General features: G+C 39.6%; 1 protein-coding gene, 1 long non-coding RNA gene and 1 pseudogene across 6 annotated transcripts; 1 reads left to right on the forward strand and 2 right to left on the reverse strand.

The window, feature by feature from the left end:
• The first annotated feature begins 31,096 nt into the window (after positions 1 to 31,096).
• Positions 31,097 to 434,158, forward strand: ACD1-LIKE (ACD1-like protein). 5 transcript variants are annotated; one of them, XM_089402318.1, is made up of 8 exons: positions 31,097 to 31,762; positions 154,074 to 154,261; positions 154,550 to 154,649; positions 154,867 to 155,004; positions 155,133 to 155,351; positions 230,659 to 230,846; positions 282,743 to 282,814; positions 286,160 to 286,227. In XM_089402318.1, exons 1-7 carry the CDS (start codon positions 31,214 to 31,216, stop codon positions 282,780 to 282,782), a joined length of 1,422 nt encoding a protein of 473 aa, XP_089258444.1. In that variant the 5' UTR covers positions 31,097 to 31,213; the 3' UTR covers positions 282,783 to 282,814; positions 286,160 to 286,227. The 5 variants fall into 5 exon arrangements, with proteins under 5 accessions (XP_089258444.1, XP_089258443.1, XP_089258442.1 ...); XM_089402317.1 differs by having other exon boundaries at positions 282,734 to 282,814; positions 286,160 to 286,213; XM_089402316.1 differs by lacking the exons at positions 282,743 to 282,814; positions 286,160 to 286,227 and adding an exon at positions 434,080 to 434,158.
• A 7,945-nt stretch (positions 434,159 to 442,103) lies between these two features.
• LOC149199142 (uncharacterized) lies at positions 442,104 to 442,785 on the reverse strand. Its single transcript, XR_016253237.1, has 2 exons — positions 442,565 to 442,785; positions 442,104 to 442,312 (listed from the first exon to the last, which is right to left on the reverse strand). It is a non-coding gene; the product is annotated as an uncharacterized LOC149199142 (long non-coding RNA).
• An 86,233-nt stretch (positions 442,786 to 529,018) lies between these two features.
• Positions 529,019 to 529,742, reverse strand: LOC149199143 (protein SAWADEE HOMEODOMAIN HOMOLOG 2 pseudogene; annotated as a pseudogene).
• Positions 529,743 to 576,716: the final 46,974 nt, after the last annotated feature.

A 576,716-nucleotide genomic window follows, 5' to 3' on the forward strand; every position in this document is an offset into this window, starting at 1 on the left:
ATCATTTCCAGCTTTAGCACTAGGAAGAGGTGAAGAAGGAACTGCATTTAGTTCCTTAAGAAGCAATTTCTGCTGATGTTTTAATTTGCTAAGTTCAAACATAGTGATGTTTGCCTTAGTCTTCTTCATATCATCAACAATATTGTAATCCATTGAATCCAATATTACCAATGTTTTAGATGTTGAAGGTATATTTGAGGATAATGGTTGGTTTTGAGGTACTATTGCGGTCGGCTTCTTTGTGGGTACCTTTTCCTTTGTAGTAATAGTAGTACCTGCACTCCTTTTCTTTGAACTTGCCTGCACAGGTTCAGGGGCACCTTTACTCCTAGTAGTCACAGGAAAAGCTTCTTGTTCATTTTCTGTATCAGAGTTAGGTAATATGAAGTCCCACATTCCATGGCATTCAACAACTTCCTCTTCTTCGATTTCATCGGATGGTGAGATTGGTTCATCTTCTTCCTCCTCTTCAAGATCTGAATCTGCATTAGATATAACATTTGGTGGTTTTGATTCAGGTTTCTTGAAATTTCTAAATGGCCTTTTTGTTGAGGTTTCAACTACTTGTTTTTTTATCTCAACCATTTCATTTGACATAGTCTTGAGGACCTTTTGTAGACCCTCCATATCATATGGATCTTTAGGGGTTTTCTTCTTTGAATCATCTTTAAAAGAAACTTTTTTGGATTTTCTATCTTCAAGAGCAGCTTTCTTTTCTAGAGCATTAATACGTTTCTCCACAGCAAGTGCTTCTTTCATGTTTTCAGCTAAAGTTGGTTTTCCAGCTCTATCTACAAAAATGGCTATATTTGAAGGAAGGGTTGTTATATACCATTCGCTCCTGATTTTCTCACTTGGTTTGGAGGTCGTTGGAATCTTGTTCAAGAGTTTATTAAATCGCGCATTGAACTCCTTAATAGGTTCCTTAGATTCTATCCTATGATTGGAAAGATAATTAATTAATGTCGCTAAAGATCTATCATCGCCATACTTAGTCAGAAATTGCTCCTGGAAAATGTTCCAACTGGTAATGGATCCAGAGGGTAGGAAAAAATACCAAGATCCTGCTGATCCTTGAAAAGTATAAGGGAAAAGCCTAACGACAACATCTTCCTCTGCTACTCCTTTCAGATTAACTGATAACATAAAGTTATTAATATGTTCTTTGGCTTGTGTTCCAGATTCTAGATTAAACTTGGGTAGCCATTTTTCAGGAGAATCAGGCAATGCATGTAATGGTGCAGGCATTCTGACCGCACCAGGATTATTCCATGGATCTGCCATTGAAACACCAGTAATGGATGATATTGCTGATGAGATTCCAGATATTTGGGAAGGATTTGATATTAAGGATTGAGCAGGTTGGGATGTTGAAGTTCCTGATCCCTGATGAACAACAATCGGTAATGAGGGAGTGGATGGCTGACTTCACATTGGGGAAGATGAGATGGAGGATGTGGATGAGAATGATTCATTGTCAGATCCTTCAGTGTTCTTCTTTGCCCTTTTCCTTTTATGTAAGGGCAACTCATTAGGTTCAATACCAAGTTTTCCACTCTGAAGTCTTATGAGAGGGTGAGGTAGATTGAGTTGTGAAGTTTCACTGCCTTGAGATACTTCAGATTTCTGTGGTGATATCGAAAAGCCCTGAAGTTTATGGATGAGAGACTGAACTTCGGGAGACTCAGGACTTAATCGCTCTGAAGTATGATGAGTTTGAGCAATGGTGGTTGATTTCTCTTCTTCTCATTTGAATACTGGTGTTTCAGCATGCAAACGGGAGGTCCGAGGTGAGGTGGATGGAGATTTACTCTCAGAATGGGTTATAGGTTTTGGTTGACTCGCCATTCACAGTTCATGCCCTCCTTCTAGCACCAAAAATGTTGATGCCCCGAAAATCGTGCATCAACATTGGTGGATAACCAACTGGTCCGGACCTTAATACAGCTCCTTTTCCGTTTGGGATGGTGGCTCCGACTAGATATAATGGGACCAGTTTCCCAGTAATGAATAAAAAGGGATGGATGGGTGACTGGTTTTCTAATAAGTGATAATGAACGGATGACTTAATCTAAAAGAAAAAATACAAATGACTATTCTATCCCAGGAAGCTTCTATTCTTAAGTGCAACGTTTGATGATCTATGTTCATCAATAGGCATATAGATGACTCTATTCAAAAAACATAGACATTCATTCATATAATAATTGCTTTGTTCAAATAGTTGAACAAAGTAATTAATAAAACATTATTACACTTATCTTTTTATATTATTGATACATGTACGATTAGAAGAAAAGCATGTTGTAAACATCCAATAGTGGAAAGTATAAAGAATGTTGTTAAAACAGATGCATATATTCAATAATAGCAAGAATGATCAAATAACAATTCACATAAAAAGAATGAATTCAGACATAGATAGTAGTACCATATGAGCTGCAAATCATTCCCAACATCAATCGCAATTCGGGTTCCTTCTTCTGACTCAGAAATACTTTTAAATAAAGGGAGTAGTGCACATCCACATAAAAGCTTCGTTATCAAAATTGGAATAATTGGCCCAGTATTTATAAAAATATATCCCTGAAGTACAATAGTGCAACTTCAGGTTTCAATCATTTACAAAAACTTACGACCCTTTCTAAATACATGAAAGGGTCTATAAATACTTAATTAAACTAACTAACTACAAAATTAAAGTGCTACTAAATTGGTACAACTTGATCTTGAATATCTCCCCCAAATCAATCGGGTAGTCGGCAGCATGAGTCATCGCTCTGGCTGTTTGCCTTTCGACCTGAGTTGGCATATTGCTAGCATCGGTTCCACTTCTGGAGGGTGGCTAAGACGAGAATGGAGTTGAGCAGAATAGGTGGCATCATGTATGTCGGGAATGATACATCCGATTGCATCTGTTAGGCACTTGAGGGTGGCTCTCTGGCTGTATGGTTTTACTAGGAACAACCAATAGGTGTCCCAAGTCAAACTTTTAATACCTGTGATCAATCTCCCATTTTTTCCAGCTCTTGGTAACATGATTGCTCCAATGTTTTGGCCGATAATAATTTACCTCGTATACATTGAGAGATCATATTAGATAAATAGAGAGTATTGTTAATTAATTCAATCAAATTACTTGTGGATAATTTGCATCTGGAAACTGCTCTCTCTGCCTTCATCAATTGGGACTGCCACTCCATAAATAGAATTTCTTTATGGGATTTTAGGATTTTCGGCAAATTTGCTGCCTCTCCCTCATTAGTGTCCTACCAAGTAAGAAAATTTGTTAAGGTCTCATCGGCCTGCTCAAAGTCTTGTCTAGAATTGACTGATTTATCGATAATTGATGCTGTTATGTCACACAGGGGTTCAACTTGAGAAATTTTATGGCACAATAATCTTATTTGTGTTACCAGTGCCTTATTAATCTGTAGTGCTTCTGCTCTGAAATCGGCAGGCTGCGGAAGAGTCTTTAACTTTTCTATTTGACCTGATAATTGAGCAATTTGCTCATTTTTTGTTTTTACCACCTGTTCATTCATTGTCTTCAATTTTGCTAATGCCTCTGATAGTTCTTTCTGCTTTTGAATCGCACTTGAATCTATCCTTTGCTTCTCTTCATGCAACTGCTTGTTTAGTTGATTATTTAACTGTTGCTGCGTGGACAATTGCTGTTTTAATTGTTCTGCTTTCTGCTGTGCCTCCAATAGCTGTGCTTGTAACGAAGCGATTGCCTGGTATTTTTCTTTTAACAAATTACTCACTTCTGATGCCTTGTCCATGGTGGCCGCCGAATAGGCTCCAGCATATTGGGACAATTTTGTTAGGTCGTCGGAAGGATCGAACTCTTCCTTCCAAACTATGTTGGTTGTCACTGTTTGTTCGGGGAACAGGGAAGGTTGATCAATCCTTCACCTTTTCTGCTGTCGTTTTACTACGACCCTGTGCTTTGGGCTGTAAAAGACATCCAATGGAGGTATATCCTCCACTTGCAACATGATTTGATCCGAAGGATCTTTGGGAATTATTTCTAAGTCTATAGTAGGGGGTATACCGCTGGTTTCTTCACTTGGAACCTCTTTTGATGTTGTATCCTGTGTATCAGTTGCTTTAGATGTATCGACTTCTTTTGAGCTTTCTAGATTGCTTATGATTGAATCAAATTGCTGCCATTCTTGGAGCAATTTTGGGTCAATCTGGGTATCGACATTCATATCCTTGCTGCTCTTCTCCTGCTGCCTTTTCTGTTTCTCTTCACATATTCTCTCTTGTTCTTTCCTCTGTGCTTCCTCTTGCTCTTTCCTATGGAGTTCCTCCTGTTCTTTTCTCTGGAATTCTTCAAAAATAGGAGGTTCGTTGGTAAGTCGTTGTTAAGGCTTGCTTGACTGTGTCATCGGGGCAGTGGCTAACAAATCTAGAGGCAAAGTTTGCAACCTCTGTTCTCTAAGTTTGTTAAATTCGACTAACCCGTCGGCTTGATATCTCATTTTAGCTAGCGCTTGAACCTGAAATAATGACTCAGCCGAGGAGAATAAGTCATCAAACTCATCATTTTTATGTTCAAATTTAGCGAGTTTTGCCTGTTCTAGTCATTATAGACGACTTTTTTTGGATCAAATCGTATGCTAGGAAGAGTGGCAAGATTCAGTGTATTTATCTTTTCTGCTTCTTTCTCTGCATGCTTGTAGTCATGCAGAGTGTAAAAGCCACACCTTAGAGGAAAAGGAGGCCAGACTTGCTTCTTTTTATTCCTCAGAGTCTATGTAACTCCTTCGGATGTAAGCTAATATGCTATCTCTCGAGCCAATAGTTTGTCGGGTATATACAAGGGGAGGACATGAGGCCTAGCATGACTGCCGAAAACTCTTACATATGTAAATTTTTCTTCTCCGAACCAGGTTCCTAAGGCTGTCAAGTCAATCTCTGCTTGTGAGGAAATCTTAGGAGCATGTTTGTCAAAAATTGCATAGTAAATGGGTAACATAAATCCATTGCAAACTTGATATAGGTGGTGTTTATAATGGGCTTTCCACAACTTCTGGTGATAGATATGAATGGGCATGGGGTCCTGTGGTGTCCATCTCCACCCCAGCACAGGAAATTCGGAGTTAAAATAGAGAGTATCTAAGATGTAGGCACTAAAGTAAAATGGAGGAATCAACCTATCAGTCACATGGGATTTGTTTTTGAACTCAAGAATATCTTATGCTAACTTATCAGATAATGTATTCCCCCAATCCATTATTTCGCTATTGCATGCTGCTTCCATTAAAGGTACCATTTCTATGGAGAATTTTGTGGAATCATGCAACCCCCAAATCCTACACATCATCATTCCAGCATAACAATAAGGAGAGCACAAGGAATCGACAGAGTACTTACCTGAGGACTCATTCTTCTGTTTCGCTGGGTTTTGTCTCCATTCTCGTATAGGTGCTGATTTAGTTTCATTTTCATCCCTAAACTTCTCCAGAAATGCTTTGTTATACTTCTTCTCTGGTTCGGGAAAATGGTACATTTGTCTCAAATCATTGGGATGAAATGAATCGAATACTCACCCGTCAATAGTGCAAAATGTTCTGTTTGTAATTGGAATTTCCTCAGCTGCCCATCTTACCACATCTGTGTATGGAAGAATTTGCTCTCGAGCCGCTATCCGGCGTAGGTAAGAATCGGCCAAATCCTTTAGGGTAACGTCGGACTTCTGAGTCGAGCCTGCTGTAGCTTGTATTGTTGTTACCTGAGGTTCTTCGGCCTCAACCAGATTATAGATGCTCTGCCAAGTAGTATTACCGAGACCAAGACATGTGGTGTCTGAGATTAGGCCTTTCTTGCTTGGTCCTGGATCACTGGTGGGCTGGGTAGTTGCTGCAGGAGCCGCTGCAATAACAGATATTTTAGATTTCTTTCCCATTTGGATTCAATTCGCTGCTTTGGAGGAGCTCTGCGCAGGAGATAAAATAAATGTAATGCGGAGAATAGGTGGCGTGAACCAAGTATGAAAGAGTTATATCAATTAATGAATAATGGAGGTTTAACACAAGACTGTTGCGTATACAATCTCTGAAGAGATTTTGGCATAACTCCTTCGTTAATTGGCCGTTTAAACCTGTCAATCATTTAAATGCTCATCATATCATTTATTCGCCGAATAACTGATTTAAGCGTGGGTCTGATGTTTTGGCGATTGGGCGCAAGTGAATCACTATCGGGAAGAGAAAGGCTTTTAATAATGATTTAACACAAAATCCTTTTTGAAAGTCGCGCTTAGCTTTATCGCAATCGGGGATCGGCGGAATGTTTAAGTAGTTATATTGGCGTCATTGCGAAATCCCCGATCGCCAATAGCGATATCTCGACTTTGTATCAAGAGCTTTTTAGAAGAGGGCTTTTAATTGCATACATGTTACATTCCCGATTACCGATTGCGATATCGCATCAGAGCAAAGAGAGGGGCCTTTGTTATGATTGCTGACCTTCCGATATCCGATAGTTATTCCTGCTTATCGCATCGGGGAAAACCAATGGGTCTTTTGCTATGCATCCTTTGTTATTTGCGATATGCGATCTTGTGATCGCTTTATCGCAATAAGAAAGAATTATTCATTTTTTATTATGAGACCGATTATATATTGTCTCAAAAGGTTTATAATGTTTTGTTTCTTTTCAGACCTTTTGAAGAATGATAAGTTGATACCAATTTAATCTAAATGGGACCCATTTCATATGATAGTTTTAAAGGTAAAATTTTATGAAATGGGGGGTTGTTGTATAGCATAACATGCGGTTATCATTATATGATCCATTACATATTCTTCAGTCTTCTCTGTACACTTATGTGTACATGTTGGATCCACTCTAGACTTGATCAGCCTACATGCTTTATTATCTATGAGCATGGATATGCCCGCCTCAGACATGAGTCTTCTTTCTAACTCCTTCCACAGGTATTTAGTGGGCTGGAATCTGGCGATCTCCTCTCCGGATCTCAAATGATCTCTCTTTTTACTTAATAAATTTTAGCCATAATGTACCCCTTCTAACCTCATATATTAGGGGGAATCTATTATAACATCATTCAACACTCATGTAGTTCTGATGCTCTGGTATGGCCTTGGGTAGCCCTTTCCCATACAAACTTGATCATTTATTAAAAAATAATATTTTGAATTCCATACGCGACTTTGCCCTTTAAAAAGTGCGTACACATGTGGGTACCATAATACAGAACCTGCGTATATTATTTAAAATATGAAAAAATAAAATAATATCCTATTTTTTGAGCGGGGTTTACGGGTTTCACCGAAATCCCACCTACAGGAGCCTGTGGCCTAACTGAATCAACTGATTTCTGGTGGTATTTATACACCTCATGGGAAGGCCTAATAACATCAAGGATATAGGATATCGACATTATAGTCTTTTCGGTCCCCAGATCAAGTCTGATTTTCCCTGTGCCTCCTGCACTCCCAGTCATAGGAAACCCTTGTTTCCTTGCATATATTCTCATCCTTCACTATATGACATCCTTTTGCACATGCTTCAGAGGTGATCTTTGAGGCTTGGGCTGGACCGATCTGGAGGAAGGTTTCGTTGGTGTCATGGTTGGATTAGGTTGTATCTTTCTAGTACTCTTTGATGATATCAATAAAGAAGCTCTGTCTAGTTCCCGATATGTTATGATCTCATGTTTTTATGATTCATGTATAATATGTCATGATTTATATGTTTATGCCTGATGATCTAACATGTTTATTATGCACACACTTTGAACTACTTTCTATGTATATGATTATTTGGACTGTGTTGTAGGTTTGCTCGCTTTGGAGGAAGCAGAGGGTTTGGACCCTATGAGATCAACATCAAACGTAGGACCTACAAATACTCCTCTCAAACCAAATTTTGGTAGTTTGTATAGTTTTCTTGCTTGAACGTATGCTTCTTGTTGATTGTCTACCTTCGATTTGTTGAGGTTGTCAACCCTTACCTTAGGGAAGTTTTTCCCGCCAACAGAACTAGCGACTCCGCTGGGGAATACAGTCACATATTTCCTAGAAGGGTTGTTTTTCCCTTGATCTGGGATTTTCTTTCTTGTTTCTTGATTTTTCCAATATTGTTGACTCATTTGCAATCTACGCAATCAGTCTGATCTTTTGGAACATGTCTGTCTTTTTTATTTTTCCCTGTTTTTCTATAGTCTTAGGGGATTGTTGCATTTTATCCTTGAAACTCCATTATCAAGTGTCAAAGAAGTATAAATATATAAAGGGTTAGTGAAATACTTGACCTTTAGGTCTCCTTGAAGAGAGAGTTTCCTATATGAAGGTCATTCATGACTCCAAACCTCCCAATGACTAGGTATTGATCCTAAATCCTTGGTGGTCATCAAAAACTCAAAATTGTCTCTCTTTTAAACCTTTGTTTCTTTGTCCTTTAAGAATAAGGAGGCTCTCCTAGGGCTTGGTGCAAAATATTTTGGAGGAGGAAATTTTGAATTTCGGTTGGATAGAAATAGAAGTGCTTAAGTTTTGGTGGAATTCCCATGGTGGATTCTTCATAAATTTTGATACCCTATTTGTCACATCACAAGAGAGAACCCTAGAGGACAATCCTTCAACTTGGGAACTCTTTTATGGAAACTTTATTTAGTACCTAGTAAATTAAATCATACATTTCCTTTTCTTTCTCCTACCTTGACCTTGGATGCATATATTTCATGTGTCAACTCTTAACCCTAGGTCTCATGTAGTTTATTTTACAAGGGGTTTTTCATGGAAAGTCTCAATAACTCCTCCCAAGCTTGTACCTTTGTTGAACCTTTCCATTGAATGAGATACCTTACCTCACTTCAAACCTATCATAGAGACATATATCACAAGTGAGCAATATTGGAACTCCTTCCGTCGGTGAAAATCTGAAAAGAGTAGGGGACTTAGGTTGTGGTGACAATGGGCCCAAGTGTTGTTGTGCCCTCTAGCTTTTGCCTCTTTACAAGGCCTGCTAGTTTATGCAACAACACGTCCCTAAAAGAATTCGTTACCTATTCTTTCATCATATCCAATGGTCTACATTTATTCACATCATGCCTTAATTCACTGCAGAAATCATAGAAAGGGGTATGGTGTGTCTTTTGATACTTCCATAAAGTTAGGTAGCAGGGAGAAATATGACCTCATTGCCTATATATTTCACACCATTTCCATTGGTTTTGCATTGGAAGTGACTTTGGTGCGCCAATAATAATATAATTCCCAACCATTGGACATTCTTTCCTCTAGCATCATTTAGCATGGCACATGGCACACCATACATTCTCACACTATGTCTTTACCTTTATGATCACTTACAAGTGCAATGTAAGTGTTGCAAGTTGCAATTGGAATTGTGGCATCTTTGTCAAACTTTCCCCTTTCATGGTGTGGCCTCCCATGGCGTTGGAATCTCTAGTGCTTCCACCTAGGTCAATTTTTTCTAGGCAAGACAGATCTAGATATGAGGGAGGAGCCTTGCAATAAACTGCTCCATATGTTGGACATCTGGAATTTGGAATGTGAGTCTATCCAACATAATTTTAAAATGTTGATCATAATCCCATACTAATTCTCCTCCCTTTGCATAATTTCTTTCATCTCTACAATATAGTGAGATTCAAACATTGGTTTTTGAAGATCTTGTAGCAAATCTCTCTTTTATCTTTGTAGGAGATATAGCCTTTCCTACTATGGAAATTGCCTTATACTCCATGTTTCGGAGCTTGGTCGTTGAAGGTAGTCTCTAACTGCTTCATCCATAATCTATTTTATCGACCACATTACCTCACATGTGAACTGATGTTGTTCAACATCATCCTTACTATTCCCATGGAATACTAGGAGCCTAAGTGTTGAATCTTGTGTCACCATATTATAACATCTTAATACTCTAACTTTATGTTGTCTGCTAGATCTTGGTGACCTCCCTTGTGAATCCTTGCTAATCTCATGCTTTCTTAAACTATCTCCTTCTACTATGCTCCTAAGTTATGTTTTCCTTGAAATTTCTCCTATTAGATTTCTAAATTCTAAGTGCCTCGAACCTTCCCCAACTGAACTACCAAATTCAAATTGCTTGGAGTTATCTCCTTCTATTGAAATGAATGAGGGGAGATGTGGGTGGGAGGTGGGGTTTTAAGAGGAGGTTACTTCATCCTATCTAATTTATTTACTTGATAAATCCAAAAGAGCCTTCAAAATCCAACAACACAAGCCTTTTTATTATTGCCAAGATCCCTTCATCCTCCACAACTTCTTCCTCTTAATTACCTCTTACCTCACCATCATTACTTCCCTCTTCCTAATACTCAGATTTTGTTAGATCTCTTAAATTCCATTGAGATTCAACCTCTACACCTACATGTCTACTTCTACTACCTCTCATGTCCTCTCTTAACCTCCTTTACTCCGTACCATGTCTTTTCAATGCCCTTTCTTCTTTGTTTGCACTCTCTAGTAGTGCATTTCTTTTTCTACTGCTTCCTTATTATGCTACATCTCTCCTTTCACTCATAGCTTTATGTATTACATGATATTCATCCACCGGCCTTGCCATATATATTCTTCCTTTATTTTTCTTGTCTTTCTTTCCTTGCTTAACCAAATACTGAACTTTGTTCTTCTTGTGAATCACACTTCCCTTCTTTGTATCTTATCTTCTGGATCCATCCATTTTAACTTTATTTCTTGTCATATCTAATATTTTCTCTCTTCTTTTCACCCCCTCCTCTAGATAGGGTTTCACACTACCATTTGATAAGGCTCCATCCACATCAAGGTTTCTTCCACGAATAACATCTTGATCCAAAGTAGAATTTGTGCTAATAATCTTCCTTGTGACATGACTTTAAACTTTCTCTTGACACTGCTAAAAGTTTCACTACACTCAACAATGAATCCAATTAGATATCCTTCTTCGATCAAACAAGAATTTGATGGCTCTAGTCTACTTATTATCTAAAGCCTTAAACTTTACAACCACTTCTTAGCTCCACATCATTAGTTCTTGGGATTGTAACGTGGTTAAGTATTGCTTGTCTATTGATCCATTCCTAAAGTAGACAAGGGAATTCAACAACAAATTTTTAAAGTAGACAAGGGAATTCAACAACAATTTTTTTGTGAAAATCAATATGAATATGCTTATGCTTCCATCTTTCAACATTGTTTTGTAAGTTTTTGGTCTCGTTTTGAGTGACTTCCTCCTCTTTCTTAGAAAACCAGTCATATATCTCCTTTCTCGAAGGTTTCCATGTCATAGAACATCTTAATCATTCAGATCCTAGAAATGGAACCAATTATTGGCATGATATGGGAGTCAAACTCAAGGTTCAAACACCTTGGCTAACAAATGCCCCATAAACACTGACATTTTCAATCTCTAAGGACTAGAGAAGGTCTCACTCAAGGCACTTACAACAATTGTAGGAGCAATTACATTATGATGATATACCTAATAGAAATCTATCTAGCATGGAAACATCACATTCATATCTTAGTACTCACATAAAGAACCATTAAAGATACACTAGCAAGATAAAAAATACATTCAAAAAGACACAAAAGACTCAAAGAGGCCTAATATGAATAGAAATTTCATTAATCCCTTCCAATGATAAGGTTTTTACATGACAAACAATCACTTTATGCATCCCGCCAAAACTAAGTCTCTAAGAGATACAAAACCTTGAAGCTCCCAAAGGTTCAAACCACTAGGACTATTTAGACTAAGAATGCTTTCTCTTTCTTTTTACATCTTAATAGTGGTTTCCACGTAGGACCACACTAATTGACTAATGCCTACCAAAATTAAGGCTCCAAGGGATACAAAACCTTGGAGCTCCCTAAGGTTCAAACCATCAAGAACATCTAGACTAAGAATGCTTTCTCTTTCCTCTCACATATATTTATTGTGGGTTCTAAGTAGGACCAAACTAATCGCCCATTGGTAGGTTGCAAAATGGTTATAAACAATCACAATTATAATAGCCCTTCATAAATTCCTCATATTTGTTGGTTCCGTGTCTCTAGATTGGCTTGCACATTACCTATGTGCATAGTCTTTTACACAACGTTTCTTTGCTTGGCACAACACCCTTTTGCGTGCAATCCACTTCTATGCTCAACACTTGTGTAATTCTATAAAACTCAGCCCTGCCCTAGTGCCAGTAAGTTAAGCAAATCAAGGAGGATATGCATAACAATAACAAGTGGCATCACATGCAGAGATTGTATGATAGCTTCATATGCAACTTCCTACTACTAGATAAAGTCAAGCTAGATATGATGTCGACCATGGAGATCGAGGTATTGATTGTGATGGTGTTGGATAATTCTTAACTATTTATGAAGTTGACCATGGAGATTGGGGTGTTGCTATGATGGTGCTCAAGGAGCCTTAGTAACAAATAAGAAGTCAAGGCAATCAACATAATCGTATCTAAATAAATTTATTATCATTAATGTAATCATTTCATCCAATACCAAATGACAACTAGAATTTATTATATTAATATAAATGTTATATCTAAAATTGCAAGAGGATTTAAAAATAATTTTGTAATTTATACATTTTAATATTCCACGTAAAAAGTAATTAATTAAATCATTAACTTTAGTAATAAAAAATAATAATATTAAATTTTAATCATTCGTGTTGGTTGTACTTATTATCAAAATATTAAATTTTCAATTTTCAAATTTCATTCCCATTATAAAGATATGTATAAAGACTCTAGAGTGGTTATTGATTGATTCTTGGGGAACATGCATTACATAGTGTTGTCTTTAATTCTTGGCAACAAAAAATTTAAGAACTTCAAGAATTTTTTGAGGAGTTAGAGGTATCATGTATCCACAGGGAATACAATATTGACGTAGACAAAAGAAAGGAAACATTACCCCAATTTGTTGACATTTAGTGATAACAAAAAAAAGTTGATGTTCTTAGGGTGAATGCCAACATTTTTCCAAATTGATGTTTTTGTCTGGTTTTATGTCTGAATGTATTTGTTCTATATTGGAAGAAATGTCCAAGAAAATGTAATTGAATAGTAATATGTACACTTTGATTTCATTGAAATTACAAGTATGATTTTTTCCGTGTAAAAAAAAGAAGAAAAAAAGAAAAGAAAATATGTTATAAAAGGAGTCATCTATGGAGGCGGAGCCGGAATCCTAGCAAAAAAATTCGAAAAATCTTGTAGAGATAGTGTTTGAATCATGTTTCTTTATGGTGGAAATGGATTCAACGCCATCAAAAACTTATAGGGCACCTAAAATTATGAAGTTTGACAACTTTTACTTGGATTTACAAAAATTTCTACCGATTGTTTTCAAAATATGACCGGAATTTCCATAACTTTTAGGGCAAAAAAGCGTAATTGTTATGTAGAAATTTTGAATAATAAACACATATTCAACATAGATTATCCTGATCATGTACTATTGCGGAATACATACACAATACATAAGCTCCTATACGTTGATCATCAATTTAGCAGCATCAATAACAATAAAACATCAATAGCATGCACACATTAACACAGTATGTAACCCGGGGAAAGCTTACAGCTGAAAACCCCACACTATCTGTATATTAATGATTGAGAAAATGTAACATTACATAGTCAATACTCCTCACAAATATCCAGCACTATCTCCACCTGTTACACACAAACCAACTCAGACCTGAACAAGTCACAGGTTCAAATCTGCTCCACTACTTTGCCTGCCTCTATTGCATAAACCTGCTGAGAATCACTCACACTGGAAATCATGTGAGCACAGGCTATTCTACTAGGCAAATCAACGCAATACTCATTGGCATACTCAATACATTGCTTGTGCAAATCCTCATGCACAACTATAGTCACAGTTGATAGCAATCTCATCCTCTAACACCTGTCCCTGTTGAACTGTACATGCACTGACATGCAACTGAGTTAACTGATGTATTATTTAGTTGCTTTATGAGTTAATAATTAGTTTAACAACTCATCATTAGTCTATTTGCAGTTAGACTAATTACAACTAGTTTAACCAAGTCAAACTGAATACAACTCCATCAACTCCACAATCAACTCCACCAAACTCAACTGCTTGAGTTCTAACTGAAGTCATGCATGCAACAACTCAATTGACCCACAAAGAAAGAGTATTTCCTTCTGATTGCTGCATGTGCCACATCTGTAGCTCAAACTGAAGTGCTCCAAGAGAATAAGATAAAGTTTATAGTCTAAATATTATTATGAGACAATAATATTTGACTTTTCTATTTTTGACTAGCAGTCTAAAAATAGACTCTGATCTAAAAATAGACTTTGCACCATAATTTTCCTGCGGGCCCACTTAGTGAAGGCAACTCCTTTCCACTAAGCTCCATCATCTTGTTGCAATCTCAACACTCCCTCTCGACAAGATATGGATTATCAACAACCCCTATCCTGTCTTGGTGGTATTTGAATTTGCTCCTGGTGAGCGCCTTCGTCAAGATATCAGCATCTTGATCCTCCGTTGGAATGTATGAAAGTAACATGATTCTCCGCTGCACACAATCTCTGATATGATGGTACCTGATGTTAATATGCTAGATCTATCATGAAATATAGGATTAGCCGAGAGTTTAATGCAACTCTGGTTATCACAGTAAATCACAGTAGGATCCAAGTGAGAACCGAACAAACCGACCAGGATCTTCCTCATCCATATAGCCTCACATGCAGCCAAACTTGCTGCCATATACTCGGCCTCTGCTGAATTGAGTGCCACATATCTTTGTTTCCTGCTGTACCAAGAAACTGCTGTCGACCCGATATTAAAGACCCCTCCTGATGTGCTCTTTCTGTCCGTTGGGCTCCCTACCCAATCTGCATCCGTGAAGCCACATAGCTTCACTTCATCCTCCTGTCTATACCACAATCCATATCCCGATGTGCCTCTCAAATAACGCAATACATGCTTGCTCGCCTTCCAGAAGAGCTTGGTAGGCTTAACCATAGCTTGTGAAAGCTGGTTAACTGCATAGCGTATATCGGGTTGTTATTGACCAGATACATAAGCGGCCCCACCAATTGTCGATAAACAATGGCAGCCACTTCTTCTGCCGAAGTGGCATCCTCCTTCCTCCAACCCCTAGGAAGAGGAGTATCAACAGGCTTGCAGCCATGCATGTTGAACTTCTCCAGTATCTCCCGAGCATACTTACCCTAAGAAACAAACAGTCCACCATTACGCTGCCAAATTTCCAATCCCAAGAAATAATGAAGGAGGCCCAAGTCCTTCATCTCAAACTCCTTAGCAAGATCATCCTTGCATGAAAGTATCAACAACTCATCACCCGTTAGAATCAAATCATCTACATATAGTACAATGATAAGCAACTTACCCTCCACCACAATCTGGTGTAGGTTAGGATCCGCCTCGCTCTTGGAGAATCCAAGTCCGGTGAAATAGTTGTCTATCCATGTGTACCAAGCACGTGGTGCTTGTTTCAAACCATACAATGCTCTCTTGAGCCTGCACACATGCGGCTCGCTGCTGAAGATCTCAAAACCTTCAGGTTGCTCAATGTATACCTCCTCCTCAATGATTCCGACATCCATCTGATGAGTGTGCCATCCCATCTGTGCTGAGAGAGCAAGAATCGTCCGTATGGAAGAATACCTTGTGACAGGTGCAAAGGTCTCCTCCTAATCGATCCCCTCTATCTGTGAAAAGCCTCGGGCAACAAATCTTGCCTTGTACTTCTCCACACTCCCATCAGCTTCCTGCTTAACTTTGTAGATCCATCTCGAACTCACCACTGATTTCCCTTCCGGTCTAGGAACAATCTCCCATGCACTGTTTTTGACAATAGAATCATACTCTTCCACCATGGCGTCTACCCATGCGGGATCCTCCACAACTTCCTCGAAAGAGGATGGCTTAGTCACAACACACTTGCTCATAAGAGCCATGTATCCAGTGTACCGATCAGGTGACTGTCTCTGCCTGCATTGGGTTGTAGGTGGTCTTACAACTTTCTCTGCATCTTGAGTCAGTCGCTCAGCTTCTGTCAAGCGCTTTCGCCCTCTAATGGTTGGTGCTGCATGAGTGGTCTCTTCCACTCCATGAACCTCGTCCTGTGGCTGATCCACGTCCTGAAGCTCATCTTTAGGAACTAATAGCTCCTCATTTGCATGTAAGTGTGGCTCCCTCTCAAGCGAACACTTCATGGCTTTCTCCTCCTAAAATTTTATATCCCGTCCCACAACAGTCTTACCACTATCTGGCAAATACACACAATAGTTGTGGGACGTATCAGTGTACCCCACAAATATCCCAACCTCTGTGGTCGGCTCCAACTTCTTCTTGTCATCCTTCGTCACATGCATCTAAACGTTAGCACCAAAAATCCTCAAATGAGAAAGATCAGGCTTCTTACCAGAATAAGCCTCCTCAGGTGTACTCATGCCAAGTATCCTGTGAGGACAACGGTTCTGCACATAAACTGTTGTACTGCATGCTTCCGCCTGTTAGTGTCGGTCTTGAGCCCTCCATCAGTGATCAATAGCTCTTTGCATATGCATAGGTAGGTGTCTCATTAGTGTCAGTTTTGCATCCCGCTAGGCATGCCATAAAACTGAATGGAGGGCTGGTCTTTGTTCCCTTCCTGGCTTTGCTGGATCAGGTCATACCACAATGAAATTGAGTCATGTTTGTTTTTATTTTTGTCTTGAGGTCCCAGGTCTTAGGTCTAGGGTTTTGAGTCAAAATCACTGCAAGGTCATGAGTTCAAGTTCAGTGAGTGCCCAGCAAGCCAGAAGGAGGTATGTACATATGTTTCATTGTTATTTTCATCAGCTACAGGTCATTTAATGCCTTGGATTTAAAAACCCTGTTTTTAAGTTCAAGGTCATGAGAAATTTGTAAAAATAAAGAAATTTTCAAAAGTTTTCAAAAGTGCCGGCAACAACCCTGGTTCATTCGCCACAGTCCATCAGATGGTCAACCTGCAAAAAGAACGGAGTCAAATGCCTCAAAAAGCTAATTTCAGGACAAAATCAACTCAAAAACAGTGTTAAAAAGAATGCAAAAGTGAAAACACTATAAAGTGGGTTTTTCAAGTTAATTTTTTCAAATGTGAGCATATAAAGGCCAATTCCCTCTCAAAAGAGACTCATTGTGCATTTGAAGGCAAGAAAACACAAGGAGAGAGGCAAGAGGGCGAATTTGATAAGTTTTAGCAGTTTTCAGGCTTTTTGAGGGTGCGCGACCACTCCACCAGGGTGCGCGACCACCTGGGAGGTGCGCGACCACTCCAGCGCCAATTCTCTGTGTTAAATTGGTCGGGCGCGACCACTCGAGGGGGACGCGACCACTCGAGGCTGGTGCGCGACCACTCGACCAGCTTGCTCCAGAACCCTCCAGAAACGCATCAAAACTTCAAATTTCTTCGTGTTGGCTCGTGATTGGAGTGTGGTAGGCCTCCCTTACAATGTTTATGATGGTGCCATAGATGGATAACTTATTTATGGTCATTCTTTATCATGCAAAATTATGAAAAGATAGGTTAAGTGATTTTTTGTTTTGCAATCATTATGCTAGGGTTATTGTTTGTTCTTCAAGGTTTTTATTCCTTCATTTCCCTCCATGGTTTCCCATCATTATGCACAAATGTCAGAGTGTTAATTTATTCAATCTCATTTGCAAGTAATGCTAAACCCCAGTTCACTTTCCTAAAATCCCTAATCCCTCCTTAAAACCCTATTCAAATCCTAATTTCTCCCATACAAACCTACTAAAACCCTAGTACTATGTCACACAACAAATATATATGTAAAAAACACAGCAAAAAATGAAAAGAAACATTTTGAAAAGAAAAAATATGATGGCAAGAGGCATGCACATGAATATCATAAAAAACAGAGTAATGTAATTATGCATAGCCTAGTAAAAGACATGAGCAAAAAAGGATATGTTGCTGTATAAATATCAGAGGTTAGATAGCTGTGGGAGTGTCCATGACAAAGTTTATCAATGTACTAGTGGTCAAAATGAACAGTTTGCTGTGCTAGGGTTTGCACAAGGGCATGATACATCTCCCTAATCCCAAAACTCTGTTTTTCTACCCTTCCCTTCACCAAAACCCTAATTCAATTGCTCTATCTCTTCCTAAAAGTCCCTATGCAATTGAAATCCCTTTCCCTTTGTCAAAGCATGTAAATGAAACCTTATTTCACCTATGACAAAAAGCATTCATGAAGCTGCTAGCATTGTTAAAAGAACTGCTGTTATAAAGTATAGTTGGCAGAGATTGTTAATGTGTTCCCCAGTCCCAAAACCCTAATTTCCTTTCTCCCTCCATCTCCCTAATACCCTTGATACAAAATATCCCTTTTCCCTTTCAAACTGTCATAAAACCCTTCCCCTCCCCTATGATCAAATAAGTAAAGATCCCTGTTTCCCATTAAGCATCAATGGCCATTTTAAATGTTGAAAAAAACAAAGTATGCTCATGAAAGGCATTCAAAGACAAAATAAAAAAGGAGCAGCCTGTTAATTGCTTGTGGTTGATGCTACCTCATACCCTGATGATCATGCCCTCATTCTCTCCATGATGAAAATTTATATTGTCCTTTCCCTTGGTGATCATAACACCTATTTTCCCTAATAAAGTATTTATTTGCAAATGATGAGAGATAGAATGACATATTTGACATTATGTGATTATTTCCTTCAAAGTTCCCTGTTGTTTATATATATTTTCCCTTTCCTTATGTAAATTCCCTCCCCTAACATTTCCCTCATAATTTTTCCCCTTGAAAACAGCATACTTCTCAGCATTTTTGCAGGCAGGGCAGCAGTCATCTTGGCTTATTTGTTCCACCTTGCTCAATAACATCATGTCAACCACTGAGACTAATGAGCAAGGTGATGACCGATCTTCATCCACGGAGGTTGAGACACAGCGGAGGCCTCGTAAGGGTGGCAAGGGTGGTCACCACAAGAGAGAAGAGCCCACATCCTTGGCAGGGTTGCAGGCTTGCCCATTGGCAGTGACTGGCTTTCAGTACATGTCATGCTATCAGTTTTGCGAGAGGCTTGCACAGATTCAGCATCATAGGGAGCTGGCCCGGTTATTTGTTCTACACCTTCATGACGGGCAGGTCACCCTTGCAGGGGTGAATTTTGTGTTTTCTCCAGAGGCTATTTCACAGGCTACCGGGATACCCAATGTGGGTGAGGTGTGGCCAAAGCGCAAGTGGCTGGATTTTGTTTACTTTGAGCCATATGTCAGGCCAACATACATACACAACTTGTCAGGGAACTTTCCTTTCAGATTCCTCCGAGAGGAGTATGCTCCGATCATGCGGATTATCATGCATTACTTCACATGTGAGGGAAGGTTTTCACGAGTCTTTGCTTGTCACATTCGCCCGTTGATGCACTTTACCCGAGTGAGGATGATGAACATCCCGGTTTACTTCTTCCAGGATATTCAGAGGATGGTGTTCGTGTTTCAGAGGCAGTCCCCAGCTCAGCAGCTCAGGAGCTTGTGTCATCATGGTCTCATCCAGCTGGTTGTTTCCCATCAGCTGAGCCAGCAAGGCATTTCTTGGGCAGATTTTATCTCCCGTGAGTTCTTCACACAGCCACAGCCACAGCCACAGCCACAGGTCATTCATGAGGCGGGAGGTCCATCACACCAGCCCGAGATTATTGTTCCGAGACATGTGGCTTCTTCACCTCGGGTCACCTATCAGAGAGGTCCTAGGACCTTATTTGCAGCAGCTCGACGAGTATTTTCTCCACAGCAGGTGGAAGGGGTCTCGTCATCTTCTTCAGATCAGCGAGTGTTATCTCCACACCAGGTGGAAGGGGCCTCGCATTCTTCATCAGCAGAGGTAGTACGGGAGGGCAAGCAGCCCATGATTGAGGATGAGAGAGCTGGTGATACACATGATGATTTCATTGGTCGTGATGCCCGCTCTCCTTCTTCAGATTTTTATGAGATTATCAGACAGAGAGAGGAGGAGAACCTCGTGTTGAAGCAAAAGCTCCAAATGGCTCAATGGACCATCACTTATCTAGAACAGCGCACCAAACAATTAGAAGAAGAAAAAGAACTTGATGAGCTATGGAGGATCCGCAGTGATCGAACTTTGAACCGTAGGAGGCCCGGTGACCCATTGCCTGCTGACCGGGAGTCCATGCTTATCCGTGTGAATGCACACTTGGAGAGATTGTTGGAGAAGGCAAATCATGACAAAGAGCTGCTACGCAACATGAAAACACACTATTGGGCAAGATTGCATGTTTGCAAGGCTAAAATGAAAATTCTCCGAAGGAAGCTGTCAGAGGCCCAAAAGAAGAAGAAAAGGACAAACCCACTCCGTATCTTGGCTGAGGCATCCCTCACTCACCATGGTACTCATTAGCCTTCATCCAGCAGCAAAATAATTTTTTTTTTGAGAGTTTTGGAGCATTTTGGAAATTTTTTGGAAATTTACAGGTTTTTGCCTGTGGAGTGGTCTCACCCCCCGCGCGACCACTCGGGAGGACTGCTCAGAATCACAAAAAGTTGGCATTTTTGGAAAGGGCATGCAAAAACTAGAATTACCTATACTTGGGGTCAACTTGATTTTGAGATTTGGGCCTCCAAAAGCTCAAAATACATCAAAATTTTGACTTTCTGCCCACTTTTTGAGTTGCAGAAAGTGACCTTGGGAGAATTGACTTTTGAGGGGTCAAATCAACTCCAAATCCAGAAATTCCACTTGGGATGGAAAGTAGACACACAGAGCTTTCCAATGAGCCATCTTGCACTTGATTTGGACAACTGGAACCCACTCAAAAAGTGCTGCAAAGGGGCGCGACCACTCGAGCAGGGCCGCGACCACTCGAGCTAAAATTGCCAGTTTTGACTTTTCAGGCCTGCAAACTCTGTTTTTTACCTTGGTTGATCATTTGTACTTGTAAATGATGGATGTATGGATAATTTTCATGGCACATTGATGGATTTAATCTCTCTTAACCCTTCTAGAAGCTTCCTTGATGTAAATAGTGAATATTTAATGCATGGATGAGTTAGCTAAGTTTTAGAGGCAAGTTGTTTTGACTGCCTATTATCTAGTGCTAAGTTTAGAATTAGTTCAAACTGCTCCTAGGAAGCTGAGCTCGACCCCTAGAGGTGGGGAAAGGAGTTAGATGATCTATATTATGCCTTCTCTTGTTCATTTTCATGGTTGGACTCTTGTGGGAGAAGCATTATTGTATATTGTACATCTATTACTGCAATTTAAGGAAAAGGAAGGCCAGGGTTTTGCAGACATCATTGTGGATTCTTGTGGATTGTTGTGTTGATGGTGTGTTCTCTACATGTTATTGTAAGTGTGTTTATGTGTTCCATCTCTTTCTTTGCTGCTAATTGAACAGATGAAGTGATAAAGTTTGAATTCATGCATGCCATGCTCAGCTTTTAATTTTGTTCAATATCTATGTTTTCCACTGTCTAAAGAGGATTCAAAGTTGTTGTTTGCCCTCTTTAGCTCCTCCTCTATCATTCCTGATCATCCATCTCAGATTAAGGCATCAGCACTCACTCCTACCTTGCCCCAAAGATCCCCCTGCAAAAACTGAGCCTAATCCCCGCACCCTGAATTGCACTCCCTCCAATTGCCACCAAAAACCCCAAAAATCTTTAAATCAACCTCCCTTATCAATTTACTAGCCTAAAATCTTTATTCCTAATTGGTCAGCTTATCCTATTGAAAGATCTACCGAAATCTGACCCGAGAGAGCCTTCTCATACCTCGTAGGGCTAGCTACAAGGTGAAATGGTTTGATGTAGCCTTGAGAGTTTGTCTATCTCAGCCTAGGTGAATTCCAAGCGCTAACACCGCCCACAAGTGAAGGGGTAGGCCCTGATCATGCAACATCGCCCGTGCAGCACCCACGATCGTTCTATTCTTTCGCTCAGCAACCCCGTTCTGCCATGGGTTATGGGGAGCTATGAGCTCTCTTCGAATCCCTTCTGCTTTATAGAACTCCTTGAATTCGTCCGAGATGTATTCACCACCATTATCGCTCCTAAGAGCCTTCACCTTCTTCGCCGACTCCTTTTCGACCAGTGGTTTAAACTCACAGAACTTTAAGTATGTCTCGCTCTTCTTCTGCATGAAGAAGATCCAACACTTTCTAGAGAAATCATCAACAAAAATCACATAATACCTGTGCTTTGCTATCGAAGCTACTGAGAAAGGTCCACACACGTCTGTGTGAATTCTCTCAAGGATTGTCGTGGTGCGACTATCCTTCTCGTGAAAGATGGCTTTCACAAACTTTCCCAGAGTACACCCCTTGCACTGATCTGACTGCGCAAGAGTGCCTTTAGGAAGCCCTGTAGTGATCTACTGCAGTATCTTCAAGGCTCCATGGTGAAGATGACCCAATTTCCTGTGCCACAACTCTCCATCATCCCGACTCACCAATCCTTCTGCCTTGCATGCCATTGCTGCGCATCCATCTACATGCAACTGATAAAGGTTCCTCACTCGAACCCCTATCTTCCGGGTTTCTCCAGTTGTCTTGCTACGCAGGAAAGCCTTTCCCTCACTGAAAACAACATCATACCCCTTGTCTTCTAACATCGCCACAAAGATAAGATTCTTCTTTAATCCTGGAACATGCATCACTTCCTTCAATACAAAGGGTTTACCAGACTCCCTCTCAAAGGAAATGGTACCAATACCGGTCGCACTGTATCTACCATCATCGCCCATATCGATGTGCAATCCAAGATCTTTGTCCTCCAGATCAGAAAACAAATCTCGATCTCTCGTCATGTGAAAAGACACACCACTGTCCAAGAACCACACCGATCCCGTCACACTTGAAACAAGCATGCGATCAATGAAAAATCAAGCTCAAACTGCGAGGCTAGAGCCTCTCCTGCTGCAGATCCAGCAGCTTGCTTGTTCTTCTTCTTCTGCGGACAATTAGTGGCATAGTGTCCGTGCTGGTGACAGTGAAAACACTTCACCTTGGACATGTCCTGCTTCTTGCCTTTCGCACCAGACTGAGAAGCTCTCTTGATCTTCCCCTTCTTTTCTTTGGCAACCAAATTGCAATTTTCTTCATCAAGTCCCTTTGATGAAGATCCGTCCTTGGTACTCCGCCTGATCTCCTCCTGCACAAGATCTGACCACAATCTTTCCCATCCCGGCAATTTCTCCTGACCATTGACAGAGACCTGATAGGAATGCCAACTCTTCAGAAGACCAAGGAGAGCCAATCTCACCAAGTCCTCATCATCGACAGTAACCCCTACACTTCCCAACTCATATCGACACTGAGTGAACTTCGTGAGATACTTGGGCATACTGTCACCCTTCTCGCATTTGATGTTTCTGAGTTTATCTTTGAGTGCCAGCTTCCTCTGATCGCTCTTACTTTGGAATAGATCTGTTAAAGCCTTCCACATCAAGTATGGAGAAGTCTTTCCATGCAGGCTGGACGCAATGTGATCCTTCACGCCCTCCAACATAATCCTTCGACACTTTGCTGTCTTCTTTTGCCAAGCATCAGCTTGAGTAGCACCAGTGGGCTTTGGGATATCAGTCTTTATGAACTCCTTCAGCCCGTTATCATCCAATACTGCCTCCATCCTATCCTTCCATGCAATATAGTTTGAGCTGCCCTCAAGAGCATACTCCAATCGCAATCCGTTGAAAGACATTGCACCGCTGACACCAAGAAAACACTGCTGCAAATTCGAATTCCACCAGCTCCAAACTCAACCGCCTCAGATCTAAGATTCGTGAGAACAAAGTATTTCTCGTATAGAGATTGACTGTATGGGCTTTTACCGGATATCTCACCTTCCAAAGGAAGGATGAATCCAGAGGCTACCTGGCCCGATTACAGACTTTGCCTGAAGAAATAAGATGTAAACACTTCCTAAATAGTAGATCTGATGATCAACAGCTCTGATACCATGTAGAAATTTTGAATAATAAACACATATTCAACAGAGATTATCCTGATCATGTACTATTGCAGAATACATACACAATACATAAGCTCCTCTACGTTGATCATCAATTTAGCAGCATCAATAACAATAAAACATCAATAGCATGCACACATTAACAAAGTATGTAACCCGGGGAAAGCTTACAGCTGAAAACCCCACACTATCTGTATATTAATGATTGAGAACATGTAACATTACATAGTCAATACTCACAAGTATCCAGCACTATCTCCCCCTGTTACACACAAACCAGCTCAGACCTGAACAAGTCACAAGTTCAAATCTGCTCCACTGCTTTTCCTGCCTCTATTGCATAAACCTGCTGAGAATCACTCACACTGGAAATCACGTGAGCACAGGCTATTCTACTGGGCAAATCAATGCAATACTCATTGGCATACTCAATACATCGCTTGTGCAAATCCTCATGCACAACTATAGTCACAACTGATAGCAATCTCATCCTCTAACACCTGTCCCTGTTGAACTGTACATGCACTGACATGCAACTGAGTTAACTAATGTATTCTTTAGTTGCTTTATGAGTTAATAATTAGTTTAACAACTCATCATTAGTCTATTTGCAGTTAGACTAATTACAACTAGTTTAACCAAGTCAAACTGAACACAACACCATCGACTCCACCAAACTCAACTGCTTGAGTTCTAACTGAAGTCATGCATGCAACAACTCAACTGACCCACAAAGAAAGCGTATTTCCTTCTGACTACTGCATGTGCCACATCTGTAGCTCAGACTGAAGTGCTCCAAGAGAATAAAATAAAGTTTATAGTTTAAATATTATTATGAGACAATAATATTTGACTTTTTATTTTATTTTTGACTAGCAGTCTAAAAATAGACTCTGATCACTCCTGCTGTGACCCAAAAATAGACTTTGCGTCATAATTTGCTTGCGGGCCCACTTAGTGAAGGCGACTCCTTTCCACTAAGCTCCATCATCTTGTTGCAATCTCAACATGTTAGACTATAATTGTTATCAAATTACTATATTTCTAGTAAAAATATAATAACATGGAAATGAAAATTCATTTTTTAATCCTTTAAAAAAAAATCATTGAACTTTAACAATTTAAAAACTAACATAGAGGGATCAAATCTACGGCCGTTGGTAGATCTTTAGTTAAGATGGATCTAGGCTAGTTTAATTTCCTCCTTTAAATAGGCTATATTCCACGTCAACACCATGGATCAATACTATGGGTTTTCATAAAACTGGAGCTCAAAAACCACTAGTTACTTGACCAAGTCAAGTTTATGTTATTATATTAGTTTAAAATAATTTTTATTTTGACCAAATAAAAATGTTTAACATAAAGTTATTTTAATTTTAATAAAAATATTTACAAAACATTATATTACACTACATTAGGTTACAACATAACATCTCTACCATATTGAACTAGATAAAACCTCTAAATAAAATTCAAAATACAATATATTTCGAATAAAAAGCTATAATCCCCGTGGCGCATGGACTAACAAATTCAAATGTTAACAAATCCACGCAATGTCAAATATTAATTGCTAAAAAACAGATTTTTATTTTATTTTTTAATAAATTCAAATTGTGGTACACTGACCATAAAAAAAACATTGATGTCTGATACGATTACTATCCTGCCACAATTGATGTCATTACTATGCTGTCACGTATAACTGTGTTGACCATCAATAAACTTGCATTCACTAAAAAAAATTGAATTATAATCTATAAGGTTTGCATTCACTAAAAAAGGTTGAATTATAATCTATAAGGTTTGCATTCACTAAAAAAAGTTGAATTATAATCTATAAGGTTTACATTGTAAAACCTCGAGCATAATGTGATTGGTTTAGTTTATTTTATTCTTATTTGATAATGATGACTTCGTATAACCTGGAGTGTAATAGCTAGTATAACTTGGAGCGTAATAGCTAGTGTAACCTGCTTTGTGTGGTGTTAGTTTGGTTTGCGTACATCCTGCAACATGTCATGTCAATTTGGTTTAATTTTTAAGGTGGTTTTGTTTAATTTTGATTTGTCATAATGTTTAGAAGCTTATGGTAACTTATAAGTCAAATAAATGCCTGCAACATATCATGCCAATTTGGTCTAATTTTTAAGGTGGCCTTGTTTAATTTTGATTTGTCATAATGCAACGATATTGCATTTTAGAAGCCTATGGTAACTTATAAGTCAAATAAATGAACTTGTGTACATCCTCCAACATGTCATGTCAATTTGGCCTAATTCGTAAGGTGGTCTTGTTTAATTTTGACTTGTCATAATGAGACTATGTTGTATTTTATAAGCCTATGGTAACTTATAAGTCAAATAAATGAACACAGGAATGAATTGCAAATATTTAATTTTTATAAATTTGTTCATTAGACCAATTACAAAATATAATAATTAAATCAATTGATATAGTCACATAGTGATAATGGCTTTAATTCAATGTGTGGAATAGTATGCTAAAATAATAAAACGACTAAATATTTTCAACGTTATTATTATTATTCTTTGCCACTTTAGGAACATTGGAATCTAAAAGTTAATTTGATTAATTATATATATATATATATATATATATATATATATATATATATATATTCTAAGTAAAACTTATCTATTTATAAACACATAATGTACATAGAGGCACTGGCCTTAGCGGTAAAGGTTAGTTTTAAGACCAAACTAAGCATCCAACCTTGAATTCGAGACTGCCCCATAGGGGGAAACCAGTCCGAGTACAAAAATTAGAATAGTTTAAGGTACCCTCACAGGGGCTATAGTTCCATAACTCAAAAATTTTGACCAAAAAATTGTAAATTTCAACGCTTAGCTCAGACATTTCCACTGTAGATTGACAATTGGGAGCCCAATTCAAAATTTTTGTTGCCCAAGCTTGGGACAAATCCAGACAAAGACTTGGCATAAAACAAAAGTTAAAAAAGACTGGAAACAAAGCCAAACAGGGATGGATTCACGACTTTCCACGTAACCTGGTCAGCAGCTGTAAAGTGTCTTTTGTTGGCTCTTCCTCAATGATCAGACACCATCCATAGTCCTCAGAACCCGCGTGATCGACTGCAGTGCTACCTGTGCCCACCAGCATTGCAGACGTGTTGCCTTGTCGACTTCCCGAGGCTTCTGTGTTGCTATCAACAACTGATTGACTGGCAGCAATCTCTTTGCCATGCAGGGCTGCTTTACCATTGTCCTGTTGCTGACTACCAGGGATGCTAATACCGCGGTTGCATGGAGCCGCTTTGTTCTGCTCTTCCATGTGCTCCGGCGAAGGTGCCTGTGGCTCAATTTCTTCTATGAACGCAATGGTCACTGTGGCAGTAATGACAGGCCAGGTTAAAGTGCTGCAGAACAGGAATTGAGAGACCTGGGGGGCTGAATGTAGAAGAGGGGGGAAATCCTCTGAGTGAGCAGCAGCTTCCCTTCTTCCTGTGCCAAGGTGCCTGGCGCATCCCCTTCCACTTCGGGTGTTGGGGTAACGGCCATAGAGAGAGCTGAGAGGATTGGGATTATTTGCAGAGGAGTCAGGGGAGGCTGTGACAGAGCTAGACGTAGCTTGAGGGCGAGAGATCTCTCCGCGAGTGCCTCCACGTCTACTTCGCATACGATGTCTGATGCGGGCCATGGCAGAGTTGAGCGAAAGGTTGGTAGCAGAGGGGTGGGTGGAGTTGCGATGCCGGGAGCGAACTAGGGAGGTCTGAGTCTGGTTTAAGCTGCAGAGATTGGAATGAGAGTAGTGGAAGCCATTATCCAGATCAAGGCAGCTGAGCAACCAACATCGGCTTCCTGTCATAGTGCGAGAGCAGGGAGTTGCAGCTTGCGGAGGGCAAGCACAATGGAGCAAGGGGGGGAGAAATGCATGATGCTCTGCAGGTTCCATATCAAAGAAGGTGGTGGAGGTGCCTCGACCTTCGATCACAATTAATATCTTTTGCAGGGTGGTATGAATGCGCCGAAGATTGGCATGGGGGACAACGCAGGTGGCCATGTGCTCATCCTGTCCTTCAGCCGCCCGTCTTATCATGTTAACTTCCATATTAATCACCCGCATCCGAGTTTAAATATTTAATTATTGGGAGGAGTATATTTGTCCATTGTATTTGTGCTTTGTTTACCATTTATATTGTTATTTCATCATTATGTGGTTGTGCTTTATTTATCACATATATTGTTATTATTTGGTGTTTCCTCATGTATTTGGAGTGCCACTTTTATAGTCATCCAACTATTTCCGCTCTGCCATGGTTGTAGTGAAGATTTCCTCGAATGGATGTAGAGTAGAGTAAGGAAATGCAATCTAAGCATTTAATAGTTTCAAACATTTTATCATAGGTCCTTAAATTGTGGTTGCTACGGTGTTAATGAGAATTCGTTTTTATACTAAACATATTTGGCATTCTACCTTGGCCATTGTGAAGCTCATCACTGCATGAAAGATTAAAAGTACATTTTTATATTTTCCTCATCCTTCAAATCTAATCGACATATGGAATCAATCTGGTCATTGTGAAAAATGTAATTTTAAATTCTAATATATAAATTTATTTAGCATGGAATTTTTTTACAACATTTTAATATGCAATTTTGATAATAATTTATAATTTATAATTATGATTACTTTGACTTTGACTAAGGTCATTTATCTATACCTTCTTTCCTTTAACATTAAGATGAAAATTCCCCGGATGCGGGTGATAAGGTGGACAGGACGCGCGTTTAATGAAGGACACATGCAGGCCATGCGCTGTCTCAAGGGTCACGCATGCGAGACGACATGTCTCTGGCCGCCAAGGAATAAAAGGATTGGTATTCTTCAGAAGCAATTCAATGCTCTGTCCGGCTCCTTGGTTCGAATGGAGAGAGCAGTAATGGCGGACGGGATTCGAGGTGGCGGTAGGGATGTTAAAAGAGGTGGTGGGTTGGCTCTCTATGCGCCGGTTCACGCTCAGTTCATGGTGCTCTGTGTGCAGGTTCTTGCTCGGTCTATGGTTCTTCAGGCTATAGCTCTTGCTGTCAGAGCCATTTCCCTGACTGTTGGGGGTAGTCCTAAGCCTGGACGGTTACTCAATTCCGAGCTGCTCTATACTCCTGGTGATCCTGCAAATATGGTTAGGCCTCGACAGCGAATGCTCAGCCGTCGAGGTTCCGCCCGTGGCGGGTCTTCGCGTCCTCCAGTTGATGCTTCTCAACCCCATTGTTGCCACTGCCATTGCCACCGAATCTCTGAGGCCAACCCCCTTCAGACTAGCCAATTTCTGGACTCAAGCGCTCCTGATTCTGACCCGGCTTCCACGCCTGCCTTCGGTTCCGCCATTTTCAACTTTAGCAGTTCTCTGAATAAACCCCGAATCAGTGCCCATGTGTCGGTTCTCTTCCTCGAAGACTCTCCGGATGGTGGCGACTTTCAAGACAGTAGGGGGAAGCATCCTGTTGGCAGCTCAGAGGATGTCATGGAGAAGCCTGCGGATGCTCCAGAGAATGTCTCTAATCTTCCTCTGGCTCAGGAGGCGACGACCAGCAAAGGGGACAATGTCAACATGGACACTGTTCCCACTGCAGAGGAAGTGGAGAAGTATGGATGGTGTAGGGTGGTCGAGGAGGAGCCGGACGAATAGCCGCTCATCTGTTCGGAGTCCCGACCTCCCTCGCTGCTCAGGTTTTGTTTTGTCTTACTGTTCATGTTATGTTGGCTCATAGTCTGTTTATGTTATGTTGGCTCAGGGATGGGTCTGTCTTCCCCGAGAGGGATTATGCTGAAGTTCTGCTGGTGCCCCTGCGGGGGATGCAATGTTTTGGTCCGGCGCCCCTGCGAGGGCTGTTTAGTTTTGGTTTGGCGCCCCTGCGAGGGCTGTTCATTTTTGGTATGGCGCCCCTGCGAGGGTTGTTTATCTCTGATCTGGCGCCCCTGCGAGGGCTGTTCTTTTTGGTCACAGCTGTTCCAAAGTGCCACAACTGGCCTCTGGTTCTGTTGGTCTTAAAATGATGTAACTGTTTTTCTTGCTCCTGTATATAATAGATTAGTTTTAACGAGAAAAAAAAACATTAAGATGAAAATTTCCCATCATTTAACTTTTCTTGATCATATACAACCTTATATACATAAATATGTCACTTATATATTTATCCACATATATGCTTTGCTTCTTCTTACTATACTCTTGTCAAAGTATCCACTTCATTTTAAGCATTAAAAAGTACGTTCTTAGGATAGGAAACTTAAAAATATTATACATCTTGTTTTGTAACTAAATTATAATCTTAAAATTAAAATATTTTTATATTTTTATTTGATTTTGTATATTAAATATATATATATATATATATATATATATATATATTAAATTTAATTTAATTTTGAATGAATAAAATATCTTTTTAATTTTTAATGCATAAAACTATATTTTCACACTATTCTTCACAAAAACACTATAAATAAAAATATTTATTATACTAATTAAATAGTTTTTTTTTCGAAAACACTATAAATAAAAATATTTATTATACTAATTAAATAGTTTTTTTCAAAAGCAAATATAATCTTAACTTAAATTAAAAACATTATTCTAACAATTATACTATGTATTATTAAAGTAAAAACACATTTGCAATATAAGGAATCCAAAACTTACTTAATTGATGTGTTTAAGTGACATAAATTTTATGAATTAAGAATGTTTATTTTTTTTGTTAGTTTAACTTACATGACTTTGAATTTCATAATTTACATAACACTTCTTAACAAAATAATCACCCATCAAACTACCTTAATAGACAAAATAAAAATATATTTTTTATTAAAAAAATATTTTTTTTAAAACCAATTTTAAACCAAAAAAAACAAAAAAATAATAACTACTTTGTAGCTATTATTAAAATGTGAAAACAACCTTTCACAATTCAATAATTAAATTAATGTAAACCATATGACCTTGTTAGACTCACAACAATGACGTCATGCATAATTAATTCTGCGTGCCAGAGGCCACCAACCATTATCTTTATCGAGCGGCTTACACTTCATGCTTTAGTCATTTGGAAATCCCAGCATAAATTGATCAGGGAAATTTTCATCAATCTAGTTCTGTATACCATAGTTGGCAGATTTGATTTTAGTGCAGTTGTCAAGCATGGTTGTACTTTATGCTTCCAGTTTGCTCTCCAGTAAACCTCAGCGTTCTACAGCGTCATCAACCCACATGATAAGAAGACTCTGCATATCTCCAAAACCAACAATTAATACAGGAAAATGGAGTTACAGGAGAATGAAGAAATTGAGTGTATCTGCAATCGCTCAGCCTTTAACGGGCTCCCCAGATTCGTCACCTTCCAGCGATATTTCCAAGGGAGCTCTGAGAATAAGCAGCGATGACGAACAGCAAGGAGATGGGGGTAAATTCAATTGGTTTTCGCATTGGTATCCTGCAGCCCCAGAATATGATTTGGACAAGAGGGTGCCTCATGCATTCACTGTTATGGGCCTTGACATCGTTGTTTGGTGGGACAAACGCAGCCAGGCTTGGCAAGTTTTTGATGACAGTTGTCCTCATAGAAGGGCTCCTCTGTCTGAAGGAAGGATAGTTGAAGACGGGGATTTGCAATGCAGTTATCATGGCTGGTGCTTTGGCCCCAAGGGAGACTGCACATACATTCCACAAGCACCATCTGATGGACCTCCGGTATTGTACTCATTGCTTAGATTCCACTATAAAGTTAATACATTCCTCTCCTTGCATTGAACAATCTAGAATTGAGAAAATTTCTTATACTGTGAACAGGGTTTTCAATGTGCCAAGAGTTGTGGTTTGTAGAAAATGACCTAATAGTCAATTAAGACTAAATATAAATTATCCTGTCTCTGATCTATATCTGAATTTGCAAATTCTTGTCTAGCAAGTGTTGATGAATAATGAAATATTACTGATAATGATACCAGAGATCCTTATCGATGTAGCAGAAGAACATACATAGAGAATGAGACAGACGAGAAGCTAAGATTGTCTTGCCCATTAACCTCTAAGAAGGCCAATACAAACCACAAATCAGTGATCCACGCAAGGGGACTTGAATTGTCTATATATGCACAAGTTGGGCTGGCGTAGAATATTAAAATCGGAACACAATTTTAATTATTCTGATTGGGGATGTCTACGAGTTGCCCTTTGATACCGAGGAAAGCAAAAAGCTAACAATATTTATCCTTTAGTGGTCAGCACAAGTTTCCTCTTTAAGATGCTTTGCCTCAACATATGTGCAAGCGGGGATAGTTTTGGAGGAAAGTACTAGACCCCCGTTTGATTCCTCATGTCGAAGTTGCTTCCATTTGATCAGTGATTCGGTAATAGATCTGGAGTAGAGCAACTTAGTGTGTGTTGTTATAACCAGACATGACTTTTGTAACAAAATATCAGAGCTTGAGAAGAGTGTCAGGTACTGTGTTGCCTTTATTTGCGCTGGATGCATGGAGAGGCCTTTTCTGCTGTTCTTCATCCTGACTGCTCAGTGCTAGCTCCAATTGGATTCTTTGTGAGCTAGTTGACATTTCATCCTGCTGTTTTGCTAAATTGACTCCTTTCTGGCAGCTGAGCTCTGGAATCATTGATTGCAAAGCATCCAACTGACTTCTCTGCTGGAGCAGCATACTCATTAAAAATTCAAGTTTGAGATTGGCACTACACTCCTGCTTGCTCAAGTTGTCAAGGAGAGACCAGAATTGGGAATTCAAAGCAGTGACCGCCTTTTCGTGCCTTTGTAGAGTGAGGCACATTTCTCTTAATTCTTGATAGTCCATTGGCACTGTGAGGGAGCTTTCAATTTCAGGGATGCAAACCAGTGAGGGAGAGAATTCCAACCTGAGAGCTAATTTTGATTGTTCGAGGCTGAATTTGGCAGTGCTTGATTCTTTGCCCAAGCAAGACCCACCATCAAGTTTTAAAACGGGAAATCTAAGCTCAATTGAATACAGAGAGCTGGAAAGAATAGAAACTTTGAGATGGAACTGACTACGAGCCTTGCCAAAGACACGACCATGGTCTGCACTGTATGGGATGAACTGGAGCTAGAGTGCCAGAGCTCACCAAAAGCAAATGTTGCATCCCTTCCCTGAAACTGAAAAGGAGCAATGAATTCCACATTAAGAGACGACACCATAATCCTACCTTAAAACCAGATTCCTAAGGCCAAGCAGTTATTAGACATAATGTGGGTTAATTTAAGCGTGTAACAGGAATATGCAAGTCTTATCCCTCCTGTCCTGGCTTCATGGGAATGGTTTGTCATGCTCAGCACCATGTCTTAATGCTGATGTTGTGACGTGTGATGAGGAATTTGTAATATGGGATAGTTTGATCATAAGCTCAATCGTTAACATATAATATACCCCTTTTTCCTTGATGTGCTATTGGCTTTTGAGTCCGCCATGGCGTTCTGCTCGTGAAGGATATGATACAAATTCACCTTTTCAAATTCAACTATAGTTTTGCTTGATTCTTTCCAAAATGGAAGACAAACGAGGGTCTGCAGGATTAGAGTTGAATAGCATATGCTAAATAATTAGGCCAGAGTCTCCTAACACAGTGAGATTTTGGATTTGAGAACTCTTGGCCAGAGTGAGTCCTTGCAAGAGAGCATAGGCTTCAGCTCTGTTGTTTGACATGATGCCAAGACTCCATTCATAAGTGCATACCCTTTTCTCCCTGGGGCAGTAGATAACCCCTCCTGCATTTGCCATGCTTTTAACATCAGGTTAAGGGACCTTCTACTCAAATCTGAACCTTCGTTTTATATGCTTCAGAAGTAATTCGAATAGTTGGGGCTTGAGATATAGGCTATGGTGTATGGATTCTATGATCTCTGCTCAGGGCCCAAACATTTTGTTCTTCCTTCATTTTTGAGCCATTTTGGGTGCACTTGCAAATTGTTAATCAACAACCTGTGAGCTTCCTGTGAATTGCACTTTTGCAAGTTTCGGGCACAAGGAAAAAGGTCAAAGAAATGGCTGAAACAAGGCAGTAATGGGGCCTATCTCAACTCACTGGTCAAGGTTGACAAAATTTATATATAACAGATGCTCCCTAATGTGTGGGGGAAGAAGAGGAGATGATCGCTAAAACACATTATAAAGGTTAGATGAATTTGACAGGGAGCCCAATAAACCAAGTATTATAAAGTTACTTGCAAGCTGCAAGCAAAACCAAAATATGAGATGGCTCTCCTCTCCGAAGCAGGCATACTCATGCTTAGGTGGGAAACAAGCATGGATGCCAAATCAGGTACATTGCAGAGCCATGAAGTATGCATAATGCAAAATCATGGCCACAAAAGAATATAGAGTGGATCCATGTCAAATCAAGATCATAGCCACGAGTAGATACCTAGTGGATTTGTCTTAGTGTAAATTAGGAGAACAATTGGAATTGTGAGAAGATCATCCAAAGTACCGATGCAGTATAAGATAGTGGTATTGTTAAATAAACTCAAGTAGTAGCACCAAAGAGGGATGCCACCACATTGCAAGGTCTACAATCCAAATCCATCACAATGTATGAATCATACCATGTGAATAAATGTATTGGAGTGGAACACGGGAGAAACTATCTGTTGGAAATTGACAACTAATTATGTAAATTTGGGTAAAATGTATTAGTTATTAACAAGTTAGTTTTATACCGAAACATCATTTATGTAACTGAGGAGGCTCATATAAAACTGATGAATGCCCGAACTATTGTAAGGAGAATCATTTATTGATTGAATAGAGATTCCAATCCCTTGCCCTGTGGATGTTTCCTTGACACTCTGCCAGGGTTTTACCATGTAAATCCTAAGTTATTACTTGCGTGTTTGTATTCAGTTTTCTTGTCAGTTATATTCCTTTCTTGGTTAGTTTATAACTGTAAATGCCTTCTTTCTTGATCAGTAACTCATCTAACAACAAATGGTATCAGAGCAAAGTTGAATTGAGTTGAGTTGAGGAGACGCTGTGAAAGAGAGACACTGGTGAAAGAGGAGAGACGCATCAGAGTTGCGTGAAAACTGGCCTCGAAGGCACTGCGTGGTATCAAAGGAGGGCTGCGTGCTGGTCAAAGGAATACTTTTGCGTGCTGCCAGAGTCGTTGGTTGCTTTTGTGTGCTCAAGTGTTGGACTAGAAAAGAAGCTGTTCTCTGCCCTCTGCGTGTTGCTGGCCCAGAGACCCATCGAACTGCGTGCTGGCCAAGGAATACCTCTGCGTGCTGCGTGCTCCCAAAGCCGCTGGTTGCTTCTGCATGCTCAAGTGTTGGACCAGAGCCTGTATATTTGCCCTCTGCGTGAAGACCAACTGTGTATTCAGTTTTCTGCGTGAAGACCAATCACCGTGTGCGTAGCAAAAGCGTGGGGGCTCGTTGCTTGTCCAGAATTGGAGCAAGGGCTACGTGGTTCCATTGCAGGAAGAGGGCTGCTGGTTACTGTAAAAAAAACAAGCTGCTATGAAATCCGGGTAATTTTTTTTAGCAGAAACAAAGATATTCATTGAATTGAAGAAAAGGGAAACTGAAGTAGGGTTTGTATAAGGGTTTCATTAAATTTGAAGATCAGAGATTTATTTTTTAAATCTGAAATTACACAAAAGGGAATTTTTCTAGAAAAATGTTGTAGAAAGTAAGATTCTGAATTTTTTATTGGGGAATTTGACAAATTTTCCGGAAAATTGACTAAGAAAAATAAAAAAAAAACTTGGAAAATACTTTGTTGGAAGAAGACAGTCCAAGATTTTTTTTTTTTGGAAACCCTAGTTGAAAGACGAAACCCTAGGAGGAAAGAAATGGCCAAAATGTCGAATGCAAAATTCGAGATGGAGAAATTCATTGGCAAGAGCAACTTTTCTCTTTGGAAACTGAAAGTTAGGGATTTGCTGGTGCAACAAGGGTTGCACAAGGAATTAGATAGGGCAAATAAGAAACTTGCAACCATCACTGATTCAGACTGGGAGGACTTGGATGCTTGAGCTCTTAGTACCATCAGGTTATGCCTGGCGGATGAAGTTCTCTTCAACATTGTTGAAGAGAGTACAACTTCAGGTTTATGGGAAAAACTGGAAAAACTATATATGACAAAGTCGTTAACCAATAGAATTTATTTGAAAAGACAACTGTATAGTCTTCGAATGAAGGAGGGTTCAAAAGTTGCAGAACATTTGAATGTTTTTAATACACTTATATGCCAATTAACAGATATGGAAGTTAAAATTCAGGAAGAAGACAAAGTTATAACCTTGCTGTGTTCTCTGCCCGAATCATGGGATCACTTCGTAACTTCAATCAGCTTGAGCACCGCTGATTCTTTGAAATTTGAATCAGTTGTGGGAGCTCTCTTGTCTGAAGAAGTACGAAGGAAATCCAGTAATGAAACAGCTGCATCAGAAGCCATGATAGCTAGAGGACAGTCAAAGGAAAGAGGAGAAAAAAACAAGGGGGTCTTCCAGATCTAAATCAAAGGGAAAGAAGTGTAAGGCAAAATGTTGGCACTGCAATAAAATTGGACACCTGAAGAAAGACTGTTGGAAACGAAAAGAATCTGATAACCCGAAGAAGGAAGCAAATCAGGTTGATTCAGGTATGATAGACGAAGTTTTATTTGCTGAAGAGTTATGTATGATAGATGAAACTTCACCTGTATGTAATGTCTCTCAGGGTTTTGAAAACTAGCTGTTAGACTCTGGTGCTTCTCATCACATGTGTCCACACAGAAATTGGTTTACTTCATATGAAAATGTAAATGGTAGTTCTGTGTTTATGGGTAATAATGTATCATGTCAGACTGTTGGGATGGGAAATATCAGGATTAAAATGTATGATAACACAGTTAGAACATTAACTAGTGTTAGACATGTACCTGATTTGAAGAAAAATTGATTTCTTTGGGAGTGTTGGATTCGGATGGTTATAAGTTTACAGGTTAGAATGGCGTGCTGAAAGTCTTTAAAGGTGCCCTAGTTGTTATGAAAGAAGAAAAGGTCGGAAATCTTTACAGACTCAAAGGAAGTACTCAGATCAGTGAAGCAGTGATTGTGTCAAAAAAAGAAGAAGCAGGTACTCGCCTATGGCATCAGCGATTGGGTCACATGAGCGAGAAAGGTCTTCAGATACTGATGAAACGTAAATCTCTTCCCAATCTGAAATCTTTGAAGTTGGATTTCTGTAAACATTGTGTGTATGGAAAACAATGTAAACAGAGATTTAAAACTGGAAATCATAATAGTAAAGATATTTTAGACTATATTCATTCTGATCTGTGGGGACCATCTCCTGTTGTATCATATGGAGGTGCTTTATATTTTTTAACGTTTATTGATGATTTCTCCCATAAAGTTTGGGTCTTTATGCTAAAAAAGCAAGCTGATGTATTTAATGTCTTTAAACAATTTAAAGCAATGGTAGAGAAAAGAACAGGCAAATAAATTAAATGTTTAAGAACTGACAATGGTGGTGAATTCACTTCAATAGAATTTGAACAATATTGTAAGGATGAAGGAATTGTTAGACACAAAACTGCTGTTTATACTCCTCAGTAAAATGGTGTTGCTGAACGTATGAATCAGACTCTTATGGAAAGAGCCAGAAGCATGATCAACAATGCTAACTTGCAAAAGGAGTTGTGGGCAGAAGCAGTATCCACTGCTTGTTATTTAGTTAACAGATCACCTTCAGTAGCAATTAATTGTAAAATTCTTGAAGAAGTTTGGACAGGTCAGTCTTGTGATTATTCACATTTAAGGATATTTGGCTGTGATGCTTATTCTCTTATTCCTAAAAATTAGCGTTCAAAATTAGATCCAAAATCGAAATGTTATGTCTTTGTTGGGTATGACTATGTCATGAATGGATACAGGTTGTGGGATCCTACATTGCGGAAGATAGTCATTAGTAGAGATGTAACATTTGATGAATCTTCTTTTTTAAAATTAGATGTTGAAAGAATTGAACAGGAACAGGTATCTCCAAATCAACAAATTTAGTTGGAGACTAGACCTTTCGATGATAGTCAAAAGGAAGAAAAGACTTTTGGAGAAAAAGTTGTTGAAGATGCAAAGGAAGCTGTTGAAGTTTCTGAACCAGTTCAGCAGCCAATCACTTTAAGAAGGTCTACAAGGGAAAGAAAAACTCCCAAAAGGTATGAAGATTCTGCTTCATCTTTTGCTTTGATTACTAAAGATGGGGAACCTTCTTGTTATCAGGAAGCAGTAGATGATACAAATAGCGAAAAATGGAAAACGACTATGGAAGAAGAAATGGATTCCTTAGCCAAGAACAATACCTGGGATCTTGCAGAATTTCCTGAAGGGAGAAGTGTTGTTGGATGCAAGTAGGTCTTCAAACTGAAACGGAAAGTTGATGGAAGTATCGAAAGGTATAAGGCGAGACTGGTAGCAAAAGGGTATTCTCAGGTTGAATGTATTAACTTCCATGAGATTTTTTCACCAGTTGTAAAACTTGTTTCTATTCGTACTGTGTTGGCACTAACTGCATTACTTAACCTTGAATTAGAACAGTTTGATGTTAAAACATCTTTTCTACATGGTGATTTGAATGAAGAGTTATATATGGAACAACCAGAAGGTTTTGTACAAGGTCGCAGCAGAAGATTAGTTTGTAAGCTCAGGAAATCATTGTATGGTATGAGGCAGTCTCCCAGACAATGGTACAAGAAGTTTGATTCCTTCATGATGAGCCAGAACTTTATTAGAAGTGAGTATGATCATTGTGTATACTTCAAAAGTTTCAATGGCATATTCATTATCTTAGCTTTGTATGTTGACGATATGCTTATTGCAAGCAAAAGCATGGAAGAGATCAATAGGTTAAAGGCTCAGCTCTCTAGGACGTTTGATATGAAGGATCTTGGAGCAACAAAACATATCTTGGGCATGGAGATACACAGAGACAGGAAAAATGGTAAGCTTTGGTTATCACAGCAGAAGTATGTGGAGAAAGTACTTGAAAAGTTCTGTATGAACAATGTGAAACTTGTTAATGTTCCATTAGCTTCCCATTTTAAGCTTTCTTCGGGTTTGAGTCCTAAAACTGATGAAGAAAAGCAGTATATGTCTCATGTACCATATGCAAATGCTGCAGGCAACTTAATGTATGCGATGGTATCTACAAGACCTGACATTTCACATGCAGTTGGAGTTGTCAACAGGTTCATGTCAAAATCCAGGTGAAGAACATTGGCGAGCAATGAAATGGGTGCTTCGATATCTAAGAGGCACAAGTGACCATTGCATCATCTTTAATGGTAGTGAAGGATCAATTTGCGGATATGTAGATGCTGATTATGCAGGTGATTTGGACAAAAGAAGATCTACTACAGGTTATGTCTTTACTCTTGCAGGTGGAGCAATTAGTTGGATGTCAAAGCTTCAAGAAACAGTTGCATTGTCCACTACCGAAGCAGAATATATAGTTGCTTCAGATGCCAGTAAAGAAGCAATTTGGTTAAAGGGTCTACTTGATGAGATTGGAAGGACGCAGGAGAAAGTGAATGTACTTTGTGACAGTCAAAGTGCTATTCACTTGGCTACAAATCCTGCTTATCACAACAGAACCAAGCACATTGATGTAAGGTATCATTTTCTGAGACATGATCAATGGCGGAAAAGCAGCTCTTCAAAAGTTCCATACGCGAGAGAATTGTGCAGACATATTCACAAAGCCAGTTATAGTAGAGAGGCTGCGATGGTGTTTATCTTCTCTTGGCTTGCAGAAAAGATGATGAATGGGCATGGGCAAGGGATTAGGAAATTGTTGTCAAGGTGGAGTTTGTTGGCAATTGACAACTAATTATGTAAATTTGGGTAAAATGTATTAGTTATTAACAAGTTAATTTTATACCGAAACATCTGTTATGTAATTGAGGAGGCTCATGTAAAATTGATGAATGCCCGAACTATTGTAAGGAGAATCATTTATTGATTGAATAGAGATTCCAATCCCTTGCCCCGTGGATGGTTCCTTGACACTCTGTCAGGGTTTTAACATGTAAATCCTGAGTTATTATTTGTGTGTTTGTATTCAATTTTCCTGTCAGTTATATTCCTTTCTTGGTTAGTTTATAACTGTAAATGCCTTCTTTCTTGATCAGTAACTCATCTAACAACACTATCTAGTCATTGGTCATTGATGTATATTGTTGCTAGACATGAGGAAACTGACTGATAATGATAATGGGCACCAAAGTACATAGTACACTTTAGCAAGTGTTAAAAGATGAGCTGATGTCTAATACTTCCAGAGTTCACTAACCAGGTATCATTGATGAATAACCATTGTTGGCTGAGAGTTTTGATCCTTTTGTTTCGGGTGGAATAGCTTCTCATCATATTGCAGGAGGTATATTGGGTATATTAGCAAATCTATTCCATCTCAATGTTCATCCTCCCCAATATATATACATTAGATTATGTGTGGGGAATTGAAACGATCCTATCTAGCAGTATTGTTGCTGTGTCATTTTTCAACTTTCATTGTTGTAGGGACCATGTGGTATGGCTCCACAACTACTTCGGTAGAATTATTTGGTCCCACTCATTACCAGTGGGATTAGGGATACTTCCAACAAGAAATAAATTGACAGGTTTGTGCTGGTCTAACCGAAAATTTGAACCTATTAGAAGCTTGGTCAAAAATTCCCGAGAAACTTGTTTTTTTATTACATTGGTAATAATCCAGCTAAAGGGGTTATCCAGAGCAGGTGCGATGGAAGGTACTTGCACCAGTGTGTCACTAGGTGCGTAAGGTCTAAATTTGAAAAGCCGTAGTCTAACAAGCCGAAGGAATTGCTTGACAAGTTATGGAAATTCCGGTCATGTTTAGAGAAAATCCGGCAAGGATTTTTCTAAATCCAAGTTATAGTTGTTAAACTTCAAAATTTTAGGTGTCCTGGATGTTTTTGATGGTGCTGAATCCATTTCCACCATCAAAAACACGATTCAAACACTGTCTCTACAAGATCTTTTGAAATTTTTTTGCCCCAATTCCGGCCACTTTTGGTTGTTCGGGCAATTCCTCCGCCTCGGTAGACTACTCCATTCAAAAATAGCTGAATCTCAAAATACATTGAACAAAATAGTTTGAGGTTCAACGAACTTGAAGCCCAATCTTAGTTGAATTCAATCTTGAATATTGAAGCTCATTTTGGAGGGTTGAAAAATAATTAGAAAAGAATGAACCAACAGTCGGCAGACTTCTTCCTCCCTTCACGTATGGCATCGTTCTAACCACTTGACAGCGCACTCCAAAGTCCAATCCTCTAAGCGAGCAGCAAGTGGTTTGACTGGGGTTCATTCACAAATCACAGGTGACCACTGAGAACACAGGTTTAATGTTCAACCACGGCCAGCTATTTTCACTGTATATTGTATTTTATGAAGTATGTTTTCTAATTTTCAAATCAACATAGATTTTATAATTTGAAGTATTATTAATATATCAGTACGTGTATATACTTTATTAATATCTGTATTCAATAATTTTAGATTTTGTCTTTTGTTATTGTTATATTTATATTGTATTTTTATTTCATAAATATTTAATTATACATATTTTTAAATTTTAATTTTATGTCGATTCACATTTCTAATTTTATTTTTATTTCATATCTATCATAAGCATATATAATATATGTATTGTATTTCATAATATGTATGTTTTAATATTCAAGTTTTATAGTTCATCAGTTTAATTCAAATCTTATTACTATTTTTGCCGTCAAATTTGACTCAAACTTAAACCAGGTGACTTAGTCAGTAATGATTGAAATCCCTAAGGTATCATGAAGGTCTATGCAAATATTTTAATTTTGATACTTTCAACAATTTCTAAGATTTTCACGTCCAACTGCCAATATTTTTTTTGATAATTTTTGAATATTTTCCCCAATATTTTTTCTTACAGCATTTTCCCTGATATTTTTGATAAATTTATTTCCGTACCCTCATTCTTGGAACGGTATTGCAATATTGCTCTAAATCTCATTGATCTGAAATCGACAGGATTGAATATTTGCGCAACTTAACCAATATTAGCTAAGGTTGCTTATGTGTGATTGAAAGAGGGAAATTGATTATTAATACGCCATAAACATAAACTTGAGAGCAGCAAATAATATGACAGCAGAAAAAGAAGAAGCAAACACAACAAATTGTTGACGGAGTTCGTCCCTCTTGGACTACATCTCCGGGTCCGCTTCCAAGTGGGCATCCGTTTTATTAGGAAATGATCCAAAGAGTTTCTTTACATGAAAAATCACCAACTGAACTGTGCACGCAAGGACTACTGGTCACTGTAAAATGAAAGGTCTCAGTCTCAGCTTTCCAACGCCTGTCTCCATTCTCGATTTGGCTCAAGGACAACCAAGATACACTCAAATGAATATCTAAAGGCATATACAAATCTCTATGCAAAGTCTCTCTAATCACCTCTAACTGCACTGGTGTACTAGTTAAGGTTTTATAAGGCCTCGGCAGGTTCCAAGATCGAGCCTCCTGGGCTACACATAGGTGGTTTCATTAGGTGAACAAACTTTTGTTTCGGTGCAATAAGGTGTTAGCACTAAGCGCATTAGGTAAGTTTTCGGATTACATTTGTTTCATGGTGCAATATAGACTTTACACATTGCGCATTTGTTATGACTATATAACTGAATTAATATGGCGCATTCCAACAAAAAACCATATATTTTTAATACTTTCTAACCTTGGCGCATTAACCATTACCCCATGGCATCTATTGTTGACATTTGTTGTCATGTGCTCCCGACTGTTTAGGCCCTCGTTAACAGGATGCGGTGGTTGGTGGTCAAAACTTTAGCATTCCCATGGCGCACTACAGTTGGACTGACTGTTATGAACTCCCGGCGATTAATACCCACGCAGCCCCTGGCACCTAAGCCCCGCATTGTTTCCCGTGACGTGTGCTAACCGCTCCACTGTGGTATGTATCTCTTCTGCTCCGTTGGATAACCCATGACATATGCGTTGTACCCTTGCCGCACTGTTGCACTGCGACCTCCTTGCCACGTTCCACACTATGTCATGTTATATGGTTTGAAACATTATAAAGGCATGGTATATAGTTTTGGTTTTAAACCACAAGTTTAATACATTAACAATATCACCATCAACTGGAGATGTGCACTGAAAATGAGAGTTTGACTTGATGCCACATGTTGATTTGCAAAAACGCCACATGGCCAACAAGGCCAGTTCGGCACCTAATCTTTGATGGACGGTTTCTCCCTCATCTGGAGACCAAATGACAAACCGAGAGCATTGCTGGATTCAAAATGACGAGCTCTCCTTCCGTGGACAACTGAAATCTTTGGATTTGTAGAAACTAGAGAATCCTCCTAGATCATTCCTCTCCACTGGAAGCTTTTGGACCACCAAAAGTTTAACTTTAAGCAGACATGAGGTGAGGGTACAACTCCCTCAGCCTTTCGATCTCCATCCACATTACTTTGCCTGGATTCATTCCTTTGGGTCTCACTCGACTATACTTGACATCTCCATTCATGGAAGTGCAAACCTTCCTTTCACCTTCACTTTTCATCCTTACCTTGCTGATGCAAAGCCATACTTGATCACCAACCTGAAAGTGATGACCCTTCCGATGCTTGTCATGCCACATTTTGAACCTGTGAACTGTTTCATTTATCTGCGTCCAATAGCAAAACCTTTGTAGTTGTGCCTTATCTTGTTTGTACCAACATGCCCTGAAACATAAGAAGAAAGTGTTCCCCTGATCACATGCGTTCTTTCTCCCTGCGGTATGCACAACTTGCCAAGATGGTTAAATAACCTGTTATGAACATGATAATTTACTTCTTCCACCTGTGCATTATGAGTTAGCGATTCACAAATATCTTTGGAAACAGTATCTGCAGTATATTGTTCAATATAACTTGCATGCACTAAAGAACTATTTTGCAGAATAACTAGAACATTCAAAGAAAATCTTGGCAACATATCAGCTACTTTGTTTGATGTACCTTTCTGATACTTGATTACTAAGTGGACCTGCTGCAAAAAACCCATCCATCTATAATGTTGAGACTGCTGCAACTTAGTTTGAATTTGAAGGTATTGAAATGGTTGATGATATGTTTGAATCACTGTTTCTTTGCCCATTAAATAATGTTTCCATTGTTTAACACTTTCCATTAATGCACATAATTCCTTATCATCAGTTGGATAGTTTGAAACTGCTTTAGAAAATGCTTCGAAATGAAAACAAATAGGCTTCCCTTTCTGAAATAAAACTGCACTCATTGCATACCTACTAGCATTAGTTTCTATTTCAAATGGCTGTTGAAGGTTTGGTGAAGCTATTACAATTTTCTGCTTTAAAGTATGAAATGTTTTTTGTTGTTTTCCTCCCCACTGGAAAGAAACTTTAGAATTTGTTAAAGCATGAAGTGGTGTTGCATTAAAAGAGAAATGAAAAACAAACTTCCTTCAATACTGATCTGCACCAACGAAACTTCTAACTTCCCAACTTGAACTGAAAGTAAGAATATCATCCAGATAGACTATGACAAACTTATCAAGAAAAGAATGAAACACATCATTCATCATTCTCATTAAAGCTGCTGGAGCATCGCATAATCAAATGGCATAATCAACCATTCATCAAGCCCCTGTCTAGTCTCACATGCAGTTTTCCAAACATCATTCTCTGCAATACACATCTGATGATAACCATTTCTTAAATCCAGTTTAATGACTGATATATGATTCATGCCAATATTCAGAAGAGGTGCAACAGACAATAATTGATTCTCATGTTGTATTTCTCATTTTGGAAGGAGACTTTCTGGTTCTTTAGACAATTCCTTATAAGAATCAACTATTTCAACCAATTTGTCCTTAATTGAGAATCACACCCTTGAAAAGCATCGTACTTATCTTTAGGTTGTTTTTTAACAATCATGAGAAAATAACTTTTACTTGAATATATTAACCTTTTCAAATGACTGGCATTGATTAAATCCAAGTTTGTCTTGCTTCTCTATGCCCTGACAATGTATTCAATTCCTTCTTTAAAAAGATGATACTTGTTCTCCCTTCTATGAAAAATAACAAGTCTACATAAAGATATAAACTACCCAATACAACTCCACATATATCTAGAGGAATCACATCTAGCTCAACTTCATCAACAAAATTAGCTGTAATTGCAAACCTTAAACAACACTGTTTTGTGACATGCATCTAAGTGTTTTCTTTCAACCATCCTAAAGGGTATGGTTTTGGATGATTTTTAGTTTCCAAATGCAATTTCCTTACTAGTTCCTCAGATATTAAGTTCGCTTGTGACCCATTGTCAAATAATGTGTCTATCTTAGTGTGCTTGGAAATAATCCTTATGTGAAAGAGTTCAACCCTCTTCTTTTCATCAGTCACATTATTAATCTTTGAAGATGATGCAGAGTAAGTAGAACTAGAACTAGCTTCGGAAAGTATATTTGTTAGACTCATTGCGGTAATCTTATGTTCATCACCGGAGTTAGATCCCAAATCTTGTTGGATTGTAGCATTTGCTTTCATTTCACCCTTCTCCTTAAGGAACTTCTTTGGCTTAAGTTCTGGATGAAGCTTCCAACACTTGGACTCATCATGTCTGACCCTCTGACAATGAGTACATGTAGGTCTTTCCCCTTCTTTCTTTGTTGTCGCCGATTTCTTTCCTTTCAACTTACCCTTTCCTTTGCCTTCTTTGGAGTCTTGGTGTTCTAATTGCTTGAATGGTTTCCATTGAAATGGTCTGCCACTTGATTCAATATGAATGGCTTGCACACATACTTCATCAAAGTCAGTTGGATTAAACATAAGAAATGTATGTTGCAAATAAGAATGCAAACTTCCAATATACTTTAACAAAGTTTCCCGTGTGTTCAATGGAATATCAAGTGCTAAAGACTTTTTCCTGAATTCCTAAGTAAACTCTTGCACACACTATCCTTTACCTTGCCTCAAACGCTGCCAATCTATTACAACATGTTGCATATATCCTAAAGGATATAACTTCTTTCTAAGAGCTTTAATAAACTTAGACCATGAAGAGATAATTTTACCTTTGTGCTTTAAATTTGACTGTGTTTTACTTTCCCACCAAATCAAAGCTGTTCCCCCCATTCTAAGTGTAGCTAACTGAATTTTCACAGAATCATCAACAATATTCTGAATTCTACAATAAACTTCAAGTTGTTTAATCCAGTTATCTAACTTTTCAGGATTCATTTCACCATCATATATGGGTAGTTCAAATTTAACATCAAGCTTCAAAAAAGGAGATTTCTTATGTTTCTTCTTTGATTCAAAATCTGAACTTGAATCATTAGAAGAAGAAGAAGATGAAGATGGAGGAGAAGGAGGTTCATTACCATCAGTTTTCTTCTTGTCCTTTTTCATGCCTTTAGAAGACGAAGATGGAGAAGGAGGAGATTCGTCACCATCAACTTTCTCCTTCTTACTTTTTGAAGACAACGCTGCATCTCTGGTATTCTTGTCTTCATAAAGTTCTGCAATCATCCGTTGCATATTAAGGAACATCTGTTGAAACTGCTCATTAAACTTGGGCTCAAGAACTTCTCCTTCGTTTTCACCTGCCATCTTTCGAATGAATTTCCTCTTTCCAATGTCTGGATTGGCCTCTTCAAGTTTCCCTTCTCCACGTCGCGACCTGGATCTAGTCAACATTCACATTGGCAAATATCTTGCTTAAACATGATCAACCTCCTCTGATACCAAAATATGATCTGAAATCGACAGGATTGAATATTTGCGCAACTTAACCAACATTAACTAAGGTTGCTTATGTGTGATTGAAAGAGGGAAATTGATTATTAATATGCCATAAACATAAACTTGAGAGCAACAAATAATATGACAGCAGAAAAAGAAGAAGCAAACACAACAAATTGTTGACGGAGTTCGTCCCTCCTGGACTATGTCTCTGGGTCCGCTTCCAAGTGGGCGTCCATTTTATTAGGAAATGATCCAAAGAGTTTCTTTATATGAAAAATCACCAACTGAACTGTGCACGCAGGCACTGTTGGTTACTGTAAAATGAAAGCCCTTAGTCTCAACTTTCCAACACCTGTCTCTGTTCCCGATTTGGCTCAAGGACAACCAAGATACACTCAAATGAATATCTGAAGGCATATACAAATATCTGTGCAAAGTCTCTCTAATCACCTCTAACTGCACTGGTGTACTAGTTAAGGTTTTATAAGGCCTCGGGCAGGTTCCAAGATCAAACCTCCTGGGCTATACATAGAAGGTGGTTCCATTAGGTGAACAAATTTTGTTTCAGTGCAATAAGGTGTTAGCACTAAGCGCATTAGGTAAGTTTTCAGATTACATTTGTTTTATGGTGCATTATAGACTTTACACATTGCGCATTTGTTATAAGTTACAACTATACAACCGAATTAATATGGCACATCCCAACAAAAAACCATATATCTTTAATACTTTCTAACCTTGGCGCATTAACCTTTACCACATGGCATTTATTGTTGATATCTGTTGTGATGTGCTCCCGGTTGTTTAGGCTTGCGGTAACAGGATCCGGTGGTTGACGGTCAAAACGTTAGCATTCCCGTGGCGCATTACAGTTGATTGACTATTATGAACTCCCGACGGTCAATACCCACGCAGTCCCGCGACACCTAACCCCCGCACTGTTGCCTGTGACGTGTGCTAACCGCTCCACCATGGCATGTATCTCTTCCGCTCCATTTGGATAACCTGTGACATATGTGTTGTACCCTTGCCGCACTGTTGGACTGCCACCTCCTTGCCACGTTCCGCACTGTCATGTTAAATGGTTTGAAACATTATAAAGGCATGGTATATAGTTATAGTTTTAAACCATAGGTTTAATACAATAACAATCTCACCATCAACTAGAGATGTGCACTGAAATGAGAGTTTGAATTGATGCTACATGTCGATCTGCAGAAACGCCACATGGCCAGCGAGACCCCTTTGACAACTAATCTTTGATGGATGGTTTCTCCCTCATCCAGAGACCAAATGAAAAACCGAGATTACTATCGGATTCAAAACGACAGGCTTTATTGCTTGGCGTTCTTTCTGAGGACAACTGAAATCTTTGGATTTGTAGAAACTGGAGAATCCTCTTGGATCACTCATTCCCAAAAAAAATGAATTGAAGTTGATAAGAAGAGATCCGTGCAAAGGAGGGCATTAAGGAATCCCACATAAACTGCCATGAGATAGGAGCAAGGACATGGTTCGATTTGATTTCTTTGACAATAACTAGGAGAATATACCACCAAGTATGACTTTCATACAAGAAGGTCCCTCTAATCAACAATCAATGATGAAAATCACTATCAAAGGAGTGGTGTTCCACTAATGTGTCAAATGGAATCCAAGGCAAAACATGAATTCCATTTTCTTTTTAATCATCAAACATAGGGGGAACCACTCAATTAGTAACCAATAATGAATGTTAACTGTTGAGATCAAGGCAACCTACTGATGATGAAATTAACTCCCAAGGTTCAACCAATATCTAGGTCTTCCTTCCAAGGGAATGCGTTGTATTGGATAGGAGAAGACCCACTAATGAGAAGACAATAATCAATCCTTCCATGCTAGCATGAGAGAAGAATTATTGTGTATGAATTGGAGACAAACTTGATTGAGAATGATCAACATGGATAGTTAGGACATATAAGGGATGGACAACACATGGTTATCAACCCAAAAATTCCCTTGAACAATAGCAAGACACACCAATGAATTGGGGAACAATTGACACCAAAGAGACCAATAATGCAGGCCATCAATGTAGGAGGCGTGCGGGTATGTCTCATAACAATTGGAAGAATAACCATTCTAGAGAAGTTTGAAGGTGAACACAAGACCATGAGATAAATCCTAAGGCAATACTAAAAACCCATCTGTAAAGATATGAATCGAAATAAGTGCTATGTGCTATTGCCACACTTTTATAAGTGAATAATAAATATTTTTTACTCTTTCCTCGCTCTCTTTTTATAAATATTTGATTTTTTTGTCTTTTTCTTATCAAAAAGCTTGGAAAGAATAAAAGAATGCTATGAATACAATGAAGGAGATATGTGCCTCAAGGTGAGCAAATATGTTCCAAACTTATGGAATAGACCTATGCAAAAGAAAGAAAAAGGAAAATTGCATGTTGTGGACACTCATAAGTGTGTCTCCTCTAAGGCAGACCAAGCTTGAAGTGTATGAGCAGTTGATGCAATGGGAAGTGATACTTGAGAATGCAATAATAGTAAGCATAAAAGAAGAAAATTGAAGCAAATCAATATGTAAAAAAGTAGAAATATTGGCAAGTGATGCAAATGCAAAACAAACTAGAAAATAGGAGCCCACTAGGAAATTGGCCATAAATAGATTGAGAGAGAATCATATGGATTTTGCTCAAATTTGTGGCAAGGCTAAGATCTCAGGTTTGTGAGAAAACTCGACATGGGTGTTGCTACTACTCATAGAGCATGGGGATTGTTCCACTTTGAAGACCATCCACATGCAGGCTGCTTTTGGAGGATTTTTGGCTTTTGAGCTAAGGTGTTTGGTGCCTTCACATGATTTTTCTTAGCATAATGCACTCATGATTAACCCCTAGCACATTCATGGTAGGAATATCCTTTAACTAAGGGTTTTTCTAAGTAATATGAGCTAATATGCTGCACCTTGATGTTGTGCATTGGTGGCTTGGTCTACTTACATGGTTTTCTTAGGTTTCATAGCATATTATTACTTCATCATGTTGATAAATAGCTCTTGGAGGTGATGCTTTGTTTATTTCACATGGCGTTCATATTGGTCTTTATACAACTTGATATTTGTACAAATTGAGTGTGCTCTTGAAAAATGTGTATTTTGCTCACTTTGATCAAGGCAAGTTTGAAGTTATCACCTTAGAAGGGGCATTTACCCTTCAAGTTACCCTTGGAATATGCATTTACCACTCATGTCAAAATAAGGGGCGTTGATTTTTCGAGTGCAAAATATATGGGCACTTATTTCTGAAACTTGATAATTACTTCCAATGATGTAGATGATTATTTAGTTCTTCAATGTATTACTAAGTAATTACACATTCAAAAATTCAACTATAAGAACAATGAAGCAGTAGAGATCACAATGCACAAGAGAGAGACAAGATTTTTACCCTGGGAGAACCCCCTTGGGGGCAAAACCCAACAACCTTATTCATAGAAAAATATTTTGCTCAACAAGAGATACATCAAAGTCATAGACAAATTGACCAGCATAGTAGCAAAATGACCATTCACCAAGTGCCAAGCCAACCCTCCAAGATCCAAGACAAAATACCCTTCAAATCTATCCACAAAAAGGTTTGCAATAAGACCAGTCACAGGTCTTCAAGTGGGCCAAAATTCGTCCTTTGTCTCAGCATCAAAATTCAAATGATGCCACAGAATTAGTGCCTTAGAACTTCGTATCTACCACAAACGCTTGTGCCACATGTGAAAATTTGGAAGACCCAAATTTCTACTGCAACAATTGATTAAGTTTCTCCTATTTGTTAAATAACTGAACAAATTATTTACCATGTTCTACAATAAATATCAAAACCAATACTGCAACCTTCACTAATTAAATTATATGCGGAAACAAGAATTGAGCAAGAAAGAAATACACAACAAAAGTGACACCGTTGTTTTTGGACAAATGTCCTCGGAAAAAACCAACGCGGGAAAACCGGTGCTGTCACTAAGGGTTTGTATTATTATGCAGTAGTTTCTGAATATAATCTTTGGATGCCTTACTGGCTATCCAATACAGAGAATCTGACTGGCAGAGAATTATTTAGAAATACCTCACACTATCATTGGAAATTTGACCATGATCCAGCAACTGAATGGCTAGCCCCAAGCTGCCTCTGCGCAGTCACTATGCTGCTCTGTGTCACATCTTATAGGGACTGTCACTCCTTCTGGCTGATCGATTTACTGGATGGATGCTCTATCCTTTGGCCCTCTGGTCTCACACCCTGGATTTGATTTGCTCCTTAGCAAAATCATGAATCTCCTCCAGGGCTCTGTGTTGCCTTAGCATGGCTTTACGCTGCTGAGCATGGCTCTATGCTGCCCCTTTTGGATCTCTCTCTGGCTCCTCTGCAATGTATCCCCGAATCAAGAAACTCTCCAACCAGAAAGCCATCTTTGCCCCTCACTACAAGAAATCTCCTTGATGACCTCTTCGACAATTGTTGCGTTGCTCTCTTGAGAAAATTGATCTTTGATCTCTCACTCGATGTGTTTTCCAAATACCCATCAAGCCTCTTCTTATAATCCTCTCATTGATCAATCAACGGCCTAGATTAGATTCTAATCAATGGCTCAGATTTTGGCTAATATACCTAATTAGCTTTGGCTAATTGGAATATTCGATTTTGCTTATTTTTTCCTTCTATAGTTATTTATGAATAAAAAGGTGGGGAAAAGGGGACATGACTCACCTTTAGAATAAAAGTCACTTCCTAGTAGCACAACGTTGTGACTTAAAGGGGAGCCAAGGGGGCCAAAGGGGGACGAAGAGATGGAACCCACACAGACACTTGGAGGGACTGCGCAAAAGGAATGAAAAACGTGGCAAGAGAGGAATTACGCTGGAGAAGGTGGGCCTTGGGATTGAGAGAGGCAAAGGCTATAAAGGAAAGAAGAGCTTCCTCATTTTGGCATTCAGTTATGAGCATTTGAGATAGTCACTTCGACTTAGAGCACACTGGCTGTTTAGCTAGTCTGCAGCACTATTTAGTGCATTGAGTGTCTCCATTCGAAGATCTCACCCTTGGCCCGGGAGACTTCGAGTGCTTGCTCGGGCGAGGTATATCCATTAGCATTTTAGTAGTAGTTTCATCAGCCTTTTGGCAGGAGGATTGAGCACCTTGGAGGACTGCGCAACACTGAGAGGGATGACGCAGTTCTTCTGGCAGGAGTTTTGGATTGAGGGTTTGTAATAGGATCTGTGCTGGGAGATTGAGCAGGGGATCAACCCTTGCATATTGGAGAGTTTTGGTAGAGGTTTCGGGCAGATTTCTGGAGGGTTTCATTCAGTGGCAGCGTAGAGCATTGAGGGACTGCGCAGAACCCCAAGGGGGTGATTTTCGGGGGTCGGCTATTCCAGGAAAGCTTTCTGGGTTTTTCTGGGTTTCTTGAGTAGAGTCCGATTCCAGAGTTTCAGCATTTTCCGAGGAGGGGAATAGCCCCAAATCCTCATTTGATTTCCAGCAGCAATAACAACATGACAGTTCTCCAGCAACTTCCACGCAGTTCTGAGAGAGGCCATTCCTTTGCTATTCTGAGTGTATTTCTTCACTTGCCTTGTGCAAGTCGAGGTGCCATCTTTCTGATCACCTCCTGTACTCATTCTATTGCTTAGTATAATAAAATGGCTTAGCATTTCTCTCTGCATTTCTTGAGTATCTGCTTATATTGCACGTTTATATTATTATATATTGCACCACTGTCATTTTTATCATTTTGAGTTTCCCAGTTATTATATCATTTGTACGTATTTGGTTGGAGTGTACTGGGGTTTTGGAGGATATCTCTGAAACAGGATATTACAGTGGTATCAGAGCATAGATCTGGCTCAGCCTGTGGAGCTAGCAATCTATGACACCGGGGAAAAACCCTACATCTGTTACAGAGGTAGGAGATACAGAGATACTGGGTGTAGGTTGGAGAACACCTACGGGGAGGGAGACTGTGTTCCGGTGGTGGACGCAGAACAGGAGGAGCCTGTGGTGGACACAGAACAGAAGGAGCCTAGGGTGGACGCAGAGCAGATGGCAGACGAGGACGGGAAGAGATTTGCGGATATGCTCCTCAAATCAGTGCAGGATCTGTCGAGGCAGATTGAGGTGATGGGGCAGAGATTCACAGCAATAGAGGCTAGACAGCGTGAGAGCCCACAGGTTTTTCAGGTTGGTGAGGGATCGGGTGCATCCCACCATTTGCCAGAGTAGCGTGATACTACTCAGCAGGTTGCCTCACATGCCCCTACATGCTCCACCATGCCCACTTTCTTAGGAGCAGACACGGGGGCCGGAGCCCAGCAGGAGGCAGAGCCCGGTCATATGGGCGATTATTTTGCAGAGTACCAGGCCTATGGGCAGGAGTTCAGGGAGGCTCTCTCATTCAGAGACTTTGTTAAGCTCCAACGGGATAGTAGACCCCGCGATCATCACAGAGGATACCGGCATTATCATGATGGTGACACCCACCGTGCAGCTAGTAGATTCCACTTGCCTACGTTTGATGGTTCATCAAACAGTTTGGCAAAGTCTTGGGTGGAGAAGCTGGACATTTATTTCCAGCTTAACCAGATGTCGGAGACAGAGGCCATCAAGGTGGCAACATTGCATTTGGATGGTGAGGCTCAGGATTGGTGGTTTCATGGGATGGTTACACTCGAACACTCCACAATGACGACATATGCCGAGTTCACCAGGAGATTGATGGAGCGATTTGATCGGAGGGATCCAGAGCAGCATTTTGTTGAGCTGACGAGGCTCAAATAGACAGGGAGCCCAGAGACCTACATTGCAGATTTCTTGAGGGTCTCAGTGATGGTGCCAGATCTATCCACGGTGCGGAGGATCTATATGTATTTTGAGGGGTTAGCAGAGCCACTTCGGGGTTTAGTTCGATCCACTAGACCAGCCACACTCCAGGATGCTATTAGCAGGACCCGGGACTTGCAGGATGTCTTACCCAAGACCCGGACACCTTACCCCCAGAGATAGAGTTTCTAGTCTAAGGGGAAGGATGTGAGGATTCCACCTCCAAAGGGGAATCCAGGACGAGTACAGATTGACGATGATGCCAGGAGGGAGCTGAAGAAGAAGCAGTTGTGCTTCACCTATCAGGAACTGTGGGCACTAGGACATAGATGTGTTGCTGGCAAAGCACATTTTATTGAGGTCTTCCCCGAGAGCAGTGGGGAAGAAGATGATGAGGATGATGTGGAGGCAGGAGATAGTCATGCCGTGCAGGGACCTTTGCCACCTCCATCGCCAGCAACAGGTGGTGCATCTTTTGCACCTACCGGGGGGGGCCCTTGGAGCATTGCGAGGAGTTCCCAAGTATCTGACGCTACGCGTACGGGGGGCAGTATGTGGCCAGCTAGTATTAGTCTTGGTTGACAGTGGGGCAACCCACAACTTCATTGATGCACAGATCGTTTAGCGGAGAGGTATACAGACAGAGGGCTTCGATGGGTTTTCAGTCTTAGTTCGAGGAGATCAGACCATGATGTGTGCTCGTTATGTTCTAGAGCTATTAGTGACGATGTGCACCTACACATTGACTAACCACTTTTTCGTGGTTGATATTCCAGACACCAACATGATATTAGGTGTGTAGTGGCTCATCACTCTAGGGAAGGTCACGACGGATTGGAAGACCCTAGAGATGGAGTGGGATGATGAGAAGACGGGGAGGCATGAGAAGATACGGGGACAACACACATACCCGCCGCAGACTGTTTCGGCTCATTGGATGGAGGCAGTCTTCTGGAAGGGAGATGTAGAGTGGGTAGTGGAGTTGCGTGCATCAGAGGCAGGGACTACAGGGCAGATGGTGCATCCAGAGATACAATCCATCCTTGACCGGTATGCCATAGTGTTTGGGGAGATTCCGTCGGGACAGCCACCGGACCGGGGATTTGAGCACACCATTGCACTGGAGTAGGGTATACAGGCAGTGATTACTACCCCCTATAGGCATCCCAAGGCCTATCGGGATGAGATTGAGCGGGCCATTCAGGAGTTGTTGGCTCTTGGACACATTTGGCCGAGCACGAGTCCATTTGCTTCTTTCGTGGTGTTGGTGAAGAAGAAGGACGACACATTGAGGATGTGCATTGACTACAAGGCCCTGAACAAGAAGACACTGAAGAACAGGTACCCCATACCCAGGATCGACGAGTTGATGGATGAGTTGATAGGAGCACAGTTCTTCTCAAAGATTGATTTGAGATCTGGGTACCATCAGATTCGCATGAGGGAGCAGGATATTCCCAAGATCGCCTTTAGGTGTCACTATGGGCACTTTGAGTTCTTGGTGATGCCCTTTGGGCTAACAAATGCCCCCGCCACATTTCAGTCCTGCATGAACCACATCTGCCGCAGTCACTTGAGGAAGTTTGTGTTGGTATTCTTTGATGACATTCTCATTTACAGCAGGACTTGGGAGGAGCATCTCCAGCACATTGAGATAGTGTTGCGCATTTTGCAGGAGCAGCAGTTCTATGCCAAACTCTCCAAGTGTGAGTTTGGGTTAATGGAGATGTTGTATTTGGGGCACATCATAGGGGTGGACGGAGTGAGAGTCCACGAGGAGAAGATCAGGGCCATTAGAGAGTGACCGGAGCCGAGGAACGTGACAGAACTCTAGGGATTCATTGGCATTTGTACTTACTACCGGAAGTTCGTCAAGATTTTCTCACAGGTTGCTGCACCCCTAACAGATTTGACAAGGAAGGGGGCTTTCAGTTGGACGGATACAGCGTAGCGAGCCTTTGACAGGCTCAAGGAGATTATGAGCAGCTGCCCAGTGCTTGCATTGCCAGATTTCACACAGCCATTTGTTTTGGAGTGTGACGCGTCGGGAGAAGGGAGCATTGATGTAGGGAGGTCACCCTATAGCCTATGAGAGCCGGAAGCTCCTTCCGCACGAGAGGTTGTATTCTATATACGACAAGGAGATGCTGGCCATCATGCATGCATTGGCCAAGTTCCGACAATATTTAGTAGGTAACAGGTTCAGGGTGAGGACTGATCACAACAACCTCAGATTCTTTTTGGAGCAGAAGCAGCTACAGGAGAGGCAGCAGAAGTGGATTAGCAAGATCCAAGCATATGACTTTGACATTGAGTATGTCAAGGGTAAGAACAACGTGGTCGCAGATGCTCTTTCACGTAGACCAGCCACGTTGTCTCTTATGAGCTTGGACACAGATTGGAGGGCTCGACTCTTAGTTGAGTACTCCAAGGACAGGTTTGCATGTGAGGTTTTGGATGGGCAGGTGGCAGATGACAGGTACAGGGTGGTCGATGAGATCATCTACTACAGGGATCGGATCTTTTTGATTGAGGGGTCTCAGCTCAAGAAGAAGATACTCCAGGCATCACATGATTCACCATTGGCTGGCCATTAGGGGTTTACCAAAACCTACAAGGCCATCAAAGAGAGGTTCTCATGGAAGGGCCTCAAGGAGGACGTACTCCAACATATCCGGGAGTGCGACGTTTGTCAGAGGAACAAGGGGGAGATGAGCCATCCCGTAGGTTTATTGCAGCCTCTTCCCATTCCGGAGGGGAAATAGGAAAGTATTTCGATGGACTTCATCACAGGGTTGCCCATGGTACAAGGCAAGGATTGTATCTTTGTCGTCGTTGACCGACTGACGAAGTACGCACATTTCTTTGCCATATCCGCACACTACACAACAGCATAGGTGGCCGAGTTATTCTTCAGAGAGGGCAAGGATTGTATCTTTGTCGTCGTTGACCAACTGACGAAGTATGCACATTTCTTTGCCATATCCGCACACTACACAACAACACAGGTGGCCGAGCTATTTTCAGAGAGGTCTTAAGGCTACATGGTCTTCCTAAGACCATCGTCAGTGACAGGGACAGCGGGTTTTGGCAGGAGCTTTTTCGGCTAGTGGGGACGGAGTTGACACCGAGTACCAGTTATCACCCACAGGCAGACGGACAGACAGAGATAGTTAACAAGTGGCTGGAGGGCTACTTGCATAACTATGTCAATGGGCAGCAGAGGGCATGGCTGAAGTGGCTGCATCTAGGGGAGTACTGCTACAACACTACACATCACATGTCCATTGGTATGTCACCATTCTATGCTTTGTATGGGTATCATCCTTTATCTTTTGTTGACATGATGTTTGGTGATAGCTAGGCTCCGAGAGCCAAGAATTGGATCCAAGAGAGTCAGGATATCCTCTGAGCTCTCAAGGATAACATGGCTACAACGCAGAACCAACAAAAGCTGTATGTTGACAGGGTTGGGTGGAGAGATAGTTTGAGGTAGGGGACATGGACTATCTATGATTACAGCCATACCGACAGTCGTCACTGAAGCAAAAGGGGGCTGAGAAGCTCAAGCCCCACTTTTATGGGCCATACAGGGTGATACGCAGGATTGGACAGGTTGCATATGAGTTGGAATTGCCCCAAGGCAGCAAGATTCACAACGTTTTTCATGTATCACGCCTGAAGAAGGAATTGGGGCAATAGGTGACAGTAACAGATGAGCTACCACCCATGGATGATGAGGGGCATTTGGTGTTGCAGCCAGAGGTTATTATTGATACCAGGGAGAGGCAGCTGCGGAGCAGGACGGTCCGGGAATTCTTGGTGAGGTGGAAGAATTTGCTGGATGAGGATGCCACTTGGGAGAATGAGAAAATATTGCAACATCCATTACTTCAGTTGCTTGAGGACAAGCAACATTTTGCCGGGGGAGACTGTAATATTCCTAATTAGCCATGGCTAATTGGAATATTCAATTTTGCTTATTTTTGCCTTCTATAGTTATTTATGAATAAAAAGGTGGCGAAAAGGGGACATGACACACCTTTAGAATAAAAGTCACTTCCTAGTTGCACAACGTTGTGACTTAAAGGGGAGCCAAGGGGGCCAAAGGGGGACGTAGAGATGGAGCCCACACAGACACTTGGAGGGACTGCACAGAAGGAAAGAAACACGTGGCAAGAGAGGAATTATGCTAGAGAAGGTGGGCCTTGGGATTGAGAGAGGCAAAGGCTATAAAGGAAAGAAGAGCTTCCTCATTTTGGCATTCAGTTATGAGCATTTGAGATAGTCACTTCGACTTAGAGCACGCTGGCTGTTTAGCTAGTCTGCAGCACTGTTTAGTGCATTGAGTGTCTCCGTTTGGAGATCTCACCCTTAGCCCCGGGGGACTTCGAGTGCCTGCTCGAGCAAGGTATTTCCATTAGCATTTCAGCAGTAGTTTCATCAGCATTTTGGCAGGAGGATTGAGCACCTTGGAGGACTGCGCAGCACTGAGAGGGATGACGCAGTTCTTTCTGGCAGGAGTTTTGGATTGAGGGTTTGTAGTAGGATTTGTGCTGGGAGATTGAGCAGGGGATCAACCCTTGCATATTGGAGAGTTTTGGTAGAGGTTTCGGGCAGATTTCTAGAGGGTTTCATTCAGTGGTAGCGCAGAGCATTGAGGAACTGCGCAGAACCCCAAGGGGGTGATTTTCGGGGGTCGGCTATTCCAGGGAAGCTTTCTGGGTTTTTCTGGGTTTCTTGAGTAGAGTCTGATTCCAGAGTTTCAACATTTTTTGAGGAGGGGAACAACCTCAAATCCTCATTTGATTTCCAGCAGCAGCACAACACGACAATTCTCCAGCAGCTTCCACGCAGTTTTGAGAGAGGCTATTCCTTTGCTATTATGAGTGTATTTCTTCACTTACCTTGTGCAAGTCGAGGTGCCATCTTTTTGATCACCTCCTGTACTCATTCTATTGCTCAGTATAATAAAATGGCTTAGCATTTCTCTCTGCATTTCTTGAGTATCTACTTATATTGCACATTTATATTATTATATATTGCACCACTGTCATTTTTATCATTTGGAGTTTCCCGGTTATTATATCATTTGTACGTATTTGGTTGGAGTGTACTGGGGTTTTGGAGGATATCTCTGAAACGGGATATTACATTTCAACCCCAGTCTAATTAATACCCTTTAATTATTTTAATTTCCTAAGTTTAGGCTTAAGCATCCATTAAAAATAATTAATTATTTTAATAAAATTGTCCTTGGGTGGAATTTCCCAAAACGATTTCTGGGTATTGTGGAATACATGTGTCCAAGCCTTCCTGCAAATTTTGAGGCTTAGAGCACATCCGATGCTACTAGAAATCAACACTCCTTAGCGAGGAATGTGCTATAGTAATGCAACCTGTTGAAGCATCACTCAGACTTTGTAACATCTCCCTCTGCTCTACTAATTTCTGACATCTCTGCCTACCAACTACTGTGCAAATGCTACATCCGTACTGTTGTTGACCCTGCCACTACCAACATTGCATCTATATTGCAACCCTCATAATCTCTGCATCTATGCTATTGTTGGCACTGCCATTGCCAACACTGCCCCTGCACTGCAACCTTCTCCAACCGCTGTTGCCATTGCATCAACAACGAAAAAGAATCCAAAATTACTGAAAAGGTGTTCAACATGATGCATCTATTGTTGGAGTTTTTGACTATTGCTAGTCTCTGCGCTGACCCTCTGTAGCCTATGGCTGCTGCTGACTCTACATTGTGCCAACACTAACTTTGCGCTGTTCAGACTCTGGTGCCATTGAAACTGTCACTCCGACACTCCTCTACATCAACTGATCCTGGTCTATCCTGCTGCTTCTGATATGGACTCCCGTAGTAAGGTATTGATCAAAGAGGTGGACTCCTCAAGGATCCTACTTATTTGTAGTTCTTTCAAACTACAGTTCTAGAGCACCTCACCTCTCCCCTGGAGGTATCTAGGCAACCATGGAAAACTCCTCCTTGATCTTTGCAGATGCAGCCTTCGGATCATGCTTCTCGTCCTTGTCCTTCTTCTTGAGAGGACACAATGTAGCATAGTGACCAAGTTCACCACACCAGAAGCACTTGATCTTCGAAAAATCTTTCTTCTTCTTACGCTGCTCCTGCTTCCCCGTAGATGCAGGGGATGCATTCTCTTCCTCCTCCTTTGTCTTCTTCCCACTGCTACTGCTGCTATCAAGTTTGCACTTGTCTAAGTATCTCCTCATCTCTTCCTGCTGAAGAGCGGCCCACATTCCTTCCCAATCTGACAATCTCTCTCTCAGTAGGTTGAGCTGTTGACCCCACAATTGCCAACGAGTCTCGGATTTCCTGAAGCTTCATTGAACGGATCAATGTGTTCCCTCTTTTGCATCTGCATGGATCTCATCTTCTGCTCCAAGTACATCTTCCGCTACTCAGAAGATCCTTCGTATAGTATGGCCAATGCTTCCCACATTTGTCGGGCAGTATCCTTGCCGACAATGTGACACACTACGTGATCTCTCACTCCGTTGAGGATCAATTGTTTGGCCTTTTCCATTTCAGCCCTGTACTTCTTGAGCGGATCTGGATCTAGGGGTACAACTACCACACTATTGGCATAGGTTTCGAGATCGTGCTCATCCAAAAGGCCTGAGATCCTTGCCTTCCAGATCACAGTTGGATGATCCCTCAAACCGATCCTGATCTCGCAACCCATTAGCTTCCATCTCTGCCAACGAAATGTCGAATTGTCTCCTCTTTCCTCTGCGTTGTTGCTGGACTGGCCTACGCACTCCCTGCTGGAGTTAGTAGATCTGTTGCTCCCTGCTGCTGCTCAACAAATGAGAATTCAGACTCCTTGGCTGGAAGTCCTCTGAGGAAGAATTCCCTCAACATTGTCTCTCTTCTTCCTTTTGACGTTTTTTAGCCCAAGCAACTGTTGCAGAAAATTGTTTCTCACCAGAAATCTGCTCTGCGTTGATGCTTCTACACTGCTCCCTCTGACACTGGCAAACTTCGATCTGGAAGTCTTACCTCTCTGTCGGCTCACTCAGAGAGAGACCTTCCTCGAAAATTTTGCCCTACTGGCTTGGACTGCGCAATTCCACTGGGGATTCAATTTGCTGCCTAATCAGCGCTTTGACTTCCCTCTTTCTCTTAAGCGTTAGGCTCTTCCGGCTTTGCTCTCTTGCTTCACCTGCAACTCTGATACCATGTGAAAATTTGGTAGACCCAATTTCTACTGCAACAACTTATTAAGTTTCTCCTAATTGTTAAATAATCGAACAAATTATTTACTGTGTTCTATGGTAAATATCGAAACCAATACACTGCAGCCTTCACTAATTAAATTATATGCGGAAACAAGAACTGAGCAAGAAAAAAATACACAACACAAGTGACACCGTTGTTTTTGGTACAAATGTCCCCAGAAAAAACCAATGCGGGAAAACTGGTGTTGCAGCTGAGTGTTTGTATTATTATGCAATAGTTTCTGAATACAACCTTTGGATGTCTTACTGGCTATTCGATACAGAGAATCTGACTGGCAGAGAATTAGTGAGAAATACCTTACACTATCACTGGAAATTCAACCATGATCCAACAACTGAATGGCTAACCCCACGCTGACTCTGCGCAGTCATTGTGTTGCTCTGTGTCACACCTTTTGGGGATTGCGTCACTCCTTCTGGCTGATAGATTTGTTGGCTGGATTCTCTATCCTATGGCCTTCTGATCTCACACCCCGGATCTGATGTGCTCCTCAGCAAAATAATGAATCTCTTCAAAGGCTCTGCGCTACCTTAGCATGACTTTGCGCTGCCTAGCGTGGCTCTACGCTGCCCCTTCTGGATCTCTCTTTGGTTCCTCTGCAATGTATCCTCGGATCAAGAAACTCTCCAACTGAAAAACTATTTCTGCCCCTTACTACAAGATATCTCCTTGATGACCTCTCCGGCAACTGCTGCGCTGCTCTCTTGAGTGATCTCTCACTTGATGTGTTTTCCAAATGCCCATCGATTCTCTTCTTATAATTCTCTCGTTGATCAATCAACGAACCATATTAGATTCTAATCAATGGCTCAAATAATTTTGACTTGATTCTCATCTTCTTCTAGAAGTTTCAACTCCAGTTTAATTAATACCCTTTAATTATTTTAATTTCCTAAGTTTAGACTTAGGTATCCATTAAAAGTAATTGATTATTTTAATAGAACTGTCACCGGACAGAATTTCCTAAAACGATTTTTGGGTATTGTGGTGTCCAAGACTCTCTACAAATTTTGAGGCTTAGAGCACATCTGATGCTACCAAAAATCAACAAGACAGTTCGAATTAGCCAAATAAAAATATGCCTCAGACTTATAAGCAAAACTCGGCTTCCTTATTCCACAAGAGCAAGGTATAGAAGATGAGATATATGCTTTTGTTTTTGGCCTCCAAGTGTCCTTGGCTTCTTCGCATAGAACATAGATGATAATATGATTCAATGTGTTCCTTGAAGGGATATGAATAGGCTACTTATAGCCTTCCAATCATGTGAATGGGTGTCTCTCATGGGCAGGCTGACATGTCTCTTGGAGGGCCGACTTGGTCATCTTGGGGACACAAAATTTACTCTTTAAAAATTAAATTTTCTTCTTTTGTAAAGGCTATGAAGAACATGCCTTTCATATTTTTCTTTTGACAAAACAATAAATAAATTTTCTCTTATCACAAGCATGAAGAACATGCTAAATATAATTTTTCTTTTTGTCACGAAATATGTTTTACAAGTACAAATTGTACATTATGAAGACCAACCATAGCTACAAAATTCAACAATCCCTCTTAGGTAGGGAGGTATTCGTAATGACTATCCAGATGTTCTCCGTTGAAATATTTTCTTTTCACAACTCACAACATCAACATCATAATCATCCAGGTCAACACTCTTGACCTATAACAATCATAACATCTACTCAGTACCATTATCCAGGTTAGCACACCTAACCTATGGTACATCATCAATATCCACTAGGTACCATCATCCAGGATAACACACCTAGCCTATGCTACAACATCAATATCAACTAGTCACCATGATTTGGCCAACGCCTCAACCTCATGGTATACAAACTAGTATAGGTTTGCCATCACCACGGTCAAACCTTAGGGAACATCTACATTCCAACTTCACAGGGTTGGCCAAACCCTAAAGGCCATCCACATCCTCACTCCACAGGGTTTTCCATCACCACAATCAAGCCCTAAAGGACATCTATGCCCCAATTCCATAGGCCTCACTCCAGGTCATTGATGTTATATCGACTCACTCAACGAGTAATCGAGCTTGACGCTAAAAGGCATCCACTCTCAAAGAGTGACCTAGAAAAACACTGAAAGACACCTACTCTTTTGAGTGACTAGTCCAAAGCACTGAAAGGCACCCACTCTTTCGAGTGATCGGGCCAAAACACTGAAAGGCATCCATTCTTTTGAGTGACCAGGCCAAATCACTGAAGGGAACCCATTCTTTCGAGTGATCGGGCCAAAACACTGAAAGGAACCCACTCTTTTTAGTGACCAGGCCTTGAGGACCATTCTTCCTAATTTGGGTCAACACACTTGACCTAGGAAGGATGACCATCCTTTGCTATAACGCCATCACTCCCTCTCACTAAGAGAGGTATCAACAAGTCCCAACTTGTCCCTGAAGTACAAAAACTTCAACTAGGATAGAGGCTTCAACAAAATATCAACTATCTGCTCATCATTAGGAATATACTAGAGCTTCACTGCTCCCTTTTGCGTTATGTCACGAATGTAGTGGTACTTGATCTTGATGTGCTATGACCTGTACAGGGTTATCAAAAAGCTTCACATAGCTTTGATTGTCACAATATATCATGACTGACTTCGTTTTTTTTTCTTGGAGGGGTCTAGCCCTCTCATTTTCTATATAAGGAAGCTCTAAGCTCCTCATTTGTAACATGAAATTCAGGCTCTTGGCTACTGAAGATCTAATTTGTATTGGAAATATTTTGATTAATAAAGAAGTCTTTGGGGGTCAATTCATGGTGGTGTTCCTCTTCTATTAACTATGGTAAACTCATTCTGAATTTGTTGGAATCATGATTGTCATTATGACAAAATGCATTGGCATTAGTCTCCGCCACAATTGCCAGAGTTAGGATCCACGAGACGCGGTTAGTCCATGTCGCAAAACACACGGGGAGCGCTAAACCCAATATCCAACATCTCCCCCCAGCACGAGTTGGGGGAGTTTCGAACTCGAGACCTGTTGCTCTGATACCACTTGTTGGAATCATGATTGCTGTTAGACCAAAACCCGCAAACATTAGTCTCCGCCACAATTGCCAGTGTTAGGATCCATAAGAGGCGGTTAGTCCATGTCGCAAGACACACAGGGAGCGTTGAACCCAATGTCCAACATCTCCCCCTAGTGCGAGCTGGGTGAGTTTCAAACTTGAGACCTGTTGCTCTGATACCACTTGTTGGAATCACGATTGTCGTTAGACCAAAACCCGCAAGCATTAGTCTCCACCACAATTTCCAGAGTTAGGATCCAAGAGAGGTGGTTAGCCCATGTTGTGAAGCACACAGGGAGCGTTGAACCCATTGTCCAACATAATTTTGTTCTTAATGCTCTACTAGTTTTAAATTAAATCTTTGTTATTTCACTTGCCATTGGTGGATCTTCTATTTGCATAAGTATCTTGCATTAGTTTTTGAGTTAGGAGAAACACTTTAGAAGTAGGGACTCTAGTGGGTTTTTGGTTGAACCCCAATGCCTCTATTTCATTGTGTTGTCTGACTCCTTGTGATCTAACAGATTTCATCTTCAGTGTGTAGAGATCATTGTAATATTTAGATCTTGGGCATTAGGGGACATCTTTGGTTGGACCAACTAACTCCGAAGACAGAAATTGAAGAGCCTACTTTGTTTGGCATCAAAGACTTATCTTACGATTTTGCAGGGGTTTTCATGGCCATTGCTTATAATGAAAAATTATTTATCTACTCTATTCTCTCTTTTTTGTGCTTTTATTAAATAGATCTGGCTAAATTAGAGCTTATCTCTACTAATCAAGGAGTGGATTTGTACTCATACTCCTTAGATCTAGTAGATTTGTAGATTTTTGTAAATAAATTTTGTATATAAACTTTGCATATATAATTTTGTTCATCTTGTATATGTTCTTTGGGTTTTTTCTTCACTATTTTCTTGCAGATCTAAGAGAAGAGGACAAGGTTTTGTGTAGATCTCTTTGGGAACATTTTTTGCAGTTGATTTGCTTCAAGATCAAAGGGAAATCAAAGAACTTTGAAGCCAAACCCTCTCTTTACCTGAATGACTAGGGTTTCGGTGCAACAATTGTTTTTTTGAAAGGTCATTTATTATTTTAAAGCCCTCTCTTTTCAGGGCGCAAGCATTTGAAGGCCTTTCCTTGTTTCTAATCCAAGATCTTTAACGGGTTTTCATTCATAATTTCTTTTTGCAAAATTTCTTAAGTTATTTTCTCAAAATCTCTTTGAAGGATCTCACCTTGGGCTTTCATTGTTTTGCAGATCCATAAGTCATTCTTGGGTGAGGCCGCAAGTAAAATATGCATCAAATCACCCAGCCGCAAGCCTAGAAGGGCTTGATCCGTCCTTGGTGATTGTTCAAATTAACCCTTGTGTATTTTTGCAGAGAAGATTGATTTTTTCTTGAAGGGGTTTTTCCATCAACATTTTGGCAAGAATCAAATAGTAGGAAATTTGGTTTTGAGATCATATTTTTTGAGAAAGTTGCAGGCTTTTGGAAGTCTGTTTCTCCTAGCCGATGGTTCAAGGAAGTTGTCCATTACTCAAATCTGAAACTTCATTGGCTTGGAGGACCACCGAAAATTTTCAAGGGAATGAAGGCTTAATAAATTTGCAATTTAATCATAATTTTATTAATAAAATTTAATTAAAAATTTAGGTCTATTTCCTTGAAAGGCCGTGAGCATTTTAGATTCCTCTTCATCTTGGCCGTGAGCTTTGGACATCATTCTTCATTATTGTGAGGGTTGTATACTCTTGAGGGTTTGAAACATTTTATTTGGAGGAGTTAAGTTTGTAGATGATCTATTGATATTTTCCTTGTGAATTTCTTACTATTTCATTGTGATTTGAGGTAGGGATCCTATTGATGTTGTAAGGATCAATCATTTGTAACCCTCCTCAAGGTTTCAAGAGCCCTTCTCACTATCTAAAGGGTCTCTTCTCTCATTGTAATACTATTAATAAAAAGAATCTTGTTTTCAAAGGGAGCTTGGGATTTTCCAATGGTATCCCTCCTTATTTAAAAGAGAGGATCTCTTGTGCTCTTAGCTTAGTTTTCCTTTCATTAGTCTTTAGATCTGATTACTAACTGATTGTCTTGCTCTCATTTGATTAGCTAGAGTTTCATTTCTTTCATATTTTATATCTAATCTCTTGAGTTACATTTCTTATTTTTTATATTTACATTTTAGTAGTTCTCTGTCTTAAGCTCATTTGTATCGTAGATTAAAAGTAGTCTTTCTATCTTTTTGTTAGCAATCTCATCTGCCGTCATTTACTTTTGCTTTCATCATATAACTCTCACTTGACTCATTTGTCATAACATAATATATGTAATGTTCCAAAAAGGAAATAAAAATGTTAAACAAGCAAAATACACAAATGACACAGAAAAAATTAGACAACAATTAAACGCCCATAAAATTGCACCAGAGTTGCGCCAAACTAAGCCATTTTATTATCAAAGGAGAGTACGATGCATGAAATGTGTGCACCTGGCTTGCCAAAGCAAGCTAGACAATCCCAGGTGAGAAAATTGCTGCTCGAATGCAAAGGAAAGACTTTTCCTCAATGTTCTGCGCTAGCCCTAGAAATTCTGCAACTATTGGCTGGAAGAAACCCCTGTTTGAGCCTCCAAAAGTGCTCAAAAAGTTCCGCCAAATCAATCTTGAGCTCTCCACCAAAAAACTAGAAAAACCTAGAAAGGGTTTGGCCTATCTCCAAGCCAAAGTCGAACCCACAAAATGGTGCAAATTCCCCAGCTAACTAGCAATTCGTTATGTTATAAGAATTAGGATTTTAGGCTCGAATATCGCCAGAAAAATTCTGTAAAATTAGTCAGAGACTCCTCTCAATAAACCCACAATAACCCATAAATGGTTTGGCCATATTTTGACCTTCCAAAATCGACCTCCAAAAATTCCTACGCCCTCCAGAACTGCTGAAACACACTCATTGTCAATACTCCAGCAAAATCCTCCCCAAACACTCTGGAAAGGTAACAATCGTCACCACCAATACTTCCCTTATTTCTCCCAGCAAGGAACAACTCCAATGGTTGAGTATCCACCACCCACGTGTGCCCAATCTCTACCCTCTGCGCTGGCCCCAGGAACTACGAAATCCTCACTGAAGAAAGCTATCACCTTCAACCCAAAAACTCACCCAAGTGAGCAACAAATCACTAAAGCTTCTCTCTTGGAATTTCTCCCGACAATAGCACCTATGAAGAATGCAAAGGACCTCAACTCGATTTCCCCATTGCATCCTCCAAAAATACGCACCATCGAAATAACTCTGAATGCAAATGCTGGAAATCACACTGAAAATCACCTCCGAAAGATTATGGAAGAACCTCTCTAGGGTGGCACTCGAAGTCCCCCGAAGAAAGGGTGAGTTCTCCGCTTGGAAAACTCGTGCTAAACAACAAGTGACTTGGCTAAGTAGCTCGAGCAACTAAGAAGAAATTCGATATGCCAAAGATGTCAAATGAAGAGTGTTGCCTCCTTTTTATAGATTTCGTGGAGCCTTTTTCCCTCCTTCGTGGGTCCCTCACTAAGCCTTCGATTTTCCCTCTCATGCATTTCGAACCATTGGCTTAGGGAGTGTGTATTTCCTTGTGTGGGTGGCCCCACATGCTACTAACAAAATCCCAAAGTAACTTACTTCTAACTCCTAGGTCTTCTAATAAAAATGAAATGGGCCCCGTCACCTCCAAAATTGGCGCCAAAATGTAGAAATTAATCTTGTTCCAAAATAATTTAGGAAGGGACATTACAATCCTCCCCTCCCAAATGTTGCTTGTCCCCAAGCAACTTCAGTGCTGGATGCTCAAGTATGTGCTCGCCCTCCCAAGTAGCATCCTCATCTGGCAAGCTCCTCCAATGCACCAAAAATTGCTTGTCCTCAAGTAGTGCCTGAACAAGCGCCCTCTCTGACTGTGGATCCCCACTGTCTCTGCAAACTTCACCAGGGTCCGAAATATTCCATTGGATTGTCCCTGATCGCTATACTATTCTATAGTGAAGGAGTCCCTCGATACTAGGATCCCAAGCCAACCTGATCAACGTGAAGCACCCCTTTCTCCACTCACTATCCTGCCAGATAGGGGCATTAGAACCCCTCTGTCTATTGCCAATAAGTAGAGCATCCTGACGATGTAAAACTCTGTCCAAATCCTCATGAAGCTGCCCTACCGAATAGTCCACCCCATGCACTCTGATTGTGGGCCCCTGAAGATACAACTCAATCCCCATGCGAATGAAGCCTCTCCTGCATGAGCTCCTCTTGAAATCCTCTTGCTGGCCATCCTTCCATGCTGATGAAGTCTCCCACGCCATCAACGAATCACGGAAACCCGGTGGAAAATCTGGATGACCCTCTCCTATAGAGACCAGCTCACCCCTATGGGTAGCTGAATCGCTAAGTACTGTGATGCTAGGGCCCCATGCCCAGCGTAGCAAGAAACTATCTTGTTGACCTCGCGACACCTTGGTCATCACTAATTGTCTAGCACACTCGTACCATAACCTCCTCTCGCATAACTCTCGGCCACAATCTATGTGATGATCGAGGTTAGGCCCAACCTGCCAAAGCACCTCAATAGTGCTAGCGCCTATCGCCCCATGGCTGGTCCTAATCCTGAGCAAAAATCTGCCTCGCCCTATGGTGAGGGATTTGGTGACTCCCCATGTGTCTGCCTGTGAATGAATCAGTTTGCCTGTTATTTTGACCAGGCTCACTGAGGAGTGGAGTATGTGAAAATTTCTAAATAGAAATCCAACTGCAGTGACTGATATTATTTCTTCTACTTATTATTTCAGAAATAAGCTATTCACTGTGTTTCTACAGTAAATATTGAAATAAGTTCTACTGCAACCTTCACAATTAAAGTACCGTGGAAAGTAAATGCAAGGAAAAATACTAGCACAAGTATAATCACAATGACAGTTATTTTTGGATAATTGTCCCCAGAAAAAGCGAATGTGGGAAAACAAGTGCAGTAGATGAGGGTTTCCTTATTGATATTCAACAAAAATCTCATGTACAAGATACAACTAGCAGAATAAAAGAATTTGTGAGAAATTTTACAGAGAATATTCTCACACTTCTCAGCGAGATTCAGACTCTAGAGAGGACCTGCTGTCCCCTCTACGTCTCGCTGCATCAGCTTCTGCGTAGGGATTGTGCAGTCCCAACATCACTGCCTTTCTGCACCGTCCCTTCTCTACTCTGCGTCTTCTGCTTCTGCACTCCCGACTGATCCTGATGCCCTCTCTCCTTCTCACCTGCAACTCTCCCTCTGATTCGATTTCCTCTTGCCGAACTTCGACCAATGAGAAAATCGATCTTACTCGGGTAACTAAGTATCTACCAGGTGTGCCTTCCAAATGCCATCGAAGTCCTTATAATCTTCTAGTTGAGTAATCAACGACCCATATTATATTCTAATTGATGGCTCATATCATATTGACTTGATCCGCGTCGTCTTCTAGAAGTTTCACCCTCAGTTTAATTAATACCGTTTAATTATTTTAATTTCCTAAGTTTAGTTAATAAGGCTGTCTTCAGGTGGAATTTCCCAAAATGATTTCTGGGTATTGTGGAATACATGTGTCCTAGCCTCCCTGCAAATTTTGAGGCTAAGCACATCCGATGCTACCAGAAAGCAACACTCCCTCTTAGCGAGGAATGTGCTCTAGTAATGCAACCTGCTGAAGCATTACCCTGAATCTGTAGCATCTCCCTTTGCACTACTGATGTTTGACATCACTGCCCACCAAACACTACGCAAATGCTGCATTGTACTGCTGCTGCCCCTGCCATTGCCAACACTGCATCTATACTGCAACTCCCTCTCATTTCCTGCCACTGCAACTGAGAAACCACCTGTTTCTGCTACTGAAACAGATTCTCTACCATACCTACTTGCTCCCTGAACTGGATGAACTTAGCTCTTCCTAGATCTTTTATGAATACGTCTGCTACCTAATTTCCTGTGGAGACATACTACAACTGTACTGTCCCACGCTGAACACAGTCTCTGATAAAGTGACATTTGATATTAATGTGTTTCGACTGATCATAAAATACTGGATTCTTAGAGAGTTTAATACAACTCTGATTTCCTAAATAAACTCACAAGCAATTTTCTAAACCATATAACTTCGCACGTAGCTGTGTTGGCTGCTATATATTGCTGAACTCAGAGCTACCAACTTCTGCTTCTCGCTGCACCAAGAGATCATTCCTGATTCAACACTGAAGCAATACCCGGAGGTACTTTTCCGGTCTACTGAACTACTTGCCCAATCTGCATCTGTGAACCCATTCAATCTAATGTCATCTCCTCGGGTGTATTTCAACCCATATTAGACTGTTCCACGCACATATCTAAGAATGTGCCCAGTTGTTGCCCAATGCACCCTTTTCGGTTCCACCATGAACTGACTAAGCGTGTTTACAGTGAAACAAATGTCTGGCCTAATGTTGATCAGATACATGAGTGACCCATTGATCTATCTGTACAAGGTGGGGTCCACCTCCTTGTCCCCTGATGCATATATTTTCTTCCAATTAGTGATCATGGGTGTAGCCATGGGTCAACAATCTTCAGAATTTCTGTAGCATATCTTCCTTGCCCAAGGAAGATCTCCCCATTCTTCTGCCAGATTTCCAGCCCTAGAAAATAATGCATCAACCCATATCCTTCATGTCGAATTTTGCTTCAAGATTCTTCTTGCAGTCCTTTATGAGCCTAGATGACCCTATTAGAAACAGGTCATCCACATATAATACCAGAATAAGTGGCTCATTCTCCACCATTAGATAGTAGGGATTGGGATCAACATCACTCTTGACGAATCCCCACTGCTGCAAGTAACTATCAATCCGATCATACCATGCTCTTGGTGCTTACTTGAGCCCATACAGGGCTTTCTTTAACCCGCATACATGAGTTTTCTTTTCACGAGTTTCGAAGCCTTCGGGATGTTCTATATACACCTCTTCTTCTATCACCCCGTTCAAGAATGCTGTCTTGACATCCATCTGGTGAATCTCCCATCCCATTTGAGCTGCTAGGGATATAACGGATCTGATAGAGGTATATCTGGTTATTGGGGCGAAGGTCTCCTCATAGTCTATTCCTTTTTTTTGTGCATACCCCTTTGCCACGAACCTAGCCTTGTACTTCTCTATACTACCATCTACAACATACTTGATATTGTGGATCCACCTTGATCCTACAAGTGATCTATCCTTTGGTCTAGGTACCACTTCCCAGACATCATTCGTCATGATAGAACTATACTCTTCTACCATGGCATCCACCCAAACTTGGTTTTGTATGACTTATTGAAAGCTAGAGGGTTCTTCAACTTGTGCTACCAAGGCTTGGTACTTGTTTGGCTGTCTACACTGCCTTTTCTCGATTCTAGGAGCTCCGAAAAACTTATCTGTGTCCCTCAGCGTCTGTCGTACTTCCTTGCTGGTTCTACCACTAGTGGTGGGAGGCTCAATCAAATCCCCCTCCAGTTTCTGTTGTTCCATCTGCTGAGAATTACTCGGATTTCCTTCTTATCAGGAAATACTAGTGTTGGCCATTGTGCTCGATCCAGGTGTTTGTCCTCCTGCTTGTCCTCCTTTCTGCCCCTGCTGCTGCTGGACTAATGGAACATCTATTGATTGATCTTCTGCTGGCATTTCTCGGGATTTCCTGAAAGCTCTATCCTCCATGAACTTTGCATCATGTCTTACTACAATCTTCCTGTTGCTAGGAATGTAGATTCTGTATGCCTTCGAGTTCTCACTATATCCCACGAGGTACCCCTTTTCTGCAGTCTGATCCAGTTTACTACGCTTCTCGTCTGGAATGTGACAATATGCCACACTTCTGAATATCCTGAGATGACTCACCTCTGACTTCTTCCCTGTGAAGACACCTTCGAACGTTTTCTTCCCCAATGCTCTATGAGGAGTTCTATTCTGGATATACACCGCTGTGTTGCAAGCCTTTGCCCATAAAAATCTAGGCAAGTCTTGGTCATACAACATAGCCTTTGCCGCCCCAACAATAGTTCTATTCTTTTGCTCCACTACTCCATTCAACTCCGGATTATATGGAGCTGTCCATTCTCTTTTGATGCCCTCCTTTGCGCAGAAATCTGTGAAGTTTTTGTTGTTAATTTTTGGTATGTTCTATGCTTAAGAGCAATTTACTTCAATTTCTTAATTAGCCCAATATCAATATCCAGTTTAGCAATCACATCAGCATGATAGTAAAATGCAGATAGAACATAAACATAAACAGTAGAAGACAAGCCAAGACAAGAGGACACAAGATGTGGCACCAACCAGGGACAAACTCCAATGCGGGGAAACCCTTGATCAATTCTTCTTATATTCTTCAATAGTTCAACAGAGAGAGTACAAAATTTACAAATCTGATAATTTATGACAGCAGCAGCAAAGCCCTAACCAGAAAAGTCAACGTTGGTCAAACAGGGCATAATTCTTCCTTCAAGCAACTCGGTCAAACCCAGTCAACTTCGGCCTCCAACAGCAGACCCAAATAGTCCAAAACAGCCCCGAAAAATCCAGTCAAATGCCGGTCAACGAAACTCAAACTACAGCCAGCAACTAGGGCAGTCAACGCTGGTCAAACCAGAGGTCAGATCACCTTGGTTTCTATGCCAAAATCTGCGGCCTGCCAAGGAGATGCAGCCACAACTGCAATGCAGTCAAGGAGAGGTCAAACGCAACCCAAAACAACACTCCTGCACTTCAGTCAAACCTGGTCAACGCTGTCCAAACAAAAATAATCTTTCTTCCTTTGCACGTGTGAGAGATGTTGCCTATATTAGCATACCCAATCAAGTGAGGAGAGAGAGAGATGCGAGGATGAGATGTTGGAATAATGACTTGAGGTCTCCTCCTTTTATATGCAACATTGAGGATGAGCTGGGGGTGAAAATGCCTATTTTGCTTGCTAGCGGACCTTGACAATTTGTCAATAATACAAATAAATTCATATCTCCATTTTTACATGTCGGAATCGAATGATATTTAGATCAATCCTACACCTCTCGGAGAGAGGAATCCAAGAAAAATATCAGCTGCCATAAATAAGGTGACCCATACGGAGTTTGGCCATAGTTGCCAATTTTAACACTCCCTCTCAACTAGGGAGAACTCCATCTGCTAATCCATTTGCCAGTCGGTACCATCTCTACCATCAATGCACTGCTCTGCACTGCTCTACTCTACTGAACTATGAAGAAGAATAAGTGCTTGAGAATGTACCATACCATTCTCTACTGACCCAAAGTTAGTCCCAGATAAAAGAGTGTCTCATACCACTCTTACTGACCCGAAGTCAATTCCAATAAAGAGTGTATCATACCACTCTTTCTGACCCGAAGTCAGTTTCAATTGATCCGAAATCAATATCATCCTAGCATAGGGAGTATAGTAGTACATGATACATCCATCGGTAGTACTATGGTCCCTATTCTCATTTCCCTACTCATTGGCCAGATGAGAGGTACTTCCTATGAGTCCTAGACTGCATGGGTAGGATGTCTCAGCAGGAGAAGGATGAACCACTCATCTTGCCTACATGTCGCCACTGGGTATCATAGGGGAGGGCTGAACCACTCACCCTGTACATAGCAAACCACTAGGGGAAGGCTGAACCACTCACCCTATGGTTGCTCATTCCCCCCCCCGGAGCTCCCAGAGCTCAATTTCTATATCATACAGGACCCTCATAAGAGGGTCTCTCCACAACTAGTCGTTCTCGAAAAGTCAAGAATTTGACATTTCCCAGAGGCTTTGTCAGAATGCAGGCGATCTGCTCATCAGTTCCAATGTGATGGAGCCTTATTGCTCCTCATTGTACCATATCCTGGAAAAAGTGGTACCTGATATTGATGTGCTTAGAGCAATCATGAAATATAGGATTCTCTGATAATTGGATCCCACTCTGGTTGTCGCAGAGGATCACATTGGTATCCAGCACATGTCCAAACAGCGCACTGAAGAGCTTCCTCAACCAGACAACTTCATAGGAGGCCATACTCGCAGCTATGTATTCGACCTCAGCGGTGCTTAAAGCAACCGATTTTTGCTTCCTGCTCATCCAAGATATCGAAGCAGAACCCAAAGAGAAACAACACCCAGAAGTGCTCTTGCGATCCATCACATCGCCAACCTAATCAGCATCAGAATAACCATGCAGCCTCACATCTCCGGCAGTGTATCTCAGTCCATGAGTGATTGTGCCCCGAAGATATCTTAGAAGATTCTTGGCACCAATCCAATGTGTGTGATGAGGCTCAACCATATATTGGCTCAACGTATTAACTGCAAAACATATATCCAGACGGGAGTTCACCAAGAACATCAGCGCTCCTATGAGTTGATGATACTCAGAGGCATTTCCCAATACGAGTCTGGCAACACTACCACATAACTTCTTGAAGTTAAGTTCCATCGGGGTAGTCACAGGCTTGCAGTCCACCATCCCAAATCTTTCCAATATCTTCACAACATATTTTCCTTGAGATAGGAAAATTTCTCCTGGCTTTTGCCAGAACTCCAACCCTAGGAAGTAGTGCATCAGTCCAAGGTCCTTCATCTCAAATAAGGAAGCTAATTCCCTCTTACATTTGTGAATGAGAGGGTCTGCACCTATCAAAAAGAGGTCGTCCACATAAAGTACCAATATGAGAGGTTTATCATCTTCAACCTTAAAGTAAAGGTTCAGATTGGCTTCACTCTTAGTGAATCTCAGCTTCATCAGATAGCTATCAATCCTCTCATACCAAGTCCGGGGTGCTTGCTTCAAGCCATAGAGAGCCTTCTTCAACCTGCATACATGAGATTCCCGGTCATGAACCTCAAACCCCTTGGGTTGTTCCACATAGACTTCCTCTTTGATTGAACCATGCAAGAAAGCGGCCTTGACATCCATCTAATGTAGGTTCCATCCTTGCGGGGCAACAAGAGCTATGATAGAGCGGATGGTGGAGTATCGGGCAACATGTGCCAATTTCTCATCGTAATCTACACCTTCCTTTTGAGAGAAGCCTCGGGCAACAAAGTGAGCCTTGAACTTTTCAGCACTTCCATCAACTCCATGATTGATTTTGTAGAGCCACGTAGAGGTGACAACCGATTTGTCCTGGGGTCTAGGGACCACATCCCAGACATCATTCTTCATAATAGACTCGTACTCTTCATTCATAGCATCCTTCCAAACTTGTTGCTTCACGGCTTCTTCAAATAATAAAGGTTCATTTTGAATGATAGTGCTCATGGAGGACAAGTATCCTTGATACCTGCTCGACTTCTTGCTCTCACGGAAAGTCCCACTCGGTGCAATATGTCTCTTGGGATCTTCGAGTCTCCCTAAGCCATGAGGGCCTCCTCTTGGAGGAGGAGGGCTTTTGGGGAGGAGGATCAATAGGATCCATAGGTTCATCAACATTCGGCATTGTTTCGTCCTCTTTTTCACCCTGACTTCTGTTGTCTGCTTCTTTGTCCTTCTTTGGGATAGGAAGGTTGTTGATCTTCGTCAAAGGTGACATCATGGCTTATCTCAACTTCCCTTTGACTAGCCACATAAATTCTATAACCCTTAGAATTTTCGCTATAGCCCACAAAGATTCCTTTCTTTCTAGATGCACCTAATTTGCTTCTTTTCTCTTTCGGCACATGAAAGTATACAGGACTTCCAAAAAATCTAAAATGAGAGACATTGGGTTTCTTACCAGTGAACATTTCTTCGGGAGTCTTGGAGTCCAATGCTTGATGAGGGCATCGGTTTTGAATATACACGACTATATTCGAAGCTTCAGCTCATAGAAACTTCGGAAGCCTTTGATCATGAAGCATGGCACAAACACCTTCCATAATAGTACGATTCTTCCTTTCAGCCACACCATTCTGCCAAGGAGTGTATGGAGTTGTGGTCTCTCTCTTAATGCCAACTTCTCTGCAATATTCATGGAATTCATTTGATTCGTACTCAGTCCCATTGTTGGTTCTTAATATCTTGATTCTATTCTTGGATTGGTTTTCGATCATGGCTTTGAAGTGACGGAACCAGGTGAACACTTCATCCTTCCTTTTCAAGAAGTAGATCCAAGTCTTGCGAGAATAGTCATCCATAAAAGTGAGATAATATAAGTATCCTCCCAAAGAGTTTACGGGCATCATACTAGATATGTTGGAGTGGATCAACTGCAATATATCAGTGATCTTGCTATTACTGGAGGGGAATGGTCCCCTTGTAAGTTTTCCCTTGGCACATCTCGGACATATACCTTCATGCTCTACTTTGAACTCGGGCATACTTGTCACCATCCGTCTCACATCGTGAAGAGCTTTATAATGAAGATGGGCAAACCTCTGGTGCCATAGTTTGGATTGTAGAGATGTGTCGCAAGACATGGCTCCTAATGGAATTCCCCAACTTGATACAAAGTGTCAACCCGGAACCCAAGAGTAAAAGCATCTTTAAAATTTCCTTTCCAAACACGTACCTTTCCATCGATGAATGCCACCTTGTATCCTTCGTCTTCCATTGCCGAAATGGACACCAGGTTCTTCTTGAGATCAGGTACATATAGAAGTTCTTGTAAATGAATCGTGTTACCTTGATTCAATTGAAGGGTAACATTCCCTACTCCCTTCACAAGATAGGTGGCATTGTTTCCAAGAATAATCTCCAAGTTTGTCTCATTCTCTATCAGATTAGATAGAGCTTCCTCTTACCTGGTGAAGTGCCTTGAGGCACCACTATCAATTAGCCAATTCCCCAAAGTGTTTGGAGGAGAGGGTGGATATAAGATAGTATTCCTTTTGCTTATTGTTAACAACATTTGATTCTTCATACGTGGAGTTCCTTGCTTTCTTGGAGGGTTGATCATTTCCATGATGTCCGGCATTCCTTTTTCCTTTGCCATTGAACTTGCCATTCCTTTGATTGTGGTTGTCGAAGTTGCCCCTGGAGTGATTGTGATCATCATCATGTGATGTGTCCTTTCTATTTGGACACTCCCTCGCATAGTGACCAAACTTATTGCAAACAAAGCACCTGCCCTTCCTTCCACCCTTAGATCCGGGATTTCCATTGAAACGACCTTTAGACCCTGCATTATTTCTCCTTCTGGCATGAGCGGAGAAAGCAGTGGGTTGCCTCTATTAGAAGACATTTCTTGCTCCACCATTCTTGTCTCTTCTTGAATGCATCTCGACATCAATTCTTCAAATCCCGAAATTCAATCATTATTGAGAATAGTGGTTCTAAATATATACCACTCGGGTGGGAGTCCTCCAAGGGTAGTGATAGTAAGTTCCCGGTTAGGAACAACCTCTCCAATCGAAAGTAGATCATTCTTGATCTCAGTGATCCTTAAGAAGTAGGATTGAATATCCTCGTCCTTGCCCTTCTTAATATCCTTCAATTTATTTTTGAGAAATAAAATTTGATTTGCATCACTAACCTTGAACATGCTGACCAACTTGTCGTAGATTTCCTTGGAGGTGTTTAGATCAGAGATGTAGGCCACCAGACGCTTGTCAATGGAATCTTCGATAATCTTCTTTGCATTGACTTAGCCTTGTTGTACTTGTTTTTGTAGCAGATGATGCATTTGAAGGAGGCTCAGGGATTTTACCCCTCACATAGTCCAACACTTCTTGTTCTTCCAATGTCAGATCAAGAGACATTTTCCATCCATGATAGTCAGACTTTTCACGAAGCTTGTCTTCAGCTGGGAAGTGGGATGAGGAACCCATTGAGCCTTTGACCTTGTCCAACTGTCTTTGGTGATTACTCTTTCACTCTTGCTTGGGCTTTGTCTTCACCTCAGCTCTGATACCATGTTAATTTTTGGTATGTTCTATGCTTAAGAGCAATTTACTTCAATTTCTTAATTAGCCCAATATCCAGTTTAGCAATCACATCAACATGATAGTAAAATGTAGATAGAACATAAACATAAACAGTAGAAGACAAGCCAAGACAAGAGGACACAAGATGTGGCACTAGCCAGGGACAAAGCCCAATGTGAGGAAACCATTGATCAATCTTCTTATATTCTTCAATAGTTGAGCAGAAAGAGATAGTACAAAATTTACAAATCTGATAATTTATGACAGCAGTAGCAAAGCCCTAACCAGAAAAGTCAATGCTAGTCAAACATGGCAGAATTTTTCCTTCAAGCAACTTGGTCAAACCTAGTCAACTTCGACCTCCAACAACAGGCCTAAACAATCCAAAACAACGCCGAAAAATCCAGTCAAATGCTGGTTAATGAAACTCAGATTGCAACTAGCAACTAGGGCAGTCAACGCTGGTCAAGCTAAAGGTCAAATCACCTCGGTTTTTGTGACGAAATCTACGGCCTATCAAGGAGAAGCAGCCACACCTACAACGCAGTCAAGGAGAGGTCAACGCAGCCCAAAACAACACTTCTGCACTTCGATCAAACTTGGTCAACACTGCCCAAACAAAAATCTTCCTTCTTCCTTTGCACGTGTGAGAGATGTTCCCAGATTAGCATACCCAATCAAGTGAGGAGAGAGAGATGTGAGGATGAGATGATGGAATAATGACTTGAGGTCTCCTCCTTTTATATCCAACGTTGAGGATGAGCTGGGGGTGAAAATGCCAGTTTTGCTTGCTGGCCGACCTTGACAATTTGTCAATAATTCAAATAAATTAATATCTCCATTTTTACATGTTGGAATCGGATGATCTTTAGATCAATCCTACACCTCTCGGAGAGAGGAATCCAAAAAGAATATCAGCTGTCATAAATAAGGTTACCCATATGGAGTTTGGCCCTAGTCTACAATTTTAACATTTGTCTGTATACTCTCCACCATTATCTTAACACAATACCTCTATCTTTTTCCCTGAAATGTTTTCAATGAGAGCCTTAAACTCTCTGAACTGATCAAAGACCTCATCCTTGGTCTTTAAGAAATAGATCCAGGTTTTTCTAGAGGATCATCAATAAAGGTGAGGAAGTATTCGCCACCACTAAGAGCTCTTTTTTACATTGGACCACAAATATTTGAGTGTATCAATCCCAACACACCTTCTACTCTATTGTGACTTCTTAAAAAAGCTGCTTTAGCATACTTCCCTAATACGCATCCTCTGCATATATCATCATGCTCAGTATTAAGGATTGGAACTCCTGTAACAGTCTCTCTGAGCATCCTCAATGCTCCATGGTGTAAGTGTCCCATTCGCCTGTGACACAGTTCATTCAGTTCCTTTTCACCATTATGATACCTGCCTATCAGTGCCATGGAGGTGTGAGCTGCAACTTATACAGTCTGTTGCTTAGAGCTCCAATTTGTCTCTTCTTCTTCCGGCTTGGAAGTTTGACGTATACTTTCCTTCCAATGAAGTATACGTCGTATCCCTTTTCCTGTAATTGGGACATTGAAATTAGATTCATTCCTAACCTAGCACATGCAGAACATTAGTGGTTCGGATGCTGGTTCCTGCTTCTGCCTGAAATGCTGTGGTGCCTCTCCCCACTGGAGTACACTTCGTTTTGTTTCCCATAGTAATCTAGAAGTCCATTTGTTTCTCTTGATAGCTTGAGAAATATTTTCATACTCTAGTATTATGGGCTGAAGCCCCGCTATCAATGTACCAAACATCTACTAAAAGGATGCGAATTCTTCTTCCAATCTGGAAGATAATTCAGAGACATCTTGATTTTCAATCCTTCTTTGTGCTATTTTCTTATCGATCTCCAACGCTTTTCTGCCCCAGCAACTCTTGCAGAAAAGCTCGTCTTCACCTGAATATTTCTCTGTGTTGTTCCCTCTGTCACTGAAAAACTTCGATCTGGAAGTCTTTCTTTCTATCGACTCACTCAGAGAGAGACCTTCCTCGAGATTTTTTCCCCCTCCTAGCCTGGACTGCGCAATCCCTCTAGGGATTCGATTTTCTGCTTATGCAGTAATTTCGAACTCCCTCCTTCTCTTCAATGCTGGCTCTTTCGATTTGCACTCCTGCTTAACTCAGCATTGATACCATGTGAAAATTTCTAAATAGAAATCCAACTGCAGTGACTGATATTATTTATTCTCCCTATTATTTCAGAAATAAGGTATTCGTAGTGTTTCTATAGTAAATATCGAAATAAATTCTACTGCAACATTCACAATTAAAATACTGTGGAAAGTAAATGCAAGGTTATGGGGGGCAGTCCCTATGAAATGTGAAGATGTAGAGACCCATCTATAACCGACAAATCCGGGAGACAATTGAATGGCCTAGCAACTTGGTTAATTTAACAAGTTTAAGGACTAGATTAATTTATCTCGAGAGACCAATGCCTTAATGGAGTCAAATACTTGCTTTTTATTAATAATTTACCAAGTAACCAGATGAACAGTGGCTGCCTTAGATGCTTCACTATCCTAAATGAGATGCAACAACTAAATTCTGAGATGAAATGCAAGATCTTGGTTTATTTTAGACTATGTTGCAGGAAACGTGGCATAGAGGTCTGTTTCCGTACGGAAACGGGTACGAAACGTGGAAACGCGTTTGGTACGGCCGTGAAACGCGTTTCCGGTCGTACTACCATGTTTCCTGAAATGGAAACGTGGCCAGTACGGCCGGAAACGCGTTTCAGGGCCGTATGACCCACGTTTCCTCATTAACTTGTGTTTTTTAATTTTTTTTTTTAATTTGTTTTTTAATTTACTTTTAGGGTATGTTAGTGACTTCTAGATGTGTGTCTAAAGTTATAGAAGTGAATTTTTGCCCTAGTGTTGATATGCAGCTCATCAGGAAGTTTGAGGCATATGCAGTTCATGGTAATGTTAAATTCTTAAAGTAAAAGTGATATTCTCCTTTATTTTTCATTTTATCCTTTTACTTAAATTTTTAACATTACCATGAAATGACTCAGGATGTTTGAGAGTGGTTTCACCCTTATTGGATTTCATATGGAGAAAGTAGAATTTTAGATCTCACTCAAAATCCAGCAGACTTATTTGTTTTTTAGGATTTCAGGATTGGGGGTATTGCAAGGTTTCCATTGGATTTTATCATGTACTAAGGTATGGAACTTGTATTTAATCAAGAGAATCAAGCCCTCTATGCAGGGGAAATTCCAAATAATCAAGATCATGTAGGGTACTAGGGTATGAAACGTGTATTTAATCAAGAGCACTAAGGTCGTTCGACTATGTAGAGGAGACTCCCAATACAACAGTGGTCCTTCTAAAGAATGGGATGTGGATGCAAAAAATCCTGATTTGGATCTCTCTCTTGCAGCCTTATAGTCTTTATTGTACTTGCAGCCTCATATATTAATATAAATAAAGGCTAATTTTGAGATTTGGATATATAATAAACGTTGTTTTTGGATATTCCGATATTTTTATTTTCATTATGTGATCATTCATGAGTAAATGTGATGTAAATTAAATCTTAATGTTTAAGTGTAATAAATTATAATGTATCATTTATGCTTTATGATTGCACATATATATATATATTTAAATATTTTCAATATATACATATATATATTCGCGTTTCCCCGTTTCCAAAATTTGTGGAGGTCGCGTTTCGTATCGCTTCCTGTCTCGGAAACTCGTACCCGTTTCCCCGTTTCGTGCAACTTAGATTTTAGATTATATGCCTAATTAAATGAAATACTATCCCTTAGTTGTTTTAAGGCTAGTCTCTAGAGTAAGTTGTGAGAGAGAAACCAAGGGGAAGCAAGCTATGGGTCGATTAACGATCGCACCCCTTGAGTTCTAACCACCCGATGCCTCCAGCGTTGCAGAGACTGTGGCTTTGACGATTGCAAGGTCACCGTGTTAACAACTAAAGAGGGTCTAGACTTCACAAGCTAGATGAGAGGTGGTCTTAAGAGTCTTTCAACCAAGCTTGGAGGTAAGTTAATTAAATGCAAATCTAGTCCTAAGATGCAAATGAAGGATGAGAGATTACTTTTAGTGAGATTGCTAGATGCCTTAAGCACTTAGAGACAAGTTGCAATGATATAACAAAGTACTCAAATCAATATACAATGACAAACTTCACTAAAAGAAGAGATGCTCAATGGAACAAGATAGAAGGCATCCAAATGTTATCAAGATCAAGACAACTGCTCATGAAACAACCATAAACAAAATGCTTCTTTCAACAATGCCAATTAGATGATGATAATCTTTCAACACAATTGCTTGAAAACCAATATTACTCTTATCATAATATGATGATCAATTAGGTGCTTTAAAGATTGAATCACAATATTGCAAGGTTATGAACTTAGATGTGATGCTCACTTTCTAAATACAATGTTAGTACGATAGTAAAATCACAAGTAATGTTTATATTATAGCAATGAAAAGCAATATTCAATAACCAATTCCTTTAGCGATAATAATAATGACAAGTAAGGATTCCTTTAGAGATCAATGTCATAAAAATGCTTACAGTCCTTTAAGCAACACAATCTATCGATGCTTTTCAATGACATGACAACCAATGACATGTAAGAATGCTTTGCACTTAGGAAAACTCATAAATATTGCTCTTTAGATTTATGTTTATGACATTATAGGAGCAAGAGTAGACTTATGACAGCAGTAAGCTAATCTTATGTGACTGATGTCATATCAGTCCAAATATATCAGCTACCCTTGTGAGCACTTATTATCTTATTTAGAGCACATATACCTTGCCAATTAGATGAGATTGCAAACAGTGAGTTACGTATGCATGTAATGGATGCGAGAATGCAATAATGAAATGGGGCAGCAAATGAACCAATGGTCACAGCAGTAAGAGAAACAACCCAAATCAATAAGAAAACACAAAAACATGCAAGGAATGAATGCCCAATAAGATAGGATGACTGTCAACTACTTTTATACCACTGTTATGTCTATGATCAGACCTTACAGTGCTTATATCAGACCTTAATTTTAGTATGACAGTCCTCCCAAAAATTACAAGAGATGCCAATCAATGCAAGCCCAACAATGTAAATGAATTACCAATGAAATGAGATGACAGAATATGATTGCTAGCTTGCTTTTATGCTGCTGTTATATGATTTTGTCACTGTTGTAGGTGATTTTAGATGGCTGTAGCATACATATCAGATTTGAAATTTACCCAACAGTCTTCCAAAATTCACTTATATGCAATCAATGAAGCACTAGACCAATATTTATTAGTCTTAAGTGAAAGGTTAGTTATTTTACTCTTGATTTATATTTGTTTAGGCCCTGAATATACTGTTACAATAATGTGGTTCAGAACTCAAGTAAAAACAGTGATGAGCCAACGAGGGTTAGAGATCAAACCAAGAGGCCTAATGGCCTTGTTGATGGTTAGTTTGGTTTTCAATGAAATTGGCCACCTACAAACACAATGTTAACCCCAAAATCGCTGCAAAACAAATTGTTAGAGATAAAATGCCAATCCCTTGAAGAAACCGTTGTTCGCAATGAGATCTAACCCTTGTAGGGCTTACGACCTTCTTAATACTTGCAAAATAGGTCCCAAACACTAGCCTTTTGAGTTGGGTAAGAGCTAGGGCCTTCAAAAAATGGGTTTCTTCCCCGATTTGAAAATAAGCAACCTACAAAAATGGGCTCAAAAACCTTAGATGTCTCACAAGAAAATGGAAAAATAAACTCCTAAAATGGCTATATACAATGAAAAATAATTACAAAGGTTAGTAAAAAAAATTATTTACAAATTTATTTACAATATTCACAAATAAAATTTAAGTTCTAATTAACAAATTAATTCTTTTTAGAAAAGATAAAATAAATTTTTTTTTGAGAATTTTGAAGTAAAATTTATGGATGGATAATTTCTCAAGGGAGCCAAACAAAAACGCTCCTGCAAAATAATTTACCAAAATGAAAGCTTAGAGCCCAAACTGTGAAAACTCCAAAACTGGGACCTATTGCAACAACTGGAATTTATTTTTCTAATTATTAAATATTTTAACAATTTATCTGCTACGACAAATATCAGATAAATCACACTGCAACCTTCACAAATAAAATTTTGTGGAAAATAAATAGCGCTGGAATCTGAAAAAATCTAGCATACATACACAATAAAATGACACCATTATTTTTGGACAAAAGTCCCCAGAAAAACCCAATGTGGGAAAAACGATGCAGTGGTTGCGGGTTTTATTATTATACAACAGTGAGAAAATTTGAGTATAATAATCTGGATGCCGAAATTTGGAAATCCTACAAAGAAAAATACTAGAGGGAAATTAACCTCACTCTGGGCAATTTGGCACTGAATTGCGTCTGAAAAGCAACCTGATGCTACCTGTTGCAACTATTGCCCGAATTGATTGCTAATCTAACCGTCCTTCCTGCTGCTGGTTGGGAAAACGTCTCTCCGACACTTTGGGACTCCTTTCCAACCTCCGAAAATGAAGATGTTTGCCCTCTTAAGAAAACTGAACTACCTTCTTGAGGCTCTGTGTTGCCTCTACGCAGCCTCCAGGAGAAATCTCGTCCTCTCTGCAAATGTACTTGTTGGATCTAGAAAGCTTCCTCCAATCTCACTGTCCCCACCCCTCACTATCTTTGCTTCCTCATTGAAGCTCGCACTCTTCGGTAACTAACTACTGCTTCTTTGGAAAATCGAATTCTCCAAGTGATTTTGGTGTCTCTTCTCCAAGTGCCCATCGACTTCTTCTTATAATTCACTGTTGGAGCACCAATGGCCAAGATTAAATCTTAATCAATGGCTAGGATCATTTTGGAGTTGATCCGTGTGAGTTTCTCGATGTTTCGCACCTTGAATTAATTAATTCTGATAAATTAACCATATTCCCTAAGTTTAGACTTTTAGGAAATATTTAAAAACTAGTAAATAATCTAATTAAGGCATCTCTAGGTGGAATTTCCAGAAACGATTTTTGGATTTTGAAGATCTCATGTATTTTAACCTTTCCAACAAATTTCGTGGCTAAAATACATGCGATGCTACAGAAACTAACGCAAACAAGGTCAGATCTTCCCCACAATTTGTGAAGTTGGAGTCCAAGGGCTAGCATACCTGTAAATCTCTATAGAAAATTCTCAAGATACACTGTTAATTCATATAGTGAATCAGATCACCTAAGATAACTCGTACCGATAGAATGTTCTTATCATTGACAATTGAAATAATAGTTAAAATTCATTTAGCACAATATAGGATAAACACATAGCTAATACATACCATGGATCAATATATAGAAGAACACTATGAATTGAACCCCAAAGTCTTTCTATTATGATAAAAAATGTTCCTAGGAGAGTTGTAGCTTGTTAGTTTTTGTAGCATCGGAGGTGTTCTAGTCTCAAAATTTTGTGGCGAGGCTAGAATACAAGAATTCTCCATGACCCATAAATCGTTTCTAGAAATTCCACCTAAAAGTCTGAATTAGATTATTAGCCAATTTTTAAATATTTCCTAAGTCTAAACTTAGGGAAAGTGGTTAATTGATTAGTATTAATTGAGAAATGTCAGAATCATCTATAAACTTACACAGATCGATCCAGATATGATCTCAGCCATCGATTATGTTTAATCTTGGACGTTGGTGTCCCAATTGGAGATTATAAGAGGAGGTCGATGGGTAGATGGAGAAGACTAGAGCAGACACTCGTTGAACTAGGCAAATCGATTTTCCGGTAGTAGAGTGATGCAACAGGGGAATTCGAGCTAGAGATCGACTAGCAAGTGGCAGAGGAGTGAGGTAGTATTCTGGTGGAGGTTTCCAGTGCCGGAAGACTCAGATTGAGGGAGTGCAAGTTTGACCAGAGGGACTGCACAGAAAACAACAGTAGAGCAGTTCGATCTAGCTGGAGGAGCAGTCGATTAAGTTGCTGGTGGCTGGGATTTTGATCAAGAGGACCGATGAATCAGTTCTAGAGCCAAAGAGGAGTAGAGTTGTAGATTTCAGGAGATTCTGGAGGTAGCAGCAACAGCAAGGCCTGTGCAGTGACTGCTCTGAGACTAATGCAGAAGGAAGTGCGAATTGCTGAGGGCCTAGTTTCGGGAGTTGAAATCAGCTGTGGGGTGAGGAAAAATCCTCACAATAATTTTGCCAATGATTCTCTTAGATTAGATTGCCAATTTGGCATCCAAATTATTACACTCAAATTTGCTGCTGAAGAATTAATATAAAACCTTCATTTGCTGCATTGGTTTTCCCACATTAGGTTTTTCCCGGGGACAATTGTTCAAAAATAACGGTGTTGAAATTTGTGTGTGTGTGTTAGGCGGATAAATCCTTCTTGTTGACAAAAGCGATCTCCCTAGATCCTAAAGGAAACTAGAAACAAACAAACAATTGAATAACTCTTTCCCTAAGCTTATTTCGTTCAAATTGTAAATATAAGAGTAGGAGAATAAGCCTCTTACCTATTTTTGAAATTCTTGATGAAGATCCCTGCTCTGTCTCGATGAAGCTTCCTAATGCTCAAAAAGACCTGCAATCACAGACATAAGAGAGATCAAAGGCATATGCAATCATAAAAATTCAAACAAGCTTAATCTAATGATCAAGGAGATTAGAAATTGAGATTATCTTAATGAATATCAAAAGAAGCATAAATCATTCATCATTTCAATAAGACAATACAATGGAAAAAATGATTCATTTGTATTAATTCAAGGATAAAGAAGAGCCTTACAACCTCTACCTTGATGTCATGAGGTTCCTCCCAAATGCCTCTAAACCTCTCCTTAGCTGATAAGCCTTCCAATCTAAATCCAACAGCATAAGTGTATCTTTTCTAAACCTCCTAATCCCTCTAACTTTTAGTCAATTTATAGACCAAGAGGAAGAAGTTTCAGATCCAAAAGAGAAGGATGGGATCCTCTAATTGGGGGATCAGGGTTCTTTGATGAGAGGGAATTAGCGCCATGAACTGAGAGGTATGGATCGAATAGATATGACCTAGAAGCTTTCAGTTGGGATATATTTGACCAACAATGCTTCTGAAATTCACTTTTTATTTTTACTTTTCTTTGAGTTGACTGCACAGTCTATAGTAGAACACAGAGCACAATTTTGCGCAAATTTCAGGGATAGAAACTGCACAAGCGCGGAAACGGACTAGGAAAAATGCGTAGGTCATACTTAACAAGTTATAAAAGCCATTTTACTCAAAATTCACATCTTCTTCAAGAATTTTTTATTGTTTGACTTCTAAGGGAGTGCAATGGAACATGTTTATGGATGGCGAGAGATCCATATTACCGGTCAAGTGTCATGGTGAGAAAATGACATGTAACAGATTGCCCCCTAAAGTGCGAAGTCTGAAAAAAATTATTTTTAATGATTGAAGTGCTTTATCATGCCAAAGATTGGATTAGAGACAATGGTTGGAAACCTGCAAGAATCATTCGAGGATTACAATGCAATATATATAACCACCACTGAGGTAGGCATTGCCATACTCAGAGTAATACTAACCCAGTGAATAAGTACTGAAAAACTCGAGAATCATATCAATAGTAGACAAAGTATGGACGCAGCCATCAACTACGAATTTGTCTACATAATCATGAATAGAAAACTCCTCATTCTGGATTGATGAAACTAGATCTAGGGTTTTGATCTCCATCTTTCGACTCCTAATACGAATCTAGCCATGCGAGTGAATGTCTCGAAGTCAAACATGGTAGAAACCACTTGATTACTGGTCAATGATGTGGATCGTTAACAAGTGCGAGAGAAACCACCAATAATGACAATGGCTCTCAAGTTACTTCTAGTACAATCTATGAAGTGTGAATAGATGATCTGAAGACGAACATTCATAGAATCGTTCGATCGGAGGCCAATGATGAGAACCTGTTGTCGAAGGCGAGAAACCTGCCATTAAGATATGCAGGCTTCAAGGTCTTGAAGGTTTCTAGATCAACTTCCTAGATAATGAGCTGAAGTTGATAGGAAGCGACCTGTCGCATGAGGGCCTATGACATGAAACACATTGTCAAGTTTTGAATAGTAGTTTGCAAGGATTGACTCAAAGATGGCCAACGCGATTGAAGGCTAAGATTTGATTGAACTGAGGTTGAACTTCTTTTGAACACATAGCGACACGACAATTGACTTGGCAACATTTGACTCAACGATAATACTCAAAAATAGCTGAAGACTTTCAATGAGGTTTGATTAATTGTAAGACAAATGGATTTCCCAACCTGAACACAGGTGTGACGGAGTGTCATGTTCAAGAGCCACATAATGCCTTTATAATGAATGTAAAATGAATATCTTTTTCTAATTTCTCCCCACCATTGCTGGCAAATACCTCTTTATTTTTTACAAGCTTGAGGAGGATAACATATGCTTGTTTTGTAAGCTCATCCTTCGGATGAGTTCTCTGAAGCATTTTTAACGAATCCTAAGAAGGAGTGGTTCGGTCTTGTTATGCTTAACGAGTCCTATATTGTTTGATTTTTACGAGTCCAGGAAAGGGGTAGCTCGATGTTGTTTTTCATGTTTAAAGAGTTTGAAATAGACACAAAAAGAAAACTCATTCAGTTCTTTTACCATAAAATTTTAACGAGCCCAGAGAAAGTAAATCTCGGTGTTTTTTCAGTTTTAGGGAGTCAAGAAAAACATAAGTAAACTCCACAATGTTCTTTTTCGTAAATCTAATCCCTCAAGCCCGAAAGAAGATAAAATAATGCAGAAGAGAACTATATTGACCATAATTTAGTCATAATATACCTTTTTCATAAATAGTCCAGTCCAATCCATAAAAAGGGGTAAACTTATACTGAGTGGATGATTGTTCATTTACTTTTACGAGTTTGAACAATCTAGTCCTTGACAATCTTTTCATGTTTCGAGAGTCTGAAAAGGGTTTAAAAGAGGACTCTAGGGTTTTGCTTTTCGTGATTTAGGAGCATGAAAAATGATAAAAGACTGCTCACAATCAAAACGATCCATTTTTATGTTGTAATCTGTTTTGCACATTAAACTCAATAAATTATCATAACTGCTCGATATTAGGGTAAAAAACACTAAAAATTTGACTTTTAAAAGGTCCTAGGCATAAAAAATAATATTTTAATCACCCAAAAACTTATAAAAGTTCAAAAAGTAACTTTATTTTTACCATTTGCTTTTTAACCAATTTGAGAGCAGAAAGAGGGTTTTTTACCACCAAACTTCCAAGGCTGATTCCGAGCAAACCGGTGGACGAAATCACGAACCGTTTCCTCCAGGTAAGAGATCTCTTCAATATCTACATTTTCATCCATTTAAATTTCAATTTTAGGCTTTCATTTAATTTTTTGGGGGGTTTTTATGTTAAAAATCCACCTCGGGCTTGCATGGTTTCTCTTCATCAAGTTCGTGTAGGCCAGTAATTTTTGGTGTATTGAGAAACGCGGTTGTTATGAATATAATTCATAACAAATAATAAAATAAAATAAATATAAAGATTAAATAATTAAATATTAATTAGGTTAAATAGTCTTTAAGTTAAGTAAAAAGGCATGTCTAAAAGACATGCCCATTCACAAGAGGACACCTGCTTAGGTATATAAATCGGGTCCTCATTGTAACAGTCATCACTTATACATTTTATATATATTAATAAATTATTATTTTTTTTTTTTTTTTTTTTTTTCACATGTGGTTCACGGATACCCATGGTCAATGGGCAGCCGCTACGTCCACGAAATAACTGGGCGCTCGACCCCGAAGGGGAGCACACCCCTCGGCCTATACTGACCTGACCCCAAGAGCTTTCGGGTTTTGACCCTGTGACCTCCCGATTGGCGAGGCACTGTTTTGACCGATTGAGCTAACTCTTGGGGCTATATTAATAAATTATTATTTTAAAGACCTCGTGTATTCTAACATATTAAGTCTTCAAGCTATCAGTTTTCTTGCTTAAGCCATAGTTTTTATGTTTCAATGGTATGGAAGCCATGGCACACAATATAATGATGCGAGTCTTTGAACGTTGTTCGCTGCACAACGTGACATTACATTCATGTCCCGAATGCATTGAGCAATTTAATGAAATTCAAGAAGCATTTCAGCGTTTAGAAAAATCATGTGCAAAAGTTAAAGTATGTCTAAAGGAAATCAATAATAAGGAAGATGATAGCGAAAGTGAGGAAACAGAAGAAGGTGAAGCAGGAGAAGAAGATGTTGACCAGAATGGTGATAATCAAAACGAAGATGTAATAAATGATATATTTGATGAAGATAAAGATGATAATCATTTGCAGAGTTGTTTTCTCCTTCCAAATGTTGATCGGCCTTCTATTGAGAATAATGATCTTGTCGAGTCTGCAAAATTGCCCTATCTTTCCAATGAGGAGGATGATAAAGTGGAGAAGTTTGGGACTAAATCTGGAGGTTTAGAAGCAAAAACTATGTCTCAAATTAGCGATACTTTCACATTTGAGATTGGAACAAAGAATGTCCCCACTAGAGAGAGTATTTATGGCTCAGTCGATTTCACCCAGTGTGGTGAGATAGATAAAATTGTTGGATGCTAGAAACCCTTTTAGACTAGCCAGGCAAGCAAAGTGATTCAAAACAAGGCTTCTGCAACATGCCAAACTGGGAAAGATGAAGGTGAGGCATGTCAAATACATGCAATAAATAAAATTAAGTCTGCAGTGCTTGATACAATTTCAATATTCTAGGAGGACGATTTTATCCTTGAGGCATGTCAAAAGCATGCAATCAATAAAATTAAGTCTACAGTGCTTGATACAATTTCAATATTCTAGGAGGACGATTTTGTCCTCGCTGATGCGAAAGCCAAACCCAAATCTTCTTTGCAGTTGCTACTGATTACCGAGTATCGGGAAACAATAGTGTGGAGTGAGGTTTCTTTTGAAAATCAACCAAAAATGGCTTTGAGCAGTGTTCTCATTTTATTTATTGTCAGAGGTTCACAAGTGCATCTAATGAACCCTGGAACAACCGTGGTTCTACCGAATGCGAGGGTTACAATAATAAGGGGTTCAATACGACTTTTCTGTGAACTCTTATTTCCGGAAGATCTTGCTAGTCTTGCTCATAGGATGGCAATGGCGGTTACAAACGCTACGCGGTCTTCATCGGTAAGCATGAATTTGACGCATTTTGCTGCAAATACAAGCTCAAAGTTAGCTCTGCTTCATACTCGACATATCTCGCTGCATTCTTTGCACAAAAATGCCCTAAAGTTGCATTTTTCTACCCCACGAAAAAACATAATATCAACACTCTGTACCGAATCCCCCAAGAGTAGTAGCATCTCAATCTTATGATGCACCCACAGAGCCAAACAAGAAATTTTTTCATGGAAAATGCTTTGTGGTAGACGACAACATAAACACCAAGCCAAATGCCAAAACCATTCAAATGGTCAACACCTGTGCCCCCGCGTCCAACGTCGTTGTGTTTCTCTGCCCGCCATATCGTTCAAAACCCGCACTCCTACTGTGCCTCCTCGCATACAGTTTGCTAAGTAATCAGACGGACCACTGTTCTGCCAGCGAAGCCGCAAAATGTGGGCATTGTTCCCACTGCGACAGAGAATCGGCATTCCCATTAAACACTTTCAAACAGGGATACCTGTAATTGCTACCTTAGTGAACTTATTCCACTCCTCTGACAACTCGCGCAAGAGAAGAATGATGTTCACCCTCTCATCCGAGATAAATACCATGATCTCGACTGTGTTGTGCGTCCTCCTACCTATCCATGCAATTCTCACTGTCGCGTTTCCCCTCACCTGTTACACCACACATCGTCACCGCCACGGTCTCATCGCGTCCATCGTGCATCCAACGACCCGACATCACTAACACATTGTCCTGTTTTTTTTGTCGATGCGACATGTCACCCCCCGACTCTCTCATTGCGGCCTTCGTCTCTTTCCCTTTCCTGACAACCCCTCGACGGCCTGCATTGTTGCGTCGACCTTGGCTTCTCCAAAACAAGGACAGGGACATATGCCCACGCATGTTACCTAGTTGGCTGCATCCCTGTTCCATGCCCTCGTGCCATTCCTACTCCTGTCGCTGTCGTCACCGTTCCCCTCGCTGTATTTGTTGCGTGAATTATTGAGCTCGTCAGCGTCAATGCTTGCACCGTTTTGTACAGTCGTGTCCCCTGTTGAAAAACTATATAACTTTTAATTATATATACATTAAACTATATAAATTTTCACTATATAATTATATTTTATAACTATATAATTGTAAATATATATAGTTTACACAAAAAAAAAATTTAGAGTCTCAAAACTAAAAAAAAAATTAGAGTAAAAAAAAGAAGAAAAGAGAAAAAAAAAAGAAAAAAAAGAAGACAACCTTGGACTCAAAATAGAGTTATTAGCGAATTATAGACACTGAGCCACCAGTGACAGAGACCTTCCGCCTTCCATATGCCGAGACGACAACTGCAAAGACAATTGCTAGCAATATAGCTTTGAGGACAAAGCTTCTCAAGGAAGGGGCTATGTTATGAATATAATTCATAACAAATAATAAAATAAAATAAATATAAAGATTAAATAATTAAATATTAATTAGGTTAAATAGTCTTTAAGTTAAGTGAAAAGGCATGTCTAAAAGATATGCCCATTCACAAAAGGACACCTGCTTAGGTATATAAATGCGGGTCCTCATTGTAACAGTCATCACTTATACATTTTATATATATTAATAAATTATTATTTTAAATACCTCGTGTATTTTAACATATTAAGTTTTCAAGCTATCAATTTTCTTACTTCAGACATAGTTTTTATGTTTCAGCGGTATGCACTTTCTTTACCAAAAAGCAGCCGCGCAAGTGTCGAGGGTTTTCAAAATGCAGAAATTTCGCCCCAAAAAATGCAAAACTTGTTTCAAATGTTAAGCTAACTCCTTTTAAATGTCATTTTCAAGATTTTTGACCATTCAAAATGGAATGGAGGGAGAGAGAACATGAGAACCAAGATTCAACAACTTTGGATGATCCAGTCACTTTGCAGGCTTTGAGAAATTGTGGCCTCTACAAATATTGGATTATTCTAGGGATGAAAGCTCAGGTAGAGCTCATGACATGGTTGGTGAGAACTTGGGATGTCCAGGATCAATGTTTCGTGATCGGGGATCATCGTCTCACCATTGATGTTGATGATATATACTTTTTGACTGGGCTCTCCCGTAGAGGGGTTGATATTTCTTTATATGGGAAAAGACCGGGTGGAGATACCACTGTTTGATACCTACAACGATACTATGGGAATGCACAGCTCAAGGACGACAGGATTGATATTCAAACTATTGGGAACCTGGCCTTGAGGACCATAGCTTTCACTGTTAGCAAATTGTGTGGCAGCGCAACTCTTCACTTGGCCACAAAGGCCCAGATGCAGATCGTCGTGGAATGTTGGGAGTCCACGGTCTTTAACTGGTGTGAGGCAGTGGTTGTCAATATGAAAGGACAACTGACTAGAGCTAAGAATGGTAGACTGAAGAATTTTGGTTATGGTGCCATTCTGATTTCTTTCGCTCTAGAGAGGATTCCACTCCTCAGGCCACAACAAATTTTGGTGGATGAGGGAGGGCCTCAAGATCCACGGATGCTGAGGTGGGTTTCGCTTATGGCTCGTCATGGAGGTAATGGTCTAGTGGTGAGATATGCTCCTGAGTTTTTTGTATGGTTGGGTCAACAAATCATCTCGATCGAGGATTTCCCATATGCAGGGATGGACTATAGGGGTGACCCAGATATCCTACTTCCAACAGGGACACAGTGGGGTGACCTAGGTAAAAATTTCTCATTTTGATGTTTTCTTTTTAAGATTTTAATTTTTATGTGTTTTTTGTCTTTCAAGGCTAATTATTCGAAATGCATATGCAGATGTGGGCCCAGTTCGACCAGCAAGGCTACGACGTTTTGACAGGCGGGGTGACCAGCCTATAGCAGCGACAACATTGAACCCAGAGATAGCAGAGGCGCTGACCGTGTTGGAACACAACCTAGAGAGGTTGACTATAGATATCCCAAAGACTGGGATTGATGATTTGCCTCTCCAGTACCAGAGGCACGTGGTTGGGGTTCCAGGACCACTCAGGTGATTGTTATGCCGAGTTGCTCGTGCTATAGTTTGCTATCATGATCATCATCATGCTTAGTTGCTTAGTCTTCTAGGGCTACATTTTGATTTTTGTATCGACATATTCAGATAATAAAGGCCATAGGGCCTTATGTCCTTGGATGACATATTTTTTGTATAACACACTCTCTACAGACTTTATCTAATGGAGACTACTACTTTTGATTTCAGTTTATCTTGTTCAATATATGGATGGATATTGTTTTTACTTACAAATGTTGCAAATGTCTATTTAACACGTGATTGGCTAATGCATTGGTTAATGTGTTTAAATTTCTTGGAATGTGTTGATATTCAATGTAATCAAACTGCCTTTCCAAAAGATGGACCCGTAAAAACATTCTTAACATTGATGAACTTCTTACTGTGTAGACACTGTTTAAATGTAATACTATGAGTTGCGAATCTAACCTAACAATCAAACATCGAATGCAAAATGAGATGGCGTTAGATAATAGTTCAACGACTGCATTATATTCTGCTATGTTAGTTTTTTTACCAAGGCATATCTCATGAATAGAAACTAACTCATCACTGGGTGAATAAATGACCCAGGCTGTGGAAGACAAATTCCGAGTACTACGACTAGCGCCATCAACAAAGCCAATGTAAGTTTGAGGGGACGTCGACATCTGCAAATCAAGTGTAAAACAAGATACAAAGGAGTAGTAGTGAATGGTAAAAAATTTCTAAAACTACTCCACACACCTATAAAATTATAATACAAGTAATGTACAAATCTCCACGAAATATTTTATGCATAATATCTCTTCAGGTAAAGGCCATTTCTAGGCTTTCCCAAAGAAACACCATCATAATCGACCAGCTCATAGGCTCCTTTAGCTAATACACGTTTTACAATGTAAGGGCCATGCCACATAGGCTCGAATTTACCTGCACCTAATTTGTCATGTGCTTGATCATAGACCAAGACTAGGTCACCTTCTGCATAAGAACGAGGATTTACGTTTTGATCAAATTGAGCTTTGACTCGTTTTTTATGAGCCTCGCTAGCTAGTGCGGCCTCATGATGAGTTTCATCTAGACGTGCTAAGTGCAAAAAATGCTCTTCCTCTGCAGAGGTAGCTGGTAATAACTCGATGGCTAGTTTCAAAGATGGAATTTCACATTCAATCAGTAAAACTGCCTCCAAACCATAGACAAGTTGGAAGGGAGTGAAACCTGTAGATGTTTTCGCAGTAGTACAGTATGCCCACAAGGTTGAAAAAAACATGGTATGCCAGTTTCCTTTATGAATGCCAACTATCCGTTTAATCATGTTTGTTAAAACTTTGTTAACAACTTCGACTTGACCATTTGCTTGTGGATAATAAGGGGTAGAGCTATCATGGCATAGGCCAAGCTGTGAAAATAGTTCAGTCATCATAAAATTGCGAAAATGGCTACCATGGTCCGTAACAATGGCTTGTGGGACACCGAACCGAGCAATCACATGATTGAAAATGAAAATTGTTGCAGTTTCGTCATCGTCCTTGTATGTAGGCATCGCCTCGGCCCATTTCGTAAAATAATCAACTACAAGGATAATATACCCATGCCCCCGGCCGAGTGAGGGTTATAGGTGATGAAATCTATGCCCCATTTTGAAAAAGGACCGACAACTATAATAGGGTGAAGAGGAGCTGGAGGCGCTTGCATCTTGCGATCATAAACTTGGCAATTATGGCATTTTTTTACTGCAATAATGCAATATTTAAACATGGAAGGCCAAAAATAGCCAATGCGCAATATCTTTTGGGCAGTGGCATACCTAGACATATGACCACAACACTCTCTAGAATGGCAATCATTTAGTGTTTTTTCAGCCTCTTGAAGAGTTAAACATTGTCGAAGATAGAGTCAACACTGCGACGATAAAGAGTATCACCAACAATGTGATATTGCTGGGATTGGTAGCGGATGCAACAACTAGTTCGAGATAACTCAGGCCTAAAAGTTTGGGTTTGAATATATGTGATGATATCTCCATACGAAGGATTGGACGTACTGATCAAAAAGAGAGATTCATCTGCCAAAGAATCTTCTATAACTGTTTCTGTGTTAGTATAGGGAAAGTCACATAATAATTCAATGAAAACTAATGATTTCTTTGATTTAGATCTTTCAAATTCCAAATCAAACTCTTGTAAAATGACTATCCATTTGGAGTATTTTCCCCCTAGCAATTGTTTGGTAAGAATATACATCATAGGGTTGCAATCCGAAATGACTGTCGTTTTTTGCAAAAGTATATAGTGACGAAAACGCTGAACAACTTTCAATGCTAATTTCTCCACGTGTGTACTTGATCTCAGTTTTAGTGAGATTTCGACTTAGGTAATAGATCACATGTTCATTGTTAGATTCATCATCTTGTACTAATACCATGCCAATGGTGGCATCTGACGCAACTAGATATAGAAAGTAATCTCGATGATAATCAGGCGGATGCAATAATGGTGCATGGGTCAACGCATATTTCAATGCATCAAAAGCTTTTTCAGCAAGCTCATCCCAAATAAAAGGAATGCCCTTTTTCAAAAGTTAGGCAAAACCTTTGGTCAGCTTGGCATAGTTAGGTATGAATCTACGTAGAAGGTTTGCTTTTCCCTGCAAAGAATTGATGAAGACTAGGAGTAGGCAAGTTTAGAATTACCTCTACCTTAAGAGGATCAACACGAATGTCTTCTTTTGAAACAACAAATCCTAGAAGTTGATCGCATTGTACGCAAAAAACGCATTTGTGTGGATTCAAACGAATATTGTAGTGCCTACATCTAATGAAAATTGCTTTCAAATGCGATGGATGATCCTGTCGTTTCCGTGAGTGAGCTGGTAGGTCATCTAGGTAGGGCTGGACAATGTGTTTGATATCATGAAATGCGTAAGACATTGCTCTTTGAAAAGTTGTGCTAACATTATTCAAGCCAAATAGGAGTTTACGATAAGCAAAAGTTCCCCATGGGTAGATGAATGCAGTCTTATGCTGATCGGTAGGGAGTATGTTTATTTGATTGTAACCAGAAAATCCATCCATGAAAGAGAAAATCTCGTTTCTAGCACAATCATCAACAATTTGATCGATATACGGGGTTGGGTAATTGTCTTTTGGACAAGCTTTGTTAATGTCCCTGTAATCGACACATACTCTAATAGTTCCTTGTTTTTTATTGACTGGTACAATATCGGAGACCCAATTAGTTAATGGAACAGGGTAAATGAAACCTGCTCTTAATAGTTTTTCAACTTCAGCGTTTATAGCAACAACTTTTCGCGGATGGATTGGACGCAATCTTTGTCTAACAAGTTTGGCATGCGAATAAGTCTTAATTTCATGCACTACAATACTAGGATCGATTCCTGGCATTTCTTCGTAAGACCAGGCAAAAATGTCGCAAAATTCCTGAAATAGGGCTTTATATGTTGAAATTTCTTCAAAAGAACAAGAAGCACCTACATGAATATTTTCAGTAATCCCTGGTTTCATTGAGATGTTAATTGGCACAATTGTTGATATGTTTCCTAATTTATTCTTAGATTCATAATAATGGATAGATATTTGACATTCAGGATCATTGACAATCTCAGGTGAAAACATAGATGAAAAATTATTCTCGACTTTGTCAAGGCAGGGTAAGAAAGATGAGCGACGATGGTAATCGTCCCATGGCATTTCATCCAAAGTCATTACCTCCATAATGCCTTCATCAGTTATAAACTCTTTATCAAAAGGATCAGGTATTGATATTGGTTCTAAACGTGACAAATGAGAATAATCATCGATGATCGTATTCAATCGATCATTTTCAGATGATGATGAGTTGGAAAAGGACCGAACTGCCTCATAAGCCAATTCAAAAGGATTAAGGGGCCTCTGGCTACCATACAACCTACTTTTGACTCTGAAGGCACTTTCCAAGGATTTGAAGATTCAAAAGTGCTTGATGTAATCATATTTACCTGGGCAACATTATGAGGAAGATTTGGTGGAGGGAACGCGAAAGTTCCCATAAGAGATGAGTCTTTAAGAAGACCAACACCAACATCCTCATATGCAGTAATCGATTTTCCAACAAAGGGAACACTACTAGTAGAGTTAGGGTCCGAAGTGTAATAGGATAGCTGGTCTACTTTTGTAATTTTTCCTTTATGAGGAAACATAATCATTCGAAAAAACGATGAGACCACGACAAACATGTCATAAGTCCAACTTCGGCCCAATAACAGGTTATAATCAAGTTGAGTGTCAACGACCTCGACTTCAACTGCAACCGTTTCACCTTTTAATTCTATAGGCAGGTCGTTCAAAATTCCATAAGGTCGAAAACCTCTTCCATCAAAGGCTTTCAAAGTCATGGGAGACTGATTGATAGCTGGAGAACCTAAAGCTCTCCAACAAGCGATAGACATAATGCATGTAGATGCTCCTTTGTCAATTACCGTTCGAAAAACTCGTTTGGTCTTGACAAAAACTAGTATCTGGAAGGCCAGTTGATGTGGGAGTCTAGGTACATGATTTTCGAGATTAAAAACGATTAGATTAGAGTCCTGTGAATCAACTGCTCCTATGGATGATAATAATAATTTCCTTTGTGCTGGACAAGTCTGCAGCACTTTGAGAGCTGACATTGCTGAAGGTGACATAGCTAAATCTTCAACAATATTGTAATTCTGAGCAACTCTAGCATGAGGATTAAAAGCTGACTTTCGAAGAACACCCTTAGGAGGTGGTCAAATTACCATATCAGGATTAGGTTTTTCAATTTGTAAAGGTTCAGAAAGAGGAGGAGCTGATGTGGAAGAATGACCAGGTGAACCAGAATCATTTCTATCTACACTAGGACTTTATAATAATAATTTCCTTTGTGCTGGACAAGTCTGCAGCACTTCGAGAGTCGACATTGCTAAAGATGACATAGCCGAATCTTCAACAATATTGTAATTCTGAGCAACTCTAGCATGAGGATTAAACGCTGACTTTCGTAGAACACCCTTAGGAGGCAGTCAAATTACCATATCAGGATTAGGTTTTTCAATTTGTAAAGGTTTAGAAAGAGGAGGAGCTGATGTGGAAGAATGACCAGGTGAACCAAAATCATTTCCATCTACACTAGGACTTTTAGATCCATAGTCTTTGGACCTCATAGCTACCATAACTTGTGAAGACATCATCATGATGTCTGCTGATGTGGAAGAAGAAGATGGGTTATGGGAAACCATCTTACTGTCTTGAGAAGGAAATGGATCCTTCAAAACAACGAGAGTAGGTGAACCCTTAACGAATTTAGAAACTTCAGCGCGATGAGGGCATTCCTTGGTGTAATGATCATCATCACAGATTAAACAAGGATAGCGAGGTTTCTTCTTTTCGTCAGACGATTCATTATTGTTTGATTTCTCCTTGGGAGCAGTGTCTTGTTTGGTTTTTCCCTTTCCTTTCTTTTTACCTCCGGATTGCTTGTTTTTGCCAGTAGATGAATCTATGACATTTATTTCAGAAGTAATTTCAGGAGAAGGATTTTCTTCGGGTGAATCTGGTAAGGCCAAAATTTGAGTCTTCTTAGAATTTTTCTTTTTAGTCTTAGATTTTTGGCTAACAGAACCAATCACACCATCAATGAGGTGTGATCTTGTAGGAGCTTGGTTGGTTTGACCTGTACGAGGCAAATCTGGTTTTTTTTCATACAAAGTGCCAGATTGAGTGTAAACAAGATCTAAGTACTAGGCATGAGCAATTACTTGCTCTTTAGTTGCAATGCCACCTTTGGCAACATCTTCAGTAATTACCATCAAAAGTGATTTTATAAACCATTCGGCCAAACTCTGATCTGGGATATAAACTTTAACTAAACAGCGTCTTCGTCTCCTTTCATGAATATGATCTGAAATATGGGTCGACTTTGACTGTTTTAGAGAAGTTAAAAGTTCAATTCCATTATCATATCGAATGGGTAACTGGAAATGCGTCAAAAGGCAGTAGCAAGGGTGTTGAAAGTACTGAAAGAAGCTCACGGTAATTCCACATACCACTTGGCTGCTGAACCGGTTATGGTCCGTTGGAAACACCATAATCTAATGGAATCATCAATTAATGAGTTCAACGCACACCAAAGATGATAAATCATGATGTGATTTGATGGGTCCTCTCCTGATTTAACTTGAAATTTTGGAATGTCACTGGGCAACTTTGTAGGGATTGTCGGCCAAAACGTTAGATAGAAAATGGGATCATTTGTTAACCGAGATAGATCCGGTAAATCCAAAGTCGCAATAAATGGTAACTGACAGTTAGGGTCTTGTTGTGGGTATTGATAACCTTGAGGGACGAGTCCTGTTCCTGGAGGAGGATACCCAGGATATCTTGGAATAGCCTGAGCAGTTGGAATTTGCATACCTCCCAGATATCCAGGATGAGCCATATTGAATTGCGGTTGAATTGGTACTTGAAAAGTATGACCGGGGTATGGTTGATTCTAGAAAGGACCCTGACCCATTTGACCTTGGATAAACTGTCCTTGAAAGGGTTGAATCTGCAAAGATTGACCTTGGAAGAATTGATTTTGAAAAGGTTTGCCTTGAAAAAATTGACTTTGTGGTTGACCTTGAAAAGCTTGCCCTTGACACGGTGTTTGCATATATGGTATACTAGGCTGTACTAGAGGCATTTGGGGTATAGACTAAATCGGAATAGTTTGATAAGAAGATGCCCAAGGAATAGCCTGAGGAGTTTGTTGCACCGTTACTTGAGAAGTAATTGGAACAATTACTTGTGATACTCTTGGGATGGGAGTTAATGGTGAACTCAGAACTGGATTTTGAACAGACATTTGCACAACAGACTAAACTAGAGTTTGTGGAGTACTTGGGACAGGTTGCCGGAACGGTTGTTGAATAGGTGTTGATGGATTACTTTGGACAAGCTATTGGACTTGTATAGGAATACCTTGAACATGCATCAGTTGAATAGGTTGTCCAAAAGGTTGAACGACTTGATAAATTGGCACTTGAGGAGCAACTACCATTGATTGTTGATTATATGAAGGATTCTAGATTGTGTTCATCCTGGGATATGGAGTACCAACAACGGGTTGAGATACGACAGGTTGACCTAAACCAGCTTGAGGTATCTGACCATAACCTAGATAATTTCTGGTAGGAGGTTGCCCTCCAATCATAGGCTAAGATCCAACTAGAGGTTTTCCTCCAGGAGCAAGATATGATGGTTTCCCCCTAGGTGGGTAAAAACAGCTTGTTGGGTTAACTTGAAGATTACCTACATCGCCGGAAATCATATTTATATATTGATCAAATGTTAAGCCTTGGACAGTAGAATCAGTTAAACCAGTTGACATGTTTGAAGGTTTATTTGAAGGAGAAGTTCTTGAATAAGTCCTGTAAGAGACTGATATCTAGGAGGTACTGATGGGTCACCATATAAAAGTGATTTTGGAGAAGTAAAAAACATAGAAGTATCTGGTTACGTACTTCCAAAAGTCATTCTAGACAAATCAAAGCCCAGTATGGTAGAATAAGGAGTAGTGTATCGTGGAATGCCTTGACCTAAAAAGTTAAAAGGGCATAAAATACCAAGGGTCAGGTCAGAAAGTAGAAATAGAAGTTTCAGAGTATCTGTTTGATCACTGGTAGAAACTGGTGTGTGGCGATTCTTCCTCTTTGTTAGAGGTAAGTTCTTCGATATTGATAAGCCTAGGAGGTAGACTATCGGTAATAAGAAGTTATACTTGCGATGAATGTGGAAGACTAAGAGCTAAAGCCACTGAAGATGACTCAGGTTCAAAAATATTAGACTCAGGTTCTTCGATATCTGGTTTGGTTAATTGTGAATCTGAACTCTCCTCAGTATCTAACTCTGTTTGAATAAGTGGATCAGTTACTTCTGAGTGTGATTCTAGTGTTTGAGGTTGATCAAATTTAGATTTTGTTACTTTAGGTCCTAGAATAGTAGATGTTTCTTGTCGATTTACTTTAGTTCCTGTTACATCAAAAGTTTTAGGTTCATCTGTAGTCCTGAATCCTTTTGACTTTGATTTTTCAGTTTTAATCTTTTCTAGTTGACTTGGCGTATATTTAGGGGGTTGGCCTAGCATTCTACGTGATTGTCTCGGTAATTCAGCCACGATGAATTTTTAAAATTAATAATTCATACAATATCAAAATCACACCTAAAGCCTCTAAAAAGTAAAAAAAACAAACAAGGTAACACACGCTAATAAATCTAGGGATTTAAACCATACAAACAAACTTGTCACAGAGATCAATAATTACTAGTTGGTGATCAAATCCAACATCGCAGAGATCAAAGTGAAAAGTTATATAGATATGAGCGATTGGAACCAGTTACACTGACAACCTGCTTAATGAAACAATCTAGGGCATGTAACTTCGCTTATGCCATCTCGAGCAAAGATTACCCTCCAAAAAGTCCAAGAGAGTTTAGCCAACGTCTGTTCCAGGTACAACAGAACCTTCCCTCTGCTGTCATCTTAGGTAAAAGCCCTAGGATTATGGTCATTAGGTTCACCAACTACAACAATTCTACCTGGGGGGACAATCTTAAATCAGACGTACACGCAAGGGCAGAGTAACAAAGCTCAAACACCTTGAAATCTCCTCAACATGATCAATTGGAGGTTTACTTTCAAGTGACCCCAAGTACCTTTTAGGCACCGTTGTAATACGTGCAAATCACTCTATCATAGCCAATGACGTGGGTACAATCACTTCACTAGATCCGACATGATCTCGTGCTTAACTCATGTATAAGAAGCGCTTCCCAGAACAAAACTGAAATAATTGGATTTCTCTCCCTATCACAAGATTCTATTGTTTGTCCATAGCTTTGGAAAGTTTACACACTTCCCTATTCCAAAGCCCTACACTTAACCTAATGTAGGTGGAAAGTGTTAATTTTAGCAACTGCGGTAAAATTCCACCTTGGACAGTTCAAATGACAGAGATAATGATTGCATTAGATTCCTATTTTCAAGAGGACCAAAATCGACCTAAAGATCACCCAATTTGGTTAAGCGGAAGTTGAGTTATGAATTATTTTATTCATACATGTATTATGGAATGTGTAGACCCTAACCACATGAGTAAGTGCTTGGGTCAGTCTTAACCCCAAGTGATCCCTCGGGATAGCCTATAAATAGAAGAGACCTCAAGATCATTTGGACACATCTTCTCTTATATTTTGTCTTGGTTCACACAGGTTCGACAGAAGGGTTTGCTCAAGGGTTCGAAATTATAGGGGAAAGGTTCGCTCTGGGTTAGGGTCTTCTGGATCTGGGTCGTTGGCACAAAATAGGGCATTCTAGTCACTGGCCGCTGGCACATAAGCCTATGAGAGCGACTATAGACTTTTGGACGTTGGTGTTGATTTGGGGTAGCATGAGATGTGCTCTAGACACGAAATTTGGTGGAGAGGTTAGGGCACATGAGATCTCCAATACCCAGAAAGGGTTTGGGCAGATTCTAAACAGTTTGAGAGAGATTAAAATAATTAATATTTTTAATGGAGTCCCTAGGTCTAAACTTAGGGAAATTAAAATACTAATGTGAATTAATATAAAACTGTGTTAGAATGGTTCAAAAGACATGGATCAAGCTTTGCCGTCGATTAGGGACTTAATCTCGGCCGTTGATATGTTAACAAGAAAATTATAAGAGGAGGCTTGAGGGTCACTTGGAGAAAACACCAGAGTGATCAGTCATTCTATTCTCTAGAGCGGGGTTTGCTAAGAGAGATAGAATCAGTGATTAGTTGCAACGAGGGCCAGTGAGTAGCAGTCAGAGAGGCAGAGACAATGGCTATAAACCAGCACAGAAGCAGAGAGAGGCAGACGCAAAGCTAGAGGGAGCCACGCAGAGGTAGCAGAGACTGCGTAGAGCCAGAAGGGCCTGCATCATCCACGCAAAGGTTGCAGGAATGACGCAGAGAGCCAGAGAGGCTGCGCAGAGCCTCAGTAGGTTAACACAGAAGGGTTTTAGGCTGACGCATAGGGTGCTAAGGCTGACATAGAGGCCAGAAGGGCCAGCACAATGCTTCAGAGTTGCTGGAGAGGGTTTCGTGGGACAGGCTTGCCGAATACCTGTTTCTGAAGAGAGGTATCGCTGCCAGATTTTTTATCTCTCTTGGGTTGAGGCAGGCAAGAGGCAGCGCAGAGGCTGAGGGAGGCAAAGACAGGCTCACACAGAGCCACGCGGAGGCCAAGTGGGCTTATGCAGTTGGCTGAGGAGGTTGATTTGCTGGTGCTGGGATTGCACAGAGCCTAGGAGCTCTAACCTTCAGGGTGTTGGGGTTTATGAGGCTGTGGGTAAGTTGCAGAGTGGAGCTGGTGGGGTACTGTAGTTAGAAAAGTACCTAATGGGGCAAGGCCAAGGTAGAGGGAGTTGCTGCCAAGGCAAATTTCTAGCCAAGGAATCCGGATCAGTGTTGCTGTTGCATAGACGATCAAAGAGGGGCAACTTAACATTGGCAGAAGGATTTCCAGGTGGGAAATCAGGACTCAGAGGGAGTCCAGAAGAGAACTTCCAGACGAGAAGTAGAGAGACTTAGCAGGAGTGGAACCGAGAACTTCTAGACAGGAAATGGAGAGACTCAGCAGGTGTTGAACCGAGAACTTCCAGGCAGGAAGTAGAGAGACTCGACAGGAGTTGAACAAAGAACTTCAAGACGAAAAGTAGACTCAGCAGGAGTCGAACAAAGAACTTCTAGGCGGGAAGTAGAGAAACTCGGAGGAGTCAACAAGAAGAGGCGAGAGATGGCCATGAATGGGTTGAGGGATCAGGACAGGTTGGATGAGGCATCCAACTTTGTCATCTGGAAGCCCAGGATCCTTTCTGTTCTTTGTGCCATGAGTGCACACTCACCACTTGAGCAGAAGTGGGGAGACATCGAGCTGTAGTCAAACGGACTACAGGCGATGAGGGGCAGGATCCTTGAGGGGCCTAGCCTCTTGGATTATACCTTGCTACAGGTGCCTCAAAGAGTAGCAGGACTAGCGGATGTGGGTAAAGATGGATGTAGATGAAGTGGCAGAGAGAGCTACATTGCAAAATTCTCAGGATAGCGTGAGGCTATTAGGCTATAACAGGGCGAGAGGCACAACAATGTTGCACCAGTGCAGGATTGCACAAAGAGGTGTGCAACAGTGCGAGATGCAGGGAGTTGTTGCAGCAGCACAGAAGGAAGAGGGAGCACTTGTCAGCGGCAGAGGGAGCTTCAACATCATGAGTGTTTCTAGCCTGATGGAGATGTCAGAGTTGGGAGATCAGTGACTTACTTCTCAGTAACTAAGTTGCAGTGCAGCAGTTAGCAGTGGTAGTGCTATGGGTAGCACGATGCAACATGATGAGAGGAGATGTAGTGCAGACACAGCAGTGGCAGTGGTAGGGCCATGGGCAACAACACAGATGCAGATGGAATTGCAGTACGGATGCAGCAGTGGCAGTGGCATGGCCATAGGCAGCAATACAAGATGTAGCAGTGCAGAGGATGATGGGTAGCAAACTTAGCATTAGCACAGGGATCGATGCCAGATGATCAAAGTGATGCTCAATGAGGAGTATTACTAGAGCACATTCCTCGCTAAGAGGGAGTGTTGATTTGGGGTAGCATCGGATGTGCTCTAGCCACGAAATTTGGTGGAGAGGTTAGGGCACATGAGATCTCCAATACCCAGAAAGGGTTTGGGCAGATTCTAAATAGTTTAAGAGATAATAAAATAATTAATATTTTTAATGGAGTCCCTAAGTCTAAACTTAGGGAAATTAAAATATTAATGTGAATTAATATAAAACTGTGTTAGAATGGTCCAAAAGACATGGATCAAGCCAGATCTAATCTTAGTCGTCGATTAGGGACTTAATCTCGGCTGTTGATATGTCAACAAGAAAAGTATAAGAGGTGGCTTGAGGGTCACTTGGAGAAAACACCAGAGTGATCAGTCATTCTATTCTCTAGAGCGGGGTTTGCTAAGAGAGATAGAATCAGTGATCAGTTGCAGGCTGTAGCGAGGGGCAGTGAGTAGCAGGCAGAGAGGTAGAGACAGTGCTGAGAAACCAGCACAAAAGCAGAGAGAGGCAGACACAGCCAGAGGGAGCCACATAGAGGCAACAAAGTCTGCGTAGAGTCAGAAGGGCCCGCGTCATCCACGCAGAGGCTGCAGGAGTGACGCAAAGAGCCAGAGAGGTTGCACGCAGAGCCTCACTAGATTGACGCAGAGGGTTCTAAGGCTAACATAGAGGCCAGAAGGGCCAACACAGTGATTCAGAGTTGCTGGAGAGGGTTTCATGGGACAAGCTTGCTGAATACTTATTTCCGAAGAGAGGTATTGCTGTCAAATTTTTTATCTTTGTCGGGTTAGCCAGTTTGGCACCCAGTGTACTCAGAAAAGAGCTTAATCATAAAACCCTCAAATAGCTGAACCGGTTTTCTCGCATTGGGTTTTTCTAGGGACATTGGTCTAAAAATAACGATGTCATTTGTGTGCTTGTTTCTGTTTCCTTCAGTTGATGATCTATAATATGTTGAGCATGCACTTGTATTTATTTTTAGTATTTACATGGTAAATAACTTGTTAAGTAACATAACAAGTAGGTAGGAATAAATCAGTAAAATGCATGGAGGGTTTCTAACTGTTAGACTTAGAAAGTTCAACAACTGGCACAAAGGCTTATGGGAGCGACTCTAGGTTCGGAGTCAGATTAGAGGTTTCGGTCCCCGATCACTCGCACAGAGTAGTCCTGGGAGCGACCGGGACATCAGGGTTGATCGCACAACAGCAGTGAGGGAGCGACTCTGGGTTTTAGCAATGCTATGCCACAGTCTCATGCATGAAGGTTTCCTGAGAGAGACTTTGCAGTCACAGTCTCTTGCATATAGTATTCGAGAGAGTGACCCAAGAGTTTCAGTTGCACACAGACAGTTTGGATGAGAGTGACCTAAGTTCAGATCAAGGGTTTGACATCTTGGCTTCAGTTGACTTTAGTGATCTGGCAGATCTGAGTTTCTCTCTACTATTATATAGATTTGTAGATCTGACTTGTTAGTATCCACTGCAAACATATATATTTGGCTCATTGACAGTGACAACAATTCTCAGAGATGTTCAGCACAGTGACAATAGTTCTCAGTAGTGTTCGGCATAGTGACAACAATATACATCAGTTTGTGACAGCACATTACAACCATCAGTATGAGGTTTTTGATTCCTAGCATGATTAGATTTGTTTCATAGATATCATTATTGTTTTGCTGCATAGATAAAGTTATGGATCATTCTACTCTCTTTTGCTGCATCATTTGATGACGATTTAAGAAGAAGAAGATTTGCAAGGGTTTTCTCCATAGTGGGTTTTGCCCTTGTCTAGGACCAATTCCGGTGTCTCTATGTGTGTGCATGCTTTTTTCTACTGTTCCTTTTATATTCCGCTGCGTCGATGATGATGGTGATATTGTTTATTTCTATTTAATCGCATAAGCTGATGTATAATGTGTGAAAATTCCTTAAACCCGAAAATTCCTACTGCAGCACTGATGATATTTTTTCTACTTGTTAGATTTACATGAACAAGTTATTTGCAGTTTCCTATGACAAACATTGAAATACATACACTGCAGCCTACACCAATTAAATTATATGTCAAAACAAGAATAGAACAATAGAGAGATACAAGACAAATGACAGTGATTTTTGGACAAATGTCTTCGGAAAAACCCAATGTGGGAAAACCAGTGTAGCAGATTTGAGGATTTTATTATTAAGCAGTAGTAAATCTAAGTACAATTCCTTGGTTGCTCAACTAACAATCCGATACAAAGAGAAACTGGACAAAACGAACGGTGAAATGCTCTCACCCTGTCAATGGTAGAATCTGAGTCTGATCACGCTAAATTGGAGCCTTTGCGTAGCCTCTGTTCAGAACTGCGTAAGCCCCATGCAGTTCTTGCGTCACCCCTGCTGGGTTTCGCGCTGCTCCTTCTCCGGACCCTCTGCTGGCTGGAAAATCTGAATATCTGCCTCCCGGTCTCACATCCCGACTCTCGGCTTTTAAAACTCGATTTCCTCAGCAAGAATTCGATCTCCCTCTAAGGCTTGCGCTGCCATTGCGTCAGCTCCGTGTGGGCCAACGTCTGCCTCACTCTAGACGTCGTTCTGCCCTCTCTCTAGACGTCGTTCTGCCGTCTCTTCCTCGTACTCTCCAGCTCAAGAAAACTTCCTTCTTTTGGATACTATCTTTGCCCCTCACTGCAAAATATCACTATTGAAATTCTCCTGGCAGCTGCTCTGCTTCAGAAAATCGGACTTCTGAATTCACTCTGTGTTTTTCCAAATGATCCTCAAGCCTCCTTAAATAATCTCCTCGTTGACATTCAACGGCCCAGATTAGAATTCAATCAATGGCTAAGATCATTTCTGCTTGATCCTCGTCTTTTTCTAGAAGTTACATCCAAAGTTAAATTAATACCCATTAATTATTTTATTTTCCTAAGTTTAGACTTAGGGTCTTGTTGACCACTACGTGTCAACGCCCCATAGCATTACACCCCCTTTTATCGCAAAAGGGATAGCCCCTGATCGATGTGTTCATGCCGTCCAGCTATCATCATCAGCCTAATCATCATGTTATAATGTAAACCCATTTTGCATGTATATGATGTAAATAATCTCAGCAGATCTGTGTCATGTATGTAATTGCCTAGTTAAACCTATTTTTCTGGTTACGATCTACATTCCGGGAGGTTTTTTGTCTTACCGATCCATTTTCGGATGGTCGACAGAGTTTTCCTTCAGTCTTACCCCAAAGCCGGAATGGATTTTGTCACTGGGGTCTCAGGCGAGTCCTAGTGTTCTAGATCGAGTTTATGTAAAAGTGATGTTGGGAATAATCCTAACTATTTGGTTAAGTTATTTTGGTACAAATTGCTTGGTCTGCTAGATTATATTTGTGTCGCAGAAATGAGTAATCTGTGAGGGTCTATTACAAATGGGTTTTCCCTCTTGTGATGTAAAAAAATATGAAAATCATGATGTAAAGTGTCTTGAGGGTTGGAAAAATAATTTATTCCCTCATAGGTTAATTAATTAAATTTTCTGACCAAAAATTAATTAAAATCCTAAGCCAGAAATTTAATTAATTCTAGGTCCTAGGTAAATTTAAATTCTCCAAAGGCAAAATTCATCGGTCCTTAAAAATTAAATTTTAAGAGGCTCAAGGACTAAGGCAAATTAATTATTTTGATAAATTTTAAACCTTTGATCCCTAGGGTTAAGTCAAAGTCAAAATTTTTGGGAAATTAACTCAAAAATTTAATTTTTGAGTTAATTAAAATGCATTTAATTGAAAATTTCGAATTTCCCAAATATTTAAATATTTCGACGGATGAGATTAAAAGAAATTTTAATTTTCATCAATGGTCGAGATTGCTTTGATGAGGATCACTCGAACTAGTCGTTGGAGGATTTATCTTTAAATAGGAATTCATTTGTTAGTCAATTCATCCGACCTTTGAGTCGTGTGCTTAGCAAGAGGCTCTTGTGTAATATTTTTCTGGCTAATAAAGAAAGACTTTTGGGTTAAGTTTTGCTGGTGCTACTCTTCATGGGAATATTGTACGATGTGTTGTTTTCATGCATAATTTTTTCTAAAGCCATTGATGATAGCTTCTAAAAAGTAATTTGAGTACATGTATCTTGTTTTGTCGCTGGGGTTTGAATAATAACCTGAATTCTGAATGTAATAGTAGATATCTCTATTTGTCTGAGTTTTATTATTATTTTCTCACTCTATTTTTAATGGCTGGATCGGGTTTTGCAAGGAAATCTTGATGTTAGATCCTCGGGTGTTAGGGGAAGTTTTCAGTTGAACCAACCGACTCCCGATCCGTGTTTTCTAAGGAGCCCTGTAAAATTAATCCCGGGCTTATCATAAGATTTTTTATGTTGGTGATGCACGAAGGGTTTCTAGTTAGCACCTCTTTAAAATTTAAAAATTTAATTTCTGTGTTGGAAATTGATAGGTCTGGCTGTTGAGAGCCTTAGATTATCAGATTTCGGAGCAGAGTTGGACTCATACTCCTAAGCTCTGATATATCTACCATTCTTGTACATAGATTTGTAAATTATTTTTGGTTTTCTAACTTGCGTTTTTCTGGGTTTTAGTTTTATCATTGTATATATCGTTTGGGTGTTTTTTTGTTGTCGTGCAGCTACAGATCTGAGGAAGAAATTTGAGTAGAGTCCAAATCTAAGCCCTGGAGGGTAAGATCTGGATCTCTGGGGTTTATCAAAATAATTTTCCGGGGACATTTTTCAAAAAAATTTGCAGTCCAAGGGTTTAAAGAGTTTTAAATCTAGAAATTTTTATAAGGGTTCCAAAATTCTTAGATCTGGAAATTTTCATGAGGGTTTCAAAGTTAAATCTGAAGCAAGTGGATTCAACATTTTAATTAAGATTTCCAGAAAATTTTCAAAGAGTTTCTGGGCTACCATTTTTGTTGATTGGTTTCTTTGATTTGCTGCCTGGTTTTTTGGGTTCACTGTGCAATTTTGATTTTTTTTTTTAAGACCCCTCTCACAGCCCATGCTTATCTCCATTATTGCTGCTTGGACCTGCATTTACCCTTGTCCCTCTTAGCATATTGCATCCTTCTTTTTCCTGCTAAACCCTCACTGCCTTTTTCCTCTTGCCGCTCCCTCACCTCAACTTCTCCTTCTCTCTTTCCAGCGCTGCTCGAATCCTTTCATGTACTGTCTAGCTCCATTCATTCGACCTGCATCTCCTACGCTGCAATCCACAGCTCCACACCTGCCATCTACGCGCTACATCTTCTCCCTCGTACCTTTGTTAGCTCTCTCCTTCGACCTGCATCTCCTACGTTGCCATTGTGTTCTGCTGTGATCTACTCATCTCTGCATTTCCTCGCTCCTACTCCATTCACCCACGACTCCCTTCCGCTCTCAGCTTTTCCGCAACTGCCCGTCGCTACATCTCCATACGCCGTCTACAAACACAAGCAAACAAGCTCCTCCCTTCCTTGTTGTCATCTCGCTATCTCACTAACTTCCTCCACAGACCTGCAAAAGCTCTCGCAGTCATCTTCCTCCTTCATCGAAGACTGCTCACTACATCTTTTGACCTCCTCTCCTTGCCGCCGCCGTCGAACCTACAAAAAATTCTCTCATTCGATTTCTTTTTTTTGGTTTTCTTTATGTTTTAACTAAAGCGTTAAGGTTAGTTTCAATTTCATTATTCGACTTATTCTTTTTTGTATCATGTATGTGTTAGTTTAGGGTTTGTATAGTTTTTTTTAATTTTCACTTGAAATTCGATTTCTTTGGTTATGGTTTTTCAAATTGTTATTTATTTATTTGAATTTACTTTTGTTTTACATTTTTTCAATTTTTTTTTTATATGATTTAGATTTAGATTTTTTTTTTACATTTAAAAAACATAAAAACTCTATAATTTAAAATTAAAAAGTCCAAAAATTGAAAATGATATAAATTAAAGGTGTATTTGCGTTTTCACATTAAATATTTTTAATGTGGCCTATGGCCCATTAAAAATTTATTTTATTGACCCTTTGATTTGTTTTACTTCCTCATTTTTCACATTAAAACAATTGCCTAAGGAATAATTAAAGTACTAATCTAAAGTTCCTTGGTGATTAAGTGCAAAATCTTAATTTTTCGTGATTTTGCTATTGTCAAGGTGTAATAAATGTTTAAAATTCATAGTGACTGTTGGCAAAAGATAATTTTGCTAGACTATCCTGTATGCTAAAGCTTTGAGCATTTTACACTTAATTGTTCATGATTGTCGCTTTGCCACATTATAAATTGCTTTGATTGACTTGTTATTATTTAATCTTTGGTTAATTCAAATTAAGGGCACTGGTTCGTAGTAATTTTTATCTTGTGGTTGTGTCTTATCTTAATCTATCTATGCCAATTGACCAAGACTTGCTTTAAATTTATTAAGTTATTCATCCTTAAAATCTCTTAGAGTCTGTGTTCCTCAAGCTATCCTCATCCATTCACCTTAGGGACTACCCCCCTTGACTTGTGTAGGAGAGAGTCTAAACGGAATGAGTAAGGATTAGAGTGACAAACTTTACTCTGAGCATTGTCGCGGTGCCTAGACACTTTGTGCGATAACAGGTCCTGTTAAAAAAATTAATTATTTTAATAAAACCGTCTCTGGGTGAAATCTCCCAAAATAGTTTTTGGGTTCTTTGAAATACATGTGCCCAAACCTCCCTGCAAAATTTGAGACTTAGAGCACATCCGATGCTACTAGAAATCAACAGTCCCTCATAGCGAGGAATGTGCTCTATAAATGCAACCTGCTGAAACATCACTCTGTTCTGTAACATCTCTCTGTGCTGCTGACGTTTGACATGATTTCCACCAACCACTGTGCAAATGCTGCATCTATACTGTTGTTGAACCTACCACTGTCAACACTACATCCGTATTGCATCTCCTTTTGAATTTCTGCATCCTTGCTGCTGCTGGCACTACCACCACCAACTGCCTCTGCACTGCAAACTGCTGCTGCTACTACATCAGCAACAGAAAAACATACCAAATTACTGAACTGTGTTCAGTATGATACCATGTGAATTCTTGAGCCCGACTGCTACTAGTGTCTGCACTGACCCTCTAAATCTTTTGCACTGCTGCTGACCTCTGCTCTGTGCCATCTGCACTGCTGCTGACCTCTGCTCTGTGCCATATGCACTATTGCTAACTTTGCTCTGCGTTGTTTAGTTTCTGGCGCTCCTAGCCACTGTAACTGTCTCTCCGACACTCCTCGGTACCATCTGACAATAGTCCATCCTGCTACCACAAAACTGGGCTCTCATAGCAAGGCATTGATTCGAGAGGTGGGCTCCTCAAGGATTTTACCCACTTGTATCTCTTTCGAATTACAGCTCTAAATCAGCCCACCTTCCTCCTGGAGGTATTTTGGCTATCATGGCGAACTCTTCCTCCTAGGTCTTCACGGGTGCAACCTTCAGATCATGCTTCTCATCTTTGTCCTTCTTCCTGAGAGGACACTGTGTTACGTAGTGACCCATTTCACCACACCTGAAGCACTTTATCTTCGAGACGTCCTTCTTATTTCTCCGCTGCTCCTGCTGCCCCTTTGATGCAAGGGTTGCATTCTCCTCCTCCTCCTTCGACCCACTGCTGCTGCTTCCGTCAAGCTTACACTTGACCAACTGTCTCCTCAGCTCCTCTTGCTTGAGAGCTGCCCACATCTCATCCCAATTCGGTAAAGTCGCCTTGCCCAGGGTACTTTGGACAAAGACTTGCTACTCATCTGAGATAGAATTGAGGGTCAGTCTAATGAACTCAGAATCTTGAGGTGTAGACCCCACAACTGATAACTCATCTCAAGTCTCCTAAAGCTTCGTGAGGAACAGATCTACGCGCCCCCCCTTCTGCATCTGAGTAGATCTCAGCTTCTGCTCTAAGTACATCTTCCGTTGCTCAGAAGATCCCTGATACAACGTAGACAATGCATCCCACATCTCCTTACCAGTCCCTCTGCTAGCGATGTGACATATTACATGATCCTTCACTCCGTTGAGGATCATTCTCTTTTCCTTCGCCATTTCTGTTTTGTACTTCTTCAGTGGATTTGCATCTGTAGGCACAACCACCACACTGTCGACATATGTCTTGAGAGCATGCTCATCTAGAAGGAATGACATTCTCGCCTTCCAGATGACGTAGTTGGATACCCTGTCCAAACTGTCCTGATCTCTCAAACCACTGGTTGCCATTTCTACCATGAAAAATTGTCAAACTGCGCCTCTCTGCTCTTACTGCTCCTGCTCAGCCAATAAGAAAACAAACTTCTTGGCGGGAAGTCTTCTGAGGAGAAAATTCCCTCACAGTGCTTCTCTTCTCTTCTTACATCTTTCTGCCTAGCAAAACGACCTGCAGAAAAACTGTGTCCCACCAACTCTTCCTCACGCTGAGGAGCACTGCTCCCTTTGCCACGACAAGGTTTTGATCTGGTAGCCCTTCCTCTCCGTCGACTCACTCAGAGAGAGACTGCCTCGAAATTCAACCCTCCGTCTTGGACTGTGAAAACCCTTTGGGGTTTCTAACTGCTGCTTCCTGCAGCTATTTCGATCTCCCTCTTTTGCTCAATGCTAGGTTCTCTAGCATTGTTCTTCTTGCTTCACCTGCACTAGCTTTGATACCATGTGAAAATTCCTTAAACCCGGGAATTCCTACTGCAACACTCATGATATTTATTCTACTTGTTAGATTTACATGAACAAGTTATTTGCAGTTTCCTACGACAAACATCGAAATACATACGCTGCAACCTACACCAATTAAATTATATGCCGAAACAAGAAAAAAACAATAGAGAAAGATACAACACAAATGATGGTTATTTTTGGACAAATGTCCCTGAAAAAACCCAATTGGGAAAATTGGTGCAACAGATCTAAGGGTTTTATTATTATGCAGTAGTAAATCTAAGTACAATTCCTTGGATGCTCAACTAGCAATCCGATACAGAGAGAAATTGCACAAAATGAATGGTGAAATGCTCCTACCTTGTCACTGGGAAAATCTGAGTTTGATCACGCTGAACTGGAGCCTCTGCGTAGAACTGCGTAAGCCCCGTGCAGTTCCTGTGTCACCCCTACTGGGTATCACGCTGCTCCTTCTCTGGACCCTTTGCTGGCTGGAAAATCCGAATCTTTGCTTCTCGGTCTCACACCCTGGCCCCCGGCTTCTGAAACTCGATTTTCTCAGCAGGAATTCGATCTCCCTCTAAGGTCTGCGCTGCCACTGCGTCAACTTTGCGTGGGCCAATGTTTGCCTCTCTCTGGATGTTGTTCTGCCCTCTCTGCCTCGTACTCTCCAGCCCAGGAAAACTTCCTTCTTCCAGATACTATCTCTACCACTCACTGCAAAAGCTCACTATCGAAATTCTCCCTGCAGCTGCTCTGCTTCAGAAAATCGAACTTTTGAACTCACTCTGTGTTTTTCCAAATGACTCTCAAGCCTCTTAAAATAATCTCCTTGTTTACATTCAACGACCAGATTAGAAGCTAATCAATGGCTAAGATCATTTTTGCTTGATCCTCGTCTTCTTCTAGAAGTTACACCCACAATTAGATTAATACCCATTAATTATTTTATTTTCCTGAGTTTAGACTTAGGGTGAGATTAAAAATAATTAATTATTTTAATAAAACTGTCTCTGGGTGGAATTTCCCAAAATATTTTCTAGGTTCTTTGCAATACATGTGCCGAAGCCTCCCTGCAAAATTTGAGACTTAGAGCACGTCTACCAAAAATCAACATAATGGTGTAGATCTGAATAATTTAATGATGATATGGGGTGAAGTGAATGTATTTATGATGAAATGCAATTATCATAGCAAAGAACAATATCACCCTAAGAAAAATTAACATGGTATCAGAGTTGGGCTGAAGAAAAGCCATGGAGATCACCCCGATGATGACACCATTGATGGAAGCAAGAAGAGGATGGTGGAGACCTAAAATAATTCTAGGGTTTGAAGAAAACCTTAGGTAACTTGATTATTAGGGTTTGATGGATTCTATGAGGTTAGGGTTGAAGAGAAAACTTTGGTTTATGGAAACTATATGAGATATGGAACCTAGTATGGTCAATGAGAAGATGCTCAAGCACTTGTGGGAGATTTGATGAAGTCCTAGATGGGATAATCCTTAGTAGACCTGGTTGGATACTTGAAGACAACATTGGTATATGGACCATGGACATTGATGGCTCTTGAAGATTGGTTCAAGAGGGAGAGGATCACCTCTCATTGAAGATAAGTATTTCTTGACTTATGATGCTTCTTACTTGTTAGACTTATAGATCTGATGATTATGTTTATTGCTTGTACTTCTTGCATATGTATTTGAGTATATGGATGTTTCTAACCTCCTTGATGAGATGTGATGAGTAGATCCTTCTTGAGGATCATTTTGAGATGTAGATTTGGAAAGAGATAAAGAGGTACTTGATGAAAAGGTGACAAAGTGCTTCAAGTGGCATATGTCTAAGGAGTAGGTGCTTAGATATTTGAATACCACAAGGTATGCATGGTATGTTGTGTTTTATCTATTGGCTTGGTAAGCCCTAAGGTATGATGAGAATGCCTCTTTCTTTAGTAGCTCATACCTGCATATGAAAGTGATTTGGATATATGTCTCCTATGATGAAATTTTGCACTTGGTGTTGAACATTTTTGACCTTCTTGAATTCTAAGAGTCTATCTAATGTTGATACATTGATACACTTGATGTTTGGCTAACATCTATGATCTATCTGTTGGATATCTTGATCCTATAAAGAAGGCTAGCACCTTGGCTCTAGAAAATGATACTCTTGATACTTGTTATGATGCATTTCATATAGAAGGATAGTTCATTGACTCCTATACATGAGTCCGCTAGTAATGCTTGCGATAAGCATGTGGAAGCATATGGAAAGAGTGAGTGACACTTTTGTTGTTTTGATAAAGCTTTATTGAATGACCTGATATGATCTCATTGGTCATGAAGTGCATGTGAGAGGTATAAGTGTAAGGTTGATATTCCAGATCTTTTACTGCCTGTGGTCTTGTCTTGATAGCATATGGTTAAACTGGATACAGTAATTTGATGGAGTGACTTGACAAAAAATGTTATTGTGTTCATAATCTTTGAGGTATGATGTTGCATCTATCTGCTGCTTTGAGTCTAAGCCTTTGATGAAAGATTGATGTCATGATGCTGATAGCCATATGTTTATGATCTAACAAGATCTGTTGTTGCATGACTCTAGAAGAGACAGGTTGCTTCTATGAATGAAGATGAATGATGCATATCCCCAGTCAGAAGGAGAATCTCTCCTCAAGATTCTTACCCTTATTACTATATGTATTCTATGTTGCTGAAGTATGATTTATGTGCATCTGACAGTATTGATCTGCAACAGAGTCTTAGATCTAAAGCCCATATAGAAATTAGCGTTTCTGCTCTAGACGCAGTGACAGATCTAAGAGATCTCGTCCCTGGTTGCACGCATGCTAAGACCTAGACAACATCCAGGGAGATAAAGTCGCTCCTATGCTAACCTGAAAAGAGCGACCAAGGGTTTGACTGTTGTTGACCATCATCTAAAGCTTTCTGAAGCTGTCTGAACTCTGAATCATGATGTCCCTGACATAGTCTGCCTCTATTGACTGATTTTTGAAGTTGAGCTAAATTGTTGATCATATAATGAAGTATTGTGCATGAAATCAGATGGTCACCTGGAAGATATCAGGACCACATATGTATTGCAGATAACAACAAGATCTGTTAGTAGGAAAAGGTTGAATGTTTTCCATAACATGAACATGCAGAGTGAACTCGTGTTTGTTGATTTTGGGGTAGCATCAGATGTGCTCTAGCTCCAAACTTTTGTGGGTAGCATCAGATGTGCTCTAGCTCCAAAATCTAGATCCGGGTTGTGACAACAAAGGAGGATTGGAGAGGAGTGATTCAACACTTGGCTAGGGACTCAGAGGGAGTCTAGAGGAGCTTGTTCTTTAGAGGATTTCTAGCGCCAAAGAAATCCAGATCCAAGTCTTGCTGGATTAACAACAGGAGAGGGAGAAGAGAACCAATCCTATATTTGTTGAGCAAAGATGGCAGTGAATAGACTGAAGGATCAGGACATATTAGATGGAGCATCCAATTTTGTCATCTGGAAGGCTAGGATCCTGGCAGTCCTAGACAAGAATCGCATCAAGGACTATGCCTTGAAGGTAGTTGTTGTTTCGGTCGACGCTGATCCGCTGAAGAAGTACAAGGAGGCCCAGGCAAGGCTAAATGCATGATTCTAGACAGGGTCAAAGATCATGTGGTCCCACACATTGCTGAGAAGGAAACAACAAGGGAGATGTGGGAGACACTGACCACCTTGTACCAGGGGACTTCCGTTCAATGGAAGATGCTATTGGAGAATCAGCTGAGACAGTACCAGATGCAAAAGGGAGAAGAGATCGATCCCTTCCTTCTCAAGTTGCAAGGGATTCGAGACCAGCTGACTTTCGTGGGGTCTACACCAGATCTTGAGTTCATGGTCAGGACTGCCCTGAATGCAGTCACCGAAGACTGGGAGACATTTGTCCAGAGTATCTTGGGCAGAGCTTCTCTCCCCAGTTGGGAGGAAATGTGGGCAACTCTTCGATAGGAAGAGATCAGGAGGCTGACCAAGGCAGGAAGTAGCGACAGAGGAGCTCGGGTCAAGAAGGAGGAGGAGGAGGATGCAACTCTTGCATCATCGGGACAACATGGGCAATAGAAAAGGAAGAAGGGCAAGGAAGAGGCTTATGACTCAAAGGTTGCTCCAACGAAAGATGACAAGGAGGATGATGACGAGGATTGTGCCATGAGTGCTCATGCACCTCTGGAGAAGAGGTGGGGCGACAGAGCTGTAGTCGGGAGCACTACACTAGGGGCAGGATCCTTGAGGTGGCCAAACTCTTGGATCACATACGGCTAAGGGAGCCCTTAATGACAGTAGTAGATGGATGGGAGTTAGTTGGTGCAAGGGATGATGGAGCAACAGTGGCAGAGCTAGAGTGCCAAAGTCTGAAGCAGCAGAGTGGAGGTTGCAACAGTGCGGGAGGCACAAAGCAGATTGCAGCAGTGCAGTAGCAACAGAGGTAGCTTCAGCATCATGAGGTATCCACACTGACTAGTATGTTTACTTTTGGGTGGCTTTTCAATTGCTTACTTCTTAGCAACTGAGTTGTAGTGCAACAGTTAGCAGTGGCAATGTTATGGGCAACATGATGCAACATTTTGAGAGGGAATTGTAATACAGATGTAGTAGTGGTAGTGGCAGTGTCATGGGCCGCAGTACAGGTTGCAGCAGTGTAGTGGATGAAAGGCAATAGGCCAAGCGTCAGCAACACAATGGACCGATGCCATGGATCAGTGTGATGCTTCTAGTTAGAAGTATTGCTAGAGAACATTCCTTGCTAAGAGGGAGTGTTGATTTGCCGTGGATCAACGTGATGCTTCTAGTTAGAAGTATTGTTAGAGCACATTCCTCGCTAAGAGGGAGTGTTAATTTTGGGGTAGCATCGGATATGCTCTAGCTCTGAAATTTTGTGGAGGGGCTAGAATACATAAGATCTCCAAGACCCAGAAATCGTTTGGAGAAATTCCACCATGATTGTGAGTTATTAAAATAATTAATATTTTTAATGGGTTCTGTTGACCTCTACTGGTCAACTACCCGTGTAGTGCACCTCGTTTTTCTTGACAGAAAGAAGCAGCACCTGATCAGCATGTCCGTGCCATCCTGCCATCATCAGCAACCTGATCTTTTTGATTGTAAACCCAATCTGCATGTATTAATTGTAAATAATCTTAGCAGACATGAGTCATGTATGTAATTTGCCTAGGTGGACCTAACTGTCTGATGATAATCTACGTCCCGGAAGGTTTTTCGTCTCACCGATCCACGGATCGGCAGAGTTTTCCTTCAAACCTGACCCCAAAGCCGGGATGGATTTTGTCATCGGAAGTTTAGGAGAATCCTAGTGTGTTGATCTGCTAGATTATAGTTGTGTCGCAGAACTGGGTGTTTTGTGAGGGTCTGTATTAAATGGGTTTGTCCCTTAAGATGTAATTTTGTAAAAGTCATGATGTAATGTATCCTGAGGGTCGAGAAATGTTTTAAATCCCCTCATGAGTCCTAAGTCCTAGGTCCTAGGTGATGTTTTCGAAAGGCTTAGTTCAGTGATCCATTTTAAAATGAATTAAAAAATTAAAAAATGAATAAAAATAATAAAATAATAAAAAATAATAAAAAAATAAAAAATGAAGCAAAAACCCTAACTAATAAAATAATAATATTTTAAGTTAATAAATCGACGGATGAGATCAAGAGATGTCTTGATCCTCATCAACGGTCAAGATCATTTCTACATGGATCACTCGAACTAGCCGTTAGGATCATTTCCTTTATATAGGGTCTTAGGGGGTCATTTCAAATCATCTGATCTGTGAGTCTGTACTGAGAAAGCTCTCTTGTAATCTGATTTTTTGATTAATAAAAAGACTTTGGGGTTCAAAACTGGCTGGTGTTACTCTCTGGAATTGCTGTGAGATTTTCATTTTTCTGCATATTTCAGTTTTCAGCAGTTAATAATAGCTGGTTTTCAGAGTATTGTGAGTACAGGTATCTTGCTCACGTACTAGGGTTTGAATGTTGTAGGGTTTCTGGAATAATGGCAGGTATCTCCATTATTCTTTGAAATCTAGCAGCATCTCTTGCCCTCTTTACTGATGTTTGCTTGAGGTGTGCAGGAGATCTTTAGGTAAAGGGTACAAGTGGGCGTTTGGGGAAGTTCTAGGCTGAACCAGCCGACTCCCACTGGCTTTTCTGTGCAGAGCCCAGCTGATTGTTCCCTGAGTTAATCATTCAAAGTTTCTTTTCCTGTTTTACATTGAGAGATTCTCCTTCTGTTCACAGTGAAGTTCAAAATTTCTGATATATTGAAAATATTTCTGCTCTTATTGTTAAATTTGGCTGTGTAGGGGCCAAAATCTGTACATTAATTAGCTGTTCTAGGGTTTCAAGTTTATTTTTTGGCATTTTTCATTAGGGTTTCTTCTGAAGATGCGATTAGGGTAATTTTTGAAGGGCTTTACTTTAAAACTTTGCATATATCTGCCGGGTTTTGTTTTCTATTTTGCAGGTTACAGGCCTGAGATAAATTCTTGTGGAAAATTAGTTCTTCTTGTTGCAGTCTCTCTATTCTGGTTGTTCAAGGGTTCTAAATATTTTTGCCTTCAGATCTGTAATTCATGAGCAAAGCTTTGATCTGCAATAAATTGAAGATATAAGCTTAGCTGCTGTGTCCAGCGAAATAGAGGTGGGCATCATTGCGTGGGAGCATCCAGGTTAACCAAGAAATATCTGAAAATTGTAAGTTAGCCGCCACATTCACTATCAGGTAATCCCTTTGCAAAGTCTGCGTATCATTTATTCCTCTCAGCGTGAATGAAACCTGAGGATCTGGTTACTGTTTCCAAATTTTGATAGCAGCGTGTATTGTTTTCAACGTGAGTATCCGTCGAAGGTTATTGGGTATTGTTTTGACAGCAGTACTTTAGTAGATCTGATGTTTTAAATCGATTTTTCCTTTTTTGTTTTGTGGGCTCGTGGTCCTGAAATGTGTGCAGAGGTTTATCATTTGCGGATCCATCTGCAATCGACCCGAAAACACCGCCGTCACCCCATGCACCCATTCTAGCCACTTGCGCCCACAGGTCTGTCTGCTCGGCCCTCTGTGGTTGTTGATGCCTGCACACATTACACAACAAATCAGATGCCAAAGCACTGCCGCTAATACATCCGCAACAAATATTGAATCCGTTTCCCCTTGCTTTGATTTTCTTTGGGCCCCCACGCACCTGCACACAGCAAAGTCCACCATTATAAACCTGCAAACCTTTCTCCGTCAAGCACCAGGTAAGATCCGAAAGCAGCTTCAACGCTGGCTCATCCGCCATCCGGTCTTCATCGCAGGTAAACGCAGTGATATATTCTCCGTTTGCGTTTTATGGTCATATAATTCGTATTAGTTCTGCGTGGTCCTGTCTCATGATTCCGTCGACTGTGTAATCCGCCCTTGATTTAGTTCTTTTTTATGCAGATCGTATCAGATTTAAGTTAACGTTTTGATGCATAAAGTAGGTTAGTTTTTTTTATTTCAAGTTTCTTTAGCTTTAGATTTAAATCTTGTATAGTTTCGTTTTATTTTATTTCTAGATTTTAATTCTTTTAAAATAGTCTCATTTCTTTTAAATGTAAATTCACAAAAAAAAAAAAAAAAAAAAAAAAATATTAAAAATCGAAAAATATTTATGTTTGGTTTGATTTTATAAATATTAGATTTTGATTAGATTTTTTGATTTTTTGTTTCGGTTTGGTTTTAAAAAAAAAAAAAAAAGATTTTATTTAGTTTTTTTTTAGACTTAGGTTTATATTTTTTTGTATAGTTAATATTTCAGATTTTATTTAGAATAGATTTTAATTTTATGTTTTAGATTGTAGTTAGATTTTAATTTATTTTCTATAGTTTAAGTTAGATTTTATTTAGATTTTAAAATAGTTCTAATTTAAATAAAAAAAAAAAAAAAAAAAAAAAAAAAAAAAAAAAAATTAAAAAATGAAAAATTTGGGGAAAATTATTTTTTGCCAGTCTCAGTTGTTTATCATGTTATATCTTTCACGCTGAGATCTGAATTTTCAAGTCGAGATGCGAAGTTGATATCTGGTTAATGGTTTATGATTCGTGGTGGTTTAAAGCATTCATCTTTTTAAATTTTCAGTTGCTGGATATCGTTTTCATCATTCTAAGAGCATTGTGATTTAGCTGATGATAGATGATCGCTGTTCATGGTCCATGTTTTTATATCATTTAACAAGTAATCGTCTTAACCACAATCTCTTAAGGCACTGGTCTGCTCAATTAATTAAATCTTTTTAGTGCTTATCTTAATCGTGTCTCGTGTCTCCCAACCAACTGGTCGACAGTTGGTCTCATCATCTCACAGGGACTACCCCCCTTAGCCACGGGAGACAGGCTGAAACGGAGGGATCGGGGATCAGAGTGACAGCCCCCGGTCTGAGCGTTGTCGTGCCAATCCGCGCGACAACAGGTTCCTAAGTCTAAACTTAGGAAAATAAAAATATTAATGGGTATTAATAAGGATATGGGTGAGAAACTTCTAAGTGACGAGGATCAAGTTTGTTTTAATCTTAGCCGTTCATTAGGGACTTAATCTGGATCGTTGATTCATCAACAAGAAAAGTATAAGAGAAGGCTCGAGGATCAGTCAATTCTATTTTTCTAGGGCATGGTTTGCTGAGAAACTCGATCAGGTGATCTGAGTTGCAGTAGAGGGGCAAGGATAGTTGGGGTTGGAGGATCTTCTCCAGGACCCCGAATACTCACCAGAGAGGCAAAGATACACCAGAGGAGGTAGCGCAGACCAAGGGAGGCTGGCGCTGGGCCAGGAGGGCCCACGCGTTGCTTGATGCAGTGCCAGCGTAGGGGAAGAGTTGCCCTCCTGCAGAAGTCCGAATTCAGTCGGGGAGCAGCAAGATCAGTCGAGAAGGTTGACGTCAGAGCTTCAGGAGGCAGAGGAGGCATCGCAAAGCTGACACAGTGTCCATGCAGACCCACGCAGCTACTGCGAAGGCGAAACACAGTTGTAGTCGGGGATAGTCAGTGCAGTTGCCAGATCGAAGGGATTTTGTTGGGTGAAGTGAGGTAATCTCACTTAGGTTTCTGCCAATATATTTTATCTTTGTCACTGGATAGTCGAGAGGGCATCCAAAGTTGTATTCAAAACTACTACTTAATAATAGAAAACCCTCAGAGTTGTTGCACCGGTTTTCCCGCATTGGGTTTTCGGTGGATGTTTGTCTAAATATAACAGTGTCCCTTGTGTGTTTGTCTCGTATCTATTTCAGTTTATGATCTATATGTCAGTAGTTTGCAGTAGTGTTTTTCATTAGTGTTTAAATACTTAAATAACTTGTTGAATGTAAAAACAAGTAGGAGATGATAAACCAGTGATTGCTGTAGGATTTCTGATGTGTCTAGATTAAGAAATTTTCACAGTGTTTGCAGGTGACCGAGACATATATATAGATATGTCACTATGTTTGCGCTACAAGAGGTTGGCATGATTTAGCATTATTGGTATATATGAAAAGTGTTTTGTCATGATGCTTGACAATAACTTTGAATTGATGATTGAGATGTGCTTTGACTATAGATCTGTCTGCGATTGCAATTTAGGCTTGACCTGATGTCTAGTGATTTGATTTGACGATTGTTGATTTGCCCTGATATCGATACTATGTGGGTATGATGACTTATTTGGAGATTGGCCTCCTTATTCTTAGCAAAATGGTTGAATTAATGATAGGTGGGATTCAACATGAAAGTGGAACTTGCATGACTAGTCCTTGGCGTATGCATTTGCACCTAGCGACAGAAATGAATTACATAATGCTTATGAGAATGACTTGATAAAGTTCGGATTGATATTGCATCACTGATTACAACATGTTGGCATGATGAAGTCATGATTTGATATGAGCTTAATATGAGCTCCACCTGCCCCCTAGTTGAAAGTATTAATACTATCATAATGATGATTTTGATAATGGTCGTGATTTGGCTTATAAACTCTAATGAGTTGACCTTGTTGATTGATGGTATAACATTGAGTTATGTAAGGATGATTATGGTGGCTTAGCAAGGCATTATGCTTAGAGCATTGTAATCCAGATATGTCTAGATTTCACAGTTATCTGATGAAGTTAGGATGATGAGTTCCAAGGTATGGCTTTGATATTGATTATGGTTTTGGTTTTATATCTTGATGATCTACTTGTGACAGGTGATGAGCATCTGAGGATATAATCAGTGGGAGATGGCTTATGAAGCCCGAAATAATGTATCATGGCATGACGAATCAATTTCTGGAATTTGGGAAAGAAATTCGATATTGCGAAGCTATTGGAAAATGTTTTGAATAATGAAAACGAAAATCTTTGGATACTCTGATTTGAAGTTCAAGATGTTGTTGAACTTGACATGGCATCCAACGGTTGAAGCATTGATGTTTTGTTTTGAACATCCATGTATATGTATGATGTGCATAGAACCTTAATGAATTCATGAGTGAGTTGCTTCAGTCACATAGAGTTGCCACCGAGCATGCTTTGAAATATTTGCATGAGGTATTCTATTTTGAGAATGAGATATTTCTCCTATGATATGATCTGCATAGATGTATTAATGATATTTGAGATTATTGTTGATAAGAACATTTGGATGCTGCTTTAGTATGCGATCTACCATGATATCTTGGATGAGAGGTCCATAGCATGACCAAGGTTGATCATGATGTTGCTAGCATGGCTAGCTATGAGGCAGGATACAAAAGTTCCTTAGAGAGTTGTTTCAACATGATCTGGATATGACATGGATACATTGTGATGATCTGATTGGCAGTAAGTCTCATATTTATCGTTGGGACCAAGAAACTCATATATTGAGACAATGCAGCTATTCGAAACAAGCTTAGGCTTGTGGTTGGCACCTCCTTGAGAGGGAGGATGATTATGGTATCCTTTTGTGATTCATATGATTATATATGATTTAACATGATATTTGACTTGATGTTTTGTATGATCAAGAAAGAGCTGCTATTGAGACAAACTGATGATGAGAGCAGCGCTGATCGAGGACATTGAGCAAACTCTTCCTACCCTGCTTGAGCTCAAAGGGTGAGGAATTGAGATAGAGGGCTCCTGGGGTTGAGGGAACTCTGGACAATAGGGTGTTACCCTATCTGTTACCTAGGGTAGAAGAATGTTGCTCCCCTATCTTTATAGGGGTTGGAGAATGCTGCTCCCCTATCTTTATAGGGTCAGAGAATGCTGCCCCCCTCTTGGTCTTTGTAGATTGGCATCATACCCTCAAGCGGGCCAGCTTGATTTGAATACCGCTCCTCGTTTTGGCCAACGAGTTGAGAGTGTACTTGGGGTGTACAACCCAAGTCAATTATGATGCAAGTGTTCTACCACATGACTATTCTGGGTCATCGATGGGAAGATCAGTAGGCAATAGGATGGGTTGAGATAACTTGATATAATTCTGGGTGTTGTCGCACAGATTGTCACGACAACGCTTAGACTGGGGGCTGTCACTTTGATCCTCAATCTCTCCGTTTAAGCCTGTCTCCTACGGCTAAGGGGGGTAGACCCTATGGGATAATGGATGACCAACTGGGGACCAGTTGGGTTGGGAGACACGAAAGGAAACAAGCACTTAATTGATTTTATTAAATTAATAGACCAGTGCCTTATGAAATAAATGATTAAACGATTATTTATCGTATGTTGCAGAAATATGAACTCATTAACAATCGTTTACCATCAAATAACTCAAACAAAGATTAACTTTTATCAAATGCGAGAAAGTGCTTAATGGCTTAATGATACTCCAGCAATTTAAAATTTCGAAAGATAAAGTTCGATACACAACCACGAAAGAATCCTAACCAGAGATCACATTCATGTAGTTAATTTTCAGATGAACATTAAAGCATGTTAAACATTAATTCCAGCATCAAAATTTTAGCCTCAGCAGAAAAGATAAAACATAGCAAATTCCTGAGCCAAGACTGAAATTGGCAAAAAATTTCCCAAAATATTTTTATATTTTTCAGATAAAACAAAATTTAAAACTAAATGAAACCTTTAAATCAAAAATCTAAATAATATCAAAATCTACACTAAAGGAAAAGAAACTCTTTATGTCCTTTTTATAATTTTATAATTTTTATGAATTTTTTATTGTTATATTTTTTTTAAAACAAAACTTAAAGTTAAAATCTAAACTAAAACTAAAGTAAACAAAATTTGAAATTATAAAAGCTAAATCTAAATTTAAAACTAAAGCTTAAATCTAAAAATTAAACAAAATATAAAACTAAAACCCTAAGTAAAGTCTAAAAAGGGACTTTTTATGTTTGATATTTTTTATGATTTATCACTTTCATTATTTTTTTATTTTTAAATAAATCTAGAAATGATGTAAACTTAAAACTAAATCAAATATAACCTAGAGCTTAAAACTAAACAAAGCTTAAATAAAATTCTAAATTTAAAGTCAAAATCGAACAAAACTAAAATCTAAGTAAATAAAAAAAATACAAAAATGAAAATCGAATTTTGCTTTTTGATTTTTTAATATATGTTAAAACATACAACATAAAGATTTGAATTAAAATCTAAATGAAACTATCTAACCCTAGAACGCACTAACCATACAAAATTAAAAATAAAAATCGTGATGTTTTACTGTTCACGTGAATGCAGGTTACGGCAGGGTGCTTCGACGGGTTTGCGATGAAGATTGCAAGGGAGCGCAGCGCAGATGAAGTCGTCGAGCAGTTGCAGGTGCGGATTGAAGCCCTGGTCAGCATTGAGGGAGCAACCATAAAAAAAAAAAAACAAAATTTGAAGTGTTTCTTGCTGCGTGTGCTTACAGGTTTGAGGGAGTCCGACGGCGGTAGCGTGAAGGCGGGGGATGGTTTGAAACCGCGTTTGATATTTCACCTTCAGGTTTGCGGGTTCTGAGTTTTTGTTTGCAGATGTGAGGAATCATGGAGGTTTGATGGTGATATTCGCGTGAGTGGCTATGAAAAACCAGCGTGCAGGTGAACAAAGAATTCGATGCGTGGTGTTTCGATGGTAGAGGTGACTGCATGCAGGTGGAAAGTGAAGACGGTAGTGATGGATGGAGAGTACACAGGTAAGAAGAGAGCGTGTGAAAACAGAGGCTTGCTGGCAGATTCGGCACGTTGAAGAACAACAACTGATGATGGCGTACAGTGAGGAGGGCGAGGGGTATAGTAAACACCGCAAGGACACTCGAAACTTTCCAGAAACCTCAACACAGCATCAGACAAGAGAAGAAAGCAAATCAGTGCCCCAGAAACCCTTGAAGCAGTTTTAATAAAAATTTTAAATTTGCCCTGCTTCAGATTTAACTGACGAAAACCCCAAAAATTTTCCAGATCTGAAATAAACACCCCTGCAAAAGCTATTTTCTGGGGCCAGATCTGGCTTCACACACAAAAAAATTCTTCTTAGACCTGCAACCTGCAATGGGAAAACAAGCACCCGGAGAATATATGCAAATATTAAAACTAAAACCCTGCAAACTGGTCAAAAATTACAAAATTATAGCTCTACAACAGCCAGATTTGTCAGTTATCATCAATAATATTTTCAGAACTTCAGATTTGCTATGAAATGCTTTAGAAAAATTCTCATGCAACTTAGAAAAACAAACTTAAATGATAAACCCAGAATCAAAACTGACTGGGCTCTACTAAGAGTGCTTTGTGGGAGTTGGCTGGTTCAGCCGAGAACTTCCCCAAACGCCCACTGATCTTCTCGATAAGGGTTTCCTGCACAGCTCACTTCAACCATCAATAAAGAGGGCAAAAACAATACTAGATTCCAGATACAATGGAGATACCTGCCACTATTTCAGAAATTCTAATACCATTCAAACCCTAGCAAGTGAACAAGATACCTGTGTTCAACAATACTCTACATCAAGCTGTTACTAATGGCTGAAAATAAAAATATGCAGAAAATAAAACAGCTCACAGCACTTCAAGAGAGTAACACCAGCAAGATTTCAACCCCAAAGTCTTTCTTTATTAACACTAGAAAAAGTTTACAAGAGAGCTTTCTTCAGCACAAGACTCACAGATCGAATGATCTCAAATGACCCCTAGCACCCTATTAAAAGGAAAAATTCCCAATGGCTAGTTCGCGTGATTCATGTCAAAATGATCTCGACCGTCAATGAGGATCAAGATATCTCTTAATCTCATCCGTCGAATTTTTTAATGCATTAAATAATTGAAATTCTGCATTTATTTACTCAAAAATATTATTATTTTATTACTTTTAAGTTTTTATTTTATTTTATTTTTATTTATTTATTTTATTTTATTTTTTCAATTTTTTAACTTTTAAATTTTTTTAATTTATTTTTAAATGGATCTTCGAACTTAGCCTTTGGAAAAATCACCTAGGACCTAGGACTTAGGACTTATGAGGGGATTAAAACATTTTCTAACCCTCAAGACACTTTACATCATGATTTTTACAATTTTACATCTCAAGGGGGAAAACCCATTTGACATAGACTCTCATAAACCACCCAGTTCTGCGACACAACTATAATCTAGCAGATTAACACACTAGGATTCCTCTAAGATTCTAATGACAAAATTCATTCCGGCTTTGGGGTTAGGCTAAAGGAAAAACATGGATCGGTGAGACAAAAAACCTTCCGGAATGTAGACTATCATTAGAAAATTAGGTCCACCTAGGCAATTTTCGTACATGACTCATATCTGCTAAGATTATTTACAATTCATACATGCAGACTGGGTTTACAACATAATATGATCAAGTTGACGATGATTGTCGAATGGCACGGACATGTCAATCAAGCGCTATCCCTTTTGCGAAGAAAAGGGGGTGTACTTGCTATGGGGAGTTGACATGTAGTGGTCAACACCGGGTTGAGGGTAAGCTCCCCGATGAAATTCTAGGGTCGAGGGTGTACTCTCGTGTGTGATGAGTTATCCTATTGCTCAGTATGGGTGGAAGCTATTGCTCCCCGATGTGGTTCTAGGTTGAGATGTGCTCCTTGATGATATTCTCTCCGATGACGATTGATGATGATAATTCGGGTAGCAGCCCGTTAGCAGAGATTCCAGATAACAACTTGATGGATAGAGGGTGGTAGTTTGAACTCCCCTCTGGTAGCAAATTCTTCTTCTTCTAGATTTGAGAATGTTCAACATACAAGCAGGAACAATCAAGTGATAAGCAGGAATAACCAAAGGATAGATCGAGATGTACAATGATGATTTGTGATATAGATACACTTGAGATGGACATGGCACGATGACTACATGACAAAAGATGATCTGTGATAACACTTGAAGGTTCTAGAATGGTATATTGATCGATGGACAAATATTGGCAGCTGGAATTCTCCATCTCGCCGGCCTCCCTTTCCTACTAATCATAACTCGATATAGGCCATAAGCCATGATGTAAATAATAAGGGCAATGGTGGAAGTGATATGCCGAAGGTCGCCATCCATCGAAAGTTTATGAGCTTGGTTGTTGACATCTCTATATTTTGGTTGCAAGAGAAGATCTCATGGACTAGATTACATCCTTTTCTTACCTCTTCTCACATAATCATCCATATGTGGGCATCATATTTTCCCACCTCCCACCCACAACATCCTCCATGTGTTTGGGTTTGCATTCGCTTTGGGACTTGCTGCATGAGTAATCATATAAGCAGACATATTTATATTGACTTGATGATATGTTGGTTGCATTGGCTTTATGATTACACTTAATAATAACTTCATCATATGCATGTTAGGGTAGGATGCATTGCATGCTCATTTCCGCATTAGAATTAATGTTGTGCTATTTTCTCATGGTAGATAGATGCATATTTGCATATTTTATTTTCTATTGATTTTATGTCCTAACATATAACATGTGCGATCATGAGACGCTGCGAAAGCATGCTGGCCCGTGTTTTTCATCTATCATGTGTAGGTGTCAGGTCTACGGTAACCAAGAGATTGTTGGAGTTCTCGTGACCTACCGTTCTAGTAGCTTCGCCCACTTCTTCAAGAGACCATGTCCCAGTTGGAGCCAAATGTTACCCATCATTTTGTGGGAGATATCCCTAGGAGTAATTTTTCTCCAAGATGGTCCTCAGTCGACAGCCCCTTGCAGCCACCAATTAGCTTATTGTGCCATTTCTCCGCAACTTGAGCCAACCATGTGGTCCCTCACCCATCTGCCATGATCGTATGTTTGAAGGTGGGCCTCCCGAATCTAAAGGTATGCCTTGTCATTTGGCAATTGAGTATTGGAGTTTGCTTATCATGGACACTTATGGGCATGAATTAATGGGGGGTTTGGCGGAAAGAATGGGCTAGGTCTATGCTCTTGTCCCCCAGACCTTTTTGGATATTAACCTTGGATTCTAGTCCCGTGAGATTTAGGGATGATATTTGATGGGAAACCCTGATTTTGGTTGTGTTGTCCCGCTCCCTTATCCGCATATATTACCCCTTTTCTGCTCATTACTTCCCCATTCATCATTTCTCCCACATGGGTCCACATTCCCCCACTTCTACATAGGGCTAACTCTCCCCTTCCCCTTGCCCACACCTTGGGTCAGGCCTGGAATGATGCCTCAGAGGTTGATGCAGCTAAAAAGAAAAGTAAACGAATATTTGGCCATATTTAACAGGAAAATGTATCACAAAATGCAAAAGATGGCTGGGACAAACACATTTAGCACGTGGGGAAAAGCCAATACATGCGTTGTACCCCATCATTATGGCCATCACCCTGGTTCCTACAGGTTCTATGAGCCTCCTTCATCATATAGGAACCCATGATTGTTCCAACCCCTAGTGGGTAGTGAACTGCCCTACCTTAAAAGGGGGTATTCATTGTGATATCTTATGCATCATGCTCTTACCCCTTCAGCGCCAAGCAGTTAATAAAAAAAATCATAAAAAGACAAAAACCATATAAAGAAGGGTGGAAAAATCAAGGTTGGGGCACGTCATTACCGTGATTGCTCCCTCCTATACATTATAAAACCAAGTGTGGGCTACCCTTTTATTAACTACGCTTGTACCTTAGCATGTGGCCCAAGGCTGCCCCTTCTCATCCCCCACTTCATTCACCTATCTGTCACATGCCACCACCTTTTGAAGGATGTACCTTGAACATATTATCTCCTTTAAAAGTAGGAACCACCTAATAGGATACTTGGTTAACCCCATTTGGAGTTTAGAAGACATTGGTATCTCGAAGCCGATTATGAAAGGGCAGGCCATTATGAAATACCCACCTGTGGTCCATGGTTGGTAAGCTCATTACTCGATTTCTTTAATGACTACTTGTACTGGAAGGCCAGGGGACATTGGATCTTATGTAGGATTGCAAATGGTCTCCATCTTGGGTTTGGTATCCCTCTACGAGGTCCTAATCCTCCAGAGGGATACATTGGCATATGTAAGGTGTGCGTTGAGAGCCATGGGGGGCCTCCACAGCAGTAGACAACACTCCATGGATCCCCGAGGATGTTCAAAGATGCTCGACATTCACCTATTGGACAAGGAGGATTCTCTTGATTCACCTTTGCCCAACCGCCCCCACAATTGTACCATACACTTGGCAGTTGACCTAGGACCCCTAGGATGATGTGGCATCACCTACACCATCATCAAATCCCTTGCAGATGATCTACATGCATCTTCGACTCATTTGGAGACCCATGAGGTTATTATTGTGCCCCCACACACACTAGGAGCACCATAGGTTTATTGTTTGGAGAACAAGGGGTCAATCCCTTATCCATCACTTTTGAGGGTCCTATTCTTCATTATGGCACCCATGGAACTCATCAAGCCTCTTAGAGGGCCCTATGGCATGCATAGATTATTATTTGACCTTTTGAGAGGCTTATTCTTTCATTTGTGAGCTAGTTTGGTGGGTTTGTCACCAAAAGTTAGATCATTAGAACATTATTTTATTTTTGGGGCTTATGTAGGCCAAGGAGGCTAATTTGAACTCCTCATTAGTGTATAAATACAATTGAGATGAGTTCATTTGCTCATCATCACTTTGGATTGGATCTTTTCTTTCTCTTGAGAATTTCGTACTTTTTCTGAGAGGATGAATTGGAGCTTTATAGATGAATTTTGATGTGTGGATTTGGTCTATCTTATATTGGAGCTTTTTTCTTGTCAAATTGTGGATGGTTGGATATATTCTATTACATGTAAGTACATGCTTTTAATGTTATTCTTGTTTACTTTGTCATATACATTGGATTGAGAATTTCGCTATTTTTAGGGCTGATTGTTGCATGCATTTACTACTTAAATTGTGGAAATTTGTCTCTATTATAACATCTCTCAATGTATAGGCCATGTAATGTGAATGAAATCTCCTAGGGCTAATTCTATCAATGAATTGATCTTGATAAGCCATCACCTTTTGTAGATCGAAGTATAAAAGTTGCATGATTGCTTCTCTTTGACCTAGAAGGCTAACAAAGTAGTCTTGGGGCCTCCTTGATCAAGAACCAAAGGTCCTCACTCATATTCATCATAGTCTCCCTAGACTAAGGCACTGATTTAGCAAAAGGTGATCACCTTAAACCAACTTCTTTCACCATTTTCCTAGGTTTAGCCAAGTCACCTAGGGCATCATTTTCCGGATGAACTAGCCCTCAAAAAAGTTTGATCTCCTAGCCCCTCCTGCGCTGGTGTTTCCTCAACACCACCTCCAAATTTGAGTCCATTTCGACAGTGGAGCTGTGAGAAAAGCCAAGCCCTAGCTCTGAGATCAAACTTTGCCCTATCATCCCCGAAGGCTAGTACCTTATTGGATCAATTCAAACCTTTAAGTGGATATTCTTTCTTTAATCCATTTCCATACCTTGTCTAGGTTAGGGATAATCATTGGTTGCCATACTCTTCTCTCCTACCATAGACTGGGTCCACTTGGTCTTGTGTGGTCCCGTTCCTTTGAAAAGACATTTATTCAAGAACCATCCAGGATACCAATTACAATAAGGATTTTAGGGGTTGGGAAATTCCTTCATAACTCATATTCCATAAACTTAACCCTTAAATCCACCCTTCCTTTCCGTAGAAGACATTGTACCTTGCTTAGAAAGCAAACAAGTTCTATTTTTCTAATTCTTCCAGGAAAGGGATTATTTGGGTCACTCCACATCATTTCATTGACTTATCCTTCATCTGTGACTACATAATATATCAGGTCTTTGTAATGTCCCTTCCGAAATTAATTTGGAACATAATTAATTATTACATTTTGGGGCCAATTTTAGAGGTGATGGGGCCCATTCAATTTTATTAGGAAGCTATTCTTAGTAGAAGTCATTTTGATGTGGTTAAGATATACGTAGGCGCCACCCACAATAGGAGAATACTCATTCCCTAGTTCGAATTGCATGGAGGGGAAGTCAATGTTTAAGTGAGGGACCCACGATGGAGATGTTGTTGCATAGATTGTCTAGGCACCGCGACAACGCTCGGACCGGGGGCTGTCACCCTGATCCCCGATCTCTTCGTTTAAGCTGTCTCCCTAAAGCAGGCTAAGGGGGGTAGACCCTATGGGATAAAGGAGGACTAACTAGGAATCAGCCGGTTCGGGAGACACAACGAGACAATTGACTACTTGATTAAGGCTCAGTTAAAATTTTAAATGATTTAATACCAGTACCTTGAGGAGTTAATGATCCAAAGTAATCAATTAGCTGCTGCTTCTTTTCAAAATAAGTGACGATTGCTTGAAAAAATAGCAATGATTAATTTCACCAGATGCAAGATGCACAATATTTTAGCAAATAAATTTCAAAAGATTTAAATATTTGAAGCAATCACGAAATTTAAAATGCTCACTAATTTCATAAAATGATTCACCACTTTCATATAGCTAATCTTTAGATAAAATTTAAGCGCATTTGACTATATAAAAATGACAAACATTATTCCACATTTAAAATCTTTTAGCCTCAGCGAAAATGATACACCCAAAATTGTAAATGTGACAAATCCTTAAGTGAATATGCCAAGACTAAATGTGACAAAAATGTTTCGACACAATTAATTTTTATTTTATTTTTTAATCAAAATAAACAAAAATTTAAATCTAAATGAAAACAAATTTGAACAAAAACTCTAAATTTTTTTTATGCCTTTTTTATTTATTTTTATTATATATATATATATTTATGATTTTTTTATCAAAATAAACAAAAGTATCTAAATCTAAACTAAATGAAAATGAAATTTAAAACAAACACTAAATATATACAAATGAAATGAAATTTAAAACTAAAAGAAAATTTATTAAAATCTAAATGAGATCGGAATATTAACAAAAAATAATTAAATTCTAAACTATATAAAATCAAATCTAATTCTAATTAAAAATTTAAATGAAAAGAAAAACAAGAGCTAACCCTAAGTCATACGATTACATCAAAATCGAAATCTTATGTTGTTTCTCTGCAGGTTTGATAGCTCGACGGCGGAAGGAGGGACAGGGCTGCGTGGGATTCAACTTGGAAGTTTGCGGATCAAGGGAGAACGAGGCAGCGTTGAATGATTTGTGAGGTATGGAGTAAAGAAAAGTGTGAGAAGGGTGGACTGTAGGTCGAGGGAAGGTGCAGGGAATGGGGAATGGATCGAGCGGCAGAGGGAGGAGCGAGTGCTTAATTTGCAGGCGGGGATGGCAGTGTAAGGTAACTACGTGGAGGAGTTGGCAACCTGAATGGAAGGTTCAAAGGCCACGTGGAGAGAAAAAATGCATGGTTAATGTGCATGGAGGATGATAAACGCAAGTCGAAATTTGAAGCTTGCTGTGTGGAGAGAATAGCTGAGGCAGTAATGGGGAACTAAGTGCTAGAGGGACGCGGAACAGATATAGCAAAAGTGTGGAGGTGAGATGGATTGAGGGAAAGCATGGATAGGAACCGAAGGAGATTGAAGGTTGCGACTGCGGGGAGAGAGGGTTTGGTAGCGTAAGGAAACAAGGATGGACAGCGTGTGGACTGGCAGAATGGTGAAGGGAGGAAAACCAAGGAGCTCTGGCCAGGTAGCACGCAGGTGAATCAAAGGGCAAAACTGAGGGTTTTGCTGGTGATGAAGGAGCCGCAAGTTTGGGCAGCGTTGAAGGTTGCGTATGGAGAAGGACGCAGGCGGATTTGCGTGGATTTGTATGGCAGCGTAAAGGATGAAGGGGTTGCGTAGGGTGTGCAGATGGAGGGACGATGAGGAGCTACGCAGGCTGGCAGAGGTTTGATGACAGCGAACAGTGATGAGGGTGGGGTATAGCAGATGCCACAAAAAACTCAAAATTTTTTAGAAACCTTAGCAGCAGACAAATGACAAAATTCTCCAGAAAACCTAATAAAAATTTTAGATCTTTTTGCTTCAGATTTGCCTGATGAAAACCCCAGGCAGCAGCCGACCGATGGATCAGAAAACCCTCCAAATTCTCTAGTAATTTTAAATCACCTTGCTTCAGATTTGTTTAATGAAAACACCAAAAAATTTTCAAGATCTGTACCTGCAATTATAAAAGCAAAATGCCTAAAAACAAAACATGCAAGGATGAAACTAAAAACTAAAAACCATCTAAATAATTACAGTATTCACAGGTTAAAAGCTCTAAGCAGCTAGATCTCTCATTATGCCACACACACACACATATATATATATTTTTAAAATTTTAAATTTAAGAGGAGGTGCTTCAGAAAACCCTTCAAGCATCCACAACAGAAATTCTAATGATAAGCCTGGGATCAAAAACAACTAGGCTCTTCAGAAAATGCTTTTCGGGAGTTAGCTGGTTCAGCCGAGAACTTCCTAAACGCTCGATGATCTCAAGCCAAGGATTTCCTGCACAACTTAATTCAACCATTAACATAGAGGGAGAAAACTACAGAGAAATTCAGATCTAATGGAGATACCTGCCATTATATTCAGAAATTAAGCCATCATTCAAACCCTAGTAATCAAACAATATACCTGTGTCTAAATCACTCTTCAATAAGCTAACATTAATCGCTGAAAATATATCTATGCAAGAAAATAAAACATCTTATAGCATTTCCCGCAGAGTAACACCAGCAGAGATTAACCACAAAGTCTTTCTTTATTTGCACATGAAAAACGATTACAAGAGAGCTTTCACTCAGCACACGACTCCAAGGTCGAAATGATTTCAAATGACCCCTGACACCCTATTTAAAGAAAAATTTCCCAACGGCTAGTTCGAGTGATCCTTGTCAAAGCAATCTCGACCATTGATGAGGATCAAAAAATCTTTTAATCTCATCTGTCGAAATTAAAATAATGAGGAAATTCGAATTTATCATTTAAATGCAATTTAATTAATTCAAAAATTTAATTTTTGAATTAATTTCTTCAAAATTTTGACTTTGACTTAACCTTAGGGACCAAGGGCATAAAATTTAGCAAAATAATCATTTAACCTTAGTCCCTGGACCTCTTAAAATTAAATTTTTTAAAGGACCCTCGATCTTAGCATTTGGAAAATTTAAAATTACCTAGGACCTAGGACTTAGGACTTGAGTTTATGAAGATAAAATATTTTTATAACTCTCAAGACCCTTTACATCATGATTTTTACATTTTTTTATCTCTAAGGGGGAAAACCCATTTGATACAGACGCTCACAGACTTCCAGTCTTGCGACACAAATATAATCCAACAGATCAAACAATTTGTAATAAAATAACCTAACCAAATAGTTAGGATTATTCCCAAATCATTTTTACATAGACTCGATCTAGCACACTAGGACTCTCCTAAGATTCTAATGACAAATCCATTCCGACTTTGGGGTAAGGCTGAAGGAAAACTCTGCCGATCATAGATCAGTGAGACAAAAAACCTTCCGGAATGTAGATCATCACTAGAAAATTAGGTTTACCTAGGCAATTACATGCTTGACATAGATTTGCTAAGATTATTTACAATTTACACATGTAGACTGGGTTTACAATATAACATGATCAGGCTAATGATGATAGTCGAATGACACGGACATGTCGATCGAGCGCTATCCCTTTTGCTAGAAAAGGGGGTGTATTGCTATGGATTGTTGACACATAGTGGTCAATAGGAGGGAAATGGAGGGAAAAGTGCTTCACGAAATCTATATAAGCAAGACAACTCTCCTCATTTCATCATCTTTGGCATATCAAATTTCTCTTTGGTTGCTCGAGCTGCTTAGCCGAGTCTCTTGCTGTTTAGCATGAGTTTTTCAAGTGAAGATCTCACCCTTTCTTCGATGGACTTCGAGTGCCACCCTAGAGAGGTTCATCTTCAGTGTTTCGGAGGAGGTTTTCGTTGTGATTTCCAGCAGCTGCATCCATCATATCCAGGTGGTGCGTATTTATGGAGGACACAGTGAAGGGAGCCCGAGTTTTGATTGTGGTATCTTTCAAAGTGTTAGAGTATACACAACAGATAGCTAAATAAATAAATCACACACAACAGAAAATAGAGACAATGATTTAACGTGGTTCACCCAACCAATCTGGGCTACATCCACCAAATAGAGGTATCGGCTTATCAATTATTCAACAAGAGATTACAACAGCAAATTTCCTCTTCCTCACACCTCACATTATCCATTTGCCTCTACAAGCTTTCAATTTTATAGATGTAGAGAAGAAACTGAATAATAAATTCTATCACAACAAAATAGGATAGAATATCTCCTCATCAGGATTTGATGCAATCAGTTTAGGAACAAATCCTATTGTTGGCATTATCCATGAGATTTTAGCCAAATTAATATATACAAAATCTCAACAATCTCCACCTTGACAACAATTAGCCTGATACCTCGTTCCTATTTATTCTTTTCATTTTCTTTGCAAGCCAAGAGAAGCCAGACACCATCATAGCTTCTCTAATAAAACTGGTTTCGTGAACATGTCTGCACAGTTTTCCTTTGTATGCACTTTTTCAAGAGAGACTCCCCGTTCAGTGATAACCTATCTTACAAAATGGTACTTTATAGCATAGTTTTAAAACTCCGACTTCGACTCCGACTCGGCCAAGGGTCAACTCCGACTCGGTATCGACTCGTCTGACTCGATTTCAATGACTCGGTGGTTGTAAAAAATAGATTAAATATTTATTTTTTATAAAAACACATAATTTTAAAGATTTTCATTCATGTTTCCAAACACACAACATTAGAATATAGATAGAAGACAACATATGATCAAAGTAGGCTCATGAATATATCCATTATATAAAAATGGCACCCAGTGCATTGTCCAATACATACACGATGATGATATAGAGATCAAAACAGAAACACATAACTAAGGAGGCTATAAATGGCCTCTGCAACAAAAGTCTGTGACCAATACTACTGGCTAGTGGCTACTGCTAGAGTTGCCGACATCATTTGGCTCAGTGTTACTTGGGAGCAGGAGTGAAAGTGGGGAGCGAGAGCGAAAACGGGAGCGGGAGCGACATTTTCAGAAGCTCCTGGTTTGGGAGCGAATCCCAGAGGAGTTCGACAACCAATGTCACTAACATCAAGGTACATAGAGGGATTCGTGCTCTTGATTAAATACGAGTTCCATACCCTAGTACATGACAAAATTCAATGGAAACATTGCAATTCCCCAATCCTGAAATCCTGAAAAACTGATAAGTCTGCTGGATTTTGAATGAAATCTAAAATTCTACTTTCTCCATATGAAATCCAATGAGGCCGAAACCACTCTCAAACATCCTGAGTCATTTCATGGTAATGTTAAAAATTTAAGTAAAAGGATGAAAATGAAGATTAAGGAGAATGTCACTTTTACTTTAAGAATTTAACATTACCATGAAATTTGAATAGCATATCAATAGTACAAAGCATTTGAGTGTGTTAAATAGGGTTTGGGAGGGGGCAATGGACCCCAAATAACATTTAACTAATTCATAAAACACATCAGAGTCCAAACCAATCAGCAAACACTTTAAAAAATCATTAAAAAATTGTTAAATTGCTGTTTTACTGGGGTTACAGGCCGCTGTTTGTGACTCGGCCGAGTCAGTATGGAAACGGCCGAGTTGGCCAAGTCAGCCATGACTCGGCCAAACGAGCCGTTTCTTCTACCGAGTCACTCCTGAGGGCAACGAAACAGATCAACTCGGCCGTTTCGGTTTCGAAACGGAAAACGAAACGGCCGAATTTTAAAACTATGCTTTATAGGTAGATGCTTTGATTTACTATGATAAGCTGGATTTTTAGCTAAGTGAATTGCACTTTGACTATCACAAAATAACTTAATGTTGTCTTGTAACCTACCAAACTCACCAAACAAACCTTTCAACCAAACCGCTTCTTTGCAAGCATGTGAAGCAGCTATGTATTCTGCTTCTGTAGTGGATAAAGCAACAATGTTTTGTAGCTTTGACATCCAGCTAATAGCTCCACCTGCAAGAGTAAAGACATACCCTGACACTGACCTTCTCTTATCCAAATCACCTGCGAAATTGGAATCAACATATGTATAAACAAATTCACTACTTTTGTTCTGTTATAAGTGATACAATAATCACTTGTGCCTCTCAGATATCGAAGCACCCATTTCACTGTTGACCAGTGTTCTTTCCTTGGATTTGCCATATACCTGCTGACAACCCCAACTGCATGTGAAATATCTGGTCGTGTACTAATCATCGCATACATCAAACAACCTACCACATTGGCATATGGAATTCGAGACATATATTCCTTTTCTTCATTTGTGTTAGGACATAAACTTGAAGAAAGCTTAAAATGAGAAGCTAAAAGGACTGAAACTGGCTTAACATTGTTCATACCAGTGACCAAACCTTAAGAGTATTTTCTCAATGTACTTCTTTTGTGATAACCACAACATACCATTGCTCATGTCTCTGAAAATCTCCATGCCCAAAATTTGTCTTGCTACTCCTAGATCTTTCATATCAAACGTCCTAGCCATCTAAGCCTCTAACCTATTGATCTCACTTATGCTTTTGCTTGCTAAAAGCATATCGTCAACATATAATACTAAGATAATGAACATGTCATTACTTAATTTCTTAAAGTAAACACAATGATCATATTCACTTCTTATATAATTTTGACTCATCATGAAAGAATCAAATTTCTTGTACCATTGTCTTGGCGACTGCTTCAGACCATACAATGATTTCTTGAGCCTGCAGACAAATTTCTTGTTGCGATTTTGAACAAACCCTTCAGGTTGTTCCATATAAATCTCTTCATCTAAATCTCCATGTAAGAATGCAGTCTTAACATCTAGTTGTTGTAATTCTAAATCAAGTAAAGCAACTAATGCTAAGACAATCCGAATTGAAACAATTTTAACAACTGGTGAAAATATCTCATGAAAGTCAATCCCTGCTTTCTGAGAAAAACCTTTCGCAACCAGCCTTGCTTTGTACCTGTCTTCTTTATCATCAACACCCCTTTTCAATTTGTAAACCCATTTACATCCTACAGTTTTTCTGTCATTGGGAAGTTCTACGAGGTCCCATGTGGCATTCTTGTCTAATGCCTTCATTTCTTCCTTCATAGCTTCTTTCCACTTATCACTGTTAGAACCTTCTACAACTTCCTGATAGCATAAAGGTTCATCATCATTAGCGGTTAAAGCAACTGAAGTAACATAATCATCATACCTTTTAGGACGATATCTGATTCTCGTGGACCTTCTTAAAGATGTTTCTGGTTCTTCTACAATTTGCTGATTATTATCTGTAGGAACTTCTTCATGATCTTCATCTGAAACTCGTTCTTCTTTACTATCATCAGTGTTTGAACTGGTTTCAAACTGAATATGTTGAAACTTAGGTACATTTTCTTGTTTCAATTTAATATCTACATCTAGATTATCGAGTGAAGATTCATTGAATTTAACATCTCTGTTAATGATGATCTTGTGAGTAGTAGGATCCCACAACCTGTATCCCTTAATCCCAACACCATATCCAACAAAGATATATCTTTTTGATTTAGGATCTAATTTAGAACGCTGATGTTTCGGAATTAGAGCATATGCATCACAACCAAAAACTTTCAGTTTAGAATAATCACAAGGATGACCTTTCCATACCTCTTGAGGAATTTTGCATCCTATTGCAGTTGATGGTGATCGATTTATCAAATAACAAGCTGTAGATATTGCTTCTGTCCATAATTCCTTTTGCAAATTGGCGTTACTTAGCATACTTCTTGCTCTTTCTAAAAGAGTCTTGTTCATGCGTTCAGCAACTCCGTTTTGCTGAGGAGTATAAGCAGTAGTTCTATGTCTTTCGATCCCAACTTCCTTGCAATAATTATCAAATTCCTTTGAAGTAAACTCACCACCATTGTCAGTTCTTAAACATTTAATGGTTCTTCCAGTGATATTTTCTACTAATGCTCTAAACTGCTTGAAAACTGTGAATACATCAGACTTTCTTTTCAACATGTAGACCCATACTTTCCTAGAGAAATCATCTATAAAAGATACAAAATATGATGATCCTCCATATGAGGTTGTAGGAGATGGACCCCAAACATCAGAATGGATATAATCAAGGATTCCCTTACTAGTATGTTTTCCAGTTTTAAATTTCTGCTTGCTTTGTTTCCCATATATACAATGTTTGCAGAAATCTAACTTAAAAGACTTTAAACTAGGAAGTAACTTACGATCAGATAAAATTTTTAATCCTCTTTCACTCATATGGCCCAACCGTTGATGCCATAGTCGAATAGAATCACTGTCATTTTCAGATACAATTGAAGCATGATCTGACTCTGTTCTTCCTTCTAACTGAAAAAGATTTCCAACCTTCTTTGCTTTCATTACTAGTAGGATTCCTTTATAAATTTTCATTACTCCACCTTGAATAAAAGTTTTATATCCATTTGTGTCTAGCATTCCTAGAGAAATAAGATTTTTTCTGAGTTCAGGCACATGTCTTACATCAGTTAAGATTTTAATTGTCCCATCAAACATTTTAATCGGGATGCTTCCAATTCCCACAACATTACATGAGACATCATTTCCCATGTAAACTAATCCATCATTGATTGATTTATAAGTTTTAAACCACTCTTTATGAATGCACATGTGATTGGATGCACTAGAATCTAACAACCAATGTTGATCATGATTTAACAAATTAATTGATAAAACTTCATCACTTATACCTGAACTGGATGCCGAACCTGTATCTGTCGTGTTTGCTTCTTTATTTTCTGTTGAAGAGTCTCCTTTGGATGTTTGCTGTCTCTTCCAACAGTCCTTCTTCAAATGTCCTGATTTGCCGCAAAACCAACATTTTAGCTTACTCTTCTTCCCTTTCGATTTTGACCGAGAGTTGTTCTGCTTACTGAACTGTCTTTCTTTAGATCGACCTCTAACCATCATTGCTTTTGATGTAGAGGTTTCTTGATTTGACCTTTTTCTGGTTTCTTCAGACAGCATAGCTCCAACAACATCATCAAATTCAAGGGTTTCTGATGAACTAAGACTTATAGAAGTAACAAAATGATCCCATGACTCAGGCAGAGAACATAATAAAGTTATAGCTTTATCTTCTGAATCAAATTTTACTTCTATGCTATCTAACTGCACCAAGAGAGTATTAAAGGTATTCAAATGATCGGTTATTGTTGTACCTTCCTTCATGCGCAAGCTGTACAACTGTCTTTTAAGAAGAATCCTATTTGTTAAGGATTTAGTCATGTACAATTTTTCTAGCTTTGTCCATAGACCAGTAGCAGTTGTCTCTGACACGATGTTAAATAAAACATCATCCTCCAAATACAATCATACGCCGCTTAGTGCTTTGTCATCGATGCCACTCCATTCTTCATTTGTCATGGCCAAAGGTTGCTTGGATTTTCCCAAAAGTGCCTTCGCCACGCCTTGTTGCACGAGTAAATCGTGCATCTTGACTTTCCAGATTTTGAAGTTATTCCTCCCATTAAACTTCTCGATCTCAAATTGAGCACTTTGAGTTTTTGACATATTTAATTTAACTTCTCACACAGAACAGAAAGCTTCACACAGCATATAGTGTCAACAATAAAATGCTACAAAAAATTCACGACATTAGGGTCTACTTCTCCTTACATAGTTGAAATTCAGTATGCCATATGCGTTTCACAAAATTCCACTCTGTCACCAAAGGAATTATGGACAGAAGAATTAAGAATCAAATTTCTGTTGACGATATTAAGAATCAAACTGTTCACCAGGATCAGTGGCATTACTCATCCCTCGAATGAAATTTGAATGTTAAGCTGACGTGCTTAGTGCTATTACCTCAATTCGGCTCTTCCTCTTTTGATTCCACAGCAGATCGATGACAGATCTGGCCACGCAGATCGATGACAGATCTGGCCACGCAGATCGATGATAGATCTGGCCACGCAGATCGATAACAGATCTGGTCTCTTCCACCAGCTCACGGCGCAGTGGATCAAAACACACGGCCACGCAGATCGATTGGAAAACACGTCGACGCTAGTGCATCTGCATATGCACCTGTCTCTGCTACCGCATATGCTGAGACTGTCTCGGTCTCACGGCTGCTACTTTTCTTTTCCGCTGTAAGTATCTGATCTCTGACGCAGCTAGCAGCAATGCTAACAACACACAGGTTCACTCTTCAGCAACAGGCAGTGGATCGATCAAGCTCTGATACCAATTGTTAGAGTATACACAACAGACAGCTAAATAAATAAATCACACACAAAAAAATAGAGACAGCGATTTAACGTGGTTCACCCAACCAATCTGGGCTACATCCACCAAACAGAGGTATCGGCTTATCAATTATTCAACAAGAGATTACAATAGCAGATTTCCTCTTCCTCACACCTCACATTATCCATTTGCCTCTACAGGCTTACAATTTTATAGATGTAGAGAAGAAACTGAATAATAAATTCTATCACAACAAAATAGGATAGAATATCTCCTCATCAAGATTTGATGCAATTAGTTTAGAAACAAATCCTATTGTTGGCATTATCCATGAGATTTTAGCCAAATTAATATATACAAAATCTCAACACAGAGGAGGTTTGGCCGAGAGAAATTCCAGAAGGAGGCATAGGTGTTGGGTTGCCATTTTGGTGAGTCTTGGAGCTGGAGGAGAGAGCTCCTATCTAGTGTGACTTTCGCACTTCCTGGGCCAGCGTAGAGGCAGAATATTGTGCACACGTGGGAGGTGGAGTTTCAGTTATTGAGGCTTGTCTTTGCCAGGAAAGTCAGGGGAAACACTTGTGGAGGAGATTGCTACTTTCTGGAGCCTTGGAGGAGGATTTTGTTGATATCTTTGTAGGCCGTGTGCTTAGCAATATAGGAGGGCGTAGGGCCTCTTGAAGGTCGATTTTGGGAGGTTGGAACTAGACCAAACCCTTTCCGGGTTTTGGTCAAGGCGCTTGGGGTTAATTTTGTAGCATTTTCTGAGCACTGAAGGTGGGGTTTCTACAGTTCCTTTCTTGCTAGCAGTGCGGTTTCTAGGCAGCACAAAGCATTAAAGGAGCAGTCATTTCCAGCATTTGTGATCATTGCCTTATCACTTGGGTTTTGTCACGCTTGCCATTGAGGCAAGCCCAGGTGCATTCCTCCATACTATTGTACTTGCTCCATTGATTAATAAAATGGCTCAGTGGATTCTTACTTCTGGAGTTTTAATGAGCATTTGTTGATTGTTTAAAATTTCTGTGTTGTAAATCATTTTTGCTTTACATATCACTGTTTATTCAAGTTTGGAACATTACAGTCTTCTCCCATCGGTGAAAGTCTGTAAATAGAAAGGAGCCTTAGCAGAGGTGACAGTGGACTATGTCTCCATTTTTTGCCCTTGACCTAGCATTTGCCCTTTAGGTCCCCTACTAGTTTGAGTGGTAACAAGATGCACACACAATAAAATGACATCGTTATTTTTGGACAATCGTCCTTGGAAAAACCTCGAAGGGAAAACTAGTGCAATAGATAAGGGTTTTATTATTATGCAACGAAATAGAGAATTGCACTGCTAACCTCCCTGATTTAGCTCCGACAATTTATCTCAATTGGAAATACACTGGGAAAATACTATTCCCTCACAACAACTTGATTTGCCCCTCTTTGGCCACTTGCACTTCTCCCTGGCACTTGCACCACAGGACAAAAATGCGCACTGCAACTTATAGGAATTTCGTTTTGCCCTAGAAATACCTCCAGACAAGTTGTCCTACCTCTCTCTACCTCTAAAAACAATTCGTGTTACCTCCCAGGAATAGTTCTGGGCATTAGCAACTGAAACGATACTCCTTCCGGCAACCAGAACTGGCAATCTAAGCAACTCACATTGCAGAATACGACCTTCTCTGCTGGATAATTCGACCTTCCTGTCTTGACTCCAGAACATTGGAAGACTTCCTGAGAATTTCTCCGAAAATTCTCACCGTTGCTACCCTTGCTATTGTCCCTGGCTAGAACTACGCCTTGCTGAATACTGCGAACAAGGTAATTCGAATTGCCTTGCTCACTTGATAGTTGATGGACTTTTGTTTCCTTGGATGCAGGATTATGGAATTCTCACATTACTTCTTGAAAACAACGTGTCCCCATGTGGACCCAGATGTTTCATTGGAATTATCAAAGTTATAGGGAAGCGAAAGTACCAATTGTTTTTCAACAAGGATTGGATGACATATCAGCAGTGCATGTGTCATGGTCATCCTATCTGCAAGTTATATAATGTAAATGATTTTAGTAAAACTTTGAGTCTATGTAACAACTTAGGTAAGCCTATAATTTTGATGTCGAATTCCATCCTAGGAGTCTTTTTAACCTCGCTGATTACCTGTGTTTCTAGACACGACTAGTCAGAAGAGTTTTTTCCCTCTAGCTTAAACCCCAAAGCTAGGGTGAAATTTATTGTCGAATTATTAGGCGAGTTTTAGTATTTTTAGTCCAGTTTGATGTAAAAGTGGTTTGGGAATAATTTAAGCTAGTTGGCTTAATTATTTTATTACAAATCACTTGGTTTACTAGATCATATTGTGTCGCAGATGGGTTATGTGTCTTGAGGGTCTAAGACAAATGTGTATTCCCTCTTTGAGTCTTGTAAATGTAAAATCTTATGTATTAGAGGGTCGGAAAAATATTAAATCCCCTCATGTGTAAATTAATTAATTTTTCTGGCAAAATAAAATTAAATCTTAAGTCAGAAAATTAATTAATTAGAGTCAAATTTAAATTGTCTAAGGAAAATAAATTCTCCAAATGGAAAAATTCATGGGTCTTAAAAGAGTCAATTTTTAAAGGTCCTCCACCAAGGGAATATTGTATATTTCAAGAAAATTTGGACCCTTGGACCTTGGTGCTTAAGTCAAAGGCAAATTTTTGAGGAAAATTGCTCAAAATAATTAATTTTGAGCTAATTAAAATGAAATTAAATGATTAATTAGAAAATTCCTCAAAATAAAAAATCAAGGGCCAAGATTAAAAGATCTTGAAATGTTTATCAACGTCCAAGATTATTTTGACAAGGATCAAAGAAACTAGCCATTATTTCTCCATTTGGAGGACTTATTTATAAATTAGAGAGTCAATTCAGTCTCTAGTCATCTTGATCTCTAGTTAGAATTGCTGCTGAAGTATTTTGTAAACTATTGTCCCGTTGGGAACTATTTTTTCTACTATAATTAAAAATTTTGGGGTGCAACCCGACGTGTTCTTGTTCGCTGATCTATTGTATGTATTAACTATGGGCTTCCTATTTGGTGCTTTATATTATTATTTTGAGATAATACGTAGTGTTTGCAAGTACTCAATCTTTGGTCTCCAAGTTGATAGACTGTGGGCAAGGGTTACTTTGCTTGGATCCTTAGTTTTTGTATGATGGATTAAATCTTCGCTAGGGCTATAGTGAACATAAATTTTTTTGAAGCCTTTTTGTCATTCTTTCAAAGAAAAATATCATAAAAATTTATTTTCTCAAAATCTATTTTAAAACCCATGTATATTTTTGTAAAATAATTTTGTAATATTAATTGTAAATTATTTTCTAACTTGGGTTGGGATTTTTTAGATGTATTTTGTATATATTTGGGGTTTGGGTTTTGTAATTTTATTTTTGCAAGTTAGATCAAGGAATCAAGTGAAGGAAGAGCTAGATCTAGGCCCTTGAGGGTAAGATCTAGCCTCTTGACAATTTTGTAGAGACTTTCATTGAGGATTTGATGACAAAATTTAGATCCGGAAGAAGAATTTTTTTTGAGACAAGGGTTTCCAGTCTTTAGTGTTCCCAAGACTAGATATGCCCCCTTTGGACCCAACATCCTCCCTCCTTGGTCTGCGTCAGCCTCTAGCTGTGTCATCTTTTCCAAGCCCTCTAGGGTACGCTGTAGCCCCTAGAGGTCGCGACCTCCCTTTCCTAGACCTACGTTAGGGATTTAGGGCCTTAAAAGGCCTAGCTGTGGGCCCTAGGCCACACAACTACCCTTCTCCTTCCCAAACAACTGCCCTTTAGGCAGGCCGTCCTCCTTTTGGCCCTAGTTTGCCTTCCAAAACCCCAACATCAAGCCTTCTTAGGATTTCCTCCTCTAGCATTGCACTTTTCCGGCCTCCTCTTGCATTTTCTGCCCCCAATCTATCATCTCAGCCACCTTATCCCCAAATGTTAGCCTTCCTTGGCCATTTTCTCCCCTAACTTGACCTAAAACCCTAATCTGAATTTTCAAGGCTAAGTACTTGGTGGTTTTGTAGGTTTAAGGTCCCAAAATTTATATTTTTCAAGCAGCAACTTGATCCCAAAGTTTCAACAAATTTCAACCACGGGATCTTCAAGGCCTTGGGCCTAGGGTTTGACCTCTAAACCCTTGTTTTGCTTTAGTTTTATTACAACAATCAAATCATCAATAATTCAGTCCTAAGATGACATAATAAATGGTCAAAATTGATCAAAGTTTATAAATCTTGATTTTCATGAGTTTTGGCCCCTTGGGCATCTCAAATTTGGCCTAGATCTAAATTTTTTTCTTGTTGGACTTTTCTGTGTATATTGCTGAATCAAGTCTGCAAAATTTATAATTAAAGAGGGCCAAAAATTTCAAATTTTCAGTTTCCAGCAAAATTTTGCTATTTTTGGATATATCGGGTATTGTCTTAGGTTTGATTAGCTTGCTGATCTGTCATTGTTTCACTGCTGTAATAAACATATCAGACCTGAATTTTTCTGAGTCATGCCTTTTAAAAGCCTTAAAATTTGATTTTTTCAAGTTTGGTGATTTTTTACTATTTTTGGGCATTTTGGGTATTGGTGTTGATATCATTTGCTTGCTGATCTGTTGGTTAATATACTGCTGTAATATACATTTTAGATCTGAAAAATCACTGTAGAATACATTCTAAAAGGACTATTATATCTGATTTTTCAGTCAACGAAGTTTACTTGGCAATTGGGCACATTTTGCAACATTGAGTAAGAATAGGCATTATTGAAGTGACGTTTATTTACTGCTGACATAAATTGTTTACTGCTGTCATATTAGTCACTTACTGCCCATAAAAGGGATCATTGGAACATAAAGTGCTTAAGGGTCTTCATATCTTGTTATTTGTTCATAGCATTTACATGGTTTAAGTGACTAACATTGTTCATTTCTTGAGAATTTAAATTTCACATCTCTTTGGCATTGAGGAATAAGATAACGTATAATCTTGTTTAACTGTGATTGGCATTTTAAGTGGATAAGTTGGTTTAATTGGTTAAACATCTTGTGGAATATTGTTGAAGTTTACACTAGTATCTTGTTTAAGATTGTATCTTAATATTGTTAAGTACTCTTGCTTTAAGATAAATTCACAATAAGTACTTAAGTAACTTACACAATCTTAACTCAAGATAAATTTCACTCATCATCTTGCATTAAGCATACTAAGTCTAGATTACATTAATAATTTACCTTGTAGCATAAGCTAGGTTGATAGAAATCTAAGACAACCCTTCTCACCTAGCTTGAGAGGCCTCGACAACTCTTCGGTGGTTAACACGATAACCTTGCAGTCGTCAGAGCCACAGTCTCTATAGCGTCGGAGGCATCGGGTGATAGGAGCACAATATAAGGTATTGTTAATCAGGCCCTAGCCTGCTTCTTGTTGGCCTCCTTCCCACAACCTACCTTGGAGCCCATCTTCAAAATAGTTAAGGGAAGGTCACATTTAGATTAGGCATATAATTAAAAATAACCAAGATCATTGCATCATACATATGTCATAAGACTTGCATATCATTTATACTAGTCAATCTTCTCAAGTAGCAGGTATGCATTCGGTCATTTGGTTCCAATTTACTATAAGCAAGAATTTGTGACTCCTTTAAAGCACTAGTCTCATACTTTAAAATCTAATCAAATTAATAGCCTTGCTTAAATTCAACCAAGTGGCTAGGCCACTCATCCATGTCTCCCAAACAAGTTGGTTTCCAGCTTGTTTTCCTTCGTCTCATTCCACAAGGACTACCCCCCATAGCCTGTTGTTGGGAGACAGCTAGAACGAAGTGGGCGGGGATCAGAATGACAACCCTCATCTTGATCGTTGTCGCGGTGCATATACAATCCATGCGACAACAGTGACAAAATTAGAAAGAAAGAATAACATTAAAATGTACTTACATGTATAAGAATATATCCAACCATCCAAAAAAACTTGCCATCAAGAAGCTCCAAGACATATGAAAATTATCCAAACATCAAAATTCATTCAATGCTCCAAAATTTCGTCCTCCAAGAAGGATAACGAAAATATATAAAGAGATACAAGTTCCAAATCCAAGTGATGATGCTAAAACGAATCCTCATTACTTCTATTTATACACTTCTAATGAGTTCGATTTAGCTATTTGGGCCTACATTAGCGCCTAAAATAAAATAATATGCAAAACAACTAATTTTTGGTGACAAACCCACCAAAATAGCTCATAAACAAAAGATTAAACCTCTCAGGAGGTCGAATGATCAATAATACATGTCATTGGGCCTTTTAAGAACCCTGATGAAGTCCATAAGTGCCACAATTAGGAATAGGACTCCCAAAAGTAGTGGACAAGGGGTTGGCCTCTTGTTCTCCAAATGATAAACTTGTGGTGCTCCCAATGGGTGTGAGGGCACACAAGTAACCTCATGGGTCTCCAAGTAGGTCGAAGATGCCTGTAGACTATTTGTAAGTGCTCGGGTGACGGTGTAAGTGATGTCATATCAACATACAAATCCTAGGTCATTTGCTTAGTGCATGGTACAACTGTGGGGTCAGCTGGGCATGGTGAACCAGGTGCATCTTCCTTGTCCAATAGGTGAATCTCAAGCAATCTTTGAACATCTCTGGGGATCCATAGAGTGTTGTCTACTGTTGTGGAGGCCCATGGCTCTCAACACACACCCTACATGTGCCAATGTAGCCCTCCGAAGGGTTAGGACCAACGTTGCATGAAGCGAGGACGCGGAACCGTCATTTCCCAAAAATCTAGGAAGCGAAGTGTCTTAGAAACATTTACTATATATATATATTTTATATTTTTTTGCATTTATATTAAAAAAAAATCCAAAATACCAAATTAGTTGTATAAGACAAGAAAACATGCATATTTTTACATAAATCAAGATAGATATGGCATCCATTGTAAATCAATGATTAATTATTCCAGCATCCACCATCTACAATCTAGATTCCTCTTCTCTTGCCTAGCCTTTGCCTCTACGTCAATTCTATAGGGAATTTAGTCAACATTGCTTAATTTTGATCAAACAGCTAATCCAAGCCTTATACTATGGGAGAGAAAGCTTAACATGCTTGATCAATGATTTTAACTTGAGGGAAGGGTACATAATTGTTAAAGCCATGACAAAGGAGTTCAACAATGAATAACACCAACACTGGGGTACATAGAGGGCTTGGTGCTCTTGATTAAAGGCCAATCACATGCCCTCATACATGATATAATCCAATGAAATGCCACTATCCCATTGATCCTAAAAACTATTAAGTCTGTTGAATTTTCAATGGGATATGAAATTCTATTTTCTTCATATGAAGTCGGATGAGGTTGGAACCATTCTCAAACAAACTGAGTCATTTCATGGTAATGTTAGAAATTTAAATAAAAGGATGGAAATGAAAGATAAAGGAGAATGTTCTTTCATTTCCATCCTTTTAGTTTAAGAATTTAACATTACCATTAGGGAGCATCAAGGGGCACCTTGGGAGTATTTGGAAAGTGTAGTTCCTCACATAACAGTTCAAAATTTCCAAAAAAGCCCTGCGGAACCGTCCACCTTCTCTCGGACCCGCTCGCAATCCTCGGTGGATACACGCCTGAACTTCCACAGATCCACACCCAATCCTTTCTGAATCCACGGTTCCGAATCGGGTCCCCATGGATCCAATTTTCTAGGAATCGCCAAAAAAAGGCGGAACCGCAAATCCGATTTTCCGATCCGTGCTTCCGTTAAAGGATCGATGGCGGATCCGTACGAGACGCGGATCTGCCTTTGGATCCTTGGGGGGGGACGGTTCCTGCAACACTAGTTAGAACCCTGTACAGGGAGACCAAACCCAAAATAAATATCATCTGCAATCCTGCATAAGATCCAATGCGTCCCTTAGCCTTCTAGTACAACAAGTCATCACAGAAATCGAGTTAAAAATCTTACAAACCATGGAAAACAGGTGAGCACTTCATAATGGCACGCCCTTCCATAGTGGGCTTTGGCATGTGCTAATGTCTCCAAGCTCCAAATGGGGTTAACCAAGTATCCTATTAGGTGGTTTCTACTTTCAAAGGGGATAGTATGTCCAAGGTACATCCTTCAAAGTGTGGTGGCATGTGATAAAGTGATGAATGGAGTAGGGAATGAAAGGGGCAGCCGTGGGCCACATGCTGGGGTACTAGGGTAGCTAATAAAAGGTAATCCCACACTTGGGTATATAATGTATAGGAGGGAGCAATTGTGGTGCATGAGGTGCTTCGACCTTGATTTTTCCACCCTTCTTTATATGCTTTTTGTTTTTTATGATTTTTTTCTTTGTTTAACTGCTCGAGGCTCAAGGGATAAGAGCATGATGTGTAAGGTATAGCAATGGATATCTCTTTTAAGGTAGGGAAGTTCATTTCCCACTAGGGGTTGGGACAATCATGGGTTCTTGAATGATAAAGGAGGTTCATCTAGGGCCTATAGGAATTAGAGTGATGGCCATGAGAATGGGGTAGAGCTCATGCATTGGCTTTTGCCCACGTGCTAAATGTGTTTGTCCCGACTATCTTTTGTATTTTGTGGTACATTTTCCTGTTGAATGTGGCCAATTATGATTTTACTTTTCTTTTCAGCTGCATCAACCTCCGGGGCATCATTCCAAGCCCAACCCAAGGTGTGGGCAAGGGGAGGGGGAAGGCTAACCCTATGTGGACCTAGTGGAGGGATGTGGACTTAGGTGGGAGAAATGATGAATGGGGTTATAATGAGTGGAAGGGGAGTAATATATGTGGATGAGGGAGCGCGACCACGTATCGAAAATTAGGGTTTCCCATGTAGTACCATCCCTAAAGCCCAAAGGTTAGTAAAAGAGATTCCACGGGACCAGGGTCCAAGGTTAACATCCAAAAGAGGTCTAGAGACAAGAACACGGACCTAGCCCACTCTTTCCTCTGAATCCCCCCATTAATCCATGCCCAGAAGTATCCATGATAAACAAATTACAATACTCTATTACCAAATGACAAGGGATACCTTTAGGTTCGGGAGGCCCATCTTCAAACATACGATCATCAGAGATAGGTGAGGGACCACATGGCTGGCTCAGGTGGTGGAGAAATGGCACAATGAGTTGGTCGCTGCAAGAAGCTGTTGGCTGCCAGCTGAGGACCATCTTGGAGCAATTTTTTCTCCTAGGGATATCACCCACAAAATGGTGGGTAACAAGCAGCCATTATGGGTTGTTCCCTGCAAACAATCACTATCTTTCTAATTTAATCCACTAAAATTTTTCTGATCATGACCATGTTTGTCATACATCACTGTTGTAATAGTTACACCGACAACAGATACTCCTGAGTTTTTATAATCTGACATCTTTGATTTAACACGACAAATTAATAAAATGACTGCATGAGAGTAAATGCTTCAGCAAAATTTATCTATGGAATGATTGCATGAGAGTAAATACTTCAGCAGAGTTTAATCCGGATTCTACTTTCCTTCTGAAGTAGACTAAAAATCAATATTTTTGACAATAACTAACCATACCATATGCAATTCCAACCCACTAATTTTCTAGATTTTTTTATATTTTTAGCATTACTGATGCCAATTTTCCTGGTCTTCTAAAGTTGATAATCAACTAGTTTTTTCCCATGTCTGCTTCTGTTTAAAATCTCATCTTGTACAAGTACAAAATTCTCAAGTTTATAACCTCATAGAATCCTTCTATTTAAAAAATGAAACATTGGTTCCTTTATATGCAGGTTCATACTTCAAAGAGGGCATGTGCGAGTACCTATCCCAGTTTACAACAGCAAGGCATCATATGGTTTTGGCCAAACAACGATCCCCAGTTCAAAGATATTGCCCTGGAGAAAAAGCCTCCTTTAATTCCAGTGCTAAGTGATCCCTCATTTCCATGTACTTTATCAATGAGAGATCTTCCTTATGGGTAATTCAATCTGCTGTCCAATAACAATTATTTATCAAGTGTAGTTCCAGTTCGGAAAAACAAATGGATTATAATAGTTAATATTTGCTGCATCTCGAAGGTTAATTTAAATAGAATATTTATAGAAAGTTTCTAAAAAATAATGATGTTAACAAGAGTGTCGTAGTGAGTTTTCTCTCAAATTGGAATGCTTCTGCATGATGTTTACGGCCCCCTACATTTTATATCTAGGTTTTGCATCTGTTATTAGGTGCATAGCAAATGAAAATCTTGATGAGAATTTCACAGGTATGAAATACTTACTGAAAACCTTATGGACCCTTCACATGTTCCATATGCACATTATGGGCTCGGGGCTCAGGTTCGCATGAAGAATAGCTCTTTGAAGGTAACTTCCTATAACCTTGTTTAGAACAGTTTAGCATTCTATATCAAATAAAAGAATTGTGTTACAAATAGAGATGATGAACAACATAGGACCTAAATCTTTTACCTATTATTTGTCAATAATACTGTGAAAGTGATATTGCGTTAGGCTTCCAATGGAATAGACATGCCAGTTTAACTAACTATAATATATGTTTTCTTTTTACACGAGCTATCAGAACGCTGGCAAGCCATTAGATCTACGTTTAGAATGGCTGGATGAATCAGGCTTTCAAGGCAAACAAGTGACAGGCTTTTCAAAATTTATACCTCCTTGTGTCTATTTCTCTCACCAGACCTTTGAAACATCAAAAAAGGTAGGAGGTTTTCATGGTTTTTAGAAAGCGTAGGTAAATAAGTTAACGTGGCTGATATGGCCCTTAATTTTATGTTCATTTTGTTCTCCTTTTATGTTCCATTTCTAAATGTGCTGTAACTTGTCCAGGGAAAACCTCAGGCATCCATATCAGGTACTGAACGAGATAAAATGAAAGCTATTTGCTTAATCTTTATGTGTGTACCAGTATCTCCAGGCAGAAGCAGGCTCATATGGGCTTTCCCAAGGAACTTTGCTTTATGGGCATACCAACTGGTTCCACGATGGCTAACGCATATTCAACAAAATCTGTTCCTCGATTCGGATTTATACTTTCTTCATCTTGAGGTACCTTGGCAGTTGACTCTAAATAGAAAAGCACCTTGTGCATTCACATTACCACCAATCTTTTTCAAAAAAAAAATTCTATTTCAAAAATTATCATATGACTTGATGGATATTGTGCTAAAATTTAAATCCTTTGAAAAACCTTAGTTTTCCAAATTATTCCGAGCAAAGAAAATTTATAATGCAAAGACAGAGGATATTGTTAGGATTTACTAAATTGTCCTTTTTAAAGAGGTGGAAGACTTTCAGTGGGTAGTTGCTGTAATCTGTGACAATGATCAAAATCCACATATATCAAACAGGATCACAATGTATGCTGAAATATTACCTGCTAGGATCTTCTAAACTAGCATCTTAGAGCTATTAACGTTGTTGCTCAAATGACACATTTCTTAACACCTTCAGTAGAGCAACTAAAGCTGATATAAAAAGTGGGATCCAAGAGATTGAGATCATTGATCAACATAGGGGTCCTTAACGAGGAGCTTATGGTGTATTTACTCTTGCCACACGAGGAAAAAACAGACAATGAGCTGTGCTCATTATCAAAAACATACGCCTGACTTTCCAAAGGACATATAAAGCTGAATCTGTAAACACTGCCACATATTGAAGTAGTATTAACGATAGAACAACCATCTCCAAACACTGCAGCATGCAAATGCTAACCGTCCTGAAAGGGAGTTTAATACTAATCTCAACATAACTACAATGGCGTGTGGTGAATGGACACACCCAGAAAATATGCTTCGTAGTCTCTGTGTGATGACAAACCAGACATAGCCCATCTGAAAGCCCACCCTTGGCCAATTGAGCTTCGGAGGAGATCCCCTGATAAATCAACAACTTAGGTTCAGAGGGGATCCCCTAATAAATCACCAATCAAGCAAAAGCCCTAAACTTACAAGAAAGTTGAATAATCTACATGTTCTGAAGCTGACTCACCTATCTATCCTTTGAATCCATCGACACTCATCTCACATTGAGAACCTGGGATGAGGAATGTTGTTGAGCACCATATACAAATGCTAAGAATGTAGGTGACAAAAGCATTATCCCAATCTCTCCAAAAAGGAATCCTCATCTCAATGTTCATCTTGATTCTTAAACAACTTCGACACCAAAATAAGTGTTGAAAAATGTAACTTGTGTCGGTCTTCATAGTGTAATAAAATGTAATTTCTATCTTTGATATATTTATTATATTCATCATTATTGTTTTTGGTCAAAAGCATGTTCTTCGTGATTATTGAGTAAAAAAAATGAGTGTTGAAAGAGTCAAAATAGAAATTATTTTGAGTCAAAGAAGTTGTACTTGAGTCAAGTCCCATTTGGACTTTTGTAAAGAAAAGAAAAATAATTTTTTCTTGAGTCAAAGTCCACCAAAACTGTCAAGTCGGCCCTCCTTGGGAACAAGTCAGCATAGGCTTCAAGAGCCACCTATTTGACCTCCTAGACAGATATATATAGAGGACAACTCGACCACTTTGGATGACACTCACTCATGATTTGTTGATTTTGGGTAGCATTGGATGTGCTCTAGCTTCGAAATTTTGTGGAGGGGCTAGAACACATGAGATCTCTAAAACTCGGAAATCGTTTGGAGAAATTCCACCCGAATGAGGAGTTATTAAAATAATTAATATTTTTAATGGGTTCTTAAGTCTAAACTTAGGAAAATAAAAATATTAATGTGTATTAATAAGAATATGGGTGAGAAGGTTCTAAGTGACGAGGATCAAGTCTATTTTAATCTTAGCTGTCGATTGGAGACTTAATCTCGTCCGTTGATTCATCAGCATGAAAAGTATAAGAGAAGGCTTGAGGGTTAGTTGGAGATACACCAAGAGATCAAAGAGTTCGATTTTTCTGGGGTGTGGTTTGCTAAGAAAGTCGATCTAAGTGATCTGAGTTGCAGTGAGAGGGGTAGTTCGGCAGAGGGACTTTAGTCCAAGGTCAAGGATACATAGTAGAGAGGCAGAGCAACAACGGGAGAGACAATGCAGCTCCAGAGAGAGTGACGCAGAAGCTAGAGGGGTTGATGTGGTCCCTTAGAGGCAACGCTGGGGTTTTTCTGTGGGGCAGAGAGAGCAGCAGTTCAACATATCGACTTCTGAGCAAGGGAGGCTCACTAGGAGGGTTACACAACTCCTAGAGGAGGTGATGTAATTCCAGTGCAGAGCTAGGAGCAGCCATCGCTGCCCATCAATGGGAACAACAATTGTCATCTGTGGGGTTTGATCATCCAATTGTTGGATTACCAAAATATCTGTCTCCGAGTAGAGTTACTTCTTCCAGGGTTATTCTCTGTTGGATGAGATGGATTTGGCACCCTAGTTGTATTAAGAAATCTGCTTAATAATACAAACCCTCTATATGTTGCATCGATTTTGCTGCATTGGGTTTTTCCGAGGACGATTGTCCAAAAATAATGGTGTCCCTTGTGTGATTGTCTCAATTTATTTCAGTTCATGATCTATATGTATATGTAGGCATCAATAGTGTTTTCATTGTTGTTTAAGTAATTAAATAACTTGTTGAATGTAAAGAACAAGTAGGAAATGATAAACCAGTTGTTGTAGTAGGATTTCTGATGTGTAGATTCATAAATTCTCACATGGAATTAGAGCATTGCAGATCATAGGAGACTGAAGACACCAGTTGAGAAATCCAGAGAATTTGCTGCAGAGAAGTAGCTATCTCAAGTGACAACGTTGTTTCAGAGGCAGAGGAGCAACTACAGGAGTGACACAGAGCCAGAGGAGTGATGCAGAGGCTTAGACATTGCCTGCGTCAACATTTCGAGCCTACAAAGGGTGACACGGAGCGAGAGAGGAGCCTACGCAGTCACTGTGTCAGCTCTTTGGGCTAGCGCAAAGCCTGAGAGGTTCAAAATAGTCAATTACTGGGGCTAGAGGAGCAGAGTAGATTCGATTTGAGGAGCTAGTGGGACGTTTCTGTTGGTGTAGAACAGTGTTTGTGGAGACAAAGCCGAGGTAGAGGGAGTCACTGCCTTGACAGATTTCTAGCCAAAGAAATCTAGATCTGGGTTGCAACAACAAAGGAGGATTGGAGAGGAAGTGATTTGACAGTTGGCAGGAGGATTTCCGTGAAGGAAATCAGGACTTAGAGGGAGTCTAGAGGAGCTTGTTCCTTAGAGGATTTCTTGTGCCAAAGAAATCCAGATCCGAGTCTTGCTAGATTGACAGCAAGAGAGGGAGAAAAGAACCAGTCCTACTTTTTGAGCAGAGATGCCAATGAATGAGTTGAGGGATTAGGACAGATTAGATGGAGCATCCAATTTTGTCATTTGGAAGGCTAGGATCCTGGCAATCCTAGACAAACATCGCATCAACGACTATGCCTTGAAGGTAGTTGCTGAGCCAGTTGACATTGATTCGTTGAAGAAGTACGAGGACGCCTAGGCCAAGGCCAAGTGCATGATTCTAGACGGGGTCAAAGATCATGTAGTACCACACATTGCTGAGAAGAAAACAACAAGGGAGATGTGGGAGGCGTTCACCACCTTGTATTAGGGATCTTCTGTCCAACGGAAGATGCTATTAGAAAATCAGCTGAGACAGTACCAGATGCAAAAAGGAGAGGGGATCGATCCCTTCCTTCTCAGGTTGCACAAGATTTGCGACCAGTTGACTTCTGTGGGGTCTACACCAGATCCTAAGTTCATGGTCGGGACTGCCCTAAATGCATTCATCGAGGACTAGGAGACTTTTGTCCAAAGTATCTTGGGCAGAGCAACTCTCCTTAGTTGGGAGGATATGTGGGCAACTCTTCGACAAGAAGAGCTCAGGAGGATGACCAAGATAGGGAGTAGTGACATGGGAGCCTGGGTAAAGAAGGAGGAGGAGGAGGATGCAGTTCTCGCATCAATAGGACAACAAGGTCAGCAAAAGAGAAAGAAGGACATCACCAAGGTCAGATGCTTCAACTGTGGGGAACTGGGACATTATGCCACTCAGTGCCCTCGGAAGAAGGGCAAGGGGGCAACTTCTTAATTGAAGGCTGGTCCAACGAAAACGAATAAGGAAGGCGAGGATGACGATTGTGCCATGAGTGCTCATGCACCTCTGGAGAAGAGGTGGGGCAACATCGAGTTGTAGTCGAGAGGACTACATGAGGGGCAAGATCCTTGAGGTGCCCAAACTCTTGGATCACATATGGCTACAGGAGCCCTTAACGACAGTAGAAAATGACGAGTGTCGGTTGGAGCAAGGTGTGATGGAGCGACAATGGCAGAGCTAGAGTGCCAAAGTCTGAGGCAGCACAGTGGATGTTGTAGTAGTGCGAGAGGCACAAAGCAATTTGCAGCAACACAATGGTAGCAGAGGGTCAACACATATTAGCAGCAGAGATAGCTCCAAGATCACAAGGCATCTATACTGACTAGGATGTTAGTTTTTGGGCGAGGTTTCAGTTACTTACTTCTCAGTAACTGAGTTGTAGTGCAACAGTTAGCAGTGGCAGTGCTATAGGCAGCATGATGCAACATTTTGAGGGGGAGCTGTAGTTCAGATGTAGCAGTGGCAGTGGTAGAGTCATGGGCAACAGTACAGGAAGCAACAGTGCTGTTGATCCAGGTGGATATTTGTGGCCACCTGCCAAGTCCACTTGGACCCCCACCATTGTTTCTTTCAACTTTTCAGTTTCCTTAATTGTAGCACAGTTTACTATTTTTAGCAGTTTTTCGGGTCTTGAACTTCTAGAGCCGTTTTGAGTCCCTAAACGACATTTTTTGGGAAAACTGCGAGCCACATGGATCCATGGACTGATGTTGCTCTTCCCAAAGTTGTAGTTCTCGGATAGATCTTTCTAATGAGATATTGTGCATGTCAAACGGAGATCATATGCCAAAGTTACGGCCCTGGGAAGTTGATGTACCAATTTACCCAAACGGGGCCCACAGTATGGTGTTTCATCTTCTAGGGTTATGTTTTTGGATGTTTAGGGTTTTTCATTGTTTCTCAACAATAAATAGGCCTTCGAGCCTCATTATAACACAGTTCAGAGGCATGTAGCTACCACATTTCTTCTTAGAGATGAGCTACCATTGCCCTAGCTAGTTTATTTCCATTTCTGTTTGTAAACATATTTCAATATTTTACATTAATGAAATGAAGTATTATTTCCGATGCATCTCTGTGTTTATGGTTATCTCTATAATTTGTTGCGTTCCTATTTAAATCTGGATCAGTGGTATCAGAGCGGTTTGCTTCTTCTCAGTTTTTCTTTGCATGTCCCCAACGAGGTCGGGATATAAGGAGTTAGGGCTTGAACTGGTCGAACCGTTGCAAGACCAGCCTCGCAAATCCCGACGGCCTCCCATGGCGGATGAAAAGAAAGACGAGGGGGCAGGAGATCCTATCAAAATCTTGCTCGAAGAAGCCCTCGAGTGACAAAGGAACGCGTTGATGGACAACTTTTCCTAGATCCTTCAGTGGCTACCCAGGGGTGACGCATTGGCTTCCAATAGCTACTATGGAAACGCCACACCGTTTAAAGTACAAGTTAAAATCTGAAATCCCCATATTCGAAGGTCGGATAGATGCAGATGCCGTCGATAAATGGTTAAATATGCTAGAGGGTTATATTTCTGTTCATGATTTTTCCAGTCGGGAAAAGATTATTTTCGCTCTTCTAAAAGCAGCCCCCCACGTCAAGGATTGGTGGGAAACTGTTGGTGTACATGCACTTAGACTCGCTGTGTTGGTGTACATGCACCTAGATTAGCTCCAGTTCACTTATTGCTTGCATGTGGCACATGTACACATTAACATAAGATAAAGCACACTTAGCTTTAGTTAGCTTTAGTTATTGCATGTACAACTAAGCTTAACTTAGTTGCTTTTATGTATTTATTCCAGAAACTAATATTGAAGAATCATTCTATTCTTTTCTCAATTCTTGCTCGCTTCCTTCCTTCTCTTGCAAGTTTGTTTATTGTTTTGCAGATCTAGATCTGTGTATCTCAAAAATCTTACATGGTACACAGGGATTTGTAATCAGTGCACAAGCAATTTTATTTGCAGGTTCAGAAGATTGAAGCAACAACAAAGAATGGAGTCTAAATTGGAATTTCCATAATCGGCAATTCTCACTCCATATAATTATTTCGAATGGAATCCAAAGATTCAACTTCATCTCAGAAGTAGAGGCTTATTTCGAATAACCATGGAAACAGAAGTTGAACCAACATCGGCAATGGAGAAAACAAGATATTTCAATCGCATGGACGAGGCCTTCAGCATCCCATGTTTATCTATTTCTCCGGAATTGCTATTTCATGTTGAATCATGTTCAACTCCAAATGAAGTATGGAAAATTTTGGAAGGATTGTTTGGAACACAGGATGAAATGCAAGGTCACATTCTCGAAAATGAGTTAAACTCATTAGATCCGAGAAACTTTGAGAACATTCAAGATTTTTTCACAAGGTATAAAGCCTTGTTGGTTCAGCTGAAAGGATGCGGGATCGACAAATCCAAGCAAGAAAATCAGTTGATTATTTCCATTTTATTAAAACTTGGTCTAGAGTATGCAGTATTCCTCTCTACATTCCACGCAGTCAGATCTGCAACTGGTGCAGATTGGAAGATGCCCTCACTGGATTCTTTTATTCAGTCTTTGATGCATGAGCAAGATAAGCTCATCAAAATGGGCACACTTAAAAACTCCAAAGCGCATGCACTTACTGTGCATGCAAAAGGAAAGGCAAATTCCAAAGACCATCAGAAAGGAAAAGGGAAGAAGGATCCTGATCCCAAACCCCCTGATGGATCATCTGGCTCAAAGGAAAGGAAAGGAACGAAAGGGCAATCAATGTGCAATTATTGCCACCGTGGTTTTCATCCTGAATCTGCATGCATGAAGAAGACTATAGATCTTATGGCGCAGACACTCCAGCAACACAATCTTGGAGACCACATTCCTGAGAATGCTAAGAAGTCTGGAGAAAAAGCACCAGATCCAAGAGGTAACGGGCATGCTTTGATTGCTCTTCATTCTGCACCACAAGAAGGGATCATCGATCTTCAGTACTGTCCTAGTTCCGAGCAGATTGCTGACATCTTCACCAAGACTTTCACTGAGCAGAAGTTTCGATTCCTGCGAGATCGTCTCGGGGTGAAGGACACGACTGCTTAGCAGTTGTCTTTTCTCTACTTTTGCATTATATTTTGAGGGGGGGTTTTCTTCCCACTGGGTTTTCCCTCTTTCCTCCTTTTTATGCATTGTATATGGGTACCTAAAATGGCCGTGTTGCCGAGACTCATTCATTTTGCATCACACTCACCTAAGTTATGCTTAAGGGGGGGTGTTGGTGTACATGCACTTAGACTAGCTGTGTTGGTGTACATGCACCTGGATTAGCTCCAGTTCACTTATTGCTTGCATGTGGCACATGTACACATTAACATAAGATAAAGCACACTTAGCTTTAGTTAGCTTTAGTTATTGCATGTACAACTAAGCTTAACTTAGTTGCTTTTATGTATTTATTCCAGAAACTAATATTGAAGAATCATTCTATTCTTTTCTCAATTCTTGCTCGCTTCCTTCCTTCTCTTGCAAGCTTGTTTATTGTTTTGCAGATCTAGATCTGTGTATCTCAAAAATCTTACAGAAACCTACTGCGAACAGAAGGATGAAAGTATAGGCTCACTTTTTTCAGCTGCACCCACTTGGAATTCATTACGGGATGCCATTGAGGAGTAGCACTACCCTGTCGGAAGCTATGAGGATCAATACATAAAGTGGACCATGCTGTGGCAGGGAAGGGACCAAGACGTGCCAGAGTTTACCAATATTTTCCATACCCTTAGCACAGAGTTGGGTATCAAGGATTCAGAGCAGCGTTTGATACTCGAATACTGCGGCTGCCTGCACAAGTACATCCAAGAAGAAATAGAATTCCTGAACATCTCCTCGCTCGGCACGGCATACCGATATGCCGTCAAGGTCGAGCAAAAGTTTAAACAAAAGAAGTGAGACTTTGGATATGCAAAACTGGAGCAAGGGAAAGGTGCCCCCAAACTGCAGAACAAAGGACAAAGCCAAGGCGGGGTGGCCCAAGACAACCTGCCAAAGCTGCAAGCAAAGAACAACGTCGCGAAGTCGAAAGAGGACACGGGAAAGTGGTGTGAGTTCCATAAGAACTCCACTCACAACACAAGTGAGTGTCGGGCCAAGCAGTTCCTGGTGGCCTAGCTAAAGGTTCCAGAATTAGATGCATGTTCCGACTCTGAGTCAGAACCCGACAAGGGGAATGACAAAGGGAAGCAGATTATCGATGCAGAGCCCAACGCCACCATTGCCACCCAAAGATCTAGAAGGAGGAACCCGAAGATCTAGAGGAGGAGGAGCGTCTCTTCCACTTCTAGATGTGGGTAAAGGGCTCCCCGCTATAGTTCATTGTCGATAGCGGGAGCCGAAAGAACCTCTTTTCGGCAGAGGTCGTGAAGTGGCTCGGCTTACCGACCACAACACATCCACAACCGTACACCATTGGGTGGCTTCACCAAGGACGAGATTTTCATGTGAGCCAACAGTGTCGCCTTCCATACAATAGCAATCCCTTCATGGATGAGGTATTGTGTGACATTGCTCCCCTTGAAGTTTGTGATGTATTATTAGGACAACCATACTTGTGGAAGCGACATGCTGTGTATGAATCAAGGCCCTGTGCTGTTATTGTTACTTTGGGAAATAAGCTGTACAGGATACCGGAGGTAGCACCGCCTACCGCCATCTCTTTGGTTACTACAAAACAATGCAGTAAGCTCATTTCCAAAACCATGAAATTTGTTTTCCTGACGAAAAGCAGTTAAGGAAAGAAGAAGACGGTGGCCACGACCTCTAGACAAGGCCCCTCCGCACGACAACTACAGATGGACAAGGTTGTGAAGGAGTACGAGGACATCTTCACCTCCCCCACTGGGGTTCCTTTGGACTATCAGGTCAAGCACTCCATCGATCTGATCCTAGGTGTGCCGCTGCCCAATGGACCAATCTATCGGCGCTCCGTTCTGGAGAACGATGAAATCAAGAGGTAGATTTAGATGCTATTGCAGAAAGGTCACATTCATTTGAGTTCATCGCCCTGTGGGAGCCTGATTGTGTTGGTACAGAAGAAGGATGGGACTTGGAGACTATGTATTGACTATCGGGCGTTGAACAAGATCACTGTTCGTAATAGGTACCTGATCCCACGGATTGATGACCTCCTGGACCAACTGAAGGGGGCAAAATATTTCAGCAAGATCGATTTGAAGTCAGGATATCACCAGGTACCAATCGAACACTCCGATGTGTGGAAGACTGCCTTCAAAGCCAAGGAGGGCCTTTTCAAATGGTTGGTTATGCCTTTTGGATTGATGAATGCTCCTGCAACCTTCATGAGGCTAATGGATGACATCTTGCAGCCATTCACCAACTCATTTGTAGTGGTATACTTGGATGACATCCTGATCTTCAACCAGAGTTGGGAAGAGCACCTCCAACACATTCGACAGGTTCTCCAAACACTGCAGCAACACAAGTTATGTGCCAATTTGGAGAAATGCACTTTTGGCATGACCCAGGTTCAGTATCTAGGATACATTATTGATGAACAGGGGGTGCAGGTGGATCCTGCCAAGATCCAAGTCATTAGGGATTCACCATCTTCAACCAATCTAACAGAGCTCCGCAGCTTTCTAGGTCTTTCCAACTTCTACCGTAGGTTCGTGTTGGGGTTTTTTCATATCACTTGGCCCTTGAGTCAAGTCACCAAGGGAGGAGCGAAAGCAAAATTCTTTTGGTCCGAATCTCAACAGAAGACATTCACAGAATTGAAAGATCGCCTCTGCTCGGCACCAGTGCTCGCATTACTAGACTTGCAACAACCATTTGAGTGTAGAAATTTCTGTTTTCCCACCCCGGTTTTCAGTTTCTCCTTATTTCTCCCATGTAGTTAAATGCCCATTCCCATAACCATACATTTAACAAACTGAAAAAATAAATATTGCTGAAAACACAAATTCTGGAAATTTTTCAGAATGCTGGAAATTACAGAATTAAAAATCAGCAATCAAAAACAGCCATTAAAACACTGATATTTTTGGTCAACTTGACCCTGGAAAAACCCCCTACAACTCTTGGGGAAAACCAGTTTGAGAGCTCTTCTTTATTTCTGAAAATTGCCTTTTTACAGTGAGAATTATTCAGCAAAAAATCAGCAAGCAAATTTACAACTTATCTCCTTTTCCGTGCCTCACAGCAATCTGGAAATTACAGCAAACAGGACAGCAATAAATGTTGTACAGCCTCCGTTTTGTGTGCAGAAAAATCAGCAAACTGCTCCTCGATTTTTGTGCAAAAATCTGCCTTTCACTATGTGCTGAATCAGTTGTACAAATCTGCTCAACTGCTGCCTTGGAATGTGTGCCAAGCTGCTGTCTCCTTCTCCTCCCTGCTCAGAAATCTCTCTTGCTCTCTTGCTCTCCTTCTCCCAATCTGCTCATGAAAGAATGAATGACCTTTTCCTCCTTTTCCTCCTTTAATATAACTCCAAGTGACTTTTGGGTGATCTCTAAATCCAATGGCTGAAATAGATTTAGATCAATGGCTGAGATTAAATGCTCATTTAAATCTCACTTTTTATTTTTTAATTCACCCCTTGAATAAAGACCCACTTAGTCAGTTATTTCCAAAGTCACTTTTCGTTTCTAATTTTTCATTGACTTTATAAAAGTTACTTTAAAATTAGACTTAATAACTTTATCACTTAAAGTCACTTTTAAATTAGATTTAACTTTATAAAATTATAAAGTCACTTTAGGAGAAAAATTAAATTCTTTTGGACACTTTTCCCTAGGCCAAAGATCAAAGCCTAAGGGAACCACCTGTCCTCCTGTACCAAATTTCAACACTCCCTCTTACCGAGGAAGGTGTTCCTCACCACACCCATCTTGTCTCTGAAGTAGACATGCTTGCCCCGTGGTAAGGCTTTGGTAAGGATATCTGCAACCTGCTCATCAGTGGAAATATACTCAAGCTTCACAACTCCCTTTTGAACATAGTCTCTGATGAAATGATATCTGATCCCGATATGCTTTGACCTGTCATGAAATACTGGATTCTCCGTGAGTTTAATGCAACTCTGATTATCACAGTAAATCACTGAAGGTCTCAACGGCTGACCAAATAAGCCAAACAACATCTTGCGAAGCCAGATAGCCTCACAACTAGCTAGACTGGCTGCCATATACTCTGCTTCCGCTGAACTCAGTGCTACTGACTGCTGCTTCCGGCTGAACCATGACACTACTGCTGAACCCAACCCAAAACAGCACCCTGAAGTGCTCTTCCTATCAGAAGCACAACCTGCCCAATCAGAATCAGTGTATCCTGCCAATCTCACTCTATCTCCCTGCCTGTAGTCCAGACCATAATCCACTGTCCCCTGCAAGTACCGCAAAATGTGTTTTGCAGCCACCCAGTGAACCTTCCTAGGTTCACACATAAACTGACTCATCGTGTTGACTGCAAAACAGATATCTGGTCTAGTGTTGACCAAATACATCAAGGAACCAATCAACTGTCTGTACAATGTGGGATCCACCAACTCGGAATTCGAAGCATGAAGCTTCTTCCAGTTGGTGATCATCGGTGTCGACATGGGTCTACAATCCTCCATGTGGAATCTGCTAAGGATGTCCACAATATACTTCCCCTGCCCTAGGAAGAAATGCCCCTCCTTCTACCACACCTCCAAGCCCAAAAAGTAATGCATCAAGCCGATGTCCTTCATCTCAAACTCCGCCGCAAGATCTCTCTTGCAGTGCTCTATGAGTCTCTCTGCACCTGTAATGATCAAGTCATCCACATACAGCACCAGAATGAGAGGCTCCTCACCAATCACAATAAAGTAAAGGTTCGGATCTGCCTCACTCTTTGTGAAACCCATCCCCTGCAAGTATGCATCTATCCTGGAGTACCAAGCTCTGGGAGCTTGCTTCAGGCCATAAAGGGCCTTCTTCAGTCTGCACACATGGGACTCCTTCCCATGCACCTCAAAGCCCTGTGGCTGCTCAATGTACACCTCCTCCTGTATGAAGCCATTGAGAAATGCGGTCTTCACATCCATCTGGTGGATCTTCCAACCCATCTCTGCTGCTATCGATATAATGGAGCGGATCGAAGTATATCGAGCCACGGGAGCGAAGGTCTCCTCATAATCAACTCCCTCTACCTGGGAGAACCCTCTAGCCACAAACCTCGCTTTGAATTTCTCAATGCTGCCATCTGCAGCATGCTTTACCTTGTAAAGCCATCTGGAAGTAACCACGGATTTGCCCTCAGGCCTCGGCACCACCTCCCAAACATCATTCTTCATGATAGAAGAATACTCCTCCTGCATGGCCTCTCTCCAGACCTGCTGGCTAGCTGCCTCCTCATAGCTAGAAGGCTCAGAGTCAAGGATGCTGGTAACTATCGCCATATAGCTACAAAACCTCTCAGGTGGTCTACTCTCTCTGACCGGCCTCTTCGGCTCAGCAACAGATGTGGCATCTCTCAAGGTGTCCTGAAGCCACTTGGGCTTCCTCTTCCCTGAGCATGCTTCTCCCATAGGAGAATGAAACTCCTCCTCATCACCATCAGTAGCCTGAACTCCTGACTGTCTGTCTGCTGTCCTCCTGCCTGCACCTGAACCTGTAGAAGCTGAGGTACCGTGTGAATTGTCCATCAGTGGACTCCCTAGTGAACTGCTCTGCATGCTGCCCGGAGCACCACCCCTCTGGCTCGATGAGCCACTGCTCACTGACGGACTTGACATCCTCATAGATGTACCTCCTGATCCTTCTGTTCCCTGCCCACTGGATCCCTGCGACTGACTCAACTGCTGCTGAGGGTCTGGCTGATCCAGATACTCTAACTCCCGTGACCTCCTAAAGGCCCTGTCCTCCTCGAACTTCACATCCCGTCTGACAACAACTCTCCTCTGTGCAGGAATGTAAATCCGAAAGGCCTTTGAGGTCTCACTGTAGCCCACAAAGATACCCTTCTCTGTGGTGGGCTCTAGTTTGGTCCTCTTCTCCTTGGGTATATAGGAGTATGTAATGCATCCAAAGATATGAAGATGACCAAGATCAGGCTTCTTCCCAGAGAAAGCCTCCTCCGGAGTCATGTGCCCCAAGGCACGACGCAGACTCCTGTTCTGCAAGTAAACAGTTGTGTTGCAGGCCTTTGCCCACAAGAACAATGGCAACCCCTGATCATGTAACATGGCTTTGGCAGCCCCTATGATGGATCTGTTCGTCCTCTCTGCAACCCTGTTCTGCTGGGGGTTGTAAGGAACAGTGAACTCCCTCCTAATGCCTGCCTCCGCACAATAGTCAGCAAACTCTCCAAGGGTGTACTCTCCTCCATTGTCCGACCTCAAGGACTTGATCTTTCGACCTGTCTGAGTCTCCACAAGAGCTTTGAACTCCTGAAACCGCTTGAAGACCTCACTCTTGGTCTTCAAAAAATAAATCCAGGTCCTCCTGGAGTGATCATCAATGAATAAAACATAGTACTCATATCCACTCAAGAAAACATGAGACATCCGACCGCTCACATCGGAATGAATCAAATCAAGTATCCCCGTCGCTCTGCTGTCACTGCTGGGAAAAGGGGATTTGGCAAACTTGCCCATCGCACAACCTCTGCAAGTATCAAAGTGATCAGTACTGAAATCTGGCACACCTGTAGTGATCTCCCGCAATGTCCTCAAGGCTCCATGATACATATGTCCCATCCTGCGGTGCCAAATCTCACACAGCTCAGAACTGCTAGCTCTGCTGTCGGTACTACTGCTCAATGCCAAAAGGGGCTGAAATGCAAACTTGTACACCTTTGCATGGCGTACACCTATCACTCTAGCTGAATCAGCTGGAGTGCCCCTGGGATACATCAACACCTGTCCTCCCCTGAACAGTACGTCATATCCTCTGTCCTCCAAAGCTGAGACGGATATGAGGTTATTCCTCATCCCTGGCACATAAAGAACCTCTGACACCTTCAAGGGAGGTTTGGACTCCCTCTGAAATGTCACTGTCCCCACCCCGACTGCTCTAACAACTCTGTCATCACCGAGTACTACCTCGATATCAGTGCCACTCTCTGAAAGCTCTGAGAAGTACTCACGGACTCCTGTCATATGACGTGAAGCCCCACTGTCCACATACCAGATACCTGAAGATGCTCCGCTAATCGAGGGAAAAGCATGCTCCCTCTGAACCTGTGTGGCAGGTGATCCTGCACTAGAGGACTCACACGTAGTGAACGCAAACTCTCGGTCAAAACGACCAGCAAAGTCCTCAATCTCTGCTGAAGCTGCCACGTCCTGGTTCTTCCCCTTCTTCTTCTTCTTCTCTGGACACGTAACTGCATAGTGTCCCATCTTCTGACAATTCCAACACTTCTCCTTGGAATAGTCCTTTTGTGTGTTCCCCTGTTTACCTTTACCTTTGCCTTTGCCCCCACCACTGCTTGTGGAAGCCTGCTTCTTCCCTTTGCCTTTCTTGCCTCCTGCCACTAGTGCTACGTTCTCATCCTGCTCAACTGGCTTGGCTGCCCCAAGCTGTCCTTTCCTGATCTCTGTCTGAATGCAATCATCCCAAAATCTCTCCCATGTGGGAAGGGTCTCACGTGCACAAACCCTATCAGCAAAGTTCAACCATGAACAGGGGAGGCCATTCACTGCAATACGCACCAACTCAGTGGATGGAATGGCCTCTCCAATCGCTGCCAACTCATCTCTCACATTGGTAATCTTTGTGAGATATCCAGCTGCACTATCATTACCCATCTTAATGTTCTTCAGCTTCTCCTTCAGGACCATCTTCCGGTTCTCATTGGTACTCTGGTAGAGATTGGACAATGCTGTCCACATCTCATGGGCATTGCTCTTTCCTCTCACATGAGGAATGCAATGGTCTTTGATTCCGTCTAGAATCAGCCTCTTACCCTTATTGTTCTTCTTTTTATACTTAGCCAACTGAGTAACATCAGTGGGCACAACAACAGGGTTCTGTGCGGTATGCACCATGATATCCCAGACTTCTGCCTCCTCAAAGATACTCTGCATTCTCTCCTTCCAAACGCTGTAATTTATATGCCCATCCAGCCTATCCTCCACCCTCAATCCCAATGACATCCTGCTGTCCTAAAACTGAAAAATAGCACTGCTGTAGTAAAAATAAAACTGCTGTTTATGAAAAAATCAGCTTGCTGGAATTTTCTGAGTGAAAAATCAGCAACTGTAATTTTTCCTTTTGCTGTCCCAAACTGCCCTTCAGCACTCAAGCTCTGATACCATGTAGAAATTTCTGTTTTCCCACCCCGGTTTTCAGTTTCTCCTTATTTCTCCCATGTAGTTAAATGTCCATTCCCATAACCATACATTTAACAGACTGAAAAAATAAATATTGCTGAAACACAAATTCTGGAAATTTTTCAGAATGCTGGAAATTGCAGAATTAAAAATCAGCAATAAAAAACAGCCATTAAAACACATTAAAACACTGATATTTTTGGTCAACTTGACCCTGGAAAAACCCCCTACAACGCTTGGGGAAAACCAGTTTGAGAGCTCTTCTTTATTTCTGAAAATTGCCTTTTTACAGTGAGAATTATTCAGCAAAAAATCAACAAGCAAATTTACAACTTATCTCCTTTCCCGTGCCTCACAGCAATCTGGAAATTACAGCAAATAGGACAACAATAAATGCTGTACGGCCTCCGTTTTGTGTGCAGAAAAATCAACAAACTGCTCCTCGATTTTTGTGCAAAAATCTGCCTTTCACTATGTGCTGAATCAACTGTACAAATCTGCTCAACTGCTGCCTTGGAATGTGTGCCAAGCTGCTGTCTCCTTCTCCTCCCTGCTCAGAAATCTCTCTTGCTCTCTTGCTCTCCTTCTCCCAATCTGCTCATGAAAGAATGAATGACCTTTTCCTCCTTTAATATAACTCCAAGTGACTTTTGGGTGATCTCTAAATCCAATGGCTGAAATAGATTTAGATCAATGGCTGAGATTAAATGCTTATTTAAATCTCACTTTCTATTTTTTAATTCACCCCACTTTAATAAAGACCCACTTAGTCATTTATTTCCAAAGTCACTTTTCCTTTCTAATTTTTCATTGACTTTATAAAAGTTACTTTAAAATTAGACTTAATAACTTTATCACTTAAAGTCACTTTTAAATTAGATTTAACTTTATAAAATTATAAAGTCACTTTAGGAGAAAAATTAAATTCTTTTGGACACTTTTCCCTAGGCCAAAGATCAAAGCCTAAGGGAACCACCTGTCCTCCGGTACCAAATTTCAACATTGAGGTCGAGACCGATGCCTCTGACTATGCTATTGGGGCAGTCCTTACTCAACACAGACATCCAGTGGCATATCACAGTAAGACACTTTCAGACACTGTCCGAAAGTATCCCACTTATGACAAAGAGATGTATTCCATTGTGCAGGCCTGCTGACAATGGAAGCATTACATTTTGGGGAAGGAAATGGTCATTTACACAGACCACCGACCCCTGCAGTTCATATAGACCCAAGGGAAATTGCAGAATGATTGCCATCAGAAGTGGTCCACATACCTACAACAGTTCCATTTGAATATCAAGTATAAGAAGGGCAACACAAATAATGTTGCAGATTGCCTCAGTTGACCACTGATCATGGCGTTAACCACTGTGCTCAACTCTTATGGAAACGAGACTTCTGATTGGCCACTTCTCTACAAAAGCAACCCAGAATTCAGCCACACATACAGACACTCTTGGAGGGTTAGCATGTTCCAGATTTTCACCTCTAGGATGCCTTGTTATGCCACCTGGGCCACCTTTATGTTCCTTCAAGCGAGCGTTCCAAGATGATTTGGGAAGCACACTACAGTCGGGCTGCTGGGCATTTCGGGGTCGAGAAAATGGTGGCAGTGCTACAGGAGTATTTCTATTGGCCAAATCTTCGACAGGATGTCAGGAAGTACATCTGATCATGCACTGCCTGCGCCATTGCCAAACCAACCATCAAGAAGCAAGGCCTCTATACCCCGCTGCCTACCCCTACATGTCAGGCCTTCCTTCCACTAAGCATGGAAACGACTTTGTTTTTGTGGTTGTCGACAGGTTCTCGAAGATGGCCATTATGGCGGCCTGCAAGAAGAATATCATAGCAAAAGCCACTGTTAAACTCTTCTTTGAATGAGTGTGGGTACACTTTGAGATCCCACAGTCTATCATCTCAAATCGGGACAACAGGTTCCTCAGTACATTTTGGTCCAGTCTCTGGTTGATGCTAGACACCAAACTCAATAAGTCCACAGCCTTCCATCCTCAAACTGATGGCCAGATAGAGGTTGTCAACAGAATGATCGTACACATTATGCGCATGTACAACTCAAAGCATCCATGCACATTCAACACAGCTACAACTGGGCTCTCCACAACTCGACTGGCCACAACCCTTTTAAGGTGGGCTTGGGATTCCAGCCACTATGTCCCATCGATGTGGCCATGCCATTTGCAGCTACTCACGCAGATTCGGCTAATGTCCAGTCCGAAGCAGATAAGGCAAATAGCTTCATTGAGCACATACAACATATTCGCCAGCAGGTCCATGACATTCTAGAGAAATCAAATGCCAAGTCCAAGCAGCGACCTGATCAACATCGGGTGCCACATAAGTTTCAGGTGGGTGACAAAGTCTAGTTGCATTTGCAAAAGGAACGCCTTACTAGAGCCTATCGGAAACTCAGACCACTCCGATATGGTCCTTACACCATTACCAAGGCTGTGGGAGACGATGCATTTGAGCTCAGCATTCCCCCATTCCTTGGCCTGCACCCAGTGTTCAATGTGGACCACCTTCGGCCATACTTTCCACCATTACTAGACACATCTGCAATTGCAGAACAACTCACACCCACAGAGTTAAATCCAGATTGCAATGGAACAAGCTGCAACTGATCGGAGCATGGACACATAGATCAAGCACACTCGCCAACAGAATATCTAACTGTATCGAGTTGTCAAAGCAGGTCAACTCCTTCACCAGGGACCAAGTTCAACAGAAGTTTCCTCAACTCATGGAGGAACTCAACGCAATGGGGACCATTACTTCCTAAGGGGGGAGGAATGATCTAGGTGGATATTGGTGGCCACTCGCCAAGTCCACTTGGATCGCCACCATTGTTTCTTTCAGCTTTTCAGTTTCTTTAATTGTCGCACAGTTTACTATTTTTAGCAGTTTTTCGGGTTCTGAACTTTCAGAGCCGTTTTGAGGCCCTAAATGACATTTTTTGGGAAAACTGGGAGCAACATGGATCCATGGACTGATGTTGTTCTTCCCAAAGTTGTAGTTCTTGGATAGATCTTTCTAACGAGATATTGTGCACGTCAAACGAAGATCGTATGCCATACGACCCCGGGAAGTTGATGTACCAATTTACCCAAACAGGGCCCACAGTTTGGCGTTTCATCTTCTAGGGTTAGGTTTTTGGATGTTTAGGGTTTTCCATTGTTTCTGAACAATAAATAGGCTTTCGAGCCTCATTGTGACACAGTTTAGAGGCATGTAGTCACCACATCTCTTCTTAGAGATAAGCTACCATTGCCCTAGCTGGTTTATTTCCATTTCTGTTTGTAAACATATTTCAGTATTTTATATTAATGAAATGAAATATTATTTCCGCTGCATCTCTGTGTTTATGGTTATCTCTGTAATTTGTTGCGTTCTTGTTTAAATTCGGATCAACAATGGATGAAGGGCAGCAGGCCGAGCATCAACAACACAGAGGACCGATGCAGTGGATCAGTGTAATACTTCTATGGGGAAGTATTGCTAGAGCACATTCCTCGCTAAGAGGGAGTGTTGATTTTGGGTAGCATCGGATGTGCTTTAGCTTCGAAATTTTGTGGAGGGGCTAGAACACATGAGATCTCCAGAACCCAGAAATTGTTTGGAGAAATTCCACCTAGATGAGGAGTTATTAAAATAATTAATATTTTTAATGGGTTCCTAAATCTAAACTTAGGAAAATAAAAATATTAATGTGTATTAATAAGAATATGGTTGAGAAGGTTCTAAATGACGAGCATCAAGTCTATTTTAATCTTAGTCGTGCATTAGAGATTTAATCTCAGTCGTGTATTCATCAACAAGAAAAGTATAAGAGAAGGCTTGAGGGTCAGTTGGAGATACACCAATAGATCAAAGAGTTAGATTTTTCTGTGGCGTGGTTTGCTGAGAAAGTCGAGCTAAGTGCTCTGAGTTCCAATGAGGGGCAATTTGGCAGAGGGACTTTAGTCCAAGGCCGAGGATACATAGCAGAGAGGCAGAGCAGCAGCAGGAGAGACAACATAACTCTAGAGAGAGTGACGTAGAAGCTAGAGGGGCTGACGTAGTCCCTTAGAGGCAGCACTGGGGATTTTTTATGGGGCAGAGAGAGCAACAGTTCAACATATCGATTTCTTAGCAAGGGAGGCTCATTGGGAGGGTGACGCGACTCCTAGAGGAGGTGACGCAGTTCCAGCGCAGATCTTGGAGCAACGATCGCTGCCCAACACTGGGAACAACAATTGTCATCTGTGGGGTTTGATCATCTAGTCGTTGGATTGCCAAAATATATGTCTCTAGATAGAGGTACTTCTGCCAGGTTTATTCTCTGTTGGGTGAGCCGGATTTGGCACCTTAGTTGTATTCAGAAATCTGCTTAATAATACAAACCCTCTATATGTTGTACCGGTTCTCCCGGATTGGGTTTTTCCGGGGACGATTGTCAAAAAAGTAACGGTGTCCCTTGTGTGATTGTCTCAGTTTATTTCAGTTCATGATCTGTATGTATGTGTAGGCTGTAATAGTGTTTTCATCGCTATTTAAGTAATTAAATAACTTATTGAATGTAAAGAACAAGTAGGAGATGATAAACCAGTGGTTGCAGTAGGATTTCTGATGTGTAGATTCAGAAATTCTCACATGATCATCATACATATCTTCTGTACCTAATTAGTGGAGAAAATGACAAAGAAGGAGACTATTTGCATGACAAAAAAGAAAGAGAAAAACCAAAATTTTCTATGATTATTGCAAGCCAAAAATTTCAGGGGTTGAAATTTGAGGAAGTGGAATAGTTTGACCAGATTTGATGTAGTTTGACCAAAGTTGACTTTGAATGTGGAGCTGAAGGAGGGTTGGACTTGGGGTTTTGGTGGCTGTTTTGGGTTTTGGTGCTGGTCTTGGATATCTCATTTTGATCTGATTCTATAAGAGAAAGGTTTTTGGGTTTCCCCCCTTGTGGGTTGTTTGCCCTAGCTTGGAGCCTAATGGTGTTTGTTCTCCTACGCATTATGTTTTTGCTATTTTGTAATTGTTTGATGACAACTAAACAAGAAAATAACACATATTAATCACAAGTAATTACCATGATAAGAAATTTTATCATCTAATTAGAATTTCAACATGGTATGTTAGTTTTTCTAGCATCAAATGTGTTTTAACCACGAAATTTGGTGGAGAGGTTAGGATACATGAGATCTCCAAGATCCAGAAATCGTTTATGGAATTTCCACCTAGAAGTGACTTAATTAGATTATTCACCAATTTTTTTTAATGTTTCCTAAGTCTAAACTTAGGAAAATTAGTTAATTAATCAGTATTAACTAAGTCAAGGTGAGAATCATCTATAAACTCACATGGATTGATTCCAAGATGATCTTAGCCATCGATTAAGTTTTAATCTTGGTCGTTGGAACTCCAACAGTGGATTATGGGTCTTGGAGAGGTTGTTGTATCAAGGGTCTTGGTCATAGTCTTGGTATTCGTCAATTGATGTCTCTATAAGAAGAAGAATTCATTTGGGTTTTCCTCTCAAGTTGGAGAGGCTTTGGCTTTGGTTGATCGCCTACATTCTATGTCTCTTGTCTCTTTATTGTTTATGCTTTGGTAGCTGTTTGATGAAGAAGAACACTATAATAATCTAAGTAATAAGAAGATCCTAATCTAAAGAAGTTAAAAGCATTCACAAACAATTATCATTACAAGAGAAATCTCCTAATGCTAATGCCCTAGATTTATCAACATGAAATGCACACTTCATTATAGATTGCAACTTTTATTTTTAAACGATGAAGAAGAATTAGTCAAGAAGGGAAAGGGATATAATCCCAATTCATTTTCAGAATTGTGGAAGGAATTGGTAGGAATTATTCAAAGATACATTACATGTGATGGGAGATATGATGTGGTCTAAGGATGCCACCTTAAGTTGATGGCATACTTGAGGCAAAAGGTATTCCTAAATATCCCCTTCTTCTTGAAATTTGTCTTACATGAGAATGCATGCAAAATGAAAAAAGCTAAAGACCCTACCTCAGTAGTGAGTCACCATGGGCTAATTAAATTATTAGTGATGAGGAGTTTAAACCAAGCCCAACAGACTTGGGAAAATTTTATAGGAGAACACATGCATGAACAAGAAGCCCTACTAGAAAATGCTCAGGAAAATGCTGAATTTACTGAAAATCCCGGGGCAACCCTACTTAACAGTGGAAATTTGAAACCACAGTGGGTAGTGAACATCTAGAAGTTGGAATTGAGGATAAAAACAATAAATAAAACATCGAAATATCTCAAAATGATGCCCCTTTGTTTGAAAATGCTCCACATGGATCATTGGAATCTGAAGCGTTAACTTTTCAAAAACCTACTAAGGCGGAAAAACAAATTGCATCTTTTCTAGCTTCTTTGCCCAAAAGGATGTTAAATTTTCTTAGTTCTATATTGTTCTTTTTTTAGATAATTGCATTTATTCATTTTCATATTAAATTCACCACATAGCATCATATCATTATTTAGATTTACAACATTATTCAACAACTTATGCAATTATATAGAAAGAACAATATCATAATCAATGCAACGGAAAATAAAGGAACAATAAAAGAAAAGCATTACACATAGAGACGCCAGGATTGGTCAGAGACCAAGGCAAAACCACTTCGGGGAAAACCCTTCCAAATTTTTCTTCTTATTAGATTGCCATTGAATGATTCAACAAAAGAGAGTACAATGATCCATATCTTCAACGATAATCCTATCCAACAAAATCAACTAGACAACCTCCATGAGATGAACCTAATAACGTTAAAAATCAAAACCCTGATTCAAAAGCTTGCAATCAACTGTCACTATCTGTGGTCAACTGTTAAACTCTGAGGTCAACTGACAAAATTTGCAGTCAATTGTAAACTCAAACCTTAGGGCCCAACTGTTGATTTCTAGTAGCATCGAATGTGCTCTAAGTCTCAAATTTTGCAGGGAGGCTTGGACTCATGTATTCCAAAGAACCTAGAAAGTGTTTTAGGAAATTCCACCCAGAAACAATTGTATTAAAATAATTAATTATTTTTAATGGGACCCTAAGTCTAAACTTAGGAAAATAAAATAATTAGTGGGTATTAATCTAATTGTGGGTGTAACTTCTAAAAGAGACGAAGATCAAACATAAATGATCTTAGCCATTGATTAGCTTCGAATCTGGGCCTTTGAATTTCAACGAGGATATTATTTAAGGAGGCTTGAGGGTCATTTGGAAAAAAAACACAGAGTGAGTTCAAAAGTTCAATTTTCTGAAGCAGAGCAGCTGCCAGGAGAATATCGATCAGAGAGGGGCAGAGGAAGTTTGGCTGGAGGATCTTCTCTGGAGCCAATAATACACAGAGGAGGCATCGCAGAGGGAAAAGAGGGTGACACAGAGCTAGGAAGGGCTCACGTAGAGCAGTGTAGCAGCTTCTAGCACAGAGGTCCGAATTTGCTGAAGGAGTTGTAGTTTTTGAGTTGGGTGGGTTGGAAAAGGCTCCTGAAGGTAGATCGATTTTCAATTGAGTTGATGCAGTGACGTAGAGGCTGACGCAGAACCCACGCAAGGGTAGCGCAGAAGTAGCCAGGGAACTAGCAGTTCAGCTGAAGAATTAACCAGGCTTGTAGTATAGAGTGAGGTAATCTCACCAGTTTCTTCTGCCTAGTGATTTTCTCTGTAACTGGATTGCCGAAAGGGCATCTAGTAGTTGTATTCAGAATACTTCAACTTAATAATAAAAACCGTCAGATCTACTGCACCGGTTTTCCTGCATTGGGCTTTTCCGGGGACATTTGTCCAAAAATAACTTTGTCACTTGTGTGTATCTTTCTCTATTGTTTTGTTCTTGTTTTGGGCATATTATTTAATTGGTGTAGGCTGCAGTGTGTTAGCTTCGATATTTGTTGTAGGAAGTAGTAAATAATTTGTTTAAGTAATTAACAAATAGAAGAAGTTTAATCAGTTGTTGCGGTAGGGATTCTGATTTATGGATTTTTCGCACCAACCGCACGCCGAGAGTGATGTGCGTGTGGCTGAAAACCTCCAATTGCATGCATGAGCCTGCGTGCTCGCGGTTGCGACTGGAAACTGCCTGTGTCATGCATGCGGCGGGAAACCAAAAACCTAAACACACGTGCGAGCTTCCATCCTTGCAATCTCGGATGTGTATGAACCAAACTCTGCGATGCAGCCTCAGACCTATGCGAGCCAAACCCCTGATCTAAAGATCACTCGTGAGTGATCTCAGTTAATTAATTAATGAATGACGGTGTGTGTGTCTATGTTATCTTAGGCACAGATTGATCAGATTGCAAAATATACAGACACTAGAAAATGGAAAACAGTAAAAGAAACACAACAAGCAAATACAAGAACACAACAAATTAATAAGGAGTTCACCCAATCCTCCTGGGCTACGTCTCCGGTCCAACTTTCAGTGGTGGCCTTCTTTTATTGTGTCTTTAAGCAAAGTTTTTACAATGAGGAGCTCAATTTGAGTCTCCTGAAACAGATGATGCTTAGTAGGGTGGTTCTTGGATTCCCCAAGCCACTAGAGTGCACAGACTCTTCCTTACCAAGTCTCAACCTCAACTGGTCTTAATGGAATGAGTCCAATTTGGTACTCAGTTCTGACAGATATCCTCACAGGGATCGCTTGAACCTCTCAAGCTTGGTTCTGTCTGCTCGATGCTGCCTTAACTCTGCAGGTCAGCTCGGCTCTCTGTTCTCTTCTTCTCGCTTCACTGTCTCCTTCTTTCTTTTCTCACTGTCTTCTCCTTTCTTACGGTGCTCTCCCATCTCTGTTCATTTGTTCGTGTCTTAAAGCCAATCTGGCTCATGACTGTTCGCTTCCTCTTCCGCCTCTTCGAATCGCCTGCTGCTGTTCACTTGGAGTTCCTTGCCTCTGCGTCATCGCCACTGTGTAACGCTTCACAGGGAAGTGGCCACTTGTCCTCTCATGAACTACGCCAGCTCTTCCTCAAACGGTTCGGTATTTCGGTTACTTTGTGTAATGATTCATCTGCTAACTCAGTGATCAAATCGAACTTCGAACTTTTATATGCTGCAGCTTAATTCTCCCTCCAGATCCGGTCATTCATCGGGTGCAATCTCCGCCGTTAGATTTGGAGCCCCCAGATCCTACGGTGTTCACTCTTATCGCGTGGTTGACTTGATTGGACATTAGCCTGTGATGAGAGGCGGTTTTCTCTCTCATCCGCCAGACACGTGTCGTTCGTTGTATGGAATCACTGGGTCTCCTGACAATTCCACTTATCGCCCAAAACGCCTCCGATATTCCGCCAGTTTTGGAGTGCGGGACCCGCCTTTCGCTTTAATGCTTTTCCCACTGTTTTTCGGCTTCCCTTATGACCAAGCGCTCCGGGCCATTCCATTTCGAGGGGTTTTGCCCAACGATGCACGATTAGAGCTAATTGTGCATCAGAAACAGCCTCTGTTTTCTGATCCGGACTTCCTAACTGCTAGTTTGCGCCATTGGGCGATCTCCATGGGCCTCGGTCAGCGCGCTTTGATCGAGGTCCTCGTCGTTCCTTGCTGGCTACAAACTGCCACTGTCCAGAGGTCTTCCTGATAGCTCATTATTCACAAGTTTTTGAAGTCTGTCATGATTTGATACAGTGATAGAATAGTTTGATAATTTTCATGGATCCAATTCAGATCACGACCTTCCCATTGAAAAAGCTTCTGGACCACCAAAAGTTGGTTTTCAAGCATCAACTAAGTGAGGGTACAATTGTCTCACTTGTCCAATCTCTATCCATTTTGCATTGCTCGGATTTGAACCCTTGAGCCCAACTCTGAGGTACTCAACATCTCCCCTACGCGTCGTTCTCACCTTCCTGTCTAGAACTGTGTCTTCCTGCAATTCATTAAGATATTCAGGTAATAGGGCTTCAATAGAAGGCAATTGACTCTGCTCTTCGGGATCCTCAATTAGTGAGGGTTCAAACAATCTCAAGCAATCTGCATTCACGATTGAGTAGATGTGCATGTAAGCTGGTACATCAAGGCGAAAAGCATTCTCACCAATCTTCTCAAGTATCTTGAAAGGTCCATACCTGATAGGCTTTAGCTTTTTACCTTCACCTTGCATTCTGTCCTTATCGATATACAGCCAGACTTGGTCACCAACTTGGAAACTATGCTCCATCTGATGCTTGTCATGCCTTGCCTTGTATTTGGCTTGGCTCTTTTCCAGCTGTTCCTGTATTTCCTGGTGGATCTCTTGGATTTGTTCAATGAACCTAGTTGCTTTGTCCACATCACTGTGTCCCTAACTGTGGTTTCTTTACCAAAGACAAAATCTAAAAGAGACCTTGGTGTGAAACCAAATAGGTCTCAAAAGGGGATCTCTGTGTAGAAGAATGTTTTACTCTATTGTAAGCGTGCTGCACATAATATAAATGTTCATCCCAAAGCTTAGGATGCTTGCTGCAATATCCCCTGAGCAACTGGATCACTGTCCTGTTGACTACTTCGGTCTGGCCATCGGTTTGTGGATGAAAAGCTGTGCTTTTCTTTAGTTTGGTGTCCATCAGTTCCCACAGACTTGACCAAAACTTCCCCACAAATCGGGTGTCTTGATCAGATACAATGGAAATGGGTAATCCAAAATGAACCCATACATGTTGAAAGAACAATTTTGCAGTTTGTTCAGCTGTAATCTGCTTATTACAAGGTATCAAAATACACATTTTGCTAAACCTATCCACAACAACATACAAATAATCATGACCTTTCCTAGATTTAGGCAGTCCTCCAACAAAATCCATGGAAACACTTTCCCAAGGGTGAGAAGGAACTGGTAATGGAGTGTACAAGCCTAGTTTTCTATTGCTGGGCTTGCTTTTAGCACACATAGTACGCCCTCTTACATATCTCGAAACTATCTCGTTCATTTTTGGCCAATCACAAAATCTTTGTAGCTGTGCAATTGTTTTACTTACCCCAAAGTGACCTGATATTAGAGAAGTGTGTGCTTCTTGAATTATCTTTACTCTTTCAGTTTGTGGAATGCATAGCTTCCCACAATGATATAGGAGTCGGTCCTTTACATGATAATCCAATTCTTTTATTCGTTTGCCTTGACTTAAAGTTGCATATACATCTTTGAAGTCTATATCTTGCGCATATTGTTCAATGTAGCTGTCATGTAACATAGAATTATGCTTAAGTATAGTAGATGCATTTATAATGGGTCTAGATAACATATCTGCGACTTTATTGTATATGCCCTTTTTATATCTGATGACTAAATGAAACTGTTGTAGAAATCCCATCCATATATAGTGTCTTGATTGCTGCAACTTAGCTTGGGAGTGTAGATATTGAAGTGGTTGATGATCAGTATGTATCACTGTCTCTTTGCCCATTAAGTAATGTTTCCACTTCTTCACACTCTGTACTAATGCATACAGTGCTTTGTCATATGTAGGATAGTTAGCTACTGCAGAAGTAAATGTCTCAGAATGATAACATATGGGTTTACCGTGCTGTATCAACACTGCTCCCATGGCATAGTCACTAGCATCTGTCTGGATCTCAAATGGTCTTTGAAGATCAGGGAGTGCTAGTACAGGTGTTGTACTAATCTTTTCTTTCAATGTGTCAAAGGCTTTCTGTTGTTTGCCTCCCCATTGAAACACCTTGTTCAATCTTGTTAAAGCATGTAAGGGAGCTGCAATTAAGGAAAAGTTAGAAATTAACTTTCTCCAATATTGTGCTGCTCCTAAGAAGCTCCTAACTTCTGTAGCAGATTTGGGTTTAGGCCAGTTCACAATGACTGCCACTTTAGAGGGATCTATCTTCAATTCACCACCCCCTACTATATGACCCAAATAATTCAAAGATGTTTTTCCAAATTCACATTTTGAGAGTTTAACATAAAGTTTTTCTCTTTTCAAAACATCTAGTGTCTGCTTAACATGTTTTAAATATTCTTCCCATGTTTTTCTAAATATCAGAATGTCATCCAGATACACAATAACAAAATCATCAAGAAAAGGTCTGAGTACATCATTCATTAATCTCATGAAAGTAGCAGGAGCATTAGTTAAGCCAAAAGGCATAACCAACCACTCATACAATCCCTGCTTTGTCTTGAAAGCAGTCTTCCATGCATCTTGTTCTGCAACTCTGACTTGATGATATCCACTATGCAAGTCTAACTTGGAAAAATGGACAGCTTCTTTCAATTGATCTAACAGATCATCTATGCGAGGAAGGGGATAACGATTTTTGATTGTTATCTTATTCAATGCTCAGTAATCAATGCACATTCTCCACGAGCCATCTTTCTTTCTCACCAAAACAATTGGTGACCCACATGGTGATGTGCCAGGTCTGATGAACCCCTTCTTGAGCAACTCCTGCACCTGCTTCTTGATTTATGCGTTCTCTAAAGTGGACAACCTGTACATTCCAATGTTAGGCAATGGAGCATCTTGCTGCAAAATAATATCATGCACTATTTCCTTTTTGGGTGGCAGACCTTTAGGTTCTTGAAACAAGATATCATACTCTGAAACAACTTTTTCTAAATCAGCTTGTTGTTTAGCATCACAACCCTCAAATACATTGATTTATCAGGTTTCTTTTCCTTTACAACCATCAGTAAGAATTGTTTGCATGAATTTATCATTTGTTTCATCTGCCCTGAGTTTATGAGAGTATAATTATTCTTGAGCTTATGAGCTCTTACAAAGTATTCGATTCCATATTTAACAAGTAGATACTTGTTCTCAGCTCTATAGAAAATAACTTTTCTGTCATACAAGTAAGGACTTCCTAAAACAATTCCACATATATCCAAAGGAATTATGTCTAACTCAACCTCATCTACAAATGCTGACCCAAAAGAAAACTTGAGTTTGCATTGTCTAGTCACTTGTAGTTGTGCTTTATCATTTAACCATCCTAATGCGTATGGTTTCTTGTGAGTTGTAGTCAGTAATCCCAACTTCTTTACAATTGCTTCAGAAATTAAATTTACTTGTGAGCCACTATCAAACAAAGTATCAATCTTTTGATGTTTGGAAATAACTTGAATATGGAAAAGCTCATGTCTTTTCTCTCATTTTCTTCATCAATAGTAGATTGTGCAGAATTACTAGTAGATGCTTCAGAATTTTTACCTTTTATACCTGTGGCTGCAATAGTTGTTTCATCTTCTGAGTCTGACCCCAAATCTTTCTGAATAGCTGTAGCAGTCTTCTTCTTCTTGCCCTCGAACTTCTTAGGTCTCAACTCCAGATGCAAAATCCAATAGTGCTCATCATCATACCCATCCTTTTTACAGTGAGTGCATGAAGCCTTGCTTTTCTGTGCAGTGTTAGCCGTCCTTGCTTTCCATTTCTGTTTTCTTTTCTCCTTATTCTTGCTTGCAGTGGGTTGGGATGATCCCCCAACTTTTGGACTTCCATTCTTTCCTCTAGCTTCTAGATGAGTAGCTTGTACAGATACCTCATCTACACTAGTGGAATTAAACATGAGGATAGTGTGCCTCATGTAGCTGTGTAGACCACCAATGTACTTCAACAGAGTCTCAAGTGAGTCTAATGAGATTCCTAGAATCAATGCTCTCTTCCTAAATTCTTGGGTGTATCCTTGTACACTTTGCCCTTTTAACTGTCGAAGAGTTTTCTAGCTCATCATGGCTTGCTGCATATAAGCTAGTGGATAGAACTGCTTTTTGATTGCAGAAACAAATTCACTCCAGACAGAGATAGTCTTACCATGTCTTTTCATGTCAGCTTGGGTCCTGCCTTCCCACCAAACCAAGGCAGTGCCTCCAAGGCATAGGCTTGCCAGCTGAATCTTGCTCTTGTCTGAATCAATATTCTGCACTCTGCAATAAACATCAATTTGTCTAATCCAATTGTCCAGCTTTTCTGCATTCAACTCTCCATCATATATAGGTAAATCAAATTTAACATCTAGTTTAATCAAAGATGCCTTCTTTTTATGTTCAGGGCTATTAGGAGGTGTGAGAAAGCTTTCTTCTTTCCCTTTGCCTTTTGAGTGGTCATGGAAGTGAGACTCTTCTTCTCCTTTATCTTGTTTGGAGCCTGATGAGTCTTCATCTTTATGTTTTCTAAAGTCCTTATACATTTCCTCTACCATGGACCTTATGGCTAGGAAACTATCTATGAATTGAGGGTCTGGCCCCACAGAACCTTCCTCTGACATTGCCTTTCGAGGATAGACTCTCCCAATTTCAGGATTAGTTTCGACCAACTCTCCTTCTCCTAATTTGAGCTTTGATCTAGTTAGCATTCAACAGCTAAACCCAGCACAAGCTTGTCTAACCTTAACAGCCTAAAGCTCTGATACCACTTGATTTGAAAATCACTCGTGAGTGATCTCAGTTAATTAATTAATGAATGAAGGTATTACAGACTCATGTGCTAGTGTGTGTCTATGTTATCTTAGGCAACGGATCAATCAGATTGCAAAATACACAGACACTGGAAAATGGAAAACAGTAAGAGAAACACAGCAAGCAAATACAAGAACACAACAAATTAATAAGGAGTTCACCCAATCCTCCTGGGCTACGTCTCCAGTCCAGCTTTCAGTGGTGGCCTTCTTTTATTGTGTCTTTAAGCAGAGTTTTTACAATGAGGAGCTCAATTTGAGTCTCCTGAAACAGATGATGCTTAGTAGGGTGGTTTTTGGATTCCCCAAGCCACTAGAGTGCACAGACTCTTCCTTACCAAGTCTCGACCTCAACTGGTCTTAATGGAATGAGTCCAATTTGGTACTCAGTTCCGACAGATATCCTCACAGGGATCGCTTGAACCTCTCAAGCCTGGTTCTGTTTGCTCGATGCTGCCTTAACTTTGCAGGTAAGCTCGGTTCTCTATTCTCTGCTTCTTGCTTCACTGTCTCCTTCTTTCTTTTCTCACTGTCTTCTCCTTTCTTACAGTGCTCTCCCGTCTCTGTTCGTTTGTTCGTGTCTTAAAGCCAATCTGGCTCATCATTGTTCGCTTCCTCTTCCGCCTCTTCAGATCGCTTGCTGCTGTTTGCTTAGAGTTCCCTGCTTCTGCGTCATTGCCACTGTGTAACGCCTCACAGGGAAGTGGCCACTTGTCCTCTCACGAACTGTGCTAGCTCTTCCTCAAATGGTTTGGTATTTTGGTTCCTTTGTGTAATGATTCATCCGCCAACTCAGCGGTCAAATCGGACTTCAAACTTTTATATGCCACAATGTAATTCTCCCTCCAGATCTAGTCATTCATCAGGTGCAATCTCTGCTGTTAGATCTGGAGCCCCAGATCCTACGGTGTTTGCTCTTATCGCACGGGCTCGGACGTTAGCCTGCGATGGGAGGTGGTTTTCTCTCCCGCCGAACACGCGTCGTTCGTTGTATGGAATCGTTGGGTCCCCTGACAATTCTGCGTACCGTCCAAAACGCCTCTGATATTCCGCTGGTTTTGGAGCGCGGGGCCCGCCTTTCACTTTAGCGCTTTTCCCACGGTTTTTTGGCTTCCCTTGTGACTGAGCGCTCAGGGCCATTCCATTTCGAGGGGTTTTGCCTAGAGATGCGCGATCAGAAACGGCCTCCATTTTCTGATCCGGACTTCCTAACTGCTAGTTTGCGCCACTGCGTGGTCTCCATGGGCCTCGGTCAGCGCGCTTTGACCAATGTCCTCGTCGTTCCTTGCTGGCTACAAACGGCCACTGTCCAGAGGTCTTCCTGATAGCTCATTGTTCACAAGTTTTTGAAGTCTGTCATGATTTGTTACAGTCATAGAATTGTTTGATAATTTTCATGGATCCAATTCGGACCAACCCCAAAGAAAGAAGAATTATCATAATGATGATGCCCAAATGAGCTTGAGGTCACTTGTATTTATAGGCTTCCAAGGGTGTCCAATTGGCCGAGTTGTCCTTTTCTGCATATATGGACTTTAATTCAAAAATACACTTTCCCTTATCCAAAATGAGCGCTTCAATAGTCAAAATCGGTCCTCTCGAAAAGAGGAATCTCATCCCATGGTTGGAATTTGTCACTAAGATGAAAAATTAACAAAGGAGGAGAAGGTCAACTAGGTTAATTAAGTTGTAGGAAGGCCAAAGTTCATCTTTTCTTGTCTCTTGTAGAAATGAAACATATTTAACTCTGGAAACTTCTAATGAAAGGGAAGTACAAAACCTTGAGGAAACTAGGAAATCTATAGAAGAGAATTTGGACCAAGGAATTTATAATGCCGAGGATCCACCGGTGTTCGGAAGAATGAATTTAGAACAAGAAGAATCTAATATGGAAGTGGCGTAAAGACTAGAAAAAGTGGAAAATTTTCTGGAATCCATGGATGTGGGTGATGGGACAACTAATGTGAACGAAGAGCACTTTGATGATTTGATCCAAGAATTCCCAATTGATCCTCTTATAACAAAAGCTCAAACCCTTTCCACTGATTCTCTAGTCACCACAGATTTAGTGCCATTGTCTGACTCTACAGCCACTATGGCCCGAGAATTTTTTGTTGAATCTGTAGCTACAATCTTAGAACCTTCCTCCCCAGATGATATAAGTCAACAGTTTCTTGTTGATATTCTAGTGGTTATAACACAAGAGCCTAACATTATTCTTCCAACAACTGTGACATAGGAGTCATAACACGACCTTTCAATCATTGCTTTCTCATAACTCTTTGTTGATTCGGTAGCCATTGAGGCTTTTAATTTATTTGTTGATCCTTTGGTGATTGATTCTTCAGCTGATCAAATTCAGGAGATTATTGTTGAATGCCTTGAAATCAAAGATTCTACTTTTCCTATTGATATTCCAATAGTTTTGTCTAAAGATAATGAACAAGCAATTAACATTGTAGTTATGAAAAGTAGAAAGAGGAACAAACTTTTTGCAAGAATTATTGCTTTAAAAAAGGAAAATGCCATATTGAAATGAAAGATGCAGAAATTAAAGAATCAAATAGTAATTGGTGAGTAAAGGACGTAGTTAGATTATCTCAGGTTAATAAGAAAATGAAAGTTTTTGAATCTCAAACTACCGAAACTCATACTGAAGAACTAGTTTTAGTTGAAACAGGGGTGCAAACAGATGTTGTGCCCCCATATACTCCACTAATTGTAGAGGTCAAGATGAAGGTATTGAAAGAGATTATATCCAAATACAAGCGAGAGACAGTCACTATCGAGGAGCACCAAAAACTGCTTAAGCGATTTCAGGCATTGACATATACAAAGATAGAAACAACAGGGGATTTGGCTGATGCTAGAAAGAAGATCCATAATCTAACCGATAAAAGGAGAAGGATGAAATTTATTCAATAATTCCAGACGTCATGACTTGTAGAGCCCCATCTTGCAATTATACTCTGTTTGTAACAGAGCAGTACGTAATGGTTAAGATTAAGGTTGTATATCATGGTCTCCCCTATGAGTTTACTGACATTCTGGATTTTAGAACTGTTTTTCACAAACAGGACAAACACACGTAGTTTCTTTTGTGTGAACTTTATATGCATAAATTTCTACTCTCAGAACAAAGAAATAAAAATATTGTTCCTTTTGATGGGGATGTGTTGTTTCAAGTGTTCATATCATTTGCCCTAAATTAGATAGAGTGGCAAAAGTCTTGTAATATCTATGAACAAAATGAGTGAAATTGTGGCTTGTGGATAAGGGGACAACCAGAAAATGTTTTTACTACGTATCGTAAGCATTACAGTTTAAGGAAGCCCAATGTTGTTACTAAACTTAAGGGCATTCATGTGTTAGTGTTGACTTTAGGGCTCGAGTATTTCGAGGATATATGAAAAGAAGCAGTGACTGCAACCAAGATGAAATGGATGAGATCATCAAGCGAGCTTAAGAATAGGGAGCCATTCGGGTTGCATAATTTCCAACAAGCCCTCTCTAGGGTCCATGCCTATGTCACAATTGTGATGGAAGTGGGAATCAATTGGATGGGGTGCAGGTATCAATGCCCCATGATTTGGTGTCCACAATCATATTATCAACTTGACTATGTATGAGCCCTTCTAGGAAATCAGAGACGGGTGGATTCAGGTACAGAGGAGAGGAAACTTACGAAGCTTACTCTCTGTCTGCCTTGCATGTTAATTACTTATTTGCTCAATAAAGGATTTTTGCATGAGGACATGCCAACAGGTTAGCTGGGGGGTAATGTTGAGCCTTATAATTGTTATATATTTCCATTTGAATTCTAAGCTTTGATATCAGTTTCTTGTCTTTTTTCTTCATAATTATGATTCATTATTTAGTATAGATCAAACTTTGGAAGGATTAATTTGTTCTCATAATCTCACCTTAAATAAAGGCTATTTTATTTATAAAACGAGTCACTACTTCATTGGTTGAAGACTTTATCATAAACAAGGGTTATGAGGGCATGTTAAAGATGGATGGTGTTAGTTTTTGTAGCATTAGAGGTGTTCTAGTCTCGAAACTTTGTGGAGAGGCTAAAACACAAGAGTTCTTCACAACCCATAAATCATTTCTAGAAATTCCACCGAGAGATGGCCGAATTATATTAATTGACCATAATTAAAAATTTCCTAGTTCTAACTTAGGAAAAGTGGTTAATTAATAGGAATTAATTGAGAATGGTGAGAATTATCTAGAAAATCGCACGGATCGATAAGGAATGATCTCAGCCCTTGACTAAGTTTTAATTTTAGCCATTGGAGTCCCAACTAGAGTTTATAAGAAGAGCTCGATGGGTAGATGGAGGAACACACTTGAGATCTATTTCCTTGGGCATGTCGACTTTCCAAAGAGCAACAACATTCCGCCTGAAGAGTTCGAGCCATAGAGGGGATGCAGAGACAGAGAGGGGCAGAGACAATGAGTCTGAAGGAAGTTTTCCAGTTCTAGAGGGTTAGAAAGAGGAGGCCGAACATATTCTCTAGGAGGTTGCACAGAGGTAGTGCAGAGCCTCAAGTGAGTTGTTCGTTTTAGTTGAAGAAGAGGATGTCTTCAGTTCTAGAGGCCGGGAAGTTTTTCTAGAGGGCCAGAGAAGCATTTTACCAGTCAGCAACAGGCATGACGACTTGATTTGCAGCAGTTTTGGGTTGAGGGTGTGAGGGTTTGGGCAAGGGTGATGCAGGGCCTACACAAAGCAGGAGAACACATTTCTTTTCAGAGGAAGTCAGGTGTCAGGATTGCTAGGAGAGAGGGTAAAATCCCTTAGTATATTTTCTCCAGTTTTTCTTATGGGTAGATTCGCCAGTTTGGCGACATTTATAGTACTCATAATTTTCTCACTGACACTTAATACAATAAACCCTCAGTTGTTGTATATATTTTCCCACATTGTGGGGACTGTTGTCCAAAAATAACAGTGTTATATTTTTATGTGTGCCAGTATTTCTCAGTTTCTAGCATTTATTTTCTGTAGTATTTTATTTGTGAAGATTGCAATTTGATTAATTCGTTGTTGTCGTAACAATAAACTACATAATTAATTTTACAGTTAGAAGAATTAATTCCAATTGCTGCAATATAGTTGAAATTTTCACATGGTATTAGAGGGAGCTTGAACAGACGAGAAACTTAGAAGCGACAAGAAGAAATTGTCCAGATTCAGAAGGAGTCTGGCAGTTCGATTTTCAGATTTGTGCAGAGGCTGGATTGACAATTCAAATTGTTGGGCAGAGGGTTTAATTCTTCCAGTGTAGGTGGCAGGAAAAATTCACAAAGCCTAGTAGCAGTGCTAGCAGGGAGTGGTGAAGTCGGGAAACGATTTTGGTGAAGCATATCCGTATTTTCACTGAGCAGATTCCTTGCTTAGGCACAAAAGGGTATTGCAGCAGTTTTGCTAGAGCAGAATCAACACTAGGTGGAAGAGGAAGTGCACACACAAAGGGGGATTTCTCTTAGAGGGTTTCTAGTTTAGAAATCCAAATTTCCAGTTGTAGTTGACAGTAGCTACAAGCAGATTTTCTCACTCGAGAAGGGAGTTTGTATAGTAGAGTTCGCAGCCAAGCAAGAGAAAGAGGGAGATTTCCAGTACAGTTTCGAGTTTTAGTAGAGATGGCCACAACTGGGCTTAGAGATCATGATAGGTTGGAGGGAGCCTCCGACTACGTCATCTGGAAGGCTAGGATGTTATTCCTACTAGATGAATTTTACCTAAATACCTATCCAGAGAACTTTGTGGTAGAACCTACCGATGCAGATCAACTAAAGGAGTTCAAGAAGGAAATGGCCAAGACAAAGTGGATGATCTTGGATGGAGTCCGAGACAATATAGTCTCACATATATCTCACAAGAACACTGCCAGTATGATGTGGGATGCTCTCACACAACTATACTAGAATCCTTCTGAGCAGCAGAAGATGTTCTTGAAAGAGAAGTTGAGGAACATCAGGATGTATAAGGGTGAAGGCATTGATCCCTTTCTCACCAGAAATTAGGAAATCTGGGATCAAATTGTAGTAGTTGGGGAGGCGCCTCAAGATACAAAGTTGGGGCATTTGGCATTGAACAATGTCTCTGAGGACTGGGGATCTTCGTCTAGGGTATCTTGGGACGAGATACTCTACATAGGTGGGATAAGATGTGGTCAGACCTACAATAGGAGGAGATTGGGCAAACACTTGTGAAGAACTCTGTCAGTGGAAGCAGTTGCAAGGGTTCAAAAGGTAAGAACGAGGAAGAAAATGTGGCCCTTGCATCAAAGGGTCCTAGTCAGGGATAGGGTTCACAGGGTGAGAAGAAGAAAAAGGACCTATCTAAGGTCAAGTGCTTTAAGTGTGGCGAGTTTGGCCACTACTGTACTCAGTGTCCTCAAAGGAAGAAGGACAAGAAGAAGAATGATCCGAGTTGACTCAACTCCTGGATTTAACCAAGATCTTTTTCTTTTGTGATGTGATTAGAATTGCAATTAAAATAGCATAAAGGAACATGAATGCATGCTGTAAAGAAGAAGAAACATGACAATCATCAACAACATAAAATACAAGACGTTGACAGCGGAGTTCGTCCAGGAGGGACTACGTCTTTGGGCCCCGGTGTCAAGATGGTGTACGCCGCTGCATTAAGTGCTGTCAGTAGTGATGATGTACATAAGAGGTGATGTCGCTATCATACGAGGAAAATGCCCTCACGCAGGAGTGGCTTCAAGAGATGTTCTGCTACAGGAACCCTCAGTCAAAAAGGACTCCAATCAGTATGACATAACTCATGCATGATGATAATGAGCATCCCGCCAACATAGCATAAAAGGGATCTCGATGCAAACATACATGGCGACACATGAGTATCCCATCAACATCACGACAAAGGGATCTCAAACAAGACATGACGAATCATGACAACAAGTACATCCCACAAATGATTCCGCATCACATCAAGTAGGAATCATGAACAAGTAAGAAAACAAGATCCCACATCAAACAACAAACAGGGATCTATGCAACACAATGCATCTCATAGCAAAAAGAAGTACATGAACGCACTGCATATACCTCACATCCTGGGACCATTTGAAGAAAAGGATGTCAAATTGTTGAAGCTGGTCGGACCATCAATCTCGCGGCGTCGGATCTCATGGAAATGACTGCTCGCATATTGAATGCTGACACCTGCACTCCACTTTGAAAAGTGGCTGAAAAAATGAAATGAGAAAATGGAAAATCTGAATGCACCATCAGATTTGTGGCGTCGAATAGTGCAAAATCAACTGTCAAATTTTTGAATTCTGAGAAAATGAAAATCAGTGGCTCAAGGAATCTTTTAGATTCCCCTAGATTCCTCAAAGATTCCTTCCTCCAAGTCATCTGAAAATTTGCTGCTTAGATCAGGAAACTGACTGCGCCATTGGGTTTGTGTCGCCGAGAGGTGTAAGATCGACATAAAGTTTGTCCAATTTGGACACTGCAAAATTTCACCCTCTTGAGAATTTTGCCCAATCATGGTTCCCCCTGCCTCTTCTCTGGGCTCAAGGTTCCACTTGCAATAAATTAATTAAAAAAATCCGCGCCTCGATTTCTGTGCGCACTCTTGGCTCCCCCATGTTGCTGGGCGCATTGACAGAAGATAGGTTTTTATATAAATGATTGGCGGAGTTGTCAACAAAAGGGTCATTGGCCTGATGGTTAAGAGCGGAGTAATTAAGGTGGCAGGTCAGGGGATCAAATCCCGCCTGTGCCATTTATAACATAAAACTGTTTTTTTGAATTACCAAAATGGTGTGTGGCATTAATGTTTGGGTTGTGCATTTAAGTTTTTAGGTGGAGGTTGGTTGGTATATGCCACCACATGGGGCTGCCTGGTGGGGGCCGGCCCACGTGGGCCGGGCGGGTTCAATCCCCGTCGGCCTCACCTTAATTGTTTTCGTATTTAGTGGCAGTTTGGGGGTGTGGGATGGGTCCACCGGAGGTGGCCCGCCCACCTCATGTATAATTTTGTTTATATGTGTATAGTGGTTCCCTGATCGGAGGGTTCGGCGGTGTCATGGCTGCCGACCCAAATAAAATTTGTTTATTATTATTTTTAAACATATGCAGTTTCGGATTCCGGTGGAGGTGGCAAGGGTCATGGCCCGCCACTTGTATAATAATTTTTTTTTTTTTTAATAATAATAGGGCCATTTTTAAAAAATGCGGAATTTGGACCGAAGGAGACGATTTAACGAGGCGACAATTTCGTTCGGACTCTGGCTGGAGTTGGCCGGATTCCATCAACCAGAAAACTTCCAAATTGTGTCTCCATTAACCCTGCCCAGTCAGCAAAAGTCAACCGAAACTTCGACTGGCTCGTTCTCCCTCATACGGGCTCAGATTGACGAACTGTTCACACCATTGCGATCAAGATGACAAGATCTATGCTTTGGTCTTGGTTTGAAAGCATTCTGATCACTTTGATTTTTGAGCTTCCATAAGCCCTCTTTGTCCTGTGTGCGTCTTTGGAGCCACCTGGATCAAAGAAGTAGGACCAGGCCGCAGGCGGCAGGATCTGTAGAGATAGTTGTCCACCAGGTTGGAGCAAGATTTCACCATGTTTGCAGCTATACCTCCAGGATTGAGTTGGGGCGGTATGGAGCTATAGTCCCAGAGTTGTGCAGAGGTTTGAGCAAGGTCTAGCACCAGACCATACCCTTGCTATGAGGTGCCCACAAGATTCAATAGCAGGATGGATCAGTGTCAGTTGGTGTAGACAGTCAGAGCGATAGTTTTAGTCAGATGCTAAGGAGCACAAAGCAGTGTTGACAAGCAACATAGGAGACTTAGCAGTAGAGTCAACAACTACGCAGAGTCTTTAGTAGACGGTGCAAAGGCTAGCAAAAATCAGATGTCCAGGAGACAGATGCAACATAGAGACATGGTTGATTCAATATTTTGGATGGCTTCTCAATTGCTATGGTTGTTCTAGCAGTAGCAACAATTGAGAGGTAGTTGTAGTGCAGATGCAGAGTTGGCAGGAGTACAACAGTGTCAACACTAGCACAGGTGCAACAACCTAGTTTAGCTACAGTCAGTATCAGATGAACAAAGTTAGCGCAGTGGTTGGTGGGTGGTGGTGGCAGTCATAGTAGCCAAAGGTCAACAATGTGTATAGAGGATGATGCAGAGATAGGGTGTTATAGCAATACAACACTAGAACACCTTCCTCGCCAAGAGGGAGTGTTAATTTTTGTAGCATCAGAGGTGTTTTAGTCTTAAAACTTTGTGGAGAGGATAAAACATGAGAGTTCTCCAAAACCCATAAATTGTTTCTGGAAATTCCACATAAAGATGGTTCAATCAAATTAATTGACCATAATTAAAAATTTCCCAACTTAAGAAAAGTGGTTAGTTAATAGGAATTAATTGAGAAAGGTGAGAATCATCTAGAAACTCACATGGATCGACAATGAAATTATCTCAGCCCTTGATTAAGTTTTAATCTTGGTCGTTGGAGTCCCTACTGGAGATTAGAAGGAGAGGTCCATGGGTAGATGGAGGAACACACTTGAGATCGATTTCCTTGGACAGGTCGACTTTTGAGAGAGTAGCAGCATTCTATCGAAAGAGTTCGAGCCAGAGAAGGGACACACAGACAGAGAGGGGCAAAGACGGTGAGTCAGGAGGAAGTTTTCCAGTTCCAGAGAGTCAGAAAGAGGAGGGGGAAAATATTCTCCAGGAGGTTGCATAGAGGTAGCACAGAGCCTCAACGAAGCAATTCAATTCAGTTGAAGGGGAGAACGTCTTCAGTTCTAGAGGTCGGGAAGATTTTCCAAAGGGTCGGAGAAGCATTTTCCTAGTTAGCAGCTGGGAAGACGACTTGATTTGCAAGAGTTTTGGGTTGAATGTGTGAGATTTTATGGAAGGGTGATGCAGGGCCTGCACAGAGGAGGACGAGTTGCTTTTTAGAGGTAGTCAAGTGTCAGGCTTGCTCAAAGAGAGGGTAAAATCCCTCAGTATATTTTTTCTAGTATTTATCTTGGGTAGATTCACCAGTTTGGCGACATTTATTGTACTCAAAATTTTCTCACTGTTGCTTAATAAAATAAACCCTCAGTTGCTGCACTGGTTTTCCCACATTAGGTTTTTCCATGGACTTTTGTCCAAAAATAGTAGTGTTATATTTTTGTGCGTGTGCCAGTATTTCTCAGTTTCGAACGCTTATTTTCTGCAGTATTTTATTTGTGAAGATTGCAATGTGATTAATTCATTGTTGCCATAGCAATAAAATACATAATTAATTTTACATTTGGAGGAATTAATTCCAATTACTGCAATATAGTTGAATTTTTTATAGAAGAATTAATTCCAGTTGCTACAATATAGTGGATTTTTTCACAGATGGAAGTTGACGGTATTCAAGACTATACGTAACAAATTCAAGTGAGGTCGCCTCTAATCTAAGGAGTTGGTTGTAGAAAACATTCTCGGTTTCTTCACTCGAAGATATCGAACATATCTCAATTAGGAAAGGACAATTTGAGAATCTTCTATTCTCAGATTGTTCCTTATTCCAGGGTTTTTTTGTTGTATTCACTCTTTTTTTGCATTATAAAATAGAGGAGGTTGCCCCTGCATGGGTAATGAAAAAGATGTAATTTTTGGAGACAGAACAATATTTGAACTTTGGTTGTGATTTCTTTTTAAACAAGTTAATACAAAGGTTTCTTGATTAAGTTCCAGTTTTTATCGGTTACTCTGTTGATTTGAGTTTTACTTTAAGACAATCAGATTCCTGGTGGTTTGGGCCCGCTTCTCGGACGAACTGTTGTTGTTCAATCTATATCATTAATTTAGTGTAAGTGTTTATTACTTCTTCTTTTCTTGTCAATTGATAGTATTGTTTCTTAAATCTCATTTGGATCTAAAGTAGTAGTAGCATTTAACTGTGCTTGTTGTTTCTTACGATAATGTTGTTTCTTTAATGTTTCGTGTGTTGTTTCCTTAGTTACTGCTTGCTATTTCTTTAGTTTCAATTGTTTTTTCTTAAAGTACAGGTGTTCCTTGATAAGTGTTGATTTACTTTATGAATGGTTAAAGTAATCCTAGCTTAAGATTGAATAATCTTTGTGTTGTTTCTTAATTACTATCTTAATTCGTTGCGTGTTCATAATTCACTCGTGTAAGGATTGATTTGATTCGATAAGTAATGCATTTTTAATTTGAGTGTCGATTTTTGCTATTGGGTTGAAAGAGATATCATTTTAGGACTAGTGTTAGCTCCTAGCAGTCTCTTGTATGGATCTTGCCGATTACATTGAAATAAAAAGATGAATCCTTGAGTCGATATTAATGTTTGATACTTCGTTGTCACTTTAAGCAATTAAAGAACCCAAACAGTACCATTGCTCGTATCTCATGGAGGGGGGTCAAATGTTCCACAAAACATAGGTCCGTATGCTATGGTTGTTCTAGCAGTAGCAACAATTAAGAGGGAATTGCGTGCAGATGCAAAGTTGGAAAGAGTACAACAGTGTCAGCAGTAACACAGATGCAACAACCAGGTTCAGCTACAGTCAGTGGCAGATGAACAGAGTTAGTGTAGTGGTTGGTGGGTAGTGGTAGGCAGTCATAGTGGCCAACATCAACAACATGTATAGAGGATGATGCAGAGACAGGGTGTTGTAGTAATACAACACTAGAACACCTTACTCGCTAAGAGGGAGTGTTAGTTTTTGTAGCACCAGAGGTGTTTTAGTCTTAAAACTTTGTGGTGAGGCTAAAACACAAGAGTTCTCCAAAACCCAAAAATTGTTTTTGGAAATCCCACATAGAGATGGTACAATTAAATTAATTAACCATAATTTCCTTAGGAAAAGTGGTTAATTAATAGGAACTAATTGAGAAAGGTGAGAATTATCTAGAAACTCACATTGATCGACAATGAAATGATCTCAGCCCTTTATTAAGTTTTAACCTTGGTCGTTGGAGTCCCAACTGGAGATTATAAGAAGAGGTCGATTGGTAGATGGAGGAGCACACTTGAGATCAATTTCCTTGGGCAAGTCGACTTTCCAGAGAGCAACAACATTTTGTCGGAAGAGTTCAAGCAAAGAGGGGACACAAAGACAGATAGGGTCAAAGATAGTGAGTCCGAAGGAAGTTTTCCAGTTCTGGAGGGTCAGGAAAAAGGAGGTCGAAAATATTCTCCAGGAGGGTGCGTAGAGGTAGCACAAAGCCTCAAGTAAGTAGTTCAATTCAACTGAAGGGGAGGATGTCTTCAGTTCTAGAGGCTAGGAGGATTTTCCAGAGGGCTGGAGAAGCATTTTCCTAGTCAGCAGTAAGAAAGACAACTTGATTTGCAAGAGCTTTGGGCTGAGCATGTGAGGGTTTGTGCAAGGTTGACACAGGGTCTGCACAGAGCAGGAGGATGACTTGATTTTCAAAGGTAGTCAGGTGCCGGGATTGCTCGGAGAAAGGGAAAAATCCCTCAGTATATTTATGTCAATATTTCTCTTGGGTAGATTCACTAGTTTGGCGATATTTATTGTACTCAAATTTTTTTCACTATTGCTTAATAAATAAACCCTCACCTGCTGCATCGGTTTTCCCACGTTGCGTTTTTCTGGGGACTTTTGTCCAAAAATAATAGTGTTATATTTTTGTGTGTGCTAGTATTTCTTAGTTTCCAACGATTATTTTCTACAGTATTTTATTTGTGAAGATTGCAATGTGATTAATTCGTTGTTGCCATAGTAATAAACTACATAATTAATTTTACAGTTAGAGGAATTAATTCCTATTGCTACAATATAGTTGAATCTTTCATAGAAGAATTAATTCTAGTTGCTACAATATAGTGGAATTTTTCATAGATGGAAGTTGACGGTATTCAAGACTATACATAGAAAATTCAAGCGAGGTCACCTCTAATATGAGTCGGTTGTAGACAATATTCTCAGTTTCTTCGCCTAAAGATATTGAACGTATATCAATTAGGAAAGAATGATTTGAGAATCTTCAATTCCCATATTGTTCCTTATTCCAGGGATTTTTTTGTAATCGCTTTTTTAATTATTATTATAAATTAGAGGAGGTTGCCCCTGCGTGGGTAATGAAAACGTTGTAATTTTTAGAGACAGAACAATATTTGAACTTTGGTTGTGATTTCTTTTTAAACAAGTTAATACAAAAGTTTATTGATTAGGTTCTAGTTTTTATCAGTTACTTTGTTGATTAGAGTTTTACTTTAAGGCAGTCAAACTCATGGTGCTTTGAGCCCGCTTCTCGGGCAAAGTTTTGTCTTTCAATATGTATCATTAATTTAGTGAAAATGTTTATTACTTCTTCTTTTCTTGTCGATTGATAGTATTGATTCTTAAAACTCATTTGGATCTAAAGTAGCAGTAGCATTTAACTTGTTGATTTCTGGTAGCATCGGATGTGCTGTAAGCCTCAAATTTTGCAGGGAGGTTAGGACACATGTATTCCAGAATACCTAGAAATTGTTTTGGGAAATTCCACCTGGAGACAATTTTATTAAAATAAATAATTATTTTTAATGGGTGCCTAAGTCTAAACTTAGGAAATTAAAATAATTAAAGGGTTTTAATTAAACTAGGGGTGAGAAACTTCTAAAAGAAGACGAGGATCAAGTCAATATGATCTGAGCCATTAATTATAATCTAATCTGGGCCGTTGGTTACTCAACTGGGGGATTATAAGAAGAGGCTTGATGGGCAATTGGAAAAGACATCAAGGGAGATCAAGAGATCGAATTTGTCAGAGAGGGCAGTGCAGTGGTTGCTAGAGAAGAGATCGAAGTGATTTCTTGCAGTGAAGGGTAGGGATAGTTTTCTGGTTGGAATTTCTTGATCCAGGGATACATCACAGAGAAGGCAGAGAGAGATCCAGAAGAGGCAGTGCAAAGCCATGCTGGGCTGCATAGGGCCACGCTGAGGCAATGTAGAGCGTGAGAGGAGATCTGAATTTTCTGGAGAAGTCGAGTTTCAGAGCCAGAAGCTGGGGTGTGAGATCGGGAGGGCAAAACGTCGAAGTTCCGGAGGCAAATCGATCAACTGAAGGAGAGACGCAGTTCCTAGAAGTTGTGAAGCAGAACAACGACATTGATTGCGCAAAAACTGTGCAGAGGCAGCAAGGGGCTAGTCATTTTGTGGCTGGATCAATATTGGATCTCCAGTGATAGTGTGAGGTATATGTCACTCATCTCTCTGTCAGTCAGATTCTCTAGTGAGGGATCATGTTGTATGTCACATTCCTGGCATAGGTACGACCAAAGAAATGTAGGATGCCTTGGCCATGTTATATCAGGGATCTTTCGAGCAACTAAAGATGTACTTGGAGCAGAAGATGAGATCCATGACGATGCAGAAGGGGGGACACATTAATCTGTTCCTAACGAAGCTTCAAGAAATCCGAGACAAGTTGGCAGCTGTGGGATCAACAACTCAACCTACCGAGATGGTGAGGCTAGACCTGAATTCAGTTTCAAAAGAATGGTAAGTATTTGTCCAGAGCATCCTGGGTAGAGAGAGATTGTCGGATTAGGAAGGGATGTAGGCCGCTCTTCAACAGGAAGAGATGAGGCGAGACTTGGTCAAGTGCAAACTTGATGGCGGAAGCAACAGTGGGATGAAGCCCAAGGAGGAGGAAGGGAATGCAACCCTTGCATTAAAGAGGCAACAGGAGCAACGGAGGTGGAATAAGGACCTCTCGAAGATCAAGTGTTTCTGGTGTGGTGAATTTGGTCACTATGCTACACAGTGTCCTCTCAGGAAGAAGGACAAAGACGGGAAGCATGATCCGAAGGCTGCATCTGCAAAGATCCAGGAGGAGTTTGCCATGGTAGCCTAGATACCTCCTGGGGAGGGGTGGGGTGATCTAGTACTGCAGTTCAAAAGAACTGCAGAGGGGCAGGATCCTTGAGGAGTCCACCTCTTGGATTAATACCTTGCTACAGGAGCCCATATAAGAAGTAGCAGGATGGACCCGTGTCAATTGGTGTAGAGCAGTGTTAGAGTGAGAGATGCAGTGGCTAGGAGCGCTAGAGACTAAGCAACGCAGAGCAGAGTTGGTAGCTATGCAGTTGGCATAGTGCATAGTCAGCAACAACGCAAGGCTTTAGAGGGTCAACGCAGAGACTAGCAACAATAAAAAATCCAACAACATATGCATCATGTTGAACACCTGTTCTGTAATTTTGGATTATTTTTTGTTGCTGATGCAGTAGCAGGAGTAGTTGGAGAAGCTTGTAGTGTAGATGCGGTGTTGGCAGTGGCAGGGCAGTGGCAGGGCCAACAACAACGCAGATGCGAAATTTGCGAGGGTTGCAGTATAGATGCAATGTTGCCAGTGGTAGGATCAACAACAATACATATGCAACATTTGTGCAGTAGTTGATGGGCAATGATGTCAGACATCAACAACGCAAAAGGAGATGTTATAGAGACAGGGTGATGCTTTAGCAGGTTGCGTTACTAAAGCACATTCCTCGCTAAGAGAGGGTGTTGATTTATGGTAGCATCGGATGAGCTCTAAGCCTCAAAATTTGCAGGGATGCTGAACATGTATTCGAGAATACCCAGAAATTGTTTTGGGAAACCCCACTCGGAGACAATTTATTAAAACAATTAATTATCTTTAATCGGTGCCTAAGTCTAAACTTAGGAAATTAAAATAATTAAAGGGTATTAATTAAATTGGGGGTGAAACTTCTAGAAGAAGACGAGGATCAAGTCAATATGATTTTCGTTGTTGATTAGAATCTAATCTAGTCATTGGTTACTCAACTAGAGGATTATAAGAAGAGGCTTGATGGGCAGTTGGAAAAGACATCGAGAGAGATCAAAAGATCAAATTTCTCAGAGAGGGCAGTGCAACAGTTGCTAGAGAATAGATGAAAGTGATTTCTTGTAGTGAGAGGCAGGGATAGTTTTCCCGTTGGAGTTTCCTGATCCAAGGATACATTGCAGAGAAGGCATAGAGAGATCCAGAAGAGGCAGTACAAAGCCACTCTAGGCAGTGCAGGGCCACGCTGAGGCAACACAGAGCATGAGAGGAGATTTGAATTTGCTGGAGAAGTCGAGTTTCGGAGCAAGAAGCTGGGATGTGAGACCGGGAACGTAGAAAGTCGAAGTTCTAGAGGAAAATCGATCAACGGAAGGACAAACGCAGTTCCCAGAAGCTGTCATGTAGAGCAGCACAGTGATTGCGCAGAGGCAGCGAAGGGCTAGTCATTCTGTCCTGGATTAGTACTGGATCACCAGTGATAGAGTGAGGTATATCTCACTCATCTTTCTGTCAGTCAGATTCTTTGTATTGGATAGCCAGCAAGGCATCCAAAGATTGTATTCAGAAAACTACTGCTTAATAATACAAACCCTCAGCTGCTGCACCAGTTTTCCTGCATTGGGTTTTTCTGGGGGCATTTGTCCAAAAATAACGGTGTCACTTGTGTTGTGTATTTCTTTCATGCTCTGTTCTTGTTTCTGCATATAATTTTAAATAATGAAGGTTGCTGTTGTATTTACTTCGATATTTACGGTAGAACACAGTAAATAACTTGCATGGATTAACAAGTAGAAGAAGTAATATCAATTTGTTGAAATAGTGATTTGCGGTTTCTCGTGTTTTCACATAACTGTGCTTGTTGTTTCTTACGAGAATGTTGTTTCTTTAATATTTCGCGTGTTGTTTCCTTAGTTACTGCTTGCTATTTCTTTAGTTTCGATTGTCATTTCTTTAGTTCCGATTGTTTTTTCTTAAAGTACAGGTGTTGATTTACTTTAAATTAATCCTAGCTTAAGATTGAATACTCTTTGTGTTGTTTCTTAATTAAGATCTTAATTCGTTGTGTGATCGTAATTCACTCGAGTAAGGATCGAGTTGTTTCAATAAGTAATGCATTTTTAATTTGAGTGTCAATTTTGCTATTGGGTTGAAAGATAGATCATTTTAGGACTAGTGTTAGCTCCTAGCAGTCTCTTGCATAGACCTTGTTGATTACGTTGAAATAAAAAGATAGATCCTTGGGTTGATATTAATGTTTGATACTTGGTTGTCACTTTAAACAATTAAAGAACCCAACAATACCATTGCTCATATCCCATGGAGTGAGGGGTCAAATGTTCCTCAAAACATATATCTGTGTGCAATGGAAGCCAACGACCTCATGAAGAAAGGGTATAGTGCTTGTGAAATCCAACAAAATATCCATAAAGTATGATGTATTCCTTGACATGTGTGCTTAGGGAGGAAACACTCCACTTAGGATGACGAGTCATCCTTTAACAATCCACAATATACATTCAAAATGTCTCAAAAAGGCTAAACGCTCATAGGTAGCTCCCTTCGATTATCCAAATGCATAAAAAATATGTAGAAGAATGAGGGTGATCCAAATGAGGGTGTGTCTCATGATTTTTATATGTGATGAACATGAAAAATAACATTTGTTACACCTTATATTGTATGAGGTTCCACTTTATGATTTTCATCACATTAATAGAGATTTATTGTTACTTTCTTGGAGGTATTTCTCTTGGGGTAGTCTCATTTCTCCTTGGTTGGATGATTGTTCTTACTACTTGGTGGTCTTCTCACTTGTTCTTCCCTTTTCAATCACTCTGGTTGCACTTATGGATGGTTGTGGAGCATAAATCTCATTATTGTATGGTTTGGTTATGGAGCTTCTGTTATTGGAGGTAGATGTTTCATGATGTTTCCTAGTGACTTGTTGTGATGATGTATGATGTTGGTGTCATGGGAAGTGGGTGTTCTACATGGTCCTTATGTGTTGAATGTGTGATGGGAAACATAGTTGATGATTAGATGGGTTAGCACTTTGTTATGCCCCTTTCTCCTATGATGTTGTTATGATTGAATGATTCATGTTTCCTTTGTCGGATTTTCCTAGGTGATACAACTTAATGATGTAACATTTGCTAACTATCACCTATGGGGAAATGTGTTTAGTGATGTTAGTACCCTCATGGATGTGTGTTTCCCAAGATTGAGTTAGGGAGTGGTGGGTACTATATGTCGATTTGTGGTAGCATCGGATGTGATCTAGCCATGAAAATTGGTGGAGAGGCTAAGGCACATAAGATCTCCAAGACCCAGAAATCGTTTGGAGAAGTTCCACCCGGATGGAGAGATATTAAAATAATTAATATTTTTAATGAGGTTCCTAAGTCTAAACTTAGGAAAATTAAAATATTAATGTGTATTAATATAAAATGGGTGAGAAAGTTCTAAATGATGAGGATCAAGCCAAATTTAATCTTAGCTGTTGATTAGAGACTTAATCTTGATCGTTGAATCGTCAATAGGGAAAGTATAAGAGGAGGCTTGAGGGTCAATTGGAGATACACCAACTTGATCAAGAATTCAATTTTCTGGGGCAGAGTTTGTGGAGAAATCGAGTTAGTGATCTGTTGCAGCGAGGGGAAGTTTGGGAGAAGGCCGAGAATACACATCAGAGAGGCAGAGAAAGTGTCAGAGAGACAACGCAGAGCCTTGGAAGGCTAACGCAGAGGCAGTGAGGACTGACGCTGAGGAGGCCAATGCAGAAGACATAGAGGGCCAAGAGGCTAACACAAAAGGCAAAGAGGCTGACACAGAGGCATTAGAGGTTGTGCAGAGGCTAGCGGAGCTGGAATTGGGCTGTAGAGGCAGCGCTGAGGAATTTTCGTGGGGCAGACTCGGAGCTAAGACACAGACACAAAGTCGTAGAGGGTAACACAGTTCCTAGAGGGTGACACAGTTCTGGAAGGAAACTTGGAGCAACTTTCGTTGTCCAACTAAGGAACTATAGAATTTGTTGTTGGAACAATCATCCTGTTGCTGATCAGCCAGAATATCTGTCTCCGAGGAGAGGTACTTCTATCAAGGAAATTCTCTGAAGGGTGAGCCATTTCTGGCACCCTAGTTGGGTTTTCCGGGGGCGAATGTCCAAAAATAACAGTGTCCCTTGAGTGATTGTCTCAGTTATTTCAGTTGTTGATCTGTATATGTGTGAAGGCTGCATTTGTGTTTATTTCGGTATTTATATTAATAAATAACTTGTTAATGGAATGAACAAGTAGGAGATAATAAACCATATAATGCAGTAGGGATTTCTAATGTGTCAGACTTAGAAATTTCAACATGGTATCAGAGGATTGTAGATCACAGGAGGACTCAAGGCACCAACAGAAATATGAAATTTGCAGTAGTAGCAACTGTCCTAATAGACAATGTTGTTCTAGCGTAGAAGCAACTAGAGAAGAAGTGACGCAAAGCCTGCGTCAGCATTTCGAGTCAGGAGGAGGGCCAATGTAGAGGCAGAGAGGGGCAGATCAGACCTACGAAGTGCCCAGTCATCTTTCTCAACCAGGAAGGATTGACGTTGTGGCTAGGAGGTGCCGATTCAGCCGTTGCCGAGATTGCTCCGAGCCTGAAAGTTTCAGTTTCTTCGGTTGTCGGAGCTTGGGGAGCTGTAGGCAGATTGTGATTTGAGGAGCTGGTGGGACGTTATTTCTGTTGAAGCAGAACAATATCTAAGGAGGGGGGACCAAGGTAGAGGGAGTCACTACCTCGACGGATTTCTTGCCAAGGAATCTAGATCCGAGTTGCAGTTGCAAGGAGGATTAGAGAGCGGTTCGATAGTTGGCCAGAAGATTTCCAGAAGGGAAATTAGGACTTAGAGGGAGATTTCCAGGAGGGGAGTCGAAACTCAGAGGGAGTCCAGAAGAGGAGCTGAAATGGCAGTGAATGGACTAAGGGATCAAGACAGGTTGGATGGGGCTTCCAACTTTGTCATCTGGAAGGCTAGGATCCTGGCAGTCCTGGATCGATATCGCATCAAGGACTTTGCCTTGAAAACCGTGGCTATCCCAGTTGACCCAGGTGAGAACGAGAATAATGAGGATGTAATGGCAAGGGCGAAGTGCATGATCCTAGATGGGGTCAAAGATCATGTCATACCACATATTGCTGAGAAAAACACAACAAAGGAGATGTGGGACACTCCAACCACCTTATACCAGGGCTCTTCCATGCAGCGAAAGATGCTATTGGAGAATCAACTGCAGTGATATCAGATGTAGAAGGAAGAGCAAATAGATCCATTCCTTCTCAAGTCGCAGAAGATTCACGACCAACTTACTTCCGTGGGGTCTACACTGGATCCAGAATTTATGGTCAGGACAACCCTGAATGTAGTCTCCGAGGAATGGGAGACATTTGTCCAAAGTATTTTGGGTAGGGCTACTCTTCCCGGTTGGGAGGAGATGTGCGCAACTCTTTGCCAGGAAGAGATAGGAGGATGACCAAGGCGGGGAGTAGTGACAAAGGAGGTAGAATCAAGAAAGAGGAGGAGGATGCAGCTCTAGCATTGGCGGGACAACAAGGGAAGAGGAAGAAGAAGGAAATCTCCAAGGTTAAGTGCTTCCTTTGTGGGGAGCTGGGACATTATGCATCCCAGTGTCCCAGGAAGAAAAACAAGGGAGAGGCTTCCTATTCAAAGGCAGCTCCAACTAAGGCAGAGAAAGAGGTCGAGACAGATGACCATTGTGCCATGAGTGCTCATGCACCTCTAGAAAAGAGGTGGGGTGACATCGAGTTGTAGTCAGGAGGACTACATACTAGGGGCAGGATCCTTGAGGTGCCCAAACTCTTAGATCACATGCGGCTATGGGAGCCCTTAACGACAGTAGCATGATGACAGATGTCGGATGGAGCAAAGTGTGATGGAGCAACAAGGCAAGGCTAGAGTGCAGAAGTCTATAGTAGCGCATCGGCGGTTGCTGTTGGAAATTCTAAGTATCCGTTAGAAATTCTTCCTGTACTACCTTATTTATTTCTCCCTAATTGTTTAGTTACTTAACAAGTTATTTACCATGTAAATACTGAAAATAAATACAAGTACAATATCAACACATACATATCATCAACTGAAAGAAGCAAGCACATAAGTGACACTGTTGTTTTTGGACTAGTGTCCCCGGAAAAACCTAATGTGGGAAAATCAGTGCAGCTATTTAGAGGGTTTTATTATTATGCAGTTTCAGAATACAACCTGGGTGCTAGAAATGGCTCACAAAATAGTGAATGCCCTCCGCAGTAGTACCTCTCAATCAGAGACAGATATTCCAGCTAAATCACCGGATGAACGATCCCACAATAACAATGCAACTTCTGCTGTTCTGCCTCACTCTGATAGGGACTGTGTCACTCCAGCTCCAATCTGTCCCACGAAAATCTCCCAGCGCTGCCTCTAGGGCCTGCGTCAACCTCTCTGGCCCAGCGTTAGCCTATCTGGCCCAACGTCAGCCTCTCGGGGCTCTGCGTCAGCCTCTAGAGCCTCTGCGTCTCACACACTGGCCCTCTCTGGCTCTGCGCAGCTCTTGGTTGCCTCTGCGTGGCCTTTGGCTGCCTTTGCATAGCCTCTAGTTGGCTCTGCGTCAACTTATCTCGGCTTCTGTGTTGATCCTCCTGCTACTAACTCTGCTTCTCTACTATGTATTCACTGCCTCTCAGCTGCAACTCAAATCACTTCACTCAATTTCCTCAACAAACCCTACCCCAGAAAATCGAGTTCTTGATCTCTCTCGGTGTGTTCTCCAACTGACTCTCAAGCCTCCTCTTATACTTTTCTTTTTGGTCCATCAATGACCGAGATTAAATCTCTAATCAATGACTAAGATTAGATTTGGTTTGATCCATGACTTTTGGACAATTCTAACTCAATTTTTTCACTTTTGGTTCACGGATACCCGGGTCAATGGGTAGCCGCTACATCCAGGGTTGTTCAACACTGAGTGGACGCACCCGAAGGCATCAACACCCCTCGGCCTATTTACTGACCTAACCCTAAGAGCTTTCGGGATTCGACCCTGTGACCTCCCATTGACGAGGCACTTGATTTGACCGATTGAGCTAACTCTTGGGGCTATTTCTAACTCAATTTTATATTAATTCACATTAATATTTTATTTTTCCTAAGTTTAGACTTAGGAACTCCATTAAAAATATTAATTATTTTAATATCTCCCAAACTGGTTAGATTTTGCCCAAACCATTTCTGGGTCTTGGATATCTCATGCGTTATAGCCTTTCCACCAATTTTTCTGGCTAGAGCACATCCGATGCTACCCCAAATCAACAGTTGCAGCAGTGTGAGAGCCATAGAGTTGTTTGCAGCAACGCAGTAGCAATAGAGGGAGCACAGGTTAGCAACATGGGCAGTTTCAGCCAGCATCACGAGGCTTCCAGACTGACTGGGATGCAGTGTTTGGAGAAGTCAGTTACCTACTTCTCGGTAACTGAGTTACAGTGCCGCAGTTAGTAGTGACAGTGCCCCTACAGTGCTAGGGGCAGCATGGGCAAAATATTGAGAGGGAGCTGCAGTACAGATGTAGCAGTGGCAGTGGCAGTGTCATGGGTTACAGTACAGGCAATAACAGTGCAGAGGATGTGAGGCAGCAGGCCAAGCATCAACACATTTATCGGTGCAAAGGATTAGTGTGATGTTTCAGTGGTGGAGCATTACTAGAGCACATTCCTCGCTAAGGGGGAGTGTTGATTTGTGGTAGTATCGGATCTGCTCTAGCCATGAAAATTGGTGGAGAGGCTAAGACACATAAGATCTCCAAGACCCAAAAATCGTTTGGGGAAATTCCACTCGGATGGAGAGATATCAAAATAAATAATATTTTTAATGGGGTTCCTAAGTCTAAACTTAGGAAAATTAAAATATTAATGTGTATTAATATAAAATGGATGAGAAAGTTCTAAATCATGAGGATCAAGCCAAATCTAATCTTAGTCGTGGATTAGGGACTTAATTTCGGTCGTTGAATCGTCAAGAGGAAAAGTATAAGAGGAGGCTTGAGGGTCAGTTGGAGTTACACCAAGTTGATCAAGAATTTGATTTTCGGGGGCAGGGTTAGCTGAGAAATCGAGTTAGATATCTATTGCAGTGAGGGGCAATTCGGCAGAAGGCCGAGAATACATATCAGAGAGGCATGGAAAGTGTTAGAGAGACAACGCAGAGCCTTGGAAGGTTGATGCAGAGGCTGAGGAGGCCAGCGCAGAAGATGTAGAGGGCCAAGAGGTTGACACAAAAGGCCAAGAGGCTGATGTAGAGGCAGTAGAGGTTGTGTAGAGGCTAGCAAAGTTGACGCTGAGCTGTAGAGGCAGCGCTGAGAAATTTTTGTGGGGAAGTTTGGGAGCTGAGAGGCAGACACAGAGCCGTTGAGGGTGATGCAGTTTCAGAAGGAAGCTTGGAGCATCTTTCGCCTTCTAGCTAAGGAACTGACGAAGTTGCTGTGGGATCAAACATTCAGTTGTTGATCAGCTGAAATATCTGTCTTTTAGGAGAGGTACTTTTGCCATGGACATTTTCTGAAGGGTGAGTGATTTCTGGCACCCTAGTTGTATTCAGAAACTGCATAAATAATAAAACCCTCATATCTGCTGCACCGGTTTTCTTGCATTGGGTTTTTTTGGGGACGATTGTCCAAAATAATGGTGTCCCTTATGTGATTGTCTCAATTATTTCAGTTGTTGATCTGTATATGTGTGAAGGCTGCATTTGTGTTTATTTCGGTATTTATATTAATAAATAACTTGTTAATGGAATGAACAAGTTGGAGATAATAAACCAAATAATGCAGGAGGGATTTCTAATGTGTCAGACTTAGAAATTTCAGTATATGATTTGGTGATGATCTAACCTTCTTCGTAAGGTTGGGGGATGACATTTGATGTAGTAATCCCTTGGTGGTGGTGAACCTTAGGTGAGGATTTATGTTTTGTTATTGTCATGGTGTGGTTTAGCTGGGGAGAATATTTGCTATTTACATGGTACAACACCTTAGAATGCACCCCTAATTGGCACTCTTGTTATGGTGATTTAATTAATTTGTTGTTATTGGAGGGGGACTATGGTTATATTTGAGCATTAACTTTTGTGCACACATGTTGAGGTTGATTTAATTGTTCAATGGTTAAATTAATCTACTTTATCCAAATTAAAGTTAATAACTTGAGCTCCCTATTTCATTGGCTTCCTTTTCACACTTGAAGAGGTTTGTTAGGGATGGTTGTTGAGGTCTTTTATTGGGATGGATGTGACATACTTGGAGGGCCACATGTGTGGCTCATTGCATGAATTTACTCAATTATCTTACTATATTTAGGCATATCATTGGAGGGAGAAGTTGTGGGGACACTTCTTGCTATTCTTAGAGGTGTATATTGATTTATTCAACGGAGTTTCTACATCGTCAAAACCCTAATTCACTCCTATTTCCTTGGATTTTTTTCCTTTTGTTAGAGGTTTCACACTTACTATTTTGGGGTTTGACTACTTCATCTTGCACATTCATCCATGGAGTTGGTTTCCTTGGGATTTACATATGTGGATTGGTTGCATGCATCTCCTAGACTACTTTTTATTTTTGGAGGTTGGCAATAGAGCATTCTTCTAGGATGAATATTTATTGTTATATCTCTCATGCACCTTGGAGGGTGTAATTTATGAGCTCTTATAGATGGAACCTTGAGCACTTCCTTTAGATTGAAGAATTTTTTATTATATTTTGCATGCATCCATATCTCTCATGTGCCTTGAAGTGTGTAATTTATGAGCTCTTATAGGTGGAACCTTGAGCACTTCCTTTAGATTGAAGAATTTTTTTATTATATTTTGCATGCATCCATTCTTGGAGGATGAATTCTATTTGGATTCATTTAGCATTTGACTTGGTACGAAGCCTATTTCTAGATGGCACATCCTATCTTAAGGATGCTAGTGTCCACATGTTCTGATATTGTCAACCATGGATTTAAATACTTAAATATTTTATAATTTGTTAAGATGTCATGGAGTTAGTTAGAAAGATGAGAGATTTAACTCAATCTATTTAAAGAGTAATTTTCAATTGGCACTTGGAGATATAGAAGTTAGAGAATTGATGAAATATCAAGCTTATGTATTGAAGCTTGATGGAGTTCCCTTGTAATACCAAGATTGATGACTAATGAAGACATGAGGTCTAGCTTTCTACTCTGATGTAAGGTTTAATGCTTTCATTGCTGTGAATTTATATAATATAATTTATTGTTTCAATTTAATATAAGCGCCTAAATACTATTAATTTAGGAGTAAATCAATGTGAATAGGTTTCTCCCTCTTGATTTACTTTTTTTATTTATGTTTATTTCCATTCTCCTAATAAATTAATTGAAGATTTGTATTAAGAATTCATAAATAATATAATGTTTTTATATTTTGTTGAAGAGTGGCATCTTCTATGTCCCTCCAAGTACTAGGAGGTGAAAAAATAACCCTTTCATCTACTTAACACCTTCATTGAAGTTGTTGCGATATGACAAATTTAGTCCCTTCATTTAATAACATCGCATGACTCCATTAGCCCATGACTAACAGGCATTGGTTTCCTTCCTTGTTTATGTCCTCCTTTTTTTATCGTCCTCTCAATTTCATTTCCATCCCATTTCATATACTATGACAACCACATGTTTTCAGATTTTAGATTTCTGGGATTGGTAGCTTGTTGCATTAAATTTTTTGAATAAATCCCATCCATATTGACTTGAAGGTCTTCAAGTCAATATGGATGGGATGTATCTGGAAAATTTATTACAACAAACCATATGTTTTCCTAAGGCTTGACCTTCCTATATCACATAATACCTTGAATCCATAGTCTTTGCAATCTTATCTAGGGATATTGTGAAAATTTGGAGACCTAAATTTCTACTGCAACAACTAATTAAGTTTCTTCTATTTGTTAAATTATTGAACAAAATTATTTACTGTTTCCTACAGTAAACACTGAAACTAATACACTGCAACCTTCACCGTTTAAATAAAATGCGAAAACAAAAACCTAAACAAGAAAGAAATACACAACACATCTACACAGTGATTTTTGGACAAATGTCTTCAAAAAACCCAATATGGGAAAACTGGTGTAGTAGCTGAGGGTTTGATTATTATGCAGTAGTAATTTTGAATACAATCTCTGGATGCCCTACTGGCTATCCAATACATAGAATATTACTGACAGAGAGATAAGTGAGATTTACTAACAGAGAGATAAGTGAGATTACCTCACACTATCACTGGAGATCCTGGCAGATCTAGCCATTGAATGGACCGCCCTTGGCTGTGCCTGCGCTACCTTTGTGCAGTCACTGCGTTAGCCACAACCTCTAGGGATAGCATCACCCCTTTTGCTAATCGACTTGCTGCCTAGGAATTTGATTTTAACCTCTTGGTCTCACACCCCAAAATCTGGCTTCTGATATTGATTCCTCTAGCAAATTTTTAGACCTCCTCAAGGCTCTGCGTTGCCTCTACATCAGCTTACGCTGGCCAACTTAGCCACTGTGTTGCCTCTCCTAGATCTTTCTCTGCCTTCTCTGCTGAGTATTCCCAGATCAGGGGAAATTTCCAACCAGAACTATCTTTGCCCCTCACTACAAAAGATCACTTCGAATTTATTTCTGGCAGTTGCTCTGCTTCAGAAATTCGATCTTCTGACCTCCCTTCGATGTGTCCTCCAAGTGCGCATCGATGTCCTTCTTATAATCCTCCAGATGAGAACCAACGACCTAGATTAGTTTCATATGAATGGCTTAAATCATTTGGACTCTATCTCCGTCTTCTTCTAGAAGTTTCACCCATAGTTTAGATTAATACCCATTAATTATTTTAATTTCCTAAGTTTAGACTTAGGGACCCATTAAAAATAATTAATTATTTTAATAAAACTATATTCGAGTGAAATTTCCCAAAACGATTTCTCCAATAACCTAGGGACCCATTAAAAATAATTAATTATTTTAATAAAATTGTCTCCAGGTGAAATTTCCCAAACAATTTCTGGGTATTGGAGAATGCATGTGTCTAAGCCTCCCCGCAAATTTTGAGACATAGAGCACATTCAATGCTACCAGAAATCAACGCTCCCTCTTAGTGAGGAATGTGCTCTAGCAATGCACCCTGCTGAAGCATCACTAGGTTTTGTAACATCTCCTTCTGCGCTGCTGATGTCTGATATCCTATCCACCAACTACTGCGCAAATGCTGCATCTGTACTGCTGTTGACACTGCCACTGCCAACACTGCATCTATACTGCAACTCCCTCTCGAATTCTGCATTCGTGCTGTTGTTGGCCCTGCCACTGCCAACACTCCATCCTTCTCCAACTACTGCTGCTACTGCATCAACAATAGAAAAGCATCCCAAATTACTGAATTGGTGTTCAATATGATGCATCTCGTTGCTGGAGTTATGATTGCTGCTAGTCTCTACGCTGACCCTCTGAAGCCTCTGCACTACTGTTGAATCTCCTCTGTGCTAACTACATTGCTGTCAACTCTAGCTCTGCGTTGCTTAGTCTCTGGCGCTCCTAGCCACTACAACTTTCACTTTGACACTCCTTTGCATCAACTGACTCGGTCCATCCTGCTACCACTGATCTGGGCTCCGTAGCAAGGTATTGATCCGAGAGGTGGACTCCTCAAGGATCCTGCCCAACTACAGTGCATTCGAACCACAGTTCTCAATCAGCCCACCTCCCTTTTGGAGGAATCTCGGTTATCATGGCAAACTCCTCCTCCTCGATCTTTGTGGGTACAACTTTTGGATCATGCTTCTCATCTTTGTCCTTCTTCCTGAGAGGACACTGTGTTTCGTAGTGATCGAGTTCACCGCACTTGAAGTATTTAATCCTCGAGACGTCCTTCTTCCGCCTCCGCTGCTCCTACTGCCCCTTGGATGCGAGGGCTACATTCTCTTCCTCCTCCTTGGGCTTCGAACCACTACTGTTGCCTTTGTCAACTTTACATTTGACCAAGTCTCTCCTCAGCTCCTCTTGCTTAAGAACTTCCCACATTCCTTCCCAGTCTGGTAAGTTCTCCCTGCCCAGGATGCTCTGGACAAATACCTGCCACTCTTCTGAAACCGAATTTAGGGCTAGTCTTACCATCTCGGAAGACTGAGGTGTAGACCCCACAGCTGCTAGCTCATCTCGGGTCTCCTGAAGTTTTGCAAGGAACGGATCAATGTGCTCCCCCTTCTGCATCTGCGTGGACCTCATCTTCTGCTCTAAGTACATCTTCCGCTGCTCGGAAGATCCCTGATACAACATCAACAATGCATCCCACATCTCCTTAGTAGTTCTTTTGCGAGCGATGTGATAGACTACATGATCTTTCACTCTATCAAGGATCATTCTCTTTGTCTTCACCATTTCTCCCTTGTACTTTTTGAGTGGATCTGAATCTATGGGCTCAACTACCATGCTGTCAACATAGATCTTGAGAAAATTCTCATCCAGAAGGCACGACATCCTTGCATTCCAACACATAGTTGGATGCCCCATCCAACCTATCCTGATCTCTCAATCCACTGGCTGCCATCTCTGCCAATCGAAAAAGTCGAATGACCTCCTCTCTCCTAATGCTGCTCAACAAATGAGAATTCAAATTTCTTGGCTAGAAATTCTCTGAGGAAGAAATTCCCTCAAGTGTCTCTCTTCTCAATTCTGACGTCTTTTTGCCCATCAACTTCTTGCAGAAAATTACGTCACACCAGAAACCCCTCTTCGTTGAAGCTTTTGCAACGCTTCTCCCTCTGTCGCTAATAGATCTCGATATGGAAATCCTACCTGTCTGTCGACTCACCCAGAGAGAGATTTACCACAAAAATCTAGTCCTCTTGGCCTAAACCGCACAATCCCTCTGGGGATTCAAATTGCTGCGTCTGTAAGAATTTCGAACTCCCTTCCTCCTTCGGTGTTGGGTGCTTCCGACATTGCTTTCTTGTTTAACTTGCACCTCTGATACCATGTGAAAATTTGGGGACCCAAATTTCTACTGCAACAACTGATTAAGTTTCTTCTATTTGTTAAATTACTGAACAAATTTATTTATTGTTTTCTACAGTAAACACTGAAACTAATACATTGCAGCCTTCACCATTTAAATAAAATGCGGAAACAAGAACCTAAACAAGAAAGAAATACACAACACATCTACACAGTTATTTTTGGACAAATGTCCCCTGAAAAACCCAATGTAGGAAAACCAGTGCAGCAACTGAGGGTTTTATTATTATGCAGTAGTAATTCTGAATACAATCTCTAGATGCCTTGTTGGCTATTCAATACAGAGAATATCACTGACAGAGAGATAGGTGAGATTACCTCACACTATCAATGGAGATCCTGGTTGATCCAACCACTGAATGGACTGCCCCTGGCTGCCTCTGCGCAGTCACTGCATTAGCCCAACATCATAGCCTCTAGGAACAACGTCACCCCTTATGTTGATCGATTTGTTGCCCAGGAATTTCGATTTTCATCTCCCGGTCTCACACCCTGGAATCTGGCTTCTGATATTGATTCCTCGAGCAAATTTTCGGACCTCCTCAAGGCTTTGCGCTGCCTCTGCATTAGCCTACGGAAACCATCTTAGCCTTTACGTTGCCTCTCCTGGATGTCTCTCTGCCTTCTCTCTTGAGTATTCTCGAATCAGGAGAAATCTCTCATTGCAACTATCCCTGCCCCTCATTGCAAAATATCACTTCGAATTTCTCTGCGACAGTTGCTCTGCTTCAGAAATTCGATTTTCTAACTTCCCTTCGATGTGTCCTCCAAGTGGCCATTGATGTCCTTCTTATAATCCTCCAGTTGAGAACCAACGACCCATAATAGATTCTAATCAATGGCTCAGATCATTTGGACTCGACCTTCGTCTTCTTCTAGAAGTTTCACCCATAGTTTAGATTAATACCCATTAATGATTTTAATTTCCTAAGTTTAAACCTAGGGGAATATACCAAAACAATTTATGGGTATTGGAGAATGCATGTGTCTAAGCCTCCCTGCAAATTTTGAGACTTAGAGCACACGAGATGCTACCAAAAATCAACACTCCCTCTTAGCGAGGAATGTGCTCTAGCAATGCATCCTACTGAAGCATCACTCTGTTCTGTAACATCTCCTTCTGCGCTACTGATGTCTAACATCCTATCCACCAACTACTGCGCAAATGTTGCATCTCTATTGCCGCTGACATTTCCACTGCCAACACTGCATCTGTACTAGAACTCCCTCTCAAATTTTGCATACGTGCTGCTGCTGGCCCTGCCACTGCAAACACTGCATCTGCACTACATCCTTCTCCAACTGTTGCTACTATTGCATAAGAAATAGAAAAACATCCCAAATCACTGAACTGGCATTAATATGATGCATCTCGTTGTTGGAGTTCTGACTGCTGCTAGTCTCTATGCTGACCCTCTGAAGCCTCTTTGCTGTTGCTGGCTCTACTTTGTGCCAATTGCACTGCTGTCAACTCTAGCTTTGCGCTGCTGTTGACTCTGCTCTGTGCCAACTACATTGTTGTCAACTCTAGCTCTGCATTGCTCAGTCTCTGACGCTGCTAGGCACTACAACTGTAACTCTGACACTCGTATGCATCAACTGACCTGGTCGATCCTGCTACTATTGATCTGGGCTCCCGTAGCAAGGTATTGATCCAAGAGGTGGACTCCTCAAGGACCCTGCCCAACTATAGTTCTTTCGAACTACAGTTCTAAATCAGCCCACCTTCCTCCTGGAGGAATCTCTGTTGTCATGTCAAACTCCTCCCCCTCGATCTTCGCGAGTGCAACTTTTGGATCATTCTTCTCATCTTTGTCCTTCTTCCTAAAAGGAGACTGTGTTGCCACCACACTTGAAGCATTTAATCTTCGAGATGTCCTTCTTCCGCCTCCGCTGCTCTTGTTTCCCCTTGGATGCGAGGGTTGCATTCTCTTCCTCCTCCTTGGGCTTCAACCCACTGCTGCTGCTGCCTCCGTCAACTTTACACTTGACCAAGTCTCTCCTCAGCTCCTCTTGCTTAAGAGTTGCCCACATTCCTTCCTAGTCTGGCAAGTTCTCCCTGCCCAAGATGCTCTGGACAAATACCTACCACTCTTCTGAAACCGAATTTAGGGCCAGTCTTACCATCTCGGAACACGACCTCATCTTCTACTCTAAGATCCCTAATACAACGTCGACAATGCATCCCACATCTCCTTGGCAGTCCCTCTACGAGCGATGTGATAGACTACATGATCCTTCACTCCGTTGAGGATCATTCTATTTGTCTTCTCCATTTCTCCCTTGTACTTTTTGAGTGGATTTGAATTCGCGGGCTCAGTTACCACGTTGTCGACGTAGATCTTGAGAAAATTCTCATCCAGAAGGCACGACATCCTTGCCTTCCAGATCACATAGTTGGATGCCCCATCCAACCTATCCTGATCTCTAAATCCACTGGCTGCCATCTCTGCCAATCAAAAAAATTGAATGGCCTCCTATCTCCTGCTGCTGCTCAGTGAATGAGAATTCGAATTCCCTGGCTAGGAATTCTCTGAGGAGGAAATTCCCTCAAGTGTCTCTCTTCTTCCTTCTGGCGTCTTTTTGCCTGCAACTACCTGCATAAAATTGCGTCACATCAAAAACCCCTCTTCGCTGAAGCTTTTGTTGCGCTGCTCCCTCTGTCGTTGACAGATCTCTATCTGGAAATCCTACCTCTCTGTTGACTCACCCAGAGAGAGATTTACCACGAAAATCTAGCCCTCCTAGCCTGTAATGTGCAATCCCTCTGGGGATTTGAATTGTTGCCTCTGTAGGAATTTCGAACTCCCTTCCTCCTTCAGCGTTGGGCTCTTCTGGTACTGCTCTCTTGTTTCACCTGCACCTCTAATACCATGTGAAAATTTGGAGACCCAAATTTCTATTGCAGCAACTAATTAAGTTTCTTCTATTTGTTAAATTATTGAACAAAATTATTTACTGTTTCCTATTGTAAACACTGAAACTAATACACCGCAGACTTCACCATTTAAATAAAATGTGGAAACAAGAACCTAAACTAGAAAGAAATACACAACACATCTACACAGTTATTTTTGAACAAATGTTCTTAGAAAAACCCAATGTGGGAAAATCGGTGCAACAACTGAGGGTTTTATTATTATGTACTAGTAATTCTGAATACAATTTCTGGATGTCCTCTTGGCCATCCAATATAGAGAATATCACTTGCAGAGAGATAAGTGAGATTACCTCACACTATCACTGGAGATCCTAGCTGATCTAGCCAGTGAATGCACTGCCTCTGCGCAGTCAATGCGTTAGCCCTATGTCATAGCCTCTAGGGACAGTGCCACCCCCCTTCTGCTGATCGATTTGTTGCCCTGGAATTTCAATTTTCACCTCCTCGTCTCACACCTTGGAATCTAGCTTCTGATATCGATTCCTCCCGCGAATTTTCTAACCTCCTCAAGGCTCTGCGGTGCCTTTGCGTCAGCTTACGCTTGCCAGCTTAGCCACTGCGACACCTCTCTCGGATCTCTCTCTGCCTTCTCTGCTGAGTATTCCTGGATCAAGAGAAATATCCAACTGGAACGATTCCTTCCCCTCATTGCAAAAGATCACTTTGAATTTCTCTCTGGCAGTGGCTCTGCTTCAGAAATTCGATCTTCGACCTCCCTTTTGATGTGTCCTCCAAGTACCCATTGACATCCTTCTTATAATTCTCCAATTTAGAACCAACGACCCATAATAGATTCTAATCAATGGCTCAGATCATTTGGACCCGATCTTTGTCTTCTTCTAGAAGTTTCACCCACAGTTTAGATTAATACCCATTAATTATTTTAATTTCTTGAGTTTAGACTTAGAGACCTATTAAAAATAATTAATTATTTTAATAAAACTGTCTCCAAGTGGAATTTCCCAAAACGATTTCTGGGTATTGGAGAATGCATGTGTCTAAGCCTCCCAGCAAATTTTGAGACTTAGAGCACATCCAATTCTACTAGAAATCAACAGATATCACACTTGCATTAGAGAATAGCTAACTATAAGAGAGAGGTGAAGCTATTGGGGTGATAGTAGGTAGCCTTCTTGAGTTGCATAAGACTAGTTTCTTGATGTCTAGGACTTTACATCATTTAGGGGTTCTAGATTTTGTTCTAACAACTCCCAAAGTGCAAGGGAACTCATCAATTGGGTCAAAATATGACATACGGACATTGACCTGTGTTTATAGCTAAATGGGGGAGTGTGCTCTAAGTATATAACCTTACAATAACATAACATAAATTTTACAAAGAGGTAAAATGAAAAAACCTAGGGAAACTCTAACCCACAAGTCTTAATAGACCCATCCCAAAACCTCGACACTCCCACCTTAGCCATAAATGATCGAAATGAGATGTTTAGATCCATCCATAAGGGAAGACTAGCCTTGAAATGGAACCTAAAAGGATGTCCCATTACCAACTACAAGGGTCTAGAGGTCCATCTAAAAAAAAGGAAAAACTTCCCCCTAAAATCATGAAGACACAATTGATCATGGATCACCAAGCTTTGACATATGATCAAACAGGGACATGTAATTGGATAAGTATGTTGTTGGGACAATGACGCAAATGGATTTTGAGAGGTTACACCTCCCAGTTTTGCATTTCAAATGTTATAGAGTCCTTTAATTGAGTGTAGCACTAGGTAACTAGGAAGATTGTCCAATGTCACCACGATAGGGATTCCTTTCACTTTAGGCTAGTTGTTTTATGGCACAAGTGAGGAAACCTTGGGAAATATTGTTTTATGATTTTCTTTTAGATAATATGGGTATAACAACCCACAATTTACAATATAAAACTAATTATATCAATTATACGATTTATGATCAACACTCAAATTGTTTAACTAAGTAGCATAGAATCTTTGAAAACACAAGCAAAGATGACTTACTGGTAATGATGATATTTCTTACTTGTGATTTCGGAGTTGAACGCTATTTGAATTTCGCCAACCGCAACAAAGTTTTGGGGACGACTCTTCACCCAACCATAGGCTTAGCTGCACATAATCTTTCTACAGTTGGCCACCCCCGAGCCCTCAATCAACGTACTACTGCCAATGTTTCCTTTGTCTCTCAACACTCTTCTCCAAAAGAATGAATGAATGAATAATCTCATCTTCCTCATCGTCCATTAAATAGACCAACAGTTCCAAAATGGAAAGATATTTACATACACACATTCCATGTGTCAACATGCCAACTTTTATTTCTTTATTTTAAGTTTTACATAATACAATATTTCTCTTAATAACTCTTTTTTATTTTATTCTTTTTTTTTTAGTTTTTGTTAACTTTACTTATTTTTACTATTTTTATAGTTATTTTTATATATGTTTATTTAAAACTCTATTTTATTATTTACTATTTTATTTATTTACGGTTAGTATATTCTATTCATTATTTATTATTATTATCATTGTTATTGCGAGGACATACTTTCCCTCTTTAAGGAACTTTGTCCTAAAGCTAAGTTGAATCATTTAACATTTTATTTTATTTAGTTATTATAACTAGCAAGCATTGAAAGTTTCCACATCACGAGGGAAATCTCAAGGAATCTCTGTCATTTTTCCCAACTTTCGGAACTAGACATAAAGCCTCATCGGTCTGTACCATAACCTAACACTAGCCCCAAGGCTTGCGCTAAGGCTCAAACTTCATCTGTCCCAAGGCAATCACCCGAATCAATACTCCAGGCATCTCGAAATGCTAGACCACTCCCTCCACACTCACTAAGGTGCGCAACCCTAGATATCGAAGTCCTTACACCCCCACTAGACTTCGACATCCCAATCCAATATCAAGCACTTGGTCTTCTCAAGATGGTCCCATAGCCCTTTAAGAACTATCCATCAAGAGCTATACAAGACAAATGAATCACTGGTATATGTAGTGTTGATTGAGTATGTGTTGAGCCCATATGGTGTTACATATTCTCCCTCACAAGTGTGGGCTCCTACGAGATCATCAAATAAACTGACCCTCTCGGCCCATTTGTGTATTTCTATCAATCACCACATCTCAACATGCAACCAATGCATTAGTTATAATAATAATCATCATAGCAAATAATCCATATGCCAACTCTTGCATGTCATCATGAGAACATAGAACATTTGAATAGTAAAACTACTGTTCATGCATGTCATTGCATGCAATAACTACATGCTTCACATTCTGAAATAAGTTACAAAATCAACTTATTTTTATTGAGGATATATCATGCCATCACATAATAAATGAACCACATGTCAATATACCTCATATCATTATGTCATAAATATGAGAATCATACATATCAAATATAGAGCAATAATGCACTACAACATTCTTATCTAACAACAACTATGAAATAACATGGAACGTTTTATCATCCCTTGGTCCTTCCATACCCTAATCACTATCATTTCACTTAGATAGACAAAATCCTATAACTAAATTTACCTACTTATTACAACTTATTTGATTTATTCACAAAATTATCCAAAAATAAAAAATAGAAATTGTTAAATAGAAATATCTACCACTAAAATATTAAAACCATCTCCATTTTAAAAACATGATCCCTTTAACAAATTTGTAATTGTTTTAAAATTTTTCATTTTACCCAAAATTTCTCTTACCTAATGATGCAGGAGCATCCGGACACCTCAATGAAAGAAAATTAGAGAAAGAGGACAGGTGGACAACCACATGGACAACCAGGCCAACCTTGAACAAGATTCGGTTAATGAACTAATTTTAGTTAAAAATTCAGTTAAAACTGAATGCATCTAAGTGTATGTGTAATAAGAATGGAAGGATTCATGAGTTAATAAAGAAAAAGAGAGGAGAAAAACTCTGTGGGTGTGAGAGAAGGAGAAGGTAAAATGTAGTTGCTGGAGAAATTTTAATTAAGGCTGAGATGCCTTAAAACTGTAATCTGAGTTTGTACATAATAAAAAGTGTTTTATGTGAACTTATGTCTTTGTATGTTTTTGTTGTTTTCCGGTTTTCTTTTCTGCTGAAAATGGAAGTATGAATGCCACAGAGTAGGCATGTTAGTATGCGGCATTACAATTGAATTCTTTTCTGGAAATTGTCAATTCGCGGGTCTATATTATACTCTGCTGATTGTGATATTGCACAGAAATTTCATAGTATTGCCCGTTGCAATTTTTTTTGGAGTGCCTCTTTGGAGCTTGTTTATATCTAGAAATTGGGATGGCTTCCGATTTATGTCGATGGGAGGTTGATCCCTTCCTTGCAGCCGCGGAAGATGTGCAGGACTCAGCTGACAAAATGGAGTCTGCTTATAGAACGTGGCTGCACGATCAAAGTCTTCGCGAATCTAATCCTACTGACGCGGAATTGGTCAGTTTGATTGAGATACGAAAGAGAGAGCTCATCACTGCTCTTGGTACTGCAAAATGGCAGCTAGAGGACTTTGAAAGGGCCATCAGAGTAACTGCTTCAACTAACAAGGCATATTAAAAAGAAGATGCCCCTACAAGGAATATGCAATTTATTGGAGGGATTCGGAATCAAATTGCCAGCATCGAGATGGAATTGCAAGATTCGATCAAAAAGGATGGCAATCGAAGTTTGCAGTGGGTGGATTTGGTTGATAGAGAGAGAGATGATCTAGCTATGTTTCTTTCAGGAGGTGGATGCATTTCATGGTTTCTACTGTGATATGTCACTTGAAAGTTTTCCAAGTTGGCTGTGACTAAAGAGAAGCGTTTCCGAGAGGTTTCGTGGGCCCATAACCCACAGGTCCCAAGATCGGACTTGTGAAAATATTGAAAACGAATAGACCCCAGAATTCATTTTCATCAAGTGTATCAGAGCGGGAAAAGATTTCCTGCGGAGAGGAGTTTTTTTTTTTTTGCATGTGAAGAAAGGGGAAAAGATTTCCTGCGGAGAAAAGTTTTTGCATGCGAAGAAAAGAGGTACGAGGAAGAAGAGGTACAGTTTGTTGAAGATTTGTAAGCTTGTAGTTTTTTTTAATTTATTTTGTGAAGGTGAGAAAATTGCAGCAAACCTAGAGCAGGAGTGCTCAATGGGTTCGAGAGGAGAGAACCGCAGAGATGCCAAGAGGACTAAGCTCAACAGAGAAGCTTGGTAGGGCATCTGGTAGCAGGGAGGACTTGCTATGGTAGAGGTTTGGTTGCAACTCACAGACGAACTGAAACAGTGGGTAGAATTGTGAATTGCGAAGGAAACACATATGACGAGGAGGTCATAATTTTGTACCTCGGGAGCATATGACCAGGAGGTCATAATTTTTGTACCTCGGGAGTCTGATGCAGGAGCATCCGGACACCTCAATGAAAGAAAATTAGAGAAAGAGGACAGGTGGACAACCACATGGACAGCCAGGCCAACCTTGAACAAGATTCGGTTAATGAACTAATTTTAGTTAAAAATTCAGTTAAAACTGAATGCATCTAAGTGTATGTGTAATAAGAATGGAAGGATTCATGAGTTAATAAAGAAAAAGAGAGGAGAAAAACTCTGTGGGTGTGAGAGAAGGAGAAGGTAAAATGTAGTTGCTGGAGAAATTTTAATTAAGGCTGAGATGCCTTAAAACTGTAATCTGAGTTTGTACATAATAAAAAGTGTTTTATGTGAACTTGTGTCTTTGTATGTTTTTGTTGTTTTCCGGTTTTCTTTTCTGCTGAAAATGGAAGTATGAATGCCACAGAGTAGGCATGTTAGTATGCGGCGTTACAATTGAGTTCTTTTATGGAAATTGTCAATTCGCGGGTCTATATTATACTCTGCTGATTGTGATATTGCACGGAAATTTCATAGTATTGCCCGTTGCAAATTTTTTTGGAGTGCCTCTTTGGAGCTTGTTTATATCTGGAAATTGGGATGGCTTCCGATTTATGTCGATGGGAGGTTGATCCCTTCCTTGTAGCTGCGGAAGATGTGCAGGACTCAGCTGACAGAATGGAGTCTGCTTATAGAACGTGGCTGCACGATCAAAGTCTTCGCGAATCTAATCCTACTGACGCGGAATTGGTCAGTTTGATTGAGATACGAAAGAGAGAGCTCATCACTGCTCTTGGTACTGCAAAATGGCAACTAGAGGACTTTGAAAGGGCCATCAGAGTAACTGCTTCAACTAACAAGGCATATTAAAAAGAAGATGCCCCTACAAGGAATATGCAATTTATTGGAGGGATTCGGAATCAAATTACCAGCATCAAGAAGGAAACGCAAGATTCAATAAAAAAAGGATGGCAATCGAAGCCTGCAGTGGGTGGATTAGCGAGAGAGATGATCTAGCTATGTTTCTTTCAGGAGGTGGATGTATTTCATGGTTTCTACTGTGATATGTCACTTGAAAGTTTTCCAAGTTGGCTGTGACTAAAGAGAAGCGTTTCCGAGAGGTTTCGTGGGCCCATAACCCACAGGTCCCAAGATCGGACTTGTGAAAATATTGAGAACGAATAGACCCCAGAATTCGTTTTCATCAAGTGGTATCGGAGCGGGAAAAGATTTCCTGCGGAGAGGAGTTTTTTTTTTTTTTGCATGTGAAGAAAGGGGAAAATATTTCCTGCGGAGAAAAGTTTTTGCATGCGAAGAAAAGAGGTACGAGGAAGAAGAGGTACAGTTTGTTGAAGATTTGTAAGCTTGTAGTTTTTTTTAATTTATTTTGTGAAGGTGAGAAAATTGCAGCAAACCTAGAGCAGGAGTGCTCAATGGGTTCGAGAGGAGAGAACCGCAGAGATGCCAAGAGGACTAAGCTCAACAGAGAAGCTTGGTAGGGCATCTGGTAGCAGGGAGGACTTGCTATGGTAGAGGTTTGGTTGCAACTCACAGACGAACTGAAACAGTGGGTAGAATTGTGAATTGCGAAGGAAACGCATATGACGAGGAGGTCATAATTTTGCACCTCGGGAGCATATGACCAGGAGGTCATAATTTTTGTACCTCGGGAGTCTGATGCAGGAGCATCCGGACACCTCAATGAAAGAAAATTAGAGAAAGAGGACAGGTGGACAACCACATGGACAGCCAGGCCAACCTTGAACAAGATTCGGTTAATGAACTAATTTTAGCTAAAAATTCAGTTAAAACTGAATGCATCTAAGTGTATGTGTAATAAGAATGGAAGGATTCATGAGTTAATAAAGAAAAAGAGAGGAGAAAAACTTTGTGGGTGTGAGAGAAGGAGAAGGTAAAATGTAGTTGCTGGAGAAATTTTAATTAAGGCTGAGATGCCTTAAAACTGTAATCTGAGTTTGTACATAATAAAAAGTGTTTTATGTGAACTTGTGTCTTTGTATGTTTTTGTTGTTTTCCGGTTTTCTTTTCTGCTGAAAATGGAAGTATGAATGCCACAGAGTAGGCATGTTAGTATGCGGCGTTACAATTGAGTTCTTTTCTGGAAATTGTCAATTCGCGGGTCTATATTATACTCTGCTGATTGTGATATTGCACGGAAATTTCATAGTATTGCCCGTTGCAATTTTTTTTGGAGTGCCTCTTTGGAGCTTGTTTATATCTGGAAATTGGGATGGCTTCCGATTTATGTTGATGGGAGGTTGATCCCTTCCTTGCAGCCGCGGAAGATGTGCAGGACTCAGCTGACAAAATGGAGTCTGCTTATAGAACGTGGCTGCACGATCAAAGTCTTCGCGAATCTAATCCTACTGACGCGGAATTGGTCAGTTTGATTGAGATACGAAAGAGAGAGCTCATCACTGCTCTTGGTACTGCAAAATGGCAGCTAGAGGACTTTGAAAGGGCCATCAGAGTAACTGCTTCAACTAACAAGGCATATTAAAAAGAAGATGCCCCTACAAGGAATATGCAATTTATTGGAGCGATTCGGAATCAAATTGCCAACATCGAGATGGAATTGCAAGATTCGATCAAAAAGGATGGCAATCGAAGTCTACAGTGGGTGGATTTGGTTGATAGAGAGAGAGATGATCTAGCTATGTTTCTTTCAGGAGGTGGATGCATTTCATGGTTTCTACTGTGATATGTCACTTGAAAGTTTTCCAAGTTGGCTGTGACTAAAGAGAAGCGTTTCCGAGAGTTTTCGTGGGCCCATAACCCACAGGTCCCAAGATCGAACTTGTGAAAATATTGAAAACGAATAGACCCCAGAATTCGTTTTCATCACCTGAGAATCCATATTTGCACTCATGCTTGATGGAATTTTCAAGTGGTGAGTTTGATTATGTTGTGTTGTTGCAGGAGGTGGTGAAGTGAATAGAAGGTTGTTCATGGTAGTGAACAAGTGCACAGAGAGAATCGGCCAAGTGTATTGACCCACTGCCACAGGGTATCTTTGCTAATGGGGGCTTTGCCCTGCCACCAAGGGTATCTACTTTGGTGGATGCCCTTGTTGACTAGTTTGGCCGCTTTTGGGCTGCACAGGTCATGCCTTCAACTCGTCGGGCGTCAGCTCCTAGTCCACGAGCAACTGTGGCCATGACCTTATGTGAAATAGCGCCAACAAGGTGCCCCCTGTCTCCCTGGTTAAATTAAGCTAGGAATGTTTTTTTTTTTGGGTTGATACGTATCAAATTAACCCTTCTTCTTAATTCTTATTTAATAAAGAAATAATTATTTTCAAATAATTTATCACTTTCAAAATTTATATATATAAACATTTTTAAAATTAATAAAAATAATAACTTAAATAATAATAATTATAATAAAAAATGTATCTATAATTTTTTATAATATTTTTTTTAACCTAAAATATAACAAAACTAAATACCATTTTTAAATACCCATTACTTTTATATACTCTTTAAATCATTACTTTTAAATACTCTTCAACATTATATAAAGGAATTACTTCTTATGTTCTAGACAAAACTAATGATAAATCTAATTAAGTAAAATTGTCAAACCTTTACCTACAGGTCACATAGAGTCAAAACACCACTCTAATACCGTATGTAACAACCCACAATTTACAATATACAACTAATTCTATCAATTATACGATTTATGATCAACACAAAAATTGTTTAACTAGTTAGCATAGAATTTTTGAAAACACGAGCAAAGATGACTTATCGGTAGTGACGATATTCCTTAGTTGTGATTTCGGAGTTGAATGTTATTTGAATTCTGCCAACCGCAACAAAGTTTTGGGGACAACTCTCCACCCAACCATAGGCTCAGTTGCACATAATCTTTCTATAGTTGGCCACCCCGAGCCCTCAATCAACAGACTACTGCCAATGTTTTTTTTGCCTCTCAACACTCTTCTCCAGAAGAATGAATGAATGAACAGATGGCTCATGGACAAGTTTCATCATAGGCTAGACAAATGGACTCATAGGTGGCTCTGTTTGGGAGGGAGATATGTGTTGATCCAATCGGTCCTTCAATAATTATCAATATTTTGGTCTCATTTATTTTCCCTCTTGATGACTATTATAAAGAAGATTTGATCCATTGTCTCTCGTTTCCTATGGTCTGATACCGGAGAGAGAAATAAATATCACTTGGATATGAAGATTTTCAGATGGGCACTCCTTATTAAATCTCTTTGGAGAGCACTGTTCGATAGCGGGATTTGACAGGATATCATTAAATTTAAGTACCCGAGGAAGTTGATTTTCGAAGATTGGTTCAAAAGAGGTAGTATTGGAATTAGAAAAGGATCCTTCATATGGCAAAGTTTTCACAAAGTAAAAGGGTGGTTTCTACAACTACTCAGACAGTGCTTTGGGTCGAGTAGTAATCTTCTGATTGGCATTGACCAAATAGTTGGCATAAGGTCATCAATTAAACTACCAAATGACTATATAAACACACTTCACTCCAGGGGACTTATATTTTTAAATCAGATTATCAAGAGGTGGAACAATCAATACCCTGTCTGGAAAGATGTTGATGACATTGGACTGGTCGGCCTGCAAGCAGTGTTTTGGCAAGAATATATTATGGAACTATGACAAACAAGTTTATACAAGAACGAGAGGGGAGATGAGCTCACATGGTTTGGTAAAATTCAACTTGGCATGGTGGTGGTAGCGGAGATCTACAATTATATTATTTGTTCCTATTTTTCATTGTCTAACATTTGTTGGTTTATAACTGCCTAGAAAGAGCTCGTTCCTATAAAGATCATCCTCTTCATATGGTTGGTATGAAACAATAAGATTCTGACGTGGGATAATGTGACCAAAAGAGGCCACTAGGGTCCGGGTTGGTGTCCTCTTTGTACTAAGTCCGTGGAATCCGTCCTTCACCTATTTCTATAATGTTTGGTATCTTTGCAGGTTTGGAGTCATGTCCTTTGGATGTTAAACATCCCGTTTAGAAGCTTCAACACAATGGATCAATGCCTCAGTGGGTGGATCTCAGGATAGGGACAAAATAAGAATATGCCTTTTTATGTTTTATGGGAGCTATGGAGTGCTTGGAATCATTGGGTTTTTTATGGTACCCCAATTAATATTGCTCACATATGCTACAAGATTCTAGCTTGGGTTGATGCATGGGTGGGTAAGGCTCAGATGGACCAAAAGATTAAGACGCGAGTACCTCATACTCAAACACTCTTTCCAGTAGGTATGTTTGATGGGGCTGCACAAGTTGGAAACTGTGGTTATGGAACTTGGATCAGGGTTTCTCTTCATTCTTATTACAAACTTTTTTGGCATGGTAGCAATGGAACCAACACCAGAGTTGAAATTATGACACTTGGGGGCTGCTATGGTTCGTTAGATTAAAACTAATTCAACATATTCATATATATGGTGATTCAAAGTCTCTCATTGATGGCATCCAAGGACTTTCAAATTTTGCACCACCTCACCTCAAATTCTAGTTGGATCGTATTTTGATGCTAAAACAAGAATTTCAGACTATTTCTTTTCAACATATATACCGAGAGCCAAACATGGTGGCAGATGGCCTCTCCAAACAGGGTCTCCATGCTCCTACATGATTCATGCACTTTAGCTTTACTGAGGATGACTTGGTGAGGGAGGAAGGCACTATGCTCCTTAACTGAGTATTTTAGTTATGACTGTTATTTTTTATCAGAACATTTTTTATGTGGACACTTGCATAATATCTTTATAGTTTAGTGTGATTATAAATTGTATGGGGGGATGATATATTCAATTTTCCCCTATTATGGAGTCCATGGCCTACAGTGTCTCCAATTTTTTAAAGGAGATATGAAGATAAATTATGAAACATCTATTGATTTCTATATCTACGTATATAAAATTGGCGTTTTTTCTTCTAGAAAATAAATAATTTCTTTTTTTAATAATCTCATCTTTCTCATCGTCTATTAAAAAGACCAAACAATTTCAAAAATGGAAAGAGATTTGCATGTCCACATTCTATGTGTCAACATGCCAACTTTTATTTCTTTATTTTAAGTTTTACTTAATACAATTTTTGTCTTAATTTAACTCTCTTATTTTATTATTTTTTAACTTTACTTATTTTTATAACTATTTTTATAACTATTTATTTAGAATAATAGTTTATTATTTACTATTATTATATTTTCTTTATTATTTATTATTTATTTACTATTATTATATTTCTTTTATTATTTATTTACTATTATTATATTTCTTTTATTATTTATTATTTGTTTACTATTATTATATTTTATTTATTATTTATTCAATTGTATAATAATATTATTTTTTTTATTATATATTATATATTTTTATTATCATCTATTATTATTATCATTATCATTATTATTATGGGACTCTGCAACACATGATTCATTGTATTATAATAATATTTATTTATTTATTATTATTATCATTGTTATTATGGGGCATTGCAACACTGGTAGAGTGAGTGGTTCACCTTCACCTTAAATACCACCTAAGTAAGATGAATAATTGCTCACCTGAAGCAACTATTTACCCACCTACCCTAATCCCCGAGGAAGAATTGGACGAGGTTCTTTAGACACGAATACCGACGGGGATTATAATATAGTTGCTAAATGTTGCTATTACCAAGCTAATAGCCTATGGTCAATCGAGTAACTAAAAGTTCCCATCCCTATTTATTAATGATTAATGAATGAGCAACTTCGTTCCAGAGATCACATTTAATAACAATTTTGAGTCATATTTTTTCTCATAAATAAATTAATGATAATTAATTAATTAATTATTATTATCATTGTTATTATGGGTCATTGCAATGGTTGAAAGAATGGACCATCGTCAACCTAGTTTGGCTGTGGAGTCAAAATCAATAAAAAAGAGGCTTTGAATAAGATGGAAGGAGGCATGTAGCTAGGCTAACATGTTCCAACTATCCATATGAACTTCTTGAATATGAAAAAATTGAAAGGAAGGTAATTCTAAAGGTGCACCTCTTTTAACAATTATAATAATTATAGATTAATAGTAATAATGTGAAACCATAAACAATAAAGATAACAACCCTTCATTATATAGAAATGACAATAGTGAATCAAGTATCAAATAATGATAACCATAAGTCACAAGGATGGTTTCACTTCAACCTTATTCCTTGTGCTTCAATCAAAATTTCCCTTCTTCAAAAGATCATTCAATAGATTTGTTAGAGTGACTTCAACAATCAAATTCATCTATAAAATGACAAAAGAAGATAATGAACCTCACATTGAAATTCCTTTAACTTCTTTGCTTCTACTAGATATTCTAATAATCTTTTGGAACTTCTTCACACCTCTACGACTAATAATCTTGTTGATATTTATATGCCTCAATCCTAAGGGTAGTAAATCTACTCTTAGGACACACCTTTCATGAAAAGCCATTTGGGATTTAGGAGGGTGGCCTAATACCATGTCGAAACACTTCCTATTTGGGCACACCATCTAAAGAGTCCTCCATATCCCTGGTGCACTTTTTCTTCTCTCCATGTTACTACTCCATTGTAAATGAATTGTTACTCAGAAATATCTCTTATATATCTAATTTTTTATTAGGCAAGACCAGCCTCTTAATCAATTTGTATTATCTTTAATAGTAACTTCTCTTTAATTTTCCCCCACTTGTTAAGGCCAGCCTCATCATCAATACACGCAACTACCTAATTCATCTTTTCTAATGCACCAGTCCTCCATAAAGCTTGGGTGCTCCTTCACGAAAGTCATTTATTGGCCCTTGCTTCCAATATGGCGTTGAAGTGGGCTTTTACCCATTTAAGTCCTTTTTATCCTCACCCTAACCAGGGTGTTTTCCAATTTGCGCATCAAAGCTCCAAGCAACTACCGCGCCTATTTGTTTCTACCATTACAATAGAACATATGTCTCAACCCTTCAAAGATTCTACAGGTTTCTTACTTTTCTATGAAACAAATGATTGGAAAAACAAGAGTTAACGTATGTCTCATAAACACGTGCCATTTACTTGAAGAGATAATACTGTCTTATGTGAAGACATAAACTATGGTCATTATCAGTGAGATTGTGTTGAAGTCCATAAACTATCATGCATTTTAAGAGCCATCTTTTGACAGTAAGTTGGCTTTCATGCATTTATTATTCCTCTTTGCCTAAAGCTAACTAACGATGCCTTTACACAGGAGCGTAAACTCCAAAACTATGGAAAACAAAATTGGGAGAAAGCTTGCTATGTGCCTACAGCTGCAGACGCATTTGTGGTTGCATTCAGGAAATGGTTGAAGCGATACTCCAATAATGGAGTGGATTGGGGAAAGAGGTTTGACGGCTCACTTCCACCAAGCCCTCCCAAAGAGCAGCTTATGGACAGGTATTTTCAGCTATTTATATGACTTAATCTGTGGTGGCTTTGTTTGTCATTAACTAAGTAAAGTTATCTTTCATAAAACCATTGCAAATAAAAACTAACAAAAGTGCTGAATATATTTAAAGATAAAATAGGGTGATTTGTTAGGTTTCAGTTGTGGTTCCTTCCTCTTCATAGTTGTCTGCATTTACTTTTTCTTTTTCAAGTGCGCAAGTTGCCTTCCATTATATATGTTCTTTCATCTAAGTTCTGGTTCATTTTCATATATTATTACTGAAGTTTTAGGTTGGGTGAAACTTTGAGGTGTATGTTATTAGCCCATGACATGGATTTCCAATTTCAAATGTGCTTTTGTTGATTGATCTTTAGGCATGTGCCACCCAATTAAAATCATTGTTTATGTGCACACCTGCAATTTAGAACAAGAGATAATCTTCAATAAAACTTCAAAATTTTTGGACCGTTGCATAATCTGTATGTTAGTTGAACTTGATTGGGAAAATTTAAGTAATTTTCTTATCTTTCTTTGATTTTCAATTTGTAATAGCCTAAGATATTAGTTTAAAGGCGAGGGGAAGACCAGTCTATTGGGATCAAGGAATAACCTCAATTTAGACAGCTGGAACCCGAATACATCACAAATTAGATTGAAAAAAAATCAATCCCCAACGTTTTCTTATGGATTGTAAGGCACTATACAGTCGGATAAAACATCCCACCCCGTGGGAGTGACCGATCGATATAGGTATTAAAAATATTTGTTTTTATTGATCATCCACACACATATATAGAGAGAGATATTGAGGTTTCTCGACTGTAAAAAAAATTATAAGTGAATTTTACCGTGGCAGGTATTTATAGTTATTGTCGTGCCATGTTATGGTTATCCAAGTGCAGGATGCATGAATCGTTCATGGTACCAAATATATATTTGAAGGGATTGTTAGATTTTTAAAAGAAGCTTGCCGTAGAAGGTTGTTCTACTTTTATATGAGCTTGTGTAAGTTATGAGCTTGTGTAGGTGAGATATTATAGAGTCAGCAGTTCGTTTGGTTTATTAATTTAAATCTTCATACAACTTGTGTTATGAGCTTGTATATGTGAGATATTATAGAGTCAGCAGTTCGTTTCGTTTATTAATTTAAATCTTCATACAATTTAACACAAATAGTCAAATTGGCCCAATGTTTCTTTTGGTTTTACCCTCTCAACAATCAATATGACCTCAACCATTCTCGGTGGAGATTGAAAAACTAAAACATTGTACTAAACATCTATATTCAGAATCTAAAATTTTTTAAGAGTTTCTCCAATAAGTTTTACTATAATTTATAAAATTCTTGAATTCTGAGAAATTATAGTTAAAAATAATTAATATTATTTTGTATTAATGGAGAAAATGGTTACATTGTTGTAACGTTCTCCCTAGTTTAGGATTAGTTCCTAAAGATAAGGGGTTTGGGTGCAACTTCCTAATTCCTAGTATTGTATTTAATGATGTAATCTTTCATTGATGAATGATAGAGTGTACGAGAGTGATCTCTCTGTTTTGTGAGTGTAGTCTCCAGGTGCAGGCCACACTTGAGAGCTACATCTCTTTCTTTTCAATTCTGTTCATATTTTATCTTGGTATCAGAGCTCAGATTGGGTGAGCCTGATCTTTTGTCACCTTTGTGGCTGAAGTGCCTTTGTAGCTAGCTTGCCTGTGTGGTAGAATTCCCTGTGTGGCTTGAAGTGCCTTTGTGGCCGCGTGTACACAAGAGCTCTGTGCTCAATTGAGCAGGTGAACTGCAGAACACCTGGCTCGGACTCGGATATTATTATTATTATTTTCTTTTTCTTTTTCTGAGTGAAAAGGATATTGGCGTGTTTTTTGCGCTGACAGAAGCGCCAGGAGGGGAATTGGCGCGGATTTTTTGGGATTAATCGCACCAGAGCGCCAAAACATCCGGTTGGCGTAGAATTTTACGGATTAATCGCGCCAGCAAAATTACTCTAAGCGATTTTTGATTGGTGCGGATTTTTCACTCGGGATCGCGCCGAAACAAAGGGGGACGCGCCAATCTTCCTTCAAGGGGATCTGCGGGAAGCCTCAACTTCGTTTGGCGGTTTGCAATGGGTGCAAATCGGTGAAGTTGCAGATCTATCCGGGAGAGGCATATCAGATCAATTTTTGATCAGATCAATTCTTCGGCTGTATTGGAAACGCCGAATTTGCTCATTGGAGCGGGATTGCCAGACACTGTAGATCGGTGGCAGAGGTGACAGATCGATCTGACAGGTATTGTTTTTTGCTGGGTAGATTCATTTTGCAGATCTGATCAGAATGAGTGATACGATGGAATCTTACCTTAATGAGTCTGGTAAACTTAATGGATCTAACTTCACGAATTGGAAGTTTAAGATCCAGACCTTGCTCGAGGGTGCGAATGCTTGGTCCATAGTTACATAGTTACAGACGATGAGCAGAAGCCAAACGGAGGGCCACAGGAGCAAGATTGGGAAAAACGAGAGAACAAGGCCAAAGTCTTGTTGAAGATGTCTGTGAAGGACAATGTTATTGCACACATCAGAGACTGTAAAAAATCTGCGGACATCTGGACAAAAATCAAAAGTCTGTATGAGACCGAGAATACAAGCCGAGTCTTGGCACTTAAAAGCAAGCTATTTTCAATGAGGATGGACGAAAGGGAGACTGCTACTGCATTTGTTGCGCGAATTAAAGATGTGAAAGACGGATTGGGGGCTATCGGAGTGGCGGTGGTTGACGAAGATCTGGTCGCAATCACAATGAACGGGATGCGAGATGATTTTCAAATGTTCATCACTGGAGTGTCGGCAAGGGAGAAAGCGCCCACATTTGATGATCTCACAGGGATCTTGTAGCAAGAGGAGGAGCGGCGGCAGAACTTGAACCCCCAGAGTGATGATCTTGCGCTGATGGCGAAACGACGATCATTCAAAGGAAAGCAGTCACAGCAGCAATCAAAGCAGAAAGGAGGAACATCACATAAGAATTCACATTCTCATAAAGGTATGCTTGCAAATCATTCTGAAAAGAAATGTTATTATTGTGGAAAGAAGGGTCATATACAGAGTGAATGTTATAAGAAGAAGGCTGATGATGCAAGGAGGAGACAGGCAAATGCAAAGCACAGAGGATACTTTGTTGAAGAAGAAGACTTCAGTCATGAATTTCGACTGTTCACAGTTGACTGTGCCCTTTCAGCATCTAATGAGGACGATATTTGGTATGTCGATTCCGGAGCATCCTCTCACATGACAGGTAAAAAGGAATTTTTTGATAGTCTTGAAGAAAATATAAATGGATCAAAAATATATCTAGGAGATGATAGTGGATACGAGATTAAGGGTCATGGGGTGATTTCAGTTAAGTTACCAAATGGAAAAATTAGTCACCTTACAAATGTTTTATATGTACATGGAATTAAGAAAAATTTGATATCTGTATCCATGATGGTTGATCAAGATATGCAAGTCCAGTTCTTCAAGACTCATTGTGTGATAAAGGATTGCAGGAATGAAATAGTTGCAACAGGCATGCGAGTTGGAAGCCTATATAGACTGGATGCAAAAAGTATACCAAAGCAAGCCATGGTTGCAGGAGGATCGACAGCCGAACAACTCTGGCATCAGAGGTTCGGTCATTTGAATTTGCAGGACCTCATGTTATTGCAGAAGAAAGGTATGGTCGAGGGACTCCCTATCTTTCGTAATATTCAGTTAAATTGTGATGGTTGTGCCTTAGGAAAAATGCATAGAGAACAGTTTCCTGTGCATGATAGGAGGAAGGAAACAGACATTTTAGAACTAGTGCACACTGATGTATGCGAACCTATGCAGACAAGGTCGCTAGGGGGAGCATACTATTTTCTGTTGTTTACTGATGACTGCACTAGATATTCATGGGTTTATTTTTTGAACAAGAAAAGTCAGACTTTCCAGTGCTTTATAGAATTTAAAACCTTGGTGGAAAAACAGTTTGGTAAAAGTATAAAAATTCTCCGATTTGATCAAGGGGGAGAATACAAGCTAAAGGAATTCATGAAATTCTGCAAATCTCACGGGATTGTTCAGCAGTATACAGTGCCACACACACCACAACAGAATGGAGTTGCAGAGCGCAAAAATAGAACCTTGGTGGAATGCGCAAGGAGTATGCTACAAGGTAAGGGTCTGTCTAACAGTTTTTGGGCAGAGGCTATCAACACTGCTGTATATTTGAAGAATAGAAGTCTTACCAGGTATCTTGGCTTCAAAACCCCTTTTGAAGCTCTATATGGATTTAAACCAGCATTAAACCATCTAAGAGTATTTGGGTCAAAAGCATTTGCCCATATACCCAAAGCTGATAGGAAGAAATTAGACCCTAAAGCAGTTAAATGCATCTTTGTTGGTTATGGCACAGAATTTAAAGCATATAAATTATTCAATCCTGAGTCTCATAAGACATTTGCAAGCAGGGATGTAGTGTTTCATGAACAGGTACAGGAAGGGAAAGATGATGTTGGTGATGATTGGCACATTCCATTGTTTTTGGAGGAAAGCAGCGAGGATGAAAGAGAGGGGGAGCAGAAAGAAAAGCAAAAAGAAGAACAACAAGAAGGTGATAATGCAAGCCCAGTTATAGCAGAAGAAAACAAATTTGACGTAAGTCCCCTACCAAGGAGATCAGGTAGGAAGACTCAATTACCATTAAAATTGAGAAACTATGCTTTGATGTCAAAGGTTTTGAACATTGTAGAACCCTCTAATTACAAAGAAGCTAGTCAATTTAAGGAATGGAGAGCTGCAATGAATGAAGAAATGGAATCAATTCTTAGAAATGATACTTGGGATTTAGTTGAGCTGCCTAAGAATAAAACACCCATAGGATGTAAATGGTTGTTTAAACCAAAAATGAATGCAGACGGAAGTATAGAGAAGTTAAAAGCTAAGCTAGTTGCAAAAGGATATTCACAACAGGAAGGTATAGATTTTGATGATACTTTTGCACCTGTAGCAAAGTTAAATACAATCAGAATGCTTATTGCTTTAGCTACTAAATGTAATTGGGAATTACACCAGCTTGATGTTAAATCTGCATTTTTCAATGGTGATTTAAAAGAGGAAATTTACTTAGTACAGCCAGAAGCATTTGTAAAGCAGGGGCAGGAACATCTTGTTTGTAGATTGAAAAATACTTTATATGGTTTAAAGCAAGCACCCAGGTCTTGGTACGAAAAGGTTGATTCTTTCTTTGTAGAGCATGGTTTCCATAGAAGTTTAAATGACCCAAATTTGTATACCAAGTACAATAATCAGGGGCATATTATTTTGATTTCTTTGTATGTGGATGACATGATTATAACATGAAATGCAATTGATTTAATCAGAGGAATCAAAAGGCTTATGGCACAAGTTTTTGAGATGAAAGATCTCGGAAGCCTTCACTACTGTCTAGGATTAGAAGTATGTAGAGATACTGGGCAAACTTTTCTTACCCAAGGGAAGTATGCTAGAAATCTGTTGGAAAAGTTTGGTATGGATCAGTGTAGATCAACAACGACACCTTTGCAGCAGAATCTGAAATTGAGCAGTGACGATGGCACTAAAGAGGTTGATGCCACAATGTACAGACCGCTGGTTGGCAGCTTGATATATCTTACAACAACCAGACATGACTTGGCATACTCTGTTAGTGTGTTGAGCCAATTCATGTCGAAACCGCTTGAAAGTCGCTGGGTAGCAGCGAAGAGCGTGTTGAGGTATCTTTGTGGTACTGTTAATTATGGTATTTTATACACTGATGTATCTGATGTTACTCTAGCAGGTTTTTCAGACTCAGACTGGGCAGGTAACTTGGATGATCGGAGGTCCATCACAGGTTACGCATTCAACATAGGATCCGGGGTCATAGCATGGAGCAGCAAGAAGCAGAGTACTGTAGCCTTGTCTTCATGTGAAGCTGAGTATCAAGCATTGTGTGTAGCAACGTGTGAAGCAATCTGATTGAGAAGGCTTCTCAAAGATGCAGGAAAAGAACAGAAGAATCCCACTTCCATCAAAAGCGACAACCAGAGCACCATTAAATTAGCATACAATCCAGTGTTTCACAAAAACACCAAACATATAGACCAGTGTTGCAGGGGAGCGCCCCCCCCCCCCTCGCTCCCGCTCCCGATCCGCGCTCCGGGCGGGAGCGGGTCGGGAGCGCGCTCCCTAAAAAAATTTTCGCTCCCTGCCTTTTCGGGAGCGTTTTGCCTTTTTTGCATTTTTTTTTTGGTAGTAATGTTCGAAATGCAATTTTTTTTGAAAGAAACAAGTAGTTTTTGAGTGGGGCAACTTAATGATCAAGTCTAGGCCCTAGTATTGATATGCTATTCATGGTAATGTTAAATTCTTAAAGTAAAAGTGACATTTTCTTTAATTTTCATTTTCATCCTTTTACTTAAATTTTTAACATTACCATGAAATGACTCAGGATGTTTGAGAGTGGTTTCGTCCTCATTGGATTTCATATGGAGAAAGTAGAATTTTAGATTTCATTCAAAATCCAGCAGACTTATCAGTTTTTCAGGATTTCAGGATTGGGGGATTGCAATGTTTCCATTGAATTTTGTTATGTATTAGGGTATGGAACTCATATTTAATCAAGAGTACCAATCCCTCTATGTACCTTGATGTTAGTGACATTGGTTGTCGAACTCCTCTATCATGACCCTTCTAAAAATGTACGCATCACTCAAACAAAATCTTGACTTGACATGCTATGCTTTTTCTATCTTATGTTAATGCTTAGAGGGTGATATTAATGACAAAGATCCCTATACAGATACAAAGGTAATGACAAAGATACCTCTGGATATTAATGCTTGGAGGGTGATATTAATGACAAAGATCCTGATTTTGCAACAAGACTAAAAAATTAGACATTTCTCGTGGTGGCAAGAGGCCCAAGCATAAGAAATAGATAATAGATTTACTTCTCTTCTCTAGTTTCTAGTAGCTTTTATAACTATTGACTCTTTCATATTTATTATGATATTTTTTTAAACAATATATGACAATTTAAGTTTGAAGTTGGCAATTATAACTCATTAGTAATGAATTATGAATATGATGCTTCATGAAAGTTGAAAGTTGTTTCATTTCGTTTCATTTTATAACATTTCATTTCATGTTAGATATTATTTGTTGTAATGGTTACACTTAGCTTACAAGTACAACTTTGGTGATCAATGATGATAAATGTTATATATTGAATTTTGAAAGCTTGAAACTTTAAGATTGATGAATCATGAGACTCAATATGTTGTATGTTACTATGTTACTAACTTGCGGATGTGGTTGATGAAGATTATAACTTCTAGATGATTGTTGTTGTATGGTTCAATCTATGCTTTTTTATGTTTTTTATATCTAATTCATCATTCTACATGTTTTTGTTGACATATATGTATCAAAAATTAAAAAATATAAAAAATATATATATTTTTAAAAAATCGCTCCGGGATTCGCTCCCAAACCGGGAGCTTCTGAAAATGGTCGCTCCCGCTCCTGCTTCCGCTCCCGCTCCCCGCTTCCGCTCCCGCTCCCAAGTAACATTGATATAGACACTCAGTTCCATTTTGTTAGAGAGAAAATACAGTCTAAAGAAATTGCTGTTGAATATTGTAAAACTTGTGACAATGTGGCTGATATTTTTACAAAGCCTCTTGCACGAGTGAAATTTGAATTATTTAGAAGGATGCTAGGAGTCCAGGAGAACCCTTTCTCCATTAAGGGGAGGAGTGAAAAATAATTAATATTATTTTGTATTAATGGAGAAAATGGTTACATTGTTGTAACGTTCTCCCTAGTTTAGGATTAGTTCCTAAAGATTAGGGGTTTGGGTGCAACTTCCTAATTCCTGGTATTGTATTTAATGATGTAATCTTTCATTGATGAATGATAGAGTGTACGAGAGTGATCTCTCTGTTTTGTGAGTGTAGTCTCCAGGTGCAGGCCACACCTGAGAGCTACATCTCTTTCTTTTCAATTCTGTTCACATTTTATCTATTATCATTCCAATACATAATTGAATAAGAATTTCATAGAAATGCAGTAGCTTTTTAACACTATTCGATAAGTGCATCAAGTGCAATAGACATTGTATTCAAGAAATTATCATTCCAATACATAATTGAACAAGAATTTCATAGAAATGCAGTAGCTTTTTAACACTATTCGATAAATGCATCAAGTGCAATAGACATTGTACAATTTATTTTGACACCATTACCAATTACTTCTGTGATGAAGACAAGGTTTGTGTCACCAACTCTTTCAACTCGTTTGATGAAGCTTTTGCTATTTCTGAGACTTTGTAATTTATTTGAATGGAATTGATTCATTAGTGAATCTCTCTACCCCTTTTTTTTGGGTATTTTTCTTCACCGTGGATCCCTGAGCTGCAATGGGGTTGTATGGGAGATGACAGCACTAGCAGTGTGGAGGTGAATTCTTAAACTCGAGGTTTCCACTTAATGGAATTTCACACACACCAAACTCACAAACAGATCTCTAATAGTCATTCAAAAGAAAAATGGCATTAAGACATCTTTCTAGCATTAGGGTGCCTCCAAAAGTGTAATTCTCATTGCTTACTCTTCCTTTTATAATAATTTTTGATACTACCACTCTGCATCTTATGCAAAATCATCTTTTTCTTAAATTCAAAATTTTCTATTATTCACCTCCCATGTGTCACCATTTTATCAAAGCTCTCTTGAAATTTATTTTCTTATTTAAAAAAAAAAGGTTGAATTTCCTCACCCTCAAGCGTGTTGCTTATTTCTTCTTTTAATTGTCCCTTGATTTCAAATCTAATTCCCTATTTTTGTGGTAAGTGTTCCATCAACTAAAGTCATCCGATAAGTATCAGATTCTTTGAATGTAGGCTTATGTGAGTATAATTATTTAGATATATGCCTTCCGGATCCATCACATCAATGTATTAGTTGTCGACGTGTTTCGAACCAACTAATGTGGTTTATCATTAGGACGAATAGTTGGTTCGTCCTGATGTTGAACCATATTAGTTGGTTCAAAACGGGTTGACAACTAATACATTGATGTGATGGGCCTAGAGGATGTATATCTAAAAAAAAGGTATCAGATTGTTGTCCCCAACTACCCCTTAGTTCTTCTCAAGTTAAATCTTAGTTGGATATTTTTAATTTATGTGTCAGTCACAAGGAGGTTCTCTCATGAAATTTATTTTTCTCCATTTTTAAATTAGTTTCTTCTAATTTCATGCACATCTCCCCTTCTTATTGTGAGTATTTATCAACCATTCACTATCCCTATTTTTTAATTTATTGCCCATTCCTCCCCGTGTCCTAGGATATATAAGCTCTTCGAAGGGGTTATTTTATTCCTAAGTTTTCTTGTGAGGGTGATTAGAAGGAATATTTCATTTATATCTTTGAGTTTAGCTTTAGAGCTACACCTTTATTCTCCATCTCAAAACTTTAAATTTTCAATTAAGATTCACTTAACTACCCCTTTTATTGATTTTATTTACTTTAGTGTTTTAATTTATGTACATTGATAATCAATTACCTTCGATTTTCTTGATGTCAAGGGTGCCAAGTGAATTGTGCCCTCCAAGAGCTTCCTCATCAAGTTTTAGGTGCCACATTGCTTTCCCTTCAGACATCTATGACCAAAGAGGGGAACATGGGTGCAACGACGGAGGCCACTGTTAATTCCAAGGTCATCCTCTATTATGATACCAATGATGTTGAGGATCAAGGATTCAATCTTGATGTATGTCCATCAATAAAGTCAATAAAGCCTCGTGAATGACAAAATTTGTGGTCCATCCTTATGACATTGTGAAAGGGAGTCCTAACACCCCTTGGCCTAAGTCATGCCACAAGTGCTAGAGGGTGGAATCAGGTGTGTTGTCCCACCCTTCTTGAAATTTCAATTTGCTCCATACAACCCCATCACCCATGTGTGTGTCGCTTGATCAAGCACTTGATTGGTGCTTGCAACTATTAACCTGTCATCACTAGTTGTAACAATACATTATTTTTAATTTAATCTTTTCAACATCAAGTATACTTAAATGTCCAAACTAAAATTTATTGCCTCGTCACAGGCATGTGCACCATAGCGATTTTCTTGCCACACTTAAACAATTGTCAGTAACACCTGATCACAAAGATAAATCATCAAAAAATATATAGACATGATAGATGACATCAGAATAATCAATAACCACAACATCATAACCATTGACATAGTATAGACTGAAATTCAAAATAAACTCATCACGAGTCATCATCATGTGCAATAATAATAATAATTAAATCATCAATCTGATGTCCTCAAAGAATAGGGTAAGTCATAATACTTTCTCAGAGTCAAATAATGTCTATCGTAGGTCCACTAGAGTGGGTCACTACATGCCACTGTTGATAATATCGGCGATATTCGTAAATATCGCGATATTTTCGGCAAAACGATATATCGCCGAGAAAATATCGCGATATTTTCTGTTTTGAAAATATCGCGATATTTTCAAAATATCGGCAAATATCGGAAAATATCGGCAAAATATCGCGATATTTTGAAAATATCGGCAAAATATCGGCTATATTTAAAAATTTGAAAAAATTATTTTTTATGCTTGCCGATATTTGCCGATATTTTGCCGATATTTTTGCCGATATTGCCGATAAGATATTTTCCGGACCCTTGCCGATATTTTGCCGATACCGATATTTTCAACACTGCTACATGCTTCTCATCATATGTGTCCACACATTAATTGGTTTAATGTCTATCACAAGTCCGCAAGAATGGGTCACAACATGCTTCTCATCATATGTGTCCACATAGAAATTGGTTTGCTTCATATGAAGTTGTTGATGGTGGAATTGTTCTTATGAGAATAATATTTCTTGTAAGATTGTTGGTGTTGGAAGTGTCAAAATTAAAATGTTTGATGGTATTACAAGGACATTAACCAATGTTAGACATGTGCTTGAACTAAAGAGGAGTTTAATATTTTAGAAGTTGGAGCACTAAAGGAGTCCAAGGGAGCTTTAAGGGTTATGAAGACTACTGTGGCAAGAAACTTTTACAAGCTAGATTGAAGTACTTAGATCAATGAAACAACAATGGTATTTGAGGAGGCAATTGCATCCACTCGTTTATGCCATTAAGGATTGGGTCATATGAGTGAGAAAGGACTACAGGTATTGATAAATTAGGTATTACTTTAAGTTGAGGTCGCTCCACTCTCTTTGTATGAATGGAAATATAGTTGTGAGTAGAAAGAAGTATGAATTGTGGCCCATGGATTGCTACAGTGCACAAATCATTTCTATGTGCTCTACCTTCTATCCCTATTGGTTATTTTTTCTCAGCTATGGAACAAATGCACTTGAAAGAATGGAACCCCTTTTCCTCCTAGTGGCTTGGTTATAAGACAGCCTGATAGCCTACTAGTGGTTAGGTTTGACTACTTCAACTCTTAACTAGAGTTACAATATAGAATCTTCTAGAGTCTTATACATGTTAATCACGTGGCTAGCCCCTTTTTCAAGAATAATGGGGGCTAACGTGGCATCCTCTCAAAATATGGTGGTGAAAACTGTGAAAATTTCAACAATGAAATTTCTAGTGCAACAACTGGAATTAATTCTTCTAATTGTAAATTAATTATGGAGTTCATTGCTACGACAACAATGGCACTTGAAAGAATGGAACCCCTTTTCCTCCTAGTGGCTTGGTTATAAGACAGCCTGATAGCCTACTAGTGGTTAGGTTTGACTACTTCAACTCTTAACTAGAGTTACAATATAGAATCTTCTAGAGTCTTATACATATTAATCACGTGGCTAGCCCCTTTTTCAAGAATAATGGGGGCTAACGTGGCATCCTCTCAAAATATGGTGGTGAAAACTGTGAAAATTTCAACAATGAAATTTCTAGTGCAACAACTGGAATTAATTCTTCTAATTGTAAATTAATTATGGAGTTTATTGCTACGACAACAATGGATTAATCACACTGCAATATTCACAAATAAAATACTACGAAAAATAAAAGTGTTGGAAACTGAGAAATGCTAGCACACATACATAAAAATGACACCATTATTTTTGGACAAAAGTCCCCGGAAAAACCCAATGTGGGAAAACCAGTTGTAGCAACTGAGGGTTTATATTATTATTAGGCAGCATATATTCTAAGTACAATAAAATGTCGCCAAACTAGCAATTTTATCAAAGAGAAATACTCGAAAAAATATACTGAGGGATTTTACCCTCTCTCTGAAGAATCTTGGCACATGATTGCCTCTAAAAAGCAAGTCGTCCAACCTTCTTTGCGCACGCCCTACATCACCCTAGCGCAAACCTTCTTACGCTCAACCCATAAATCCTGCAAATCAAGACATCCTGCTTGTTGCTGATTGGGAAACTCTCTTCAGCACTCTGGAAAATATTCCCGAACTCTAGAATTGAAAACAAGCTTCTCCTCAGCGAAATCGAACTCCTAAATTGAGGCTTTGCGTTGCCCTTGCATAGCCTCTTGGAGAATAATTTTGGCCTTCTCCTTATGATTCTCTAGAACTAGAATCTCCTCCAAAATACTGCTCTACTACCCCTCTATCATTTGCTACTCGATCGACTGGCTTGATTTCTCCTACTGAATCACTTGCACTGGAAAATCGAATTTCTTAGATTACTGAGTATCTACACTGGTGTATTCTCCACCTACAAATCGACCTTTTCTTATAATCTCCATTTGGGACTCCAACGACCACAATTAAAACTTAATTGATGGTTGAAATCATATCCAAGTAAATATGTGTGGGTTTCTAGATAATTCTCACCTTTCTCAATTAATTACCATTAATTAACCATTTTTCCTAAGTTAGACTTGGGAATTTTTTAACTATGGTCAATTAATTTAATTGAGCCATCTCTATGTGGAATTTCTAGAAACGATTTTTGGGTTTTGAATAACTCTTGTGTTTTAGCCTCTCCACAAAGTCTTGAGGCACAACTATCATAGCACCCTATCTCTGCAACATCCTCCAACCACGTTGTTGACGTCCGACAACTGTAGTTTCCTGCCACTGCCAATCAACTACTACGCTACTCTGATGTTGCATCTGTGTTGCTGTTGACACTACTATATTGCTACCAACTTTGCATTTGCATTGAAACTCCCTCTCAACTATTGTTTTTGCTACTGTAACTATTGCAACTAAGAAGCATCCAAAATACTTTGTCCTTGCTACTGAAACAATTTCTCCACCATACCCTTTTGTTCTCTGAAATAGACAAACTTAGCTCTCCCTAGAGCTTTCGTGAGTATATCTACAACCTGCTCATCTGTGGAAACATATTGTAGTTGGACAGCTCCATGTTGTACACAACCTCTAATGAAATGACACTAAATATCTGTGTTTCAACCTGTCACGAAACATTGAATTCTCAGAGAGCTTGATGCAACTCCGATTATCACAGTAGACACTGGTCCCCTCCATCCTATGCTTGAAAAATCTTACCAGCAGCTTCCGAAGCAATATAGCTTCACACATTGTTGTGCTAGCTTCCATTTACTCTGCCTCTGCAAAGCTCAGTGCTACTAACTTCTGCTTCCTGCTGCACCAAGAAACCATCCTTGATCCAACACTGAAGCGGTACCCGGAATTACTTTTCCTGTCCACTAAACTTCATGTCCAATCTGTATCTGTGAACCCACATAATATGACATCATCCCCTTGGGTATATTTCAACCCATACTCTATTGTGTCGCACACAGCTCAAAATGTTCCTTGCTGCTATCCAATGTACTCTCTTTAGTTCTACCATAAACTGACTGAAGTTTGAGAGTATTGACTGCGAAGCAGATATCTAGCATAGTGTTGACCAGATACATGAGAGAACCGATGAGTTGTCTATACAAGGTGAGGTCAACATCCTTGTCATTTGGTGCAACTATCTTCTTCTAGTTGGTGATCGTGGGCGTAGACATGGGTCTACAATTTTGCATTCTGAACCTCTTCAGAATATTTGTAGCATATCTCCCTTGACCAAGGAAGATCTCCTTGTCCTTCTGCCACACTTCCAATCCTAGGAAATAGTGCATCAACCCCAAGTCCTTCATATCAAACTCTGTTGCAAGGTTCCTCTTGCAGTCTTCAATGAGCCCTGATGATCCTGTCAAGAAGAGACCATCCTCATAAAAAATTGGGATGAGTGGCTCATCCTATACCATCAAGTAGTAAAGGTTGGGATCTGCGTCACTCTTGACGAATCTCATCTGCTACAGGTAGCTACCAATCCAACCATACCACGCCCTAGGAGCCTGCTTGAGCCTGTATAGAGTTTTCTTCAGCTTGCACACGTGTGCGCCTCTCATGAGTCTTGAAGCCCTTTGGTTATTCTATGTACACTTCCTCCTCTATCACCCCGTTCAAGAATGTTGTCTTGACATCCATCTGGTGAATCTGCCACCCCATCTGAGTTGTTAGGGATATAACTGACCAGATAGAAGTGTATCTGGCAACTGGGGTGAAGGTATCCTCATAATCTATCCCTTCTTTCTGCGCATACCCCTTTTCCACAAACTTAGCCTTTTACTTCTCCACACTGCCATCTGCAACATACTTGATCTTGTAGATCCATCAAGAACCTACAACTGCCCTATCCTTAGGCCTTGACACCACCTCCCAAACATCATTTGTCATGATGGAGTTGTACTCTTCTACCATGGCATCTGCCCTCTCCTGATGTTGTGCGACCTCCTGAAAGCTGGAAGGTTTTGCAATATGAGCCACCAATGCTTGGTACCTATCAGGCTATATACGCTCTCTCTTGTTCGTTCTAGGAGCTCCAACGAACTCCTTTGCATCTTTCAATGTCTGATGATATTCTCTTCTGGTTCGACCACTAGTGGTGGGAGGTTCAACCAACTCCTCCTAATCCGGTCTCTACTGCTCCTTCTGTTGTGAACTCACTGGATCCCTTGCACCTAAGTAAATGCTAGTATTGGTCACTGTACCAGATCCCTGTGACTGTCCTACTAGTGTTCCCACTAGATGCCCTTGCTGCTAGACCAATGGAGCTTATGTTGGCTCATTTTGATCTCTTGTTGGCATCTCACGAGACTTCTTGAAAGCTCGGTCCTCCATGAAATTTACATCCTGTCTCACTACAATCTTCCTATTGCTAGGAATGTAAATCCTGTATGCTTTTGAGGTTTCACTATACCCAACAAGGAACCCCTTCTCTGCAGTTTGATCCAATTTGGTGTGCTTCTCATCTAACACATGGCAATAAGCAATGTTGTCGAAGGTCCTGAAGTGACTAACTTCTGGCTTCTGCCTTGTGAAGAATTCTTCTGGCGTTTTGTTCCCCAATGCCCTATGAGGAGTACTATTCTAATTATACACCATTGTGTTACATGGTTTTTCCCATAGAAACCTGGGCAAATCCTGATCATATAACATTGCTTTTGCAACTCCAACTATCGTTTTGTTTTTCCGCTCTGCTACCGCATTCTGCTATGGATTGTATGGAGTTCTCCACTCTCTTCTGATGCTCTCCTTCGCACAAAAATCTATGAAGTCTTTATCAATATACTCTCCACCATTATCTAAGTGAAGCACTTGATCTTCTTCCTTATCACATTCTCCACAAGAGCTTTAAACTCCCTGAAACGATTGAAGACCTTATCCTTGGTCTTCAAGAAGTAGATACAGGTTTTCCTGGAATGGTCATCAATAAAGGTTCTGAAATATTCGGTCCCACTGAGAGCTCTAATGGACAGTGGGCCACAAACTTCCGAGTGTACAAGTCCTAACATGCCATCTGCTCTGTTGTCACTTCTTGTATATGTTGCCTTAGCATATTTCCTAAGCACGCACCCTTTGCACACATTATCGTGTTCTGTGCCAAGTTCTAGAACCCTTGTTACTATCTCCCAGACCATCTGAGTGCTCCATGGTGTAAATGTCCCATTCTCCTATGCCATAACTCATTCATTTCCTTCCCCTACTACTGTCAAAGCCTACTAGTGCCATTGGGGAATCGACTTGCAACATGTACAACTTGTTGCTTCAAACTCCAATTTGTCTTACCCTCTTCTAGCTCGGGTGTTTAATAAACACCTTCTTCCTTACAAAGTGGACATCATACCCCTTATCATGTAGTTAGGATACAGAAATCAGGTTCAGACCTAATCCTGGCGCATGCAATACATCTGTAGCATTGGTACTTGCTCTTGACTCCCTCTGAAAATCGATGGTACCTCTCCCCACTAGAGTACACTTCATTCTATTTCCCATCGTAATATGAAAGTCCATGTTGTTAAATTGGCAACTAGGGCCAACTCCATGTGGGTCATCTTATTTATGGCCACTGATATTTTTATTGGATCCCTCTCATTGAGAGGTGTAGGATTGATCTAAAGATCATCCGATTCCGATAAGTATTCATGGAGTTATGAATTTATTTGTATTATAAGACATATTGTCAAGTCGGCCGGCATCCTATGTAGGCTCAGAAGCCCAATAGTCATGTCTATTCATCATCTATGTTTTAGTATAAATATAGAGGAATTGAAATCATTTGGAACACACATCCTCTTCATATGTGGTCGCCTCCTCTCCACGTCCTTGGGTTTTTGGTGAAGGAGAGACACAATGAAGATACACTGGCCCAAGGGTGATGCCCTAACCACAGGAAGCCGCAGGCACATGAGGATGATCCACGCAGCAGACAGAGACTTAATACGCTGTCCAAGAAGTTTTATACACAGGCCCTAATCTACGCAGTCAAGGAGGCTCCCATATATACGCTGGTCATGGAGACAGTCATACGTTGTTCATGGAGACTGATATACACAGGTCATGGAAACATATCTACGCAGTTCATGAAGACATTTTGGACGTTGTTCATGAAGACATTCATACGCTGTTCTTAGAAATATTTATACGTAGTCAAAAGGATCTTCGCATGGAGGAGAGAAGTCGTAGTCAAGAAGATCCGCATTTCGGTGAGACAGATCTAGGGTTCAGCTGCAGCAGAATCCGGGCTAGTCTACTCTCGGGATAGCTGTGATCTGAAGGTGATGTCCTCGGATGGACAGAGCAGTGAAGTCTCTGTCTCATTCTGGGCATACCTCTCAGATGGATGAAGCAACAAAAACTTCGGTGGAAGAGCTGCAGTCAAACGCAGTCATATGTTCTGGGCTATCGGCATACCTGAAGGAGATTTGATGAAGCCACAGTCAAACGCAACATTGTCAATGAATCTTTATATGTAGCAATAAAGACTCATTTATACGTAGTCATGGATGGAAACTCTATACGCAGTTAATGAAGACTTGTATACACAGTTAATGAAGATAGTTATCCTCACTGTCTTGTTATAGCCTCCTCCCAGTCTCGATGATCTCTGAAGCACAATTACAGTCTTGGCATACCATTTATGAAGTAGATCCAGGTGGTATTCTTGTATCCGTCTACGCATAATAGACAACAGTGGTTAGGGTTTGAAACATAAGGGCCGCATTAATGGTGGTCTCACAAACTTGATCTCGATGGCAGTAATGTGAATGTGCATCATCAATGATCTCAGTGACAAGGATCACATTAACTATAGATCATCATCATATATATGTATATGAGCATGATCAGTAATGGGACTGCATAAAGATGTAAAGGGCAGCATTATCATGATGATGTAAAGGGCAACATGATCAAGGAGCAGCATGATGATGAATAGGGTTGCATGATGATGGAAGATGCAACATAATGGGTAGCATGATGATGAAAGTAGATGAGAGTAGCTCAGTCATCTAAATCCAACACTGTGATGGTACAACATGGTGCTAAACAGTAAGTTGCAACAAATGGAAGAAAGGCAACACTATGATAGGTGAAGGAGTCACCTTGGAGAATCAGTTGAAGCAATATGTCTTCAACTGATCTCATGCAGATATCATAAAGTCAAAATGTTGACTTCTATTGTAAATGTACTATCTCTCTCTTTCTCTGCTGAACTTTGAAGAACATAAGGAAGAATTGATTAAGGGTTCCCCACATTGGGGTTTGTCCCTGGCTAGCGCCACATCTTGTGTCCTCTTGTCTTGGCTTGTCTTCTACGATTTATATATATGTTCTATCTGCAGTTTACTTTATGCTAATGTGATTGCTAATCTGGAAAAGAAATTGAAATAAATTGCTCTATCATAGAACATACCTAAAATTAACACATCTGCTCCTCCTTGTACCTAGAGAAATATTCTCTAACCCATGTCATGTGAGCTGACGCTCCATTGTTTATGTACTAGACACCCTGTGTTGAGCCTGATAGGCTAGCAAATTCGTCCTCCAACTTGGAAGACAAATCTGAAGCCCTCTGAATATCAACTTTGCCTATGGTCATACTGAAGAATTTACTAAATACTTCCTCTGTGCTATTTCTCTTCCACCCCACATTGATTTTTCTCTAGCAAACTGCTGCAAAACCCTTTGTGCCTAGAAAGGAAAATTTGCTCAGTGAAAATACTGAGTTGCTGCAGCTCCCTCTGCTTACTGGAATCACTCAAACTAGCAAGCAAAATTGTTCTTCCAACCTGCACTGAAAAATCGAATTGCCCAGCAATTCGCACTACTTGGCTAGGCACTGCACAACCCTAAAAAAAATCGTCCTATTGTTCCCTCTGAATAGTGAATTTTATACTTCCTCTTATGAGGTTCCTCGTTTGATCAAAATCACTCTGATTCCATGTGAAAATTTCAACAACGAAATTTCTGTTGCAACAACTAGAATTGATTCTTCTAACTGTAAATTAATTGTGCAGTTTATTGCTATGACAACAACAAATTAATCACACTGCATTTTTCACAAATAAAATACTACGGAAAATAAAAGCACTAGAAACTAATAAATGCTAGCACACACATAAAAATGACACCAATATTTTTGGACAGAAGTCCCCAGAAAAAAAACCCAATGTGGGAAAACTGGTTGCAGCAACTGAGGGCTTATATTATTAGTATTATGCAGCATTAATTCTGAGTACAATAAAATGTTGCCAAACTAGCGATTCTATCCAAGAGAAATATTGGCAAAATAATACTAAGGGATTTTACTCTCTCTACGAACAATCTCGGTACCTGACCGCCTCTGAAAAGCAAGCCTTCCACCTTGCTCGACGCATTTTTCCATCACCCTAGCGTAGACCCTCTGATGCTTAGCCTAGAACTCTTGCAAATCAAGATGTCTTGCCTACTACTGACTGGGAAAGTATCTCTTTGGCACTCTGGAAACTATTCCCAGCCTCTGGAACTGAAAACGAGCTTCTCCTTAGCTAAATCAAAGTTCTCAATTGAGGCTTTGCATTGCCCTTGTGCAGCCTCTTGGAGAATAATTTCGGCATTCATTTCTGACTCTCTGAAACTGGAATCTCCTCTGGAATATTGCTCTACTGCCCCTCTACCACCTACTACTTGACCTACTAGCTCAATTTCTCTTGTTGAATCACTTGCAATGGACAATCAAACTTCCCAAATCATTGAGTATCTGCACTGGTGTATTCTCCATCTACCCATCAACCTCTTCTTATAATCTCCAATTGGGACTCCAACGACCACGGTTAAAACTTAATCGATGGTTGAGATCATCTCCAAGTCAATTTGTATGAGTTTGTAGATAATTCTCACCTTTCTCAATTAATTACTATTAATTAACCATTTTCCTAAGTTAGACTCACGAAATTTTTAATTATGGTCAATTATTTTAATTGAGCCATCTCTAGGTGGAATTTCCAGAAAAAGATTTTTGGGTTTTGGAGAACTCTTGTTTTTTAGCCTCTCCACAAAGTCTCGAGAGGAACACCATCTGATGCTACAAAAACTAACAAAAACAGGAAGGTCAACTTCTGAGTAGCATAAATTTCGCATACAAACTTCAATTGACGTGATTCTTGCATCGTTGGAAAGGTCTCTGTATGTAGAATAGGAAAAAAAGGTGTGCTAAACCGACAAAGTTTTACCCCTATAAATTTCTCCTGGAAGGTTTTAGACCCTGTTTTGTCAAACTGGGTCCCACTAGTAAAAACAGTCTTGTTAGTTGATTCCTCCATTTTTTCCACTCTGAAAGCATCAGGATGGATGGCAAACAATATGATGATCCAATCCAGATAAATAGGTGTTAATTTTCTTAGGGCTCGGTTGTTCTTTGTTGTAGATAATTGCAATTTAACACTTTTTTCATCATTTACACTTTTCATTCACCCCATCATATCATCATTACCAATTTTGTAGAGAGAACAATAAACATTATCAATGAAGCAGAACAATAAAGGAACAACAAAACAAAAACATACACATTAGAGACACCAGTATTTAGGACATAGACCATGGAAAAACCCCATAAGGGGGAAAACTCATCCAAATTCTTCTTCTATTAGATATTCATCAATTATTCAACTAAGATACAAAGTACATCCTTCGAGAAATACGCCATTACATAGGGCATCCTAGGGACAATCCAAGTTAGTTCACAACTTTGATTGTGAACTGAACAATATAGAGGGTTGTGGCCATATCATACATCAGAGATACAATGCCTGTCTCTATCATCCACAAGGATTCTGCCATTAAGGTTATTGTTGTCACGTATACTACCATATGTACAAGGTTATGGCCATCAAATAAGAGCAAGGTCATGGTCGCATGTATCATGAGAGGCCTTTGTCATATGTACTGTAGAAGATTTTTATCAAGTAGATCTCTGTGATATGTACCATGAAGATCACTATCATATGTATCAATGTCTCTTGTTACATGTAAGTATCACTGTCATCACGAGCAGGGTTACTGAATCATTTGAATCATAGTCATCACGTAATATAAGCAATATTATTGAATAAGAATTGGACACTATCATCAACACATATATAGGTCCCTATCTCATGTTACATGTCTCTATTATTGACATCATATATCAAGGATTATACATCATGTCTCAGTACCATCGAGAGAATAATATCACTGATGAAACACAATCATATATAATATAGGAGCAATAGTGCTGCCATATGTGCCATAGGAAACCACTGTCACAAGTGTCATAGAAGACTTTTGTCAAACGTCATCATAAGATCCAGGCTTACTAATATCTTAGTTACTAAACAAGATATACAATGGGTTTGTCATAACAAATATTATATATGAACCACTGAAGTCTTTTATACAACTGCGACCTTATTGTAAATCACTGAGATAGCATGTGATTACCATTGAGTATATATATGTGCAAGACTATAGTTCCATATAACCTTGACCAACCCACATTAATTGTTAGCCATATAAACTCATCAAACCATAGAGATTGATTGTCCTACAAATTCATCCAAACCACATCAAATCGCAGAGATTGATTATCAAACAAATTCAAACCACATAGATTAGTTTCCATATCAATTCATCAACCCGCAAAGATTGTTTGTCCAACAAATTCGTCCAAACCACATCAAATCGCAGAGATTGATTGTCAAACAAATTTGTCCAATCCGCAAAGATTATTTTCCATATAATTCAGACCAAACACAGAGATTGCAAACCATGTTATTCCATTTAAAGATTTGTAGACCATGCCATGCGAAGTTGCAGACCAAACTATGCCATGCCAAGCGAAGTTGCAGAGAGAGATCCAAATTTTTCATACCAAGGTGACTAACACGATTGGGTATTTATAGATGTTTCAACAAGTGAAATGTCGCGTCCCCAAGGGTGAGCTGACATGACCTTAATTGATGCCGACATGAAACTCTTTGAATTTCATCTCAAAGGGAATTCAATTTTGATTTAATAATTTTCCTTCTTAAACGAATTGAAGTTGACTTTGTAAGTATCCTTGGAGGGAAAACCACAAATTCAAATTTTGTTAATAATTAAATATATCTTGCCACATAATAATATTCTGACCACTTTGAATCTTGCTTACGGTATTAAGGAAATTCTTCCCGAAGTTGCCCAATTTTAACAATAGGTGGCAAAGGACTTGCTAGTTGTTCAAGGCAAGTGGACTGGAAGGGCTGGTGTAAGCACTTTTTCAACAAGTAAGTCAAGTGTGTATTGTTCAAGGGCAGATTGATGGTCATGTGTTGTTGACATCAAGCCCTAATATTTTCCTTATATCAAGGCTAATTGTAAGGGCCATGATCCCTAGAACATGAGCCCTATGTTTTTTGTTTTAAAGTTGTAATACAAGCAAGTTTTGGGTTTGCAAAAATTCTTGTGTAATTCATTGATTCACTATTGTACATTTTCCATTGTGCAAAGTGCTTGCGTTATGGCATTTTAGTCTGTTTGTGATCGTGTTTTAGACTTAGACCTGATTCTGAAGTTCTAACGAAAAATCAACATGGTATCAGAGCTTCTTTGAAGGGAAAATTGAATTAGAGTGCGCACAACAAAGCAACTTAAGAGGGAGTTGTGAAATTGCCTAAAACATGGAGCAAAAGGTTTAGCTAAGAACATGGAAATGTGGTCTTAATTAGCTAGGTGATGAGATAGGCTAGGAGTTTTGGTGGATTGGTGGGGAACTTGGTGAACAACAATTTGTTGTGTGGCAGGTTGCAGATCATGGACTTTCAATGACTTGTCAAAGATTGTTGGGATTGCTCAAGGGTGCTTTGGCATGAACAAGCTAGCTCTATGTGAAGGATGAGATGATGGCAAGCTAGTATCTTCATTGGGTTGTGAAGTTGGACATCCGACATTGGAGTCATGTGCACGTGAGGTATTTGACCTAGGAGGATGAGATCACTTGCTAAGTTGAGTTGCGGTGGTTTAGAGTGATTAGACCCAATGTTCGACCGCAACTCAGACTGACCTTGGAAGGACACAAGTTAAGTAGAATAACTTTCCAAGTGGGAAAGCCGACTGAGCTAGTGAAGGTTGTGTAGATTCATAGGAAGTAAAGCTTTAGAGGGATATTGCAAACGATTGTCGGCTTCCCTATGGAAGTTTGAATCTTTAGGTTCTGATGAGATTGAAGCATGGGCACTACCGAGGATAGTGTGGTTAATTCTACAAGGTATGTTGCAGTGGTGAATGTCAGAGATTGGGCTAGTGTCGCTGGTGATGACGAGTTACTTCCAAGTAGTGGAAGTGCCTCCCTTGCTAAGAGGGAGTGATGAAATGTGTAGCTTGGGAGTTCTCCCACAACCCCTAGGGTATTGGGTTTGTCAGGAGTTGACCCATAGAAAATAAGTTTTGTGGAAAATGTACCCAAGCAGTGGACTATGTACCCAAAGTTGTGGGCAAAAGACCTGTTGACCACACTTTGTCAAAAGTCCAAGGAAGCAGAGTACAAAGAAGTGGATAAAATTTTTCATAGATTAAAGTCATCTGCCAGCATGAAGTTATTATTGTAAACCCAATTTTTGCAATGTCTATTGTAAATGATGCTAGTATAACCATTTAATTATGTAACAACACCTAGGTAAGCCTTTGGTTTTGGCAAAGGATTTCATCCTAGGAAGTTTTTTAACCTCCCCGAATTATGTGTATTTGTAAACATGCCTAATCGATAAAGCTTTTCTTCCAACTATAACCCCAAAGCTAGGGTAGAATTCGTTGACAAAGTCATAGGTGAGTCTTAGTGTTTATCGAGTCTATTGTAAAAGTGTGTTTTCAATAATTTTAGTGCATGGTCCCTTGTAGTTAGACACCATTGCTAAATTATTTTATTATAAGCACACTTGGTTTCATACTAGAACATATTGTGTCGCAGAATTGGGTAATGTCTTGAGAGTCTGGTCTAAATGTGTATTTCCTTTATAAAGGTTGATATTGTAATTATCTTGATGTAAAAATATTTTAGTGCATCACCATGGCTAAAATATTTGATGGTGGAAAAATTATTAATTCCTTATAGAGTCAATTAATTAATTTCTCCAGCTAAATTATATTAAAATGCTAAGCTAGAAAATTAATTAATTTTGAGTCAAAAATTAATTATAGATAAATTAATTTCTCTTCAATTGGAAAATAATAAGCTAGAAAATTAATTAATTTTGAGTCAAAAATTAATTATAGAGAAATTAATTTCTCTCCAATTGGAAAATAATAAAAAAAATCGTGGGTCAAAAGGAAGTCAATTTTTGGAGGTCCCCCGTCAAGGAAAAAATGGATATTTTAAGAATATTTGAGTCCTTGGACCTTGGTAGTTAAGTTTGTCAAATTTTTGAGGAAATTAATCTAAAATATTATTTTTTGAATTAATAAAAAATGGTTTTTAGGAAAAATATGATTTTTTCCTTAAAAAATAAATTTTGACAGTGAATATTAAAAGATGATTAAGTTATATTCAACGGTAAGGATTATTTTGACAAGGACCAAGCCAACTAGCCGTTATTTTTCACTTGGAGGAGTTTCTCTATATAAAGAAGCCATTTAGCTTCCATTGTTATGATGATGTTTGGATGAAAAAAATTTGTAATGCTGGTATTTAGTTGTTGTTCTGCTAAGATTTTTTTAATCATAATATAAAGAATTTGGGCTTCAGTTCATGGTGTTCTTCTATTTGTTGATCTGTGGTATGTGTTAGTTATGTGTTATCCTATATTGCGCTGAATAATTTTTTAAATTGTTATTTCATTTGTCGGTGATAAGAACATTCTATTGATATGAGTTATCTTAGGTGATCTGATTCACCATATGATCTAACAATTTTATCTTGAGAAAATTATAGAGATTTGCAGGTATGCTAACCCTTGGACTCCAAGTTCACACACTGTGGGGAAGATCCGCGCTTGTTTGGGCTCTAAGGTTTCGTTGTGGTAAATTATTTTACAGAAGGGTTTTGGCCAATCTTTCTTTCAACATTATTCATCCATCGTCATTTATTTAGAAAATAATTTCAAAATTATTATTTGATCTTGGGTTAAAAATGATTAATATGTTAATGAGAGTTTGTAATTTTATTGTGCAAATATTGTAAATTTGTAAATATTTTGTAAATAAATTTTCTAACCCTTGTTATTTAGTAGCACTTGGGTATTTGGGGTTTTGTAATTTTGTATATATATTTTAGGTTTGGAATTCTTTTATTCATTTGTGCAGGTGATAGCTCAAGGTTTTGAAGCAACAATTATTTTCTGGGTTATTTATCCAAGTAAGGAAGGCTGATCTAGGCCCTTGAGGGTAATATCTAGCCTCCTCAATTTCCAAAAACTCAATGAAGTTGAAGTAGGGAAGTCATCCAACATTTTGAAGTAATTATTGACATTTTTGTACAATTGCAGGGGTTTCGAATTTTTTTTAAGGCCCGTAGGCCTTGCCACCCTCCTCTTCTGCCATAGCCATGAGCCTTAGAGGGCTTTTTTAGCCCTTGACCTTCCCTTTTAGCCTAGCCACTAGCCCTCTAGGGCTAGCCATGAGCCCTAGCAGCTCTGTTGGGTGAGACACAACTCTTTTTAGTGTCAGTCATGGCCTTTTAAGGCCCTTTCCCTAAGGCTGCAACCCCTTAAGGGGATTTCCCTTGAGCCTCTAGCCTTTTAGGCTTAGCGACATCCCTTTTTAGGGCCCTTGGCCCCCTCTCTGCCTTTGCTGCAACCCTTAGAAGGCTGCTCCCTCTAGCTGTAGGCCTTTAAGGCCTTGTCATGGCCCTAGGAGGGTCTCAAACCCTCTCAGCCCCCTTCCTTTGCCCTCTTTTCCTTAGTCGTTGGCCTTTTAGGCCTTTTTCTCCCTAGTTGTAGCCTTCTTTGGCCTTCCTCCCTTCATCATTGGTGTTTTAAGCTTTTTGAGCCTTATCGTTGGCCTATTTGCCCTTCTTTTAACCCTCATTTGGCCATTTTTCAGTCATTGATTGAGTTTGCATTAGTGTTTCATCTCTAACAATTTGTTTTGCAATGATTTTGGAGCTAACTTTGTGGTTGCAGGTGGTCAAGTGCATTAGAAGAAGCTCTAGGCACCTACAAGGCCATTAGGCCTCTTGGTTTGCTCTCTAATCCCTCTTTGTCATCATTGTCTTCATTTATAATTCTGAAGCATTTTATGACAACAATGTATTCAAGGCCTAAACACATCTAAGATAAGCCTAAATTCACCGATAAATCACCTAATTCATTAAGAATTACTTTTTGAAGTCAAATTGAACACATATAAGTGAATTTTTGTGGACTATGGGTTAATTTCCAAATCTGATATGTTTGCTACAGCCACATAAAATCATATACAGTAGTGGTAGAATAACATAACATTGGTATAATAATCAATTTGCAAACATATTTCTTCATTGGCATATGACTTGCATTAGTTGAGATTTCATTTCTTAAAGACTGTTATAATAATTTGAGGTCTGATATATATTGCATAAGATCTGATACAAATATTACAGTGGTGCAAAAAGTGTTGAAGATCATCTCCTTTCATTAGGCATTTGCTCCTTAGCATCCTTAAATGTTTTCTAGTGGAATTGGGTGCTTTTCTTATTGCTGCAATCATTGGTCTCTTGGCTGCCCCATCTTGCATTTCATTGTGTTTTTGCCTCTCTTGCATCATTGACATCCATTTGCATCCTTGCATAAGCATGTCTCTAATTGCGTTAATAAACATAAGTGCTCTAAGGACTAATTGAATTGATAAGATTGGCTAATTGCTCTAAGAATAAATTGTGGATTAATGCTCCCTTTCTCTCATTGATAGCTAATATTGTTTCTAAAGGGATACTTCTAGTTTGTCACAACTATCATTGGTTATTGGACAAGTGAATGTAACAGTAAAAAAAATAAATTAATTGCTTAATAGAAAAATACGCTGACAAATAATCTTAGTAGATAGGACATCTAAAGCAAAGTGCTCCTCGATATCAATTATAATTAAAGAGCAAAGTCTATAAATCTGTTAGGAGGAGATGATCTATCGCAACCCTCAATTGGTTTGCGCACACTCGAAGCGTTTCCAGAGGAAAGCAAAGCCCATTGACCAGATAGAACAAGTGCGATTCAACAATATGGCCGCAGAGAATTCGGAGGAAGTTTGTCAAATAAAAGGCTAGCTTAGGACTCAGAGCCCCGAATGTCCAATCCAGAAAATGCAGGTGAAAGCTTCTGTAGAGAAGGGAAGAATTAACTTGTCAATATTCATAGGCTTTTTAAAAGTGCTGATTTGGACGATTTTCATTGTCAAGAAAGAACACCTACAATCTTTTCTCTTTAAAGAAGTGCATATTCACATGATATAAACAATCGATGTAAAGAGCAGAAAGTAAAACAGATGACCAAAGCATTGCTCAAAGATACATGTCGAGTACAATCATACTTACGAGTATCGAGTTGCAGTTGCATATGACAAACAATCCTCGGTGAACATTGTTAAACATCTAGTATTGTAACAAGAATTGTTCTCAACACATACCAGTAATATTGTAGATGGATAGTCAAGCATAATTCTAGAAATGCCTCCATGACATGAATGATCATACAACCAAGATATTTAATCCTCACGATCAGTGTGTAACAGTAAAAAAAAATAAAGAAAGGGACACCAAGAATATATGATGAGCATTGAAAACGCTTGAAATATTGTACTATATATTCAAAGCATAATACACCAAAGTTTATTTTATCATACACATACTTGTTCACTAATGGATAAATCTCAAGAAAAAAATATGCGGCCTCCTGGAAGTAACCATCCTGTGACTTCAAAACAAGTTAAGTTAAAAATTCCAACAATTTTTTTTTTTTCTAAGATGCCCATAGGCCCTAAGGTTGAGCCAAAGCTCTGATACCATATATAACAGTAAAATAAATAAATTAATTGCTTAATAGAAAAATATGCTGACAAATAATCTTATCTCTATGTTACCTGTGATCACGATTTGCGAGATGACAACAAGGTTGTGGGGACGACTCTCCACCCAACCGTAGGCTCAATTGTGCAAGGAGTATGCTACAACTGGCCACCCCCGAGCCTCAATCAACGTACTACTGCCAGTGTTCCTAAGTCTTAGTATACCATTCTCCCAAGAGAATGAAAGATAGAATCTCGGAATGATAGAATACCTCCCATCCTCCTCACCATTTATTAAATAGAACAAAACATTGGAAGGGGAACCACATGCACACACTCCATGTGTCTGCATGCAACTTTTTCTTGTTTTATTTCTTTACTTTTCTTTTGATTTTTTAGCTTTCTTGTTTTATTTCCTTTTTTTTGATAGTTTTCTTGTTTTATTTCTATTTATTCTTATTTAGAGCTTTAATATGGTTATTACTATTTTTTATTTTTATTATTTATTTTTTTTTATATGATTTTTAATATCATTTATTATTTAACAATTATATTTTATTATTTTTATGATTTATTATTTTTTATTAAGTGAATTATTATTTTTGTATTATTTAATATTATTTATTTATTATTTTTATTATTTATTATTTATTATTTATTATTAAGGGAAGGGATATTACAGTGAATTCATTGTTCGTCATCGCTATTGTAGACATAAATACATCTTGTGGATTCGCTAACTTACCTTGTTGTGTAAGTGAACTTTACAATCTAATTAAAGTCACTCTTAAAGCACTTGTCTAATCATAATTGAGATAAGAGAAATCTTGAAGTTATCTAATTGTGTTCATAAGGAATTCATTTTTTCTCGTGTGTATCTAATTGGCATCCCATCATTATAATTTGGAGAATCTGCTAAATTATTTTTAAATATCATTTTTTAATTGGCATTGTTGAAACGAGCATTGAAATTGTCTATTTCATGAGCAATTATCTATTGGTAATGTTGGCAACATATTTTGGCTGTTTGTTTTGTATAGCATCGGATGTGTTCTTGCCACAAAATTTGGTGGAGATGCAAGAATACATGAGTTCTCCAAAACCCAAAAATAATTTCTGGAAATTCCACCTAGAGATGACTTAATTAGATTATTAGCCAATTTTTAAATATTTTCTAAGTCTAAACTTAGGGAATATGTCTAGTTAATCATAATTAATTAAGTCAAGGTGAGAATTCTCTAGAAACTCACACGGATTGATCCAGAAATGATCTGAGCCATCAATTAAGATTTAATCTTGGCCATTGGGGTATCAACAAGAAGATATAAGAAGGGATCAATTTGGTGATGGAGAATGCACTAGAGTCACTTGGAGAATTTGATTTTCCACAGTAGCAGCAGTAAGTTGCCAGAGAGTTCGAGCTTCAACGAGGCAACAAAGATAGTGAGGGGCATGGATAGTGATCTGGAAGAAGTTTTCTAGATCCGGAGAGGCAACAACAAGAGGGTCGAGTTATTCCCAATGAGGCAGTGTAGAGGACTGCCTAGTTGCTTCAAAGAAGCAATTCGATTTGCTGGAGAGAAATTCGTTCTCAGTTCCAGAGGTCAAGCAGAGGGCCCAAAGTGTTGGAGAGGGGATTTCCTCAATAGAGACAGGGATAACGACTTCATCAGAGGCAGGTTGGAGGCTTGATGTCATAGGGTTTGCGCAAATCATCGCAAAGGGTATAGGAGGTTGAGTTTTTTTAAGGAAGTTGTGTTGGGATTGCTTGTGGAAGAAGGGTAATTCCCTTAAAATAATTTTTGTGCAGATTTTCTTGTTGTTTGGATTTCCAGTTGGGAATCCATAGATTGTACTCAGAGCTTCATTGTTGCATAATAATAAAACCCTCGCTGTTGCATCGGTTTTCCCACATTGGGTTTTTCCGGGGACATTTGTCCAAAAATAATGTTGTCATTGTTAATGTGTGTACTAGTATTTTCTCAGTTCCAGCGCTATTTTTTTTTCCGCAGTTTTATTTGTGAAGGTTGCAGTGTGTTTATTTTGATGTTGTCGTAGCAATAAACTGAATAATTAATTTATCAGTTAGAATAAATAATACCAATTGCTGCAATAGGATTCCAATTGTGGAATTTTCACATGGTATCAGAGCATAAGTGATTAGCTAGGAAGCTTAGAAGAGAAGGAAATAATTTCGCTGCTAAGAGGGAGCAGTAGGCCAAAATTCTTGAGGCAGTGCAATTCCTTGATAGCTAGGCCGAGTTGCTGGGAAAAAAAAATTGATTTTCAGTTACAGGAGTGCAGAAAAGTGGAATTGCCCGGGATTGTAATTCCAACAATCAGAGGGAGCAACTACAGCTCAGATTTTCGCTGAGCAAATTCTTGGTTGGACACAAAGGGTTTTGTTGTAGGTTTCCAAAGCAGAATCCGCGTTGGGTGGAAGAGAAAAGCACACACAAAGGGAAAATTTCCCTCAGGGGATCTTGAGATTTAGAGATCTAATTTTTCCAATTGCAGATTGGCAGTGATTGTGAGCAGATCTTCTCACTCCAGAAGGGAGTGTGAGTCGCAGATCCAACAGTCGAGCAACAGGAAAGAGGGATATTTTCGGGTTCATTTTCTCTAGTTTTTTAGTTTCACAGATTTTGTAGCTTTGCATATATGGTCGTATGAGATTGCTAGAGGAGGCCGTGCGAGTTAGCCAAAATGAAAATTTGGGCAACAAATTGATTTCTAGTTGTCGGAGACAAGTGCCAGAGGAAGTATGAGTTATCTAGTGCGCGTTTCAATGCGAATAAAGGTGCTAGTAAGTGACATGGCTCGAAAGGAGGTAGCAGGGCACCAGATCTAGGTAGAGGAGTATGAGACTCCAGTGTACCAGATGGGAAGGGTCCAACGTAGTTGCAATAAGGAGATCAGTCAAATTAGTTATAGATTGTTGCAGCGGGACCATCACCTTTGCTACAAGGGCCCACAATGTCATTGTAGCATGTTCAATGTCAGCAGATGCAATTTGCCATTAGACAGTTGCAAATCTAGCTATAGCAGTGCCCGCGAGATAGTTGCAGAGTTAGATGGAGTGACACAGGAAGTGTGAATTACCCAGTTAAAGTATGCAAGTGCAGTTCCAGCCAGGAGATTTCCAGCACAAAACTACACAGTCTAGTTTCCAGTGTAGGAGGACAGTGTGAGTTTCCAGGAGGGAGGAGATATTTCCCAAAGGGAGATCAAGGCTCAGAGGGTGTCTAGTTTCAAAGGGAGCATCCCTATGGAAGCTAGTACTTCAGGATCTGGGGAGATCATACTCATAATTCAGTAGTTGCAGCAGCAGTGTGAAAGCATTAGAAGAGTAGCAACAACAGTTTGAGTAGATTAGGTTTTTCCATGTGTGCCCACATACCTCCAAGAGTGAGATGGGGTGACTTGGAGTTGTAGCCCAAAGAGCTACAAAGATGGGTAGGGTCCACTCAAGGGTCCACCTCATGGATCATTACCTAGCTACAGGGGCCCACAGTTTTCAATAGTAGGATGGATCAGTGTCAGTGGATGCAGTCAGTGCCAGAGTGACAGTTGTAAAGACTAGTAGCAGTGAAATGTTAGGGAGCGCAGTGCACAGTGCAGAGTCAACAACAACACAAATTCCTTGGTGGACAGTGCAGTAGATAGTAGCAGTCAAGACTCAGGAGACAGATGCATCATACTGAACACAGTTGGTTCAATATTTTTGGATTATTCTCAGTTACAGTAGGTGTAGTTGCAGCAATAACAAATGAGAGGGAGTTGCAGTGTTCACAGTAGTTTAACAGTGTCAGCAGCAGCACAAATGCAACATCAGAGTTTCACAGAGGTTGGGGAGCAGTGACAGGTAGTCACGGTAGCTAAACATTAGTAGTGTGACAGGTGGTGATACAAAGATAGGTTGTTGTAGCAGGATGTGAAGCACTAGAGCACATTCTTTGTTAAGAGGGAGTGTTAGTTTTTTGTAGCATTGGATGTGTTCTAGCCATGAAATTTGGTAGAGAGGCTAGAACACATGAGTTCCCCAAAACCTAGAAATCATTTCAGGAAATTCCACCTAGAGATGGCTTAATTAGATTATTAGCCAACTTTTAAATATTTCCTAAGTCTAAACTTAAGAAATATGGCTAATTAATCATAATTAATTAAGTCAAGGTGAGAATTCTCTAGAAACTTACACGGATCGATCCAGAAATGATCTAGGCCATCAATTAAGATTTAATATTGGCCATTGGAGTCCAAACATGAAGATATAATAAGGGATCAATGTGGTGATGGAGAATGCACCAGAGTCACTTGGAGAATTCGATTTTCCAGAGTAGCAACAATCAGTTGTCGGAGAGTTCAAGCTTCAGTGAGGAAGCAAAGATAATGAGGAGCAGGGATAGTGATCCGGAGGAAGTTTTCCAGTTTCAGAGACGTAGCAGCAAGAGGGTCGAGTTATTCCTAGTGAGGTAGCATAGAGGACTGCACAGTTGGTTCATAGAAGCAATTTGATTTGCTGGAGAGAAATTTGTTCTCAGTTCTAGAGGCTAGGCAGAGGGTCCAAAGTGTCGGAGAGACGATTTCCTTAGCAAAGGCATGCTGAAGGACTTCATCAAAGGCAGGTTGGAGGCTTGACATCATAGGGTCTACGCAGAGCATCACAGAGGCTGATACAGAGGGTCCAGGAGGCCGAGTTTTCTGAAGGAAGTTGTGTCAGGATTTCTTGTGGAAGAAGGGTAATTCCCTTAAAATAATTTTGCCTAGATTTTCTCGTTGTTTGGGTTGTCAATTGGGCATCCATAGAATTTCTCAGGTTTTCACTACTACATAATAATAAAACCCTCACTGCTGCACTAGTTTTCCCACATTGGGTTTTTTCGGGAACATTTGTCCAAAAATAATGACATCATTTTTAAGGTGTGTGTGCTAGTATTTTCTCAGTTCCAACGCTATTTATTTTCCTCAGTTTTATTTGTTAAATTTGCAGTGTATTTATTTCGATGTTTTTGTAGCAATAAACTAAATAATTAATTTATCAATTAGAATAAATAATATCAGTTGATGCAATAGGATTCCATTTGTGGAATTTTCACACTGGCATTGTTTATTTTGAGCACTTTTCTCTCAATGTGGTGAAGATTGTCATTATTCATTGTTAAAGTACTTCATTGTTCTAAATTGAAAATCATTAAGTACTTAAGATGTTTAATAACTTCACCTTAAGAATAATCACTCATATTGTGCACTTGCATTTTAGGACTAGTTTTGCACTAATTAATTTACCTCCAAGCATAAGCTTAGTTGATAGAAAGATAGGACCACCTTTCTCACCCAACTTGTGAAGCCTAGACCCTCTTTAGTGGTTAACACGATGGCCTTGCAGTCATTAGAGCTACAATCTCTGTAGCACTGGAGGCATCGAGTAGTTAGAACTCCATGGGAGATATCGTTAATATAGCCTTTGTTATCTTCCCCTGGGTTTATCTCTCACAACCTACTCTAGAGACTAGCTTCAAAATAGTTGAGAGGAAGGATTCACCTAAGTAGGCATCTAATTTAAAATAAACCAAGATTCTGCGTTTCACTTAGATTTTAGGTGTTGCATTTCATATAGGATAGTGGAGCATCCTAAGGCAGTAGTTGTTCATTCAATTACTTGGTAAATAATTTATATAAAGCAAGTATTTGACTCCATTAAGGCATTGGTCTTTCAAGATAATCCAATCTAATCTTCAAACTTGCTAAATTAACCAAGTTGGTAGGCCATTCGGTTGTGTCTCCTGGACTCGTCGGTTGCCGACGGGTCTTTCCATCTTCACATTTTCTAGGGACTACCCTCCATAGCCTGTTGTAGGGAGACTACTAGAACGTAGAGGGTCGGGATCAGAGTTACAGCACCTGCCCTTAGCGTTGTTGCATCTGACCTATACAATTTGGGCGATAACAAGAAAGGACAAATTTATTATTTATTCGTTGTTTACAAGAGGGACACCATTGAAGGGCTAAAGGGCACCTATGGCTACAATGACGAGGGATAAAACAAATGAAAGCAAATTTATTTCTTATGTTAGTAGGGATTGTGTGAGTAGGATCAAGTCGACTTGGCCTACAAGTCATGCCCCTTGGGGTTTATTATTCTCCCATAAGAGCACTATAAGAAGAGATGAACTCAAACTCATTTGACATTTATCACAAGTGCAATTCATCTAAAGAATGCAAGCAAAGTGATCACAGACCTCAAGGAGCCAAGTTAGGAAGGAAGAAGAACATTGAGTTGTGTCTCTTGTCTTGTGTTCTGGATGGTCGAGTTTGAGAACTATTGTTCATGAAGTTATGGGCATAATTTTGTTTTATCTTTCTGTGGTAACTATTATGACAAGGTTGAGTTGATATCTATGTTTAAAGGAGGGTTGAGACCCCTTGTTGGTGCTATAGACAAGGTTGAGTGAGTGTTGAGTTCCCTCTAGGAGCAACGAAGGAGATCATGGGTTTGTGTGGGAGTTTATCACATGTTTAAATGACTGAAGGAGATCTGAAATGTGGAGTAGCATAGGTCTGTAATTAGACCGAAAATCTCAGTCACCTTGGTGTTGAGGACCGAAGATCCTTAGTGGTTGTGCTAGTGTGGTAGGACTGCCAACAAGGGTATTGAACAATAATGTTTGGTGCCTAAGGACTGTGATATTAAAGGAGAAATATCATTGTTAAGAGGTAGTCTTGTTATGCCCTAGTTATTTTGATTTGATGAGAAAAATCATTGTTTTGTGGGTTCTGCAAGAATCCCTATGTACAATAATCTTCGAGATCCAAGAAGGTTGTTGTGAGGGTTGCTTATTGGTGCCCTAAGTTCAAACATTTTGGAGTAGCAAGAAGTTTGTTGGAAGGTAGTTTGAAGAAGACCTTATGTTTAGTCACTTTTGGAGCAACTAAGGGATTGTTAGAAGGCATAATTTGAGGAGCTGAATATGAAAGCTAATCTGGAGTAGCAAAAGAAATTGTGAGCAACAACAAAAAAGGTGTTGGAGCAACATATTCTCTGCGTGTGTAGGTGGCAAAGCACTTGCCAGGTGTTCAAGGCAAGTGGATTAGAAGGGCTGGTGTAGGCACTTCTTTAGCAAGTAAGTCAACTTTGTCTTGTTCAATGGCAAATTGATGGTCATATGTTGTTGACATCAAGCCGTAGTCTTTTTCTTGTACTAGGGGCAATTGTAAAGGCCATGATCCCTGGTATGAGATCCCTATGTTTGTTGTATTAAAGTTGTAATACAATCAAGTTTTGGGTTTGCAAAATTCTTGTGTACTTCATTGATTCATAGTTGTACATTTTCCACTGTGCAAAGTGCTTGTGTTGTGGCATTTTAATGTGTTTGTGATCGTGTTTTAGACAGACCTGATACTGAAGTGCCAAGGGAAAATAAACACTCTATTTGCATTCAAGTTCAAAAAATGGTTTACTTACCATAGAATGCCAAGTTAATGCCAAATGGATATTTGTGCACTCTAAACTTGTTAAGTCAACCAAACAATTGTTAAAATAGGCAACTACGGTCAAATTCCACTTTGGACAGTGCATTTGATGGAGATGATGATTGCATTAAATTCCTCTTTTCGAGAGGACCAAAATTGACCTAAACATCTTCTAATTTGTACAAAGGAAAGTGTATTTTTGGATTATGAGTGCACATGTGCATATTTGATCAAGTCGGCCCTAAAGCAAAGTGGACACCCTTGGAAGGCTATAAATACAAGTGACCTCTACCTCATTTGGACATCATCATGAGACATTCTTCTATTCTCTTTCTTGGTTTTGGCTCGCACAGGTCTGAGGCACATCTGCAGAGGAATGGGTTCACTCGAAGATGAAATTGCAGGGTCTGAAGCTCACATCTCTGTTTTAGGGTTTTGGGCCTTAGTCGCAGGCACAACACAAGAAGAACTTAACCATAGTCGTTCGCTAACCGGATCATCTGTGTGACCAAGTCATCTTAGTTGCACGCACAACTCGTCCTCCATGCGACTGAAATCTAGGGTTTCAAAATCATAGTTGCAGGGTCACCAGTGGCTGAATTTGACCACAATCACTAGCTTACAGGCTCAAGGGAGCAACTGGACCTTTCCAGTCGCATGCATGACTCCTCCTCCATGCGACTGAGACCTAAATGTTGGTTTTTCAATTATTTGAACTTTTTGCTCTTTGAGTGCAGCATTAGGCAGTTGACCGCAGACAGTGACAATTCATTACAGGCTTTTGAATCAAGATTTTTGAGTATAAGCATTGATGGGTTCATTTTATGGATATTGTTTAGTTTATTATTGTTGGATAGGTTTATGGTTGAAGATATGGATTATTGTGGTATCATTTACTTAATCATTCAATGGCGATCTAATAAGAAGAAGAATTTGAAAGGGTTTTCCTCATAGTGGGTTTTGTTTTTCTTTTATTGCTTGTGAATGTTTTTCTTCTATTGTTTCTTTATGTTTCGCTGCATTGTTGATGACGATATTTTTATTTCTACATAGTTGCATATATTGCTGAATAATGTAAATCTAAATAATGTTATGATGTTATGGGGTGAATTTAATGTGTTAATGAAGAAATGCAATTATCAAAGAAAAGAACAATATAGTCCTAAGAAAAATTAACAACAATGTACTATGGAAGATTACAATATTCAACCCATCACTTAAGTAATCGTAGATCTTCCCATTCACAATATAATCATGTATTAAACAAGGTGCAACTCTTCATTCTTGTTATGGATTTCACCATGGCCAAGAGATATTAAACATATATGTGATATGCTCATATATAGAAGGTTGTAGGTTAGCAATCAAATGCATAGTCTTGAGGCAAATTGGTTGACTATTTATTGGTGCCTAGAGTATAGATAATTCAAAGGATCATTGTAGGTGATACTCCCAAAGCTTAAACAAATACAATACAATTTTGATTATATCTAATGATCAACACAATGCATTGACCTACATTTAATATGCCAATGACCAAGCAAATGGATGATTTTTCTAAATTCGAAAATGGAATATATAGTGGTCAATTATGACTTTTTAGGAATTTAAAGGCTGCTTTATTATGTATTTTGTTTTTTTTTAGTTTTTTAATTATTTCAATGGACGGTTACCAAGAAAAATGTAATGTTTCTCCATTTCTATGACCAAACGAAAATTATAGTGAACTAATATTACTATAATGTGCTTAAAACATAATGGAAATGGCCTATATGTGTACTCTTTGTTCACACCTAATCCGAAGGCGGTTGGGTAAACTGGAACGTGAACAGTCATCAAGAAGATGAACTGTTCCGTCTCCTTTGTGTATATAAACAATAGTTCTCTAATGAAATAATATATCAGTTTTTCTTCCGCTCATTCTGGAGTTACCCTGGCCTGACATGGTATCAGAGCACAGGTCCCAGGTTCTAAAAATAGTTGTAACTCCTGCCTCTGTCCTGAGCACTGCTCTCTCCTGAGCGCTGCTCTGAGTGTCATTGATTCTCTGCGCATCATTGATTGTCTGCGCCTCTGTCCTGCGTCTCAATGATGATTCTCTGCGCTCTCTGACTGCCAGAGACTGCGCATTGTTTTTATGAACATATCTTACCGTTTTAGCGTCCATAAGCACTGAGCTATTCAAACGTTACACATACAATCGCCTCAATTGTTTAGCTGAAACATTGGGCGGATATCTTTGTGAAAAACGTATTGCAGGACGATCCCTTGATCTCCTCCGAACGATTACACGCCTTGTATTCCCATTCTGTCAGTGAGAAGCTCGTAGGCGGTTTGTATCTTCTGGAAGAGGGCAGCCGCGTTGGGGTCGTCGGGCCTTTTGTGGGGATGGAAAACAAGGGCTCGGGCTCTGTAGGCCTTGCGTATCTCGACCACTGAAAGCTTTGAACCCTCTCGGCCATGTCACGCCCTTGCTTTTTTTCACTTCAGCAGTCCATTCATTCGATGTCTTCATGAAAAACTCGAATATTTTTTGAATGTGGTCTGGAAGGTGGCTTATTAGTGAAGTATCCCATCTTCTCACTCCCTCAGTGAAGATTTTGATTTCGTCCAAAGTTCCGTGAGTATCATATAGGTCATCTATAACCGTCATCGAGGTTGAAAGTTTTGTGAAGGCGATTCTGCTGCTACGAAATTCGGGCTCGAATATGCCTAGAAACGCCCAAAAGTAAAGTTCCACGTGACGTTTCCTATAGAAATCCAGCTGCGGCAGATATGACTCTGACCACCACCTCGAGATAAGTTGCATTTCCTTCTTATGTGTACATGTCGAAGCTGGCAGAAGAAATGTAAGACCGAGCTGCTTATGGTGATTCGTTCTACGTAAGTCGTTTGATCTCTGCGTTCAAGACCGAGCTGCATGGATTGTATGACTGTTGATCTGACCTTATACTCATGTGTTAATTGCTGCCTTGAATGGTATATGATGGTCCATGTTGTTGTGCGTTGAATTTATATACGTTACAACTGAGATTGTATGTGCGTTGATTGCATGCTGGTGTATTTACAATACATTGAAATTTTTTATGATCACTTTATATGCGGTGTTCCTTTTATCTGAGATAGCGGTGCTGAGCTAACGCTGTGCTGTGGTGGGGCTGAATATTTATATGTGCATTAACGCTGTTGCTGTGGCGGTGCTTTATATGTGCACTAACGCTGTATATATGTGTGCACTGTGGTTACATTAACCAGCGTTTGAGTTTTGAATGCGTAGTCTATACATATGTAATATGGTGAGGATCTTTGGAGGGCTTTGAAGAAACAATAAAGTATTTGCCCTTTTTTTGAGTACAATTTCACTGTACATCAGTAGAAGTTTTTTTTATCAGCAGAAATTTCTTATCAGCAGAAGTTTTTTAGCAGAAGTATTTTTTTACAGAATGCATTCAATCATTTCTATGGTAGGAGTAGTTCTCACTGGTAAGGAGAACTATTCTGAATGGTCTCGGATGGTAAAACACACCCTCATCTACAATGAGTTGTGGAAAGGAGTGTGTGTCGAAGAAGAAGACAAAGACCCTGTGCAGCCTACATCAGATAAAGAACTTGTCATTTGGGAAAACAAGAACAACAAAGCCTATGCATTGATCGTAGCATCTGTAAATGAAGAAGTAAGTCGTCATATTTCATCCTATTCCACTGCCTTTGAAGCTTTACAAAAGCTGAAAGAACTCTATGATTCACATTCTGCACTTGAAGTTGTTCAGCTCATGATTAAACTCTTCACTCTTGAACTGAAAAATAATGATCCCCTTGCTCTTGCATCTGAAATAAAGTCTATAATGCATGATATTAAATCCACTAAGGTTGAGCTGGACATCTCTCTTATTGCCTTTCTCAAGGCACTCTATCCTACCTACTCCAATTATCTTGAGTCTTTACAAGCAAATGGAAATCTTAAAGACATAACCTTTGAGTCTCTTGTGAAAAAGTTTGCTGAAAGAGAGAAAGCCTTTGGAAAGAAAACAGTTCCTGAATCTTCTGAAGAGACTGTTTGCCTTGCTCATAAAGAAAAGCATCCTGCTCAAGATTCTACAAGAGGAAGAGGTGGACGAAGAGGAAGAGGAAGATACTTCAGAGGCAGGGGGGTAGACATTCTCAAGCAGAAAAGGCAGATCTGCATTGCATTCGCTGCAAACGAAATGGATCACATGATGCTTCTACATGCAAGCTACCATGGGACAAAATTGAGCAGAGAAGAAATCAGCAGAAAGGTAAAACTGATGACACAGACAAAGGTAAAGCACCTGAATCCGCTCACTATATTGAGGCACAATGTAACATTGGAGTAAGTGAAGATTTGTTTAATGCTTCACTTGCTTCTTCGAAAAATGACTGGTTGCTTGATTCAGGAGCAACCTGTCATATGACTCATAGGAAAGATTTTTTTGAAGATTTCACTGACAATGTTGATGGAGCAGTATACTTTGCAGATCAATAAAAAATCAAGCCATCAGGGCTTGGCACAATCAGGCTTAAACTGCCTGGTCTTCCAGACTTTCTTCTGGACCATGTTCTATATCTCCCACAGCTCAAGAGAAACTTGCTGTCCCTGGTCCACATCCGCCAGCAAGGTCACTCCATTCATATGTTTGATGGCAAGCTTGAGGTAAGAAAGGCATCTGACCACTCACTTGTCATGAGGGGTATAGAAGAAGAAAGACTTCTTAAACTGCAAGGAACTTCTGCTCATGCACAACATTTCTCATATATTTCTCATCATGAAGAAGGTACACTTCCATCAAGTTTATTATGGCATGCTAGATTTGGACATTTAAACTATGACAGTCTCCGCTTATTAAAGAAAAATGGTGTTGCTGGTTTGCCTACAATTCCTAGAAAACATAAGCAATATGATGCTTACATTCTAGGAAAGCATAGCAAACAGTCTTTTCATGATTCACATTCAAGAGCACATAGGAAGCTTGAACTCATTCATTCAGATTTATGTGGTCCAATGCCTGTTCCTTCTGCAAATGGAAATAAATATATCATGACATTTATTGATGATTACACCAGAATGTGTTGGGTTTATTTATTGAAGAACAAATCTGATGCTTTTCAAACATTCAAGAATTTTCATAAATGGATTGAAAATGATGCACAATCTCATATTGGGTCTATTCGCACTGATAATGGAAAAGAATATACATCAAATGAATTTGAACACTATCTTCGCCAACATGGGATTAAACATCAAACAACTGTGCCTTATAATCCTCAACAGAATGGTGTAGCTGAAAGAATGAACAGAACAATCTTGAATATGGTACGATCCATGCTTTTCTTCAAAAATGTAAAGATAATGTTTTGGGCTGATGCTGTTCTATGTGATGCATATATAAAGAATAGATGTCCATCTAGTGCTATAAGAAACAAGACTCCTTATGAATTGTGGTATGGACATGTTCCTTCGGTAAAACATCTCAGGATTTTTGGTTCCACCTGTTATGCTTTAATACCAAAGGTACATAGAAACAAACTTGGTGCTAGCAGTCGTAACTGTATCTTCCTGGGGTACTCAAACACCTCTAAAGCATACCGTCTCTATGATGAAGTAAATAAAAAATTTGTTGTATCTAGAGATGTCATTTTTCTTGAATCATCCAAATCTGACAGTGTTGTTGAGCGGCAACTTGATCGCTTGGATAGATTCACAAAAACGAAATCATTTCAAGAGTTTGATAATCAGATTCCACATCTTGAAGGGGGGATTCCTATACTAGATAAACATGTGGAATCTTCTTCTGAAGAACAATCTCTCGTGCATGAAACTCCAACACCAGATGATCCTTTAAGTGATGTAATTGATAGAGTTGGGAGACTCAATCTTGATTCAGTCTCAACTCAATCAACAGAGCAGCCTGGACCATCTCAGAAAGGTCCCCCAAAATGGCTGACAAAGACACTTGAAAGTGTTCATCCTGATGAAATTGGAAAAACAGGAACCAGAAATACAAACTGACAAGATGGAGGTGATGTAGATAACTCTAATTCACCTGTTGATATGGATGTTACTTATGATTGTGAATTGAACTTGTCTACAGATTTTGAACCAACTTCCTTCAAAGAAGCTGCTTCTCATGATGAATGGAAAGAAGCGATGCAGAAGGAGTATGATGCCCTCATAAAGAATGGCACTTGGAAGCTGGTTGATCCTCCATTTGGAACCAAACCAATTGGCTGCAAGTGGGTCTACAAGAACAAGTACAACGCTGATGGCTCACTTGACAAACACAAAGCTAGGCTTGTGGCAAAAGGTTTTGCACAGAAGGAAGGGGTCGATTATGAGGAAACTTTTGCCCCCACAGCAAAATGGGCCACCATCCGGACACTCTTTGCACTAGCTGCTCAGAACGGTTGGAAAGTCCATCAAATGGATGTAAAAACTGCATTCTTGAATGGAGATCTAAAAGAGAATGTTTTTATGTGCCAGCCTGAAGGATTTGCTATGAAAGGACATGAACACAAAGTATGCAAACTTGTGAAGTCCTTGTATGGCCTCAAACAAGCACCACGAGCCTGGTATGAAAAACTAAATGAGCATCTCCTCAAACTCAACTTCAAACATTTTGATCTTGATGATGCAACTTTATTTGTCAAGAAAGTTGGCAAAACAGTTGTATATCTTGTGGTATATGTAGATGATCTTTTAATGACAGGGAACAGTGAAAGCTATATTGCATCCATAAAGAAAGAATTAGGAAAAAGTTTTGAAATGACTGATTTGGGCTATGTTCATTACTATCTTGGCATTGAAGTAACCCAACATCCAAAATCCATATTTCTTTCTCAAAAGAAATACATTGGAGACTTGTTAAACAGATTTGGCATGACAGAGTGCAATCCTCTTTCTACTCCAATGGAACAAAACTTGAAGATCACATCTATTGAAGGAAAGGAATTTGAGGATGCAACAAAGTATAGACAACTTGTAGGAAGTCTCATCTACCTCACTACTACCAGACCAGACATTTCATTTGCTGTTGGAATCCTCTCCAGGTTTATGCAAAAGCCTTGTGAGGGACATTGGTCTGCTGCAAAAAGAGTTCTAAGGTACTTGAAGGGAACTCAAAACCTTGGAATCAAGTATACACAGGTGGACGACTTCAACTTGATTGGATACTCTGATTCAGACTTCGATGGAGACAAAGAAACTGGGGTATCTACTTCAGGATATGCTATGAGTCTTGGATCAGGAGCTGTCTCCTGGAGATCACACAAACAATCAGTTCCAGCAGATTCCACAACAGAAGCAGAATACGTGGCAGCAGCTGAAGCAATGAAATAAATTGTGTGGCTCAGGAAAATTCTTGAAGATTTGCAGGTAAAACAAGTACAATCAACTCCACTCATGATTGATAACACCTCTGCAATGAAGTTGGCCAAGAATCCAAAGTTCCATGATCGAACTAAGCACATCAATACTAAATATCATCTGATCCGACATCATGTTGAGGCCAAAACAATCCATCTCCGTCATTGTTCCACAAATGAGCAAATTGCAGACATCTTCACCAAAGCGCTTGGAAAAGAAAAGCTTGAAAGATTCAGAACGATGCTTGGACTCACCAACATCCTTTCAGATTAAGGGGGGGAATGTTCACACCTAATCCGAAGGTGGTTGGGTAAACTGGAACGTGAACAGTCATCAAGAAGATGAACTGTTCCGTCTCCTTTGTGTATATAAACAATAGTTCTCTAATGAAATGATATATCAGTTTTTCTTCCGCTCATTCTGGAGTTACCCTGGCCTGACACTCTTATATGCCTAAGATGCGAAGTGTTCATTGTTTGGTATGAAAAATCATTTAAAATGCAAAAAATAGTGATTTTAATCAATAACTAGTGCCTTCTATATAGTCAAAGAAAAGGAAGTGATAGAAAGTGAATTGAGCATATGATAATTCAATGCCCATTTTTTCAAGCCCTATCAAAAACAAGATCAATAACACGTTGGATTCTAAGAAAATAGAAGTTTCACACATAAAAAAAACTTGTAATAGTCGCCAATGAAATCATATCTCTTTATTATCAAAAGTTGTAGGAAGAACAAAGTTCGAACAAGTTTGGACAACACTCCAAGGTACAAATCAACTTTATTAAATGGAACAATACTAGTCACACCTTGGAAAAATCAATCACCACCATAGATACTCCACACTTGCTATCAATCTTAAACTCTCTAGGAAGAAGAAGCAAACGAAAAGTGCAAGAAGAAAGCACAAGAGAAGAAGCTCATAATCTCACACAATAAAAATTTCTGATTTTCTTCTCCTTTTTTATTGCAATATTTAAAACCAAAATTAGAAAAGAATGATGGGGAGACAGGATAACATAAAAAATAGAAACAAAGTAAAAATAGTAGTCTCTATTGCCACACAAATTAGCACCTTTAGCTTAAAGCCCCCAAAATGGATGCTAGCCTTGCCAAATTCAAGTGTTTGGCCATTGTCACTTCACCAACTCTCCTTTCACTATAGGCAAGGAAATATCTAAGTCAAGCGTGGTATACCTAATGGTTAACTAATGGATATATACTTGCTTTGAGTAGTGGATCTTAAGTGACCCTTTCCCTTATCTCATGAAATCTTAATCACCAAAATCCTATCTTTTAAAATCTTGGAAATGCGTGGAAAGTGATAGAATCTTTATCTATGATTAAATGGACCAAAGCTAACTCAATTATGTTTTGAAAAAAAAGATGTCAACAAAATAACAAAACAAAAGTTATGGTCAGCCTTAAATTTTGTTGTGGGGTTGAAATTGGTACAAAAACCAATGCAAAAAATTATTACGAAGATGGTTATGCAACCGAATGCAACTATAATGATTAGAACACACTTTTCTAAATGTGAAAATGGAAAATACAATAGCTAATTAAGGTTTTTTTTAGCAATTTAAATGTATTTTTTAATACATGGAAATTGAGAAAAGCTTAAAGTTTTTCTCTATTTATGCAACAAAATGAAAATTACAATGAGATGATTTTGTTTAATGTGCCTAAAACAGTATAAAATGACCTATATGCATTCTCCAAATGTTCCTAAGACACAAAGCACTAGAAAGTGAATAGGACGAAAGATAGTTCGAGGCCTATTCATGCAAAGCCCAATCAAGAATGGAATCAATAACACATGAATGTCCAAGAAAATAGAAGTTCAACACATGAAAAACTAGTTGCAGTTTCCAATGTATCCTTATGTCCTCGTGTCTTTATTAGCAAAAGTCATAGGGAAAACAAAGTTCCTACATGTTTTAACAATCAATACACAACAAAATCAAACTCCACTGTAAATACTCCACACTACCTATCAATCTCAATCTCAATCTCTCGGGAAGAAGAAGAAAAGGAAAATTGTAAGAAGAAAGAACAAGAGAAGAAGCTCAAGATATTACACAATAAAGTTATCTTTTTCTTCTCCTTGCTTGTCACAATGAACTCGGATGAGAACAATATGAAGTAGAGAAAAGATAAAATAGAAAATAGAAGGAGAGTAAAAATAGTAGTATCCAAATATAACACTCATATTTTTAGGGAAAATAACATGTGCATAAAGAAAATACCACTCCAAAATATCTCCCTTCTTCCATAATAACTGTCCGTAAGATAAACTATGCTTATGTATGACAATTTTTTCCTTTTAACACACTTTTTCCATGCCTATAATAATAAACACTATGAACTTTCTAAGGAGAAATTCTCCAAAAATTAAACCTTAATTATGTGATAACTGGAGAAAATAAATAAATAAATAAAATATGATAAGTTAGGCTAATTTTGAAATCCAAAAACTTTAAAAATAACAATGCAAGCTCTTCTCCGCCCAACATTCCTCATTTGAGTTGAAATGGAATCCTCTAGGACTCAAACACTATCTAGAAGTAGCCAGTATCAATGTGCAACCTTCTTGAATTATATATCAACCATACCAAAACACAATTGGTCCCCGAAAATTCAAAGTGCTTTCATGACATGAAATAAGAAACTAAGGTTGCTAGTCATGCTGGATCCCCAAATGTCCAATCATTTGCTAAAAAACAACTCCAAAAAAATGTCCTTTGAATTTCATGTTATAGTCAAATTCTCCAAGTAGAGTTTAATGAAATTCACACCAGTAAAATTCTACGCAATTGGACCATATATATATATATTAAGGACTGATTTATCAAATATTATGCACAAGAATATTTGTAACTGGTTTTCATCTATAGTACATCTAACAGTTAGTTTTTTTCTTCTAAAATATATTTTCACAAAAGCGATACATATTTCCCAAAAGATATCCAAAACTATGATTAAGTCATGCGAAATATTAACATTGCAAACTAACCTTTGTCGGGCACACTAGTCTTCTACCTCCCATACTACATTGAAAACTGCACTGAAACTGTAAGCATGGGGCGTAGATCTTCTGCCTCCCATACTCACATTGAAAACTGCACTAAAACTGTAAGTATGGGGAATTTGCTCTACTGAATCACTTGTCCATACGTATTAATAATATATTCTTTGCACGTAACAATGTGAAAGCAACTTGTTCGAACTCTATCCAACCTTTTATATTAAAGACGCAGAACCATGTGCCATGTCTGAAGTGTGCTCAACAAATCGTTGGTGCTCTGTCAATGGATCAACTAACCAATCCACCCTGTAATATCCTCACAAACCATTGATGTCAAATAGTGAACTATGTGACAATGAGCTCACCCTTGATGATAGCTATGTATGTACATTGTAGATTAACACTAGAACAGATAGGATTATCAAGACTACACAACAGTGAAGGCTCAAGATGAAAATATTCTCATTGATGTTGAATGGTGAACTGCATAACAATGAGCTAACTCTTATTGATATCTATGTATATACACTGTACGTTAACACTCATTTATAAGGTCAAATACGATATTAACGAATAGAATTATCATGACTACACACTGAAAACTCAAAATGAAAATAAAGAATAAACATTTAGTGACTAATATAATTTATGGAAGTAGAGATGGGGATGATGGACATGGGGAAAGGGATGTGAGAATGAAAGGAAAAGTAGGGAAAACAAGGGAATGAAATGATTTCATAAAGAAAATGCTTAAAATTTCGAACTTCTCCAACATAATTAAAGGTATTCATAGATCGATAGTTGTTGGAGGTACTACACACCTAGGACCTTCATTAGTGGCACATGCAGACGCTTAGAGCATGGGATTACATGCAAGATTCCTTCTGCATGATTTACTCCTTGATTTGCTCATTTTTTAACTCTACAGCTGGCTAGTTCTTTTGCATGATTTACTCCCTGATTTGCTCCTCTTTTCACTCCGCAACTGGGTAGTTCTCTCCGGAGCTTGTTGTAGATGTTGAGTCATCTCATTGATCACCACTATGGTGCATTACATTGGGATCTTCACCCAATAATGCTATATCATGAGCATTGTAACCTATTTTCTATTGAATCATTCTTTTGTTCTTTCGATTTTCTTTTAGTGTTTTTTCTCTGCAAAGCTGTGTGTTCAACCTTTACTAGCTAGATTCATCTGTGCAGGTTTTCTAACACATTTACATGGTATCAGAGCCCACAGGTTGCTAGATAAAAGGCGCACTAGTACTTTATTTTGCAGGTATTACAGCTTAGAGACCGAAGATCGACAGAAAAATGCAGTTTCCCAAAGCATCAATCCTAACACCGTACAACTATCACGAACGGAAGGACCAAATGGCTCGATACCTTCGTCAGAAAGGGTTGTACAGGGTTACCATGGCTGCAGAAGTGGAACCCACTTCAGCCATAGAGAAATTCAAGTACCTCAACAGCATGGATGAGGCCCAAGGATCCATATGCATGTGCATCTCCCCAGAGTTGCAGTTTCATCTATCTGCCTGCAATACTCCCAATGAGATTTGGAAAAAGGTTGAAGAACTCTACGGGAAGCAGGATGAGATGAAAGGACATCTGCTCGAAGTGGAGCTGTTGTCATTGGATCCACGGAACTATGACAGAATTCAAGACTTCTTCACCAAATATAATGATTTATTGCTGCAACTCGAGGGTTGTGGAATTGACAAATCCAAGGAGGAGAGTCGTCAGGTTCTTTCTATTATGTCAAAGCTCGGACTAGAATACTTCGTCTTTGTGTCTATATTTCATTCAGTAAAGCTCGCAACAGGGAAATCCTATACCATGCCTTCTCTCAAAGAGGTCATGGAGTCCCTTACTTTTGAGCAAGATAAACTCATTGGCATGGGGAAAATCAAACCTCCAAAAGCGCATGCACTCGCTGTGCATGATGACAGCCACAATAAAAATTACAGATTTGATTCAAATTAGAAAAATCAGCGGCAAAAAGACAAGGGAAAAGCACATTCCCATCCAAAGAAGGAAGGGTACACCAAGCCCTTTAATGACTCCTCCAGCTCAAGAAATGAGAAAGGGAAGAAAGGAGACAAATGCACCTACTGTCACTTAGGATTCCATCTAGAATCCTCCTACATGAAGAAACAAATTGACCAAATGGCAGAAATCCTTCAGAAGCACAACCTTGGGGACCACATCTCTCAAGGCGCCAAGAAGAAAACTGAGGATCCACCACACGGGAAAGGTAACAATTTTCATGCTTTAGTTGCAATTAATTCTTCCCCTTATGTGTGGATTATAGATTTTGGTGCATCACATCATATGGCTACTGCAAAAGAAGTTTATTCCTCTTTGGATGCATGCAAAGGACCTCCCATCCTCATGGGAGATGACTCACCTATTGAAGTCACTGGAAAAGGTAGAGTGGAACTTTTACACAGAAGCTTTGAAAATGTGTTTCATGTTCCAAAACTTTTGGTAAAACTGCTTTCAGTTTATCAGGTCACTCATTTTGGCACCGGAAAGAGAGTGGAATTCACTCCAGATGCAGTGAACATATATGACCTACATAGCAGCTCCAAAATTGCAACCGGTGAAGTAAACAATGGAGCCAAACTATATACATTTTCTGAATTTATTGAATCTGAATCCTCCTTATTGCTTACACATGCTGATGATAGTAGTAGGCTTTAGCACGAGAGGTTTGGTCACTTAAATTACAGGTATATGCAGTAGCTAAGCAAGCATGAGATGGTGGAAGGCTCGCCAAATATTAGTTTCTCCAAAGGAGTTTGTGAAAGGTGTGTCCTTGGCAAACATCCTAGAGAAAAGTTTGACACTGGCAAAGACTCAAAGAGCATCCTCTCCTCTAGATCCGATCCATAGTGATCTCATGGGGCCTTTTCCTCATCCTTCCATCAACAAAGCAAGGTATGTGCTTACATGTATTGATGATTTCTCACGGTATACTTGGGTGTATCTTCTCAGGGACAAATCTGAAGTTTTTGCGCATTTTGAAGATTTCAAAGCACTAGTTGAGACATAGTCAGAAAAAAGATCAAATCCCTCCGTATAGACAATGGGGGGGAATATGTTAACACAGCACTGCAGAACCTTTGCCTTGAGTCTGGGATACAGTTGCAGTACACAGTTCCATACACTCCGCAACAGAATGGAGTTGCTGAGAGAAAGAACCGATCTCTCAAAGAGATGGCTTCCTGCATGTTGCATGCTAAGTCACTGCCTCATAAGCTATGGGCTGAAGCACTTAATTGTGCTAACTACATCCAGAACAGATCTCCTCATAGGTCTGTCAAGGATCAGACCCCCTTTGAGGCTTGGAGTGGCACTAAATCGGAGGTCACCCACTTTCGTGTTTTCGGCTCCCGAGCATGGGCCAGGATCCCCTCTGAAAAGAGGAAAGCTCTTGATCCACAGAGCATTGAGTGCATCTTTGTTGGATACCCTGATGGTGTGAAGGGATACTGACCCCTGATTTCCTCTACGGACAAGCTCATCATTGAGCGAAGTGTCAAATTTGAGGAGAGTCTCTCGCATGCACCTCAATTGCCGCATGAAGACACCATTTATCTACCTCATGTCCGAGATGATGACTCAGTACACTCAGATGCAGATACAGAGCATGCAGGTGCCAAGGTAGAGCATGCAGATGCAAAGACAGAGTTTTCAGATACAAATCCAGTGCATGCATATGATGATCCACATCCAAGCCTAGATCGGGCTTTCAGCAGTGAATCAACTTCTCTTGTCATAAATCAAAGAACAAGGAGCTTACGTGAGATATATCCACAAGACCACCCAACTGCTAGAAATGGTCTTGTGGGGGATAATTCTGATTTGCGGAGGACTAGCTCATAGTTTATTGAGCCTCCTCTTGCCCTCACTGTCATTGAACCAACGCCATCCTGGCATTGTCATTTGGTTTAGTCCTCTAATCCGTAGTCTTATGTTGAGGCTGTTGGGCATCCCTCTTGGAAGTCCGCCATGGAGGAGGAGTATGACTCCCTCTTCGAGAAACAGTCCTGGGATCTGGTCCCCCTTCCTTCAAGAAAGAAACTTGTCCGATGCAAATGGGTCTATAGGACCAAGAGTGCTGCAGATGGGCAAATCATCAGACAGAAAGCGAGGCTAGTAGCCAAAGGTTTCCAGAAAGTGCATGGCATTGATTATGATGAGACCTTTGCTCCAGTAGCAAAGATGGATTCCATATGCCTTACACTTGCCATTGCGGCTGCCCAGGGATGGGAAGTACATCAGATGGATGTGAAGAATGCCTTTCTTCACGGAGACTTATTAGAGGAGATTTATATGGAGCAACCACATGGTTTCATTTAGGATTCATCTTTGGGCTGCAAACTGAAGAAATCTCTATACGATCTTAAGCAGGGCCCGAGAGCTTGGTATGCGAAGATGGATTCTTTTCTCTTATCAAAAAACTTCGAAATATGTAAGTCTGATCCGAATGTTTACATGCTCAAGACACATGATTCTCTTCTTATCTTAGTTTTGTATGTGGATGATCTCCTAATCATCGACAACTCGGTTTTAGTCATTAATATGCAGTTATGTCTCTCAGCAGAACAGACTGCAAACATCATTACCAACACATTCATTGAGCAGAAGTTTCGCTCTCTGCGTGATCGTCTTGGAGTGAAAGACACAGTTGCTTAGCAACTGTCTTTTCTTTCTCTTTTCTTTTGATTACATTGTATTTTGAGGGGGGGGTTTTCCCACGAGGTTTTTCCTCTTTCCTCAATTTTAGTACAAGTTGCACTATATTTTGGGTGACCTTTGGCCTTAGTTGGCAGGGGCCATTTTCTATTTTTCCCCATAGTGGTGTTTAGGGGGGGTCTTGGAGGTACCACACACCTAGGACCTTCATTAGTGACACATGCAGACACTTAATTAGAGCATGGAACTACATGCAAGTTCTTTCTGCATGATTTACTCCTTGATTTGCTCATTTTCTAACTCCGCAATTGGCTAGTTCTTCTGCATGTTTTACTCCCTGATTTGCTCCTCCTTTCACTCTGCAATTGGGTAGTCCTCTCCGGAACTTGTTGTAAGTGTTGAGTTATCTCATTAATCCCCACTATGGTGCATTACCTTGGGATCTTCACCCAATAATGCTATATCACAAGCATTGTAACCTATTTTCTATTCAATCATTTTTTTGTTCTTTCAATTTTTTTTTAGTGTTTTTGCTCTGCAAAGCTGTGTGTTCAACCTTTACTAGCTAAATTCATCTGTGCAGATTTTCCAACACATTTACAATAGTAAAACTGAGCGACCCAAATTAACAAGCCTTATTCATGACAAATCCTTTTCCTGAATTAATCCCGTATTGGATTAGATATAACGAATCAGTTTGGTGACAATATTCTTGGCATTACGCCCATGGTACATGCAATTATATCGATGCACGCGTTGTCACAAAGACATCACAATCCTTTGGTTTATTTCCACCGACTTCGACAACAACAATCAATCCTTCCCTGGATTTTATGATTGCCAATGTAACTCCCATATCAGGAGACAGATCTGGAATTGGCTTCTTTGCTAACAAAATATGAGCATCTGAGTAGATTGACACCATCTCCGCGACATGGGTCGATTAGCACAAATAGCATCTGAGTAGATTGACACCATCTCCGCGACATGGGTCGATTAGCACAAATTTAATTGTTGCTCGACAGATGCGATTCTACTCATACCCAAAGGCTGACTAATCTACTGGGCATGAAGGCCTTTTTCCCAAAGAGTATTCACTTTATTGGATGATTATGTCATATAATATTATGATGCATTTTTACCTCCACATAAATTACTTTGAACATCATCAACAAGTACCATATTTGTTTTCCTTTAGGGCGTGGGCACAAAATTCTTTCGATCAGATCGCACAAGTTACCTGTATACCTTGATTAAGGCTTTTCCAACCATATTCTACAGCAAATAAGAATCTGTACATTACGATAGAATGTGAGACATGCTACATGTTTGCCATTTGGGTATAAATATTAATACAACTTAATCATCAAACGGAGTCGTATACCGCATGTATCAATTTTTCGATTCAGAAAATAACATGCGATGAAATTCCCTCCAACATTAAGTTTGAAGTCAATGTGAATCCTCCTTTGTTTTAGTGTGTGCAGATCTGGATGTGTTTGGCTAACTTTCAATTTTTCGCTGTAGAAACTATTTTTCTCCAGATATCTTATGATGAGGTAAAACTCTCAGCATGTAATGACCTTAATTGCTGTATTACGTGCATCGCTTTATAAATATGGTTTATATGTTATCCATATTTTATTTGGTTTACATTTTGTATGTAGGTTTATAAATGATATTTTGTATATTAGGATTAATCTTATTAACAAAGCCTCAAGTCAAATTTCTTGCGCACTCTTTATATTTTAAGAGCATAATTATTGGGTTTACAGTGTATGTAGATTTATTATTTTATTTTGTATATTAAAATTATAATGTCATTAACCAAAGCTCAAGTCAAATTTAGTGCCCATCTCTTATGCCTTGAGAGTACTTTCAAGTTTTTTTCTTTTCTTTTCTTTTGTTACCTCTGCAACCTCAAGAATCCAAATACAAGAAGGGAGAGACATCCCTATTCAACTCTTTGTTCTTCATAAAATATTTTCTCTATGGACCTCCCAAGACATAAGCAATGTTGGTTCATAGAGGCTTTCTCATTCCAATAAATTGACATCTTTATCTAGCCCCTCCACTCCAAGTTTTCTTTATACACCCTAACCTTTAATTATTTGGGAATTCTTCTCCTAATACATAAAATGTTATTGTGTGGCTCATCATATGGTATTTTAGGGAGATGTGTTTCATATATATATTTGGTGTACATAGTATGTATATAGGTTTATCATGTTATTTTTTATATTAAATGTATAACATCATTATCGAAGGCTCAAGTCAAATCTAGTGCCCATCCCTTATACCTTGAGAGAATTTTCAAGCTTGTTTTCTTCTTTCATTATGTCCACACCTTAGGGGATTCAAGAGAAGGGAGAGATATTACTACTTTGGCCCTTCAGTCTTCATAGGATATTTGTCTCCATGTACCTCTCAAGACATAGTGATTGTTGGTTCATAGTGGCTTCCTCTCTCCTTCAATAAATTGACATCTTTATCCTCACCAAGTTTTCTGTATACACCCCTAGCCTTTGGTTATTTGGGAATTCTTCTCCTAATGCATAAAGAGTTATTTTATAGCTCATCATAATAATATTTCTGGGAGATGTAGTCCATGCCCGTATATGGTGTACATCATATGTACATATGTGTATCATGTTATTTGTATGTTAAGTCTATAACATCATTATCCAAAGCTCAAGTCAAGTTTAGTGCCCATCCCTTATACCTTTTGAACATATTCGAGCGTGTCTTCTTCTTTCATTATGTACACACATTAAGGGATTTAAGGGTAGGACGTGAGAAATATCCCTACTTGAGCCTTTGCTCTTCATAGGTTATTGTCTCCATGGACATTCTAAGACATAGGTAGTGCTAGTTCATAGATGTTTCCTCACTCCTTTGATAAATTGACATCTCAATCTAGCCCCTCATCTCCTCTAAGTTTTCTTTAATCACCCCAAGCCAATTCCTTCAACCTTCAAAAGAGGAAATTGTTATGGTGGTCACAAAATTTATTTACTAATATTATTATTTGAGTTACTTAAATGGACCTTAATGGACCTTCTACTTTGAGCACATTTTTCAACTAACGGATGGCCTCATTCTATGTCCTAACTACACTGGATGCCATTGGTCACCATGACCTTTAGATCCCTCTTGGAAATTTGAGTGTATGTTCCCACTAATGGCGAGTTGACATTGACCACAATTTATTGTAGTATTATAGGATTTGTTAATTTTGGCATCTACAAGAGACTAAAAGTGAGGGGCACTTCATCTTCAAATGCTACGTATATTATGAGCTTCGAGGGAGATGCCATTATTTGCATCAAGGTTCAATAGGGCCCCTTGTCACCTTCTTTCATTTTCCAAATCATGTGTTTGGTTTATATATCCAAGAGCTAATCACTCATAGAGGATAGATCTTATGGACTATATTCAAACTTGGTCCCATCGAGTTGATTATTTTATTTTTCCATCATATTTGGATGATTGGAGGCACTAAGCATCATGTAGATACCCCATCCATGGATGTAAAATATATTAGGTAATTCAAAACAATGCACATTCTCTTGTGCCTTAGTAGGCAATGGGCATCCCACTTACACATGGTCACTAAGACGCACACTAGTTTTTCCAACATGAAGACATCTTATTCTCAATCAAGTGGTTAGATTCCCATCAAAATCCTTCTTTTTAGCCTTATAAGTTTTTTAGAGAGATTTTGTTGGTTGTTTCTAGGTTCATTCCAATATTACCTAGTCATGATCTATTAGCTCGAGGAATTCCCCAAAGGACATTATTAGGCATGTCATTTTCTCAATTACAGTTACATGTCATGATAAGGTTAACGTTATTTCTTTCACATTTACGTCTACTTCTATTTTGATTATCATATATTATTTTTGATAGGGTTTACTCTCATGGTTTGACCCCTCTTACTAAATACTACTTTCATATCATGTGTATTTCTCTTTTTTTGACACTTTGAAGTTTCCTCAACACTCTTACAATACCATTGTGACATATTGTACACATTAGTTCCATTTCACCTATTTTGGTTACTTATATACATTAATAAAAATATATATTTGTCTTATATCATGTATGAAGTTAATAGATACTAATGAGTCTCAAGGGAGAGACACAGATAAGGAAAACTCTACATAACATAAAATTCATATATGTAACTTAAAGTCCTAGGTCCAAGTAAATATAGATAAACATAAAATTCGATTTAGAGACGTAGACTCATCTCACGATATGTTGATGTATCATTTTTTTAACATTGTCAAAAAGTAAAATGTATTATACAACTATTTATGCAAATAAAAATTTATAAGATATAGATTTTCTCACTTGGATCAGAATGAGTAAACAATGGTATAAGCTCCAAATCTATCCTTCTTTGTTAGTAAATAACTATGTAGAGTTGGCACATTAATAGATTTGTTCTTTTTTAGTTGGGAACTTAGTACACTATTAGAATTTGTTGTACCTAAATAATATGCCTTCAATTAAATAGTTGATCTTATTGTAATTTAAGAAAACACTCAAATTCTATAAGATTGGAACTAACATGATGAGAAAGAGCAAAACAACTCTATAATTTTTCATTATCTCAAGAGAGAAAAAGCATTGCAACTTTGATTATATAGTAGTGAATCAAATGGTATTCATAATAAACAATTAAGTTGTTCTCCCCCTATAGTTAATTCAATATCTTTGGTTAGTATATTTTTTCATAACATTGATGGTGTGATATATGTCTTGCATTTCCCTCGTATTAGTGAAATTGTATTATTAGCAGTAGTTATTGTATGATTAAACATTCCCAAGTTATATGGGTTAAGTGTGGCAATAAATCTATCAAACAATTGCTAATGTTGGTAAAAACAAAATTCCAGGTATTGGTCACATGTGGTGAAATGTCGGAGTTGCAAAGGTGCATTAAATGCTTTTAGGACACTTGAGATAACTACACAAGTTATATCGATTGCATCCGTTGGAATGCTTGGAGTTATAGCAACTACTAAACGAGCATCATCATCTTCTCTATCTGTTTGGATTACACCATTGGTTTGCAGCGCATTAATTTGTTGCTTGGCATCAAGGTGGTTGTCACACTTCATCTATAAGACCTATTATTTCCATGACTACAACCATGCTCTTATCAAATGATGTTAGTTAACTAACATGTAAAAAATCATAACCATGAAATGATGTTTTAAGATCTTGCACTACTAATAAGAAATATGAGTGCGTTCATATGCTTTAAAAGATCCTTATTTGAGACCAAGATTTTTTGTAATGGGCCAATTGTTCTCGTGGATGCTATAACAAAATTCAATTGAATTCAGATCAATGTGAAAAAGTATCATTTTGAAGTTTCATGTTTTTTGTGGGGACTTGACGGAACAACATAATCATAAGATGAAAAATTAAGCTAACTTTGTGACATAATACAGTGTGTTGTAGGAACTAGAAAGTGTTAGTTTATAATGATGTATTCAAAATCCAAAATCTTACACACACAGACAAATTTTTCTTGTGCAATTATTTCACTGAATAGTTATCTAAATATTTATATATCCATATAATTAAATGGTTGAATTATATTAAAGGGTATTATATGCATAACATAATAAAATAGATATATAGATATTAAAAATATTATATTCATTAATCTAATGGTTGAGTCATGTCTATTTAGTCTAGTCTAGGAAACTGTGAGGAGTGTTATCTTCCTCACTTAGATCTAATTCCCACAAGTAACATGTTAAACTCTTGTTGAGTATATTTTTGTAACAACCTTAATTCTTGTTTTAATGAAGACTTACTTTTGTATAATTCAATTTACCCTAATTATCATCCTTGGACTGATGGAAATTGCCTAATAAATTTCCCGACGATATATTTGTCATGGAAAAAAATAGTAATCAAATAGTTGAATTATATTAAAAAGATTATATACATAATATGACAAAATAATTAATAAAAAAAACATTTATTTATCCTTTATATAAAACTAAAAGTGCGCAGGTGGTAGCACAATTGGTAAAAAGCATGTTGGCAAACCCTTGTGTATCCAAATGATTGGAAGTTCAATCCCCTCGAACATGTCTCACCAACCAAATAAAAAAAAAAAACAACAAAAAAAACAACAAAAAAGATTAATATATTAATATTGTTATTAGGGGTGGTAGGAGGGGGATGGATTCTCTCTAATCCCGAAGGAATAATTGTTGATAAGTATGCTTGGGGATTGAGTAGGAAAACCAAAATCAAGAGTTTATGGACTCTATTTGGGCTTTCTTTTAGCCAAAAAACGAGGAATCAAGAACATCTTCATTCTGGGAGACTCCCCTTTGTAATCTGACTATTAAGAATAGACTCCCTTCTTAGAGACAATGTGTTAAGTTTGTTACTTTATTGAATCAAAGGTATTTTATCCCCCTTCTCTACCTCGTAGCCCTTCCACATTTCAAGACCCTCAATGCAGATGTGGACCAAATGGCCAATAAGGAATATATTTAGGATGATTGTAAAATTGACATTAACAGTGAGGTGGACCAAATCCCTATCCCCTGATGTCAACTATGATTAGCGATTATTCATCCTTTTTACATAATAGACCCCATCTCAATCTAAAATTAATGAATAATCTCGCCTTATCACTAGTTGTTCACTCATACCTCCCTCTTCCTCAACACCTTCTCCCTTTGCAAAATCATTCAAGCATAAAGTCTAATAATGGTTCCATGATGGATCTACCATGCTTGTTGGTGTGTGATGCCACGTTGTTACGATCAGATTACAAATTCATGCAAGTGTGTTGCTCCAAGTGGTAGGGTATTCGTTTAGGATTCACATAAGGTGAAAGTGGTTGTATCTAGTGTGTTTCACCTTATCTAAGGCTTTGCATTTAATCTCTCAAGCAAGGATTAGATGGGTATTTCATATGAAGGCCAGGCTGCATGAAGAGTCATTTCACACAATATAACGATGATGAATTTGCATTGGAACCCTGGTAATTTTGTAGATGCAATCCATCCTCGTACGTTCTTCCTAACGGGAGAATGGAATAAATTGGCATCAAGTTACATAGCTTGCTTCATTTTGGAGGCCTAGGAGTATGGGCCCAAGCTACTAGCAGTGTGGTGGTGGGTTGTCAGGCTCAAAGGAGTCGAGCCCTCTGGAAGGCAAAGGATTTTCTGTAGCGTATTTCACCTCAGGAGCGTACCTTCGGGGGGCTCGTCCAATTTCGGCTCTAAGGTAACACTAGTATTTCAATCATCTAGGAAAGGAAGGTTTTTGTGGTATGGTGTTAATTTCCCTACAACAATAGTTGTCACCTCTCGTTGTGGTAGAGTGCATTGTCTTCCCTCTCGTGTGAGAAACTCTCTTCTCCAAAGAGCTTTGGTTAACATGGTTACAGGGTCTTGGGGTCATCGAAAATAGTGCATTGGACATGGCTTGTGAAGGGAAAGCAAAAGTTTCAAATTAATTGGTGGCCCATCGGATTCTAGGCCCTAGGCCCTTGATGCCTGTGAGCATTGCAGAATGGAACTTGTAGAGATGAGGGCCGAGATATATGACCTACAGGTGATGCTCCTTTAAGAGAGAACCTCTTAAAGCAGCACATTAGACACCATGGAGAATCAACATCAGGGGATTTCTCACTTGGAGGACGAAATGGAGGCACTTCACAGCATTATAGCAAATCTTCAACTATAGCAGAACGAGCCGAACAACTTCGTGGCAGAAGTGAAATTGGAAATTGATCTGAACCATCCAACGAACCCTCTTGATTAAATTAGTTAACAAATAATTGGGTTTAAATGCTCAGTTCTTTTATCTAAATTTTGTTGGATATATACTAATAGTATAATAAGGGTACTTGTTAGTCCTGAAGTTTTGGATGTATTTTGGACACTAATACAACCAACATATCCTAGTCATGAAGTTCAAAATTTCTTTTGCAATGTAAATCTCCAAGGATTTTGCCGCGATCGGACACAAATTTAAAGAAAAAGTACTCATTCTTGTTGAAAAAGAAACTATAAAACTAAAATTATTATCCAAAATCTATCAAAAAGCAATGAAGGTAATAGTTGAAACACACACACACACACATATATACCAAAAATATCAAAAGAATTGACTTTTTACTTAATATGAACTAAATATTTAGTAACAAAATTATCCACTCAACTTTGTGTAGAATTTTAAGCATTTATGTACAATTTATCATGACAAAGTGAGGTTTATTTAGTCAAAAGAGTTACTCTTGGTCTTGATATTTTTTCCCTTAAAAGCAATGCACCTAAAATCTAGAACCATACAAGTGTGGTGAAATCATTCTTATTGTAAAGATGCACCAAACCAAGATCCCTAAAACAATTCTAATTCAAAAGCACACCCATTGGGAAACTCTTAGAATTCATTAGTAATGCATCACTTTGGAGGGAAGTTGACACCCATTGGGAAAAATATTATTAGTAATGTGTTGGGTAATTTAATTGAGTTAAATTACTTAGCATTACATTATCAATCCAAGTACATACACTTGCAAAACACACTTACACAATATGTACCAGAAATTTGACTTTTAATGTAAAAAGTGAATCTAATCTATTGAAAGAAATGACAAGATTGAAACAAAATGTTGCTCATGAAATGATGTCAAAAATGAGCACACACACATTTTCTTATGAAAACAATAAATTTATTATGTGAAAGAAAAACACAAGTTATTCTAGAAAGGAATGAAGATTTAATTTAAATAAAGCAATAGGTTCTAAGCTAGAAAGAAATGAAATTTTAATCTAAGTGAAATGAAAGCACAATTATAATTTATGAAGAATAAATACAATTATATTCTATGAAAGCAATCAAAGTTCTTATGCTATTTCAATAAAAGCATTTAAAGTTCTTATTTAAAATATTTTCTTAAGTCTATTTTATGAAAACTTCTTAAATTCCATTTTAATGACTATGAATATAGATTTATTCTACGAAAGCAACAAAATCTATCTTATGAGAACTCAATTGAAAATTATGTTCTAGAAAAGTGTTTAAACTTGTTTCTAAAGAAGCAATTGAATCCTATGCTAAGGAAAATAAAGATAAGTTATTCTATAAAAATGAATAGATGTTTATTCTAAAAGATTGAATTGAAATAACATCTAACTATGAGATCAAAGTAAACTTGAATTGACTAGTTTGTGTGTTCAAAGTTCATAGTTCATTCATGCTTGCACAATATCTATAAATCTGAGACTAAAATAAATGTAGAGGTAAAAGACTAATAGCAAGAAATGACTAGTAAATGTTTTTTCATTTTCAAAGGTTTATTCAAGTGCTTGTATCTGTAGAAGAACAAGAATGGAATGAGTAAAAGATGGTATGAAAATGATCAAGGCAAAACAAAGCATTTAAACTAAATTCTTGAAAAAAACCTGTAGAAAGTAAGCATAAGGGAAACCATTCAATTTTGCAAAAATTAAACATATAGAAAACTAATCTAGACTCGTACTCAATATGGGGGCTTCTTGGGGTGCATGAGAAATCGAAAAATTAGAGAATTTACAGATCAAACACCAATTCTTGTCATGAAGGCGCAACCATAAAAGGGAACTATATTAACTGAGGAGTACATGAACTTCAATAGTATACAAAAGTAATAATAACAACTTAGCATATTGAACATATCCAACCTATGGTTAACTTCTCAATGAAGAATTTTATATCGTTTTAAAATAACTATCTTGGGAAACTTATTGCGAGAAGTTAGTTCTTTGGTTTGACATCTCAGTGTTTGATTTCCCCTAAATTTCTAATTCACATGGTTCGCTATCAAGGAAGAAAATCATGTGAAAAAACACATCATCGCCCTTTAGATTCTTCATTCCTTCATGATCTCACTCGCTTGATGCTCTATTGATCCCGAATATGTGCCATGTCATAGTTTGATCAAAGGTTTGGCTTTGATAGTATGGTCAACTATGATTTTTTTGTTTGCGCCCAATAGGTGGAAATTCATGTAGGCACCATTTGGCATCTTCCCATGTGCTTTGAATGATTCATCTCCCATATGATCTATTCAAACATTAGATTCAACTGCAAAATGTTAGTGAAGTTGCGAAATGTGTAAAATTTTGTAATTCATGCAAATTAAGTCAAGTTTACAACGCAAAACATATAGAATTGAGAGAATACTGGACCTTTACCTTATTACTTATTTATGTAGTTTGATGGCTTTTTATTTCAAAATAGTAGTGTAGTGATGTAAGGATAAGTGGAAAATGAGTGAAAGAGAAGGGTAACAAAGTATACAAAAGATGCAATTCCTATGGCCCAACATTCCCCATACTTAGGGTTTTGCTTGTACACATGCACCTTTTCGTAGAAAAAATTCAAATTCGTAGTAGCATTGATTTTCAAAGAACTCTCTCAGATGTTGAGAAATCTATAGGGTTGCAATTAGGAGGATTTCTGTTAAACTTAATAATTGTGTGTGATGTCTTTTTGCTTTTCTTAATTATTAACTTCTTCTCTTATTATTATATTTGTATTATCATCAAACAACTACCAAGACAAGAAGATCAACAATACACAAGAACACAGGATGTAGGTTGGAAGCTAGGGCCAAAACCTCTCCACTTGAGAGGAAAACCCACAAATCTCCTCCCTTCTTATAGATTCTTCAAATGACAAATTCTAAGACTTCTAGACCAAGGCAAATACCCTTTGAAGACCAAGCCAGACCTTCTTGATGATGTGCTCCTTCAATCCAAGTAAATAAAACCCAGTCAAATCTCTTCTAACAGCACAAATTCAACCCCCAGCTACATAATTTTCGCCTCTACTGCAGGTTTGAAATTTTTGACCCCTGCAACAACTATTGTTTTAACATGGGTGAGAAATTCTAGGGATTTCAAAGCTTCCTTTAACCTTTTCTTGGGTTTCTTCTCCTTGTAGGGCTTGTAGGTGACCTAATAGTCCTTACTTCGACCTTCTTTCTGCAATTTCCTTAACTTCAACCTTGCAGCATCAAAATCCTAGCCTTCCTTCTTTGCATATGTGAGAGAGAGAGAGGGAGAGAGAGAGAGAATTATCCCAAACGTTTTTCCTTCATCCTTCTTCATTCTTCGCTAGCCTTCTTCTACTTTTCCTTTGCTTGTATGATTAGAAGATGAGTGGGTATCCATAGGAGGTCAAGTTCCCTCCTATATATAGGCTTCCAAGGAGGACAACATGCCCTAAAGAGACTGACTTTTTAACTGCCAAGTCGACTTGGTCTTGGAAGGTATTTCAACATTTTTAAATACAAAAATAATTCTTTTGACATGTGACAATGTGCCTAATGGGGTCTTCTTTATATGACAATGACTATTGACTTCTTGATCCTAGGACAAACCCTAGAAGCACTCAATGGGTGCTTGAACTTTAAATAAAATGACCTTGAGCATGAAACCCATGTTACAAAAATAACAATATAATTTTTCTTTCATTATACAATATACAAGAATTAATGTTACATTTCATATCTATGAACACCGAACATAGTTACACATTTCCACACTCCCTCTTAACTAGGGAGGTATTCATAATGGTACATGGGCATTCTCAAACTAAAGATATCTCAAAAGAAGAGTCAAATTCGTATTACATTTCATAATCTATCAATTTAGCTTATCTCTTTGCATCATATTGTTGGGTTGTGTTATATTCTTTCCACGACTAACCCACATAGTTAACCAAGGGGTTAGAGGGGGGACGGAGCCCCCCTTCATTGCGCTGATTGTGTAGCAGGGGGGTCACAGGGGGTTTGAGGCATACTCGTAACCCCACTTTATGGGGTCCCGGGCAGCGCCCTAGAAAATTTTGGTTTTGGACCCTATGTTAGGTTGGACAGACCCACCTATGGTTTTGTGCATGATTTTCTCACATGTTTTTGGATGCGATGATTTTTGGTCCATGGTATTGGACGCGATGGTGTTCGGTCCATGGTATTGGATGCTTCGGCATGTATAAATATGTATTATAACATTGAAAGGAACATAATGAAAAATCAAGTTGGTAGTCTTGGTTTTGGGATCTAGGGGAAAATCTCTATGTATATGTGTTTTATGTGTTATGATCTCACATTGTTTATTTCTATATTTTAGAATTCGTATGCAGGTAATTTCTGTACAGGTTTAAAGCCTACATTTGGTATCAGAGTTTTTTTGGCTTCAAGGGGACGTTTTTGTTGCTGAGGGGTTTCGCTCGGTCTGTGGTAGACCCTGTTCAGTGGGAGATCTACGGGATCAATTCTAGTGGTGAAAGAAGATGGCGAGCAGTGGAAAGATAGAGATCGAGAAATTTAATGGTCAGAGTTTTGAGTTGTGGAAACTCAAGATGGAGGATCTGTTGGTGGATAAATATCAGTGGATCGCGATAGATTTGGGTACTAAACCAACGGGACTATCCAATGAAGAATGGAAGAAGTTGGATCGGAAGGCAAAGAGCACAATACGATTGTGTGTCTCATATTCAGTGTTGTTGAATGTATCAAGGGAAGCTATGGCGAAGGCTTTGTGGGACAAGTTAGGGACATTGTACTAATCTAACTCTGGTGTATAAACTAGTCCTACGGAAAACGCTGTATAACCTAAGGATGAAAGATGGAGACTCAGTGACAGCGCATTTGAATGCATTTAATACTGTGGTAAGTCAGTTAGCATCTGTTGATATTAAAATTTCAGATGAAGATAAGTGCATCAGTTTGTTGTGTTCTCTACCAGATTCGTGGGATAGTCTGGTTATTGCAATAGGTAGCAATGCAACTGCTTTGCAGTTTGATGAAATAGTCTCATCCTTGCTGACGGAGGAGATGAGATGGAAAAACATGGAGAGCTAGAATGGTGATGCCTTGTCTGTACGAGGACGGTCCTAGAACATAAACAAAAATAAGTCATCGAGTGGGAGATCTAAATCTAGAGGGAGATCTAAATCTCTCGGAAAACTTGTAAAGGTGGTGTGCTGGAAATGCGGAAAGGAAGGGCACTACAAAAGAGACAGTAAATCTAAAGCTCTTGACAAAGGAAAGGGATCTGATGATGCTTCTTCTACAGAGGCGGAAACCACCTCAGATGAAGGTGGGGATGTGTACTTGGCTTCTTCAAGTACACATGTAGATCATGAGGCATGGTTGATTGACTCAGGTGCATCCTTTCACTTTACTCCCCATAGAGAGTGGTTCTGCAAGTATGATAAATACGATGGTGGTGATGTCTTCTTAGGGGATAATAGAAAGGATAGAATCGTTGGTCGTGGAAAAGTAAAGTTGAAGTTGCAAGGTGGAAGGGTTAGAACACTTCTGGATGTTCTGCATATTCTTGCATTAGCCAGAAATCTGATTTCTGTAAGCAAGCTGGATGATGCAGGTGTAAAAACAGTGTTCGAGAAGGATACGTGCAAGATGGTTCGGGGAGCACTGGTATTGATGCGGGGAGTTCATACTGGAACTCTATATAAGCTGCAAGGTAGCACTGTTGTTGATGGGTGCAACAGTTCTGCAGTTCCTGAAAGTGGAGCAGAAAATCTAGTGGTCTCTGGAGAGAAGACCATGCTGTGGCATCAAAGGCTTGGACATATAGGATAGAAGGGCCTTCGAATACTTCATGGCAAAGGTATGGTAGAAGGTATGAGTAATAGCTCTCTAGATTTTGATTTCTGTGAAAATTGTGTATATGGGAAGCAAAATCGGGTGAGTTTCTCCTCTGGTGGTAAGAGGGCGAAACAGATATTAGAGCTTGTACACAGTGTTGTGTTTGGAGCTGTGAAGGTTCCATCACTGGGTAAGTCTGTGTACTATGTATTATTTATAGATGACTTCTCAAGGAATACATGGATATATTTCCTTAAGAAGAAATCTGAAGTCTTTGACAGGTTTAAAGAATTTAAGGCTCTAGTGGAAAACTAGACAGAGAAGAAGATAAAGGTGTCGAGGACAGATAACAGTGGAGAGTTTTGTAGTAAAGAATTTGAAGAATTCTATAAGAAGTGTGGTATAACACGACATAATACTACTCCATATACACCTAAGCAAAATGGAGTTGCAGAAAGAATGAACAAGACATTAATGGAAAGGGCAAGAAGCATGCTCAATGGTGTCAGGTTAGGACAGGAATTCTGGGTAGAAGCGGTGGAGATAGCATGTTACCTGGTCAATAGATCACCTTCATTAGCGTTGGAGGATAAGACTCCACAAGAGGTATGGACTGGTAAGAAACCCTCTCTTTCACATCTGAGGGTATTTGGATGTGATGCATATGTACATGTTCCAAAGGAGAAAAGAACCAAGTTGGATAGTAAATATGAAAAGTGCATCTTTCTTGAGTATAAGGATGGTTTAAAGGGTTATAAGCTTTGGAACCCAGTAACAAGGAAGGTTGTGTATAGCCGAGATGTGGTGTTCAGAGAGGTAAAAGATGTTATTAAACATGAAATCCAACCAAAGGAACCTGAGAAGATAGAGTTTGAACTAAAGGAGGAAGAAACAGACTCTACAGCAGAGGAGGAATCAGAAGATGAAGAGCCACAAACTCCGGTGTAAGAAGATCAGTTCAAGAAAGAAGGCAGCCAGAAAGGTATAGTCCATCCGCTTTCTGTTCAAATTTTGCTTTATCTATTACTGATGATGATCCCAGAACTGTGAAGGAAGCCGTAGATTTAGAGGATGGAAAACTCTAGAAAGAGGCCATGGTTGATGAAATAACATTTCTGCACAAAAATGAGGCTTGGGATCTAGTGGAGTTTTCAGCTGGAAGGAAACCCATTGGCAACAAATGGGTGTTCAAGAAGAAGAAAAATGCAGAAGGAAAGGTGGAGAAATACAAAGCTCGGTTGGTAGCAAAAGGTTATTCTTAGGTGCCGGGAATTGATTTTGGTGATATTTTTTCTCCTGTTGCCAAGGTAACTTCTATTAGGTTACTTTTATCTGTTGCTGCTGATTTTGATTTCGAGGTAGAACACATGGATGTAAAGACATCATTTCTTCACGGGGATCTGGAAGAGGATATCTACATGAAGAAACCTGAAGGCTTTGTGGTGAAGGGTAAGAAAGAATTGGTATGCAAGTTAAAGAAGTCTTTGTATGGGTTAAAACAGTCACCAAGGATGTGGTATCAGAAATTTGATACATTTATACGGGGACTTGGCTTCACTAGAAGCAAATAAGATCACTGTGTGTATTTTAAATTAATTGGGGGCTGTGTTATTTATCTGGTCATGTATGTGGATGATATGTTGTTGGTTGGAAATCACAAAGAAATTATCCAGGATTTGAAGACTCAATTATCCTCCAAATTCGACATGAAAGATCTTGGTGCTGCAAACTATATTCTGGGCATGGAAATTAAAATAGATCGGGAAAAGAGGAAGCTCTGGTTAAACCAGAGGAAGTATGTTGAGACAATACTGTAGAGGTTTAATATGTAGGATAGTAAACCTGTGAAGGTTCCTATTCTTGTAAGTGTAAAGTTATTTGCTGAACAGTGTCCCAAGACACAAGAAGAGGAAGAGGACATGTCCCGTGTTCCATATGCAAGTGCAGTCGGTAGCCTGATGTATGCAATGGTTTGTACTAGACCAGCCATTGCATATGTAGTGGGAGTATTGAACAAGTTTATGTCAAAACTAGGGAAGGAGCAGTGGACAACAGTGAAGTGGGTTTTCAGGTATTTGAGTGGCACTAGTGATTATGGTTTGTGCTACAACGGAAGATCAGGATTAGACAGAATGTTGGATATTCGTGGCTTTGTTGATGTAGACTTGGCTGGAGATCTGGATCAGAGAAGATCTACAAGTGAGTATGTGTTTGTTAGGCCCTTATACTACTAGTGTAACCCCTTATTGTTATTAGTACAACCCCCTTATTATATGGTTGTACCCATGTAGTACCCATATTGTTATTATTGTGCCCCATCGAAGCCCACTATTGTTATTATTGTGCCCTTACATTATTATTGTTATGTCAGCTCTAATTATATTATGACCCCTTAGACTCCAATATATAGAAAAGAGGTCTTGTCATTTGTATCATCGAAGAATTGTTCATTTGTGTAATGTAAAGGAGGTTTCCCCCTGGAAGAGTCTTATTTCTAAGGTGTTCATCTATCTATTCTATCTTTTTGTGAGCTGGTTTCATAACATTTGGTATTAGAGCTTTGAATTCTAGGGTTTCGCTGATCCAAATAGGTCATTGTGGAATTCTCGCTATAACTTTTTTTCTGCGACATTCCATAAGTGAAAAACAAAACCCATTTGAGAAGACATCGCGTTGAACCTCGGGTCTGAATTTCAGAGATTTTCACACTATATTTGTAGAGATATGATCTGAGGAAGTTTGTCTTTTTGCAGACTCCCGAATTACATTCTAAACAGGTGACCTGGGGAAAATCGTCATAAATTTTGTTTCGAGCATCATACTGAAATTTCGTAAGAAGTTACAGAAAGAGGACAGACTATAGCTTCTTGTATATATTTTTCAGATCCTAAGGTTAAAACAGTGACACGTGACACTTCATACAAGTTCGCTCTTTTGAAGGTCTATAATTAGGTCATGTTGGGAAATTGTGCATAACTATTTCTTGGAGAATCTAAATTAGATCAGACTAGTGGCATTAGAAAGAGGACACAGAGGGCTACTGCAGGTTGCAATTTCAAAATTGGAAGAATCGAAATTACAGAGTTATAGTCGTTTCAAGATCGAGCTCCTAAAATCAAGAAAATGCGATATGAGAAAGTTTGATGGCAAGGATCCGGTAAATTGGATACTTCAGGTGGAGCAATATTTTGATCTACATGGTGTACCACTGTTACAAAAGGTATGTATTGCATCTTCATATTTAGAACCAGATCAATTTTTATGGTATAAAGGGCTTTGTTCTCGTAAACAACTTGTTATGTGGTCAATTTTCACGGAGGAAATGATAGTACATTATGAGGATACAAAGACCAACACCTTCTTTAGAGCAACACCACAATAATTGGAAAGAGAAAAAGGGCTTTGTTACAAATTGGAAAGTAAAATTATGGCAACAAGGAAGTCTACCCCTCGCAACTATAATAATCGAAGTGTTGTTTCTCCTAGCCTTCCACAACCTACAAGGGTTACACCACAACAATTGGAAGAGAAAAGAAAAAAAGGGCTTTGTTACAATTGTGATAACAAATGCACTAAAGGTCATAAGTGTGATGAGAAGAAGTTATTTTACATAGAGTATGAAGAGGAGGAAGAAAAGGATCAAGAAACATGAAAAGAAGAGGATATGCGCCAGAACCTAACCCCAGAGAAAGAAGAAATCATTCTGACCATATCTGTAAAGCATTGGCAAGAATTACCACTCCTAAAACTCTCAAGATAGAAAGACATATCAAGAAGAAAAATGTTCAAGAAGTGAAAGATCACAACGAGAAAGAAGAAATGAATCCAACCATATCTTGTAATGCATTGGCCAGAATTACCACTCCTCAAACTATCAAGATAGAAGGACATATCAAGAAGAAAAATGTTCAAGAAGTGAAAGATCACATCGAGCATCAAGAAATGAATCCGACCATATCTTGTAAAGCATTGGAAGAAATTACCACTCCCCAAACCCTCAAAATAAAAGGACATATCAAGAAGAAGAAGGTTCAAACAATGAAATATCAAGAAGAAAAGTATCAAGAAACATCAAAAGAAAAGGATACTTACCAGGGACCAACCCTAGTGAAAGAAGAAATGAATCCGACCATATCTTGTAATGCGTTCGTCGGAATTACCACTCCTAAAACTGTAAAGTTAGAAGGACATATCAAGAAGAAAAAGGTAATAGTGTTGATTGATTCGGGTAGCACCCAAAATTTATTTATTGTAAGATAGCCAAGGACTTGAATTGCTTCCTAGATCTAGCACTAGAGTGTCAAGTGACTGTTGTAAGTGGAGGAACCATAAATTTCTCTGGAAAGTGCCATAATATCTAGCTATCCATGGGAGAATATGTATTGAATAGCCTAATGTTTTCTGTTCCAATGGGTGGTGATGAAGTTGAACTAAGAGTCCAATGGCTACAATCCTTGGGTGTAATAGCTTTTAATTTTCAAGAACTTTTTATGAAATTTTCTTCGGAAGGAAAGGAAGTTGAATTAAGGGTATCACAAGGAAACCAGGAAAGATAATCAACTCTGACGGAATGACAAAGCTTCTAAAGAAAGAACAACAAGGTGTAATTTCACAATTATATTCACTAAATGTTCGCACATCAGAATCATGTATTTCTCCAGATCTCCAAAAAGTCTTAGACAATCATTCCAAGGTATTTGAGACTCCCAAAGATCTCCCATGTATTCATGATCATGATCATGCTCTTCATTTTATTCCAGGATGTGTTCCTCCAAACGTCAACCCTTATAGATATCCATATGCCCAAAGGAGTGAAATTGAACATATGGTCGCAGGAATGGTAGAGGTTGGTACAATTATCCAACCAAATTTGATAAACAAAGGAAGGTATGAATGAAGAATGGCGAAGTAGGGTGGGAACTCATTAAAAAGTTGTTGAATATCCCAATTCCAACAATATTTCCAGAACTTGACAAGGAAGGAAAAAGCATATTGGAACCCGAAGTATTTACAAAATCGAGAAGTCAATATCTACAAAAGCAATCAATATCAAAGCATCTCATCAAGTGGAAGAACTTACCCGTTGAAGATTTCACATGGAAGGACAAGAATTTTATACAGAAGCATCAAGAACTACTCAAGCGTTGAGGACAACACTTTTTAAAGGAGAGGGGCATGTTAGGCCCCTATACTACTAGTGTAACCCCTTATTGTTATTAGTACAACCCCCTTATTATATGGTTGTACCCATGTAGTCCCCATATTTTTATTATTGTGCCCTTACATTATTATTTTTATGTCGGCTTTGATTATATTACGACCCCTTAAACTCTTATATATAGAAATGAGGTCTTGTCATTTGTATCATTGAAGAATTGTTCATTTGTGTAATGTAAAGGAGGTTGCCCCCTCGAAGAGGCTTATTTCTAAGGCGTTCATCAATCTATTCTATCTTTTTGTGAGCTGGTTTCATAACAGTGTTTAACCTATTTGGAGGTGCAGTCAGTTGGATGAGTAAGAAACAATTTGTAGTGGCATTATCAACTACAAAGGAAGAATACATGGCAGCCACTCATGCAACCAAGGAAGCAGTTTGGTTGTAGAGATTGTATTCAAGTATGGGGTTAGTACAGAGAGCTATAAGTATAGACTGTGATAGCCAAAGTGCAATTTTCTTGGCAAAGAACCCGCATATCATTCAAAGACAAAGCACGTTGATGTTCAGTATCACTTTGTGAGGGGTATGATAGAAGACAAAAAGGTATTGTTGGTAAAGGTGGACACTTTGAAGAATACTGTAGATGCATTGACAAAATATGTGAGCTCTAAGAATTTCTCTTAGTGTAGAGAGACAATGGGCGTTTCAGGGCTGAAAAAATGACTAAGCTCTGTTGTGGCCCCCTGTGGAAAGAAAACAAGTGGGAGAATGTTGGGTTGTGTTATATTCTTTCCACGACTAGCCCACCTAGTTAACCGGGGGGTTAGAGGGGTGGCGGAGCACCCCTTCGTTGCGCCGATTGTGTAGCCGGGGGTGGGGTCATAGGGGGTTTGAGGCATACCCCTAACCCCACTTTTGGACCCTATGTTAGGTTGGGTGAACCCACCTATGGTTTTGTGCATGATTTTCGCACATATTTTTGGACGCGATGGTTTTCGGTCCATGGTATTAGATGTTTCAGCATGTATAAATATGTATTATAACATTGAAAGGAACATAATGAGAAATCAAGCTGGTAGTCCCGGTTTTGGGATCTAGAGGAAAATCTCTGTGTATATGTGTTTTATGTGTTATTCTCTCGCATTGTTTATTTTTTGTGTTTTAGAATTCGTATGCAGGTAATTTCTGTACAGGGTTGAAGCCTACACATATCAACCAACATTGTTAGATAGAAAGGCCTTGACTGCTTTATCTGTCCACAAGATCAGTGCACAATGCTATTGAGACCAATGACTGATAGACATTGTCATCATTCTCTCAAGCCACATACCTCACCCAAGTGTTCACAGGGTATGTCCTTTTAGGACAATTCCAATCTTCGAATAACACATCCTCAAGGAATTTCGTCTTTGAATACTCTTACCTCTTGGATGCCCTACCTCATCTTCAAAGAGTATCAAAAGCCAGATGCTTACCCAATCCTCAATTCTTTCTTCACGAAATGAAAACAAGAATGATGTGTTTATCTCTTCCTCTCAACTAGGGAGGATATATCAACCAATCCAAGCTTATCGCAAACTTCATATTAGGGAGAGATTTTTTCAAAATGTCAGTGACTTGCTCATCGATGGAGATATATTGTGCATGCAACACTCCATCTTGCACCAGCTTTCGTATGTAATGATACTTGTTATCGATGTGCTTTATCTTTCCATGGAACACTGGGTCTTTATGTTGGAAATAATACTGAGAGGGGGGGTGAATCAGTGTTAGTCAAATCAATAAATTTTTCTTTTCATACTCTGATTTATATACACTACTTCAATGAAGGTAACTAACATGTACACGCAACTGTATTTAAGGCAACCAACGTATATCCAACAAACTTATGATTCAATTAATTCATCATATGTTGATATTTAATCAGTGCATCAGTATTTCATTAACCATATAAACAGTAACCATGTGCAATAATAACAGAACAAACCATCACACATAAGAAACACACATGAACACCAAGATTTAAGGTGGAAACCCAATGCAGGACAAAAACCACCTGCTGTTATCTTCTTTTAGTCTAAGAAAAGCTTGTTTACAATCTTGTACTGACGCAAACTCATACCAGTATGCAGACACCAATGTGCATAAGGCTACAACCCTCTAGCTCTTGTACTAGCTAATCTATTTACTAGTACGTAGGCGCCGACCTACAGAAGGCTCCAACCTTCACTCGTTTTCCAACTGCTATTGGAATGGAGCTATGTTGGGTTGTGTTATATTCTTTCCACAACTAGCCCACGTAGTTAATGGGGGCGGAAGGGGGATGGAGCCCCCCCTTTATTGCACTGATTGTGCAGCAGGGGGTCACAAGGGTTTTTAGGGGGGTAGTTATCCCCCCTCTATAGGGTTCGGGGCAGCACCGTGGGGAAATTTCTTTTTGGACCCTATATTAGGTTGGGCGGACCTACCTATGGTTTTGTGCATAGTTTTCGCACATGGTTTTGAATGTGATGGTTTTCGGTCCATGTTATTGGATACTTCGACATGTATAAATATGTATTGTAACATTGAAAGTAACATAATGAAAAGTCAAGGTGGTAGTCCCGGTTTTGGGATCCAGGGGAAAATCTCTGTGTATATGTGTTTTATGTGTTATGCTCTCGCATTGTTTATTTTTTGTGTTTTAGAATTCATATGCAGGTAATTTTTGTACGGGGTTAAAACCTATATTTGGTATCAACGTTGTTTTGGCTTCAAAGGGACGCCTTTGTTGCTGAGGGGTTTCGCTCGGGCCTGTGGTATACCTTATTCAGTGGGAGATCTGTGGGATCGATTCTGGTGGTGAAAGAAGATGGCGAGCAATGGAAAGATAGAGATTGAGAAATTTAATGGTCAGAGTTTTGAGTTTTGGAAACTCAAGATGGAGGATCTGTTGGTGGATAAAGATCAATGGATCGCGGTAGATCTGGGTATTAAACCAATCCAATGAAGAATGGAAGAAGTTGGATCGGAAGGCGAAGAGCACAATACAATTGTGTGTCTCAAATTTTGTATTGTTGAATGTATTAGGAGAAGCTACGACGAAGGATTTGTGGGACAAGTTAGGGACTTTGTACCAATCTAAGTCTCTGGTGAATAAACTGTTCCTACGGAAAATGTTGTATAACCTGAGGATGAAAGATGGAGACTCAGTGGCAGAACATCTGAACGCATTTAATATAGTGGTAAGTCAGGTATTATTTTTTGATATTAAAATTTTAGATGAAGATAAGTGCATCACTTGTTGTGTTCTCTACTAGATTCATGGGATATTCTGGTTATTGCAATATGTAGCAATGCAACTGCCTTGCAGTTTGATGAAATAGTTTCATCCTTGCTGACGAGGAGATGAGACGGAAAAATATGGAGAGTCAGAATGGTGATGCCTTTTCTGTACGAGGATGGTTCTAGAACAGAAAAAAAATAATAATTCATCAAGCGGGAGATCTAAATCTCCATAAAAACCTGTAAAGATGGTGTGCTAGAAATGCGAAAAAGAAGGGCACTACAAAAGGAACTATAAATCTAAATCTCTTGACAAAGAAAAGGGATCTGATGATGCTCCTTCTGCAGAGACGAAAACCACCTCAGATGAAGGTGGGATGTGTACTTGGCTTCTTTAAGTACACATGTAGATCATGAGGCATGGTTCATTGACTCAGGTGCATCCTTTCACTTCACTCCCCATAGAGAGTAGTTCTGTGAGTATGAGAAATACGGTGGTGGTGATGTCTTCTTAGGGGATGATAGGAAGGCTAGAATCTTTGGTCGCACAAAAGTAAAGTTGAAGTTGCAAGGTAGAAGGACTAGAACACCTCCGAGTGTTCTACATATTCCTTCATTGGACAGGAATCTGATTTCGGTTGGCCAGAAATCTGATTTCCGTAAGCAAGATGGATGATGCAGGTGTAAAAATTGTTTTCAATAAGGATACCTGCAAGATGGTTCGGGGAGCATTCGTATTGATGTGGGGAGTTCAGATTGGAACTCTGTACAAGCTGTAAGCTAGCACTGTTGTTGATGGGTGCAACAGTTCTGTGGTTCCTGAAAGTGGAGCAGAAAATCTAGTGGTTTCTAGAGAGAAGACCATGATGTGGCATCAAAGGCTTGGACATATTGGAGAGAAAGGCCTTCGAATACTTCATGGTAAAGGTATTGTAAAAGGTACGAGTAATAGCTCTCTGGATTTTGATTTCTATGAAAATTGTGTATATGGGAAGTAGAATCGGGTGAGTTTCCCCTCTGGTGGTAAGAGGGCAAAACATATATGAGAGCTTGTGCACAATGATGTGTCTGGACCTGTCAAAGTTCCATCACTGAGTAAGTCTATGTATTATCTATCATTTAATGACCTCTCAAGGAATACATGGATATATTTCCTTAAGAATAAATCTGAAGTCTTTGATAGGTTTAAAGAATTTAAGGCTCTGGTGGAAAACCAGACAAAGAAAAAGATAAAGGTGTTGAGGATAGATAACGGTGGAGGTTTTTGCAGTAAGGAATTTGAAGAATTTTATAAGAAGTGTGGTATAACATGGCAGAAGACTACTCCATAAACACCTGACCAAAATGGAGTTGCAGAAAGAATGAACAAAACATTGATGGAAAGGGAAAAAAGCATGCTCAGTGGCGCCGTGTTAGGACAAGAATTTTGGGCAGAGGCGGTGGAGACATCATGTTACCTAGTCAATAGATCACCTTCATCAACGTTGTAGGATAAGACTCCACAAGAGGTATGGACTAGTAAGAAACCCTCTCTTTCACATTTGAGGGTGTTTGGATGTAATGCATATGTACATGTTCCAAAGGAGAAAAGAACCAAGTTGGATAGTAAATTTGAAAAGTACATATTTATTGGGTATAAGGATGGTTTAAAGAGTTATAAGCTTTGGAACCAAGTAACAAGGAAGGTTGTGTACAACAGAGATGTGGTTTCTCGAGAGATGAAAGATGTTATTAAACATGAAGTCCCATCAAAGGAACCTGAGAAGATAGAGTTTGAGCTTAAGGAGGAAGAATCAGACTCTACAGCAGAAGAGGAATCAGAAGATGAAGAGCTACACACTTTAGGTGTGAGAAGATCAGTTCGAGAAAGAAGGCAGCCAGAAAGGAATAGTCCATCTGCTTTTTGTTCAAATTTTTCTTTATCTATTACTGATGATGATCCCATAACTGTGAAGGAAGTTGTGGATTCAGAGGATGGAAAACTCTGGAAAAAGGCCATGTTTGATGAAATGGCATCTTTGCACAAAAATGAGGCTTGGGATCCGGTGGAATTGTCGGCTGGAAGGAAACCCGCTGGCAGCAAATGGGTGTTCAAGAAGAACACAAATGCAGAAGGAAAGGTGGAGAAATACAAAGCTCGGTTGGTAGCAAAAGGTTATTCCCAGGTGACGGGAATTGATTTTGGTGATATTTTTTCTCTTGTTGCCAAGGTAGCTTCTATTAGATTACTTTTATCTGTTGCTGCTGCTTTTTATTTTGAGGTAGAACAGATGGATGTGAAGACAACATTTCTTCACGGGGATCTGGAAGAGGAGATCTACATGAAGCAACCTGGAGGCTTTGTAGTGAAGGGTAAGAAAAAACTGGTATGCAAGTTAAAGAAGTCTTTGTATGGGTTAAAGCAATCACCAAGGATGTGGTATCAGAAATTTGATACATTTAGGGACTTGGCTTCACTAGAAGCAAAGCAGATCATTGTGTGTATTTTAAATTAATTGGTGACATGTTATTTAATTGGTCTTGTATGTGGATGATATGTTGTTGGTTAGAAATGACAAAGAAATTATTCAGGATTTGAAGATCCAATTGTCCTCCAAATTCGACATGAAAGATCTTGGTGCTGCAAAATATATTTTGGGCATAGAAATTAAAAGAGATCAAGCAAAGAAGAAGCTCTGGTTAAACTAGAGGAAGTATGTCAAGACAATACTGTAGAGGTTTAATATGTAGGATACTAAACCAGTGAAGGTTCCAATTCCTATAGGTGTGAAGTTATCTGTTGAACAGTGCCCCAAGACACAAGAAGAGGTAGATGACATGTCCCGAGTTCCATATGCAAGTGCAGTCGGTAGCCTGATATATGCAATGGTTTGTACTAGACCAAACATTGCACATGCAGTGGGAGCATTGAGCAGGTTTATGTCAAAACTAGGGAAGGAGCACTGGACAACAGTGAAGCGGGTTTTCGGGAATTTGCATGGCACTCAGTGATTACGGTTTTTGTTACGAAGGAAGACCAGGATTAGACAGAGTGTTAGATATTCATGGCTTTGTTGATGCAGACTGGGCTAGAGATATGGATCATAGAAGATCTACAAATGGGTATGTTTTTAACCTATTTGGAGGTGCAGTCAGTTGGATGAGTAAGAAACACTTTGTAGTGGCACTATCAACTACATAGGCAGAATACATGGCAACCACTCATGCAAGAAAGGAAGCAGTTTGGTTGCAGAGATGAAGAAGAAGCCAAGTTTGTGAGGAAGCTCAAGAGAAGCTTAAGCAAGTATAAAGGTAAGCTACCCTTTAAGTGCTTTAATTGTTGAAAAGTGGGTCACTATGCTACAAACTCCCTAAAAAGAAGAAGAAAGATTATGATTGAAGAGAAAAATTCAGGAAAGTGCAAAAAAATAGAAAGAATCCTGAAAAGAGAGGTCTCTATGTTCAAGAAAAGAGCTCCTCTGAAAGTGAAGTTAGTCACTCCTTAGATGAGGACAAAGATGCTAAAAGCCCAAAAGAATTCGTGTTGATGGCCATAGACAATTTGCAAGTTGAAGCTATTAATTATGATGATGAATACACTGAAGTGGACCTAGAAGAAGAACTAGTATGTGCACCTGAAGAAATATAAAGGCTGAGAAAGAAAAATAAATCTCAGAAGGAGTCATTGATCAAAGAAGAAATTGAAGTTGTTGAACCATTGCTCCTACAAATAGAGAAAGAAAATTCAAGATACCTTAAATCAATAGTTGTGTGAGAAGAATCAAGCATGTGAAAGGCTAGAGGGTGAAATTGTTTTGTTGAAGGAGTTAAAGAAAAAAAAACATAGCTAATTTTCAATCAGAAATTTGGAGAAGGGATTGGAAGCACAACAAGTCTCCAAAGGTTGAATTGGTTTTGGATTTGAGGCTGAGTCCAATGCAACAGCAAAATTGAAAGGAAAGAAACAAATTAATTTTGTGCCAACAACAAAGGAAGATACAACGCAACATAAAAAAGGAGATATGTAGCCCAAAAATCGCTCAAAGAATTATCAACAACAACAAAAGAACAACACTAGCCAAGCAGATCGAAACACCCAAAAATCAGCCCAGTGTAGAAGAAAACCTTCCATGTATGCTGATATTTTTACAGGATATTGTCTCACCTACAGGTTGCACCAATTATGCTCATAAAGCAACAAACTGCAGAGTCAATATATCCTACAGGAAACTTAGATCTAGATGAAGAAAGCAAAAACGAAAAAGGAAACCCAGGTACAACAATTCTTTTGCTTGAACTATCTGGTGCAATCCTTTAAGTGTCAAAATTTTGGACATATAATAATTGATTGCAAACTTAATGAGAAGAGGCATGAACCAGGTATCGAGCAAATTGAACAAAAGCCTAAGGTCTGGAAAGAAAAAGAGAAAAAAAAGCAATGTAATATTGTTTTGTATGCTTAGAATGAAGGGAGTCATTGGTATGTGGACAATGGTTGTTCCAGGCACATGTCAGGAGACAAAAGCAAGTTCTTGACATGGAAACCAATTGAAAAGGGTAATGTAACCTTTGGTAACAATGCACTTGGTAAGATTATTGGTAAAGGAGTTGTCAGCCTGTCTAATGGCAAAGGTAAAGTGAACGATGTCTTATATCTTGATGGGCTAAAACATAACTAGCTTAGTATGTCACAAATGTGTGATCAAGGCTATGATGTGATTTTTAAAGCTAAAAATGGTCAAATCAAGTCTACATGCATAGGTGAAATAGTGGCTGAAGTAGTGAGAACATACAACAATGTGTACGTTCTCAAGGAGAAAATAGAGAGGTGTTTCTTATCAAAGATTGATGAGAGTTGGTTGTGGCATAGGAGACTTGGACATCTGAACTTTGATCAGATAGTCAAATTGAGCAAGAAGAATGTTGTCAAGGATCTACCTAGGTTGTCAAAACCAGAGAATACAATTTGCAAATCTTGTCAATTGGGTAAGCAAACTTGAGTACCATTCAAGTCTAAGGAGAGATCATCATCAAAGCCACTGCAACTAGTACACATGGACTTGTGTGGACCATCAAGAACCCAATCACCCATAAGTAAATTGTATTTCATGCTTATCATTGATGATTTTAGCAAGATGATGTGGGTTGCTTTTCTTAGAGAGAAATTTGAAGCCTTTGAAAAGTTTAAAGAGTTCAAAGCCATGGCTGAAAATGAAACTGATTGCAAAATCAAGAGCATAAGATCTGATAATGGAGGTGAATTCACTTCAAAGGAGTTTGACGAGTTTTGCAAGAAGTATGGCATCAAAAGGCAATTCACAATAACAAAGACTCCACAACAGAATAGTGTTGCAAAGAGAGCAAACAAATATGTACAACATCTAGCTAGAGCTATGATGGATGAAAGAAAAGTGCAGTAGAGATTTTGGGCCAAGGCTATTCACACAACAGTGGTAATTCTCAACAAAGCTCATTTCAAACCAAAAAATGAAAAAAATCCTTATGAGAAAACTTGCAACTGTCAAGCATTTTAGAGTCTTTGGCAACAAGTGTTACATCAAGAGGAACGATGACAAGCTTGGTAAGTTTGAAGCAAGGGCTAATGAAGGCATTGTTCTTGGATATGCTCAAAACAACAAAAGATATAGATGTGATAATAAGAATGCCAAGAGCATTGTTGATTGTATTGATGTCAAAGTGGATGAATATATTGAATCTGAAGTCAAACAATCAACAAATTCTAGCGCTAATTAACTAGTTAACAACAAGAAGGAGGACCATGAGCCACTTTTAGAAGAAGACAATGAATATCCCTCTAGTCCTCAAGCGGAAGATCCTTAAAGGTATGTGCAAAAATATCACCTAGATGACCAGCTTGTTTGTGATTTAAAAACAGGGGTTCATACTAGAAGGAAGTTGCTCAATCCCCCTGCGCAATCACATGTAGCTCTATTATCCCCATGGAGGAACCAAAGGATGTTGCACAAGCTAGTCAAGATCATAATTGGTTAATGCATGAAGAATTGGACGAAATATAGAAAAATCAGACATGAGAACTTGTTCCTAAACCAACAAACAAGAATGTATTTGGCACAAAATGGGTCTTCAGGAATAAGTTAAATGTTCGTGGAGAAGTGGTAAGAAATAAGGCAAGGTTGGTGTGCAAAGATTATGCTCAAATCATAGGTATGGGTTTTGATGAAACTTTTGCTCTTGTTGCAAGATTAGAGGAAATCATAATGTTTTTGGCATTTTCTTGTTTTAAGAAATTTAAAATATATCAAAGGATTTCAAATATGCCTTTCTAAATGGAGAATTACACAAAGAAGTTTACATAGAACAACCAAATGGTTTTTTACTGATGGAGAAGCCTCATTATGTATGCAAGCTTAAGAAGGCCTTGTACGGTCTCAAGCAAGGCAACTACCTGCTCAAGTGTGGTTTTAAAAGAAGGTGCAATTGACAACAATTTATATGTCAAAGAAAACAATGGTAAACTCATAATGGTGGTTGTATATGTTGATGACATTATTTTTGCCAGTGATTCAGACTTATTAACATGCAACTTTGCAACAAATATGAAGGCCGAGTTCAAGATGTCCATGCTTGGAGAACTTTCTTATTTCCTTGGATTGTAGATTGCAGAGATTCCCAAAGGGATCTTCATTTCACAAAGCAAATATCTCAAGAAAGTGTTGAAGAAGTTTGGCATGGAGGAATGCTCTTTAGTGAGCACATTAATGGTGAAAGGTTCCAAGCTTAGTAAGACAGATGAATCAACTGAAGTTGATCGGACTCTATACAAATCCATTATCACAATCTATTGTATTTGACAACTTCACGACCAGACATTATGCAGCTTGTTGGGATTATTGGAAGATTTCAAGCAGCCCCCAGACAAAGCCATCTTCTAGCAGCCAAGAGGATTCTCAGATATTGCAGAGAAACAATGGATTATGGACAGTGGTACCCCAGAGGTAAAGATTTTTCACCAACTGATTACACTGATGCTGATTGGGAAGGTGATGTAGATGATCAAAAGAGCATTAGTTCTGGTGCTTTATTTCTTGGAGAATGTCTAGTTTCATGGTTGAGAAAGAAGAAAGCTTTTATCTCTTTATCTACAGCTGAAGCAGAGTTTATTGCAACAACTTCTTGTTGCACTCAACTATTGTGGATGAAGCAGACCTTGCAAGATGTACAAATATTTTATGAGCAACCTATACCTATTATTTGTGACAACACAAGTGCCATAAGTATGTCAAAGAATCTTATTTTCCACTCCAAGACAAATCATATTCCAATCAAGTATCATTTCTTGAGAGAGAAAGTTGCCAATCAGATTGTGAAGTTGGAGTATGTACCTACAAAAGAATAGGTTGTTGATATTCACCAAACCTCTGCCAAGAGAACCATTTGAGTATTTGAGGCAAAGATTGGGGGTTATTCCTCTTGCCTCCCTCCACTATCTCTTCCTTCAAGAGGAAGAAAGGAAACTAGTATATATTAAGCGTATCAAGATAAAGCTGCGAGGTCCACAGGATCAACAAGATAGAGCAAGATTGTTGACAGGGGGAGTAAGGTTGTAGGGGGAGCATATTGTTGTCTCTGCCATTGATGTCAAAGGGGAGAGGTCTTATTGATCAATCAAAGGCAAGGAGAAGTCATGATGCATGATGAATAACAAGATAGCAACATTAGTACAACGCAAGAGAAATGCATCTCAGGGGGAACAATAGTCAAAGGAGTGATGTTTTGTTTGATCATGGTGTTGCCATGAGTGCCAAAGGGGGATAATGTAAGAAATGTGTTGTTATTGATGGCAACAGATAGCAAAAGATGTCAAATATGTAAAAAGATGACACAAATGTTTAGGATTAGGCACAAGAAGAAGGATGAAGATTAACATTACTGGAGAGTGTTTTAGAGATTTTTGAAGGCATTTCTAGTGCATCAGATCAACTCAGAAGCAGATGAAACTCACTTAGATGGATAGAGCTCTGAAAGAGCTTTCTAGTGGTTTGTGGAAGTCTAAAATGACCTCCTGGATCAACAAATATAGCCAATCAGAGTTTAGGACCCCAAAAGTCAAGTTTGCAAAGCTAAGTGGATGGAGAACCCTTTTGGAGCATGTTTAGTTTTGGCACACAACCAAATTGGCAATTTTTTTTTGTGGATTTGCTATTCAAAGTGCCAGGTGAACATGGCCAACAATGCAGTTGTGGAGTGCTTTTTTATTGGTTGAAGGTGGAGCCCACATAACAACTCAGCTCAACAGAGGTACCCCGACAGGTGTAACCAGGAGAAGACATAAGGAGTGATTTAAGGAATGAGTGGGATGATGCAAGCCACTGTTTAATAGCGTGCAGGTTCAGAGGAGCCACTTATCTCCACCAACACATCGTTGGAATTGTGTGGGGTCATAGCGATCAGGCGTTAATGGAAAGGAGGGGTAGCACAATGGGTTGTTTTGGCAAAACCATTGATCAAATATCAATGGTGGAGGTTAATTGCGCATTCTCCCCTATAAAACCACAAACAAACTGCAAAGGGGCACGCAAACCGCAAAGCCGTTTCATGAACAATGAAACAGGCTGGGCTACATGGCAAGAGGAGAGGCAACACAATGTCAAAAGGCTGGGAGCCATAAATTTTTGTATAAATTGAAAAACCAAGGCTCGGGACCCTTTGTCTCTCCTCTCTGACAATGGATAGGTGGCAACATTTGATTGGCTTGCAGAGATGATGACGTCAGCAGTGATGTGGCTCAACAAGGGGTGGACACGTGGCATGCAGATTCGAGGTTTTCAGGTACCTGAATGGGCCATTTTCGAGTGACACATGTCACCACTCGAATGGCACCACGTGGCATGAGTGACATCAACATGAAATTATCTCGCAAGTAGGACCCCAAAAGGATTTGAAGCGGTGCACAGAGAAACAAGCGGGCTAATTGGGCATCGGGCTTGTTACTGCTCAAACTAGCAGGGGAGTCTTAGCCCACTGTCACCTCATCTAAGGATCCCTTCTATTTACAGACTTTCACCGATGGGAGGAGACCTGATATGTATGGAGTCACTAATGAACGATAAATTAATGAATATGAGTGACCTAGACCCTTTCCCAGAAGGTCTTGAAGAATGGAGTTTGCTTGCTTTCTAAGCAAGGTACGATGTGCTTCTAGGGAAAGGAAGAGGATTTTGGGAGTTAAGTGTATGATAATAGGCTTTGAAAGGAGTTCTCCACACCCTAAATCCTTTGTTAAAATTGGTATCCTAGATGTTTCTTGAAGAATGGCCCTTTGAAGGAGCAGGACCACACGGTGCCAAGTGGACCCGGTCTAGGGTATGAGGAAGGTATGAAATAATCAATGATATTCTTACCCCAGACAAGGTGGGAAGCATAGAAAATTTTAGGGGCGAATGTTTGCCCTTTGGGGGAATTAAGGGGTTTTAAATTTTTAGTGGGCGAATATTTTGTATCATAGTACATTTTTACAAATCACCTCAAATAGCCCACCTTATTTTAAGGGAGAGGGTAAAAAGGGTAAATTTAGCCCTTGAAATTAGGAGTTACAACCTTCCATTCGTCCATTTTCAAGAATAGGTTTTATTTAAGTGAATCCATTCGCCCATTTTCAAGAATAGGTTTTATTTAAATTAATCCTATGGGCCAAAGGCCCAAATACCATATTATATACAAGAGGTATGGTAAATAAATAAAACATTTTTTATATTTACTCCATAAGTCACCTTATATACATGCAAGGGTGTAAACAAATAAAAATATAAGTAAAGTGGAGGTATGGTAAATAAATAAAACGTCTTTTTATACTTATTCAAAAGGTATGGTAAATAAATAAAAATATAAATAAACTAGACGTATGGTAAATAAATAAAACCTATTTTTATATTTAGTCCATAACCCTCATTCTATTTATGAAGGCTCAAGAAAAGGTTTCATTTAAGTGAATCCTATGGGCCAAATACCATATTTGTAAAAGAGGTATGGTAAATTAATAAAAATATAAATAAATGAGAGGTATGGTAAACGAATAAAACATTTTTTTATATTTACTCCATAAGTCACCTTATATTTACGAACACTCAAAAAATGTGTTATATTTAGGTGAAACCTATGGGCAAAATATTATGGGACAAATACCATGGACTAGATTGTTATTAATACCATGCAAAAAATCATTATTAACCCTAATATTAGTATTAATAAAAATAAAAATGGCACATGGTATTGACCCATGGTATTCACCTAGAATGTAGCCTATTTAAATGGGGGAATTAAACCGGCATCAATCCATCTTTACTCTAGATCTACTAACCCACGAGAGGAGGTATCAAATATGGATCAAGAGTAAAAATGGATGTTGTAATTTAAAGTATGTTAATTATTTTAGCTGGGTTAAAATAAAAAAATAAAATAAAAATCAACTATTAATTTTATTAATTTTTATAAATTACTAATAGTAATTTTTAAGCTCCAGGTTTATGATAACCCATGGTATCGATCCATGGTAATACCATGGTATTCATGTGAGCATAGACTATTTAAAGGGGAAATTCTATCATCTTAGATCCATCTTAATTCTGGGTCTACTAAGTGTTCAGAGGGATAAATAGATTTCATCCCCCTAAGAGTGGTAGATGTGGAGTCAAGATGGATATAGGTTGGTTTTTATGATAATGAAGATATTAAATAGACTTAGGAAATTGTATTGTAAAAACATCTTAAGGTGAATGTTAAAGCATAGACATTGGACAAGTATATTTGTATACTCTGTTTTAAACTGAAACAAATCCAGGGCTAAAAGGAATGGATTGTTTGCACTAGTCATCCTTCTATAACTTTCCAACATATGCTGGAGTAAACAGATTGTAATTTGGGTAATTTTTCTAACTGCGAACAGGAACATACTTGTGTATTGGCATGGTGGTTACGAGGTCCCTAGAAGTGATGAAATTGAATTTTTCTTGGTTTTATATATAGTATTAGTTTTTTCTCATGCTTTCTGTGAATGACACAGGTGAATTTTATCCTACACCCGCTAGGTTATCGATATGTAATTTCGGTAATTTTGATTTCAAAAGACATTTTAAAGAAATGAAATGATTTCATTTGTGTATTCAATAAACACAAGATTTTATAATTGAGTAAAATATTCGCCATGCCTGGTGAGAGATTCGCCAAAAAATTATATATACATATTATATTATTGATAAAATCGCCTTCCATTTTTCCCATATACCATGGAGATTCGCCCATTAATTATACATATAAATTTAGGGGGGATTCTTAAAATTTTCCCTGGTGGGAAGGATCAAAGAAAGTATTTCACTCAATGATGTTGCTTTGACCCTGGGAAGTTCTAGCTTTGGGGATGGCAGGGCAAGTTTTGGTCCTGGAGCTAGGTCTTGGCTTTTCTCCCAACTCCATCGTTGGAATGTCTTCAAATTCAGAGGAGAGCTAGAGGAAAGACCAACACAAGAGACCCTTGGAGATCAAACTTTTTCAGTAGCTAACGTGTCGGGAAATTGATGCCCTAGGCACCCCAATATGGCTAGACTTGGGAGAAGGTGAAAGAATAAATTTTTGGTGACCACCCTTGGTATATAAGTGCCTTAATCCTTGGGATAATGTAGTATATGTTGATTATGTGTAAGATTTCTTGGTTTCCAATCAAGGAGGCCTCAAAATTACTTCACAAACCCTTCAGGTCAAGTGAAAGCAATCTTGCAGCTTTTATACTTCAAATGCAAAAGAGGAATGGCTTATCAGGGTCAAATTTCACTCTAGGAGATTTCGCTCACACTACATGGCTTGTACATGGAGAGAACGTTATAATAGAGACAATTCCACAATATTAAGAAATAATTGCATGCAACAATTAGCGTTAAAACAAAAATAACAAGAATAACATCAAAATTTCTTACTTACATTTAGGTGAGTATATCCAACCATTCACAAATGACAATAGAGAAGCTCCAAGAGAAGATAGACCAACAACCATACAACAAAATTCATCCATAAAAGCTCCAATTCATCCTCCAGAAAAAAGTGCGAAATTCTCTAAATAAGAGAGAGATCTAATCCAAAGTGATGATGAGAAATGATTTCACCTCACTTGTATTTATACACATCTAAGGAGTTTGAATTAGTCTCCTCGGCCTACATAAGCCCTAAAAATAAAATAATGTGCTAATAATACAACTTTTGGTGACAAGCCCACCAAACTAGCTCATGAATGAAAAGATAAGCCTCTCAAGAGGTCAAATAATAATCTATGTATGTCATAGGGCCCTCTAAGAGGCCTAATGAGGTCCATGGGTGCCATAATGAAGAGAAGGACCCTCAAAAGAAGTGGAAAACGGGGTGGCCCCTCATATTAACCAGTGGTGCTCCAAATGACATCTGGGGGCACACAAGTGTCCTCACGGGCCTCCAAACAAATCGAAGATGCCTGCAGGTCACCCTCAAGGGCTAGGATAATGGTGTAGGTGATGCCACATCATTGTGGAAGTCCTAGATCATTTTCCAAGTGTGTGGTGTAGATATGGGGTTGGTTGGGCATGATGGATCAAGTGCATCCTCCTTGTCCAATAAGTGTACCACGAGCAATCTCTGAATGGTTGTGGGGATCCATGGAGTGCAATTTGCTGCTGTGGAGGCCCATGGCTCTCAATTCTCACCCTACATGTGCCAATGAATCCCTTTGGAGGATTAGGACCCCATATAGGGAGACCAAACCCCAAATGGAAACCATATGCAATCATGCATAAGATCCAATCCGTCCCTTAGCCTTCCAATACAACAAGTCATTAGAGAAATCGAGTAAATGAGCTTACGTGGGGACTTCATAATGGCCCGCCCTTCCATAATGGGCTTTGGGATGTGTCAATGTCTCTTAAACTCAAAATTGGTTAACTAAGCACCCTATTAGGCGGTTTCTACCTCAAAAGGGGATAATATAGTCAAGGTACATCTGTCAAAAGGTGGTGACAAGTGACAGATAGGTGAATGAAGTAGGGGATGAGAAGGGGAAACCATGGGTCTCATGATGGGGTACAAGGGTAGTTAATAAGAGGGAAGCCCACACTTTGGGTTAAAATGTGTAGGAGGGAGCAATCGTGGTACATGAGGTGCCCCAGCCTTGGTTTTTCCACCCTTCTTTATATGCCTTTTTCATTTTATGATTTTCTTTAATTAACTGCTCGGGGCTCAAGGAGTTATAGCATGATGTGTAAGATATAGAAGTGGAATCCCCCTTTTAAGGTGGGGCAGTTCGTCGCCCCTCAGGGGTTGGGACAATCATGGGTTCCTATATGATGAAGAAGGCTCATAGAACCTGTAGGAACCAGGGTGATGACCATGATAATGGGTTAATTTTAGGCAACAATGGTATGTTCTATTCTTTAGAGCAATTTTACTTCAATTTCTTTATTAGCCCAATATCAATATTCAGATTAGCAATCACATCAACATGATAGTAAAATGCAAATAGAACATAAACATAAAGAGTAGAAGACAGGCCAAGAAAAGAGGACACAAGATGTGGCACCAACCAGGGACAAACCCCAATGTGGGGAACCCTTGATCACATCTTCTTTTAGTTTTCAATAGTTCAACAAAGAGAGACAATTTACAAATCTAATATTTATAACAGCAACAAAAGAGCCCTAACCAGAAAATTCAATACTGGTCGATAGGTCAGATTTGGCCCTCAAAAAATTAGTCAATTTCAGCCTCTAAACAAAAACATAAAACAACCCTCAAAACAGTCAAATTAAGCCCAGTTGCGGTCAGCCCTAGATGCAGTCAACGTTGTTCAACACTTGGTCAAATTGTCTAGAAATTCGGTCTCCTGAAATTTCAGACGTGTGGAGAGAGAGAGGCCTAGAAATCCGCACCCATTCAATGAGAAGAGAGAGAGAGAGAAGTTTGAACATGAGTGTGTTGAAATGAGGCTAAGTCACCTTCTATTTATATGCAACGTTGAGGATGAATAGACGTGACTGTTGGGCTTTTGAGCCTACATAAGTTTGCTAGCTGACCTTGACAATTTGACCATAATCAAAATAAATCCATAACTTCATTTGTACATGTCAGAATCAGATGATCTTTAGATCAATCTTACACCTCTCATAGAGAGAAATCCAAGAAAAATATCAAATGTCGTAAATATTATGACCCATGTGGAGTTTGGCCCTAGTTTCCAATTTTAACACTCTCTCAACTAGGGAGAACTTCATTTGCTAATCCATCTTCCAATTTGTATTATCTCTACCATCAATGCACTACTTTGCACAACTCTGCTCTGCTGAACTATGAAGAAGAATAAGTGATCGAGAATGTATCATACCATTCTCTACTGACCCGAAATCAGTCCCAATCAAAGGAGAGTGTGCCATACCACTCTTACTGACTCGAAGTCAGTTCCAATCAGAAGAGAGTGTCTCATACCACTCTTACTGACCCGAAGTCAATTCCAATTGATCCCAGATCAATATCGGTCATCCCAACATAGGGAGTACGGTAGTACACAATGTTTCCATCGGTAGTACTATGGTTCCTATCCTCATTTCCCTACTCATTGGCCAGATGAGAGGTACTTCCCATGAGTCCCAGACTGCATGGATAGGATGTCTCAGTAGGAGAAGGATGAACCACTCATCTTGCATACTTGTCGCCAAGGGGTATTATAGGGGAAGGTTGAACCACTCACCCTATACATAGCAAACCATTAGGGGAAGGTTGAACCACTCACCCTATGGTTTCTCATTGCTCCAAGAAGTACCCCAAGCCCCCCGGAGGTCCCAGAGCTTAATGTCCATATCATATAGGACCCTCATAAGAGGGTCTCTCCATGACTCCAAGTTGTTCTCGAAAGGCCAAGAACTTGACCTTCTCCAAGGGCTTTGTCAGAATATCAACGACCTGCTCATCAGTCCTAATGTGATGGAGCCTTATTGCTCTTCGTTGTACCATATCCCAGATAAAGTGGTATCTGATATCTATATGCTTGGGAAATCGTGAAACACAAGATTCTCTGATAATTGGATCCCACTCTAGTTTTCGCAGAGGATCACAGTGGTATCCAACACGTCCAAACATCTCACTGAAGAGCTTCCTCAACTAGACAACTTCACAAGAGGCCATACTAGTAGCTATGTATTCGTCCTCTGTGGTGCTCAAGGCAACTGATTTCTCCTTCCTGCTCATCTAAGATATCGAAGCAAAACCCCAAAAAAAACATTGTCTAGAAGTGCTCTTGCGATCCACCACACTAACAACCCAATAAGCATCAGAATAACCATGCAGCCTCACATCTGCGACAATGTATCTCAATCCATGATTAATTGTGCCTCGAAGATATCTCAGAAGATTCTTGGCACCAATCCAATGTATATGATGAGACTCAACCATATATTGGCTCAATATGTTAACTGCAAAACCTATGTCCGGATGGGAGTTCACCAAGAACATTAGTGATCCTATGATACTCAAAACAATTTCCAATTTAGGTCCAACAACACTACCACATAACTTCTTAAAATTAAGTTCCATCAGAGTAGTCATAGGCTTATAGTCCACCATCTCAAATATTTCCAATATCTTCACAACATATTTTCGATGAGAGAGGAAAATTCCACCTGGATTTTGCCAGACCTCCAACCCTAGGAAATAGTGCATCAGTCTTAGCTCCTTCATCTTAAATTCAGAAACCAACTCCCTCTTACATTTGTGAATGAGAGGGTCTGCACTTGTCAGAAAGAGGTCGTCCACATAAAGTACCAGAATGAGAGGTTTATCATTTTCAGCCTTAAAGTAAAGGTTCTGATTGGCTTCACTTCAATTGAATCCCAGCTTCATCAGATAGCTATCGATCCTCTCATACCAAGCCCGAGGTGCTTGCTTCAATCCATAGAGAGCTTTCTTCAACCCGCATACATGAGATTCCCAATCATGAACCTCAAAGCCCTTGGGTTGTTCCACATAGACATCCTCTTTGATTGAACCATGCAAGAAAGCGGTCTTGACATCCATCTGATGTAGGTTCCATCCTTGCGAGGCAACAAGGGCTATGATCGAGCAGATGATGGTGTATCGGGAAACAAGTGCAAATATCTCATTGTAATCTACACCTTCCTTTTGAGAGAAGCCTCGAGAAACAAAGCGAGCCTTGAACTTTTTTGCACTTCCATCAGCTCCATGCTTGATTTTGTAGAGCCACTTAAAGGTGACAACCGATTTGTCCTTGGATGTAGGGACCACATCCTAGACATCATTCTTCATAATTGACTTGTATTCTTCATTCATAGCATCCTTCCACTTGATGCTTCACGACTTCTTCGAATGATGAAGGCTCATTTTGAATGAGCCTTCAAATATCCTTGATACTTGTTTGGCTTCTTGCTTTCACGGAAATTCCCCCTTGGTGCAATGTGTCTATCGGCATCTTCGATTGTCTACCTAAGCCATGCAGGTCTCCTTTTGGAGGAGGAGGATCAATAGGATCCATAGGTTCATTAACATCAAACATCGTTTCGTCTTCTTTTGCACCCTGAGTTCCAAGTGTCAGCTTCTTTTTCCTTCCTTAGGATAGGAAGGTTGTTGATCTTATTGAGGGCCATATCTTTGTCGAAGGTGACATCATGACTTATCTCTACTTCCTTTTTGACCAGCCACATAAGTTCTATACCCCTTAGAATTTTCACTATAGCCCACAAAGATTCCTTTCTTCCCAGATGCATCCAATTTGCTTATTTTTTCTTTCGGCACATGAAAATATACAGGACTTCCAAAAATTATAAAATGAGAGACATCGGGTTTCTTACCAGTGAACATTTCTTCAGGAGTCTTGGAGTCCAATGCTTGGTGAGGGCATCGATTTTGAGCATACACGACGGTATTTGCAGTTTTAGCCAATAGAAACTTCGGAAGGCCTTGATCATGAAGCATGACACAGACAACTTCTACAATAGAGCGATTCTTCCTTTCAGCCACACCATTCTTCTCGAGAATGTATGGCGTTGTAATCTCCCTCTTAATACTAACTTCTCTGCAATAATCTTAGAATTCATTGGATTCGTACTCGGTCCCATTATTAGTCCTCAATATCTTGATTTTCTGCCCAGATTGGTTTTCAATCAAGGCTTTGAAGTGTCAAAACTAGGTGAACACTTCATCCTTCTTCTTCAAGAAGTAGATCCAGATCTTGTGAGAACAATCATCCATAAAGGTGAGATAATATAAGTATCCTCCCAAATAGTTTACGGGCTTCATACTAGAGATGTCAGAGTGGATCAATTGCAATATATATGTGGTATTGCTATTACTTGAGGGGAATGGTTTGTTAGGATATTCCAACACATAGGAAATAATTAAGTATAACTTGGTCTAGTGTAGAGTTAGGTAAAGTGTGTTTCTGTACTATGTACTTTTGTAACTTACTATCTGACGGTCACGATATGTTCTAGACATGAAGTGATCCGACGATTCATTCTCTCTTCGGTATTACCGACACTTGATTCGTGGCTTAACACCCGATTGGTCCATGATCTCTATTTAAAGAGCATGGAGGGTCATTTGTAGGGCAACCGTTCATGAAAGAAGCTTATGTAAATTTTCGTTCTTTTATTAATAAATTGCCTGAAGTGGCCACGTTGGCTCAGGATGTGGACCATTTCCCTCTTTGATGGTTTTAACACGTCAAGAACATTGGTGTATTGATATGTGATCTGTTTTGTGAACGGTGTCCTTTGGTTTTCTGTATGAGGAAGTTACCCTGTAAATTCCTACATGGTATCAGAGTTATTTAAGAGCCGCATCCATTGATAATCCAAATCTGAAGCCGGTACAACTGCATCTGATTGTTGTTTCCTATATCTATTGTTTCTGACTGCTTTTGGGCTGAGAGAATTGCTCTATTGTGTTAGGAGCATCTGTTCCAATGAGGAATCCCTTTCGTTTTACGTGAAAAGGTTTATGTTAGCCCTAGCTATGTCATTTTAAAGATCTAGAGGTATACAGTCTTTATTTGTAGTTCTAGCTATTTATCTCTCTGTTTATTTCGGTTTATTTAGCTCTTTGTTTCTTATTACCGGATCTATACCTTTCATTTCTACATATGCTCTTTGTCCCACGACTCTGTACGATCTGGGCAAATCAGAAACAAAAAGCAAGGATTTTTCTCATGCATATGCTCTTTTCCGCTACGTCTTAGTTTGATCTCGGAAAATCAAAAACATTGAGGAAAATATTTAGTTTCCGGCTAAAGCTAACCTCAAGCCATAAGGTTCTTTTTTTTTGTATGTCCGTGTTAGGTTTTGTGGTTTTTTTTTTGTAGGCAAAAAAAGAGTTTTTTCAAGTAAGCACGCACCCCAAAGCTTTAGTGACTAACAAAAAAAAAACCCCATCCTCTTTTCCAAAAATTACTAACCTTTTAAACTGGCTCACTTGGTCTAAAGTTACTTTATGAGAACAAAGGTCTTGAGTTCAAGTCTTTCTTTTTGTTGAGTTACTTTTTCAAAAAAAACATGTAATTTATGTTTTAAAGTTATTTTATGTAAAAGTGTTCTCACCCATTATAAAAAGTGAGTCACTTATAATTCTAAAGTCTCTTTATCTTTTGTTTAAGTTACAATTTAGTGGGTAGCTCATAAAGTACCATTGTAAAAGTTACTTTCACTTATTTATAAAAGCGAGTCACATATTAAAGTGAGCTAATTAAATTAAATTTGGAAATGGGGGGGATTTTTATTTTAAATATAACATTATCATTCATTTCCGCACATTCACGCACTTCGTCGGCATCTTCAACAATGTTTCTTCAAAAAGTCATAACTTCTTCATCCAGAAGCTGTTTTTTTTTTAATCAGCCTAATTTTTTGAGATCTTTCCATTGGAACACTTAGTTTCAGTGTCTACAACTTCAATTTCTGTTAAAATGGAAAGTCCATGCCAAGTTATTCTTGACAGCACCAACTACTTCCAATGATGGTCCTACATTGTGGATTTACTTAGTAGTAAAGGTCTTTACAGAATAGCCTTAGGCCAAGAAATCAAACCTCAAGATGAAGATAAGGCAGCCAAATGGAAAAATAGGAAAGATCAAGCATGTGGGTTGATAGGGATGTCTATTTCTCCAGACCTTAGATTCCATATAACAGAACTTGATACTCCTAATGAAGAAATGAAATAGCTCACTAAAGTTTTTGGAATTAAAAATGAAATTAGAGCCCATCAACTCGAAAATGAGTTGCTTACATTGGACACTAATAATTTTTCTTCCATTGAAGATTTTTTTTCCAAGTTCAAGACCTTTAGACTTCTCTTGGAAGGTGTTAAGGTTAAGAAAGTAGATGGTAGCCTTATCTATTCCATTCTTACTAATTTGGGACCAACCTACTCTTTGTTTGTTTCCACCTTCCATTCTATTAGAGAAGCCTTTATTTCTCAAGGAAAAGACTACAAGTCCCCCTCTTTTGATGCCTTTTGTGATTCTTTAATAAGAGAACAAGAAAAGCTCTTATATCTTGGTATTATTAATATTTGAAACTCTTTTAAGAAAGCCTTAGCCGCCCAGCAGTAACCAAATTCAAAGAATCGTAAGAAGCAATATCCTAAAAATAATGGTTCTAAACCAAACAAGGATTTTAAGCAATTCTAGTCTCAAAATGAAAAATCATTTCAACAAAATGATAAGGCAAATAAAAACAATGGGAAGAAGATTGATAGACATTGCCACTTTTTTAATCGAGATGAACACATAGAATCCAAATGCTTAAGAAGATGGAAGTCCTGGAAGCAACAATGAAGAAGCATAATAGCAATTTGGAGCACTCTTCAACTTCATCTTCATCTTCAGGAATAACACTTTCTGCATGTGGTTGTCAAGCATCTCAGTATGGTTATTCACTAAATGTATCTTCTTCTTCTCATTCTCATGAGTGGCTCATTGATTCAGCAACTTCTTATCACATGGCCAAAAACAAAGCCATGTTTTCTTCTTTAAATGATTGTAATACAAAAAATGTATATGTTGGTGATGATAGATCTCTTAGTGTTGTAGGGACTGGAACTGTTCATCTAGACAATGGCCAATTTAATGATGTATTATGTGTTCCAACCTTATCCTGCAAGCTTCTATCTGTATATCAGATAAGTCATTCAGTTGAAGGTAAAATCATTGAATTTTCACCTCACGATGTTGTGATTAAGGACCTAAGAGATCCTAGACAGATTTTAGCTACTGGCATTGTTGATGATTCTACAAGGTTGTATAAATTTAACAAATTTGGGTCATCAAATCTTCCCTCGGTATTTGTTGCTCATAATGATGAAGTTAGAAAACTTTGGCAAGAGTGATTTGGTCACTTAAACTATCGCTCCCTTCAGAATATATGTAAAGAAAATATGGTGGCAGGTCTTCCAATGGTATCTTGCAGATATGGTGTTTGTTTCGGATGTGTACTCGGAAAACATTATCAGGATAGTTTTGAAAAGTGTGCCTCTTGGCACGCCTCAACCCCTTTACAGCTTGTGCATAGTGATTTATGTGGTCCACTTCCAGTTGTTTCATTCTCTGGTTACAAGTATTTCTTAAATTTCATTGATGATTTCTCTAGGCACACTTAGGTATACTTCTTAAAACTCAAGAGTGAAGTATTTAACATGTTCTTGACCTTTAAGGCCTTTGTTGAAAAACAATCTGGACATCAAATTCTTAAGCTAAGATCTGATAATGGCGGAGAATATGTTAACAACAAATTCATCAACTTTTTCACTGAGAATGGAATTCAAATGCAACATAATGTTCCATATACTCCACAAAAAAATGGTGTAGCTGAAAGGAAGAATCACACCTTAAAGGAAATGGCTAATTTTATGCTTCAACCTAAAGGACTTAGTCTTAATTTTCGGGCAGAAGCAATTAATTGTGCAAATTACATAGTAAAGCGCACTCTTATTAAGATTTTAAAGAATATCACTCCAGAAAAAGCATGGAGCTCAATTAAACCAGAGGTAAGTCACTTTCGTGTTTTTGGAAGTGATGCATGGGCCCATATTCCAGATGAGAAACATAAAGCTTTAGAACCTAAGAGTGAAAAATGTATTTTTGTTGGATATTCTGAAGATGTCAAAGGATATAGACTTATTCCACTTAAGTAGAAAAATGTTATCATTAGAAGAGATGTAAAGTTTGCTGAAAATATATCGGCCTACGAGCCTAGTTCGATGAATGTGCCACCTCTCTCTATCCCTTCTACTTCTGAAAATATTTCTTCTTCAGATGATGACAGGGAGGATGACAATCCTCCCCCACCTTCTCAGGATCCTCCTTTAGCTCCTCAACTTCCAAAATGGGTCCGTGCTACTCAGGATGTAGCAGATGCTCTTGCCGGTGATCCTACAGATCAACTACATACACGTTTTTAGTTCGATATAGCCTCTTCTTTACTAGCTCAAGATTTAGCAAATTATGATCCTGATAGCTTTGCAGAAGCTTCAAGCCATCTATATTGGGACGTAGCTATGAATGAATAATATCGTTCATTATTGGCAAATGATACATGGGATCTTGTTCCTCTTCCAAAGAGACGAAAACTTGTTAGATGCAAATGGGTTTACAGAACCAAGTATGGACCAGATGGAAAAGTTGATAAACATAAAGCTCGTCTTATTGCTAAGGGTTTTTCATAAGTTGAAGGCATTGACTATGCTGAAACCTTCTCTCCTATTGCCAAAATGAACTCTATCTGCCTTGTGCTTTCCCTTGCTGCCTCTTTCAAATGGGAAGTCCATCAGATGGATGTTAAATCTGCCTTCTTGCATGGGGACTTGCATGAATAAATCTCTATGGAACAACCTACTGGCTTTATACAAACAGACTCCAGCCTTGTATGTCGGCTTAAGAAATCCCTTTGTGGTCTCAAGCAAGCCCCTCGGGCTTGGTATGCCAAAATGGATAGCTTTCTTTTAAAAACTGGCTTTTCTAGGTGTCATTCTGACAGTACTATCTACACCAAGAAGGTGGGAAAGTCTCTTATTATTCTTGTTCTTTATGTTGATGATATTATCCTTATTGGTAGTGATCCCAACCTTATAAACCATGTGATGTCCAGCCTTAAAAATAAGTTTGAAAGGACAGAATTAGGACACTTTCATTATTTTCTTGGTCTTCAAGTCTTGCAATCCAAGGAAGGTATTCCCCTTTCCAAGTCCAAGTATGCTCGTGATCCTCTACACCATTTTCACATGGAAGACTGTAAGCCAGCCCCTTCTCCCTTTTAGTTTGGAGCCAACTTTCAGTCACTTGTACTTTCCCTGATGTTGATGCTACCTTACACCGTCAACTTCTAGGAAAACTTTTGTATTTGACCCATACTCGTCCTAACCTTTCCTTTGTTATTGGCCTTATTTCTCGGTTTATGCAAAACCCACATAAAAGTCATTAGAAAGTAGCTAAAAGAATACTTTGTTATGTTCGAGGTACAGTTCAGTTTGGGATTCATTACAGTGCATAAGAATCTCCTCTATTGGTTGGTTTCACTGATTTTGATTGGGCCGGTGATCCTGATGATTGGAATTCTACTGCAAGTTATGTGTTCACTCTTGGTTCAGGACCTATTACATGGGTTTTCAAGAAACAAAGTGTCGTTTCTCTTTCTTCAGCAGAAGCAAAGTATCGTGGTGCCGTAGAAGCTAGTAAGGAAGCCCTATGGCTTCGTCAGATCCTGTAAGAGTTTGGCTTTCAGCGGCAACATCCGACTACACTTTGGTGTGATAATCAAAGTGACATTCAACTATTCAAAGATCCAGTCAAATACATTGAACTGCACATGCACTTCATCAGAAAGCTCAATCATGACCATGTTCTTGAAGTGAAATATTGTTCAATATATGATCAAGTTGCAGACATCTTTACAAAGGCTCTCACAGAGATGAAGTTTACTAAACTTCGATTTATGGTTGGAGTTTAGGAAGTTGTCATTAAGGGGGGATAGGCTTTAATGCCTCCTTCCTTATCCTATTGTGTCATATTTGTACATCCTTCAATCTTATCCTAAGTTGTTCTTAAGGGGAGATGTTAGGATATTCCGACACATAGGAAATAGTTAAGTATAACTTGGTCTAGTGTAGAGTTAGGTAAAATGTGTTTCTTTACTATGTACTTTTGTAACTTATAATCCGATGGTCATGATATGTTCTAGACATGAAGTGATCTGACAGTTCATTCTCTCCTCGGTATTACTGACACTTGATCCGTGGATTAACACCCTATTGGTCCATGATCTCTATTTAAAGAGCATGGAGGGTCATTTGTAGGGTAACCATTCATGAGAGAATCTTATGTAAATTTTCATTCTTTTATTAATAAATTGCCTGAAGTGGCCGCGTTGGCTTAGGCCGTGGACTGTTTCCCTTTTTGAGGGTTTTAACCACGTCAAGAATATTGGTTTATAGATATGTGATCTGTTTGTGAGCGATGTCCTTTGGTGTGATGTCTGAGGAACTTACCTTGTAAATTCCTTCATGGTCCCCTTGTAAGTTTTCCTTCGGCACATCCCAGACATAGACCTTAATGCTCCACTTTAAACTCGGGCATACCTGTCACCATCTGTCTCACATTGGGTAGGGCCTTATAATGAAGATGGGCAAACCTCTGGTGCCATAAGTTCAAATTATAGAGATGTGTCGCAATACATGGCTCCCAATGGACTTCCTCCAACTTGGTACAAAGTGTCAACCCTGAACCCAAGAGTAAAACCATCTTTAAAATTTCTTTTCCAAACACCTACCTTTCCATCAATGCATGCCACCTTGAATTATTTGTTCTCCATTTTTGAAATGGACACCAGGTTCTTCTTGAGATAAGGTACATATAGTACTTCTTGCAAATGAATAGTGTTACCTTGATTCAATTGAAGGGTAACATTCCCTACTCCCTTCACAGGATAGGTGGCATCGTCTCCAAGGATGATCTCCAAGTTTGTCTCATTTTCTATCAGATTAGGGAGGGCTTCCTTGTATCCCAAAGTGTCTAGAGGAGAGGCAATGGAGAGGGCCGATATAAGATAATACTCTTTTTTCATATTGTTAACAACATTTTATTCTTCATACCTAGAGTTCCTTGATTTCTTGGAGGGTCGACCATTTCCTTGATGTCCCGCATTCCTTTTTCCTTTGCCATTGGACCTATTGTAGCTCCATTGTCATTTTACTTTAATTTTTTGTTTTATTGAAAAAATGGAAAAAAAAAACCAAATATTATGTTATAACGGAAATAAAGGAGAATACAGAAATTTAAAAGAAATGAGTTGTTTTACATTATTAATGGCTTTTGAATGTGAGAAACTCACAAGAAATTAGTTGACTTATCAACAGGCAACAGAGCTGACGATAATCACACAGTTAACAAGCGTAAGGGCTAATTCAAAATTGGACGTGATAAATTATAAAATGGAGTTAATACCACAGTTAATCGGGCCCGTTTGTTTGAAGGTTGCAGATCTGATGGTAATCACGTGGATAACATGGATGAGGTTTATTTCGGTAATTGGACGCGATGGTGTATGAAATGCAGTTTAATCCATTGAAGTCTGAATCAATCGTAGTCATTCATTGAAAGGGACAAGATCCTACAGATATCGCGTTGAAAAGTGAACGGGTTTTATTTTTATAATCGGACTCAATAAATATGTAATTGGCAGTTTTATTTCCTATCGGGTACGTGGGGAAGTCAAAGGGTTGTTGAAAAAACAGACGCGATAAGGTTTTGTTCAACAAGTTTAAAGTCTCGTTGAGTTCTGAAGGATCAGATCGTCCATTGAATGAGTGATCAGACAATGATCGCGTTCAGATGTGTGTGTGGTTTGACAACTCAAGTGGACCCAATATGTAATGAATTGGGGCTTTATTCCTTTGGTTTTCGACAACGGTGATTGGTCGGGTTTCCTTGCGATTTAGCCAATCAAAAAACTTCCGATATGTATGTGGTCCACAAGTCCACACACGGATTTTTGTTAAAATGCAGTGTTTTGTGTTAAAATAGTTTAAATATTATTAGAAAATCTATAGAGAAACTTCATCATTAGTCAAGCCACAGATACGAACAACGAGCAAGCATCATCAGTTTTCTAATTTCTGTTACTTCCTGTTATTTTGTTTTCTTGAGAATGAGGTGTCTTTTACCCTCTAATGTAATATTCTGTAGTGATTTTTACTTTAGACAGTTAGTATATAGTTAAGAAGTTTGACAGTTTTGGTGATTATCAATTGTCTCATAATGTATAAAAAGAGGAAAATTTACAGAGAAAGGGTTCGAATTTTGAAGAACCTGGAGACTAAGCCACTATATTCTTGATATAACTGTTGATTGATGAAAGAATCAGAGGTTTTCCACACATTGTTGGGTATGATTTTGTAACTTCTTTGTTATGTGTCATCAAATGTCTTATTTCCTTTAAGTATGGTAATGAAGCTGCAGTTCTTTGTTTACTTAGGTGAATGAAGTTAAAATTCCTTAAAAGAGTGCTCCTATACTTGAGTTCCTACCTCTGCAATTCTTTTAAGTTACAGATAGTAGTTCCTGTGTAAAACAACATATTGTCTTTAACTTTCCTAAGTGTCACCGATAGTAGATTCTGTGTAAAACAACATATTGACTCTGACTTCTCTAAGCATTCCTCATTCAGCGTTTATATTCAGCAATCAAATGGCATTATGAGATTTGCATATCACTTAAGTATTAAGGGTTAGAAACCAAGTCTTTCAGGTCCTTCATTTGAGGATACATCATATAAACAAGTGACAACTAAGTGACAAAATAATAATCATTAATGTCTTAAGCGCAGTTTCTACACAGCCAGGAAATTGGTTTTTTAAGGGACAACATTAATTGGCGTTTTTGCCGGGGAGAGAAGCAAGAACACTTTTCCCTAGGTTTTTAATATTTTCCTCTAGTTGTTCAATGAGGAGGAAGTATTTGGCTATATTGAACAAAAGCATAACTCTGGCTACAAAGAAGCCCCACACAAGGTTAGATACCTCACAACAGAAATTTCAAGCGCTTTTAGACCCTGAGAGGCTAGTTTCCAAGAGGGTTGGAAGGCCAAAAACTCCAGTTACACCAAGCCCTACACTGTCTACACCTTGCAGCAGTTCAACTCATTTTTCATCCAAACATTCATCTTCTATTGACCAAGAGTCACCTTTTACATCCAATTCATTTCAAGAACCCAACTTTCAAGAACAGTCTTTAGAGTCTGTTTCTTTCTCAGTACCTTCTATAGTTTTTCAACCTGAACCCATAATTACATTACCACCTTTTCATGCTCCATTTACTCCTCAATCATGTTCCACATCTGTTGGTAATCAAGGTTCAGTAAGTTCAGGAGAAAACATGACAACACCTGCTTTCTTGATGAATAGGTATGCACCTATTCAATTGCCACAACAGTTGAATCAAATGCCTCAATAATACTTGAAGATTATTCCTTGTTTCATAGGGGAGGATGAAAAAACAGTAGAGAATCATGCAGCAGTATTTTGTAATTTTGCAGAAAACCTAAATGTTGAACACTTGGATGTTTTTCTAAGACTTTTTGTGCAATCCTTAGATGGAGAATCAAGAAAATGGTTTAAAGGGCTTCCTAATAACTCTATTCCTACATGGGAAGAGATGGAGTGCCTATTCATCCAGAGATGGGGAGAGAAAAGAGACCATGGGTATTCACTCACAGAGTTTAATGCTATTAAGAAGAAATCTGATGAAAGTGTTGTTGAATTCATCAGAAGGTTCAATAAATTGTACAATAGTCTTCCAGTGGAGATTAAGCCCCCTCCTGTTGGTGCAAAAATAACTTTTGCAGGGGCTTTTGAGTTAGATTTTGGATTTACATTAAGGGAGAGAAGATCCACAACCCTTGATTAGATCCAAACTAATGCCTTAGAGATAGAAGCAAATTTGGTGGCCGCAGGTAAAACACCTAAGACACAACCTATCCAAGATAAGGGAAAGGCTAAACTATAATCCTCTCAAAGTCAAACATTGGAGGATATGAATAATGTAATCAAAACTTTGTCTAATAAATTGATTAAATTGGAATTGGAGAGCAAGAACTCTCAGAGGCAAGCACAACAGAACATAAACTTTAATCCTCAGTATAGAAGACAACTTCTGCAAATTATGCAAAGGGAGAGAAAAGACCAAGATTAGGTTCAAGCACCACTGTATTTAGAGGCAAATCCTAATGAAGTACCAGAGCATTCCAGGGACCATGATGATCAGATTTCTACATTGTATGCAGTATATGAAGATGAAATAGGTGTTGAGTGAGAAGAATATGAATATGCTGAAACATATGCCATTTATGATGAGAATGAAATTAATGAGTATTGGAAGTTGTTTTTTGATTTTATGCAGGCAGATTTACATAAGAAATATGACTTGAGATCAAGGACAAGATCTAGAAGTCAAGAATATGAAGGTGAGCAACAAGTTCTAGCTCCCTTACAAAAGGCGACTCCATAAGAACCGTAGCCTGCAAAACAATTGAATAAAGGAAAGCAACATCAAAATACAAATAGCAAGACTCAAATACTTCAAGGTGAGTCTTCTCAAGATAGAAGTGAAAGATTTCCTTTAGAAAAACGTGTTTCCATTCCACAAAGGGTTTCAGTGATGAAGAGAGGTAAAGATGAAAATGAAAGGAATACTAAACAGGTCCATGTGTTTAGTCTTACTAAAGAACTAGAAAAAACCAGATTTCAAGTGCCCCTCACAGAGTGGTCAAGACACCAGTTTATCAGAAAGAGATTGTTGAGTTTGTCAATCTAATAGAGAATGTGAATGTAAATGACATTGTGAATCTTCAAGAAGATAAACCAGTAGTGGTTTTTGGTCCACATGTGGAGGAGGTAGATTCTTCAACACCTCCTTTCTGCATTTCTTTATTGATTCATGATTTCCTCTTGCGCAATTGTATGTTTGATTCAGGAGCTTCACATAACCTTATGCCATTGTCAGTGATGAAACAACTAAACCTACAAGTTACTAAACCTTACAGAGACTTGTACTCTTTTGATTCAAATAAATTCAAGTGTTTGGGGGTCATTAAAGATATGGTGGTATCACTAGCCCAGATCCCAGCTAGGAGCTTGGTAATGGATGTAGTGGTAGCAGATATCCCTGCTAGGTTTGGAATGTTTCTATCTAGGTCATGGGGGGCTAAATTGGGTGGTGTTTTGAAATTAGATTTTACTTATGCTTTCATACCAATTTTTGGTGGAGAAGAAAGGAGGTTGTACAGAGAAACCAGATTTGTAAAAACAATTACAAAAAACGGAGCAAGTAATTCACCTATATATAGCCAGGAGAAAGATGGCTTTGCTTGCTTCATGCTGCATGATAATGCAGAGTTGGCTGAAGATAACCAGAGGCAGCTTACTTAAGCCAGTGTAAATACAGAGCTGCAAACAGAAGGGGTGTGGAAGTGCTTCTTTGATGGACCCTTTTCTAAAGAAGGAATAGGTGTTGGTTTCCTTCTAATTGCGCCTGGAGGAAATATGTTCCTTTTTTGTTTTAAATTGGAGTTTGAAGCAACAAATAACGTGGTAGAATATGAGTCCTTAATCATTGCTTTGCAAACAACAACAAAAATGGGAGTCCAGTCAATGTCTGTCTTTGGAGATTCAAAGCTAATTATGACCACTATCAGACAAAACACCCTAGGCTTAGGGCTTACAGAAATGAAGTGTGAGATTTGGTTGAGAGCTTCTTTGAAGCTTTCAACATTCAGTTCATTCCAAGAGATGGAAACAGATTAACAGATTCTTTGGTTGTGGCTACTAGTACTTTTAGGCCTCCTATTAATCCAAAGCTAAGATATGAGGTTGAAATGAGGCATAGGCCTTCTGTTCCTAATAATATAAAGCACTGGCAGATTTTTGAAGATACTCAGTAGATTAAAGAATTCATAACTATGATTGAAGATTTTCAGGGCACAAAGATTGATCAAGATGAAGATGAAGCAACAAAAGGTGCAGAAGTAAGTGGTTTGAAAGACTCTATAGTTAATCAAAAAATTATTCAATAGAAAGATAATACTCTGCCAAGGGAACTTGTCCCTCTTGACAGACTTTTTAACTCCAATGATGTAGCTGTCAGTTCAGAGAAAATTCCATAGGATGAACAGATTCAAGACCACAATATTGGAACCTAAGAGGAGCCCAAGTTAGTCAAATTATTTAATGGAGTTTCACTTAATTATAAGGAGAGATATATTAAGATTTTCAAGGAATATATTGATGTTTTTGCTTGGTCCTATGAGGATCTTAAAACATATGTTGTAAGTATTATTCAGCACATGATTCCCTTGAAAGAGGGTATTAAACCATTCAAGCAGAAACTCAGACAGATAAACCCTCTGCTTTTACCATTGATTGAGAAAGAAGTCAAAAAGTTGCTTGATGCCAAGATAATAGTTCCACTCAGGAACTCTGACTGGGTGGCCAATTTAGTGCCTTTAAGGAAGAAAAATGGAGAGATAAGGCTATGTGTGGACTTTAGAAATCTCAACAGGGCTTCCTTGAAAGATAACTATCCATTACCTAAAATGGATCATGTACTGCAAAAGGTAACAAGATCATTCAGGATGTCAATGCTGGATGGGTTTTCTGGGTATAACCAGGTGGTTGTGGATAAAGAAGATCAGAAGAAGACTGCATTCACAACTCCTTGGGGAACTTTTATGTATGCTCGAATGCCTTTTGGGTTGATGAATGCAGGTGCTACATTTCAGAGGGCTATGGACATTGCTTTTGTGGGTGATAAGTTTGTAGTGATATACTTGGATGACATCATTGTTTTCTCTAAGTCTGATGAGGAGCATCTAGACCATCTTAAAAAGACTTTTGACAAATGTAGAAGATTTGGTCTTTCCTTGAATCCTAAGAAGTCTATTTTTGCATTGGAGGAGGGCAAATTGCTGGGGCACATTGTTTCTAGAGATGGAGTGAAGATAGATCCAGCAAAAGTGAAATATATATAGAAAATACCCCTACCTAGGAGTAAGAAGGACATTCAAAAATTTCTGGGAAAATTAACTTTTTAAGGAGGTTTGTGTCTAATTATGTTGAGATTGTAAAAGAAATTACCAATATGCTAGAAAAACGATAATGAAGTGCATTAGACCAAGGAAGCCAGAGAGTCATTCTCCAGGATTAAAGAAGCATTACAAGCAACCCCAGTCTTAATTAGCCCTGATTACCAAAATCCTTTTCAAGTTTTTTCATTTGCATCACCTAATTCAATAGCTGATGTTTTGTTACAGAAGAATGATGACGGAAAGGAGCAACCAATTGCTTTCTTTAGAAAGATTCTTAGAGATTCTGAACTAAAGTATAATATTCTTGAAAAATAGGTATATGCTTTGGTAAAAGCCCTAAAGGCCTTCAGGACTTATGTGTTGTAGTCACAGATCATTGCTTATGTGCCAAATGCTGCAGTAAATGATGTCTTAGTCCATAGTGATGTGAAAGGCAAAAGAGGAAATTGTATAGCCAAGATCCAAGAGTATGACTTGGACATAAAGCCCACAAAGTTGGTGAAAGGGCAGGGATTAGAAAAGATGTTGGTAGAGTCAAACTTTCAGGCATTGGGAATCAACTTGCTAACACCTGTGAAAGAAGAAATAATTGAAGAAGGTGAAGAAAAACCAGACCCAAATATGAAGATCAGGTATAAATTTTTATGTTCAGAATGGTACAAGCACATAGTCCATTATTTTTGTTTTCTCTCTTGTCCTCAATCTTTGTATAGAACAAAATATAGAGCATTAAAGATCAAAGCACAACCATATGTGATTGTTGAGGGCAGATTGTATTGGAAGGATCCTGTAGGAATTTTGTTATTATGTTTAACATAGGATGAATTTATAGAGACCATTAAAGATTATCATGAGAAGTTATGTGGATGACATTATAGTTGGAAGGCTACTGCACATAAAATCTTCCAGGCAGGGTTTTATTGGCCTACTCTATTTGGTGATACATATAAGTTTGTCAGAAACAGTCAGAAGTGTCAACTTTTTGCTGAGAAGAAGTGTTAAGATATTCCGACACATAGGATATAGTTAAGTTCAACTTGGTCTAGAGTAGAGTTAGGTATAGAGTTAGGTAAAGTGTGTTTTACCGTTGTACATTTTGTAACTTACAATCCGACGGTCACGATATGTAGTGATCCGACGTTCATTCTCTCCTCGGTATTACCGACACTTGATCCGTGGCTTGACACCCGATTGGTCCATGAGTTCTATTTAAAGCGCATGGAGGGTCATTGTTCGGGTAATCCGTGCATGAGAGAAGCTTATGTAAATTCCTACATGGTATCAGAGCTATTTGAGGGCCGCGTCCGTTGGTGATCCAAATCTGAAGCCGGTAGAACTGCATCCGATTGCCGTTTCCTAGATCTGCTGTTTCTGACTGCTTTCGGGCCGAGAGGACTGCTCTGTTGTGTTCGGAGCATCTATTCCAGTGAGGAACCCCTTTCGTTTTACGCGAAAAGGTTTCCGGTAGCCCTAACTGCGTCATTTTTCAGATCGGAAGGTATACAATGTTTTTGCAGTTTACTGTTATTTTCTCTCTGCTTATTTCGGTTTCGGTTTATTTAGCCTTTTTTTTAAACCGGATCTATGCCTTTCATCTCTGCGTATGCTCTTTGCCCTGCGACTCTGTGCGATTTGGGCAAATCAGAAACAGAAAGGAAGGATTTTTATCATGCGTATGCTCTTTTCCCTGCACCTTAGTGTGATCTCGGAAAATCAGAAACATTGAGAAAAATATTTAGTTTTTCGGCTAAAGCTAACTTTGAGATTTTTTTTTTTTAAATATCTAGTTTTTTTGGCTAAAGCTAACTTCGAGCCGCAAGGTTCGTTTTTCTTTGCATAATCGTGTTGGGTTTTGTGTTTTGTGTTTTGTAGGGAAAAAGAGCTTTCTCAAGGCAAGCACGCAAACCAAGCCCCCCCCCCCCCCTCTCTTTCTCTCTCTCTCTCTCTCTCAAATTTTTTGTATAGATCAATTGGTTCAAAGCTATTTTAAGAGAGTAGAGGTCTTGGGTTCAAGTCTCCATTTTGTGGGGGCGGATTTTTTCATTCCCGCACATTCGCGCACTTTGCTGGCAACTTCAACAATTTTTTTTCAAAAAGCCATAACTTCTTCATCCGGAAGCCTTTTTCAGAGCCGTTTTTTTTAAAACAGCCTAATTTTTCGAGATCTATCCATTGGAACACTTACTTTCAGCATCTTCAGCTTCAGTTTTTTTTAAAAATGAAAAGTCCATGCCAAGTCATTCTTGACAGCACTAACTACTTCCAATGGATAGCCTACATGGAAGATTTACTTAGAAGTAAAGGTCTCTACAGAATAGCCACAGACCAAGAGAAGAAACCAAAATATGAAGACAAGGCTGCAAAATGAGAAAATAGACAAGATCAAACACGTGGTTTGATAGGGATGTCTATTTCTCCTGATCTTAGATTCCATATTGCAGAACTTGAGACTCCTCATGAAGCATTGGAAAAACTCACTATAGTTTTTGGGATTAAAAATGAAATTAGAGCCCATCAACTTGAAAATGAGTTGCTTACATTGGATCCTAATAATTTTTCTTGCATTGAAGATTTCTTGTCCAAATTCAAGACCCTTAGATATCTTTTGGAAGGTGTTAAGGTTAAGAAAGAAGATAGTAACCTTATTTATTCCATCCTTACTAAGTTGGGACCAGCCTACTCTGTATTTGTTTCCACCTTCCATTCTACAAGGGAAGCTTTCATTTGTCAAGGAAAAGACTACAAGGCCCCTTCCTTTGACTCTTTTTGTGATTCTTTAATAAGAGAACAAGAAAAACTCTTACACTTTGGTCTTCTTAATCTTGGAAACTCTTCCACGAAAGTGTTAGCTGCCCAGCAGCAACCAAATTCAAAGAATCCTAAGAAGTCATATCCTCAAAAGAATGGTCCTAAACCAACTCAGCCTCAAAATGAAAGATCATTTCAGCAAAATGATAGGACCAATAAAAACAAATGGAAGAAGACTGATAGACATTGTAACTTTTGTAATCGAGATGGCCACTTAGAATCTAAATGCTTTAAGAAGATGGAAGCCTTGGAAGCCGCAATGAAGAAACATAACATCCATGTGGAGCATTCTTCAACTTCAACTTCATCTTCAGGAATGGCACTTTCTGCATGTCGTTGTCAATCATCTCAGTCTGGTTATGCATTAAATGTATCTTCTTCTTCTCATTCTCATGAGTGGCTCATTGATTCTGGAGCCTCTTATCACATGGCCAAAAACCAAGCCATGTTTTCTTCTTTAAATGATTGTAACACCAAAAATATATATGTTGGTGATGATAGATCTCTTAATGTTGTAGGGACTGGAACTGTTCATCTAGACAATGGTCAGTTTAATGATGTACTATGTGTTCCAACCTTATCCTGCAACCTTCTATCTGTATATCAGATAACTCATTCAGGTGAAGGTAAAATTGTTGAATTTTCACCTCATGATGTTGTAATCAAGGATCTAAAAGATCCTAAACAGATTCTAGCTACTGGTCTTGCTGATGATTCCACAAGGTTGTATAAGTTTCACAACTTTGGGTCATCAAATCTTCCCTCAGTATTTGTTGCTCATAATGATGAAGTGAGCAAACTTTGGCATGAGCGATTTGGTCACTTAAACTATCGCTCCCTTCAGCATCTATGTAAAGAAAATATGGTGACAGGTCTTCCTATGGTATCTTGCAGAGATGGTGTTTGTTCCGGATGTGTACTCGGAAAACATCATCGGGACAGTTTTGACAAACGTGCCTCTTGGCATGCCTCAGCCCCTTTATAGCTTGTGCACAGTGATTTATGTGGTCCACTTCATGTTGCTTCATTCTCTGGCTGCAAGTATTTCTTAACTTTCATTGATGATTTCTCCAGACGCACTTGGGTATACTTCTTAAAACTCAAGAGCGAAGTATTTAACACATTTTTGGCCTTCAAAGCCTTTGTTGAAAAACAATCTGGACATCAAATTCTTAAGCTAAGAACTGATAATGGTGGAGAATATGTTAAAAACACATTCATCAACTTTTGCACCGAAAATGGAATTCAAATGCAACATACTGTTCCATACACTCCACAACAAAATGGTGTAGCTGAAAGGAAAAATCGCACCTTAAAGGAAATGGCTAATTGTATGCTGCAATCTAAAGGACTCAGTCTTAGTTTTTGGGCCGAAGCAATTAATTGTGCAAATTATATAATCAATCGCACTCCTACTAAGGTTCTAGAGAATATCACTCCAGAAGAAGCTTGGAGTTCCATTAAACCAGATGTAAGTCACTTTCGTGTTTTTGGAAGTGAAGCATGGGCCCATATTCCAGATGAAAAGCATAAAGCTTTAGAACCTAAGAGTGAGAAATGTACTTTTGTTGGATATTCTGAAGATGTAAAAGGTTATAGACTTATTCCATTTAAGTCCAAAAATGTTATCATTAGAAGAGATGTAAAATTTGATGAAAATAAATCGGCCTGCGAGCCTAGTCCGGCGGATGTGCCACCTCTTCCTATCTCTTCTACTTTTGAAAACATTTCTTCTTCAGATGATGAAAGTGAGGATGATAATCCTCCCCCACCTTCTCAGGATCCTCAAATTCCAAGATGGGTCCGTGCTACTCGGGATGCAGCAGGTGATCTTGCCGGTGATCCTACAGATCAGCGACGTACACGTTCTCAGTTTGAAAATCTAGCTCCCTTTCCTTTGATACTAGTTTTCATATAAGAGCTATTCAGACAATGAGGACTAGATTTTGTTGGAGAAATTAACCCACCTTCAAGTGGACAGCACAAGTGGGTTCTTACAACTATTGATTATTTCAGCAAGTAGGTAGAAGCTATACCTACTAAAAGGGAAAATGATCAGGTGGTGATGAAGTTCTTAGAGGAAAATATTTTCAGCAGATTTGGATGCCCTGTCAAAATCATAACAGATAATGCTCAAGTCTTCAATTCAAGTAAGTTTGTTGCTTTTTGTTAGAAGTATAATTTTATTTTGTCTCATTCAACATCTTATCATCCACAGGGAAATGGATTGGCGAAATCCACTAATAAAACATTGATGAAGATCCTTAAGAAAACTATTGCAGAGAATCAGAGAGACTAGGATTCTAAATTAAAGTTTGCTCTATGGGCTATCAGAGTGACTACAAGAAGGTCTACAGGAAAATCACCTTTTGAATCAATGTATGGAATTCAAGCTCTATTCCCAAGTCAACTTGTAAAGCCTGTGATTGTAATGATTTAGGAGGTAAAAGAAGAGCCCAATGCTCTGATAAGAAGGATGCATAAGGTAGTGGAGATGAGTGAGAGCAAAGATAAGGTAAGAGACAACTTGATTATGTATCAATCAAAGATGAAGGGTATTTTTGACAGAAAGGCCAAAGAAATTGATTTTAAAGTTGGAGACCTGGTATTAAGGTGGGATACTAGAAGAGAAGATAAGGGTAAACATGGAAAGTTTGATTCTCTTTGGTATGGCCCATTCAGAATTATAGAAGCAAAAACAAATAATACATCCTTCCTGGAAAATCTTGATGGTGAATCTGTAATGTCCCCTAATAATAATAAAAATAATAAATAATAATAATATGATGATGATGATGGTGGTTAACGTCCACTGAGACCAAATTGGTCTATCGAACCTATAATTTTCTTAGTTTCTAATTGTCTGGCTCCTCGTCTTTCTTGGCGAGATTGGTGTTGTAGCTTTCTTTTTCTTCTTTACGGTCTTCCAACTTTCTTTATCTTGCATCTCCTCTATCTCTTCTGGTTCTTGGGACATTGGTGTCTTAGCTTCGCGATCTATTGTGTTCGTCCTTTTGAAGATAGTCGGAGAAGCAGTTTGGTCTAGGAGATCTGCTTTGTTGTTAAATGAAGATTTATTTTGTGCGGTATTCAAATCCTCATAACTGTTGATGCTTGAGGGGTTGTCGAGTTCACTTTTTTGTTGTTGGGCGGGGCTTTCCACCTGCTTGTCTTAAGAGTTGTTTCTTTCTTGCCGGATTTCCTATAATTCAGAGTTTACTCGAGAGATTCTTCCTTGATGACAGTGTAGTGTTCTTTTTGTGCTCCTTCCCAATAATATTAAAATATAAGGAAATAAATGATAAACAATAAACAAAAGATAATAATAGTAAATAAATAATAAATAATGAAGAAAATATAATAATAATATACAAATAAAATAGTAAAAACAATACTAGAGTTCTAAATAAATATAAATATAAATAAATTATAAAAATAGTAAAAATAAGTAAAGTTACCAAAAAATAAAAATGAATAAAATAAGAAAGAATTATATTAAGAGAATTACTAAATTAAGTTAAACTTAAAATAAAGAAATAAAAGTCGCATGTTGACACATGGAGTGTGTGCATGTGGTTCCCCTTCAAATGTTTGCTCTATTTAATAAACGATGAGAAAGATGAGAGATCATTCCATGATCCATCATCCATTCTCTTGGGAGAAAAGTGTTGTGAGATAAAGGATTCATTGGCAGTGGTACGTTGATTGAGGGCTCGGGGGTGGCTAGTTGTAGCAAGATTTTGTGCAATTGAGCCTACAGTTGGGTGGAGAGTCGTCCCCAAAACTTTGTTGCGATTAGTAGGATTCAAATAGCGTTCAACTCCGAAATCACAAGTAAGGAATATCATCGCCACAGGTAAGTTGTCCTTGCTCATATTTCTGAAATTTTATGTTGGATAGTTGATTAATTGTGTGTTGATTATAAATCGCATAATTGATGTAATTATTTGTCTATTTTAAAATTAAAGTTGTTACATATGGTATGAGAGCAAGTTTCAACTCTAAGTGACTTCGAAGTAAAAAATTGAGAAATTTTTAATTAGATTTATTAATAATTTTAATTTAAAATTTAGAATAATCCAATTTCATATTGTAACAATTATTTTATTTATAAAAAAAACTTATATATATATATATATATATATATATATATATATATATATATTTATTTATTATTTTATAATGCTCGATAACTTATTGCTTATGGATAAAGAAATGCTATGAGATTTTGAACTCAAGCTCCCTCATGTAAAGTTTTTATATAAGATTGTATTGCGAGCAACCAACAATTTTATTGTTGACCATTTATGTAAGATCTTACAGCCAAGTTATAGGGATAACGGTTTCAGCTTTGTAAAGTTTTTATATAAGATTGTATTGCGAGCAACCAACAATTTTATTGTTGACCATTTATGTAAGATCTTACAGCCAAGTTATAGGGATAACGGTTTCAGCTTAGGCAATTGGCTTTTATCTCTTACAATTATTATTATCATTAATTTTAAACTATATATAATAATGGGACTAAAATACCTATTTTATTAAGCCAAAATATTTCACGATATTGTTTGTGGTTAAAAAAAAAAAAAAAACAATTTCGATTAGTGCATATTTCTCTTTAAATGTGTGATATGTTTTTATTTTATGTAAAAAAAAAAAACAATATATAGTTTTAATATTACAGATTTAAAGCATATAATTTATGCTTCAATATTTAAAACAAAAAATTTGTGACCACCGTTGGGATAATGATCGAGTGTCACAAATAACAGATCGTTGGAGCCCATGGGGCTTGATCCTACAATCTACAAAACCCATACACAGACACCCCACCATTGGACCTAATAAAACCGGAATTGTAAAAACTTTTTCCGTGGGATTCTTGTTATTATGCTAAAAATTGATGCACTTTTGTAATAAAATAAGAGAATATTACATATGACCGTCATATGTTTTCTCAACCTTGAAACCACTCGCCGCCCGTAGGTTGCGAGCTCGAAATTCGAAGGAGTGAAAAACCTCCATCCCATACAGAAATGCTAGTTATGGTTACAGAGAAATTGTAAGCCTCTCGGGTTTTACATCGGTCTATTTAACATTCACATTAAAAACATGTGAAAATTCAATATGTTTTCCTTGTGTAAACATTTGGGCTCTTTCTCATATATATTCTCCATCCATTTTTTTTTAATCACACGTAGTTTGTGTGTTGAATTGCTTTTCTTTCTTTAACTAAGGGAATTTAAGCTTAAGTAATAATTAATCTTTTGTGTTTTTAATCTCACCACGCATGTTCCATCATGCCCATAACTTCAGTTACACTGACCACGTTGAAAAGTTATATTAAAAGGATTATATAAGTATACAAGATATTAGATATTAGATGGGAATGATAAAAGTAACTATTTAAATACAAATTAAATATAGTTAAGCATATATATAAAATGAGTTTATATTTCTTATATATATATATATTTGAAAAATATGATATTAAAATCAATTATTATGTGCTTTTAAGTTTAATTAAAAATTTTATGTCTATAAAATATAAATGTTGTTATTCACAAAATTTGTTTTTGAATTGCATATCAAAGAGAAAAGTCTTGATGAAGAGTTGCAATACAAGTATCAAGAGCGATGAGACTCGCTACATATAGTTAGTTTAGTGATGCTTAGTAGATTACAACATAGATTTATGACATAGTGAGATTCTTTTTGTAATTAATATTGTAGTTGACATAAAATTACGTTTAGTCTTATATAATTTTAGGATAATTTAGTAGGGATATGATGAAAGGATAAATTCAAACATATTTATGGAGCTTATTCATGCATACTAAAAGATTATTTGGATTTCATTGCTTTCATGATGTTGCATCTAAAGAGGGAAGAATGGTTATGAATTCTTAACTATGGACATTAAGACAAGGTGATTCGATATGAAGTAATATATAATCATATAATATGCTCAACTAGTTGAAGACATTAGCTATTAATGCAAGATGTGAAGAAATTGTAAGAGGTCAAATTTAGAGAATCATGGTACAAGTCACTAAAGATACACGTCAAAGGAAGTTAAAACTAGAAGGAAAAATAATTTAAGATAGTATGCAACGAGAATGAGATGATGGAATATTAAGCATAAAGAGAAAAAAATAAGAAAGGGAGTAAAGTTTCTAAGTTGATTCCCAATATTAGCAATGTAGATTTAATAAAGTTACCCTATGGAATAAAGGAAAAGTAAGAACTTGTAAGTTTTATAATGGAGCTAACAAATGGTAACCTTCAGAACTATGACCAATGTAGAATGGGGAGATGAATGGAAAAGAGTAATAGATAAACACTAAAAATGAGTGGGTAGAAGTTTCACAATTGAGTGTAAATAATCAACAAGAGGAACTAGCCTACCCTAGGGCAGAATGGGAGGGAATAATCGTGAGGTGTCACTTGGTGGAAAATAGTCATTGAGTTACGTAGGTATTTCATATAAGAGCATGATAAGGATCACTATGAAGTCTAAATGAGAATGATGCCTACTAAGAAGAAAATATTTCAAATCAATGGATGAAGTTAGTTGATCTTGATATTGATAAAAGTCAAAGTATGGTGATGTTAGAGATGGAAAGTAGTATCAACATTCCCAATTTTCAAACAACTTTGTGAAAATAAGAGAGAAGAGCAAGAAACCACCTTCACTAGGGGTAAAAATGCAAAGTTAATATGATAATAAGTACACTAAATTCAAAAAGGCGAGGAAGTTTGAACTATGAACTTAGTAAATATGGAATCTTAAGAATTTTAAACTACTATAGGAAGAAATTTTTATTCTCTAGTATGAGAAAGTGAAGGGGTGACAAGCTTCCTCAACGATTTTGATAAATGGAATAGATAGCATGAATGATGAATAACAATGAATAGTGAAAGTCATATGAATGTTTCCTTTAATTTTAAGGTTCAAGATAAGGAATGGTGAACTAAAAACACTCACAACTAGCTAAGGAAAGACAAGGGAAATTGTTTACATGTTATGTTATCGATATAACAATGAGGAAAAAACCATATGAAGTAATGAGATTAAGTAGTATTGAGATGAGAATTGGATGATATAAGGAAATCTTTTGAGGATGAACATAGATAGTTACCCAACGATGAATAAATCACTAAGGACTGATTGACCATATGTGCAAGTGAATTAAGCATGATAGAAAATTAAACCATGATGACATAGTGTACAACATACTTGGAATGGGTAATATAATGGTGTAAATTGATGTTAAACCAAAGGATATTACATTCGATATTAACAATTTAAGGAATGATTGTATGACCATTAATACCTTAATGGTGAATTTCACTAAATTCCCTGGGGAAGGAAGAATACATGACTAGAGATTAAGGCTCAAGATGATGAAGATCATTTGAATTTTAACGATGTGCTTAAATAACTATATCTACTATGTAATAGTTAGCTTCCTAGTTGAAGGAATATGGAATGATTATTGAAAAGTAATTGGTATCTTGATGAAAACATGACATAATAGTAATTATGAAAATTAGTATTTTCTACAACTCAAATCAAGCTCAAAACCTTAGATCTGACACGTAATCATTTTGCAAGAGATATGGTATAACAATGAATGATATAATGAATATTGGTAGTATTGATGAGATAATCTAGATCCTAGATGGATGTTGAATAATCTTACTTTATAGTTGGTATTCATTGTTAATACAAGCAAATGAAATTGATTTTTTCTAATGAATTATGATAATGATGCTTATAATGTATTATTGGTTTATATCTAATAAGTATTGAGATGATTATCATATTAATGATGTTTTATAATGTGATGGTGTGTGGTAAATGCATATAGTTCTGATGAGAGGTTAATGATGCATATGTGGTGCTTATTCATTTATTTGTTTGTTATGATAATGATGTTGTATGCTCATGATGGATATAATATGCATAGGGATCATGATGTTATGATATGATGTATATTGACATGTGGTTCATTTATGATGTGATGATGTGTCTTTGATATAGATATGTTGATGTTATAACTTAGGAGGGTATTATGAAGTGAAGCATGTAGTAATTGTATGTAGATTTATGACACACAAAATTTTGTGATAATAGTGATGTTATGTTCTCATCATGACATGCAAGAGTTGGCATGTGGGTTATCTTATATGATGTTATAATTATAACTAATACATTGGATGTATGTTGAGATGTGGTGATTGACAGGAAATCCACAAATGGGCCGAGAGGGCCGGTTTATTTGATGATTTTGTGGGAGCCCATACTCGCAAGGGAGAATAAGTAACACCATATGGGCTGGGGACATACTCAATCAACACTACATATGCCAGTGGTTCCTTTGTCTTGTATAGCTCTTGATGGATAGCTCTTGAAGGGCTATGGGACCATCTTGAGGAGGCCAAGTGCCTGATATTGTAGGCTAGGTGCCTGGTATTGGATTGGGATGCTGAAGTCTGGTGGGGGTGTAAGGACTTTGATGCCTGGGGTTGTGCATCTTAGTAGTTATGCAAGGAGTGGGCCAACCTTGCGAGATGCCCGGAGTCATTGAGTACCGTACCGGATGCCTGCCTCAGGGCAGATGAGGTCTGAGTTGGGCGCGAACCTTGGGGCCAGCCTTGGACTAGGATACAGACCGAGGAGGCTTATGCCTGGTTCCAAAAGTGGGAAAAAGGACAGAGATTCCTTGAGATTTCTCGGGTGTTGTGAAAACTTTTGATGCCTATTGGTTATACTAGTTCAGCAGAGGGTGTAGGGAAAACATGAAATAATAAATAACTAAATAAATAAAATGTTAAATAATTCAGCTTAACTTCGAGACGAAGTTCCTTAAAGAGGGGGAGTATGTAATGTCCCCTAATAATAAGAAATAAGAAATAATATAACATAATATTAAAATATAAGGAAATAAATGATAAACAATAAAGAAAAGATAATAATAGTAAATAAATAATAAATAATGAATAAAATATAATAATAATATATAAATAAAATAGTAAATAACAATGCTAGAGTTCTAAATAAATATAAATATAAATAAACTAAAAAAATAGTAAAAATAAGTAAAGTTACCAAAAAGTAAAAATGAATAAAATAAGAAATATTAAGAGAATTACTAAATTAAGTTAAACTTAAAATAAAGAAATAAAAGTTGCATGTTGACACATGAAGTGTGTGCATGAGGTTCCCCTTCCAATGTTTGCTCTTTTTAATAGACTGTGAGGAAGATGAGAGATCATTTCATGATTCCATCATTCATTCTCTTGGGAGAAAAGTGTTGTGAGACAAAGAATTCCTTGGGAGTAGTACATTGATTGAGGGCTCGGGGTGGCCAGTTGTAGCAAGATTTTGTGCAATTGAGCCTACGTTGGGTGGAGAGTCGTCCCCAAAACTTTGTTGTGGTTAGTAGGATTCAAATAACGTTCAACTCCAAAATCACAAGTAAGGAATATCATCGCCACAGGTAAGTTGTCCCTGCTCATATTTCCTAAATTTTATGTTAAATAGTTGATTAATTGTGTGTTGATTATAAATCATATAATTTATGTAATTATTTGTATATTAAGGTGGGATACTAGAAGAGAAGATAAGAGTAAACACGGGAAGTTTGATCCTCTCTAGTATGGCCCAATTAAAATTATAGAAGCAAGGACAAATAATACATTCTTCCTGGAAAATCTTGATGGTGAATCTTTACAGTTGCCTTTCAAGGGGCAGTACCTCAAAACATCCTATCATTGTAGATACCAGAGTGAATTCATTGTACAAATTCCATAGAATTTTAATTAGCTAAGTAGTATATGACTCCATGCCCGAGGTGAAGGCATTGATTTGTGGTTCTCAGTGCTTCTGTGGCAAAAGCACTATTCCCAGGTGGAGCCAGATGTTGTAGCATCCATTGTCATTTTACTTTAATTTTTAGATTTATTGAAAAAATGGAAAAAAAACCAAATATTATGTTATAATAGAAATAAAGGAGAATGTGGAAATTTAAAAGAAATGAGTTGTTTTACATTATTAACGATTTTTGAATGTGAGAAACCCGCAAGAAGATCTGATTTGTCTGATTAACAAGCAGTGGATCTGACAGTAATTGCGCGGTTAACAAGCGCAAGGGCTAATTCAAAATCGGACACGATAAATTATAAAATGGAGTTAAGACCATAGTTAAATGGGGTCGTCCATTTGAAGGTAGCAGATCCAACGGTAATCGCGTGGATAACATGGACGAGGTTTATTTCGGAAATCAGACGTGATGGTGTATGAAATGTAGTTTAATCCATTGAAATCCGGATCAATCACAACCATTCATAAAAAGGGACGAGATCTTATGGATATCGCGTCGAAAAGTGAATGGGTTTTATTTTTAAGATCGGACCCAATAAATATTTAACTGGCAATTTTATTTCCTATCGGGTCTGTGGGGAAGTCAAAGGGTTGTTGAAAAAACGAATGCGATAAGGTTTTGTTCAACATATTTAAAGTCTCGTTGATTTCTGAAGGATCAAACCGTCCATTGAATGAATGATCGGATGGTGATCGTGCTCAGATGTGCGTATGGGGTAACGGCTCGGGTGGACCCAATATGTAATGAATTGGGGCTTTATTCCTTTGGTTTCTAGCAACGGTGATTGGTCGGGTTTCCTTGCGATTTAGCCAATCAGAACACTTCCGATATGTATGTGGCCCACAAGTCCAAACAAAGATTTTTGCTAAAATGCAGTATGTTGTGTTAAAATAGTTTAAATATTATTAGAACATCTATAGAGAAACTTCATCAGCAGTCAAGACACAGATCCGAACAACGAGAAACCATCATCAGTTTTCTAATTTTTGTTACTTCCTGTTATTTTGTCTTCTTGAGAATGAGGTATCTTTTACCCTCTAATTTGATATTCTGTAGTGATTTTTACTTTAGACAAATAGTAGATAGTTAAGTAGTTTGACAGTTTTGGTGATTACCAACTGTCTCATAATGTATAAAAAAATGAAAATTTACAAAGAAAGGGTTCGAATTTTGAAGAACCTAGAGACTAGGCTACTGTATTCTTAACATAACTGTTGATTAATGAAAGAATCAGAAGTTTTCCACACATTGTTGGGTATGATTTTGTATCTTCTCTGTTATGTGTCATCATATGTCTTCTTTCCTTTTATTACCTCTTAATGAAGCTACAGGGTTTTGTTTACTTAGGTGAATGAAGTTAAAATTCCTTAAAAGACCACTCTTATAATTGAAGTTCCTACCTCTGCAATTCTTCTAAGTTATAGATAGTAGTTCCTGTGTAAAACATCATATTATCTTTAACTTTCCTAAGTGTCACAGATAGTAGATTTTGTGTAAAACAACATATTGTCTTTGACTTATCCAAGCATTCCTCATTCAGCAATCAAATGGCATTCTGAGATTCTCATATCACTTAAATATTAAGGGTTAGAAACCAGGTATTTCAGGTCTTTCATTTGAGGATAAATCATATAAATAAGTGACAACTAAGTGACAAAATAATAATCATTAATGTCTTAAGCACAATTTCTACAAAGCTAGGAAATTGGTTTCTTAAGGGACAATAGGACATGTGATTCCTTTGATCGTTGTTGTTGAAGTTGCCCCTGGAATGATTGTGATCATAATCATGTGATGTGTCCCTTCTATTTGGACACTCCCTTGCATAGTGGCCAAACTTATTGCAAACAAAGCACCTACCCTTCCTTCCTCCCTTAGATCAAGGCTTTCCATGGAAATGACCTTTAGACCTTGCATTATTTCTCCTTTTGGCATGAGCGAAGAATGCAGTGGGGTTGCTTCTATTAGAAGGCATTTCTTGCTACACCATTCTTGTTTCTTCTTGAATGCATCTCGACATCAATTCTTAAAACCCTGGAATTTGATTATTATTGAGGACGGTGGTTCTAAATACATACCCTGGAATTCGATCATTGTTGAGGATGGTGGTTCTAAATACATACCACTCAGGTGGGAGTCCTCCACAAGTGGTGAGAATAAGTTCCTAGTCAGGAATAACTTCTCCAATCGAGAGTAGATCATTCTTTATCTTAGTTATCCTCAAGAAATAGGATTGAATATCCTTGTCCTTGCCCTTCTTGATATTCTTCAACTTATTCTTGAGAAATAGAATTGGATTAACATTACTAAGCTTGAAAATGTCGACCAACCTGTTGTAGATCTCCTTGGAGGTCTTCAATTCGGAGATGTGGGCCACCAGATGTTGGAAATACTGGGAGGGGGGTGAATCAGTGTTTCCTATTATTTTCCACAACTAGTTAATTCTTAAAGACAATTCAGACTATCATTATAAAACCATAAAACATATCATATGAAGAGAAGTACACAATGGATTTAGCTTTAACGAGCATTGTATTATGCAATGTACAATGTACATACAATACTTTACCAGGAGGACCTGGAAGGAAGTGAAATACTCCCAAGAGTTTTCCAGCGATCTGGAAGGAAGCAAAGCTCCCTGATTGTTGGGCTCCCGTACTAGGGATAATGGCCCAAGTACAATCAACCTTTGTTGTTGTCTTCTTCAACTACTTCTATACAACACTACTACTGCTAGTACTATCATTCACCCTTGCTTCTGCTACCATCACTATTACCATCATCCACTGTCACTGCTGCACCAGTGTCACTAGCTGCCTCTGCTCTCACTGCTGCACTACATTCTGCAACTGCCACTCACTGCCACTAATAATCTTCAGGCTTACTTTCACTCTCATAGAACCACTGTCCATTCATCTGTTGATCTAATAATGAGATCTTAGACAATTATTAAGGTATTACAGACTCATGTGTATGGATTTGCCTATGTTACTTTGTGTAATGGATCGATAAGATTGCAAAATATATAGACAATGAAGCAGTAAAAGAACATAATATACAAACACACATAAACACAACAAGTTTAATAAGGAGTTCACCCAACACTCTTCGGCTACGTCTCTTGGTCCAGCCTTCAGTGGTGACCTCTCTATTATGTCTTCAGAAGCAGAGTTTTTACAAAAGTGAGCTCAATTTGAGTCTCACACAACAGATACAAAACAACAAGGCTTTACTTGGATTCCCCAAGTCTTTCTAAGTACACATACTCTCCTCACTGACTCTCTGTCTCTGTTTGCTCTCTGTCTCAGCACTGCTTGCTTTGTTTTCTGTCAATCTATGGCTTTAAAGCCAATTAGTGTTATCTATTCGTTTCTTCTTCTCAGGCTCTCTGGCTTCCCGACCTCTGTCCGCTCAGATCCCCCTCTAAGTGTTAGCAATCATTGCTAAACGCTTTCAAGGATGGTGGCCACCTGTTCTATAACATAATGGGTCATCGGGCCTTTGAAATCCCTGAAAACAATGTTCTCTATGTTCACAGAGAAATACACTAAAAACTATGAAAATTAGCCAAACTACCGCTTATCAGATTTGAAATGTTATACATTCCACCTTATAACTCCTATCGGGTCTGCCTTTATGTCGCTTATCGCATCTCCACCGTTGATCTGGAAGATCTAGATCCAACGACTGTGGTTCATTTCGGGCGGCCCATGCGTGCGGGAGTTAACCACCCGAAAAGAGTGTTTTTCTCTCTCCAGGGATAGACATGTGGCAACCAATGTATGGGCTTAGGCGGAGCTCGACCGAAACCTCTTACCGCCTTCGGTCCTCCCGAAATCCCACTTGTATCGTGATTTCCCTTTGTATTTAAAAATACATTAAAACATGAAAATCCCACTTATATCGGATGTGAAATAATATAAAATAGCATTGATAAACCCTTTCGGGTCCGGTTACATCGCATCGATGCTTTATCCTCTGTATTTTGTTTATTTAATGAAAAAAGAGAATACAAAGGAAAACCTTGTTTTCCGGATCTCAAATTATATCAAATATCGTTTATAATGTTATCAGGTCCGGCTATTACGAGTTATGTTTATATCGGCCCTACTCCATTGTAATACTCCGATGCGATGTTGCGATGCGATTTATCGCAATTGTATATCGCACATACCCCCTGGCCGTTTGTAATCGCTCCTCTATAATCGCCGATTGTGATACCGCAATTCAACTTGGGCCATCGATTTGTGCTCTTGATCAACGGTCCTTGTTGACTGTGCTGATCGCTATCGCAATATCTATGTGGTAACCTCCGATAGCCTTCGTCGATTGCAATATGCTGATTGGATCTGGACTGTTGATCGGCCAGATCTGACGACTCTCGTGCAAAGTTGTTTTAAACCTCTGATACTCTGTTTTTCAATGTTTTCTCTATGTTTTTGCCTCCTGATAGTGTAATCCGACTTTTTAACAGGTTCTTCTTTTGCGATAGTTTTGAATGTTTGAAGACTTAGAGGGTGTTTTGGATCCATTTTGGATCACGCCTTCCCACTGAAAAAGCTTTTGGAGCACCAAAAGTTGGTTTTGAAGCATCAATCAAGTGAGGATACAACTTCATCACTTGTCCAATCTCCATCCATCTTGCACTGCTTGGTTTTGAACCTTTGAGTCCAATTTTGAGGTACTCAACATCTCCTCTACACGTAGTTCTCACCTTCCTGTCTAGAGTTGTATTTTCCTGCAACTCATTGAGATATTCAGGCAACAGATCATCAATAGAAGGCAACTGACTTTTCTCTTCAGGATCTTCAATCAATGAAGTTTGAAATAGTCTCAAGTTCTCTACATTAACTACTGAATGGATGTGCATGTAAGCTGGAAAATCAAGGCGAAAAGTGTTCTCACCAATTTTCTCAAGTATCTTGAAAGACCCATACCTTATTGGCTTCAGCTTCTTACCTTCACCTTTCATTCTGTCTTTGCTGATGTACAACTAGACTTGATCACCAACTTGGAATCTATGCTCAATTCGATGCTTATCATGTCTCGCCTTGTACTTGGCTTGGATCTTTTCCAGCTGTTCCTGCATTGCCTGGTGAATTTCTTAGATCTGTTTAATGAACTTGGTTGCTTTTTCCACATCAATGTGTCCATCAACTGCTATGTCTTTACTAAAAACAAAATCCAAGGGAGATCTTGGTGTAAAACCAAAATAAGTCTAAAATGATATCTTTGTGTAGAAGAATGCTTAGCATGGTTGTAAGCATGTTGCATATAACATAAATGTTCATTCCAAAGCTTGGGATGCTTGCTGCAATAGCCCCTGAGCAACTTGATCACTGTCCTATTGACCACCTCTGTTTGGCCATCTGTTTGTGGATGAAATGTTTTGCTCTTCTTTAGTCTGGTGTCCGTTAACTCCCATGGACTAGACCAAAACTTCCCAACAAATCGGGAATCTCGATCATATACAATAGAAGTGTGTAACCCAAAATGAACCCATACATGTTGAAAGAACAACTTTGTTGTTTGTTCAGCTGTAATCTGCTTGTTACAAGGTATTAAAATACACATTTTGCTAAACCTATCCACAATAACATATAAATAATCATGACCTTTTCTAGATTTTCGCAATCCCCCAACAAAGTCCATGAAAACACTTTCCCAAGGATGAGATGAACAGGTAGTGGAGTGTACAAGCCAAGTTTTCTATTGCTAGGCTTGCTTTTAGCACACATGGTACACCCTTTAATATATCTAGAAATTGTTTCATGCATTCTTGCCCAATAACAGAATCTTTGCAGCTGTGCAACTGTTTAACTTACACCAAAATGACCTGATATTAGAGAAGTATGTGCTTTGCGGATTATGTTAACTCTTTCAGTTTGAGGAATGCATAACTTTCCCAAATGATACAAGAGTTGGTTCTTAACATGATAATCCAATTCTTCTACTTGTTTTCCATGACTTAAAGTTGCATATACATCTTTAAAATCTACATCTCGAGCATATTGTTCAATGTAGCTTTCATGCAATACTGAGTTATGCTTGAGTATAGTAGATGCATTTATGATTGGTGTGGATAACATATATGCAACCTTATTGTGTGTGCCTTTTTTATATTTGATGACAAGATGAAACTATTGTAAGAACCCCATCCACCTATAGTGTCTTGATTGTTGCAATTTAGTTTGTGAGTGCAAATATTGAAGTGGTTGATGATCTGTATGTATAATTTTTTCTTTGCCCAACAGGTAATGTTTCCACTTTTTTACACTCTGCACTAATGCATACAATTCCTTGTCATAGGTGGGATAATTAAGTACTACATAATTTTGTTTGAGTGCAATAGATTAACTTTTATTTTTGTATTTAGATGAGTAGCAGAGATAGTGATTTCATGATCAGTAGTTCATCATTTGTTTGATTTTAATAGCAGCACATTTCCATTCTTGTTTAAGTACTAATTTCATCACTAGTATGTAACAATGTAAACTATGAAACGGGAACTATAAACTCAAAATGGGAACTCTGGCCAAAAAACCCCAAAAAAACATCAAAAACAGTGCTAAAAACGAAAAGTGTGTATACTAGAATGATGTTTTTATTTTTTAGGCGTTAATTTTGAACATGTTTTAAAAATGGCAGTAACTACGAACTTTACTATGAAATTTTCGTGCAAAATATAGCTTCAAAATGAAAGTGATGATACTGGAATAATGATTTATTTTTTTTAGGGTCAATTTTCAACATTTTTAAAAAATGCTAATAAAACCAAATTTTTATGTGTCAAACAAAGTTGTTTATGAGGAAAAAAAACACATTAATGTTTTTGGTAGAATATCATTTTTCTTTCCTAAGTATAAATTTAACATGTTTTCAACCATAACATGCTAGGGTGGGCGCCACAGCGCGACTCGTCCCCTACCTCTAACCCCCCTCTCGACACCCTTACTACCTTCACCCACAACCCACACCCCTGGCCCCTTTAATCCCTACCAACCCAACCCAACGCCTGCCCGAGCGCCCTCACCCTTCCCCCTGCCCGGCCCGGGCGCCCTCTCAACCCCCGCCCCCCCAACCCTCCCAACCCACCCCCCCCCGCCGGCCGGGGCCCCTTGCGCCCTCACCCACCCTCCCGCCCGACGCCCTCACCCACCCACCCGCCGGGCGGGTGAGGGCGCCGGGCGGACGAGGGCACGGGCGGGCGTGCGGGTGAGGGCGCCTGGGAGATTCCGGGAATCGCCCGGGCGCCCTCACCTGCCCGCTCGCCCGGCGCCCTCGCCCGCCCGGCGCCCTCACCCGCCTCACCCGCCCGAGCCCTCGCCCGCCCGGCGGGTGAGGCGGGCGAGGGCGCCGGGCGGATGGGCGGGTGAGGGCGCCGGGCGGGCGAGGGCGCCGGGCGGGCGGGCGGGTGAGGGCGTCGGGCTGGTGAGGGCGCCGGGCGGGTGAGGGCGGGTGAGGAGGCGGGTGAGGGCGTCGGGCGGACGAGGGTACGGTCGCCCGCCCGGCGCCCTCACCCGCCCGCCCGCCGGGCGGGTGAGGCGGGTGAGGGCGCCGGGCGGATGAGGGCACAGGCGGGCGGGCGGGTGAGGGCGCCCGGGCGATTCCGGGAATCGCCCGGGCGCCCTCACCCGCCCGCCCTCCCGGCGCCCTCGCCCGCCCGGCGCCCTCACCCGCCTGCCCGCCGGGCGGGTGAGGCGGGTGAGGGCGCCGGGCGGACGAGGGCACAGGCGGGCGGGCGGGTGAGGGTGGGCGGGCGATTCCGGGAATCGCCCGGGCGCCATCACCCGCCCGCCCACCCGGCGCCCTCGCCCGCCCGGCGCCCTCACTCGCCCGCCCGGCGCCCTCACTCGCCCGCCCGTCGGGCGGGTGAGGCGGGTGAGGGCGCCGGGCGGGCGAGGGCGTTGGGCGGGCGGGCGGGTGAGGGCGCCCGGGCGATTCCCGGGAATCGCCCGGGCGCCCTCACCCGCCCGCCCGCCCATGCCCTCGCCCCCCGGCGTCCTCACCTGCCTCACCCGCCCGTGCCCTCGCCCGCCCGGCGGGTGAGGCGGGTTAGGGCGCCGGGCGGGCGGGCGGGTGAGGGCGCCCGGGCGATTCCCGGTGTGACGCCCTCGGGTCTCGAGCAGGCGTGCACGATGGGCGGGCGCCCTCGTGCACGACGGAGAGCGCGTTTTGACACGAGCGGGCGGACAAACTGGACGACGGTCGGGTGGCGAGCTGGGTGAAGGCGCGCCCACCCACCGGGCGGACGCACACGGGAGTCGGGTGGAAGGCGAGCTGGGCAGAAGCGCGCCCACCCACCGGGCGAACGCACACGAACGAAATGGCGAGCTGGGCAGAAGCGCGCCGGGCAGACGGACACACAGCGGTTGGGCGGCAAACCGGGCGAAGGTGCGCCCGCCCGCCGGGCAGACAGACACATGACAGTTGGGCGGCAGGTCGGGCGAAGGTGCGCCCGCCCGCCGGGCAGACAGACACGCGACGGGGGTTTGGCGGCGAGCCGGGCGAAGGCGCGCCCACCCGCCGGGCAGACAGACACGAAGACTGAACGCAGGTTGGGTTGCCGGGTGAGGCCGAACAGATTGAACCGTGAGGACTGTTGAAACCATCGAGCAAGTAAACGTTCGAGCGTAGTAAACAGGGAGGCGGATCTTGGTCGCAACAACTTGGTTCGGGTGGCACGTTGAAGTGCGCAGGTCAGGTTGGAGGTAGAGCTCGGGCGAGCTACCTCGGGTAGTATCGGCGCACGAAGACGGAACCAGCAATACGACATTGGAGACACATTGGCCGGATGTGGCCAAGTGTCGAACGAGATGTAGAAAGCATTATACGAGGCTTATACACATGTAATGGAACAGCCATTAAAATGTGAAGAAGAACGTATGTAAATACAATATGTGGAGCTTATGCAAATAAGCGGAACATATGAATAAAAATAATAACCATTTATATACGGGGCTGATATGTGTAATGGGATGGCCATTAAAATAAGGAAGGACGTATATAATGGAGAAATAAAACCAACACATGTCATATGGAACCATGCGTGGAGCGAAGGGTGAAATATGATATATGTGAAAAAGAAAAAATATATTATATACGTGGCTTATGTGATATAATGGGGCAGCCGTTATATTATAAAAGGAAGTGCGTATATGAATGGAGGATAAAAAAAATAGCCACTTTACACCCAAGACGTGAGTGCATTACACATGGCAGCAAGGATGGGCGTATGTGACAAAGCATGGGCTTATATGGATAACCGACATACTTTATGGAGAGATAAGGTATGGCGGTTCATTAAAATGATGCGTGAGCTTTTATGCAAAAAGGGGACGTCGGCCTTAAGCGGTGAAGCCCCTTTACAAACATAAGGGAAGCATATATATATGAGCGTGTAAGAGCTCATTTGGATCATCGATTATTCGCTCAATATCTCTCCTTCGTATAAAGAACAGGAGTGCGAATAAGGTTCGGGAAATGCGCATGTCTTATGCGTATTGAACCAAAGGAGACTTCGCATATTTTGGAGGTCTGTTATGCGAAGTGGAGAACGGTTGAGGTTACGGTATTGACAGCAGATTGGGTTATACGGTTGCGCAATTCTTGCGAGAGATTGGAGGACTCGAGCAGGAACGCGGAAGCTTATAAACAGGACGCTGTCTCGGTTTGGAGCCACGGTTGGACAGCAGCGTTAATACACGAATTGCGCAGGTTATGACGAGTGTATGAATCGCTCGGGCATCAGCACAGTGAGGGAGATATTACGAGTTGTTCACGGTGGAGGCACATAGCTATAAGAACAGTTAAGGACTGTTTTATAGTCTCGGTTGTGAGTTGGTTTATGGACTTGGTCGAGGACGATAAAAGACAGTTTATGGTCTCGGTTGTGGGCAGATTATTGCCACGGTTGAAGATTGTTGAGAACTGTTTCTTAGCCTCGGGTGAGGACTGTCATAAGATCACGGTTGGGACTGTCTATGGTCACGGGGGATTGTTGCAGAACTGATACGTGGATATAATACGCTGGGTTACGTATGCGCTGGTGCGCTATGGTAAACAACGTTATCTGAAGAACTGTTTCATGAGTAAGGCATACGGTATAGCGCAGGGGTTTGCGCAGTTTACTGTGAGGTATCTTGTGGGCAGTTGTATGGTTGTGCGCAGCACATATATGTAAGGGCAGAGGCCTGTCTTGTATTACTCTAAGTGTGGCCGAGGGTTTGCCGGCACACTTGTTTGTATTGTATCTTCATTATAATAAAAATTACAGTGGACAGACTCGGTTGGAGTTGTCCCTCACAAATCTGTTTGTCATTTGTTATTGTTGTTCTGGTTTACATGAAGCGGTTATGATTGTTATGAGAATAACAAAGCTTAAAAGGTTCATGTTAATATATATTGGTTTAAGATCAAGATTTATATGGTTATGATGTAATTGGTTGATGTTATGTTATCGGTTTAAAGAAGTTAAACATACGGTTGTTTCGGTTAAAGGCGTAGTCCATGTGCATGATTAACGAAAGTTGGTCGTGCACGGTGGTGCCGCACCCGCCCTCAACAGCCCGCCCGCCCGGCGCCCTCGCCCGCCTGGCGCCCTCACCCGCCCCGCCGACCCGGCGCCCTCGCCCGCCCGGCGCCCTCACCCGCCCGCCCGCACGGCACCCTCGCCCGCCCGGCGCCCTCACCCGCCTCACCCGCTCGGGCGCCCTCGCCCGCCCGCCCGGCACCCTCACCCACCTCACCTGCCCGGGCGCCCTCGCCCGCCCGCCCGCTCGGCGCCCTCACCCTCCTCACCCGCCCTCGCCCGCCCGACGCCCTCGCCTGCACACCCGGCACCCTCACCCGCCTCACACGCCCGTGTGCCCTCGCCCGCCCGCCCGCCCGGCACCCTCAATCGCCTCACCCACCCTCGCCCGCCCGCCCTCGCCTGCCTGCCCGCCGCCGTTACTCGCCACACACGCCCGCCCGGCGCCCTCACCAGCCTCGCCCGCCCGCCCGCCCCGACGCCCTCACCCGGCGCCCTCACCCGCTTGCCCGCCAGGTGCCCTGACCCGCCCGCCCCCTCGCACGGGCGCCCTGACCCGCCGGCCACCCTCACCCACCCTGCCTCGGCCGCACCCCGCCTGGCAGGCGGCAGGGCGATTCCGGAAACCGCCCGGGTGGCCCTCACCCGCCCGCCCGCCCGACGCCCTCACCCGCCTTGCCCCCCTAGGCACCCTCGTCCGCCCGCCCGTCCGGCGCGGACGAGGGCACGGGCGGGCGGGCGGGTGAGGGCGCCCGGGCGATTCCCGAAATCGCCCGGGCGCCCTCACCCGCCCGCCCTCCCGGCGCCCTTGCCCGCCCGGCGCCCTCACCCGCCCGCCCGCCGGGCGGGTGAGGGCGCCGGGCGGACGAGGGCACGGGCGGGCGGGCGGGTGAGGGCGCCCGGGCGATTCCGGGAATCGCCCGGGCGCCCTCACCCGCCCGCCCTCCCGGCGTCCTCGCCCGCCCGGCGCCCGGTGAGGGTCCCGGGCGGACGAGGGCACGGGCGGGCGGGCGGGCGGGCGGGTGAGGGCGCCCGGGCGATTCCGGAATCGCCCGGGCGCCCACACCCGCCCGCCCGCTCGGCGCCCTCGCCTACCCGGCGCCCTCACTCGCCCGCCCGTCGGGCGGGTGAGGCGGGTGAGGGCGCCGGGCAGGCGAGGGCGCTGGGCGGGTGAGGGCGCCCGGGCAATTCCCGGGAATTGCCCGGGCGCCCTCACCCGCCCGCCCCCCCGGCGCCCTCACTCGCCCGCCCGTCGGGCGGGTGAGGCGGGTGAGGGCGTCGGGCGGGCAACGGCGCTGGGCGGGCGGACGGGTGAGGGCGCCTGGGCTATTCCCGGGAATCGCCCGGGCGCCCTCACCCGCCCGCCTGCCCGTGCCCTCGCCCCCCCGGCGTCCTCACCTGCCTCACCCGCCCGTGCCCTCGCCCGCCCGGCGGGTGAGGCGGGTGAGGGCGCCCTCAGCCGCCCGCCTGCCCATGCCCTCGCCCCCCCGGCGTCCTCACCTGCCTCACCCGCCCGTGCCCTCGCCCGCCCGGCGGGTGAGGCGGGTGAGGGCGCCCTCACCCGCCCGTGCCCTCGCCCGCCCGGCGGGTGAGGCGGGTGAGGGCGCCCTCACCCGCCCGTGCCCTCGCCCGCCCAGCGGGTGAGGCGGGTGAGGGCGCCGGGCAGGCGAGGGCGCTGGGCGGGCAGGCGGGTGAGGGCGCCCGGGCGATTCCGGGAATCGCCCGGGTGCCCTCACCCGCCTGCCCGCCGGCGCCCTCGCCCGCCCGGCGCCCTCACCCGCCCGCCCGCCGGGTGGGTGAGGCGGGTGAGGGCACCGGGCGGACGAGGGCACGGGCGGGGGGGGCGGGTGAGGGCGCCCGGGCGATTTCGGGAATCGGCCGGGCCCCCTCACCCGCCCGCCCGCCCGGCGCCCTCACCCGCCCGCCCTCTCGGCGCCCTCGCCCGCCCGGCGCCCTCACCCGCCCGCCCGCCGGCGGGTGAGGCGGGTGAGGGCGCCGGGCGGACGAGGGCACAGGCGGGCGGGCGGGTGAGGGCGCCCGGGCGATTCCGGGAATCGCCCGGGCGCCCTCACCCGCCTGCCCGCTCGGCGCCCTCGCCCGCCCGGCGCCCTCACCCGCCCGCCCGCCGGGCAGGTGAGGCGGGTGAGGGCGCCTGGCGGACGAGGGCACGAGCGGCGGGGCGGGTGAGGGCGCCCGGGCGATTTCGGGAATCGGCCGGGCGCCCTCACCCGCCCGCCCTCCCGGCGCCCTCGCTCGCCCGGCGCCCTCACCCGCCCGCCCGCCGGGCGGGTGAGGCGGGTGACGGCGCCGGGCGGACGAGGGCACGGGCGGGCGGGCGGGTGAGGGCGCCCGGGCGATTCGCCGAGCGGGCAGGTGAGGGCGCCCGGGCGATTCCGGGAATCGCCCGGGCTCCCTCACCGCCCGCCCGCCGGGCGCCCTCGCCCCCCCGGCGCCCTCACCCGCCCGGGCGCCCTCATCTGCCCGCCCGTCCGTGCCCTCGTTCGCCTGGCGCCCTCACCCGCCTCACCCGCCCGACGGGCGGGCGGGTGAGGGCGCCGGGCGGGCGGTCGGGTGAGGGCGCCCGGGCGATTCCCGGTATCGCCCGGGCGCCCTCACCCGCCCGCCCGCCCGTGCCCTCGCCCCCCCGGCGTCCTCACCCGCCTCACCCGCCCGTGCCCTCGCCCGCCCGGCGGGGGAGGCGGGTGTGGGCGCCGGGCGGGCGAGGGCGCCGGGCGGGCAGGCGGGTGAGGGCGCCCGGGCGATTCCGGGAATCGCCCGGGCGCCCTCACCCGCCCGCCCGCCCGGCGCCCTCAGCCGCCCGCCCGCCGGGCGGGTGAGGTTGGTGAGGGCGCCGGGCGGACGAGGGCACGGGCGGGCGGGCGGGTGAGGGCGCCGGGCGGGCGAGGGCGCTGCTCGCCCGTAACCTCGCCGCCCCGGCGCCCTCACCCGCCTCGCCCGCCCGGCGGGTGAGGCGGGTGAGGGCACCGGGCGGGCGAGGGCGCCGGGCGGGCGGGCTGGTCAGGGGGGTGAGGGCGCCTGGCGGACAAGGGCACGGGCGGGCGGGCGGGTGAGGGCGCCCGGGCGGCGGAGCGATTCCCGGAATCGCCCGGGCGCCCTCAACCGCCCGCCCGCCCGACGCCCTCGCCCGCCCGGCGCCCTCGCCCGCCTGTCCGCCCGGCGCCCTCACCCGCCCGCCCGCCCGGCGCCCTCGCCCGCCCGGCGCCCTCACCCGCCCGCCCGCACGGCACCCTCACCCGCTCGGCGCCCTCACCCGCCTCACCCGCCCGGGCGCCCTCGCCCGCCTGCCCGACACCCTCACCCACCTCACCCGCCCGGGCGCCCTCACCCTCCTCACCCGCCCTCGCCCGCCCGGCCCTCGCCCGCCCGACGCCCTCGTCCGCCCGCCCGGCACCCTCACCCGCCTCACCCGCCCGTGTGCCCTCGCCCGCCCGCCCGCCCGGCACCCTCACTCGCCTCACCCGGCCTCGCCCGCCCGGCGCCCTCGCCTGCCCGCCCTCGCCTGCCCGGCGCCCTCGCCCGCCCGCCCTCACCCACCCTCACCCGCCCGCCCTCGCCTGCCCGCCCGCTGTCGTTACTCGCCACACCCGCCCGCCCGGCGCCCTCACCAGCCTCGCCCACTCGCCCGCCCCGACGCCCTCACCCGCCTGCCCGGCGCCCTCACCCGCTTGCCCGCTAGGTGCCCTGACCCGCCCGCCCTCCTGCACGGGCGCCCTAACCCGCCGGCCACCCTCACCCACCCTGCCTCGGCTGCACCCGCCCTGGCAGGTGGCAGGGCGATTCCGGAAATCGCCCGGGTGGCCCTCACCCGCCCGACGCCCTCACCCGCCTTGCCCCCCCAGGCGCCCTCGTCCGCCCGCCCGTCCGGCGCCCTTGCACGCCCGACACCCTCACCCGCCTCACCCGCCCGCCCGCCCGGCACCCTCACTCGCCTCACCTACCCGTTTGCCCGCCCGGCACCCTCACCCGCCTCACCTGCCCGCCCGCCCTCGCTCGCCCGCCTGCTTGGCGCCCTCGCCTGCCCGCCCCGCGCCCTCACCCGCCCAGGCGCCCTCGCCCGCCCGCTCGACGCCCTCACTCGCCCGGGCGCCCCCGCCTGCCCGCCTCGGCGCCCTCACCGGGCTGCCCGCTCGCCTGGCGGCCTCACCCACCTCACCCGCTCGGCGCCCTGACTTGCCCGCCCCCCTGCCCGGGCGCCCTGACCCACCCCCCCCCCCCCCCCCCCCCCCCCCCCCGGGGCGCCCTCACCCACCCTGCCTCGTCCGCGCCTCCCGGGCGGCCCCTGCCCCGGCCCGGCAAGCTGCAGAGCGATTCTGGTAATCGCCCTGCCGCCTGTCGGGCGGGGGCGCGGGCCGCCCGGGTGGCGCCTGCCTCGGCCGCGCCACCCGGGTAGCCCGCGCCCCCGCCTGGTGAATCACGTGTGGCAAAAAAGGCAAAGGAACCCCAACCACCATTACATGGAATGTTTGGAAAGACATACATTGGGAGTTTCGCAGACATCAAAGACCCATTAGAAGAGGAAAATGAGCAAAATGAAACAGAAAATATTGTGGAAGAGGACAATGATGAAACTCTAGAGGACGAAGAGTTTGGATTACGTGACATTGTTGATTAAATTTAAGTTATGCTTGTAAATCAAGCTTTGCAATGTTTTGACTTTGACATTTTCTGAGAAGAATAAACACTCAATTATGGTTGTTATACGTTCAATATTGGTAATATGTGATTTTTGCATTGATTTTTAAGTTAATCATTATTTTTTGAAAAAAAAAGTGATTTTTATTATTTTTTTGACATGAAATTCATAGAAAAAATTATTATTTAACCATTTTTAGTTAAAATTATCGTATAAAAATTGTGATTTTGACATGTCAATTCTAACAAAAAATTATCAAAACGTGTAGTTTTTTAGTTATATTCATGTTAAAAATGGTTATTTTTATGTCCATTGTTAAAAAATATTGTTTTTTAGAAACAATTATTTCATGTCGATTGAAAAATTAATTAAGGATGTATAAATATGTAGAATATCGAAAAGTCTAAATGTCGACCTTCTAATTTAAAAATGCAAAACAGTAAAAAGCCTCATGATTTTTTTTTTTTAAATTATAATAAAAACCAAGGAAATGTGAAGAAAACGACCACTTCAAAAATTATCAAATTTACTAAATAATTATTTACATTTTATACATTAAAAAATTTTAAGCCAAAAAACAGGGCTTTTAAGAAAGGAGTGTGATGCAGAATGCTCACTTTAAAATCAGCATGAAAATCACTACCATTCTAAAACGTGATGTACATAAAAAAAACTAAAGTGCCAAAAACTATGCTCTAGAAAAAACATGTGCGTTCTGCATCACCCATTTTCAAAATCAGGTCACTTTTTAGCTATCTCTACGAAACGGGTAACAGTATCAGTTCCCGTTTCATAGTTTACATTGTTATGTTTTGAGATCCTCTGAAGTGTTAAGCTCTGGAAACCATCATAAAGGACATAATTGCCTTAAAATATACATCCATACTTGCCTTCTAAAGTATTCTCAAAACTCGGGAATAGGATTTCCATCCACATTAGGAGATAAATGAAGATAAAACCCCCAAAACAAAATAAAAATTGAAAACAATAAAAAGTAAGAAAGAGGTTGTCTTGCACATATAGTGCGCCATACTTCATCAGTTTATGACTCCCAGATTGATAATTAATGTAGCAATTTAGGACATACTAATTTGACTAAACATTTTTGCGTCGTTGCCGAGGAAGTGTAACTAGGTAGCCGATCTCTTACATAAAAAAATAAAAAATAAAAAAGAAAGAAGGGAAAAATTGATAACTTCTTGAAGTATGCTCTCCTCTTGCACCTAGTGTGATCTGGAAGATCACAAAAGAGAGTTATTAGTTCAATAATTTCTTGATTATGCTCCCTTCTTGCACCTAGTGTGATCTGGAAGATCAGAAAGAGAATTATTAGCCCAACTTGGAAAAAATAAAAATAAAATGACATGCATGGAGCAAGAGATTCTAGGGGAAGGTTTATAGCTAGGGCCGAAAGTTCGATTTTCACAACTCCAACTACTTCAAGACATAGACAAGATACACCTCCATCTACTTCCAGCCTTAGGATTCCTAGAATTCAAGGAGCAGCAGCCGAATTAGAAGATTCTCCCACACTATTTACTAAATATGATCTAGGAGAAGAACCTTTCTTCACTTCTACAGGGGAACATATTGTAATCAAAGAATTAGAATCACCTGAAGAAGAGGGGAAGGGAGAAACCCTCTCCCATCCACCATTAATAGAAGAACCAGAAGACTCTGAGGAAACTATCATGACAGAGGAAGTAGTAGATGGATTTGGAGGAGGGCGTAGAGGTAGAGGAAGAGGAAATAATGGAGGAGGTAGAGGTAATAATGGAGGAAATAGGGAAGGAGATAACTCATTTGGATTCCCTATAGCCGATGAGGAAACTCATATAACAATGAAAAACATTTCACCATCTATCCTCCCAAACTTTTATGGGTTGCGAAGTGAGGATCCTGAAACATTTCTATTTGAGTTTGAAGTCTTGTGCCGAACCTATGACTATATGGAAGACTCTCAAAAACTCAAACTGTTTCCTTCAACATTGAAAGGAGCTGCTTTGAAATGGTTCATGGGATTAGTCACTCAATCTATTAGGACTTGGAATGATATGAAAAAAACATTTTTTGATAGATACCTGGATTATTGTATGCCCACCAATCATAAGGATGAGGTATTCAAGATGATGCAAAAAGAAGATGAAAACTTGGAGGATTTACTTGAAAGATTTCAATACAACTTAAAGAGAGAAAAAATGAGTAATTTAGACAAAGAAACCTTGAAAGCCCTTCTATTGAAATCCATTAGAGATGAATGGATAGATATTTTAAACATGATGGGGAAGGGAGACATTTCTCAACTTCCACTTCGTAACATAGCAGAACTATGTGTCCATCTCTCAAGGGGAAAATCTAAAACGGGAAAAGGGCCTAGAGATCCTTCTCTTATTAGAGCAAAAGAATCTGCAACTGGATCGGTAAGTAGGGCACAGATTGGAAATATGCTTGATGAGTTCAAAACTGATATTCTAGGGAGCCTTACTGAACGACTAGACACCCTTAAAATAAAAAACAAGCAGAAAGCAGAAGCTGATGCCTTGGCCATCTTTTGTCCAAGATGTAGAAAGAAACATGCTCTAAGGGAATGCCCCTTGGATGCAAAAGTTGTAGAAACATGTATGATTTGCTCAGAAAGTCATGAGACCAAGGATCGTCCTTCAATTCCTGGGCTCAAAGCTGTCTTTCAGGAAGATCCAAATTCAGTAGAGTCCCTTTGTTTTGTTTCAAGTGCCTTGGCAGGGGAAACAAAATCAAGGATTTAACAACCCTATGAACTTTTAGCTCCCGCCAAATTGGAATTCTTGGCAACAAACTTGGCCCCAACCTCAAAATCCATACCAATCATGGGCACAAGGGATGCAAAATCCTTATGGGAGATTTGCTCAGTTCTATCAATATCCTCCATCTTTTCAAAATCAACAAAATCCACAACTTCCAAATCAAAACCCACAACTTTCATTTCCATTTCCACAACAACAACCTTCTCAACAAAATCCAAATTCTCAACCCTTGCTTCCATTTCAACAAAAAACAAATCAACTACCAACCCAGCCATTGCCAAATCCCAACAATAAAAATCCTGAAAATTCTTACATGGTAGAAGGACAACAATTTCCTACCTATATGATTGTTCCTCTTAATGATGTTCAACTCAGATCTGGTAGAGTTTTAGAAAAACCTTCTATAGATGTTCAATAGCAAGATACCTCTAAGGAGGATTCTCTTAAAGTCAATAAAGGTTCTGAGAAAGCATTTCTTCAAAACCAAATCATTCAAAAAGAAAAAGAAAAAGAGTCAACCCCCATAAATCCTATAGTTGAGCAACCTGCATCTTCATCCATGCCTCCTTTCCCTGAAAGATTACAAATTGACAAAGGGGTGGAAAAACAATCTTGTTGTCTGACTATGATTTTCTAGATGAATTAAAGAATGTCTGTATCAAGATTCCCTTGCTATAAGCCATTAGAGAGATTCATATTCTAGCAAAAACAATAAAGGAGTTGAGTCTCAAAAGATCAGGAAGGAAACCAAGAGATACAAGAAGAATCCACCTGGTAGGAAAAATTGCAGATATCATGATGGGAAAAATTACCATGCAAAAATATGTGGATCCAGGTAGTCCAATTGTCAAGACACATATAAATGGAATAGAAATTTCAAATACTTTGATTGACTTAGGGGCTGCTATAAACATTATGAGTAGACAGACTATGGAACAACTTAAACCTCCTAATATTATTTTTACACCCACCTTACTGCAACTTGCAGATATATCAATAATTAAACCAGATGGTGTACTAGAAGATATTTCAGTCTCCTTAGATTCTTGGGAATATCCAGTAGATTTCATGATTTTGACTCCCAAGAGTAATTTAGGAGGACACCCACTCATCTTAGGAAGACCTTGGTTAGCCACAACTGATGCTTTCGTTAGTTGTAGATCTAGTTATATGTACATTTCTGATGGTAGTTCAACAAAGAAATTCAATTTGTATCCTCTAGAAAAAGAAATTACAGAAGTAGGAGACAATGAATGGGTCAATGATGAAGATATTATACAACCTATCTTTACTATCTCTGAAATTAGTGAAGATAGTCAAATTTTGAACACATTAGAAAATTTTGAAACATCTTCAGAATATGACCACACACAATTTAAGTTAGATTCTGATATTGAATATTTATCATCAAGACAAATGTCTCTTTACTCTATGGAAGAGTTTGGTAGTTCTACCATTGAGATTTTTCCAAGTAAAACACTAATATCAACAAAAATTTGGAAAAGTTGCAACAGGAAGAACTAACAAAAATCTTGCAAAAACATTCTGCTGCATTTGCATGGGAGTATACTCATATAAAAGGTATTGACCATAAGACTTGCATCCATCATATCTATATTGAGGAAAACAGTAGACCAATCAGACAACCTCAAAGAAGGATGAATCCAAATCTTAGCGAGATAGTGAAAGAAGAGCTCCAAAAACTACTCAATGTAAACTTCATTTACCCAATTTCAGATAGCCGATGGGTTTCTCCTTTGGTTATAGTACCCAAAAAGAATGGTAAATGGAGGGTATGCATTGATTACAGGGAATTGAATAAAACAACTTTGAAGGATCACTTTCCTTTGCCCTTTATCGATCAAGTATTAGATACATTAGCAGGCAAACAATGCTTTTCATTTCTGGATGGTTTTAGTGGTTATAATCAAATTCAGATAGCACCTAAAGATCAGGATAAGACCACATTTACCTATCCATGGGGAACTTTTTCTTATCGAGTGCTTCCTTTTGGATTATGTAATGCACCCGCAACATTCCAAAGAGCAGTATTAGGAACTTTTTCTGATCTAATCCATGATTGTGTAGAGGTATATATGGATGATTTTACAGTTTATGGTGATTCGTTTGAAGAGATATTAGAAAATTTGGAAAAAATCCTTATAAGATGTAAAAAACAAACCTTTCATTAAGCCATGAAAAATGCTTTATGATGTTTACTGAAGGTATTGTTTTAGGACATCATATTTCAGGGGATGGTATTAAATTTGATAGATCAAAAGTTGAAGTCATCTCCAAGTTACCTATTCCAAATTGTCAAAAAGATGTTAGGAGTTTTCTGGGATTTACTAGATATTATAGAAGATTTATAGAAAACTTCACCAAAATAGCATTCCACTCTTCAAACTGCTTACAAGATACTGTGAATTCAAATGGGGTCCTGATTGCCAATCAGCATTTGTAACTTTGAAAACAAGAATATCTGAAGCGCCTATCTTGAGAGGACCAAATTAGAAACTCCCTTTCCATATTTCTACAGATGCTTTAGATACAGCTCTAGGGGCTGTGTTGGGACAAAAATATTTAGTTCCTTATGCCATTTACTATACCAGTAAAAATTTAACTCCCACTGAGTTAAACTATACTGTGACTGAAAAAAGAGTTCTTAGTTGTTGTTCATGCAATCAATAAGTTCAGACATTATATAACAGGCTATGAAACTTTTATTCATACTGATCATTCTACAATTAGATATCTAATGAAAAAACCCATTACTAATGGCAGAGTTCCAAGGTGGCTCCTACTTTTACAGGAATTCAATATTACTGTGTTAGATAGACCAGGGAAACAAAATACAGTAGCTGATTTCTTGTCTAGGATTCATAATATTAAAGAAGATTCTCCTGTAGAGGACAAGTTTCCCGATGAATATTTATTTGCAGTAACTACTAAGACCCCTTGGTATGTAGATATAGCTAACTATTTGGTTACAGGGAAACTACCTCCACATTTATTTCCTGGTGAAAGAAGAAAGATTATTCAGGAGAGTTCAAAATATTCATGGATTTCTAACGAATTGTTTAAAACAGGGCCAGATTTTGTGACCAGAAGATGTGTTAGGAAATATGAAATGCTTGATATTCTCAAAGCATGTCATGATGAACCATGCGGCGGACACTTTGCTGACAAAAGGATAGCCTATAAAATCCTCTCTTTAGGATATTATTGGCCATCCCTCTTCAAAGATGCAAAACAATATGTCAAAAGGTGTGACAGCTGCCAAAGAGTAGGGAAACCTACCCTCTCAAATGAAATGCCATTACAACCACAGGTACTCATCGAACCCTTTGAAAAATGGGCTTTAGACTTCATTGGACCTATTAACTCACCATCTAAACAAAAAAAGTATATATTGGTATGTATTGATTATGTCACTAAATGGGTAGAAGCCAAAGCATTGTTTTCTGCTACTGAGCATTCAGTTATTAGTTTTCTTTATGAGGATATTTCTACTCACTTTGGTGTTCCAAGAGAAATTGTGACAGATCAGGGATGTCAATTCACATCCAAACTGGTGGAGAAGCTGATGGAAGAATACAAGGTGAAGCACAGAAAATCTACTACTTACCATCCGCAGACAAATGGTCAAGTGGAGTCTACAAACAAAGTTATTGAAGGCATCATTACCAAGACTGTTCATCTACACATAAGAGATTGGGTAGAAAGGCTTCCCGAAGCCTTATGGGCCTACAGAACTATATGGAGGAATACAACACTACATTCTTCCTATGAACATGTTTATGGGAAAGAAGTTTTGCTTCCCATTGAGTTCCAAGTTAGAACATTCAAGATGGCAGTTCAGTTGGGAATGGATCTATCAGAAGCCCAAAAGCATAGAATGGAGCAGTTGAATGAACTAGATGAGATCAGACAAGAAGTAATCGTAAGAACTGATCTAGTTCAATATCAAAGAGCTAAGTGGCATGAAAAATACATCAAGGAGAAAAAGTTTCAAGAAGGAGATTGGGCATTGCTATTTGATTCCAAGTTCAAATATTTCAAAGGTAAATTTCAGACTCATTGGCTTGGGCCATATGAGATCGACAAAGTCTTTAGGAATGGAGCGGTAAGAATCAAAACCATTGATGAATATCAAACTCCTCTTATTTTGAATGGTCACAGATTAAAAGTCTATCATAAGCCACTCTCAAAGGAGGAATTTGTCAAAATATTTCAAGATAGTTCTGCAATAAGGCTGGTGAAGAAGAATCTTTCTTCTCCACCAGCCTAGTCCTTGTTCTTTTCTGTTTTTTTTTTTTAATTGTATAAGCTTGAAAACCAATCACTGATTGGAAGTCTTATATAGAAAATATAGGGCAAAAATCAGAAACTTCTGACGCCCTATATTTTCCAAAAAAAATTTTCTCATTTCGTTCATAGTTTCATGTCACTTCACTTCATTTCACTCCACTTCACTTCAATTCATTTCACTTCACTTCATTTGATTCCATTTTATCATCACATTCCGCCAATAAAATCCTTTTCATGACCAATTTTCATTCACTCAGTCATCCTTCATTTCCATCCATCTCCATTCAGTCATATGTTCATTGTGTCAGTTTCCGCAGCTGAATCTTGTTTCCGCAGCTAAAAACTAATTCCACAGCTGATTGTTGATTCTGCAGCTAGCACTCTGTTATTCAGCACTGACAATCAGATGTTAGCCAAATAATGATGAGAACCAAATACAAGTATGACAAAGGAAAATATTTTGAAGATACAAAGCACCTAAAAGCACCAAAAGGAAGTAGCCAATCAAAGGTCAGTGGATAGAAGTGGTAAGATTCTAAGGTATGAGCAAAATTCATTTCAAATAGCATTTTAAAGCACATTCTATATAGTTATGAAACCACCGGCTCCATTATGTGTAATGATTCGCCTTGATAGCTTTCATAACCACTCCATGGCCTTTACATAATTCCACCACGAACTTTGCATTAATTTTTAATGGCCTCATGATCCGCCTCCGAATTTAACTCGTGTTTAATTGTACTTTGACATTCCACCTGTTGAACCGGGTAATTATGAGGACGTAATCTATTTGATCACGGCTCTTTCCTGCCGCACAAATTCCGCAGCCATTTTGTGAGCATGCTAACATCTATTCCGCAGCCTTCTAATTCAAAGTTCTGTCGGGCTCACTCTATTTCCATACTATCCCATTGAAGTTGCGTTTATTATTTCTGGCCTGTTCACATAAGCCTCCGCTCCGTGAACTCATTTTCACTACCTGTTCTCTGTTCTTCCGTCAACCGTTTCACCTCCGTCAATCCATTACTCACAGTCCATCACTCACAGACGTATTTTTAAGGTAGAGGAAGGAATGGGCCTTCTGGTAAGAACAGAGCCGGACGGGCCTAACTTCATGGAGGGTTATCCACAATTGAAAAGTATATTAAGAAAGGCATGGTGGCTGCAGTTCATCCAGAAATTCAGAGGTCACAATAAAGAAGTTACGAAGACATTTGCAAGGTCTTTTAATGGCGTGGAAGTTGAGGTTGGAGATCTTAAATTCTCAGTCACGGAGGCATCTATCGCAGCAGCAACGGAACTCCCACAGGAAGGGGAACAGTGGTTCAAAAACAAAAACTTTGATGAGAAGGCCTGGAGGATTATTTTGCGTAACCCAGGTATGGATATAACTGTCTTCAAACGTGGAATCCATGTTTCTGCTCTAGAGGAAAAGTGGACTAATTTATTATTGATAATCCAGAAGTTTATTACATGTGAAGGACGGTTTGGGTCCATGTACATGTACCACACTTGGCTGCTAATGAATTTTCTAGAAAATCAAACCATCAATTTGCCTTATTTTCTGTTGAATAACCTGAAAAAGATGTCCATAACTGTACAAAAGAACCTGGATGACGTAGAGCCCCACCTTTACCATCACGGCCTTGTTAAAATGTTGATTGAAAAACAGTTGAAGGAAAGAAAATATACTTGGGAACAATTTTTTATTAGAAACTTCTTTCAGGACCCACCTGAAACACCTGAAAGTAGCTCAACAAAGAAAAGTAGGAGAAAGAAAACAAGTATGAACATTCAGGACACTCCTACTAACATAGCTAAAGACACTAGTAAGGAAGAGAAGCTGTCTGAAAGTAGGAAGGAAAGAACTGAGGGTAGGAAGCAAGGGAGACTAAAGGAGAAAAGAAATATTGAGGTTGCCTATCAAACCCAAAAACCTTCCTCAGAAGAAGATCAAATACTCTCTGAAAGACTAATCTACCTTAAGGAACAATCAGCTGCAGCAAAGAGGAAAGGGAAAGAAAAACAAAGTGTGGAGAAAGGAGACACTAGCTCACAGAATCTAAGGAGGAGCTCCAGACTTAAAGGAAAACTGAAGAAAGTACAAACTAAAGGGGCCCACTTCATTGACTTAGGAGAGGAAACAACAGAACAGTCTCCAGCAATCTCTCCTGGCCGTAGCCCACAACATTCTCCTTTTTCTCAACCAAATATTGAGATCAGTCCTCCAGATATTGAGATCAGTCCTTTTCAACCGGATTTTGGGGTCAGCCCAAGAAAGGCTACACCTGAGATAGATCCAAACCAGCAAGAAATGTATGATTTTATTGAGTCGTTGGAGAAGACTGCCACAGATCAAGGCACTTCATCTACCCAGCCTCATACAACACAGGAAGCTCTAATACAATCACTAAAACAGGAAGTTTTTGAACTGGAAGTCCTGAATAGACACATCAAAAGAGAAAATGAAACATTGAAAGAACAGAGCAGGTTGGATAAAATTATTCATGACAACACCATGTTTCATCTTGGGTAGTGGCAGAAGAAAAATAGGAAATTGAAGAAAAAGAGCAGGAGGTTGAGCAGAGCTCTTATCAACCTCAAATTCAGGTGCCTAATGAGAAAGCCTAGGATGACAGTGGTACCAAGAAAGAAGAAAAGAAGGTTGGATGTGTTAGCAGAGGTCTCAGAACACATGAACTGAAGAGAGGATGATCACGGTTTTGGTTGCATGAGGACATGAAACACCTTCATAGTGGGGGTATGTTGAGCCCTAAAACTACATCTCTCCTACACACTTTCCTATACTTTTTCCCCTCACCAGTACCTCATAAGCTATCAAAGGTCATTACATATTAATTTTGAGAGTGCATTCAAGTGGTTTTCTAACTATATTTTTGTGTTTGCTACTTGACTTGGATTTTTCTCATCAGCTGCGGAATGCAGCCACTTTCTGCAGCTGACCCGAGATTCCACAGTTGTTTTTGTTGATCTCTAGGTTACTGGTGTCATCAAGCAAAACGAGGCACGTGGGTAGTTTAGGAATGGTCTGTACATGGATCAGGTCTTATTGGTTCAGCAAATTTGTAGAGGAAATCCTTGGTCAAACGATGGTCAAACAAGGAGTTCTACGACAAACAGGTCTCTGTTTTCAACACGTGAAGGGTCCGAGACCGTTCCTAGATCCATGGATTTATTTTGACAGTTTTAGACTGCCTCCACGACGCAAATCCAACCGCCACCTTTTGATAGATTGAATGATCATGTCAACCATCATGCTAAGCTCACAGATGCTGTCTTTTTACGTGTCCTCTGCTGAAGGTGTTTTCTAGGAAAACTGTTATGTAATTTTCTTTATAAATAACGTGTTTGCAAACACATGTAGTTATTTTTTTTATGTAATCTTGCTGTTAGTTCATGTACTATGCCGTGACATTGGTCCCGTTGTTGTAACGAGAGGATCCTTCCTCTGTTTTTCAATATAACAAGACCTTGTTTTATATGACTGTGTGAGCGTTATTTCAGACTAACACCGTGTTAACCAAGGCCGTGCAGAGCACCCTTGTTGGCTAAGGTTTTGTTTCTTTATTTCTGTAAAGTTTTTATATGTTGTTGTCTTATTTCCATTGTAGATATTTCATAGTTTTTTCACCTGTGTATATTTCATATTTTAGTTATGATGTTAACGTTTCATTCCTGTACATGATTTTTCAAGAATTGTATATTTTTTCTAACACTGATCAGTGTGTTTCAGGATAGGCGAGGCCCGGTCATTTTCATAGAATTTTTGCAATAACTAGTGACATGAGATTGGCCTCTTTGTTGACTTTTTTTCCTTAGATTTACAATTTCAGTTATGCTTTGATTTCAGTCTTATTCAATTTCTTTATTAGTTAGTTTAGATATCAAATTCTTCATTTCATTGACGTTATCTCCAGAGCCATGGCTTAACCTCGAAAAGCTACTTGGCGAGCTATCGGATTATGAGTGATGTGATTTGATTTTAGTTTTATTTTTCTGCAATTAGATATCAGGTTCTTCATGTCATTGACATTATCTCCAGAGCCATGGCTTAACCCCGAAAAGCTACTTGGTGAGCCATTGGATTATGAGTGAAGTGATTTGATTTTAATTTTATTTCTCTGCAATTAGATATCAAGTTCTTCATGTTATTGACGTTATCTCCAGAGCCATGGCTTAACCCCAAAAAGCTACTTGGCGAGCTATCGAACTATAAGTGAAGTAAATTGATTTTATTTTCATTTGCAAGTTGGTAATTTAGATATCAATTCCTCATGTTATTGACATTATCTCCAAAGCCATGGCTTAACCCCGAAAAGCTACTTGGCGAGCTATCAGACTATAAGTGAAGTGAATTGGTTTTACTTTTATTAGTTTTCAGTTTTTGATTTTTTTGAGTGCAATAGCTTAACTTTTATTTATGTGTTTAGATGAGCAGCAGAGATAGTGATTTCATGATCAGTAGTTCATCATTTGTTTGATTTAAATAGCAGCACATTTCCATTCTTGTTTAAGCACTAATTTCATCACTAGTATGTTTTGAGATCCTATGAAGTGTTAAGCTCTGGAAATCATCATAAAAGGCATAATTGCCTTAAAATATACATCCATACTTGCCTTCTAAAGTATTCTCAAAACTCAGGAATAGGATTTCCATCCACATTAGGAGATAAATGAAGATAAAAACCCCAAAACAAAATAAAAATTGAAAACAATAAAAAGTAAGAAAGAGGTTGTCTTACACATATAGTGCGCCACACTTCATCAGTTTACGACTCCCAGATTGATAATTAGTGTAGCAATTTAGGACATACTAAATTGACTAAACAATAACATCGTGATTTATTTGAACCCAATGATCTATTGTGAATCTGACTTCGACCTGCTAAACTCCCTAGTTAGCGCAGGTTGGACATTCGTGATTCCTACATTCGAATGATCACTTGAGTGCTTAATGTACCAGGGCAGTGCATGATCTTGCAGAGTGCTAACCAAAGTGGCTTTCTTAATAGCATCATCCGTCACTCCCTGTGCTTCCCATACAGCTTTTACAATGAACCAAAACTAGTCCAGATCTTCATTTCCCACTCCCTTGAACACAGGAAACTTTATCAAGCTTGTCATGTTAAAATGCGGTGGTGGTGGTGGTGGTGGTATGGGCGAAGACGAAGGTGATGATGGTGAAACTGGTGGTGGTGTGGGTGGGGGTAGTATGCACGGAATCCTCTGCCTTATCAAATTGATTGAACTGCGTGGAGATACCTTTGGGAGCTCTTCCTCATCCCTTCACGGAGGTGAAACCAAGGGGTAGTTTCTAGTTCCACACTTCCTTCATTTTTGTAAATTCTCCCACTTCGCGTAGCCCCAAACATCAATGTAACCGCATAATCCATTTTTCACATAATAACATTCTAATCCAAGTGTTCAAAGACTTAACATACTTACCTCGCGGTGCTTTGAGAAAGCGTCGCTCCGCTTCATTGTAGCTAACTGAAGTGTCTACTGCAAACTCAATAATGAATCCTCCTATAATTTGATCGAGCCAGTGATCAATAGCACACGCAATCTTATCCTCTGATGCTTCTAATCTGTACACCACTTTTGGAGTCCACACAATAGGACTGTCAAGCTTGTACCTCCCTTGGCTATCTACTACCTTCGCGATCCACTCATAGAGCTCTATAGGGAAATATGCGAAGAAAATTTTGTGGATCTCTTTGTATAGGTAGCAATCTAACCACTCTTCTTTTGTCAGTCACAAATTCCTATTCTCCTGCGCCGCGAACTCGTGAATTCTCCTATTAATCCAGCCTTCGATTTCCTTCTTAGTTGGATTCCAGTGATTCGACATCAGACATCTCTATGCATATTTCGGTCCCCGCAACAAAACCATTTGTTGGCTTACAGGGGCCTAACCTAGATTCGAAGTTAGTTGGCCAAACAAATCCCTATCCTACTGGCCCTTTTGGTAATAGTCCATAGAGCACGGGCTGAGGTCTCACCCAAAGTAGTATGGGGGGATGTTCGAACCAATTTTCTACACCCTTGAGATGTTTGAGGGGTTGATTTAGTCCAACTGTGAATACTTCCACGCAAGTTGCTTCACGTGCTTTCCTGGCTTGCGAGGCCTTCGTGGCCCAGTTCTATTCGTCTTCACGCAGCCCGAACTAGGGGTTGTGGGGCTTTCACGTTGCTAGGGCAGCGATCTGCGCTATTTCCCCAAGTCACCTTGTGAATCTTACTTATCTTCTTATAACAATTCGTTAGCTTCGCGTAAAAAATTACTTCATATTATATTTACTTATAACACATTCATATAAGTTCGCATAGAAAATAAAAAATAAACTTGCAATGTAAAGCCACTATACTTCAATGTGTAAAACAGGAAAAGATACACATAAATATTGTAGAACTTCTCTTTATTAATTCTTCAATCGGTTACAAACTCAACCTGCCCTGCGCACTCAGATGCAGGGGTCCACAGACTCATCTGCGGACTACTAGGCCTTTGCACACTTAGATGTAGAGCCTTCTCCTACTCTACGACCCAAATACTCGACTCTACACTTAACCTAAGACTCAATTCTTCATTATTCATTTTCTCTTCCATGATGTCTTACAACCTAGAGCCTCGATCTATTTATACAATCCCATGGTTTGCAAACCATGGGTAGATCTATAAAGCCGACATTACATTACAAAAGTAAGGGTAGACAACCCTATGACTCAACTACAACTCCGCGCCCACAAATCGTGGAGTCTTTACATCAGAAATGGTCAAAAATTGGGCTTTAAGCCCCAAAAAAATGTCTTGGGGGGATTCCATGCCCAACACCTATTATTAGCAAATTAACCCACTTTGTTTAATATTGAGCATATAAGCTACAAAAAACAAACTAGTATGATTTACACATTCTATACTTCCATGCATAAGATTCAAACAATTTTGTAACCTACCCGTGCTCACACACAACCAATACACAAGTTTTACTTTAGCGTAACCAGTAAAGAACTTGCAGAGATATTTATTTGTATTCAGACTAAAAAAAAAAAAGCCCTGACGGTTTTTTTTTCCGAGGGTTCCACTGGCTCTGTGTCCAACTCAAGAACATCTCGGTCCTAACAACATCCTGCCAAACCTTCACAACATCCTATGTAAGGTTCCAAAGTTTTCACTTCTCTTCTCTCTTAATCCTCCAACCATATTTTACCATCATTGGATCTTGGAGATTTGGAATTTTTTACTCTTAATATTTTCTCTTGACTTTTCAAACATGTCATTTTATTTCCAATTAACATTGTCTTAGTATAAGGTTCCACTACGTTATTTTCACCAAGCCACAAGTCTGGGTTCTACAATTACTTTACCACTATTGAATGTTTTCTTGATTTAAGAAACTTGGAAAAGCATAAAACTATTATGCAATTCACAGTATGAACACAACTCTAAATTCGTACCAAAAAATGAGACATGGTCACTTGTTTCGTCTAGGCAGTGAATTTATTCAATTTTCATCAAGTAGTAAAGTTAAAAAACAACTTTTAATAATAAAGTTGACCTTTATTGAACAATCTGTCAAACCTGTCATCACGAGACTCTGCCACATAACGTGATTAGCTCATATCTGTACACCTGCAAATGGAAAATATGACACAAATTATTTGACCTTTTTCTATCTACCCATTTTCTACTAATAGCCAAACACACATCTACAACCATAGTCTAATTTTATCTACTTCACGTTGATTTCAGAAAAAATGGTCTCCCTGAGCACTTTAGATTGTTTGAGCACAATGAAATATAGCGATGTATGAGGTGCATATATCCACTTCAAGTTATACCAAATAGTTACATATCAACCTCTGCAAGACGTGCCATCAACCTCAGTAACGAAGTGGAAGGAAAGGATGAACATGAAAAATATATGTAGTCATGGAATGAGGAACTTAAAAGAATGGATGGGTTTGAAAGCTTAAATAGAAAAGAGTGTAATGAGGATTTTGTTCAGATATTTATAGATAGGAGGTGTGTGGATAACATAAGAATATTGCTATTTGATACAATACAAAATGCTAAAGTAGGGAACCCTGGATTGGAATGGCAGAGGTTGGGTATGTGTTGTATCTAGACATGCCATGAGGTATAGCCCCAACAGTGCAAAATGGTTTAACAGAGATTTTTTTTGTTCTCAATGTAGGACACGGGTGCTTTCATCATCTTGCAGGATTTCAATCTGTTGAGGTAACTAATCTGCATGTAAATCCTTTTGAATTCATTGACACCAATTTTTGGACTTTCCAGTGCTAGAATCCTATCGAAAAATTTGAGGTGAAATCTTGATTTGTGTTATTTAAACTAATTTTTTTTACTGTGTACCTTAAAAAACCCCTAGGGAACTTTCATTGTGTAGGGTTACCTATTAAAGCTTGCGATTTAAATAAATTCCTACTAGATTTTAGATGAATTAAATAGGAAAAACCAATAGCAAAAACTTCCAAAAAGTCTCACTAAAAAAAACTTTGTTTAGTTATCTACAAGAAGATGGATTGTGTTGACGTGATCTGGTCTTTTCTTGGAGAACACGGTAACACCATCCACATAAACAATGCTCTAACTTATAAGGTCATGGAATGTGATGTCCATTGCTATTTGAAAGTCACACATGTGTTTATAAGTCTAAATCGCATCCTCTTGAAAGAAAATGTTCCAAATTTGGTCTGGAAGGTAGTTTTTAATCTGTCTGGCTTCACTACTAGCACTTGATTATAACCAGAGAAACCATCTAGTAGTGAAAGCATTTAAGAGCTAAATGTTTTTTGAAGGATCTGTTCCATGGATGGCACTGGGTAATTATCTTATCAGAAGCTCAGTTAAGATTCTGGAAATCAACATAAAGACATATTTCACTAGACTTCTTTCTGATTAGGACCAAGTTGGAGACCCAAGTGCAATGTCTGACTTTGAAGATGATCCGAGCATCCAATAGATTTATTAATTCCTTTTGGATAAGGGGTTCCAGTGTTGGATAATATGATATCCATTTTTTTAGCTTCTATTGGAAAGTCTTTACCCCTTATTTTATAGGAATGATGTGTTAGATAATATGAGATCCATTTTTCTTTAAATCAACATATGTCCATGCAAATACATCACAATTTTGTTTGAATAATAGGATAAACACATGTTGTTCCTGTGGAGAACAAAACATACCGAGGTTTACACACTTCAAATCTTCTTGAGTCCCAAGATTGAATTGTTCAGATGATAACTTTGAGCTCAAAGTATTTGTATTGGTTGGACGTCTAAATCGGTTTTGCGGGTCATATAACTTCTCCAGGGACACCACACCCTTAGGCATAGTGTTTCCTTTCATTGATTTGGATGTGTCTTGAAAATACCGATCATGCTCATCCTCATCTATGGTAGCCTCCTTGAATACATCTACATTAGCCATAAAGTGTATTATCTATTGGTCATCGTTGAAAACATGTAAATTAGTGACACTGTCTGGTACAGATGGTTTATATACAATTTTCAACTGAAAAACCATTTTTCAATGGCGACATCCTAGCTATTGCATTGTTAATGCATGCCTTGCATCATTTCTAATTCTAGGAACATAAATAATAATGAAAGATTTAAAATAACTGATTAACCACCATATCTCTTGTTGGTAGTTTTCAAGATGCGGCGAGACATAGTGGATAGTACCTCGTACCTAACGAGTGACCACCTTCGAGTCACTGATTACCTTGAGAATTTCTACCTTAATATCAATGTATTTCTTTAATCCAATCACAAGCACTTCATATTCGACAATATTATTAGTACACTCAAACTCTAGACGGCATGAAAGAATATGCTTCTTATTGCATGGGTCTATAAGAACACAACCAGCTCCAGAACCATCCTGTTTATTTGAACAATCAAAATATAAAGTCCATATATCATGAGCTACTAAGCTACTTCCTATACTAGTATTACTACTATTATGTACATCTATATTACATGCTTCATTAGCACCAGTTGGAGAACAAGGAAGGAGCTCCAGCTGTGTATTTGGTGGAATGGGTTATGGTTTTGTTTGATAACACATGAGATCGATTTCAAGGAAACAAATCCCAAAATCAAATGAAAAAATGAAAGAGACTCGTTGTGGCCCTCAAGTGGTGTCATAGTGTGTTTCATTTATAGCTCACTATTCACTTGAATCTGGTTATTCCTACCCTTATATGGAAGCCACAAATGTGACTAGTTTGTTGCAAAATACCCTTGCAAATTTCTAAACCAGTCCATGTTAAGGAGAACACCATAGGCTTCTGGTATGTCCACAATTACAATATTATACATTTATTAACTCGGTCGTCTTTTGATACTCTGATAAGCACATTCTTAAGTTCACCAATAGCTTGGACAAGAGATTCATCCAGCTGAATAATTTGTGCATCAATTTTCTCCCATTTTGCATTTATTTTCTTTGCTACAGATAATGGCATTACATTTACAGATGCATCAGATTTGACTAAACAATTATGGACATTATAATAAAAAATTTGAAATGTTAATAAAAACGAAGGGCAGAGTGTTAGCTTCCAATGTTAAAGCATTCACTATAGATTCAATGGGAGCAGAAGAGTTACCTGACACCTTTTGAGAAGAGGAAGATTTATCACCTATCGAAGGTTATGAAAATGTTTGGAAATGAAGTTCACGCTGAACTGCAATCTTTGCGAGCTCATAGATAGAAATTTTGGCTCATGTTTTCCTCATATCTTCCAATGTGTTATAATCAATCATTTCACCTATAGCAGATAATGTTCAAGTGTCTGGAGGAGTGGTTGTATTTGACACGTCTGGAGTGTTGGACTTACCCTTACTATTGGAGGAAGTGTTCTTGGAACTAGTTGCATCTCCAAACTTACTCTCCGCAATCTAAGTAGGATTGACAGATGGTGAGGTTCTTCTTAGCATCTGCTCTTTTAGTTTTTGTCTTTTCAATTCCTATTCATAGATGGGCCCTTTTCTCCTTAAACTATGTCGACTGTTTTTTTTATGGGGGGGGGGTCATTTTGTGGTGGATCTTTGGCATTTTTCTTGTCAGCGATATAGATACATTGATATGAATTCACTACGTGTCCAATACTTGTGCTTTATTCATCCGTTGCATGTTCTTTTGTTTCTTTTGTTTTTCTATGTTTTCTCATCTGCTAATAGAGTATCCATAATGTGTGTAGCCAAAGCGTTCATGTTTTTGGTTCCATTTAGGGAATGTCTTTTTGAATGATATTCCTAATGGAAAGAACAATAATTATCCATGTCAATGCTTTCTATATTCATCATGACATTTGAGCTATGTGTTGGCTTGGTGGTTTGATTGTTGTTGTTACTATTATTCCTTCAAAAGGGAAATACTTGAGAGGCTTATTGCTATTAGAAGTCTCACTTGACCTTTTATTTAGCTCTAAAATCTCATTAATGAGTGTCTTCACCATCTTGGTCAAGATTTCGATGTTTGATGATTCCTTTTCTTTAGCCTTATTAGAAGAGGGTTGCAACTTCCTACTAGTTTCTTTGGATTCCTTTGATTCGTCATCACCTGTAATAACTCCAATCACGCGGAATTCCTTCTCAATGGTGATCACAACTGCAAAATTTAATGCTAATATCACCTTTGTGGCCCTTTTCACTAATTGGGAAATGTTAGTGGGCAAGGCATCTATGTAATAATCGATAGTAATTTAATCATGTGATTTCATGCCCGAGGAAAACTTATTCAATATACGATTAAACTTTTAAATAAAATATTTCATTTTCTCTTTTTCCCCCATTTTGATGCTTTCGATCGCTTTCAGTAACATGGCAGGAGCCTTGTCGTCAGCTAACTTCTCAACAAATAAATTTTAAAATTCCCTCCAAGTGTGGATTGAATTGATGAGCAGACTGTGGTACCATGTTGCTACTCTACCTTCAAATGTAGAAGGGAAAAATCTACAGGCAACATCATCATACCTCACCTCCAAAATTCGTATATGCATGTTAAAATCATCAAGGTGATCTTTTGCCTTCGTCTTCTTATTTGCATCATACTTGATAAAAGCTTTTCCAGATGTCTTAGTATCTTATGCAAATTTTCCGGAAGATCAAGAGGCCCTTGGGCCATCCAATCCAAATATTGGTCAGACATGTTCTTGTTTTTGTGTTCTTCATCCTTATCAGAATCTGAGGAATCTTCACCATCTAATATGTCAAAGAGGTCGTTAGAAAGAACAACCGTGTCATCCTCATACCCTTCGTTAAGAGGTGGAAGATGATATTGATGTAATGTGTCGTTCGATGATTCTTCTAACTCCTCAAGAGTAGCAAATACCAAATATTCCACTATAGATATTGATATACCGGTATTGGTTGTTTGTTTCTTCTTTGGAAAATATGGAAGATTTTATTCTCTAGGGATTAATCTGATAACATTAGCGTACCGACGGGTTATGGGTTGAATTGTCCAGATTTTCTCGTAGGTAACTTGGCAAGTTGACTCCGAGCCAAGCTCAGAGGATATTCATGCTTCAGGAATCAGAGTTGGAATGGTGCTAAGAATTTTACTACATTGTCTAGAAGAAGAATTATTTGGGTGTGCAAAGTTATCAGCCATAAAAAATTGGTGACCCTCCTTCTAGCACCATAATGTTGACGGTGTTGGATACCACCAACATGCAGGGTATCTAACCGATATAAAGTCCCAACTAGACCTCACACTGTTTGCTATAGGAGTCCCATCCAAAATACATCCTAGCTATTGTTTTCTTAAATATATGCCTTAGCTTCAGTTTCCATCACGAGAGAGAAGTGAAAAATTCCTTTAGAATGCGAAAGCTAGTGTGCCTTGTGAATGTTTGATTGCAGATATATCAAGGTTCTCTTACTGTAGAGGGGAAAATGAAGTGAGCGTCTACGAGAGAAGTAATAGTATTACCCTAATGGATACACATGAAATAGAAAGGCTCATATAACATCAAGCAAAATAGTTCACAACGATGTGACACTTAATATAAATATAACAACACATTTCCAACAAGAAGCACCAAAGTCATTGAAATAGTTCAATTACTCCAGTACTAATGAAAGAAAACATGAATCATAAAAATTCAAATAAAAGTCTTATAAATATTCACAATCCATGTGTGAAAACATGCTATCCTATAAGGATTCAATATTAAACAAAAGTCCCAAGATACATAAATACAATGAACACCAGCAGCTCAAATAGTGGAGCGTTAGAACCACTACATGCTCCCCAAAAGTACTAAATTTGTCTCTCTACTACCTTGTGGGAGAAGCCAAGGTTAAAAAATCCTTTACATGAGGAATTAGGATCTATTTATAACTTGAGAGATAAACTTTCACATCCTAATGACTCTCGACTTTCCAACTTCTTGCGACTTTTGGAATTACATATGACTTTTGGTATTACATGTCCTTTGGACTTCCATGACTCTTTGGTTCATACATGACTCATGGTCTTCCACTTATTTGTATTTACAATGATTACAACCATACATCATGACTTCTACATCATCTTGTGATAAGACTTGACATGTCACTATATTTGATTATTGGGGCTAATAGTGACTGATGGCATGGACTTTCTCCAGAAGTGACATGGCTACCAATTGTATCTTCATTCTTCATGCAGCTTCAATCGTTGATGTCCTTTACCCTCCAACGGGTCTTTGATCATGCGCTCAAAGGTTCTGGAGGGCACATAGAACATTAGGGAAGGATAAAGGGTGAATTTTAAGGCCTTTAAGGTGTACCTATGCACTTAATGAGGGCACACTTCTTCGAGTCGAAGGAGAGCGCTCATGGAAGACTTGGTCTCTAGGAGGGCACAATTCAGAGTAAGGAAGGGGAATAGGCTTGAGGGGTTTTCTTTTCACTCCTGGAGGGTGCATGGTGCACTTCTAAACAATGAAGTATTCCCCATTAAGTCTTTATATTGTGCTCATGCACTCTTTGCCTTAATGAGTTTAGTTTTAAACCAAATATTTGTCTCAGACTAGAATATGGGGCAAGGGGTGAATAGGATGATTTTAGACATAGAACGACGCGTGACACATACCAAATGATAAATAAAACTTAGAAAAACTTGAACATTGATGAATATATGTCATAACACCACTTTATACACATTCCCCTAGTGCAACGAGTGTAGTGTGTGACTGCAACCCAAAAGTGTCGTTTTATGACAACAAAGATGTTATAACCAAGAAATGCACCAAAATATCTTATAATCAATGTGTTGACACTTGAGACCATTCAACGAAACTCGAAACACATATAATTACATGAAAAAACATTTTATGATCGAAGAAACTCTAGGTACAATAGTGATAGTAGGCTCCAAAATTATACTAACTCTTCATGTGCTTTTTCAACATTACTGAAATGGATAGGCTCTTATGAACATGAGTGATATCTCTTATGGTATTAGCCTCATCCTCACACACACAAATATGAAAAAATGTGGAATTACTTGCAAACATAGGCATGGTTCCAATTGGTATGATCAGGATGTGGTTCTCCTTGCCAATCATAGGTAATTAGATATGTAAATAAGAGGTGTTGATTTTTCACTCTATGTCCTTTTGCCTCCTCCTTTTAGAGCTAGTGATATGGTTGTTTTGTATGGGGTAGTCTAAACCTAGTCCATGTTTATAGTGCAAGGGTTGGTTGATGGTGCATTCCCATATGGATAGTGGCAAGGGTTTCTAGTGAAAGTCCATGTGGATAGTGGGAAGGGTTGGTTGATAGTGATTGTGATGGTCTAGGCTAGGGTCTCACCTCCCCGAATTATGACAGTGGAAGCTTAAAAATAATAATAGTTGATAGTTGTAGATGGTAATTTGGGCTTGCCCGCAGTTTCTCTATGTCGTTAGGCAAGTTCGAGGTGGTGAAGGACATCGGTAGAGCATCCGAAGCCAATCCATCTTCTCTATTTGTCAAACTCTTATAAGTTACATCAGAGCACCTGGCTCATGAAACCCCATAAAATATGGATGAAAGCGATGAATAATAGACATTTTATGTATATAAATGGAGCTACTACATGTGAATGCACTAGAAGGTTCAATACTTAGACATTTTCTAACCAACATCAGGTTAGAGACTAGACCTACCCATGCTAGAAAAGTGGCTACTGAAGTGAGTCAACTGTTAGTAGAATTGTAATCTATCTTAGGTTACTTATGGTTCTTGGACCTATGATATCCTAAGTGGTGACATTACGAATATTAGTTGTATAAGCCTTTGGGGTGGTAGTTGTCTAAGTTAGATGGGGAGGGGTTGTCGTTGTGTAAACATTGGGGGTAGCAGTAGAAGTATGAATAATAGAGGAATTGATCCAAGTTATCTTTTGTTTATAGATGCATGAAAGGAATTACATAAACAGTTTGTAGCTTAACCAAAGAGAAAATTAAATGTGCACATGTGAGAAGAAGAAGAAGAAACACATAAGCATGACAAGAAGACAAGAAGCTTGATAACGGAGTTCGTCCCGCCTGGACTACGTCTCCGAGCCCTTCTCGATCAATGGGGAGGCCTTCATTCATTAAAATGGCATCAAAAGAAGTTACATTCATCAATTTACAAAATGTAGCATTATACCTCCATGCTGAAAAGTGCCCAAAAATTGGAGAGCTCTGTTGCAGAAACTGACACCACCAACGGATTCCCGTCGTCGAAAGGTGTACAACTTGTCCAATTCTGAGTCTGGACCAAAATCACCCTCCTGCAAAAACGCTGCTCAAGCAAGGTTCCACCAGTGTTTCTCAGCGGCTCAGGGTTCTGCACCCTAGTCTCAAAATTTGTGCCCGTTGATCTCTCCCTTTGCAATGGTTAAAAATGAGTTTATATAACCTTTACGGCGGATAAAATTATAATATGGTTATTGGTTATAAATATCATATACCTTTTTTTTTTAAAAACCCAACCGTATTTACAACACATATTATTTTTTTAAACTTATGGTTGGGGTGGGCCCGTACTTCACGGGACCGCACCCGTCCAAATCTCCAACCTACGGAATCCGCACTTAATTTGGGTGTTGTACATGATATATGTGGGCGACGAGACTACCACGTGGCTGCCCACAAGGGCGTTCACCGTATATAACATGCGTTGGTTTTTTTTAAAGTTTATGGTAAAATATTTTCCCATATACCATAACCATCATACGTTGGTTATATCCATATAACCTTCTACCTTTTGTTATATAACCATATTGGTTTTGATTATATGCTATATATGGTTTGTGTTGTTACGTTGGTTGCAAACCTTTACCATAACATATTTCCCATACTTTATATGTTGGACTTTATAATATCTCTTTACCATGGATGGCATATGGTTAGAACTTTTTACATGGTATAACCACATTATTATATGGGTTTGGTTATTATTACATATATTTTTTAATTTGATCTGGTTTTTGATATAGTTAAGTGGATAACTATATGAAAACTGCAGTGATAACTAAAATGTTTCTTGTGCAAGTTTAGGAGGCTAATAAAGGGCTGCCATGTGTTAGTGTTTGATGGGCTTCCATGTGGGTCCCACGTGCTGACTGGGATGCCATGTGGCACACTGTAGTCCCCATTTTTTCTTTGCCATACCAATCTTTGAAGGGCTCTATCTTTTGCATACGAGCTCATATTGACAAACCGTTCACGCCACCACGATCAGGAAGACGAGCCCTCTCAACTGATGCCATCAAATTCTCCTTTCTGCCATTTCGAATTTCGAATTTCAAGCCTTTATCCATCCCCTTGGTGTCTCGAGATCCTTTTGGATCAGGAATAAGTTAAATAGAAAGTAGATTTTATATATCGTTGTGAGGGGTGAGTGTGTGGATGTCGACTTGGATGATAAGGGAGTGACTCGATGGGTGCATAAAGAGTTTGGTTGACCTATGGGGTCTTTTAGTAGGACAGATAGGTTGCTTTGATTCACCTAAGTACCTTTCATTCCTTCCGGAATGGGATAATTCATATATAATCAATTAAAATTTTCCTCCTAACTCTTCATGTGTCTTTTCAACATTACTGAGATGGCTTCATGTTAATCCATACATATAATCCATTAACACTTTTTTCATTTCTCTCGACTCTTCATGTGCCTTTTCAACATTACTAAAATGGATTATGAACCTGAGTTACATGTCTTATGGTATTAACCCCATCCATATATATATATATATATATATATATATATATATATATATATATATATATATATATATATGAAAAATCAAGGAATTACTTGCAAACATTAACCATGGACGCTTTTTTTCCCTTCTCCCAACTCTTCATTTGCCTATTCAATGTATTTTTAACATTGTTGAGATGGATTATAAACATAAAAGATTTACATATCTTAGATAATTCGTATTTAAAAAATAAAAATAAATAAATAATTTGAAATATCTTTATTTTTATTCATGGATGAAAAGTTACCAGCCAATCAAACAAAATTCCAATATAAAAAAACTATTTAACTTGATAAAAAAAAATAACGAAAATAAATTATGTGATGACAATCCTATTTTTACACCTAATAAATATAAACTTTAACACAATATTGTATTATGAAAACATACAAATATATTATATCCCTCATTCCATTACTACCAGCCTAGATCCATCTTAACCGGATCTATCAAACGTCAAGAGGGATCCAATCTGACAAGGTGTAAACCTCTTTTTTGAGTTCAAAACTTGAGGAAAGGTTTACACCTCGAGATATTTGATCCCTCTCGGTGCTTGATAGATTCAGGTGAAGATGGATCTAGGATGGTTATATATTACTATATAATATCTATATTCATATCTATGTGTCTCTTTCTTATTCCCTCTCTCTATCTCACCCCAAAACATACACACTCTCTTTCCATATCCATCTCTCTCTCTCTCTCTCCCTCCCACTTCCTCTCTACCTCTCTCTCTTCCCCTTCTCTCCTTTTCTTTCTCTCCTCCCCCACACTCTTCTCTCTCCCTCACTCTATCTCCATGACTCCCTTGTCACTCCCTCTCTCTCTATCTCTACATTTCTCCCTCTATGTCTTTATTCTTCCTTCTCTCTCTCTCCCCCTCCAGCTCCATCTCTCTCTCCTTCTCTCTCTTGATTTTGATTTCTCCCTTCCTCTCCCACCTCCCTTTGTCTCTCCCCCCATCTTTGTCTCTCTCTCTCCAACTTGAGGAAAGGTTTTCACCTCAAGAGATTTGATCCCTCTCAGTGCTTGATAGCTTCAGGTTAAGATGGATCTAGGTTTTTTATATATTACGATATAGTATCTATATTCATATCTATGTATCTCTTTCTTAATCCCTCTCTCTATCTAACCCCCGAAACATACGCACTTTCTCTCCATATATATATATATATATATATATATATATATATATATATATATATATATATATATATATATATATCCCTCCCTCTTTCTCTTCCTCACTACCTCTCTATCTTCCCTTCCTCTCTCTCTCTTCCCCTTCTCTCCTTCTCTCTCTCTTCCCCCACACTCTGCTTTCTCCCTCACTCTCACTCCATCCCTCCCTTGTCACTCCATCTCTCTCTATCTCTACATTTCTCCCTCTATGTCTTTCTTCTTCCTTCCTTCTCTCTCTTTCTTTCTCTCTTCAGTCCTATCTTTCGCTTCCTCTCCAACCTCTCTCTATCTCTCCCCCCCCATCACTCTCTCTCTCTCTTCAACTCTATCACTATCTCCCTCGATCTCCCATTCTCTCTCTACCATCCATATATGTGCCTCCCTCTCTCTCTCTCTTGCCCTTCTCTCCCTATCTCTCTCCCCTCCTCTTCTCTCTATTCTCTCCTCTCCTCTCTCCCTCACTCTCTCTCCATCTCTCCCTTGTCACTCCCTCTCTCTCTCCAACTCTATCTATCTATGTATTTGTTCTTTCCTCCCCCTCCAACTCCATCTCTCTCTCTACCTCTCTCTCTACCTCTCTCCTTCTCTCTCTTCCCTCCCCTCTCTCCCATCTCCCTCTCTCCATCACTCTCTCCCCCTCTCTTTCTCTCTCTCTCTCTCTGCCCTCCAACTATGTCACTATCTCATTCCTTCTCTCCCCCTCCTTCTCCCCCTCTCTTTCTCTCTCTCTCTCTGACCTCCAGCTATGTCACTATCTCGTTCCTTCTCTCCCCCTCCACCTCTCTTCCCTTCACTTTGCTTGTTTTCATCACTTGGATCCTTAGTTAAGATGGATCTATGTTGGTTCTGACTAATACTATTTGTATTATATAAATTTCACATCTTATAGTATAAAAGTAATCTCATTTTTTATTTTATTAAAACCTTAATTTAATTTCTATGGGAATATTTTTAGTAGTCGTGGGGATAGAGGGTTTAGATATATCGCAAAACTAGTTATACCCTTTTCCCTTTCAGCTTCAATTAGAAAATTATTATAAAATTAAATTAAAATATATATTTTATTTTTTTGTTACTGTCGGCTACGAACATGGAGCTAAATCAATTCGATTACTCGGAGGATCCCTATGCCTCGGTTCCCATCTGGACTTCTTCTCCTCCCCCGATATCGGATGTGTCATTTTCTCAGCATTTTGTCTCCTTTAACGTTCTCCCCCAGGCGATTACCCTGCCCTCACTTTCTAATCCGGGAACCTCTTGTCTGGTTGAACCCTTGCCTGACGACCCCCTCTGATGGTCGATTTCCGCTACCCCTCCTCCCTCGCCGGCAACCCTACATTTAATGGCCTCTTGCATTAACCCGGACCCCTCCGTTTACCCCCCGGGTTATTTTTTGAACCCTCAGGTAGGCATTTCGACCCATATCCCCTCATCTTCTCCTAAAAATAGCCACACCGACTTGCCTGTTGGTCTATCACTCTCCCCTGTTTCAGCACCACCCACTTCCAGTTACTTTGAAGGGATATTGTCTGGTGTGGAGGGGCCCATGTCCGAGCACCAACCTGGTGAATATATTCCTCCTCTTGGATCCCCTCGGAGTGCCCATAAGGACAAGATTCATAAGCTAGGCAAGAAAATGAAGTGTGTGAAATCCAAATTCCAAGACATTGCCCTTCGTTTCGGTGAAGACATTAATATGGGAGACGTGATTGACACAACAGACAGAATTTTGGTTGGCTACGTTCGTGGACGGACATACTCAATGCCTAGACTTAAACAATGTACTACAGAGATTTGGGGTCACATTCTGACTGACCTCCCATCTATTCAATCTCTGGCTCAGGGTTGGTTCACCCTTCGTTTTGCAAGGGATGACTACACCACCTGGATCTTATCAAAATTTTGGCACATTGAGCATACCCCGGTCCTACTAAAGAGATTGAGCCCTTTGTTCGATCCAAAGCAGAAGCATCTTGGAGCAGGTCCCCTAAGGGTAAGACTCCCTGGTTTACCCATACATTTCTGGCCTATGGATATCTTTCGTCGTATCAGAAATGCCTTGGGCACCTATCTAGAGCACGACAACTCATATTTATCTTTGGACAAATATGTCCCTGGTGCGGATTCTAGTACACCTCGACACCAGGGAAGGCTTAGAGGAACATATCACCCTGCACTGGAAGCACTACATGTGCACTTAGATTCTTGATTATGAAGGTGTTCCATTCTGTTGCAGATGATGTCACAAAGTTGGGCACCTATATAGGGAATTCCCTCTAAACAAGAAACCCTCAGTATCAGAGCACCAGACGGAGGACCTAGTCGTTGGCCCAAAGGCACCTGATCATATGGCGATCGCTAGCATCACTTTGAACAAGTCTGCCAAAATGACTCTAAATAAGCATGGTAATGCTCCCACTCAGCCTCCCTCACCTCCCATGACTAGGGCTTGGCCGGTTGCGCTCTCTTCCAGTAATTCTAAACCTTGTTCCTTTGTTTATTCCATTTCTTCCAGTGTATCTGCATTTGTCTCATCTGGGCATCATTTCATTTTCACATATGCTCTAACCCCTCACTCCTTAGTCTGCCCTCTGAATCCCCCCCCCGAATTTTTCCTGTACCCCTCCCTCCTTCCCATAGCCGAACTCCTCCATCAATCACTCATCTACCTCTGACTCTGCAAATCATTCACACTCTTACAATATTTGTTCCCTCAATCAGTCCTTGCCTTTGGACTCCTTATGTATCAGTTTATTGTCCCCCTCCATTCCCCTGAAACCTCCTCGGGGTCGACCCTCTTCAATATCCAAGGCCAAGATTCAGGCTGGCATGGATGTCAGAGTGGGCCATCAACTTGCCATTGACCAAGTTCTTAGAGCACAGAACACCCTGGTGTCCTCCCCCTCATGAAGTTGCTCTCTTTCAACTGCAGAGGGTTGGCTAGTCCCGCTAAAAAACTAGCTTTCCGCAGGCTCTTGAACATTGAATGAGTGGATGTTATCTTCCTTCAGGAGACCCTAGGTTTAGTTGAGCCCATCATGCAATTACTTGAATCTTTGATACCTGGATGGAATTTCCACACTTTGGATGTAAATGGGAGATCTAGGGAATTACACTGGGTTATAACCCTAGGATGATCAAATTAATCAATATTTGGGGGGGGGGGTGGGGGGGCATTGGATTTATTGGGGTGGATTTTTTCACCTCTAAGCTAGGAATTGAAATCAGAATGATCAGTGTTTATGGTCCCTATCAAAACCGGGTCACTTTTTGGGATCAGTTACTCAGAACCAAACTCCTCCAAGTGGAAAACCTTATTCTAGGAGGCGATCTTAATTTCTCTATTGGTTATTCAGAATCATGGGGACATAACGCATAGATTGACCCTCTATCTTACTCATTCGAGTCCCTGCTAGAGGATCATGGATTATTTGATATCCTTTTGGCTCGGCTACAACCCACCTAGAGGAACAGAAGGATAGGGGATGTGATGTTGCCTCGAAGATTGGACTGTTTCCGCATTAAGGAATGATTTCCTGGACAAGGATGCATCTATTGACAGTGGGTCAATTTAGGGGGACTGTCTGATCACTCACCCATTTATCTTGAATTCAGTGGACGAGCCAACAAGCCCAAAGCACCATTCAAGTTCAATGCTACATGGTTAAAGGACCCAGACTATATCAGGCTTGTCTCAGACTATTGGAAGGCCCATCCACCTAGTGTGGGATAGAATTTATCAGAAGGGTTCGCTCACAATATAATCAGCATGAAATGCCTCTCTATGAGCTGGGCTCATAATAAGAGACTACTCGATGATGAAACCCTAAGAAACATTAACACAAATATTGCTAGTATGGAAGACGAACATGGGCATGGATATTTGTCTGCAGAGCACAAGGAACATCTCACATCCCTTGTCACACAGAGGGATAAGATTCTTAAGGATAGAGAAGAATCGTGGAGGCTCTAGAGCCGAGATATATGGCTACAAGAAGGAGACGATAACACTAAGTTCTATCATAAATTTTCCAATGGACGCAGAGAAATCAACACCATTTGGAAAGTGACAAATGAGCATGGTATATAAGTTCATTCCTTTCATCATTTGGCCTCTCTTGGCACCACTCACTTCAGGAACCTCTACAAGGCCCCCCCCCAATGCTCCCCTTGCTCAAATCATTAGGGTTGCCCGGCTATTCCCCTATTTTGTTGAATAGGAGGACATTGAGGACCTTAATAAGCCTATATCGATGGGGGAGCTCGAATCGACTCTGAAATGGTTCAAGAAGGACAAGAGTCCTGGACCATATGGCTGGCTTGTGGAGTTCTATACTACTTTCTTTGATATCCTTGGCGAGGACCCCTTCAAAATCATTGAAGATTGTCGCACTACAGGTCACATGTATGAGGCTTTCAACTCCACATTCATTTTTCTCATCCCTAAATCTGATAACCCAGACTCCTTCAATGACTTTCGACCTATTTCACTATGCAACTATATATACAAAATCATCGCCAAAATCTTTGTAAACCGCCTCCACCCCATTCTATCCTCACACATCTCATCTGAACAATTTGCATTCCTTCAGGATCGTCAGATACATGAAGCTATCAGTACAACCCAGGAGGTAATGCATTCCATCAAGATAAAAAAGATGAAAGGCATGATACTCTAGGTAGATCTCTCAAAATAATTTGATTGCACTAGCTGGTTATATATAAGAATGCTTTTAAATCATTTAGGTTTTCCTCCAAATTTCATCAATTGGATTATGTGTTGTATAACTAAAGTTTCTTTCAGTGTCCTCATAAATGGTTCAGCCTCACCTTATTTCCACTCGGAAAGGGGACTTAGACAAGGATGCCCCCTCTCCCCTCTACTTTTTCTGTTGATTATGGAGGGTCTAAGCAGGTTTATCATGGAAGAAAACAGGTTGGGTCATTTACAGGGTATTAAGATCTCCAATAATTTCATACTGACTCATTTACTTTTTGTAGACAATGTCCTGCTCTTCCTTAATGGAGGTATTGGGGATCTGAACAGGCTACACTCTATCATGACCATATTCAGCATTGCATCAGGCATGGAGATTAACAACAATAAGTCTACCATCACTACATCGGGTTGTTCTCCTCATCAAATTCAATATGCGCTCCATAGGTTCCCCTTCACTCTACACACCCTAGATGACGGACTAAAATATTTTGGATACCGGCGAAAACCACAACACTATAGAATAGTTGTTTGGCTATGGTTGGTGATGCAGGAGCATCTGAGCACCCTTCATTAAAATCAGAATCCAATGCTGTGAAATGGGAGAACATGGACAATCACTACAAACCGAGGCAAATTCTGTTCAAACAAAGCTAAATTGATGGAATATATAAGTCTCTAGAAGACTTATCTAGTGTAATTATCTTCCATGTATGCAAGTAGAGAGATTTAGGCGATTTGTGAGGAAATCGTGGATCTTAGATGATCCATGCCTTTCTAATTTCTTATATAAAGAGAGTCTGTGTTGTAATAGGGGAGAGATGGAATACAATGTAGTCAAAGAAGAACTTGTGACTAAGGCTGAGATGCCTTAGACTGTAATCTAGTTCTGTATATATATAATGGAAATATTGTGTGTTATCCGTATCTCGTGTGTCTGTGTATTGTTTATCTATAGTTTAGATGTATGAGCTAAGTTCTGTGTTACGGGTTTTTTGATCGACCATCAATCACTATAAGGATCGATGGCGATCCAATGTTAAATATGATTTCATAGCGAGAGTTGTTGTATGGAGTAACACGAGTGTAACAGTCCAAAGTAAATATAAATTTAATTTCCTAATTAAAAATCATAATCAAACAAATAAGCACATACCTATATTACTTGTGATCGAAGTATGCCTGATGACAACAAGGTTTTGGGGACAACTCTCCACCCAACCGTAGGCTCAATTGTGCAAGTATTTGCTACAACTGGCCACCCCTGAGCCCTCAATCAACGGACTACTGCCAGTGACTCCTAAGTCTTAGAACGCCATTCTCCCAAGAGAATGAAAGATAGAATCTCGGAATGATGGAATGACTCCCATCCTCCTCACCATCTAATAAATAGAGCAAACATTGGATGGGAAACCACATGCACACACTCCATGTGTCTACATGCGACTTTGATTTTTAGCTTTCTTTACTTTTCTTTTGATTTTTTTAGCTTTCTTGTTTTATCTTCTTCTTTTTGATAGCTTTACTGATTTTTTTATTGTTTTCTTTGTTTTATTTCTATTTATTCTTATTTAGAGCTTTAGTATAGTTATTACTATTTTTATTTTTTATCATTTTTATTTATTTTCTTGTATATATTTTAAATATCATTTATTTATGATTTATTATTTTTATTATTTATTATTAAGTGATTTATTATTTATTATTTATTATTAAGGGGAGGGATATTACAACGAGTGCCTTAACAGAGTATGGCAGAGAAACTCTGTGTCATAACGTAATTCCACTGACAAGTGAACGCGATCAAGTCAACAGAGGAGATTGAATAAACATAACGAGAGTCATCAGATCCATTAGATCGATGGATACTATTGACAAAAGCGGAATCCAGAGGAGCCATCGCAGCCATCCGATGGGAGGAGATCTATGGTCATTACGTGGTGAAGAAGCGCAAGAGTTAATCAGAAGAGAAGGTTGTTTTCGTCAGCGGGAAGTTGTTTCTCGCGCAGCCTCAAAGCCATAAGAGGGATTTGAAAAACGGACCCAAGAAAGTTATAGACTATGATCTAATCTAGTTGAAGTCCGGATAGATCACAGTTATTCGTTTAATGGCGATCTGATGGATAACATGTGGTTAACATGCACGGGGTTTAATTTGGAAACCGGATGAGATGGGGTTTTATACAGCGAGGTTAAACCTTCATTGAGTTCTGACACTCAAGACCATCCGTTGGTTAACGGATCGAATGGTAATCGCACGCAAACATGTGCGAGGGTTAATGGCCTGAGCAGACCCAATAGGTTATCAAAAAGGGTTAAGGTTTATTTGAGTTCTGGCCTTCACCGTTCAATGGTTGATTAGTCAGGTTTTGTTGTGTTTCCGTGAATTAGGGGTTTTATGTAAAATCCACCAATTAAAAGGTTTCCGATATATACGTGGGCCATATCCCACAGGTCCATGTGCCTAATTATGTAAATATGCAGCTAAATTGTGTGAATGCAGTTTTCCTAGCATCAGTTGGCTGCCAAGATCGAGCGTAGACTTTGCATTTGGCATCACAAATATCTATCCATGGTAGGTCGACTAGTCCTCATAAAATTTGTTCTTGAGGCCACACTTTTCTACTGGATGTCCCTAGCATGGATCCCTAGAGGCATACTCTCCATAATACAAAAAAAATGTTGCAGATTCCTTTGGAAAAGTAGAGAGGAAGGCAAGATATTTGCTTGGGCCCGTTGGGAACTGATAGCACTACCCAAGAAATGGGGAGGATGGGGAATTAAAAGTTCGTTACACTTTTCAACTACCCTCGCTGCTAAATTGGGGTGGCAACTTCTCACTACTCGCAGTTTATGGTCAAAGGTTGTCTCCAAAAAATACATTCATCCATTCAACACATTGGATTGGAACAAAACATGCATATCTAATATATGGAAAGTTGTCCTCAACTCACTTCCCCATATTCGGGAAGGTATTACTTGGAGAATACATGCTGGCTCTTCGATGCGAATTGGATGGGATCCATGGATAGGAAATGGCAACACATACAGACTCCCTCAAGATTTAATTGTGCACCTCTCCAACTCAGGCATCACACATCTAGATCATATAGTTGATCCTGAGAACACCACCCTTTTCTCACAAGCCTAAAAATTTGCACACTAATTAAACCTCCCCGAAATATGGCATCAAATATGGGAATTATATATAAATTCTCTCTCTGAATCACATATCAGGATTACCAATGGCGAAGATGAACTGATCTGGGCATTGGCAAAACACGAGAAGTATTCTCCCAAGGAAGGATACCTCAGCATCTTCGCGGACCATCGACCACCGGTTTTGGAGAAGTGGTGGAGTCAGCTATGGAAATTGAAGGCACCACCTCGATCACGATTGTTCATGTGGATTGTGCTCAGGAACAAGGCCCCCACTGGGGACAATATCTTGAAACGAACCTTCCATGGCCCACCTTGGTGTTGCTTATGCAGGAACAACACAACATCTACAAACCACATTTTTCTTCATTTCTCAGTCACATTGGAATTATGGCACACGATTCTATCTTCCACCCTCATCCCCATCCGATGGCAGGGCAATTCTGTCTTGGAAGCATGGCACTCCTAGTGGGCATCATCCAATCTGATCAAAGCCAAGAACATACCTACCCTCATTTGCTGGGCCATCTAGTTAGCGAGGAACCAGATCATTTTCTCAAATCATCTACCAAACTGGCACCTAATCTCTACCCAGGTAATGGCCACTTATAATCTTATTCCTGGTGATGATACCTCTCTTACTAGGCCTGTTATCCCTGAAACCATCAACAAATATTACCCTTGGGCATATTTCAACAGGTCTGCACAAGAAGGGGGTTGTGGGGGAGGATTTATCCTATACCTATCAGATTCTCATTTCTTCAAAATTCAGATGGGGCTAGGAATTGGAACAAATAATTTTTCCAATCTCATTACTCTCAGACATCTACCTCAATTTGCATTAGAAAAACAGTGTAGAAATATTCAAATTTTTGGGGATTCAAAGATCATAATCAATTGGTTCAACAATAATTCTAATTGTCATGCATTCTCACTAAGGCACAATTTGGATGAGGCACAAAGACTTAAAGCACATTTTGACTCCATTGTTAGTCGTCATATATATAGGGAATGCAACCAGGTTTCTGATCAGTTATCCAAGGAAGCTGCGATCCGGGCTAGAGGTACATGGATGATTCAGGAACATAGGGATGGTGAACACTACCAATACTATCAGAGACCATATATGGACTTCAAAGCATAAGGGTTTGATGGGCCTGGTTTTATGGGTTATAGTTTTTATTATCTATCAATACATATTTACTGTTTACTTGATGTATATATTGACATAACTATTTGTACTCTGATATTTTTTGATGGGCGAGTCGACCCACCTTAGAGCATATGTTACACATCATCTACATGTAATTTTCCTAATATCAATGAAAATTACTATTTTTCCTGGGGGTATTATGGTTTATGGGCATGTGGTATGGATAAACCATTATATTGGCCCATGGTATTGTAACAAATCTTATTTACAAGTTACTAATATCCATGGTTGGTAAGTGGGGATGGATATTTGTGGAAAAAAATCTTGTCATATTATTATAAAATATTTTGATTGTGAAATAAGTTATGATTTTTTGGTATGTGGTATTGTTAAGCCATAGTATTAGCCCATACTATTGTAACAAAGCATATTCACAAGTTCATAATATCAATGACAAAGCGGGGTGAATATCCATGATAAACAATCTTGTCATATTTTTATAATTTATTTTGATTGTGAAATAAGTTATGTTTATTGGGCATATGGTATTGATAAGCCATGGTATTCTAACAAATCCTATTTACAGGTTAATAATATCCATGGTAAAGTGGGGACGAATATCCATGGTTAAGAATATTTTCATATTGTTACAAAATATTTTAATTGTGAAATAAGTTATGTTTTTTGGTCATGTGTTATTGTAACAAAGCCTAATTTTTACAAATTAATAATAGCCATTGGTAAGAATCTTGTCATATTGTTATAAAAATATTTTGGTTGTAAAATAAATTAAGGTTTTTGGGTTTTTGGGCAAGACGTATTGATAAGCCATGGCATTGGCCCATGATATTGTAACAAAGTCTATTTACAAATTAATAACAAAATCAAAATATAACAAATTGAATTTTATTTAGTTGAACCAAAATTTAAATGTTTGCAATCATCCCTAATTACTTTTAATTTTTATTTTTTTTGTTTTTAATTAAGCTTACATTTAGAATTGTTTACATACTTAAATTACACTTTCACATATACTATATGCTGGATTGTAGAATGCCTCTAGGAGCAATCACCCTCAAAGTCCAATAAATTTCAATTTGGCCTTTTCTTATTTGTGAGTTAATTCATTTTTTCATATATAGAAAACAATTTAGATATTTTTTCGCTGAGTAATTTAATATAAGATGAAAAATATTCTTATTTTTCATTTTCAAAATTACATTGAATCTTATGTCTTGATTAGCATCAGACAAGCTTCATTACCTGCCGTTCTAGCCCTACATTATAATTGGCAGCAGACAAGCTTCATTACCTGCCGTTTTAGTGATTTTCAGGTTGGTTTCTTCCTCAACCTCAAGGTGTTTTGGCATTAGGCATCATAATAACGATTTTACAAACGAAATCCGAAAGATTCTTAATTGCCATCAAATCTTTTATACTTTTAATGTGTTATTATTATTCTTTAAATGATTAAGAAGAAAAGGTTTGAAAAATATAAAAGCTCTACATTAAAAGTGATTTTTCTGTAAAATGGAAAATGTGTTTAACATTAAATCAATACAGGAATGACATAAGATGGCCAATACAGGAATGACATAAGATTGCCATATGACATCCATAAGTTTATATATTTTTATATAATGAGCCTCAATAAGAAGTTGATCTAAACAATGCTTGCATTTAAGTGTCAGTAATCTGCAAGCCAAAACCTATACTTTAGTAGAGCAGTCTTTGCCAATTACATTAATACTAAACTTACTTTTTTATTTTTCTTATTTAAGATTTCTTTTGCGTATCATTTAAAAGTTATCAATTTTGGAACATAAAGGTAAATCATACCTTCTTCTGAATCATTTTGGCTCGATTGTTGATCAGCTCGTCAACCTGAAATTCCCAATCAATTTGAATCGGTATCTTCGAGTTGAACTGCTCGCACCCCTGAAAACAAGCTTTTTCCGAAACATTCCCAATCAATTTGACTCAGTATCTTCGAGTTGAACTGCTCGCACCGGTGAAAACAAGCTTTTTCCGAAACATTTGGACTTCGTACTTTGGATTGATCTGCTCGTCGCCCTGAAAACAAGCTTTTCCCAAAACTCGCTCACTCGCCATCTAGGAGTTGATCTGCTAGGTTAACCTGAAAAGCTCGGAGAAAGTTCATGAAATCGGAATCCTTTTTTATCTTGTACTAATTTTATGAAGAAAAAAATCATTCATTTTCTTTTTTATGTAAAATGACAAAGAAAACCTTGCAAAATGATTTGATTATATTTGTAATTTTTATTATTTTTTCAATAAATTAGCTATGAAAACATAATATGTTTTGAGCCCAAACGTCCTCAAAATGCCGGCGGACGCAAAATCGGAGGTGGAATTGAGGTGACGGCAGAAACAAAACCGGCGGTAGATTTGCGTCTACACAAGGCAGATTTGAGTCGAAGCAACACTGAAATGCCCCTTAGAAGAAAAAACAGATTTTCTTCATCTCCCCGCTACTTTTCATTCTAGCAATAGATTCACTAAATTTACATAAATGTCATGGAGGAGCATTGCCGTCCCATGATAATCAGCCGATGAAATTACATTTCTCACAGTTTTTTTGTGGATGACATTTTCATTTTTTGGAATGCTCTGTTGTCTTTCCTGGAGCTGCATATACTGAAGAATTTCCAAAAAGCCACTGGCGTTCAAATAAACGAAAGCAAGTCAACTTTCTATCATGCGGATTGTGGAAAGAAAATTAGAGAGTACTTGACAGAATTGTATAATATAGAAAAGGCCCATAAAGGAAGGTATGCAATACCTTGGTTTTCACTTTAAACCTTCCTGCTATACAAAAGCAGATTGCCAATGAATCTCGGATCGTTATTTCAAAAGGATAGCAGGCTGGGAAAATAAGTGCCTTTCTATGGCAGGCAAGGCGGTTTTAGCACAATCTATGCTGGCACAACTGACTGTGTATTGGAACCATCTGTTTTATATTCCGGCGAGTATTATTTATTTGCTTAACAGAATGACAACAAATTTCATCTGGGGAGGAAACAAAGAAAAAAGAAAATATCATCTGACAAAACTCTCAAACATCACTCTTCTAAAGGATCTAAGAGGCTGGGGAGTCATGGATCTTCGGAAATTTGGGATAACTTTGTTGTGTAAATCACTTTGGAGGAGTATTTTTGGGGATAGTTTATGGAGCAGATCCATAAGAAAGAAGTACATGGGCAATAAAGATTTCTCATTCTGGTACAAGAAAGGTACCATAGGGTCCCCAAATGGTTTTTCCATTTCACTGAGGGGCCTAAATGGAATTTTGGCTTATCAATGGAACAAGATCCCAATGATCATGAGGAATATTGGTTTCTGCCATACCGAAGCATATGATTTTCTCACCTGGAAGGGGAAAATGGGAAAGGATAATATATGTGTTAAGGATATCTACTCATCATTGACTAGAAGCCAACTTTCTTTATCAGATCATCTTTTCCCTTTGTCTTTATGGAAAACAGGGGCCCCCAACAAAATTATCATTTTCTCTTGGCTAGTCTACTATAACAAAAATCTCACATGGGATAATCTGCAGAAGAGAAAATAGACAGGACCGGGATATGCCTAATATGTAAAGCGGAGGGGGAAAATAACTATCACATGTTCCTTAAATGCAGCTTCACCCTTCAGCTATGGAGGAACCTATCATCTTATTTTGGCTTTAGTATTATGTTACACTCTTCTCTTAAAGAGTCACTTGAATGGTGGAGTACACAGAAAGCATCATGGATACCCATTCCTCAACTTGTTTTTTGGACAATCTGGAAGTGGAGAAACAAGTTTGTGTTCCAAAACATACAGGGAGATTTTCAATTAGTCTTTGAGAAGATCATCTGTCTTTATAATTCTATTCCACCCAAGATCATACAACATAAAAATAAAAAAATCAGAGAACATAAAGTTGTCCAGATGAGCTTCCCTAGAGCTTTTTTTGATGGAGCAGCGCAAAACGGTATATGTGCTTGCGGTATCTTCATCTCCATGAATAAAGATCGGATTTTTTCCATTCATTGGAATGGTGGGAAAGGGACAAACAACAAAGCTGAAGCAATGGCACTATCAGGGCTCCTACATTTCAGCACCTTCCTAAACATACCGTCTCTTCAGATCTATGGTGATTCTAAAATTATAATTAATCATGTCACTGGCAAACTTTCCATAAAAAATCATTCGCTAATAGGATGGATGAACAAGATTGATTTTTTCTGAAAAAGGGAAAATGCTTATTCTATTCAACATGTGGACAGATCACAAAATACTCATGCATACAGTTTGTCAAAGAAAGGGCTTCTAACTCAGCAGGACAAATGGAAAATGGATATTCTCTTGGGGGATACTACATACCAGATTGAGGATTTTTTCCCTTCCTGGAACATAATTTGTTTACTGTTTCTCTCTTCTCCGTGTTTTTTGAGTCCTGGAAAATGGTTCCTTTACAATGCTTATTTTACATCTCTACAGGTGATGTGCATACAATAGGGTTTTATCTATCTCTTGCCAAACTTTTGGTCATCTTTTCTGATTTCATACATTGTGCAATGTTTGGTCACATATCTCTACTTCTCTTCACTCCGTACATGCTTTCACGAGATAAAGATTATGATGAGGCTTGCTTATAGACTTCTGATTCTATGTTTTAAGTTCATGTTTCAGACAGACTATATGTAGTATGTGACTCATCAGTTATTAATACAAAATCTTGTTTTTTTTCATACTTAAGAAAAGAAAAAAGTTACATATTTCGAATATAGAGGAAAAGAAACATTAAACAAGAGATAAATCGCTAAGAAGAACAAAAAATATTTAGACAGAGCGATAGCTAAAAGGCCACAGATAACACTGAAATGCCACCTGACCTGACCTGCCCTGCCCTACCATACAGTCGTTTCCAAATGCACTGACAACTTTTACTAGACTAAAGACTAATGAATGACGTGTTGCATCTTTTTAATGACTCATTCGTAATAGTATTTCGTTAAAATTTATTTAAACCTTGTCGAACGAACTCTTAAACTATTTATTAATTTATGCATGGCTAAATTCTTAATTAAAATTGCACACTATAAATACACATAAATCATTCACATTGGGCACATGATTTACTTTTGGAAAACCCACAAAGGAAAAAAAAAAAATTGTTCTATTATGAACTTGGGCTTAGTACCAGGAATAATGGCTTAGATAAGGAATTAGATCCACTTGATCAAGCCTTTTTTAGTGGTGATTTAGATCTCTTTGCTGCTCTTTACACCTTCCTTGGACAGTACCTTGCTTGGCACTCTGGTCCTCGCTGCTCCTTACACTTACTCATCTTCATCCTAGTGGTGTCTTTACCTTTCTTTCAAATCTCCTTTTATAAATTTTAATGGCTAAAACCCTAATCCTAGATTTCAATGGCTAAAATTAGATTTTGCCATCCCAAAATCGATGGTTGTGATTTGATCAATGGGCGGACACACGCTCTCCAATCTAATATGCAAGAGATGTTGTCTCATTATGTTATGTAAACATTTTACTTTGTCGAATAAAATAAAAGTAAAAACAAAATAAAATCATACCATTAATATTTATATTTATTAATAAAAATAAAAATAAAAAACTTTACCTTAAACATTATTACTTGGTCAAAAATAAAATAAAGAAAATTTAAGATACTCTACATTAAAACAATCAAACAAACAAAAAATCACTTTAAACTAAAATAATACAGTAAAGTGAAGTTATATGTAGCTTTTGAGCTCTAGGTTTATGAGAACAACTGGTATTCATCTATACTATAGTCTATTTAAAGGAGGAAATTTAAACCTCTATTAGACTAAAAAGTCATTTGATTCCTCTCTTGGCTTAGTAGATCGGGAGGTCTTGAGTTAAAATGGATCTATGTTGGTTAAATACGAAAAGTACTTTACAAAGTTTATTATCTAGAGAGGCAACCTTGTAGTTTTACCCAACTACACACAATCCAACATATACATCAATGATATATATTGGACATATAATTGATAGTGGAGAGCTAAGGGTGGATTCAAACAAGATTGTAGTCATCATCAAATGGCCTATTCCCACTAGCTTGACAAAGATCAAGAATTTTAAGGATACAACCCAATATTTGAGAAAATTCATTGCATTTTTTTCCAAAATAACACAACCATTGCATGCCATGACCACCAAAGAAAGTAGGCTTAATTGGGATAACCCACAACAATGAACAACTAAAGACCTAAAAAAACAAGATCAATGATTCTTTGATCCCAGCCATGCCCAAATTATAGCAACCATTTGAGCATTAGTTATAAATAAATTCCAATGGGTGTGCATTAAGGGAAATGCTCAATGAGTGTGCATTAAGGGCAATGCTCATACAAGGGCCAGTGTGTTACCATTATAAGTTGTTTTATGAAGGACTCCATTGTCTATATGATAAAGAGATATTTGTGATTATGCAAGCAAGAAGGGGAAGCACTATCTCCTAGGAAAAGAGACCATTAGTTTATTTTCAACCCCTCATTGCCTACAATGTTGGGTCCCTATAATACTAGTAATTACCCCATTACTATTGTAATTTCATCCCTTATTAATATTGTTGTGCCCCTATTATCCCCATATCGTTATTACTGTGCCCCAGAGAATCCCTCTATTGTTATTTTTGTGGCTTTATATTATTATTGTTAGGTCAGCTGGGTTATATTGTGACTCATTAGACTCCTATATATAAAAAGGGGGTTTTTTCATTTGAATCATCCAAGAATTGTTCATTTATGTAATGTAAAGGAGGTTTCCCCCTCGAAGAGGCTAAATTCTAAGGCGTTGATCTATCTTTTCTATCTTTTCTTGAGTTGGTTTCATAACATTTGGTATCAGAGCTTTGGATTCTAGGGTTTCGCTGCTCCAAACAGGTCATCGTGGAATTTTCGCTATAACTTTTTTTCTGCGACGTTTCAGAAGTTGAAAAAAAACCCATTTGAGAAGAAATCGCGCTGAACCTCGAGTCCCAATTTCAGAGCTTTTCGCGCTATATTTGCGGAGATATGATCTGAGGAAGTTGGTCTTTTTTTAGACTCCTGAATTACATTCCAATCAGGTGACCTGGGGAAAATCGTCATAACTTTCTCTCTGCGGATCGGATTGAAATTTCGTAAGAAGCTACAAAAAGAGGACGGACTGTAGTTTCTTGTATACATTTTCAGATCCAAAGGTCAAAACAGTGACTCGTGGCACGTCGTACAAGTTCGCTCTACTGAACTAGTCTATAATCAAGTCACTGTGGGAGATTTCGCATAACTCTTCCTTGGAGAATCCAATTTGGGTCAGACTTGTGGCATTGGAAAGAGGACATAGAGAGATACTTCAGGTCACATATTTAGAACTAGATGATTGGAAAGTACAGAGATACATCAGAGGCAATATCGAGCTCCTACAAAATGAAAAAAGGTGTGTAGATTTTCTTAAATTTTTGCTTAAGCTTGGTTTGAAAATTTATTTTGAAGGAATTAAAAGGGCATAATAGAGCATTATTATCGGTAACTAATGCCCTGAGGAAAGAAAATGAAAACACCTAGTAAGCAACTTGAAAGCTCTAGCATGAGTCATGAAGAAGAGGAAGAAATGATACATGATGTATCAAAATTACAAGAATAAGTGCAACAAATGTCACTGTCACAAAAGCTAACAGAAGCTAAGATAAATGGCGTGGAAACTAAGATGAATGGCATGGAAGCTAAGATGGACAACTTGAAGATAGATTTGAATACAATTTTGAAGACAGGCATGGCAGATTTGAAGACAGATTTGACAAATTTTCTACAAGAAATACTTACCAATGGTGAAAAGGTAGTAAAGGAAACTCATGATGAAAACAAAAGAAATGTTAATCATGATTTCTTAGACTCTAATGTGGGATCGAAAACCCACCATGTTCCAAAAATTGATATGAGGAAGTTTTATGGCAAGGATCCCGCAACATGGTTATTACAAATGGAGCAATTTTTCGATCTCAATAATTTGGAAAACACACAAAAGGTACATATTGCAACTTTATATTTGGAACCAAATCAGTTTGTATGGTATCAATGGCTTTGCTCTCGTAAACAAATTATCACTTGGGCAATTTTTACGGAAGAATTGATAGCACATTATGAGGATAAAAAAGCAACACTTTTTTTAGCCAATTGATAAGTCTCAAACAAAAGGGTTCAATAATGGAGCACATTGAGGAGTTCCAAAAATTGAACATAAGGGTAAAAGATATTCCAGAGGAGCATAGGATTGATGTGTTCATAGGGACTTTAAAGGATAATATCCAACATGATGTTCGCCTTTGGGAACCGATTCATTAGAAAAGGCATTCAGGTTAGCAAGAAAAATGGAAAGCAAAATTATGGCAACCAGGAAGCATACCACTCACAACTGTAAAGATGGAAGTGTGGTTGCTCCTAGTCTTCCACAACCTATAAGGTTGACACCACAACAATTGGAAGAAAAAAGAGCAAAAGGGCTTTGTTATAGTTGTGATAGTGAATACACTAAAGGTCATAAGTGTGCTGAGAAGAAATTATTCTACATAGATTGTGAAGAGGAAGAAGAAAAGGAGCAAGAAAGGTCAAAAGAAGAGGATATACTCCAGGAACAAAGCCTAGATAAAGAAGAAATGAATCTGACCATATCTTGTAATGCATTGGCAGGAATTACCACTCCTCAAACCATCAAGATAGAAGGACAAATCAAGAAGAAAAAGGTACTAGTGTTGATTGATTCAGGAAGTACCCACAATTTTATTCATTGTAAGGTAGCAAAAGAATTGAATTGCTTCTTATACCCAGCACCAGAGTGTCAAGTGATGGTTGCAAATGGAGGAACAATAAATTGCTTTAGAAAGTGCCATAATATCAAGCTATCGATGGGAGAATATGTATTGACTAGCCCAATGCTTTCCATTCCAATGGGAGGTGCTGATGTTGTACTAGGAGTACAATGGCTACAATCCTTGGGTACAATAGCTTTCAATTTTCAAGAACTTTTCATGAAATTTTCCATGGAAGGAAAGGAAGTTGAATTAAGGGGTATTGCAGGGAAACCGGGAAAGATAATTAGCTCTAATGGTATGACAAAGCTTCTAAAAAAGGAACAAAGGGTGTAATTGCACAATTATGTTCGCTAGATGTTTCTACACTGCAATCATCTATTTCTCCAGATCTCCAAAAAGTCTTGGACAATCATTCCAAGGTATTTGAGACTCCCAAAGGTCTCCCACCTATTCGTGATCATGATCATGCTATTCATTTGATTCCAGGAAGTGTTCCTCCAAACATCAGGCCGTACAGATATCCCTATGCCCAAAAGAGTGAAATTGAACGTATGGTTGCAGAAATGCTAGAGGCTGGTATAATTCAACCGAGTCAAAGTTCTTTCTCTGCTCCAGTAGTATTAGTGCACAAGAAGGATGGATCATGGCGCATGTGTCCGGATTATAGGGAGCTCAACAAGCTCACTATTAAAGATAAGTTTCCCATTCCCGTCATTGATGAATTATTGAATGAATTGCATGGATCAATTTACTTCACCAAGTTGGATCTTCGTTCAGGATATCATCAAATCAGAATGAAGACTGAAGACATTCCGAAAACAACATTTAGAACTCATGAGGGTCATTATGAATTTTTGGTCATGCCTTTTGGCCTTACCAATGCACCTTCAACATTTCAAGGTTTGATGAATTCCATTTTCAAACCATTCCTTAGAAAATTTGTGTTAGTATTTTTTGATGATATACTAATCTACAGCAAGTCTTGGAAGGATCATGTTGAACATGTTAACAGGGTGCTACAACTATTGGAGGAGAAACAATTATATGCAAAAAGATCCAAATGTTTCTTTGGAGTACAAGAGTGGAATATCTGGGTCATATTGTATCTCATGAAGGAGTTAAGGTAGACCCTAGCAAAATTAAAGCCATTAAGGAATGGAAAATCCCCACATCCATAAAGCATCTGCGAGGATTTCTCGGGTTGACAGGGTATTATCGCAAGTTTGTTAAGAATTATGGGAGAATAGCAGCACCTCTAACAACATTATTGAAGAAAGATGCATTTTCATGGACTCCAGAAGCAACAAAGGCCTTCGAACATCTTAAAGAGGCAATGTGCCAAGCACCGGTCTTAGCTACACCGGACTTCACAAAAACCTTTATTGTGGAATGTGATGCTTCAGGAAATGGAATTGGTGCTGTTTTAATGCAAGATGAAATACCCATTGCTTTTGAAAGTCGTCCAATCAAGGGAAAGTTTTTACACAAAGCTATTTATGAGAAGGAAATGTTGGCAATACTCCATGCACTTAAGAAATGGCGACCCTACCTAATGGGAAGACACTTCAAGGTAAAAACAGATCATGATAGCCTTAAATACTTTTTAGAACAAAGATTATCCTCTGAAGAGCAACAAAAGTGGGTCACAAAGATGTTGGGTTATGACTTTGAAATCATCTACAAAAAAGGGAAGCAAAATGTGGTGGCAGATGCACTCTCAAGAAAGGATGAGGATGTGGAAGCATTTTTGTGCGCCATTTCTATTATCCAACCAGATTGAATAAACGAAGCAAGGGAGGAATGGAAGAATGACGAAGAAGTATGGACACTTATTCAAAAGTTACAACAAGATTCTAGTACGTCTGATACATTTAGCTGGAAAAATGATTCTTTATGGTACAAAGATCGCTTATACCTCTGTAAGAATTCCCAACTAAAACAAAAGATTCTTATGGAATTGCACACTTCTCCCTTAGGAGGGCACTCAGGATTTTTAAAAACTTACCACAGGGTTAAGAAGGATTTTTTTGGGATGGCCTTAAATAAGATATTCAAAAATTTGTGGCGGAATGTTTGGTTTGCCAACAAAATAAAGTTGAAACAATTAAGACACAGAGTCTATTACAACCTTTATCCATTCCAAGCCAACGTTGGGAGGAGGTTTCAATGGATTTTATCACAGGTTTACCCAAGTCTGAGGGAAAGAGTGTCATCATGGTGGTAGTTGACAGACTCACCAAGTATGCACACTTTTGTGCATTATCACATCCATTTAAAGCCAGTACGGTTTCTACTGCATTTATGGAAACAATTCAAAAGCTACATGGAAACCCAAAGATTATTGTAAGTGACAGAGATCCCATTTTCACTGGAAATTTTTGGACAGAGTTATTTTCTTGTCTCGGTACTCAGTTAGCTCATAACTCATCTTATCATCCTCAATCTGATGGGCAAACTGAGATAGTAAAAAAATGTTTGGAAGGATATCTTTGTTGCTTTGTATATGATAAACAGACACAATGGGTCAAATGGTTGCCTCTGGCTGAATGGTGGTATAACACTTCCTTCCATACAGCAACAAAAATGACCCCATTTATGGCACTTTATGGATATCATCCACCATCCATCACATCATATTTAAGAGAAAATTCTAAGGTTCAAGCAGTGGAACATCACATCGAACATCAACAACAAGGCCTCCAACTCTTAAAGGATAACCTCGTGTTGGCACAAAATAAAATGAAACAACAGGCAGATCAACATCGAAGCGAAAGAAGTTTTGATGTAGATGATTGGGTATTCCTACAGCTACAACCATATAAGAAAATGTCCCTCAAGCAAGCTAAGAGGGATAATAAATTATCACCAAAGTATTATGGTCCGTACAAGGTGTTGCAAAAGATTGGTACTATAGCATACAAATTGGAGCTTCCTGCAGCTTCTCGATTGCACCCAGTTTTCCATGTTTCATGTTTAAAGAAGGTTATAGGTGACAAGCTCCTAGTTCAAACAATATTGCCAGAACTTGACGAGGAAGGAAAAATTATATTGGAACTGGAAGCAGTCACAGAAACAAGAACTCGACAGCTACGAAATCAATCAATTTTAGAGTATCTTATCAAGTGGAAGAACTTATCCGCTGAATATTCCACATGGGAGGATGAGAATTTTATACAGAAGCATCCAGAACTACTCAATTGTTGAGGACAACACTTTTTTGAAGGAGAGGGGCATGTTGGGTCCCTATAATACTAGTAATTGCCCCATTACTATTGTAGTTGCATCCCTTATTAATATTGTTGTGCCCCTATTATCCCCATATTGTTATTATTGTGCCCCATAGAATCCCTCTATTGTTATTTTTGTGGTTTTATATTATTATTGTTAGGTCGGCTGGGTTATATTGTGACTCCTTAGACTCCTATATATAGAAATGAGGTTTTGTCATTTGAATCATCCAAGAATTGTTCATTCATGTAATGTAAAGGAGGTTTCCCCCTCAAAGAGGCTAAATTCTAAGGCGTTGATCTATCTTTTCTTGAGCTGGTTTCATAACATACAAAGTTGGAGCAATGGTTGACTTTGTGGCAACTACTCTACCTATTAGTCATTGGGTGTTTTAGTGAACATATAACTTCATAAAATATTAAAGAATCATTGGGTGTTTTAGTGAACATATAAATTCATAAAATATTAAAGAATAACTTCAATTTCACTGGATATTAATAAATACATTCCAAAATTCTTTTATTAAACTTCTCCCAATACTTTTGCCAAATATTTATACACACAAAATAAATATCTCCCACTTTTTAAATTATCTATTTTTTTACGATCATCATTTTTATAAATCTCTCATTCCTTTTTATAAACCTCAACCTCCCATTCCAATAATCCCTTTTATAAACTTCCCATACCTATAATAAGCAAGATTTCACTTGAGTTTCCATGAACCTTCTCATTGAAGTTTAGATGGGATTAGATTGAACTAACGGGGACCTTTCCCTATTAAAGTATCCCAGAGAGATGAAACGGAACTTGATATCACAGAGTATTGAGAGGAGGACTCATTTTTGAAATGGAAGTTGTTATCATAAAGTATTGAGAAGAGACCTCATCTTTGAAAAGGAAGTCTGACATCTTTATTTTTGAATATGGTTCAAAGGGTGGTATTATGTTGAGAAGAGACCTCATCTTTGAAAAGGAAGTATGGGATCTTTATTTTTGAATATGGTTCAAAGGGTGGTATTATGTTAGAAAATTTTCACATGGTTAATAATCTAATAAGAAAAGTTCTATGGATTAAAATATAGAATGACATATTAGGGAAAGACAATTGAAAAAATATATATATATATATATATATTTACCATAATAATAAACAAAAGAGTCATGTTTATAATTATCAAAAAATAAAAAATAAAAATCATTTCAGTAAATAACAATCCATAAAAAATACCATTAAGGCAAAGATTGCCAACCAAAAAATGATTCTTGTTACTATAAATAATTTATTTATTGCTATAAATGATTTTAAGCATGTGTACATTTAATTAAATTTATAAAAATATATAAATTTTATCATATATATTTATATATAATTTAATTTAAAATATATATTTATATATTTGTCTGAGCACAGTCAAATATAGTGTTGTAGCAGGTGTAGATATCCACTGCAAGTTATACCATATAGTTACAGTTTGACCTCTGCAATACGTGCCATCAGCATCAACAACAAAGTGGATGGCAGGGATGAACATGAAAAATATATGCAGTCATGGAAGGAAGAACTTAAGAGAATGGATGGGTCTGAAAGGTTAAATAAAAAAGAGTGTGATGAGGATTTTGTTCAGAGTCTTATAGATAGGAGATGTGTGGATAACATAAGAATATTGGGGGTTGCTATTGGATGGGGATGGCAGAGGTTGGGTATGTGTTGTATCTAGGCATGCCATGAGGTATAACCCCAACAATGCAAAATGGTTCAACAGAGATCGTTTTGTTCTCAGTGCAGGACATGGGTGCCTTCTTCAGTACGTATGCTTGCATCTTGCAGGGTTTCAATCTGTTGAGGTAAGTGCTCTGCATGTAATTTTTTTTGAATTCATTGGAACCCAAAATGGTCAAATAAAATAAGAAAATAACCTGAAAGTATTTCCTGGATATAGGTGTGGTTTGGTTCTCTCAAAAAGACTGGATTGTACAGATCCCTGACCTTTTCAGGTTATGGGTACTTTTAATTTTTCTAACCTCGTAACTTACAAACAATTTTCATTACCCTCTGTCTTTGTCCTGCGTTATCCTATATCATCCTCTCTGTCCTTGCCCTACATTATCCTATATCCTCCCAAAGTTCTCTCTGTCCTTGCCCTACATTATCCTATATCCTCCCAAAGTTTAATGTTTTTCAGCTTGGTTTCTTCCTCCTGAACGATTTTCTTTATTATTGAAAGATTCTTAGTTTTCATCAAAATTTTTGGACTTTTAGTGTATTACATTATTGTTTATATTGGTGTATTACATTATTCTTTATATGATTAGGAAAACTTTTGAAAATTTTATCAAAACCTTCAACATTTAAAATTATGATTTTACTGGAAAATGGTAAATGAGATTAAGATCAATATCAAATGAGTTTAAGATCAATATCAATACAAATTATGATTTAATTATGATTTACTCGAAAATAGTAAATGAGTTTAAGCTAAATATCAATACAAATTAGAATGAAATAAGACTGCCATATGACAACCATAACTTAATATATTTTTGTATAATGAGCCTCTATAAGAAGATGATCTGAACAATGCTCGCATCTTTAAGTGTAAATATCTACAAGCCCAAACTTATACTTTAGCTGTTGTTTCATTCTCAAAGCCCCAATGATTTCTTATGTTGTAGTTACACTTGGATACCATGCTAGTGCAGAAATTTAGCAGCTCATGAATAAGTTTTTTGTTGACCACTGCAATTACTTGTACCCTTGCACCATTATGTGCCTTTAATCTTTTGCAAAACCTTGAGAGAAGTCAAAATATATACCTTATTATTGGCAAAATATATACCTTCCTTGGGATATTGTTCTGCCTTTTTGGTTGGTTAATGTGAAAAACCAACGTAGTTGGGCTGCCATTAAACCAGTTGTGTTGGGCATTTGAAGAAAACAAATATCAGACACTACGGGAAACCTGTTTTACCACTGCGTCATAAAGTTATACAACACACTGGAGAGGGCATGCTATTGGTTATGATTTGTAATGAAATGAATAGTCAGCATGAAGGTCTAGTGTTTCACGTAGATTCAAGCTCCATGAAGGTCCTGTTGTCTAATAACAAATTGTTTTAGGTAGATTCAAGTTCCATTTTCAAAAAATTGTCATTTCTTTATAGCCCTTGGAATGATCTGTGTTTTTATTTAACCAGTTGTCATTCTATTTAACCAGTTGTCCTGATCTGATTCTTCATCTATTTAACCCGTCAAAAATAGTCATTTCTTTATAGCTCTTGGAATGATCTGTCTTTCTATTTAACCAGTTGTTATGATCGTCTTTCTATTTAACCAGTTGTCATGATCTGATTCTTCATCTTGTGCTGACCATGAACCACCACACTAGTTAATTTTAAACATGTCGACAATTGTTTCTTATTACCGAAAAAAAATATTCTTAAAAATTAGTGTATCAATTTCAAACATAAAATGTTAATATATAAAATTCATTGTTTCTAGTCATACCTAAAATGTTAGTATATAAAATAGTATATAAAAATTCATTTTTTCTAGTCACACATGAAACATTTTTCCGTGGAAGTAGTGATTTCATCCTTCATTTTTTCATTTTTCCATGTAAAGCAGTGATTTCATCCTTCATTTCTTCATTTTTCCATGTAACTAGTGATTTCATCTTTTAGCCTATTAGCCAGGTTCAGGGACCAGTGATTTCATCCTTCATTTCTTCATTTTTCAATGTAACTGTGATTTCATCTTTTAACCTATTAGTTAGGTAAGTTCATGCTTTATTCAACAATCAAGGTTCAAGCAATAGGTTCAAGCTTTATTCAACAATAAAGCTCAAATTCATTATAACAATACAGACAATATTATAACAATATATTAATATAGGCAATATAGAGACAAGCTTTATTCAACAATAAAGCTCAAATTTATTATAACAATATAGTTGAATAAAGCTCAAATTCATTATAACAATATATTAGTATAAAGCTCAAATTTATTATAACAATATAGTTGAATAAAGCTCATATTCATTATAACAATATATTAATATAGACAATATAGGTTCAAGCTTTATTCAACAATAAAGCTCAAATTCATTATAACAATATATTAATATAGACAATATAGGTTCAAGCTTTATTCAACAATAAGCTCAAATTCATTATAACAATATATTAATATTGTTATAGACAATATATTTGAAATTTGAAATCATTGCAACCATATATTTGATATTTGAAATCATTGCAACCATATATTTGGTATTTGAAATAAAGCTCAAATTCATTATAACAATATATTAATATAGACAATTTGAAATAAAGCTCAAATTCATTACAGCAATATATTAATATAGACAATATTGTAATGTCCTATTTAATATTATCCTGCAAATTTTGCTAAGTGTTTAAATTTCCTTATAATATGGACTTAAAATTATCAAGAAATATTGGTACATACCTACATTGGTGAAACTGTAAATTTGGTACTGATATAAATTTTGTTATTTAACTCCCTAAATTTTTAAATTTGAGCAGACATAGTCCTCTCCAATTCATTACCAAATTATATATATATATATATATATATATATATATATATATATATATATATATATATATATATATATATATATATATATATATTTCATCCCCAAAATGTCCTCTCACATTTACTTGGGAGAAGACATGGTCCTTTCCAATTAATTACCCAATTTTATATTCATATCACATTCCCAAATGTCCTCTCAATTTACTTGGGAGAAGACATGGTCCTCTCCAATTAATTACCAATTTATATATTCATCTCTCATTCCCAAAATGTCCTCTCACATTTACTTGGGAGAAGACATGGTCCTCTCCAATTAATTACCAATTTATATATTCATCTCTCATCCCCAAAATATTTCTTGGGAGAAGACATGGTCCTCTCCAATTAATTACCCAATTTTGTATTCATATCACATTCCCAAATGTCCTCTCATGTTTACTTGGGAGAAGATAAGTCAAATGTAAGGATGAGGGAGAAGTTATGACATTAATGAGAGGTGGTTGAGGTGGAAAAGATAGAAGGGCATAAAAGGGAAAGGATGAGGGGAGGAAATGGATGCTTGGTCTCGCTTTTGGTTTTGGTTTAACTGTGGTTTTGGAGGAATTGTTTGAGATAGAGGAGGGGAGTATTATTCATCTTGGACACACTACATTTGGTTGGACTTGGGCTCGAAGGGCTAGGGAACTTGTGGAGGTTTCCTGGACTAGGAATTACTTCCTAGTTGGCTGGGAGGTAAATCTAGTCGGTGGTCAAGAGGAGCGTTCTAGCAGGAGCAACAACTCAAGGGCATTTCCACCGGGCTATCGGCACAGGTATTCCTCTATGCATAGATTACTCATGTAAGTGATTGAAATGAAATGTTCACTATTTAAATTGTTGGAATTAGATTTTAAATGGTAAATTATCATTGATTAAACGTCTTGTCATAAAATAAATTATTGTCCTTTTATTGCATTTAAAATTAGAGAATATAGATCTGGTAGAGGACCCTAGGAGGGGATCTTACACGTGGTATCAGAGCGGGTTCGAAATCTGGACCCAAGACCCACTAGACACGAATCTCCACTATATATATATATATATATATATATATATATATATATATATATATATGGAACTGATTTCTCCACCTTACTCTCAATAAGTCATTGTTTCAATATATTCAATGCATTGGCTTCTCACAGTCTGCTATCCTTAACTACCAATTCAAATAAAATCAATTATTTAGAAAAGACTCGTTCCATTTTAAACGGCAATAGTTACAATGTTGACTGCCTAAAACATTCAAATCTGGATATTCAACTAGCGCATATGGCACACATGCTCTGCAAAATATGAAACATTAGTAATTACACCAGAAAAATAAATATAAAGCTAGAAAACTTGCAAAACTACTTCTTACAGAAAGATAGCTTCTAAAACTTATTATTACAGTGCAATTTATCTTTAAGTTTTCAATGTGTGTTTCTCAGTAACATAATTGCCCCTAAGTTGTTTTTCTCAATCTTGAACTGTACATTTTTCCATCACATCAACATGATGCTATTTGAAGGTTCATCCATATCAGTAAATGCGGGTGCAACAATTCTCTGGCTAGAATCAATTTCTGTGACTAGAATATTTCTTTAAGAATCAGCTTGATGCTCCTAGGGCCCTAAGGAACTATATCTTTGTGCACCAGCTTCATCTCTCTTATAATTCGCTCTCTCTGACCTTCCAACGGTTGTTGCGTCCGAAAACCGCCAATTATTTAAAAAACCCCTAGTTGCTCTGATCCTTCAATTTCCACAGTAAGCTGAAGCGCCTGTTGAGCAATCTCCCATCAGCCAAAGGGCTATGACTGTCGAGGTGTGTATAGATTCCTTCCTTGTGGGATAATTTGCAAACAAGTATTTTATGCTACCTCTGCTTTTCGTCAATTACGTTGTCAATTTGGGTTTATGCAATGGAAGGCAGTCTGTTTGGTGGCTTTCAATGCTATATGCATCTGTAGAACTCAACAGATATACCTTTTAGCAGCTGTAAAACTAAGGAAATCTTGGGAGCAGTTAAAGACTGAACATTGTCTTCTATAACCTGACTTGTAATCTTTGATATTTCTAGTGAGAGATGAAATTCTTCTAGAGTTGCTTCTCCAAATGACACATGGGAACTGTAGGGGCATCTTTTACTTGCTGAGATCCTTGGTCCAACACAATTGTTGATAGTTATTTGGAAGCATGGATTAGTTGTAACCGGTAATATGTCTCTGGCCGCTAGCAAACTTTCCACAACGATACTATTTCCTCTTATTGGTTAGGGTCATACCTAACCCAGAACCTACACCTACAACCCCTAGCATCATGTCGCCTTCTTTGGGCATCGAAGACATGGGCATCAAAGTGAAATACTTGCTCTTTACCTTCCCAAAAACAAAGTATGAGATCTCCTGAAAGCACTGCTACACATTCAGAAGCTTCGCAAGGAAGTGAACGTTGCCTCACACACTTTTCAAACCTTACCCGAATTTCCATGCCCCATCTCTTGAGGATTTTGCCTCAAACTCCATTTCTGAAGCATCTTGGTCCATTCTTCCTAAAGAAACAGCTACAAAATTGGTCACAACTCTCTTTTCTCTTGAATCATCACGATGTGAAGCGATAGTCTTCGTGGAACCTTAGTACCCTTTGCTTTTGTACATACTTCTTATTCTAAAACCAAGTCCATACCTTCTTGCATTGCACAAGAGTTTTCCAGCCCTTTCTGGGGCTGCACTGAACTTCTCTGCAAGTGATGACAGCTATCCACGAAACCCCATTTGGTTCGAGCATTTCCCAAAATAGACTTAAGGCTTCATCAATATAACCATTATGTGCATACCTTGTAATCATTGCAGTCATCACAACGACACTTCGTTCAGGCAATTTGTCATACACATTATGTGCATCCTCCACTCTCCCATTTCACATACATATCAACAAGCGCACAACCGACGAACAAATTAGTCTCACATCCAAATCTAAAATCTCCCATCAGAATAACCTTGCACCAAGAATTCTTTGCGCTGCTAAAAACTTCAAACGTTAAAGTTTTCAAGAATCAACTGCCCTTATAACTGCTTTATGAATGTGCCATGCATGAGCACTTCTTGTGTCTATGGACCCCCGTTATCATGTAAATTTGCATAGTCCCCATCGCCCAAACTCCTTTATCGTTCGTGTACAAGATTTGGAAGATCTGAAATCTCTGAACTGGACTAGATTGATGTGAACTGGCTCTACCCGCAAATCATGCCATCGTCAGTAAATTGCTTCATGGTTGGAATCTTCAAAGCTCTACGTAGAAACTGTTGTGCTGAGGGATGAATGGGCAGTGCTTAAATTGTAATGGCGAGGCGAGAAACAGTACAACCAGGGCGGACAGAACCTGAGGGTGAGAATGTATGGAGTGGACTCGTCGTTGTCATGCGACATCGATAACCACTGGTTGGAAAGTAAGGTTGAAATAGGTTCCACATTCTTTAAGTTCGTCCGAACAATGCCCTCTTAGTGTCATTTCCCACCCTTGAGATACTCCCTGGTTAGAAGTTGAGGGATTTTCCGAAGCTTTAACAACTTTCGGATGATGACAAATGGAGAGAAAACGAAATTAGGGACTGATATAGGGATATATTTTGGAATCGAGTAATGTGCCAGCGAGCTATTAGTCCTCTCTCTTGGTCAGCGTAGTGCAAAAGGCGGGAGAAAAGCATATCATTTGAACTGCAATTTTCTATGCAAAAAACGTTAAAAATGGAGAGGACAGTTGATGGGCCTCAAACTTGCACCTCGTTTCCTGGAACCCCCTCTACTGACCACCTCCCTGTCCCTTCAAATTATTGATATTACGATGCTAGGAAAGATATTGAAATATGATTATCTGATTCAGTTATTTGAAACAACTCTGTTGGTGTCTACTTTACATTTGTATCCAAGAGAATGAAGCAAAAGTGCTTTGAAATAAAACAATTTGACTACGATATCATAGAAACCATCTTCCATATTCTATCTTACTTTACTATGTAACCTCTGCACACTCCTTCTTCATTAGCTTTCAATACTATCTGATACAAATCTAAAATTGATTTGCAATAGAAGCTTACCTACCATTTTCATAAATTTTGGCTTTAAATTTTCTTAAACTTTCCTATCACTTGCCTTCAATCTAATTGCATCGTCTTGTTTAGTGTTTTTCCACTTTCCTAATTTGATTAATTTTGTAAAATAGTTCCTGTGCCTCCTCACCATGGCCACGTAATTTAATGAAATTTGGTCTTTCAAAAAAAAAAAATCTAAATCTAAATCTATCGAAATTAAATCACAAATATTGACCTAAAAGCTTCCCTAAATTTCGTTAGTTCGATGAGTTAAGAAGTTATGAAAATTATATGTTAAATACATTTTGAAATTGAGATTTATGTGTTTTGCAAGTATAAAAGTGATATTAATTTTTCATTCTCCATTCTATTAATATCACAAAGTGGCATTCTTTCATCCCACAATATTTTAGATTTTGTCAATGTAATTTCTTTTGGCAATGTAATTTTTCTTCTTTAAACTAATTATGGCAAATAGGTATATATATATATATATATATATATATATATATATATATATATATATATATATATATATATATATATATATATATATATATATATATATATATATATATATATATATGCGTTCATGGAATTGCTTAGGAACCTTGCTTCAAGGACATTGCCTCTTCAAGAGGTGAGACTAATTGTTTATATGTCCTATAGGGGGTCCCAAGATTCATAAAATGGACATAAAGGATTTAAAAATATATATATATATAAAAGGGTGGGAAGGAACAACTAATGGCCATAGAAGGAAGACCTGACTAAAAAGGGTATTATTCACATTAGTATTTGACTTAATTGTTTGAATATATTAAACCAAGTTATTAATTAGCTCAATATTAAATTATAGCTATGGTACTAAAGAAAACAATTTGTGTTAGAGCGTGACTTACAAGTACATTGCATCAATACCCTAGCGAGTCTCAAGAGAAAATTTGTAAGTTATGTAGAACTCACACATGAAAGGATTTGGTAGATCCTTGGGAATCTTTTCAATAATAATAATGCTTGTTTACTAGCATAGTAAAAGGAAAACTTATGACTATCGTTATACACATGTATGTGAGTCAGCTAAGAGGGACAAGTCCTAAGAGGGATTAATGAGTCTTGCGCATCATGCAAATATTTGAAGTATTCAAAATGGTGAGGATGCAAAGAAATCAAGGTCACGGAGAGTCATCACAAGGACCTCCTACAAATAACCCATTACCTTCACCGGAGTTGACTCTCATCTTGCATTCCCTAGAAGCAATTAATGAGACCTTAAAAGGGCGCCAAACAAATGAAGTGGAAGTGGAGCACCCTCCATCAGGGTTAGGGAATCTCGAGGGATCAAGGGACTCTGATAGAGGACCTCCAATCGAATATATTACTAGGGAGCTCCAAAAGATTAAGCTCTCGAAGTTTGCAGGAGGTCGTGCCAGCAAACGTGCAGAAACCTGGTTAGAAGGAATGAGAAGGTGCTTCGCACTAAGGGATTATAATTCCAATTCAAAAGCTAAAATAGAAATATTCCAACTCAGAGATAGTGCTCTGAATTGGTGGGGTAACTTAGAGCGTCAACTACACCTCACTCTGGACACAGTTACTTGGGAGTTATTTGAGGAGAGATTCAGGAAAAAGTACCTACCAGCATATTATGAAGAACAACAGGTAGGAGCCTTCCATGCCCTGGTACAGGGAAATCGTACGGTAGAAGAATATGAAATTAGATTCATGGAATTGGTCAAGTATGTCTCCTACATGGATACTGACTAGCGCCAAGCAGATCGTTTTATTTATGGATTGAACCCTAAGATTAGGGCAATGGTACGGATGTGGAAACCATCCTCAGTTGCAGAAGCTGTGGAACATGCTCGTTATGTCGTAGAACACTTAGACTTAAAAGGTGGAGACAAAACCATTTTTCCACGCCAATCAAGGTTTATGGAGAAGGCTCCTCGTACCTTCCCCAGGGGAAGAAATTTGAGGCCATCACCATATGGAAATAGGGTTGTACCTAGAGCACCGACAGTGGGGATTTCAATGGTTACTAATGCAGCTTCACCCGCAGCTTCAAGGGCACGTACAAATCAAAGTCATAAGCGAGGAGAAACAAGTGGGGGCAGGGGTCCCAGGGGAAGGAACTCTTTCCAAAGAACTCCACAACATTTGGTTCAAGGTCTACCGCGCATCACTTGTTGGGGATGTAGAGGACCTCATTACCAGTGGGACTACCCTGAGTTACAAGCTGGTAACAACCGTAGAGAAGGAAAAGCACCAGTGGGGGGGGCAAGTAGCCACCATCAAATCTATGCAGCAGTTGATAACCAGCAAGTTGAACACCAGTCTGCCATGGTAGAAACCTCAGGTATGATAAACAAAGTAAAATTTAAAATTTTGTTTGATTCTGGTGCTACAGATAGTTTCATTTCACCAGTTGCATTAGAAAAATGTGGGTTGGCAGCCTATGAGCACGATGACTTTAAATAAGTTTGGCTTCTCGAATAAAACAAATAGTAGGACCTAGTGTTGACCAATGTTAGGTAAACCTTGGGGTGTGTATGACTAAGTTGAAGGCATACGTCACAACATTGGGGACGTATGATGTAATTATTGGAATGGACTGGCTAGAAGCTCATCGAGCTTTGGTAGACTATTTCAAGAAGAAGGTGATTTGTTTAGATGATGAAGGTAGGCCAATTGAGATTTTTGGAATCAAGAGGGGAGTGTCACTACGATTCATATCCATGATGAAGGTAAAACTTTGTCTCCAACAAGGTTGCAAGCTATATGTGGTCGAGGTTGTAAGTGACCAAAAAGGACCCTCCCTAGATCAACATCCAATTTTGTCAGAATTCAAGGATGTTTTTCCTAAGGAATTGCTTGGATTACCTCCTGTAAGGGAGATTGATTTCACAATCGACCTAAAACCTGGTGCCGAACCAATATCTAAGACACCCTATAGGATGACAACTCCAGAACTTTGTGAGTTGCAGATGCAGTTAAAAGAGCTCTTAGACTTGGGATTTATCAGACCTAGTATTTCACCTTAGGGTGCACTAGTGATTTTTGTCAAGAAGAAGGATGGTTCCTCGCAGCTATGCATAGATTATAGGGACTTAAATAGAACCACAATAAAGAATAGGTACTTGATACCTCGAATAGATGACTTTATTTTATCAAATGAAGGGAGCAGTGGTTTTCTCAAAGATCGATCTACGATCTGGATACCACCAATTGAGGATTAAGGAAGAGGACATCTCAAAAACTACATTTCGAACTCGGTTTGGGCACTATGAGTTCATAGTTGTTCCATTTGGTTTAACCAATGCACCAACAATATTCATGAGCCTCATGAATGGTGTGTTCAGAAGTATTTGGACCAATTTGTGCAAGTCTTTCTTGACGACATTCTTGTGTATTCCAAGAATGAAAAGGAGCATGAAAAGCACCTAAGGGTTGTATTGACTTGCTTAAGGGAAAATCAATTGTATGGAAAATTGTCAAAATGTTCCTTCTTTCAAAAGAAAGTTCATTACCTTGGGCACATCATTTCAGGAGAAGGGATTTCAGTTGACCCGGAAAAGGTGAAGGCCATAATGGATTGGCCAGTACCAAAAAATGCCCATGAGGTATGTAGTTTTATGGGGCTAGTAGGGTATTATCGCAATTTTGTGGAAGGGTTTTCAAGGATTGCAAAACCCATCACCACATTACAGCGAAAGGGGGTTAGGTATGAATGGGCATATGAATGTGACACTGCATTCACAGAACTAAAGAGGTTACTAACTAGTGCATCGATCCTTCGAGTACCAGACATGGAAAAAGACTTCATTTTCTGCACCGATGCTTCAGCGCAAGGATTGGGCGCAGTATTGATGCAATAAGGTGGAGTAATAGCTTACACATCTAGAAAATTGAAGAAACATGAAGAGTTGTATGCTACCCATGACTTAGAATTAGCAGCAGTGATGTTAGCCTTGAAACTATGGAGACACTACCTCATTGGGAGAAGATTTGAGTTAAGAATAGATCATCAAAGCCTGAAGCATCTCTTCACTCAAAGGGATTTGAATGCTAGACAAAGGCGGTGGAGCGAATTCATGAGTGAGTATGATTTTGAGATCTCATACATCAAGGGAAAGGAGAATGTGGTGGCAGATGCACTAAGCAGGAGACCACGAACCTTCTCCCTAGTAGCCCTAAAGGTAAATTTAAGGGAACGTGTGTTGGAGAAACTCTTTGAAGATAGTTGGTATCTAAATTTCATCTCAGCAATCTAGACTGGGAAGCAGATAGAACCAAAGTTTGAGGGATATGTCCTTGAACCAGATGAGCTATTAAGATTTCAAGGGAGAATGTACATACCTAAGGAAGGGGGTATAAGAAGAACCATCCTCGAAGAGTCACATAGAGCACTCTATTGTGCACATCCTGGAGTAAAGAAGATGTACGCAGACACGAAGAAACTCTTCTTTTGGGCAGGCATGAAGCACGACATAGTCCAGTTTGTCGCCAAATGTCTTGAATGTCAACGAGTGAAGGCTGATCATCGCCATCCAGTAGGACTCCTACAACCACATGACATCCCTATATCTAAATGGGAGGTAATTTCCATGGATTTTGTTGTGGGTTTGCCACTCACTTCATAGAGGCACAATGCTATATTGGTTATAGTTGATAAATTGACCAAAAGTGCCCATTTCATTCCAGTAAGAGACACTTACGATGTTACTAATGTGGCACAAGTGTTTATAAGTGAAGTTATTCGACTACACGAGTTACCCACAAAGATCATTTCTGATAGGGACTCTCGATTTACATCTAGGTTTTGGACAAGTTTGCAGTCAACACTAAGGACTCAGTTGAACCAGAGCACTGCATATCATCCAAAAACAAATGGGCAGACTAAAAGAGTAAATCAAGTTCTGGAGGACATGCTTAGGATGTATGTCATGGATTATCAGACTCAATGGGAAAGGTACTTACCATTGGTAGAGTTTGCCTATAATAACAGTTACCACAGTTCAATTGGGATGCCTCCTTATCAAGCTCTATATGGAAGGCCATGAAGGATGCTGCTGAGTTGGGAAAAGTTGGAGGACCGAGTAATAGTTGGCCCAGAATTAGTTCAAGAAATGGAGGAACGGGTAAAGTAGATTCAACAAATGTTAAAGGAAGCACAAGATAGATAGAAGAGTTATGCTAATTCACATAGGATTGATCGCAGTTATGAAGTAGGGGACCAAGTTTTTATTCGTATCCAACCCAACAAAAACACCATTCGGTTTGGGAAGGGTAAGAAATTGTTACCTCAGTTCGTAGGACCTTTTAGGATGAAGGAGAAGATTAGACCAGTTGCCTATCGTCTTGTACTGCCACCCCATTTGCATAAAACTCATGATGTTTTTCATGTATCTATTTTACGACATTATGTTTCTAATGAATCTCACAAACTGGATTGGAGGGAATTGTAGGTCTCGAACATGGGAACTGTAGCCATCGAACCATTACGCATATTGGACCGTAGTGTTCGACAGCTCAGATGTCGCACGGTGGACCATGTTAAGGTCCAGTGGGACAAGTATAGCCCAAGATCTGCTACGTGGGAGGATGCAGAGACTATACGTCGGGACTGCCCCTCACTTTTTGAGCATCTAAGATGCCCATTTTTTTTTGACTTAGACAACTACCTATGTTAAGGTTCTATTTTGCAGTTCCATGTTATTTATTGATGGACATTATGTAATATTGATGCATTTGGTTGGACACGTGAAACTACTTATATAAATCAATTGATGGATTTGGTTTGTTGATCGAAATGGTTGATGTATGGCCTAAATGTATGACTCACTTAGTGAAGAATTATCTAGTGCATGACTTATCAGAATTATTTTGTTTCATATATCGATCAAGTGGATATGATTTGTTTAAATGAATGACTTTGTGAATTTATGATTTATTTCCAGTATGAACTGCAAGATTGACACGTGGATACTAGACTTAATAACATGATGATTAAATATCACTTATATATCTTGTTGTTATATAAATGCATGAAAGAAAGCTAACCAGCAGGTTGGAAAGAAATATATGATAGCCGAGATCTACTCTTCCATTGAAGGAAGGTCGAGACATCTCATGGGGAAAGGTATAATGTACATTTTCTATTACATTTGGTATCTACTTGATATGCAATCTTATGACATGAGTAAAATGTAAATGACAGGTGGCAAGATGTCCTGACTGGATTATTCGATGACAAGTCCAACCAATGCTATAGTGTGGTCCATATTGGGGCATTGACCCTAGTTGTGAGGAGGGGTGGAGGTATTTCCCACCATGTAACCTCCAAACTTGGAATCATGGGAGGGCAGTGGTGGACACGGTCACCTAGACGTGTGATGACGATTGCTAGTTTTCTGTTGGGGAAGTTAGGTCAATATAGTCGACACTTCCACCATGTTGGTTTTATCAGTGGTTAGATTGGTATAGCCGATGCCACCACACATAGTAGTAGAGGATGGATAGGATGGGAACGGAAGTAGGTCAGGAGGGATAGGAGGATATAAATCAGTTGGAGACTCTTGATGGGAAGGAATGTCATTGTCTGAGTTATCAAATTTTACTACTATAACTCTCTCTCCATTTGTTTTGCCTTATTGCCAAACTGCTTCAAACTCTTTTATCTTTTACATTCTAACTTCGGGACGAAGTTTTCTGAAGGAGGAGTGTATGTAATGCCCTATTTAATCTTATCCTGCAAATTTTACTAAGTGTTTAAATTTCCTTAAAATATGGCATATATTTGATATTTGAAATCACTGCAACCATAATCATATATTTGATATTCGAAATCATTACAACCAACCATATATTTGATATTTGAAATCACTACAATCATAACCATATATTTGATATTTGAAATCATTGCAACCATATATTTGATATTTGAAATCATTACAACTATATATTTGATATAAACAATATATTTGATATTTGAAATCATTACGACCATATATTTGATATTTGAAATCATTACAACCATATAGTTGATATAAACAATATATTTGATATTTGAAATTATTATAACAATATATTTGATATTTGACATTATTTGATATTTGAAATCATTACAACCATATATTTGAAATTTGAAATTATTTGATATTTGAAATCATTACAACCATATATTTGAAATGTGAAATTATTTGATATTTGTAATCATTACAACCATATATTTCAAATTTCAAATTATTTGATATTTGAAATCATTACAACCATATATTTGAAATTTTAAATTATTTAATATTTGAAATAATTACAACCATATATTTAATATTTGAAATCATTACAACCATATATTTGATATAAACAATACATTTGATATTTTAAACTTTTTTTATATTTGAAATTGTTATAATAATACATTTGATATTTGAAATTATTGTTGTTTTTTTTGCTAAAAAAAAGCGTAATTCTCATTAAAAAGATAAGAAAATGACATGTTGTATGATACTGAAGATATGAACTGCTGTCAACAAAAAGGGAGTAATGTTTAGAGCTATTATAAACTTTACAAAAACTATTATGATGCTTACTGATAATAAAATTCTGAGAAGTCCAGTAAGTTTTTGAGAATATGAGTTTTGTCCAAAAATATACTTAAAACTGGTAAGTTATATACATAGAAGGAGAAAGTAAAAGAAAATCTATTGAATGATCTAATGATCAATCTAATAGGAACCAATCATGTCCATAAAAGGACGATGATAGGAACTGTAGAAACCGTCGGCCCTGTATTCCTGTATCTGCCATTGGCCTTTGTTCAGTTGCGCTGCCTCTTTGGATAAACGATCAGTGATCTCATTCCTTTCCCTATATATATATGTGAGCATGCAAATGAATCAAATTGGAACTTTAGAGAAAGGATATCAGTCAGAATATCTCTAAGTGTGTGCAAGTGACAATGGTTAACTTCATTTGTCCAGTTAATTATGAGTTGTGTGTCTCCAAATATCTGAAGTTGTTGCAATTTTGTTCTTTTGCAAAAAGGAGAAGGTATTTTAGACTGCTCAATACAGCATAGTTGCTGGTGCCTCTGCCAAGGCCGACCTTGATTCCATAAGACACTATATTATCCATATGTAGCACCGCCCCTCCACCACAGCCTTCAGCTTGTGCTAGCCATCAAAATAACCCCAGGGGGGAGTTTATGTCTATGGATTCCTGGGTAATGATCTGAGGGGGTCGAATGTTCTAGTCCTCCAAGAGCGAATTGTATAAATCCAACAAAAAAATACTGAAGGAGTCCCAATCTATTTTGGCATTCTTTAAAATGGATTTGTTCTTGTTAAGTCAGATTCCCCAACAAATTAGCAGTGGAAGGCATCTAGTTTTCTGAGAGTTGGCTTTTATCCACCATATTTGCTAAGCCTCTTCAATATCTCGTCCCGACCAATCAATATGTAGATTTAGTGAAGTGCGGATCCTTTGCCAGAAGGCTTTTGAGACAGAACAGGTAAAGAAGAGATGAGAAGTATCTTCCTCCTGCATCTTACACAGAGAGCATCTAGAAGGCCCGCAGTTTGCACGACGCCTCAGCATTAGTTTAGTGGGAACCTTGTCTGTTAAAATGCACCACATGAAAAGCCCAGATTTGGGATGGGCCTTTAATTTCTAGATATGACTCCACCACCAAGAGAAATCACCCGTGTGTCTGGTTGCCATTGTATAAGCATAACCTGATTTGGGGGAGTATCTTCCTTGGCGATCCAATGCCTAGATAAGGACATCTTGATTATCGTTTATACACACATTGGCCTCCTCTAATGAGCCTATGAATCTCTGCTAATCATCGACCCAAAATGTCAGAATGTTGAGCGTTCTGTGGTCCTTCCAGGTCTGGTTTTGCCACTTGTCCTAAATATCATCTGTTATATGTGATAAGTGGGTGATGCATGAGTCTTGAAGGAAATTGCAAAGAGGACGGGGGAGAATATGGCCATTCCCACATCCACTCCACGCGTCTAAACCAATCCTCACCTGAACTCCATTTCCAACTTTCCAAGCCAGACCATGCTTAATCAGAGAGATACACTGAGATAATGCTTTCCAAATTATGGAGGATCCAGCCGTAGGAACTAAAGTTCTATGGATCCATTCCAAAATTGAGAGCGGATATATGTACTTATGATAAGTGATTTCCTGCCAAAGACTTCTGGAATTAATAAGTTGCCAGCCCAGTTTTGCAGCCAAAGCCTCAGCGAATAAATTCAAATTTTTTATGCCCTAACCCCCCCAGTTTTTTGGGTTTGTCAATGCTGTCCCAACGGACCTAAGCAAAAGTTCTCCCTAGAATTTGTTTGTGCCAAAGGAAGCAACATCTTAATTGTTGAATTCTTTTTAAAATGCCTTTGGGAATCCAGGCTAACGACATCCAGTAAACTGGAATAGCTTGTAGGACCGACTTAAGGAGAGTTAGCCTACCTGCTCTAGAAAGCCATCTCTGTTGCCAAATATTGATTCTGCTTTCAATCTTGGCTATAAGCCAAGTCCAATTTGCTATGCGATAACCATTTGGTTTCAATCTGAAACCTAAATATTTAAGACCATCATCCAGATCTTGACGCTCATATTCAAAAAATTGGCTAGCTAATCTTGCATCATTCATTTGGTAGGAAACTATGACAATAGTTGATTTTGCAATATTTGGCTGCATGTCTGTAGCTATACAAAAAAATATCTAGAATAGCATTGAAAGCATATGAGTCTTGAAAAGATCCATTTAAAAAAATCAGAACATCATCAACAAATAAAAGATGGGTTATAGAGGACATATCCAAGAGACTGACTCCAGCCAAAGAGCCTTCCTCTCTACCTTTTGTTATCAGTCTGCTTTAGCCTTCCATGATGAGGAGAAAGAGTAGCGGGGAGAGAGGACATCCCTGTCGAAGGCCTCGTTCCACATGAAAGAAACCCGAAGCTGCTCCATTGATGAGAATACTAAAGGAGACTGAAGTAAGACATCCCATGATCCAATTGATGAAAGCAAAGGGGAAGCCAATGTGAGTGAGAGTTATCCTTAGGTAGGACCAACAGGTACAATCAAAGGCTTTGGAAAGATCAATTTTTAGGATGACAGACTTTTTATGGAGCTTCTTAATCAAGTGAAGAGCTTCCTGAGCAGTACCAATTGCTTCATGGATTTGGCGATCACTGAGAAACGCAAATTGTTCCTTGGATATCATTCGGGAGAGAAAGGGTTTAATACGGAGGGCTATTGTTTTGGATATGATTTTGTAAATGCTATTGCAGAGGGATATGGGTCTGTAATCTTCAAAAGAGGAAGGGTTATCAGATTTGGGTATAAGGGCCAGGAAAGTTGAGTTGAAGGCCTCTAAAATTCTGCCAGACTTTCGGCTTTCTTCAATGCTCTGGATGAGATCATCTCCAATTAAATCTAAAAATGAGCTGAAGAATTCAACTGGCCACCCATCAGGACCTGGGACCTTATCCTTATGAAAGCACTTCAGCACAACTCCAAGCTCTTCTCTAGTAACTTGAGAGTTTAGTCCTTCAATTTCCTCCAGCTCGATGAATCTGGGTAGAGCTTCAGTAGTGTGAATGATGCTTGGAAGGGTTATTCCAATGGGGGCTTTGTAGATATTAGAGTAATGTCTAATCCCCATGTCAGCCAGTTGTTCAAAATTGCCCGCTTTCCTTCCTTTCGAGTCTTGTAATTCCCAGATTGAGTTAATGGCTTTCCGACCCCTTGCATATTGTTGAAAGAACTTTGAATTTCATCACCTGCTTTGAGCCATATTGCTTTGCTCTTGATCCTCCAGGTTTCTTCTTTTAAGTGAAGAAGCTTTATTCTGTCAGTTTCCAACTGAATCAATTGCAACTTTTGTTCTACTGAGTTCGATCCTGTGGGAGTTGATTCTTCGAAAGCTAGTAGAGCCTTTTTAATTCTTTAAAGATATTCATCTTCTTTTCTTTGTTTTAATTTGGCCTAGGTTATTGTTTTTCCTTTTAGAACTACTATATTTTTTGCAAAGAGCTCCCCTGGGGAGGAGGTTTCATTCTGGGAGCAATGGATCCAAGTGGCTGAGACCAAGTTCCTGAAACTCAGATCCAACAACCAAGAGGAGTTAAATTTAAAAGGTGAAGAGGGTTTAGAAAGACTACCCTTGAGCTCCAGAAATACAGGAGACTGATCAGAGATCCCACCACTCCCCACCCATTGACGAAAGATAATTAAACTTGCCATAAGAGGGGCTTTGATCAAGAATCAGTCCAATCTTCTAGCAAGGGAATCTACCCCCAATCTGCGATTCCTCCAAGTTGGCTTGAGTTTAACAGGGTCAATATTTAGAAATTTGTGAGCATCCAACAAGTTTTCAAAAAATGTTATGAGATGTGTTGCACTCAAGTTGTCCCTTTTGACTCCCAAAGGGATACGGCTGAGGTAACCACAAACCAATCTTTGGACTACAGGTCTTAGCCTACCTGCAGTCAGAGAGGGCTCTCTCTTTAGGATTTAGCTTTGTTTAAGGGATGATTTTAGGCTAGATATGATGCACATGGGTTTTGTTTGAGTTTGGTGGGATGGTTGATCTATTCAAGCAGAGTTGGCATGCAAAGTGTAAGAAGTTCAAACCATTGGGCATGGAGTCAATGAATGTGAACTGAAGGGTGTGTTTTCCTTGGCAGAAGAGGGGAATATGGAGCAGGATAGCTACGCATGGCACAATGATTAAATGCTGGAACAAGGATGAAATGGAGGTTAGGGGATGAGAGGCAATTAAGGATCTCTCATCTAGCCAAAGAGGGAAAGTGGATGAAGACTATATAGGAGAAATTAAGGATTCCTAAACAACATTCATATAATGAAGGAAATAGCTTAAACATGATCAATTAAGTATACATATTTGTCACTAATTCAGAGGAAAACATAGAAAAGTTACTAGAATTGAGCACAGAGGGTAGCTCTGAACTATTCCTTCTTCCTGCAACTTAGATTATGATATACAGATGATACAGATACATATAAACTGATAAAAAGAGGGAGGAAAGACCTATTGAACCATGAGCAAGCACATGAATTCCACATCAAGCTCTTTGGCCATTAAAAGCACAACCAGCCAGTTCAAATGCAAATATTCCAGCAATCTTTGATTATAGAAGTTCTTAAGCTTATAGTGCAAGTATGGAATGAGAAATACAACCAACCAACCCTTTACACTATCCAGAGGGTGGTATAAGTAGAGAAAATATCGACAACAGCAGATCTGATAGAAGATCTAGAGAAATGAATGCTTCTAACCTAACATTTATTGCAAATAAATGAAAGAATGCCTATCTACCAGCTGCGCAGGGACTGCAGCCATAAGAATGAATAAATTATTGGTCTTTTGAGCAATGCACTGGCATTTCTGCAATAACTGTGCCTTCGGACTTGCTGCGCTGCTCATATGTGTCTTTGTACACTGTCTCTGCAAAATCTGGGCTTTAAACACTTGAATTGCCTCTTTAGGCGGTTCTGCTACTGCAAAGTGGCTTTAATGCTCATAACTGTGATTTGGCGGGCTTTGATGACTCTGAGCTGCTTTATTGAATTTGATGGGGGCCTCTTTAATGTTCTGCTGCTTCGGTCTGCTGATATTTTGAACTGATTCTCTTTGACTGTCAAATCACCCATTCTGCTCTTTGAATGCAAAATAACTGCTGCAAGTGCTTTCCGTGGCCCCTAGAATGCTATCGGCGCATGGCCGATCAAAAATGGTCCTTAAACTAATAAATTTGCAACATTGGGTCGAATAAAGGAGCTCTGGCAGCATGCTGAGGAGAAATCCCTGCATTTGGAAGTATTTGGTCCCGGAGCGATCTCAAAATGGCCAAGGAAGGCATCGTTCCTTTGCAGTTGTGGCGGGCGAGAGCGCTGTACACAAAACTTTAAAAATGGCCCTTTTATTATAATACAAAAATGCTTTCAAAATTGTGCAAATTCATGAAATTTGGGCGCAGGCGGCAACTGTTCATTTTATTAAATTCTGGCCGTTGGATCCGACGCGGGCCGATCCAACGGCTGGCGCTACATCGCAATATCGGCGTCGGGTGGAAAGGGGGGTGGCACATAAACAATCGCCGAAACTGCGTGGACCCGATATGTTATAGGCCCTTCCTTTTATTTGGAATCACGTCTAGCCCATCGGTGATGTCATATCGGCAGACTTACAAAAATTTGGTTTGCGGACCCGAAATGCCTTTGTGCCCATTTTTAACGGAGATCGGGTCCGAACCATCGGAACCCATCATATCGACGGATTTACATTTGAAACGGGTCCAACGGACCCGAAATCCCTTTCAAAACTGCCCTTTATAAATTATCGGCTCCGGAATATCAGAGACCTCCCTTTTCGCTGTGCCCGGGGACGTTACGGACCCGATAGCAGTTACAAAACCCGCCTTTATAATATTTCGGCTACGGAATATCGGAGCTAAACATAAGGGGTGTTCGCCGATCAAACATGGGTCGTTGATTTGGTGAAGACGATGGATGGCAAAGATTACGTCGGCATTTCGCTATCGGCGGGGTCAAGGGGCTGCCATATAGAAACGCCGAAACCCATCGGACCCGAAATATATTTATGCCGCGCTTTATTACTTTTCGGCTCCGCTGGTCGGAGCCATATGGGAGCGATGCGATTAAATATGGGCCATTGATCTGGGGCCCAAGAATGGATGGTTGTGATTAATTCGGGACTTCGACAATCGGCGGGGTGGAGGGCACAGCCTTTACATATTGCGATCGCCGAAACGCCGAGGGCCGTTTGATTTGGGCAGAAAGATGGACGGCCCAGATTTGGTCGGCACTTTCGCTGCTGGAGCCATTATTTATAAAAAAAAATGCAAAGCAAATGAATTCAGAGGGGTTAGGTAAGTGCTTGGGATGGACTTCTAGGGCATCGGAAGGGGTCCAATGGCCAAAAAGGGAGGATTCATGCCTTGGAAGGATTCCAAAGGCACCTGGGAGGATTTTTATGTGTTTTGAGAGGGGTTTAATGGCCTTTAAAAGGGTTTGTGCCTTGGAAAAGGTAGAAACAAGGCCAAAAGATGGTTTTTTTATACATATGAAGGGAAACTATGCAAAGGAATGAGTCCTTATGCATTTGGGAGATGGTTAGAGGGGGTATTGAGGGCTCTTGCTAAGTTTCAGATAAACTTAGCAATTCCCGAGGATATATATGGTTATTTTTCAACCAAGGGAAAGGGATAAGTATATAGGGGAGTTATATACATAGTTTTAGTAAGGGAAGGGGAAATAGATAGGGAGCTACATAGTAAACTTAGTAGTTAATATGAAAATGATGAGAAAAAGCACTAAGTATGATGTCTTAGGCTATCAATGGGGGAAAATGACTGATAGAAGAAGTGTGTACCTTCCTTGAGTGAAGCAGATCTTCACCAAGGCAAATGATATGGAAAATGATGAAACTAAGAGGTATCAAGCAGATCTTGACCTCTTTGAGGGAAGTTAGTGAGTGATTTGGGGAAAGAGGAAGAAGGGGAGTTAGACATGCCTCGCTTGAAGTCCTCCAACTGAAAAACAGCCTCAAACCAAAAATGAATTGCTTACCAAAAATTGGAACACAACAGTGGCATTTAGAATAGCACACTCTCATGGACACTTCTTTGGCCATCTGTAGCAAATATGGAGCATTGCAGCATGCATAGTACAACATATTTGGCATGTAAAAATGTCGATCATGAAAGATGATTAACCTGCTGCAGCAGGAGGCTAACAGTAGATGATCGCTTTGACACCTAAAACCCCAGGATTCTGCTGATCCGAGGGAGAAATTTAATTCTCCACCAATAATGATATTATCTTGATTCATAAAATTAGCCTGCATGATTCTGTTCCAAAATAATTCTTTGTTCTGGCAAGGGCCATAGATTTTGATGATCCTAAATGGTCTGCCGAGCTCCATAGACCAGATGTCTGCACCAAGAAAATCTTCTCCTCCCCAAAAGTTGAGGATTTTTGTAGAACGAGAGTTAAAGCCCAAGGCGTAGCCACGAGAGCAACCCTTCACATCCAAAAAATGAAAATCCCAAGTTGGGAGAAAACTTAAGAGAAGTTTAGTTATCTGGTGACCTTCCCCCAAAGTTTCTTGAAGGAAAATAACATCCATCTTTTCAGACAGACAGAGCCTCTTGAGAGCCAGCTTTTTGTCAAGGTTGGCTAGACCCCTACAATTAAAGGAAAGATAGATCATGGGGGAGAGGAGTGAGGGTTTCTCTTTGCTCTAAGAACCCAATCGATTGGGGATTGGACCCCGGAGGCTACATCAACACTAGCCCTTTTAATAGCCTTAGAATTTTTTGATTGACGGCCTCTCAGAGGCTTGAGAGAAATTGGAGGGGGGTCAAGGTCCAGGCCTAAGACCGAAGAGGGAGCAGCAGGAAGGGATCTGAGGAAATATCGATGAGTCCCACTTGATAGTGGGTGATCATCAAGCGGGCAAGTGGTCCTATCCACAGAGGGTTGGGGAATGGGGGAGGATAGTGAGGGAGGCACAACAGGAATAGGACATACCACTGAACATATCTTATTAACTTCAGCTTGAGAGACGACACAGTTCAAAGATGATAAATTTACTGAACCTTCAGTAGAATGAGAAAAAAGAGGAAGAGTGGAGGAGGGAGTAATCGCGTAAGCCTTGTCGCGGGATCTGGATTTTTCAGGGGGTCAATCTGATGCCCTTGCGAAATGGTGAGCTACGGCCCACTGCAGAGTTAGACTAGAGGGCGGAGTACTTTCTTGGAGGTCCAATTGAGAATCGAAATCTGAATCCAGAGTTTGAGTGGAGGCTGAGACCAACACTTTGGTCGGGATCTGATTTTGCCCTGAAATTCTTGGACAGTCTTTGTATAAATGCCCCACTTCGTGACATTTGCGCAACAGAAGGGAATGCCTTCGTAATCTATAATTTTCCTTCGAGTGATGTCACCCATTTAAAGCAGGTAGCTCTCTCTACCAAACCTTCTCTGGTATCTAGATGCACTAGAATAAGTGCCAATGCTAGGCATCCTATGTCTTGGTAGGTTCTATCATGATCTAGATAGACACCCAAATCATCTCCTATTACTTTGAAGATTTCTTCCCCCCAAAATTGTAACGAGAGAGCAGGTAATCAGACCCAGATTGGCACCGCTCCATGATATTCCTTTTCTGGGTCAAACATTGGTGACCATCGCTTCAATAGCATTGGTGTCATCTCGATGTGCCAGTACCGCGTGAGGACCCCGTCTACCTGGTCCAGATGAGAGAAAATCAGAGCAAACCAACCCCTGGAAAGCGAGAGGATACTTAGGAGCTGTATGAGGAGATTCCCCCTAATTTCCGTTTTCCACTTTCGAAGGCGTATCGAGGAATAATTTCGGCCTCTCACCCTTCCAACTAACACTGTGCTCTCTGTGAGGGCCGCTTGAGCCATAAAGATTCCTTCTCCAAAGATTAACCGCCTGAAATTGTTGTTGTTATAACAATACATTTGATATATTTGATATAAACAATACATTTGATATTTATTTGATATTTTAAATTGTTATAAAAATACATTTGATATCATGGAAATTACTCTGGAAGCTCAAAGTTTCCCCTCGAACCTGCTTACTTATGTGGAACATTTTGTTCGACAAGATTCCAACGGGTCTTAATTTGATGAAAAGATCTTCCATGGCCCTTTTTGGTGTCAATTGTGTCGTAATGATGAGGAGAGTACTGAACATCTCTTCCTTAACTACCCCATGACCAAGGAACATTGGAAATCCATTATAGCTCACTATCCAAGCTTAAAAAACTGGCATGACCCTGCAACATTAAGGACGCCTAGAGCACATGGTGTGAAAATCAAAATGGCAAATCCATGAACATGCCTCTCCTTATTTGTTGGTCACTATGTATTGCAAGAAATCAATCTATATTTAAACAGAAGATACCCCATTGGCCCGCTTTCATGATCAAAACTATTGCATATTTCAATCTTTTACCCGAGGAGGACTCAAATACCCCTCCCCGTATTATTAAGCCTGAAATCATTGACAAATCAATACCGTGGGCATACTTTGATGGTTCCGCATAAGAGGCATACTTTATCTAAATGAAACTCATTGTTTCAAAATTCAAATGAGATTAGGCAGGGGAACAAACAATTATGCTGAACTATGCACTGCAAAACATCTCATACATTTTGCATTAGAAAAGCATTGCAAACATCTTCAACTATTTGGTGATTCCAAAATCATTTGCAACTGGTTAAATAAAGCATCTCACTGCAATGCATTTTCATTGAGGCATATATTAGAAGAGGCTTACAAATTGATATCTACTTTTGACTCTTTTGCCTGTCGCACATTTACAGGGAGCAAAATTCGAGGTCAGACTACCTTTCCAAAGAGGCAGCACTTAGAAAAAGCGATGACTAGGTGATACAAGAAGAGATTGATGGGACTTTCCACCAGCACTATCACAGACCATTTGTGGAACTCAAAGAAAATGGGCTATATGCCCTATATTTTGTTTAACTTGTATATATTATGTTATTTATATTTTCTACACTTCATGAACTACACAGGACATATGGTACCAATTTTGATACTTAGATTCTCTCTCTGAGAAGAGACAGAATTCAAATTTTGATTTAGTTCTCTCTATAAGAGAGTTGGCACAGGAACAATGTGAACTGTCATCAAGACTCCCTGCGTGGAGATACATAACTGAACATTTTTGTCTATTTTTGAACTCGATAGGCAACTCTTCTGCTTATGCACTAGCATCTATACATTTGATATTTGAAATTTGTATTTGATATTTGAAATTGTTATAACAATACATTTGACATTTGATATTTGAAATTTGTATTTGATATTTGAAATTGTTATAACAATACATTTGATATTTGGAATTGTTGTTGTTATAACAATACATTTCATATATTTGATATAAACAACACATTTGATATTTGAAATTGTCATTATAACAATACATTTTATATATTTGATTTGATATATTGGGCATGGAGTCAATGAATGTGAACTGAAGGGTGTGTTTTCCTTGGCAGAAGAGGGGAATATGGAGCAGGATAGCTACGCATGGCACAACGATTAAATGCTGGAACAAGGATGAAATGGAGGTTAGGGGATGAGAGGCAATTAAGGATCTCTCATCCAGCCAAAGAGGGAAAGTGGATGAAGACTATATAGGAGCAATGAAGGATTCCTAAACAACATTCATATAATGAAGGAAATAGCTTAAACATGATCAATTAAGTATACATATTTGTCACTAATTCAGAGGAAAACATAGAAAAGTTACTAGAATTGAGCACCGAGGGTAGCTCTGAACTATTCCTTCTTCCTGCAACTTAGATTATGATATACAAATGATACAGATACATATAAACTGATAAAAAGAGGGAGGAAAGACCTATTGAACCATCAGCAAGCACATGAATTCCACATCAAGCTCTTCGGCCATTGAAAGCACAACCAGCCAGTTCAAATGCAAATATTCCAGCAATCTTTGATTATAGAAGTTCTTAAGCTTATAATGCAAGTATGGAATGAGAAATACAACCAACCAACCCTTTACACTATCCAGAGGGTGGTATAAGTAGAGAAAATATCTACAACAACAGATCTAGAGAAATGAATGCTTCTAACCTAACATTTATTGCAAATAAATGAAAGAATGCCTATCTACCAGCTGCGCAGGGACTGCAGCCATAAGAATGAATAAATTATTGGTCTTTTGAGCAATGCGCTGGCATTTCTGCAATAACTGTGCCTTGGGACTTGCTGCGCTGCTCATATGTGTCTTTGTACACTGTCTCTGCAAAATCTGGGCTTTAAACACTTGAATTGCCTCTTTAGGCGGTCCTGCTACTGCAAAGTGGCTTTAATGCTGGCTCTAATGCTCATAACTGTGATTTGGCGGGCTTTGATGACTCTGAGCTGCTTTATTGACTTTGATGGGGGCCTCTTTAATGTTCTGCTGCTTCGGTCTGCTGATATTTTGAACTGATACTCTTTGACTGTCAAATCGCCCCATTCTGCTCTTTGAATGCAAAATAACTGCTGCAAGTGCTTTCCGTGGCCCCTAGAATGCTATCGGCGCATGGCCGATCAAAAATGGTCCTTAAACCGATAAATTTACAACACTGGGTCAAATAAAGGAGCTCTGGCGGCATGCTGAGGAGAAATACCTGCATTTGAAAGTATTTGGGCCCGGAGCGATCTCAAAATGGCCAAGGAAGGCATCGTTCCTTTGCAGTTGTGGCGGGCGAGAGCGCTGTACACAAAAATTTAAAAATGGCCCTTTTATTATAATACAAAAATGCTTTCAAAATTGTGCAAATTCATGAAATTTGGGCACAGGCGGCAACTGTTAATTTAATTAAATTCTGGCCGTTGGATCCGGCGCGTCCCGATCCAACGGCTGGCGCTACATCGCAATATCGGCGTCGAGCGGACCGGGGGGTGGCATATAAACAATCGTCGAAATTGCGCAGACCCGATATGCTATAGGCCCTTCCTTTTATTTGGAATCGCATCCAGCCCATCGGTGATGTCATATCGGCGGACTTACAAAATTTTGGTTTGCGGACCCGAAATGCCTTTGTGCCCATTTTTAACGGAGATCGGGTCTGAACCATCGGAACCCATCATATCGGCAGATTTACATTTGAAACAGGTCCAACGGACCTGAAATCCCTTTCAAAACTGCCCTTTATAAATTATCGGCTCCGGAATATCGGAGACCTCCCTTTTCGCTGTGCCCGGGGACCTTACGGACCCGATAGCAGTTACAAAACCCGCCTTTATAATATTTCGGCTACGGAATATCGGAGCCAAACATAAGGGGTGTTCGCCGATCAAACATGGGTCGTTGATTTGGTGAAGGCGATGGATGGCAGAGATTACGTCGGCATTTCGCTATCGGCGGGGTCAAGGGGCTACCATATAGAAACGCCGAAACCCATCGGACCCGAAACATATTTATGCCGCGCTTTATTACTTTTCGGCTCCGCTGGTCGGAGCCATATGGGAGCGATGCGATTAAATATGGGCCATTGATCTGGGGCCCAAGAATGGATGGCTGTGATTAATTCGGGACTTCGACAATCGGCGGGGTGGAGGGCACAGCCTTTACATATTGCGATCGTCGAAACACCTAGGGTCGTTTGATTTGGGCGGAAAGATGGACAGCCCAGATTTGGTCGGAACTTTCGCTGCTGGAGCCATTATTTATAAAAAAATGCAAGGCAAATGAATTCAGAGGGGTTAGGTAAGTGCTTGGAATGGACTTCTAGGGCATCGGAAGGGGTCCGATGGCCAAAAAGGGAGGATTCATGCCTTGGAAGGATTCCAAAGGCACCTGGGAGGATTTTTATGTGTTTTGAGAGGGGTTTAATGGCCTTTAAAAGGGTTTGTGCCTTGGAAAAGGTAGAAACAAGGCCAAAAGATGGTTTTTTTATACATATGAAGGGAAACTATGCAAAGGAATGAGTCCTTATGCATTTGGGAGATGGTTAGAGGGGTTATTGAGGACTCTTGCTAAGTTTAAGATAAACTTAGCAATTCCCAAGGATATATATGGTTATTTTTCAACCAAGGGAAAGGGATAAGTATATAGGGGAGTTATATACATAGTTTTAGTAAGGGAAGGGGAAATAGATAGGGAGCTACATAGTAAACTTAGTAGTTAATATGACAATGATGAGAAAAAGCACTAAGTATGATGTCTTAGGCTATCAATGGGGGAAATGACTGATAGAAGAAGTGTGTACCTTCCTTGAGTGAAGCAGATCTTCACCAAGGCAAATGATATGGAAAATGATGAAACTAAGAGGTATCAAGTAGATCTTGACCTCTTTGGGGGAAGTTAGTGAGTGATTTGGGGAAAGATGAAAAAGGGGAGTTGGACATGCCTCACTTGAAGTCCTCCAACTGAAAAACTGCCTCAAACCAAAAATGAATTGCTTACCAAAAATTGGAACACAGCAGTGGCATTTAGACTAGCACACTCTCATGGACACTTCTTTGGCCATCTGTAGCAAATATGGAGCATTGCAGCATGCATAGTACGACATATTTGGCATGTAAAAATGTTGATCATGAAATATGATTAACGTGCTGCAGCAGGAGGCTAACAGTAGATGATCGCTTTGACACCTGAAACCCCAGGATTTTGCTGATCCGAGGGAGAAATTTAATTCTCCACCAATAATGATATTATCTTGATTCATAAAATTAGCCTCCATGATTCTGTTCCAAAAGAATTCTCTGTTCTGGCAAGGGCCATATATTTTGATGATCTTAAATGGTCTGCCGAGCTCCATAGACCAGATGTCTGCACCAAGAAAATCTTCTCCTCCCCAAAGTTGAAGATTTTTGTAGAACGAGAGTTAAAGCCCAAGGCGTAGCCACGAGAGCAACCCTTCACATCCAAAAAATGAAAATCCCAAGTTGGGAGAAAACTTAAGAGAAGCTTAGTTATCTGGTGACCTTCCCCCAAAGTTTCTTGAAGGAAAATAACATCCATCTTTTCAGACAGACAGAGCCTCTTGAGAGCCATCTTTTTGTCAAGGTTGGCTAGACCCCTACAATTAAAGGAAATATAGATCATGGGGGAGAGGAGTGAGGGTTTCTCTTTGCTCTAAGAACCCAATCGATTGGGGATTGGACCCCGGAGGCTACATCAGCACTAGCCCTTTTAATAGCCTTAGAAATTTTTGATTGACGGCCTCTCAGAGGCTTGAGAGTAATTGGAGGGGGGTCAAGGTCCAGGCCTAAGACCGAAGAGGGAGCAGCAGGAAGGGATCTGAGGAAATATCGATGAGTCCCACTTGATAGTGGGTGATCATCAAGTGAGCAAGTGGTCCTATCCACAAAGGGTTGGGGAATGGGGGAGGATAGTGAGGGAGGCACAACAGGAATAGGACATACCACTGAACATATCTTATTAACTTCAGCTTGAGAGACGACACAGTTCAAAGATGATAAATTTACTGAACCTTCAGTAGAATGAGAAAAAAGAGGAAGAGTGGAGGAGGGAGTACTCGCGAAAGCCTTGTCGCGGGATCTGGATTTTTCAAGGGGTCAATCTAATGCCCTTGCGAAATGGTGAGCTACGGCCCACTGCAGAGTTATACTAGAGGGAGGAGTACTTTCTTGGAGGTCCAATTGAGAATCGAAATCTGAATCCAGAGTTTGAGTGGAGGCTGAGACCAACACTTTGGTCGGGATCTGATTTTGCCCTGAAATTCTTGGACAGTCTTTGTATAAATGCCCCACTTCATGACATTTGCGCAACAAAAGGGAATGCCTTCGTAATCTATAATTTTCCTTCGAGTGATGTCACCCATTTAAAGCAGGTAGCTCTCTCTACGAGACCTTCTCTGGTATCTAGATGCACTAGAATAAGTGCCAATGCTAGGCATCCTGTGTCTTGTAGGTTCTATCATGATCTAGATAGACACCCAAATCATCTCCTATTACTTTGAAGATTTCTTCCCCCCAAAATTGTAACGGGAGAGCAGGTAATCGGACCCAGATTGGCACCGCTCCATGATATTCCTTTTCTCGGTCAAACATTGGTGACCATCGCTTCAATAGCACTGGTGTCATCTCGATGTGCCAGTACCGCGTGAGGACCCCGTCTACCTGGTCCAGATGAGAGAAAATCAGAGCAAACCAACCCCTGGAAAGTGAGAGGATACTTAGGAGCTGTATGAGGAGATTCCCCCCAATTTCCGTTTTCCACTTTCGAAGGCGTATCGAGGAGTAATTTCGGCCTCTCACCCTTCCAACTAACACTGTGCTCTCTGTGAGGGCCGCTTGAGCCATAAAGATTCCTTCTCCAAAGATTAACCGCCTGAAATTGTTGTTGTTATAACAATACATTTGATATATTTGATATAAACAATACATTTGATATTTATTTGATATTTTAAATTGTTATAACAATACATTTGATATCATGGAAATTACTCTGGAAGCTCAAAGCTGCCCCTCGAACCTGCTTACTTATGTGGAACATTTTGTTCGACAAGATTCCAACGGGTCTTAATTTGATGAAAAGATCTTCCATGGCCCTTTCTGGTGTCAATTGTGTCGTAATGATGAGGAGAGTACTGAACATCTCTTCCTTAACTACCCCATGACCAAGGAGCATTGGAACTCCATTATAGCTCACTATCCAAGCTTAAAAAACTGGCATGACCCTGCAACATTAAGGATGCCTAGAGCACATGGTGTGAAAATCAAAATGGCAAATCCATGAACATGCCTCTCCTTATTTGTTGGTCACTATGTATTGCAAGAAATCAATCTATATTTAAACACAAGATACCCCATTGACCCGCTATCATGATCAAAACTATTGCATATTTCAATCTTTTACCCGAGGAGGACTCAAATACCCCTCACCGTATTATTAAGCCTGAAATCATTGACAAATCAATACCGTGGGCATACTTTGATGGTTCTGCATAAGAGGCATACTTTATCTAAATGAAACTCATTGTTTCAAAATTCAAATGAGATTAGGCAGGGGAACAAACAATTATGCTGAACTATGCACTGCAAAACATCTCATACATTTTGCATTAGAAAAGCATTGCAAACATCTTCAACTATTTGGTGATTCCAAAATCATTTGCAACTGGTTAAATAAAGCATCTCACTGCAATGCATTTTCATTGAGGCATATATTAGAAGAGACTTACAAATTGATATCTACTTTTGACTCTTTTGCCTGTCGCACATTTACAGGGAGCGAAATTCGAGGTTAGACTACCTTTCCAAAGAGGCACGACTTAGAAAAAGCGATGACTAGCTGATACAAGAAGAGATTGATGGGACTTTCCACCAGCACTATCACAGACCATTTGTGGAACTGAGAGAAAATGGGCTATAGGCCCTATATTTTGTTTAACTTGTATATATTATGTTATTTATATTTTCTACACTTCATGAACTACACAGGACATATGGTACCAATTTTGATACTTAGATTCTCTCTCTGAGAAGAGACGGAATTCAAATTTTGATTTAGTTCTCTCTATAAGAGAGTTGGCACAGGAACAATGTGAACTGTCATCAAGACTCCCTGTGTGGAGATACATAACTGAACATTTTTGTCTATTTTTGAACTCGATAGGCAACTCTTCTGCTTATGCACTAGCATCTATACATTTGATATTTGAAATTTGTATTTGATATTTGAAATTGTTATAACAATACATTTGATATTTGGAATTGTTGTTAATATAACAATACATTTCATATATTTGATATAAACCATACATTTGATATTTTGAATTTTTTATTTGATATTTGAAATTGTTATAACAATACATTTGATATTTGAAATTTGTATTTGATATTTGAAATTGTTATAACATTACATTTGATATTTGGAATTGTTGTTGTTATAACAATACATTTCATATATTTGATATAAACAATACATTTGATATTTGAAAAAAAAAAATTGATATTTGAAATTGTTATAACAATACATTTGATATTTGAAATTGTCGTTATAACAATACATTTTATATATTTGATATAAACAATACATTTGGTATTTGAAATTGTTGTTATAACAATACATTTGGTATTTGAAATTGTTGTTATAACCATACATTTGATATTTGAAATTGTTATAACAATACATTTAATATAAACACTATTAAAAAATTCATTAAAAACTAATAATATAACACAGAAAGACAATCAGAATTAAAAATAGTTTATACATAGTCTATACTGTGAGAAAAATTCATTAAAAGCAGATCATGTTTATACATAGTCTATACTGTGAGAAAGATTCATTAAAAGCAGATCACGTGATATGGAAATACAATCAGAAATTAAAATAGTCTAAAGTTTCATTAAAAGCAGATCATATGACAAAGAACATAAATCAGAATTAAATATTGTTGAAGGCAAAGAAATATGTGGTAAATATGACCGGCTAGCCCAAACTATCTGAAAATGTGTTCTTCTGTAAATATTGATTTGGGGCGAGAAGAATCGGGTCAGATATTGTCCAGGATATATTTGATATAAACAATACATTTCGTATTTGAAATTGTTGTTATAACAATACATTTGATATTTGAAATTGTTATAACAATACATTTAATATAAATACTATTAAAAATTTCATTAAAAACTAATAATATAACACAAAGACAATCAGAATTAAAAATAGTTTATACATAGTCTATACTGTGAGAAAGATTCATTAAAAGCAGATCACGTGATCTGGAAATACAATCAGAAATTAAAATAGTCTAAAGTTTCATTAAAAGCAGATCACATGACAAAGAACATAAATCAGAATTAAATATTGTTGCAGGGAAAGAAACATGTGGTAAATATGACCGGCTAGCCCAAACTATCTGAAAATGTGTTCTTCTGTAAATATTGATTTGGGGCAAGAAGAATCGGGTGAGATATTGTCCAGGATTGATTTGGAAGGAAAAAAGAACTATCTGAAATATCGAACAAAAAGTCGAAAGTTCTTCGAAACTCTAGAAAACGAACTTTCAGAAATTCTCTGTAAATATTTAGGAATGAAGGGCCCTGAAAATTTCAAGAAAATCGAAATTATCAGAAGATATCAGAAATGTTTGCAGTCGAAAGCAGACAGCAAAGAAAAGTATACAGAGAAATGGAATTGGAATCAAATTATCTGAGACCAGAAGGGAAATATACGCAAAGAAATTGAAATATATTGCATTGACTGCTTAGATGAGAAGCTAGAGCATTTCTATGGCTCCACAAGAACAAGTTTTGCATTGGAAGTGGAAACCCTAATATTTAATGAAAGCGTACCTTCTTCCGAATCATTTTTATTTTTTGTTTCAGAATTTGGCATCGCAGAGTTTATTAGCTCCTCAGTATGACGACCACCTAGCTCGTCGCCTTCAAAAGCTTTTACGGAAGCACTCTGACTTGGTTTCTCGTAGTTCATCTCCTCGTCACCCTGGAAAGTCGAAAGTTCTTCGAAACTCAACGAACTTTCCGAAATTCTCGGTAAATATTTAGTAATGAAGGGCCCTGAAAATTTCAAGAAAATCGAAATTATCAGAAGATATCAGAAATGTTTACAGTCAAAAGCAGACAGCAAAGAAAAGTATACAGAGAAATGGAATCGGAGTCAAATTGCATTGGCGTGCTTAGATGAGAAGCTAGATCATTTCTTTCGCTCCACATCAGAAACTTTTGCATTGGAAGTGGAAACCCTAATATTTAATTAAAGCATACCTTCTTCCGAATCATTTTGACTGGACTATTGATCAGCTCCGAATCAATTTGACTCGAAGATTTCCGAATCAATTTTTTCTGAAAACAAGTTTTTTTTCTGAAACATTTGGACTTCGTATTTTGGAGTTGATCTGCTCGTCGCCCTGAAAACAAGTTTTTTCCCAAAACATGCTCACTCGTTATATCGGAGTTTATCTGCTCGGTTAACCTGAAAAGCTTGGACAAAGATTCAGAAATCGCAATCCTTTTTTTCTTTTGTACTAATTTTTTGAAAAATAAATCATTCATTTTTTATAACAAATAAATCGGATTTGCGTCCAGACAAGGAGGATTTGAGTCGAAGCAACGGTGAAATCCACCTTTGGAGGAAAAAACAGATCATCTTTATAACAAAGAAAATTTACATATTTCCAATACAGAGGAAAAGAGAGACCAAAGAAGAGAGAAATCTCTAAGAACATCCCGAAAGATCTAGACACATAACACAGAAATGCCACCTGCCCTGCCATACCATACGGGCGTTTCCAAATGCACTCACAACTTTTACCACACTAATAAGTGATGTGTTGCATCTTTTTATTGACTTATTTGTAATAGTATTTTGTTAAAATTTATTTCAACCTAGCAATAAATTTCTAACGAACTCTTAAATTATTTATTAATTTATGCATGGTTTAGTTCTAAATTAAAATTGCACACTAGACATACACAGAAATCATCACCACATTGGGCACATGATTTACTATTAGAAAATCTACAAATGGAAAAAACAAAAACGTGTTTTATTATGAATTTGGGATTAGTACCAGGAATAACGGACATGTAAAAACTCGAAAATGAGAAGGTCCCACCTAAGCTTACAAAAAAAAAAGAATTTGGGATTAGTACCAGGAATAATGGCTTAAATGAAGAATTAGATCTAGTTCACTGAAGCCCTTCTTAGGTGTAATCTAGATCTTTACCTTATCAAGACCTCTTTGGTTGTGATTTAGATCTCCTTGATCAAGGCTTCCTTTGTTGAGATCTACCTCCTTGGCCTTGATTCAGATCTCCTTGATCAAGGCCTCCTTTGTTGTGATTTAGATCTCCTTGCTGCACCTTCCGCACCTTCCTTGGACCATGCCTTCCTTGGCACACTGGAGTATCGGAGTGAATAGTGTCTTCACCTCTCCTTCAAATCTCCTTATATAACCTTTTAATGACTAAAACCCTAACCCTAAATTTCAATGACTACGATTAGATTTTGCCATCCCAAGATGGAGTGAATAGTGTTTTCACCTCTCCTTCGAATCTCCTTTTATAACATTTTAACGACTAAAACCCTAAACCTAGAATTCAATGGCTAAGATTAGATTTTGTCATCCCAAGATCAACGGTTGTGAATTTATTTTTAGTTGAGCTCAAATAAGTCACATTTCATCCATGGCGCTCTCCAACCTAGTATGCAACAGATGTTACATATTATGTTATGTAAACATCTTACTTTGTCAAATAAAGTAAAAATAAAAATAAAATAAAATCATACAATTAATATTTATATTTATTAATAAAAATATAAAAAAACCTACCTTAAACATTTTTACTGGGTCAAAAATAAGATAAGGAAAAAAAAGTTATGTAAACATTTTACTCTATCAAATAAAGTAAAAATAAAAATAAAATAAAATCATACGATTAATATTTATATTTATTAATTAATATTTAAAACCCTACCTTAAACATTTTTACATAAAGAAAATAAAAATAACTCTATGTTATAACAAAAAAACATATTTAAAGTAAAATAATAAGGTAAACTTGACTTGTGATGTTACTAGTAGTTTTTGAGCTCCAAGTTTATGAGAACCCATGGTATTCATCTAGAATATAGTTTATTTAAAGGAGACAATTTAAACTTCTTTTAGAGTGATTCTTCTAGCTTGGTAGATCCTGAGTTAAAAAGGATTTATGCTAGTTAAATACAAAAAGTACTTTATAAAATCACTTTACAAAGTTTACTACCTGGAGAGGCAACCTTCCGATCGACCTACATAATCCAACATCTACATCAATGATATATATTGGACATATGATTGATAGTTGAGAGCTGAGAATGGATTCAAACAAGATTCCCATCTTCAAATGGCCTATTCCCACTAGCTTGACAGAGATCAAAAGTTTTACGAGTACAACCCAATATATGAGAAAATTCATTGCAATTTTTTCCAAAAAGACAACACTATTGCATGTGATGACTACCAGAGGAAGTAGGCTTAATTGGGATAAACCACCAACAATGAGCATCTAAAGACTTAAAAAACAAGATCAATGATTCTTTGATCCTAGCCATGCCCAAATTATAGCAACCATTAACAAGATCAATGATTCTTTGATCCTAGCCATGCTCAAATTATAGCAACCATTTGAGCTAGGGATAGATGTCAATGAGTATGCATTAGTTAGAAATAAATGTCAATTTGCATTAAGGGAAATGCTCATACAAGGAAGAACACCAATGTGTTACTCTTCGAAGTTGTTTATGGAGGACTTGATTTCCCATATGATGAGATGCTATTTGTGATTATGCAAGTAAGAAGGGAAGCACTATCTCCTAGGAAAAGAGACCATTAGTTTATTTTCAACCCCTCATTACCTACAAAGTTGGAGAAAGATGTAATAGTTAAGGTATTATAAATGGTTAAGTTTCTAGCAACAATTCCACATGTTGGTCATTGGGTGTCAACTTACTGAACTTATAACATAACATGTGCATTCATAAGATACTAAAGAATAAGTTTAATTTCACTAGATATTGATAAATACATTCCAAAATTCTTTTGTTAAATCCCCTCCCCCTACATTTTTCCAAAGATTTATACATGAACACTAAATCTCCCCTATTTTACAAGTTATTCCTTTTTATAAACCCCCCATACCAGTAATCCCTTTTATAAACCTCTCATACTATAACGGGCCAGATTTCACTTGGGTTTTCATGCACCATTTCACTTGGGTTTCCATGCACCATCTCATTCAACTCTAGATTGTTAGACATATAATTTGGTAGAAAATGAAATCAACTTTATTAAAGATCACTCACAAAATGATGTACAATGTGTACATATTAATACAACAAGAAAATTGTTGATCCATTTTCCAAGTATTTTTGGACTCTAACAACTAATCATCATAATACACACTAACCCAAAACATAACCCAAGGGTTAGGTGTCTAACATTCCCCCCCTTAATCCGAAGGGATGTATCAAAGTCCAAGAAAGAGAGTTAAAAATGCAAAAATGTACCTCAGCCAAGAGTTGAATGTCTCTTAGAAATGGTTTTCAAGGATGACCACAAACCAAGGATGGTGGGTTTTAAGAGAAAGCCACAAACAATACCCCAAATTTGGGAGAACTCAAGGTCTCAACCACATTTGGAACCTTCACAGTTGTTCTTAGATCAATCAAAAATCTCAACTCTAGAACCATCAATGTAGTTCCTCGAACAATTTTGAATATAGCTAGAAGTTGAAGTCTTATGCTAATGGAAGTGTTCATTCACAAACATCAGCATGCCAAAACAATGCAACAACATTGTCTAGAACTCTGAATTTGAACTCGAACTCTAGACTGTAGCAGCAAAATTATGATATTTATCTCAAGCTCGCTTGACAAATCTTCAAACCTATAGCAGACCATCAATTCCATCAATTCCCCCCTTGTTAGATACAGGGTGAGAATATGAAGTACTCTTCATCACTGCAAGTTTGGTCAATATTGTTGGAAACTAGATCACTACTTAGAGGAGGGGAGAGGGGGTGGGGAGGTGGTGGGGGGGGGGGGGGGGGGGGGGGGCGCTTGAATCAATTGTGAGAGCACATATAAATTGTTTCTCCAAATGTTAATCTTTTAATCCATGCACAAATTGAAACACACAACCATATATCAAAGCATCAAAACAAATATGAAACCATAAAATCAATCAACACAATGGACACAAGTACGTTTGGTGGAAAACCCTTCCCCGGGCAAAAAACCACCCTGTTGCTAATCCGTTGCTCAATTATTTTATTAATTTGTTGAATAAATTTTACATGGATCAGCTCACTCCCATGAGCCGGAAGACTCGACTTATTTTCACAGTATACTGGCACCTATGAGATAGGAAATTATTTCTCTCACATATCTATGAACTACCATCCGTTGAAGGCCACCAAGATCAACTATCCTCAGCCAACCGCCATTGGACTATCCAACTCCTATTGGATGGAGAAATCTCTCCCTTCTATTGAATCTGCCAAGTCACTCTCTACTCTGAAACCTCTATGCCTTCACTTCCTCCATGTAAACCTTGTTTCATATATTTTTAGACTTGACTCCCAATTCGCTCAACATGAGCACTGCAACAACATTGTATCTAAGCACAATTAAATGATAAAACTTGTAGCACAAGTTACAATAAAAAACTCCACACAAGCTCCAAAACAACTCCTCAAAATACTACTCCAATCCACACATCATCTTCTCACACACTGTACCAATTTGATGATTGAAACATACTTCATTTCGTTGTTGCTAAACTGCAAATTGTTTCAGAAATTCTGCATAATATAACTCACACAGTTTGCACACTCTTCTCACACATACATTTAGTCAACACCACAACTAGACAAACAACCATACTAGTAATGAGATTTATCCAATATATGGATGAACTCAAGTGCTTAACTCAATAATTATAGAGAACTACTCAGCTCAACAATCGTTTTCATATGCTTGATTTGATCCCAATTCAACTCATTAACTCAATCAACCACTAACTCCACTAGCCTTTTTTATATTTTCAACTTTAATCAACTTCTATAAGTCCCACGAACTTTTCCAACCATAAACTGAAAAGTTTTTATCAAGGATGTTGCCAAAACACAAAAAATAGTTGATCGACATGAGGAATGCGGAAAAATTCTCATGAAAAACCTTGGTCTCTCCCACAACACTGTCTACATGTGTCTGGTAGTCACAGTGGCTCTCATGAGCCTACCTCCATGTGATTGGAGCTCTTCGGTCGCTCTGATGAGCCTGACTCCATGTGACTGAGCCTAAAGATGAAGAAAACCAATGGATCTTCAGTCCAGATGCTCTGCCAACTTATGGAACACCTTCTTCAGCTCCTTATGATGCCTCCAAACCTCTGTGTCAAGTTTGAAACTCATGAAATTTGATAAGAACAAGTCAATGACATCTCCAGCTTAGTACCAAGACCAACATCTCCAAATTCTCAAGTAACAACCACAACCTCTCCAAACATCTCCAATACCTGTAGTAGCATCTCCAAGCTCCTGTAGCAGCAGCATCATGTCATCAATTGTCTCTAACACTGATAGAGGCACCTCCAACACAAGAAGCCACAACTCAACACATGTAGCAGCATATCTAATGACTCCAATACATAAAGAGACATATGCAACACCTAGAGCAGCACTCCAACAACCTGTAGCAGCATCATCTCCAACCATCAACAACATGTCAACCTCAAAAAAATCATCACATGTCAATGCCATCTCTACTCAGCAGCAGAAACATCATGTCACAAGCAAGTTGACATCAATGCCAGTTATCAAGATCATCAAACCAAGCATCCATCACACATGCACATGACAAGCAACATCTCCAACCTGTTGACATCGATGCCAACAAACTCCCCCTCTAGCATTGATTTCAACCTCCATCCAACAAGTGAGGATGATCTCTATACATTGTCCAACAATTAAGTTGCTCTCTATCCATCCAAATTCTCTCCCCCTTTGACATTAATGGAAAAGGGACATACCAACACTAAATTTAATGCCAATAATGTGTTAGATGAAAGGACTCACCTTGTCATACGCAACATCATGTTGATGCAAGACTAATGTAGACCAAAAATCTTAGCTTCCAATCATGTCTCTGCCAATTTCATACCATCTGTGTAATGAACATGCTCCCCATAAGCATGTAGTGGAGTTGCAATCATATTATGCATGTTGAAGCAATACATCTGCATGTTGCAATAAGCCTCTTTTCCAAGTGCAAGAGACTACTACTCAAGGACCATGACTCCAATTGACTTGGGACATGATATAAAATACAATATAATGCTTCATGGAGCAAATACATGGTTGTGACAAATACATATGATTGACATAACAATCCTCTATAAAACCTCCTATCACCAACCATGACTCTATGGACCCAAGTTTAATCATTCACCCAATATGTGGAGCTACATCAAAGATATACAAGATGAAACATTACTTGGACTCCAATTGACCCATACATAGCTAATGATAAGACATGCTAGACACCATGGGTCTCTCCACGAACAATGAGCCTAAAAGAGAAACAATGATAGTACATGATTTTTACATATGCACACAATGGTGCACTTTTCTATACATGCCCAAAATATTAAATAACATGAGTGCATGGAAACAATGAGCAATGATATATTCTTCATATAACAGTGCAATGACAATAAAATCCATGGCATATGCGTCAAGATAATATCCCCCATAAGCAACAATATAATTTCCATGTGTGGCAGCAACAAATAGGAGCATTAACCAAAACATTTGTTAATGCAAGGACACTCAACACCTTGGCCATCACCATCCCAACAATGAATATTTTGCGATAAATCATGATACCACTACCATCCACCATGTTCCACGTGTGCATCAACACGAAAATCAACTAATAGCAACATAGGAATATGTCATATAATAACAGCAAATATATCCTCATCGACCATCAATATAATGCATCATCATTAGAAGTAGCACATCAACAAGTACCAGCAATAAAATACCATATGCAATCTATCCATGAGTGCAAAGACTGAGCAGTAACATCCATCATGCAAAAAACATCATGATCATAAACAAATGCATAACCTCATCATAGGTGAGAAACATATCATCAATGAGGCGTAAGCGAAAAAATGAGTGAGAAACAAAACATGTATACGTGATATATGAGAAGCAATTTATATCATCATCTCTCAACCATGTAAATGCATACTATAGGAAGCAACATATTCTTTTCGTGCAACAACAACATCATGACTCATACATCTAATACATATCAATAATATGCATGTAAATATCATGAGCAACAACAATCATCCTTCTCATATCTCATCCATCCAATCAACACATGAGTAGCAACATATGAATCAACATGACTTAATCATATGAATATCCAACACACCATGAGGAACATCATGCTTCATCTAGAAGTGAAAACAAGCAATGACACACATATATTCTATATGAACCAACTCTAACACATCATCAAATATCCATGGCAACAACAACTATAATAGAGCATGACTATGATATAGCAATGAAAACACTAGTAGCATCCCAAATTTGCCATGCAACCATACTATCTCATCCAACATGTAATGTGTGGCAGCAACAACAAAAACATTCCTACATCAAAATAATGTCAAAAACACATGCGCAAAGAATTCGTCCATAGGAAGCACATATGATCCCCTTGAATCTGTGACCCTCCATCACACCTTGACCATGTGCATGAGAATAACTATATGGTTTCCATATCAACATTAGCACCAACATGAACCAAAACATATAGTTTCTCTAAAACCTATCAACAGATGTACATCATTTCTCAACCTAAAAACAAATTGGAATAGTAATAGAGAAAAAAGCTAGAAATAATACTTCAAACCTCAAGGACTCCCCCTGAACACACGCATCTCTAAAATTGCAGATTTTCCTTCAAGTACTTAACCATATGGTTGCACAATTAAAGATTTGCATGCAACTCATTATCCAACCATATGCTCCCCCTAAGACCAAGTAGGCCTCGGTTTTTGGTGGAAGTTCCTTGCTACTCTTTTCTCCTCCAAACTTTCATCTGCTCCTCTTTCTTCTTCTTATGTACTTTTCCATGCATAATCTCTTATTTCTGATTGTATCTCCTAAAAAACATGGGCAGCTTTGAATCCTTGACCTTATGCCCAACATTGTCGTGCATGAAACATATTATGTGACCAAGTAAATGAGGAATAGTTTGATGTCTTCTATTGATATGATTTCTGCTCCTTGCATGTACCCTAAAATCAATAGCCCTATGGCCGAAATCGTTGCATGAGAAACAATAACCATAAAATGGACTATTATACCTTAATGATGGAGATCTTCTTTGCATGCATGTTTGATGTGGCTTCTCTTGTGGTTTCTCCTTTTAATGAGAGAGTTTGGTCTCCTTATTACCACACATTGCTTCTATGTGTCCACGAACTCCACAATTATAACACTTTCCAATTCTATTCTTCTTCTTGGACCTTCTTCACTTGTTATGTTGTTTCTTGCTTGGCTCATGGATCTCATTACTTTTGTTGCAACTAGGTGCTCCAATAATTTTTTATTTGCTTGTAGATGTTATAGCACTAGTTTTAAAACTCTCTAATTCTTGCCTTGTAGAAATTTATTTAGCCTTCAATTTATGGCATTTATCCTCCAACTCCTTGTTTTTAGCCATGAGCCTTTGAATCTCTACTTCTAGTGCCATTACCTTGGACTCCTCATCATTTTTGCCACTAATATCTTCTCGTTTTTCCTCAATATTGATGCTCTATCTATAACTACAATCACTAGTTTCATCATCTTCTTGTGAGGAGGATTGATTTGTTACTGCAATAAAATTAGAATCCTTTGCATTTTTCTCCCATTCTGAAAAATGCAATTTTCCTCCAAGATACAAGTTTTTCAACCTATCCAATGTTGATTTTTGTAGCTTGGGAGGTACTCCAAGCCTTGAGGATCGAGGGTTTGGAGGAAGGAGCTCCACAAGTAGCCTTGTGGGCTTGAAACCTAAGCTTGGGATTTTGCACCCATCGTGATTTGGGCTAAGACCATGAGCACATTTTGTCATGTGATGGATGAGGATGATATCTTTTGTTGAGATGACTTCAACACAATGAAGATCATCTGATTTCGAGTTTTAGAAATGGAGTTATGAATTTTTTAAGTATAGAAGTGGATTTTGCACATGTATGGTCAATTCAGTTTGATGATAATGAGCCACATGCCAAGTGTACAAGCCCTATGTTGGATGTTAGAAGAAGCTCCTCTATTATGTATAAATAGGAGGTGATTATAATCATTTGAGACACATCAATTTTTGTGCAACACAAGGACAGAAAGCATCTTGTAGAGGAGGAGATAAATAATTATGTGGAGGCCGCAATACAGAGGCTACCTCAACGAAGGAGAGGGGACGTTAAGGCCACCCTTGTGACTCTTTTTTGGAGAGTGAAGTCACCTTGTTGTAGGCTGCAAAGGAAAGGAACTCAAATTTTCTCCTTAGGTAATGTTTGAGGAGGCAACAAGGTCTATGTGAAGGGCGCACTCATAGACGGTTGTCCTGGGAAAGAAAACCGAGAAGAATCCTCCCTGAAATAGGCTGAGTAAGGGATCTTTTTGTGATGATTAAATCACGGACCTGTAGGTGTTTTTTTTTAGGGTTAAGTAGCCATATACATGGAGTTGTAGGTGCCTCCTCAAACAACGAGGTCACTTACCTTGTAAAGAAAAGGAGGTTGCATAATTTAAGGTGGTTTTTGGCATGATCGTTGGGTTATTGTAGACTATAGGAGTTTCCCTAACTAGTGAACAGAAATCTGCCCATGAATAGAAGTACAAAGGTGTGTGTTTTATCGATTAGTGACATATGTTGGATCTGTGATTTTGGATCAGTTTGGATGGGATTTGTTTACAACTTGTAGTAGCCAAAGCTGATGGGCAGGCTTGGTAGTTAGATTCCCTAACCAATGGCATTTTTTATACTGATTATTCAATGATGTACTAGACACTTGGAGAAGTATGTTAGCAACCATGTGGAGGGGTTTCCTAGGTGTTGGATTCCCTAACTAGGAGCAGACACTACAGTGTGAATTGTGTTAACACCCAGGTTGTTCCCTATGACTCCCAAGGGAATACGACCGGGGTAACCACTAACCAATCTTTTGATCACTTTTTCTAGCCAAACTGTGATCAGAGAGGGCTCTCTCTTTATGATTTGTATCTGTAATGATAGTGTTTTAGGCTAGGTATTAAGTACAGGTTTTGTTTGTGTTTTGGTTGAAGAATTTCTTTTAGGTCTCTGTGATGTAGTTTTCAAAGAGTCAAGTATCATTGGGCAATGGAGTCTATGGATGTAGGTGTCTAGAAACTTTGAGATGAATTGGTGAAACTTACAGGGCCGTTTGGATGCTTTATAGAACGAATTTTTGATTAATAACATGAACAGGTAACACAAACAGTGAAAGCATTTAAGAATTTTCACTCTTTGTTTAAGTATTTCCACTAAACTGGTTATGAGAAATGGACAGATGTCTCAGGGGCAAACTTGAATCCCTGGGAATGTCTATCACTGTAGAAGATATAGTTTTAGAGTGCAGCAATTAAGAATTACACTTCTGTTACTGTATCTGAGGAAAACATGGATAATAGCTCAGTTTGAGTTCAGGGTAATCATGGATTAAGTCCTGGAACCATTCTTCTACTTTGCTATTAAGTGTAAAACATTCAAACAATAAAAGAGAACAAAAGACTCGAAAACATGTAATACAGAGATTTAAGAAAACTTATTGTTTTATGAAACACTCTGGAATCCTGCAACATTCACCATTCACCACAACGCATCAAAGTACACCAAGCTTTGGAAATTCCATTCTCCCTTTGTATTATTTCTCTGAGAACCTTACAGCAAGTGAGACTTCCAAAAGGAAAATAACAACAACCCCTTAAGCTTCTGTGAGGGGTGAATATATACTTGCGATTTTTACAAAAACAATCTGAGTTCTGAGTTATCTCAGACTTAATATTCTCACCAACTTTTGAGATATTATGATCAGAAATTTATTACAGCATTGAATACAGAATAAAGGCGTTTTAATGTTCTGTCAGAAGATATTTGGCCTTTGGGATCTGCTGAGTCGGTTGAGCTACTTTGATTAAATGCTGGAGAACCCGACTTTATGGCTTGTACGCTGTATTTTGGGTTTGTCACCTGTGATTGTGACTGCTGCTGCGGTGAGTAAATAGGTCTGCTGAGTTGGCTCAGCATCTGTCTCTTCCTTGTAGATTTTATTCATCAAAATTCTGCCTGTGCATGACTGCTCATATACTGGAGAAAATTAGCGCTACAGGTTCTGGCCTGATAAAATTATCTGTGTCAAATTCCTCCATACTTCCTGTGTGGGCAATTGATGATTTATGATTGCCCCCATAGTCTCATCTGCTTCTGTATACTTAAAGAAATTTGGTGGTGTATCAAACAGGTGATCAATTTCATTCATGATAAAAAACAAGTTATCCACCCTATCATACAGATTCTGTCCTGATGCTGGCCCTGTGTCTGCTGAGGTACTGGGCTGTTTTGCAATCTGTGCTGCAGCATGGGCATCAACCCTTTTGATATAATTTTCTAGGGTGAGCAGTCTTCCTACACTGCTTAATATGCTGGGGAGGCCTCTGTTCTGCAATGCCACAAATCTGTCCAGGAACTTGTTGATCTCGGTCTGCATATCCTGTGTCCTCCTCTCCAGCGTTCCAACTAGGCTTCTTAGTGTCAGGACTCTTTTAGCTACTGAGATTGTTTCAGTCCTGTTAGTAATTCCCATGGTGGCTAGTTGAGAGCTAGTTTTGTTATTCAAAATATTGATCATTCTGCTGGCATCATCTGGCATGTGGCCAAGGCTTGCTCTGGCTCTCTGTATTTCCCTGTTTGCCTTGGTAATGAGCACTATTTGCTCATCCATAGTCTCAATATATTGCCATTGATTGGTGATGGACCGCCCAATGTTACCCCAGAGGACTGCTTTTAGTTCTGCTGTTACCTTTTCTAGTGCAAGCTCTTTTTCTAGTTCAGCTATTCTCTTTTTAAGAACTTTTACCTCTCTCTCCTTTGCTGCCTCATTCTGCTTGCTCTTATCAAACTTTTCATTCACCTTAGCCAAAGTTTTCTTGACTTCATCAAGCTCTTTCATCTGAGATTCAAGAACTTGGATCTCAGCTTGCAGCTTCTGCATATCCAGACTAGGAGTCTGTTCTGGTGTTGGTGTAGTTGTTGCTGTAGTTCCCGTTTGCTGAGGAGGAGGAGTAGTTGTTGGAGGGACTTCCTCAAGATTAATTATCACAGGAGGAGGCTGGGAGGGTTGGCCCTCTTCTCTTTGCTTCAGTGCTGCCTGTAGTGCTGCCTTTGCAGCTTCTGATTGTCCTAGTTGGTCCTGAGTCCGGACTAGCTCCTTGTACAGGGATACCATTATATCTGTGGCATCCTTTTCCTGCCTTTGCTGGGCAACCTTGTCTGTTTGCGGATGGATGGTGGCTGGGAGTTTGATTTTCTTTCTTAAGGCTGCCATGTCAGCATCCCTTATCTTTAAGAGTTCTTGGATACCTTTAACATCTTTAGGATCATGTCCTATTTCTATAATTACATCTTCCAAGGACTTGATCCTGTTGTCCTTGGCTTGTGATGATGCTCTCTCCAATTCCAGCTGAGAGGCTGTGTTATCAAGGCTGCTTTTCAGTTTGTAGTTCTAAAATGTCTCATCTGCCAAGGAGGCATACACCATTTCACCAGTTTGTTTATGTAATTCAATTTTATCCATAGGGTGTATGTCTTTGGCCAGAACCTCCATGTTGGTTCTTAGGTAATCCGAGGTAGATTGAGGATGCAGCGTTGTGGGCATGAAGTGACTCATGATCATCTTGCCTTCACTTACATCAAAGGCAGACATGAGCCTTTGCTGGTTGGTAGGAGCCAGGTTCAGCAAATGATTGTACAGTTGTACTTTAATTGGATCACTCCTCCTCTTGATGTCAATAAATTGTTGTTTGATGCTTGACTGTCCTTCTCTGTGTTGGCTGGAGGAGCTGACCTCTCCTCCTATAGCTCTATCATGTTCATGCTGAAATGAACTGGCTGAAACTTCTCCACTGGGTGGGCCCATGCCCATTGCTTGCCTCACTGCTATGTCATCCTCTTGAGAGTCATTTAGTCTTTGTCTTTTCTCTCCCCGATTGATGGATGAAGTCAGGGGAGTCTCTCTATCCCTTTTCCTGGTTAAGTCCTCCTTTTGTGGGGTTTGGAGGACCGAGGTGTCAACAATAGTTTCTGCCCTAGGAGGCACCACTGTCTGAGCCTGTTGCTCAGTGGAGCTTGGAGCATCAATTACTTTTTCTTGCTGCAAGGGCTGCTGTCCACTATGTTGTTCCTCTTCTTGTTGCTGCCCAAGTTCCTGCTGCTCCATCTCTTCTTGCTGCTGTAGCAATGTATCCACTTGTTCTTCTGTCAATGGAGGTGGCTGTTCCACCTCCTTCCCTTTATCTTTGCTTGCTGTCTGTGGTGCCTTCTCGGCAGTTTGCTGCTGTGCTGTTGAAGATGTAGTTGCTGCTCCAAGTTGCTTTTTGTAGGAGAGGGGCACCTGTCCACAAGTTTCCAAGTCAGCTTCCTTTTGCATATTTCTAGCCTCTCTCTCAAGTAACTCTTCATTAGTAACTTCCTCTTCTAGGGTACCCTCTTCCCAATTTGATGCATTAGCATATTGTTCAATCTCGGGTTGTCTCTTGTGTGCATAGCTACCCAATTTGTATCTTATCCTCCTGAGGGAGATAGAATGATTGGGGTCATAGGGTATCCATTCAAAGCTGGTTTGCAGTCTGAGGCCCTCCAGGATACTGTCTGCCTCCTTCCACCTTTCCTCTTTTTTGTTATATAGGAAGGGACCCAGCTGGCTCCTTACCTTCAACTGTGACTTCTTGTTCTTGCTCTGAAAATGAAGGTAGTTTGAGTTCCCAAATTGTCTGAAATATTCCAAGGCAAAAAGCCTCATGGGGACATACCTTGGCAACCTAAAAGGGTTCAACTCACAGCCATATATCCTAATGACTGTGTGGTTTTGGTAGAGGTACCAATTGCCAATGCTGTAGGACTTATTTAAGTGGAGAATTCTCCTCATTTCATCAGTTAGTCTAGGAGGAGGAGCACCATGTAATACTGTCATGGCTGGATAAATGAATAAGTCAATAAACTCATTGTATGTGTAAGGTGATACAGATGTAGAGTGAAAGACAGAGGTCCAGAACACAACTGACCTTGGGCTTCCCTGGGCATTGAGTGGCTTCAAAGGAACATAGAAGGTGGCTGGCTGGTAAAACAGGAATAAGTGGTATATATATGAGGTATACCTGAAAAGTCTCTCCCTCCTCAAATTCATGAACTGCTCATGGATTTTTTCTGCAATGTAGGTTGCATAGTCATAGTGTACAGCTGGGGGCTTACCAGGAGAGAATATAGATAGCATTGCCATTAGGCTATCATCCACATCCTCCATCCCCCTGAATCCTAGGATATAGCTGATTAGATCCACCAACATCCTGCCCAATTCATTTAGATATTGATACCCAATAGGAGGGGTTGTGACTGATTCAGAGCTTGGCCTGACAAACAATTGATTGATTTTGATGATCTGGTCACTTGACAGCTTGCTCCCTCTGTTTATCAAATTCTGCATATATAGGGGGGTCAATTGCTTGGCAGTATGGAAGTGCAACATTTCATTTATGCTCTCTGGGGTAATCTGGAACAGGACTGAGCCTGTGGGGCTGATGACAGCTCTTTGGTTTGGGTCATAGCATTCCTGGCAGCTGTAGATCAGTTCTGGCATAGGATTAACTTGGGGAAGGTTAAAGATGGGCAAATTTGAGTCCCAAATTCCCAAGATGTCTGCCCCACTCAGGTGCTGGGCTTTTAACTCATTCATCATCTGGATATTGTATTTGGTTCCCATAGGGAACCAGTCCAGCATTTGATAATCCATGTCTCCCAGGGCTTTCCATGCTAATTCCTAGTGAGGAGCATTGAGGGGCTTGATATTTAGAGCAATAGGGGTCTCCATAGTTCTTCAAAGTGCAACAACTGAATGTGGATAGTTAAAATGAAGGCAACACAGTCTGGAGGTGATTTTCTTGTAAAAACAGTTTGTATTTTAGATACCAGAGGGGAATTTACACAACAACAGTTGAAATACTGTTTGTTTTTTAGGAGCAGGGCTTCTCTATGGTCTTACTACGTCCTCTTTTAGTGGTGAATTGAGACCAACAAGGAATTTTCCGAGAATACGCAGTGAGTGTTGCTTTTGAGCGAATTTACAGGTATTATGGCTCGGCTGGTGTTTTTAGACTTCACAGTGGCAAATGTGGACTTGCAGAGGGAAATGGGCGGTGTAAATATAGTTTTTAAGGTACCTTTAGCCTTCTGAGCAAATTAAATTTCAATAACAGTCGTATGGAGGGCAGAACAACTGTAAATACCTGTTAATTGGCGAACAGAGGTCGAGCAGGTGTGCACGGTTGCTGCTGAGGAGGTCGCCCGGGTTAATTCAGCAGGTTGGCGGAAATTCGAACTTAAACGGTCATGCAGAGAGGACAATAGCGACAGGAGTGAAAAGTGAGAAAAACACGGCTTTTTTGGGTAAATATGGACTTTTTTACCATTTTGGCGCTTTTTAGCGATGACGTCAGCATGACGTCATTGGTGGGTCACGGTGAGGTGACGTCAGCTGACGTCATCGGGTGACGTGGCGGTAGACTATTGGTCCAAGGGGGCGATGAGGTGGCAGTCACGTCAGCGGCCAGGTGGACGAAAAGCAGGGGCGAGTACAAACGGACGTGACGTGGCGATGCGTTGGCGGAAAGCAGTTGGCGGTTAGGACCGTAGCGGTTACGGTTAAGGCTAACCGCTACGGTTTCTCGGGGCGGTTTAGGTACGGTCCCACATATGTCAGACCCGGCTCCGAGATACCTTATTGCCTGACGCGTGGAGAGGCCCTGACGTGACGCAACGTCAGCTTCTCGGGCGGTAAAGGACAGCAGTTGGGGCCGCTCCGATATCAACGTGGATCGTCGGATCTTCGGGCCTTGATCCGACGGTGGGCGGAGCATGAAGAAGCTTGGGTTATATGCAGGCAGAAAACTTTGGGTTTGCGGGTTTTTCAATGGTTTTTAATGTTTTTCATAAAATCAAACTGCGCTCTAACCCTTTGGAAATGCGCCATAGGCGGGTTTTGACTTTGGCAACTTTTGCAAAGGATTTTTAAAGGAAAAGAAGGTTTATAAGGGTTTATTCAATGCAGAGGGTGGTTTGAGGAGCAAGTTGGCTTGCAGCAAGGGGAAATGGGATGTGATAGGCTTACCAAGGTGACCAGAGGTCACTTTGGTTCCTTTTGAAGAAAATATGGCTATAATGCCAAAGGGAGGAGTATTAATAGAATTTGGGGCTTTATACACCATAGTGTTAATATTATTAGGGGCAAAGGTAAGATAGGGGAGCTATATAGTAGAATTAGAGATTAATATGAGTGAGGGGGGGCAGATGAGGGGGATCTCACTGAGTTGATGTGAGACTGCTTTAGTTTAGAGGCTAGATCAAAATGAAAAGTTTAGACAAGAAATGTGGTTTCTGAATGAACTAGGAACACCCTAAAACCATGATCTCTTCATAAATTTCAGCTGAAAGGGAATGTTAGTAATGAGATGAATGGGGAAGGGAGGTTAGTCATGCTCCTTGCTGCAATTTAATGGTTTTGACCACTTTGTTCATTGATGGATTTTGCCTTGGCAAAACACCTTTTGACATATGTACAATGGTGAAAATAGCCTTTCTGCAACCACACTACCTACCCAGCTATTTTCCTAGCATTTTTTGTTTCTCCTTGGAGGGTGCACTTGGACTTGCAAACCCTTGCTTGCCTTTTCTTTTCTTTGGCTTTTTCTTTTTTCTTTCTATCTACTTCTACCCTTATTTCTTCCAAGGCCCCAGATTAAGCTGTTGGGAACCTTTACTTCTCTACCTAAACTACTTGTCTGCCAAGATTCAGCTGTTTGGACAGACTTCTTTCTCTATTCTATAACTCAAAATTGAAACATGGCATGATCCAGTTTAAACTGTTGAATCATCCACAAAATTGAAATGAGGTCCTCAACATTTGAAACACTTTACACACTTCTTGTTCTCTAGGAAATATGGGATCTTTGTAATACCAAAGCAGAGCATATTTGGACTTTCCTTGGTCAATCATGAAATATGAAACCTATTACTATAGGTATCCAACAGTGGCTCCACATGGGGATGGTTTTTCTTTTGAAAGACCAAGAACAGCAGGTCAGATTGCCTTGTTCCTTGACTGCCCATCTTAATCTTTGAAATCTGCTGCATAAATGTGTCAAAATTGTGTGCTTTTTCCTTGGAGAACCTCTGATTCTATTTGCCTCTTACTGCTTGGTGAATCACTTGGGAAAACTGCTTTTTACAATCTAAAATAGAAACAATATGTACATGTGCATATATACAATGAATCCTTGGATTCCACTCATAGTGAACAGTCAAAGTAGTGTTTCAGCATCCTGCCATTGACAGGACCTTCATCCAAGTCAGTTTCAGTCAGGCTTTTAAGGAAGTAGGTGTTATTACCTTGCACTGCTTGGACAGCAAATGGTCCCTTCCATAAAGAGTCAAACTTTCCATGTTTCCCTTTCTCTTCTCTTCTTGCATCCCACTTTAAAACTTTGTCCCCTACATGGAAATCTTCTGCTTTGGTTCTTCTGTCAAAGGCCTTTTTCAGTTTCTCTTGTAGTATCTGCACTCTGCTGAAAACTTGTTCTCTGGTCTGTTGTAAACAAATTATCTGGTTAATCCTTCTTTGCATGTCATTTGGCTCTGCTTGGCTTTCTTGCAGAAGTTTCATAACCGGCACTCCTAGTGATGAAGGAAATCTGGCCTCTAATCCATAGACTAACTCATATGGGCTGGTCCCAATTGATCTTTTAGTTGTTAGTCTATCTGCCCATAAAGCATTTACTAGTTTCTTATGCCAGTTCTTTTTGTTCTCTTCCAGCACTTTCTTTATAATGTTTATTAAACTTTTGTTTGATGATTCAGCAAGGCCATTTCCTTGAGGATAGTAAGCTGTAGAATGGCCCAAAGTAATGTGAAATTTATGGCAGAAGTTCACCATTTTCTTGGATCTGAAGGTAGCAGCATTGTCTGTTATTATCTTGTCCGGGCAGCCAAATCTAGCCAGTATATTGTTTTCCAAAAAATGAATGATTACTGAATCATTTGCTTGTCTGCATGGGGCGGCTTCAATCCACTTGGTGAAATAGTCTGTTGCTGTCAGAATCCATCTGTGTTGCCCTGAAGATGAGGGATGAATTTCCCCAATGAAATCCAAGCCCCATTGTTGGAAAGGTCTCTCTGTTGCAATGGGCTTCAAAGGAAGTGGCAGCAACTGTCTTTTGCCTTCAAACAGTTGACATTTGTGGCATGATGCTGTAAATTTCTTAACATCAGAGAACATAGTGGGCCAGTAATAACCAGCCCTTAATATCTTGTCCACAGTGGACTTCCAATACAAATGTCCACCACAGTCTCCAGCATGGAAATCTTGCATGATATTGTTAGTTTCATTCTCTATTAGACAGTGCAGTAAAATACCTTCATGGTTTTTCCAAAGTAGATTTCCATCCATCACACAAAATCTAGATGTTTTCATTTTTAGGAACCTACACTTAGTTCTGGACAGTCCTGGGGGAGCACACAGGTTTTGTAACACATAACAAATATCAGAGTACCAAGGAGATTGTTCAAAGGCTACATTGATCTTTGGAGTCGCCAGCTCTGTTTCACTGTCCAGTTGATTGATATCTAAGGCTTGGAAATTTGCTTCTGTCATTAATTTGGCCAAACCTTGCCCTTTTATCAGCTTTGTAGGTTTTATTTCAATGTCAAATTCTAGTATGTCGGCAATCCATTTTCCTCTCCTGCCCTCTAAGTTTTCTTGGGTGAGAATGTCTTTGACAATAGGACTTGGTACATAAGCCACAACATGGGAGTAAAGGATGTAAATCCTAAAGTCTTTAATAGCTTTGATCAAGGCGTAGGCTTGTTTCTCCATTATTTGGTACTTTAGAGGGGCATCTCTAAGAGCTCTGCTGAAGAAAGCAATAGGCTTCTCATTCCCTGTTCATCTTTCTGTAATAACACAGCAGCAATAGTATGCTGGGAGGCAAAAGAAAAAATGATAAAGTCTCTGTCAAACTGAGGATTAGTTAACACTGGGGTTCGAGTCAAGGCCAATTTTATACTTTCAAAGGCTTGTTTTGCTTCAACAGTCCATTTGACCTTTGAATCCTTCTTTAGCATGTTGTTCAATAACCTGATTAATTCTGCTAAATTTGGGATAAACCTTCTTAAAAAGTTGATTTTTCCTAAGAATCCTTGCAACTCCTTGACATTCCTTGGATGAGGCATTTGTAGGATAGCTTGTATCCTATCTGGATCAATTCTTATGCCATCTTTTGAGATAATATGTCCTAGAAGTTTCCCTTCTTCTAAACCAAATAATGACTTCTTGGGGTTTAAGGAAATACCATATTTCCTGCATGTTATGAAAATCTGTCTCAAATGTTCCAAGTGTTCTTGGTCAGATTTTGAAAAGGGTGTAAGATCATCTAAGTAAATGACCAAGAAGTCATGAATCTCTTTTGCAAAAGCAATGTCCATTGCCCTTTGAAACGTTGCCCCTGCGTTTTTCAATCCAAAGGGCATTTTCACATACTTGAAAGTTCCCCATGGGGTTGTAAATGCAGTTTTGTCTTGATCATCAGGGTGTACTAGGATTTGATTGAAGCCTGAGAAACCATCAAGTAATGATATCCTTGAAGCCCCTACTACTCTTTGGAGAATGTGATCCATTTTGGGCAAGGGGTAGTTATCTTTGAGTGATACTTGATTCAAATTCCTTAAGTCTACACAAAGTCTAATCTCACCAGTTTTCTTTCTTGTAGGGACCAAATTTGAAATCCACTCAGAGAACCTGATTGGTGCTATGATACCAGCTTTGAACATTTTATGCAACTCTTTTTCAATGGAAGGAAGGAGCACAGGATTGATCCTTCTCAATTTCTGTTTGAATGGTTTTTGGTTAGGCTTGAGGGGGATGGTATGCTGGATGACAGAAGTATCATAGGACTTTAGATCCTCATATCCCCAAGCAAAAACATCTTGAAATTCTTTAAAGAGATCAATGTATTTGGGCTTTTGATCAGGGGGCAAAGAGGCAGATAGCTTTATTATCTTAGGCTTGTCAATAGTACCAATGTTGCATTCTTCAACTCTTGCGTCTAATGGCTGCATCTTTGGCTTCCTAGGGATGTCATTTGAGTCAAAAATATCCTCTAGTGGGGTAAGGCCTACTGGAAGGAAATTGTCTTTGAGTTGTATGATTTCAGCTTCAGCGTTACTCATCTCTTCACAGTCAATTTGGTTAATTTGCTGAATGTTTTCATTGTTGAAAATGGTCGGACTGAGTAGTTGTTTTGCTGTCCTAGGTGACATTGGGTGAGCAGACTGTTGAAACTGTATTTGTGATGGACATGCTCTATCAAATATTTGTGATTGACATGATGACTCAAGCATTTGTGATTGACATGCTCCATCAATATCAATATTTAATCCTATGAACTCTTGTTGCAAGGTTAAAAAATTGTTTATTTGCATGTCATCCTCAAATACTTGTCATTCTTTGACATTGTTTGGAATAGAGGGTCTGTATTTGACCTCGGCTGTGAAACAGTTATTGGGTTCTAATGGGAATTTGAAGGTGCTGGCAAATGTTGCCAAACTGTGTGCATGGAGATTGTGGCCCCTTGGAATTTTTGTGATAACAAACTCAGAGAAGGTCTCTAATATTTCAATTACGGCAGACCTGTAGGATCTCAATCTCTTGTCATTGGTGACAAAGTTCCCTTTTACTTGTTGAATTACTAGATCAGAGTCCCCCATGATGGAGAGGCTAGGTGCTTGTAATGATTTTGCAATCTTGAGGCCTAGTAACAGAGCTTCATATTCTGCCATGTTGTTAGTGCATCTAAAATTCAATCTGTAAGCCCTGCCTTCTGCATAGCCTTTCTCTTTGTTATGTATCCATACTCCAGCTCCTGCCCCTAACTTGTTAACTGAGCCATCAAATTCTAGGACCCATAGGGTATCTTGCTGAGCAGGAGATTTAAAATTCTGTTCACGGGATGGCAATGTGAGCATGAGTTGAGGTTTCTTTTCCCATTTATTTTCTAGGACAGTTTCATTACTTGTTTGACACTCTTTGACAACAAGAGGAGGGATAACGTGTCTTGCTGGACTGATTGATGCCTTGCATGTGCTACTTGTTTGATCAATGCTTTGTTCTAGTATGAGTGTTTCGGTCCTAATGTCATTGTTAGAGAGGCTTGTGCTGTCATTGAAGAGGATGAAGGAGTCTATGTCTGAATGAACAGCATAGATTGGAAAATTTTGAGGCTTTTCCTCACTGCTGACCATATACTTCATGAGTGTTTCCCTATAAAGTCTTTTTGGTTGCCCAAAGACAGAGATAGTTGCATATGACATGTCTAATTGCAGGGAGCCTTGGAGCTTGGCTCCCCATGATCTTGATAACAGCATCCCATATTTGGGTGGGATATCAGCGACTACAACATCCATTAGAATGGTTTTGTTGGGAAATTGAACCAGGGACACACATAAATCCTTTATTAGGCCCAAACATTTGACTTGACTGGAATCAAAGGAAAATAGGTCTTTGTATGGTCTTGTTATATCCAAGTTCAATCTTTCCATGACAGCTTTTGGCATAAGGTTGTGAGAGGCACCTGAGTCGAACATTGCATTATGCAGTATTTTATCATGTATATGCAAGCTGACATAAAACGGTAAAACCCCTGTGACTACTATTTTTCCATCTACCTCTGGGCCAAACAGTAATTCTGGAGTGTCATCTAGCACATTTACATCATCTTTGCTATTGGTGAGCTGAAGGGATTTTTTGATCTGTTGCTTGTATATGTCATGCTTGGCTAGCTCTGAGAGGGGAATTGCTACCTTTAACTTGCCAATCTCTGTTCCTAGGTCAAAGGGTTTGTCAACTTGGGTTTTGGAGTCATGGATAGCAGTTCTCTCTTTGTTCATTAAATCTTCTTGTTGGATTTCATCTTGATTTTGGAATCTGCCCCTTATACTCATGTCTTGAGGGGTAGTGTTTGGGTTAGAGTGAGAGGACGAGGTTGCCATGGGCTGTTGTAGTGGGGACAGTAATTCAGTGACCTCCTCAACCATTACTTCTTTTGTAGGCAAGTTTGTTTTGTCATTAGGTTCAGTGACTAAGGTTTCTTTAGATTGTTGTTTCTCCTTTATCTTTTCGGGCTGATTTACATTCACAGTTCTACTCCTTAGTTTATACTGCTTATGGACTTCATAGACAGCAGTATCATATCCTTGTTTAAAGTCAAAGGATTCCCCTGATTTAGTTTGAAATGTATTACTTTCATCCTCCTCATGGTCTTCTTGTGTTAAGAATACATGGCTTTTACCATCCAGACCCATTAAGTTAATTTCAGGATCTTCATTGAGCTGATTGGCTGAGGAAGTTTCTGCATAGTTTTCTTGAAAAGGGGGTCTGATATCCTGGTCTGCACTTGATTTTCCTATGTTTGGGTTCTGAGTTCTCCTAAAATTTGGGTTTCTAGGAGGGTTGCTTTGTGATACCTCCCATGATGATTTTCTTTCAACTGATTCCACTCTTTCACCCAGTCTCTTCATGCTGTTTAGTATTGCATCCAACTTTTGGTCAAAACCCGAGGGCTCTTCTCTGAAGCCAGCCTTCTTTTCCAACTTTGCCCTGTTTCTTTTGGCAATTAGGTTAGCCTCTACAGTGACTGCAACCCTTTGGGCTTCTGCAAGGGTTGGAGGATCTCTTTCTTTCAACTGATAGGCCATATCAGAATCAAAACCATCAGGGAAGTTGTACAGGGCCAAATCAGGAGGGGGCCTTAAGTTCTGGGGAATAGCATTATATACATTGTTAAACCTAGCACAATATTCCAACACTGTTTCTTGGGGACCTCTTTTAATAGTGTTATATTCACCAAGTATGTGGAGTGGATCTTTCTTTTTCTCCCATCTGTTGGTAAACTCTTGGTACAGGACCTCAGGGGTTGCAATGGAATTTGCATTCAGGGATCTAAACCAAGTTCTGACATCCCCAGTTAAGCTTTGAACAAAAATTCTCATCCTGACACTGTCATCATCTATTTCATAGGTCTCAAAGTGGTCTTGCATCTTTTTAGCATGCTGGACAGCTGTCAAAGGGCCATGGGAGTCAAAAAATGAGATTTTGGTTTGGTAGTCTTGGGGTAGAGCTGGAGCATTGGCTGGCATCTGCAGAGGTGCATATCTGTTAGCCATGTTTATGGGGTTTACAGGGTTAATAGGAACAAATGGGACAGCTGGGATTACAGGTGTAACAGGGTTAATAGGATGGGTAACAAGCGGGGAACTGGTTGAAAGAGTATGTGCAAATGGTGAAAATGGAGGAAGAGGGCTTTGAGGGGTTGATGATGAACTAGGGGAATTAGGTGTGGAACGGAAAAGAACTTTGCAGGGAGTAGAAATGAGGATAGGTTGACCTAAACTTATGTCTGAATCAGCAGGCTTCTCCTGCTTTTGCTGTCTCCTTATGTTCTTTGGAATGATATTTGGATTATCAACAATGATGGGTTGATTAGGGTCAGGGTTTGCCCTAGTGTGCCTTGGGTTTCTTTTGGGAGCCAGCTTCTAAGTATTCTTTTAGAACTTTATACAGGAGGTTTTATATGTACAAGGACTAGGTAAGAATTCTGGAATGACTATATATGTTTCAAAGCTAGGATGAAGATTCCCTAGTTAGCTCTTCCCTAAAGCTGTCCCTGTGTTTACAGAAACAGTCCTAAGGCCTCTTGGCTAGTTTCAGGCTTGATGGTAGCTTTGGAAGATAGATAGTAATTGAAAAATCTTATTAGTCCCCAGTGGAGTCGCCAATTATGTTAACACCCAGGTTGTTCTCTATGACTCCCAAGGGAATACGGCCGGGGTAACTACTAACCAATCTTTTGATCATTGTTTCTAGCCAAACTGTGATCAGAGAGGGCTCTCTCTTTATGATTTGTATCTGTAATGATAGTGTTTTAGGCTAGGTATTAAGTACAGGTTTTGTTTGTGTTTTGGTTGAAGAATTTCTTTTAGGTCTCTGTGATGTAGTTTTCAAAGAGTCAAGTATCATTGGGCAATGGAGTCTATGGCTGTAGGTGTCTAGAAACTTTGAGATGAATTGGTGAAACTTACAGGGCCGTTTGGATGCTTTATAGAACGAATTTTTGATTAATAACATGAACAGGTAACACAAACAGTGAAAGCATTTAAGAATTTTCACTCATTGTTTAAGTATTTCCACTAAACTGGTTATGAGAAATGGATAGATGTCTCAGGGGCAAACTTGAATCCCTGGGAATGTCTATCACAGCAAAAGATATAGTTTTAAAGTGCAGCAATTAAGAATTACACTTCTGTTACTGTATCTGAGGAAAACATGGATAATAGCTCAGTTTGAGTTCAGGGTAATCATGGATTAAGTCCTGGAACCATTCTTCTACTTTGCTATTAAGTGTAAAACATTCAAACAATAAAAGAGAACAAAAGACTCGAAAACATGTAATACAGAGATTTAAGAAAACTTATTGTTTTATGAAACACTCTGGAATCCTGCAACATTCACCATTCACCACAACGCATCAAAGTACACCAAGCTTTGGAAATTCCATTCTCCCTTTGTATTATTTCTCTGAGAACCTTACAGCAAGTGAGACTTCCAAAAGGAAAATAACAACAACCCCTTAAGCTTCTGTGAGGGGTGAATATATACTTGCGATTTTTACAAAAAAATCTGAGTTCTGAGTTATCTCAGACTTAATATTCTCACCAACTTTTGAGATATTATGATCAGAAATTTATTACAGCATTGAATACAGAATAAAGGCGTTTTAATGTTCTGTCAGAAGATATTTTGGCCTTTGGGATCTGCTGAGTCGGTTGAGCTACTTTGATTAAATGCTGGAGAACCCGACTTTATGGCTTGTACGCTGTATTTTGGGTTTGTCACCTGTGATTGTGACTGCTGCTGCGGTGAGTAAATAGGTCTGCTGAGTTGGCTCAGCATCTGTCTCTTCCTTGTAGATTTTATTCATCAAAATTCTGCCTGTGCATGACTACTCATATACTGGAGAAAATTAGCGCTACAGGTTCTGGCCTGATAAAATTATCTGTGTCAAATTCCTCCATACTTCCTGTGTGGGCAATTGATGATTTATGATTGCCCCCATAGTCTCATCTGCTTCTGTATACTTAAAGAAATTTGGTGGTGTATCAAACAGGTGATCAATTTCATTCATGATAAAAAACAAGTTATCCACCCTATCATACAGATTCTGTCCTGATGCTGGCCCTGTGTCTGCTGAGGTACTGGGCTGTTTTGCAATCTGTGCTGCAGCATGGGCATCAACCCTTTTGATATAATTTTCTAGGGTGAGCAGTCTTCCTACACTGCTTAATATGCTGGGGAGGCCTCTGTTCTGCAATGCCACAAATCTGTCCAGGAACTTGTTGATCTCGGTCTGCATATCCTGTGTCCTCCTCTCCAGCGTTCCAACTAGGCTTCTTAGTGTCAGGACTCTTTTAGCTACTGAGATTGTTTCAGTCCTGTTAGTAATTCCCATGGTGGCTAGTTGAGAGCTAGTTTTGTTATTCAAAATATTGATCATTCTGCTGGCAGCATCTGGCATGTGGCCAAGGCTTGCTCTGGCTCTCTGTATTTCCCTGTTTGCCTTGGTAATGAGCACTATTTGCTCATCCATAGTCTCAATATATTGACATTGATTGGTGATGGACCGCCCAATGTTACCCCAGAGGACTGCTTTTAGTTCTGCTGTTACCTTTTCTAGTGCAAGCTCTTTTTCTAGTTCAGCTATTCTCTTTTTAAGAACTTTTACCTCTCTCTCCTTTGCTGCCTCATTCTGCTTGCTCTTATCAAACTTTTCATTCACCTTAGCCAAAGTTTTCTTGACTTCATCAAGCTCTTTCATCTGAGATTCAAGAACTTGGATCTCAGCTTGCAGCTTCTGCATATCCAGACTAGGAGTCTGTTCTGGTGTTGGTGTAGTTGTTGCTGTAGTTCCCGTTTGCTGAGGAGGAGGAGTAGTTGTTGGAGGGACTTCCTCAAGATTAATTATCACAGGAGGAGGCTGGGAGGGTTGGCCCTCTTCTCTTTGCTTCAGTGCTGCCTGTAGTGCTGCCTTTGCAGCTTCTGATTGTCCTAGTTGGTCCTGAGTCCGGACTAGCTCCTTGTACAGGGATACCATTATATCTGTGGCATCCTTTTCCTGCCTTTGCTGGGCAACCTTGTCTGTTTGCGGATGGATGGTGGCTGGGAGTTTGATTTTCTTTCTTAAGGCCGCCATGTCAGCATCCCTTATCTTTAAGAGTTCTTGGATACCTTTAACATCTTTAGGATCATGTCCTATTTCTATACTTACATCTTCCAAGGACTTGATCCTGTTGTCCTTGGCTTGTGATGATGCTCTCTCCAATTCCAGCTGAGAGGCTGTGTTATCAAGGCTGCTTTTCAATTTGTAGTTCTCCAATGTCTCATCTGCCAAGGAGGCATACACCATTTCACCAGTTTGTTTATGTAATTCAATTTTATCCATAGGGTGTATGTCTTTGGCCAGAACCTCCATGTTGGTTCTTAGGTAATCCGAGGTAGATTGAGGATGCAGCGTTGTGGGCATGAAGTGACTCATGATCATCTTGCCTTCACTTACATCAAAGGCAGACATGAGCCTTTGCTGGTTGGTAGGAGCCAGGTTCAGCAAATGATTGTACAGCTGTACTTTAATTGGATCACTCCTCCTCTTGATGTCAATAAATTGTTGTTTGATGCTTGACTGTCCTTCTCTGTGTTGGCTGGAGGAGCTGACCTCTCCTCCTATAGCTCTATCATGTTCATGCTGAAATGAACTGGCTGAAACTTCTCCACTGGGTGGGCCCATGCCCATTGCTTGCCTCACTGCTATGTCATCCTCTTGAGAGTCATTTAGTCTTTGTCTTTTCTCTCCCCGATTGATGGATGAAGTCAGGGGAGTCTCTCTATCCCTTTTCCTGGTTAAGTCCTCCTTTTGTGGGGTTTGGAGGACCGAGGTGTCAACAATAGTTTCTGCCCTAGGAGGCACCACTGTCTGAGCCTGTTGCTCAGTGGAGCTTGGAGCATCAATTACTTTTTCTTGCTGCAAGGGCTGCTGTCCACTATGTTGTTCCTCTTCTTGTTGCTGCCCAAGTTCCTGCTGCTCCATCTCTTCTTGCTGCTGTAGTAATGTATCCACTTGTTCTTCTGTCAATGGAGGTGATTGTTCCACCTGCTTCCCTTTATCTTTGCTTGCTGTCTGTGGTGCCTTCTCGGCAGTTTGCTGCTGTGCTGTTGAAGATGTAGTTGCTGCTCCAAGTTGCTTTTTGTAGGAGAGGGGCACCTGTCCACAAGTTTCCAAGTCAGCTTCCTTTTGCATATTTCTAGCCTCTCTCTCAAGTAACTCTTCATTAGTAACTTCCTCTTCTAGGGTACCCTCTTCCCAATTTGATGCATTAGCATATTGTTCAATCTCGGGTTGTCTCTTGTGTGCATAGCTACCCAATTTGTATCTTATCCTCCTGAGGGAGATAGAATGATTGGGGTCATAGGGTATCCATTCAAAGCTGGTTTGCAGTCTGAGGCCCTCCAGGATACTGTCTGCCTCCTTCCACCCTTCCTCTTTTCTCTTATATAGGAAGGGACCCAGCTGGCTCCTTACCTTCAACTGTGACTTCTTGTTCTTGCTCTGAAAATGAAGGTAGTCTGAGTTCCCAAACTGTCTGAAATATTCCAAGGCAAAAAGCCTCATGGGGACATACCTTGGCAACCTAAAAGGGTTCAACTCACAGCCATATATCCTAATGACTGTGTGGTTTTGGTAGAGGTACCAATTGCCAATGCTGTAGGACTTATTTAAGTGGAGAATTCTCCTCATTTCATCAGTTAGTCTAGGAGGAGGAGCACCATGTAATACTGTCATGGCTGGATAAATGAATAAGTCAATAAACTCATTGTATGTGTAAGGTGATACAGATGTAGAGTGAAAGACAGAGGTCCAGAACACAACTGACCTTGGGCTTCCCTGGGCATTGAGTGGCTTCAAAGGAACATAGAAGGTGGCTGGCTGGTAAAACAGGAATAAGTGGTATATATATGAGGTATACCTGAAAAGTCTCTCCCTCCTCAAATTCATGAACTGCTCATGGATTTTTTCTGCAATGTAGGTTGCATAGTCATAGTGTACAGCTGGGGGCTTACCAGGAGAGAATATAGATAGCATTGCCATTAGGCTATCATCCACATCCTCCATCCCCTGAATCCTAGGATATAGCTGATTAGATCCACCAACATCCTGCCCAATTCATTTAGATATTGATACCCAATAGGAGGGGTTGTGACTGATTCAGAGCTTGGCCTGACAAACAATTGATTGATTTTGATGATCTGGTCACTTGACAGCTTGCTCCCTCTGTTTATCAAATTCTGCATATATAGGGGGGTCAATTGCTTGGCAGTATGGAAGTGCAACATTTCATTTATGCTCTATGGGGTAATCTGGAACAGGACTGAGCCTGTGGGGCTGATGACAGCTCTTTGGTTTGGGTCATAGCATTCCTGGCAGCTGTAGATCAGTTCTGGCATAGGATTAACTTGGGGAAGGTTAAAGATGGGCAAATTTGAGTCCCAAATTCCCAAGATGTCTGCCCCACTCAGGTGCTGGGCTTTTAACTCATTCATCATCTGGATATTGTATTTGGTTCCCATAGGGAACCAGTCCAGCATTTGATAATCCATGTCTCCCAGGGCTTTCCATGCTAATTCCTGGTGAGGAGCATTGAGGGGCTTGATATTTAGAGCAATAGGGGTCTCCATAGTTCTTCAAAGTGCAACAACTGAATGTGGATAGTTAAAATGAAGGCAACACAGTCTGGAGGTGATTTTCTTGTAAAAACAGTTTGTATTTTAGATACCAGAGGGGAATTTACACAACAACAGTTGAAATACTGTTTGTTTTTTAGGAGCAGGGCTTCTCTATGGTCTTACTACGTCCTCTTTTAGTGGTGAATTGAGACCAACAAGGAATTTTCCGAGAATACGCAGTGAGTGTTGCTTTTGAGCGAATTTACAGGTATTATGGCTCGGCTGGTGTTTTTAGACTTCACAGTGGCAAATGTGGACTTGCAGAGGGAAAAGGGCGGTGTAAATATAGTTTTTAAGGTACCTTTAGCCTTCTGAGCAAATTAAATTTCAATAACAGTCGTATGGAGGGCAAAACAACTGTAAATACCTGTTAATTGGCGAACAGAGGTCGAGCAGGTGTGCACGGTTGCTGCTGAGGAGGTCGCCCGGATTAATTCAGCAGGTTGGCGGAAATTCGAACGTAAACGGTCATGCAGAGAGGACAATAGCGACAGGAGTGAAAAGTGAGAAAAACACGGCTTTTTTGGGTAAATATGGACTTTTTTACCATTTTGGCGCTTTTTAGCGATGACGTCAGCATGACGTCATTGGTGGGTCACGGTGAGGTGACGTCAGCTGACGTCATCGGGTGACGTGGCGGTAGACTATTGGTCCAAGGGGGCGATGAGGTGGCAGTCACGTCAGCGGCCAGGTGGACAAAAAGCAGGGGCGAGTACAAACGGACGTGACGTGGCGATGCGTTGGCGGAAAGCAGTTGGCGGTTAGGACCGTAGCGGTTACGGTTAAGGCTAATCGCTACGGTTTCTCGGGGCGGTTTAGGTACGGTCCCACATATGTCAGACCCGGCTCCGAGATACCTTATTGCCTGACGCGTGGAGAGGCCCTGACGTGACGCAACGTCAGCTTCTCGGGCGGTAAAGGACAGCAGTGGGCGGAGCATGAAGAAGCTTGGGTTATATGCGGACGGAAAACTTTGGGTTTGCGGGTTTTTCAATGGTTTTTAATGTTTTTCATAAAATCAAACTGCGCTCTAACCCTTTGGAAATGCACCAGAGGCGGGTTTTGACTTTGGCAACTTTTGCAAAGGATTTTTAAAGGCAAAGAAGGTTTATAAGGGTTTATTCAATGGAGAGGGTGGTTTGAGGAGCAAGTTGGCTTGCAGCAAGGGGAAATGGGATGTGATAGGCTTACCAAGGTGACCAGAGGTCACTTTGGTTCCTTTTGAAGAAAATATGGCTATAATGCCAAAGGGAGGAGTATTAATAGAATTTGGGGCTTTATACACCATAGTGTTAATATTATTAGGGGCAAAGGTAAGATAGGGGAGCTATATAGTAGAATTAGAGATTAATATGAATGAGGGGGGGCAGATGAGGGGGATCTCACTGAGTTGATGTGAGACTGCTTTAGTTTAGAGGCTAGATCAAAATGAAAAGTTTAGACAAGAAATGTGGTTTCTGAATGAATTAGGAACACCCTAAAACCATGATCTCTTCATAAATTTCAGCTGAAAGGGAATGTTAGTAATGAGATGAATGGGGAAGGGAGGTTAGTCATGCTCCTTGCTGCAATTTAATGGTTTTGAGCACTTTGTTCATTGATGGATTTTGCCTTGGCAAAACACCTTTTGACATATGTACAATGGTGAAAATAGCCTTTCTGCAACCACACTACCTACCCAGCTATTTTCCTAGCATTTTTTGTTTCTCCTTGGAGGGTGCACTTGGACTTGCAAACCCTTGCTTGCCTTTTCTTTTCTTTGGCTTTTTCTTTTTTCTTTCTATCTACTTCTACCCTTATTTCTTCCAAGGCCCCATATTAAGTTGTTGGGAACCTTTACTTCTCTACCTAAACTACTTGTCTGCCAAGATTCAGCTGTTTGGACAGACTTCTTTCTCTATTCTATAACTCAAAATTGAAACATGGCATGATCCAGTTTAAACTGTTGAATCATCCACAAAATTGAAATGAGGTCCTCAACATTTGAAACACTTTACACACTTCTTGTTCTCTAGGAAATATGGGATCTTTGTAATACCAAAGCAGAGCATATTTGGACTTTCCTTGGTCAATCATGAAATATGAAACCTATTACTATAGGTATCCAACAGATTGGTCACTCGTGGTTTGTTGGAGGGTAGTGTGAGAGTGGACCAAGTATAGACTTTCGATTGGGCATTTATGTTTTGCTGGAGGACAACGTGATAGTGCACAAGGTTGGATCCTGGTGTGCACTATCTTCATGGACTTAGATGGTTCCAAGGGTGGAAGTGTTGAGATTAAGGGTTTGTTATACAACAAAATGACCTCCTCATCAACTCAAAGGTGAAGAATAGCATGACTGAAGCAAAGACCACAATTGCTGGCCTTGATTCCACACTAACGCTGGTTGCACACTGAAAACCTGCTTTATAAAGCTTGTTACCAAGCCTAAGGGTGCGTTAGTGACCCTACTAACTCAAGTTGTTAGACCAGGCGCAACGTTAGTGAATGTAAGGGAAGTTCCAAGGGTCAAACCAACAAATTGACTCACAAATATCTAGATATTTGTCCCTAAATTTGCTCAAGAAAATCAAGGAAACATCCAAAAATCAAACTATTTGGAGAAATTCCAATCTGAAAAAGAAGGCAAAAGGGAAAGAGCTATAAAGCAGAGCAATTTCATTGCTTTTGCCCTAGTGAACTCTATGAGGATCGTGGCAACCGTAACTCGATTGCTACATAAGTAGTGAGAGGGTCATTGTGAAAGCGGTCAGACCATTTGAAAGGACAACCTACTAAGTTGTTGAGATCCATCTCATATCTAAAGAAGTGAGCTAGAAGGGAGAGAGAGAGAGAAATGGAAGGGACAAAGGAAGACTGATACAACGGATGGTTGTAATCACTCTTTCGTTATTAATACAGAACTACAGTTGTGTTCCCTACTCCATAGTGTCGGTAACATTGTTCATTAAGTTGTGCATTTGATACTTGTGTGTATGAGTAGTTTAGTTGTATGCAAATATATGTTCATTATGTATTCATATATCGGTTTTTAGGTTGTATGCAGTGATTGTGTTTTCCTTTCCTTTGTGCATGAATTGATTTGGAGCTGACTTTGAGGGAGTTCCTCTTGGTTGCATTGCGATCTCCAAACAAATCTAGAAGGAGACTTGAGGTAATACTCTTTACATAATTTGTTAATTGATATTTGTAGATGAACATGTGTATAACTTGGTAGCTACTGCAGATAATCTTACAGTCTGTCGAAGGTCCCAGGAAGGCCTTTGATGGTAGTTTTCATTCTCCATACACCGTGCATTTTACCCCATAGTAGAATTTGTGACTCCGCTGGGGACTATACATCTAGTTCCCAGTTTACCTAGACTCTTCTCGGTTTTCTCCTCCTTCTAAGAGCACCCTACTTCTTCAAATACTTTCTTGATCCACCGAGAACCTTGGTGCATCTTACTTGATTACATTCATCTCAGAAATTGATCTTGAAAGCCCTCTGTTTGACTGATTTCCCACACTAATGGAGGTTAGCAGGCTACATGGAGCTTTATAAAGTACTGTGCCTGTGTGCAGGGAGCGTTAGTGGACCTACTAACTCTCTGTAGCCACTGTTACAGAGCGTTAGTCTCCCATTTCCTTGATTTTCAGTAGTATCTGTGGACCAAAAGGGTTGGAAAATCTTCTCATGGGTTGAAATAAGATTTGTAACTGTATTATGTTAGCAAAATTGGTGTCCTAGAAATTTATTTTTAGGAAAAAAATTTGGTTTTTTCTCTCTTAATTTTTTTTTTTTTTTTTTTTTTTTTCCTGAAAGAAAGACTCATCATTTTCATTCATCCTTATGTTTAAATAGTTATAAGTTGCTTGATTTTGGTTATAAGTAGTTGTTTCGAAACATTGGAAAAGAATTCCTTGGTTATGCATGTGTTGAAAGACTGAAGATGCATGGAAGAAACTATGAATATGTGAAAAAGATGAATATGTAGAAAACAACTTGTTTTCATTAAATTGAAAAAAAAATTACAAAGAATTGTTGTTGCATGATTTATTGAGTCAAGAGTCTCACCATATTTCATACGTCAAATCCCCTACCGAAGACAATAATCAAGTACACATAAAATTTACATTAAAATCAATTAGTTTCTCTTTTGAGCAAACCAACATTAGCTAGGCTAGGATCTTGGGATAAGCATGTGAGTGAACTGCCCAAGGTCGAAAACCAAAACTAGTGTCATTAACAAGCGAAAATTCCTTCTGCACTCATACTACTGGGACCACTCCAGTAAAAGTGGAGTGAAATACAAGACAACATCGAACTGTAATTGAAGGTAGCTCGCCTTCTCTTACAAATCCTTTGGGTATTCTGTGTATTGGGGGTCCCTTCGGGGATTTCGGAACTGAGTCGGGGACTCAGGTATCCTACCCACACAATGTTTTGTCTACGACTATGTCCCCCCCGGTGGTTTCTGTGATCTGAGGTATCTCTAGTGGCCAAACTTATAGGGACTTACACAAGGTGACTGGGATGGGTTGTCCTGGTACCTAACATGAACGGATCTACTCTGTCTTCAATTTTTTGGAGGGTGCTCGTCTTCACGAGAGTACTTGGCCCCTCAATCTGAGGTTCGGGCGAAGCTATAGAGTAACTGTAGCCATACATTTGGCCATCCTTCTCTGTTATTCATTGAGATACTGGGTTTCATCTTCGGTGATCGGTGCTTATTAGACAAGGCAATTTCCCTTTGTTTGTTGTTTGATATATTTAGTGTATATTTTATATTTTTAGGTACCTGAGTGCTATCATTTTTGAGACTTTAAGCGAATATCATGATAAAATTTATTTGATAAAAATTAACGGTCACTGTGGCTACATCTGGCCCTCGTCGTCACTACAGATGATTTTTAGGACTTCATCCATTCATTGTGGAAGACCTTTCGAGTTCCATTGAACCAAATTCCCCATCTTCAAGGGATCAGTCTCCTAGATCTCACACAGGATCTGTGTGGACAACCGATGATTCAAGTTTTCCAGAGGATTTCTTCATCGAAGGATTTCTTCCTCCCTTTAACGCTCCGCTCACAAATCCATTGGAACCTATCTTGGCTTCTGTGGTACCTGTACTTCTTGCTTAAGTAGGTGGAACATTTCCGTCTATCCCATCAATGACTTATGGGTTATGGGACTTTAGGGACACTTTTGGTCCTTCACCACTCCCCCAGTCGACAATCTCCACAACACCGGTAATGGTGAATCCTGTTATCCTATTTGTCCCAGGTACAACCACTGACATGATACCCTCTACAAGTGGAGCCCACCAAATGTCAGGTTCCACCCCTAAGGTGTCAAATTGCATACCTTCAACAAGTGCCACATAAAGTGCTCCCTATAACACTAAATGCGGCACTATGGGCGCGATTCCCATTTACCAACAATATGGTCGGCCGCCAATGTACAATTCAAACCCCCATATTCATATACCTAGGGGGGTTCCTAATATGCACATGCCAGTATGGAACATAACATTTCCCCCTCCGTTCTCTGGCATGCATGGTCAGTCGCTAATTGACATGAGTATTCCCTCGTCAATCAAGGACAAATGGTCAGTGCCGTGTCGGGCAGGAATCCTCAAGGGATTCCCAACCAATCCATGGGGGCACCCTGTTGGATACCTATAGTAATAGGTTTCATATTTCATGATTGACCAAGGAAAGTCCAAATATGCTCTGCTTTGGTATTACAAAGATCCCATATTTCCTAGAGAACAAGAAGTGTGTAAAGTGTTTCAAATGTTGAGGACCTCATTTCAATTTTGTGGTTGATTCAACAGTTTAAACTGGATCATGCCATGTTTCAATTTTGAGTTATAGAATAGAGAAAGAAGTCTGTCCAAACAGCTGAATCTTGGCAGACAAGTAGTTTAGGTAGAGAAGTAAAGGTTCCCAACAGCTTAATCTGGGGCCTTGGAAGAAATAAGGGTAGAAGTAGATAGAAAGAAAAAAAGAAAAATCCAAAGAAAAGAAAAGGCAAGCAAGGGTTTGCAAGTCCAAGTGCACCCTCCAAGGAGAAACAAAAAATGCTAGGAAAATAGCTGGGTAGGTAGTGTGGTTGCAGAAAGGCTATTTTCACCATTGTACATATGTCAAAAGGTGTTTTGCCAAGGCAAAATCCATCAATGAACAAAGTGGTCAAAACCATTAAATTGCAGCAAGGAGCATGACTAACCTCCCTTCCCCATTCATCTCATTACTAACATTCCCTTTCAGCTGAAATTTATGAAGAGATCATGGTTTTAGGGTGTTCCTAGTTCATTCAGAAACCACATTTCTTGTCTAAACTTTTCATTTTGATCTAGCCTCTAAACTAAAGCAGTCTCACATCAACTCAGTGAGATCCCCCTCATCTGCCCCCCCTCATTCATATTAATCTCTAATTCTACTATATAGCTCCCCTATCTTACCTTTGCCCCTAATAATATTAACACTATGGTGTATAAAGCCCCAAATTCTATTAATACTCCTCCCTTTGGCATTATAGCCATATTTTCTTCAAAAGGAACCAAAGTGACCTCTGGTCACCTTGGTAAGCCTATCACATCCCATTTCCCCTTGCTGCAAGCCAACTTGCTCCTCAAACCACCCTCTGCATTGAATAAACCCTTGTAAACCTTCTTTGCCTTTAAAAATCCTTTGCAAAAGTTGCCAAAGTCAAAACCCGCCTCTGGCGCATTTCCAAAGGGTTAGAGCGCAGTTTGATTTTATGAAAAACATTGAAAACCATTGAAAAACCCGCAAACCCAAAGTTTTCCGCCCGCATATAACCCAAGCTTCTTCATGCTCTGCCCACCGTCGGATCAAGGCCCGAAGATCCGACGATCCACGTTGATATCGGAGCGGCCCCAACTGCTGTCCTTTACCGCCCGAGAAGCTGACGTTGCGTCACGTCAGGGCCTCTCCACGCGTCAGGAAATAAGGTATCTCGGAGCCGGGTCTGACATATGTGGGACCGTACCTAAACCGCCCCGAGAAACCGTAGCGGTTAGCCTTAACCGTAACCGCTACGGTCCTAACCGCCAACTGCTTTCCGCCAACGCATCGCCACGTCACGTCCGCCTGTACTTGCCCTTGCTTTTCGTCCACCTGGCCGCTGACGTGGCTGCCACCTCATCGTCCCCTTGGACCAATAGTCTACCGCCACGTCACCCGATGACGTCAGCTGACGTCACCTCACCGTGACCCACCAATGACGTCATGCTGACATCATCGCTAAAAAGCGCCAAAATGGTAAAAAAGTCCATATTTACCCAAAAACGCCGTGTTTTTCTCACTTTTCACTCCTGTCGCTATTGTTCTCTCTGCATGACCGTTTACGTTCGAATTTCCGCCAACCTGCTGAATTAACCCGGGCGACCTCCTCAGCAGCAACCGTGCACACCTGCCCGACCTCTGTTCGCCAATTAACAGGTATTTACAGTTGTTCTGCCCTCCATACGACTGTTATTGAAATTTAATTTGCTCAGAAGGCTAAAGGTACCTTAAAAAACTATATTTACACCGCCCATTTCCCTCTGCAAGTCCACATTTGCCACTGTGAAGTCTAAAAACACCAGCCGAGCCATAATACCTATAAATTCGCTCAAAAGCAACACTCACTGCGTATTCTCGGAAAATTCCTTGTTGGTCTCAATTCACCACTAAAAGAGGACGTAGTAAGACCATAGAGAAGCCCTGCTCCTAAAAAACAAACAGTATTTCAACTGCTGTTGTGTAAATTCCCCTCTGGTATCTAAAATACAAACTGTTTTTACAAGAAAATCACCTCCAGACTGTGTTGCCTTCATTTTAACTATCCACATTCAGTTGTTGCACTTTGAAGAACTATGGAAACCCCTATTGCTCTAAATATCAAGCCCCTCAATGCTCCTCACCAGGAATTAGCATGGAAAGCCCTGGGAGACATGGATTATCAAATGCTGGACTGGTTCCCTATGGGAACCAAATACAATATCCAGATGATGAATGAGTTAAAAGCCCAGCACCTGAGTGGGGCAGACATCTTGGGAATTTGGGACTCAAATTTGCCCATCTTTAACCTTCCCCAAGTTAATCCTATGCCAGAACTGATCTACAGCTGCCAGGAATGCTATGACCCAAACCAAAGAGCTGTCATCAGCCCCACAGGCTCAGTCCTGTTCCAGATTACCCCAGAGAGCATAAATGAAATGCTGCACTTCCATACTGCCAAGCAATTGACCCCCCTATATATGCAGAATTTGATGAACAGAGGGAGCAAGCTGTCAAGTGACCAGATCATCAAAATCAATCAATTGTTTGTCAGGCCAAGCTCTGAATCAGTCATAACCCCTCCTATTGGGTATCAATATCTAAATGAATTGGGCAGGATGTTGGTGGATCTAATCAGCTATATCCTAGGATTCAGGGGGATGGAGGATGTGGATGATAGCCTAATGGCAATGCTATCTATATTCTCTCCTGGTAAGCCCCCAGCTGTACACTATGACTATGCAACCTACATTGCAGAAAAAATCCATGAGCAGTTCATGAATTTGAGGAGGGAGAGACTTTTCAGGTATACCTCATATATATACCACTTATTCCTGTTTTACCAGCCAGCCACCTTCTCTGTTCCTTTGAAGCCACTCAATGCCCAGGGAAGTCCAAGGTCAGTTGTGTTCTGGACCTCTGTCTTTCACTCTACATCTGTATCACCTTACACATACAATGAGTTTATTGACTTATTCATTTATCCAGCCATGACAGTATTACATGGTACTCCTCCTCCTAGACTAACCGATGAAATGAGGAGAATTCTCCACTTAAATAAGTCCTACAGCATTGGCAATTGGTACCTCTACCAAAACCACACAGTCATTAGGATATATGGCTGTGAGTTGAACCCTTTTAGGTTGCCAAGGTATGTCCCCATGAGGCTTTTCGCCTTGGAATATTTCAGGCAGTTTGGGAACTCAGACTACCTTCATTTTCAGAGCAAGAACAAGAAGTCACAGTTGAAGGTAAGGAGCCAGCTGGGTCCTTTCCTATATAACAGAAAAGAGGAAGGGTGGAAGGAGGCAGACAGTATCCTGGAGGGCCTCAGACTGCAAACTAGCTTTGAATGGATACCCTATGACCCCAATCATTCTATCTCCCTCAGGAGGATAAGATACAAATTGGGTAGCTATGCACACAAGAGACAACCCGAGATTGAACAATACGCTAATGCATCAAATTGGGAAGAGGGTACCCTAGAAGAGGAAGTTACTAATGAAGAGTTACTTGAGAGAGAGGCTAGAAATATGCAAAAGGAAGCTGACTTGGAAACTTGTGGACAGGTGCCCCTCTCCTACAGAAAGCAACTTGGAGCAGCTACTACATCTTCAACAGCATAGCAGCAAACTGCTGAAAAAGCACCACAGACAGCAAGCAAGGATAAAGGGAAGCAGGTGGAACAGCCACCTCCATTGACAGAAGAACAAGTGGATACATTGCTACAGCAGCAAGAAGAGATGGAGCAGCAGGAACTTGGGCAGCAACAAGAAGAGGAACAACATAGTGGACAACAGCCCTCGCAGCAAGAAAAAGTAATTGATGCTCCAAGCTCCACTGAGCAACAGGCTCAGACAGTGGTGCCTCCTAGGGCAGAAACTATTGTTGACACCTCGGTCCTCCAAACCCCACAAAAGGAGGACTTAACCAGGAAAAGGGATAGAGAGACTCCCCTGACTTCATCCATCAATCGGGGAGAGAAAAGACAAAGACTAAATGACTCTCAAGAGGATGACATAGCAGTGAGGCAAGCAATGGGCATGGGCCCACCCAGTGGAGAAGTTTCAGCCAGTTCATTTCAGCATGAACATGATAGAGCTATAGGAGGAGAGGTCAGCTCCTCCAGCCAACACAGAGAAGGACAGTCAAGCATCAAACAACAATTTATTGACATCAAGAGGAGGAGTGATCCAATTAAAGTACAGCTGTACAATCATTTGCTGAACCTAGCTCCTACCAACCAGCAAAGGCTCATGTCTGCCTTTGATGTAAGTGAAGGCAAGATGATCATGAGTCACTTCATGCCCACAACGCTGCATCCTCAATCTACCTCGGATTATCTAAGAACCAACATGGAGGTTCTGGCTAAAGACATACACCCTATGGATAAAATTGAGTTACATAAACAAACTGGAGAAATGGTGTATGCCTCCTTGGCAGATGAGACATTGGAGAATTACAAATTGAAGAGCAGCCTTGATAATACAGCCTCTCAGCTGGAATTGGAGAGAGCATCATCACAAGCCAAGGACAACAGGATCAAGTCCTTGGAAGATGTAATTATAGAAATAGGACATGATCCTAAAGATGTTAAAGGTATCCAAGAACTCTTAAAGATAAGGGATGCTGACATGGCGGCCTTAAGAAAGAAAATCAAGCTCCCAGCCACCATCCATCCGCAAACAGACGAGGTTGCCCAGCAAAGGCAAGAAAAGGATGCCACAGATATAATGGTATCCCTGTACAAGGAGCTAGTCCGAACTCAGGACCAACTAGGACAATCAGAAGCTGCAAAGGCAGCACTACAGGCAGCACTGAAGCAAAGAGAAGAGGGCCAACCCTCCCAGCCTCCTCCTGTGATAATTAATCTTGAGGAAGTCCCTCCAACAACTACTCCTCCTCCTCAGCAAACGGGAACTACAGCAATAACTACACCAACACCAGAACAGACTCCTAGTCTGGATATGCAGAAGCTGCAAGCTGAGATCCAAGTTCTTGAATCTCAAATGAAAGAGCTTGATGAAGTCAAGAAAACTTTGGCTAAGGTGAATGAAAAGTTTGATAAGAGCAAGCAGAATGAGGCAGCAAAGGAGAGAGAGGTAAAAGTTCTTAAAAAGAGAATAGCTGAACTAGAAAAAGAGCTTGCACTAGAAAAGGTAACAGCAGAACTAAAAGCAGTCCTCTGGGGTAACATTGGGCGGTCCATCACCAATCAATGGCAATATATTGAGACTATGGATGAGCAAATAGTGCTCATTACCAAGGCAAACAGGGAAATACAGAGAGCCATAGCAAGCCTTGGCCACATGCCAGATGCTGCCAGCAGAATGATCAATATTTTGAATAACAAAACTAGCTCTCAACTAGCCACCATGGGAATTACTAACAGGACTGAAACAATCTCAGTAGCTAAAAGAGTCCTGACACTAAGAAGCCTAGTTGGAACGCTGGAGAGGAGGACACAGGATATGCAGACCGAGATCAACAAGTTCCTGGACAGATTTGTGGCAACGCAGAACAGAGGCCTCCCCAGCATATTAAGCAGTGTAGGAAGACTGCTCACCTTAGAAAATTATATCAAAAGGGTTGATGCCCATGCTGCAGCACAGATTGCAAAACAGCCCAGTACCTCAGCAGACACAGGGCCAGCATCAGGACAGAATCTGTATGATAGGGTGGATAACTTGTTTTTTATCATGAATGAAATTGATCACCTGTTTGATACACCACCAAATTTCTTTAAGTATACAGAAGCAGATGAGACTACGGGGGCAATCATAAATCATCAATTGCCCACACAGGAAGTATGGAGGAATTTGACACAGATAATTTTATCAGGCCAGAACCTGTAGCGCTAATTTTCTCCAGTATATGAGCAGTCATGCACAGGCAGAATTTTGATGAGTAAAATCTACAAGGAAGAGACAGATGCTGAGCCAACTCAGCAGACCTATTTACTCACCACAGCAGCAGTCACAATCACAGGTGACAAACCCAAAATACAGCGTACAAGCCATAAAGTCGGGTTCTCCAGCATTTAATCAAAGTAGCTCAACCGACTCAGCAGATCCCAAAGGCCAAAATATCTTCTGACAGAACATTAAAACGCCTTTATTCTGTATTCAATGCTGTAATAAATTTCTGATCATAATATCTCAAAAGTTGGTGAGAATATTAAGTCTGAGATAACTCAGAACTCAGATATTTTGGTAAAAATCGCAAGTATATATTCACCCCTCACAGAAGCTTAAGGGGTGGTTGTATTTTCCTTTTGGAAGTCTGACTTGCTGTAAGATTCTCAGAGAAATAATACAAAGGGAGAATGGAATTTCCAAAGCTTGGTGTACTTTGATGCGTTGTGGTGAATGGTGAATGTTGCAGGATTCCAGAGTGTTCTCATAAAACAATAAGTTTTCTTAAATCTCTGTATTACATGTTTTCGAGTCTTTTGTTCTCTTTATTGACTAGATGTTTTACACTTAATAGCAAAGTAGAAGAATGGTTCCAGGACTTAATCTATGATTACCCTGAACTCAAACTAAGCTATTATCCATGTTTTCTTCAGATACAGTAACAGAAGTGTAATTCTTAATTGCTGCACTCTAAAACTATATCTTCTACAGTGATAGACATTCCCAGGGATTCAAGATTGCCCCTGAGACATCTGTCCATTTCTCATAACTAGTTTGGTGGAAATACTTAAACACTGAGTGAAAATTCTTAAATGCTTTCACTACTTGTTTTACCTGTTCATGTTATTTATCAAAATTTGTTCTATAAAGCATCCAAACGGCCCTGTAAGTTTCACCAATTCATCTCAAAGTTTTCTAGACACCTACAGCCACAGACTCCATTGCCCAATGATATTTGACTCTTTGAAAACTACATCACAAAGATCTGAAAGAAATTCTTCAACCAAAACATAAACAAAACCTGTGCTTAAAACCTAGCCTAAAACACTATCATTACAGATACAAATCATAAAGAGAGAGCCCTCTCTGATCACAGTTTGGCTAGAAACAGTGATCAAAAGATTGGTTAGTGGTTACCCCGGCCGTATTCCCTTGGGAGTCATAGGGAACAACCTGGGTGATAACATAATTGGCGACTCCACTGGGGATTAATAAGATTTTTCAATTACTATCTATCTTCCAAAGCTACCATCAAGCCTGAAACTAGCCAAGAGGCCTTAGGACTGTTTCTGTAAACACAGGGACAGCTTTAGGGAAGAGCTAACTAGGGAATCTTCATCCTAGCTTTGAAACATATATAGTCATTCCAGAATTCTTACCTAGTCCTTGTACATATAAAACCTCCTGTATAAAGTTCTAAAAGGATACTTAGAAGCTGGCTCCCAAAAGAAACCCAAGGCACACTAGGGCAAACCCTGACCCTAATCAACCCATCATTGTTGATAATCCAAATATCATTCCAAAGAACATAAGGAGACAGCAAAAGCAGGAGAAGCCTGTTGATTCAGATATAAGTTCAGACCAACCTATCCTCATTCCAACTCCTTGCAAAGTCCTTTTTCGTTCCACACCTAATTCCCCTAGTTCATCATCAACCCCTCAAAGTCCTCTTCTTCCATCTTCACCATCTGCACATACTCTTTCAACCGGTTCCCCGCTTGTTACCCATACCATTAACCCTGTTACACCTGTAATCCCTGTTGTTCCATTTGTTCCTGTTAACCCTTTAAACCTCATAAACATGGCTAACAGATATGCACCTCTGCAGATACCAGCCAATGCTCCAGCTCTACCCCAAGACTACCAAACCAAAATCTCATTTTTTGACTCCCATGGCCCTTTGACAGCTGTCCAGCATGCTAAAAAGATGCAAGACCACTTTGAGACCTATGAAATAGATGATGACAGTGTCAGGATGAGAATTTTTGTTCAAAGCTTAACTGGGGATGTCAGAACTTGGTTTAGATCCCTGAATGCAAATTCCATTGCAACCCCTGAGGTCCTGTACCAAGAGTTTACCAACAGATGGGAGAAAAAGAAAGATCCACTCCACATACTTGGTGAATATAACACTATTAAAAGGGGTCCCCAAGAAACAGTGTTGGAATATTGTGCTAGGTTTAACAATGTATATAACGCTATTCCCCAGAACTTAAGGCCCCCTCCTGATTTGGCCCTGTACAACTTCCCCGATGGTTTTGATTCTGATATGGCCTATCAGTTGAAAGAAAGAGATCCTCCAACCCTTGCAGAAGCCCAAAGGGTTGCAGTCACTGTAGAGGCTAACCTAATTGCCAAAAGAAACAGGGCAAAGTTGGAAAAGAAGGCTGGCTTCAAAGAAGAGCCCTCGGGTTTTGACCAAAAGTTGGATGCAATACTAAACAGCATGAAGAGACTGGGTGAAAGAGTGGAATCAGTTGAAAGAAAATCATCATGGGAGGCATCACAAAGCAACCCTCCTAGAAACCCAAATTTTAGGAGAACTCAGAACCCAAACATAGGAAAAACAAGTGCAGACCAGGATATCAGACCCCCTTTTCAAGAAAACTATGCAGAAACTTCCTCAGCCAATCAGCTCAATGAAGATCCTGAAATTAACTTAATGGGTCTGGATGGTAAAAGCCATGTATTCTTAACACAAGAAGACCATGAGGAGGATGAAAGTAATACATTTCAAACTAAATCAGGGGAATCCTTTGACTTTAAACAAGGATATGATACTGCTGTCTATGAAGTCCATAAGCAGTATAAACTAAGGAGTAGGACTGTGAATGTAAATCAGCCCGAAAAGATAAAGGAGAAACAGCAATCTAAAGAAACCTTAGTCACTGAACCTAATGACAAAACAAACTTACCTACAAAAGAAGTAATGGTTGAGGAGGTCACTGAATTACTGTCCCCACTACAACAGCCCATGGCAACCTCGTCCTCTCACTCTAACCCAAACACTACCCCTCAAGACATGAGTATAAGGGGCAGATTCCAAAATCAAGATGAAATCCAACAAGAAGATTTAATGAACAAAGAGAGAACTGCTATCCGTGACTCCAAAACCCAAGCTGACAAGCCTTTTGACCTAGGTACAGAGATTGGTAAGTTAAAGGTAGCAATTCCCCTCTCAGAGCTAGCCAAGCATGACATATATAAGCAACAGATCAAAAAATCCCTTCAGCTCACCAATAGCAAAGATGATGTAAATGTGCTAGATGACACTCCAGAATTACTGTTTGGCCCAGAGGTAGATGGAAAAACAGTAGTCACAGGGGTTTTACCATTTTATGTCAGCTTGCATATACATGATAAAATACTGCATAATGCAATGTTCGACTCAGGTGCCTCTCACAACCTAATGCCAAAAGCTGTCATGGAAAGATTGAACTTGGATATAACAAGACCATACAAAGACCTATTTTCCTTTGATTCCAGTCAAGTCAAATGTTTGGGCCTAATAAAGGATTTATGTGTGTCCCTGGTTCAATTTCCCAACAAAACCATTCTAATGGATGTTGTAGTCGCTGATATCCCACCCAAATATGGGATGCTGTTATCAAGATCATGGGGAGCCAAGCTCCAAGGCTCCCTGCAATTAGACATGTCATATGCAACTATCTCTGTCTTTGGGCAACCAAAAAGACTTTATAGGGAAACACTCATGAAGTATATGGTCAGCAGTGAGGAAAAGCCTCAAAATTTTCCAATCTATGTTGTTCATTCAGACATAGACTCCTTCATCCTCTTCAATGACAGCACAAGCCTCTCTAACAATGACATTAGGACCGAAACACTCATACTAGAACAAAGCATTGATCAAACAAGTAGCACATGCAAGGCATCAATCAGTCCAGCAAGACACGTTATCCCTCCTCTTGTTGTCAAAGAGTGTCAAACAAGTAATGAAACTGTCCTAGAAAATAAATGGGAAAAGAAACCTCAACTCATGCTCACATTGCCATCCCGTGAACAGAATTTTAAATCTCCTGCTCAGCAAGATACCCTATGGGTCCTAGAATTTGATGGCTCAGTTAACAAGTTAGGGGCAGGAGCTGGAGTATGGATACATAACAAAGAGAAAGGCTATGCAGAAGGCAGGGCTTACAGATTGAATTTTAGATGCACTAACAACATGGCAGAATATGAAGCTCTGTTACTAGGCCTCAAGATTGCAAAATCATTACAAGCACCTAGGCTCTCCATCATGGGGGACTCTGATCTAGTAATTCAACAAGTAAAAGGGAATTTTGTCACCAATGACAAGAGATTGAGGTCCTACAGGTCTGCTGTAATTGAAATATTAGAGACCTTCTCTGAGTTTGTTATCACAAAAATTTCAAGGGGCCACAATCTCCATGCACACAGCTTGGCAACATTTGCCAGCACCTTCAAATTCCCACTAGAACCCAATAACTGTTTCACAGCCGAGGTCAAATACAGACCCTCTATTCCAAACAATGTCAAAGAATGGCAAGTATTTGAGGATGACATGCAAATAAACAATTTTTTAACCTTGCAACAAGAGTTCATAGGATTAAATATTGATATTGATGGAGCATGTCAATCACAAATGCTTGAGTCAGCATGTCAATCACAAATACTTGATGGAGCATGTCCATCACAAATACAGTTTCAACAGTCTGCTCACCCAATGTCACCTAGGACAGCAAAACAACTACTCAGTCCAACCATTTTCAACAATGAAAACATTCAGCAAATTAACCAAATTGACTGTGAAGAGATGAGTAACGTTGAAGCTGAAATCATACAACTCAAAGACAATTTCCTTCCAGTAGGCCTTACCCCACTAGAGGATATTTTTAACTCAAATGACATCCCTAGAAAGCCAAAGATGCAGCCATTAGATGCAAGAGTTGAAGAATGCAACATTGGTACTATTGACAAGCCTAAAATAATAAAGCTATCTGCCTCTTTGCCCCCTGATCAAAAGCCCAAATACATTGATCTCTTTAAAGAATTTCAAGATGTTTTTGCTTGGGGTTATGAGGATTTAAAGTCTTATGATACTTCTGTCATCCAGCATACCATTCCCCTCAAGCCTAATAAAAAACCATTCAAACAGAAATTAAGAAGGATCAATCCTGTGCTCCTCCCTTTCATTGAAAAGGAGTTGCATAAGATGTTCAAAGCTGGTATCATAGCACCAATCAGGTTCTCTGAGTGGATTTCAAATTTGGTCCCTACAAGAAAGAAAACTGGTGAGATTAGACTTTGTGTAGACTTAAGGAATTTAAATCAAGTGTCACTCAAAGATAACTACCCCTTACCCAAAATGGATCATATTCTTCAAAGAGTAGTAGGGGCTTCAAGGATATCATTGCTTGATGGTTTCTCAGGTTTCAATCAAATCCTGGTACACCCTGATGATCAAGACAAAACTGCATTTACAACCCCATGGGGAACTTTCAAGTATGTGAAAATGCCCTTTGGATTGAAAAACGCAGGGGCAACGTTTCAAAGGGCAATGGACATTGCTTTTGCAAAAGAGATTCATGACTTCTTGGTCATTTGCTTAGATGATCTTACACCCTTTTCAAAATCTGACCAAGAACACTTGAAACATTTGAGACAGATTTTCATAACATGCAGGAAATATGGTATTTCCTTAAACCCCAAGAAGTCATTATTTGGTTTAGAAGAAGGGAAACTTCTAGGACATATTATTTCAAAAGATGGCATAAGAATTGATCCAGATAGGATACAAGCTATCCTACAAATGCCTCATCCAAGGAATGTCAAGGAGTTGCAAGGATTCTTAGGAAAAATCAACTTTTTAAGAAGGTTTATCCCGAATTTAGCAGAATTAATCAGGTTATTGAACAACATGCTAAAGAAGGATTCAAAGGTCAAATGGACTGTTGAAGCAAAACAAGCCTTTGAAAGTATAAAATTGGCCTTGACTCGAACCCCAGTGTTAACTAATCCTCAGTTTGACAGAGACTTTATCATTTTTTCTTTTGCCTCCCAGCATACTATTGCTGCTGTGTTATTACAGAAAGATGACCAAGGGAATGAGAAGCCTATTGCCTTCTTCAGCAGAGCTCTTAGAGATGCTCCTCTAAAGTACCAAATAATGGAGAAACAAGCCTATGCCTTGATCAAAGCTATTAAAGACTTTAGGATTTACATCCTTTACTCCCATGTTGTAGCTTATGTACCAAGTTCTATTGTCAAAGACATTCTCACCCAAGAAAACTTAGAGGGTAGGAGAGGAAAATGGATTGCCAACATACTAGAATTTGACATTGAAATAAAACCTACAAAGCTGATAAAAGGGCAAGGTTTGGCCAAATTAATGACAGAAGCAAATTTCCAAGCCTTAGATATCAATCAACTGGACAGTGAAACAGAGCTGGCGACTCCAAAGATCAATGTAGCCTTTGAACAATCTCCTTGGTACTCTGATATCTGTTATGTGTTACAAAACCTGTGTGCTCCCCCAGGACTGTCCAGAACTAAGTGTAGGTTCCTAAAAATGAAAACATCTAGATTTTGTGTGATGGATGGAAATCTACTTTGGAAAAACCATGAAGGTATTTTACTGCACTGTCTAATAGAGAATGAAACTAACAATATCATGCAAGATTTCCATGCTGGAGACTGTGGTGGACATTTGTATTGGAAGTCCACTGTGGACAAGATATTAAGGGCTGGTTATTACTGGCCCACTATGTTCTCTGATGTTAAGAAATTTACAGCATCATGCCACAAATGCCAACTGTTTGAAGGCAAAAGACAGTTGCTGCCACTTCCTTTGAAGCCCATTGCAACAGAGAGACCTTTCCAACAATGGGGCTTGGATTTCATTGGGGAAATTCATCCCTCATCTTCAGGGCAACACAGATGGATTCTGACAGCAACAGATTATTTCACCAAGTGGATTGAAGCCGCCCCATGCAGACAAGCAAATGATTCAGTAATCATTCAGTTTTTGGAAAACAATATACTGGCTAGATTTGGCTGCCCGGACAAGATAATAACAGACAATGCTGCTGCCTTCAGATCCAAGAAAATGGTGAACTTCTGCCATAAATTTCACATTAATTTGGGCCATTCTACAGCTTACTATCCTCAAGGAAATGGCCTTGCTGAATCATCAAACAAAAGTTTAATAAACATTATAAAGAAAGTGTTGGAAGAGAACAAAAAGAACTGGCATAAGAAACTAGTAAATGCTTTATGGGCAGACAGACTAACAACTAAAAGATCAATTGGGACCAGCCCATATGAGTTAGTCTATGGATTAGAGGCCAGATTTCCTTCATCACTAGGAGTGCCGGTTATGAAACTTCTGCAAGAAAGCCAAGCAGAGCCAAATGACATGCAAAGAAGGATTAACCAGATAATTTGTTTACAACAGACCAGAGAACAATTTTTCAGCAGAGTGCAGATACTACAAGAGAAACTGAAAAAGGCCTTTGACAGAAGAACCAAAGCAGAAGATTTCCATGTAGGGGACAAAGTTTTAAAGTGGGATGCAAGAAGAGAAGAGAAAGGGAAACATGGAAAGTTTGACTCTTTATGGAAAGGACCATTTGTTGTCCAAGCAGTGCAAGGTAATAACACCTACTTCCTTAAAAGCCTGACTGAAACTGACTTGGATGAAGGTCCTGTCAATGGCAGGATGCTGAAACACTACTTTGACTATTCACTATGAGTGGAATCCAAGGATTCATTGTATATATGCACATGTACATATTGTTTCTATTTTAGATTGTAAAAAGCAGTTTTCCCAAGTGATTCACCAAGTAGTAAGAGGCAAATAGAATCAGAGGTTCTCCAAGGAAAAAGCACAAAATTTTGACACATTTATGCAGCAGATTTCAAAGATTAAGATGGGCAGTCAAGGAACAAGGCAATCTGACCTGCTGTTCTTGGTCTTTCAAAAGAAAAACCATCCCCATGTGGAGCCACTGTTGGATACCTATAGTAATAGGTTTCATATTTCATGATTGACCAAGGAAAGTCCAAATATGCTCTGCTTTGGTATTACAAAGATCCCATATTTCCTAGAGAACAAGAAGTGTGTAAAGTGTTTCAAATGTTGAGGACCTCATTTCAATTTTGTGGATGATTCAACAGTTTAAACTGGATCATGCCATGTTTCAATTTTGAGTTATAGAATAGAGAAAGAAGTCTGTCCAAACAGCTTAATCTTGGCAGACAAGTAGTTCAGGTAGAGAAGAAAGGGTTCCCAACAGGTTAATCTGGGACCTTGGAAGAAATAAGGGTAGAAGTAGATAGAAAGAAAAAGAAAAAGCCAAAGAAAAGAAAAGGCAAGCAAGGGTTTGCAAGTCCAAGTGCACCCTCCAAGGAGAAACAAAAAATGCTAGGAAAATAGCTGGGTAGGTAGTGTGGTTGCAGAAAGGCTATTTTCACCATTGCACATATGTCAAAAGGTGTTTTGCCAAGGCAAAATCCATCAATGAACAAAGTGGTTAAAACCATCAAATTGCAGCAAGGAGCATGACTAACCTCCCTTTCCCCCTTCATCTCATTACTAACATTCCCTTTCAGCTGAAATTTATGGAGAGATCATGGTTTTAGGGTGATCCTAGTTCATTCAGAAACCACATTTCTTGTCTAAACTTTTCATTTTGATCTAGCCTCTAAACTAAAGCAGTCTCACATGAACTCAGTGAGATCCCCCTCATCTGCCCCCCCTCATTCATATTAATCTCTAATTCTACTATATAGCTCCCCTATCTTACCTTTTCCCCTAATAATATTAACACTATGGTGTATAAAGCCCCAAATTCTATTAATACTCCTCCCTTTGGCATTATAGCCATATTTTCTTCAAAAGGAACCAAAGTGACCTCTGGTCACCTTGGTAAGCCTATCACATCCCATTTCCCCTTGCTGCAAGCCAACTTGCTCCTCAAACCACCCTCTGCATTGAATAAACCCTTATAAACCTTCTTTGCCTTTAAAAATCCTTTGCAAAAGTTGCCAAAGTCAAAACCCGCCTCTGGCGCATTTCCAAAGGGTTAGAGCGCAGTTTGATTTTATGAAAAACATTGAAAACCATTGAAAAACCCGCAAACCCAAAGTTTTCCGCCCGCATATAACCCAAGCTTCTTCATGCTCCGCCCACCGTCGGATCAAGGCCCGAAGATCCGACGATCCACGTTGATATCGGAGCGGCCCCAACTGCTGTCCTTTACCGCCCGAGAAGCTGACGTTGCGTCACGTCAGGGCCTCTCCACGCATCAGGCAATAAGGTATCTCGGAGCCGGGTCTGACATATGTGGGACCGTACCTAAACCGCCCCGAGAAACCGTAGCGGTTAGCCTTAACCGTAACCGCTACGGTCCTAACCGCCAACTGCTTTCCGCCAACGCATCGCCACGTCACGTCCGCCTGTACTTGCCCTTGCTTTTCGTCCACCTGGCCGCTGACGTGGCTGCCACCTCATCGTCCCCTTGGACCAATAGTCTACCGCCACGTCACCCGATGACATCAGCTGACGTCACCTCACCGTGACCCACCAATGACGTCATGCTGACGTCATCGCTAAAAAGCGCCAAAATGGTAAAAAAGTCCATATTTACCCAAAAACGTCGTGTTTTTCTCACTTTTCACTCCTGTCGCTATTGTTCTCTCTGCATGACCGTTTACGTTCGAATTTCCGCCAACCTGCTGAATTAACCCGGGCGACCTCCTCAGCAGCAACCGTGCACACCTGCCCGACCTCTGTTCGCCAATTAACAGGTATTTACAGTTGTTCTGCCCTCCATACGACTGTTATTGAAATTTAATTTGCTCAGAAGGCTAAAGGTACCTTAAAAAACTATATTTACACCGCCCATTTCCCTCTGCAAGTCCACATTTGCCACTGTGAAGTCTAAAAACACCATCCGAGCCATAATACCTGTAAATTCGCTCAAAAGCAACACTCACTGCGTATTCTCGGAAAATTCCTTGTTGGTCTCAATTCACCACTAAAAGAGGACGTAGTAAGACCATAGAGAAGCCCTGCTCCTAAAAAACAAACAGTATTTCAACTGCTGTTGTGTAAATTCCCCTCTGGTATCTAAAATACAAACTGTTTTTACAAGAAAATCACCTCCAGACTGTGTTGCCTTCATTTTAACTATCCACATTCAGTTGTTGCACTTTGAAGAACTATGGAGACCCCTATTGCTCTAAATATCAAGCCCCTCAATGCTCCTCACCAGGAATTAGCATGGAAAGCCCTGGGAGACATGGATTATCAAATGCTGGACTGGTTCCCTATGGGAACCAAATACAATATCCAGATGATGAATGAGTTAAAAGCCCAGCACCTGAGTGGGGCAGACATCTTGGGAATTTGGGACTCAAATTTGCCCATCTTTAACCTTCCCCAAGTTAATCCTATGCCAGAACTGATCTACAGCTGCCAGGAATGCTATGACCCAAACCAAAGAGCTGTCATCAGCCCCACAGGCTCAGTCCTGTTCCAGATTACCCCAGAGAGCATAAATGAAATGCTGCACTTCCATACTGCCAAGCAATTGACCCCCCTATATATGCAGAATTTGATAAACAGAGGGAGCAAGCTGTCAAGTGACCAGATCATCAAAATCAATCAATTGTTTGTCAGGCCAAGCTCTGAATCAGTCAGAACCCCTCCTATTGGGTATCAATATCTAAATGAATTGGGCAGGATGTTGGTGGATCTAATCAGCTATATCCTAGGATTCAGGGGGATGGAGGATGTGGATGATAGCCTAATGGCAATGCTATCTATATTCTCTCCTGGTAAGCCCCCAGCTGTACACTATGACTATGCAACCTACATTGCAGAAAAAATCCATGAGCAGTTCATGAATTTGAGGAGGGAGAGACTTTTCAGGTATACCTCATATATATACCACTTATTCCTGTTTTACCAGCCAGCCACCTTCTCTGTTCCTTTGAAGCCACTCAATGCCCAGGGAAGCCCAAGGTCAGTTGTGTTCTGGACCTCTGTCTTTCACTCTACATCTGTATCACCTTACACATACAATGAGTTTATTGACTTATTCATTTTTCCAGCCATGACAGTATTACATGGTACTCCTCCTCCTAGACTAACTGATGAAATGAGGAGAATTCTCCACTTAAATAAGTCCTACAGCATTGGCAATTGGTACCTCTACCAAAACCACACAGTCATTAGGATATATGGCTGTGAGTTGAACCCTTTTAGGTTGCCAAGGTATGTCCCCATGAGGCTTTTCGCCTTGGAATATTTCAGGCAGTTTGGGAACTCAGACTACCTTCATTTTCAGAGCAAGAACAAGAAGTCACAATTGAAGGTAAGGAGCCAGCTGGGTCCTTTCCTATATAACAGAAAAGAGGAAGGGTGGAAGGAGGCAGACAGTATCCTGGAGGGCCTCAGACTGCAAACTAGCTTTGAATGGATACCCTATGACCCCAATCATTCTATCTCCCTCAGGAGGATAAGATACAAATTGGGTAGCTATGCACACAAGAGACAACCCGAGATTGAACAATATGCTAATGCATCAAATTGGGAAGAGGGTACCCTAGAAGAGGAAGTTACTAATGAAGAGTTACTTGAGAGAGAGGCTAGAAATATGCAAAAGGAAGCTGACTTGGAAACTTGTGGACAGGTGCCCCTCTCCTACAAAAAGCAACTTGGAGCAGCTACTACATCTTCAACAGCACAGCAGCAAACTGCTGAAAAAGCACCACAGACAGCAAGCAAGGATAAAGGGAAGCAGGTGGAACAGCCACCTCCATTGACAGAAGAACAAGTGGATACATTGCTACAGCAGCAAGAAGAGATGGAGCAGCAGGAACTTGGGAAGCAACAAGAAGAGGAACAACATAGTGGACAGCAGCCCTCACAGCAAGAAAAAGTAATTGATGCTCCAAGCTCCACTGAGCAACAGGCTCAGACAGTGGTGCCTCCTAGGGCAGAAACTATTGTTGACACCTCGGTCCTCCAAACCCCACAAAAGGAGGACTTAACCAGGAAAAGGGATAGAGAGACTCCCCTGACTTCATCCATCAATCGGGGAGAGAAAAGACAAAGACTAAATGACTCTCAAGAGGATGACATAGCAGTGAGGCAAGCAATGGGCATGGGCCCACCCAGTGGAGAAGTTTCAGCCAGTTCATTTCAGCATGAACATGATAGAGCTATAGGAGGAGAGGTCAGCTCCTCCAGCCAACACAGAGAAGGACAGTCAAGCATCAAACAACAATTTATTGACATCAAGAGGAGGAGTGATCCAATTAAAGTACAGCTGTACAATCATTTGCTGAACCTGGCTCCTACCAACCAGCAAAGGCTCATGTCTGCCTTTGATGTAAGTGAAGGCAAGATGATCATGAGTCACTTCATGCCCACAACGCTGCATCCTCAATCTACCTCGGATTATCTAAGAACCAACATGGAGGTTCTGGCTAAAGACATACACCCTATGGATAAAATTGAGTTACATAAACAAACTGGAGAAATGGTGTATGCCTCCTTGGCAGATGAGACATTGGAGAATTACAAATTGAAGAGCAGCCTTGATAATACAGCCTCTCAGCTGGAATTGGAGAGAGCATCATCACAAGCCAAGGACAACAGGATCAAGTCCTTGGAAGATGTAATTATAGAAATAGGACATGATCCTAAAGATGTTAAAGGTATCCAAGAACTCTTAAAGATAAGGGATGCTGACATGGCGGCCTTAAGAAAGAAAATCAAGCTCCCAGCCACCATCCATCCGCAAATAGACGAGGTTTCCCAGCAAAGGCAGGAAAAGGATGCCACAGATATAATGGTATCCCTGTACAAGGAGCTAGTACGGACTCAGGACCAACTAGGACAATCAGAAGCTGCAAAGGCAGCACTACAGGCAGCACTGAAGCAAAGAGAAGAGGGCCAACCCTCCCAGCCTCCTCCTGTGATAATTAATCTTGAGGAAGTCCCTCCAACAACTACTCCTCCTCCTCAGCAAACGGGAACTACAGCAATAACTACACCAACACCAGAACAGACTCCTAGTCTGGATATGCAGAAGCTGCAAGCTGAGATCCAAGTTCTTGAATCTCAGATGAAAGAGCTTGATGAAGTCAAGAAAACTTTGGCTAAGGTGAATGAAAAGTTTGATAAGAGCAAGCAGAATGAGGCAGCAAAGGAGAGAGAGGTAAAAGTTCTTAAAAAGAGAATAGCTGAACTAGAAAAAGAGCTTGCACTAGAAAAGGTAACAGCAGAACTAAAAGCAGTCCTCTGGGGTAACATTGGGCGGTCCATCACCAATCAATGGCCATATATTGAGACTATGGATGAGCAAATAGTGCTCATTACCAAGGCAAACAGGGAAATACAGAGAGCCAGAGCAAGCCTTGGCCACATGCCAGATGCTGCCAGCAGAATGATCAATATTTTGAATAACAAAACTAGCTCTCAACTAGCCACCATGGGAATTACTAACAGGACTGAAACAATCTCAGTAGCTAAAAGAGTCCTGACACTAAGAAGCCTAGTTGGAACGCTGGAGAGGAGGACACAGGATATGCAGACCGAGATCAACAAGTTCCTGGACAGATTTGTGGCATTGCAGAACAGAGGCCTCCCCAGCATATTAAGCAGTGTAGGAAGACTGCTCACCCTAGAAAATTATATCAAAAGGGTTGATGCCCATGCTGCAGCACAGATTGCAAAACAGCCCAGTACCTCAGCAGACACAGGGCCAGCATCAGGACAGAATCTGTATGATAGGGTGGATAACTTGTTTTTTATCATGAATGAAATTGATCACCTGTTTGATACACCACCAAATTTCTTTAAGTATACAGAAGCAGATGAGACTACGGGGGCAATCATAAATCATCAATTGCCCACACAGGAAGTATGGAGGAATTTGACACAGATAATTTTATCAGGCCAGAACCTGTAGCGCTAATTTTCTCCAGTATATGAGCAGTCATGCACAGGCAGAATTTTGATGAGTAAAATCTACAAGGAAGAGACAGATGCTGAGCCAACTCAGCAGACCTATTTACTCACCACAGCAGCAGTCACAATCACAGGTGACAAACCCAAAATACAGCGTACAAGCCATAAAGTCGGGTTCTCCAGCATTTAATCAAAGTAGCTCAACCGACTCAGCAGATCCCAAAGGTCAAAATATCTTCTGACAGAACATTAAAACGCCTTTATTCTGTATTCAATGCTGTAATAAATTTCTGATCATAATATCTCAAAAGTTGGTGAGAATATTAAGTCTGAGATAACTCAGAACTCAGATATTTTTGTAAAAATCGCAAGTATATATTCACCCCTCACAGAAGCTTAAGGAGTGGTTGTAATTTTCCTTTTGGAAGTCTGACTTGCTGTAAGATTCTCAGAGAAATAATACAAAGGGAGAATGGAATTTCCAAAGCTTGGTGTACTTTGATGCGTTGTGGTGAATGGTGAATGTTGCAGGATTCCAGAGTGTCTCATAAAACAATAAGTTTTCTTAAATCTCTGTATTACATGTTTTCGAGTCTTTTGTTCTCTTTATTGACTAGATGTTTTACACTTAATAGCAAAGTAGAAGAATGGTTCCAGGACTTAATCTATGATTACCCTGAACTCAAACTAAGCTATTATCCATGTTTTCTTCAGATACAGTAACAGAAGTGTAATTCTTAATTGCTGCACTCTAAAACTATATCTTCTACAGTGATAGACATTCCCAGGGATTCAAGATTGCCCCTGAGACATCTGTCCATTTCTCATAACTAGTTTGGTGGAAATACTTAAACACTGAGTGAAAATTCTTAAATGCTTTCACTACTTGTTTTACCTGTTCATGTTATTAATCAAAATTTGTTCTATAAAGCATCCAAACGGCCCTGTAAGTTTCACCAATTCATCTCAAAGTTTTCTAGACACCTACAGCCACAGATTCCATTGCCCAATGATATTTGACTCTTTGAAAACTACATCACAAAGATCTGAAAGAAATTCTTCAACCAAAACATAAACAAAACCTGTGCTTAAAACCTAGCCTAAAACACTATCATTACAGATACAAATCATAAAGAGAGAGCCCTCTCTGATCACAGTTTGGCTAGAAACAGTGATCAAAAGATTGGTTACTGGTTACCCCGGCCGTATTCCCTTGGGAGTCATAGGGAACAACCTGGGTGATAACACACCCTACTCACATATTCAAACGAGTTAAGGGGGCACCGCATATATTGGGGGCAACACTATACCCCAGTATCAAAATCCTCATGGAAATCCACTCTACAACACCATACCTCAAAGCACCTGCTACACCATGCAACCCACGTCTAATATGGGGAACCAAACGATGGGAGGAGCGCAAAGCTCCTCAAGTCATCTGTCATCACCATGGTCCGAGTCGAGAGCACCTAACTCTCTACCTTTCTTGGCAACGTTGGACATACCCGACTTATACAAGCTGACAAATGACCCTATCTATCACAACTTACAATGGTCGTCGATCCCACATAAAATACCAACTACCATCCCAAAGTATGATGGAAAACAAGGGTAGGATCCAGGCACCCATATCACCACCTACCATCTCTAGTGTGTTTCAAACTCTATGTTGGATGATAGTGTCTGGTTACGTCTTTTTCCCCACACCCTCACTGGCAATGCTGCGAAATGGTATATTGAGTTACCACGCATGTCAGTAAACACCTTTGATACTTTAGTGATGGAATTCCTAAAGCACTTCTAGCTATAGATCCGCTATGAGACTGGGATAGAGCTCCTCACTTCAATTCGTCAGGATACTGCCACCCACATCTCTGATCATAATCATGAATGGAGACATAGGCGGAGGTTAGTCAAATCTCCCCTTCCAGACTTTCTTGTAACGAACTGCTTTTGCAGTTCCTTACTCCCGCAAATCGCTAGAGATGTTGCTCTAGGTGGTGTGGTCACAGAAGACCAATCCATACGTCGTGCGTAGCACTTAGATTTTATATATTCACAGCCTAGAACTCTTTACGACATAATCCCCCATGCTCCCAGTAACCTCAATGCTTCCACTACTACTAAATCGACTACTCTTCCTACAACTCAGATAAACTTTGTGCAGTCTCCACAAAATCTCGGCGGTAAGAAAAAAAAGAAAAAGAAAAAGACCACTCCTTCTGAAGAGCAGTCAATAAAGCAGCCAAACCCAAAACAGAAGGCTATTGTGCCTACTGACGATGGAAAGGATAAACCCGCCACATTTCCTTGCAAACTCTATGCTGAAGACCACATGACCTGGCGTTGTCCGCGTCTTCAAGAATGCACAAAATACATTTCTAGAAATGATACTGGTATGACCACCAATGTCCTGAATAATCCTTTTCTCGCTCAGCAACAACAAAACCTTATTGTAAACCAACTGCAACCCTCACAAGGGGGCAACGATGGTTCACAACATCCTTCAACTGGTGAAAGATCTTCTACCATTTTCACATTTGAAACGGTAGAACTTGCCACAAGAGCCAAATCTTATGGAGCTCCTATCACTTCTGCAGTAGAACCATCGTCAGGTCAAAACCTGCCATCGCCCAACGGTTTGCATATCGAAAGATTGGTTGAGGATCTTGTAATTCGACCCCTAAAAGGCGCACTTCGATGCACAACACATAATACATCTGCACGTGCCGCCAAAAACTACAACATTGTAGAAGATTTGGTACCAGAGTCGTTGGCTATGTCGGAGCTCGAAGTATTACAAACATGCCCAACACAACAAAAAGCTTTGCTTTTGGCTATTGGTGGTATTGACCCAAAGGATTCCATGCTTGCTATTTTCGACATGGACAAGTGTAAACCTCCCCTTTCTCACCAGCTTGCATTCCAGGTGCATATAACTTCGAAAGGTAAAGGTATACACAAAACTGTCATCGACGAAGGTGCTTCAACCTGCATCATGTCGGCTTCATGTTGGCTTGCCCTGGGTTCTCCAACCCTATCCCCACCGTCGAACTCCCTGAAAGATTTTGACGGCCACACCTTTATCCCAAAAGGATACCTAGCCATTTTTCCCATCACTTTGGTTGGGAAAACTGTAATGGTGGACGTAGAAGTCGTAGACCAAAAAATCGACTATAATCTCCTGTTGGTCACAATTGGACATATGCCATGACAGTCGTCGTATCTACTGTCTTTCACATCATCCAATTTCCATCTGATAGACAGATAATTACGGTAGATTAGTTGTCTTTCTACACCTTTTATTATTCACCATTACCAAGTGGCTCCATACCCCTAGTAAGAGGTGGAACTGACAATTACGTCAATTTAGGTACCGGTCTGCTGAAGGCTTCTTCCCTCATGGGTTTTTTCCCTCTTCAGCCATTGAGGGTTTCACAGATGGTCAATATGCTTTCATCTATTCCTCATCAATAGACCAATCCATGGATCCTACTGGCTCCTTCAGACATTGACACATACGGAGAGAAAATGTCGTTGTCACCAGCTGAATCGGCCTACCAAGCCATTCAATTTGCATCCGAATCTCCAGTCACTTTGGTTTTGGCCAATGGTACCACTGCCCCTCCCATAACCGCTCCTTCTTTCAATCCACTCAATCAAGTCCTACCTATGGACGAAGCTATTAGAAAGATCACGAGGTTAGAAGAGCGACCTTGGGAGGACTCGCACCATCATGTTCTGATATCTGATTTGGACATGATGCCTCTAAAAATCTTGTCCCCTGACATACCATAAATTTTTTCCTCACCCTATACGATCCTCCAAAATTTGGAGGCGGAAGGAAACATGGGCAATATTTCAAAAACATTGCTCACTGATATTTCTATCAGGATAGGCATCATGGAACACATATAGATTGGAGCCAATCACAATCTTGAGGAAATTGTGAGCTTCACCTAACCATTTAGGGACTTCCGCGATGTTTTTCCTTGGTCTTATGAGGAAATGCATGGCATAGACCCTTCTATTGTCAAGCATGAGATCAAGGAAGACCGAGCATTCTTTTTATGGTATTTCTCTTGCTCGTTAATCTGAAAAATCCTTAAGTCTCCTTTTTTAGTCTCGTTAAACTACCATGAAGAAGATCGAGCGTTATTTTTATGGTATTTTTCTTGCTCGTTAATCCGGAAAACCTCGCGTCTCCTTCTTTGGGCTTGTTAAACTACTACAACAAAGATATTAGAGCACTTTTTGAAACATTTTATTGCTCTTTAAAAAATAGAAACATCTCCGAGTTTTCATCGTTGCGCTCGTTAAATCCATACGACAATGCTCTGAGAAACTCTTTTTTGATCTTTTTCCAACTCTTTCAACTAAAAAAGACCGAAGGAGCATTCTTTTTAGGCGCTTTTCTCTCACTCTTTAAACTGAAAAAATACCGAGCTTTGTCTTCAGGCTCGTTAAACTTTGTAAAGATGACCCGAGCATTCTTTTAGGTACTTTTATCGCTCGTTAAACTGAAAAATTTTGAGTTTTTGTTACTGTTGTGCCCTACAACAACCCCCCATTTCATAACATTTTTATCACAAACAATTTACATATGAAATGGGTCCCTTTTAAAATTTTTAATTGGCATTAATAAACTTGTTCAGATAAGGTATGATAATCAAATGAATTTGTGCATAAAACCCTTGTTGAACAAATAATAAGCAATTTTTGGTTAAGTCCGAAAAAGCAATCGCAAGGTCGGTTGCCATCTTGGTTCTTCCCGATGCGATATCGCTATCGGCCATCGGCAATAGCCAATGCACACACAGAAAAAGCACATGCCTTTTCCCCGATGCGACGCGATATCGGTGATCAACTATCGGCGCTATTTCTTGTGAAAAATGTTTTAAAGCTCCTACCCGATGCGATATCGCTATCGGCAGTCGGCAGAATCCTACGCATTTTCATAAGACGTTCATATCTTTTCCCCGATGCGACATCGCTATCGGCATTCGGTAAATCAATTGATATACATTTAGGGATTATGTTCGCGCGCTAATACAATGTCGCAATCGGCGTTCGCTAAAGATCTTTCCCAAATGATAATGTCACTCACACTTCCGATGCGATGCGATGACGCTTAATGATGACCTCAGTTTCCAAAAGGTGATTATTTCAAAGCATTAAAGTTATATTTAAATCCGATTTGACAAAAGCACAGATTTCAAAATGCCGTTAAGTAAAGGGATAAGGTAATGCATGCGTATTTAAAGTTTTACCCCTTCGAATTAACGAGCAATTACGATTGGACCTTTGAAAAAATATATTGCACGCTTTAAGGGGTCATTTGGTTTAATAACTTAAGTAATGGTCATTTATGGAGCTGCAGGCTGTAAAATCACCATCATTGCATCTACGGTGCCTTCTCAAATCATTAGATCCGCAGCCTCTTTTAGAAATAATCTCACCGCGCTTCAAATAATATATCTATCCCATTATGGGTTGTCATTGTTATTTCTTTGTTACGATTTCTCTTGCATTTGTGTAGAATTCAACTATCGAGAGAAGTCTGAATATGATGGGAAAGAAGTTCAAGAAGGTGGCAGGTTCTACTGTGACACCTGTCTCAGGCCAAGCTGCTACAGTTTCAAGGAAAGGCTTAATCTCAGATACTACATGCACTGGTCTTCCTGGTACTACATGGCAAGGGACATACAATTTGCTAGAAGCAGAACAACCAGAAACGACAGTAACGGAGGAAAGTGTGGATGAACTAAGAAAGTCTGAGGCAACTCTTAAAGATTTGGCTGACTCCTTTCTGCACAGAATAGCAGCCAGAGAACAAGTCTTGCCTTATACTGATGTGGTACGTTGGGCAATTGAAGAAATTACTCTTACTAATAGAACCTTCCATACTAAGGATGGAAGGATTTTCGGTTCCTTCAAGCCTGACGACTTGAGACGGATGTATCATTTGCCCAATCCCGAGCAAGTCTATAACAGAGCCTTTGTGGAGAAATTCACCAGAGAGAATGAATCACCATCCGAACCTCTCCGAGATTGGAGGAAAAATCCAGCAAAACACAAGCAGGATATGTCGGGTAAGTACTCCAATGCTTCTTTGGCTTCACCTTACTGCTATGCTGGAATTATGATGTGTAGATTGTGGGGATTTCATGATTCTGCAAATATCCATGTTGATATGGTTCCCTTAATGGAAGCGGCCGTCAATAGTATAATCATGGATTGGGCCACTATTCTGTCTGATAAGTTGGTCATAGCTATTCGTGAGTTTAGGGCCAAAACCAGAGTCACCGAGAGAAAAATCCCACCCTTCTATTACTCTGCCTACATTATGGATACCCTTTGTTTTAATTCTGAGTTTCCTGTCCTTGGTTGGAGATGGACAACCCATGACCCAACACCTATTCATTTGTATCATCGCAAATTGTGGAAACCCTCTCACAAAGACCATTTGTATCAAATTTGCAATGGTTTTATGGTTCCCGTTCACTATTCTATTTTTGACAGACCTATCCCTAGAATTTCTTATGAAGCCTCTTTTGACCTACCAGCCGTAGCCCATTGGTTCGGCGAAGAATATTTTTCCTATATCAGAGTTTTTGGAAGCAAGGCTAGGCCACATGTTCTCCCCTTGTACATGCCAGATAAATTGTTAGCCCGAGAAATCTCCTATCAAATCATGTCTGAGGGTGTCACACAAACTCTCAAAGAAGAGAAGAAGAGAGGATGGCCATCTTTTCCTTTAAGAATTGGAGTTTATACGCTGCTAAATTATAAGCATGCAGAAAAGGAAGCAGCAAAACTCCAAATGGTATCTCTAGCTTCTATTCCAAACAGACTCTATGACCCGAAAAAGACTGCTTTCATTGCCTTGGAACAGGCTAAGCTGACAAAGGTTGTTCATCAAGAAGACCAGTTTGACGACCTGTTCATGGGTGCCGATTCAATAAGCCAAGTCAAACAACTTGCTGCAATGAGATATGAAGATGTGGAATTAACTGAATTTAATAAACTTAGAAAGCAAAGGTTGCAAACTTTGCCTCTAGATTTATTATCCACAACCCCAACTTCATCCTCAAGCGAGCCTGATCAGCTGGAAATAAACTCACCTCCCGTTACAACTAGAGAACATGAGGAAAGGCATAGAAGAGAACAAATAGAAAGGCAGCAAAAAGCACAAATTGAAGAAGAGAAAAGAAGGCAAAGGGAGCTAGAAGAACAGAGAAAAAGAGAGGAAGAAGAAAAAGCAAAGAAAGAACTGGAAGATAGGCAGAAAAAGGAATTGGAGGAACAGCAACGAAGAGCACAAGAGGAGCAATAGCGGGAGGCGTTCGAGGAACAACAGAGGATTGAAAAAGAGAAAGAACAGAGTAAGCAAATCTCTGTTGATACTGAATTGATTAAAGAATGGAACCAATTCGATTCCATTATAAGTGGTAAGGAAGCCTCCAAAGACTCAGATGCCTCAAAGACTCCCGATACTACGTTTTCTCCGGTTCTTGAAGGAACCAGCGGCCCACCCATGGTATAGAATGTTGAGGAAATTACTCAAAACCCATCTGATCAAATTGATGTTCAGGTAGAGGAAATTCCTCCCCTAGACATTTTCTACAGCCCTAAGCATAGAGCCGTTGTAAGGCGCTCAAGGAAGAGGCGAAGGCTTGATCAACCTTCTGTTTCAACTAAGCAAACAGTCACGGGCAATGTCGTCTGGAAGGGAGAATTAGATCCCTCTAAAGATTTGACAAAGCTGTCGCAATTTGCGGGAGCTTATTCAGCGGCAACCATTGACAAAGCATCTGAAGTGAGTCTTCTTTTGAAGACTAAAGAGCATGAGGTATACGCATTGCAAGCAGAAGTGATAGAGGCAAGGAATAAGGCAGCACAGGCAGAAGAACAATTGTTGGCCCAACAACAAGAGAATCATTTGTTAACCCAGCAAATTGAAAAACTGAGGATAGACCAAAGTGACATTCAAAAAGCACAAGAATTGTCAGAAGCATTATCCCAGTTGGAGGCATCGAATGAACTGTTGATGAAATTGAAAGAGGAACAAATAATTCAGCTGTCAGCACAGCTTGAAAGTATCAAAGGTGCCAAGAGTATTGATGATTTCAGAGCAGAGGCAACTCTAATAAACGGCGCATTGATATCTCAGACCAGACTCTTGTGCCAACAACTAGTTGAAGCTGAGATACTTTGTGACACATCTACAGCAGTATGTGAACAAATCAAGAAAGCCAGGAGTAACTTGGATCAGGCCGAAGACGATATAACAGAGTATATTGAATGGCAAGACACTCCAGAAGGGAAAGCGGAAAATTTGTCCCGAATCTGTGTAACATACAAGGACATACTTTTCATGGAATGGAACATACAGATAATGAAGGCAGAAAGGGCAGCATCCAGATGCAAAACGATTGCCAGAAACATGATCAATCTAGTCAATGATACATTGTATCTGGCAAACATGATTTCACAATGCACACCTGGAAACATAACAACCGCAAACATGCTGGAGCACAGGAATTATCCTGAGCTGGAGACACAAGGGCGGTTAATTGCTGGAGTGAATACCTTGACCGCCGACGCATACTGGCTTTTCCTGATTAAACCACATTCTCAAAGGTCGGTTCTTAACTGCCTAACAGATGCTCTCCGATACCTGATTGCCGATTTCCAAGATGCCACATACGATGCACAGCTGACTTCACGCCTCAATACTCCACCAGAAGTAGAGCCAATGCTGGCGATATGTCAGCGAAAGAGTAAAGGCAAAGAGACCTCTGACTGAAGCATTGCCGCCGACTGCCGAATCACCCAAATGCAAAATGATATTTGTTAATGCCGATTTTTTAGTTTTTAGTTTTAGATATTTAAATATTTAGATTAGCATAGTATTTATAGACCCTTTCATTGTTTTGGAAAGGGTCGTAAAATTTTGTAAAAGACTTAAAGGCTGAAGTTTGCACTATTGTGCTTCAGTCTATATTCTTTTTGAAAACTCGACCACTGGTTCTTAATTTTACTTGGAATGCTGTTTTAAGTAAATTGTGCACTATTGTCGTTTGCTTGGAATGCTTTCTGGTTGGAAGGAAGGACCGCGACATAGCGATTAATATATTGGATTGATCAAACAGCTTGCATGGTACTATTATCTGTATCTGTTCTCTTTTCTATTATATGAATTGCTGTGTTATTACTTTGCTATTATTGATTACATGTATGCAATATAACAACAAATCTGCACTTCATATCACTATTGAATGTTTTGTGATTTGTTATCTCTTTTACTCATGTATGTAACAATGATATAAATGACTGAGTGCAGTAATTCGCTATTATCGCTCTGCATAACTATTTATGCAGAGCAATCGTAAATGGTTTAAACATTTATGCTTACTGTTAGTGACATCTATATGCCTGCCATTAAGCATAGGTTATCAAACGCTGCATTATCTGAATTGATAAGTCCCGGGATTAGCTTATAGTTATTATATTTCTTTTATAGTTTAGTTATTTGTTTATTATCACTTCATATCGTAAATCATTCATCCATCCCGTTTACTTATAATCTTTGGGAAACTGGTCCCATTATCCCCAGTCGGAGCCACTATTCCAAACGGAAAAGGAGCTGCACTAAGTTCCGGACCGGGTGGTTTCCCCGACGTTGTTGCAACGAATTTCGGGGCATCAACAGTTACCAGGCTAGTTAAAAATATACGACAGTAGCAAGAGCACTTTCTTTTTTGGGACCCTTTCTCGCTCTTAAATCAAAAAATCCCCTAGTTTTCATCTCCTTCGAGCTTGTTAAAACTATGAAGAAGGGATGAGTCATTATTTTCCCTCTTTTTCTCGCTCACTAAACTGAAAAATATACCCTGAGTTGTCTTCATCTGACTCATTAAAAATTTTGATGAAGGTATTGAGTTTGGGGTCGCACGACTCATTAAAAATTGACGATGAAAAACGAGTTTAGTCCGACGCCTCTTACTCGTAACAAAATGAGGTCGACATCTATTGAAAGTAGGTTTCTCTTTATTTGGATTCAATAGATTAACTAACGGAAAAGTAACTGATCCGGGTATACTATTAATCTTTTGTTGCACCTGATTAACAACTATGACAAAGGGACCACCATGGAGTTGCACTTTATGATCTTTTCAAACTCTCTAAATATGAAAATACCACTGAGTTATCTAGTCTGGACTCTTTAAATTACACAGACAAGATATAGAGTCGTTCTTTTTACGATACTTTTCATACTCTTAAAACATGAAAAAATCGACGAGTTTGCCTGTCTGGACTCATTAAACTAATCAGATAGGGAAAAGAGTCATTCTTTTTGCGATCCTTTTCAGACTCTTTAAACATGAAAAGATTGATGAGTTTAGCTGTCTGGACTCATTAATTTAATCAGACGGTGAAAGTGGACAATACAATTGTATTCCATATTAGAAAGTGTGGCTTGGCAGTAGTCGTTCCCTTGAACATGGCACTCCCTTAGATAAACCTCCTTTTGATGGCCTCTCAATATGAACCCTACCATCCTACGAGTTTATTCTATATACCCTGATGTAATTGCGTCTTTGTATCCTAACACTCTGTAGTGTTCATGAGTCCAGTGTTGTCTGGTTAAAACCATTGTCGTGCCTTCTATTGTTCAAAGGTTGCCCATTTGTTTCCTCCATCAACCCATCAAACATATCCTTTCATCATGCCCTACGTTGCTTAGATATAAATGCTCAAAAGATTCCTCAAAAAACAAAATCATTCTTGTCATGTTTCGTGTCGATTGATGTAGGACACATTATTTCCTACCTTTTGACAGGTTTCTTCCTATCGACTTCAACACTCTATCTAGGAAGATAACCTAGAAACACATTCAGTTCCTTGGTACTTGCAGACATTAGTGGCAGGTTACCTTGTGTTTGATCAAGGTTTCTCATTATTGGCTCCTGGTTAAGCGATTCTATAGGTGTACAATGACAAAGACATCTTTCACACTCATTAAATTACACTGTGCATCTTGGAGAACATCACCATTATCAGTTGTCTTCCTCATGTCTATTAACGATCTCCATTATTTACTGGTAATCAGATGATTTCGTGCATGTTCGACATCAACGCATATTTTTCACATGTATCGATCTATGTTGTTCGGTGAAGCGGAAATGAAGACCTTGGATAGAGGCTTGCATCATTCAGCCTGTTTCCTCTCCCAAGCTGCAGATATTTTTTTTTGGAGACAATTGTTTCAGGATGATCCTATTATGGCACTGGACCCGCATTGTGCTTATCGGCGACCAGCATGGTCATATCTCTGTAGATAAAATCACTCTAACATAGCTACTGAGCATGGGTATACCCGACTCATGACATGATTTTAGCAATTTATATATATGTGTTGTATCAGGTTTTCCTTGCCGCCCAAAGCTTCTCTCTCTCTCATTTCGATAGAAAAATTACAGTTTTAGTAAATTATTTTGGCCATCGTCTCTACCTCTAATCCCATACTTTAGGGGGCATCTGTTATACAAAAAAATGACCTCTTCATCAACTCAGAGGTGAAGAATAGCATGACTGAAGAAAAGACCACAATTGCAGGCCTTGATTCCACACTAACGCTGGTTGCACACTGAAAACCTGCTTTATAAAGCTTGTTACCAAGCCTAAGGGTGCGTTAGTGACCCTACTAACTCAAGTTGTTAGACTAGGGGCAGCGTTAGTGAAACTAAGGGAAGTTCCAAGGGTCAAACCAACGAATTGGCTCATAAATATCTAGATATTTGTCCCTAAATTTGCTCAAGAAAAGCAAGGAAACATCCAAAAATCAAACTATTTGAAGAAATTCCAATCTGAAAAAGAAGGCAAAAGGGAAAGAGCTGAAAAGCAGACCAAGTTCATTTCTTTTGTCCTAGTGAACTCTATGAGGAGCTTGGAAACCCTAACTCGATTTCTACATAAGCAGTGAGAGGGTCATTGTGAAAGGGGTCAGAGCATTTGAAAGGATAGCCTACTAAGCTGTTGAGATCCATCTCATATTTGAAGAAGTTGTTATAGACATTTTTGTGCCTTACAACATTGAGCATGAAATGTCCATAATCCAAGGGATCCAAAGTCCCTAAAAGATTTGTTCCTACCCCTAAAGGAACAAGGTCAACCAATGACAGCTTATCCCAGAAGTTCTCCACCAAAAACCACTCAGAAACAATCAATTCAGGATCAATTCAGAAGCTCTTCTAGCTGCTTGCGTTGCAATGCACCCCAGTACACTAGCTAGGTGCGTTGCAACACACCTAAATGCACTACCAGGGTGCGTTGAGCGGGAAATGACAAATGGCAAGTTCATTCAACGAGGTGGAAAGACCCTGGAAGCTTCCAGAATCTTCCTCAATGACACTTGCCTCAATGAATTCGACCAGTGATGAGTAAGAGGCTCTCAGCCTCCAAGTGGAAGCAAGAACTGACAGATAGAAGCCACAAGTTAAAACATAAGCTGACTCATCCTCTCTGCTTACATCTATATATGGATCCCTCATCCAAGAGATCCAAAGGCTGGAATTTTGTACTTTGCAGAGAATTGTTGTTGGTTTGAGATTGAGATTAGTACATTGGGTGATTTATGCTTTGTTGGAGGAGAGGAAGGGATTCCTTTGCTAGGAGGTAGATGCTGGATCGGGACTCACTTGGTTGTATCTCTTCTTGGACTTTCTTATCATATCAATAAAGCTATTTGAGTTTCTCCTATATGCTTGTATATCAATGATGTTTTGTTATATTTGCATATTTAGTTTATATCTGATCCTAAACTAGTTATGAATGTAGATCTATGTCTTTTGTGTAGTTTTCCTCTCTTGTGATCTTGCAGGAACTTGATGAAGCTGGACCAGTGAAGGAGCAGGCAGTGGGAAACAAGCAAAAGAGGAGAGTGATTGGATCGACAAGCTAGCGAAAGACACAGGTTAGTTACATCCTTCTTCTCCATTTACATTTCGTAAAGAAGAATACTCAGATAGTTTTCCTTGTTTGTTGCTAAGGCACTATCACACCTTAGAGTGGGATAGGGGCATTCCGAATTGGATACTTTTTCCAAAAACAAATTTGCGACTCCTCTGGGGATCGTATCTTGTTAGTTTATTTGTGTTTCTATTGTTGTTCATGTCATAAACTCAAGAGTGCCGAATCGAATTGCATTTGCCATTTACAAATGCAAAGTAGAGATCTACTACTCTAGTCCATTCATTGGGCCTGTTTATGATCTAAACAGCTGATCCACAAGTGCTCTAACAACCCTTTGTGATAGATCTTAGTCCTCCTTTAAATCATCCCTCTAATAGTACCTAATTGATAGCTTTTATCCGGCCAAAAACCGTAGATTAAACTGCAAACCGTGACCCAGAACCCAGAAACAATTCTCGTTTCTGCTTCAGCACAGACTCTGTGAAGAGGTTCTGCATTTCAACGCAGGTCCCAAGAAGGCTACCTGTGCTGAAGTTTAGTTTCTCTGTGTTCAGGGTGCACTGATCAGCCCTTGCCTTGTGCAGTTGTGGTTCCCTGCTTCCTTTTGCTCAGTTTTAGCTCTGTTTTTGCAGCCTGTTATCAGTGTGTGTACCTATCTGAAACCCCTTTTATTTTCCTCAATTCCGCCTCAGTTGTATAAAGAAACTATACTTGTTCTTTGTGTATTTCTTACATCATTTGCAGTTTCCCATTACAAAAGTAAACTAGTCATATTGTCGCCCTTAGATCTAGACCTGTCGTAAGTGTCGTTTTGATCTTAGGAGTGAGTTTGTTTGCTGTTCACAGTTGATTTAGCTTTTACTTTTGTCTTTTGGTTTGAATTTATGCATTTCTAGTGTCGAAACAAGTATTTGATTCAAAATCATAAAGTGTCGTAATCATCTTTTTTGATTTCGAAAGAAGCTTGTTTGTGTTTTTCACTTGAAATCGAATTCAAATTTGTACAACAACTTTCTTTTTAGGCATCAATATTAAGAAAGTGAAAACAAATACATGCATATGTGCATTTGCATTTTGACAGTTTGTATGTTGATTTAGGAAAAGTGCATTACTGTGTGCTCTATGCTCTTTGAGAAAAGATGGTGTCTTTATTTCCCCTTGTAGCTAGGATTTTCATTGTTGAAAAGATATAAAAGCTTGCTTATCATCTTTAGACTGCATTTAGGAATTGTATCATACATCTCGTGGTGATCCAAAAAGGCAAACTTCTAAGAAAGATCAACCTAAAATAAATTGAATGAACTTAACAACGCTTTGTAACTTAACACACAACATAAAGGTCTAGGCTAGAGACGTGTTCCGACGTCGTAAAACCTGGTCACTGGTCGCCTCACTAATGGTTGGGTGATTCCTCCTGAGAGACGATAAGTGCCAGTATGGATTGTGCTCCCACATACCGTCGAGTATATATTGGGAGACCCATATAGGCATAAAACCTTTATCCATAGGAAGTCGTGTCGGCCGCCCTACTGATCACAATGCACTGAACACAACATTCGGGAAGATTGACCGCCCGTACCTTAAAAAGTATTCTACGGTTTTGCGAAAAGTTTGGCACACCCTCTACCTAGAAATCTAGAGTAGTCCCTTTCGTTCCTTTTCAGACTCCTTAACGGAAAAGGTCCATCTGAGCACTTGTCACTTCAGGCTCATTAAAAATCAAAGGATACTAGAGTCATCTTTTGCTTTTTCTCGACTCTTTAAAATTGAAAAAAGCAAGTTGTGTCTAAGCGTCGTTAAAATTTATTTTAAACGGAACAATCACCCCTTTTCCTGCGTTGATCTTTAGGTTGAGAAAATGGAGCCCACCAACCAAGGAATTCCCCTTGGTGGAAATCCTAGTCCCTTCTCCTCTTGGGGAGATGTTGGTGCGCCCCATATGGTCACATTGTCGCTTCCAGGACTGACAATTGGCCTGCCGGTCTGGCTCTTCTCAACCAATGTCATTCAAAACACCACTATTCCTGAACAGTCGAATCAACAATTAGACGAGTCCAGGATTTCCCACCAACCTTCTACTTCTTATAATTCTTCCTCTCTTCCTTCCTCTTCGCGTGACGGAACTGGTAAAGCTAAAAACCAAGTTCCTAAGGAGAAGAAGGAAAAGAAGAAGAAGGAGAAAAAGAAGAAGGAGCCAAAGGAAAATAAGGGAAAACAAGTGTCGTCTGATGAAAATCCACACACAACACTGACCAGGCCTAAATCGCCATGTGTCATTTGCAAGGGAGACCACTTTCACAGAGATTGTCCCTGCATCCCTCGGATACTAAGGGACTGGTCTCCCCATTTGCACAATCCGGTGTCATCAACCTCTGATAGCCATGTTGAAAGCACACCGTCAACTAGCGAAAGCGAAGTTCCAAGACAAAAAGGGAAGGCTAGACCTCCATGTAGACTGTGCGAAGGCAACCATGCCCTCCACCGTTTTCCCTTCTTAGACGAGGCTAAAAGAGTCTTGGAAGATCGTCCGGTTTCACCGTTACGACTTCCTCCTCGATATAAAAAACTCTTGCCAAGTCCTTCGTTAGTTGAGAATCCAGCTGGCCCGCTCAAGTGGTCAGCTGAAGCGTCTATCGTTGAGGATAAATCAACTGAATCCATACCAGACGAAAGTCAAAAGATCGAGGCGCCAGTTGACCCGGTCTTGCCTTCAGAGGTTTTATCTTCGAATGATACAGTCACTGAAGAGGATAAGGATGACACCATCCAGATTCTTTTCATCAACACAGACTCTGATGAACACGGGGGCAATCCACCCATTCCTTTATCGCAGGAAGGAAGTTCGTCAGAGCGATACCCGGCCATCTACTCGATCCCACCACCAAGCAACCTAGTTGTATCCTTCGACTGGAACCAACTAGGCAGACCCTGTTTGCCAGCAAGCATACCATTCCGAATTATCGTTCAAATATACAGAACGATCATGGCTGGCACCATCATTGATGAGGGGGCATCTGTGAGTATCCTTTCCTCTATTGCTTGGAAAGCGCTTGGTTCGCCATCGCTTTTTCCTGAGATGAGAAATCTGACAGGCTTCGATAAAGGAACCAGTCGACCTTTAGGGATCCTCCCCAATGTGCCCATAACATTGAAAGGGAAGACCGTTCAAATGAACGTGATGGTCGTTCAAGGACCCTTGGATTATAACCTACTCCTTGGACGAGACTATATATATTGCATGGGAGCCATCATCTCCTCACTCTTTAGAGTAATGTGTTTTCCACACGAAGGAAGAGTGGTCAAGCTCATGGACCAACTTTCATTTCCTGGATCACGCATAGCAAATAGTCATATACCATCCCTAAATGCTCTCTTCACGCAAGAAATGTCTCAACCCACGGTCCGTCCTCCCGATGAGCGTGAGTAATTCGGAAGGATATGACTGGAACCCAGGGGGCATGCGTCCTGGTCTGCTTCGGCAGGAAAACTTTGGGTATAGGGTAGGTTTCCGCGGGAGAATATGACTAGTCTATACCCCGCCCATGCTGGAAGAGGGTTATTCTAGAATAAGATTCTTTTGTCAAAGTTATGTAAGCTGGGTCGGCGCCGCTTACCTTTGTTTATCTCGGTAGACATCACCGAAGAAGTGCCTTGTTTGCTGCGCAAATGAGACAATCTTTGGATAACCTGAAAGAGGTAGGCCTTTCCTGGTAGAACAAATGTTTTATCTGCAAATTGAGGGGTAACCTTGAAATCGTACTTTATACCTGGGGGCATGCAAACCTTTTGGAGTGCAAGCAAGGGGTGGCTATTTATTTTTTAAATTTTTAGGTCCTCCCTTTAAACCCGTAGGTCTAACCCTTTAAACTCATAGGATTAGTCGTTTCCGAGCTTGCATAAAGAAAGGATTCCAGAGCAAAGATTTATAAGGTGCAAGCTCCATAAAAATGGCATCTTAAATGAGACATTCTTATCATATGACTGGATTAATCGAGCACTTTTAGCACATAGTTCATGCTCGTTAAAAAATAAACATAAGACCGAGCAAGTGTTTCAATCCGCGTTTAAGCTCATTAAAAAATGAATTATCCTTCAGTAAATGACCACCATGAATGCAAATTTATCAGCCATTAAAGCCTTGGTCGTGTTTGCACTGTCACCTCCACTTTTCCATTGGCCGATCATTCACCTCCATTTGCTTGTTTACCCATTTTGAGGAACAACTGCGAAGAGTGATTTCACTAGCCATCCTTGTGACACTGCCATGATTGGAAAATTCCAACCCTTACCTGGAATCAGCTGCTAACCTTTTTTATCACTCGTTCCTCAAAAGACGAGTCTTCTTTAAGCTCTTTTAATCTGACTCGTAAAATATGAAAAGATTGCCGAGTTTTGGCCTTCCAGCTCGTTAAAGCGACCGGAAGTGTTATCCCTCCTCTAGATTTTAATCTTTTTGGACCTAAGGGATTATTGCACAAAAATATCGAGCGCTTGTTTTGTTCGGCTCGTTAAAACTATCGAAAATTCATCCCTTCTGTATTATTTTATACTTTTTCGGACTTAAGGGATTAGATGACGAAAAAGAAACTTTGGAGTTATCTTTACGTACCTTTTCAGACTCTCTAAAAATGAAAAGGACCGAGTTATCTTTGTCGTTAGACTCGTTAAAAAACATTAATAGTGACAAACTTGTCTTTAGACGAGAACGAGTTTCACTATCGCTAGGCTCGTTAACACATAGCGATGGGTTTGCTCGAAGGGAAAATTATAGAACAAGCATATGTTATCCTCCTCAAGCTTGACAAAAATAAAGAGGTACTGGTCAGAAATGACTGGGGAAAATTGGGAAGAAACTCAAAGAACTTTTATTGGTACCAAGTCGCTCTTGAACATGACACTTCCACTCCGTGCCTGAGTCGGGTTGGGTTGTTTCATTCACCGGTCACATTGCCATGGTCTCACCATACCATCCATATTTGGCGTAAATTTTACCAATCCATCACCTAAGTGTCGCCGATATGTTCAAGAGAAGTCATCCAGAGAAGTCAACCGTGTCCCATCCACTACCATACATTATCCTTCATTCTTTCATGACCCCCACCCTGAACCATATATCATCATGTCGTTTTCACCTCCATCAAAATCATTTGCTCCGTTCCGTGTCATTGATGTGGGATACATCAAGGCCCTCCTTTGACGGATCTCTTCTTGTCGACATCAGCTCATTATCCAAGAAGTTGATCTAGGAACACCCCCTTCAGTACTTTGAAGCTTGCATGCCTCAATGGCAAGTTTCTCACTTCCGGCGACAGGTATACATCAATGACCTTCGACCGAAAGATTTTGTGTGGTGTTCGACGCTGAGTCCTTTATTCACACCACGTGAATTGTACTGCAGTACCTTGAGGGTCATTATCATTATCGGTGATTCCTCTCGCGCTTGTTAACAGTTTACATCATTGACTGGTAATCAAGCGATGTCTTTCCATGTTCGACTTCAGAACATTTCTCACATGGATCGACTTGTACTTAGAGTGAAGATCGGACGAGATTGAAGACCCCAGATCTAGTTTCATCCATCCGGGCTGCGATATATATTCAGGAAAAATAAAGACATTGACATGTACAACATTGCAGCGGATAATCATCCTACCAAAAGGATGATGATTTCATTAAAATCATCAGTCTACCATCAGACGATTGTCTGTTCTATGTACAGAAAAATGAATTTATAAAGCTGAGCATGGGAATGCCCGCCTCAGCTAGATCATGAAAACAATATGAAAAATAATGTATTGTATTGTATCTTATTACAGGTCTCCTCCCAGCATTGAAAGAACTTCGGATCCTCCTAATAAAGCATTTCACCCGATAAACGGCCTCATACTTTAGGGGGCAACTGTTATAGACATTTTTGTGCCTTACAGCATTGAGCATGAAATGTCCATAATCCAAGGGATCCAAAGTCCCTAAAAGAGTTGTTCCTACCCCAAAAGGAACAAGGTCAACCAATGACAGCTTCTCCCAGAAGTTCTCCACCAAAAACCACTCAGAAACAGTCAATTCAGGATCAATTCAGAAGCTCTTCTAGCTGCCTGCGTTGCAATGCACCCCAGTACACTAGCTAGGTGCATTGCAACGCACCTAAATGCACTACCAGGGTGCGCTGAGCGGGAAATGACAAATGGCAAGCTCATTCGACGAGGTGGAAAGACCCTGGAAGCTTCCAGAATCTTCCTCAATGACACTTGCCTCAATGAATTCGACTAGTGATGAGTAAGAGGCTCTCAACCTCCAAGTGGAAGCAAGAACTGACAAAGAGAAGCCACAAGTCAAAACATAAGCTGACTCATCCTCTCTGCTTACATCTATATATGGATGCCTCATCCAAGAGATCCAAAGGCTGGAATTTTGTACTTTGCAGAGAATTGTTGTTGGTTTGAGATTGAGATTAGTACATTGGGTGATTTATGCTTTGTTGGAGGAGAGGAAGGGATTCCTTTGCTGGGAGGTAGATGCTGGATCGGGACTCACTTGGTTGTATCTATTCTTGGACTTTCTTATGATATCAATAAAGCTATTTGAGTTTCTCCTATATGCTTGTATATCAATGATGTTTTGTAATATTTTCATATTTAGTTTATATATGATCCTAAACTAGTTATGAATGTAGATCTATGTATTTTGTGTAGTTTTCCTCTCTTGTGATCTTGCAGGAACTTGATGAAGCTGGACCAATGAAGGAGCAGGCAGTGGGAAACAAGAAAAAGAGGAGAGTGATTGGATCGACAAGCTGGCGAAAGACACAGGTTAGTTACATCCTTCTTCTCCATTTACATTTCGTAAAGAAGAATACTCAGATAGTTTTCCTTGTTTGTTGCTAAGGCACTATCACACCTTAGAGTGGGATAGGGGCATTCCGAATTGGATACTTTTCCCAACAACAATTATGATACTAATTTCCCAAAGAAGAAGTCCAAGAAGGGATCTGGGGAAGGATCTGAAGGTTAGGCAGCCTCACTTGCTTCACAGTTTGAGTTGGACTTCACACTCTTCGCATGCATGGTTTCATCCATGGTGGGAAGTGGTTGGTTTCTTGACAGTGGAGCTTCTTTCCACATGACCGGTGACAAAAGTTTGTTCAGTACTTTGGAGGAGAAAGATCTCCAAATACTCATAGGGATGGGTAATGATGAGAAGTATAGTGTCTCAGGTGTAGGCACCGTTATTTTTCAGAGGGAGCATGGAGCTCGCCTTACCTTGACCGATGTCAAGTATGTACCAGGACTGAAGAGAAACTTGGTGTCGATCGCGATGTTGGAAGACAGAGGCTATGATGTGGTCTTTAGTAAGGGAAAGGTTTTCCTTAGACACATCATCTACTCCTTGGACGCGACTATGTTTACAACATGGAAGCTATTGTCTCAACGCTCTTTCAAGTGATGTGTTTCCCACATGAAGGCAAGATTGTCACTGTTGACTAGCTTTCATTTCCCGGATCAAGCACAGCTTCAAGACAAACATCATCCCTAAATGGTCCTATTACATCAAGAGTGTCTCTTCAACCTTCTTTCCGTCCACCTAATTACCGCAAGTAGTTTAGTGAATGTAACGAAGCTTAGGGGGCATGCACCCTTTTCTATTTTGAGATGAACCCAATTGAAAAGATAACTTTTCCCTGATTGCAGCAAGTAGTCCGGTGAAAAAATAGGTTTCCTTATAGGTTATGCGATTGGTCTGAAACACCATTCACTTTTGTCTGCACTACGGACAAAGCCAAGGAAGTGTTCTTGTCTAACCGCTGCATAGAAAATTTTAGGGGCGAATGTTCGCCCTTTGGCAAAATTAAGGGTTTTTAAATTTTTAGTGGGCAAATATTTTGTATCATAGTACATTTTTACAAATCACCTCAAATAGCCCACCTTATTTTAAGGGAGAAGGTAAAAAAGGTAAATTTATCCCTTTAAATTAGGAGTTACAACCTTCCATTCCCCCATTTTCAAAAATAGGTTTTATTTAAGTGAATCTATTCGCCCATTTTCAAGAATAGGTTTTACTTAAGTGAATCCTATGGGCCAAAGACCCAAATACGATATTTATAAAAGAGGTATGGTAAAATTAATAAAAATATAAATAAATGAGAGGTATGGTAAATAATTAAAACATTTTTTATATTTACTCCATAAGTCACCTTATATACATGCAAGGGTGTAAACAAATAAAAATATAAGTAAAGTGGAGGTATGGTAAATAAATAAAAATATAAATAAACTAGACGCATGGTAAATAAATAAAACCTCTTTTTATATTTAGTCCATAACCCTCGTTCTATTTATGAAGACTCAAGAAAGAGGTTTTATTTAAGTGAATCCTATGGGCCAAATACCATATTTGTAAAAGAGCTATGGTAAATTAATAAAAATATAAATAAACCAGAGGTATGGTAAACAAATAAAATATTTTTTTATATTTACTCCATAAGTCACCTTATATTTACGAACACTCAAAAAATACTTTATATTTAGGTGAAACCTATGGGCAAAATACTATGGGACAAATACCATGGACTAGATTGTTATTAATACCATGCAAAAAAACATTATTAACCCTAATATTAGTATTAATAAAAATAAAAATGGCACATGGTATTGACCCATGGCATTCACCAAAATGGGACATGGTATTGACCCATGTAGCCTATTTAAATGGGGGAATTAAACCAGCATAGATCCATCTTTACTTTGGATCTACTAACCCCCGAGAGGTATCAAATATCGTGATATGCAAACTAGCATAGAGTGAAAAAATATTTGATCCGATCAAGAGTAAAAATGGATGTTTTAATTTAATATATGTTAAACATTTTAGGTTGGTTAAAATAAAAAATAAAATAAAAATCAACTATTAGTTTTATTAATTTTTATAAATTACTAATAGTAATTTTTAAGCTCCAGGTTTATGATAACCCATGGTAATACCGTGGTATTCATGTGAGCATAGACTATTTAAAGGGGAAATTCTATCATCTTAGATCCATCTTAATTCTAGGTCTACCAAGTGCTCAGAGGGATAAATAGATTTCATCCCCCTAAGAGTGGTAGATGTGGAGTTAAGATGGATATAGGTTGGTTTTTATGATAATGAAGATATTAAATAGACTTAGGAAATTATATTGTAAAAACATCTTAAGGTGAATGGTTAAAGCATAGACATTGGACAAGTATATTTGTATACTTCTGTTTTAAACTGAAACAAATCCAGGGCTAAAAGGAATGGAATGATTGCACTAGTCATCCTTCTATAACTTTCCAACATATGCTGGAGTAAACAAATTGTAATTTGGGTAATTTTTCTAATTGCAAATAGGAACATACTTGTGTATTGGCAGGGTGGTTACAAGGTCCCTAGAAGTGATGAATTTGAATTTTTCTTGGTTTTATATATAGTAATAGGTTTCTTCTCATGCTTTCTGTGAATGGCACGGGTGAATTTTATCCTACACCCACTAGGTTATCGATATGTAATTTCGGTAATTTTGATTTCAAAAAATATTTTAAAGAAATGCAATGATTTCATTTGTGTATTCAATAAACACAAGATTTTATAATTGAGTCAAATATTCGCCATGCCTAGTGAGAGATTCGCCAAAAAATTATATATACATATCATATTATTCATAAAATCGCCTTCCATTTTTCCTATATACCATGGAGATTCGCCCATTTATTATACATGTAAATTTCGGGGAGGTTCTTAAAATTTTCCCTGAACCACTGACAAAAAAAATCCTGCTTAACCGTAGTGACTTCCATATGGTTACCTGGAGTCTCTCCTTTTCTTGATGCCTGGGGGCATGCAAGCCTTTTTATGCAAGCAAAAAATGACCAATTTCATTTTTTTAGCTTTTTAGCGTTTTTAGATTTTTAGCTTTTTAGTTTCAACTTCTTAGATTACGTGATTGGTCTGATCCACCATTCACCTTTGTCTACAGTGCGTGGACAAAGCAAAGGAAGTGTTTTATCTAGACGCAAGACAAAACCATCCTCCCTAACTTCAGTAGTTCTTTAGCTTTTTAGTGTTTTTAGCTTTGTAGTTTGGTCATTTCTAGCCTACATAAAAAGGCAATGAAAAATGTTTCCGCAAGGTTCAAGCTCGTTAAAAAATGAACCTGCCAACTGAGCATATGTTCCCCCAGAGTTCAAGCTCGTTAAAAAATCAACCCACCTTCGGTAAATAACCTTTGTGATTGCCATTCTATCTGCCTTTCGAACCTTGGTTGTGTTCCTTCCATCACCTCCATCCGTTTGGCCGATCATAGGCTTCCACTTGATTGTTTACCATTTTGAGGAACAGCTACGATGAGTGGTCCCGTTAGCCACCCTCTTCACATCCCCATGTTTTGAGAAGTTCCAAGATTACCCGGAACTAGCTGCTACCCTAAACGCCACTTGTTCCTCAAAAAACGAGTCTGCTTTAAACTTTTTTCAGACTTGCTAAATATGAAAAGATTGTCGATCAATTGGCCTCTCCAGCTCACTAAAGTGATTGGAAGTGCCATCCCTCCTATATTTTAATCTTTTTGGACCTGAGCGATTATCCCACAAAAAGATCGAGCGCTTGTCTTTTTCGACTCGCTAAAATGATTGGAAAAGTCATCCCTTTTGTATTATTTTAATCTTTTTCGGACTAAAGGGATTATGCTACGAAAAAGAACTGCTGGATTTTCCTTTTCGTCCCTTTTCGAACTCTCTAAACATGAAAAAGACGGAGTTGTCTTTGTCGTTAAACTCATTAAAACAATAGCGATAAACTTGTCCATCTAGACAAGAACGAGTTTCACTATTGCTAGTCTCGCTAAAACATAGCAACAAGTTTGCCCGAAGGGAAAATTATAGAACAAGCATATGTTATCCTCCTCAAGCTTGACAAAAATAAAGAGGTACTGGTCAACAATGACTAGGGAAAAATGGAAGAAAACTTGAAGAATTTTATTGGTAGCAGGTCGCTCTTGAACATGACACTTTCACTCCATCACCATGATTGAGTCGAGTTGGGTTATTCCATTCACTGGTCATATCACCATTGGTCTTCCATACCATCCATTTTTTGGGGTTAACACTACCAATCCATTTCATTGTCGCCGATATGTTAAAGAGAATTCATTCAGAGAATTCGCCATCCAGTTAATGCCTCATCCACTGCAATACCTTCACCCTCCATTTTTCATGACAACCATTCCTGAACCTTGTATCATTAGATTGTTTTCACCTCCATAAAATCATTTGCTTCATTTCGTGTCGTAGATGTGGGATACATCAAGGCCCTCCTACGATGGGTCACTTCTTGTCGACATCAGCTCATTATCCAAGAAGTTGACTTAGAAACAAACCTTTCAGTACTTTGAAGCTTGCATGCCTCAATGGCAAGTTTCTCACTTTCAGGGACAGGTTTACATCAATGGTCGTCGACAGAAAGATTTTACGTGGTGTTCGACGTCAGATCATATATTCACACTACGTGAATTGTACTGTAGTACCTTGAGGGTCATTATCATTATCGGTGATTCCTCACGTGCCTGTTAATAACTTACATCATTCGCTTGTAATCAGGCGATGTCTTTCCATGTTCGACTTCAGAACATCCTTTCACATGGATCGACTTGTACATTGAGCAAAGATTGAACGAGTTTGAAGACCCCGGACATAGTTTCATCCATTCTGGCTGCGATATATTCACGAATATAAAGACATCAAATGTACACAAAAGCTGCACAGATGGTCATCCAAGCTAAGGGATGATGACTCTACATACCAAGAATCACCAGTCTGCAACTGCAAATGATTATCTGTCCTATGTACATGAAAATGAATTTATAAATTTGAGCATGGGAATGGTCGCCTCAGCTAGATCATGAAAATAATATGATGATGATGTATTGTATTGTATCTTATATAGGTCACCTTCCAGTTCGAATACCTTGGATCCTCATGATAAATAATTTCACCCGACATCGAAAGATTTACGACTTCATGCTTTAGGGGGCAACTATTATAGACATATCTGGGCACTGTAACCCCAATCTTATATGTCGATAAACCAAGGGCTCTTTAACCCCTAAAAGTGTTGTTTCATACCCTAAAGGATCATAGTCAACTGATTACATCATTCCCCAAAATTTCCAGCTGAAAAAACCAATTAGAACTGGCCAAAACTAGACCATATTGAGAAGAGACCTCATCTTTGAAAAGGAAGTCTGACATCTTTATTTTTGAATATGGTTCAAAGGGTGGTATTATGTTGAGAAGAGACCTCATCTTTGAAAAGGAAGTCTGGGATCTTTATTTTTGAATATGGTTCAAAGGGTGGTATTATGTTAGAAAATTTTCACATGGTTAATAATCTAATAAGAAAAGTTCTATGGATTAAAATATATAATGACATATTAGGGAAAGACAATTGAAAAAAAATATATATATATTTACCATAATAATAAACAAAAGAGTCATGTTTATAATTATCAAAAAATAAAAAATAAAAATCATTTCAGTAAATAACAATCCATAACAAATACCATTAAGGCAAAGATTGCCAACCAAAAAATGATTCGTGTTACTATAAATAATTTATTTATTGCTATAAATGATTTTAAGCATGTGTACATTTAATTAAATTTATAAAAATATATAAATTTTATCAAATATATTTATATATAATTTAATTTCAAATATATATTTATATATTTGTCTGAGCACAGTCAAATATAGTGTTGTAGCAGGTGTAGATATCCACTGCAAGTTATACCATATAGTTACAGTTCGACCTCTGCAAGACGTGCCATCAGCATCAACAACAAAGTGGATGGCAGGGATGAACATGAAAAATATTGCAGTCATGGAAGGAAGAACTTAAGAGAATGGATGGGTCTGAAAGTTTAAATAGAAAAGAGTGTAACGAGGATTTTGTTCAGAGGTTTATAGATAGGAGATGTGTGGATAACATAAGAATATTGGGGGTCGCTATTGGATGGGGATGGCAGAGGTTGGGTATGTGTTGTATCTAGCCATGCCATGAGGTATAACCCCAACAATGCAAAATGGTTCAACAGAGATCGTTTTGTTCTCACTGCAGGACATAGGGTGTCTTCTTAAGTACGTACGCTAGCATCATCTTGCAGGGTTTCACTTTCAATCTGTTGAGGTAAGTGCTCTGCATGTAAATCCATCCTTTTGAATTCATTGGACACCAAAATGGTCAAATAAAATAAGAAAATAACCTGAAAGTATTTCCTGGATATAGGTGTGGTTTGGTTCTCTCAAAAAGACTGGATTGTACAGATCCCTGACCTTTTCAGGTTATGGGTACTTTTAATTTTTCTAACCTCGTAACTTACAAACAATTTTCATTACCCTCTATCTTTGTCTTGCGTTATCCTATATCGTCCTCTCTGTCCTTGCCCTACATTATCCTATATCCTCCCAAAGTTCTCTCTGTCCTTGCCCTACATTATCCTATATCCTCCCAAAGTTTAATGTTTTTCAGCATGGTTTCTTCCTCCTGAACGATTTTCTTTATTATTGAAAGATTCTTAGTTTTCATCAAAAATTTTGGAATTTTAGTGTATTAAATTATTGTTTATATTGGTGTATTACATTATTCTTTATATGATTAGGAAAACTTTTGAAAATTTTATCAAAATCTTCAACATTAAAATTATGATTAAGATCAATATCAAATGAGTTTAAGATCAATATCAATACAAATTATTGGAAAATGGTAAATGAGATTAAGATCAATATCAAATGAGTTTAAGATCAATATCAATACAAATTATGATTTAATTATGATTTACTCGAAAATAGTAAATGAGTTTAAGCTAAATATCAATACAAATTAGAATGAAATAAGACTGCCATATGACAACCATAACTTAATATATTTTTGTATAATGAGCCTCTATAAGAAGATGATCTGAACAATGCTCGCATCTTTAAGTGTAAATATCTACAAGCCCAAACTTATACTTTAGCTGTTGTTTCATTCTCAAAGCCCCAATGATTTCTTATGTTGTAGTTACAATTGGATACCATGCTAGTGCAGAAATTTAGCAGCTCAGGAATAAGTTTTTTGTTGACCACTGCAATTACTTGTACCCTTGCACCATTATGTGCCTTTAATCTTTTGCAAAACCTTGAGAGAAGTCAAAATATATACCTTATTATTGGCAAAATATATACCTTGCTTGGGATATTGTTCTGCCTTTTTGGTTGGTTAATTTGAAAAACCAACGTAGTTGGGCTGCCATTAAACCAGTTGTGTTGGGCATTTGAAGAAAACAAATATCAGACACTACGGGAAACCTGTTTTACCACTGTGTCATAAAGTTATACAACACACTGGAGAGGGCATGCTATTGGTTATGATTTGTAATGAAATGAATAGTCAGCATGAAGGTCTAGTGTTTCACGTAGATTCAAGCTCCATGAAGGTCTTGTTGTCTAATAACAAATTGTTTTAGGTAGATTCAAGTTCCATTTTCAAAAAATTGTCATTTCTTTATAGCCCTTGGAATGATCTATGTTTTTATTTAACCAGTTGTCATTCTATTTAACCAGTTGTCCTGATCTGATTCTTCATGTATTTAACCCGTCAAAAATAGTCATTTCTTTATAGCTCTTGGAATGATCTGTCTTTCTATTTAACCAGTTGTTATGATCGTCTTTCTATTTAACCAGTTGTCATGATCTGATTCTTCATCTTCTGCTGACCATAAACCACCACACTAGTTAATTTTAAACATGTCGACAATTGTTTCTTATTACCGAAAAAAATATTCTTAAAAATTAGTGTATCAATTTCAAACATAAAATGTTAATATATAAAATTCATTGTTTCTAGTCATACCTAAAATGTTAGTGTATAAAATAGTATATAAAAATTCATTTTTTCTAGTCACACATGAAACATTTTTCCATGGAAGTAGTGATTTCATCCTTCATTTTTTCATTTTTCCATGTAAAGCAGTGATTTCATCCTTCATTTCTTCATTTTTCCATGTAGCTAGTGATTTCATCCTTCATTTCTTCATTTTTCCACGTAACTAGTGATTTCATCTTTTAGCCTATTAGCCAGGTTCAGGGACCAGTGATTTCATCCTTCATTTCTTCATTTTTCAATGTAACTGTGATTTCATCTTTTAACCTATTAGTTAGGTAAGTTCGTGCTTTATTCAACAATCAAGGTTCAAGCAATAGGTTCAAGCTTTATTCAACAATAAAGCTCAAATTCATTATAACAATACAGACAATATTATAACAATATATTAATATAGGCAATATAGAGACAAGCTTTATTCAACAATAAAGCTCAAATTTATTATAACAATATAGTTGAATAAAGCTCAAATTCATTATAGCAATATATTAATATAGACAATATAGGTTCAAGCTATTCAACAATAAAGCTCAAATTCATTATAACAATATATTAGTATAAAGCTCAAATTTATTATAACAATATAGTTGAATAAAGCTCATATTCATTATAACAATATATTAATATAGACAATATAGGTTCAAGCTTTATTCAACAATAAAGCTCAAATTAATTATAACAATATATTAATATATTAATATAGACAATATAGGTTCAAGCTTTATTCAACAATAAAGCTCAAATTCATTATAACAATATATTAATATAGACAATATAGGTTCAAGCTTTATTCAACAATAAGCTTAAATTCATTATAACAATATATTAATATTGTTATAGACAATATATTTGAAATTTGAAATCATTGCAACCATATATTTGATATTTGAAACCATTGCAACCATATATTTGGTATTTGAAATAAAGCTCAAATTCATTATAACAATATATTAATATAGACAATTTGAAATAAAGCTCAAATTCATTACAACAATATATTAATATAGACAATATTGTAATGTCCTATTTAATATTATCCTGCACATTTTGCTAAGTGTTTAAATTTCCTTATAATATGGACTTAAAATTATCAAGAAATATTGGTACATACCTACATTGGTGAAACTGTAAATTTGGTACTGATATAAATTTTGTTATTTAACTCCCTAAATTTTTAAATTTGAGCAGACATAGTCCTCTCCAATTCATTACCAAATTATATATATATATATATATATATATATATATATATATATATATATATATATATATACATCTTTTATCCCCAAAATGTCCTCTCACATTTACTTGGGAGAAGACATGGTCCTTTCCAATTAATTACCCAATTTTATATTCATATCACATTCCCAAATGTCCTCTCAATTTACTTGGGAGAAGATATGGTCCTCTCCAATTAATTACCAATTTATATATTCATCTCTCATTCCCAAAATGTCCTCTCACATTTACTTGGGAGAAGACATGGTCCTCTCTAATTAATTACAAATTTATATATTCATCTCTCATCCCCAAAATATTTACTTGGGAGAAGACATGGTCCTCTCCAATTAATTACCCAATTTTGTATTTATATCACATTCCCAAATGTCCTCTCATGTTTACTTGGGAGAAGATAAGTCAAATGTAAGGATGAGGGAGAAGTTATGACATTAATGAGAGGTGGTTGAGGTGGAAAAGATAGAAGGGCATAAAAGGGAAAGGATGAGGGGAGGAAATGGATGCTTGGTCTCGCTTTTGGTTTTGGTTTAACTGTGGTTTTGGAGGAATTGTTTGAAATAGAGGAGGGGAGTATTATTCATCTTGGCCACACTACATTTGGTTGGACTTTGGCTCGAAGGGCTAGGGAACTTGTGGAGGTTTCCTGGACTATGAATTACTTCCTAGTTGGCTGGGAGGTAAATCTAGTCGGTGGTCAAGAGGAGCGTTCTAGCAGGAGCAACAACTCAAGGGCATTTCCACCGGGCTATCGGCACAGGTATTCCTCTATGCATAGATTACTCATGTAAGTGATGGAAATGAAATGTTCACTATTTAAATTGTTGGAATTAGATTTTAAATGGTAAATTATCATTGATTAAACGTCTTGTCATAAATTAAATTATTGTCCTTTTATTGCATTTAAAATTAGAGAATATAGATCTGGTAGAGGACCCTAGGATGGGATCTTACACGTGGTATCAGAGCTGGTTTGAATCTGGACCTAAGACCCACTAGACACGAATCTCCACTATATATATATATATATATATGGAACTGATTTCTCCACCTTACTCTCAATAAGTCATTGTTTCAATATATTCAATGCATTGGCTTCTCACGGTCTGCTATCCTTAACTACCAATTCAAATAAAATCAATTATTTAGAAAAGACTCGTTCCATTTTAAACGGCAATAGTTACAATGTTGACTGCCTAAAACATTCAAATCTGGATATTCATCTAGCGCATATGGCACACATGCTCTACAAAATATGAAACATTAGTAATTACACTAGAAAAATAAATATAAAGCTAGAAAACTTGCAAAACTACTTCTTACAGAAAGATAGCTTCTAAAACTTATTATTACAGTGCAATTTATCTTTAAGTTTTCAATGTGTGTTTCTCAGTAACATAAGTGCCCCTAAGTTGTTTTTCTCAATCTTGAACTGTACATTTTTCCATCACATCAACATGATGCTATTTGAAGGTTCATCCATATCAGTAAATGCGGGTGCAACAATTCTCTGGCTAGAATCAATTTCTGTGACTAGAATATTTCTTTAAGAATCAGCTTGATGCTCCTAGGGCCCTAAGGAACTATATCTTTGTGCACCAGCTTCATCTCTCTTATAATTCGCTCTCTCTGACCTTCCAACGGTTGTTGCGTCTGAAAACCGCCAATTATTTAAAAAACCCCTAGTTTCTCTGATCCTTCAATTTCCACAGTAAGCTGAAGCGCATGTTGAGCAATCTGCCATCAGCCAAAGGGCTATGACTATCGAGGTGTGTATAGATTCCTTCCTTGTGGGATAATTTGCAAACAAGTATTTTATGCTACCTCTGCTTTTCGTCAATTACGTTGTCAATTTACGTTTATGCAATGGAAGGCAGTCTGTTTGGTGGCTTTCAACGCTATATGCATCTGTAGAACTCAACAGATATACCTTTTAGCAGCTGTAAAACTAAGGAAATCTTGGGAGCAGTTAAAGACTGAACATTGTCTTCTATAACCTGACTTGTAATCTTTGATATTTCTAGTGAGAGGTGAAATTCTTCTAGAGTTGCTTCTCCAAATGACACATGGGAACTGTAGGGGCATATTTTACTTGCTGAGATCCTTGGTCCAACAAAATTGTTGATAGTTATTTGGAAGCATGGATTAGTTGTAACCGGTAATATGTCTCTGGCCACTAGCAAACTTTCCACAATGATACTATTTCCTCTTATTGGTTAGGGTCATACCTAACCCAGAACCTACACCTACAACCCCTAGCATCATGTTGCCTTCTTTGGGCATCGAAGACATGGGCATCAAAGTGCAATACTTGCTCTTTACCTTCCCAAAAACAAAGTATGGGATCTCCTGAAAGCACTGCTACACATTCAGAAGCTTCGCAAGGAAGTGAATGTTGCCTCACACACTTTTCAAACCTTACCCAAATTTCCATGCCCCATTTCTTGAGGATTTTGCCTCAAACTCCATTTCTGAAGCATCTTGGTCCATTCTTCCTAAAGAAACAGCTACAAAATTGGTCACAACTCTCTTTTCTCTTGAATCATCACGATGTGAAGCGATAGTCTTCGTGGAACCTTAGTACCCTTTGCTTTTGTACATACTTCTTATTCTAAAACCAAGTCCATACCTACTTGCATTGCACAAGAATTTTCCAGCCCTTTCTGGGGCTGCACTGAACTTCTCTGCAAGTGATGACAGCTATCCACGAAACCCCCTTTGGTTCGAGCATTTCCCAAAATAGACTTAAGGCTTCATCAATATAACCATTATGTGCATACCTTGTAATCATTGCAGTCATCACAACGACACTTCGTTCAGGAAATTTGTCATACACATTGTGTGCATCCTCCACTCTCCCATTTCACATACATATCAACAAGCGTACAGCCAACGAACAAATTAGTCTCACATCCAAATCCAAAATCTCCCATCAGAATAACCTTGCACCAAGAATTCTTTGCGCTGCTAAAAACTTCAAACGTTAAAGTTTTCAAGAATCAACTGCCCTTATAACTGCTTTATGAATGTGCCATGCATGAGCACTTCTTGTGTCTATGGACCCCTGTTATCATGTAAATTTGCATAGTCCCCATCGCCCAAACTCCTTTATCGTTCGTGTACAAGATTTGGAAGATCTGAAATCTCTGAACTGGAATAGATTGATGTGAACTGGATCTAACCGCAAATCATGCCATCGTCAGTAAATTGCTTCATGGTTGGAATCTTCAAAGCTCTACGTAGAAACTATTGTGCTAAGGGATGAATGGGCAGTGCTTAAATTGTAATAGTGAAGCGAGAAACAGTACAACCAGGGTGGACAGAACCCGAGGGTGAGAATGTATGGAGTGGACTCGTCATTGTCATGCGACATCGATAACCATTGGTTGGAAAGTAAGGTTGAAATAGGTTCCACATTCTTTAAGTTCGTCCGAACAATGCCCTCTTAGTGTCATTTCCCACCCTTGAGATACTCCCTGGTTAAGAGTTGTGGGATTTTCCGAAACTTTAACAACTTTCGGATGATGACAAATGGAGAGAAAACGAAATTAGGGACTGATATAGGGATATATTGTGGAATCGAGTAATGTGCCATCGATCTATTAGTCCTCTCTCTTGGTCAGCGTAGTGCAAAAGGCGGGAGAAAAGCATATCATTTGAACTGCAATTTTCTATGCAAAAAACGTTAAAAATGGAGAGGACAGTTGATGGGCCTCAAACTTGCACCTCGTTTCCTGGAATCCCCTCTACTGACCACCTCCCTGTCCCTTCAAATTATTGATATTACGATGCTAGGAAAGATATTGAAATATGATTATCTGATTCAGTTATTTGAAACAAATCTGTTGGTATCTACTTTACATTTGTATCCAAGAGAATGAAGCAAAAGTGCTTTGAAATAAAACAATTTGACTACGATATCATAGAAACCATCTTCCATATTCTATCTTACTTTACTATGTAACCTCTGCACACTCCTTCTCATTAGCTTTCAATACTATCTGATACAAATCTGTTAAATTTGGACAACTAGGTCCAAACTCCATGTTCTGATGCTCAGATTAAGAGGCTAATATTTTTGTTGGATTCCTCTTTCTGAGAGGTGTAAAATCCATATAAAAATAGTCTTAATCCGATGAGCAGAACTTATATTTTGAATTTATTATTCTTAATAAATTATATGTGCAAAGGTCAGCCAGTTTTGTAATGTAGGCTCACATGCCCAACAGATGTGTCACACACCCTCATTGATGGATATATATATACAGGAAAAGTTGGAGAGAATTTGATCACAACACAACTCACATCTTCCTCTCTCATCCTAAAAAGTACGAGCTACCTGAAGGACGAATTTCAGCCACATGTGGGAAGGACGAAGAGGATTTTTCTGCTGCTAGGGTTTCTGCTGCTAGGGTTTCGCAAAAGTTTGACCAGCGTTGACTTTGGTCAACGCTTGGCCCAAACAAGCTGAAAACTTGTGGGAGGTTCGATTTTTGAAGGCCATACTACCTGGCACAAAAATCGAGGTCAAAGGGTTGACTGTTTTGCTGCTGCGTTGACTTTTAGCTTGCTGCCCCTGCGTTGACTTTTCAGGACAGCGTTGATTTTTGTAGTACTGACCTGGGTTGACTCATCTACTGGTTGGAGGGTTGTTGTAACACATGCTGGGCTGGCTGACCAAAGGAGACTTTGCTGGATGAAGCATCCTGTTGACCGCCAAAACAAACACATACATTTTTCTTGTTTCTGATTTGTCTTCTGTAAGATCTGCTTATATGTTCTATCTGCATTTTGCTTATCTACTTGTATGATTGCTGTGAGAAAAGTGAAATTTCTCTTAGCATAGAACATCTACAAAACTTTACATGGTATCGGAGCTGAGGTGAAGACAAACTCTATCTATAGCAATCATCATCGAAGGAAATGGATTCCTCTAAGCTTGAATTCAGGGAGAATGACAAGCTGACTGGAAGTGATGACTTCCATGCCTAGAAGATGTTATTAGATCTCAAATTAGAAGATCATGATCTCCTAGATCATGTGACAGGGAAGATTCAAGAACCTCCATCAAATGCCTCTGCTGCTGTTAAACACAAGTATAAGAAGGGAGAAATCAGAGAAAAACTGTTGATCAGGGAATCCATAAATAAGAGTCTGGTTGCCTACATATCTGAACTAGGCACATCCAAGGAGATGTATGACAAACTGATACGTATGTTCCGAGTAAACAATGTGAACCAAGTGATATTCCTCAAGAACAAGTTGAAGAATATGAAGAAGGGCCGAGACAAGTCTATTCAAACTTTCTTTATGAAGTTGACCGAAACCAGGAACAATCAGCTGGCTATTGGGGAGACAATAGCTGATCGTGAGATGGTTCTCACCGCACTTGGAGGACTTCCATATGAATGGCAAGTATTCACAACTACCATTCTCAACAATAATACCATCCCTAACTTTGATGAGCTTCTGTCTAGATGTGTGCAAGAAGAAACAAGAATGAAGGAATTTGATAATGAAAGAAATGTTGCCTATGTTGCTCATTCCCGAAAGAAGAACTCTGGTGGTTCCAAGGACAAAGGAAGGACTAAGACTCAAAAGAAGAAGGGTAAATGTTTCACCTGCCATAGGACTAGACACTATGCTAGAGAATGCCCCTTCCAGAAGAATTCTCCCGATAGTGACGACAACAACAACAACCGAAGGAATGGAAATCAAAGAAATGACAAATCCAAAGGAAAGAGGAAGGCTCACTTTGAAGGAAACCATCCACCTTCTAAAAGGACCATAAATACCAGGTATGAGGAGTCTAATGTTGTTGATAAAAGAAATGAGTATATTCTAATATCTGCTCTCTCAGCTGCATCTCCGCCCGACACTATGGATGTCTGGCTAATCGATAGTGGTGCCTCAAGACACATCACCGGATTCAAGGAAGCACTTTCTGACATGGTTGAAAGGGATACTAATCTAGAAATTATCCTTGGGGATAATGCCACTTATCCTGTGAAAGGGACCGGGACTGTGACCCTCCACTTGTCTCAAGGACAAGTCCTCCATCTACAAGATGTACTCTATGTACCCAAATTGAAGAAGAACCTTGTGTCTGTATCTGCCATGGAAGACAAAGGATTCAATGTAACTTTCTCTGATGGAAAGGTACTCATGTGGAAGAAGAGCTTCAAGGAAGCTATCTCAATTGGTTTTAGAGTTGGTACACTCTACCAGGTTGGAGGGAGTCTGTTGGGAGCTATGACTTGTGATATTATCCGTCAAACCGAACTATGGCATCGAAGATTTGGACACCTTCATTACAAGGCTCTTCCTAAAGCAAGGAAGGTGGTGACAGGGATTCCTGATTTTGGAAATAATCATAAAGGTGTATGTAAGGGCTGTGCTGAAGGAAAACATACAAGGGGACCTTTCCCCTCAAGTGTCACAAAGACATCTGAGATATTGCAACTGGTCCATTATGATCTTTCCGGTATGTTGCCTGTAACATCCCTGGGGGGATGTTCTTACTATATGACATTTACTGATGACTTCTCTCGCAAAACCTGGATATACTTCTTGAAGAAGAAGGATGAGGCTTTCATGTGGTTCCGTACCTTCAAAGCCTTGGTGGAAAATATGACCGGAAAGAAGATCAAGATTTCGAGGACTGAAAATGGCACTGAATATGAGTCAAATGAGTTCAAAGACTTTTGCAGAGAAGCTGGCATTAAGAGGGAGACTACCACTGCATATACTCCTGAGCAGAATGGTGTTGCTGAACGCAAGAATAGGACTATTGTGGAAGCTGCCCGTGCCATGCTATGTGACCAGGGTCTTCCAAAGTTTCTGTGGGGAGAAGCTGCAAATACTGCTGTGTACATTCAAAACCGATGCCCTCATTCCGCTTTGGACTCCAAAACTCCCGAAGAGGTTTTCTCTGGTAAGAAACCTGATGTCTCACATTTTAGAATTTTTGGATGTCCTGTCTATTTTCATGTGCCGAAAGAAACGAGAAGTAAGCTGGATGCTACTAGGAAGAAAGGAATGTTTGTGGGCTACAGTGAGACTTCTAAGGCATATAGAGTCTATGTACCTGGTCAAAGGGAAGTAGATATAAGCCATGATGTCACTTTTGATGAAGATGCTTCCCTGAAGAAAGTAGTAGATCTTCCTAGATCTGAAGAAAACCATGAAGAAAGACCTGGAAATCTGGAAGAAACCCAGGATAAGACTATGCCTGATGTTGAAGGGCCAATGGATCCTATTGATCCTTCCCCTTCTCTAGGAAAGAGGCCATCATGCCTCAGAGACACCCTCGAAGATGCTGAGGGTCATGCTGCCCCAAGGGGAACATTCCGAGAAAGCAAGAAGCCGTGTAGATACCAAGGGTATCTAGCTGCCATGAGTACTATTATACAATCTGAACCTGGATCTTTTGAAGAAGCCATCAAGCATCAAGTCTGGAAGGATGCTATGCATGAAGAATATGAGGCTATTATGAAGAATGATGTCTGGGATGTGGTCCCGAGACCGAAGGACAAATCTGTTGTCACCGCTAAATGGCTCTACAAGATTAAACATGGATCTGATGGGAGTGCTGAAAAGTTTAAGGCAAGATTTGTTGCCCGTGGCTTCTCTCAAAAGGAAGGAATTGACTATGACGATATATTTGCACCTGTGGCTCGATATACCACCATCCGATCCATCATAGCCCTTGCTGCTACGCAAGGATGGAGTCTTCATCAGATGGATGTCAAGACCACTTTTCTGCATGGTGCAATAAAGGAAGAGGTGTATGTAGAACAACCTCTGGGATTTGAAGTTCAAGATCGAGACACTTATGTCTGCAGGTTGAAGAAAGCCCTCTATGGGTTAAAGCAAGCACCCAAATCTTGGTATGAGAGGATGGATAGTTACTTGATGAAGTTGGGCTTCACTCGAAGCAATGCTGATCCAAACCTTTACTTTAAGGTTGAGGAAGGAAAGCCTCTCATTCTAGTGCTGTATGTGGACGACCTCTTCCTGACAGGTGATGACCCTCTCATTCATCAATGTAAGAGGGAGCTTGCTGCTGAGTTTGAGATGAAAGACCTAGGACTGATGCACTATTTCCTAGGCCTGGAGGTCTGGCAGAGACCTGGAGAGATTTTACTTTCTCAAGGAAAGTATATTGTGAAGCTTCTGGAAAGATTTGGGATGGTGGACTGTAAGTCCGTGTCGACACCAATGGAACTCAACTTTAAGAAGTTGAGTGGCAGCGCTGTAGGGCCTATCTTGGCCAATCCTACTGAGTATCGTCAACTCATAGGAGCTTTGATGTTCTTAGTGAACACCCGTCCGGTCATATGTTTTGCAGTGAATACTTTGAGTCAACAGATGGTTGAGCCTCATCATTTTCACTGGGTTGGTGCCAAGAATCTTTTGAGATATCTTCGGGGCATGATAAACCATGGGCTGAGATACACTGCCGGGAGTGTGATACTCCGGGGATATACTGATGCCGATTGGGCTGGCAGTGTGGTGGATCATAAGAGCACATCTGGATGCTGTTTCAATCTTGGTTCTGCTTCGATCTCATGGATAAGAAGGAAGCAGAATTCGGTGGCTTTGAGCACCGCGGAGGCCGAATACATTGCTGCTAGTATGGCCTGTTGTGAAGCAGTTTGGTTGAGGAAGCTCTTTAGTGAGCTGTTCCAACATGTGCTAGATACCACTGTAATACTCTGTGATAATCAGAGTGGGATTCGTATGACTGAGAATCCTGTGTTCCACGACCGATCCAAGCATATTGATATCAGGTACCACTTTATCCGGGATATGGTATAGCGAGGCGCCGTAAGGCTTGATCATATAGGAACTGATGAGCAGGTCGCGGATATTCTCACTAAGCCCCTGGGGAAGGTCAAGTTCCTAACCTTCCGTGAGAGTCTTGGTGTCATGGAAAGACCCTATGATGTGGGTCCTGTTGGACGATGAGCTCTGGGAGCTCTGGGGGGCTTTGGGGATAGCTTCTCGGAGCTATAAGCACTCATAATGCTTCTGCCCCACCCTTGTGATTATTGAGCTGGTTCGCCACTCATTTAATCTGTGCCCCGTATGCATCCTACCCATTGAGTTCAGGGCTCATGGGAAGTACCTCTCATTTGGCCAATGAGGTGTGGAAAATCTAGAGACTATTAGCAAAGACTGATGGACGCATCAGAGATTGCCGTACTCTCTATCTAGGATGGCATGGTCCAACCACTTGATCTGGGATCAAGATTTGTGAGGTCTGGGACCTCTGGACTGATTATGTCAGTCGGGGAATGATGTCTTTGTGACTGACCCACTTCTGTTCTGAAATAAAGAAGCCAGCAAAGCAAGTTTCGGCGGGATGACTCACGATGTTAATTGCACTAATAGATGTAGTTCTCCCTAGTTGAGAGGGAGTGTTAAATTTGGACAACTAGGTACAAAATCCATGTTCTGATGCTCAGATTAAGAGGCTAATATTTTTGTTGGATTCCTCTTTCTGAGAGGTGTAAAATCCATATAAAAATAGTCTTAATCCGATGAGCAGAACTTATATTTTGAATTTATTATTCTTAATAAATTATATGTGCAAAGGTCAGCCAGTTTTGTAATGTAGGCTCACATGCCCAACAGATGTGTCACACACCCTCATTGATGGATATATATATACAGGAAAAGTTGGAGAGAATTTGATCACAACACAACTCACATCTTCCTCTCTCATCCTAAAAAGTACGAGCTACCTAAAGGACGAATTTCAGCCACACGTGGGAAGGACGAAGAGGATTTTTCTGCTGCTGCTAGGGTTTCGCAGAAGTTTGACCAGCGTTGACTTTGGTCAACGCTTGGCCCAAACAAGCTGAAAACTTGTGGGAGGTTCGATTTTTGAAGGCCATACTACTTGGCACAAAAATCGAGGTCAAAGGGTTGACTGTTTTGCTGCTGCGTTGACTTTTAGCTTGCTTCCCCTGCGTTGACTTTTCAGGACAGCGTTGATTTTTGTAGTACTGACCTGGGTTGACTCATCTACTGGTTGGAGGGTTGTTGTGACACATGCTGGGCTGGCTGACCAAAGGAGACTTTGCTGGTTGAAGCATCCTATTGACCGCCGAAACAAACACATACATTTTTCTTGTTTCTGATTTGTCTTCTGTAAGATCTGCTTATATGTTCTATCTGCATTTTGCTTATCTACTTGTATGATTGCTGTGAGAAAAGTGAAATTGCTCTTAGCATAGAACATCTACAAAACTTTACATGGTATCAGAGCTGAGGTGAAGACAAACTCTATCTATAGCAATCATCATCGAAGGAAATGGATTCCTCTAAGCTTGAATTCATGGAGAATGACAAGCTGACTGGAAGTGATGACTTTCATGCCTGGAAGATGTTATTAGATCTCAAATTAGAAGATCATGATCTCCTAGATCATGTGACAGGGAAGATTCAAGAACCTCCATCAAATGCCTCTGTTGCTGTTAAACACAAGTATAAGAAGGGAGAAATCAGAGCAAAACTGTTGATCAGGGAATCCATAAATAAGAGTCTGGTTGCCTACATATCTGAACTAGGCACATCCAAGGAGATGTATGACAAACTGATACGTATGTTCCGAGTAAACAATGTGAACCAAGTGCTATTCCTCAAGAACAAGTTGAAGAATATGAAGAAGGGCCGAGACGAGTCTATTCAAATTTCTTTATGAAGTTGACCGAAACCAGGAACAATCTGCTGGCTATTGGGGAGACAATAGCTGATCGTGAGATGGTTCTCACCGCACTTGGAGGACTTCCATATGAATGGCAAGTATTCACAACTACCATTCTCAACAATAATACCATCCCTAACTTTGATGAGCTTCTGTCTAGATGTGTGCAAGAAGAAACAAGGATGAAGGAATTTGATAATGAAAGAAATGTTGCCTATGTTGCTCATTCCCGAAAGAAGAACTCTGGTGGTTCCAAGGACAAAGGAAGGACTAAGACTCAAAAGAAGAAGGGTAAATGTTTCACCTGCCATAGGACTAGACACTATGCTAGAGAATGCCCCTTCCAGAAGAATTCTCCCGATAGTGACGACAACAACAACAACCGAAGGAATGGGAATCAAAGAAATGACAAATCCAAAGGAAAGAGGAAGGCTCACTTTGAAGGAAACCATCCACCTTCTAAAAGGACCATAAATACCAGGTATGAGGAGTCTAATGTTGTTGATAAAAGAAATGAGTATATTCTAATATCTGCTCTCTCAGCTGCATCTCCGCCCGACACTATGGATGTCTGGCTAATCGATAGTGGTGCCTCAAGACACATCACCGGATTCAAGGAAGCACTTTCTGACATGGTTGAAAGGGATACTAATCTAGAAATTATCCTTGGGGATAATGCCACTTATCCTGTGAAAGGGACCGGGACTGTGACCCTCCACTTGTCTCAAGGACAAGTCCTCCATCTACAAGATGTACTTTATGTACCCAAATTGAAGAAGAACCTTGTGTCTGTATCTGCCATGGAAGACAAAGGATTCAATGTAACTTTCTCTGATGGAAAGGTACTCATGTGGAAGAAGAGCTTCAAGGAAGCTATCTCAATTGTTTTTAGAGTTGGTACACTCTACCAGGTTGGAGGGAGTCCGTTGGGAGCTATGACTTGTGATATTATCCATCAAACCGAACTATGGCATCGAAGATTTGGACACCTTCATTACAAGGCTCTTCCTGAAGCAAGGAAGGTGGTGACAGGGATGCCTGATTTTGGAAATAATCATAAAGGTGTATGTAAGGGCTGTGCTGAAGGAAAACATACAAGGGGACATTTCCCCTCAAGTGTCACAAAGACATCTGAGATATTGCAACTGGTCCATTCTGATCTTTCCGGTATGTTGCCTGTAACATCCCTGGGGGGATGTTCTTACTATATGACATTTACTGATGACTTCTCTCGCAAAACCTGGATATACTTCTTGAAGAAGAAGGATGAGGCTTTCATGTGGTTCCGTACCTTCAAAGCCTTGGTGGAAAATATGACCGGAAAGAAGATCAAGATTTTTTGGACTGACAATGGCACTGAATATGAGTCAAATGAGTTCAAATACTTTTGCAAAGAAGCTGGTATTAAGAGGGAGACTACCACTGCATATACTCCTGAGCGAAATGGTGTTGCTGAATGCAAGAATAGGACTATTGTGGAAGCTGTCCGTGCCATGCTATGTGACCAGGGTCTTCCAAAGTTTCTGTGGGGAGAAGCTGCAAATACTGTTGTGTACATTCAAAACTGATGCCCTCATTCCGCTTTGGACTCCAAAAATCCCGAAGAGGTTTTCTATGGTAAGAAACCTGATGTCTCACATTTTAGAATTTTTGGATGTCCTGTCTATTTTCATGTGCCGAAAGAAACGAGAAGTAAGCTGGATGCTACTTGGAAGAAAGGAATGTTTGTGGGCTACAATGAGACTTCTAAGGCATATAGAGTCTATGTACCTGGTCAAAGGGAAGTAGAGATAAGCCATGATGTCACTTTTGACGAAGATGCTTCCCTGAAGAAAGTAGTAGATCTTCCTAGATCTAAAGAAAACCATGAAGAAAGACCTGGAAATCTGGAAGAAACCCAGGATAAGACTATGCCTGATGTTGAAGGGCCAAGGGCCAAGGGCAATGTCCTTGAAGAAAGGTTCCTAACCAATTCCATGAACGCATATATATATATATATATATATATATATATATATATATATATATATGCGTTCATGGAATTGCTTAGGAACCTTGCTTCAAGGACATTGCCTCTTCAAGAGGTGAGACTAATTGTTTATATGTCCTATAGGGGGTCCCAAGATTCATAAAACGGACATAAAGGATTTAAAATATATATATATAAAAGGGTGGAAAGGAACAACTAATGGCCATAGAAGGAAGACCTGACTAAAAAGGGTATTATTCACATTAGTATTTGACTTAATTGTTTGAATATATTAAACCAAGTTATTAATTAGCTTAATATTAAATTATAGTTATGGTACTAAAGAAACCAATTTGTGTTAGAGCGTGAATTACAAGTACATTGCATCAATACCCTAGCGAGTCTCAAGAGAAAATTTGTAAGTTATGTAGAACTCACACATGAAAGGATTTGGTAGATCCTTGGGAATCTTTTCAATAATAATAATGCTTGTTTACTAGCATAGTAAAAGGAAAACTTATGACTATCATTATACACATGTATGTGAGTCAGCTAAGAGGGACAAGTCCTAAGAGGGATTAATGAGTCTTGCGAATCATGCAAATATTTGAAGTATTCAAAATGGTGAGGATGCAAAGAAATCAAGGTCACGGAGAGTCATCACAAGGACCTCCTACAAATAACCCATTACCTTCACCGGAGTTGACTCTCATCTTGCATTCCCTAGAAGAAATTAATGAGACCTTAAAAGGGCGCCAAACAAATGAAGTGGAAGTGGAGCACCCTCCATCAGGGTTAGGGAATCTCGAGGGATCAAGGGACTCTGATAGAGGACCTCCAATCGAATATATTACTAGGGAGCTCCAAAAGATTAAGCTCTCGAAGTTTGCAGGAGGTCGTGCCAGCAAACGTGCAGAAACCTGGTTAGAAGGAATGAGAAGGTTCTTTTCACTAAGGGATTATAATTCCAATTCAAAAGCTAAAATAGAAATATTCGAACTCAGAGATAGTGCTCTGAATTGGTGGGGTAACTTAGAGCATCAACTACACCTCACTCTAGACACAGTTACTTGGGAGTTATTTGAGGAGGGATTCAGGAAAAAGTACCTACCAGCATATTATGAAGAACAACAGGTAGGAGCCTTCTATACCCTGGTACAGGGAAATATTACGGTAGAAGAATATGAAATTAGATTCATGGAATTGTTCAAGTATGTCTCCTACATGGATACTGACTAGTGCCAAGCAGATCGTTTTATTTATGGATTGAACCCTAAGATTAGGGCAATGGTACGGATGTGGAAACCATCCTCAGTTGCAGAAGCTGTGGAACATGCTCGTTATATCGTAGAACACTTAGACTTAAAAGGTGGAGACAAAACCATTTTTCCACGCCAACCAAGGTTTATGGAGAAGGCTCCTCGTACCTTCCCCAGGGGAAGAAATTTGAGGCCATCACCATATGGAAATAGGGTCGTACCTAGAGCACCGACAGTGGGGATTTCAATGGTTACTAATGCAGCTTCACCCACAGCTTCAAGGGCGCGTACAAATCAAAGTCATACGCGAGGAGAAACAAGTGGGTGCAGGGGTCCTAGGGGAAGGAACTCTTTCCAAAGAACTCCACAACATTTGGTTCAAGGTATATCGCGCATCACTTATTGGGGATGTAGAGGACCTCATTACCAGTGGGACTACCCTAAGTTACAAGCTGGTAACAACCGTAGAGAAGGAAAACCACCAGTGGGAGGGGCAAGTAGCCACCATCAAATCTATGCAGCAGTTGATAACCAGCAAGTTGAACAGCAATCTGCCATGGTAGAAACCTCGGGTATGATAAACAAAGTAAAATTTAAAATTTTGTTTGATTCTGGTGCTACAGATAGTTTCATTTCACCATTTGCATTAGAAAAATGTGGGTTGGCAGCCTATGAGCACGATGACTTTAAATAAGTTTGGCTTCTCGAATTAAACAAATAGTAGGACCTAGTGTTGACCAATGTTAGGTAAACCTTGGGGTGTGTATGACTAAGTTGAAGGCATACGTCACAGCATTGGGGACGTATGATATAATTATTGGAATGGACTGGCTAGAAGCTCATCGAGCTTTGGTAGACTATTTCAAGAAGAAGGTGATTTGTTTAGATGATGAAGGTAGGCCAATTGAGATTTTTGGAATCAAGAGGGGAGTGTCACTACGATTCATATCCATGATGAAGGTAAAACTTTGTCTCCAACAAGGTTGCAAGCTATATGTGGTCGAGGTTGTAAGTGACCAAAAAGGACCCTCCCTAGATCAACATCCAATTTTGTTAGAATTCAAGGATGGTTTTCCTAAGGAATTGCTTGGATTACCTCCTGTAAGGGAGATTGATTTCACACTCGACCTAAAACCTGGTGCCGAACCAATATCTAAGACATCCTATAAGATGACAACTCCAGAACTTTGTGAGTTGCAGATGCAGTTAAAAGAGCTCTTAGACTTGGGATTTATCAGACCTAGTATTTCACCTTAGGGTGCACTAGTGATTTTTGTCAAGAAGAAGGATGGTTCCTCGCAGCTATGCATAGATTATAGGGACTTAAATAGAACCACAATAAAGAATAGGTACTTGATACCTCGAATAGATGAATTTATTTTATCAAATGAAGGGAGCAATGGTTTTCTCAAAGATCGATCTACGATCTGGATACCACCAATTGAGGATTAAGAAAGAGGACATCTCAAAATATACATTTCGAACTTGGTTTGGGCACTATGAGTTCATAGTTGTTCCATTTGGTTTAACCAATGCACCAACAGTATTCATGAGCCTCATGAATGGTGTGTTCAGGAAGTATTTGGACCAATTTGTGCAAATCTTTCTTGACGACATTCTTGTGTATTCCAAGAATGAAAAGGAGCATGAAAAGAACCTAAGGGTTGTCTTGACTTGCTTAAGGGAAAATCAATTGTATGGGAAATTGTCAAAATGTTCCTTCTTTCAAAAGAAAGTTCATTACCTTGGGCACATCATTTCAGGAGAAGGGATTTCAGTTGACCCGGAAAAGGTGAAGGCCATAATGGATTGGCCAGTACCAAAAAATGCCCCTGAGGTATGTAGTTTTATGGGGCTAGTAGGGTATTATCGCAATTTTGTGGAAGGGTTTTCAAGGATTGCAAAACCCATCCTCGAAGAAGAACCATCCTCGAAGAGTCACATAGAGCACTCTATTGTGCAAATCCTGGAGTAAAGAAGATGTACGCAGACATGAAGAAACTCTTCTTTTGGGCAGGCATGAAGCACGACATAGTCCAGTTTGTCGCCAAATGTCTTGAATTTCAACGAGTGAAGGCTGATCATCGCCATCCAGTAGGACTCCTACAACCACATGACATCCCTATGATGGGTTAGGTATGAATGGGCATATAAATGTGACACTGCATTCACATAACTAAAGAGGTTACTAACTAGTGCATCGATCCTTCGAGTACCAGACATGGAAAAAGACTTCATTTTTTGCACCGATGCTTTAGCGCAAGGATTGGGCGCAGTATTGATGCAATAAGGTGGAGTAATAGCTTACGCATCTAGACAATTGAAGAAACATGAAGAGTTGTATGCTACCCATGACTTAGAATTAGCAGCAGTGATGTTAGCCTTGAAACTGTGGAGACACTACCTCATTGGGAGAAGATTTGAGTTAAGAACAGATCATCAAAGCCTGAAGCATCTCTTCACTCAAAGGGATTTGAATGCTAGACAAAGGCGGTGGAGCGAATTCATGAGTGAGTATGATTTTGAGATCTCATACATCAAGGGAAAGGAGAATGTGGTGGCAGATGCACTAAGCAGGAGACCACGAACCTTCTCCCTAGTAGCCTTAAAGGTAAATTTAAGGGAACGTGTGTTGGAGAAACTCTTTGAAGATAGTTGGTATCTAAAAGTCATCTCAGCAATCTAGAGTGGGAAGCAGATAGAACCAAAGTTTGAGGGATATGTCCTTGAACCAGATGGGCTATTGAGATTTCAAGGGAGAATGTACATACCTAAGGAAGGGGGTATAAGAAGAACCATCCTCGAAGAGTCACATAGAGCACTCTATTGTGCACATCCTGGAGTAAAGAAGATGTACGCAGACATGAAGAAACTCTTCTTTTGGGCAGGCATGAAGCACGACATAGTCCAGTTTGTCGCCAAATGTCTTGAATGTCAACGAGTGAAGGCTGATCATCGCCATCCAGTAGGACTCCTACAACCACATGACATCCCTATATCTAAATGGGAGGTAATTTCCATGGATTTTGTTGTGGGTTTGCCACTCACTTCATAGAGGCACAATGCTATATTGGTTATAGTTGATAAATTGACCAAAAGTGCCCATTTCATTCCAGTAAGAGACACTTACGATGTTACTGATGTGGCACGAGTGTTTATAAGTGAAGTTATTCGACTACACGGGTTACCCACAAAGATCATTTCTGATAGAGACTCTCGATTTACATCTAGGTTTTGGACAAGTTTGCAGTCAGCACTAAGGACTCAGTTGAACCAGAGCACTGCATATCATCCAAAAACAAATGGGCAGACTAAAAGAGTAAATCAAGTTCTGGAGGACATGCTTAGGATGTACGTCATGGATTATCAGACGCAATGGGAAAGGTACTTACCATTGGTAGAGTTTGCCTATAATAACAGTTACCACAGTTCAATTGGGATGCCTCCTTATCATGCTCTATATGGAAGGCCATGAAGGATGCCGCTGAGTTGGGAAAAGTTGGAGGACCGAGTAATAGTTGGCCCAGAATTAGTTCAAGAAATGGAGGAACGGGTAAAGTAGATTCAACAAAGGTTAAAGGAAGCACAAGATAGATAGAAGAGTTATGCTAATTCACATAGGATTGATCGCAGTTATGAAGTAGGGGACCAAGTTTTTATTCGTATCCGACCCAACAAAAACACCATTCGGTTTGGGAAGGGTAAGAAATTGTCACCTCAGTTCGTAGGACCTTTTAGGATGAAGGAGAAGATTAGACCAGTTGCCTATCATCTTGTACTGCCACCCCATTTGCATAAAACTCATGATGTTTTTCATGTATCTATTTTACGACATTATGTTTCTGATGAATCTCACAAACTGGATTGGAGGGAATTGTAGGTCTCGAACATGGGAACTGTAGCCATCGAACCATTACGCATATTGGACTGTAGGGTTCGACAGCTCAGATGTCGCACGGTGGACCATGTTAAGGTCCAGTGGGACAAGTATAGCCCAAGATCTGCTACCTGGGAGGATGCAGAGACTATACGTTGGGACTACCCCTCACGTTTTGAGCATCTGTGATGCCCATTTTTTTTTGACTTAGACAACTACCTATGTTAAGGTTCTATTTTGCAGTTCCATGTTATTTATTGATGAACATTATGTAATATTGATGCATTTGGTTGGACACGTGAAACTACTTATATAAATCCATTGATGGATTTGGTTTGTTGATCGAAATGGTTGATGTATGGCCTAAATGTATGACTCACTTAGTGAAGAATTATCTAGTGCATGACTTATCAGAATTATTTTGTTTCATATATCGATCAAGTGGATATGATTTGTTTAAATGAATGACTTTGTGAATTTATGATTTATTTCCAGTATGAACTGCAAGATTGACACGTGGATACTATACTTAATAACATGATGATTAAATATCACTTATATATCTTGTTGTTATATAAATGCATGAAAGAAAGCTAACCAGCAGGTTGGAAAAAAATATATGATAGCCGAGATCTACTCTTCCATTGAAGGAAGGTCGAGACATCTCATGGGGAAAGGTATAATGTACATTGTTCTATTACATTTGGTATCTACTTGATATGCAATCTTATGACATGAGTAAAATGTAAATGACAGGTGGCAAGATGACCTGACTGGATTATTCGATGACAAGTCCAACCAGTGCTATAGTGTGGTCCATATTGGGGCATTGACCCTAGTTGTGAGGAGGGGTGGAGGTATTTCCCACCATGTAACCTCCAAACCTGGAATCATGGGAGGGCAGTGGTGGACACGGTCACCTAGACGTGTGATGACGATTGGCAGTTGTCTGTTAGGGAAGTTAGGTTGATATAGTCGACACTTCCACCATGCTGGTTTTATCAGTGGTTAGATTGGTATAGCCGATGCCACCACACATAGCAGTAGAGGATGGATAGGGTGGGAACGGAAGTAGGTCAGGAGGGATAGGAGGATATAAATCAGTTGGAGACTCGTGATGGGAAGGAATGTCATTTTCTGACTTATCAAATTTTACTACTATAACTCTCTCTCCATTTGTTATGCCTTATTGCCAAACTGCTTCAAACTCTTTTATCTTTTACATTCTAACTTCGGGACGAAGTTTTCTGAAGGAGGAGTGTATGTAATGCCCTATTTAATCTTATCCTGCAAATTTTACTAAGTGTTTAAATTTCCTTAAAATATGGCATATATTTGATATAAACCATATATTTGATATTTGAAATCACTGCAACCATAACCATATATTTGATATTCGAAATCATTACAACCAACCATATATTTGATATTTGAAATCACTACAATCATAACCATATATTTGATATTTGAAATCATTGCAACCATATATTTGATATTTGAGATCATTACAACTATATATTTGATATAAACAATATATTTGATATTTGAAATCATTACGACCATATATTTGATATTTGAAATCATTACAACCATATAGTTGATATAAACAATATATTTGATATTTGAAATTATTATAACAATATATTTGATATTTGACATTATTTGATATTTGAAATCATTACAACCATATATTTGAAATTTGAAATTATTTGATATTTGAAATCATTACAACCATATATTTGAAATGTGAAATTATTTGATATTTGTAATCATTACAACCATATATTTCAAATTTGAAATTATTTGATATTTGAAATAATTACAACCATATATTTGATATTGAAATCATTACAACCATATATTTGAAATTTTAAATTATTTAATATTTGAAATAATTACAACCATATATTTAATATTTGAAATCATTACAACCATATATTTGATATAAACAATACATTTGATATTTTAATTTTTTTTTTATATTTGAAATTGTTATAATAATACATTTGATATTTGAAATTATTGTTGTTTTTTTTGCTCAAAAAAAGCGTAATTCTCATTAAAAAGATAAGAAAATGACATGTTGTATGATACTGAAGATATGAACTGCTGTCAACAAAAAGGGAGTAATGTTTAGAGCTATTATGAACTTTAAAAAAACTATTATGATGCTTACTGATAATAAACTTCTGAGAAGTCCAGTAAGTTTATGAGAATATGAGTTTTGTCCAAAAATATACTTAAAACTGGTAAGTTATATACATAGAAGGAGAAAGTAAAAGAAAATCTATTGAATGATCTAATGATCATTCTAATAGGAACCAATCATGTCCATAAAAGGACAATGATAGGAACTGTAGAAACCGTCGGCCCTGTATTCCTGTATCTGCCATTGGCCTTTGTTCAGCTACGCTGCCTCTTTGGATAAACGATCAGTGATCTCATTCCTTTCCCTATATATATGTGAGCATGCAAATGAATCAAATTGGAACTTTAGAGAAAGGATATCAGTCACAATATCTCTAAGTGTGTGCAAGTAACAATGGTTAACTTCATTTGTCCAGTTAATTATGAGCTGTGTGTCTCCAAATATCTGAAGCTGTTGCAATTTTGTTCTTTTGCAAAAAGGAGAAGGTGTTTTAGACTGCTCAATACAACATAGTTGTTGGTGCCTCTGCCAAGGCCAACCTTGATTCCATAAGACACTATATTATCCATATGTAGCACCGCCCCTCCACCACAGCCTTTAGCTTGTGCTAGCCATCAAAATAACCCCAGGGGGGAGTTTATGTCTATGGATTCCTGGGTAATGATCCGAGGGGGTCGAATCTTCTAGTCCTTCAGGAGCGAATTGTATAAATCCAACAACAAAATACTGAAGGAGTCCCAATCTATTTTGGCATTCTTTAAAATGGATTTGTTCTTGTTAAGTCAGATTCCCCAACAAATTAGCAGTGGAAGGCATCTAGTTTTCTGAGAGTTGGCTTTTATCCACCATCTTTGCCAAGCCTCTTCAATATCTCGTCCCGACCAATCAATATGTAGATTTAGTGAGGTGAGGATCCTTTGCCAGAAGGCTTTTGAGACAGAACAGGTAAAGAAGAGATGAGAAGTATCTTCCTCCTGCATCTTACACAGAGAGCATCTAGAAGGCCCGCAGTTTGCAGAACGCCTCAGCATTAGTTTAGTGGGAACCTTGTCTGTTAAAATGCGCCACATGAAAAGCCCAGATTTGGGAGGGGCCTTTAATTTCTAGATATGACTCCACCACCAAGAGAAATCACCCGTGTGTCTGGCTGCCATTGTATAAGCATAACCTGATTTGGGGGAGTATCTTCCTTGGGGATCCAATGCCCAGATAAGGACATCTTGATTATTGTTTATACACACATTGGCCTCCTCTAATGAGCCTATGAATCTCTCCAAATCATCGACCCAAAATGTCAGAATGTTGAGCGTTCTGTGGTCCTTCCAGGTCTGGTTTTGCCACTTGTCCTGAATATCATCTGTTATATGTGATAAGTGGGTGATGCATTGAGTCTTGAAGGAAATTTCAAAGAGGATAGGGGAGAATATGGCCATTCCCACATCCACTCCACGCGTCTAAACCAATCCTCACCTGAACTCCATTTCCAACTTTCCAAGCCAGACCATGCTTAATCAGAGAGATACAATGAGATAATGCTTTCCAAATTATGGAGGATCCAGCCGTAGGAACTAAAGTTCTATGGATCCATTCCAAAATTGAGAGCGGATATATGTACTTATGATAAGTGATTTCCTGCCAAAGACTTCTGGAATTAATAAGTTGCCAGCCCAGTTTTGCAGCCAAAGCCTCAGCGAATAAATTCAATTTTTTTATGCCCTAACCCCCCCAGTTTTTTGGGTTTGTCAATGTTGTCCCAACGGACCTAAGCAAAAGTTCTCCCTAGAATTTGTTTGTGCCAAAGGAAGCAACATCTTAATTGTTGAATTCTTTTTAAAATGCCTTTGGGAATCCAGGCTAACGACATCCAGTAAACTGGAATAGCTTGTAGGACCGACTTAAGGAGAGTTAGCCTACCTGCTCTAGAAAGCCATCTCTGTTGCCAAATATTGATTCTGCTTTCAATCTTGGCTATAAGCCAAGTCCAATTTGCTATGCGATAACCATTTGGTTTCAATCTGAAACCTAAATATTTAAGACCATCATCCAGATCTTGACGCTCATATTCAAAAAATTGGCTAGCTAATCTTGCATCATTCAGTTGGTAGGAAACTATGACAATAGTGGATTTTGCAATATTTGGCTGCATGTATGTAGCTATACAAAAAAATATCTAGAATAGCATTGAAAGCATATGAGTCTTGAAAAGATCCATTTAAAAAAATCAGAACATCATCAACAAATAAAAGATGGGTTATAGAGGACATATCCAAGAGACTGACTCCAGCCAAAGAGCCTTCCTCTCTACCTTTTGTTATCAGTCTGCTTTAGCCTTCCATGATGAGGAGAAAGAGTAGCGGGGAGAGAGGACATCCCTGTCGAAGGCCTCGTTCCACATGAAAGAAACCCGAAGCTGCTCCATTGATGAGAATACTAAAGGAGACTGAAGTAAGACATCCCATGATCCAATTGATGAAAGCAAAGGGGAAGCCAATGTGAGTGAGAGCTATCCTGAGGTAGGACCAACAGGTACAATCAAAGGCTTTGGAAAGATCAATTTTTAGGATGACAGACTTTTTATGGAGCTTCTTAATCAAGTGAAGAGCTTCCTGAGCAGGACCAATTGCTTCATGGATTTGGCGATCACTGAGAAACGCAAATTGTTCCTTGGATTTCTGTCAATTTCCTTGGAGCTTCTTAATCAAGTGAAGAAGCTTTATTCTGTCAATTTCCAACTGAATCAATTGCAACTTTTGTTCTACTGAGTTCGATCCTGTGGGAGTTGATTCTTCGAAAGCTAGTAGAGCCTTTTCAATTCTTTAAAGATATTCATCTTCTTTTCTTTGTTTTAATTTGGCCTAGGTTATTGTTTTTCCTTTTAGAACTGCTAGATTTTTTGCAAAGAGCTCCCCTGGGGAGGAGGTTTCATTCTAGGAGCAATGGATCCAAGTGGCCGAGACCAAGTTCCTGAAACTCGGATCCAACAACCAAGAGGAGTTAAATTTATAAGGTGAAGAGGGTTTAGAAAGATTACCCTTGAGCTCCAGAAATACAGGAGAGTGATCAGAGATCCCACCACTCCCCACCCATTGACGAAAGAGAATTAAACTTGCCATAAGAGGGGCTTTGATCAAGAATCGGTCCAATCTTCTAGCAAGGGAATCTACCCCCAATCTGCGATTCCTCCAAGTTGGCTTGAGTTTAACAGGGTCAATATTTAGAAATTTGTGAGCATCCAACAAGTTTTCAAAAAATGTTGTGAGATGTGTTGCACTCAGGTTGTCCCTTTTGACTCCCAAAGGGATACGGCTGAGACCAATCTTTGGACTGCAGGTCCTAGCCTACCTGCAGTCAGAGAGGGCTCTCTCTTTAGGATTTAGCTTTGTTTAAGGGATGATTTTAGGCTAGATATGATGCACATGGGTTTTGTTTGAGTTTGGTGGGATGGTTGATCTATTCAAGCAGAGTTGGCATGCAAAGTGTAAGAAGTTCAAACCATTGGGCATGGAGTCAATGAATGTGAACTGAAGGGTGTGTTTTCCTTGGCAGAAGAGGGGAATATGGAGCAGGATAGCTACGCATGGCACAACGATTAAATGTTGGAACAAGGATGAAATGGAGGTTAGGGGATGAGAGGCAATTAAGGATCTCTCATCCAGCCAAAGAGGGAAAGTGGATGAAGACTATATAGGAGCAATGAAGGATTCCTAAACAACATTCATATAATGAAGGAAATAGCTTAAACATGATCAATTAAGTATACATATTTGTCACTAATTCAGAGGAAAACATAGAAAAGTTACTAGAATTGAGCACGAGGGTAGCTCTGAACTATTCCTTCTTCCTGCAACTTAGATTATGATATACAAATGATACAGATACATATAAACTGATAAAAAGAGGGAGGAAAGACCTATTGAACCATGAGCAAGCACATGAATTCCACATCAAGCTCTTCGGCCATTGAAAGCACAACCAGCCAGTTCAAATGCAAATATTCCAGCAATCTTTGATTATAGAAGTTCTTAAGCTTATAGTGCAAGTATGGAATGAGAAATACAACCAACCAACCCTTTACACTATCCAGAGGGTGGTATAAGTAGAGAAAATATCTACAACAGCAGATCTGATAGCAGATCTAGAGAAATGAATGCTTCTAACCTAACATTTATTGCAAATAAATGAAAGAATGCTTATCTACCAGCTGCGCAGGGACTGCAGCCATAAGAATGAATAAATTATTGGTCTTTTGAGCAATGCGCTGGCATTTCTGCAATAACTGTGCCTTGGGACTTGCTGCGCTGCTCATATGTGTCTTTGTACACTGTCTCTGCAAAATCTGGGCTTTAAACACTTGAATTGCCTCTTTAGGCGGTTCTGCTACTGCAAAGTGGCTTTAATGCTGGCTTTAATGCTCATAACTGTGATTTGGCGGGCTTTGATGACTCTGAGCTGCTTTATTGACTTTGATGGGGGCCTCTTTAATGTTCTGCTGCTTCGGTCTGCTGATATTTTGAACTGATACTCTTTGACTGTCAAATCGCCCCATTCTGCTCTTTGAATGCAAAATAATTGCTGCAAGTGCTTTCCGTGGCCCCTAGAATGCTATCGGCGCATGGCCGATCAAAAATGGTCCTTAAACTGATAAATTTGCAACACTGGGTCAAATAAAGGAGCTCTGGCGGCATGCCGAGGAGAAATACCTGCATTTGGAAGTATTTGGGCCCGGAGCGATCTCAAAATGGCCAAGGAAGGCATCGTTCCTTTGCAGTTGTGGCGGGCGAGAGCGTTGTACACAAAAATTTAAAAATGGCCCTTTTATTATAATACAAAAATGCTTTCAAAATTGTGCAAATTCATGAAATTTGGGCGCAGGCGGCAACTGTTCATTTAATTAAATTCTGGCCGTTGGATCCGGCGCTTCCCGATCCAACGGCTGGCGCTACATCGCAATATCGGCGTCGGGCGGACCGGGGGGTGGCATATAAACAATCGCCGAAATTGCGCGGATCCGATATGCTATAGGCCCTTCCTTTTATTTGGAATCGCATCCAGCCCATCGGTGATGTCATATCGGCGGACTTACAAAATTTTGGTTTGCGGACCCGAAATGCCTTTGTGCCCATTTTTAACGGAGATCGGGTCTGAACCATCGGAACCCATCATATCGGTAGATTTACATTTGAAACAGGTCCAACGGACCTGAAATCCCTTTCAAAACTGCCCTTTATAAATTATCGGCTCCGGAATATCGGAGACCTCCCTTTTCGCTGTGCCCGGAGACCTTACGGACCCGATAGCAGTTACAAAACCCGCCTTTATAATATTTCGGCTACGGAATATCGGAGCCAAACATAAGGGGTGTTCGCCGATCAAACATGGGTCGTTGATTTGGTGAAGGCGATGGATGGCAGAGATTACGTCGGCATTTCGCTATCGGCGGGGTCAAGGGGCTGCCATATAGAAACGCCGAAACCCATCGGACCCGAAACATATTTATGCCGCGCTTTATTACTTTTCGGCTCCGCTGGTCGGAGCCATATGGGAGCGATGCGATTAAATATGGGCCATTGATCTGGGGCCCAAGAATGGATGGCTGTGATTAATTCGGGACTTCGACAATCGGCGAGGTGGAGAGCACAACCTTTACATATTGCGATCGTCGAAACGCCTAGGGTCGTTTGATTTGGGCGGAAAGATGGACAGCCCAGATTTGGTCGGAACTTTCGCTGCTGGAGCCATTATTTATAAAAAAATGCAAGGCAAATGAATTCAGAGGGGTTAGGTAAGTGCTTGGAATGGACTTCTAGGGCATCGGAAGGGGTCCGATGGCCAAAAAGGGAGGATTCATGCCTTGGAAGGATTCCAAAGGCACCTGGGAGGATTTTTATGTGTTTTGAGAGGGGTTTAATGGCCTTTAAAAGGGTTTGTGCCTTGGAAAAGGTAGAAACAAGGCCAAAAGATGGTTTTTTTATACATATGAAGGGAAACTATGCAAAGGAATGAGTCCTTATGCATTTGGGAGATGGTTAGAGGGGTTATTGAGGACTCTTGCTAAGTTTAAGATAAACTTAGCAATTCCCAAGGATATATATGGTTATTTTTCAACCAAGGGAAAGGGATAAGTATATAGGGGAGTTATATACATAGTTTTAGTAAGGGAAGGGGAAATAGATAGGGAGCTACATAGTAAACTTAGTAGTTAATATGACAATGATGAGAAAAAGCACTAAGTATGATGTCTTAGGCTATCAATGGGGGAAATGACTGATAGAAGAAGTGTGTACCTTCCTTGAGTGAAGCATATCTTCACCAAGGCAAATGATATGGAAAATGATGAAACTAAGAGGTATCAAGTAGATCTTGACCTCTTTGGGGGAAGTTAGTGAGTGATTTGGGGAAAGATGAAAAAGGGGAGTTAGACATGCCTCGCTTGAAGTCCTCCAACTGAAAAACTGTCTCAAACCAAAAATGAATTGCTTAACAAAAATTGGAACACAACAGTGGCATTTAGACTAGCACACTCTCATGGACACTTCTTTGGCCATCTGTAGAAAATATGGAGCATTGCAGCATGCATAGTACGACATATTTGGCATGTAAAAATGTCGATCATGAAATATGATTAACGTGCTACAGCAGGAGGCTAACAGTAGATGATCGCTTTGACACCTGAAACCCCAGGATTCTGCTGATCCGAGGGAGAAATTTAATTCTCCACCAATAATGATATTATCTTGATTCATAAAATTAGCCTCCATGATTCTGTTCCAAAAGAATTCTCTGTTCTGGCAAGGGCCATAGATTTTGATGATCCTAAATGGTCTGCCGAGCTCCATAGACCAGATGTCTGCACCAAGAAAATCTTCTCCTCCCCAAAGTTGAGGATTTTTGTAGAACGAGAGTTAAAGCCCAAGGCGTAGCCACGAGAGCAACCCTTCACATCCAAAAAATGAAAATCCCAAGTTGGGAGAAAACTTAAGAGAAGCTTAGTTATCTGGTGACCTTCCCCCAAAGTTTCTTGAAGGAAAATAACATCCATCTTTTCAGACAGACAGAGCCTCTTGAGAGCCATCTTTTTGTCAAGGTTGGCTAGACCCCTACAATTAAAGGAAAGATAGATCATGGGGGAGAGGAGTGAGGGTTTCTCTTTGCTCTAAGAACCCAATCGATTGGGGATTGGACCCCGGAGGCTACATCAGCACTAGCCCTTTTAATAGCCTTAGAAATTTTTGATTGACGGCCTCTCAGAGGCTTGAGAGTAATTGGAGGGGGGTCAAGGTCCAGGCCTAAGACCGAAGAGGGAGCAGCAGGAAGGGATCTGAGGAAATATCGATGAGTCCCACTTGATAGTGGGTGATCATCAAGCGAGCAAGTGGTCCTATCCACAAAGGGTTGGGGAATGGGGGAGGATAGTGAGGGAGGCACAACAGGAATAGGACATACCACTGAACATATCTTATTAACTTCAGCTTGAGAGACGACACAGTTCAAAGATGATAAATTTACTGAACCTTCAGTAGAATGAGAAAAAAGAGGAAGAGTGGAGGAGGGAGTACTCGCGAAAGCCTTGTTGCGGGATCTGGATTTTTCAAGGGGTCAATCGATGCCCTTGCGAAATGGTGAGCTACGGCCCACTGCAGAGTTATACTAGAGGGAGGAGTACTTTCTTGGAGGTCCAATTGAGAATCGAAATCTGAATCCAGAGTTTGAGTGGAGGCTGAGACCAACACTTTGGTCGGGATCTGATTTTGCCCTGAAATTCTTGGACAGTCTTTGTATAAATGCCCCACTTCATGACATTTGCGCAACAAAAGGGAATGCCTTCGTAATCTATAATTTTCCTTCGAGTGATGTCACCCATTTAAAGCAGGTAGCTCTCTCTACCAGACCTTCTCTGGTATCTAGATGCACTAGAATAAGTGCCAATGCTAGGCATCCTGTGTCTTGGTAGGTTCTATCATGATCTAGATAGACACCCAAATCATCTCCTATTACTTTGAAGATTTCTTCCCCCCAAAATTGTAACGGGAGAGCAAGTAATCGGACCCAGATTGGCACCGCTCCATGATATTCCTTTTCTCGGTCAAACATTGGTGACCATCGCTTCAATAGCACTGGTGTCATCTCGATGTGCCAGTACCGCGTGAGGACCCCGTCTACCTGGTCCAGATGAGAGAAAATCAGAGCAAACCAACCCCTGGAAAGTGAGAGGATACTTAGGAGCTGTATGAGGAGATTCCCCCTAATTTCCGTTTTCCACTTTCGAAGGCGTATCGAGGAGTAATTTCGGCCTCTCACCCTTCCAACTAACACTGTGCTCTCTGTGAGGGCCGCTTGAGCCATAAAGATTCCTTCTCCAAAGATTAACCGCCTGAAATTGTTGTTGTTATAACAATACATTTGATATATTTGATATAAACAATACATTTGATATTTATTTGATATTTTAAATTGTTATAACAATACATTTGATATCATGGAAATTACTCTGGAAGCTCAAAGCTGCCCCTCGAACCTGCTTTCGACAAGATTCCAACGGGTCTTAATTTGATGAAAAGATCTTCCATGGCCCTTTCTGGTGTCAATTGTGTCGTAATGATGAGGAGAGTACTGAACATCTCTTCCTTAACTACCCCATGACCAAGGAGCATTGGAACTCCATTATAGCTCACTATCCAAGCTTAAAAAACTGGCATGACCCTGCAACATTAAGGATGCCTAGAGCACATGGTGTGAAAATCAAAATGGCAAATCCAGGAACATGCCTCTCCTTATTTGTTGGTCACTATGTATTGCAAGAAATCAATCTATATTTAAACACAAGATACCCCATTGGCCCGCTATCATGATCAAAACTATTGCATATTTCAATCTTTTACCCGAGGAGGACTCAAATACCCCTCACCGTATTATTAAGCCTGAAATCATTGACAAATCAATACCGTGGGCATACTTTGATGGTTCTGCATAAGAGGCATACTTTATCTAAATGAAACTCATTGTTTCAAAATTCAAATGAGATTAGGCAGGGGAACAAACAATTATGCTGAACTATGCACTGCAAAACATCTCATACATTTTGCATTAGAAAAGCATTGCAAACATCTTCAACTATTTGGTGATTCCAAAATCGTTTGCAACTGGTTAAATAAAGCATCTCACTGCAATGCATTTTCATTGAGGCATATATTAGAAGAGACTTACAAATTGATATGACTCTTTTGCCTGTCGCACATTTACAGGGAGCGAAATTCGAGGTTAGACTACCTTTCCAAAGAGGCAGCACTTAGAAAAAGCGATGACTAGCTGATACAAGAAGAGATTGATGGGACTTTCCACCAGCACTATCACAGACCATTTGTGGAACTCAGAGAAAATGGGCTATAGGCCCTATATTTTGTTTAACTTGTATATATTATGTTATTTATATTTTCTACACTTCATGAACTACACAGGACATATGGTACCAATTTTGATACTTAGATTCTCTCTCTGAGAAGAGACAAAATTCAAATTTTGATTTAGTTCTCTCTATAAGAGAGTTGGCACAGGAACAATGTGAACTGTCATCAAGACTCCCTGTGTGGAGATACATAACTGAACATTTTTGTCTATTTTTGAACTAGATAGGCAACTCTTCTGCTTATGCACTAGCATCTATACATTTGATATTTGAAATTTGTATTTGATATTTGAAATTGTTATAACAATACATTTGATATTTGGAATTGTTGTTAATATAACAATACATTTCATATATTTGATATAAACCATACATTTGATATTTTGAATTTTTTATTTGATATTTGAAATTGTTATAACAATACATTTGATATTTGAAATTTGTATTTGATATTTGAAATTGTTATAACAATACATTTGATATTTGGAATTGTTGTTGTTATAACAATACATTTCATATATTTGATATAAACAATACATTTGATATTTGAAAAAAAAAATTGATATTTGAAATTGTTATAACAATACACTTGATATTTGAAATTGTCGTTATAACAATACATTTTATATATTTGATATAAACAATACATTTGGTATTTGAAATTGTTGTTATAACAATACATTTGGTATTTGAAATTGTTGTTATAACAATACATTTGGTATTTGAAATTGTTGTTACAATACATTTAATATAAACACTATTAAAAAATTCATTAAAAACTAATAATATAACACAGAAAGACAATCAGAATTAAAAATAGTTTATACATAGTCTATACTGTGAGAAAAATTCATTAAAAGCAGATCATGTTTATACATAGTCTATACTGTGAGAAAGATTCATTAAAAGCAGATCACGTGATATGGAAATACAATCAGAAATTAAAATAGTCTAAAGTTTCATTAAAAGCAGATCATATGACAAAGAACATAAATCAGAATTAAATATTGTTGAAGGCAAAGAAATATGTGGTAAATATGACCGGCTAGCCCAAACTATCTGAAAATGTGTTCTTCTGTAAATATTGATTTGGGGCCAGAAGAATCGGGTCAGATATTGTCCAGGATTGATTTGGCAGGAAAAAAGAACTATCTGAAATATCGAACAAAAAGTCGAAAGTTCTTCGAAACTCTAGAAAACGAACTTTCAGAAATCTTCGAGTTGATCTGCTCGCACCCCTGAAAACAAGTTTTTTTTCTGAAACATTTGGACTTCGTATTTTGGAGTTGATCTGCTCGTCGCCCTGGAAACAAGTTTTTTCCCAAAACATGCTCACTCGTTATATCGGAGTTTATCTGCTCGGTTAACCTGACAAGCTTGGACAAAGATTCAGAAATAGCAATCCTTTTTTTCTTTTGTACTAATTTTTTGAAAAATAAATCATTCATTTTTTATAACAAATAAATCGGATTTGCGTCCAGACAAGGAGGATTTGAGTCGAAGTAACGTTAAAATTTATAACAAAGAAAATTTTACATATTTCCAATACAGAGGAAAAGAGAGACCAAAGAAAGAGAGAAATCTCTAAGAACATCCCGAAAGATCTAGACACATAACACAGAAATGCCACCTGCCCTGCCCTGCCATACCATACGGGCGTTTCCAAATGCACTCACAACTTTTACCAGACTAATAAGTGATGTGTTGCATCTTTTTATTGACTTATTTGTAATAGTATTTTGTTAAAATTTATTTCAACCTAGCAATAAATTTCTAACGAACTCTTAAATTATTTATTAATTTATGCATGGCTAAGTTCTAAATTAAAATTGCACACTAGACATACACAGAAATCATCACCACATTGGGCACATGATTTACTATTAGAAAATCCACAAATGGAAAAAACAAAAACGTGTTTTATTATGAATTTGGGATTAGTACCAGGAATAATGGACATGTAAAAACTCGAAAATGAGAAGGTCCCACCTAAGCTTACAAAAAAAAAAAAAAAAAATTGGAATTAGTACCAGGAATAATGGCTTTAATGAAGAATTAGATCTAGTTCTCTGAAGCCCTTCTTGGGTGTAATCTAGATCTTTACCTTATCAAGACCTCTTTGGTTGTGATTTAGATCTCCTTGATCAAGGCTTCCTTTGTTGAGATCTACCTCCTTGGCCGTGATTCAGATCTCCTTGATCAAGGCCTCCTTTGTTGTGATTTAGATCTCCTTGCTGCACCTTCCGCACCTTCCTTGGACCATGCCTTCCTTGGCACACTGGAGTATCAGAGTGAATAGTGTCTTCACCTCTCCTTCAAATCTCCTTATATAACCTTTTAATGACTAAAACCCTAACCCTAAGTATCAGAGTGAATAGTGTCTTCACCTCTCCTTCAAATCTCCTTATATAACCTTTTAATGACTAAAACCCTAACCCTAAATCTCAATGGCTACGATTAGATTTTGCCATCCCAAGATGGAGTGAATAGTGTTTTCACCTCTCCTTCGAATCTCCTTTTATAACATTTTAATGGCTAAAACCCTAAACCTAGAATTCAATGGCTAAGATTAGATTTTGTCATCCCAAGATCAACGGTTGTGAATTTATTTTTAGTTGAGCTCAAATAAGTCACATTTCATCCATGTCGCTCTCCAACCTAGTATGCAAGAGATGTTACATATTATGTTATGTAAACATCTTACTTTGTCAAATAAAGTAAAAATAAAAATAAAATAAAATCATACAATTAATATTTATATTTATTAATAAAAATATAAAAAAACCTACCTTAAACATTTTTACTGGGTCAAAAATAAAATAAGGAAAAAAAAGTTATGTAAACATTTTACTTTATCAAATAAAGTAAAAATAAAAATAAAATAAAATCATACGATTAATATTTATATTTATTAATTAATATTTAAAACCCTACCTTAAACATTTTTACATAAAGAAAATAAAAATAACTCTATGTTATAACAAAAAAACATATTTAAACTAAAATAATAAGGTAAACTTGACTTGTGATGTTACTAGTAGTTTTTGAGCTCCAAGTTTATGAGAACCCATGGTATTCATCTAGAATATAGTCTATTTAAAGGAGAAAATTTAAACTTCTTTTAGAGTAATTCTTCTAGCTTGGTAGATCCTCAGTTAAAAAGGATTTATGCTAGTTAAATACAAAAAGTACTTTATAAAATCACTTTACAAAGTTTACTACCTGGAGAGGTAATGATTGATAGTTCACAGTTGAGAATGGATTCAAACAAGATTCCCATCTTCAAATGGCCTATTCCCACTAGCTTGACAGAGATCAAAAGTTTTACGAGTACAACCCAATATATGAGAAAATTCATTGCAATTTTTTCCAAAAAGACAACACTATTGCATGTGATGACTACCAGAGGAAGTAGGCTTAATTGGGATAAACCACCAACAATGAGCATCTAAAGACTTAAAAAACAAGATCAATGATTCTTTGATCCTAGCCATGCCCAAATTATAGGAACCATTAACAAGATCAATGATTCTTTGATCCTAGCCATGCCCAAATTATAGCAACCATTTGAGCTAGGGATAGATGTCAATGAGTATGCATTAGTTAGAAATAAATGTCAATTTGCATTAAGGGCAATGCTCATACAAGGAAGAAGACCAATGTGTTACTCTTCGAAGTTGTTTATGGAGGACTTGATTTCCCATATGATGAGATGCTATTTGTGATTATGCAAGTAAGAAGGGAAGCACTATCTCCTAGGAAAAGAGACCATTAGTTTACTTTCAACCCCTCATTACCTACAAAGTTGGAGCAAGATGTAATAGTTAAGGTATTATAAATGGTTAAGTTTCTAGCAACAATTCCACATGTTGGTCATTGGGTGTCAACTTACTGAACTTATAACATAACATGTGCATTCATAAGATATTAAAGAATAAGTTTAATTTCACTAGATATTGATAAATACATTCCAAAATTCTTTTGTTAAATCCCCTCCCCCTACATTTTTCCAAAGATTTATACATGCACACTAAATCTCCCCTATTTTACAAGGTATTCCTTTTTATAAACCCCCCATACCACTAATCCCTTTTATAAACCTCTCATACTATAACAAGCCAGATTTCACTTGGGTTTCCATGCACCATCTCATTCAAGTCTAGATTGTTAGACATATAATTTGGTGGAAAATGAAATCAACTTTATTAAAGATCACTCACAAAATGATGTACAATGTGTACATATTAATACAACAAGAAAATTGTTGATCCATTTTTCAAGTATTTTTGGACTCTAACAACTAATCATCATAATACACACTAACCCAAAACATAACCCAAGGGTCAGGTGTCTAACATTCCCCCCCTTAATCCGAAGGGATGTATCAAAGTCCAAGAAAGAGAGTTAAAAATGCAAAAATGTACCTCAGCCAAGAGTTGAATGTCTCTTAGAAATGGTTTTCAAGGATGACCACAAACCAAGGATGGTGGGTTTTAAGAGAAAGCCACAACCAATACCCCAAATTTGGGAGAACTCAAGGTCTCAACCACGTCTGGAACCTTCACAGTTGTTCTCAGATCAATCAAAAATCTCAACTCGAGAACCATCAATGTAGTTCCTCGAACAATTTTGAATATAGCTAGAAGTTGAAGTCTTATGCTAATGGAAGTGTTCATTCACAAACATCAGCATGCCAAAACAATGCAACAACATTGTCTAGAACTCTGAATTTGAACTCGAACTCTAGACTGTAGCAGCAAAATTATGATATTTATCTCAAGCTCGCTTGACAAATCTTCAAACCTATAGTAGACCATCAATTCCATCAATTTCCCCCTTGTTAGATACAGGGTGAGAATATGAAGTACTCTTCATCACTGCAAGTTTGGTCAATATTGTTGGAAACTAGATCACTACTTAGAGGAGGGGAGAGGGGGTGGGGAGGTGGGGGGGGGGGGGCTTGAATCAATTGTGAGAGCACATATAAATTGTTTCTCCAAATGTTAATCTTTTAATCCATGCACAAATTGAAACACACAACCATATATCAAAGCATCAAAACAAATATGAAACCATAAAATCAATCAACACAATGGACACAAGTACGTTTGGTGGAAAACCCTTCCCCGAGCAAAAAACCACCCTGTTGCTAATCCGCTGCTCAATTATTTTATTAATTTGTTGAATAAATTTTACATGGATCAGCTCACTCCCATGAGCCGGAAGACTCGACTTATTTTCACAGTATACTGGCACCTATGAGACAGGAAATTATTTCTCTCACATATCTATGAACTACCATCCGTTGAAGGCCACCAAGATCAACTATCCTTAGCCAACCGCCATTGGACTATCCAACTCCTATTGGATGGAGAAATCTCTCCCTTCTATTGAATCTGCCAAGTCACTCTCTACTCTGAAACCTCTATGCCTTCACTTCCTCCATGTAAACCTTGTTTCATATATTTTTAGACTTGACTCCCAATTCGCTCAACATGAGCACTGCAGCAACATAGTATCTAAGCACAATTAAATGATAAAACTTGTAGCACAAGTTACAATAAAAAACTCCACACAAGCTCCAAAACAACTCCTCAAAATACTACTCCAATCCACACATCATCTTCTCACACACTGCACCAATTTGATGATTGAAACATACTTCATTTCGTTGTTGCTAAACTGCAAATTGTTTCAAAAATTTTGCATAATATAACTCACACAGTTTGCACACTCTTCTCACACATACATTTAGTCAACACCACAACTAGACAAACAACCATACTAGTAATGAGATTTATCCAATATATGGATGAACTCAAGTGCTTAACTCAATAATTATAGAGAACTACTCAGCTCAACAATCGTTTTCATATGCTTGATTTGATCCCAATTCAACTCATTAACTCAATCAACCACTAACTCCACTAGCCTTTTTTATATTTTCAACTTTAATCAACTTCTATAAGTCCCACGAACTTTTCCAACCATAAACTGAAAAGTTTTTATCAAGGATGTTGCCAAAACACAAAAAATAGTTGATCGACATGAGGAATGCGGAAAAATTCTCATGAAAAACCTTGGTCGCTCCCACAACACTGTCTACATGTGTCTGGTAGTCACAGTGGCTCTCATGAGCCTACCTCCATGTGATTGGAGCTCTTCGGTCGCTCTGATGAGCCTGACTCCATGTGACTGAGCCTAAAGATGAAGAAAACGAATGGATCTTCAGTCCAGATGCTCTGCCAACTTATGGAACACCTTCTTCAGCTCCTTATGATGCCTCCAAACCTCTGTGTCAAGTTTGAAACTCATGAAATTTGATAAGAACAAGTCAATGACATCTCCAGCTTAGTACCAAGACCAACATCTCCAAATTCTCAAGTAACAACCACAACCTCTCCAAAAATCTCCAATACCTGTAGTAGCATCTCCAAGCTCCTGTAGCAGCAGCATCATGTCATCAATTGTCTCTAACACTGATAGAGGCACCTCCAACACAAGAAGCCACAACTCAACACATGTAGCAGCATATCTAATGACTCCAATACATAAAGAGACATATGCAACACCTAGAGCAGCACTCCAACAACCTGCAGCAACATCATCTCCAACCATCAACAACATGTCAACCTCAAAAAAACCATCACATGTCAATGCCATCTCTACTCAGCAGCAGAAACATCATGTCACAAGCAAGTTGACATCAATGCCAGTTATCAAGACCATCAAGCCAAGCATCCATCACACATGCACATGACAAGAAACATCTCCAAACTGTTGACATCAATGCCAACAAACTCCCCCTCTAGCATTGATTTCAACCTCCATCCAACAAGTGAGGATGATCTCTATACATTTTCCAACAATTAAGTTGCTCTCTATCCATCCAAATTCTCTCCCCCTTTGACATTAATGGAAAAGGGACATATCAACACTAAATTTAATGCCAATAATGTGTTAGATGAGAGGACTCACCTTGTCATACGCAACATCATGTTGATGCAAGAATAATGTAGACCAAAAATGTTAGCTTCCAATCATGTCTCTGCCAATTTCATACCATCTTTGTAATGAACATGCTCCCCATAAGCATGTAGTGGAGTTGCAATCATATTATGCATGTTGAAGCAATACATCTGCATGTTGCAATAAGCCTCTTTTCCAAGTGCAAGAGACTACTACTCAAGGACCATGACTCCAACTGACATGGGACATGATATAAAATACAATATAATGCTTCATGGAGCAAATACATGGTTGTGACAAATACATATGATTGACATAACAATCGTCTATAAAACCTCCTATCACCAACCATGACTCTATGGACCCAAGTTTAATCATGCACCCAATATGTGGAGCTACATCAAAGATATACAATATGAAACATTACTTGGACTCCAATTGACCCATACATAGCTAATGATAAGACATGCTAGAAACCATGGGTCTCTCCATGAACAATGAGCCTAAAAGAGAAACAATGATAGTACATGATTTTTACATATGCACACAATGGTGCACTTTTCTATACATGCCCAAAATATTAAATAACATGAGTGCATGAAAACAATGAGCAATGATATATTCTTCATATAATAGTGCAATAAAAATAAAATCCATGGCATATGCGTCAAGATAATATCCCCCCATAAGCAACAATATAATTTCCATGTGTGGCAGCAACAAATAGGAGCATTAACCAAAACATTTGTTAATGCAAGGACACTCAACACCTTGGCCATCACCATCCCAACAATGAATATTTTGCGATAAATCATGATACCACTACCATCCACCATGTTCCACGTGTGCATCAACACGAAAATCAACTAATAGCAACATAGGAATATGTCATATAATAACAGCAAATATATCCTCATCGACCATCAATATAATGCATCATCATTAGAAGTAGCACATCAACAAGTAGCAGCAATAAAATACCATATGCAATCTATCCATGAGTGCAAAGACTGAGCAATAACATCCATCATGCAAAAAACATCATGATCATAAACAAATGCATAACCTCATCATAGGTGAGAAACATATCATCAATGAGGCGTAAGCGAAAAAATGAGTGAGAAACAAAACATGTATACTTGATATATGAGAAGCAATTTATATCATCATCTCTCAACCATGTAAATGCATACTATAGGAAGCAACATATTCTTTTCGTGCAACAACAACATCATGACTCATACATCTAATACATATCAATAGTATGCATGTAAATATCATGAGCAACAACAATCATCCTTCTCATATCTCATCCATCCAATCAACACATGAGTAGCAACATATGAATCAACATGACTTAACCATATGAATATCCAACACACCATGAGGAACATCATGCTTCATCTAGAAGTGAAAACAAGCAATGAGACACATATATTCTATATGAACCAACTCTAACACATCATCAAATATCCATGGCAACAACAACTATAATAGAGCATGACTATGATATAGCAATGAAAACACTAGTAGCATCCCAAATTTGCCATGCAACCATACTATCTCATCCAACATGTAATGTGTGGCAGCAACAACAAAAACTTTCCTACATCAAAATAATGTCAAAAACACATGCGCAAAGAATTCGTCCATAGGAAGCACATATGATCCCCTTGAATATGTGACCCTCCATCACACCTTGACCATGTGCATGAGAATAACTATATGGTTTCCATATCAACATTAGCACCAACATGAACCAAAACATATAGTTTCTCTAAAACCTATCAACAGATGTACACCATTGCTCCAACTAAAAACAAATTGGAATAGTAATAGAGAAAAAAGCTAGAAATAATACTTCAAACCTCAAGGACTCCCCCTGAACACACGCATCTCTAAAATTGCAGATTTTCCTTCAAGTACTTAACCATATGGTTGCACAATTAAAGATTTGCATGCAACTCATTATCCAACCATATGCTCCCCCTAAGACCAAGTAGGCCTCGGTTTTTGGTGGAAGTTCCTTGCTACTCTTTTCTCCTCCAAACTTTCATCTGCTCCTCTTTCTTCTTCTTATGTACTTTTCCATGCATAATCTCTTATTTCTGATTGTATATCTTAAAAAACATGGGCAGCTTTGAATCCTTGACCTTATGCCCAACATTGTCGTGCATGAAACATATTATGTGACCAAGTAAATGAGGAATAGTTTGATGTCTTCTATTGATATGATTTTTGCTCCTTGCATGTACCCTAAAATCAATAGCCCTATGGCCGAAATCGTTGCATGAGAAACAATAACCATAAAATGGACTATTATACCTTAATGATGGAGATCTTCTTTGCATGCATGTTTGATGTGGCTTCTCCTGTGGTTTCTCCTTTTAATGAGAGAGTTTGGTCTCCTTATTACCACACATTGCTTCTATGTGTCCATGAACTCCACAATTATAACACTTTCCAATTCTATTCTTCTTCTTGGACCTTCTTCACTTGTTATGTTGTTTCTTGCTTGGCTCATGGATCTCATTACTTTTGTTGCAACTAGGTGCTCCAATAATTTTTTATTTGCTTGTAGATGTTATAGCACTAGTTTTAAAACTCTCTAATTCTTGCCTTGCAGAAATTTATTTATCCTTCAATTTATGGCATTTATCCTCCAACTCCTTGTTTTTAGCCATGAGCCTTTCAATCTCTACTTCTAGTGCCATTACCTTGGACTCCTCATCATTTTTGCCACTAATATCTTCTCGTTTTTCCTCAATATTGATGCTCGATCTATCACTACAATCACTAGTTTCATCATCTTCTTGTGAGGAGGATTGATTTGTTACTGCAATAAAATTAGAATCCTTTGCATTTTTCTCCAATTCTGAAAAATGCAATTTTCCTCCAAGATACAAGTTTTTCAACCTATCCAATGTTGATTTTTGTAGCTTGGGAGGTACTCCAAGCCTTGAGGATCGAGGGTTTGGAGGAAGGAGCTCCACAAGTAGCCTTGTGGGCTTGAAACCTAAGCTTGGGATTTTGCACCCATCGTGATTTGGGCTAAGACCATGAGCACATTTCATCATGTGATGGATGAGGATGATATCTTTTGTTGAGATGACTTCAACACAATGAAGATCATCTGATTTCGAGTTTTAGAAATGGAGTTATGAATTTTTTAAGTATAGAAGTGGATTTTGCACATGTATGGTCAATTCAGTTTGATGATAATGAGCCACATGCCAAGTGTACAAGCCCTATGTTGGATGTTAGAAGAAGCTCCTCTATTATATATAAATAGGAGGTGATTCTAATCATTTGAGACACATCAGTTTTTGTGCAACACAAGGACAGAAAGCATCTTGTAGAGGAAGAGATAAATAATTATGTGGAGGCCACAATACAGAGGCTACCTCAACAAAGGAGAGGGGACGTTAAGGCCACCCTTGTGACTCTTTTTTGGAGAGTGAAGTCACCTTGTTGTAGGCTACAAAGGAAGCAACTCATATTTTCTCCTTAGGTAATGTTTGAGGAGGCAACAATGTCTATGTGAAGGCCGCACTCATAGACGGTTGTCCTGGGAAAGAAAACCGAGAAGAATCCTCCCTGAAATAGGCTGAGTAAGGGATATTTTTGTGATGATTAAACCACGGACCTGTAGGTGTTTTTTTTTAGGGTTAAGTAGCCATATACATGGAGTTGTAGGTGCCTCCTCAAACAACGAGGTCACTTACCTTGTAAAGAAAAGGAGGTTTCATAATTTAAGGTGGTTTTTGGCATGATCGTTGGGTTATTGTAGACTATAGGAGTTTCCCTAACTAGTGAACAGAAATCTGCCCATGAATAGAAGTACAAAGGTATGTGTTTTATTGATTAGTGACATATGTTGGATTTGTGACTTTGGATCAGTTTGGATGGGATTTGTTTACAACTTGTAGTAGCCAAAGCTGATGGGCAGGCTTGGTAGTTAGATTCCCTAACCAATGGCATTTTTTATATTGATTATTCATTGATGTACTAGACACTTGGAGAAGTATGTTAGCAACCATGTGGAGGGGTTTCCTAGGTGTTGGATTCCCTAACTAGGAGCAGACACTACAATGTGAATTGGTCACTCGTGGTCTGTTGGAGGGTAGTGTGAGAGTGGACCAAGTATAGACTTTAGATTGGGCATTTATGTTCTACTGGAGGACAGCGTGATAGTGCACAAGGTTGGATCCTGGTGTGCACTATCTTCATGGACTTAGATGGTTCCAAGGGTGGAAGTTGTTGAGATTAAGGGTTTGTTATACAACAAAATGACCTCCTCATCAACTCAAAGGTGAAGAATAGCATGACTAAAGCAAAGACCACAATTGTTGGCCTTGATTCCACACTAACGCTGGTTGCACACTGAAAACCTGCTTTATAAAGCTTGTTACCAAGCCTAAGGGTGCGTTAGTGACCCTACTAACTCAAGTTGTTAGACCAGGGGCAGCGTTAGTGAATGTAAGGGAAGTTCCAAGGGTCAAACCAACAAATTGACTCACAAATATCTAGATATTTGTCCCTAAATTTGCTCAAGAAAATCAAGGAAACATCCAAAAATCAAACTATTTGGAGAAATTCCAATCTGAAAAAGAAGGCAAAAGGGAAAGAGCTAAAAAGCAGAGCAATTTCATTGCTTTTGCCCTAGTGAACTCTATGAGGATTGTGGCAACCGTAACTCGATTGCTACATAAGCAGTGAGAGGGTCATTGTGAAAGCGGTCAGACCATTTGAAAGGACAACCTACTAAGTTGTTGAGATCCATCTCATATCTAAAGAAGTGAGCTAGAAGGGAGAGAGAGAGAGAAACGGAAGGGACAAAGGAAGACTGATACAACGGATGGTTGTAATCACTTTTTCGTTATTAATACAGAACTACAGTTGTGTTCCCTACTCCATAGTGTCGGTAACATTGTTCATTAAGTTGTGCATTTGATACTTGTGTGTATGAGTAGTTTAGTTGTATGCAAATATATGTTCATTATGTATTCATATATCGGTTTTTAGTTTGTATGCGGTGATTGCGTTTTCCTTTCCTTTGTGCAGGAATTGGTTTGGAGCTGACTTTGAGGGAGTTCCTCTTGGTTGCATTGCGATCTCCAAACAAATATAGAAGGAGACTTGAGGTAATACTCTTTACATAATTCGTTAATTGATATTTGTAGATGAACATGTGTATAACTTGGTAGCTACTGCAGATAATATTACAGTCTGTCGAAGGTCCCGGGAAGGCCTCTGATGGTAGTTTTCATTCTCCATACACCGTGCATTTTACCCCATAGTATAATTTGTGACTCCACTGGGGACTATACATCTAGTTCCCAGTTTACCCAGACTCTTCTCGGTTTTCTCCTCCTTCTAAGAGCACCCTACTTCTTCAAATACTTTCTTGATCCACCGAGAACCTTGGTGCATCTTACTTGATTACATTCATCTCAGAAATTGATCTTGAAAGCCCTCTGTTTGACTGATTTCCCACACTAATGCAGGTTAGCAGGCTACATGGAGCTTTATAAAGCACTGTGCCTGTGTGCAGGGAGCGTTAGTGGACCTACTAACTCTCTGTAGCCACTGTTACAGAGCGTTAGTCTCCCATTTCCTTGATTTTCAGTAGTATCTGTGGACCAAAAGGGATGGAAAATTTTCTCATGGGTTGAAATAATATCTGTAACAGTATTATGTTAGCAAAATTGGTGTCCTAGAAATTTATTGTTAGGAAAAAAATTTGGTTTTTTCTCTCTTAATTTTTTTTTTTTTTTTTTCTGAAAGAAAGACTCATCATTTTCATTCATCCTTATGTTTAAATAGTTATAAGTTGCTTCATTTTGGTTATAAGTAGTTGTTTCGAAACATTGGAAAAGAATTCCTTGGTTATGCATGTGTTGAAAGACTGAAGATGCATGGAAGAAACTATGAATATGTGAAAAAGATGAATATGTAGAAAACAACTTGTTTTCATTAAATTGAAAAAAAAATTACAAAGAATTGTTGTTGCATGATTTATTGAGTCAAGAGTCTCACCATATTTCATACGTCAAATCCCCTACCGAAGACAATAATCAAGTACACATAAAATTTACATTAAAATCAATTAGTTGCTCTTTTGAGCAAACCAACATTAGCTAGGCTAGGATCTTGGGATAAGCATGTGAGTGAACTGCCCAAGGTCGAAAACCAAAACTAGTGTCATTAACAAGCGAAAATTCCTTCTGCACTCATACTACCGGGACCACTCCAGTAAAAGTGGAGTGAAATACAAGACAACATCGAACTGTAATTGAAGGTAGCTCACCTTCTCTTACAAATCCTTTGGGTATTCTGTGTATTGGGGGTCCCTTCGGGGATTTCAGAACTGAGTCGGGGACTCAGGTATCCTACCCACACAACGTGTTGTCTACGACTATGTCCCCCCCGGTGGTTTCTGTGATCTGAGGTATCTCTAGTGGCCAAACTTATAGGGACTTACACAAGGTGACTGGGATGGGTTGTCCTGGTACCTAACATGAATGGATCTACTCTGTCTTCAATTTTTGGGAGGGTGCTCGTCTTCACGAGATTACTTGGCCCCTCAATCTGAGGTTCGGGCGAAGCTATAGAGTAATTGTAGCCATACATTTGGCCATCCTTCTCTGTTATTCATTGAGATACTGGGTTTCATCTTCGATGATCGGTGCTTAGACAAGGCAATTTCCCTTTGTTTGTTGTTTGATATATTTAGTGTATATTTTATATTTTTAGGTACCTGAGTGCTAACATTTTTGAGACTTTAAGCGAATATCATGATAAAATTTATTTGATAAAAATTAACGGTCACTGTGGCTACATCTGGCCCTCGTCGTCACTACAGATGATTTTTAGGACTTCCTCCATTCATTGTGGAAGACCTTTCGAGTTCCATTGAACCAAATTCCCCATCTTTAGGGGATCAGTCTCCTAGATCTCACACAGGATCTGTGTGGACAACCGATGATTCAAGTTTTCCAGAGGATTTCTTCATCAAAGGATTTCTTCCTCCCTTTCACGCTCCGCTCACAAATCCATTGGAACCTATCTTGGCTTCTGTGGTACCTGTACTTCTTGCTTCAGTAGGTGGAACATTTCCGTCTATCCCATCAATGACTTATGGGTTATGGGACTTTAGGGACACTTTTGGTCCTTCACCACTCCCCCAGTCGACAATCTCCACAACACCGGTAATGGTGAATCCTGCTATCCTGTTTGTCCCAGGTACAACCACTCACATGATACCCTCTACAAGTGGAACCCACCAAATCTCAGGTTCCACCCCTAAGGTGTCGAATTTCATACCTTTGACAAGTGCCACATAAAGTGCTCCCTATAACACTAAATGCGGCACTATGGGCGCGATTCCCGTTTACCAACAATATGGTCGGCCGCCAATGTACAATTCAAACCCCCATATTCATATACCTAGGGGGGTTCCTAATATGCACATGCCAGTACGGAACATAGCATTTCCCCCTCCGTTCTCTGGCATGCATGGTCAGTCGCTAATTGACATGAGTATTCCCTCGTCAATCAAGGACTAATGGTCAGTGCTGTGTCGGGCAGGAATCCTCAAGGGATTCCCAACCAATCCATGGGGGCACCCTACTCACATATTCAAACGAGTTAAGGGGGCATCGCATATACTGGGGGCAACACTATACCCCAGTATCAAAATCCTCATGGAAATCCACTCTACAACACCATACCTCAAAGCACCTGCTACACCACGCAACCCACGTCTAATATGGGGAACCAAACGATGGGAGGAGCGCAAAGCTCCTCAAGTCATCTGTCATCACCATGGTCCGAGTCGAGAGCACCTAACTCTTTGCCTTTCTTGGCAACGTTAGACATACCTGACTTATACAAGCTGACAAATGACCCCATCTATCACAACTTACAATGGTCGTCGATCCCACATAAAATACCAACTAACATCCCAAAGTATGATGGAAAACAAGGGTAGGATCCAGACACCCATATCACCACCTACCATCTCTAGTGTGTTTCAAACTCTATGTTGGATGATAGTGTCTGGTTACGTCTTTTTCCCCACACCCTCACTGGCAATGCTGCGAAATGGTATATTGAGTTACCACGCATGTCAGTAAACACCTTTGATACTTTAGTGATGGAATTCCTAAAGCACTTCTAGCTATAGATCCGCTATGAGACTGGAATAGAGCTCCTCACTTCAATTCGTCAGGATACTGCCACCCACATCTCTGATCATAATCATGAATGGAGACATAGGCGGAGGTTAGTCAAATCTCCCCTTCCAGACTTTCTTGTAACGAACTGCTTTTGCAGTTCCTTACTCCCGCAAATCGCTAGAGATGTCGCTCTAGGTGGTGTGGTCACAGAAGACCAATCCAAACGTCGTGCGTAGCACTTAGATTTTATATATTCACAGCCTAGAACTCTTTACAACATAATCCCCCATGCTCCCAGTAACCTCAATGCTTCCACTACTACTAAATCGACTACTCTTCCCACAACAGATAAACTTTGTGCAGTCTCCACAAAATCTCGGCGGTAAGAAAAAAAAAAAAAAAAAAAGACCACTCCTTCTGAAGAGCAGTCAATAAAGCAGCCAAACCCAAAACAGAAGGTTGTTGTGCCTACTGACGATGGAAAGGATAAACCCGCCACATTTCCTTGTAAACTCTATGCTGAAGACCACATGACCTGGCGTTGTCCGCGTCTTCAAGAATGCACATAATACATTGCTAGAAAGGATACTGGTATGACCACCAATGTCCTGAATAATCCTTTTCCCGCTCAGCAACAACAAAACCTTATTGTAAACCAACCGCAACCCTCACAAGGGGGCAACGATGGTTCACAACATCCTTCAACTGGTGAAAGATCTTCTACCATTTTCACATTTGAAACGGTAGAACTTGCCACAAGAGCCAAATCTTATGGAGCTCCTATCGCTTCTGCAATAGAACCATCGTCAGGTCAAAACCCGCCATCGCCCAACGATTTGCATATCGAAAGATTGGTTGAGGATCTTGTAATTCGACCCCTAAAAGGCGCACTTCGACGCACAACGCATAATACATCTGCACGTGCCGCCAAAACTACAACATTGTAGAAGATTTGGTACTAGATTCGTTGGCTATTTTGGCGCTCGAAGTATTACAAACATGCCCAACACAACGAAAAGCTTTGCTTTTGGCTATTGGTGGTAATGACCCATAGGATTCCATGCTTGCTATTTTCGACATGGACAAGTGGTTTAAGGGAAAGTACCCCTAGGGTCCTTTGGGCTAAGACTCTACCAGACTGAAAATTGCTTATTTAAAGAAACACACACACAGCCATCATCTTTACTTTTAAGCAAATTCTAAGGTTTAGGGCACATACCTATGGTCCTACGTTCGAGAAGACCGTTAGGGTGCAAACCCTCCTTGGAGTTCCCTTCTTCTTTCTTTGACCTGCAAGACAAGCAAATCAAAGAGCACAACAGTACCTGTACAAATATTTATGTATAAATCATCTTCATGCTATAAAGTTAGTTATAAAAGATCTTTAAGTAACCACTTTCACAAGAATTCAACACAAGAATTTCATAAGCATAAAGAAAGATTATTCGGGAACAAAGACGTGTTTCTTTATAAATAAAGGCAAATAAAGTACAAATATCGGAAAGATATCACCTGAACACCTTCAGCAGGCTCCAAGCAAGCTTCCTCCCGGATTCGTTCCAGCCTCAAGCCTCCGACAAGAGCTCCTTCCAAGTCCTACTCCAATGATGGTATCAAGGATGAATGATCACCAATACACATGGAAACAAGGGTTTCCTATGCAAGATGGGGGAAGTGCAGAAAGCACTAAGGACTTCAGACCTGATCTAAGGGAAAAATCTCAGCATTATAATCTTGCTCTCTTCTCTCTCTCCCCTTGGCCTTCCCATTGATGTCTTTTTATACCCTCTCCAAAGTAGTTTTTTAGTTAGGAGTTGGTTGGGAACAGTTGGGCCACGGGCACTAACAGGTGATCCAGCAGGTAAACCCGCGATCACCACCCGAAAAAGAGGAAATTATATTTTTTTAAGTGTTTTAATAGATACACGCGGGTTGGCTGTGACAAACCCGCGTGTACACGCGTTTAACTCAGGGCAATGTCGCGTATAGGGAATAAAACACTGTTTTTTAAATTTGTGGACCAGTTCTGGAAGGAGGGGTTGCCCTAGGCCATGAGTGCAGCATCATAAACCATAAGAGTGGGATTTGGAGCTATAACAGATGCCCCCTAATGTATGAGGTCAGAAGGGGAACATGATGGCCGAAATATATTAAGTAAGTACAAGGAAAGGAACTCTGCCGAAAAACCGAGGAGGACTTCACCAGAATTCAGCCTGCCAAGCCACCGAAAGGAGATCAGAAAGAAACACCGTCTGAGGGGGGCATACCCATGCTCAGAAAAAGTAAAGCACGTCCGCATATCAAGTAGAAGCGGATCCACTAAGTATACAAGTATAAATGACTGGAAAATACATAATGGATCATCTGATCATAATGAGTAAGTGCATGTCTGAATATCACATATAAGACTGTCAATGATGCTGAAAGATGCAACGGATCACTGATATCAAAGACTGATCCCAAAAAACGGTACCAACTAAACATGATGGAATAGGATGGTACTACACTGCAAACTCAGGTGCCAGCATATAGGATGTCGCCGTGACTGACTGCAACATATAAGGTGGAGTGGTATCAACTAGCAGCAACAGGAGAAACTGTCAAGTGAACCAATGAATGCTGATACAACCTGAGGTCTTCACCGACCGCCGTGGTACATTTCTACACCATGGGAATAAATGATCTGAAGTCGACCATGTGAGAAATCGTTTGATTACCGGTCATTGATGTATACCGTTAACAAACGCGAGACTACTCACCGATAGTGATAATGAGCGTCAAGGTACCCAGTACAATCTAACAAGTGTGAATGAATGAGCTGAAGTCGAACACCTGTAAGAATCTATCAATCAGGAGACAATGATGGTTTCCCACTGTCGATAGCGAGGAATCTGCCACTAATGACTGCAAACCCCAAGGTACTGCCAAATGGACTCTAGATCTTTGCCCCAGAGCAATGAGTCGGAGTCGATAGGGAAAGATCCGGTAGAAGGAAGGCATTAAGGCATCCTCCATCAATCTAGCGCGAGTGTAACCCGTAGGCCAATAATGTGGAAGGAATCGGACGAAAAAGATGTAGTAACCCAACCGAAGTACGTTTCCGGCGTACACAAGATGTGGCTAGCGCACGGCAGAAACCCTCTGAACCAACCAATAATGAAAGCCGACACAGAGGCGAGGTATCCACCAATAGGGTCAAATGGAAACCAAGGTACTGCACGAATCCCAATGTGTGATAATGTATGCTGATGTCGAACACAAGGGAAACCACTCAGTCAAAGACCCATGATACTGATCGATGCTGAGCACAAGGTGACCTATCAATAATGAAAATAGGGCCAGGGTGCGGCTCTAGGCCTGTCCTCAGAGCAATGTGTCGTCGTCGATAAGGACAAGACCCGCCAGCAAGAAGTCAATGGGGACCTTCTCAAACCGGCACGAGTAAAGGACCAATATAACTGATGTGATGATAGACATGACACTGACAACCAGGGATGGCCGACTGAAAAATGAGTCAAGAGACACCGCAGAAAGGCCGACTCAGGCTAACTTCCCTTGAACAAAAGCACGACTCAATATGACTATGTGGCAGCATAAAATGAACCTGTATAAGTCCGTCATGCAGGAGGCATGAACGAACCCTCCATATGACTGGAAGAGATAACCAATCGGGGGAGAACTGACTCGATAACAAGGTTATGGCATACCTAAGTCAAACTAAATCCCACCCATGCGGAGGATACTTTGCTTTGAGTGCTTTGTTCAAGGGCGACACGACTGACTCTAGCTGCCAACAATAAATGGAAATAACGTCCCTGTTCCCGCTCTTTTTGGAATATTTAATTTTTTTGTCTTTTTCTGATAAGCCGGAAAAAGAATAAAAGAATGCTATGGTACAGTGGAAAGAACGAGTGTCGGTGAAACAGATGATCTAGTTCCTGGGAAAAGGAACATTCCTATGCTCAATGCAGAGAGGTGAAAAACTGGTCAGTGACACTCAAAGGTATGTTCCTTCCACGGATCAAGGTATGTCAAGCTGCAGAAGTCAAAGGTATGCAAGGTTGATTTTGCAGACGGCATGGTCAACAGTTGGCTTAAACACGAGTCCAAGTGAAGCCGGCTATAGGCCAAAAGGTGCAAATAGTCAACATGCAATGCAGAAGTACAACTCAACACACATAGGAGCCTCTAGGGTATAGGGCCAGAACAAAGCGTGGAAGCAAGGAGGAATGAGTCTTCAACGCATAAGTCATGGCGGGACTACAGAGGACTCCCGAGCCTACTCAAAACGAAACAGCATGGGAAAGCAATGTCAGTGAGGTGCTAACTAGGATGCCCATGTAAAAGGATGGCTCTTACCATCATGTCATGATTTAAAAAATCGGCGAGTGAAAATGGCTTGCGAACCATAACATGATGGGGTCGACCCTACAGCAGATGTATCGGTCAAATGGAGGCTAGTATGCATAATGCAACGGAAAAATGGTGTCCCTAACCTATATGCCAGTGAGAACACGATACCTGCCATGACGGGTCAGCAGTCATGGAACCGTCTCGAACCATCGAAAAATGTCAAAAAATGCCCTGAAAAACAACTCAATCTCGACATTGCAAGCTCCCAAGTTAAAAGTGACATGAAACCAAACAAAATAAAATTTTGAAAAAAAAAATTCATTTTCAAAACTTATAAAAAGAAATTTTGGACTTACCATTTTCACCGTTTGACTTGGAGAGCAAATTGTGGAGCAAAAGGAGCAAACTTTCCCCGTGACTTATTCAACCGTTCAAACTTGCCGAAAACTTCCAGGTAAGCACTAAACTTGGCTTGCAATCAATTGTGATAGTTTTTAGGAAGTTTTATTGGTGTTTCACCGTTCAATTTTTGCAAAAAATTTCTCTGCGGCGTACACGCGGGTTGAATATATATAAGTCGCGTATACGAGGGCCCTACACGCGACTATGTATAGGGTAACCCGCGTGTGCGCAGCGAAACATTTTTATACAAAAAACTAATGGATGAAAATGATTTTTTCTTCCAGGATGACCATCACATGGCGTGAAAGAGAGCACTCAGCTGTGGATAATGAAGTTATGAACAATGATGAGGCATTAGGTGCCTTACGGGGATGTGGATTGTTAAAATTCTTCAAGTTGCCGAATATGAAAGCAAACGTGCGTCTGCTCGAGAGACTCATTGATTACTGGGATGTCGAGGAAGAAGCTTTCATGATTGATCAGATGCCACTCAGGATAGAAGTGGAAGATATATATTTTATCACGGGCCTTTCCCGAAGGGGAGAGGTAGTACACTCCCGGGGCAGGACCCGAAATAGTCTCAGTGTAGACGATTATGTTCACATTTACTGTCCAGGTCATCGGAAAGTTGG

This window comes from Pinus tabuliformis, chromosome 2_1, assembly GCF_031772625.1.
Source record: "Pinus tabuliformis cultivar Carrire ecotype Pingquan chromosome 2_1, CPIR1, whole genome shotgun sequence".
NCBI classification, from domain to species: domain Eukaryota; kingdom Viridiplantae; phylum Streptophyta; class Pinopsida; order Pinales; family Pinaceae; genus Pinus; species Pinus tabuliformis.

What these genes read in the sequence shown, in the direction of transcription:
- ACD1-LIKE (XM_089402315.1), top strand. Translation starts at nt 31,214, where the DNA reads ATGGTTGTACTTTATGCTTCCAGTTTGCTCTCCAGTAAACCTCAGCGT. An exon ending in TGAAGAATAGCTCTTTGAAG is followed by an intron (nt 154,650 to 154,866) that starts GTAACTTCCTAT and finishes ACGAGCTATCAG; the next exon opens with AACGCTGGCAAGCCATTAGA. An exon ending in AAAGAGCAGCTTATGGACAG is followed by an intron (nt 230,847 to 286,159) that starts GTATTTTCAGCT and finishes ACAAAATTCCAG; the next exon opens with GTATTGGTCACATGTGGTGA.